Here is a 486,479-nt window from a genome sequence, read left to right as displayed (position 1 = left end):
GTTAAATAGACCTCGAGGTAAAGTTTAGCAAGCGATTTAACCGCCCAAGAGATTGAATTTAACAGTGAATTGAAATAACCAGTGAGTTAAGTCATCCGAACGTGAAGTATGACGTTTTACCCCGAAGGGGGGGGGGGATTAAATTGACCATGGGGTTAAGTTGGCCAGATTTGGTTGTACATGAAATTGCATTCAATTGGAGTTAATTCAAGTTAACAGGGAATTAATTTGACCGGATGAACAATTGTGCTAAGTTTGGGTTTTAATAGGCTATGATAGAGAATAACACACTGAAACACGGTAGAGCATTACATAATGTAGACATTTAAGACATCTTGGGTAAAAAGTAAATGTACCTGGGTTTTATATAAAAATATCTAAACCTATTTTTTCATGCCGCTGCTTTATTTATTATACATTTAAAATTCTTCACAAACTGATCTACTTGATGCTTTAGTTTTCCTAGAGTAAACTATGAGCCGGTTCAATACCTATATCTCCCCGGCTCATGTGTGTTTTATATAGTGTATGTGTGTGTGGTTTATTGGCTGCAGAGGCCACTGACCTTTTGAAGGCGTTTGCCTTTTCCGGGAGAGTGGTCAAGACTCCGAGCCGTGGTGTACAAGTTAGGAGTAGCTCCAGATTTAAAATTTTTTGGTTTATTTAAGTGTTTTGTTGGATTTTCTGAGCTGTTTTCCTTCTAACATGTGCGGCTAAGTTTACGGCCCCTCACTGATGAGGTCCAAGAGATGAGCTGTTTTTCTCCTGTCATCTCTCCATCATGCGTGGTCGCAGAGAACCTTCTCTTTTGCGCTCTGCTGAAGGACGGCCACCATGATGGACATTACTGCTAGTCAACATCTGTGATACCCTGCTCATATTCTTTATTTATTTGTTATTGTTATTGTTGCCATTTATATAGTTTATATTTTGTTATTTAATTTTAAGTTAGTTTTAGATATTATTTAGTTATTTCTTGGATTTCATTAGGAGCCCGCCCTTAGCCGAAGGATACCGGGTGGAATTGGCATTTCTTGTTTCAAATTATGGCGTTTCCAATTTTTGTATGCAGGTGCACCTGACAAGAATTGTTCGAGGTATATACAACTGCAGGCACTTTTATTTATTTATTTTTTTTTATTTATAGTATAATTATATACCTTTTTATATTGACTGGATAGGCCTATGTTATGTTGTCTTAGTGAATGAACCTGAGTATACTGACCACGGTGTTCTTATTTTCACCTAGTTAGTTTTGATCCGGCATCCCGTTCGCCACCATGGGCGCGCGCTTCCCTGATGGTTTGCTGTGGGTGTGCGAGCGGCGATGTAAGGTTTCAACTATTCGAGTCTATTAAGTCCTAAATGACTATGTTTCAAACATTTTTCTTTTAGCATAGTAAATCAGCAACATTTTACTAGCGCCAGCTCATAGATATTCATACCTGATAGGTAACTACTTGACTAATTATTTTGAGATTGTACATAAATTAATCTGAACTTCGAAACAGTACAATCGTTGACACATTTTGGCAAATATTATTTTTAATACATGACGATAAGTTTTTCAATGTCTTCACACCTACGAAGGGTTCTCTGCAAATTAATAGAGATCTGTTATTGTAAATATGTGAACAGTAAGTTTGAATAATAGTCCCAAATTCAATATTCGTGAAATCCTCCGAATATATATTCATAGATACACAATAATTGCTCTTCCTTCCTGATTTATTGGATTAGATTGCTCTCAACTAATGATACGGTAGTGCTGCAGTTTTCATTTAAACAATGACAATTAACAGTATAAAGTTGTATTATAATATCTGTTGCTTAGTGACAATTCATTATTTTTAGAAGCATCGGATCTATTTGAATGAATATAATTTAATCTTATTAAATGAAAAAATAGTAGGATTTTGAACATTTGCCATAGTTATATGTTACAAATAATTTTTTTGTCAAATGTAATGATGGCAAATGTCCGAAATTCTGTTATGTTTTCAAATCTTCCATTGTTAATATTAAAGTTTAAGCTTATTGATGGATTTATACTAAACTGCTATCGGCATGAAAATGAATTAAAATCAATAATGAACTTTGTAAAGCCACGTGCGTTGTAACGCAGCGGCGGGTTCAAGCCGTTGGGTCAAGAGTGAATGTGTCAATCGATACATCCTTCAACTCCTGGGCTAACATTAGACGTTACTTATGCTATCCTTCTATTCTTAGTTACAACACTACAATACAGCATACACTTACAAGCTAAGCTCTTTCTTTAGGTGATGCAATCAATTTTGGGTTTGGAAAATAATTTTGTACGTTAAACTTTTAGGCCTTTAAGTTGACTTCCGACACAGAAATAGAATAAAAATACTTTTTGATCGTTCCACCCGAAGTTATAGGCCAAATAATAACGGCTGAAGATAAAAAAGTGAAAATTTTACATTATGTATATGAACTTCAGGGAGGAAGCTTCATGTTTTTATTTATAAAAATGGTTAATTGAGTTAAGAGAAAATATTAAGAATTCTTAAAATATTCTTAATTCACATCTATTAAAAATAGTTCATTAATCTGTTTCAATAATTCATTTCTTAACTAAATGAATAAAAAGACATGGCACTCACTGAAGTAATAACTCGTGTACATACTGAAAAATTTGCACATTTTTACGATCAGTGAATTTTATTTGGGTCTTCTTGTAAAGTTGCAAAAATGCTCTATTTTAAATATCTGTAATTTAACAATTAGTGATCAAAAAATTTGCCTATTTTTTCTGTTTCCAACTAAGTTATTTTAAAGGGTTATGATTTTAACATAAAAACGTATTTTCTAAACTAAAAATCAATTGCACCACCTTAATGGCCAAATTTAAGGGCGCATAACAAAAACAACGTACTGGGCTTACTGTGAAAACAACGTATTATGATTATACACTGTTGTGATGTTCTATTCGGGTATTTTGAGAAATTTTTGTTGGGTTTAGACGTAAATTATTCCAAACGCATAATATTACAAATTTAGGTTTCTTCGGTTTAGATGTACGTAACTTTTTAATTAAAACTCAATTCAAACAGCTAAAGATTTGTTTACATTGTATTTTTGCATAGCTATTTATTTTGGACCATTAAGATCAAATATCCAAAAACTAAATGCATGCCAATGATGGTCACTACGTATTTTAAAACTACACAACTTTAACAAAATCAGCTCGTTACACATTTTTGGCGTAGTTAAACAAAATTATGTTTGTTACATTTCATATTAATTGAGAACTTTCATAAAAATATAGACGAAAACAAAGGTCCTATGCTATAGAAGTACACAAGTAGCAAATATTTCGTAAAGAGTTCAAAGATGGATTAATTTTTGTAGTTGTTTCAATAGGCGAAATGGACATTGAAACAACTAGCTGGAATACTTAGACTGAGCCAACACAAATTACCTATAACACGTGAATGGAATGCCCAGCGGTTTCCTGTAATAACAAAAACTGCAGAGGCTTTCGTGAATGCAATAAAAAATAACTCCCCGCAATATCATTCCCGGTCGAAACCCATCATCTGCTCCGTTCCCCGAACTTGTATAAAAAGTCCCACGTGTTTTGCACATGTAACGCCGCATAGTAACTGAGGCACTGAAACTGCACGGAGACTCCACGTTTGAACTTTACATAAAGAACCAAAAAGTAGGTACTTCTTAATTTAAAAAAAGCAAATAATTTTAATTACGCTACTTTGTATTTTCTTATTTCAAATTAATTAATTTTTCTGCCTATGCCATTTTCATTTTATATTTAGGTTAAAAGGTAGATTAATAGGATCATTATAAAAACAGATATAGAGATAACACATTTCCGGTCCAATCTTCACAAATACCTTCATCTGGAATAATTGTCCACAATTTCCTCCATATATCCAGGATGCGTGTACAATTTCAAGACACGCTGCTTTTAATGAGCTCTCAAACGTAGCCCGACTCCTTGTTACGCAGTAATGACGTAATTTTAGTGCCGACAGATCTGTATAATTTAGGGTTTTGTATTTCTCTTTTAAGTTAGTCTGTACTCAATTTTCATCCAACCTAAGTTTTAACAGTGAGAATCAGATTTGTTTTAGAATTTGACTGTGTATAGTCATTTTATTAATATCCCCCAGAACTGCATTTGGTGAGTATTGACTAGGGTAGGATTATCGTACTGTTACAATAATTGTAACAAACAGTGACGTAGCTAGGACTTTGGGATTTGGGGAGGGATTAATCCGATTAAAGAGCACACCTTACCGTGGGGGGGGGGAGGAATGAATAACATCTGAATAAATTGAAATTTAAATAAATTTGATAGGCCTAATTTGAAGCAAAAATTTTAATTTTGTATTTTAAACGAGTTGGATTGCTTTCATAATAAAATTTTAAACTCTTTTAGGGGATTTTTGGGGGGAGGGAGTTCTACCGCCCTCATCCCCTCTTAGTTACGTAAGAAAGGACAAGAGCTAAAATAAATCTACCCTCTACAGTATACTATATAAGAGGGTAGATTTAATTGATATTAAATATATATATATATATATATATATATATATATATATATATATATATATATATATATATGTGTGTATATTAAATATATTATATATATAATAAAATAATTAATATTAAATATTGTATTTTATAAATAAATCCACCACACACTGGTAAAAAGGAATATTTATGGAATATAAGTTTGTATTAATACATTTATTAAACTTTATTATTGTAACTCATATCTACCTATATAGGGTGATTCGGTTAGTGTTACCGGCACTTTCTGAGCTGATTGTACTATAAAAAATAAAGAAAAAAGTTCATATAAACATGGGTCCGGAAATGCTTCCTTACTGGGTTATGGCCAATTGAAGATTTCACCAAAAATTGTGTGCAGGAGGTCAAATGATGATTTGCCGCGTGTTTATGAAGAGATATTTATAGGCGAATGCAAACTTTTTTCTAACGGATTTTTAGATGAGAAATTGAATAAAGTTCATCTCATAGCTGTATCTCATTTAGTTGTTTGTTATACTACAAAAAACAGAAATAAAATAATTTTGAAAACACTTTTTTAAGGTTTAACGGACAATTATTTTGTTAAATAGGCATTGAAGACCCACATTTTTTACAAAGAAAACTTGCAGAAAATTTAATTCTGAATAAAATTATGTGCCACACGGCTATTAACAGCGAAGTATTAGTTTCTGGAATTTAATTTTACAACAAACATTCTACCAAGCAAGAAATTCCAAAGCAAAGGAAAACCGCATTTTAATGACATAGAGTAGCCTACACATAAGATTTATTAGGATGCAATTTAAATTAAGTTTTAAATAAATTATTGTTTTTCATCTAAAGCTTATAATACTACGTACCACTTTCATAACAGGTGTTCAAAAAATCAGTCCTTGTACTTCAATACACTTAGCAGCTTCGCTTTCTGATTGATCGAGTTATCCTCCGCAACGCTGCACGATTGTTTTTGATTTGTGCGGCGGCATCTTCAATTCGATTTATTAACTCTTCACGTGTATTTACTTTTTTCTGGTACACCAGGTTCTTCATCCAACCCCATATACAGAAATCTAATGGAGTTAGATCTGGTGATCTTGGTGGCCAAGTGTGTGGTCCACCGCGACCAAATCCATCGCCCGGGAAACTGCTCGTTTAAGTGCATTGTTACATTATGGGAAAAGTGGGCAGGGGCACCATCATGTTGATAAATAATATTGCACCTTGCTGCTAATGGAACATCTTCTAATAATAGTGGTAGTTGTTCTGTAAGGAATTCTAGGTACATGCGGGAATTTAGATGTCCTCGGAGAATGAATGGTCCTATTAATCGATCATGAATGAGTCCACCAACCATACATTTACACTAAATCTGTGTTGAAAGTTGCGCACGATTGTACTATGTGGATTTCCCTCTGCCCAAGTGTGTTCATTGTGAAGGTTGTTGACGCCATCTCGGGTAAATTGAGCTTCATCAGTGAATAAAATGGTTCTATGATGTTGAAGGTTTCTAATTAACCAGTTGCAACATTCCAATCGAAGAGGAGGATCTGTTGGTTGAATACTTTGAACTTGTTGTTTATGGTAAGGGAACATGCTATTTTTGCGCAAAGTTCTCCATACTTCAGACTGAGACACTGCGAATCGCCTAGAAAGACGCCGTGTACTGACAACCAGGACTGCGTTTCAGTAGCCATGATTATAGCCTCTTCCATATCTACATTATTCTGGGCAGGGCGATCCCGATAATTATTAATACTAGGAAGTTTACCTGTTACTCTTAGGGTACGAAATGATCCACTGATCGTTTTTGGGTTTGGAACTCTGCGATTAGGAAATCGTCTTCGGTATTCTGCAGTAGCAGCGGTTGCATTTCCGTCACAAACGCCTAAGACAAATACCATGTCGGCATATTCTTCCGTTGTAAATAACAAAGGCATTGCAATTGTGATAGTAAGTTACTTTAAAATACACTTCACTAACAAACGAGTAGTAAATTAATTGTATTAAAATTGCACTCATTAAACTAGTAACAGAATTGGTAACAAATAATTTGGATTTCCTCAATAAATTGCAGTGTATTGTTGAACAGCTGATTTGTGATACCAACTTATAAAAACATAATTTACCTTCTGTAAAGCTAAACGTGACAAAGATATGTAGGTACATGATGTAACCATTTGGATAGTCCTTAAAAAGTAATAGTATTATTGTTTTTTAGTTGAGCATTAATCTATTAAAGTCGTATTTACAATTGTATGCTAATCCATTATTTGTGTACCTTATATCATTACATTACGGTGTTTATTTACTAAATACGTATTTCTTGCTTGGTAGAATGTTTGTTGTAAAATTAAATTCCAGAAACTAATACTTCGCTGTTAATAGCCGTGTGGCACATAATTTTGTATTCAGAAATTAAATTTTCTGCAAGTTTCTTTGTAAAAATGTGGGTCTTCAATGCCTATTTAACAAAATAATTGTCCGTTAAACCTTAAAAAAAGTGTTTTCAAAATTTATTTTATTTCTGTTTTTTGTAGTTATAAACAAAAAAACTAAATGAGATACAGCTATGAGATGAACTTTATTCAATTTCTCATCTAAAAAATCCGCTAGAAAAAGTTGCATTCGCCTATAAATATCTCTTCATAAACACGCGGCAAATCATCATTTGACCTCCTGCACACAATTTTTGGTGAAATCTTCAATTTTGGCCATAACCCAGTAAGGAAGCATTTCCGGACCCATGTTTATATGAACTTTTTTCTTTATTTTTTTTATAGTACAATCAGCTCAGAAAGTGCCGGTATATAACACTAACCGAATCACCCTGTATAATATTGATACCACGATATAGAGAGTTAACACAATACCACGTTGTCATATACAGGTACCAATAGGTAATGTGGGTAAGAGAACAACAGAAAGTGTCACAAAAATGTAAAATTTGAACTAAAAGCGACCATAATTAAGTTTTTATCACAAAGACCTTAACGTTTTGGGTAAAATACGTACAGACCTATGAGGGAAAATGTTGGAACCACCTAGAAAAGTCTGACGGGTGCAGACCACGAATTTCTTTGTCAGCAGAACACAGGTCATTCATACACCATTCCCGCGTTGACAAATCTGTGGGCCGACTCAGCAAGTCATCGTCAGAGTGTCGTACCGGCAAGTTGTTACTTCTGAATCAAATCCTTTAATCTACACTCGCGGGTTATCAGCAGATCCCAATAAATCACAGTGACCTCATTATGTAATCAGTAATATGGACATGTATAACAAAGTCGGTCTATGCGTCAGCTACTCAGAAAAAGAACATCTGATTTCTTGGTATTTTTAGCACTAAATAATTTCAAGTCGTGTTTTGATTTGTATCATCACACAACATAGATTCACCTCTCGATCTTCGTTCTTTTGGGGATTTCTCAAAAGTAAATTTTAAGACACAAAGCCCGCAAACCTCAACGAATTAAGGATTAGGATCGAAGACGCCTGCCACCTCATCACACGTGAAATCTTACAAAATGTGGTACGCGGTTTTGAATCCAGGCTTTATTTTTTGTCAAGAAGTACATAGTGGCTTTGATTATGGATCATTCTCCATAATCAAGGATAGTAGATATTTCGAGCATCTCATCTGATTGAAAATGGGGTTTTATTTAAAGATTTTTAACATTTCATTTCATTACAAAATTGTTCAAAAACATTGGGGTTTTATAAATCAATTCATACTTTAATTAGCCACGAAATTTGATAGTGTAACATTACAGACCTCTAGTTTTTGCTGCTCTTCTTCTTTTTATAATACTTTTAAAATGATGAAGTATTATTTTCACCTTTTTTACTTAACTACAAACACCAAGTATGGGGGGGGGGTGAGTGGGGGATAAAAAATTTTCATACATTAAAGATGCCTCAGTTGGTTAAATAAGCATGCCCCAAAATAAATAACTTCATGTCTATTCATAAAAAATTTAATAGGGCAGGGGGAGGGGGGGTATTTTAAGACACAATGTATAGTGATTTCGATTTTGATTCACTTAATTGCCGTTAAAGCTATAACGATTAGGCCTATATATGTTGCTTTGATGCAATCCATATACTCTATTAAGTTTTAGAACTTGAATCAACCAATAATTTATATATGTTTTAGGTTTTGGGTTTAATATAAATCAACCCCACATGAATGTATTTTAAATAAGTATTGTCGCTAAATGAACTTACTAATCTGCTTTTTGTTGGTGGTTATATAATGCTTTTTTACAAATAGAGTTTCTTTGTGCCTAATATAATCCGAATGTCTGTATCTGAAATCAATAAATGAGTTAACTCCAAGATTAAAAACTAATTAAAAAATAAATTCAATCAGTAACCTTGGAACTGTTACAACGATTATGTACTTCTTATGCATACTCACGTTCAAGATAAAAAGTCACGTTTTACAAATGCTTTCACAATAAATTACTTCTCTTTGCTTCGTGACAGCACTCTTGTTTCTTTAATTACCTCTTGGCATTCATCTCTAATCGCGCGTCGCGTCGATGGATTCAAGAGGAATTTACAAATTAATTGATAATTAAATAATTCGTACTTGATTTCAAGTACCGCTAAGGACAATGAAACTATTTTCTCATCAGGGCCTCAACTCCTATCTAATAATAAAGTGTTAAAGTTGTGTATCTTCAACTACGTGATTTCACAAATGATAAAACTTAAAAGTGAGAATTCTAAACATTAAAATCTTTATTAAATGATCAGAGTTAATAAATATCGTTAACTCAGGTAAATTGGAATGTTTATAAATTTGCTCAAAGTTAGTTAGAATATTCCTTTTATTTGCTATTACAGTAAAACATGTTATAAATTAAACATATATTGAATTCATTGCAAAGAGTAAAGAACGATTTATGGGATCGAAACATTTTAATTGAAGCATATTGTAGAATTTATTTACATTTATATGTGAAGGCATTTATAAGATGATTTGAAGGCTTAGACTGGAACTGTATAGTACATTATTTTAGGCTAGTGCGAAAACCACGGATTCGAATCCGAGACCCTGGGATGATAAGCTATTCGGTTTCCCCTACATGAAAGAAAGTCATCTACAGATGCGATATGATACAACGGACTAGGGTTGCTTATGACACACAAAATTTCTATTATTTTTTTATTTTTATTTTTATTTTTTTTAAGGAATTATTGATAGTTATTTTATTTAGCGTAGTTAGTGTGGTTACCTACAATATAATAACAAAGCGATGTTATAAAACTTTTCCAATAGATGTCTTTCTAGGATTTAGGATGAAATGCCTCTGGTACTTGCACAATAATATAGGGCAGAATAATTAAGGACGATGTTATCTCGGACAAAATTGTAGGTGTTAAGGGTAACGGCTATGTACTTATTTACTTAGCTCAGTGGAGTTGATGGTACATTTTAACTCACCAAGCTAAAAGCTTGTATTCCCCGTAAAAGTTTGCGCGCCATGTCTGGTGTGTTAATGGACGGCACAGTGTAGGCGGCAAGTGTGGACTTTGCATTGACAAGTTTTAATGCTGCTATTTTTGTTCGTGCATTTCAAATTTCTTTTTTACCGACACAAATGTTTTTGTTTCCGATGAAAAAACATCAAACTGATTCCCATAATTTTCAGGAACATTGTTAACGTTATTCTGGATCTTATATCAAATGTGTGGAAAACAATAGCGTCATCTTTATGAGGAAAATTCTTACAAATTAGATTACTTATTTTTGAAAAGTTTCAAAAGGATATAGCTTATTGTTATAATAATGTTATAACAAGCGCATAATTTCAAGTCTATAACAACATGCGTTACTACGTTACAATTTCAACTGCCGTACGATTATACTCAGTTTATTTACTAATTTATTTACTCTGCGATTTTCTCGTTGCTATCGTGGTTACCCGTTGTAAAATGTCCCGCTATCACCCAGCCCAATCCCATGGAGTAACATGTCCCTAACCAGTCGAACTCCAACTTCGCTAATGCCAATGAGTCGAATATACTTTGCGTTCATAAAATATGGAATTGAAGATTAATAACAAAAATCAATTTACTTCAGCGACTCCCGGTTTCTTTGTTGATAAAACCCGAGTACTGAGAATAGAAAAGTGTTTTATATTCAAGTGTGAAACCTTTATTTCATAATAAAAATACTTAGATGTATTGATTTAAATGAAAATCACAAACAAAGTCAAACTAAACTCTAATTTACTTAGCGAAAACCCATGCAAAAATTATATTTCATAATAATTTAAAATAACTATTTAATTATTTAATGACATAAATATGGGGCGAAGTCAATCAGGTTAGTTGAAAACATGGAATTGAGAGAAACGTATTATAACATTATATTTTACTATTTTGTTCAGTGCATTGTAACATTTTGGTATAGCATAATATATACTAACTTTAGTATTCATTAATATAGCTCACCTTGGTGTTTTATTCATACAGGATAACCCTTGTAAATATGTGCTGCCAAGTTATTTATCAGCATGTGTAATCAGAACCAGTTCTATCTCGATTCCACAATATCAAAACCGGTATTTTCCGACTTTCCGCGCATTTTTATACTTAGTGTTGTACCTAGGCCTATACAATATATGTATATAAAAATGTGTTCATAATGTCACGGATTTTGATATTTATTCACGGCGAAAATATATTTATTTCTAGCTGGAACAGTACGATCGAAATGGCCGTGGATGTATGGCTACTTCACAACACTGCTGTTTATACTACGTATACGCTCACACTATACTTCATATAATCACAGAGCACAGACTAAATGAAACATCTTGCTTAAATTATGTAAAACTTTATTTTTCAAAAAAACGAAAAAAACCCTAAATGTTTTACAGATTTGGATACGCCTACAAAATATAGATGCCGACAAATGACATGAATGCATTTGCGATTATTACAGTGGCAGGCGTTTAAAACCATTAGGTTCTCTAAAGCGTTAGCTTGTCAGAATGGCAAACTGAAAGTATTAATTCACGTAATATTATCTTTGCTAACAAATCTCTTTAGTTAAGTTTCTGTTTCTTTATTAAGTTTTCTAAATGCGTTTCTTCTATGCATCGCAAACTTCACATTTTCCTAAAAAAATCTTAATTACAATTATAATTATAATTATTAAACCTTCCTTTAAAACATACCAATTAAATAAAATGAGGTTGACACTTCAATATTACATCTTCATTCTCAAATCTTTAAGTATAATACAAGTTATAAATATACAAATTTTCTTCGTTAGTTTATTCTAAGCCTTTTACTACAATGGTACATCATAATAATCAATGCATGTACTATTCAAATCAGCGATTGAAATCTTTTCATGTAAACAACTAATATTGTAAATATTTATAGAGACTACGATTTTAAACTTTAAACTCTAAAAAATAGTTACTTTACTTCATGTCCATCAGAGCTAAATTGCTTTTAAAGGTGCAACAGTCTGATGTTGACAATGTTATTAAAAATTGAGTGAAAGAACGTGAGTGTAATCGCGAAATCAGAAGAATTCTGTGTAAACTTTGCTGACTATTAAAGATTTTTAATAGTGTTTAATGTAGTCATGAAATCTACATTTTATTATTTAATTTTTAAAAATTAATTCCAGGTTAAAATACAATTAACAATGATTAAATCTTGGACTTAAAAATAAGTTTAAATAATGTTAATTCTATGGTACCTTATTGAATGTAATGTATATTACACTGCATTTTTACTTATTATTATATGTAAAAGTAAAACTGTAAGTTTACAACTTTTGGAATATGCGTAGTACCATAATGTGATGCCTTGGTCTCATATGAGTCCAAAAGATCCAAAGGATAAAATATATAGATAACAAATACCTATTTATGAATAAATTAAAATTCTATCTTAGAAACTCTTTTGTAATAGTTTTTAACTATTTATTTTAAGATTTTAATGAAAAAACTGTTGAAATATCCTTAGCGATTTTCATATTTTTAATACTATTACCTACAACAATGCATGCTAGCAACATAATGAAATCTTCAGTTTAGGATATAAATTCTTATTTTCATGATGGAGGTTTAGTAAATTTCCCAAATATTTTATTTGAAGTTCAGAAAACCGACAAAGCTATATTTGAAGATATTACTAGAGCCTAATACATTCTATTGCAAAAACTAAACCGGTTCAGAGTCGTTGTTCTCAGCATAATAGATTTATTTATTATCGCACAAATCACACATTTTACGAGTATTTGAAGGTGCCATAAAATTCCAAACGATGCGATTGAATCAGAAACGATCGTAGGAACAAGACCCTGGTTACGCTTTATGATAGTGTTGTGTAGGTAATAATAATAAACTGGTAACAATAGATCGCATATTTGCCCACCAGGTACGCAGAATACTCTGACCTACTATAGTCACATGGTAATAAATAGCTGTCGTACACGCCTAGCTAACCTACACGCTACTCGGCTACTAACTGGCTACTCCTATTAGTTATTAATCACATTCTACTCTGGCTTCTAAAAGACTCTACTGTAGCTAAGGCTAGAGAGTTTTTTGGATCCAACATCACTTTAGACAAATTTTCGTAAAGTAAATTCCAAATTGATCGTAGAGTAATTGTTTTGATAGATTAAAGAGACTAATTTGAAAGGGTATAACAATTATAGTAGTAGCGAGCACATAAGAATATAACATATACGATTACTATCAAAAAATCTTTTCTCGACTCAAAGAGTTTAGTCTAATTCACACAGCAATTTGTGTTCTTATCAACTTCAGGCAGTGTTTTAGAGGAAAGTAGATATATTACTCCTTAACTTGTGTAAATAATTTCCTACACAAAATATCCAAAAGTTGTTTTCTTCCTGCCATATTGCCTCCCATACTGCTATCGTTTTTAGAGCTTGTCCCTTTCGTCTAACCCCCTCCCTCCATATACTACTTAGATTCGGAAATTAAGAAACCAAATTGAGCTATGTACATATAAAACTAATAAAATCCTTGCACAAAAGAGTAAAACTGAGTTTTTTTTACTATAATGGTACTCGCTACATCTTTATTCACACTACAATTTAAATAAGTTAATTATTCGTGGAAAAGTAATAGTGGTACATAAAACTCATAGAAGTTGCTGATAAAAATACGATTTTACCGTTTAAAAATAGAAGGCATTGGTGGGTTTAAAATTTTTTATTTACATTTCTCTGATGAAAAAAAATATAATTTAATTCTCTGTATGAGAGGAAAACGTTGCTCTAACTGGTGAAGATTGTAAAATTCTCGGAGGAAAAACGAACTATATGTTTATCAAACTACTAAGTACCAGCGAGAGTGGTATAACGTGGCGGTTATGGATATCTGTATTACCTATACACTTTACAGCCGTAATAGTTCGCCAAGTCACTTCTGGCGGGGTTCTTCGAACTCAAATTAAAATATCACCCCAGGAATGGATTTGAAATTGTAATGTTGTGAGTGACGGCCAGGAAGCAGGCATTCAGGAGTCTTGCCGCATATGTGAACACTCGGGTGTATACATAAATGCTATTGAATGGAGAATGAGGCTGTGGACAGGTGTCCTTCGTGTGATAGACGATTGTCTTTCCTTTGTGGGTTTAACACTCAGTTGGTTCTCCGATCTTTAATCTGTCTGCCAATGTGCGCCTTATTCAGATAGTATCTCTTCTGACATGATGCAGTAGAGTCTTTATTTAACAGCCACATTAATGTGACTCATTTTGTGAACACCCTCCACGACCACCACGTGACACAGCCTTCCCGCGTTAAGGTTGTGCTTTATCTTCACAAACTATTTAAAAAAAGATACGATCAATAATTTTGTATTTTTCTTCCCCGTCTGAAATGAAAGTTTACTGCAAACTTTGAGTAAGTGAGTTTACTCACAGTGCTTTGTGGGTATTACATTTCGGATAGTGATAATAAACTAATTTCGGGGGGAAATTATTGTCAGATTTTTTATCTATACGGCAGTTATTAAACTCAGAACGCCCTTTGATTGTATTAGCTACAAAAGAGGTAAATCACTCCTATTAACGTGGTGTGATGAGGGACGGACGATTATTTCAGTTAGTTCTGAGGTCCGACGAAAGGCTGCGCCACGTATCTTTGATTGTCAATGTTAAAATATCTGCTGCCCACAGATGGCAGACCGAGCATTCAGTTTTACCGTGCCTCGGGCTGTAACAATGGTCGAGTCATCTCCTATGTAACTAGTACAATCTAAGCTGCTTCTTATTGTCTCCATACTATACATTAATTTATTGCACTATTGTAATTGATTGGTGCATAAAAGTATAACTCTTTCTTGGAGTTACTATATCCCAATAAACGCAACAAGACAAAGAATCTACGAAAGTGAGATTTGAGATATCGAAGTTCATAATTATAGAACTTAGCTTAGGAAATTCTGTGATCTCAAAGTGCTCAAAATTCACTAAATCATTACATAGCTCTGTTTCTTTAATGAATAAAATATTCTTTCGTAATATATTTTGGTCTAAATTACTATGTAATTATTTTTTATATATAGTTTAAGAATAGAATTATTACCTATATGTCATTATGATAATTAATATTATTGCATCGGGCTTTTACAACACTTAAAAATTAAAATATTCTACCAGCCGTAACAGATATTGACATGCTGAAGGTTGAAACAAGCAAACACATCAAGTCGGTCGGTGACTTCTAGCGTTATTAAATAATTTTATGAATAACACGAAGAGAAGGGTGCATTGTACTGCATATAGTGTTAGTGTTAACGCTGTCACCAGTGATTGAAATATGATTTCCTGTCTCACCTGACTTTCGCAATCATACGCCTTTAAACATTTAGGATTTCAACACCATTTCAATCATTCCTTACAGGTTTCATTGCCTCCCAAAATAACAAAGTGCTCAGTTCTTATGATCAAGGCTCCTAAATTTTATTCTCACCATATAATCACCATTAGCAACTGTGTCATTTAGGAACGCATCTCGCAAAATGATCTAACTCAGATAGTAGAGATAGTATACCTCATTTACATATTGCATTTTTAGCATGTTTATTAATTCTAAAATACAAGTAAATGTTTAATACAAGGATATCTCAATGTCTGAAGTAGGTAGAATGTATGGGCGAATAAACACGTGAAAGAATTGGCGTAGGTCTGATATAATTCGCTAGCCGTCAGCAAAGTCATGGACTGGCAAAAGTTTCATTCTAATTTATGTCTGTCTATTTTCAGCAGGATGTGTGAAGAAATGGAATTGCTTTTGACTAGAAATGGAAATTTGACTAAAACTTCGATAAAGCCTGTACGCGACACGTGGTCTGCGTACTTCTAGCTTGTTTTTAAGAAGTAGCTTCTTGTATCCTTTTCTAGAAGTCACGAAAGGAGAGCTTGTGCTGAGTGACAGACGCTCAGATATGCATGAGCAAATGCAGATAATTCATATAGCCAAGCTCTCACACCTCTCCGATTTGAGCTGGTGACTGATTACACATTAAAATAAAAAAACAGAGAGAAGTTTGAATTTAGAGAGCGGACAGCTTAAGGAGGTATCTGACGAACAGCGGCAGGGTCTATTTCATGAGATGTAATGCCTATAGACAATATATTCCTCTTCACGTCTAACATTCCGTGTTTTTTCCATCAAATTTTCCTGTCCGCTCCATTCTTCACACTGCCGTTTACTATGTAATGTGATAGTGCTTTTAAATAAACTAGAATTCGTCATTTTTGAGGAGGTTGAAATTTATCTCAGACGTAATATTGGAGTCCATGCAATGGACGGAAATACAAAGATTTAGGCAAGTAAACAAGAATAGGAAAAAAATGATGCATAGGAAAGATTATACAAAAGTGTTGTAGGGTTTCTGTAGTTTGAAAATGGGGTTTTCTATTCCTAGGCACTACCCACGCCGTAACAACCGTACTTGAACTTCTGAGATTGTTTTCGTTTGGATTACATGGAAACGCTCCTTGAAGTTTTAACGGTCCGAGCCCGAGTTTAATAACAAAAGAAATTGCACTTGATGGCTATCTTATTACAACAACGGAAAAGTGGAGAAGGTGAGAGTTTTACTTACATTTTCTTCGTAATTGGTGACTACTTTTTTGCTAATTCTAATGCTAGTTCTAGAATGTGTAATTGTTATAATTTGAAGATCTATGTATTCAAATGATAGTACTTCATCGTGGTAAAACAATATAAAAATCAATTACCTATTGAAGTCGTTTACAAGTGCGTGTTCAAAAAACAGTCAGATAGAATGCTTTAAAAAAAAATAATCAACTTATTTTTGGAAAGTATTAAAAAGTAACCAGCAAGTTTTTTCAAGTAAGTATCAGTTCAGTTAAGAAGGTTAAGAAAAACATGTTTTTTTCTTAAAAAAAGAAAGAAAAACAGTATAAAACAAATAATTATATATAGGTATTGTTCTATGACGTAGAAAGAAATATTATGTCCTTGGGTAGAAAGAAAAATTATATTCTTAGGCAAATATACCACTGCAATGTGATTGTACATTTCTTGGTTCGGCAGTTATGGTTCGTTTCATCAACAGATTGCTTGATTCCATGAAAAATGAACAAACGCCCAAGCCGTTAAAACGCGTCTGAAACGGTTTTTAGCGTCTAGGGCATGTCGACGAGGTTTTGGATTATAGTTGGGAGACCTCCAACCTAGAAAACCGACAATGGCGTTGGCAGTGAAGAGAATTGCCGAATGAGTGTTGTGCATGAATGGAAAGTTTGAATGTCTGAATGTAGTATTGTGAACGAATGTAAAATTATAGAGGAGTTAATTTTGCCATATAATTGTTACATTGTTCACGGACATTATAATACAACCATTATAATAGAAGGTTTGACTTTGACTTCTCAAAGTAATTTAACTGAAATTAAAAAAAAAATTATACGCAATGTGGCAACCCTGCCAATTTATTTGGATACCACAAACACACAGCTTTGTTGGAACGTAGATACATTTTTGATCTGCAGCCAAATCAATAAAAGTTCCCTAAAATGAGAAAGGAAACCAAAACGGTTGTTTGAGGAAAGCTGCCAAGTTTGTCAAAGTATTGGAAATAGATCAGAAATAGACGGAATGTAAATGCAGCTCTTTGATGACCTAGTTGGTTTAGTTACTCAGAGATTCGATTGGATCATTTTTATACGGCAAGATGATTTAACGGAATCGCTCTTGTGTACATAACGTTTGATCATCATTCTGCTCGTGTGGGCGATTGGTAGTTGTCTCTTTCAACAACGTTCATATCATACGATCTTTCACCGCGGTATGATATTCACACTTCAGATAAAACAGATTTAAATTTTCATTTGATATATTTTCTCTGATAATAACTACAGGTTATGTTTCATATTTGGATATTTTATAAAACTTTGACATTGACAACATATTAACTCTGTTCAGCGCTTACACAGATTTAATTTGATTACTCGTTGTTTGTTTCAATATTAAATAATTATATATCACTCAAATTAAATAAGCTTAAATAATAATTAAACACTTTTAAATTTTACTAGCGGACCCGGCGGGTTTCGCTGCGCATTTCAATAAGTTTCCCGCGGCTTCGCACGCAATTTCCCGTTGAAAACAGTACACTATATTCACATATTCATTTTCTATCACATTCTAAACATTGCTGAGATAATTGATAGTCGTTCCTTCGTGAGCTTCTTGGGCGCATTATGAAGGTATGTACCACATTCCTGATACTTCTGTCAAAAAAAAAAACAACTAAGGTTGATTTTATAACATTCTTTATATTTGTAGCCAACGTAAGATAGTAATTATGATATCTGCATTGCTCTTCTGATCAAGCATGAGCATGGTTTATATTAAATAAATATTGCAGTTAAAGGTGAATTTTTACGTCAAATTTGAATTGTATTATCTGGATAGTAAAGTCTATGTTTAACAGTGATTGCAGAAACAGTTTAAACAAAATTTGTCGTTTCTCTTAAGCTTACTCTATGCTTTAAAACTATAAGTGTAGTAATTAAATTATATATACATATATTTTTTGTCGCATTATATATGTTTACAAAGAACAGCTGATTAAAAATTTGAAAAGACTCTTTCACTTAATAACATATGTTTGCTGCAATGCATTTCTTACGGGTATTTCTGTAACCAGTGGGGCGGAATCCTGAATCGGGAAAGGGATAAAAAGTATCCTATAACCTTCTACAGATCAAGACGAACAAATTAAAAAAAAAATTAGGCGAATCCGTCCAGCCGTTTGTGAGTGATGCTGTTACACACGAACAGTTTCATTTTTATATTATAAAAAAAAAATTAGGCGAATCCGTCCAGCCGTTTGTGAGTGATGCTGTTACACACGAACAGTTTCATTTTTATATTATAGATGAGGCTAGCACTGCAGTGTCTGCCGTCTATAGAAAAATCAAATTATTTACTGTTACAGTCAATTTAAATACGAATAAAACTTTTTCAATTTGAAAATATGGAACAAAGTACCGTAACGAATTATAGATACTATCATGGTGCTAATTAAAAGTCAAGATAGTTTTTGGAAATAATATTATTTTTCCTATTTGGTTTAGTTATAATAGCTGAACAATTTTAAGCAAATTGTTATTAAACATTGTTTATATAGGTATAAAACAGTTATTAAATACAACTAATAACTTTATGTAAATGTTTTTAAACTAAGTGTTAATGGTTAAAATTATAAAACTAATGGATTAATTAATAGTAATATTTAGTGTACTTAACACGATCATCGTTGACTTATAACTTTGTTTTAATTGAGGATACCAAGTATGTAAATCTATAGTTTTTTACTTATTCAACTCATTTTTACACATTATTTACAAAATGGAAATGACACGTTTTTTATTGCAAAAAATTAACTACAAAAATTTTTAATATTAGATTATTTTAAGTGTGTTATTTTCTTGGAATGAAAAACCACAACATATTTTGCAATTTTTAAATTTATCACACTTTTATAAACACATTTTATAACGTCATTTCAATATAATTATTGAACTTGTTCAGTATAAGATCTGCATGCCAAGATTTGTATGTTTAGGTCCTTACAGATTACTGAGCTAACACCTATACAAAGTGCAGTTCTATAGAGCTCAAAGGGTATAAGTGACTGAATATATATATATATATATATATATTCAATACAAATAAAGAATAATAGACCTGGTTAGAGAAACGCCATTTATAAAAGATAGTTTGTGAAGTCAGTATTATATACATAATTAACGATTACTTTATGTTTCTTTTTATTGATAGATAAGGTTAAGTACAATGTTTTTGTCTTGTAGAAAAATAGTTTTGTGATTCATACAATCAAAGGAACAAAATAGTAAATATATATATATATATAAAATTAAGTTTAGATACGTGGCAATAGCCGAATTTAACTTTTTCAATACACATTGAATCACAAAAAGAACTTGCTCCGCCGGGACTCGAACCCGGATCCCTTACTTGCCATATATGTATATAATACGTGGCAATTAAATATATTTACGTAATCCATAATTATGCGTAGTTCTTCCTCAAGAAAATCATTTAGTTTTGTTAATGTTGCGTTTTACATACTATTTGTAAAAGGTACAGAATATTAAAATTGGAATGTAATATTCTAATAAGTAAGTTTTTCCTTGATGAAATGATCTTTTTTACGAAGTTCAGGAAATAAATTTAATTAAAGAATATTTTCCTAAAACATTTTACATACGTATTTTAATAAACAAGTTTAAATCTCATCACATTATACATTTAAATGTGATTGATAATGTTCAAATTGTTATTTCTTTCAGCTATATATTTGTATGTAACAATATAATAGCACCCTCCAAAAATACATTTTTAAATTATTAAGGCGTCAAAATATGTTATACAAACAATGAATTTATTGCAAGTACTATTTTTATTTATATAAATAAGTCAGTCAGATAAATATAGTTGCCTATAGCAGGAAAAGTCGACAGGTTTTTTTATAACAAGAGATAAAGTATGATGTATATATATACACCAAGAATTGAAACCAGTCCAAACGTATAAATAGGTTGGAGTTGGAACCAGTTAACATTCATCCCGCATCCAGTCTAGCTCACAGAGTTAGTTCTGCACCTACAGTTGAAACTGGACACTTTCAGTCTAGTTCATTTACAAGAATTGTTAAACAGTGTTAACTTGGAATTTGGCAATACTATTGAATCGACATTGCGACAAGTAAAGAAAATGTTACGTTCTCAACTTACTAACTACGCAACTAACTTACTAATTAAAGAAAATGTTAATTGTGCCTAAAGAGGGAATATTACAGGGTTACACATTTGACCGGCACGGGGTTGTAAACCCAAAACATCTAATTTCCCTCATTCACTCTACACTTTGAAAGATAAAGTTTTTCGTTCCCGAGTCTCTCGATATAACTTCTTTAATTTTATAATTTCTTTTATCTTTGTAAACATTTTAATAGTTTTTGTATTGCTTGAACTCTGTACGGGGATAAAACAAAAAACGTTAGTATAATAAAAAAAAAACATATATTTCAATATCACATTTCAAAACTTTGTAACAACATTATTAATTAATTTGATATATTAATTTAAATTTATTATTACTTTTTAAAACAATCAAGTCATTAAAGTTTTATAGGGAAATTTATTATATTCATAGACATTTGCAACTATTAAAAACATGCATGTCATTTTATGAATTACGAGAGAATTTTGTTATGTTAAACCTTGCACGATGGACTCAATACTATGTAGTATTATGTAGGCTTACTGCAACTATATAATTTAGCAAAAACAACCCTTCTGTATTTTTCAAGACTTGAAATCTAATCAGGTGGATATGTGATGGTACAGAGCATGTCAAGTTAAATAAAGAAATCGCTCCCATATGATTGGGTTAGGATTCATGAACTAAAGAATTTCAGGTAAACTCAGGAATCAGTCAAGGACTCTTTGCTTTAGTTACTTTTGATTAAATAGAATAAAGGTGGTTTGTTAATTTGTTAACATGCGCCATCTTAAATTACACTCTTTACACTATAGATGACAAGTGCGACATTATTTCAATGCAATACAACCAATCGATAATATTAGTGGGACTATTAATGTTCATTTAACTGGTGTTAAAACTTTATTTCATGGTAGTTGGCGACTTGATACACTTCATTAAACTCTCGTGAAATTGGTATGTCTATTTTCAGCAATGCGAGATAGGAAATAACAACACTGTTCTGAAAAATTTAATTTTTATTGGAATACAGTTTTATTAGATATAAAGTTTCTTATGGAGTATTGGCAAATTGCTGTCCTTAGCAAACAAACTGCCGTATGGTGAATTTTCTTAAAGGAATACAAATACCACTACCAGTCATATTCAAACTATATCTATTGTATGTTGACAAATTTGGCTTAGTGTATGCAAAGTTCATTGTGTTTATTTTTAAATTTCTTTGCATTTATAAATGTATGAATTAGGGTGTTTTGACCCCTGAGGAAGTGGGTAGATTTTAATCCTCTAAACTTAGTCTTCTATTTTTTTAAAAAAATATGGAGAATGTCCGAAATCCTATTTACTTTTAAAATTCCATTGCCATTAACAAACTTGAGATTGACCAAACTATTTTGATTCAGAATTAAACTATTCCATCATTTGATTAACAGCCATAAACCTTTTAGACTTAATAAATCGAAATAATATACAAGAAAATATAACCTACTAAAACATATAACTATTGTCTTTTTAAAAAGCACTTTAAGTATCTTATAACTTATACTAAACCATTAAAAATAATTGAGTTCAAACTGTCACTAATATTTTAAATGTACTTCATCGAGTGTTCTTAGACAAAGTAATTCTTCTTATGTAGTTGAGAGATTACAATTATCAGTTGATATTTTTTGAAATACCGGCGGCACAATCTCGCCTGCTTGCAACTGATAGATGCGGATTAACTAGGGAATTATGAAATGTTAGTTAAATTTGTCAATGAATAAGTCATCACATATCTCGGTGCAAGACGATTGGTCGAGTGCGGCTACCGCATTTGCAACATAGGTCCATGACCAGAGACACAATCATTGACACCAGAATAACCATTGAGAGCAACGGGTCTTTCCTACGGAGTGCGTTGCTCTTTAACTTGAAAACCAGATTCGGATAATCTCATATCACTTTATATCTATGACAAGCTGCCTTGGTTCTAGTTATGCGAATAAAAAATATACGAATTAATCTCAGAAAATACAACCATACTTATGAATTTTAAATATATGCTGATTTTACATTAATTGAACGAAAAGAAAGAACAATTTTACGTTTTTTTTCATGAAGAATATAAATTATTATCCGATTTTGTCATCTTTAATCTAAAAAACGTGTTATTCGTTTTGGATAACTCTTGCTGGGACTAAATATAATTGTTCCAATAGCTAAGATAACGAATAATAGACACAGAAGTAGGCTGCATACGATTCTGTCGTTATATTTGAAAGAAAACTGCCACTTTATTTCGTAGGTAATTTTTGTAATTAAACATATATCGAAAAAACATGAATATTAGTAATATTTTAACTGCGACTTTTACATGAACTAATATTATTGCTATTCATACATACTATTTTAAGTTCTTCTAAACCCTTTTAAGTATTCCAGTCTAAACCATGTCTGTCAAAATATTGCTATCAAAATTTGTATCGATATTTCGACCAGGCGAAGGAGGAGTGAAGTTTGCTATTGACTGCTATTGAAGTCAAAGCAACGCCGAACCTTTCTGTTTTCTGGAAATGCAATAAAATGAAAATTCACGATTCTCCAAACACTGAAATGAATTACATTGACCTTAGCTTAAAAAAACTCATTGCCCTACTAAAAGATAGTGAGCAAAAATTTAATGAAAAATCAGATTGATTTATGTCAACAACACCAGTCAACCTAAGCTTAGAAGTAAAACTTTCAGTTAAGAACTTTTCAACGAAGATGGCACTCTAGAATATTTCAACATAATGATTAAGTGCGCCAGTAATGTTTCAAGCTGTTCGCACGATGTAAACGGAAAACTAATAGTTAAACATTACTATTAATTGTCCGTGTCGCAATGTAATAAGTGCGTATACAAATAGATATAGATTATAGTTGTGACATCGGCCGCGTAATCCAGAAAGTGAGTGTGAAGTGGTAGACCTACTTGCGCCAAATCAACCAGCACATCGGTGGCGGTCGATGGTTCGGGGGGCTTCACAAGGCTCACACCACCTCGACTATAAAACATGCTAGCGCTTCTATTATTAATTTTTGACCAGTATTCGGCTGATCAAAAAGGAAGGGATGGGACATACCATTTTTACCCCATTAAGGAAGGTTGCAGCTACCGGAGGTTCATTTACAGGCACTAGACTGTATAAAAAATATCTTATATCCATAGTATACGTGTTACTGGATAATTTAGAAATTTTGAGAATACCGTATGAGCAGATAATTAAATAACATATAAAATATTATATTAATGGGTTTCATAGACTTTTTAATGTATAATGTAAATCTCCTCATTAGGTTTTTTTTTTTAAATAATGAGAAATAGGATTTTTGGTGTTTATATATTTTTTATCCTCCTCGGGATTTTTACTAAGTAAGTAAGTACGAAGTAAAAGAGTTTTGTCAACCCATCATGCGACATTCACTTTCTAATATCTCGAGGAAATAAATCATCAGTGTCCAATTGCATTTATAATTTTAACTTAGTTTAAAGAGTATCCAATATGGATAAACATGTTTTGTTATACTAACGTTGGTTTTGTCTAATCAAGATTTTTTCATCAATTACCTAAAATTGGGGTTCATGGGTTATATTCCAATGTGAAAATGTAGTTTCCTCTCACCCCTAACTGGAAGATTTGAAGGGGGAGGTAGGGGGGTGAATTAGATATCCATCAGGATGTTCTCAAATAATACTATAACATATTCTCGAAGGAGAGTTGAAAATTTACAATCGTTCAGAAGGTAAAGAAGGGGGAGGAGAATGTTTATTGTATTGTTATTATATTATAGCAAACTTATTTTTAGTTGAGTGTATCCATAACGTGCATTCGCGTAAAAAACGTGTAGAGTTGTACAGAATTAATCGAAACTGTAAGCCATATTACTAATTTAACCTCAGAAGAAGAATAAGGAAAACATTAAAAAACAGGAATGAAAATTGCGTGGCTAATATACAAAATTACTTTCCCTAAAGAGAAACAATTTCGCGTACTATAAAAAAGCATAAAATATAATGACAAATGAAATACGTCTATTTCAATCGAAAAAGAATAATCAACCAGTGAATAATCAGAATGGGATAATAATTAAGCTTGGCCACAAATATAAAGTTATTGAAGCTTACATTAGTTAGTAACATAATTCTTACGTAAAACAGTATTTCGCTCAAAATATCTTTTATGGAATTTTAAAATAATATCGAATACATAAATTTAATAATACTTCATTAAAATTATTGCCATCTAGATTGTTATTCAGTCTTCTTGTTATTACATTCATTTTATTATTACTTTGAGTAGTTCCAGCGCATGCCAAAAGTTATTGATATAACCATTATTAAAACCATAAATAAACACACGATGTAAATACACAAACGTAGACACCATCAATGTATGACACACGTTAGAAAACAAGATACAGAATGCAGTAAATTCTGGAGTGAGTGACGCGACGCCTTTATTGTTTCAGGAGCAAAAAGGCGCATTTGATTAATATTACATAAAGATAGCATTTTTCTGAATTCTGGCAGTGTACTTTTATTATAGTGGCGCACGATTGAGCTATTATCTGAATATTTGACATTTTGTGCAAAATCTTATCTAAGGCTAAAAAACCATTGCATTACTTCGGTATTCGTATTCCTTATAATAATGCTTTTTTACTAATGAACATTATTAAATATATTAAACGTATATCTATTCTAAAAAATATTGTATTTTTTGTATTTATTCTTAAAAATCGAGTAGTGATACTGTAAAACGTTGAAAATTTCAAAGATAACTAAGTGGATGAAACTAGACGATGTTTTAATTTTAAACTTGTAAACATATATAATTTAAAAAGTACATTAAAAAATTTGTTAGAATTTACGAATAAGATGGTACATTCAAAATAAGTAATCATTACTTACTTGAGGGTCAGTAGAAACTGGAGGCGGAGGCTGTGCCAGGGACTCCTTATATCCTCTGTTACAGCCCTCCCCCTCCCCCTCTGTTCCTCCCACCACCCGTTACAACTCCATTCATACATGTAACAATCAATCACCACTCGAGTGAGCCACCTGTTTGTTATCTATCGGCTGTTTGATAACTCAGAAACTTGCATTGAACTCCGCGGCACCCACGCGAGCCTCCTGCAATCGCCTGCTTTGCATTTCTTTTTCACGATGACATTTACTCTCTTTCCATGACTTTTTACTTACGGTATAGTTGTTTTAGGGTAGAAAGGTGTGTAAATATCTCATAGTTCACACTCATAAGTCACTTCAGTTCATAGTTGTCTTCAGTCTAAGATCAAATTATTCTTTGAACTGTCGTTAGTGTTTCGTACCAGATACTACGAACTGAAAGCCAAGTTTTTATTGGAATCGCTTTAGAAGATTCTCCTAAGAAAGAGATCGATCGCAAGCCACTCTAGTTTTGGCAGAGGTCGGAATGGGAAGGTACTAAAAAAAAAGTTACTACCCCTCCCATAAATGGGTTTATTGGGGTGAAAAATATAAAACGATGCTTTTCTCGGGCAATTTTGTTAGCTTTACACACTTAAAACACACTGTCAGAAATTCAAATAAATGATAAATCAGCAACAGCTAGTGTAGACCCTAAAAGTGACGAATTTATCTCTTTATTTGGTTATCTTACGGTGATATATCTCTTATTTGTGTTAAAAAAAAACTGGTCTGAGAAAAATGATCACTTCGTAATATTTCCAACCCTTTTTATACACCCCTTTTTGACCTCCACTAAAACTAGCACGGTTGACGTTTTTTGATTCTCTTCTTATGAGTTTCTCGTCCATTTCAAAAACTACCCGATTTTGTGGTTATACAATGCAGATTGACTCGCTGCTCCTGGAATACAAGGGATAGCTTGGTTAAGTTTATGAACAGTGAATCTCAGTTTGATTCTTGTACTTGTCAAGACACAATACCCCTCTACCAAGCACAATATCTATCGGTTTAGTCATACAGGGGCATATGAAGGTTATGGTATATTGAACACATATAAAGTATCTTTCACATTGACAAACAACTGAAAAACTTCTACTGATTGTATTCTCCTAATTCTACATAAAGGTATTGCAGGGTCTCCTAATCGACAAACACCAGAGAACATATGTTAGTTTGATATTTGAGTTATGGTTCTCAAGAGCGTTACCAAAAGAATTTCCAGGTGACAAACCTATGTTGCCACATGTTGATAAACGTTACGCTTGATTATCATAGGGTATTGAGGTTTAGTAGTTGACAATATTATAAGGTTCCGTCGTCAATGCAACTTTTTTTATTTCGAAAACGATTTGTTTCGGAAGTACTGTACCGTTGCCAAATTTTCCATAAAAATAAATAAATTACTCACAGCACGAATAAATAAATAAATAAACAAAAACGCACGAAAACACTAGCGAAGAAATAGAAATATAATATAATTTTATGTATGGTCTACTATAGACAGAAACTGACTAACAGGGATAAGGTATGCAGCCTTATTAATTTTAATAGTCAAGAATCAATACAGGAGGCAAAATATATATGCATGTTTTTGGAAAACGCAATTGTTTCATAAACTTTTAAATATTTTGAACAAAAGAATACGAGCTAAACAATCAATATTTTGAAAAATAGTAATACAGGATTATTTTGGGAGAACAAAAAATCTTAAAAATACAAAAACGTAATAAAATAGTTAAACAATACATAGCACACGTTTTCCCAAATTTTTATATACTAATTTGCCTTCTGGGATGCAGCTCCTCACCAGGTACGCTTATTTCTACTTTGTGAAGTAAGAAAGCATAATACTTAGATTTCATTCGTGTATAATAAATATTGCCTCTTTGAACAAATAAAGAAGAGTTTGCACTCCATAAAGAGCAATGATATTTTTAAATTCAACTACTCGTTGTTGGATGAAAGTGAGTTACTGTGAATGTTTTTACAATAAATATTATAAATTGAATAATCAATAATAATTTACAAAAACTTATTGAAAGTGTTACATATTTTAAAATATACAGGAATAAAAAAAAGATAAAATTTGTATAATATAAAAACACAAAATAGTGTATAGCTGATAAACGAAGAGAAACTGGACAAAACTTATTCTTCATTTTTAACTTAGAATCACAAATACAATCTGAAAATGCATTCCCCAACATGCATAGGCCAACCTTTTCTTTTAAACCCAGTATGATGTTTTTTTACAGCATAAACTATGAGTAACTTCAGAAGAATTAGACTTGCAGTTGAGACAAATTAAAACACAAACCGTTTTAGGACAAACTTAATGGTCAGGAGTAATATTTAATTTTTATATGTTTCGAATCCGTATTAATATTATTATAAAATATTTTAAAACTAAATAATTATATTAAAAAGTTTAATTATTTGAGGAAACGCGAGGATATTTATGATAAAAATATCAAACTGGAAGAGTCAAATACGCATTAAAAGCATCAAAACCTCAGCCCCAGTTTATGTACCTCAGCCCCAGATTATGTACCTCAGCCCCAGATTATGTACCTCAGCACCATATTATGTACCTCAGCCCCAGATTATGTACCTCAGCACCATATTATGTACCTCAGCACCAGATTATGTACCTCAGCACCATATTATGTACCTCAGCCCCAGATTATGTACCTCAGCCCCAGATTATGTACCTCAGCCCCAGATTATGTACCTCAGCACCATATTATGTACCTCAGCACCAGATTATGTACCTCAGCACGATACTTGCGTGACCCCAACTGTGGGGAACATTTAAAATACTGTGGTTTCACGTCCATGAGGTTCTTACACTCATTTGAAATCATCACTCTATCATCAATCCTGTTTTCTGTTAGGATTTTTTCCACTATATGATGTTATAAATATAGAAAGCAGATAAAAAACATTAAAACGATAAAAATGAAGCTTTTAAGTTGCGGTAGTCTAAATTTAGTATGTATACATAAATAAAATGGTTTAAACAGGACTTTATATTGTTTAATTATGCTAACATTGTAGCACAAAGCAGAGTTTTACGAATACACCAATAGAGTTGTCTCCAGCTTCCCACGTGGTACACCTGCTGTGCTGTATGCCGTGATGAATGATTTGAACAGATGTGAAAATTTATTGCAAGTGTCTCAACACAAACTCTGTGGAAAGTATAAAAGTAAATATATTGTGATGTCTGATTAGCCAGGTTACGTCACAATTTCGGAACTTTCAAAGTAGTTGCAAAAGCTGGGCCATATGACGGGTTAACATGATTACGCACACCAACGAAACGGTTTCGTGAATTACTGCAATGTTAACTCGTATGTTCCTGGAATAAAATAGGTCGTCTGAAGTTAAAATGTGTCATACAATTTTGGAAATATAAAACCCACAGTATACTAATTTGCACTGAATGGGTGCTGATAATGAAGCATTGTTTTTGTGATAATAAACTCTTTGATGTATTGGGTTCCTTGTAATCTGCGAACGAAGAGATATTAATTAAATGGTTCACTAATTGGGTGGAATAAATCGTAAATTATCCGTAAAATAAGTTTATGGATGATCTTGAATGCAATTTCTTTGAATTGTAATTATTTATATTTGTTTATGACGTTTATCAACAAGTATTCTGTTAATTGTATGTTCATCACCATATCGTATTAAACACTTAAGAGTAATATACATATTTTCTCAAAACATTTTTTCCCTCGGCATTAGTTTTGAATGGTTATGAATGTCAAATATTCTTTCGCAATAACTAATAGTATCACCAGAAAACGATTTTTATGGATTACCAAATTATCTCGCTTTGCCCCAAAATGAGGAGGGATGAAATGTTAAATCGGATGATCCACTGTGTGATAATAAAAATTAAAGGTCTAGATCTTCATTATACAAAATCAAAACACCCAAGAAACCCAAAATTTGACCATTGTATCCAAAATGGGTAGCGTTGGTAGTTTAAAATTCTACCTTAATTAGACGTCAAGTTAGAATGTAAATTAACTTACATGTAATAAAACCTCTATCCTCACCATCCTATTACTTCTGACAAGACCTTTAAAAATACGTTTCACCTTATAGCGTGATACTTAAAACTTTAGTAACTTATAATCAACTAAAACACATTTTACTTACCAATAAGTAAGTAAGTCCCATTTTAAAAATGTTTTGATACACCAAACGTTTTATATTTCTTTAATATTTTTATAAGTGCTACAAACAAATTAATTAAAATCAATGTTTACACTACCCAAGAAGGTGTTTATGTCTGTAAAAATGTTTAACCCACCCAACAAAATGAACTATTAGGCCTAATGGTTAATTTTATGTATACCCTAATATCAAAGGCTAATGAAGGCTAATCCCCTTCTAAGCCTTAATTTGTCCTCATGGGCCCCTGAGTCGATAAAGTATTAGGTTGATGTTACTGATAAGAGTGCTACGGTCACAGACAGGATTTGAATGTACCTTATCTCTAACTCAGATCCTACGTCTCAGACCGCTCAGAATCGGCACACGCAATAATAAAAGAAAACCCGAAGTAAAAGTAATGCCATGCAAAACATAGCTGAAAAGTTAAGGTGGGTGAGAAAACTTCTGTTAGACTAAGGGGCTAGGGGATATCTAGCTTAGTAGAGACATTCTATAGTCTCTGATTCCGGTTACCACTAGTTACGCTGTCGGAATGTCTCTGAATATGCAAGTATAAAATAACTTTTCGTATTTTTACACTTGTACAAATTTTAAATTCCCTCAGTTGAAAATTCGAATGGTGTTTTATGAATTGGTGCTGAAAATGTTTAAACTCATTACATTTATTCACTCGTCAATCATTCTGTTACGCTACACTTCTCACCGGAAAGGATTTAACTGAACAATTAATTCTAGGGAATCTTATTTAAGGACGAATACAGCGCAGGTGAGAGTTGCAACACAAACAAGAACAAACGGTGCCGAAAACGAAGAAGTAGAACACTGGTTGTGGAACTAACCTGACAGAATTAGTCTGTCATCCAACGGTAGGATCAGATACAAAGTATTTCCAAACTAAATTTTTTTTCTTAAAAGTTGAAAAAACATAAACAAATGTTCCAACACCTAATATTTACCGATCCTGAATAAGTAGATGGTAAAACTGATTCACACTCCACTAGTTCTAAACTTAAACTTTCTTCACATTATCCTGAATTTAATAAATCGCAGGACATTCACTGGAGTTCTTGGCGCTGTCGACGAAAGTCAGGAAGAGCATAATTGGCTGAGCGTTAACGAAACCTGTCCTTCCGCAGGATACTTCGAGATCTAATTAATCTATAGACTTTACTTTTAGCATATTTTGCTTTCACTTAGATTTCTATCAAAATTTAAAAAGTTTCTCTCTGCCCTACTTAGGATATCCAGAGAATTATTAAACTTGCATTAAACTAGGTTTTGGACTAAAATTGCATTAAACTTTATTTTTGCATAGTAATGATAAAGTATGATGCTTGCTGAGCGCCAACAACCCCTAATTACCCGCAGAATATATCAAGTACAGATTGAGCTGTAAACTTGAAAATTTGCATGAGACCAGTGAAGCCTGTTCATTGACACGTAGCGTACCGTGTTTCCTACCTCGTACTTTGACGGGTTGCTCTGCCTAGTTATTCATCCTCTTCTTTTATTAGAATTTTGTCAATAGTTTGAGGTTATATATCAATATAGACAGTTTGTACGCGTCTAACCCTGTTGCTGACTAGGTCAAACAAAGCTGCAACTCTGATCATAAATCGAACTTGCCTACGACGTTTGTGGAGGTTTAGCCACAAGAACGTGGGTCAACATTGTCTTTATGAAATATTGTTGTAACACTATTTTTGAGTGGATAATATTTCAAAGCCTGGAATAGCTGACCTCTAGGTTGTCGGATTTCACTTATAAAATATGAGTATCGGGTAGGTGTTGCACTATCGTGTATGAAAAATGTACTTCCTTCTGCTGCATCTGTCACGTGAATACGTTTGTGGTCCAAGGGCAAGGTCACTATCGAATTTACACTGCGTATATGCCACAAAGTAAACAACATTCAATCAATCCCCCGTGTTTTTGTTTACCGTGACCAGGATGCCTTCGCCGAACTCTACAGGTAAACAAATGTTTTTTGCCTCTTTTCGGTCGATTTTGTTTTCTTACAACGATGACAGTCTCGGAAAGTTTTAAATCACAGGATATATAAAGGTTGGATATGAGAGAGACACTTTGCCTTTAAGAATTGATGTCTTTTAGGATATATTTGCATTATAACGGTTTAAATTTTATTAGATGGTTAACGGTGCTCCGCACCGGGTTGCTTCAGTATTTTGAAGTTCGCTGTATAGAAATTGGTGGACAGTCTTTTTAGTAAGTAAGCAATCAACATCTAGAGGCAGAAGTTAATAGGAAATGACAAAGTTTAATTTGAAAATAAAATGCATTAATAAGAAAATTCATTATTTGGGTAAGTATAATTAAGAAATTCTTTTAATCTAGAGTTAGTTTTAAAGTTATTAAGTCTCTCAACAGAGGTTTTTACGAATTTTCTGTTCGATTGCATGTATATGACATTTTATATGCATGTAATGTATTTAATATGTGATAGCGTTTTTGTTGTTCAATCTCTGTAAAATACACCATTTTTCAATAGCTTACTTAGTTTATACTAGTTCTATATTTCTCGTGAGAAAGGGAGTTTACATTTACCAAGAAACCATTTTACTCTTAGATAATATATGACAACGATGGCGTAAGGTAATTTATAAAGCCGAAAATATCCCATAACCTGAACAACAAATAAACTGTGTACTGTAAATTAGCCTTTTGTCCCCTTAATAAGCAACACTTCTTGTTATACTCTTCTAGACAGCAATCGTGGAAGTGGACTTTTGAAATGTCTTTGGATAAGTACTCCTCATTGGTGATTCAAATAATTCAGCTATGGTAGGAAGGGTTCATTCAATGCGAATGCGAGTGTTGTGTCTTACGTGCAGCATCTGAAATCTGATGCTGTCGTAGAATTTTATAGTCTAGGTGCTCGAATGTATAATGTAGTGTATAATGTCGAAACGATGCTAAGAGTTCGTTTTGAGCTTCTTAATTCTTATTGCCGGTATTTTTAGACTCCCTCCAAAGAACATGACTCCATATTTCAGGAGTCAAGTCTAAAGTCATAGCTAAATTATAACATACTTGAATCACCAATGAGGAGAACTTTTCCAAAGACATTTATTCCACTTCCACGATTACTGTCTAAAACAGTATAACAAGAAGTGTTGCTTACTAAGGGGGTGAAATGCTAAACTAAACTCAACATTAGTATGTTATACTTATTACGCACAAAACAAGTGAGGGAGTCTGCAATAGATGAAATTTACAGAAATAATAACCAAGAAGCACATAGGAATGTTAAAAAATTTTAATCTCTATTTGGTACTTTTCCTTCACATACCCAAGTGCATATTTTAAAATAAATATGAAAATGAAGATTGTGTCTGATAAGTGTAGTAGGTAAATTGATGGATAGCCTTGTACGCTTGTAACAAACTTACGTGTTTCAAGTCTCTGCTATCAATTAATAGTTCAATGACCGATGACAAATGTGTGGTTTTTTGGAACTAAAAATTTTGGCAATAGTTAACGTTTCCTCATAGATATAACTTACAAAAGATTGTGTATTTCGATTCAAGGCTTCCACACACGTGCCTTTGACTTTACTAGCCAATGAACCTTTCCAAGTTTCAGAAAATACTGAAACAGATATCATGAAACTTTACTCCAATATGTATTATCTTTGGTCTCAGAGTATTGACCTTATAGTTAAGAAGTAATAATGGCAACTACTAAAGTTTTAAATACACTAAACCAACTGGAGTGCAATGTTCAATGGTACTGTTCATGTTATTCATGTTATTTGAATGCTCTCATTACTTCTAGGTTCTATCGTTCTGAGTATTACGGGAATTTAACTCTAGTAATTCTATCTATTTCTCCTTTAAATTTTTAGTAATAATTCAAAATGGTAACGATGCCTCGGGAACGTCTTCAATTATAATAACTCGTCGTAGGAATAGTTTTGGTATATTTGTATACAAAACCGCCCTATTGTATTGTATTGATGGTAGCACGTAGGAAAAATGTCTACATAACTTCACCAAGCATAGACTTCAGAGCCAGAAACCACCCTCAGTTCTAAAGTTAGATGAAAAATGCTATTTAACGTATCTTGTAGAAATAATTGTGTAAAAACAAAAAGTTGACACTTGGTACGAAAATCGATCCAGTAACTTATCGACTAGGTACTTTGAACAACTTGATACGCCATTTCGTTCCTATATGGCTGTCGTTAAAGTTTTTAAATAATTCACAACTCCGTTAATTATCGACCTAGAGACAAAGGAAAAAAGTGTTTTTGAATGCATTTGAGATTTTGTGAACGTTTTGTCATACACTTCATTATAAACGATTGTTTGTATCAAAAAACTTCTCGTGGTATCGATTAAACGTAAATGCCATAAGACGTTTTCGACAATCAAGTAATGAAAGAAATGCTAAAACAAAGTCAAATTTGGTATTAAAACAGATCTTAAAAATATCTTATATAAGTCAATTTGCCAGCTTTTTATGCCATTTCGTTCCAATATGGAGCCGTTCAAACTTCAAATAAATTAACAACTGCGCTATTCTTGGACCTACTGATAATTTATTTTCTATTACTGTAGTTGGAATCCTGTATTTCTGAAAAAAAACCATATTAATGTTTCAGTTGTCATTAAATCTGTGTTTTTCTGAACGAACAGGAGCTTCATTTTAATCTATGAAGTGTAAAACTACTGTAGACATCTATTGTAGACTTAGAACTACATTTACATTTTTAGTTTTAACATATCCTATTGTACTGGTTGTATCGTAACAACTTTCAAGAATTTTAAAACCAAAACACCGTCTCTTTGTAAAAACAAAAACTCTTTTATCGGTCTAAGTCCAAGATATAGAATTGTTTTTTTCCTAGGTTTACTCATACATTTCGCTTGAAGTTTTTCCTTTCCTTAATTTTTGTATTTGTCTTCATTTTGCAATTTTCACAAATTTGTCTGCAATGAAAATTATATAATAAAGGGTTATGTTAATTGTTGTATTAACCCACTTCAAGTGAAATGTACTTAATTGTTCCATATTTAATTGATAGAATTGCTAATAATTGTATCGTTTTAAATCGCAGTTAGTGCAGTTCAGATTCATACACTAAAACCTCAAGTGTTGGGTTCCACAAGACATATTTTTGAATGAAGATTAAAAGTATTTCACCAGTTTATAAACGTCTATTTGGAAGACATCCAAATGAATGGATGATTTGGTTAGAAAGAAAACCTGTCAAACGAAACCCTATAGTATACCCCTATACCCCCCCCCCTATAGGGGGGGTATAGTATAGTACCCTATAGTAGTGTGTGTGTAGTATAGTATAGTAGTAGTAGTATAGTATGTAGTAGTATTTTATATCATGCAATGATTGAATGATCAGATGTTACGTTCCTTCATATATTATAAAAGTACACAACAAATTTGAACAATACACAGGATGTTTATTATAAATACCTCCATAGTCAGGATATATATTATCATATAATCTTCTGATATGTTGTTTTTGAGTCATGGTTGATTAAAAACTAATATTTTATAATATCCGAATCTTCTTAATCCCGCTATTTAGTTTCTTCTCTTGTGCAGTTTTGTATTAAACTCCTTGTATTGGGCTGAAATTCTATACGAGGAAAGACGTATGCAGATTTTACAAAAAGACGTTTGAGTTATTGAAGGTGTAGAGTAGGAAAAGTACATTGAAGTAAACATGCATAAGATCTTTGTAGGATTTATATGCTCACCATTTGAGCACCACGATATAATAGTTACGTTTTACAGAGTTTTCTTGAACTCTCTAATACTTTATCTTAAGGAATACAAAGGTTCATATTTAAATGTTCAGATGTATTTTGGTAATTCTTATAGTAGCCATTTTGTTCTTCCATTTAAGGCGCAAATTATTGTATTGAACTAGTGTTTTTTTCATGATGTCTTTACATACTTTCCAAACGTAGTTACATAAAATAAATGAACCATTTATAAAATTAGCCATTGAACAAAACAAATATCTGTACAAAGCAAATAAAGATTTTTTCACAGCAACAATATTATCGCAAATCAGCTGATTGTTATGAACAGATGTTTACATACCAGCTGTTAGGAGCTGACAATATACTGCGGACTCCAATTGACAAACGTTAAAATAATGCTAAATATACGTCCTTAAGAGCACGGATATGTTTTCTAGCTAGAAAACGTTGTCATTTTTGTATAAGATGCATTATTTTTGCATTAAAATAATCGTTATCAGTAGTGTAATTATTGGAGAATATTCGTGAGCAGCTAACGGTAATATTTCTTATACAAAACTTAATACGGATATTTGGACTTGTTTACCATAAATACCTCAGGTATCCTAGAAAAAGACATGTTTACCGAGGTAAATTCACTTCTTCAATAGATGAATGCGAATGGACTTTTCGTTAATACCTCTAAGACTAAACTTATCCACTCCCATCTTAAAAATCGCCTTACGAGGCTAGTAATGTTTTAGGCGATGATGTCATTGAGCGCTTAATTAGCACTGATTTTTTTTACTAATGGTTGTTATGGAATTATTATGTTATTACGGGGAAACCTTAGTGTATACAGTTTATTATCTATTCAAATTGTAAGATAACATAAATATACTTTATTTTTATTGACTGGATTTGAACTCTTCGCTATGCATCTTCATGTGTTCCTCACAAGTAGGCTACAAGATAGAAATTCAAAAACGTCAGCGAGTTAAGAAGCTCAAAATGAATGCATGGTTTCGATACCAGAGACACCTAGACTACAATATATAATGTACTATAGGTTAAAAGTTATTCGCATTGTCTCATCAGGTGCAAAAATGTTTTGACACGATCTCTAACCACGGCTTCCAGACGCTGCACGAAGAGGAAGGTGACCTGGAACTAAACCCAGTATAATGTCAGACAGTCAGGCAGCTCTTAAAGCTCTTGACTCCAACAGCATCTCATCCAGGCTTGTGTGGGAGTGCTTTAACACTCTCTGCAAGCTTGGATCACGCAACTTTGTGCGTCTTGGTTGGGTACCGGGCCACACAGGCATAGGTGGTAACGAATGCGCCGACAGGCTTGCCAAAAGCGGAGCAAACATGCCATACACCGGTCCAGAACCGAGTTGTGGTATAAGCAAGTCAGCCGCTTACCAAAGTATAAACAAATGGTCCAGGAAGACACACCGCTTGCGCTGGCAGAGTCACCAAGGACAAGCACTCGGCAAAAGACTGCTTGCTGATTCTAGCTCCGGCTTCACCAGATGGCTGATGGGGCTGGGCAGGGATCGGGTTAAGCAAGTGATTGCCTTGATCACTGGACACGGCCACTTCAGGAAACACCTAAACACTCTAGGTTTACGACATGAGGACTCGGAGTGTAGACTCTGCAATAAGTCTGAAGAGACTGCAAAACACATAATACTGGAGTGTGAGAGACTGGGAGCAAGGAGAAGGGCTCTTTTCGGTGATAAACAACCAGGCGACGAACCAGATGCTAGTATCGGGGAAAAGCTTCTTAGCCTAATTAAGGGCACAAAGATAGGCTTACCCCTCTAACATCAAAGGGGCACACAATAAGCTCAGGTTGACGTGTGAGGATCTGTGAATCCACCCCAATACCTCAAAGCAAAAAAAAAAAAAAAAAAAACAATATTCATATTGAATCAACCCTACTTGACCACATGAAAGAAATGTGAAAAGTAAACATATAATATGTAGTTTCAATATTGCTGTCATTAAAAGTTCAAGAAAATCACAACTTTGTTATTTATAAATCTTAAAAAGAAAATAAAAATATTTTCTGGAATGCTTGTACTCGTAAAATTTCCTAAACTATGTAGGAATATAGGCTACCCCAAATTGGTTTTAAAACCAAATTTAAAAAAAACTGTAACATTGATTGTAGTAAGGAAGATTCCCTATGTAGAGGGATTTCTTCTAGTTTCAGAGCTTCATATAATTCTTTTGTATCCATAAAGTGTTTCTGATCAAGCCTTTACCTAGCTTCTTAACCGCACACTCTGTCAGAGACCTCGCCCAGCAAGATCAAAAGCAGAGATCAGGATCTTACAAACCATTTATTTTAGTGGCTATATTAATATTAATATACAAATATTGAGTATTAGCAGTAACCGCTGGCTTCTCATACATTTCCATTTTGAAAAATAGGGAAACCATGATCTTGTTCTTTTTAAAAGGCATTTTAAACAATACTAAGATATGCGATAGTCAGTGAAAGGTATGAGAGTAAAATTGTTTTTTTATAAACACCTTTGAAATTTCTTAAATTACTCTTCAATATTTCATGATATTTTATTGAATAGCTCCAACTATTTAATAACAATTGAACTACGGTATTTGAGGCCTGTGTGGAGAAGTCCTGATTAATTAACACCTTTTCTGTTAACACATTTATTATGGTTATTAGTTAGTTGTAGTGCAGAGTTTAGTCTCCTACACTGGCTGGGATGGTACTCAAAGACAGAGCAAAGCTTGTCAGTACAATCGTTCGGGCCCGAAAGGAAATTTGCACAAGCTGGTGACATGTTTTTTATTTATGGAAAAATAATTTTTTAGAAAGAAATTTTGTAATTTTCTTAAACTATGTTTAATTAAAAATATAATATCCTTAAGTCATAAATGAGAGAAAAGAAATGAATCCTTGAAGCTATAAATTTTCTGAATTAATACATATACATACTGTAAAAATTTCACGTTTTTATCTTCAGCCTTTTTTATTTGGCTCGATTATAAAAATTGCCTACTTTAAAAACATGTAATTGCATATGAAGCGATAAAACAAGTTTACATTTTGTATTCAGAAAGGTATAAAAGGCTATGAATTGAACAAAAAATACTTTGAAAACAAAAGATCCATTGCACTAGGTACTCTAATGGGATTTGCACTTATCCCAAACTTTTCACTTATTCATAGTGCCATTTTATCTGTGTGTTAAAACAAAAACAAATTCACATATAAAACATCTTATAGTGGTTTTTATTTGTCACTTTATAACAAACGTTGAACAAAAAGAATAGTCATATTATATAACATTTAGTCTCAAGAAACATCAGTCAATCATTGTTTATTTAATGTCTTGTAAAACCTATTGTAGAGATATCCCGGCTTGAACGTTGTTTCCATTTCTAAGATCCTGATCTTCAGCCTTGCTGGACGAAGTTTCTGACAGACTGTGCTTGGTTATGAAGTTAGGTAAAGGTTTCTTCATCCCGCTTTATGAGTACAAAAACATTATATGAAGCTCTGAAATTAGAAGAAATCCCTCTATATTGGGAATCTTCCTTACTAAAATCAATGTGACAACTTTTTTATTTTATTTTAAAACCAATTTTGGGGTAGCCTATATTTAAATTCATATGATTACGAAATCTTGTACAACATTACTTGCCATAATGTTTATTTGATTTTAGATGAAGTAAATTACTTAGCAATTACCAACAATTCTTTGTAATATGTTACATACATTGATGTGAGTATTGCAAAGTGTACATGTCATTAAATACGATCGTCTGCTGACATCAGTTTTAGAGACAGCTCGACGTTAGTTTCGCACCACGCGAAGAGAGATCTTATCACCGATTTCTTAACAAGTTATCACTTCGCCAGCGTGTGCGAGCTTTGATCGTTATTTTAAAAATCACGTGATATGACTCAAGTCGGTTATACAGATGAGTTATTATAGTGGATGTGTATGACCCTGACGTCATATGATATTTGGACACCGGCACAAGCCTAGCTGAAATAGGCTACATTGCGTGGTAGGCTATTGCGTGGACCTTAGATAAACTTTTTATGAATGGACTCACAGTTCATTAATAGCCAACATCATTTGCAACATTTAATAAGCCAATGACAAAAAAATCTTGTTGTACTTCGTAAGACATATTCGCCTTTTAATGTTGATCTTTCTTTAAATGATCAGTGTTAATCTTTATTAGTGTGTATTCATTTACTGCACATTTTTGAGTACGTAAATAAAATGCATGATATGCCCAAAATATGACTTATTTGGGAATTTACATACGTTATTCTGTATTAATTTATTTCTCCTTGGCCAGCCAACCTTATGTTAATTCTTACATAAAACTGTAAACTACGGATACTTGGTATTCTCTCTTGCAGAACCTGTTATAAAGGTACAACACAAACAGTTGTAATGCTATTATCTGTTATTATGGGAAACACCAGTTTATACTATTGTGTATTAAATATTTGTTTATTAGACAGTTGAAATCTACTTTATTTATATTTTACCGTTAATTTGAACTCATGGGTTTATTAGATACATTCTGAAACTGATTCTACAGCCAGGACTGCATACGGGTATCTTGAACATAAGATTTTGATAGCCAAAAAGTCTATTTGTTTATTAGACAGTTGAAATCTACTTTATTTATATTTTACCGTTAATTTGAACTCATGGGTTTTATTAGATACATTCTGAAACTGATTCTACAGCCAGGACTGCATACGGGTATCTTGAACATAAGATTTTGATAGCCAAAAAGCCTAAAGAAAACGCCTGACTGGGAAGTAATCCCTTAGAAAGTATATCATATTACTACATTCACTATCTTAGTAATACCCAAAACTTGTGCTCCCAAACCCGTTAGCCCATGAACAAGGACGTTTATTCCGTGCTGCTTATTATAGATTATGTATGCAGCAACTTGGAGGCCAATGCATGTTTCTTGGGAGTCCTCAATATTCCTCTTTAGTGACTCAATGCTGTATATTTAAGAGCAAAACAACAGTGTCTAATCCTATCTACAGTCTAATCCTAAAACAAAACGCAAAACAAAAAGTAATCAGTTCATCAATATGAAAATGAACAGATCAAAGTTAAAATTGTCAGTTAAAAACGTAAAATAAACCTATGTACATAATATATAGCTGGAAAAGCTATAATATTGTGTGTATACAGCACACACAAAAACATAATATGCAATCACGTGTACTTCTCGTGTATTGTGTGTTAAAAGAGGTAAAAATAAGCATATATAACAAACATGTTATAGTGTACTTTATAACAAACAAGGTTCATATAAGTGAATGTTTCGTTGCTATAAGTGAATGTTAAGTGCAGAATTTCGTTGCTTTTAATCTTGATCTTGATGTTTTCTTATTGTGTCTTTTTGTGTACTTAATCTTTTGTTTTAGAACTTGCAACCTTAACAAAGGTTACCAAGGTGCTGTGTCTCTGTTGCTGTAAAACAAAACGTTGGAAAATGTTCGTCATCCTGAAACCCTTTTAAATGAACTATATATAACTTTAAATAGCAAACTTTAAAGTCAAATTATTCCTAAAGCAGAAACAGATTTAAACTTGATCAAACGTTTATATATGTTTCTAATAATTCACTATACTGTATTCCCCGATTCTGCCATGTGAATTATAAAAAAGTGGAGAAGATGATCACTACAGCTGCGTACATATCTAACGTGTGGAACTGTGTTAGCTCCATCTTCTCCTCAGGTGGCAATGGTTGAGACAAAGTCCTACCGTGCACGGGTCCCGTTCCATGTGATCTTGGCAGAAAGCGGCCTAACTCCCCTGCCACGCATTCTGAATATCCAATCACTCAGGAAGTAACATGGAATATCTTTCAGATAGTGTTGTTTTGGTTAAGGTGTTCGGCTTCTTATCGAACAAACCGTGAACATGGAGGAGGATGAATTGTAAAAAGTCGTTGTCTAAGATGATTCGGTAGGCCCCTCCTCCTGACTACTCTCTTTTCTATATTTACCTTTTGGTTTATTATAATTAATTTCTATTTATGTAACTTCGAAGATATAAAAAATAAACTAATAAAAATACATAAAACTGGAACGGTCGAGGTGTTTTATGATTTACATGTCCAGCTGGTAATGTTTTTGTATGTATTCTCAACGTCTCAATTCTCTCTGAAAGTGACGAATTCAGATTTTAGTTGGTTATATATTTTGTTAATCTAACAGTGAAGTCTCTTAAGATAATTTTTATCAAAAAAGAAAAATATACCTTTGGACAGTACACAAGAGACTCAGGCATTTTTAGTACACATATTGTTCAGAATCATGTAATCAGGCCAAAGGTAAATACTGCTGGAGATAACCCTCAAGTAACTTTTTGTACATAAACAAATTTATGTCTTATGACTAACACCGTCTTATACCGACATTAATTTCTGACTTTTTTTGGAGCCAATTTAAAGATGATCACAACTACTGCTTCAAATGTTATTCCAATTTAATAGAATTATAAAATTCATTTCACTCTAAAAATAAAGGGCATTAAATAGAAGTGTGGCTGATAATTGAACAAATGAGCTAACGACAACCGATTGGTGGTGCCAATATGCAAAGAATCTCTTCACAAAATTCACACTTTCAATGCTGTGCCTGTCTTCAGTTCTAGATGTTATGTTACATTTACCGGAAATGCTAAGTCAGGCTTATTCCCTACTGTGAACTACATGAGGATGGCCCTACCATTCCCTACTGTGAACTACATGAGGATGGCCCTACCATTCCCTACTGTGAACTACATGAGGATGGCCCTACCATTCCCTACTGTGAACTACATGAGGATGGCCCTACCATTCCCTACTGTGAACTATATGAGGATGGCCCTACCACTCCACAATATTCAACGTAACGAGTAGATGAGAGTGATTCACTTCTAGTGTTCTGATTTGTATAGTCAAATTCATACAATACTTTCATCATAATGTGATGTCATTCGTAAAAATTAAAAGTGAGTGATTATAGAAAACAATTTATTTAGACTGTATCTACGATCCTGGAAAAATTACTTTGCTCGGTACCACCGAGGTCTAACAATAGAATTATCAACTAAGATTTAAATTAGTTTTATTTACTGTGAATTAATTATCTTTAAAACAATTAAGACAGATTGAATTAATATAATTTATATTTCAAAACTACATTCCCTTCGCCCTAAAGAGGGTACATGACCCAATATAATATACAACCAAAGACTGACCTCACCAATCAGTTTTTTGTATGCTATGTTAAAACCATTTCATATGGCTCCATATCCTCGTTTCAAAGACGCCCATGAATTATTCTAGTCAACATTAGATCCAAAGCATTGTTATACCCAAGTTCGTATTGAAACTATTCGTTCTATGAGACGTTTAAAGCAGTGTTATTAAAAAATTGTTTCATGGATCGATCTCCACAGCCTTAGATGCAAAGATATTTAAAATGTGTCTTGAATTTTACAGTTTTATCAATGTTGTTATCAGTTTTCCATGTTTATAAGTTCAAGCTTATTGAGTTGAAAGAAAGATGACCATGATATGGTTTATTAAATTTATTTTCTGCTCGCTAGGACAATAAGTTGAGGAAGTCTCAGGACTTACTCTAGACATACTAAATCTTCTTTGATGCCTTTATAGTAATTTATCATCACTGATGCGGTGAGTAAAGGTTGAGGATTCTGGCCACCTTCGACAAATGCCTCATGCCCATTATACACGAGGAGGTACAATGGGTAACATTTTTTTTTTTTTCATTTTTGAAGAAATAGATGTTCTATTAAAGCTCTCTACGAGCCACAGCGTGGGGGTGAGCTTTTTCTTTCACGGCTAAGCTTACCAAACCCTTTAACTCTAAAGGAGCTGCAACCACTCCAACAATCATCCTCCACAGCAAAGTGTACCTGTAGATCAAGTTATCCTTGTACACATATACCTAGGCATTTTCGGTTAGTAATGTACTCCACTAACGGTTCCCAGTTATCAAGTACATGCTAATTGAAAATTGCATACCATTTGGAGTAGTTTTACAGAGAGAATTTAAATTTGTGCTCTCAAACTTAGGCTCAGAGACTGACTGCGGATGTTGGGAGTCAGAGTGCTGCTATGTCCTCATAACCCTGTTAAATTGTACGTTGAATCTTCTAGTATGTAAACTGTTTAGCCGGACGGGAGCACAGTATTCAGCTGCGGAGATCAGAGACAGGGCTGAGGTACGCAGAACTTGTGCGCTGGCTCCCCAAGTAGTCCCCAACATAGCTGGTAGGTTGGTAAACAATGGAAGCACAGTATCTGACCAATACACGTTTGGGGGCTTGAATACATTTACTATAGGTATTTGGGAAATTCTATTGGCTAGTATAAAGATATTGTTACCACAGCTTTTGTGAATTATTGAAGCACATCGCGTCGATGTCCTGGCGTTGCTTCACATAAACCCTTTGTCTAATAGCTTCCACAAGCTCGAAAACCAAGAATATTGCCTCTTGCACCCCCTCGTTATCTACAACAAGAATTTCTTGAAGAACAAGGACATCGACCTCATGCTCTATAAGTATACTTAGGCATTCAGATTTGGACTTGATCTCGTGTTGAAATCTGAAGCTCCAATTCTAATCCCTTAGAAGGACCGTTTGGTTTGGTTGTGGTGACTGATTTAGCTGGGAGATCAACGGCCTTAATAGTCCAGCTACCAATTGGTGATGGATTAGCCGCTGAAATGAGGTATACGTTAACCGGAATACTCCCAAAACTGAACTCATAATGTTATATTTATCGTATCTTTATCTGACTTTTAGTTCAGTACTCTTGAAGGGGGCTCCTTCGTGTCCCCAAGCTGCACTAAGAGACTAAGACAAGATTTTGTCAAACCCCGGATTCCCTATCCTACAGGACCTCCACACGACAGAGGTCGCATGAAGTCCGACATCCACTCCTGATAACTGTCAGCCAAAATAAGAGTAGTGAATTTTCAGCCGTAAACGCCTGGATAATGTATTGAGATGCGTTAGATGGCAGGCATAAGTTCCTGATTCCCAATCCAACAGAAATAGTAGGTGGTGTGCAACTCCCCAGAGAAAGTGGACATAGTTGAACAGATTTATCACTGACGTGGGTAGGAGTGGTTTTTGTAAGTTTAGGTAAGGTCAGGCTTCTATTGAATCCTACGATTTTGAAGGTGACACCCAGAGAATGCGTCATATAGTTAAAGACTGTCCTTTGCGTGCTTTTCCAAGGGGTTTTACCACATCTTCATACGACAGATGAAGTAGAACCTTGAAAATAGATAGAAAATGACAAAACTATTTAAAATTACAAATTATAGGTTAAAAAATTTGAATTGAATTCATATTTGATTAAAAAGTTGGATACTGTGGGCTGGATACTCATTGCTGCATGCTAAGTGTATTAATACAATTTCTAAACAGCTCAATGTATATTATTAGAGAATGGAAGTGAACGTATCATCAAATATAATTTCACTTATTTACCTACTCAAATAATTGAAACACCTTAATACATCGTACGATTATAAGTACATTACCCTGTATAAGCAAACTGTATGGTCCAATTTGGAAGAATGGGTGTACTATTATTTTAATTTCCTTGAAACCTTCGAGTTATAAAAGTGGAAACAATCTAATGGAAGATTAGATTGAACGGAAGTTGGTTAAGTGGACACACGCGCACCATATATTCTATTGGGAACGTTGACCACAAACTGACCTCTAGATACATGGTAACCGAATACTGACCTCCTGATAGCGGTCCAGTAGTTTATGTAAGACGATGGTCGGTTCCGGGACAAATCAGTACGAGGAAGCGTATACGATGACGCATTGTAATTGTATTATCTCAATCGGACGAATTGTAACCGTTATTACGTGATCAGCACCGTTGTATGTTGCAGGTCCGGCAGCTGGGTCTGCGGTTTCATCCTAAAACGTAGTGAGATCGTTCAAGGTCATTAAATATAAATGAGAATTCACAATTAAGTCACTTTCTGGAATATTGTAAATAATATCCTAGACATAAAATAAATAAAGTTCTAACTACAAGGATCATCAGTATCTAGCTCTCAATGAAATTTTCAGCATTTGGCATATAGAGGTCATACTAGTCAGCTGCCGACCGAGCATCTGAGGTTCCGCTTTTAAGTATGGGGAACATGGGGCTAAAGTTTAAAACTGCATTATATATATAGGACTTTTCTCACATTCATAAATGCTTCACTATATCAACTTAGATTATGTCTCAATGCTCATGGACTTTAAAATATACGACTATCTGTTAATACTAATTGTTTATAATTTATATTTAGAACATATTTTCCAACAAGAAACTGAGTATTACAAAACTACTAACAAACATTAAGCCGGTGGCTTAGCTCCAGGATAGGAGTGATCTACGTAGGTATTGAAGGAAAAAGCTTTCCTTTGATAGTACCTTTATCACACATATTATCAATGAGGTTTCTTTGGAGAATTTCGTTTCCTGAACATATCATAACAGTGGTAGTAGTTTTCCTATACTCAAAAGCAGTAGAACAACTCTAGGTTTAAAGATTTCTTACATTATTGCGTAATACTATTGAAGGAGTAGTGAAGCATACTTTTGATAATAGGCCTAAGTATGTAATAATTTTGACGAGTCGACTACTGCATACATAAATATGAATTTAAAAATTCCAAAAATACATAAGATCCGCTTTTTCAGTTTACGAAGAAAAGAGTTGTTAAAATTGTTGCAGATTGAATGCAGACTTTAATTCTACCTAAGTTACAAAGAGGTTTTTATGGCAATATATTTATAGGAATACAGTACAAAATCAATCAACAATACAAAATAAAAATTCAATACCTGTCCAGAACATCCCAATTGAACAACAGTTGAACACGTCAGATTATAAGGAAAACAAAATTGTAAAGCTGTATGAATGCTAAGTATATGTGAAATAATGATTGTGTGTTAAATAAAATAGTTTATATATTGCAGGTATTGATGTGAGTGATTAGTCGGCAAATACAAATTTCTGTTGGAACTAGGTTAATTAAACGACAGTCTGTTTATAAGCACATTGATTTATCAGCTGTATTATGTTGATATTTGTACATCATAATAATAGATCACCAAAATCACTTCAGTAGTGACAAATTTGATGTTAAAATTAAGTTTATACGTATGTCATTGTTTTACATGGTATATGTTAGCACATTTTGTTCAAAGGTATATGTCATATAATAAAAATAACATATATGCATATTTTAAAACCGTATTGTATAAATAAAACTTTATCAACATGTTAAATAAAGCTTTTGAAATGTATATTGCCATCGCAAAATCTTTAGAACTTTACATAGTTTTAACTCTAGAACTTTTCTCTAGACGATTTGATAGTGTTCCTGTTTTAAAGTGTTGGCATGGTAATGCCAAACATTTAAAAATAAAGAAAAATACATTTAATTAGATGATTTTAAGCAGACAAAATAAATGAAAACAATTCAATGAATAATGTTGGTCGCAGAATAGAGCAGATGGCCGCACTGTCTGGTGTTGGACTTAGGGTTTGAGTTACAGATAGCGCAGGTTCAAACCTGTCTGTGCCTGTAGCATTTTTTATCAGCACTGCCGACCTTGCACACAACTGACTCACTCCCTTATTCTGTGTAAAAACAGTTCAGATCCTCGCAGAGTCCAGTGACCAAGTGATAGGCAGCAAAATCTTGAAAATGTTTTACTACGTGTAGTTTAAACATACGAATGCAATTTAAAAGTTTTTTATTGTGTTATGTTTTTGTATGTATTTGATCAATTTAAAACCTATTAAGGATATAAAAAATATTTATAACAAAAATTTAAAAATCTAGCTAACCTAATGCTGCCAATGTTTACAATAATGAATATTATGGTACTAAGATAATAAAACACTACAATATCATGTCTCATATGGTTTCTGAATAAAAGGTAGTTTAACACTGTGCAAAAAGTGAACTAGCACAATAATTGAACAAGACAAGAGATTTTTTTGACATACGAACTTTTTTTTTACAGCCCAGAAGAATAGAATAGATTGTCGGAGCCCTCGCCTTATGCATTACATTCCACTAGCTTCTGCTTTGAAGTTTATTGATGATGCATACACGGAGAAATTCACAAAATCACTCACTTATAACAGAACATAAACATAAACAAGCAAATATCTGACAGACGAACTACAGTTTAAGTGTAATAAAGATTGACAAATTAAAAACCGTTTTAGTTGTACGAGGTGTAGCTAAAAAACCGGACTGAGGCTGAAAAAATGTTGAGAATTATTTTTGATATATTTGTATCCACTTCAATGTACCATGGTCTCTACACCGCTCTATGAGCATTTTACACTGTGCGTTGGAATGTTGCTGCAGATCATTTTCCGCCTATGTTTCTTTTACTGCCTTAACAATCTCAAGAACAGTCATCTCGTTCCTTTAAAAGCTGACTTGACTCAAGGAAATGAAAAAAAATCACAGAGTTCGAAGTTAGTTCAGTAGGGTGGATGGTCTTAAACGGAGATATGTTTGGTTAAAAACGTCTTGATCGACAAAACACTGTGAACTGGGGCATTGTCCTGGTGTAAGATCCAGGACATATTCTCAGTTCACGTTCACGTAAGGCAGTGAGGACACTCATGTAGTTATGGTGATTCACTGTCTGTCTCTCTGGTACCTACCCAATCAATGTGAACGAACCCTCTGACAACAAAAAAATCATGATTGCCTTGAATCTTTTTGCCACTTTTTTGTTGCTATGGCAGAAGAAGGTGATTTCCAATGCACCGATTTACGTAGATTACTATTATAAGTAAAAAAATCCACGATTTTTAACACTTATACTGTCTCATTTAAAAATTATGAATTAGTGGCAAACAACTGTTTTAGTTACAACAAGCAACAATTACTTTACAAACCACTTATCACAAAAATACTCCAATTCAATCCTAAAATCCATCTCCTATTCAATTTAACCGAAAAGAATGATAATAGCAGTAATATTTTTGGAATTTTGAATCTAAATTTTTAATATTTGTTGCCGCTATTTTAAAATAGATAGTGACAAGGACGTTAATATGCAACAAATTTTTCAACTTAAAAGCAGTTTATACATTAAAACATGTATCATTTTACCTATGTTTATCTTAGAACTTTTCGATGTTCGAAACCATAACCCCCTGCTTCAGGAACACTCTGTAAATTGAAACAGTTAATAGTTTTATTGATAGCTAATATTTTATTTAGTAGGAATACATTGTACTTGATGATTGTAGTACCCTACCGTTCTCCGTATTTAAGTAATGGACGTGTTCTCTGGGACACTCTGTATATTTGTTATGATTTAGAACTCTACGTTACGGAACGGGAGATTTAAGTTTAACGTTGTTCTTGTGGGACACAAAAATTAAATTTTAAATTAAAAAATTAAAAAGTAAAACAATCTGTTCTTACCTAAGTGTGCTGTTTATTAAGTTAAAACATATTCTTTATAGCATTAAATTCTGCATAATATCGTAAAATATCGTCATCAAAAATTACATATTTTTTAAAAATTCTATCTGCTCTATAAATTGTGAAATTTTACATTCGCAAACGTATCCTCCTAAAAATTTGTTTAAGACTGGAGCATGAAGCACGAGGACACATTTTAAGTATCCAGAAGAATGGGGGTTTTCCTCTGAAAACGGTTATTATTATATTAAGTTCCTCAGAGTAAAAATAAGATTAAGTAAAATAAATCCAAGGACATTCACTCCTCTCATTACTTGCTCCCAAGGGCGACGATCTGATGTACAACAATATACACAGATTGTATAGGTAACAAGGATCCCTGTCATTACATCCTGCCTGTAATACAGAAGGCACCTCGTTCGATGGTGATTGGGGCTTTCACAAAAAACCCAAGCATTACATATATAGACTTGTTAATAAATTTGGTTTCGCAATTCAGTTACTACCTAACACTTGACGAGGAGAGAAAAAAGTATTTTTACTATACTCTTATCTAAATTTGGCATACATCTTCCTCTCGTGAATTCAAAATCTAAGTTCGTTATTCAGCTAAAATGCTAGCGCATAATGTTGCTTTTGAAGGGATATATAAATTAATTTTATCATAATTTTATGAGTTGATATCAAGGTAACGGCCCAATTTCAAATATGGTCAGACTGGGCGAAACCCTAAGATGATGGCATTGAATCAAGCGACTAGGCTGGCCTTCGTATTAAACAAATCTTACACTATACATTATATGGATTTTGTATTGCTCCAGGCTTGGTATTAAGCATTTTTGGAGTCTGGGGGCAGATCCCCAGGGTGAGAATTATGTTCTAAACACTGTCCTAGAAGTAGTGTACAGGAAGGGTCATTGTCGTGGTAGTTATATGGGTTGATCCCAAGTCTAACGTCAAATTTCAGCTATCGTGACAAAAGGAAGCGCATCCATAAAACGGTAACAGTAAATCTAACATTTGCTTATGAAAGAAATCTTATACATATATTTAGCATGAACATACTGTGGATTATGTCTTAGCTCAGGGACTGGTTCTGAGTACGTTTGGAGTCATGGGGGTAGGGCTCAATGGTGTTGTCGACAACACTGTGTTAGTAGTTTTAGCGAAGGGTCCTTGACATAGTAAGTTTATAGGTTATCCCAAGGTGCAAATTTCAATGAAACATGGCAAAAGCAGACGAATCCCTTGGATTTGCTATTTATTTGTCAAATATAAACAAATCTTACACACATTTGGCATCGGCAATCTATGGGTTATGACAGCCCAGGATCGATATAGAGCACAAAAGTGAACGATTCTCTGTTTTGAAAAGATTTTGGTGAAAATCTTACTGGTAAAGGCTTTGCTCAAATACGACATATATCCTATGACCCCATTTATCAGGATTTCGCCGTTGCCTTACAATCTATCGTACTCGTTTTAAAAGTATGTTTCCCATGTTAAGATGCAAAAAGAGGCTTTTAATGAAAAGTAAGAGGCAAAAAAGCACATATAGGATTGCAGGCACTGCTTGTCTCCAGGCATAAGCACGCATGCTTAAATTATGGGAGTTAAAACTATCAAATCAGTTTTAAGGAACAATTCAGGAGGAAACGTTCTAAATTATTGGATAGTAAGCGATTAATAGATTGTATGATTTGTTTAAATTAAGGGGTTGAATTTCTGAGCACTGAACAGTTTAAAAATATTTTAAAACCAGTGTGAATATAATATTTAAAAACAAACATTTCAAACAAATTTGAGTTAGTTAAAATCAGCGGTTGAGTAAAAAACTAAATGGAATATTTCATCCTATGCTGCTTCTTCCACCAATCAAAAAGAATTGGCGCCTTCACAATTGTAGTTATTGGACTGAGTTATGATGATAAAAATGCTAGGATGTAGTGGCACGATAGTCAATAATGTAGCACCTAAAGGGATGACGGCTCAACTACTTAGATTCGAGTATGTGGGTTATGGTAACATCATTGATGCTTTGCAACAATAATTAGTAAGTTTCTAACTTTATATAAAATGAGATTGATAATCATCTCAGAATATGCTTTAAGAAATGCTGTACTTCTTGTAAATTGTAGTTGTTGCGGGGTCTCGAGGTGACGGAGCAGTTAATGGCGCAGCGTAGAGCGACAATTAATAGAACCCTTACAACGCCCCCAATTGGAGCAGGGATACCCGATTGGGAACAACACCACCAGCCGGGTGGCCTCGTGATGAAAATAAGTTTCAAAGAGAACAATACAGCCAATGTGAAAGACCAGATGTGTCGTTCCTTTCTTCATAATTCCCCACAGAGATGGGACTTTTAAAACCTATTATATAAGGTTATATCGGTATAGTCACTTAAATAACAAAGAAATATAGGATTAAACAAGGATATAAAGGTATGGAAGAGCACTAAAAGACAACGGTTTTATATTCTTAATTTAATAGTTTAATTTATATTTAAAACAACTAATGTTGTTAAAGTTGTATTTAGAAAAGAAGAAACAACCCTCATACTTAATTACAGTCATTGGATACCACAAATCAACAGAATGTAATAATTGATGAACTTTCAAGTTTTAGATTGATTTGAATAAGGCACAAATTAATTGTAATATGCAATAATAGGTTTTAGCATGCAATCAATACGGGTTTATACTATTACAGCTCTGTTATTGAATTTATTGCTTGTAATTTCACATTGGAGTCGGTCTAGAAATAATTAGTTTACATACTTCAAAACTTAACATTATTTATGTCTTAATCTACGGTTTAGGTTAATTACAATTAATTACTTTGTAATCGAGTGTTTGTGTGAATAATCGAGGTTAAAATTTGAATTGTGGAATAATTCTGAAGTCAATTCGATATTTTTCTTTATTTGCTTAAGTTTTTGTCGCGTACAATGTCAAAGATACTTAAAATCGTAAGTCCAAATTTAAGGTTACCTTTAAAAGTGGTGCGATTGTTTTCGTCTTAGGGAGTTTAAGTTTACAGATAAAATATAAAGTATCGCAGTATGTACCGTGTATCATTATAATGCAACTGTTTTGCCAGTGCCCTTCGAAGTTTTAATTACTGCGTAAGAATGAATGATTAAACTTAAGACTAAGGCAAACACAGGGATGTTGCAAAGGAACTGTTGGGATGCGCTAAAACAAATTTAGAAATATGATAGTCGCCTATTATAGACATTTCACTACTATGCCACATGTATTAAGAATCCAGCAATATCCAAGTACAACGACTAGGAAATATCTATATACGTATTTCTCTGTTTTAAACGAAAATTCATACAAGAATCCAGTTCTTTTTGGGAGGTATTTCTATTTAATTCATAAATCTATTGATAATTCATTGGTTTATTCCCAATTTACATCACACCTATATCTTTTGAACGTTGTTATTGGAAGAGTGGAAGAAGAATTACATTTTTAAATAATATTGTTAATTAATCAAACAATACCATTTATTTGTATTGGTGCTAAATTGCGGTTTTATTAAGAGAGAAATTATATATAATGATGATTATAAATGCATTTTATACACTGCTATTTGATATATAATTATATTTAATTAACAATATGCGTTTTCACACAACACAAATTAATAATGATTAAAGGGCTTTGCAGAGAAACCTTGGAATTTGTATAATACATATTGTTTCAAAGATATTGAGTAAGATCGGAAATACAGGATGCTAAAAGCAATTGTTGCATCATGAATTTGGGGGGGGGGGGGAGGGGAGTTTTAAGTGATCTATAAAAGATAATAACCTTAATAAATGTATAAGCCAAATTAATTTTTTCTGATTCAGTACACATATAAAATGGAATGATTTAAATACTTAGCTCTACCTTTATTAGCGAGATCCTCTTGTGTTATGATATTTAAATATTATTATTTTTAATAAATAAATTCATCTATGAAGTAGCCTACAGTAATAATACCTACACATATTTATTTTAAAGGTATGTTGGAAACCTCATATTTTTAATTATAACGCTTCTTCTTCATTTAGAGATTTAATTGGTTTGCATGACACTGAAAACCTTTTAAATTGTTATTTATCGTGCATGAGGAAACCTTTGTTTAAACAAGCCTAAGAAACAGTTGACAGTAACCAATAGAGCCAATAGAGGTCAGGACCATTCACTGACCAAAATACTCTCCTTTATCGGCCCACACAGCCTCAGGCAACAACCCTCGGCACACAAACTTCCAACACTGACCACTAACTACCCTAGTTCACTGTCGAACACCTTTCCTTCAACTTTATGTCAAATTGTTGTAAATTTCAAGAACGATTAAAAATACATATAATTTTAATGATACATTTATTTTTTTTACAATAGCAGGAATACAATAATAATATAACACTTTATATATATAATATTATAATATTATGGCTTTATAATATTATTTTTCTTTGCACATTTTTGAAAAGGGTGAAATGTAATACAATAAAACTTAAAGGCATGTTAGAAGATGGGTATTACTTTATTTTTTAATAACTATAGGATCAATTAATCATCAAGAGTTGGAGTCGTGTTCTCGCCGGTTCGTTCTTGCCAATTTGTAGTAGCGAACACAGCCACCTCCTCTTGACATCAATCAGCGAAAGTGTGCTGACGAAGCGGTCACCGTCAGCAACCGCTGATGCTGCGATCTTCAGCAGAAGCCATGAGCTAGGAGCTACAACTGTGTCAGGCTATGACGTCACACATCGGACGATACTGACTCAGCACGCTGGGCCGCAGGTAAACAGAGGGGTCGTCAACCCTTAGGTGCGACCCGATTACTGGTATATTCACGCTGGTGCATGTCTATACTAGCAATTTCTTGATTTAATGGGTTTTTGTTGACTGCACTCCCAGCGTTTGCTCAATACCAAAGTAGTGTGTATTTGATGAATGAGGGGCTAAATGTTGGAAAGAGATTGACAAACTCGTTTCGTCATTGTTCTTGTTGGAAAATTGACAGTTACGAGAAGTTAATCTTACAATACGAAATACCTTTTATAAGAGGGGGTGTACATATGTAGTCCAACTATTCTATATGTTTAAGCGTAGATCGAGAAACATTTCATATACAGACTTTAAATTTTAAATTAAACTTCATTTCACATAGACCAGAATGAGTTCCATATGCAAAAATAGATTTTGGTTGAGCATCATTGTAACCTATCATTACGCAGGCTGACACAGTTTTGTCTGCTAGGGGATATAAACATGTCTCTTCTGTATGATTGTCTCACTGCCCACAGGCTATTAGTCTTAAAATTTTGCTTACAAACTCAGCGAAACCTGTCACGCATTATGTGCTGATGTGGTGTAATCCTACCTTTTTATTAAATGAAGTATGAATGTTGATACAATTTCATAAATGATATAAGAAACCTATATATAAGAAGAGGAGTGCGCCACAACATATGTCGCGTAACAGGCTTCGCTGAGGTTGCTTGAAAATGTCATATCTATTGCTCATTTCATTCTCAAGATGTCCTGTGGACATATAAACAGGCAGTCAATCATACAGAACAGAAATTTGTACAACCCCCCCGCAGATAAAATAAAAATTGTGTCATTTGTTAATGATGCTCAGCCAAATTTTATGGTTAGACATAAACCATGTAAAACTCATTCTTTTCTATGTCCAAATGAAGTTTCACGCAAAATGTAATCTCTGCAGACGAAATCTTTCTTGAAATATCTTACCACATGACACTCTCATATTTATTTATTGAGATAGGTGTCATATCAGTGTTAAAATAATAACATTGTCTGAGCTACGAAGGATAACACAACACAAGATTGCTCTGAAATCGACTTTGACCAATGTCTCTTCACTATATTTGTTCCCTTTAATTACGAATAAACATGTCACATGTTAAAATATAAATTTGTACTGAGTTTGTTTACACATTTATTTACTCTGTTATTTTCTCGTCGCCATCGTGGTTACCCACAAAACGCTCAGCCAAATTCAAAATAGCGGTATGCCACATCATCAAACTCGGTGCTCCTTATTTATAAATGGAGCTTTAAGCACGAATTGACCTGTAGCTTTGAAATTTCAAGATATCATGCCGGACAGAAAGACAGACATTAAAGACAAAAATAAAATGATTCAGCCCTTACCTAATTCTCAGCTAGTAAAACATGTACTGCAGATCTAGTAATAGAAATACTATAATTGTAAATACTAGTACTTTATTTGTCTCTACAAAATGAATAGTTTTGAAATATTAAGAAAGGAAGTCGGTAGGTACCACCTCGCGAATGTTATTGTGAACATTTTGATGACCCATATCCTCAGGAACTATTTGGATGGGTCACTTAAAAATTTTAGCTACTTATTTTTAAAACTACATACAGATTACAGAGGTATTTTAGCTCGATAACACATTTTGTAGAGTCATAACTCTTTAGATCATTTAGGCTACATGGTTAGACAAAATGTTGTTAGATATTGAATAATCGGAACGAGAAAATAGCGTAATGAATAAGTCTGTGAACAAACTCAGTACTATCTCACTGGATTTTATCATGTGTTATAAAAACACCAGAAGCCTAATTATCACAATACATACAACATGATTGTTTTTACTTGTGTGCAGAATGTTATTATTGAAACACTTATATGATACACAATTTAATTAATATAAACGTAAATGTAACATATGTATGTAAATGGATATATTGAGAAATATTTCATATGTTGCTTTGAATTTTTCATGAAACTTCATTTATACAAAGACAAGAATCAGATCTATGAAGATGCATATCCAACCATGTAATTTGACTGATTATCGTTATTTAAAAATTCCCTTTATTTTTGATTGACTGTCATTCTATCTGTTAATAATAAAATGAGCTAGAGATTTAGAGATTTGAAATCTTCAAATGAACCTTTTGAATTAAATTCAACCGAAGCCAGTTTCGTGGCCCATTGTGTGGCGTACTCCTACCTTATTGTAGTAGCTTAGGCAAGTTTAGTGCTCTAGGGATTATGTATTAATTAAGATCTACACATTAATACATAATCCCTAGAGCATTCTAACTTGCCAAAGCCGTAAAATTCGGTGCCGGAATTTCATAAATCTATTGGTAATTTAATTTGCAAATTTATTATTTAGCAACAACTGAAATTAGCTGTCATACAAATATAAATTTATTATTTTGATATCTTAATAGTTATATAATTTAAAATTAAACAAAACTTTTAAAACCTAAAAATAGGAATTTAAAATTATTTTGGGTCAAAGAATTTTGTTATCGAAAATCATAAACTTTGGATGAGACGTTCGTCCATGATGAGGGGTAGAGAAATGGATACGAACGAAATATCTAACAACCAAGTTAAGACCCCGCACATTTCAATCCTCTAACTATTCAGTCACTGCAAAAATTCGATAAACACTATATTTAGTGATCGGCGGCCCAGTGGTTAGCCTTTGTTGACGGTTTGGTGTTGCTGATGCATAACCAATCACGCCACGTAACTAAGCTCAACGTAACCACCCGTCCTCTAATCTTTTAATAATAAAGCCGAATATGACTTCCAGATGAACCGAGAAGAGAGACAATTTTGAAAACAGCTCTTAACACCTCATTGTAATTTACAGACCTTGAAGTAAAGTAGAGCTTTACGTAAGTTAGTGTGTACATAAACATAGAAAGAGCCGCGGATGACCCCTTTATTGTCAAGGGTGTCTGAGGCTAGCGTCCGGCCGCCGCGCCGCGCCTCTCCTCATGCGATGCTGTTGCAAGTCAACTAGGCAATCCCTCTTGACCTGGTTGTTTACGTAAGTGTAGGAGTTGCTGAGATCCTGCACTCCTTCGTATGTATTCTAGGTCTATAACTAGGCCTATATGGATCACTCTCTGCATCACTGAGGCAGACGAATATAGTGACCATGTTCAGTCTATTGTGGTTAACACTATTGTCATGTTCAGTCTATTGTGGTTAACACTATTGTCATGTTCAGTCTATTGTGGTTAACCATATTGTCATGTTCATTTTGTTGTATTTAACTCTATTGATATGTTCAGTCTATTGTGGATAACTCTATTGTCATGTTTAATGAACTATGGTTAACTTTATTGCCATGTTCAGTCTATTGTGGTTAACCATATTGTCATGTTCATTTTGTTGTATTTAACTCTATCGATATGTTCAGTCTATTGTGGTTAACACTATTGTCATGTTCAGTCTATTGTGGTTAACCATATTGTCATGTTCATTTTATTGTATTTAACTCTATTGTTATGTTCAATCTATTGTGGTTAACACTATTTTCATGTTCAGTCTATTGTGGTTAATCATATTGTCATGTTCATTTTATTGTATTTAACTCTATTGATATGTTCAGTCTATTGTGGTTAACCATATTGTCATGTTCATTTTGTTGTATTTAACTCTATTGATATGTTCAGTCTATTGTGGTTAACACTATTGTCATGTTCAGTCTATTGTGGTTAACCATATTGTCATGTTCATTTTATTGTATTTAACTCTATTGTTATGTTCAATCTATTGTGGTTAACACTATTTTCATGTTCAGTCTATTGTGGTTAATCATATTGTCATGTTCATTTTATTGTATTTAACTCTATTGATATGTTCAGTCTATTGTGGTTAACTCTATGATCATGTTCAGTCTATTGTCGTTAACTCTATTGTCATGTTTAATGATCTATGGTTAACTTTATTGCCATGTTCAGTCTATTGCTGATAATTATGTTGGCATATACAGTCTATTTTGGTTCACAATTTTCTATGTTTAGTCTATTTCAGTTAACTCTTTACCATGTTCCATCTATTACGGTCAGTTCAACTGCAATCTTCAGTCATTTGCGGTTAGCTCTATTGCCATGTTCAGTCCTTTGCGGTCAGCTGTATTGCCATGTTCAGTCCTTTGCGGTCAGCTGTATTTCCCTGTTCTGTATGTTGGGTTTAATTATATTGCCCTGTTCAATATATTGCAGTCAACTCTATTGCCAATAATAGATCACTAAGCCCCAGATATGAAATCAGCTAAATCGTCGTGTATATCCATGCATGATTTAAAATCGTTCAATCTTATGAGAGAATTACAATATTTGTGAGGAGAAGAGTTATAAAAACAACAATTATTTTTGTCTAATACACTTTAAATACACGATGTTAACGGACTGTACCATAGTAGGAGTGCTGCACGATGTTAACTGCCAATTACTAATTATAAGCAGTTACTGGCATAACTTGAGAAGGAGTAGTACACGATGTTAACGGACTGTACCATAGTAGGAGTGCTGCACGATGTTAACTGACAATTACTAATTATGAGCAGTTACTGGCATAACCTGAGAAGGAGTAGTACACGATGTTAACGGACTGTACCATAGTAGGAGTGCTGCACGATGTTAACTGACAATTACTAATTATGAGCAGTTACTGGCATAACCTGAGAAGGAGTAGTACACGATGTTAACGGCCAATTACTAATTATAACCAGTTACTGGCATAACCTGAGAAGGAGTAGTACACGATGTTAACGGACTGTACCATAGTAGGAGTGCTGCACGATGTTAACTGACAATTACTAATTATGAGCAGTTACTGGCATAACCTGAGAAGGAGTAGTACACTATTTTAACGGACAGTACCATAGTAGGAGTGCTGCACGATGTTAACTGCCAATTACTAAGTATAAGCAGTTACTGGCATAACCTGAGAAGGAGTAGTACACGATGTTAACGGACTGTACCATAGTAGGAGTGCTGCACGATGTTAACTGACAATTACTAATTATGAGCAGTTACTGGCATAACCTGAGAAGGAGTAGTACACGATGTTAACGGACAGTACCATAGTAGGAGTGCTGCACGATGTTAACTGCCAATTACTAAGTATAAGCAGTTACTGGCATAACCTGAGAAGGAGTAGTACCCGATGATAACAGACAGTACCATACTAGGAGTGCTGCACGATGTTAACTGACAATTACTAAATATGAAAAGTTACTGGCATAACCTGAGAAGGAGTAGTACCCGATGTTAACGGACTGTACCATAGTAGGAGTGCTGCACGATGTTAACTGCCAATTACTAATTATAAGCAGTTACTGGCATAACCTGAGAACGAGTAGTACACGATGTTAACGGACTGTACCATAGTAGGAGTGCTGCACGATGTTAACTGACAATTACTAATTATGAGCAGTTACTGGCATAACCTGAGAAGGAGTAGTACACGATGTTAACGGCCAATTACTAATTATAAGCAGTTACTGGCATAACCTGAGAAGGAGTAGTACACGATGTTAACGGACTGTACCATAGTAGGAGTGCTGCACGATGTTAACTGACAATTACTAATTATGAGCAGTTACCTGGCATAACCTGAGAAGTAGTAGTACACGATGTTAACGGACAGTACCATAGTGGGAGTGCTGCACGATGTTAACTGCCAATTACTAAGTATAAGCAGTTACTGGCATAACCTGAGAAGGAGTAGTACACGATGTTAACGGACTGTACCATAGTAGGAGTGCTGCACGATGTTAACTGACAATTACTAATTATGAGCAGTTACTGGCATAACCTGAGAAGGAGTAGTACCCGATGTTAACGGACTGTACCATAGTAGGATTTCTGCACGATGTTAACTGACAATTACTAATTATGAGCAATACATGACGGTACTGACATAACCTGAGAAGGAGTAGTACACGATGTTAACGGCCAATTACTAATTATAAGCAGTTACTGGCATAACCTGAGAAGGAGTAGTACACGATGTTAACGGACTGTACCATAGTAGGAGTGCTGCACGATGTTAACTGCCAATTACTAATTATAAGCAGTTACTGGCATAACCTGAGAAGGAGTAGTACACGATGTTAACGGACTGTACCATAGTAGGAGTGCTGCACGATGTTAACTGCCAATTACTAATTATGAGCAGTTACTGGCATAACCTGAGAAGGAGTAGTACACGATGTTAACGGACTGTATTATAGTAGGAGTGCTGCACGATGTTAACTGACAATTACTAATTATGAGCAGTTACTAGCATAACCTGAGAAGGAGTAGTACCCGATGTTAACGGACAGTACCATAGTAGGAGTGCTGCACGATGTTAACTGCCAATTACTAAGTATAAGCAGTTACTGGCATAACCTGAGAATGAGTAGTACACGATGTTAACGGACTGTACCATAGTAGGAGTGCTCCATGATGTTAACTGACAATTACTAATTATGAGCAGTTAATGGCATAACCTGAGAAGGAGTAGTACACGATGTTAACTGACTGTACCATAGTAGGAGTGCTGCACGATGTTAACTGACAATTACTAATTATGAGCAGTTACTGGCATAACCTGAGAAGGAGTAGTACCCGATGTTAACGGACTGTACCATAGTAGGATTTCTGCACGATGTTAACTGACAATTACTAATTATGAGCAATACATGACGGTACTGACATAACCTGCGAAGGAGTAGTACACGATGTTAACGGCCAATTACTAATTATAAGCAGTTACTAGCATAACCTGAGAAGGAGTAGTACACGATGTTAACGGACAGTACCATAGTAGGAGTGCTGCACGATGTTAACTGCCAATTACTAAATATGAACAGTTACTGGCATAACCTGAGAAGGAGTAGTACACGATGTTAACGGACTGTACCATAGTAGGAGTGCTGCACGATGTTAACTGCCAATTACTAATTATAAGCAGTTACTGGCATAACCTGAGAAGGAGTAGTACACGATGTTAACGGACTGTACCATAGTAGGAGTGCTGCACGATGTTAACTGCCAATTACTAATTATGAGCAGTTACTGGCATAACCTGAGAAGGAGTAGTACACGATTTTAACGGCCAATTACTAATTATAAGCAGTTACTAGCATAACCTGAGAAGGAGTAGTACACGATGTTAACGGACAGTACCATAGTAGGAGTGCTGCACGATGTTAACTGCCAATTACTAAATATGAACAGTTACTGGCATAACCTGAGAAGGAGTAGTACCCGATGTTAACGGACTGTACCATAGTAGGAGTGCTGCACGATGTTAACTGCCAATTACTAATTATGAGCAGTTACTGGCATAACCTGAGAAGGAGTAGTACACGATGTTAACGGACTGTACCATAGTAGGAGTGCTGCACGATGTTAACTGCCAATTACTAATTATAAGCAGTTACTGGCATAACCTGAGAAGGAGTAGTACACGATGTTAACGGACTGTACCATAGTAGGAGTGCTGCACGATGTTAACTGCCAATTACTAATTATGAGCAGTTACTGGCATAACCTGAGAAGGAGTAGTACACGATGTTAACGGACTGTATTATAGTAGGAGTGCTGCACGATGTTAACTGCCAATTACTAATTATGAGCAGTTACTGGCATAACCTGAGAAGGAGTAGTACACGATGTTAACGGACTGTACCATAGTAGGAGTGCTGCACGATGTTAACTGACAATTACTAATTATGAGCAGTTACTGGCATAACCTGAGAAGGAGTAGTACACGATGTTAACTGACAGTACCATAGTAGGAGTGCTGCACGATGTTAACTGACAATTACTAATTATGAGCAGTTACTAGCTAGGCATAACCTGAGAAGGTGTAGTACCCGATGTTAACGGACAGTACCATAGTAGGAGTGCTGCACGATGTTAACTGCCAATTACTAAGTATAAGCAGTTACTGGCATAACCTGAGAATGAGTAGTACACGATGTTAACGGACTGTACCATAGTAGGAGTGCTCCACGATGTTAACTGACAATTACTAATTATGAGCAGTTAATGGCATAACCTGAGAAGGAGTAGTACACGATGTTAACTGACTGTACCATAGTAGGAGTGCTGCACGATGTTAACTGACAATTACTAATTATGAGCAGTTACTGGCATAACCTGAGAAGGAGTAGTACCCGATGTTATCGGACTGTACCATAGTAGGAGTGCTGCACGATGTTAACTGACAATTACTAATTATGAGCAGTTACTGGCATAACCTGAGAAGGAGTAGTACACGATGTTAACGGACTGTACCATAGTAGGAGTGCTGCACGATATTAACTGACAATTACTAATTATGAGCAGTTACTGGCATATTCTGAGAAGGAGTAGTACACGATGTTAACGGCCAATTACTAATTATAAGCAGTTACTGGCATAATCTGAGAACGAGTAGTACACGATGTTAACGGACTGTACCATAGTAGGAGTGCTGCAAGATGTTAACTGACAATGACTAATTATGAGCAATACATGACGGTACTGACATAACCTGAGAAGGAGTAGTACACGATGTTAACGGCCAATTACTAATTATAAGCAGTTACTGGCATAACCTGAGAACGAGTAGTACACGATGTTAACGGACTGTACCATAGTAGGAGTGCTGCACGATGTTAACTGACAATTACTAATTATGAGCAGTTACTGGCATAACCTGAGTATGAGTAGTACCCGATGTTAACGGACTGTACCATAGTAGGATTTCTGCACGATGTTAACTGACAATTACTAATTATGAGCAATACATGACGGTACTGGCATAACCTGAGAAGGAGTAGTACACGATGTTAACGGACAGTTCCATATTAGGATTTCTGCACGATGTTAACTGACAATTACTAATTATGAGCAATACATGACGTTACTGGCATAACCTGAGAAGGAGTAATACACGATTGTTAACGGACTGTACCAATTCATAATTTATATAAGTGTACATAAAAGCAAATTCAATTGTTCTACTGTTTCAATTTTCATTACAACATAAAGAAGTATCTAATCTCTTTACTTGTTTTACATAAACAACTTACTTTTATAAAATAATAGGATAAAATCTCTCAGTTAGTTATTAAACTCATTTATAGATGCTTAGTACCATTCAGAATGTCTTCACAATCCAAGTTACTTGTATCATTTATAAGTTACAAATGCTATAAACTTTAATGAGCATACGACACCATCCGTTACACACCGCTGCTGTTGCCGTACCGAGACGATATAATGAGCTGCCCTTTACATAATTAAGATACTAAAATAACTTTTAGGTCAGTAGTGGGTTAACTACCTCGGATATTTCAATCTCCAACGAGGTCAACATTGTTAATGTTAATATTGTATGCGTGTATTTTAATGATAAAGGATTGCTACTGAATACGAGTATATTGTGACTGGTATCAAACATCATGTTGTAATGAATGCGACACATTGCCTGCATCAAACTCCCTACCTGCTGTGTGTGACATCTTGGCTGCACCAAACATCATGGTGTGCTATATGTGGCACGGTGGATGCATCACCGTCTTTATGTGCTGTGCTGTATACAATAGATGCATCAAACGTCCTGTTGTACTGTACACGGTGGCTGCATCAAACTCCCTACCTGCTGTGTGTGACATCTTGGCTGCACCAAACATCATGGTGTGCTATATGTGGCACGGTGGATGCATCACCGTCACTATGTGCTGTGCTGTATACAATAGATGCATCAAACGTCCTGTTGTACTGTACACGGTGGCTGCATCAAACTCCCTACCTGCTGTGTGTGACATCGTGGCTGCACCAAACATCATGGTGTGCTATATGTGGCACGGTGGATGCATCACCGTCACTATGTGCTGTGCTGTATACAATAGATGCATCAAACGTCCTGTTGTACTGTACACGGTGGCTGCATCAAACTCCCTACCTGCTGTGTGTGACATCGTGGCTGCACCAAACATCATGGTGTGCTATATGTGGCACGGTGGATGCATCACCGTCTTTATGTGCTGTGCTGTATACAATAGATGCATCAAACGTCCTGTTGTACTGTACACGGTGGCTGCATCAAACTCCCTACCTGCTGTGTGTGACATCGTGGCTGCACCAAACATCATGGTGTGCTATATGTGGCACGGTGGATGCATCACCGTCACTATGTGCTGTGCTGTATACAATAGATGCATCAAACGTCCTGTTGTACTGTACACGGTGGCTGCATCAAACTCCCTACCTGCTGTGTGTGACATCGTGGCTGCACCAAACATCATGGTGTGCTATATGTGGCACGGTGGATGCATCACCGTCACTATGTGCTGTGCTGTATACAATAGATGCATCAAACGTCCTGTTGTACTGTACACGGTGGCTGCATCAAACTCCCTACCTGCTGTGTGTGACATCTTGGCTGCACCAAACATCATGGTGTGCTATATGTGGCACGGTGGATGCATCACCGTCACTATGTGCTGTGCTGTATACAATAGATGCATCAAACGTCCTGTTGTACTGTACACGGTGGCTGCATCAAACTCCCTACCTGCTGTGTGTGACATCGTGGCTGCACCAAACATCATGGTGTGCTATATGTGGCACGGTGGATGCATCACCGTCACTATGTGCTGTGCTGTATACAATAGACGCATCAAACGTCCTGTTGTACTGTACACGGTGGCTGCATCAAACTCCCTACCTGCTGTGTGTGACATCGTGGCTGCACCAAACATCATGGTGTGCTATATGTGGCACGGTGGATGCATCACCGTCACTATGTGCTGTGCTGTATACAATAGATGCATCAAACGTCCTGTTGTACTGTACACATTGCCTGCATCAAACTCCCTACCTGCTGTGTGTGACATCGTGGCTGCACCAAACATCATGGTGTGCTATATGTGGCACGGTGGATGCATCACCGTCACTTTATGTGCTGTGCTGTATACAATAGATGCATCAAACGTCCTGTTGTACTGTACACATTGCCTGCATCAAACTCCCTACCTGCTGTGTGTGTGACATCGTGGTTGCACCAAACATCATGGTGTGCTATATGTGGCACGGTGGATGCATCACCGTCATTATGTGCTGTGCTGTATACAATAGATGCATCAAACGTCCTGTTGTACTGTACACATTGCCTGCATCAAACTCCCTACCTGCTGTGTGTGACATCGTGGTTGCACCAAACATCATGGTGTGCTATATGTGGCACGGTGGATGCATCACCGTCACTATGTGCTGTGCTGTATACAATAGATGCATCAAACGTCCTGTTGTACTGTACACGGTGGCTGCATCAAACGTCATGATGTTCTGTATTCGACACGGATGCTGTGGGAATATATTACACAGGTATGCTGTGGTACAGGATGGACGCCGTTTGGCAGATAACCAGGCATTGATACTAGTGATTCTGTCTTTATAGATATACAAGAGATACAATACTATTGTCGTCGCATAGTGCAAAAGTATTGGTGAGTTTCAAGGTTATTATCTAAAATTGTGCCTAACATCAAAGTTTTGGCTTAGTATCTGACTTTGTGCCTTCATTTAAGATTTGGGTTAACATTTGATATTGTGCCTAGCATCTAAGTTTAGTAATTATATATGACATTGTGCATAACATCTATGATTGGGCTTAATAGCTCAGTTTGGGTCTAATATCTCGTCTGCTATATGAAAAATGGTCCAAACTATTTGAAAAATTTATATTGACCCCTCTGGACATCGAACCTGTGATATCTAGGTTATAGAGTCGCAGCTTTGAGCTTTGGCTATTGCGAAGGTCTGATAACCCGCTAAGTGTGCATGGATCATTAGTAGTTACCGTTATATAGGAGAAGACATTATGTCGGTGAAAACATTATGAACCACTATTAAACATTAAGAGCAAGAGCATTGACAACTACACAATTTACAAACTTACAACATGGCCCATATACAAAATACTTAGTTAATTATAGTTCTGGTATTAATACATTTTGTTGGTTAATTATTGTGGACGGAGCACAATTATAATTTGGGTGTGTGACATCATATACATAAAGCCTTTATACCATGACTTAAATTAAAACATTACGATAAGTGTTAGGAAACAATCCAGGTATCGCAAAATACTAGAAGCTTTATGAAAATAAATTACAAACGCTGGTTTTATCTGGAATGGAGAGTTTACGTTTACAATGTCATCACATGTGGTAGAAACTAGATATAACCGACTCTATCCTCAGGTTGTGCATGTAATGAGTAAATCACTAGCTGACGTAGACAATATAACCGACATAACAGTAACTATGCGTACTTAGAATAATAGCCGAGTATGTAGCAGTAAACTACAGCTGGTAATCTCAAGTATTACTGAAGACATTTTAAATCATGATAACTTAGATTTTTGTATCACAAATTGCAAAGAGTACTTTCCTCCTTCTTTAATAGGGAGAATTTTTCCTTTAAACAAATTTTACTGATGCATATTCGATTTTAAATTAAAGGAAATACTGGCTTATGTTATAATTAAAAAAAATAATCTGAAAATGTATCTATGCACTCCACTTCAAATATTGCTATTGTACACGAGTATTACATTCGATGATCTATAATTTTATCTTTGGATATTTTAATCCAGGAAAATGTATTAAATATATTTATTTCTTAAAAGTCTTAATGATGGTAATTGATTGAAAATAATATATGGAATATATTGGGATTGGCCTGTTCAAAATCTAAGCAAACGAAATTTAAATACTTATATAAGCACTAATTGTACATTTTCAGTAATATGTGCTTAATAATTTATAAAGAGATTAATTGCAAAGCAATAAGAAACTTATTATGTGACTTAATTATTCAATGTTAGTTTAAACAACGCAACGGTTTTACAATAAATTAGTTTCCAAATAGGATATGATAAATTGTCTTCAATGGACTAAGGAATGTGCATGGTATTTAGTTTCTCATCTTTTTTCCGCATTTTTAACGATTTTTGTAAATAATCCAAATTTATTTTTAGCAAACAACGTTAGAAAATATATATCTTATTAATATAACCCGATACAGTTGTAAAGCGGCTGTTTTCTAATCAAGCAAATAATATTGAATTACAATGTTCCCACTAGCTAAAATTCAAGATCGCCTCCAGTGATAAAAATCAGTATACAATATTTATTGACAAAACGCAATCGGATCAGTGCCACGAACAATTTTAAACAGGCTACACACAGTTAATAAGGGATAACTTTTGCAGCAATGTTAAATGCATCGTGTTGTAAAGATGAGTAGTGATTGGGGGGGAGGGGAGTATACAATAATAATTTATCCATCAACGAAAGTTGATGCCAATACTTTTGTTGAAAACAAAAACATAATACAGATTTTGATTTATTTTGGACCTTAATGAGTGTAACCACCCATGCAAGTAATACTTTACAGTTTATTTTAAACATTTCAATGTCTCTAAAACAATGTGATTCACACTGAAACCTTGTTGCAAGCAAGAAATTAACAAGAACAAATATACATTTATTTGCCTTGAAAATAAACGAAAAATCAAAAAGAATCTTTACATGTCTTTCTTTAAAAAATACATATTAAATAAGCACAAATAATAAAAACAATTAAAATAATGTAAATAAAATAATTATCATTTACGGCGTCTGCTATATAATTTTACAAACACTGTTCCCACGGTTGTGGAGTTCCACCCCCACCATGTAAGGGTACATTACTGATGGGAACAGCCGTTCCGCCGCCGGGTGAATGCGAACTCCTTATACATGCATAAACACTTCTGCTGAACTGCTTTATTTATGGACATAATTTCCCAGAAGTCACTTTCCCATGTTTTTTGAGTTGTTGAATCGAAAATCGGACACCTTACATTCCACCTAACCTTTCTCAACTTGACTCGAAAACCTCCAAGTTTGACATAACATTTTAAAACCACAGTTTCATAATTCACCACCCTTGAACTGACAATGTGGGCCTGGTTACAAACACTGTTACCTGACGAAGGCGAGGACATTTGCAACTCGATATGCGCTGGCGTGGGGTGAGGGGGGAGGAGGTGAGGAGCTCGATCGTTGACATTTGAAATATTGTATATTGGAACACTACGCTAGTTACGTACGAACGGTGTTGAAGCGTGCTTGGTTTTCCTGAAATAAATTTACAATATTTTGATTCGCGCAGTTTTGAAGAAGAACCGTATGTTTTGAAGTACAGAAAAGTAACTAAAATACAATATGCGTTATAAGGAAAAGGACTGTTCGTGGGAAATAAGCGTCCGTAGACTAAGATTATGCTTGAATTGCTGTTCATATGTATTTAACGAACTGGATATTTACATTACAAATGTAACGAAATCGGTAAAAATTGTGTTTAATTAACTTGTAGTTCGAGAAAAATGTGAAAGATTATCTATTGAAAACTGATTAACACTTTAGTTATTAGTAGCAAGGTAAACAGGACCGCAATATCTTAAAATAGACCACGATAGCTGGTGATGCTCGAAGGAATGGGTATACAGGTGTAGATAGAATAGACCACGTGTGCGCAGTGGCAAACAGCGCAGCTCACGCGTCGTCTGGATAGCCTTACCTAAGTGCATGCCGTGCTGCTGTGCCATCTCTCTTTGTCTTAGGCGATATACTAAACATTTGCCCGAGTTTAATCATGTAGGCAAAATAATAATGATTATAAACAATAAATATAACATTATTACCTATCAGATTCCTGTTTTAGGAAATTAAAAACTGCAATAGTGCATATGGGAATTTCATAGAAGAGCGTGACAGTGTACAGGAAAAGCTATGTACATGATTTATTTCTAAGTGGGTTTTATGTTATTATATTTTTACGAGGTATATAATTTTTATAAACTATTGGGTATTGTATTTTTAACAAATTCTTGCAAACATAGAAATAAATACCTATATTACTGTTGGCGAGAGAAAAGAAGAGACCTGGCTCGTGCCGGCGCACAGCTGTATACTAGTGTGTTGCCGCGCGGTAATTTCAGGCGCTTCGCCCCACAGCCAACCCTGCGAATTGTTTATCATAGCAATGGAACAGTGAAACAGTAATGGAATTACGAAACAAGGCGCGGCAACATACTACTAGTAGCGCCTGCAAATTTCAGATAGGCCAGAATCCAGGTCTCTTCTTTTCTCTCTCGCGATCAGTATGTTCAGCACAATTAAAAATTAAATACAATTATATTAAATTAAACACAGATAAAAAGAGAGGATTTTTAACCACTCAAAATAATAGTAGGGAACAAACACACGATTAATGGTTGAGGGATACACCACTCGCACCATGACGCAGGTCACGGACCGGGAGTGTGACCTGCTGACGTCATCATTCAGTGAGGACCTGCGCAGTACGCAGTGCGCGTGATCTTTACAGTCTTGTCTAGTTCCCGTGAGTCAAACTGTCCGAAGCTCGTAGAAAGCATTACCTCTGCGTCCTCAATAGACAATGAAAACAACCATTAGTTTACTTTTTCTTTAAACCTTAAGTGTAAATTTTATTAAAAATCGTAAATTTATAAAGCTGTGAGCTAGGCATACAAGACGGAATTTGCAACAGATTAGGGAATTAATCAACATTCCTTTGCATGTTGGTAATTTTTTTGGAATAATAATTAATTTTTCAGCCTGCGTTCTCCAAAAATGGTACTTAAAATAGATTTTATGAATTGCAAGCATATTTCGGTATTAAAGAGAAGGATAAGAATAATATCTTTTTCAGAGGATTTCGGACTACAGTTCTGGGAAATTAGGGTCCAAATACATGTTTAATGTTAGCACATAGATTCTACAGCTTAGTGATAAGCGAGGGTATGCTTCATTGTTTGGTACTTATTTTCTCTCTTTATCACTGTTATGTCTCATAAAGATGCTTAAAATAACATGATATTGGATTAATTTTCAATTTAAATTTTCCTGAACACCTAGTAAGAGATTCCTTGAAATGCGGAGATTCAGTCAAAAATTTGAATTTATTCGTGTAGTTACAGCAGAGGAGAGAGCGTTGTCAAATTTTCCTTGTTAAGGACCATCGTTGGACCGTTTTTGTAACAAATAAAAAAATTCAAAAAAATCCAAGTTTGTATTTAGAAAGTAACTGTTTAAGTTTTTTAAAGTTTAGGAGTACGAGAAGTTTAATTTTAAATTTAATATTATAAAATGTTAAGAGATAATTTGCAAAACAGTACATGTTTGTTATGTTTTGAATGTAGAACCAAGGGGTCAATCAGGGTTAAACAGTGGCCTGGACATAAAATTGGTAATAAACTAATGAGCAAACTACATCAGTAGATTGGGTTCTTAGCTGTAGCGACAAACATCGTTCTTACGACACAAACAACTCTGCGAAGGACGATTTGGGTTTTGTAGTTTGTTGACAGTTGGTTCTCAAGAAACTGTTTATTATTGTAAGTCTTTTAAAATCGCTGTTCCTGAAGTTGTAAAATGTGGTCATTTACTTGTATGTACTGTTATTCTTAAGTAAAGGTTCAAAAATGAAGGAAATAATAACACGAAATTAGTTCCAATTGAATTAAAGAAACCTCTAGCTTTAATTATTAGTATATTTTTATTATTTTTTAACTTCATATCTTCAAAACAACATCTGATAATTTCCAGAAGATATTCAATTTTTAAAACTCTCTCTCTCTGTTTCCCCCCCCCCCTCTCTCTCTCTCTCTCTCTCTCTATATATATATATATATATATATATATATATATATATATATACATAGTTTTAATATATATATACGTTTTGTAATGGTATATATACGAGTTTTTAATCGTATATATATATATATATATATATATATATATATATATATATATATATATGGTTTTGTAATGAAGAGAATTCATTACAAAACCAAAAGGAATCACATCCATCAAAACCAGTTTTGAAAATAATGTTATTAAATTTATCAAAATTTACCAAAACAAGATCCTATCACGGATAACTTGTCTTGTGCATACATAATAAAAATAATTTCCCAAAGGCATTGTTAACATTTTCCAGTAGATTATATTGGATAAACTGCAAATACCTTAAGGACAGGAATGGCCGGATACAAATACTATCATAAGAAATTGAAGAAAACTATCGTAGCCTAAGTCACAATTATTCGATTGTAAATCGTATATTTATTAAAATCTTATAGGCAAGCTCATCTAAATTAATCTAAACGCCCAGCAAAACCCATGAAATTTGGTACACAGTTTATCTTGTGACTAAGAGGCGCAATGAGGAAGGATTTGTTTTCTCTGAACTCAAGGCTCTGCCCCACTGACCCATTAAGTAGCGAAATTTTGTATAAGAAATGCATTACAGCGAACACATGATGTTAAATATTGTCTGTTAAATTTAATCTATATACGTATCTAAATTGTTCTATGCAAACATTGTCATTTGACAACACAATGTTTATGTTTGATTGATTTAACTACCTATATTTGCTTACATTCATAGTCTTGACAGCATGGAATAAGCTTAAATATGACAACACTTCTAACTTCAACCGTTTTTGCAGTCACTGTTAAGTGCAGACATTATCCAGATAAGAAAATTGGAAGTTATAGTATAATGTACTTTTTACTGTACATTTTAGCAAGTAATAAGTGTGCAATCCTTGATGAGTAGTGTCATGGAAATATCAAAGGCAAAGTTACTAGGTAGCTAATTTTTACAACAAATTTAAAGACATAAAACCCTAATCAGTTTTTTTCAGAGGTAGGCTTCTCAGACCGTATGTATTTTTTGATCGAGCAAAAAAAACTATGACACCATAAATATATTAGACCATAAATAAATCACAATGGCCAGATTTATTCACTTTTTGACCGAAGTAGGTTTTTCAGATCAGCGTACCCACATATTATTTTCTTGATCAACGCTAGATCAACAATAGCACCAGAATATCTTAGACCGGAAGTTGATTACAAGGGCCATAAATATACGCTTTTTGAGTGATGTAGGTTTATTAGACCTATGGTTATATATTTTCTTGATTGTAGCAACAAAACTCACTCAACCATAGCATTGAAAATAAAATTCGTTCGAACCAGAAGTGCTCATACAAACGCTAAGCTGTCAGAGCCATTTGTAATTTGGCTTAACATCTTAAGCTCCTAACCATGAAAGCAAAATAACATGTACCTAAAATATGCCTATTTTCTTATCAAAGTTAAATAGATCCCCACAATTTATTACATCATAAGCGCGTTATAACTGAAAAGTTAAGAATTTCAATTTAGGATCCAATAGTTCAGTTATTACTGAAATTGTTAGAGCAACTCATCAAAATATATTGGAGTTATTTCTCAGATTAATATAATACCTGTTTCACTCTCCGACCTTAAGGTTCCAAAACATTGATCTTTAAACTTAAATCTAAAATGAGTTATGAGATTAATTATGAATATCTTCCAGTGATTATCACTCATCTCAGGAGTGTTTGGAATGTCATTCAAAACCCATATGTCATTGGTGTCCCTATTTTTCAACAGGATTTAACGTGCGAAGCGCTGGGTAACTGCTAGTATATGTGTCATTCCCGTATACAAAAATAACTGATGATTGATCAGTGGTAGCATGCTCCCTGAGAAGTGAGAGATTCAGGTTTGAGAACTCCCTTGGCCAATAATTATTGAAATAAAAGATAATTGCCAGTCATTCAGACTTTTAAAATATAACTGAAAAATTATATTTCCTTTCATATTATCAAATTAAAGCTCATTCAAGTGGACGGTGGAACTGAACGTTTGAGAAAGAGACGAGGTAGAAGGATAAGTGAATTTCCTCCTCATAGAATTTTGCTATACAGCTACTACTAGTCTTTTAGAAAACATCACGTTTTAGAGACCAGCCTTCGAACTTCAATTAATTTATACAGGGGTGACAATTATGTCTGGAACCTCTTTTTTAATTTTTGAACCACAATAGAAAGAAATATCAAAGTTCACACGTGCTTACTGGTGATAGTAACGCACACATCTGCCCAATTACCGACCAGATAATCCCTTTGGGGGACGGTCCACAAGGAGTCAGACAAAATTCTTAAATAGCAGCATAGGTCAAGTTTGGTATCAAATTAAAGGTCTTACTTAGCAGAGTACAATGCCGCAAACCGGACTTCAAAAGGTGGATTCATTCAGTAGTTATAGCTATTTGAATTTTAAAACAATTGAACAATGTAAATTATTATGTATTACAAGTAAACACCAATTTTTAAGTAGCCTACCTGTGATCAAAGTAAGTGTTCAAAATGTTCCCCTCCCATCGTCTGGCAATGTCCTAGGCGGTTGTAAAAGCCATCCACTGCATTTTGAAGGTAGTCACGAGGAATATCTTAAGGTTCTTGGACTATGAGATTTCTTAGGTGCGCCAAATCTCGAGGCTTAGTACGATAAACTTTATCTTTGAGGTATCCCCAAAGAAAAAAATCCATCAGAGATAAATCAGGGGAACGAGCAGGCCACTCTACTGCACCACGTCTTCCAATCCATCTGTGTGAAGGAATATTGTATCCAAGTATTCTCTAACAAGGAGAGCAAAGTGTGGTGGCGCGCCATCTTGTTGGAAATAAATTCTTTGAAATTGTCGACCAAGAGCAGCTTGTAGTGCAGGAATTATCTCATTTTGGAGCATTGCTAGATACGAGTCACCATTTAAATTACCATTGATAAAATAATGGGCCCATAATTTGATTTCCTATAATACCTGCCCAAACGTTAAGTTTCTGTGGATGCTGTGTATGACTCAATCTGCCACTTTCACATTCTAACAGTAGTTGTGTTATTGGTAATCATTATTGATTCCTGGCTTCGATTACTACATTGTCAGATGATGGGAGGGCAACATTTTGAACACTTACTTTGATCACAGGTAGGCTACTTAAAAATTGGTGTTTACTTGTAATACATAATAATTTACATTGTTCAATTGTTTTAAAATTCAAATAGCTATAACTACTGAATGAATCCACCTTTTGAAGTCCGGTTTGCGGCATTGTACTCTGCTAGGTAAGACCTTTAATTTGATACCAAACTTGACCTATGCTGCTATTTAAGAATTTTGTCTGACTCCTTGTGGACCGTCCCCCAAAGGGATTATCCGGTCGGTAATTGGGCAGATGTGTGCGTTACTATCACCAGTAAGCACGTGTGAACTTTGGTATTTCTTTCTATTGTGGTTCAAAAATTAATAAAGAGGTTCCAGACTTAATTGTCACCCTATATAACGATCTGTATTGTATGGTAATATATTTCATTTAGGGTCTATTTACACTTAATCTACATGATCCCAAACTATCACAAATCAATCGTAGGGTAATTCAAGAACACTCCGTATATAACAGAAAATATGTCACAGTCAAAATTGTCACATAAAACTACATTTTCAATCAAATAACAGTCTTAAATGCAATCTTTTACATTATTATTATGCTTTTCGTGATGATAATCAAATATAATATATGTTTTTATTTAGAATAATAAAAGATAGAAAGGGCCTTTGAAAAGAAAACTATTTTGGTAACGAAACTCGCTGACCACATAAAAGTTTGTTCATCTCCAGCTCAAGGTTTACGGTCAGTAGTAACAATGCTATCGTGACCTGGTTTATTCGTATCGGCTGCTACAGACAAACTGAGTCTGACGTTAACTGGGGACCTCGAGTTTAACTGAAACTGAGAAGGTTCCAGGACAAACTTTTATGAGCTGTAAACCTTCACTTGTCAAAGTCAATTTAGTTTAATACTAATATCTACAGTTTGTATTAATGAAGGAAAATGCGTATTTCAGGAGCTTTATTTAGCGAATATATTATGTGTAGTATGATTATCGGATGACAGTTTTCTTAGAATACGCTAAGGCTAAGATATAGTTGGTGATTAGTGTAATAATCTTGTAGGAAATAGATACGTACCCACTTCAACTGATCAAATATGTTTTTTATTATATGTACCATGTTTTACGTAACAGGTTTCACTGAGGTGCGTGCAAAATTTCTAAAAGTATAGCTCATTCCATTCTTGAGATGTCTTGCATACAATCATACAAAATATAAATTTTTACATCCCCCCTGCAAACAAATCAGAAATTCAGCAACGCTCAGCGAAGTCATCTGGATGGGCATTCTGGTCTAAATATACGCGTGTCCCACGAAGAGGGTTAAACGTTTGATTTTATATTACTTGCCCATTTATGCACCGAACATTTTCAAACTCTACACAATTAATAAAGAGGGTTTAAAAATATTCTGTGCAAATTTCAGCTCTCTAGAAATTGTTGAAGCAAAATGGTGACATATTGAAGATCTTACCATTTTGTTTCCTATAAAAATTAATTTCTTGAAATTGATTACTGCGTTTCAATTTTAAAGAATAGCTGTTAATAACGCTCATTGTTGGACAGCTGTTTGATTGAAGAATATTGCTTGTGCTATAAAAACATAACCTAACCTCCTCCATTACAGTTTTACTGATATTGAAGTTCGAGAAATGGCTTTTAATGTTGAACAAAAAGTGAAGTATTGTGTGTGGGCTATTTATTTTTGCAACATCACAGAAGCAATTATACAATTTCAGGTTTTCTACCCAGGAGTTGAACCACCTAGGATTCCAACAATAACTAAGTGGAAATATCTTTTGTTAGGAACTGGAAGTGTCGTGAAAGGTACTCTACAGGATCAAATGAGGAAAGAGAAGTACTAGTATGCGCATCAATGCTCCGCTCTCCAGGTAAACCGAAATCACTAAGGAAGGTTGAACTTGAAACTGGGGTTCCAAAGTTTTCAGTAGAGAGACTAATGAAGAAAAACAAAGTTAAATTTTATAAAAATCACATAGTACATAATCTTATTCAAGATGATCCTGAACTTTTACTGTTTTTAAAGTATAGTTTTTCAAAATGCCACTATTTTGTTTCAACAATTGCTACAGAACTGAAACTTTCACAGAATATTTTTAAAATCTATGTAATGAATTGTGTAGCGTTCGAATCGGTGCATAAATGGGAAAGTAATATAAAATCCAACGTTTAAACCTCTTCGTGGGATACCCGGTAAACTAAGCTAAACGCAAAGTTTAAAGTTTACACATGATTTCTTTATTCAGAGATATTGTGGATAGATAGGTTACATGTGTTGCTATGTTACAAGATTGTATACAGTTTGTCAACAAATGTATTTACTCCGAAATTTTCTCGTTGCTATCAAGGTGAGCTGTAGACAGATTTTAAAATGTTCGCTAACACTGAACAAAATCCCATAAAGTGAAATGTACCATCATCGATCTTAACGTTGCCTGAGTAGAGCCTATAGTTCGGTCCATTCTCGTAATTTCAGAAATGTTACAGAAATTAATTTTTCCCAATTCCTTGAGCATAGACTTTGCTGACGCTCAGGTAGCTCACACGATTATTTGCACTAATAACATAACACTTTCACTCATATTTCAAGCCATTGTTTAACGAATTGCATGTCACAGAATCACTTTATGAGAATGTCCTGAATGTACAGTGTATCACGTGTTTCCTCTTCCTGTTTGCTAAGCAGAATGTCACTGTCCACGGTTGGGTGCAATTTGAATTTTGGAATTAGTTTGTAAGTCATGTTTGTTAAATGCACTTTTAACAATTCATATTTGTGTGTTTGGCAGGCCACATCATGCCTCGAGTTGAAATGCACGTTAATAAGTGAGTCTAATTTTACCCTGCACATTAAAAATCAATTCGCCTCGGGAGACTTTCCATCCCATACCGGTTCGTAGGAATGAAATGTTTTTAATGATACCATTTCCTTTCAAATTCTTACAAATTTAAAATAAACAACAAATTCTTTAATATTCCTACAATATAAAGTGTGTAAAATAAACTTTCAACAGACCAACTAATGACTAGTATAAGCGATAGAACTATACGTTGGACGGTTTGCTTAGAATATATTGTTTCAAATGAATGGTAAAGTAAGTTATATGAAGATACTAACAAATTATATTTTTAACATAGGACATTAGTCTGGATAAAGCTCTTAATATACATTCTTTATGTAGTTATATAATTTTGTCATGATCAGTAAAAATCTATTTTAGGATTGGGTAATTATTTCGAGAAGTCCTCCACCTTGAAAAGAATGAAATCTTTAGCGCTAGGCATCGATTTAATGAATTCCTGCAAACAGATTTTGGACTTCGGATTTCAGGAGTAAAGTCTTTGACATTCTGAGCTCTCGGATGCTGCACTTAGAGGAAGGAGAAATGGAGCAAAGCTCGACATTCACATTTGGTCAAAACTCCTCATCATGTGTGTTTTGTATAAAGTAAATGCAATCTACATCCACATGAAATCTGAATTTTATTTATAAAATGTATATATTTTGAGTAAGAGTTAAATTTTAATGTTTTCGCAGAGAGATCAAGGTATCGCTGTTTTCGGCGTACTCTTGTGCCCATTATGCTGGTAGGAAATGGAACATGTTGTAGGAAAGTTTAAATTCCTACCAAATAGTTACACAAAAATGTATATTTTTTAGATAAAAGTGAAAATTGATAAACATTATAGAATTTAAAGCGTTTTCGTCGTCAAATAAACTTCCTAGAAAGCATCAGATTTGAAATTCCAATCAGCACCCAAAAGATTATAGGGCCCTTGAATAAAATGTTATAATTTTATTTCGAATATGGTTGTTATCATCATATATTCAGAGAACTGCATAGGGTTATTCTAAGAACCCGGATGAGAAACTTCAGGGGTGTGTTTGTGAGTGAACCCCACCTAGTGTGTAGTTGCCGTCCGGTCATGTATCACCTAGTCAATAATTGACAGTCGCTATATCACCGCTTGTTTCGTGCAGTTACAGATGTCAATTTGTCACCCCCTGCCACCCCCCACCCATTGACGCCACGCAGTGACCACGTATTAAGTGTTGATTGAATGTGAGACGGAACATTGGTGCTGCGTAGTTTTAATCTGTCGAAACACGGAACAACTAACCGTCTGTCAGGGGGTCGTCGACGTCATCCATCAAACAATTTTGGTGTTAATTTAAGTACAGAGTGAGGCAACAGTTCGACACACCCCGAAAATCGAACGATGAAAGGAATACTAAATCAATCTATTATGGGTTATCTGTATCAGGGTGCGCAACTTTAATGAGCTGTGGCAACAGCGACGGTCGTTTTAAATACAACATATTGTATTTATTGGCTGAGCTTGAGCGAAGCCTAGCTCCTGGAGGATTAGAAACATTTTATTTATGTATGTCTGTCCGTACGATACCGAACTGACTTACAGACTTGAAATTGTGCATAAAGCTTAATTCCTAATAAAGAACACTGAGTTCAATGATGGTCCATGTCACTCCATGTGACTTAGCCCAGCTGTAGTGAATATTTTTACATTGGTCTTACGAGTAGCTATGATAGCTACGAGACAATAGCAGGATGAATAAATTTATAAACAAACTCAGTATACGCACAAGAAATTTTAACATATAACATATGTAGCCTAAATAAAGCAACTTATCCAACATCATTTTATAGTGACTTTATGTATATACCTTTATTACTTAAACATTGATATTAATCCCAATTTAATTAACGATAACCTGTATGTATGAATATGTCGAGAAATATCTCATATAGATTTTAAATTTAGCAAGAAAATTCATTTCTACAAAAATAATTTCTTTATTGTTTCATTTTCATGTCAACTTCTTTTTTTGTGATTGCTTTCTGTCTATCTGTCCTCAGCTTATCTTGAGAATAAAACCTGCCATAGATATGCAATTTTGTATAACACAAAAAAAGTAAAATAGGTTTTAGTATATATTTATTTCTGGAGGATTTCTGGAGTTTAGTTATCTTTAAAATTCTAAAAAGGAGGTGCAAGTCCACCTACACACACGCCATACCAGACGCCAGTGACATAACTACAGAAAGTGTAGAAGAGAGCAGACCATACTAGAGTGTATGAAATCAATCTGAATAAAGCTATAGTGAATAAAGTAAGAAGCATAACTCAAATTAAGACATTCAACGCTGAATTTCGAACAAGTTACATTGCTGCTTCACATATATTTTTAAAAATAAATTAGGAAATTTTTTAGGTTTATATCCTCCTAACTCTCACCCGCCCTCCCCATTTACGCCACTGCCAGATGCCTTTATTATTATTTGCACAATTCGACTTTTGTTGAGGTTATGAAAACCTATGCTTCCCCTGTATAGTAGTCTAAAGGAATCACTGCGGGACCAATTTATTACATCTGATAATGTACATCAGTACCGGAATCGGGTACACAAAAGATTAATATTACACAAATCCGTACGTGCTGAGAAATCATTATAATCAACCCTGCATTGCGTTATATAACGAGTTATAACGAGCTATAGTGAGCCAACCTTGTCCCCTTGCTATATAAGGACTACCTTTATAGAATGACACCCACATGCTGCTTGGAATTACCCAAGTAACGAATCTTGAATATGTTCAGAATTGCATGTTTATTCCATTGAGAATCAGACGACAACTTCGCAAACCAATTTAACCTTTCTGTGATTCGGTTGTTGTCACAACCGGGACCATTATTATATTTATTGGAAAATTTTTGGACTATTATATCACAGAATGGTTATTATTGGTAAATATATTAAAATATACCGTACTTTAAACAGTTTGGTGTGTTTTAATGAGACATGTGAGCAGCTTCCAATCACAGTAGTATTGACGGTAAAAATAAACACTAAATAGTTTCCATTCTATTTATAGTGTTTTGTTGGTGTGAGGGAATTTCTATTTATGTAAATTACGATTATAAACTTTTCACTTTAAGAAAAGTTACCATCGTTATCCTAAAAGTAAATTAAAAAATCAACTTTCATATAGATATCATTTGTACTCAATGGGGTGAAATAATAGTGCCAAAGTGTTTCATACCCAACTGTTCTAGATATATTATGACTGCAAAGATTTCCGACATATGAATGATATTTGACAGAACAAGAAAATTGTTAGGGGAGGGCAGATTTTCGTCTAGGAGCTGTTGGTGGATTTCCAAGTTCTAAAAGCTTACAAGCTATTAGGGTTGGGCTTACCATCCGTTATCTAAATACACATCTAGGACCTAAGTCAAGTTAGACATGGGCATTATATGATATCAATGTCAACCGAGAATTGTTATCGAGTGTTGTTTTAACCAACATGTGGTCCTTCAAGGCCAAATACGTTTTTCGTGTAAATACATTTCGTTAATCCTTATAAATGGAAGGATTTTGAGAACAAACGAAATAAATTTTAACTGATGGCAGTTTTTGGAGACCTGGTGGATTTATAAAACTGAGACTACTTAGGGAACACGTACCTTATGGTTTCATTGTGCGCAGCTTATTGAAATTAAATTATTCTGGTATCCAGTCACGATCGCGATGTATTAGAGCGCTGCTAAGCGATGAGTGAGTGAGTTATTTGCACATTCAAGACATCACTTAAATCATAACCATAGTAATAGTTTTTAAGAGTTAAAAAACCATTTAAATCATAACTAGCGTGTTAGGAAAAATAACCTGCAGTTATACCCGCCTAACTTTCAAAGGCTCAACTTTTAAATAGCGAGAACTCCAATAGTTTAGAAGCTCCATGGGAACTAGAAGGGGTTTCTAGAAGCTTGGGCTTGGGATTCTGAGGATTATTGTGCTACGAAGAATAAGAAGCACCCAAAGGCCATATTCTTGAAAAGGCCAAATACTCACACTGGATGGAGTGCTTCCAGAGGCTAGGGATAGGGAGGTTCCAACTGACGGTAGCTGCACGAGCCGAAAGTTTCCAGAGAAAGGGAGCCCTCGGAGGTCGGAAGCTCGTACAAGTCGTACAAGCCATTTCTCCCATAAGCCAGGATTTCGTAAGCCAAGAGCTTCCAGAAAGTTTGGACTACTACAGAATAGTAGATTCTAGAGGCTGAGAGCTCCATGAGATCGGCTATATCCATAGCTCTCAGAGCTGAGAGCACCATCGACAACTCCCAGTGGTCAAGAAGCGGGTATACTGGGGCTAGCATGTATTAGTGGTCGGTACGACCCAGCAGTTGAGCCGGTACATTTTAGTATACATTTGGAATAGAAAAGTAAGATTATTTGTAGTAGAACTGAATTCATTATACGTCAATTGTGCCTTGAAATGTTCTACAAAGTCAGTATATGAAGAGAATTTCTTCTAAGGTGAAGATCTCGTGATGGTAGATGGCCGGACAGGATAACACACCAACCTCGACGACCTCCACATTACACCAACCACTTCAGACTACTAAATTATTATGAAATCAGTTATAAAATCAATGAGTTAAATAAATAATCATGAGCGTGAGTAATATTTTATGCTCCTACCTAACTTTTAGAAATAAGTTAAAAATACAGAATTTCCATTATTACAACGATTATTACATTTTTGCAGCGGTATATTTGTTAACTAATCTGTACACTAATTGTGAACAATTTTGAAACTCTTCAACCAAATTATTTTAATCATTCAAAGTTTTCTAGCTAGGATTTAAATTTTATGTAATCAGTATTTTCCCTTTTAAAGTTTCCCGCTTATGATTTTTCCCCTATTTTTTGGGAATTTTAACGCTTTGATTGCTAAATAAAGATGTTTAAAAAGACTGTCAGCTATACAAGCAATCACCTTTTTAAGTAGTGACGTTTTTATTTATAAAAAAACTTAATTTGTAATAAAAAACATATTTAAAAACATTTCATTTTCCTAATTACATTTTAATTTTTAGTATTGTATCTATCAAGTTACTCGAAAGTAAGCATTGGTCATCATAAGTGTAATATTCCTGTTTCATTAATTATTGATACTGTAATTATAAACTTTATCTTGCACAGTGCCGACCCATTGCTTTAAATAATTACCCAATTTAAAGTCACCTTATCAGTGTGATATACATAAAAAATAGATTCGTATATAACCGAATCTCGGTATAATCCATCATAATGATTTATTAGTGAGTTCATTTGACTGAATCAATGAAAATTATCAACAATAAACAACAAAATGAATGAATGATTTATTGTTAATTATGATTAACAATTAATAATCTCTGATAAGTTGTACGGGAATCAGTGATGAATGACGTGATATGTAAAGGTTTATCACTTTAACTACAATATTATCGATACAGTTTATCAGTTCTCCGTGTATACATTAGTGTACACTAAAAGCCACAGCTGTTATAAGATTGTCTATCACTATCAGTACAACCAAGTTAACCCCTTTATTGTCTCCATTATATCTATACTAGCAGTTAACCGATGCTTCGCATAGAACATCCTTCTGGAATATAGGCTTACCATGGGCATTTTATTTTAAAATACCATTCTAAACACTCCAGAGATAACTGATAGGCACTGAAATATATTTAAATCTCCTGACCCATTATAGATTTAAGTGTAAGGAGCAGTGTTGTGGGGCTCTGAAATAGGATAGTAAAACAGTTTGACAGCATTAATATTTGATTGAATAGCTCCAAAGATGTCAGTAAAAATTGAACTATTGTGGGCCACTGTGGAAGAACCCTAAAGTCAAAAACCTTAGCTTTTTAGATGACACACTTATAATGTAATAAATGATGGGCTCTACTTAATTTTGAAACACAGGCAGGCATATTTTATAGCTACTATTATTTAACTCCTTATTATTAAGAGCTTTAGAGTAAAGCTAAATTGGAAATTGCTTTTAATTAGTCTATGCGCCTGTGAGAGCACTTCTGGTTCGGTTGAATTATATTTCAGACGCTTTGGTTTGGCTTGTTGGACCAAACAAGAAAAACGTATACTCTACGTATATACGTAGGTCTGAAAAGCTTAAATCGGTTGAAAAGCGAATACTTCCAACCCTTAAAATATTAACTTCCCGTCTAAGGTATTTCCGGTTCCATAGTTTAGTTTGTTTTGTTGCTCCGATCAAAAAATATTAACATACGCAGATCTGGCAAGCCTTCTTTCTCAAAAAAACAACTAATGTAGGTTTTATAACAATCTTCAAGACTACCTATACTAAACGTTAGATTTGTAAATGTTTTTGATATTTGCATTACACAACTAATCAAGCATAGCATATTTAATATTAGCTAAAATTCAAAGTTAAAACGATATTTTTGCTAAAACTTACATATTATAACCCGGATAACCTCTGTGGTTAACAGTGTTTACAGATTAGATTGGAATAAGAAATGATGTTACTTGCTTAATCTATGCTTTCAAGACTATTAATGTAAAGTAATTTTAAATTGTACTTAAAATAATTAAACAAATGATTGCAATTAAAGAATTACAGTTTTTCATCAACAACACGTACAAAAATTAAAATTTGTATATACAATTTATAATTTAAAAATTTCAGCAAATTTTATCAAGTGAACAAATGTTATAAGCCATATCTTACTTTTCCTCCAAACACAATAAACAAAACTACTATGTTCATTTTTGTAAAAGTGGTTAATTATTTTCCGGAACACAGCACAAATATCAAGCATAAAATAAATCAAAACTCAATTATAAAAAAATTAATAATTTAGTCATACAAATACGTTTTATTTTAAATTTGGTATGCTTCTTCCTATTTACCTAAGGGACAATAAAAAAGATTTATACAATAACATTAAGATTGTATAATACAACATTTATTTAAAGAAAACAATTAAAAATTACATTTTTATTTGAATTTTTTTTATTTCAACGTGTTTTATCATTTATATAAATATTACATTTACAGCCTACCCCCCCTGTACGTAGTAAAAGAAATATCATTTCCACATTCTTTGAAAGTTGTGATTATGGCTGAACACGACATAAACACCCAACGTGTGCTTGGCAATGACAGCGCCACCCCATCAAAAGTCCTTGGCACTCAGAGGCTTAATGCATTTCTGATTTAAATGTTATTAACTTCAGGGACCTATGAGGCAGTCCTGAGGTGAGAGAGAAAATCCTTCCTTTGTGCGCTTTTAGTGCCAAATATAAACCCATTTACTAAATATAAATTGTACACAATAATATTTTTAATTCAATTTATAAAAAGTATATAAAAAGATGAATCGTTCCGAATTTTCAAGTTAAACATTTAAGACCCGGAAATTATTTGAATCAATGTTGTGGCTTGTAATGGACTTAGCCTCAGCGTAGAACGCACCAGTCCACCTATCGGGTTTTCTAGCCCTGTACAGCTGGCCACTGATTAAAAACTCTGGCAGTCCATTGAGTATAGACTGCCTTACTCTGTGTTACGCAAAGTGAAAATGATAATATTTTGTTTTCTATTTATCGAGTATTCAAGACCGAAACAAACAAAAAAAATCAAGTTTTTCCTAATTGTATATGTAGTGGTGCAGATATAATAAAGGGTATGTTGATAAATGAACTGATTAAAAGGTAGGGAAATATTTCACGTTGAGTTAATAATATACAACCTCTAAAGAGTAGGTGAAGTCTACCATTTAAACTTTCCCGTAAATTTAATAATTTTCGAGAAGCCAAAGACGATACGGTTGGAATGTACACCCTGTATATACATACATATGAAGGCCTGTTTATTTGTTATCCTGTTGGTAGTCTAAATATAAAACAATATGTCCTTCGGGATGAAATAGCGCCATTTACTGTCATATGTTTGAATCATAAAACTCACTCTTTCTAGTATCGGTTAAATCTCACAAGGATATTTTCCTAGGCAAGAAATCTATCAGCTGTGCTACTTTTGGTGGAGGTCGAAATGGGAACGTATTGAAAGGGTTAAAAATGTAAAACTATAACTTTTTTCTCGAATAATATTTTTGTCTAGCTTGCCACACTTATTTGACTGTCAGACACATAAATAACAGTTATATATCGCCGTCAAAAAACGAGAGAGTATGGACACCAAGGTATATTGTGTATGGTTACCTAACGGTGATTTAACATCGTTAGGTGTGCCAAGTTTAGAAATAAAAAAATATTATTTCATATTTCTAACATTGTTATACCCTTCCATCTCACTCTCCGTCAAAACCTGAGCGGTTGAAGATCAATTTCTTTCTTAGTAGAAATTTCTCTATCGATCCGAAGAAAACCCAAGATGTGCTTATAATTTCCAAATTAGATCTCGACTCCTGGATTATTAAACTAAATAGAGAGATCCTTTGCATATTTCAACTTTACCCCAGATTTCAGCTGTCTAGCTGATCAGGAAGTAAAAATATAAATAATATGAGTATAGTTTTCAGCTATATTTTCATACTTTTACGTTTCCATCTTTTTTACTCCAGATTCCTGATTTTATTCACTCATTGTAGATATAGAACGTGTTATTGGTAGATGCTGCACTCTGGTAGCAAACGTGAACACTACATCTGAGCTTGTTGCTGTTTAGAGGAACGTCCGCTGCATCACAGACTCGTGGAAAAGACTCAGATCCACTCAATATGTTTGAGGGTTTTTTACTGATAAGAATATTTTTAACGTTTAATTAGTACACTAAACTATGTTTTAGTTTATTTTCTTATGAATACCAACTTAGTAATCATTTTAAGCCCTCAAATAAATTAAGCGCTAATTTCATTACAACGAAATCACAACCTCGAGTTCTACAATTAGAAAAAAGATATAAAGTCCACTAATACTTTGAATAATACTTGAATTGCTCAGAAACTAGAAAATAAAATCAATGCTGTATACTATGTACTGAACTTAAAAAAATGTACTTCTCATGTTCAAATTTTCTCATCATGGGCATATTTATAGGGGGAGGGGAGGAGGACTTATCTATCCTTATCTGAAGTTTTGAAAGATAAACATTCAGTGCTCCAAGTAATTCGTTTTAAGCTAGAATCCATTTATGGGGTCTTAAAGCTGAACAATTTCCAAGGGGGAAGATTCCTGATCCCCTACTTCCTGAGTGTATTTTATAATTCCTAAATCACCCTGTGTGCCCCCATCCCGAAATAATGTTCTATATACCAGTACGCCACTGCTTCACATATAACTAGAATTTGGAACATATTTTGCCGTCGAGCTGAGGAAAATGAACTAGCTCACTCTTTATGAGCATTTTTGTGGACAAATCTTTAACTAAACATATTTTATATATAAGGGGGAAGAACAGAGAATATGTAAAAAGTTAATTGCCCACTACATACGAGTTGATGTCTAAGATCTATTTATTATATTTGGTATGTGTATTAAATTAAATGTACTTTCTTTCTGAACAGAATTTTATGGTTACGTACGTAATTAATTAACTGAAACTGACTGAAGTTATCGATAACCTAATGTAATGAAGTTAATAAAATTAAGGTATTTTACATTAAATGAAGACTATCAATTCCGAAGAAAATTAAATGAACGTATTTTTTGCTTACTTACAAAGGTTTCAGTTACAGCATTTACAGCCTTCTCTCGATCTGCTGTATAACGAGATGGGGTAGTAGAAATGAATTCTTTTTATTGTAGGTTATTCAGAGTGGGATCGATTTTTTTATACGTACTAAGGTCTATTTTTTGTGAATTGTGTCACCTTTTGCAACTGATCATAATACATTCTGTACTCCTAGGAAGATAAAATGAAGAAAATATAACTATAATACTATTTTCTATCTGAAAATTGCGTTTATTACATCCCTTAATAGCTTACAATTTATAAAAATTTCAAATCCTTTTTTCGAATATTTACGAGATAGTATACGAAAATAGCTACGTTTCATCTTAATAAAAATCATAATTTACGAGATTCATATTACTGTGCAGTAGCTCTATGAGATTAACGGGCCCTACTCAAATACTAGTCTCACAAAAAAATGAATTGTTTTGTTTTCACCTTTTATAAATTGTTTATAACATAATAGTTATTTATAGTCTTGGGGTTAATGGAGTCATTATGATACAATATCTTCTAGATGTAAGGTTTGAATGGGCGCCTGACCTCTCGGCAACACTATCTCACATCATTACTGTAAGGAAATTGCGTTAGAAAAGACTGAAGGAGTTACGTAAGCCTATTGCATTTTGAGATTAGTTTATAGATTATTTAGATTTTTAAGCTGTAAGACATTATTCAAATAGAACACGACATTTCTTATTAAATATATAATGAAACTGTGTTAAATGATTTTTGTGTCATGTATCAAAAATAATATTTGATTGTTTATTTTTACTTTAATTTGATGCCTACGTGGTTAAAAAGACTTTAAAAATAAAATTGTCATACTCAATGGGGTATTTTGAACTTTATTCATACACCTCACCAATAAAGAAGATTGTAATGTTATCATTAAAATTGTGTAGCCGTTAGTTCTCACTTTAAAGAACCTTGTTTTTATTTCTACCAACTTTTTGCCTCTAATTTTCCTAACTTGTTTTCTATTTAAAAAATTATCAATCTATTTATTGCCCTAATACTTGTGTATCAGTTTAAAATTAATTCAATTTTTAATGTGACATGTTGATAATGTTTTTTTAATGACAAGTTTACAAAATCAAATAAACTCCATGCATACGTTTTTAATGGTTACTCTACCAGCATCTTTATTTATTTACTAGAAGCAAAGCTTGGTAAACTACTAATAACTCTCCTACTGTACGTTTTTCTGAACTTTTGAATAATGTGAACCGTAAATATATAAAATAAAACGTAAAACTTTGATATATTTGATACTAATACAATCTACAACAAATTAAACTGTCATTTGTTTTACAGTGGCAAATGCTAAGTAGATGTAATTTAAACAAAACTTACGAGTAATATATCCACTGGGATTTTGTGTGAACAAAATAGAATTACGCCTATTTCCTCAAATTTGACGGTTACGCTCAAATAATTGCCAACAGAATCGCAATAAACAATACATTTAAATTAGGTATTTCCAGAGAGTCAAATGAAACAAAAACTGTATAATATTTGAGTATATTCTAGAATAATGTACTAAGAAAACATAGTATATAAAACATTGAATATTTATAGAAATAATAAAGTGTAGAATTTGTTGTTAACTTAACAAAGTTAAAAAAGAAACCTATCAGTAAATAATAAAAAATAAGAAATATTAGAGAAAAAGTATTAGGCCTTCTAAGTCTAATTAGAGAAAAAGGAAATGCCAACGGGTCTACAATTATATAGTAAAATAAATCAAAAATTTCCTTTCTTAAAATAATAAATCCAGCACTACTTACAATCTACATAGAAATCATATAGGAACCGTTTAGTAGTAGTAGTATGTAATCCTAAACCTAAGTTAAAACAAAAAACAAAATCACCTTCATAGTATTACTTACTTACATTTCAACTCAAAATGATTGAAATTGAAATACAGGATATTAACACAAGCTGAAAAAGGTGAAAGATTAATTTTAATTTATTCTAAACGGAAATTCTAGACGGAAAAATTGTGTTTTTTAATTTATCATGAATTTTTATCGTATTTTTCATTTCATATTTTTAACTATAAACTGGAAAATATTTGTAGCCTGGCATTTTTAGGTGTGGAACAATATATTTCTAGAGCAGCGCGCACGAACATTGTCTGATGGTGACTGGTGCGTTTAAATTTCCCGTCAACCCGCCATCGGACTGATGGCAGTTTTACACACGTGGAAAATTACTGACCAGTCTCAATATCTGTTGCCATAAACATGCATCATCAGCCATTACCATAAATAAATGTATGATAATTTTATTTCATTCATCTGTAATGCAGATAACATGCGAATCAAGCAGATAGTTTGTGACCATAGCTACGTCATAGCGGGAGCAGCAGGTGGTCAGCAGCGATATGGCAACACGCCTCATCGAACTATTTTGGTGCTGGTTACAATAATATACTTCTAAGTTTAGTCCTTGAAAAACAAAAATATACTTTTGTCATACTACAAAAATAACAGCTGTTCATCTATACGAGTACTTTGTCCATGAAGTAAATGTTTCACGTTATTATACTATAATAGGTATCTGTCAAATCTGCGGGCGCACATATATAAATCTTTTACTGCGCTAATCTCTAATATTGTTATTTAACACAAATATATTAAGGAAAATTGTATATATCAACTTTAAAATATGACTAAGTTGAACTATTATGTAATTATAATTTAATAAAATTTAAGTATTAACTTTACTGTACGTATGATAATAATAGTAGGCCTAAATCTTTTATCACATGGAACGAAAGTGTCTTTTGGTTTATATTATAGCCGCGCAAAGCACGATTTCGCATCTAAAACAATCACTTTTACTTTATATGTGTTTCCAACTAAGGTGTACTACAACTATTTTTTTTTTTTTTTTTTTTTTTTTTTTTTTTTTTGTGTATGTTTTTAAAAATGTACTTGGACAAAGTTGTTAATTACAACGAAATATTTTACATTAAAAAAATTGTAGTTTTTTCTTTTGAAACTGCTGCTATTATAAGAGACTATATATATTAACTTTCCAATTCGCTCTCCTATACTATAATTCCATATTCCAGTTGGAGTTGAGTAAAAGAAATGCATGAAACATTAATTCCCACGAAAATAATTCCCTCAAGTAGTAAACGTATCATATAACATAGTTTATATCTTTCGGCTTGCTCATTTGTAGTTCCAGGCCACAGGCACTATTAAAGAAACCAGATTTTTCCTTCTCGTGTTGAGTTTTTTCCCTAGAGATAGTACAAATCTGCTCTAAATTTGGCTCTCAAATACTACTTGCTTTTTTAACTCATTTATGATTGATTTTTCAGCACTTTGTTACAAGTTATTAGTAAAAAGCTCCAATGAAGCACTTGTAAATTTGTATTCCTAAATTATAGCATTTCAACTGAATTTAATGCAACAAATAGCCGTTTAATCCGCTAATTCTATTTAATTTACTAAAGGATCTACTGTTACAAAGTTCGTTAATACGAAATATAGTAAACAAAATTGCTTTTAAAACCGGTCCCTGAGCAGTACCTAGTTTTTACTTCCCAGTTCGTGTAATTACAGAATTAACTTTAAACAAACTGCATTTTTCCAACAATAAGTCTTTAAAACAACATAAAAATGATAGTCACTCAATGCATTTCTCTTAATTTATTTGTGCAAATAGCGTAATCAAAAGTAACAAACGCTATTCTAATATGTTTAAAACACCACTTACACACTTAATATTATTTAAGCCATTAAAATTGTTAGATAAAGAAAACAATTTTCCATGGTCTTTATTTATCTCGACCTAAACCCAAATTGCAATCTTGTAAAATAATTACTGTTTCTATATAACTTATGGATGTTTTCATTAATTTTTCAAATATTTACTAGAATATGAGAAAGGGAATAGGTCAGAAGAGACATTAGACTTGCAATGAAATGTATGACCATTCCTGAAAATTGGCATTACCACTGCATGCTTAACTGGGAAAGGGATCTCTCCCCATTAAAGGTCAGATTAATTTTTGGAATGTTTTTGTTTCAAAAGATTACTCCGTCTACATCTACAAAGGAGTAATATTAACAGAATATGATAACGTATAATAAATAATCTTATACAATATGATCAATAACAATTATTCTTTATTGGAAAATAATATTTAAAACGCAAAGAAGAACAACATTTTCAAATTCACTCATATATATATATATATATATATATATATATATATATATATATATATATATATATAAATTACTATCTATGTTAATAAAGTAATTATCAAACTGGTGAGGTAAGAGGATCAATTGACAACTTCCCATTAATTAGTGTAATTATTGTTGCCCAATGTGTGTCTATTTTGTCCAGTTACGTCATTCATAACTGTCCAAGTAGTTTCCGAAATAGATTTGTGTGTTTATAATTTTAGTTTATAAGTTATACTTGATACTAATTACTTTATGTGTAATTTATTTCTAACTTCAGGTGGTACGGTCTCAAATCCTCAAAGTTTGTAAATGTTGCAATTTCAACAAATGGTCCATTACTTAAAAACAAATAAAAATTCGATTTTGCTATTTAATCTGCAAATAAAATCATAAATTCATGAATAATAAAAACAATAAAACTTAAACGGGCGGCAAGGTAATACATCTTAAAGGGGACGCCACCTTTTTTACTTCAAAGGATGTATAAAAAACGATTAGATAGCTCCTTATATCTAAAAAGTTATTGCGAATTATTTTTAATATTTTGAAAAGTGAATGTGCTTATGTAGTTGGCTTTTTGATATTTTAATAATAAGAGTTTAAAGCATACATCCAGATGTTCAATATCCGTGATCTAATAATTTATATTAGTTATAGTAAATTGTTACAGCGCCTGTATCTGAAAAACGCTTTACAGCATAGCCTTGACGTAAGTTTATGGTGAACAGTTTTATTGGAGGCGCTACAATAAATCCAACCGTTGCCCAACTCGGTCTTGTTTCCGAACACAAATAAGCGACTGTGTCTGTTTACTCGTATATTTACGTTCTTCATAACTTTTAATGATTGCAGTTTATATTATCAGAAATAAAACAAAATCTGTATTCATATTATAAATAAATACCAAATGAGTTTAACAAATAATTACATAAAATGTACATGAGGTTGTATTGTTGTTGTACTTATTAAAGGACTAAAGTAAATTCATTGGGCTGGACGGCAGGAAAAATGTAATAACCTGATGAATTTAATACAACAAATGTCTCTAAATATTAAAATATTGTGTTATTTCGTATAGTGGTTTTATTTTAGCGGTACCTTTTCATGGGAGTTTAAAAAAAAACATTGTGACAGTATGATTGTTTCCGAGACAAAACAAAAACGTCTTGTTTTTAAAGTATTTGACATTTTGAACGTTTCACGTCAGATAAAATATTCAGATTTAACTAGTAGGCAGTTGTTGTATTGCGCATATTGTATTGCTGAAAGTATTTATGTAATCAAAACAAGTTCAATCGGCGTAAAATCAATAATATCCCTGATGATGATAATTGTTTAGAGTTTTGTTTCAAAAAAATAAACAAAATTAAGTTAAATCCTGACCTCTCGCTTCTCTCATATTATACACAGACAAACATGCGGTTTAGGCGAGGTGTACCTCCTTGTATTGTGCTAAATCTGATATTCTGCTCGGAGCCCACCGTATCAATCAGCTGTCCAACTCCAGCAGGAGGGTCATGTTACACAGTACGTACCTCTAGACCCTTTATTGCGGTCTCCGTCTGTGGCTTGAAGTCTTACATCCGACTCTCTTTCCTGGACATGCGATAGTCGTCTGCGGTCGTCCCACGTCCAGGCTTTCGTGCCCCAGTCCTGCCCCAGTTGTGCCCCAGTGGTTGCTCGATATCCGGCAGGCTGTGCTGTGCACCACCTGTAGTTAGTTACTAGGTTATTTACACATTGATTAATAAAATATTCTAAGAAACTTTTCATGGGTCACAAAATAAGGACAAGTGTAATTTTTAACGAATGCAAAATGTTTTTTTTTTCTCAATGGACAGCAATGGACTTTTAAAAACATACACTATTTTGCAGGACAGCTTTTATTTTCTCAAGTGTTCGTGCTGTGGTTGCGACATTTTTTGAACAGATTCCATTCCTGATATTGTGACCAGCTGTGTGCGGTATTTCGGAAAGAGAATTTCCAGGAAAATGTAGATAATTTAAGAAAAAAAAAACTGTTTTAGCCACCTTAACACTGTTAAATTTACGACTGAGATTAGGGTGGTGAATGTTCTTGCGTGAATTAGTTACGTAAATGTTTAATAAAAAAAGCTCGTGAAAACGAAGTTAAATATGATATTTGGGTTATATTAGTATTCTTTAGCCTAATATGAAAAAAGTGGTAATCGGATGACCCTAATACAAAATATTAGCCTTAAAATTGTCAAAAATATCCTTCAAAAATAGCCTTAAATCATATCCTTCAAACGACATCTCCTACAGTTATGTGACCAACATTTAGAGCGTAAGGGTATTTAATCCTTACCGGGTGAGACTCAAGATCACTTACTAATCAGGGTTGTAAGGCGCAGTCGCGAAATGTGGACATTAAGCAGCAAGCAGTCGCTCCTGCATGCAGCCAACTGGCCGGGATCTGCGGTGAATAATTTAATAATAATACTGATTGAATATTCAAGTGATGTGGGCTGAGTCTGTCCTGGTCGTTGTCCTCGGCCTGGCAGAATTTAAAATAACTATGTGATCATAGTCCTGAATGTGATATAACTAGCTTGTGGTCAGAAACCTTTCTGACTTTCACAATATTATTCAACGTAACTCTTTTGTAATATATCTGAAAAATATTTAAACTTGGAAATAACTAATAGGCAAATCTATATTTCTCCAGATTCTATACAAGATTTGAAAATTCACGATGTCTTTTGTGATTTATTTTAGAATGTTATGTCTTGCACGGATGTTTTATATGTCAAAAAGTAGCTATGGTGGGAAGGGTTGATTCCATGTGAATGTTGAGTTAAGCTTCAATTCCCTTCCTCTTAGTCCAGCGTCTGGGATCTGACGCTGTTACAGACTTGACTCCTGAAATCTGGAGTCTTTTTCGTCCGAAGAGTTCCAAAAAAAGATTGCGAAGAAGAAGCCCAAAATGAACTCGGTACATCGTTTTGACATTAGAGATACCTAGACCACAAGATATAAGGTGTAATATAGGTGAAGAGGTATTATAATTTCTCATCGGGTACATTACGATGTGATATATACAATCTCTAAGCATGGTGGAGCAACCGAGTTTTCTACACATAACGTAGCTGTGGTGGGAAGGGTTGATTCCATGTGAATGATGAGTGAAGCTCCAATTCACCTTCCTCTTAATGTCATGTTGGTAACTGTGCCAGATCTCACACGTTGCACTAAGAGGAAGGTTAATTGGAGCTTAACACAACATTCACGTGTCAAAAAGATGAACACTGATTTAACTTAAACAGATTTACTGCTCAACTTGCTAAATAGTGTACTAAAATAACTAAAATTTGTGCAAAGAGGTTGTAAGTACAAAATGTACTTACAATCGACGAGATGTCTTTGCGTAAAACAAAAACTAGGAGTTGTGGTCTGAAATTAATTTTCAAAGTTACTTAAAATTATTTGTAAAATGTTTTAAGTACTCAATAGTTACATCGGTTTGGTGATTAGTTACAAAAAAGTGAAAATTGAATCTTCATCACAAATAAGATTTTTGTAAATAATGAGGCAAATGAAGTATGATAAGCGACTAATTTGTGCTGGAATGGTAATAAAATTGTATTTAACAACATAATAAACCACATTCCTTGTTTAACTCACGAACTTATCGTGACAATTGCAAAGCCGATCCTTATCAGCGTGTCGTGCTACCAAGATGCATTTCCGCTCTGCACTTGGTCAAGGTCTCACCTTTGACCTATCATGCGTCTACAGGAAATTACAGTTTCAATAAACTCCTTTATGGAAAAAGGGTAGAATAGTACGAGTGAATATTGTAAAAGTTCTATATTTTAAATATTAAACATTATGAATTCATTAACCTGGTAAATAATAATATGAGAGATTGAAATTAAATATATTCTAGTAATTTATAAATCGTGGTGTCTTTACTCCGAAGTCTGGAAATGTTGTTTTTTAAACGAACACATCGTTTAAATTTGTGTGTGTGTGTGTGTGTGTGTGTGTGTGTGTGTGTGTGTGTGTGTGTGTGTGTGTGTGTGTGTGTGTGTGTGTGTGTGTGTGTGTGTGTGTGTGTAGAATCATGAAGATGCGTTAATTGTAAATATTTAAAAACGATTAAATTCTGATGGGAATAAATGTTCACACGAGAATAAAGATCTATTTTGGAAGTTAGAAACTTAACGGAAACTTAGGACAATTAGAGGTTTTAGGCATATGAGACATCACGCAAAACGTTCGACAGAAACGGCAGTGCTAAAATTTCAGGAAGCTTTCCCCTACCCACTTTTCCAAAATCCATTTGCACTCCAGGACCCGCTCCTTTGTTCGTTGACAGTTGCACCTAATTAGCCCCACCCTCTGTCACATTCCCCCATCGCGGTCCCGTGGTCTTGTGGGTTCCTGAGGACGAGCGGGAAGCGGACGATTTCACCGCGCGACCCGTGGTTCCTGTCGGAACTTCAGAGCCACGTGGCTTCTCACCCTTTCACCCACACGTGCCCTTGTGGTCGCTGTCATTAAATCTCCTTGCCATTAACGTTTGACGGATGCATAGAGACATATATATTCTTATTTTAAATTGTAAATTAGGTTTGGTTGTGCCAGACGTTGTTCAAAGGCAACGGAAATGAAAGTCATTTATTACGTTAACGTTAATCGTTCTTGAGCCAACGGTGAGGACGTTGTTCTAATGTCCTCTGAAAAGAAAATTAGGAAATCTAACTTGCCTGCTAAGTAAAGTGGTCAGGCCATGTGGTTTCACAAATAGGGCCAAATATAAATATGAGTATCGTCATGATAGGCAAGTTTACATTGTCCTTGTCCTTGACCGAGTGCATCAATTGAAGGGCGGACGTGCAGCGAGACCGTGACCTTGCAAGGTCATTGTGATAACTGAGGTGTGGGCGGCCACTGCAACTGCGCTTTTACGTGACAAGAATTTATTTCGTGACTACCACTGATTATCGTCATTAAGGTGGTTCGTGATTTTAAAACTTAACTTTGCTCAATCGACCGAACTATTTGAAGTGTAAAGTACCAATGATATCCTTGTTTGGACTTTTTACAAATGAGGAACTTTATGACAATAAGTCATTATAATGTTACATTCATAAAGAAACCTCTTTACTGTGGCTTTACGTAATAAAGATATAGATACATTAAAGGCTATGCCACGTTAAAGACTCTTGTAGTGATTATGTGGAAAGATATTCTTCATTTACTTCAAGGAACGTATTTAAAGTCACATTTCGTCGTAATATATTCGTATGTAATTGTCTGATAAGATATGTGGAGTTGCAAAAGAATGTGGGATTAGAATTCCGTTCAAGATGAAACTGAAGTTTAAGTCGCGTAAATTTAAAGACTGCTTTAGTGGCACGCAAAATCACAAAATTAAATTTTCAAAATCTTTAGGCTTATCTACTTACAGTAGTGTTATACTGTGTGTGGAAAGAATAAATTAATTATACCCTGACAATTTGTCTCATACGGTTGATATTTTGGAGCCCAAATCTTCGAAAGTCCTCATACTATATAAGGAAAGGTTCTATATAAGGTTAAAATGTTTCTTTCAGATTTATATTTCCCAAGATCACAATGGAGGTTCATGTAAGAAAACACCCTAAATAGATAAATGGGTAAATTTAGCCGATTATATTAGAGCTCATACAATCATGATATTTAATGTAAAATATCTGGGAGCCGATTGTAACAATTATGATAATTCGGACAGAAAGCCTTGGAGAGAAAACATTTAGTTGTCAGAGAGCCCTTTCGTCGAATTGATGTTAGCAACATGCACATCTTCAACTTAGATTTAAATACCGTATTGTACATACGTAAGGGATGTATGTTCAAAAATCCGCTATTAGTACACATCTAGGCTTATAAAAAATATTTGTACTCAGTTTCATGGTCCAATTTCAGGGGGGGGGGGGAACCTGACACATCGAATGGTTTAGGATGTATAAAATATCCCCAAAATAAAGGTTCGGGAATTTTCCACTGGGGAACTGTTCACCCATGTGTTTTAGCTTAAAACAAACTAATGGGTGTAATTTTAATGTATGTCTTTCAAAATTTCGGGGAGGGGGCCCCAGCCTCCTGAACCCCCCCTTTATATACGCCATGCTTCTACTCAAGTTAGTCGCACCACAAGTAGCGATACGAGGTACGTTAAACGAAATGAGGCCAACTGCTATTAAAGTATCCAATGTTTAACTGTAGCGTTTACAAAACGTGTATTTTTGATGATACGTTACAAGTGTTAAATAACGTAATGTTTATTACTCTGAGTTACTGTATATAACAATTATAGTTTATGATTTCTTCAGAACACGAAACTTGTGTTGCTATCTAACCGCCCATCTGTCCGTCCATGCGATAACTCAGGTCCTAGACTCTTTAAACTTGATACATACTTGGTTTTGTTCTACGAATAACTCATGGGAGTTAACAAAAGATCAAACCCAATCAGAGTTGGAGCCAAAAGTTCAACACGAGTAGAAAAAACTGGATCCCGTTATGTGCAAAGTAGTCAGTGTTGCAAACTATTATTTGACCAAAACCAATGATTACCGTAAATGATTACGTTGTGTACGGTATGAACAAAAATTCAACAAAATAAAGTAAAAATGTTTTTTGATGGCTTTATTAAACCTTCGAGGGGCTAGAAAATTTCGTTTATGTATGTCTGTCTGTCTTTCCGCACATATCTCAGGTCAAACATTTTTCATTTGCCTTATAAATGTATCCTTGAAGGCAACGATCAAATAATAAAAAAACAAATGTATAAAAAGACTGAATATTACTGACTATATGAAGTAGTAATACATAAAACATGTGCATAGGTTATGTTGTTTTATCAAACTATTATTAGTTTTTTTAAGTAATCGCTGAAAAGTTGTTTTTGAGTGGCAAAACAAATGTGTTTATTGTTTGAGGCAAACGCGAATTCTCAGTTTCTGGGAGCTGATAGCGGTTTGGCCTCAGGGAAATCTCTTCTTACGAAGCTCCAAACTGGAAGTCTCGACCTTTAGGAGCTTTAACCTCTGGAAGCTTCCGAGCTAAGGGAGACGCAGATCTCTGAAAATCTCGCCCTATGGACAATTCCGGACTCTGTAAGTTCGAAAACTGTGGAAAAACATTGGGCCTGGGTTTTAGTTTACCATTATTATTAATGTGACAGAAGATTTTGCTTTTCAATACATAAAACATCGATTATTTACAAATAATTTACTCATACTCAAAGTGTAATTCATAAAGTTAAGTTTATTTTAATTTTTAGGGTTACAATACTATAAAAATTAGGTTTTTATACAAAAAGACCTTTTTTCAAAATCTAGGAGGAGGCTATGGCCCCCATTGGCCTCTCTCCTAGATCCGCCACTGCAAAGAGCACTTGCACCTGACCAATGCTATCAAGCCATGCCCTGAGAGGTGCGACACTCAGCTCGTGGTGAGGGATGGGGCACTTTATGAAAGCTTCCTTGCGTTTAGTGTCGAGTAACTGTGTATTATGATTTCATTGTATTTCAAATTTTTTTGACCATATAACGCAATTAAATTCTCACAAACGGAATAAGTTACTTCGATTTAATTTTTTACTGGTAATATTGTTAGTGACTACTGAAATAAAACCTACTTAAAATATAAAACCAAAACGTTTTTACTTCATATAAAAGCTTAAACCCATTAAACAACCGGTTGTGACCAGATGTTTAGTAGTGTTAGCAAAGATTTTAGAACTTTTTAAGTATGCCAAAATAAAATAGAACCGTTTTTCAAACCATAAAATATGTCCCAAATTTGCCATTTTTTATAATTTCTTCTGTCGCTTTCCAATTTAAAATTGAAACAATTGCACAAAGTCTAAACGTGCAGTAGCGTGATGTTTTTAGTAAGGGTATTAAAAATGTAATGGACACAAAATGTACTTATACTAATATCTTAAAAAATTAGAAATACCGTTTTAATTCTTATACATGTTCAGTTGCTTAAGTCCACATTTATTTCTGTGGTGAATATTTAAATAAAATCCTAAGAGACTAAAGTATATTTTTTATAATATACAGCAGGCGGTGCCCTTGTGTTAAATAGGGGTGAAGGGTTTACGAGGCTATAACAGATACCAAACCAAGTCGACCATTGAATCGTAACTTTTCTTTGACGTGTCGGCGACGTCACGGAATGGTTAGGTGCGGTTTGAGTTGATGTGGTGCTCGAGTCCATCACAGACCAACACCCACCAAAAACTCGTAGTGCAACACTTTTTTGCTGCCAATTTTTTAAGAGCAGCACCGATTTATTACATTCTGATGCTGGACTAGGTAGTCTGTGTCCGGCTCAACAACATATCACGTGATCTCTTGTCCTCATGAGCCATCATGAACCCAAGAAGCACAGGTTCTTGGAGTTCCTGATTTCTGGATTCATTTTTCACCACTTAGGATATTCACAGGCCAAATTGTAGGTCATTTTCTAGTTTCTAAGTAAATGAATATCAGTAGACTGTACAGATAAAAACAATATGGAAAGACTACATACCATAAGTTACTTACAAGTAATCATTACTATAATATATAATAAAGTAGAAGTACGCCACACGATGTGTAGCTTAATAGACTTCACTGAAGTTGCATGCAACATTTGAAGTCTATAGTTGATTTAATTCTTGAAATTTCCTGCTTACAGATAGACAGACAATCATACAGAAAATATATTGTTACAACCCTCCGGCAGCTAAAACAGAAATTCTGCCCATCTTCTGAGTGTTGTAAAGATGAAATATCTATTGAAATATCTTACCAAATGATACGTTCCCATTTTGTTTATTAATTTCGATTTCATAGCAATGTTTAAATACTAAAAGTCGATAGTCCAGGTCATCAAGTACTTAGGTTGATATTGATGATTCATCAGTCACGTTATTTTGTCATGTGTTAAAATGTTACATAACACAGTTTGTTTACAACTTTATTAATTCAGCGATCTTTAAGTTACCATCATGAGTACCTATAACATCAATGTAAAAATGTTCACTAACGCTCAGCACAAATTCCACACTCACCGTCATCGAATTCGGCGTTTCTTATTTAAAAATGAAGTCTATTGATCAGATCCTTCTCGAGACACTGTGCGGACAGACAGACAAACAGAAATAAAATTTGTTCAGGCCCTCCAGTAATTACTAGAAAAAATTATTACAAATGATCACTATTTTGGTGGTTCTAAAGTCACCTTTAAGCCGTTGGTCCCCAGGTTACGTGTTCGGGCTTCTTAGACCCAACTTTGTATGGTAAAGTCAAACATCCTGTAATTTACATTTTTACAAATAAACCTAAAAGTTTTAACATTAAAAGAAGATTTATTTTACTTTTTTTAATGGAAAGCCTTTTTCATTTCATTCAACTAGTCATTAATTTATACTGTCCAAGTTACTAGTTCATTCTTGTGCTCGTATCTCATGTTAACCTAAAATTAGTTTTAATTCACTTGATACCGGGAGAGCTATTATTATTCTCAATGTAACAAAAATTGGTTCTCATCTATATTTGCAATGTTATAAAGAAACGTGAGACTTTCACTGTGGTTTTACACTACAACAAATATTCCATTCAATGACGCTGTTGCTTTGTCAGGCATGACAGAGAGTTAGATGATATAATACAGGACATTTTCTGATAGTACAGCTGCACTTCACTTTCATAGGAACCATTAGAAATTAGCCAGCATCTATATTTATTGTAAAAGTCTGCATCTATGATTACACTATTATAGTGCCATAGATCCAGTTAGCCAGATCTTTTATAGACAAAATTTTTAGATTCAAGATTCAATAGAATCCAATGAACTTTGCAGGTCATATGACCTTTACTCTAGTTAATAACCAGTTTTTGTATCAGACATAATCTGATTCCACGTCGAGTGGTTTTGCATTATAGAGTTATAATGCAAAAGACTGAAGCCGCGCAGTTTTTGAGTCATTAGGCAAATTGCATCAAGTTGTTTTTTAATCTTGAAAAGCCTCATATAAGGCACCATCTACATCTTCATTGTGATAGCTTAAATGATGCAATGGAATGGAATTAATACATATTTATTCCGGCTATTGATAACTGTATAAAAATAAAATGTTACTCTCAATAAAAATTGTACATATCTATAGGGATTAGTAAATAATATACCAACAAAAAGTAACTTAAATAAATTAAGCCTGCTTGTATGGGGTGGAACAAGTGGGCAGGTTTGGTTTGTCATGTCTGAGAATAAAAACTTTGAATACCGGTACTATGTCTGTAGACTATGGTTTGTTTTTATAAAACTCTCGTTTTAAGAATCGTTTCTTGCAGACAAGGAGAATAAATACAAAATTTCCTTGTGCCTGAAGGCAAAGAATAATCTTTTTCAATTTTAAAAGCTGTTATTGATCCATAGCTTTGTTTGGTATTTATTCGTAACTAGACATGTTATTTAAATAGGCCACATGTTGTGAACTATGAACACCTAGGTTTTGTATAAGATGATTACTGAGTGTATTTGGAGTAAATTTTGATTTGGTTATAGGATAACATTTGTTAAAATAGAAAACATTTGATCATAGTATGTTTAAAACAAAGTGCAAGATAGCTTCAGGCTGTATTTTTATTTCCCAAGAAGTTTGTAAAAAAAGTATCTTTGAAATTTAGTTTAATTTGGATATATTTTAAAAACGTACTCGTAAAACCTCACCGTATTCCACCGGTGGTGGATCAATCCTTACCCCACCAATAGTTGTGTACGAAACTGCGATCTGTTCCTCAGTCAGGTCCGAAACCACTTGTAGGTGTGTTCAAACTTGATAAAATACGGTTTTTGTCCACATAATTAAAGGCCGTCTTTTAATTCTAGGAAAATTAATACTGAATGTGCTCCCTCCGGAACACTATTGCTTGTACCTTCATTCATCAATTATAACATTCGTAATATTTCCGCCCTGCCTGTAACCTTAGTGTCACTCACATAGAATATTATATTTTTGAATACAAGTTGCCAAACGAAACAAAACACTAATTATTACAACTGAACAACAGAATGCAGGTCTACATAGATTGTACAATGGATCTGCACTCATCGACCAACCACATAGAACTGACTAGAGGCCAATAGAAAATGGCCATCGTCACGTCAGAAACAAGATGGCGGCAAAAGGGAAGAAACTGAAGAGGACTTTTTTATTAATGGTTCATTCTAGATGAACTTCAAGTCATACTGTGACTACGCATTTTATTAAAAATCTCTAATCTATTTGATACCTTAGGTTTCCTTGTTAGTTCATTTTTCAGAATTGGGAACCAAAGCGGTTTAATTTCGACTGCCAATTTAAAGTATGAAGCCTAGATTATTTTATTTCTAAAATTTTCCATTTTTTTTTGTAAAAAGGAGAGGCCGATCCCCCTTTTAAGCCTTATTCTGTCCGCCCTCATGGGCCACTGGCCTGTGCGAGGATCTTATCAAACAGAATAAGGGGGAGAGTCGATACAGTACAAGGTCGATGGTACTGATAAGTGCAATGGTCACTGACAGGATTTGAACCTGCGTTATTTCTAACTCAGACCCAAGTCCAACGACTTAGACCGCTCGGCCATCGCCACTCCCAAAATATATGGCCTTACCAAAATACACAAACCTAGCATCCCTCTGGCATATATTAGTTCTCGCGTGATTTACCTTACACAGAATTGTCTTAAGTACTAGTGGACATTTTAACGCCATTGGTAGGAAAACTTACTATTTTATAAAATATTCTAGGAATTTTGCAGAGAAGTCAAAATCCTTGGAGTTGAAAAGCTAGTAAGTTTTGATGTTAAAAGTCTATTCACAAATGTACCACTTCCAGAAACTCTCGAGATCATTGAACCACGTCTCTAACATTAAATAAAAGACTAAGCTTCCCGTGTTATTAATTACGGAACTGTTCAAACTATGCTCTCAGTGAACTCATTTTGAGTTAGAGGGTCAATTTTACCGTCAAGATTAACAACCAGGTATAGTAATAAATTGAATAAGTGAATGTACGGTTAAATATAATATGTATTTTGTTAAGAAGCGTCGGACGTAACATTGTAACCAAGACTCGGGAAGACCCTCCTCGCAGTCCAGCTATGTAATATATGATGTATAATTCTGTCACTGTGCGTAACGTAAAGTCTGAGCGTTGTATCGGAGTCCTGATAGCGTTTCCTAGTTTCCTTTTAAGTAGCAACATATGACTGAAATCATTAGTTGTTTGTGATGACAAAATAACATTGTACCAGGATTTATTGATAACAATGGGTCTACAATGGGTGATCAGTGATTGGGTATGGAGTATCGACAATTTTGGCGGTGATCAATCTTATTGGCCACAGTAAGTAACTAGCTTGAAGTTGGCCAATTGCCATTTTCGTTAAGATCCTGTTAGCGTAGCCGTGATAACACATATTTAAGGATCCGTTCATACAAATATACCTAACAGTTTGTGACCTATATCTAACTGATAGAAATAACAGTTTACAACTGTGGACCTGACAGTAACTACTAGCAGTGACGAGCAGTCACGGTTGTACCGGTATCGACACATAGATGTGTCTGTATCACTGTGACAATCGGTGAGGAAGTGCGTAGTGCGCATGTGCGGCTCAATAAACGAGAACACCAGCGCTACTACTGTGATCTGAAAGCGATTCAGACCCACCACCATGTGAGATCCTGGCCTAACTGGGGTGAAACTGAAGTGGGTCTCACGCCAGACACAGGCTGTCTCACAGATACTACTGTACTCCACTTTGTGTGTGAGTTCCGCTTTGAGATACTCTGTAACTAAGCACATTGGACATTTGAGTTATAAGTATATAATTTTGTTTTCCTGTGAATTAATATTATCAGGGCCATCACAAAATGTCCATACTTCAAACATTACACGACTTAATGAGATGTAAAATATTAAAATCGTTTTTATACGATGCTAAAATATGATGTAAATAGTTTTAAGGTCAAGAATTCGTTTTAAGATTAACTTTGAAACATCTTTCTGAGCTGCTAAAATTTTTCAATAATTCCACTTGTTTAGGTTTGACTCTTTTACAATTACACAGTATTTTTGTAATTCAACTAACTAAAAATATTCCAATTATTTAAATGTGATGAAAAAACTAATTTAACTATGTAATTTATACAAATATCAAAAGCTGAAAAGGTCTCCAAAATAGGTTTCACAGTTTATGTTAAAAAATTTGAACCGCAATGAACCTCACCAATATAGAACAAAAATATATCGACCGTGTTGAAAATGTTTTTGTAGTTACACAAAAAAAGTTGTTGAAATATGCTGACAATAGTGTATTGCGAATTATGAAGCAGTATTAGTGTGGTCTGAACTTTTGAGTGTGAGGTGTGCTCACACGGGCGTTCGAGAAACTCGCACGGTCCCTGAAATGGATTATATACATTATGTATATGGGTTATATACATATTCTTGTATAACTGATCAATACTACGTATTAAAGTTATAAGTTGCAGATATTGTAATAAAATTCCGCTTATCAAATGATCGTAGTGGGGACATTTTAAAACTCTCAGGTGTTTGAAACACTTTCACGGATATTTAGATCAGTACTGTAATGGACTTCCATTGAGGAAAAACAGATCATTTCTATCATTCTTTTTTTGTGTAATAAAGATAAAGAGTTATCTACGTTTAGTCTCTTTAATGCATTTGTTATCAAATCAAGACGACGGCGTTATAGAAGTAAGAAGGTAATCTTAAATGATAACACATTTGGATTTGCACATGAAATTAAAGATCTTAATTAACAGAAAAGAACTCCACAAACCAGACATTAAAAGGTTTGCCCTAACTAAAATGACGGCGTTTTAAAGTTTCTCTTTGGTTAAGCAATGTAGTATTAATTTTGGTTACTTATTTTGAAATTTTGTACGTAAAATGACAATGAGTGTTGAATTGAAACTGTTCCTACTTCTGGTAAAAACCAGTAACATAATTTTGTTGCTTTATCTATATTGTCTAAAGAATATTAAACCGTTTTTGAATGTTCTACTAGTCTGTATATAATATAGGCTAATAATGGAGCACATACATTTAGATGTTCGTTAAACTGACAGTATACTTATATGTATAACCCAAATGTACCAATTCAGCACTAACCGTTAGACCAGCTTATGTACTGTATATAGGACTTATATGTATTAAAAACCAACTACATCACTCTGACGTTTTTGCTCAAATTAAAATTTAATGAGAATGAATGAAAATCGTTATGTATGCATATGTATAAATACAAGTTTAATCAGAGTTCAAAGCGCTTACGTACATTTTAGGACTTTTCACACTATTTGGACATAATGCACGGATTCATCCATGATGTGATATTGTAATGTATGGGGCATGCAGTTGGGGAGTTAACCCATTTCTGTGACTTGACCCTTTAAACGATTGCAGAAGCGGGTGGGGGCTGATGGGAAATCAGCAGGACGAGTAAACATCTGACCCCAGGAGCGTCTGAGCGTGAAGCGACTGATGTTGGTCACGGTAGACTGCCCGCCCATCAGCTCCTTCCCACGGAGGATTATCCTTAATAATCATTGGCTCAGATTCACTCAGTCGGTACATTTCATGGTGGAAACAGAATGAACGTAAAATTAGGCACTTTGATATTTTGATTTTAAAAACATTGCGTACGGTAAACGGCTTATTAAACTCTAAAATCCTTAGCTGGAAAATTAATTACCCTTTAGTTTCTGTGAAGTAATAACAAGCTTTGAGCCAACAGGGGCGGTTCAGATGTTTCTTACAAAATTAATTGAGGAATACAGATTAAAACTCCTTATTAATCAATTAACTTAAGACATATAAAGAAAACTTACAAGCCGCCGGCTCCTTTCTGGACGTCCCTGCAATATTGAAAATATGGGCATACTGAGTTAATCTTAAAATCCTTAATTAGAAGGTCCTTAATTGCCATTTAGTTTAAGTAAAACACAAAATATATTTGAATCAACAGGAATGATCCTAATTTGTCTTGCAAAATTTGGGGGATTCTCGCAGGATCGGAACTTGGAACCGTGCTTATTGGAGGATAGTCACTACACTTATTGCACAATACTCCACTTACGCTGTCCCCAGTAGCTGAGTGGTGAGTGTCTCAGATTGTCACCCCAGGAATCCGGGTTCGATTCCCAGTTCAGGCAAGGAATTTTTGCACGTTAACAAATAATCATGGAAGTCTAGCCTAAATTAAGGTGACAAAAGGTTCGTGCCAGTGTCAAATCATTCACAACAATTAATCGTTCCATTGCATTTACTAATGAACGTTTATTCTCATATTGTTGACGGCACGAGTATAACCTGGAGTTACAACACGTGTTGTCATTGCACGGCACACGCCGCGTCACGCCGTTATTAATGTCACTAGAAGGACGTGTACCACCCTAACTGAGCAATTTGCGAAACTTCCCTTCGCCCTTGCACCCCCCCCCTCTGACAAATGATGGAGGGTATCATGTGTTTGCTGACGTCACCGGCCCCAGAGAGTTGGTGTGCAAATCTACCCCTAACCTAGAACTTATCCGCAATTCATTTTTCGGATGCAATTTGATTGGAGGAGTTCCAGTTTAACGATTCAATAATAATTTAGATGATCTGTATTCCACAATTCCGGTATTTGTGAGTTCCCAACAATATGATTTAATAGATAAATTTCACAACTTCATAATGACTAATATTTTCTACGATAAATAAATGATTATTTGAGGCTCTCGTATTTTACTATTAAATAAGAGGGAGAACAATCCTTTCATGAGTAGAAAGTATACAGAACTTAAAATTGGAATAAACGTTGACCAATGTTATTTGAAAACTTAAAGTTGCCAACACGTATGGTAGTTGCCGATCTACAAAGAATTTCTTGTGAAAACTGCAGCTTTTAAAAATTTATAAGATTGGTAATTCTGTTGAAGTTTGTACTATGTTATTTTTCTACTATTGAGTGAACCATTGTTGTTATGGCTTATTTAAGGGACTATTGTTTAAAAACTGTCAATATCAGCTTAAATTGAGATTACAATGTCTATCTGGAATTATCATAAAATTTATCAACTATAAGAAACATTTAAGTTGGCAGCCATATTGGAAAGCGATGGCTATTTTATTTATTTATTTATTTATTTCAACGGTTCCACCATTTTTACAAAAGTAATTCAACAAATCAAGTACTTAGCAATCAAGATGACAAATCATAATCAATATACACAGTCTTATGTAAGCTCTAACTTGAACAACATAGGCAATAACAGAGTGATATACTTTAAATATAAATAACAAAAACAACAATAAATAACAAGGAATAATAACAATACAGTAACAGCAACGATAAATAAATAGTTGACCAATGCTATAACATTAATAAAATTTAGAAACTCAATAATATACTATCAATAATTAATACAATCGTAGCTGTTAGTTACTGTAAGTGGATCTGTTTAAGCATGTGTTAGGTGTTTACATTTAATAATTTGTTTTTCAGGGTGTATTTTGAATCGTGAAAAAAGTCGATGTGCGCTGCCTCGCTACCCAGTTTTAGAAGTCTGCATATTCCATGGTTTGATGCATAATATGTGGGCCTAAATCTTCTGCAGAAAAGTGTCTTAGAGCGGGTACCTCTTGGTATAGAGAAGTCTATATCCGACACTAGATGAGGGCAGTCGAGGAAGCCGTTCACCAGCCTGTACAGGAATAAAATATCAATATATTTTCTTCTTTCCTGGAGAGGTTGCAGTCCATATAGCATCTCAATCTCAGCGATAACAGATAACTTAAGTTAGCGATTTTGGTAACTTTATTTCTTATTTAAAGTTCATACTTATCTTTGCAGATTTATAAAATTCCCTTAAAAAACTTCGCCACATGTACGACTAAAATAAACAAATCTATGTAAGCCACATGTAGGACCAAAGTAAACAAATCTATGTACGCCCAATGTAGGACCAAAATAAACAAATTTATGTACGCCCCATGTATGACCAAAGTAAACAAATCTATGTACGCCCAATGTAGGACCAAAATAAACAGATCTATGTACACCACATGTAGGACCAAAGTAAACAAATCTATGTACGCCACATGTAGGACCAAAATAAACAAATCTATGTACACCACATGTAGGACCAAAGTAAACAAATCTATGTACGCCCAATGTAGGACCAAAATAAACAGATCTATGTACACCACATGTAGGACCAAAGTAAACAAATCTATGTACGCCACATGTAGGACCAAAATAAACAGATCTATGTACACCACATGTAGGACCAAAGTAAACAAATCTATGTACGCCCAATGTAGGACCAAAATAAACAGATCTATGTACACCACATGTAGGACCAAAGTAAACAAATCTATGTACGCCCAATGTAGGACCAAAATAAACAGATCTATGTACACCACATGTAGGACCAAAGTAAACAAATCTACGTGCGCCACATGTAGGACCAAAATAAACAGATCTATGTACACCACATGTAGGACCAAAGTAAACAAATCTACGTGCGCCACATGTAGGACCAAAATAAACAGATCTATGTACACCACATGTAGGACCACGATTTGAAAATTATATTTGCAATTATAATTGATTTCTTATTTTAGGCCACTACATGAAACAATTATTAAAAAAAAACTACTGCAGTCGATAATGTTTTTATTACTCTTTTTTGTTTCTAAAAACAGTACGAATCATGGTCTACATAGCTTAGAACCAGAACGAGTAGATTAAGGCTTTATCCCAGAATTAGTAAGATTAATAAAGTTGTTTTAGAATTTAGAGAATATTTTCAGGTGATTTGGTACATTATAATTACAGGAATTAAACAACTTGTTTTTGTCATAAAGTCTATTACTGGAACGACACTTCCTCCAAATCGTTATAAATAATGAGTTTCTGGCGAAATATCAACCATGACGAATGTTCCAATAATAATGGGCACCGCAGCACTACTGCTCACACATACGAGTACAACCTTTCGTACTATAGAGGATGCTGTTCTCGCATTCAGTGTTACCTTGTAACAAGTGCCTTAGGTTTTATAGTTTTAGACTTCCATGATGAATGCAGAATCATGGATTATCTGTTAATCAATCCTTGAACAAAATCGACATTACTATAGAACAAAAATGCTTCCGTAATTATTTTATGAAATTTCAACCTACAATCAAATCACAATCGTACCTTATAGACTTTGCTAAAAAGAGTTTCGACAGTTGAAATATGCGTTACTCGAATATTCACACTCAGTTGTCCATTTAGAGGTTTCCGATGACATCATAGTCTAAACCCGCAGGTTTCCAAGTGCGCAAGTGAAACGTGCTAGGGTGCGAAGAAGGGCACTTACTACAATGACGATCAATGGCTCGTAGGTACTTGAGGACATCTTGCTATTCATGTAGACCTTCGCCGAGCCTAGGGCGGTACCTCCCTCACCGAGAGATCAGGGGTCTAATTTCCAGTGGGTCAATAAAAATAACCCTCCTTTTCAACACCTTTCTGCACCTTTCATCGTCAATATTTTCCCACTTCAGTGCTGGAGTTATTATTATGATTGTGAATGTATTTGAAGCTAAACAGCGTTTCGGACGAATTTTAAACGCCTTGAGCATAGGCGAATTTTTATTTCATGGTAAACTGTTGATGAATTGGACACCTGCCTGTGAAGGCAAACGTGTATGAGCTACCGTTCTGTGAATCCCAGATCGGCGGTAGTAATCTCTAGTTTCGTAAGAGTGTACATCTCGACCATTAGTCAAAGCACATCTAAGTATACTTACTGCCCTTGCATCACGAGACTGCCCTGGGCCAGAGTGTAGTATTGTGGTGTCTCGTAGCGTCTTTTTTTATTTTGAAGGCGTTCAAGTCCCCGCTCTTAAAAATGCTCTTTAAGTCGTATAAGTATTTCAAATATTTTTTATCAATAAAATGTATGTATAAAAAAATTTCGGAAATTTAAAATTCTCAAAATAATTGTAATGGTTAATTGTATACATTTAAAATATAATATTAAAGCTAATTATGATTGTTTTTTTAATTAAATTTAATCTCAGTTTTAGATTTCTATATGGCTAGATGTAAATATGTTAGAAAACCCTCTAGGCTAGTAATTGCTTGCAACACCAAATTTAATCCAAACCCTATGTTCTACCAACAACCAACGATGAATGTCACAAGCCGAGCTTTGAATGCAAATGCACACGGTTTAGATTGGATTAGGTTCAACAAGCAGTGACATTCTTCGTCGCAACAAACGAGCGCAAACAAGCTGATTTGTGGAACGCAGAAGACGTGCCTGTTACCAGGAACAGGTCCCTGTTTCTCCCGAAGCTGTTCAGGTTTTACTTTCCACTGACATTTAAAGTTAACCCATTTGAAGATTTATAAGTGACTCTGGAGATGAAGATAATTTCCAGTGGCAATCAATTGGGAATGCCTGGTATGTAGTTTTAAAATGAGTCTGGCCATCCACAAAAAGCCCGGATTAACAAGTAGCATTAGTTATCGTCTTAACTTTCATTTGTAGCTCTGACAGTCAAAAGGCTTGTGACACAATACTTTCTCTTGTTTATACGTAATATCGACAGATCTGCCAACTCTGATACAGATATAGCGTTTACAGAACTGATTGAGACGTTTGATTTGAATGTTTGCGTTGTGAATTGCAGCAGGCTCCCTTGGACTTTGTTTTGCATTATGATTGTCATCTTGGCTTTCTATTTGCCTAAACAAACAGTTTAGAGAGTGTTGATTCAGAAAGTAAACAAACACCATGGCTAACAAGCAGCCGTGCCAGGCTTCAGTAGTAAACACTGCTGGTTACTGATCTTGAGTCATCTTGAGTTTTGTAAATATTGTGTTGCTGCGCGTGTCGCTTCAGCGGAGATGGTGGTCTGTCTGTATACATATCTGACAACTTTATATAGTACTGCCCGCGCTCTACGAGAAGACCTCTAAGTTATGGTCTATAAAAGAGTTGCAGGCGCTACTTCGAGACTAGATCAGTCAGCTAGCTATTTTCGCTGTAAATTTATAGTCCAATAATTATTGCGTTCTAATTTGTTTTTGCGAGTAAATTTGTTAGTGGTCGATATTGTATTTCAGCACTGATGGCATCCTTCAAGAAAGGCGTACAATAAAATATTATACTGATAGTGACAGGGTAAAATGCAACTAATTTGGTTCTTTGTGGAGTATAATCATGTTTTTATTTTAAAGATTGGTAATTGTAGAAAATATATTTTGAAAATGTAATAAAATAAAAATAAAATGATAAAAAATTGCCTTTTTTCTACACATAAGAAAACTGATATACTTTCATAACTTATGTTAAGACTATATGTCATTGTGCTGTTACCAATGTACCTAGCTCAGTTTTCATCTCGAATAGCGGCTGAGCTAAGGCGGTGTCCTTTTCACCGGCTACCTGAAAACGACTGGGTTCTTCTTTATCCGATGTTGGCGCAGAAGATGATTCATCTTCTGTATTCTGTCCCAGGCGTTGTCAGCCATCAGTAGTCAGACGTTTCTATCAGTGTTCAACAATGTAATTCATGTATTAAATTCAAATATTTCATTAAATTTAGGAAATCCATAAACATTTAGTAACGAAATGTTATTCGACGATTTTTTATATTATAAAAATAAACAGTAGCTACTAGCCTGGATTTATTTAGAACATAATTAACATTTAATCATTTAGAAATCTAAAACTGAGAATATTTGTAATTAAAAATATTACAATATTAGTGTTGATATATTTTAAATGTTTACAATTAAGCATACTAGTTATTCCGAGAATTGTAAATTTCTGAAATTGTTTGTTATAAATACATTTATTGATAACAAAAAAGAAGATTTTTATCACTATTAAAGAGTAGTTTTCAAGAGCGGCGCCTTCAAAATAAAAAACGACACTACGATAGACGGCAATACTACACTCTGACCCAGTGCTCGTTTCGTGATGCAAGGATAATAGATGTGCTTTGACTAACGGCTGAGATGTTCATTCTTACGAAACTACAGATTACTACCGATCTGGGATTCACAGAACGGTAGCTCATGAACGCTTGCCTTCACAGGCAGGTGTTCAAACTCATCAACAGTTTACCAAATCAAATAAAAATTCGCCTATGCTCAAGGCGTTTAAAACTCTTTGAGAACTCCCTCAAAATAATTTACTTAACAATAAATTGAGAAAAAAGAAGACTGGCTGAAATATTTCAAAAATTTTTGTATTTGCATATTTACACCATATGGTATTTTAATATTTTAAATATTAATTGTAAGAAAAATAATGTAAATATTTATTTGTGGAGTCGCCTGATGTTGAAACCTTTGGTTTCGAAAGTCCTCGTCCAAAAAATAAACCATATTGGACAGTTTTTTTTTTATTAACATAACAGCGAATATGTTTTAACACTTTGAATAATTACGACACCATGCACGATTATAAAGCTGCATTGAGGTAAAATTACTGGGAAAAATAAAAATACATCTCTGCTTAAAAAATCAGCCCCATGTGTTTACAAAGCATACAATATCTTGGATTTGTAAAATACTAATTAAATGTACTACCCACCCACAAATCGTAAGTTTGCAACCGTTTCCATAACCGGTCGGCTGGTATCAGTTTCTCCATAATGCGTCATATTGCCTGAGCCTCCTATTGTTAGATGGGGGTTGTCTGCGCGGTAGTTCCAAGAATAACAGCGGTACCCTGGCGAGGTGGGGGCACCTTAATTATTATATCGGTCTGAGGTCTACAGCACGCGAGGGGTGACTCCCCAACAGCTGGATATTTGCGACCACCCCACCCTCCTCATGAAACTCCATGATCGCGGCGACCCAGACACTCACGCGTCTGTCACAGTTTCTCTGCCATCGGGAAGGGTCAGGGTGGGATAAATTATCTGATTTATATCTTGTTTTCAAACATTTATCTCGTGCTCAACACAAATGTGGGTGAGAGCTTGCTAGCGTCCTATCGCGTGCAGATTTAAACGCAATAGCATTACTAACAAAACGAAAACCTTATTTTTAGATTGCTTTGCTATTAAATTATGGCATTTAAAAAACAAAACACCCGATACTGTGGCATGAATCGAGGATTTCATGTGCGGCTGATATGATTTTTGTTAGGATCGTAGTAGAGATTTTTTTAAATCATTGTATTTCTTTTGAATTTTACTTACAAATGATATATCACAAGATAAAGGTTGCATTTTTAAAATTTAAAGTGATCCCCCTAACCCCTTTAAAAAGGGAAGGGTAAATATTTGTACCCTCTAAAAAGTCTAAAAAAGTATTTTAATATGTATGGTGAAGATTTCTCGAACCTTTTGGAATATATCCAGGCGTATTAGTACTTAATTTACACACTGTTAAAACATTGTTAACATTAAAAAATTTCGCAGACCGCCACCTTTTTAATTTCTACACAAGAGATAACTCATCCATTTTTTAAATTGAGAGACGGATAAACTCAGCGCTGGGACTGCCATTTGTGGAGTGAGTGATCAGTAGTTCAGGTAGCAAATATTTGAACCGTATTAATCAAAGTTATGTGGCGCAGCCCTAGCGTCGGACCTCAGAACTCTCTGAAATAATCCCCCAGATCTCGGCACATCTCGTCCTTATGAATGATTTATTTCCTGTGTAAGTGATACAATCAAAACCATCACCTTGAAATCTTATACAAGTCTAAATTTAAATTATAATAACAGTAACTGTGGTTCTAAAAATTATACTATTCCTAACACTTGGTTTTACTCTATTTTTCTTCTCTGTCTCTATTTTTACTCGGTCATAACCGAAATATGACTAGTGTGTGTATTTTAAACATCTGTAAGAAAATGATAAAAATTATATTTTTTTAAATTAACAAAATCTTTATACTATTATAAATAGCTAACGTACTTTTAATATTGAACTCAAAATCACTAACGCAGAGTAACGATTCAATCTTGGTAATCGTCATCTCGTTGTATTTCACCATATCGCATTCGGCTACGCCCCCAGGCCCCTAAATGGGGTTATTTCCAAACCTGGGGATAAGCGGAATTCGGTGACAGGTTAAGTCCGAACATTAGGCTAGGGATCTGGGACATAAAAATAGACCTATTTTTTAATTTTCGGATTTAACCAAAGTTTTTACTTCAAGGGCGTTTTGTGGCTGAATCGCTAGAGATACCTCAAGAAGTGACAGGACCTTTCTTGTAGGAAATTTAATTCGATTCTACCGTCAGATTTGAGCTACGACCTCTGGTATAGGCGGTACAGAGCTTGGGAGAAGGGACTGCACTGGTCAGCTCTTGTCATTTTGTAGAGTGCCTAATTTCAATGTAGAATTTGCTACTATTAGGACTATATATTTAGAACCATGTTAAAATATCATGAAAGTCTTTGCTATTACTGCCAGAGCTCTGACACGGAACAGCCTCAGATTCTTAGAACCGCCAAACAAACTGACCTTGAGCACGTAGGCTGACATTGCATCTGCCATTGTATTGTGTTATACTCGCGTATACAGGGGCATGGACGTATACGATGTTTCTTCATTGGCATTGCACACAGCGTACCGCCAAGTAGCATTCGTTCTTTGTTATTAAACTGCTGACTGAGCTTGGCACGATTTACCAGCCAAACAAACAATCCGAGTATACAACCATTCATATGAATACGTTATTTTCCTCGAATTAGTGGAGCTTTATTTTTGTAGGCGCTTTAGGAAACAGCGTGACAGCTATCCCATAACAAGATATCCTATGGGCTAAACAAGCTAAATAAGTACTGGGAGTGCCGATGGCCGAGTGGTCTGAAGGACTATGAGTTAGAGATAACGCAGGTTCGAATCCTGTCGGTGACCGTTGCACTTGTTATCAGTACCATCGACCTTGTACTGTATCGACTCTCCCCCTTATTCTGTTTGATGAGATCCTCGCACAGGCCAGTGGCCCATGAGGACGGGCAGAATAAGGCATAAGAGGAGATCGGCTTCTCCTTAATATATATAATATGTATATCATCAAACCGCTCTGTAGGTCTCCGAACTGTTCTTAAATTGGTGCTGCTAACTCTGAGGTGGGAAATGGAATGATGGGCGGTGTGAAACCAAGTGACATATTGACGGAATCACTTAAGAATTTATTTAGCATGCAGGTTCTTCAACGTGATCTTTTATATAACGTCCTCTTAAATGGCCAAAAGCTTTTAAAATAATAAATCTGCGACGCCCTCATATCCAAAACGTCGTTTAGACAGTTATCGCTCAAGAGCTCGTTTTAGTGTAGTAATATTTACCATGACCATGAAACATTGACGATAGAATACATAGTGTATAGAGTAAAATAATCACATAAGTATTAAAAATAGTTTAAAATATATTTTTAAATTAAAATGTTTGAAATGTAAATGAATGTCTGTGAGTTTGTTTTGTTGTTTCATTTCTTCCTTCAGTATGGTTCAAATGTTGCGTGTTGTAAATATATTCATATTTGATCGTTTAAGTGTTCATTAAAACTAAAAATTTCAGCTGACAGTTTTCAACAATTTCATTTATGCTATATTATTAAATGTGGAGATATTTATTTATAGTATAATTTATATTTATTTAAAACTTGTATTGTATCAAAATGTTGTGTTGTTATGAAAACTGTATAAAATTATATTGTGATCTAAATAAACAAATTTGTAACTCGTCTTAAAGTGAATAAGTTGTTTAATAATTTAACAATGGCTATTTTATATATCGTAGCAAAAACTCACTGAAACTTACCGTTTCTATAATCTTGTACTTAAAGGTTCCATATTTCCGAACAATATTCTTCCTTTGAGGTATGGCTTAATTAGGTTTCCATTTTTGAGATTTTTATTTAACCAACCCTAATTTTTAGGAGAGGACTTTTAATAATAATTTTAAACGTTCTCAATATGATTCCGTAAGGTGTTGGATTGGGGACAATATTTGTCTTGGGATAGATTGAGTTATATGGTTAACGGAACTGACTGTTCACGAAACATGTTTATTCAAATATGGAATTACTCCATTATTTCAACGGCAATTACCCTAATGGTGGACTATTTCCTGAACCAAGAACACTGTAAACATTTGTTTTCATGAATAAAGATGATAAATGGCTCCTTAACTACCGACAGCCATGTAATGGTTGCCACGACCACCGACAGGTTCTACATTTGTATGGATGTACGGGATTAAATCTTTTCTGACTGGCAGGACGTGGATAAAGCCACTGTCTCAGGGTGCAAAATTGTCTTGTCTGTCTGTCCGTACGATAATTATTGGGGGTTGAAGTATTTAAACTTAATACACAACTATGTTTTAATATAAGTTAGATTGCCCTACTTTTTAGTTTCCTCGCTTCAAGGATACAATCCATGATGAGTCAGTGAAAAACTTTAAAAACTTATATTAGGTTTTACTAATCAAATTTACAAGCATAACGAAACATTTAATTTATAATAAGCGTTCAAAGGCAATTATTTTTAATGTTTTTTTTTTTAAATTGTTATGAGCTAACTTAATATCTGAATTTATTCATCTATTTCCATACGGAAAGTTACGGAATAAGTTAGACGCCATTTTGAAAACTGATTTTCAAGTTTTTAATAAAAGTAAAAACTTATCTAAAAACTTGTATTAGATATTAAAAGGTTTGAACTATAGTAAATATTATTCTTTTTTATAACAAAGGTTTTTCTTCCAACTACAGAAGTTGGAGGAGTCAGAGGAACAAACATCTTGTTTTTGTTTTATTTTAACTAAATACCGTACGGTATTTCTTTACAGCTAGTAATGTATTATACAGAATAAAATCGATTTTTTGGTACTTATTTCTGTTTTATTTTAGACTTTGATTATATCCAATATTGCCAAGAATATTAATAGCAAACTGCGAAAGTTCAGTATGGCTTTATTTTACTCTTTACTCAGGAATTCAGGCGAAATCTTTCGCTAGCTGTAACTCGCTAACGAAGCGTTTTCGGACCTATGTTTATATAATATTTTTTCATTATTTTTACTAGTACAATGTGCTGTAGAAGTGGGGGGAGAACTTCATGAATCACCCTGTATATACCCAATTAAAAACGATGATGATGGAAAAATAAAAATAAATTATCAGCCGGTTAGTTGACAGATATTCAGCAATCGACTCTCATGCATGGTAGTATTAGAGATAATATGTTAGTACAATCCTAGCATTGCCAACTTGGCAGAATTACGCAATCTAGCACATATATTCAGGCGGCCTTGAAATTCAGACCAGCCGTGCCAATGTAGACCAAATAGGTTTCTGAATGCATTCCTTTTAGAAACTCAACGTTCTAGATGTGGTGGTTTTGAGAGGTTGGGATGTTTCCCTTGAAAAATAGCGTTCAATTTTAGGATCATGGCATCCTGATACTGTTCTCCATACATGAACTCGCAACTAAACATCTAACCAACCTCTGCTCCAAATAACACGACCCTTCATTTCTGGTACAGAGAGACGGAATGGGTTGAGAAAAAGAAATTCCCTCCTAATTTTCATAATTTACCACAGAACTGGAGTATACCTTTCCATTCAGGAGAAATTTATAGGTGAATCACTGTTAGTAATCAGGAGAGGATGCAGCGCGACAGCGAGGATTTCGAAGACGGGAATTTTATATGACATTTGGGGCTTTTTGAACACTAAGTAAGGTTTCCTGAAGCCACTTAATGTAATATACAGGGTGTCCCAGTACTCTCCTCTAATGTCTAAGGCAATAATTGCTAACTCTTACCTAAATCCAAACATCAAACAGTATTGTTTTATTTTTTTGTAGATATTTTGTAGAGATTTTTTTGTAGGTTTTACAATTATACACTATTTTTAAATAAAATTTTATACATTGTAGGTTACAACGTTATAACTGTAAAAAGTAATGTTCAAACCAGTAAATTAATTTCAAAATGTTCTATTCTTAAAATAGAAATGAAAGAAATAACTTAAAATAAGATGATTGTATAAAATAGTAACAAGAGTACAAATTCTTTTCTTTTTTTATTCCGCACCCAATGATAATTTGTTGAAAAGATTCGAATGTAAAATAATGGAACTAGGGTGTGAAATGTGCCCCTATGTTTTCGAATTGTCCTGCGTTACAAGCGAGATGCATAGTTTCGCACAACAATGTAACAATTAACACAGCGTGTATCAATCGTTTCTGTTTGCTAACAAATACCATGGGTTTAAACGTTTCAAGATATCTTTTAAATTACCATAAACAAGTTTACAGAAAAGTGTAAAAACGTAATATCACATTTTACACAATAGCTGTGTTATATTATATTACATTCCTCTAAAAACTTGGAAAGGATTGAAATAAAAGAACAGATTGAAGCTTTTGAAACCAGTGAGGTTGGGCTATTCCACAATGGAAATTCCAAGAGTTCCCAATTCAGAACTTTTAGATATGAACAATTAGGCGGTTACGAATTTCCTGTGTACTCCTATATACTGCACTAAAATGTTAGTCAATTAATTTGAAAATATCCTTGACAATCTAGAAACGACAATATTTTGTTTTTAGACTAGAAATAATTCTTTACAATATCCAAAGAGAGGAGAGAATTCAGGGACCCTCCGTATATTATTTTAAATAGGAAGGTGAAGAAAGATCATTACATCTTACACCATGATGGATGGGGAGATGATGTTTAATACGATTGCGTACGAAATACAGTTTACATTGTTTCCTTGTAGCGAAATCTTGGGAATAAGATTCACAGTAAAAGGACATCCGAAAGTTAGCACACAGGGACCCCCCAACTGTTTCGTGGTTAATCGAAATACGAATGCAATTTACAATATGCAGATAGCCATACCTTTTATAGGACTGTGGGCGCTTCTAGAATATTTTGTTAGCTTTATAGAGTTAGTTCTACAGAACTATTAGCGGTTTTAACAATAACATAGTTACTTGCATTGGCAGTTAAATGTATCTGGAACATATCTGGATAATTAATTTAAACAGAAGTTGAAGTTTTACACCCTCCTTGTAACTTTACCATCAGGGAGAGGAAGGTCGGGGAATCCAGTTACAGTTCTAGTTGGCAGCGCTCCTGTGTCTGGACCTGACTTGAGTGAGCAACTCACTTGTTGACCTGAATTATACAGCACGGTAGTTGTAACAATTCTCTGTGCGGCTTCAGATAGTAGATCAATATTTGGTGCAGAGGTGCTAGAGTATCTGCTACATTGTTATAGTATAAAAATCAGTAACAGTCTTATGAGTTAATTAAAGTTCAAGCGAAGCCATAAATCCGAATATTGTAAATCTATGGATATTTTTAAAGATTAAAAACGTCAGAGTTCTATAATAAATGTATTAAAAACTAAAAGCAAACAATAACGATGAAAACTATAATATTTAAGGATTCGCACTGATGTGAAATTCTCACAGCCAATAACTGGAAAGAATAAGTTCATTTAATTTACCTAAAAGGCACTATTAATACAAATGTCCGTAAAGCTAAATATAAGTAGGTAAGATTACTTACCGGCCTGTAAGATTACCCACTAATCGGTGGGGTTACCTATAAGTCATTAATATTACCTGCGTGTCAGTAATACTAAATATACGTCGCGCGTCGGTAAGATTACCTACCAGTCGGTAAAGCTAAATATAAGTCGGCAAGGTTACTTTTCAGCTTCTAAGGTTATACAACAATCGGTAAAGTTACCTATAAGTCGTTAAGATTACCTACCAGTTGATACCGTTTATTATATAAGTCGGCAAGGTTGCTTATCAGCCTGTAAGGTTACCTGCTAGTCGGTAATTTTACCTACGAGCCAGTGAAGGACGGGTGGTCACATTTGGCGTTTTTGTCTGAGGAGTCACTTTGTAAACAGCTTATCAACTGTGGTGATTGATCAAACTCAGATTATGAAAAATCATACTAAATGATCAGTGTTATGTAGATGTACACATTATAATTCCTAATAATATTCAGAGCTCTTTATGGATTGTTGAAATTGATTTCATGTTATTAATTACCCTGTTATAAATAAATTCTTCATAAATATCCAATATAAAACAAGTTTTTTTGTTTGCGCAGAACTAACATCTATACTGTAGTTATTACATTTGCCGATGTTAATTTGTCAACGTCTCGTAAAACATTTAATTTATATTTTTGTAATAAATGAATATCCGAGAAAACTAATAAAAAGTGTAATAAATAAATATTTGATTGAAACTGTGGAATTGATTTTGACCGTAGGGTGGGAGAAGTGAGAGCAATATTGGGCACAGCAGCGTCGTCTGAAGCTTTACGGTAGAGTGGTTTTTTAAAGCTCCTCAGGGAATGTGAGGGTCGGGAAGAGAGATCAGGTGCCTTGAATCAAACTCGATTCCAAGAATAAACAGTGGTCTTCATCACTAGGAGCAAAGGGAGTGCTTTTATGCACAACAATGTTTTTTAATAAGATCAGGGCATCGGAAAACTCCCTAAGTGGCTTTTCAGTGAGCTAACAAGAATGAATGAAATTTGTGTAAACATCGTCTGAAATCGAAAATATATGTTCTGAGCAGTGTTATAAATACACATTAAATACGCTTTAACAATTTTTGCACGAATGATAATCAATTGAATGTTGAACATTGTACTTGATTTTTCAGTTTGATATGACAGTCCTACCTAACCTCAAACACTGCACAATACATCAATGATGCAATGTTTGTGAATGACTAATGAGACGAGATGATTCGTTGTTGGTCTCTTTGAGTGGTCCTCTGAATGGGAACATGGAACATTGAATTACATAGTGGTATTGCAATATACTACCAAAGCAAGACAATTCCTGGAATGTCACAGTTCAGTAGGCATAGAGGAAAAGTTCAAACACTCGGTATTGTGATGCGTATACTAGCCATTTATTTCCCCCTGTTAAGACGTTTGTATATAATACTGCACACTCATCATTGGTTGTCATTCAATAGTAGTTATATAAAAAACAACAAGATTAGACCGCTCGACCGACTCCAGTTTAATGTAGACGTCTTGTTTACCTGACATAGTAAAGACTTTGATAGTCCTAGAACTCACTCTCGCTTCATTCACTGCACAGAAGCTTAAAGCAACAAATCGATAGTCCCTTTTGAAAGACCCTTGTCACCGTTGTGCACCGGTGCAGTTGCATGGCGTTCACAGGTCATCTCCTCGTCTTTAGTGAACTTGCAGGCATTCTTTCTATGGAAGGCACACTGCAGGCACATCGGTATGGAAGTGAGCTTTAAATTCAACTCACTAGCCTAGCTAGAACACTTTTAGTTTAAAAATACCTTTCTGAAACAACAACTACAAAAATTCGCAAAATTTTCAAATTTAAAAGTAACACCTTTTTTTTCTCCAACCATATTTTCTAAAACTATATTGATTCCGTTTACTCATTAATTTTAAGATTATTTTAATTTTTTTACAACAAAATAAATAAACATACAAAAGCATTTCCCTCCAGCTTTCCAGATTTTCTGATATTAAATATTGAAATGAATTCCACACTACGACATAAATCCTTAGTTATATTTGGTTTCAGAATATAATTTTTTGGCTTGTTTTCACAGTTTTCGATATAATTAAAATAGTACAAACAATAGTTCTATGTTTACTAATTTGTACGGCATTTCCACTCTAAATACATTATATATTGAATATGCTTTCAAATCGTAGTTAAATTATGTTTCGTGAAATATAAAGTAATTATTAAATTTTGGTGGACCCAATATACAACAATGGAAAAAACCAGTGATTTTATTAGAAGACTGTTATTGCAAATCCCGACATTTTGAGCAATCACAGTCACCAGGATTCCCCTCCCAGGATTGGTAGCTCCCTCGGTCGATGTTTGAAGAGGGGCATTCATGCAAAACTTCAAGTTTGTAGTTGAAAACTTTCTGTTATCATTGTGTGCAATACAAGCAGCACATGCGGACTTTTCCAACAAATATGTGGCAGAGACTTTCCCAAACGTTGCACATTTACAGGATGTATAAAATGTCTGGAATTACCTTAGTATGTTGTAAGCCATAGCAGATAAAACATACACATTTTGCAAAATGTTACAAGGCTGTCTCAATAACTTTTTTATGCAATAACCATCACACATCTACATTGTAGAGACGGCCCGTGGGAGTGTTATGGAAATTTTAAATACGATCCTAGGTCAATATGCATATAATTTTATTATCAAAACACAACGCAGCAAAACAAACTTCAAAAGCTTAATTTATTACAAGCTTGGTAAATAAGCTGTAATTTATTACAGTTGGTTTTTTAAATGTGATTATCGATGAACGTTAATCGACCGCCATTTTGTATAGGAATAATGTTGAGAAGGAATGAATATTCCAAAGAAATAAGCACTTTAAGTATATTCAAAAAGTGCACTATTTTCTAATATAGTGCCGTAAACATTATGCTCAGTTTTTTAAAATATTTTATATGCTATGGTTAAAACAAATATTAACATGTTTTCAGACATTTTACACACCTACCGTGTACATATATACTATTCCGTGTACTTTATTTACACAGTTTTGTTCCTAATAAAATGTTGTAAGCATTTTATTATACATATTTATCTGTTTCTTGGTGAAATAGCAAAGTTATTGTTGCTGAAAAATGTGTTTTCACTCAATTTTGATATTAGGTTTTCAAAAACTACTTAACGTACAGTTCTTGGACCTATTTTATTCAATTTATCAGGTCAAAACCCATAATAAACAATTAAATTCGCCAATTTTCAATACCTCGCCAGACTTTCAGAAAGACCTCGTTTTACATGGTGAGCCGAAATCCGGGCGAAACTTTCCCTAACCTAACTCGCTAACGATGCATTTCCGGACCCATGTTCGTATATTTTATTACTACCAAATACATTTAAATTTAAGGGACATTTAGTGATGTAAAATATTTTAAAATGCCAAAACATTAAAATTTATTGATGCCACCTTTATTATTCAAATAAATAATATGGAGTAAAAACATCTAATTTACTTGGGACTCTCCTCATAACAACATTTAAAATAAAAAAAAGATAGTTCTTGTCATTGCTAATGTAACTAATAGAGTATTGTGTTCTGTACGCGCATTCTCTCAAAATGAATATTCTTCCACTCCAGTGCATCTAAATATTTGTAAAACAAAATCATCCTTATTCTTCCAAAATCTCTCTTCTCAATCATCATAATATACATAATATAATTTTACTACGCCATAAAACATCTTCATATGAGCCCATTACTATATGCTAAGTAAGCTTTTTAATAACCTTCCATTATATACACAATGAGTCATCAATCATAACCTTCACGCTTCGTGAGCTCCTTATGAATCAACTCTACTATTCCGTAGACGAGTTTATTCAATGGTCCTGGTGAGACTCAGGTGGTTTATTAATAGGGGGTTGATTTTTTCGTTTAAATACTCGCAATTGTACCAAGTTTTAATGCCACTATTGCATTATGTCTGTTATTTATGGTATAATTTTAAATATTGTTAAGTTGATTTAACTTTATCTTTAGAATTTATTGTCCAACCTTTAGATTTAGATTTGTTATAATTTCATTTGATATTATTTAATGTTACCATACAGCTTGTTAGTTTCAGGACTGTGTTTTATAACTGTAAATATGTTTCATAAATTAAAAAAACGTAGTAATAAGTTATATGTCGTAGATTTTGACGACATCGTTATTACGCATTACCTTATTGGCAATTGATTTGGCACCTTTTTAGCTATGTAACGTTATGTGATAATAAAATAACTTTAATTTGAATAGGGCATAGTGAAAAAAAAATTACGAAGAGTAACAAATTGTGTATGATCATTTAAAAGTATAGATATGAACCATTCATAAGTAAATGGAAATATTGGAACGATAAGAACTATACATTACAAATGTGATAATCTCCAAGAAAGAAGTGAGAGGAAATAGACATGTATCAATCCATGCAGTGAGGTAATTGGAGTGAATTTAATGATAAAAACAGGTTGTTGAGTTCCTGTATGAGTAAGGGCTGGGTCGTCCAGTGAAGAAGTGCGCCTAGGAGCAAAAAACTGGAAAAGCAGCTTTGCATTAAAGCTTTTTACCTTGGTGTAAAAAAACCAACATCTTCCATCAGTGAACTTGATAGGAATGCTGCAGCCTCACCACTGATAGCGTCAAAGTCAAGTATTCTGTTTACAAGTAGTGATTGCAGCAGCACTGCATCTATTACTAATGTGACGTAACCACACCTACTAGTAATGATGTAGCCTCACCACTGATAGCGCCAAAGTCAAGTATTCTGTTTACAAGTAGTGATTGCAGCACTGCATCTATTACTAATGTGACATAACCACACCTACTAGTAATGATGTAGCCTCACCACAGATAGCGCCAAAGTCAAGTATTCTGTTTACAAGTAGTGATTGCAGCACTGCATCTATTACTAATGTGACGTAACCACACCTACTAGTAATGATGTAGCCTCACCACTGATAGCGTCAAAGTCAAGTATTCTGTTTACAAGTAGTGATTGCAGCACTGCATCTATTACTAATGTGACGTAACCACACCTACTAGTAATGATGTAGCCTCACCACTGATAGCGTCAAAGTCAAGTATTCTGTTTACAAGTAGTGATTGCAGCACTGCATCTATTACTAATGTGACGTAACCACACCTACTAGTAATGATGTAGCCTCACCACTGATAGCGTCAAAGTCAAGTATTCTGTTTACAAGTAGTGATTGCAGCACTGTATCTATTACTAATGTGACGTAACCACACCTACTAGTAATGATGTAGCCTCACCACTGATAGCGTCAAAGTCAAGTATTCTGTTTACAAGTAGTGATTGCAGCACTGCATCTATTACTAATGTGACGTAACCACACCTACTAGTAATGATGTAGCCTCACCACTGAGAGCGTCAAAGTCAAGTATTCTGTTTAAAAGTAGTGATTGCAGCACTGCATCTATTACTAATGTGACGTAACCACACCTACTAGTAATGATGTAGCCTCACCACTGAGAGCGTCAAAGTCAAGTATTCTGTTTAAAAGTAGTGATTGCAGCACTGCATCTATTACTAATGTGACGTAACCACACCTACTAGTAATGATGTAGCCTCACCACTGAGAGCATCAAAGTCAAGTATTCTGTTTACAAGTAGTGATTGCTGCTCTGTATCTATTACTAATGAGACGTAACCATGTGACCACACCTACTAGTAATGATGTAGCCTCACCACTGAGAGCGTCAAAGTCAAGTATTCTGTTTACAAGTAGTGATTGCAGCACTGCATCTATTACTAATGTGATGTAACCACACCTTACTAGTAATGATGTAGCCTCACCACTGAGAGCGTCAAAGTCAAGTATTCTGTTTACAAGTAATGATTGCAGCACTGCATCTATTACTAATGTGACGTAACCACACCTACTAGTAATGATGTAGCCTCACCACAGATAGCGCCAAAGTCAAGTATTCTGTTTACAAGTAGTGATTGCTGTTCTGTATCTATTACTAATGTGACGTAACCTCACCTACTAGTAATGCTGTAGCCTCACCACTGAGAGCGTCAAAGTCAAGTATTCTGTTTACAAGTAGTGATTGCAGCACTGCATCTATTACTAATGTGACGTAACCACACCTACTAGTAATGATGTAGCCTCACCACTGAGAGCGTCAAAGTCAAGTATTCTGTTTACAAGTAGTGATTGCTGCTCTGTATCTACGACTAGTGTGACGTAACCACACCTACTAGTAATGATGTAGCCTCACCACTGATAGCGTCAAAGTCAAGTATTCTGTTTACAAGTAGTGATTGCAGCACTGCATCTATTACTAATGTGACGTAACCTCACCTACTAGTAATGCTGTAGCCTCACCACTGAGAGCGTCAAAGTCAAGTATTCTGTTTACAAGTAGTGATTGCAGCACTGCATCTATTACTAATGTGACGTAACCTCACCTACTAGTAATGCTGTAGCCTCACCACTGAGAGCGTCAAAGTCAAGTATTCTGTTTACAAGTAGTGATTGCAGCACTGCATCTATTACTAGTGTGACGTAACCACACCTACTAGTAATGATGTAGCCTCACCACTGATAGCGTCAAAGTCAAGTATTCTGTTTACAAGTAGTGATTGCAGTACTGCATCTATTACTAATGTGACGTAACCACATCTACTAGTAATGATGTAGCCTCACCACTGATAGCGTCAAAGTCAAGTATTCTGTTTCCAAGTAGTGATTGCAGCACTGTATCTATTACTAATGTGACGTAACCACACCTACTAGTAATGTTGTAGCCTCACCACTGAGGGCGTCAAAAACAAGTATTCTGTTTACAAGTAGTGATTGCTGCACTGTATCTATTACTAATGTGACGTAACCACATCTACTAGTAATGATGTAGCCTCACCACTGATAGCGTCAAAGTCAAGTATTCTGTTTCCAAGTAGTGATTGCAGCACTGTATCTATTACTAATGTGACGTAACCACACCTACTAGTAATGTTGTAGCCTCACCACTGAGGGCGTCAAAAATCAAGTATTCTGTTTACAAGTAGTGATTGCTGCACTGTATCTATTACTAATGTGACGTAACCACAATAGTTACAATATTGAATTAAGTTACGATTACAATACGCATATATGAGAGTTGCGGCTCTTGAAGATAACGTTCCTGAAGACAGTAAAAAGTGTTTTAATTTGGTTACTCCATGGTTAATACAGGAATCAAAGTAGTAATTTCGTCACTAGTCTTCTATAACTCAAAACTGCTAACTATATTACAGTATATAATAAATAATATACTTAAATATAATAAGTTCATATCATTATTAATATAAAAGGTATGTGGAACTGAATTTAAGATGGCCCTATTAAATACTGAAAAACAATACAAAAAATCTTCATCGCATAAAAGTTCTCGTAGAACGATGGATAATTTTAAATTTGTCATATCTTAGATTTATGTGATAAAAAACCTTTTTGTTACACGAATTCGTGAAAAGAATGTTCATAATTGTATTGGAAAGAGTGTAAAATGTTTATCTTCAAATTATTTTGGAATTACAGAAATATACAAATTACGACGTTATCACCCATCGTATCATTAGAACTTAATATGAGTTTCTATAGTAGATATATAAAATAGTTTGTGGTTTGCAGATAAACAAGACACGTTCTCCGGACCGGATTGTGCTCTGACAGCCCCTGGCTAGAGGAAGCGGTAACGAAGCTCTTCGTGTCTGCAGGAAGTGTTAACTGATTAGTACGGAGTCACGGATTTGCATTTCCCTCTTGTAATTCGCACTGGCGTCATCCTGACGCTATCTTCATTGTTGGAGCTTGTTTACAAGCGCCTCCACCTCTTAGTCTGACTCTAGTTGCTTTCTTCCTGTGTATTCAGGCTACATCCGCAGGTGGGCTTGAGGCCTTCATTCTTAACGTTCATTCAGGTTTCATTCAAATAGGTCAAGCTGCCACTATTGATATTGGCCGACACTAATACTGTAGCTAATATACGTATGCAGATGAAAGAAGATTGTCACCATTAAAAAGTTCATTAAACCCACTAGCTGTAGTAAAACTACCCCATAAGAACAGATACAAACGCTTTTTAATGTAAAGTGTTTAGTTTTTCTATAATTGAACGATGTAATACAAAAGACTTTATCGTGAACCACCAATAAAACAAAACAACAGTGCTAAAATGTTTTTGTTTGCGTATTAACTATATCTTTAGAATGAGATTCCTCATAATTGTACGACTAATTATATTTCATATAATTATGGCTGATGCCTCATTTAATACGGTTAGTACGTTCTTATGAAAAATAGACCATTATACGTAAAAATTTCATTTTATTTCTAAATAACAATTTAAGAAAACACTAAATGGCGTTCAGAATCCTATTAATAATATTTTTACAAAAATCGTACTCCTAAAAAGGTCGTAACGTGTTTGAAGTTCGTATGGGGCTAAAATCAAAATGGCCTCTGGTGTCCGGCTGTAAATCGATTGACTGTAAATTTTGTTGATGTCAGAAATATAAATAAATTAATGGTTATTTTGAATTTACACTCTTACATTTTTACGTGTCTCGTTAACTCGATTTCCTTTGAGAGAAACGTTGCCTTTTAAATATTAGACAACTTCACAAAATCTTCTTGAGGAATGATCTATTAAGCCAATTATTGACTAATGTCAAAATGCTGTTCAAAATTTCATTTTACGAGAGGATTTACGCAAAGTTATTTATTTCTATTCTAGTGGGCATTGTGATTTTATCTCCATAAGAAAAATGCCTCACTTGAAACACTTTTGCATCCTTATTTTTAGGAATAGAAGTTTTGTAAAAATACCATTTATATTATTCCAAACGCTTTTTAGTGACTTGAAATTGTTGGTTATTTATAAACAAAACATATAATTGTTACTTTTTAGGTATAAATAGTATATTTTTTTCTGGATAAAAAGAACGTATTTTTCTGGATATTTTCTATCGTTTGGGGATACAATATAATCAATAACACTACGTTTCGAGTTCTACAATCTGATCTCTTCTTCAGGTAATTTCTAGTTCTATTTGGTTGTCCGGTAAGTGCAGACTTGTTGTTACTTGTTCTCTGTAGTTCAGTTTTAAAAATTAGTGTTTAGTATTTATTAACTGCATGTTTTAGATTTAGTGTACATGGAACAGACACACAACATGGTTGTTGTAGTTCCTGACTTATGCGTGTCACAACGCTCTGAAATGTTTTGTTTACCTAGATTGTAGTCATGTATTAGTTTAGTCATTTACCTGAATAAGAGATCAGACTACAGATCTCGAATCGTACTGTTACTGATTGTACTATATCACTTAATGATGGCAAATGTCCAGAAAAATTCCTGTTTCCTTCACAATATTTCCATCGTCAAAAACACACTTGAAACAAAGAAGAACGTGTTAATCGTATTAAATAAGACATCATCCATAATAGTACGACATATTATTAGAGCATACACGTGTTGCAGGTTTAACATTATTGATTTTATTATTATCGTTTAAAACTCGAGATTGTTCCATTACAGTCGGCTTTTATTATTTATTCAATTTATCTAATTCTGTGTAAAGTCACATATAAGTTTCTCCCCTAGAAATTATGCGAGGACATTACCATTATTAGAGCCCCAGTAACGTATATGACGCAATAACGTCACTTGAAGCCGACTATAAATCCGGCACAGAGCAGCAATATGTTGCCAACATCGACATGTATACTGGAGATGAGGGTGTGTTATGAGCACCACGTGTTATCATGGTGGCACCCCTGCCGAGGCCGGTACTCGGTAACCCCTACTGTGAGGGTGCTTGTTGCTTATGGTGCTGTTGAAGTATTTATAATAGTTCAGTAGCCTACTACTTCGTTCCTATCCCTACTACTATATTCTATCCCTTTATCGCTATCTTATATTGCTATAATCTGTACCTTTATTTCTATATCCTGTCCCTGCAGTGCTGTATTACTATATTAATTTCCCTATTTTCGTACCAAAAATGTAGTAACAATTGTTGTGGATCAAAATTAGAAACAAATATTAACAGTTGGTTTTAGTAAAATATAAAATATTTTTAGTAAACTTCAAGAACAGATCCCTGAGTAGACCATAATTTAGTTGTTGCATTTGGGTTAGTTTCCAAAAGTTATATAAAAACAGAGCTAATAAGCAAACAACTGGTTACTAAAAATATATATATTTTAAATACACTATTTTTGCTCAACATTGACAAATTTTTGTAAATATTGTATGAATGTGAAATATCGTTATTTTAGAAAGTTTACGATAATAGTCTGTGTTATAAAATACTAGAAAGAAAATGGCTAATAAAATAGTGTAACCAGCAACATGATATATATTTTACTCGTAAGTGCAGTTAAAGGTTCATTTTTTTATCTAAAGTTCTTCAAGTTTCAAGTACATTGACCGTAAAACCACATTGTTCATGCACATCACTAATTTCAGTATAAAGGATTTCTTGTCAGTATAACATTTTTTTAAATCTCTCTTGCAAAGCTCTTATTTTTCAATCACATGTTGCAAGATAATGTTTTTTTCATACGTAGTGTAATTAATAAATAAGTTTCTTATTATTGCGTACCATTTAAAGGTATGGAGAGCTGCCGGGCCTTTTTTACCTGAACGGTGAGAAGTATCAAGCACCACTCAGGTGATAGTGGGAAAAATCCATATCCCTGCATTCACCATATTTCTTCTTACTCACCGGCAGTTTTTAACTTCAAACAAAGATGTTATCAGATACACTTAGCCGAAAGAAAACATGTTTTATAAGCATTACTTTGAGCAGTCTGTCTAAATCACTGTAACAAATAATAATCCGATTTAAATAATCTACTTAAGTTTTCAAGCCTTTAAGAAAATCCATTTAAGAAAAATCCAACACAAGAAAGTAGAATAGAAGGTAGAATAGAAGTATAGAAGGAGCAGACAGAACATAACGAAACGTAACATGGCATTTCTTTACGAAGTTACTTGCAAATTTGCCGGCTTTTGCTGCCAAACTCATTCCCTCTCTTGGAGCAAGAGACGCCTAAGTACCAAGTTTCAAATTTATCGAACGCCTAAGTACCAAGTTTCAAATTTCTCGAACTTTCTATCAAAAGTTTTCGCAAACACAGACAGATACGAAACGTGTTTAAGTAAAATATTTCGTAAAGTGTCAATTTTTGTGATAAATTTAAGGGTTCATTTATTTGTTTTGTAATATTGAAGTATAATGACGTGAAAGAGCGAATTTGTTACCAACTTTTTTTCTTCTTACTATTTTCTGTTTTCACACTCACGCCGAAATGATGGCATTAGTCATTTTTGTAAAAGAATCATTTCGCAAATGAGCAAAATGATTTTACTAACCATTACTCTCAACAATCACTGAACTCATACTAAACTTTAAGAGTCATAAAGTTGTGCCATGACCGTTGTAATGTGACGACTGATCGTGTGGGAGGAGCAATCGTTCACTCGAATGAATCGGTCGCTCGATTTTAATCGTTCCGAGGAGATTAGATCTCACTTGAAGCGAAACACGATGCCAATGATGTAAGTTCCAAAACCAGTTTACAGTTATTGTAGTACAATTCAAGTCCGTACAAGTGATATTCTTGTACTTTTTCCATTACCCAGAAGATGCTCTCTTGTGGTTTTATCAATTTATATACCATCCCCTTGTTATTTGTCCCATCTTTACACAAACCTCGTCGCGAGGGCTGCTACGTGTGGGGATGTCGAGAGAGGGTTCAAACAAGAACAAACTCTATTTGCGACTCCCTCTAATGGCTGAGTTGTCAACAGAAACTAGACAAACACTTAGGAAGCTGACATTTGATAGGGTTCTGCTTTAAACTGCTCAGTAGATGTACCTTTCTAGGAATAAATAATTCCAGATTATTTTTTGTACCATTTCGTAACAATAAAATACATATCTTAAAGATTGCTGGTAATGGGGAATAGCTTCAAATATGCCTTAAAATATCAAATATATATGGTCAGTGTAATGTTTCAGATAAAACAACCAAAAACGGTAATATAAATTTGTATTTTTAAAGCTTTACCCTGAGAACGTACGTTTTGATGGCGTGTGAAATAAATCCTATATTGGAAAATGCCTGTTGTATATAAAATTGAATTTTTTTAACATATCACGAATTTTCATTTTCATTGTTAATCTTATATTTTAGCCTTGTTCTTTTCCAGGTTCTTTTATCTTCTTAAAAAGTTTATATCTAAGATGGATATACTTGCAGGCTTATTTTTAAAACGTTCGAGGATTATAATCAATTATATACTATCTTATACGCTTACTTATAACAATTTTTAAATTTCTCTTAACGAAAGTATGTTTATATGTATGTTAGTTTGTTTCAAAATCAATATAGGTGATGGATAGTTTGAAAAGAGAATCAGGAAACTCGCCATCATTACTGAGACAGAATAGCAGAAACATGACATTTCGAGGATTGTAAATACCCGCGTTTTTTTCCGACGATACTCCTACCATCTCAGATTAAATAGGAAGAAAAGATTAATCTATTGGGAATCACAGCTGGGAAGCAGTAAAATCCACGTGTAACACCCTATAAATGGGTGTCTACCCAGTAAGATAACACAATAAGATAAAGTATCGAAAACACCGTTATATTGAATTTTTTTTAAATGATGTCTTTTATCAAAGTTTACAGTAGCGAACACATATTTTTCAGCCAGTTTTTGTTACTAGCTGAGCGTTATCAAACCTCGTGGGGCTTGGAAATTTCATTTTAGTCTGTCTGTCCCGAACTATATCGCATGCACCTTTTTGAGTTCGATGATGCAGCATGTCACTCCATTTGGCCGAGCGTTAGCGAAAAGGTTTACATTAGTCTTATGGGTGATCATGATAACAATAATAAAATCGCATAGCAAATAAATTTGTAACAAAACGAATACTACCATATAACATTTTAACATGTAACAAAGTGTCACATGTAGCCCAACTAATAGGATGAAATGATCTGTAACCTTGAAATGTTGTACGCACTTTCAGCAAAACATGCACCATTGCACCATGTGGTTTGGCGTGCTTGTACCATCTTTTATTTTTTTAACTACAATGATCAACCTACTGAATCCCTGTCATAACTCCATCTGAAATGTTTTATTAAACGACCAATCACCAACAATTCCGACTGCACACGAGAACGTGTTGAATATATACGGAATTGTATGGATGCTGACAAACGTGTCAGACGGCAATCCTCGCCTCCAGATGCAGATGGAAACTCTTTCTACCCGCTGAGGTATTTCTCTTTCTCTCACACACTGTAAAGTACGTCACTCCCACTCTGTACTCAACGACACATAACTCAACACCTACTAACGGAGGAGACACTGGTTTATTGTTCTCCACACTCTACTCTTCAGGGTCTAGCCACACCTAAGTAAAAGAGTTGGTATTTCCTTAGAGCTTCACACAGTGTTCTAGTATCATCCTGTTTTTGGCAGACAGGAAAATGGTAGGTTGGATTTCAAAAGTAAATATTATTTCCATGAGTTTTAAGATGGTTCCAAAATCAACCATATGAGTATCTGTCTTACATACACGCTGGAAACATATTCAAAGAGGTGCATTAAAATGTTGATGCGATGTTTACAATAGAAACAAAATGGCGGCTGCGGACAACAAGAAATTACTGTGTCAGAAGTTTTATAATTACTGTTTCTAATCTTAAATAGTCCATCTTAAAAATAAGGCTAAAATGCCATAACTGGCATAATCTATATATATATAAAAGAAAGTCGTGTTAGTTACACTATCTATAACTCAAGAACGGCTGAACCGATTTGGCTGAAAATTGGTAAGGATTCCGCCCCATTGGGTCTCTAAAAGTTACAGAAATACCCGTAAGAAATGCATTGCAGCAAACATATGTTATTAAGTGAAAGAGCCTTTTCAAATTTAATCAGCTGTTCTGTGTAAACTTATATAATGCGACAAAATAAATATATGTTTATATAATTTAATTACCATTTTAAATTTCTTTACATTTATAGTTTGAAAGCATAGAGTAAGCTTAAGAGAAACAACAAATTTTGTTTCAACTGTTTCTGCAATCACTGTTAAGCATAAGCTTTACTATCCAGATTATACAATTCAAATTTTACGTAAAAATTCACCTTTAACTGCAATATTTATTTAATATAAACCATGCTCGTGCTTGATCAGAAGAGCAATGCAGATATTAAAATTACTATCTTACGTTGGCTAAAAATATAAAGAATGTTATAAAACCAACCTTAGTTGTTTTTTTTTTTTTTTGACAGAAGTATGGTTCTCGAAACTCCGTGTGTACATATTCTCTCGATCGAGACAACAAAGCAAGCTCAATCATGGCATCGGAGATATAACTAATTTGATCCAGAAGTGATACACGCGCAAAGGCTAAAATAAAAACCATACGCAATTTCGCTTAACATCTGAAGCTCATAATCATTAGACTGTAATAATATGTACCTAAAATATGCCTATTTTCGTTTCAAAATTACATTGAGCGCCATCATTTATTACATTGTATATAATTGTAACATTTTGACTCCCGTCCACGATGGTCTAATATAGTTCAATTGTATTCAAAAATCATAGAATATTGGAGAAAAATTCCAGTTATTTCACAGGTGCATATTGAGACTGTTTTAACATTTAAATCTTAAATAGATCATGAGCTTGGAGTATCTTTCAGTGACTATCATTTATCTCAGAAGGGTAATAACGACGTTCGAAAATGAAATATGCCTCCTATGTCCCAATTTTTCTGTAGGAAATCGCGTGCGAAGCCGTGGGTAACTGGGTATCTGGTTGTAATTGGTATTTTATTGAAAATCAAGAGTTTTCGTTATAAAATACTACAAATTTATTGACGAACTAGCTGTTACCCACGGCTAAATCGCGCATAATTGCTTTTACTAAGTAATATAAGGACTTCGGTTCTAAAGATTGCGTGCGAAGCCGCGGGTAACAGCTAGTGCAGTAATAAAATGACAAACAACAATAATTAAATTCTATGAAAGAATAAGACGTCACTGTAGTATATATATAATATTCTTAATAATAATAAATACGACAAGATAATTTACATATTGTAAAACAATAACCACAGTGGTGTATATGGTTTCAATTCTAAGCGAACAACAAGAAGTTTGGTATAGAAATGTCAGTCGGGGAAAAAATCTAGCCGTAAGCTTATAACGCCCACAGGCCGATTATACAAGTTGTGTAATCACAGGCAGGTTACGTAATATCCGAGGTGTGCTCTATAGAAACAAGACTTTAGTATTGTTTCCCAAAAGATTCATACTATTTATCATTAAATGCTTCTTACACAATTACAATATGAGGTGTTATTGAAGGAAACGACTCATTAAGTATGATAATCAGTAAATGTTTAAAGCGAGAGGTGTAAAGGTAACATGGTGGAGAAACACGACACCGACACCGTCTGGAAGGGCAATGAAGGTTAACCGCAGGTAACGGAGGAGAGAGGAGATATGTAGTGTTGATTCAGGTTGGTACCGTCTACATCGGTGTTATCATTGAATGCGGTTTGCTAGTGGATCTGCTGGTGATCTCGAAATATCACTGAGTACACTCACAGTAATCACTTTTTATAGGGATTATTTTCACGGTTCAGATCAACTCTATCACGCTTTCGACCCATCAGCATCATGTCTGGTTCTCAAGAATCTACTTAACGTAATCAGCACCTTTCAGTTTTGCGTTAACGATGGTTTTAAGATGACCAAGATGGGGATCTCACAATTCGAAGAACTGCATTGCCTAGAGTGCTATTGTAATTGGGTGCTCAGATTTTCAAAAAACTTTTTGATTGATGTTCCAAACCGCTATACCTGATGTCTCGGCTGAATTAGGGGTGCAACATGATTTTCAGGAGTACGAAGCTAGTTAGCATATACGATGCTTTAAGTTGCTTTTCAATTTCCACGAAAAATGCTGAGGTCGACGATGTTTGAAATAATCGACGAGCCTAAGCGTTTCGACAGTGTGACGCAGTGTGATCCAATGTCATCTCTGTTTTTCTTTGTTGAGGATGTTGTAGGTATAATTTCAATTGTAGTGGCACACAGGGTGAGCTATTTTCAATTTTGTTTTGCTTTTTTAGGATGTTGGAATGTGCCATTTCAGTTGTAGTATTATACAGGGTGATCTATTTTCTATTATGTTTTGCGTTTTTGAGGAAATTTATTGTTAATGTTTTGCTTCTTTTAGGATGTTTGAATGTGAAATTTCAGTTGTAGAATTACACAGGGTGATTTACTGTCAATTTCTTTGCTTTTTTAGGATGTTGGAATGTGCCATTTCAGTTGTAGTATTATACAGGGTGATTTACTGTCAATTCTTTGGCTTTTTTAGGATGTTGGAATGTGCCATTTCAGTTGTAGTACTAAACAGGATGACCTTTTTAAGGTATATTTTTTATACCGTACTTAGAGATATCAGGTGTACGTTTGAAAGTTTAAGAGTTAATCATAAGACTTCTGCCGATGACCTTGGCGAGTAAGTGTTTGTTTCCTTTGACAGCTTGTTCTCCCGTTTATGTCGATAGCTTATTTGTGCTTGTGCAAAAAGAGAGATCGATTAATATAATTTAATATTAATGAAATTGGAAAAAAGTTTAGCGTCACAGTTTAAAACAAATTAAATTAGTAACCACATATGTTTTTTAGTCGCTGTGGTTTAATGTAGAATATAATAAATTCAAATTTATGACGATATAACTTATTCCACGACTTTATAGAATTTTAAATTATTAAAAGGCATGCCTGTATATGGAAGTAGTTCTATGATTTTTTATAATACATCTAAAACTTTGAAGAATAGAAATATGGTGGTATTTAAGATCATATTCTACATTCAAGATTTATATTTATATATAAAGATATTAGATTATTTAAATATGAAATAACAGTTTCATTTTTTTAAATCCAGTTTGTTATTACTTTCGCTCAAATGGAGAACTTCTTCATAAACTGTTTAGAGGATTTCAAGTGGCGTTTCTTAGTATATATAAATTTGCTCCTGTCATTTGTTTGAAAGGTTTCGGTGTACCTTGTGTCGTAGAATACCTCCCCCACGCTCATCAAAGTTGCTCAGTCTGTAACCGCGGCTAATACAAGTCCCATCAACCCTTCCCCTCCCCTCACTAGTACACACACATATCCGTCTTCCCTCCCTCACTGATGTATTGGCTACTAAAGTGTTCCCTTTACTAGTGTTGCCTAGATATTGAAATATTGTTTCACATTCTTTTATTAAAATGTCATAAGTTTAAATTAGCTTATTGAATCTGATATTGTATTGTCTATTTGTTTGTCTTTATGGGGAGCCGTTCGTCCAGATATAAGATTTTAGCGTTTTTTGCTGGCGCTTTATCAATCACGTAGGCCTATAGTAAAAAAATCGCAACAATTAAAAAAAATTATATTCCTGACAAAAATTACATTAAACTCACTTGGTTTTTCTCGCAAACTGAAATAAAACATTTTCTAGAGTTTACAAGAATCAACAATTTTTTAGTTTAGCTGAAATGTTTTGAAAAGAATAAAAAAAAAAATTATATTCCTGACAAAAATTACATTAAACTCACTTGGTTTTTCTCGCAAAATGAAATAAAATATTTCTATAGTTTACAAAAGCAATAATTTTTATTTAGTTTAGCTGAAATAGTTTTGAATAAGAAGTGTATTTGCATTAAAAAAATAGGCAAGCATTTTGAAGCTACTATTTATAATCATAGTTGTTTCAATCTATAGAAAACATACTCTGGTTTAGCATTCGATAAACTAATTTTAGGCAGTCTAATACTGTGTTTTCCAAAATCAATGATACCTTATGAAAATTATGATATGACTTAATATGATATCAATACTTGTATAATAATTATTTTATAGCCTATGTACATAACATTTACAGTATACCGATACTGATTAGTAAAACGTTAATGAATAATGAATAATGAGTACAAACTGATGAGAATTGTATTTAAATTCAACCAATAAATTTGAAATATTTAGAAAATTGTATCCTTTTTTCACTAGTGCCTGATATTGAAGGATGCAATAAAATACATTCAAGCTTCCTATACAGTGAATGGGTCTGTAGAAATTAATTATACACGGGTGATACAATATTGTGATATCATAATGAATATTATATAAAAAATAAATGTATATCATGTATTATGCAATAAGATAGCTTTAATACAGTTTACTTTGTTTTGGACGATTTTTTTCTTATCTAAAATTTCTGACAGAATGATCCAGTTTTGTTGAGTTTTTTTATATAACATACTTCATACTTAACGTAACTGTTATTATTTAACATAAGTTAGTGTTTTGAAAATATACTTTAATTTGTTTGTAAGAAATATAACACTGATCGATCACAGCATAATGTACTGATGATTAAATTTATCTAATCATATTAACGATTTTAATTGTTTAAACTGCCCTTAAAATAACCTGTAATAAAAAAACAATAAGGTATTATTTTATTCGAAGATACTGAGTTTTAAATTTGGAAGTGTATGTAATAAAAAGTGATGTTAGAAAACAAACAGATGGAATTGGGTTTCAGTCTGTAAAACACAGAATATTGCATTACAATGCGGCAGATGCTGATGCGTTTGTGGCCTTCTATCTAAAAGCTCGAACAATTCTTTTGACTTGGTTCTTCATCATGTTTGCTCAGTAAACAAACATTCTCTTCTCAGTGAACAGATCGAAGTATATGAATATCATACACTGGACATATACAAGTATATTCTGTCCTTATTTAATCCAAATCATATTATAACTACGAAAGTGTCTTTGTTTGTTTGTTTTGCTTTATCACGTAAACTATTTACCGATTTTACTGAAATTTTATATGAATATTGTTACGGTCCCTGGTATGAACACAAGCTTTATTTAAAACTCGCTCTGGGTTTCTCACTGGTCTATAAAGTACCGAAAAATCCCATCTTGGTCTCTTAGATTTTCGAAATGTTAATGGAAAGTGCCTGTTAAGTGTAATCAACTGTTTAAACACGTTTAATCACATCACAACCACCACATGTTTCATTAATTTAACCACTACTTTCAATGTCTATTTGCATTTATTGCCTTACAAGTATAAAGTAAGCTTGTTGTAACAATAATTCTTATTTCAACTGTTCTGCAAAAGCTGTTGGGCACAGAATTAGAAAATGTCCAAATAAGGAAAATAAAATGTTTGGTAAAAATACACTTTTAACTATAAATTTTACAAAATATTAAGTATGCATTGCTGTATTTGGTCAGTAGTGTAATACAGATATAAAAGAAAAAGACTGTTATAGCACCATTTTAGTTATGCTTATCTTAGTACATAAGTAGGCTTCTCAGGAATGTATATGTATATACGGTAGGTTTTCTTCATCGGGAAACAAGGTAAAATCAACTATGAAACAAAAAATATTAATTCTGGAGTAATTTACAATAGCCATAAATAAACACGTTTTAAAATATTTTCTAGAACGTGGCAATAAGGTAAATTCAATATTGGCATTGGAAATATAATTCACTCCCAGAAATACACATATACGTACAAAGCCTACGAAATTGCATACGAACCCGTGGGTAAACTGCAAGTGGGTAAACTACAAAGTAATACACCAGACATTAACTGCAATTTTTAATGACATAAAATAGTTGATAATGAAGGGAAATGTATCCCTTTTTCCATTTATCGTATTATATCATAAATGCAGTCATTAAGAACTTCCATTTAGGGATTCTTTCACGTTGATATAAAATAGTTCAGGTGTTACTGAAATCGTTGGATCAATTCAATCGAATACATTGAATGTTAGGTGCATTGCGAGGTGAAGGAATTGCGGCGAAGGTGCAGGTAAATGCTAACGTAAGGATAACGCGTAGTGATTATTACCCACGATTAAAATCGTGGATATTGTTATACGACCACCCTTAGAGAACTTCCCACCACAGCATGCGATACCCCCCCCCCCCCTCTTAATTACCATTGCAGACGCGACCTAGCGAGCAGATGTGCGCCTATATAAATGTAGACAGCTCTTGGAAATGCGCACAATAACCCAATTTGGAATGGAAGGGCGGGACAAACAAAGGCGCCCCAGTTTACTGGATTGCAATAAATCCCATAGAGCCGGGCAGTTCGGGATAAGCCTTGATAACAGCAACAATGAGCTCTGCCGCGCCGCATCGGCTGATCCTGCACCCAGCAGGTCCTTGCTGCAGTTGTAAATGTTACATGATTCATAAAACATTGGTATTTGCTTTTTTGAATAATTATATCAAAACATTACAGACAAGGCAGAGTACGCTACACCTCATGTCGAGTAACAGGCTTTGCTGAGGTTACGTGCAAAATTTCTAATCTAAAACTCACTTATTTTTTGATATTTTCTTCGGGCAGATAGACAGGCAGTAAATAATTGACACAACAATTACGCTAAGCCAAATTCCAATTTTGGACATGCAAATCACATTTTGTCCAAAATTTAAAGACTAGAGATGTAATTTTTCTAGGTTTATTCTGCCACATGATGCATTCACTTTTTTCATTAACTTAGGTTTCATAACAGTGATCGGATAATAAAAGTTCCGGTATGCTAGGGAGGGTACTACAATGCAAGAGTGCGCTAAAGTCTAGTTACCAACTGTTAGCATTGACATTTCGCATTATTATTTTTTCGTTTTAGTATATGAATAAAAATATCACAAGATCAAATCACCTATGATCACACACAGTTTGTTTACAAATTTCATTATTCTGTGATAGTTTCGTTGCCATAATAGTTTCTTATTATAGTTACTCATAACAACAATGTAACAACGCACTGGCGATTAGCCAAATCCCATGGAGTGACATGCACCATTATCGAACTCGGTGTCCGTCATATTTAAATGAAGCTTCATGCACAATTTCAAGTCTAGATCAGTTCGTTATCAAGATATCGTGCGGGCAGGAAAATAAACAGAAATGAAATTTTTCCAGCCCCTCGAGTAATAGGCTTTGCTAAAGCTCAGCCAATGTAAATATCATCAAGCTTTATATCCAGCAATCGCTATTTTACGAATTATTTTATGAGAAGCATTTATGAAAGTATGTTGAACGTCGTTTGTAACTCCTTGGAAATTACAAGGTAGGTCTGTGTTATTTTATGTGCCATTGTGATAATGTTGATAGCTAGTCAGCTGTGTAGGTGAGGGTTGTGAACCCCATGTATGCAGTTTTAGCAGCATTTACTGGAGAAACTACATTGAAACTACTCGCCTCCACTCTAGCACAGAAAGAAACGTCTTTTATGCAGTCAGTAATGTTCACTGAAGTCCGCTGACTTCTAACCACTGCATTGATATAATGACTAAATGATTGTAACGTGTAGAGTATTTACCGCATATGCGAATTATGGAATATAAAAGTGTAACCTTGGGGTTAATTCTATGTTTACCTGAGGAAGTTACCAGATTGCAGATTTCGAAACGTAGTATACTGTTTCCTATGTACCACTGAAATATGATAAATCTCCGAAATAATCATGTTACATTCATACAGTGTTAGGTGTAAATTACACATATTTACTCTTTAAATTAATTGTTCTTTAATCTTATCTTCCATATCCTTCTACACAAAAGGTCTTCATTTTAATTCTTGAATAGTTACAAATTTTGTATGATGAAGTACAACAACATATATCGTACGTTAAAAATAGATAAGTGACAGCGTAATATTTGTTTATTCTCTATTCGAAACCAATAGGCTACATAAACATTGTTGTGTATCTTATACCGCTTTACAGTACTTGTAAAATCCATGTTTATAACAGTGTCACACAGAGCGCTAATACACTGCATATCTGCCGTGTCCACTCTGGGCTGTTACGGATTAAGTGAAGATTAACAAGAGGTAAAATAAATGAGTGTAACGGTTTGCATACGTTTAAAAGTTCATTGGCCTAAAAGCAATATTTTTTAAAGGCCAATAGGAATCCCCTATTAAATCACATTAGTGTATATAGGCTATTGCAAAATAAAACTTACAATACAGTTAGGCTGGGTGTATTGAGTAAGTAACGTGTCTAGAAACTAATACTTCTTAAATCGGAATCGGGTCAGAAATGTTATTTGGACGCAGTCCGAAAATTTTTTGCTTTGTTCGGACACACTTATATTAGTTCTACCTGCCAAACCATGCTTTAAAGCGTGCGCCACGAGATCTACCGGCGTATTATGTAATTAACAACGTTGTTTCGTTTAAAAGCTTCAAGATAATGGTTAAGTAAGTTTGAAAGGGGGATTTTATTAGTCAATTATACAAACATTTTTGTTCTTTTAAAGTGTTTTACATCTTTTAGGGCCTCAAGAGTGCGGTAATTTAAAGCCCATCCCAAATATAGTTAACTAACTAACCATTTAACTACTTTCATCAGTGTAACCGAAATAGTCGTATCATCTTTAGATTACATTACTAAATAAATGATGATACGACAGACTGAGAAATGTCTCCTTGGAAAGTGACAGTGTACAGCACGAGTGTCCACTCACATATTCCCAGCATTGTTTGCAAAGTGGTGTCTAATTAACATGTTTACCTCTAACAATCTTCCTGCCGAAATTGTGTAAAATACTGAGACGAGTAATGGAAGATTATTACACATGATTAATAATTTTACATGATGGGTTAAAATACAGTTTCTCTTTAGACGCTATTAGCAGTCACCCGCGGCTTCGCAATTTCGTAGTCTTTGCACCTGTATGAGCACTTCTGGTGCTAGTGAGTTAGTCCATATTTCCGACGGCAAGTTTAAGTGCCTTGTTGCCACGATCAAGAAAATCTGTAAAAAAGAGCATATTTATGGCCATTTTAATTTACTCCGGTCTTAGTATTTTTTGTGCCATGGTTATTTTGCCTTATACCCCGATCAAGAAAATATATATATATATACATACACAGGCTTGAGAATCCTACCCAACAATTATGATGGGTTTTATGACAGTTTTTAGATTGATAGCAAAATTTAGATAGGAAATTTGTCTCTGATACCTGCATTACAGTACTGCCCGAGCACTTTACTTAGTACTTGGTGAAATGTACAGTTAAAAGTGTATTTTTTCTAAAACCTTTCTTATCTAGATATTTTCATAATCTGTGTTCAACAGTTGTTACAGAAAAGGTTGAAATAAGAATTGTTGTTACTATCAACCTTGCTTTATACGTTCAAGACGTAAACAAACAGTGGTAAAACTAATTAAACATAGGGTTATGTTGTCAGAAAACAATGTTTATACAGAACGGTTCATTACAGTTAACGCCTCTTTAAATTAACAATTTGTGTTTGCTGTAATGCAACTTTAGAGACCAATATGGGATTTTCGCAACTTTACGGAACAGTGAGGTGTAGTCTAGAGGGATTTTCGAAATAACCATAGGCCTATACGACAACCAGGGACGCTAAGCATGTCCATATAAAGTTGGCCCTGTGCAAATTTATATGTATTTAAATTGTGTTAAATTTGCGCTTGAAATCGTAACAAATAAACAAACTCACATTGACGTTTATAGTATTAGTTAGGATTCCATATTAACAAAACCTTTTCGCTACACTCAAGTTTGGTGCACAAAAATTTGGCGAGAATATCGAAGTTTACTTTCTTACTTTGTTGACAACATATTGGTTGCATGGAGAAATTCAAGATGGAGTACAGGTATGTGGTGTTCGTAGCAAGAGTGTCTGCCGTTGTACAATCAAAGATTTTGGAGGCAAAATATAGGAAAAATATAGTAGTGACGACCTACTGTGTGATTTGAATAGAGATGGAATATTAAACTTTTAGGAAAACTTTGACTTTGAAAAATTAATGTCTTCCAATATAGGACATATTGTAAACCACTATTCAAGTAGAACTTATAGAAACGTTATAGTTGCTTTTTTTCTGGTTCTGTTATGTATTCTGATTTCTCCAAAAGATTTCCTGGGTTGGAAAGAGGAGTTGTCATTTTTGTCGACTACAGATGTTGGCAACAAACCATGATTTTACAAAAAACCTGTGGGTGATGTGGACAATATTTAACAATGTGAAGAGTTTTGAATATTGGTTGGAAACATTTCTTTAAAACCCGTTGTGAAATGTTCTACACTTTACTCAAAACCGATTATATTTATGAATGTTTACAATTTTTAGGTCAAATAAAAAGACCAATGAACAATTACCACCTCAACTTGTTTACAGAAAATAAAAATGTTGATTAGATTTCGCCTAATGTCATGACAAGAATAACGAGAGTCACAATTTAAAGTTTATGTCGGGAAAATGTATTAATATTAAAATTGTTTTGAGACTACAATTGAATTGATACAGATCTATGGGTTCAAATTGTTGTTTCGAAACCTACAAGGTTTTACTTCCCGTATTGAATAGAAATGTTTAAACTTTCTGTAATTATTTAAGTTTATAATTACAAACTTTATATAAGTTATGCAAACTTATCTGTAGGTTAAGGATGCAGAGGTTAAGTATGCAAAAATCACTTATTAAAAGAATTTTTATTTTGAAATGGCAGTAAAAATCTGCAACTGACCCACATATTGAGATAACATTTAAATAGTTCGCTATAATATGTTATATACACCGTACAACGATACATATGCAATAAAATGTCATGAATAAGGATCAAATGTATCAATAATAAAAATTATTGTAGGATAAAAACAATAAGTCTTTAATGTCAACACGTTTGTAGGGTAAGTATGCAGAAGCTTAAGTATACTAATGTTAAAAAATGACTTACTGAACAAATGTTTATTTAATAATAACAGTAGAAGTATTCTACTGGCATACTAAGATAACATTTAAATCGGCCACTATTTATTAGTATATACTTAATTAACTACGATACAAATCAGTAAAATAGGTATACAATAAGGTAACATCATGGACAAGGATCAAATGTAACAATAATTAAAATAATTGTAGGATAAAAACAAGAAACGCTTATTGTCAACAAGTTTGTAGGTTAAGCATGTGGAAACTTAAGTATACCAAAGTTAAAAAATGACTTACTGAACAAGTATTTATTAAGTAAAAAAAGTACAAATATTATACTGACCCACATACTTAGATAACTTTTAAATATGTCACTGTTTACTAGTATACTTAATTAACTACGATACATATCGGTAATGAAATGAGATGCGAATATGGACAAGGATAAAAATATATCAATAATCCAAATAATTGTAGGATAAAAACTACAAAAACATTTTGTCAAAACTAAAAAAAAACTGATTTGGTTAATAAACGAAGAGACAAAATGTACCCGTAACTAAGCATGCACACGATAATACTGAGCGCTGTGCTGGTGAAGTAATCAAGTATATTTGGTTTGTAGGTATCTTGCAATGTGTACTTATGGCTTGTAGTTTAAATGCCACGGCGGCGGTGGCGCCAAAATTGTGTTATCAGTTTCCAGCCCAGCGACCGACTGTCTGCCTGCCTCTCAGTGATAACGTGCTGAGGTGTGGCCTACAGACTCACTAACAGCGATATAATCCTTCGTCCAATAAGTGCGAGTCAAATGTGTTTGTGTCGTCACATACGACTTAACTGAACAACTTTGCCTGTTCAAGTTATTTTTGGAATGTGCATTAAATTACGTCAGATCGTCCACCTCACTTCTATTTTTAGCTGTTCAGTTATACAAACTAAATTTCAAATGAACCTGTACTGGACCTGTTACAAGAATGTGAAAGTCACTCCAGAGGCGCGCAAACTTACACTACACTTTTTATTTCTTTACGTTATTTGTTAGGAAGTGTGTGTTTGTTATTGCATTTAGATACGAAAGGGAGAGAAAGTTTACCAGACTTTACAATGTAGCTAACTCAATCTAAGTATCTATTGGACAAAAAATGTTAATATAATGTTCTAATAATGTTGTAATATTAAATAACGTTCTTACATATTATATAGCTACTTGCATTTTCCCAGATACTTGTATAAGCACACAAACTTGTTTTTATTAATATCGATAGAGAAACATTTATCAAGAAAGGAATAATTGATTGTGGTATCAAAAGGGTTAAAAATTTGAAATTAAAATTTTTCATAAAATAATTTTTTCTAACTTCATACGGTTAAAACCGACTGTAAAACACATAAATAATAGTTATATAAGACCGTCTGTCAAGCAGGTAAAGAAACAGTGAGTTCCCATTATAAGAGTCTGTGTAATGTGTATATGTGATATGACGCTGATTCTGATTTAATATTTATTTTCGTGTCTGACAGTTGGTTTTAAGTGTGCTATGATAAAAAATGCTGTTTAATAAAAAATATTATTATTTCTTATTTTTAACCCTTTTGATACCTTTCCATTTCGACCTACAATACAATTTTGGGACTGACGATTGATTTCTTTTTGGGGGGAATTTCTCTATCGATATAAAAACCAATCATGTTTCATGTTAAACAATGTAAATTGGTTCTCGGCTCGCGAATTATAATGTATAACGACAAAGTTAACACGATAATTTTGACTTGGGGATGTTTTGAATAAACTAGAGAATTTAGGAATTACAAATGACCTACAACTGAATGATTCACGAGCCATCTTCAAAAGACAGCAGTTAAAGTGAAACAGTCTGGTTTCGTTGAGAGTGCAAGAGTGAAAATTGTGCCCATTACAGCCTTGCCGACACCGCTGTTAAACATTATCCAGGTCATATATGGATAAATTGTTCTCACGTGAGGGAAATCAATTTACATTTAAATAGGGGAATTAATAGGACACTTGCCTCTTCATGGTTACTTTTCAATCCTTCCCGATGTAGAGCCACAGATTATCCTGATGCAGTTATGGAAGCTGTGATTGAGCAGTTTCATAAGGTTATATCAGCTCCTAATCACTTATGTTAAGATAACTTCCACCAAGATAAGATCTGTTATCTGCTTCTCAAAATAGCATCACAGCTATACATTGTGATACATTTTCTGACACTTCTGATTTTCTGAAAAGTTTTAGGATACGTTTAACGCGTATAATAACATCTTGATCAGTAAAGAGACAGTACTCACGGATAAAAATTTCCTCCTAAAGTTCTCACTGATTAACAATACATTTCTTAAAAATGTTGGCTTGTACAACATCATGAATTTAATTTATTATACATTGTTTTTTGAGTAAGTTATTTCCTTAGACAAAGGACATAAGGTATTAAGTAACGTTCTTTAGAATAACAGGAACGCGATAGACAACCACTTTTTTGACCCGATTATAGAATTCCCATAAATGAAAGTGGTAAGTGGAAGTTATCAAAAGATACCTCCATTTATTTCCGGAACCAATTCTGAGTTATTGCATTTCTATGTTTAAATGCATATCATATACGTGGAATCGTAAAGCTAAAACCTGACGGCGATTGGTTTTCGGAAAAAACAAGTACTTTACACCTATTACAGAGAGTTTTACGTACCCAGTAAAAACGAGCTTCTTGAGCTCTCTGGTGTTCTTGGCATTACGATCTGAGATGATGTGTGGCGAATTTATACAATAGAATGAGTTTGCGAGTTTCCGTACATCTCCACGGATAGAATGGGAAATGTTAAACCCGCTCCTTATTAAAAAAAATGTTTAACATTGTTTTATTTAATTTTTAATGTTATAGGTTTTTTTGTTTGTATCACTAATGCCATTTGCGTTTGTTATGTTTAGACCTACAGTATTTAAAATACATTCAATTATTTTACTGTAAGACTGCTACACCTTCACGAACATACCATATTATCGATTTAGACCGTACTTTGCTCAATTAGAAAATTTACATAATTTAGACCATAAATTTATATTAAAAAATATTTAAGTTATTACTACCATAAACTTGACAGACTGTTACTACAGTGCAACCCAACTACAAAGAACAAATAATCCGATAATGCAGTGTTTAGATAGATTTTATATATCTACCAACATAACGTTATACAATCCATTACATTATTGAAAAACCGCTTCCTACTCTAAGAACACAAGAAGCTGGCGACGGCATTTAAATTTCTCTTGACAACTTTCTCTGCTACACTGCCAAGACAATTGTCGTTTTTTATTCAGAGCTCGTCTTCTCCCATCTTCTTGACAATCAACTTCTTCACTTGTTAAAATTTTAGTTGGCTGCCATCCTTTTGTTTTACTCTTTTACATATAAACAAACATACTAAAATAAAAATATCTTTTTCTAAAATGTATGTTTTGAAATTTGTCTGAAGAAGTTAAGGCTACTTTACGAAACGCAACTATGGTGTAAACTGCGTTTAATTGAAACAAATTTACGAGTACATATTTTTCACAAATATGTTAGCAAAACACATTTACAGAACTCAAAGAACGTATTGTCTTTTTATTACACAGTACATGAGAAGTGATGTATGCTGTAATTTCAAGATACTTAAACAAGAATAGATTCATTAAACTGTTACACCAAACGACAGTAGTAATAACAATAGAAATAGTACAATAAGCTTTGATTGTGATGTTTATCCTTCTTCTAAGAGACAGGCTATTGCAAAGCACTTACCTCAAGGAGTACGCCACTTGCCATACTCCAATTTTCAAGGAGTAAGCACTTGACTATTGCTGACCCCGGAGTATGAAATCAGTCGCTGGCGGTTTACAATTTCAGAATCACCACAAAATGCTAAACAAAACCGATCCCACCTTTCATGAGGAAACAAAATTTTGCCAAGATGCTAACCAAGTACGTAAGGTTTATCATTGTTTTTATAGGGAAATCTTAAGTGTCGGTGTAAATTAGCTAGCACATCAATTGAATTGAAATCAATTGCTTTGAAAATATTATATTTTTGAATATTAAACAGTTGTATTTAAGTTAAACCAATGGTAAAATATGGGCCCATATTGGAATTTTAAACTTCAAAATATAATGCCTCAGTAAAATATCAAATTAAGAAATCAAGTTTTACCAGAATGGAAATGGAAAACGCATATTCAAAATTAATATTAATTACATTATTTCGAATAAAGATCGCAGGCTAAAAGCTTCACCTCACTTGAAGTATTAATTTATGAAGATTACGAACATAAGCAATACTTGTAAACACAAAGGCGAAGTTCTGGGACAAGGTAGTAGTACAAAGCTATTGGAAACACTCGCTCTACATAGCAAAGCAAAATTAACTGTAAAACCAAATTAACTGCAAAGCCAAATTAGCTATAGAGGCAAATTAATTGTCGGTATTCAAAGTGCTTCCTCTGGATTTCCTCTGAATATGGCTTCTCTCAGAGCTACACTACCATCGGAGTGAATAAAGGATTACATAATACAGGACCAAAACGGAATAGGGGATTATGGCAAAAACGTTCAATCATAGAGTCCTCTATGCTATAATGATAAAAATATCTAATGTACTGTATTAGTTATGGTAAAACAATGCATACAACTAGAATGTTTTACAATGGACTATTAATACAATATGCAAAAATAGAGCATATATTTTTTACGATTATTTGTTTAATATACTAAATGGGAAATCTACACATCAACATATGATTTTAAAAGAACTTTTTCACTGACTTAGTTTCATGTAATTTGTTTAGAGACTAATAAAAGTTCGACAAAATCCAGCTGTGTTATTTCGGTACAGACACTTATAAAGAACACGATAAGACTAAACTAATTGTATAAAAATCCGCATTGAAATATTCTTTAAAAAGAAAATGGTCCCATTATTCCCTGTCATGTCAATATTCTTGGCACGATGAAAATCGGAAACAGGAAATGTATTTATGGGCAGGCGTCGGTGAAGCGATCTCCAGTATTATTCTATTCGCACAGTGGTAAACTTCATTTTTATGTCCTTATTATTGGTTTTTATGTGATTATGGGATGAAAGTAATTAAAAAATATGACTATTAATATAAAAAATGTTTAGTGTTTCTATTACAGTGTACACTTTAAAGTATTTACACGATTACAACATTGAGAATTGCTTTAGATTATATTACGAGTATCTTAAAAGATTGTTCTAACAACATCGAAAATGAAAAAAAGGTTTTAATGTTTTCACATTATTTATTTTAGATGTGACAATTTTTACAAATGTACGTATGTACGTTTTGTACGTATATCCCTTTTGACATAGGGGGTGAAATTGTTTAAGGTCTAACATTCTTCTTATAGGGATAAAATAAAGTGGAAAACTAATACAGCAGTTTCTTAAACAACAGTTGGAATTAATTTTACAATGTTACAATAAATTTTACAGTATAAAGATTATCTTAAAAAAAAACAAGTAGGAAATGAATAGCCAACTTATATGCAGTGAAAAGCATGTTATGTAAGTAAAACACACAAGTTTTAACAGCTCTTTCATCGCCTCATTTTAGAGTATGATTTTCAGCGATTCTATAATTACTTTAACTATAATAGAATGACCAGTCACATATCTTTAAGAGATCCATATCTTTTTATTCTGACGTATTTATTAAATTGTATTATGATCAAGTATAACTTTATACTAGGTAGAAGTACACAATACCATGTTTCGCGTAACAGGCTTCACTGAGGTTTATGTATGTCCTACGGGCAGATAGACAAACTAACAATTGTGCAGAAAAAAAGGTTGACAGAAAAATTACGCTCAGCCTAATTCCATGGTTGAACTTACACTATAATAAAACACATTCTTGTCTATGTAGAAATGAAGTGTCATGCAAAGTATAAGGTCTTCGGCTGAAAACTTTCTTAAAGAAATCTTACCACATGATACATTAACATGTTTGATCATTAAGTTAAGTTTCATATCAATGTTCACATAACACAATTTCCAATTTGGGAGGGAACCACAACACTACAGTTCCCTGAGATCAAATCTTGTTACCAACGCATCAACAGCAATGTTCACATATTGGGAGGGAACCACAACACTACAGTGCCCTGAGATCAAATCTTGTTACCAACGCATCTTGTTTTAACAGCAATGTTCACATAACACAATTTCCAACTTGGGAGGGAACCACAAACATACAGTGCCCTGAGATCAAATCTTGTTACCTACGCATCTTGTTTTAACAGCAATGTTCACATAACACAACTACAGTGCCTGAGATCAAATCTTGTTACCAACGCATCTTGTTTTAACAGCAATGTTCACATAACACAATTTCCAACTTGGGAGGGAACCACAACACTACAGTGCCCTGAGATCAAATCTTGTTACCAACGCATCTTGTTTTAACAGCAATGTTCACATAACACAATTTCCAACTTGGGAGGGAACCACAACACTACAGTGCCCTGAGATCAAATCTTGTTACCTACGCATCTTGTTTTAACAGCAATGTTCACATAACACAATTTCCAACTTGGGAGGGAACCACAACACTACAGTGCCCTGAGATCAAATCTTGTTACCAACGCATCTTGTTTTAACAGCAATGTTCACATAACACAATTTCCAACTTGGGAGGGAACCACAACACTACAGTGCCCTGAGATCAAATCTTGTTACCAACGCATCTTGTTTTAACAGCAATGTTCACATAACACAATTTCCAACTTGGGAGGGAACCACAACACTACAGTGCCCTGAGATCAAATCTTGTTACCAACGCATCTTGTTTTAACACTGACTTCCCACTCTATTATAATAGTTATTAAAATATCACAAGTTCAAATCACATAATTTATGACTGTACGCTTTTTGTTTACAGATTTATTTATTTTGCTAGTTTTGTTGTCATCGTCCAAATCCTATAGTGTGATGCAATACCATCGCATTCAGTGTTCCTCATATATAAATAAATCCTCGTGCATAATTTCAAATCTACAGGTAATTTCGTTTTCCAGCGTCCGTGCAAACAGATCATAACTGTTTCCAGCTTCCCGAGCGATAGGCTCGTTAAAGCTTAGCCAATTAGATTTTGGTAATTATCTGGATGCTCCTGTAATATTTTCCACACATTACAGTCGTAGATTGAAGTCGTTAAATAGTTGTATAGTCTGTAGCGACACGAAGAAGCTGTGACGAATCTTGTATAAACACAGTTCAACCAGAACAGTAATTTTATTAATAGTTGTAAAACGTAATAAAAGCAGTAATTTACTGAAATAACCGTATCCAATGTTTCATACATACTTAAATAGATTGAGAGCTAACTTCATACTGGTAACAAAAGAGGTTACTGTGTTAACAATTTATTGAGTAATATATTTACTTCTACACTAGTATTATAAGCGAGTAATGTTAAGTAAGTTTCACCTGTTGTTATAATTTATTTTTATGATATCCGTTTTATTACATTAAACCTAAATCCGTATTTTTTTTTTTTCAAAATGTGTAAACCACTTCCTTGTTTCTATACACTTCGTTTTCTAATTAAAAATGTTTCTAATATATGACAATCTCATATATAAGAATCTCATTAGAAATCTCATGCGTGTTTGTGGTCGCACTAGTCCAAACGGCTCGAACGACTTTTATGAAATTTTGTATGAGCCGTTAGAATAGTAAAATGTGTTTTTGTAATCAGTTGTTCTTCGTAAATATTATAAGTTATCGACACAATCATATGTTTTATTAATTTAAGTACCATATTAAATTTCATTCTAGTATTGAAAGCATAGTAAGCGAGTAACAACACTTCTTACCTTCTCTGCAATCACAGTTGAGCACCGAAGTTATCTAGGTAATAAAATAGGAAGTTTTAGTTAAAATGTACTTTTAACTTAAATTTGACCAGAAATTAAGTATACAGTGCTTGATCATTAGATTAATGCTGATACAAAACCAATGCTACTATCTAACTTTTCCTACAGATTTAATGACTGTTACAAAACACGTTTTCGTTGTTTTCTGGCTGAAGTAGGTCTATTACACAAACGCAACTATGGCACCAGAAATCCTTAGACCAAAATAAACTACAATTTCCATAGCTGCTTATACGCTTTTTAACTGAAATAATCTTACTAGACGTGCGTATTGCATATATTCTTGATCGGAGCATGAACGCAAAACCAACGCCCGTATCAAAGTGATATAGATCCCCTTTAGACATTACTCATTATACCATGGGTGCGTTTACTAAAAGTAAAGAAGACCGTCTTTACTAAAATAGTTTAATTGCTACTGAAATCGTTTATCATGAAATATTCGAGAAATATTCAAGTTATTTTACGGTACTTGTAAAAAACTGCTTCACTTTCCGACTCGAGGGCCCAAAAAATGCTCTTTAAACTAAAATATAAAGTGGATCAGAAGATTGGAATATTTTTAGTGATTATGACATAACTCAGGAGTGTTTAGAATGTCCTTTATAGGTCAAAGTTTACTATGTGCCTGTTTTTAAGCACGAAATTGCGTGCGAAGTCGCTGCTGGTAACTGCTAGTTGTAAAATTTAAAAAATCTCGATGGAATGCAAGAATTTTGAACTAATTATATTATAGAAATATTTTACATTTACTTTTAAAAATGCCTCAGAAGTGTTCCAAGGGTTTAGAAGCATTTCCTCTTGGTGTGGCGCCCTTAAAGACAAGGGGAACTACTTCTTAGCTAGTTTTGGCAAACAACAATTATCTTCCCATTTGGTTTGTTTTCATTTGGAAGACAAGGCCTCGCCAATTTTGAAATATATGGGCCCACTGGCGCCTCCGTTCTCAGCCTAAACTTCCAAAACAACCATTTCTGCGCTTGCAGTATTCATAACATGTCAAAAGTCCTCCAGCTCTTAGTTAGTTCCTAGTTTAACATTCGCAAATTTGTTGAGACGACAGCATTTCATAATTAACCCTTGCAAATCAAGAATTCAGCATTCCTACGATTTAAAGCTACTTATGTTTTGTAGCGTACAAGAAACATTTGTGCATTACATAAATTACATATTTACATAGTATCGTATATTGGCATGGTTATTTTACCAATAATTGTATAGTAAACAGAAATTTTCTATCGTCCTACTTTTTGTAATTTTTTTATTTTGATGTGTTATGTTTATTTATAATATAATAATGTTTAACCCAATATAATTAATTATTAATAGTTTTATAAATAACACGTCAATAATTAATAATTAAAAAAACAAAACACAATAACAATTCAAATTGATTTATTTTTGGGGTGTTTGTTTTAAATTGTTAATAACATCCAATAAGAAAGGAGCTTCTATAATGTCTCAACAATTAATGTTATATTAATATAAAAGCAATTAGTAACTTTACCAAAAAAGACTAAAGGGGCAACTCTTTAGGTATACAACTTAATAAGTAATGATCTACAAATTTAAATTTGGAATCTATAAAGTTTGACAGGAATCAGGATATTCAGACGAATGGAACAGCTCCGACATAATAGGTCCTGTATTAATTGAAAATTTGATCATTTGAATGTAGTCTCTTAGGATAATTTGAGAATTATTTGAACAAGAAAATTTGTGTACATTCCAAACTGAATTCTCTCTTATTCATTCTTCCCGTATTGAAGGTTATTTCTCATTCGTTTCAATTATTGGAAAAGGAAGCCCAATTTAACAATGGGGAAATTTCCAATACTCTGTAATACTCCGTTGAAATTGCCTTAAGGACAGGAGCCCGACTTGTAATCATTGTTATTCGTAAATATTGTTGTTTCTGTTATACGTGGTAATGGTAACAGCAGTCCAATATAACATACTGTTGTACCGTCAAACACTGGATTGCTTACTGGGTTGTTAATACTTGAAAAGTCATTTTCGCAACATACCATCAATTAATATCAAACAATGTTTCACAGTATTGAAATCAAGACTGACAGAGGAAGTTGGCCAATCCGCTGTTTGGCTAAAATTATTGTTTGCTTTTTAATTAATTCCGAATAACGCATCCATGGAAACAATACGGTTTCCATCCCAGCAATCACGAACCATTCATTAGAGCCGCACTGACTACTGACGCGACGTACGGCGTCTACCGCACAGCGTACGTGTACGTGACCATGTCCAGGCCGAGTAACCCTTCCTACTTTCACAAGGGCACGGGAACGCCCTTCTCTGTCGCACTTCTGATTCACCATAGCCAAACGTGACTTTGTTTATTTACATGGCCTAAATTGAGGTTTTGCTAAGAATTAGAATTATAAAGAAATATAATTCCGTTTTTGAAACAAAACGGATATATACATATTTTATTTTTTACATAGGATCAGGTTTTCATTAAGTTTGGAGACATTACGGTATTAATCCTAAAATCCTAAAATTTAGTTCCCAAAATACACTATGTTAATTTGTAAAGAACGTTTTCCATAGATTTTTAGAACTAATTCATTAAAATAATTAACAAGAACCCAAGGGTATTTTATAAGATTATAAAATACCCTTTGAGTGCCAAGTATTTTTTGAGTGGGTATACTGAAAAGTATATTTTTCTAGTGGGTGTACCTAAAAGTGCCAGCCCTTTTTCAGGCATTTTGCAAGGTTTTAGTAAAAAATTCACAGTTCGATTATTTAATAAGCTATCAACATGATTCTTTTTTTATTTATCTCTGAAAACTCTGTTTAATTAACATAAAATAACAAAGTTACCATAACACTAAATTTAGGAATACCAAAAATGGACTTACCTAAAAAAAATTCAAAAATATTTTTTAATTTGATTTTTCAACCAAATTATTATGACCAAAATAAATTCATATCCTTTTCTTAGTCCATATCACTGGAAAGTGTATGCAATTGTCTGTAAATCTTGAAAAATGTATATTATTATCTTCAATAATGAGTAAGTTATACAAGTTTTAAGAAAACTATTGTCACATTGTTTCTGGTAGCTATGGCAACCAAAAATGTTTATATGTGAGTTTCATAATTTAAAGTTTGATCGGAAGTGTACTATAACAATTTATTTTGAAAAAAAAACGATCTTCACAAACATTTAAATATGATATTATTAAAACAATATTAAAGGTTACAATTTTTAGTAGAGCCCCGAGTCTCATGTTGAATGAATTTTAGCGTGAAAGGACTAGAGATGTATGTTTGAATGAGTATTGTAAGTATGAATGTGTATAGTAGGGATTTTTTACAAATACTTAAACCTGACTTTTGCAATGCAATGTATTATTGCCAAAATGCAACAAAAGAATTATTATTATTATTTTAGTGACTTTTTCCCGAACGTCAGGTAAAATCGGACGGTGGCACTTTTCGGCCAACTTTTGTCGTCCGGTAAAATCGGACGTTGGCACTCAAAGGGTTAAAATTTATAATCTGATTTCGTGGGATTTTTTCGGCTTGTAACAACTACGGAAAATCTACATATACTTTCATAGTAAACGAAGAAAAATTTCAATTGATCAACAATGTTGAATTTTTTGTTAAAGAACTAAGTTAAAGAACCTTAAGGAACCAAAATACTTGTCTTCGTACAGGCGTACTTACTTTTATGGGAAACAGAAAATATTCACGTCTGAATCCGTCCATGAATCCTTAGAAAGCTCTAACATGTATTTCGTTTTTAATCAGACACACATAACTGAAATAAAAGTGTATAAAGTAATCGAAACCCATAAGAAAAAAATCTGTTAAGAATTTAAATCTTGATTGACGGTTAAGTTCTTTGGTTCCTCTAAATAATATTATATCGCATGGGATATAAAAGGAACAAAAATGAAATGAAATTACTTATGCAATACAGTTGTCTTATTGCCAACAATCAGAACTTTGCAATTGGAGCAACTGCAATTGAAAAATGAGCTAGCTTGATTAGAATAGCCTCATTTTTTCCTTATTTATATATTATAGTACTTGTGGTAGGAATTGACCTTAATGATAGAAATTGTGGTTCTTGATACTGCTATTGTCTAAGCAAAAGGCACTAGTATTTTATAGTAACACATTCTTCGAAATAGACTTTTACCAAGTATGCTCGATTGGATGGTATAAACATTTTAATAACTATTTTGAAGTTTGATTAACTTGAGCAGATATAGTCTGACTAGGTAAACTTTAATTTTTATAAAGCTATTAATTATCTGCAAGGGTAATATTAAAATATTTAGTTTATTTACTTGCCTGTGTATATTTGTTTCCTATCACTACAGGTCTAATAATAAAATAATAATAGCCTTCTTCTTTAAAATTGAGTAATAGTGAATAGTACATAGTTTAATAAAAATTATTTAAACATGTGTTATTTATAATTTTGATGATGGTTAGTTTAAAATAATATGCAAATATTTGACAAATGTGAATGAATTATTGTGTAAATTATAAATTCACAATACTCTATTGTGATGAGCAGAGGGGGTGGTGCGCCGCCGAAAGTTGTAAAACCCTAAAGGGGACCTTGAGTCCAAAAAGTGTGAAAAAAATGCCCTACACCCATGAAACTTTATCCATTTATCCCTTTCGTATATATTTCATGCTTAATCTTAAATATTTCATTTTTAGATTTCATCTGAAATAAACTTTGCAGGAGAAAGCGTACTATATTACATTAACTTGCTCCTTCTCTCCAAAATTTTCATGAGAGCGTTTCATATGACAAAGAAAATTCGAAAAATATATTCTAGATGCTCTTTGAGATAGATCTGAAAATTTGGGACTCACATACGATTTCGAGTCTGTCTAGAGAAAAATGTAGCTACATGGCTAGTCTCTGTATATCTGCTCCTTGAGATGTAGCCTGAATAACGGAAAACAGTGGGCTCAGATTGATTTGTAACATTAATCAGATTAAATATTCTAATCAACTTCTTGATTGAATTTACCTATTCCATTGTTTTCTTCATGAGAATATTTTATCAGCAGTACTTAGCTATGCAGGAAATTGTTCAGAGACAATTGTCAGAGACAATTTTCAACAACGGTTTGGTAGAAAATGTGGATATTTTTTATAAAATAAAGGTTACCATAAATATTAGAAGTCCACTGACTATATACACAAATTGTAAGATCAAAGATGGCATTTACAAACCCAACTCAATTAGTTAACAAAGTTACTGAGTCACGTACGGAATTGATTTATCTCCTCTTTCAAAAAGGTAAACATTGTAGTACCGCTCCTGGTAATTCCCACCTTTGGCGAGTAAGCCAATTATTTTGGAAACGGTCAGGAGAGAATCCGCGCGAGTGTGGGTGAGGTGTGGGGGAGGAAGCCACATCAATACGCTGCGACATGCGCGCTCCCGGTGGCCGCCATCTTAGTTACTCAGTCGTCGCTCGTCAGCTGATCGCACGCGGGTTTCAGCTGTCTGCACCGCGGCCGTGGGTTTGTGTGTGTCGTGCACTGGAATATTCTAACCTCCCCTCTCTTGGATTATTGGTACATCGTCGCGTTTTAAAAACAGGTAGAACAAAATAATAGCTTATCTCTTATGTTGATTTTTGTTGCTTGTTTATGTTGTGCAATACCACCCCCTCACATGCGAGCCCTGTTGCAAAACTCAATTTTATCGAATTAAAATGTACTAAATATGTTTTGTGTGTTTATATTTAAATTCAGATGTCAATAATACAAAATTTGTTATAATATTATACATTTTTTCTATATTTTTTGTGAGAAACTGTCAGAATTCCAATGGGGTGGATAGGGGGTGGTAAACAGACTGAGGGAGGGGATATGTGTAAATAATGCATTATGACTGCATAGTGCATCCTTGTCTGTGATTGACAACGAGAGGCAATTAATTATTTATGACGCAATAGTTCTATTGACAAACATGAACAATACTCACCTCTCAAAAAGTGAAGGTTTTAAAGTTTAAACTATAAATTCAGATTGTGTTGAACTTTACAGTGATATAACTCTGTGTTGTGTTTACTCTTAGCTGAGAGCATTCAGTTATGATTTTGATTTTAATAAAGGATATAGAACAACTTAATACATTTTTATTTTGTTTAATATTAACAAAGATTCACTAATTGCGAGAAATATGCCATAAGATCTATACTATACATACAAAAACATATGAAAAGTGATATTTATTTACAAAAGCACCCTATCTTTAATTTACTGATGAAAATAATAGAGTGCGTACGTGTGTTATTAATGTTCTACTCTAACATCGTTATCTACTAGTATTGGCATTATATACTAATTATGTAGTATGTTTCGCTTTAGACATTTAGGTTTTACCTATATGGTTAAACTATATAATATAATATATATACCTATATAAGCTATTTTATGGTAAAATTTAAAATTACAATAAGTTTTAGTAAAAAACATGCCCAAGAAAATGAACTATGTAGTTATAATAATCTTCCGGGGACCTGAATACCTGCATTTTAACTGTCACCTAACGTACACCATTGTCAATTGTGTAACTCATAGTTTGTGTGTAGTCACGATTTTTGTTACCGGTATAAAGGATTCGTAACAAAACAGTTCCGTTCTTACAATTGCGTTCACTTCGATATTGTATACGTTTTAGTAACATTGCTTATCACAACTATCGATGTTAAAAATGGATTATCACAACCAATCATCAAATAAGGGAGCATTCAATAGTTACATTTAGGACAGATTTTAAAATAACGTGTGAGGAAAATGTTTATTTCTTTTAAATAAAATCGCATAGGCCTATTTAGCAACACGTCGAATTAAACACAAATGAGAAAATTTTGATATTTTTTGCCACAAAATTGGTTTTCAATATAAATAATACAATGCCTATATATCATCCAATCTATAACAATTGACCGGTCAGGCGTCACAAATCATTGAGAAGTGGTGGAACTGATTTCAATGATTTTTCAATATCTGTTGAAATTCTCATTATTTTGTATTGCATTTGCTCCTCAGCACTTTCCTAACTGTAAAATTATTGAAATTTTGAATTCAGAAAGTAGGTTTATAATCCTAATCCTAATTTTAATTTAAAATAAATGAAAAATTGAAACAAACCTAAAATAAAAATAATTTTCAAAACAAAAGTATACTATTTACTATAGGCCTACGTAAAATAAATGTTACGTTATTTACACCGAAATGTTTACGTAACATACTTAAGTATTGATCTCATGGTTATTGAATAAGTTCCATTACGTATGATAGGTATAGAAATAAAAAGGGAAAAAGGTAAGGTTGGTTTCAATTACTTATTAAATTCCTTAGCGTACAGTAAAATGATAAATGCATGAAAGGAAAGAGCCGCTTTACGATGTTAATACGATAACAACGTCAGGTTAAATTTTATCTACTACTTATATATATTTCAAAAATTGACTCATAAATTCACTGATTTCGTTACGCGTTAGAGTAAAAGGTATTTGCGTGTTGGCAGCCTAACAGTGCTGACGACCTGATACTCATCGTTATTGTGTGTGATGTGAACATGAATATCGATTGCTCGGCAGGCAACATTAGTGGAGCTAATTCATACTTAGAGAGAGAACAAAAAGCTTATAAAAGTATATAGGGATTGTAGATTAGTTGTAAATACAATGGCTAGAATAATAGTATTTGATGTGTAATTTGTGTGAGCAGTACTTTACATTTTAGATCAAACCTCATAATCAGTTCGCGGTTTTATAATTACTAATCCGATTGCTATGTAATTTACGTGTAGTACAGTATACATATTTTTAACACACGCCAGAACACCATTTTTTTTCATCAAGTCTCCATCCCAGTGGCCTTTAACACATTCTCTGCGGCTCTATCTTGAGCAACGATATGTATTTTATAACATAGCAAGTGTACTTGGGTGTCTGTTATAATTGAGTTAACGAGTTAAAATTGGCAAAGTAATGAAATCTCAGAAGGATATACCTAATCGCCGCTGTACTTTTTACATATAAATTGAAATTCAAATAAAAAAATTATTTGTCTGGCCTCAGCTTTATCCCTCTCAGCTGTAAGTAAAAATTACAGCAAAAAATTTAATATCCTAGAAACTACTGAAGTTTCTTTATGTTAATTACTAAATTTAGCTTTCACCTTATAACTCGTCGATGTCCCATTAGTTTTAAGTTTAATTTTAATTATCCACGGACGTACCTAGGGAGGAAAAGGGCCCGAGAGAATGTTAAAAATAAAAATATGCAATTGAGCATTCAATTTTTTAATATATTGTTTTGTACTTGAAAAGCTTTTACCTTCTTTTAAACGCATATCAGTTCTTTACCGACTAATTCAACTTCTTATGGACTAAAGTGTACAAAATGCAAGGAGCCTGAAATATGATCCATTATGGTTAAGATTTGTTATCCCACATCTATAAAACAATAAATTAGTCGTTGGTAAAATTACACAATGACCGTTATTGGGTATAAACGAGTGGGTTTAAATGCACTTTTAAAATAATAAAATGGGGACTTTATCTGGAACAGAAAGAATTGTTGACAATGAACATTCAGGGTTTTGCCAAAAACGTCACTATTGTCACATGATTACATTATTGATATAACTTTTCCTTACTCTGTACTCCTTCAGTTGTAAACCATAATAATACTAAATTCAAAATTACAAGAAAGTTTTTAAAGGTTTATATAATAGAATATTAGTTTGTAATAGTACTAAACAAAAAACAGTGTTTCCAAAGTAGATTAAAATATATTTCAGATGAGCAACATTCTGTGGGTTAAAGGAATATTTAGGTACACTACTAATTATTAGGTATAAAGGAAATTCTAAATAAATACATTCTTAAATTATGTGAGACATAAATATATACGTTTCAGTACACAGATCGAGACCGCATAACTTAGGGTTTTGAGGGTTGTACTGCATTACTGTATTTATTACACAGGATGTTCTTAACTTCCAATACCGAGTAAGTTTATAGACAATGTGTGGGAAGCTACTACGGAGAAATCATACGATAATAACCCCACACTGTCATATGGCAGTCTCGAGTGTTCTTTAACTTTATTACGCTTTTATACATCTTGTCACGAGAAACAATCAAATAAATCCATTTGACATCCTTTCTTCCAATTCAAGGATGTGTTAAATTTTATCAAGGTTAAATAAAGGTACGTTAAAAAAAACCTTAACGTATTATTCCTTACAGTCGTTGTATTATTAAAACTTAATCTTATATTTGTCAACAAAAACTCTATTTCAAGCTAATACACAGCTTTAGTAAGGCTTTTAGTAGGTGCCTTAATGCAACCTACTAAAAGTGAAATATTCTTGGAATTGTCTGTGATAAAACTTGGTTACATACGTTTTAGTTTGAATATGAGTCCAGTGAAATTCCCCAAAAAAAAGTATTAGTCTGTTTTCCTGCTTGACAATTTAAGAAATGCTTGTAGCAAACCTTACACTGTTCGGCTATCTTTTGAATAAATCAACATCTGCTAGAAGTTGGTGTAAAATAGTGGATTACATCAAAGTAGCAATGTAATAGAACCTGCCGACAGCCAGAATGTAAAAAATGTTCAAGGGTGCGAATGTATGTTTATATAATAGATCCAATCGCGTGGCAGACACTTGCTAATTGGATATTTAATATATTCTTATTGATTGGCGGCCACATCATTACGCACCGTTGTATCGCCATTCCGTGATGCCGCACACTCCGTGTCGCAGCGCACTCGCCCGTCCCTAATTGATAGGGCGGCGAGCTCCTGATAACAGATGACCTTGACTCGATAATGACAACAGCCCGTGTATTTTTAGTCACTGTGCCGCGTCCGTTTGCTTTAATATTTGCACCGCGCTGTCTTCTTTTGATGACTCCATTCGTTCGGAGATAAGCTTCAGTGTCAAATTGGGATTAAAGTTATGTCAGCTATTACGATGTGGACTTAACTGTACAAGGTGTCGCCACACACATGTCGTGTAACAACCTTTCCTTATGTTGAATGAAAAATATCAGGTCAGAAGCTCATTCCATTAGGCTGCTTCTTTCACTATGTCATATGTTAAAATTTCAAATTTTTTTATTCCGACGATTCTCTCTTTGCCATTATGACCACCCGTGAGACCAATATAAAAGTATTGGATACCGCTCAGCCAAATTCTATGGAGTGACATGCAAAATTTCCCTTTATGTGTTAGTTCGCTTTTAAGATATCGCGAGGACACATAAATGACATTCTCCAGTTCCTTGAGTAATAAGCTTTGCTAACGCTCAGCCAAAAATATAGTAAATTGATTATCAATGTTTTCTGATTAAAACTTCTACAATTTTAAGATTTGTCTTCATTGATTAACACAAGAGATTATAGAAGTGTCTGGAGTGTTGGTTTTAACAATCAAATTAAGATTATTTATCTCTGATATGACAATTTAAATGGGGGGTTTTGTTATTGGGTAATGATGGTTAATTTAACATAGAAACTTGTTGTGTTATGTGTTGTATAATATATGTAATATTTGAGAATGAATTTTATCTCACAATTGTGTGGCGGAATACGGACGTAGTTAAATCAGTAATGAGTAAGATAACATCCATTGTACGTTATTCAATACATGTTAATCTTTTTGCTCTGAGAGACTAATGATTCATTTCATAAATATATTTTGCAACTAAAAATTACCTTACGCATAAGTTTTGTTCACTTTGTTTGGTTGTTCAATGTATCGACTACTACAAGTGACTCTGAAGTCAATATCAATCCTTCCAGCAGTATCACATAAAAAAAGATTTTTACAGTCCATTAAAACCGTACAAATTAATTTGTGGTCTCATAGAAAAAACAATCAACTGCTAACATTACAATTTACATTTATACTCGTATTACACTATAGTAACTGCTCGTATTACATTTTAGTGCTCTGATGATTGGAGAGCATAAAGGAGAGAATATTTAATTATTCTCAAGTTTTACACCTTCATCAGTAGGTAGTCTTGTACGTTGGTTTCCAAGTCAATATGATACTACGGTTTGGATAAACGACGTGAGCTGGAAACGTTCCTACCTCTGAGAGATCACCAGAGCGTGTGGTGACTCACCATCACTGTTTGCCAGACTGCAGGGTATTCCCCAAGGTGCTGGCTTAGTTTTGTTCAACCTGTATACCTGTGACTGTCCCAGCCGCTTGGACTCTTCACTCACTCCCAGATTATTGTTAGCTGTTCATACAGGGTTCATTTGAAAACTTCAAACTCGTATTAAACGACTTATAGCCCAAGTATAAAAATTCTGTAAACGGGAGTCTATAGTACTGTTTGGGGGAACAAAAACAAATTATTTTCAAAATGGGGGTGCTCACCCCCATGCCCCCCTGTACTCAAAGTCAAAATTTTGAAATGGCAACTAATACTTTGTGACACATCAAATTGAAGCTCTAAAAATGATGTATTTTGATAAAAGAAATTGAATCGGCCAAGCTGTTTGATATCAGTAACTAATAATGTAATTTCTTACACAACAATTATTAGTCTACAAACTACTGTACTACTGCTAACAACAATAAACGTACTCATGAATACTGTTGTAAATCCTGTTTAAACTTTAAATCAAATGTTATAATTGGTAGCCATTGTTGTACAAGCTAAAAAAAACCTATTTTCAAATTCTTGCCTAACCTTTCTAAAAGTTTCTCTGATTAAGAATCTGCACTCCTGTTTTTAAAGTCTTGGACACCAATGGGATGTGGTTTAAAAACTACTGATTTCAAGCGACCCCCCAAATGGTCTAAGGGTGTTAAGTCTGGAGACCTTGCCGGCCACTCAATTGATCCTCTTCTACCAATCCAGTGATCCGGATAGTATGCATCTAGCCATTGTCGCACATGAAGAGCATAATGTGGAGGAGCTCCATCTTGTTGTAAATAAACATATGTATGATAAACAGCCTGTATACAAACCGGACATGTTAAAGCAAGGCCATTTGATGAAATCAAATCTGATTATGGAAAGTAAGCAGTGCTCTTATCTCTCACAATTCATCACGTGGGCCATACACTGTCGGTCAGATCCTCGACGAAAACATCTTACAGAGATCTGATAGTAGTCTGTCAGTAGTGAATGGCAAAGTGAAAAAAATGTGGGTATCGTATTGGACTAATCCCTTACTTTTAGTGATAATGTAATCCATGCCACACATCCTGCTTTGGGTAGACTGTTCAGAAATATAAAGTATGCTCCGTGCAAACATCTGCTGATAATTCAGTTACTTGTACTGTCATGTTGTATAAATACTGCTCTGCATACGTAATAATATCTGAGGAGAGAATGTTTATAGAATGTTCTGACGTTATACTGGCAGAAACTGGCAAAAACACACCGTAATTTAGAGAGGAAGTCGGTTCGGCACAAATGGAAGACTTAGTCATGTCCCTCGCAAAATGTATTACATACAAGTACTACTCTCCTTCAGCATAGATACAAATGGTCCTCTTGGGAAAAAAATTCCAGTCACTGAGACGGAAAACTTCATATTCCCAAACTGAAGCCGAAGTCGTGAGGAGAGCTTAACTTTGGTCCAAAATGTATTATGACCTCCCCGTGAAAAATTATGGTATCATCTTCACAAAGTAAGTATGTACAGCTGCAATACCTGTTAAAGTTATATGCCACTGCGGGTAGAGATTAGGTTCATTTTTAATTAGTTAATAGGATATCGTTTCTATAGTGTACTTATTAGTATATTGAATTTATGTTAATTTATTTTCTTGCGTTGCATCTAAATTTTTCATTTGTGTAGTAGTAGTTCATTATGTAGAAATTGTTATTTTTTATTACTTATTAGGCAGGATAATAGCGCAACTTTATTTGGTAAAACAGTTCTGAAGTGAGACATATTTAAGAAATAAAGCACATAGAAATTAAAATCTGTGTGTACCTTTTTAGGAAAACAGGTACGCATCTTTAGGCAGGTTATCTAAGCAAATGTAACCACTAAAGTCTTTCCACTAAAGTCTTTACTAGATGTTGTCATGAGAATCAAGAGCAGTGGTTTGGTGCAGCAGTGCATAAAAGTCTCGCAGAAATTCTGCTTTCTCACTTAATTAGGATAAGTTAGACTTCATTAGGACTCAGTTAGAATTAATTTTCCTCTTCACAAAGAAGGGTAATAAACTCCTCTTGAAGTTCAGGTGTTTCGAACCCTCTTCCAATACGTTGTACGGTTATGGTCTCAAGATTCCGAAGGCTGTTTTCCTAAGTAATTATTCACTAAAACGCTGTGTGGTTTAAACCCTTTTTTGTAAAATTTGATTTTGGAATGTTATACTTTACAAAGTTAGTAACTGACAATAAAAAATATCTTTAAAAATGACGCTCAAATAAAATGTATAAATATATATTTGTGTTTATGAGTTGGTGATACGACAGACTAGATATTTATTATACAGGAAAATAATTATAATTTGCTGAACGTTAGCGAAGCCTGTTATTCGAGGAGCTTGTAAAATCTCATATCTGTCTATCTGTCCGCACGATATCTCGAGAATGAACTACAGAGTAGAAATTTTGCATTACAATTCACTTCTACGTAAGTTCCATGATAACCATGGAATCTATCAGCAAAATCCCATTGATATCAATGGGATTTTGCTGTGCATTAACGGAACAAGTTTACGTTGTTCTTACGGGTAACCATGAACGTATCGTATGAGGTTTTGACATGTGGCATAGCAACACCTAAACATGTGTTATACGAGGTGACCTTTGCACATGACATGCTTCCACTCACATCTGCCAGAGGGAAGTGCCATTCCTCCCCTACCACCCACTTCCAGCGCGTACGGTCTAGCTGTTAAATATTGAATGAGGGGGTGAGGAGGGGAGGGATGGTCTAAAGCTCTAAACGGCTACTGAGTGTATAACGTCAACACTATGACCTAATATTGGAAAGGTATAAACATGGATCGGATGTGTTCGTAATAAAATATTCATGAATATTCTGAAACGAGTGCATCTATGAAATTCAGGAATTTAAAGGATACAGTTTCATCTGCCCAGTATGTACGGAATCTACAATAATCCTTGATTTTTGCGTTCAATATTTGACGGTACAACAGTACTCTGCAAATCCCCATGAGGTTTCATTTAAGCGAAAATAATTGTTTTGTTCTACATGTCAATGTGTTATCTCTCAGGATTGTCAATCAGTATTATTGTTATATAGCAATGAAAGAAACGAAAAAATATTAAGACATTAAATAAATTTTAATATAAGTATGGAACAAATAGTTATAAGTATTGGTACTATTGGATCGTACTCCCAGTTATATAGATTTCTAACTGTTAGCTGCGATTTCACTGATATCCCCCTAGTATAAAAAGACATCATAGGAATACATTTAAAAAATTTTAACAGTTTAAAAAGGGTCATTGGAATATATCCTCATCGGAGTGATCGCAACCGGCAAACATATGATCGAAGTTTGAAAATGTAACAGTTTTTCTTTGTGATTGTGTCTTTGAATAATTATAACCGTTCATTGTTTAAGTCTGTTAAACACACATTTTCCATGTTAATTCAGTAAAGTTAGGAACTGGTACTATTATAGACATTGCAGTAAATATTATATGGCATAATTTGTATTTTTAATATGGCAAATCTTAATTCCGATCATTATATCGATCTATTACCGAATTAAAAATAGTTTAATATGCCAAAAAGAAATACTTTTAACTCACTTTATACTAACACTGTATAGAACGATTTTGTCAGATTTCTGTCCTGTATATGTGCTTTTATACATAAATCTAAAGATTTATAAAAATTAAAGATGTACCAAATTTACCAAAAAACAAAGTATTAAGGGATAAAAATAGTATTCTACTTAAAAAATTCATTTTGCAATGGTTGCTTAACACTTTAAATATTTTGGTGCATTTCACATCTGGATATTGGACACAACTAATTAAAATAGTTCAATTTTCTATCGTGTACTAACTATTTACCACCCAATATTGTTAAGGAGTCAGATGACGCTATAATGAAGAAAGTTTCTTGTATTTTTAGAATAGTCATACGAATACTTGTCAAGGAAATGGGTGAACTAGCTCTATACAAAGCTTTAATTGCTATCAGCCGTGCATACATTACATTATTTATATAGACCATATCAGTGCTTAGAACCTTCAAGAAGTTCAGGTCAGGTTTCGGGAACTGAGACTACTAGAATTATAATGTGCACTTAATTCTAATTAGATAAGATAATGAACAAACCACACACTATTTAATAATCTCAATAACGTTGCTGATAAAATCTAAATAAGAAATTCGAAACTCCTCTAGTGCACCATATACTGGAGCAGACTAAAGTTCGTTTGTCTGTAGATGTTTTTTGATAGTTTATTAAAATTAATTATACTTTAATTTCCTTTTTATTACGAAGAACTAAAATAAATGGCTAATTTCAGAGGACCATTATTTCCCCCATTTCCATTCAGATAATACCGGTTTCACTGTATTCGATGCGTAAAATCGAAAATAAACCATTAGTTATATTATGGTACCACCATATACAGTGTGAGTATGTTTCCACAGATTCTTTGCAGATAGAGACAATCAATGGCAATCAAACGTCTAGTCGACATTCATAGCACGCTGTTAATATTTCCCCTCTGCACACATTAACAGGGTCATTAATAATCCTAATGGTTTACAGACGATGACACACAAACGTAACGGCAACTCTTTCAGCGGCGCTGTTTACTATTAGTCTATTTCTGTTCTCACTAGTCAATCGAACACTCGAGGTTGTCGCCTTTATGTACTTTCGTACTGTGTGTGTGTTTATATATAAATATATATATAGAAGTTAGATTTTTTAATCTGATTAGTTAAACGACTTTTTTTCATGTTTTACTTTTTATAAAATGATCGATATCATAAGTTGTAATATTGGTTCATATGTGATATATTTAATTCAGAAACTGCCCTACGTCAAAGGAGATTTATTTTTATAGGCTTACAATTAATTTATAGTGTTTATGTCGTATTACCTATAAGGATCCTACATAGTAGTGCTTAAGTCATCAAGAGACTGGGCAAGTTAAAAATGGGTACAAAATTGAATTTAATGATTTTGTCTTTTTATGTAATTAAATATTTTAAAGCATAATTTAAATAGAAATTTGGAAAGAGAAATATTTGAACAAAACCTTTTAGCTTGTCGCTGCTTTTTCAAACTTAATCGGAATTTCAATTTGGAAATAGAACATATTGAATTAAAAACTTATTTTGATATATTTTGCGTTGAATGAGTTTTACTTGGTCAATGTGCTGCATCTTAAATTTATTTAGCTCAATGATAAAGTGAAACTATTCTAAAAATTGTTTCATTTGTTAGGTTTACGCGGCCGAAATAATGACTATCAAAATAGGTTTCATGGAACACCAAGTCGAAACGTTCATGACACAGTTAAATATTTCTTGAAATAAAGACTCCCCATCGTGACAGAAGACTTTATTATTATTATTATCTATTATTATTCTGTCTATTTTTTGTAGATTCAGTGTGAACAAGAAATGTAAATAATAGAATAAAAATTAGTAGGAAGGTTGACTTGTGGAATCATAAATCACTTTGTCATACCAACCCAAATTAAACCGTTTATTTTGTTTACATGTTTTTATTTATGCACTGACAACATGCTTCTCGATTTTTGTGATCCGTATCTGTTTTGTATTTACCTAAAATACGTAATTCCTAATATTAAGACGTGCAATCATTTTGCGTATGGCACATATTTATTATGTTAAATTCCTGTAAATTCCTTTAGGATAACTTTCCTCAATAAATAAAATAAACACATTTTATTTAATGACTCCAAATTAAATTACAGGCATCTACAATACCAAATTTGAGCTGAAGATAAAAATGTGAAATGATGTGTTGGGTTTCAGATTAGAGAACAATGCAACTCCCTGAATATATAACTTTACATATATTACACAAATATCACATTATTACTTGGAACCATTTTATTTGGACACAATAACAAAATCGTCGAGTGTAAAAACATGTATTTCTCTGTACTGAGAGTAGTTGTCTTCAAGGACTATGAATTTATTATAAAAATGTTTCCAAAACCAAAACAGATTACACATCGTTGAGACGTAATTTCCTACATCATTAACCCGGAAAACGTGAAGGTACAGATTGGACTGGTAGAACATTGCCCTGGGGCAGAATTACGATAGTGCCGACTGAGTTTAAGGTCGTGGTTGTTCTTTATTAGCAGTTACATGGCACTGAGGCCCATGTGAGGCCAGAGTATTACATAGTAGATCCTCAGCCAACAAACAGTACACAGTACATGATACCAGCATTGTGGTCAGAGTCATAGTCACTGGCCAAGGTCGTGGCTGTTCTTATTAGCAGTTACATGGCACTGAGGCCCATGTGAGGCCGCAGTATTACATGGTAGATCCTCAGCCAACAAACAGTACACAGTACAGGGTACCAGCATTGTGGTCAGAGTCATAGTCACTGGCCAAGGTCGTGGTTGTTCTGTATTAGCAGTTACATGGCACTGAGGCCCATGTGAGGCCGCAGTATTACATGGTAGATCCTCAGCCAACAAACAGTACACAGTACAGGGTACCAGCATTGTGGTCAGAGTCATAGTCACTGGCCAAGGTCGTGGTTGTTCTGTATTAGCAGTTACATGGCACTGAGGCCCATGTGAGGCCGCAGTATTACATGGTAGATCCTCAGCCAACAAACAGTACACAGTACAGGGTACCAGCATTGTGGTCAGAGTCATAGTCACTGGCCAAGGTCGTGGCTGTTCTTTATTAGCAGTTGGCACTGAGGCCCATGTGAGGCCGCAGTATTACATGGTAGATCCTCAGCCAACAAACAGTACACAGTACAGGGTACCAGCATTGTGGTCAGAGTCATAGTCACTGGCCAAGGTCGTGGCTGTTCTTTATTAGCAGTTACATGGCACTGAGGCCCATGTGAGGCCGCAGTATTACATGGTAGATCCTCAGCCAACAAACAGTACACAGTACAGGGTACCAGCATTGTGGTCAGAGTCATAGTCACTGGCCAAGGTCGTGGTTGTTTTGTATTAGCAGTTACATGGCACCGAGGCCCATGTGAGGCCGCAGTATTACATGGTAGATCCTCAGCCAACAAACAGTACACAGTACAGGGCACCAGCATTGTGGTCAGAGTCATAGTCACTGGCCAAGGTCGTGGTTGTTCTGTATTAGCAGTTACATGGCACCGAGGCCCATGTGAGGCCGCAGTATTACATGGTAGATCCTCAGCCAACAAACAGTACACAGTACAGGGTACCAGCATTGTGGTCAGAGTCATAGTCACTGGCCAAGGTCGTGGCTGTTGTTTATTAACAGTTACATGGCACTGAGGCCCATGTGAGGCCGCAGTATTACATGGTAGATCCTCAGCCAACAAACAGTACACAGTACAGGGCACCAGCATTGTGGTCAGAGTCATAGTCACTGGCCAAGGTCGTGGCTGTTCTGTTTTTTTTCTTTCGAGATGGGGACAAAACTTTACATAGGCACCACCTAGCCCGTAGTAGGTGGTAGTGTGATATTCTTACTCACTAAAAAACCCCCATTCTCCGCTTCCCTGGGATCACCTTGTTGGTATTGCTTCAAAATGAAAGGGACTGTTTCTTCTACTCCTCTGTATCAACCGGGCATCTCATCATTCTATATTTCTCTTTTTCCTTGCATTATTTTTCTTATGTAGTTGTTAACCTCCTCCTATTTTTTCTTTAGAGTCTAACATTAGAGGGACTAATGTATCCACGGCAGCAGCACACCATGTATCACTCCCTCTACCTCCCTTTTTTCTGCAGTCCATCTCTGGCAAGCAAAAAGTGTATGCTCCGGTGTGTCAATCTCATTGCAGTAATCACACAACTCATCATCTGCCAAGTGAAACCTCTTTAGGTACGACTTAAAGCAATCGTGTCCGCTCAAAGCTTGCGTGAGGTAGTAGGAGCATTCTCCGTGTTCTCTATAGACCCATTCTCTAAGGTCGGGAATTAGGCGTTTGGTCCATCCAGCTTTCCCCGTGTGGTTGGCTCCATTCCATTTGCCATTTGGCCATGTATTCTTCTGACCTACAACTTCCTTCTCGGTATGTTTCGGTTCTTGCCTTAGCCTGCAGATCTATTGGAAGTGTTCCCGCCTGAACCAAAACTGCGTCCGTAGAAACTGTACGATAGGCGCTGCAGACGCGCAAAGCCATTCTCCTTTGAGCTCTTTTCAGTTCTTCTTTGTATTTCTTGTACTGAAGCGCTCTTTGCCATATAGGCGCTGCGTACAGCAGTACTGAACTAAGCACCTAGCGCTTGCTCGCCCTTGCTCCTCCATCATTTGGCATAATCCTTTAAAGTGCTCCAGCCATTATTTGCGCTTTTTCTGAGACTTCTTTTATGTGCTCTGTCATCCTACAAATTCCTCTCGAAAGTAACACCCAGATATTTGACCCTGTCTTTAGTTTGCAGCTTTACACCGTCCAACTCAATTGTAACATTCCTGATTTTCCTTCCTGCATATATCAGCACGGCTTCCGTCTTTTCCGATGTCAGCACAAGTCCCTTACTTGCTATTGCTCTTGAAATCATAAAAAGGGCATAGTTTGCATTTCCTACTAACTGCTCCTCATCCCTTCCTCTCACAATTAAAGCCGTATCATCAGCATATCCTACGACTGTTACTTTCTCTGGAAGCCTAATCCTCAGGACACCATCATAGAAAATATTCCACAGATGTGGCCCAAGAACAGACCCTTGTGGAACGCCGCAGGTTACCTCCAATAATACAGGCTGTTTTTGAATTAGCAGTTACATGGCACCGAGGCCCATGTAAGGCCGAAGTATTACATGGTAGATCCTCAGCCAACAAACAGTACACAGTACAGGGTACCAGCATTGTGGTCAGAGTCATAGTCACTGGCCAAGGTCGTGGCTGTTTCTGTATTAGCAGTTACATGGCACCGAAGACCATGTGAGGCTGCAGTATTACATGGTAGATCCTCAGCCAACAAACAGTACACAGTACAGGGTACCAGCATTGTGGTCAGAGTCATAGTCACTGGCCAAGGTCGTGGTTAGGCAATAAACGCCGTGTAACTCGCATTACGTCCCTCGCCAGAACGAGATGACGCTAATTGGGGTATTTAAATAACAATTGTGTTCACATGGTTTAATGTGTTCCTGCTATAATTTTAAAAATCAGTTATTTAATTTCATTGACGTCGACGAAAGTAATTCAACTGAAATAGCTCACACGTTTTCTGAAAGAGGAATCGTTTATATAATTTGTTTTAAACAGAGCATCCAACTATCAATGGTTAATGTTAATTATTTGTAAAATGAATGTGAGTGATCTGTGTAGCCTTGTTGTTTTTCACTGAATTCTGATACTGTACCAACCTTGCCTAGGCTTGACTTATGCTTAGGTATCACCCTTGTTGCAAAATCTACCCTTGTTATCTTCCATACAATTCTCTTTTGGATAGCTGAGAGTGCCGAAGTACCTATACCTTTTTTCGATGAGTAGACACCAGTATCTAAACCAAACGATATTAAATGTTTAACAAAGGACCTAATTTGTTATTAAAAACTCACAAAACAGAGTTATTATAACATATTTTTAGTGTGAACAATGGTATTATTGTTGAATCACGTTGTGGTTGAAAATAGATTCATTATTCCTCAGGACATACCCGATGAGTTACTGAAATTTATTTAAATGATATTAAATTCTGTTGTAGTGTCTAAATGTTATGCGATGTGGTGTCGACTTTCCCTTTTCTTATTTCAGTGTTAAATTCAATAACGGTTGGTGGGTGACATCCAAGAAGGGGTGTACCGCATGTCATTACGTTTATCCGCTTTTGAAACGCCTTTTCAACAGAAGGGGCTTGGATATTGGATTTTGTGAAATTGATTCTGATCATGGGCGTATATAAGGGGGCTCAGGAGGCTCAAGCCTCCCCACGAAATTTTGAAAGACATGCATTGAAATAGCTCCCAGTAGTTTGTTTTAAGCTAGAGCACATGAATGAGACCTTAAAGCTAAAATAACATTCAGTGGGAAGATTCCTGAGGCTCTATTTATGGAGGATTTTTATACTTTCCATACAATTCAGTAAAGCAGCCCCCTCTCGAAATAATTTCCTGTATACGCCACTAGTTTTAGGCGTGCAATAGGTACAGAGAGAATATTGTATTATTTTAGGATTTATATTTATATAGGTAGAAAATTGTCTTCCCAAATTTAAACGCAGACCTTATAAAAATAAAATAAACCATTACAACGAAGTACCAAAGGACTCGGCACAACTTAACGAAAATCTTTCCAACAAAATTCGGTACATGTACTTATGTATGAAAGTTTTATCCCATGTGTTGAGATGTCATACGGTAAATTTCCATATGATTATACTCAGTTTGTTTACAAATTTTTTTATCTTGCGATTTCACCGGTGCTAATGGTTTATTTTTACCTTTAATTTTGAGCCCAACATAAACAGATTTCTTTCTTGGACCAAAGGGAATCTATGTGCCAATTTTCTAGGATCTTCGTATCAAGAGTTATCTCACAGACAGCCAAACAACGATTCGATTTTGAGAAGGAACCTTCGGGGCCTTAACAGTTTTGATTGGCAGTTATGGGTGTTTAGAAAATGCGTACTCTGATCTCGAACAGGCTCTAGTTCTGTTACTATATTATTCTGAAACATTACCGGTACTCTTTTCTTTAATTCTGTTTGAACTCAGGGAAACACTTTATATTAAATATCTAGGTTAATACTAATCGTTACTCGCTTGATATCTCGATCATTCGTGTGTAAAGGTTTAGCCACGAAAGTAGCAGTGTTCGGAGAATAACGGTTAGAAACTGATTGTGTCTCAAAATTACAATACTGAGAAGAGTAACTTGTCATACATTTACTCCTAAATGCCTAGAAAATACAATGGCATTCTTTGGAAGCTTGTTAACTTTATTAGAAGTAAAAACTACCAGAGCTACAGCTTATTACCAAGGTCAAATTCGTCCAACTAATGTATGAAAAATAAAAGCATTGTCGTGAATACCTGTATCTTCCTCTGGTAATATTCCATTACTAAATAAAATCTCTTTGGAAGATATTTAATGAAAAGAATTATATGTTCCTAGGTCTAGCTCTAAATTTTGACTCTCTTCATGTCATTTTATATCCAAATAGAACGTTAAGAATGGTAAAATCTGCACATTAAATATATTTATTTGTTATTAATATAACTTGAGCTAAGCAGAGCGTGAGACGAATTGTTATTAGACAGTAATTTCCCTATATGATTTAATCATGGCGTCTATAAAAAATTAACACTTATTCCTGTTTTTTCATCTCCGTTATAACGAACGATACAGTGTCAATCGTGGAGATGTAGTGTAGTGACATCGGGAAACCTTGTAGTGAGCAAAACATAACTAAGTGTCGTTTAATATCTCTTTCCAAAATTAAATTACGGTTACAAATTCAGTAACATTGTTCAATAATTCAAGAATTTTCTTTCCAAATTTAATTTAAACATTTTCTTTAATACATATCCCAGGCATCTGTTTGGAAGATGACATCCTCATGTGACGTAAATCGTCGTTCAGCGATCTATTTTTCAAGTTTAGAAAGTAAAAAAATCATTTGGGATCAAATTCGGAGTGTATGTTTAATTGGGTAATACTTCAAACTAATTACTCGAACTAATAATACGAACAAATTTAACATTTTTTAAATAAAATACGGTGGTGCTCCAATTGACTATTAAAATTAAACCACGGATATACGGATGCAACTCAGAATGGGCGGTATCTAGTAAAAGTAACGCTAACTGATAACAAACCTGTTTCGATGCTAGTAGCGCTTTACTTAGTTTTTTATGACTTATCGAACAACCTTCATATATGTCCTCTTTTGTTGAATCTCCACCACGTGGAGCAAATTATGCCTGTACACACAATGAGAGTAAGTCAGTAAAGCGCCACACCACGACACACCGGAAGTACCATGGTCACTGCACGCTCTGATTACACCACCTCAGTGTCTCTGGCCCAGTGATCCTAATGTGGTTTTAATTCTGCCAGGCTGTCGCGCTTCAGGAACATACCACCCGGAACACTCAGACAAAGCGTCAGTTTGTTTTTCCTCGTTCATCACCGTTATTACAATACTTTCTGCGCCGGAAACAGGAAAATGTTTTCTCACACAGATAATAACAGTTATAATTGTCTTCGTCAGGAAATACTCTTTTACAATACTTCACTACGACTCATCAACTTCGTGATTCTCCAAATATGTCGACGATGAGTTTAAATGCATTTAAACGTTAGTTAATGAAGGCAAAGCGAGAATATGAAGGCTAATTCAAACATTTTAGATTCAATAGATGTTCCGATTAAGCGTTCTTACTAATTTGATCTTTTGTGGTGCTAAGAACATGCCTGCAATCGAAACCTGAACACGTACGCATATCTAAACGTCGCACCGGATAGTGTCCTTAAGGCTTATCTCCACCTGCGCATCGGCTGTAGGCAGTACGTGCTTCTCAATTCTTATGGTAAGATGACCGAAAAAGGACACATTATGACCTTGAACCATTAGGCACCGTTTTGAATGTTTAAGTTGTGTGTTCTGGTGACTTGTTTTGTATATTGTCTTTAATTGGTCGCAAATCCAACACGTAATAGCTTCCAAAAAGGCTCAGAGACTTCCAAAATTAGATATAAAATTGGAGTAAAAGATTTGTTGAATTATGTGTTGAAATGTTTCTTCCTAAAATGTAAACTAGAATAATGAACCTTTCCAAAGGGTTGAAAATATCCAACTCCCCTTAATAGCGTAGTAATTTGCTATCGATCTACTATCGCTTTTGGTAGTTGTAGAGAAACCTTGACGTAATTGGTTCCTGCAATCCAACAACCATCCGTCACGACGAGATTCAATAAACTTAAATAGGTACTTCTTTTCCGCGGAAGGCCGCGTAATTGTTGTGATCTGCAGCACGGATGTGTGGAACTACCGCCCAGCCTGCCCTTACCAAGGCCGTGGTCTGCTGTGCTATTACATTGACTGCTGCAACCGCTGTTTACAATGACTGTTTGTTTTGTGGAATCAAACTGGGCCATCTGGAGATCTGGACACAAGTCCGAGCCATGCCGCCCGCTATGCCGCCCGCCGACAGATACTGTACTGATTCCATCTCTATGACCGGCACGACGCTGTTATTATTGTTATATCTGCCAGTCGTATAACTGAATTAGCACAAGATTGTTATCTAGTTGTTCTGGTACGATTGTCGCTGTGGGCGGAGACAAGGCTGGAGCGAAAGTGGGGTTTGCACTCACAACACGTAAAATTTCATCTGAAGTGTTTTTAACAAATTGTGCTCATTGAATGAGGTTAAGAAGCAAAATAAACTTAAACACCAAGGGCTTAAATAATCGGTAAATAGGGATAGTACTTGGGACGCCAAAAAGCGTTTCAAACGAGTTTTTAGCATATTGGGTGTCACGGCATTCTTTATAAAATTGGGCAGCTTGTTGATGAAATGAACACCTGCTTGTGAGAGCAGAAGTTCATAAATCACAGTTCTGTGTTTACCAGTCCAGTAGTTTCCTCTGCCTCTGGTATCATACGAATGAATGTCTTGGTCAGTTGTTATGGCACATTTAGACATACAGAACAGAGTTGTTTCAAAAATGTAGAGACTTGGCAGAGTCAACAGTCGAAATTTTTTGAAGGTTTCTCTACATGACTCTCTGAAATTCAAATGAGCTATTATTCGAATCGCTTGCTTCTGCAATTTGAACACTCTCGCCAACTGGTTGTTTGCACAGGCACCCCACAATACTACTCCGTAGGTAAGGTGGGGGTAAATCAATCCATAGTACGCCGTTATCAGAACCTGAGTTGGGCAATACTTAGCTAAAGACCTCAAGACATATATGCCTGAGGAGAATTTGGCGCAAATATGGTCGATGCATTTTAAGTAGATACTCCAAAAATATTCAATTAAACAAGGTACGGTACACCATACTACGTGTCGAGTAACATACTTCGCCGACGTTGTTTGGAAAAGTCCAAAAACAAATTTTTGATTTCTGACTGGTAGAATTTAATAAAGCTCAGCCAAATTCTTGGTTAGACACTTAAGATCATAGATCTCTTTCTTGTCCATGTAGAAATGCAGTTTTATGCAAAATTAAAAGTGTACACAAGAAATCGTGTGTATTCACATTTTTGTTAATTAAGTTAGGTTTCATAGCGGTTTCACATAATGAAAGTTGCGGTGAGCTAGGGAGGGTGGTACATAGCTAGAGTGCGCTGAAATCAAGTATAATAATATTATTAATTAGTAAAATTGACTTTCCATTCTAATATTTGTTTCGGTTACATCTATAAATAAAAGTGTCAAACGCTGCAACACCATATGAATGTAAAGTGGGGGTTTACACATTCATTTATTCTCCTATTTTTTCCAGCGCCAAGAATAATGGGGTTTACTATAGCTCAGCCAATAATCCTATCGATCCGAAATTTGCGCAGAAAATTATTCTTTACCTTCCAGCGCAGCCCCTGGTTTCTCGCCTTCTTGTCCTAAAAACCAAAAAAGCGACATGCCTCTAACCCATAAAACAAATAGCTCCCATACTCCCTAATTTTGTAGGCGTGTGATGTAATGATGTGTAAAAAAGTAATTCACATGGCCGAATAACACACCCTGCAAAGTTTTATCTGCTAAGGTTTAAAAAATATTAAGTTTTAGATTTCCAGATATTTTACTCACCACGTATTCACTTCGTAAAAACAGAAAATCTAGGTTACAATACAATCATAAGTGTTTCTAAAAAACTTTCGTTCGGAAGCTATAACTGCAGTAATAAAAATCACCTTGATTGGTTATTACAATTCATTACTAATTTGTAAATTGATACTACATACACTACGCAGCAACCACGAACGGATACATCACGTTTGGTTTTAACATACAATGGGCTCCGAGCTGAATTAATGAAGAGAAATTAATGTCGCTAACAGGCTCATCATACTAGGGCAGACGAATGTTTATGATCTGAATATTAATACAGTAGTAGTAAACCGTTTCATTGAGCGGATACAAAGTTATATGTCGAGTATGTGCCGAACTAACAGGGTCACTTTCTCTGTGATTGAATGTGTCTTGTCGGACGCGGTAATATTTATTTATTTAAATCAGTATTTATTTAGTACAGATAAAAATTAGACACTAAACTATAAACTAAAAGTGAATTCGCAAGAATCATACATATATTAATCTTTTTTATTCGAACTATATTGGAAACAAGATCTGATTGAATAGGACCTATTAATTTCAAATATTAGCGCAAGGCATACAGATTCATTCCATAATACAAGATAGTGACATGGAACTTTTAAGTTTAATGCTTTCTCAAGATATATTTCAGAATACAGGTAGGTGAATCATCAAATAGAAAATAATTTGTACGATTCATCTGAGTGATTTTTCAAGTGTATGGCTTAATTTTTTTGAGTACTATACTGAGATTAGCATTCTCTAACGTTTAGCGAAGTCACATGGAAGGACTTTCATCAACCTCTATTTAGTCTTTGTAGAAATGAAGTTTTATGAAATATTTCAAGTCTGTAACTCAATTATTTTTCGTTATATCGAGCGAACAGAAGAGAAATTATGCTAACTCTCCTGAAGTGAAAAGCTTATCTAACGCACAGCTACCAAGACATGGAATATATTACTTTATTAAATCATAGCGATTATGTGGCAACTCTGTTTGGCGTGTCCGAAAACTTTAAGTTTGGATGAACTGAAACATTTCGAGATGAAAGGTTGTTGGGTCCGGGTGCTATTATTGTTTTGATAATGTAAAAAGTAAAGTAAAGAAAATATGTCTTATTTTACCAGGTGAAGTTAGGGCTAAAATACCCTCTCTAACACTTAACCTGCAGACTGATGGCTCCAGATAAATTATTTATCGTTGGTTATAATTTTATTTGTATAATAGATATAGGTAGAAAGATCCTAGAGACTTGAAAAGACTTAAGTTCCTCTTGGTTCAAAGAAGATTGGCTTGTTTCGGTTGAAAAGGTGAAAATGCAACAAAATTACAGTCAGTTCTGTAAAGAAATTATTTACGTTATGTCAGGCCATTTGATACTTTGTATCCATTTATTTAATATATTTAATAATACGTTTGTTTTAGTAAATAGCAATTTTTATTTTTATATGAAAAATTGTATGAGGTCAGACAGTGTGTTTGAAGCGATTGAATGTGTTATTGTTCTTTTCATGTTCTCTTTTACATAATAAGCTTCTTTTTTACCTTTCATTAAGAATTATATTTTTAAGTTCGTGAGTTATTTTTTTAGAACTAAGCAATTTTGTTTACATTTTATGTTATAGTATAAGAACAGTTTAAATATTTCTGTGATCAAGTATTATTAATGTACTGTATATAATATGAGGTTGAGTGGTAGAGAGGGCTTTACAGCCCGAATTCCACGTCTTTAATACTGGCATGTTTAATGTAATTTAATTTTTTCAGTACATGTTTACAAATCGGTTAGTGCAACAATAGATTGTTTATCAATGCCAGACTAATTATATTAACTTGTAATAAAATTTACAATCTTGACTTTTAAATGTTGTAAAAAATAACTTTAAATTTGGATAACTACAAGAAAACTACTATTATTTTGAGTTTAAAATCTTATTAGGACGTATTTCAGGGGATTTGAACCCTAAAAATCTCACTACGGGTGCTCAGAGGCGAGTAAACAGCTGTATAACAGCAATTTTCATTGATAATACGTTCCGATACAATTATATAATGTAGAAGATTGAATTATCACTTAGATATCATAAAATATGCTTCTTTTCATGGTTAATTTTAAAAGTTATGAGAGTTTTAAATCGAAGGAACACGTTCAACTTCTATAATTTCATCAAATACGTATAAAATGATAGTTTGTTAATTTATGTCTTGAAGAACAAAAGATAGATTAAAATCGAACAATTTATTCTGTAGGCTTCACAGATGGCGTAGCTTGTTCGTACATTTCAAGGCTGTGTTCAGTAGCAGATTGTTTAAACACAGCCTGCTGTATCAGCTGTAGACAGTTTTAGTAGAGCTACAGTTTGTGAGACTTGGTCTGTCTGTATCCACACGTGTCTATTAGGCTCTTGTTTGTAGTTATTTGTGTTAAACACAATAAAAGGTTGAAGATAAATAATTAATTATTAGCTGTATAATATATTAACAGCACACGATAATGAATGCATACAGAAATAAAATGCAAAGTTGAATTCCATTTCAATTAATGTAAAACATTTTCTATTTGACACTTGTAAATTTTACCTATATCCATACTTTTTATTTGGATAAAAACATGAATCTTGTTTTCTCAAGCGAAGAAAATTCATAAATTTGTTTTAAATTAATAAATCTCGTTAAATTAATTTAAAAGTAAATTTGCAATGCTTAACATTTGCAGACAGTTAACTAATTTTGCAGACTTGTTTTGTGGGTTGAAAATTAATAAAATGTAAATTTATGTATAACATATAGTTTTGATTTTTTGTTTCTGTTTGTTACAAATTAATGTTTAAAACAAAATCTAGTTTATTTTTGTGTGTGTGTTTTTTTTTAATTAATCACATTTACTTTTTTTCACAAAACTGAAACTGGTTTTTTCAAACTATAATAAACCGCAACTGCTTTGACTTATTGCTAGTCGATAGTTAGCTCTATGAACTCCTTAAAAGTTTTGAACTAAAATCGCAGAGCAGTGTGAAAGGTTGAGCCCAAAGCACTCGCCTCCCTCTCAGTGTCAGGATAAGTGAAAGAGTAAAGAATGTCTCATGTGCATGTCAACAAGGTCGGCGTGGGCCCTTCACCTGCGTGCAGACAGGAGACTTCTAATTGTCGTTCTTGGAAACGGAAAAGAGAACGGATGCATCCGTAGTTATCAGCATCATAGCTGTCCAAAACTAGATTTTTATTAGGATGTTGCAATTGAAATTAAATTGAAATAAAATAGTTTTCTCCTTGTTATATCTTAAGGTACGAATTAACACACAGCAACGCGATGCTCTGCGAAATATCGGATACAGTGAATACGGAATAAAAATTCACGTCGCGTCATTGTCTGTGATACTTTTTTTTGGTTTTAATCATATCATAGATTTTTAAAGTTAGAACTTTATACCTTTACTCAGTTATGGATATAATTTGTTATTAAAAAACACAAACAGGCAGACGGACAGGTAAACTAACAAAATAGGACAATACTTTATACAACATGTTTTTCTTATTTTGACCTGACAAATAACATGGTGAAGTTTGATAATTTTTGCGGACACCCTGTATAGAAGGACAAATATCTATATAAGGGATCTGGCTAAAACTGAGTTTAAACTGTGCCATCGATGTACCCCCGCGTAGGGGCAGTGAGGGAAGAAAATGAGCCCAGGATCGAGGGTAGTCTTGGACACATTTTACGAGGTAGGTGACTTTCTGTGAAATGTTTTCTGGATTGGGGGTCATTTCCCTCAGAGGTGGCAGCATTGAGGAAATGTTGAGTGTCGAATTGAGGCCTTCTGTTTCTAAGAACACAGGCGGGTTTGTAATTCGTGGTATTTAGATGTCATGTTTAAAACACACGAAGAAGTCTGTTTACTTTTTATTACAATATATTCTGTTGTTCAGTGATGTTTCAGCAAAAACTTTAAATAGACAAGTCAGTTGAGTACCAAAAATACGATTACGCAAGTACTAATTACGTCTGCCAAACGACTGAAAATGAAAATTAAGTAAAATTTTCGGGAAATACACTTACTTACGTGGATCAGCATTTGTCATTAACAATTGGATTTTTTCGTTATTTTTCCTTTTGTTAATAATATTTATTAAATAAAATTGAATTTTCAAACCTTTGGTTTTGGGTTAGTTGCATATTGGAAAACCAAACTCTAATATACCTCTAATAAACAATATTCATGCACATTTTAAGACATGGTCATGTGCGCTTGGTGCCTTATTATTTATATTATATATACAAAGAATAAATTGCTAAGAATAACTTACTGGTATCAAAATTCCTAGAAGTTATTGTTTTTAATATTATATTAATAGTCCATACTGTGTATCGGAATAACTTACTCAAGTCATTGTCAATAGACATTACATTCTGAGTTAGAACTCGATGTATGTTCCCCTGATACAATAGTACTGCCGTATGTCCCGAAGTTGACAACTATGTGACAGCGGTAGAAACACGGCAGCCCCGGCAGTGGTGGCCTCACCACGATATTGCGCAGCGTGTCATCGCCACTTTCACCCCCGCCTTATCCCTAAATACAATTGTCGCTCTACTCAACCTCTGACGTCACTCAGTGCGCACCACTTCATGTGCTGGTCTGTCAACACAACAAACCGATCATTTCCGTCATGTTCGCAGCAAGCATGGTGTATTACAGTTGACAGGTATGTGACAGCGGTAGAAACACGGCAGCCCCGGCAGTGGTGGCCTCACCACGATATTGCGCAGCGTGTCATCGGCACTTTCACCCCCGCCTTATCCCTAAATACAATTGTCGCTCTACTCAACCTCTGACGTCACTCAGTGCGCACCACTTCATGTGCTGGTCTGTCAACACAACAAACCGATCATTTCCGTCATGTTCGCAGCAAGCATGGTGTATTACAGTTGACAGGTATGTGACAGCGGTAGAAACACGGCAGCCCCGGCAGTGGTGGCCTCACCACGATATTGCGCAGCGTGTCATCGGCACTTTCACCCCCGCCTTACCCCTAAATACAATTGTCGCTCTACTCAACCTCTGACGTCACTCAGTGCGCACCACTTCATGTGCTGGTCTGTCAACACAACAAACCGATCATTTCCGTCATGTTCGCAGCAAGCATGGTGTATTACAGTTGACAGGTATGTGACAGCGGTAGAAACACGGCAGCCCCGGCAGTGGTGGCCTCACCACGATATTGCGCAGCGTGTCATCGGCACTTTCACCCCCGCCTTACCCCTAAATACAATTGTCGCTCTACTCAACCTCTGACGTCACTCAGTGCGCACCACTTCATGTGCTGGTCTGTCAACACAACAAACCGATCATTTCCGTCATGTTCGCAGCAAGCATGGTGTATTACAGTTGACAGGTATGTGACAGCGGTAGAAACACGGCAGCCCCGGCAGTGGTGGCCTCACCACGATATTGCGCAGCGTGTCATCGGCACTTTCACCCCCGCCTTACCCCTAAATACAATTGTCGCTCTACTCAACCTCTGACGTCACTCAGTGCGCACCACTTCATGTGCTGGTCTGTCAACACAACAAACCGATCATTTCCGTCATGTTCGCAGCAAGCATGGTGTATTACAGTTGACAGGTATGTGACAGCGGTAGAAACACGGCAGCCCCGGCAGTGGTGGCCTCACCACGATATTGCGCAGCGTGTCATCGGCACTTTCACCCCCGCCTTACCCCTAAATACAATTGTCGCTCTACTCAACCTCTGACGTCACTCAGTGCGCACCACTTCATGTGCTGGTCTGTCAACACAACAAACCGATCATTTCCGTCATGTTCGCAGCAAGCATGGTGTATTACAGTTGACAGGTATGTGACAGCGGTAGAAACACGGCAGCCCCGGCAGTGGTGGCCTCACCACGATATTGCGCAGCGTGTCATCGGCACTTTCACCCCCGCCTTACCCCTAAATACAATTGTCGCTCTACTCAACCTCTGACGTCACTCAGTGCGCACCACTTCATGTGCTGGTCTGTCAACACAACAAACCGATCATTTCCGTCATGTTCGCAGCAAGCATGGTGTATTACAGTTGACAGGTATGTGACAGCGGTAGAAACATGGCAGCCCCGGCAGTGGTGGCCTCACCACGATATTGCGCAGCGTGTCATCGGCACTTTCACCCCCGCCTTACCCCTAAATACAATTGTCGCTCTACTCAACCTCTGACGTCACTCAGTGCGCACCACTTCATGTGCTGGTCCGTCAACACAACAAACCGATCAATTCCGTCATGTTCGCATATAGCATCAATTATTACAGTTGAATACTTTCTATCCTTAGTCTACTCTTTAACACCATTTCTACTGAAAGATTATTATTACACATTAAAACTTTTTTGGCTTCTGCCTAATTATAAATACAGCAAAAAAAAATTTAAAAAAAATATACGCCGGAGTATTGGAGGGCCCGACATGAGAGCCAACTTTTATTACACAGTTGGAGGAACATAAATTTTAAATTTTGACTCCAAAATCATTGCAGTTTTCTCCATTGAAAAGTATTAAACTAGGTATTAATCTGAAAGTCTAAAGAAATGGTGTATCAAGAGTTATCGTACGGACGGACAGACAGGCAGAGGACGACACGACTTTAAGAAGAGGGTCCTTAATAATAACACATTTTAACAGGATACAAGTCTTAAATAAGGCCAACGGAACGCACCACTTCTCCATTTAACCAGCCTTATTAAATGCCTTTTCAAAACATCTTTTTCAAATAGTTTACCACAAAGTAGGTTTTAATTTGGAAAACAAATCAAAGTTTCAGGGTGGTAATTAAGAGCTTTTGGGAGGTTTTTATCGCAAAATGAAGCCTAAAGTTGACGCGAAACAGAGTGAAGCTACGGGTGAGTGGTGCTGAGTGGTATTGAATGGTGATATCTCTCAACAGCTATTGTCACCACCATGTAGTTACTGTGTCCCCGTGTATTTTAACAATTTGTCGTTAAATGCTGACGTCGGTATGTCTTCTGCGTTTGCAAACCGAATGACGCTTAGCAGTTGATGGTATTATTGAGAAAAAGAATAATGGACAGTAATCAAACAAGCAATGCAGACGGGTTGAAGCGTACTGAGTGAGAAGGGTGGCTAGCCGATACTGGCTGACCCTGGATCACCGGTACAAATTCACTTTAAAAGAGATTTATACCTTGCATATATTATGTTATGACAATAACTGAAATAGCTAAATATGATGATAATAAATTGTAGTTATTAAAACAAAGATTTGACTTACAAACTCAAACCTTCCACCCATTATCGTACAGATACGAAGACGGACGGTGATGTTTTAACTGTAAAATCAATAGGTTACTTTCCTTAATGAACAATAACTTATGTTCCAAGTTTCAAGTTTCTAGGACCTTTTTATCATGAGTAATTTCACTGAAAGATAAAATGGGACACTAACAGACAAGATCACGATTTTAAGAAGGCTATAACAAATAATAAAAATTGTAAGAGTGTTATTTTATAAACGCTGGTTTATATTATTTGATGGATGATAGTACAGTGTTAGAAAGAGCTACTTACAAAACGTCATAGAATTCATTCATCATTCAAGCTGTCCTCTAGATCTAGATCATACCCCTAGGCGTCTCGTTCTATTGTTGTTTAGCCGTTCTATACAATTTCTTCAGCCCTTTTAAAAATGTTTTGTAATATTTAGCATCACTGGGCAATATTATCTGAATCCTTGGTAGCCAAAACAACAAAACTGTAAAAAATAAAAAGTTATATCGTATTGTCCGTGATTTATTTTATGAATATTTTCCCTGTTAGGATGTTATTGATATAATAAAGATATTGCCTTCTCCACTGATATAGATACACCATACTAGTAGAGCAAAAACTGTACGTATATTAAAAAATATCAATTTAAAAAATTTACAAAACACAGGTTACAGATGTTCAAGTTCTTGTCACATCTAAATAGAAGTTCTAGTTCTATTACTTATTCAGATTTTATGGATTGATACAGATGAATTTGTAAAACATGTTACTCTATGCGTTTTAGAATTAATTATATAGTCGATAGCCAATTTGTTTTGCCTAAACATATAACGTGGATTTTCTTGGATTTGATAGATGATTCTTTTCTAAGAAAGAAATTGATCTTCAGCCAACGCTACTTTCGGTGGGGTTGAAATTTGAGGGTATCTAAAGGGTTAAAATAGGAAACCACGATTTATTTATCAGATACAATTTTTTCTACCCTAATATACTTAAAACTAACCTTCAGACACATAAATAATACATAATCACCTCCAGACAACTAATAGAGACTGAAAGTCACTAGTTTAAGGATCTGTATAGGTTAGCTTATGTTGATTTAACATTTATTTATGTTTTTGGTAAATAAATGTTACGTGTTACACGTTTTTTCTTACTTTAGCATTCTATAAAAAATATGAAGAAAGAAAAATTATCAATTCATAATTTTAACCCTTTTAATGCCTTTTCATCTCGGTCCCCATCAAAACTAGCGTGCCTGACGATGATTTCTTTCTTAGGGGGAATTTATCTGTCGATTAAAAATCAAGTTGTGTGCTTATATAATGTATATTGGCTCCCGACTCTTAAAAATGATATACGAGTTATAATAGTGATTGATTTTACTACTTACTTACTACTACTTTCTTTTACTCTTAGTCAAAATAGTATAGACTTTTGTGATGTGTCTGACGAACATAGCGTTTCTATGGAAAGGACTCACAAAAATAAAAGTTTTAAATATTGGTTTATGTGTTCAAATGTATTTAAGTTAACAGTAGCCAATAAAAGCTCCATCTTCAACAAAATAGATTATGTTCAGAGGTAGTAAAGAATAACAGCGAAGTACTTGGTTTTCATTTAAAATTCACAGTGAGTTCCCAACCTAAGTTGAGCAGTCGGAGTGTGCAACTAAGGCTCAGATTGGTGGGTGTAGCGTAATGGAACAACATTAATTTATCAAACACTATAATCCAGCTTAAAATGCCTTTCATTCGTCCACGTCCCTTCCACCCCACACCTGGGGTTGGAGCAACTGCTGCCTGGGGTTGGCTGTTTTGATAAATCGTGTCGAATTTGTCTACCGATCCCCTTTCAGTAGACATGTCAATTCCGATATCTATTCAGACCCTAGACATATTTGCATTACAATCCAGGAATGTTAAGTTATAGCTCGTGAGAACATTTTTACCGGCGGGATTGTACGGTTAATTTTGATTAAACTATGAAATGATTTTGCCATAATTTAAAAGAACGAAATTTATTTGTACACAGGAGGGTGTTTTATTCTCTGAGAGTGAGGAAAGTTCTGATCAACTGAGCTTGCAGCCATAACAGTACTAGTTCAATCGGTTTTAAGCTTGAAAAGTGTATTTTATCTTAACTTCATAGCTTTTTAAGATATATTCCATGAATATTCAATAAAGTATCAAAATATTGATCACTCCTAGTGAAATTACAGACACTTAAAGGAGGTAATTTAGGCTATTTTTAAGAAGGCCCAAATAAAAACGGTTCAAAATCAAGATATAAAGTTTTATATAATGTGCGTTAATAATACCATCAGGGAGTAACATGATTTTTACTTATAATAACAGAATTCATTGATTAAAAATATGTAAGAATATGCCATTTCATTAAATTGTTATTTTCTTAAGTCATTAATGAATTAAAAAAATATTTCATCAGATTTTGTTTGGGCCTGATTACAAAATGTCTTAAATTGCTAACTTTAAGCCTTGTAATTTCACGAGGAGCAATATAAAATACTCTTTTTTCTGTTTTTAGGAAAGTTTTCTTACAGATGTATAAAATGAGTTTAATGTAAAACATTTTCTAAGCCCAGAAAAGATTGCATATCCTTAAGGAGAGTGAAATAGCTGTCACGTTTTACTTAAACCCGACGTTAAGTGAAATATCTTTATCGGGTTAATAACAAGTTGTAGACATGCCATAGCTAACTTGGCTTAGCGCTAATTAAACGCTTGTTACTCACTCACTATTCTGACATGCTAACACACCACATTCTCACCACTTCCAGTATGACGCAGCAGGTTCTTCATCTTCAATTGAGTTAGAGGGATATCTTCATTGTTGAGCATTGGTAATTAGAAAATAAGTTTTGTTTGGTTTAGTTACAATAAAATGGCTTAATCAATAACTTTAAGTTCCTGTTATTTCACGAGGAGTTATCAAAAAACCTTTTAAAATTATTTTAATCTTTGTGGGGAGTTATCTTACAGAATGATCAGAATGATATTTTAAGTTTGTTGTTGACGATGGAAGAATTTTGAAGGATACAAGATTTTCCGGACATTTTCCATAGTTTTGTGATAAAGAAATCAGTAACGTTTCGAGATCTGCAATCTGATCTCTTCTTCAGGTAAATAACTAACCTAACACATGACCTAGTTTGTAATTATGTGTTAGGTAGAAATCAGATTGCAGGACTCGAATCGTAGTTACTGAATTTTTGTATCACTGAACAATGGCAAATGTCCGGAAAAAATCTTGTTTCCTTTGAAACGAATTAATTTAATGAAAAAAATGTTCAAGCCCAAAATCGATTGCATATTGTGGACAAATACTGCATTTCCTTGTGAAACAAAGTAGGGGATCTAGTGAATACCGTCACCTCTAGCCTCTAGCCCTGACAGTCGTGGAGCCGGGATGTGGACAAATACTGCATTTCCTTGTAAAACAAAGTAGGGGATCTAGTGAATACCGTCACCTCTAGCCCCTGGCCTGGACACGGTCGTGGAGCCGGGATGTGGACAAATACTGCATTTCCTTGTAAAACAAAGTAGGGGATCTAGTGAATACCGTCACCTCTAGCCCCTGGCCCGGACACGGTCGTGGAGCCGGGATGTGGACAAATACTGCATTTCCTTGTAAAACAAAGTAGGGGATCTAGTGAATACCGTCACCTCTAGCCCCTGGCCCGGACACGGTCGTGGAGCCGGGATGTGAACAAATACTGCATTTCCTTGTAAAACAAAGTAGGGGATCTAGTGAATACCGTCACCTCTAGCCCCTGGCCCGGACACGGTCGTGGAGCCGGGATGTGAACAAATACTGCATTTCCTTGTAAAACAAAGTAGGGGATCTAGTGAATACCGTCACCTCTAGCCCCTGGCCCGGACACGGTCGTGGAGCCGGGATGAAAGTATCGCCTGAGAACTCACGCGATATAACAACTGCTGATGGGAAAAGTTCCGCACGAAGTCTTTGTAACTAGTTAACTTCTCAGTTTCGAGGTGGCTGCTTCTAAATTTAAACTGCTTAATTCTTCGCTTCTCTCTTAAATACTCTTGTGCTTAAATATAAAGCAAAAGCTTACCGTGCAAAATATTACCATTTTGTAAACATTAAGCAAACATCTAAATTCATTTCTTATCTAATCATTATAAACTAAACGGTTAGTGTGAATGATGGGTTTAGCTCCATTTCTCCTGCCCCTTAGTGCATGGTCTGAAATATGACACTATCCCAGACTTGACTGTTGGTCGTGGAATTCATGTCAGTCTGAAGAGATCCAAAACAAATCGGCGACTAAGAGGTTCAAGACGAACTCTGCATCTAGAGTACAAAAGAGGCCTGTTGGGCTTACCCAGCAGCAATGCAGTGTAATCTAAGGTAATCTAATCTAATCTAAGAAGTGTTCTCTTTGTCTCATCAGTTGCACAACTGACGGGTAGTATTTTAGCTATTACACTACCATGAAATATAATAAAGAGATTACAATTATACACAATTTTGTAAATATATATATTTATATTCAGAGTTTCATTTGCTCTATATGGAAAAATTAAATGTTGAATCATATTTATAACGGTATTTTATTTACAATGTATACTTGAGTAGAAAAAAGGTATATACTTAAACCAAAACCATCCTAATTTAAATCTTACTCACATAATTGGAAAAAATAATACAATAGAGTAACTTGGCCATAATCAATATCACGTAAATTTATAGAAACCAACATGCACATATTTAGTTATTCCTTCCTCATTAAACCACTCACTTCACAAAATAATAGTTGGATTCAAATCGGTGATTAACACATTGTTCACAATACATTTCTAGTATATACTGAAAGTTTTTATAAATAGCACCACACATATTGCACAACACAATGGGTACAAACCAACCATGACTTAATATATAACAAAAAAATAACAGCGGAACAAATACATACAATCTTCAATAAAAATACCATACAATTAGGCAGTCATTATAAAGTCAAAGATGTCTAAAAACATTTAAACTATTAATAATCTCTGCCTAATGATAAAAAAAATCTAATAGACAATTAATACAAAAAATGAATACTGAAAATCTTACAATAGCAGTATTCCAAATTAAAATGTAGCGAATGTCAAAAATGGTATGCATGGTGTTTCAGCCCCCTATCTCAAAATGTCTAATGGTCAAACTGCTATCCTGCGCATTTTATTTTAAACTACTTTCCCCCTAAATCGATAAAAATTTTTAGACTGAAAAGAGCTTAGATATGACGTACAACGTGGCATGTTTTTTTTTTTTTTTTTTTTTTTTTTTTTTTTTTTTTTTTTTTTAAATTTTTGAGATTTGAATGTGGGAACCTATGTGGGACATCCTGTATTTTTACAGATATGAAATTATTTTAAACTACTCTTTGGAGTTGATTTAGTGGAATCCGTTTAAACTGAATATCCGCAGTTAGTTGTTTGACTTCTACATTTAAGCTTTGAATACACCATCTAATTAAAAATGTGCCGATAATTTAAATAATACGACCATACCATATACCAAAATCGAAAGAATTCTTTAAAATTTACGTGTATGCAGGAAAATGCATATAATGTTAAATTTAAAACATTTTGAAGTTTATACATTTTTCAAAATTATTTTTAATATATAAATGATAAAGATGATTTGATAGTAAATTATTATGCGATAGACTTTTAGACAGTCTTCAATATTTACACAATTAAATATAAAATTCATGCACAATGGTAGTTTTGTATATAAAGTTGATTTATTTTGCTTGTTTATAGCACTCTATATGATAATAGTCTCTTTGGAGTAAATTCAAAATAGTGAAAGTGGTATTCCTGATAGTTATATTAAACCCTTTTGGAGGCTACATTACAAGAATGTTCATTACTGTAGAAAGATAAAACTAAGATGTTAAATATTATAGTGCTAATCATAAACTCAGTATTGCTAATTCATCCTTCGGAAGCATACATGATAGTTAGTTAATTGGAAGGTTGTAATTTTTAAAATTATAGCTATCGAACTAATTTTCAGTTCTGAAGAAAGTTTGATTGAAAGCAGTTTGAACGTTTTAAAAGGGTTCGTAATTTGGCATGAAGGTAAAACACTCCTATAAACGTTTTGGAAAATGAGATACCGAAAATTCAGCGTCAGGTCGTTCAGTATGCAGTTCCCCTTCCGCCCACCCACCTTCATACGAATGACAAAGGGTTAACTTCCGCTTCCGAAATGGGGGTATCGACTGGTATCGATTGTTCCATCAAAAGTCAGGCTCATTCCCTTGTTGGCAAACCATCGTTACTCTTAATACACACCATTCGGTTGTTATTTCCCTTTGTGTTGCCTTTATTCAATAGGTATAAAGATAAAGCACATGTCTGTAAATCTTAATAAGTTCTATAGTTATACAAATTTTTCTTTTGTATTTTAAGTTAGAAATTTATTTTAATATGTAGATTTTTACTTTAAGGTCATTTAATTTTGTGTAGGTTAAGAAATTTTGTTATTTTATATTTAAATTATAATTTTATAATTTACCGAATTTGTATTAAACTAATGTAAATTTACTGTATATAATATGAGGTTGAGTGGTAGAGAAGGCTTGATAGCCCTAACTCCGCCTCTTTAATAAAGGCATTTTTCATTTCATAGTTAATTGATGTGAAGATAATATATCACTCAGAAACACCTCTTGTGACATTTATTAGTAAAAGACATACAATGCATAAACTAACATTGTTGAATATCTATTTACGCACAAAAATATTCCTGAGATACAAAGAAGTGCCTTTACGAGAGTAATTAGTTGAATGAGTGATCTATTGGAATAGCACATTTGTTATTTATAGGCAGGAGGATGCCATGGTTGGTGGTCTGTATTGACGGAGCCCCACCACTCATAGTCAACTGAGCCGTCAATATTTACATAGTTATTCCGTCAATTTGCATCATCTTGTTAGTGCTTCACGGTTTGCACACTATATTGATTGTGAGAGGAGTAACATTATAATACTAGACTATCTATACAATACAGATTGTGATGTTCTTCAAATTGTAAACTATGTCAAATCAAATCCAATCATTTATTGATTAGGACAGTTAGATACAATTTTATAGATAATAATTGTTAACATTTAAACATAATCCATGCTATTATAATAGTTTTTGTATGCCTAATTGTATAACTTACGTAGCTAAATAAATATATAAAATAAAATAATTATGAATTAATTATTCAAACACAGAGTTCAAGATTAAAAACTAGACATTGAACTATGTTGATTAAAAACTGTCAGTTAACAGTTCATTTTTCTAATAAAATCCCTGAATGATTAAATACTGATTTAATTACCTTCTGAAAAAGACTTAGTTTTACAATATTTTATATCAGCTCCGAATTGTTATTTTCCAGTGTCCAAAATAGAACTTTATCCCATATTATTCATAAAATTATACACAATGCAATGTCCATTAAAGTACGAGTAATATTACTTTGTCTTAACGATTATGGCACACCACATTGCACTATCGACCGTTTACTTGGGGCCGAGCTAGGGTTAAACCAGGTCAATGTGGAATTAGAAGGGTTCTAGACTGTCTACCCCTTCACTCTTCTCACCTATCGTCCACAAACCCCACTTCCATTCCCCTCTCACTGCCTCCCCTCCAGGTGGTTATTTAGTCAAATCAGATAATGTACTGTCTGGTTTATGGGGGAGGGAGCTGCCCTATTTGCTGTGGACAGCACCAGCTCTCAACACAAAGGTGATTAAGGACCGAAAGGAGTAAATTAAAAATCAGCCCTCAGTTTATAACCCCTACTTTTATTGGTTCTAATTACTACTCCTAAACCATATCTATCTATCTATAGATAATCTAGACATTGTATAACATGAAGACGGAAGGTTATTGATTCGCATGATATTTACAATTTAGTATTTTTTCCGCAAAAATTTGTGGAATAAAACTTTGGTTTATGCATGATTTGTAGATATTTTATCCCCCATAAGTTATTAATAAAGCATGTCCTCTAAAGCACGGCCAGCATACGTGATGCTTTTATAATGCACCTACTTGACCTCCTCTCAACGTCCCACTGTTCGGGCTCAGTGTGAGTGACAGCTACAACGAGCCGCTATTATCGCCTTTCCTGTACTTAGGGCGAGAAAGAGGGCGCGGGAGTCGTAGGGACGCAGTGACAGCGATTATCGCGCGTCATAAGCCGAATGCTTTGTTGACTTCCGAGGCAGAGCTCACCGTCATAATGAGCTTCGAGAGTAGGGATAGAGCTCGTATTCAAAACATTCACCCACAAATGTTCACGGCTAATGGGTCTATCCAGGACGGAATAGTTTCAAATTATAGTAGTTTTCAGTTCACTCAAAACGGACCCAATAAATGCATACAACGGAGGATTGAAAAATTCATGAGCTCACGTTTCAGGAGGAGGGACTACCGTTTTACCTGCTGTCTCCAAAATCAATACAGCTCTTTCTTTGAACAAGAGGAATATACGTGCCGAGTTTCAAGTATCTATGACCTTTTTTATCAAGAGTTATCGCACAGATGGGCAGACGGCTATCACTTGATTTTAAGAAAACCCTGTCCCTATTAACGATCCATTTCAGGAAGCGGTGTAGTATATAGTACGTAAAGTTTTGGTGAATCCGAGTATTTCGAAAATCCAAAAATACTTTTTTTAACGGATGGGACTATGTGCAAAAGGAATGATTTTATTTGATTGTTTCAGAGCATACAATGGAAGTGGACCGTAGATAAGTTACATGGAAGTAAAATCAATGCCAATAATAATTTTGGTACTGATTTGCTTAAAACATGTTGCCACTGTTAGCAAAAGCTATTTAGTAAAGCGTTGATACAATGTTTTTCTGTAATTTGGATTACATACATCGTCATGTATAAGAAAAATAAAACAAAAAAAACAAAAAATAACGACTCATCGAGTACTACTGTAGTTCATATATCAACTTTGATTTTGTTGCTTTCATCGCTATATTTTTGGGATTTTACGCTTGATATTACGTCTTAGAATTTAACATCTGAAGAAGAGAGCAAATACCAGTCCTCGAAAAGTTAAAATGCACAACGGTGGTAAATGTACATAATCAATCCTGTTATCCTTTCAAATCATTTATGTTCAGTAAAAATGTACACAGAATTTCTCGCAGAGATACAGAAAACTCATCACACTCACAAAAAAAGGTTGCACTGATCCTGATTAGGTTACGTCAGTAATTAAGTCCATAGTCGTAACGTAAATCGTCTCGTTTGGCCATCTTAATACTCCTTTTCTTTTCTTCTCGTGGTCTGCTTTTAGAGGTTGGCTGAAGGCGGGTGGGAGAAAGTCATGGGCCAGCGCTCCTGTACGTAGGCTATCGCGTTACCCTTTCCACCGAAGACGCCACTGTGGCGTGCCAAAGTCCTCAGTACAAAGCAAAGATGGCAGACATCAGGTACAGGTACATGGACATGCAGTAGCCCCAGTTGTCTACCTGATTCATAGGTCTGTTAATGCTCCACGCCTAGTTACCGTGATCATTGAACCATCCCTGAGTGTCTACCGGTTCGGCCGTTCTGACTGATCGTTATCGGATTCCATTATTTGCCAGACAACAATAAATTGGGTGAGGACAAAGGACTTCGATCTCTAATGTTCCGTGACTGATTAGATCACGATAGCTCCAGTGTTGATAGTAGTTCAGTTTGTTTATTGTGTATTTTCTTATGAGATTCGCAGAAATAGATGATAAACTCCTCGTGATAAACCGATAAAGTTTCACTAGTGCACTTATAGAACGTATTTGGATTACTTGTCGTTTTCTTCAAACGTATCATTCACGAATTTCTCGTGAAAATGTTAAAAGCTTTATAATGGATGATATTTTATCGATATAGCCATAATTAAAAACATATTTTAAGAATATTTTTTATAAAACATTTATCTCAGAAGGTTCATTTTCAGTTGCTTATAAAGATGTAAATTTAATTTAAAGTAACGCTATGGAATTTGATAAGGACTGCGTAAATTGAATCGGTATTTCATTCAAAACTAGATTAATGCTATAAATTTACTTATCAGTTCAACTGGTGAAACTTATGTTCTATTTTGGCTTAAAAATTAATTATTTTATTTCAATGATCATTTGAGTGTTTAAGGTGATGCGATCGTTTTATGTTGGATTCTGTTTCAAATTCAAGAATCATAGTCCTTTAAGATAATTGTTGTAACAAAAAAGAGAGGCCGGCTCCATTTTACCTCAAAAAACCTGGAAGAAAGGAAAGGTAGAAACTTCACGTGAATATGTAGGCGTGTAAATTAGTAATCTTGTTCTTTGTAGCCGAGGCTAAATAAACAAATCGCCCAATTATTTTAATTATTGTTGTAACATATACGAGTATGAAGTCTGACCTAGGTGAATAACACAACATAAAAATTACATCTAAGATTTAAAAAGACTAAAAAAGTGACTCTTTTTAAGTTACTTTGATAATTGCAGTTCCTTGTAGTGATAAAAAAAATCAGTGCCTTCAGGAAATGCCTTAAAGAGGTCTGAATATGAATCTGAAAAGAAAAACAAAACCAAACTGAGAATCGATGGTAGTACTTTATCCTTCAGACGAAATGTTCGAGCATCATTCATACCGATGAAGCTAGGGAAAGGGGGTCATGAGATGCGTCAATAAGGACGATGAGCGATGATGAGACTGAGGTTATCGATCAAGTTGATAAAGCGATGGTGGATGGGAAAGTATTAGTCACGATTTGTCTGTACTGTTCTTTATTTAATTTGTCTAGTACTTTGTGGCGATTTGATCCAGTTATGTCCCACGATCCCGAGTCATGGATCACGCGCGGACATTTTCTACGGTACAAAAAATTCATTTCCGCGAGGTAGTGAAATCTGCAGCGACTCGCAATGTGATAGTCGCGTAATCGATTCTTTCCTGGATAAGAAATGATATTAATGAAGGAGTTTGTTAATGTCTGTCCGATAGAGTATGTTGAATAAGATGCAATGTTTGTATGTGAATTGTGTGCAATGTTTTTGAATATCCAAATAATGATTTTTCAAATATTTCTTTATTCATTATATAGTATTTATGGACATACATCATAGTGTCCAAAATATTACTTTATAATCAATTATATTCTCACTTTTCATGAACGAATTTAAACAATTTTTAATTATTTTGTATCCGAAAACATTTATCTTCTTGTTTTATGTTACAAATTGTGAAAAGAGATTGAATCTTGAGTTGTAATATTTTTGTTTTAGATTTTTACTCCATTCCAAAATAAGAACGGTTTACCAACACTTACTTAGCCTGTATGAATTTAAAGGCATTAGTATAGCAGGGTCCATTGGTACAAGCAATAGTAGAGCTCGTAAGGCAGGTAGGTGTAGCCAGCCCTTGTTACGTATGGTTTGTTAGGTTCCAACAGAAAATTAAAATTGTGCAATTAATGATTTCGTAATATTAATGTAACGAAAGTTTCAATGAATAATCGCCACATTTTCGTCACAACAATAATTATTAATTAATTACGAAAAACAATATACAAACTCACGAAAAACTATTGAAAAATTAAAGGTAGCAAATTAATTAATTTAATTTCCTATTATTAAATAGTGAGACACGAGTTACAACGGTACCGAGTTATTGGCATTAATTTAACGATAAAAGATTTAGACTAGTATTTATTGTTATGGTAACTTATTCAAACAATTATTTGTAGTATCCACAGTTTTGTCTGCCTTATTCTTGAGAGGAAAGGCTTCGCTTTCTATGTGCTTTCTGAAGCAGAGAAGAGGTGAGAAGTTAAACAAGAATCCGGAAGTGTAGACAAAAAATGGTAATTTTAAATTGCAGTTGACAGGACAATTATAACTCAATTAATGATCGCAGGCCACTTGTTTGTGCTTCTCAGTTTCACACCACTTTGCACATCATAGTAGCGTTCCTACATACTCAATGTCTGTATATTACAATATCTAGACTTGCAATCAATTATAAATATATCGATTAACTGGAGGATTCCTTATTTTCTAAGTATTCTGAATGATTGTCGTTAACGGATTTTTGTAAACTGACAGGTTTTAGATTACAAGCCTAATCAACCCACACTTTAAGGTTTCTGTATTTTCTTAATGGCCAGGAATTAGGAGAGGTCTGGATATAGCGAGCAACTTTCTGACACATTTCAGATAAACACTAACTTTGAACCGTTCTACCTCAAATCTGAGATGAACCCAGCCATGTTGAATATTATAATGATCACAGACAGCGAACTAGTGCAGCGGTTTAATAGTCCAGAAGCAGATAACTATTTAGCATTGTAAAAGCACAGAACCTGATTTTGCCTTGCAACCAAAAAAGGCATTGCTATTTTATTTGGCGGATCTTAAAGTGAGAGGGCATTAAAAGAGTTAAAAATATGGAACTATTGTGTTTTCTCAGACTGTATTTTTAGAGATTGTCACATTTAAAACACACCGTAAGAAATGTAACTAACAGCGTCAGATCGTCAAATACAGACCTTGCGACTTTTTTTGTTTGTCTAGTTGACTGATGCGGATACAACTATTATATACGTATCGTACAGTTTATTCTGAGCCAAGGCGAAAGAATATCTATTATCCGAGAAAAAAATATAATTTCATATTTTAAACCTTTCGAAGCTGTCTCATTTGGACCTCTACCAAAACGAGAGTGGCTGAAGATCGATCTCTTTCCCAGAAGCAATTTCCTGGTTTAACGCTTTTAAAATGCAAATTGGTTCTCGTGGCTATAAATTATTGTAGCGCATTCGTCACACTTCACTGTGCGTTTTTAATTTAACAGAACTGTACGTGAAATCGTGTGATCCGTATAACGTGGAAATTGGGATAAGCAGATGACGTTTGCAAACAATCTGTAGGAGAGGGAACACGTACGTACGCCCTTCCCTTCCAAAGGGATTTAACGAGGTACACTTGGGGTCAGTGTGGGAGACTGCTCGCTCCTGTACTCCTTTCACTCATACATTATCCGCAACACAATCTCCTGATTCATAACGTGAAGCTACTCAAAAAATCTTATAACCTTTATCTCCTGTTTATGACTTCTCATGGCACGATACCGTTGGGAATGTAACTCATTTGCACGATGAATATTGACGACATCCTTACCATCGGCAGGCTGTATTGATGATCCATTTGCCTCTTTTAGGTTAGGTAAACTTTTATAAGAATTAAAATTTTCATGAAACAACCTTACTGAATTTTTTCCTGACGTCGTAATTTACAGTGGAACATAAACAGAACGTTTATTTATTACTTTTATCTATACTCTCGTTGAAAAATAACTTTTTGAAGTTCAAGATTTAACAGTCTGAAATAAAATTAAAATAATAAATCGTATGTGAGTGTTTAAAATATAATGCGTAATTCTGTACTACTGCGAAATAATATAAATGTATACATTTAACGGAAATTTTAATTAGAATTACGTCCTGCTTTGGTCGATTTTTATATAATTCACAAAGTTTTAATTAAAAAGAGCCACAAGCTCGTAATAATAATTATGGGATTTATACTTCTCTGTATATTTCCATTATCAGTAAACAGACTGTGAAGCACTATTTGTTTCATAGATTATTTTTTTATATCTCAGGGTTAATATCACAAAAATTGTAGCTGCTGCCTTTTTTATTTGTTAACAATTAACTAATACGTATTCTTACTGTTTTAAAGTACGCTTGTGCTTATGTGTTTTGTTAGTTTGCTGCTCAAACTAATTTGTGTTAAGTTTTGTTCATCAATGTTCAGTAATTCTTTGTATTAAAACTCCAAACCTTTTATGAAATAATAGATCAAATTATGTTACCACTTCAACCGTAATTCGATTTCAAGGTAAAATTCTGTTCCTCAAAAGGTGCCTCTTCTTGAAGCTCTTCTCAACTACCCCATGTGATGTCATGTCAAAATCGATTTGTGTTTCTTTTTCTAAAAGCATTAGATTTTAAATTTAAACTGAATTAAAAAAAAAAGAAAAATGTATAAATATGTTGCGGTATTTTAAAAAAACAATTGAAAAAAATTCTGCTTCCACTCAACTATGAGTTATCTTTTAGACCGATTAAGCTATGATTTATATTTATTATAAATTTTCATCAATCCATTGATCCAAACCACTGATGCTTTTGGAAAACTGTACTACTTTTTTGTACCTATGAACAGGGTAAATTTTAATCCTCAAACCCTAGTGTTATATATTTTGTATATTATATATATATGGCAAATGTCCGAAATACTGTTATCCTTTAACCGATCCATCCATCGTCAACAACAAAGTTTAAAGAATATTGGCTTAGTGGAGAAGTAACTATAGTTCACTCATGGTAGGAGGTAACACTTTGTATACGCACATTTATAACCAATAAGAGTCTTGTATCCCACATAGATCAGAAGTCTGATAACGAGCGCTGTGTAGATTGTGGCAGACTACAAACATTGTTAGAGAGTGGTGCGTCGTGACAACAAATAATACAACATTACTCGGCTGCAAATAGAACTATCCAAGCAAACTTTGGATACTTACGGTCGTCCCTCGCTTTCGCTTCTTTGATATCTGCTTCTGTACATGTTTGTTTGGTATCAGCTGCTATTTCCGGGAATGTTTTTCGCGAGACGACCCGCGTACAGAAGAAGCCAGTTGTCGTCCATCGACGCATGCAAGCGTACAGTTACCGAGTTAGTTGTGTGTGTGGCTGGGCATCTGTTTCGTATACACGTATGTACCCTCATATTTAACCTACTTTTGTGAAATTTGTATGCAATATAATACTTAATACGTAGTTGTATGTTTATAAAAAAGTGTATAAAATACATTCACATGTGGTAATGTATGTGAAGTGCTATACATTAATAATGTAATATTGTCCTCTGAATTATCGCTCGGCGAGGGGATTTAAATATTAAATTGTGTTTTTAAAGCCGCGTAACGCCTTTTTAAGGTCTGTTAAGGTTAAATGTTGGTTGTATTGCAATTTTTTATATGTATCATGTATTATGATGTTTTAGAACGTCAAATTAGGACCATGTAATGAGTATTCTGTGCTTTAATTCGTAAATGCAATTAATACTCCTGTGTTTTACGCGTTTTATTTAATTATTTGTCGATTTTAACTTTAATTTATACATTGTGGATATTACAATTATTTTTGATCGATAAGTCTTGTTTTTGTTGGTGTTTGAGGTAATGAACTTTATGGGCGTAGCTTAGTGTTATATCTCCATTTGAAATGATATTGCGTAATTAATTGAAGTTTTTAGTAAACAAATTAAATACATCTAATTAAAATTACAGAAATGTTAATTTAGTTCTATCCCGCTGACAGTGTTTTTTAGTGGTTCAAAATTTTTCTGATTGCAGGGTCTCGAAAATAGAGACATGTAATTAAAAAAGATCGTAATATAAATTAATTGATATTGCACAAACTCTAATAAATATAGATATTTTAAATATTTAACAATACAATATTTTCTAATGTAATAGAGTACTAATAGAGTTTTAATTCTAAAATATCAAGCTATTTCAATATAATTATATAATTTTAACAATGTTTCGGTAATTTTTCTTTTGTTGTTAAAGACTTAAAAAGGTTAAAACAGAGAATAAGTTAGTTGACGTTAGTGTGATGAGCCTTTATTCCCCACTGCAATAGGAACCGGACCACCTAGCTACGGACCGGTAACAGAACACCGAAACAGTAGGCAGAACAGTAGGGCGTCAAGTGAGCGGGTGTGGCCTCAGAATGTACATTCATTTGTTCTCTGTTCCATTGTGTAATTATAACAACAGATTGGACATTTGATCCGTTCAGGGCAGAGCGGACATTGATGAATCGTTGTTACTGTTCTGCCCATTTATCATTGTACCTAATGGTGTTCCAGCCGAATTGTCAGATCCAGCCATTAAGCTAGTTGCAAACCGAATTAAGTCAAACTATTCCTGAATAGAATGTTAATATGCAAATTGAGGGTATCCAAAGTAACAATAAGGGAATGGGCCTGGGTCAACCAATCATATTTAATTTATCCATATAACTTGTTTGAAATTGCTCTATTAATAATAATTTTTAATGCATCAATATTTTGACCGTATTTTTTCGTTATGCGGTTGGATTTACTCCATTGCTGAGTAATAGCATACGGTGAGTTGTAAGTTTTTGAGTTGCTGTTCTGCGGGATACTTATAGCACATAATAAAATTGACATTTTTCGCATAGAGACAATTATTGAGATTTTTGATCAACTGCATGACCATAACCTAAATCGTAACAAACCGTTTTACGGATAAAACTGGGTTAAACTGGGTTTTATAGTATTATTGAATTACAAAGCTCGTTTTTGCAACAATTAACTTTTTGGGAATATTTTTACGCTGATTATTTATTGTTATCACTAAAGTTTATTCCTAATTTATTACTTTTGTAGTGCTTGTTTTCGTTAATTATTTAATCCGAATGATTATTCTATCAATCACTACTAAATCATAGCTAGAATTGCAAAAATGTTTGTCTGTTGAAATAAATAAACAATGTAATATAACGTTTCAGCACGTTATTTGTTGGTAAACAGATTCTTGAAACAAAATTTATTCTAAGGCTAAATATTTACTTTAGATAGATAATCCCTGGTGAATTATTTTCTGATATGAATTTGAATGTAAAATAACGCATTTGTTGTAAGTTTTATCTGTTCCTCTATAAAATATTGTGTAGAGAAATTATGCTTTTAAACTTATCATTCTCAAAACTATTTCTCATTTCTTTTGCAGGTAAAGAAATTCCGCTTTTAAATCTTCATTTACAGCAAACCCAGTAAGTGAAAGCATGAAATTTTCTTGTGGTTTTGAGTGTGTGGCTGTGTGTGAATGTACAGTATTAAGAAAGTTTAAAAGATATTTTATTTACTTGCAATATTTTGTTGGAACTAACATATTGTTCTTTAATAATATATAAACAAAATAAAATCTAAACGTTAATATTAATAAAAAACACATTTTTATCTAGAATAATTTTTATGAAGTTATTTTATATTTTCGTCCGGTAATTGGGTCTTAATCCATTGTTCATTTGCAGTGGCCTTGTTGGTATTTTATTTGGTCTCCTTAACAATTTATATCCATCCTCTTTTGCATTAAGCAGTTTCGAATTTTGTGAAAGTAACTGGTAAAGTTGGTGTAAAGATCTTTTCTCTCTTACATATGGACGTTTCAGCTAATTTTATCGAATCATGTATAAATATGTCATGGTCGAGAGATATAGGTAGATATAGTTAAAATAATTGGCTAAGAAAAAGATATTACAAGAAATGTATGGAATAAACATTTTTAAGTTAAACACATTCTTGATCAATCATTATAAAATACTGTAAGGAAGGATAGTACCAAATAGTTTGTTGGGGGGCATGCCAACCAGTTATAACATATCTCGACATTATGATAATTACAAAAATAAAAAGTAGTTGCAAGTTAAATACTGAATTTCCCAAAGGAATTCTTACAAAACTAAAAGTTCTAGCAAGTTTTAGTCACAGAATGCTGAGGGGTTCTAGGTCCCAGTACTGAACTTGCCACAGATTCACACAGAATCGCGTATTTTGCTAGGAATAGCGGTGTTATAAAGTAAAGTAGTCTTAGTTTACCAGGCTAAGTTAGGGCTAAGAAGCTCTCGCCAACACTTCACCTGGGGACCAACGGCTTAAAGGTGACTTCCGACCACCACCAATGGCCGGGCAGGTGGGCTGTTTGCAAGAACAGGATCGCTCAGTGGTCACCCATCCAAGCAGCAGCCACATTCGACATTGCTTAATCCGGATATCTTGTTATCTATGACTTGTATGCTGTTAAACTTAGCACCAAACTAAGGACAAATGTAAACTCACTAGGATGATCCAAATGCTCTTTGGTACGGTAAATCACTTCCTAGCAAGATTTTACAAGGGGGTGGATCACAAACAATATGACAATATCCTATTGTAAACGTGACCTAATCAAAGCTAACTATATTTTGTTTTAGTAGAAGAATCCGTCGATATTTCACAAACTGCAAACTGTAGTGAGATGATGAAGAGAAGAATAAACAAAACAACGGTTGCTATGATAAAGAACAAAAAGTTATAATATAATCAGATACATCTACTTGACGGAATGGTAACACACAAATAATCAGGCCAGGCCTTGATGATTAGACTGAAACTATAATTTATTGTGTTTAAAAAATTAGTTCAGCTATTTTATATATACCACCATAACATGAATATTTTTAGCTATAGTATTAAAATGTTCAATATAGAATAGACCATTATGAGGATGAACAGAATGGTCCTGTAATCGCCTTTTCCCAGAGTGGCGGTTAACCTTCTCCAAGTAGATCGGTGTCTTCTCGGGTTGTGGATGTAATTACGGTTACCTGATGAAGTATCTTTAAGGAGTCGGTATTTTCAGGGATCATCCGCTCTGTAGAATGTTTGGCAGGTAGGAGGAAACTGGTGAACACCTGTTCTTTGATTGTCCTGCATAGCTAAAGAGCGCTACAACATCTTTGGTAGTCTGGACAAGGACAAGGGTGATGAATTTATCCAGAAGGACGTAATCGGTTGTTTTCGACGGTTCGTAGGCGCAAAAGGTCCTTGAGGCTTAAGTGCGTGGCAGTAGTCCGCTCCTTAGAAGACGAAGAAGAAGGAAAATATACTCTCTTCTACAGATGTAAATTCATTTATCAGCTGCTCCACAATCAGAGGAATCATCATTGGCTTAGCACCATTTCTATTCCCAATAGTGCATCGATTGAATGTGATTAGAGGGGGATAGATTTCAAAAGATTCATTTGTTGAGTCAGCTATCAAGAAGTTGTTCTCCTGTCAGAGAAGTCTATTGAATTGATAGAAAAGCTGATTATAGATTACTGATGGAATTGTGATCTTAAGGTGGTTTATAGGATTTTATCCGGCTTACACGAGTTTGATGGTGTCATCAAAGTCTGAGTGTCCTGCTATCTGAAGGGGCATTACGTAGTAAATGACGGGATAACGTGACGGGGGATAGCCACTAAGGTGTCTGTTATCACCGTCATGGTTCGCTTTAATCGTATTTTAACTTTTCTCACGTGAACATTGTTAAAAGAGGTTTTGGTTGATGAGGGTGCAGTATTTTGAATTCAGTGGGGCAGGTCAAGAACAGAGCTGGTGTTTAGAAGGACCAGTTGATCCTGCTGACTGTTGAAGATTGTTACACTATTACTTACGTTGCCTATTGTTTACTCCTATTTATGCCTGTTAAAGTAAGGGGTCAGTCTAAAATCCCTATGTACTGTGAATACTCATCGTTTCTTATCTGTTCACCATCAAACCTTTTACAGGAGGTAGACTATTTCTGTTCAGATGAGTCGGGCTTAAGTTTCAGGCAGAAACATAAATGCTGAGAATGGTTTCCGCCCTGGTATCAATAGAAGCCTTACAAATTCGACTAGTGGTGGGGCTGGGGTGGATTCAATGGCAAGAATTCAATTAAGGTTTGCACATGTGTCATTCTGTGGCAGTATTTCACAGGGGCTTCTCTTGTAGGAAGCAGCGTCAGCTGTCGTGAAACAAACAAAAACAATACAGGAATTGAGGATTATATATTAACAGTGTAAATTTAAAAATCCATGCTTAAATAAAGAGTTAATTTGTGTACGATAGAAATACACATAAGAGTCGCACGAATTGAATTTTAAGCCAATAATATTGTTTATCTTCCATATCCTATCCTAAGGTAACATTACCTTGCTAAATACCGCTTTTAGCCAAATCTCTTTTAACTTTGTATTTGTACGGTTTTTTGATTAATTAATTTTATTTACTCTTTTCAAGGAATTCTGCAAAACTATGATTGATAAATGAATAAGTTGTTCATATTTAACAAAATAACTATTCACCTAGACTTATTAACAAATTATTTATTAGTATAATGCTGGTCAATTTTACGATATAAATTGTGAAAAATTCAATTCTTGAGAATTTTTTACCCGATTTCAAAAGAAAATAATTGATTTAATTCTCTAAATATTAACAGATCTTACCAAGTCTAGGTTTAATCGGTTTTTAACGTTTATTTAATAAGGCTGACAGGTCGAGGCCTGCAATGATAGCAGTTGTAATCGTCAGAAAAGAGACCACGTCATCAAGGTAGACAAATAGATAATTTGAGTTGTTTTAGTGGAAAGAAATGGGATAATCGGGAGACGCCTCAAACTAAAAGTGAACTGGACGTGCTAGAATTCTTGGCAGAGATTATACTGCCAGGAATAGTTGCCAAAACATTATTAGCTGCAAAAACCTGTTGCTTTATCATACTTATTATACCTATAGTGTAGTTTCTAGTACCTACATTTCAAAATACATTTTCAAAATACTTATAGGCTGCATGACCAAGGACTACAGAGGATGGACTCAGTTGCTATTGTTTAAATCTTGACGGAAAATAAATTAAATTTTATATTTATGAATTAAATTTAATATTTTCTACAATGTTTCAACTCATTTTAAAGATTGATTCAATTAATTAATTGTGGTTTAATAAGTTATATTCGTAAACGAATATTATTCATTGGACGCTTTCTTTTAATTTTCATATTGTAAACTATACCACGGTGTTGAAATCCGAAACTGCCAAGAAAAATAACACCCTACAGACTGTATGCTACTTCACGTGGCGTAATACATTATACACTAACACTCCGTTTTTTTGTGATATGTAATTTGGTCATTGATGTATATGTGTATATTTACATGGCGTTGTTTTCTCTAATATAGTTTTATTACTTAAAATGTCATTTCAAACATATCCTCTAGTATGAATGTACATATAAAGCTGTGTTTACCAATATGCCTGACGAAAAATAAATTGATCTGGAATTCTATTTCTGTTCTCTCTTAATTAGTCTTATTCCTCATAAGGTTTTCAAGCGTCGCTTATAGTGCCTTGTTTTGTACTAAGTTGGTCCGACAAAGGCATTGTTTTACATTTTTGTTTTGTTCCGTTGGTAGTTGAACATACATACAGAGGTACTTTATAAAGACCTCTATGATGCACGATCTTTTAAACCTCATATTACTAAAATAAATCAGCTTGAGAACTGATTTTGCTACCTTCCATTTGGATTTGATGGAAGACAAGTTCAAACCTATGCAAACCGTAGGTACAGATCAGTATCCCGCACCCGGTCATTCGCACCAGCAGATGTTTTTAATGCCATAAAGAACCGTACTCGTCTTTCCTCTGCTGCTATTGTTAGTATAAAAAAAGTTCTATGAACGACAACCTGTTACTACGAATGATCTGTCATATAAAGAAGTGGTTTGGTGAGAAATACGCTGCATAGATTTCTTTACGAGTATTTCTTGAGCATTCCTCATTAGTTTTGAATACGAAATCATTATAAAATGTGCTGGCTGTCTAATTTTAAGAAATGAAAATAGGATGGTTAAATAGGAAGGTTCTCAAAATGGATAGTTTAAAATATGAATTTTAAACAAGTTATGGGGTTATGAGTATGTCCTCTTAAGTAATGTAAAAATCTGATAGAATGATTATCACACCATTTACGTTTATTACTTATAACCATGGTCGGCCATAGTCATAGAGCTACAGTAAGGAAACAATGCTTTATTTAAGAAGTAGAAGTGTAATATGAAAAGGTAAAAATCTGTAAAGTTTTTTAAGGGAATGAGTTGTAGCAAACAAAGTACTAACATTATAGTTTGTCTAATGAAAATTTAATCCTAAAGTAATCACTCTATTACAGTAAGGTATTATGGTTCTTTTTAGTACTATCCCTTCCATTTTATCCATATTAAAAGCGTTTAAGAGTGGAAAAGAAGCAATTATTTTTGTACAATTTTAATAATGTCTTCGTGTATTATATTCACAATTTAGTTTATGTCAGTGGCATTACAGTGTACATATATTTGAAAGTTAGAGTACGAATTGAATTTAGTTAAAGTCAATCCAGAACTTATGTAATTTGTATTTAGAGCAAACATAAGTGGACCAAGTACAGGGCCTTGCGGTACTCCACGTATCACAAGTTTCCAATCAGAACAATTCTCATCAGTACGAAGACACTGTCTTCGCATACTCTATCACATATGGTGTATTATTTTTGCAGCCTCTCGTCCACGCTAAAGCTAACGCTCAGCCACAAAAGGCATAGTGCGATGAGATGAATAAATGAAACAAGTGTTACTGTTGTGTTAGATTTGTGTCAAATTCAAATTCCATTACTTTGATTATGTAAAATGTGAAGGCATCTCTATAGAATGAAATTATTAATTTTTTGACAGGCTGAAAGGACAATTTCGGAAAGGTTCGGAACTAAAATTTTAATCGTATCTACTTACAAATTGGTGGTTCTTCCTTTCTTTATCTAGACATAGCTTTATGCTACTGCATATAATATGACATTTCATATATTGGTAAAAAATTAACCATTTGTGGGATCTTTATTTCTTTAATATATTTTATCTTATACCATACACTACGAAACTTAAAAAGGTGTCTTGAAATATAGTCACACGTTTAAAACATAAATATATTCAAAACGCTGATAATATTGTGGTTTATGTAAATCATAAAATATCCAAAAACTCATTTATTAATGTCTGTATGATTAAGTTATTGTTTATAGCTGATGCGTGGCTTGGAATTTAATTGTGTTTTCTTTAGGAATTTCCTTTCTTCTTTTTTTATACCTGCACAAACAGCCAACAGGTGTGACGCGTTAAGTTATGACAGGGAGCTGGCTTGGTTATACTCAGCTAATAATTTGGCGAGCTCATCGCGCCACTCACATACCGAGATGCAGCCAACAGCGCCCATGGCGGCCGGGACATGCCGCCTCGAGTCACTTTTACTGGGCACTATATAGCTATCATACATTTCAGACTGTTTTTCCGGACAAAACTGTGCTGTCATACATATTAAACAGGGAAGCTGTGTATTACGGTTGTGTAAAACCAACCGTAATATGATAACTGTACAATTAGTGGATTTTTTAAAATTTTCAAGTTGTACGCACGATTTTTACCCATAATTCTTCGTTTAGATGTTAGATGTTATTTTGACTATGAAAATTACTCGCAAGGATTAGATTTTCGGGAATTTGCCATCGTATTATGTTACAACAATAGAACACTGCGTTTTCGAGGATTGGAGTCTATTCTCCTCTTTAGGTTTAAAAACCTGAAGGGTATAAGGTTAAGCATGCACAGATATTTAAACAGAATCGAAGTTTGGCGATTAACCCCCAAAGTGAAGTTTATACCTGAGAGACCAGACTGGTTAGGCTACGGCACAAAACAGGCACTGAACAATACATAATGCATAACAGAAAAGGTGGGGAACTGTAGTTTCAAAAAGTTGATCTGCCTCTTTTTGGAACCGGAGGAAAAAGTTAAATTTCAATCGTCGAAACGTAGTGTTCCATTGTTGTGACATAAACCTATCGCGAATTCCAAAAACTTGTTTTCCTGTTTCCAAATTCTAAAAGGGCCTCCATAAGGCATACATCAATGAAACCCATTCCCAGAAGTCAAGAAATAGTTCGTAGATATTGAAGTTTAAGAGATTAAACCCAACTAAAATACTATTGCATCAACTTAACATCCTCGGTCGTATGTTCTTACCCATTTATCGATACAATTTTGATAAATTTTAGTCTAAATGTTTTTATAACAATAAAAATTGTATTTAGATTTTACAAATTAAGTCTAATTATATTAGGCGCGTCCCGCTTTTTATGTACCGCTAAAATACAAAACACGAGCACTTACAACACACTGCATACCTTGTTTCAATTACTAAGATGCCATTTAATCATAACTTATTTACATGTTGTAGTATAATAATGGTTCAGTTGAGAATCCAGTTACAGCTTAAGCACTGCCATACGATTAAGTTTTCATTGCTCTCTCATTTTTTACTACAGTAGCTTTTTCAGTAATGCTTACCGAAATGCACCCTAAATGCCTATATTTATTTCAAAGGACAGCCACATCAGAAATTTACCTTTCCATGGAGTTAGCCGAAAGGGATATTTTTCTTGAATCACTTTTTTCATATTGATAAAAAGAAAATTTAATGTGGACGGTTAAAAAACCATTCTAGTGAAGAACCCTTAATGTTTTTTTATTCCTACTAGTGTGAAAAACAGTAATTGCATTCTATGCTCAAGTAGATACCCCAAAATTTTACATAATCAGAGTCATGGAATTTAACACAAATCTAACACAGCAGTAACACTTATTTCATCTATTCAATACATCGTATTATGTCTTTGTGGCTCAGCGTTAGCGTTAGCGTGGACTTACGTCTGTGTGTGTATCTGTATTTCGCTCGCATGATAACTCCTGAATGATCTAATCTATGGTCTTGAAATCTTGCATGAAGCTGAATATTGGAACATATATTAGGAACATCGATTTCGGTGTATTTCACTCCATGTAATTTGACTGAGCGTTAGCGAACATTCTTTCATAGCTACTATGGGAAATCTTGATGACAACGTGAAAATAGCAGAGTAAATAAAATTGTAAACAAACTGAGTACAATAAAATGTCTAATGAAATGAGTTATGAAATTTAAATTTCACATGCAACTTTAGTAAAGCTTGTTACGCGACACTTGTTGCACTTGTTAATTCAAACAACCTTTTTTCTTAAGGTTGTCAATAATGCGTAAATATATGAAAAGTTTCCAATTAACTTTAAATTACTTTACTTTAAAATTGAGATATGCCATTAAATATTTTAATATTCTTTACATTTAATGGCTCTGTCACCTTTAACACAGATTTTAATCGGCGTTCATTGGTAGATATATGTATATCCATTCTTTGGATATATTATAACCTAGAAGAAAGAATGAATAGTTACATTATCCCGTTTTAGCACAATCCACTTATTTTGACTCTCTTGAGGGAATTCTTCCAAGGTTGCATATTTACCTCGTCATTTGTGTTAGTCATGATTAGGACTTCCAAAATGAAAGCCAATATAAATGTAGAGCCAATATACACAAATTTAGGAGTTTTTATTATTTTTCCATAGGGATTGACGTATATGCATTAGACAAGTCTAGTGTAGAAAAGCCTCACTTCTATCATGTATGCATGAGATCAGGGACCTTTTTGCTCTCTAGTACTTGGTTTAGTCCAGAAGAAATATTAAGTTAATCTAATATTATCCATGATTCCACACAATATGTTAATACACAACTAATATTATCAAACTGCACTGGTACTAATAAGTTATTACACTAATTTTAATTAACTAACTCTATTCTGAAACGAACTGAAACTACATCAGGTCTTGAAAGTGCTGCTAATCTATTATAGCCGTGCATCTGTTTATTAGCAGTAAACAAGATTTAGAAGTCAAAATTTTTCATGCATGTGTTACCGAAGTCTAAAAATGAATTTTAGAACGACAGCTTTAGTACTAAATTTATTGGACAAAAAACCAGAAATCGTCTTCTCGGTAATAAACTCGTCTATTTCTGTGTTTGTTGATGGCAATAAAACGCTCAGTCGGACTCGAGATGTAATAGTTGTACCGATTGGGCAAACAGATGGTTCTATTTTAGCTCGAGTTCATTTTCCACTTCTGGGAGCGGCGCTCCAAGGTAACGGATGCTTTGCGATTTCAACACTCGAGTTAACACAAACATTCCTGGTGTTCAGTTCTGTCGCTGAAAATAGAACTTCGGCAAACTTACAACGTGTTATGTTTTGTTATTTTTTTACGGATTATTTGAAAGGAAAACAGGATTTTGTATAATTTCCATCTTTATATATTTAAAAAAAAATGGAACACTACGTTTCGATGATTGGAATCAATATTCTTCTTCAGGTGTTAAGGAGCAAGCTGAAATAAATATGCGCTGATAAACTTGCCAAATTAAAATATTAGAGCACTCAGACGATGAAGCATTTGTATTACATAGCACATAGACGATAGTAACCATTGTTACTGCGCAATGTATGTGGATACACAGAGCAATACACCAGATAAGAAAAATCAATATCGGTATGATTTTTCCGGACATTTTCCTTCGTTCACTGATATAAAAAACAGTAACACTACGTTTCAGCTGTCTGGTCTCTTCATCAGGTGAATAACTTACCTAACATAAAACTAAAATCTATAGTAAAATAAAAAAATCATACCAGAGCGTCGTAACATGCTTAATAAATGAATTATAACAACCATGTTGAGTTCTGGTATTAGCTTGCAAATCTCGAATAAATGTTCGCAAAAATCGTATTTCCTTCACTATCCTTCCATCGCCAAAAACAAAGTTCAAACAAAGAACATCGGTGTAATTTGTAGCACCCTCCAAATGTGAAACAATTGATCTTTTCGTACAACCAGTTCATCAAATAATGACTGTAATGACAGCTGAATTCATCATCATGTATTCCTCTCCTTGCTTAACCTTGTATATTAGGATTTTTTTTTAATTTGATAAAGAAGATATATCCCAATCCTTAAATTATATTTTCCACGATAGATCGTACACCGATTTAAAACGTCCCAAAATCTGTTATACTTCCATCATGTGTATTACAGAACAATAAACAGATAAACATACATTAGTATTCATGTAAAATTATCACAGATGGATTTGTTTATTTTATGTATATACGATTTTTGTCTCCTTTAGCTCTCACACCCTAATATTCGGCTGTGGCCACTGCTTTTCTGCTACTAGTACCTTACTTGGAGGTTGAGACCTTCAAGTATGAAGTCATGTAATGATGAAGCGAGTTGAGCAGTTTTATTTGCAAACAATGTCTTTTTTCCATGCTGCTTCATTGTTTCTCAGAAACATCATGCTGAAGCCAACGAGCCTTTGGCGTGAGATTTGCTCGTTTTTAACGGCTAAGTTTTTGACAAGGTCAGACCTTATGTCTTGGCAGGAATCGCCAGTTCATGAGAATCACTACGCCCTAGGAAGTTTTCAGAGACAGTCATTAAAAATATATGACCGCCACAACTGCGAATGTTTTATAGAATCAGCAGTTCATCCACCTAGTAATGGAATATTGGCGTACGCGTTATAACTCCAATGCCTATTCGAAAACTTTATGAGGTACTTTGTAATAAGTATTCATTAAAACCATTAGAATGATGTGGGACACACGGCTTCTAGGCTAAAAACTGAACTGTTGGCTACGAATCATTTGAAAGATTCCATTCAATACTCTACCCAATTTATTGTTTCATACGCACTGGCAGTGAATATTCATTAGCAATGTCATTATTTATATATCCTTATTAATTTGACGTGCCATTCAATTAGTATTACAAGCTTTATCAAGAATGTACTATTTTTATTTAAATTTACTTTAATAAAGTACCAGTTATTGAATGAAGTAGAGAAATCGTGTTAAATGTGCCGACTTTAAATTACGTAACATAAAACACAAGTTGCATTATTTAAACTCAAACTTATTTACTAATAGAAGGTAGTAATAAGTCAATAATTTATGTTATCAAGGTAAAGACGAGCTAAGTATTCATTGAAGGAAAATTCACAGAGGTTATTCTTTAGATAGTTTATCAACATCAATTCGCTGAAATAAGTATTCAAATCACTCATTAATCAATTTTCAATAGGAAATATTAGATGATAATCATTAGCCAAGTATTCGAATAGTTTTTAATTCGAATACCTTTCTATTCTACAGCGCCCCTCAGTACCTTGTGCGGGGATTGAGTAAATTAAAAGTGCTTAGTATCGTGGCTACAAACGCTTTTCAAAAGTTTTTTCATCTGAAATTCACATAATTTCTCCCGTAAAATTTTTTTCTGGAGCAAAAGGTGACAAATTTGGAATTTATTGGGGTAGAAAAAGGAAAAGTTCGTCGCGTTATTCGTTGCAGATTATGTTACTAGCAATATTAAAAAGAGTCTGTTTTATGTACAGTGCACTATCGTTATGGAGATTTCCAAAAATAGCGTGAAATACTGATCAATAAAATATAAAATATATTATTTTGTTTCATTGTTTTAAGCTAATACTTACACAGTGGAAGAGTTCATAGTCGGTCACTGGAATATTGATTGGTTGCTTGAAAATCGAGGATTTGGTAGAGCATGAATGATGATAATCTGTTTCAATGAAGGTGTTTGTAAATTATTTGATACATTGATTAGCTTTTCAAAATGACTTATTTAGTACAGTTATCATTTCTATTAAATAAATACAGTCACAGTAGAAACCCATTAACAGATAAAACACTTCTTATTTGTTTTCATTTTATTACTTTGAGATAATATTAGTATTTTAATTCTTGTTGAAATAGTATTAACTTTACTGTTGTTATGTTGTTTAATAACTAATGTTTATTGTTCTTTTTTTTAAGGATTAGACTGAGAATGTTGTTGCTGTAATTAATTGAAGCAGTGCAATTTGCAAATGTAATCATCCTAGGTTGTTATTTTTTACATATCACGTGACACACATGCTATAAAATTGTAGAAACGGTGAATTGCAATAAAGAGGTACTTACCTACTTAGCCAGCTGCTTCCGAACCATAAAATATGATCAAAATGGCATGTAGTACTAGTATAGCGGGTACAACTAATAACTGTAAAACCTAAGTCAGATTGTAAAATATTCCTCGACTGACTATAATAGCAGGCCATTAAAACAATTAACGAAATGTTTGTGCGCCTGTCATTGTGGTTGCTAAACCAGCCGCGAAGTCACAGTCCAGGAATTCCTCACTACCGCGGCGTGAGAGTCACTCTATCAATTAAGTCTCTGGTTTATAGCTATTTATACTTGGATTTTGCTATGCCAATTTCCACTTCAAACCATCAAGAAAATAAGGAAGCCCGTCATGTTATATTTATTTTAGTTATCAGTTAATGATGTATTTATTATTCAATATTGTAATGATTTTCAACGGTTCTTTTAATAACCCTCATCGAAGCGGTTCAGAGACTATCTGAGAATGAGGCGTTGTACAAAAAATCATAACTGGTATATTTGCTATTAATATTACCTCTAGATTGATGACGCAATCAGCTCATTTTAATGATAGCTGATTGCGAGCGTAATGAACCGAAATAGGAGCATTTACAGATTATTCCATATGTTTTACATGTGCTTATGTATGGACTTGAGTATATAAGTTTCATATTAATGATAATGGTTCAAAATATACTGTACAGGGTGTTTAAGAAATTTCCGGAAATAATTTGGGACTTTGCTCTTCGTGTCAAGACGAATAAAACATGCAATATAAAAATGGGTCAGAAATATTTAGTTTACCGTCTCTTTGTATGCATGTGTGTATTATGTTTTATTTTTTTCTAAAAAACTCAAAAAGATCAAAAACTCAAATTTTGCAAAACTGTGTGTTTTGAAATTAAAACCAATTTAATATAATATTATAACATTACGTTTCAAGTTGAAGTTTTTAAAGGTTCATACCGTATAAACTAATACGATTATGAAAATGTAAAGAATAATACAATTTGTAGAGTAGAATTCTAAACAGTTTCACGCCATAAAAATAGGTCCGTAAATAATTGTGGATGTAAGCTTTTAACGGTTGCAATGAATGCAAGGTTAATGATACCGTGAGTAAATAAACAACTAGAATCTAGTCGTGTATTACAACAGATCAAAGCTTTCATCTGCATTATTTCTTAGCAGGTTTTTTTGTTTTATGTGTCAAAATTTTTGTAATTAAGTTTATAAAATTTTATTATTGCTACAAATTTTCTTAATTATGTTAGGTATTAAGCGTTAAACTTTTCATCAGTCCGTCATCTTGAAACGCGATATTATAATTTGATATTAATTTTTCTCTTGATTTGTGATTACAAGAAAAATAGTTTTAACAAGTTAGAGAATCTTTTTAATTTACCGTACTGGTTTTTGAAATAAAAAATAAAAAGTACAAAACACACACATATATATATGTGTATATATATATATATATTATATATATATATATATATATATCTATATAAATTTCAATAAACATTGAATCACAAAAAGTACTTGCTCCGCCGGGAGTCGAACCCGGATCTCTCACTTGCCGGGTGAATGTGCTACCATTACACTACAGAGCGCTTACTTTTTCCGATTCAATTATTTTTGTATTTAGCCGTATCTGTCACATATGCGTTTAAATAAGCAAACTAACATATGATCGAAGACCAAACACCTGTCAAACGACTTTTATTTACGTTAAATTGTATAAATGGCAATAGCCTTATTTAATTTCAATAAACATTGAATCACAAAAAGTACTTGCTCCGCCGGGAGTCGAACCCGGATCTCTCACTTGCCGGGTGAATGTGGCTACCATTACACTACAGAGCGCTTACTTTTTCCGATTCAATTATTTTGTATTTAGCCGTATCTGTCACATATGCGTTTAAATAAGCAAACTAACATTATGATCGGAAGACCAAACACCTGTCAAACGACTTTTATTTACGTTAAATTGTATAAATGGCAATAGCCTTATTTAATTTCAATAAACATTGAATCACAAAAAGTACTTGCTCCGCCGGGAGTCGAACCCGGATCTCTCACTTGCCGGGTGAATGTGCTACCATTACACTACAGAGCGCTTACTTTTTCCGATTCAATTATTTTGTATTTAGCCGTATCTGTCACATATGCGTTTAAATAAGCAAACTAACATATGATCGGAAGACCAAACACCTGTCAAACGACTTTTATTTACGTTAAATTGTATAAATGGCAATAGCCTTATTTAATTTTCAATAAACATTGAATCACAAAAAGTACTTGCTCTCCGCCGGGAGTCGAACCCGGATCTCTCACTTGCCGGGTGAATGTGCTACCATTACACTACAGAGCGCTTACTTTTTCCGATTCAATTATTTTGTATTTAGCCGTATCTGTCACATATGCGTTTAAATAAGCAAACTAACATATGATCGGAAGACCAAACACCTGTCAAACGACTTTTATTTACGTTTAAATTGTATAAATGGCAATAGCCTTATTTAATTTCAATAAACATTGAATCACAAAAAGTACTTGCTCCGCCGGGAGTCGAACCCGGATCTCTCACTTGCCGGGTGAAATGTGCTACCATTACACTACAGAGCGCTTACTTTTTCCGATTCAATTATTTTGTATTTAGCCGTATCTGTCACATATGCGTTTAAATAAGCAAACTAACATATGATCGGAAGACCAAACACCTGTCAAACGACTTTTATTTACGTTAAATTGTATAAATGGCAATAGCCTTATTTTAATTTCAATAAACATTGAATCACAAAAAGTACTTGCTCCGCCGGGAGTCGAACCCGGATCTCTCACTTGCCGGGTGAATGTGCTACCATTACACTACAGAGCGCTTACTTTTTCCGATTCAATTATTTTGTATTTAGCCGTATCTGTCACATATGCGTTTAAATAAGCAAACTAACATATGATCGGAAGACCAAACACCTGTCAAACGACTTTTATTTACGTTAAATTGTATAAATGGCAATAGCCTTATTTAATTTCAATAAAACATTGAATCACAAAAAGTACTTGCTCCGCCGGGAGTCGAACCCGGATCTCTCACTTGCCGGGTGAATGTGCTACCATTACACTACAGAGCGCTTACTTTTTCCGATTCAATTATTTTGTATTTAGCCGTATCTGTCACATATGCGTTTAAATAAGCAAACTAACATATGATCGGAAGACCAAACACCTGTCAAACGACTTTTATTTACGTTAAATTGTATAAATGGCAATAGCCTTATTTAATTTCAATAAACATTGAATCACAAAAAGTACTTGCTCCGCCGGGAGTCGAACCCGGATCTCTCACTTGCCGGGTGAATGTGTGCTACCATTACACTACAGAGCGCTTACTTTTTCCGATTCAATTATTTTGTATTTAGCCGTATCTGTCACATATGCGTTTAAATAAGCAAACTAACATATGATCGGAAGACCAAACACCTGTCAAACGACTTTTATTTACGTTAAATTGTATAAATGGCAATAGCCTTATTTAATTTCAATAAACATTGAATCACAAAAAGTACTTGCTCCGCCGGGAGTCGAACCCGGATCTCTCACTTGCCGGGTGAATGTGCTACCATTACACTACAGAGCGCTTACTTTTTCCGATTCAATTATTTTGTATTTAGCCGTATCTGTCACATATGCGTTTAAATAAGCAAACTAACATATGATCGGAAGACCAAACACCTGTCAAACGACTTTTATTTTACGTTAAATTGTATAAATGGCAATAGCCTTATTTAATTTCAATAAACATTGAATCACAAAAAGTACTTGCTCCGCCGGGAGTCGAACCCGGATCTCTCACTTGCCGGGTGAATGTGCTACCATTACACACAGAGCGCTTACTTTTTCCGATTCAATTATTTTGTATTTAGCCGTATCTGTCACATATGCGTTTAAATAAGCAAACTAACATATGATCGGAAGACCAAACACCTGTCAAACGACTTTTATTTACGTTAAATTGTATAAATGGCAATAGCCTTATTTAATTTCAATAAACATTGAATCACAAAAAGTACTTGCTCCGCCGGAGCAATTTTTACACACACATATATATATATATATATGTGTGTGTAAAATTTGTATAAGTGGCAATACCCTAATTTGATTTCAATAAACATTGAATCACAAAAACAAAATAATTGAATCGTAAAAAGTAAGCGCTCTGTGGTGTAATAGTAGCACATTCACCCGGCAAGTGAGAGATCCGGGTTCGAGTACCGGTGGAGCAAGTAAGTTTTGTGATTCAATGTTTATTGAAATTAAATTAGGCTATTGCCACTTATACAAATTTAATGAATGTAAACAAGTCATTTGACAGGTATTTGGTTTTCTGATCATATGTTAGTTTGGTTATTTAAACAAATATGAGAAAGAAACAGCCAAATACAAAATAATTGAATCGTAAAAAGTAAGGGCTCTGTGGTGTAATGGTAGCACATTCACCCGGCAAGCGATAGATCCGGTTTCGAGTCCCGGCGGAGCAAGTACTTTTTGTAATTCAATGTTTATTGAAATTATATATATATAAAGAAATACGGTAAAATAAGCATAAATTATGACCTATATTTATGTTTCAATTTTTAATGTATCTTGATATGAAGAACAAAGTCCCAAAATATATGCGGAGAGTTCGCAAACACCCTGAATATCAAACACAACCTATATAGCTTCATGTCCAGAATACATCCAACAGTGCACTCTCCCACTCCTTCTGGTCTGTTTGATCAATAGTCTGTCTCAGCGTATCATTAATAAATTCTACAACGTGCCAACCTCTGTCACTGTTTCATTGTTTGTTTTCGTACTGTTCATTAATTCCATCGTAAGAAAATTTATTGTTACAACCTTTGGGAAATGCTTTGTTGAAAGTATTTTTATTGGCGACGGATAATCTGAAATGATATTAGGATTCGTTTACAGTTATCAAGGTTATTTTACAAACAATACAACGCTACGTTTTGAGGACTGACATTTATCCTCGTCCTCAGGTATCAAAAACCCTAAACCATTTATTTGAAAATGTTTGGAAACTACTTTAATTGTACTATATTGTTTTAAGAATCCGTTCATTAATCTTTCGTGAGAATAGCCATACCATAACCATAAAATTCTGCTATATAGAACAATTGTTTTAGCATTTTAGTGTAAATAATGTGAAATAATAATGAAAAAAGTGTAAATGAATTTACTTTATAGGTCATACCTACACGTAAAAGACACATTTGAAATAGTTATTGTAATTTTTATGAGTAAATAAAACTGTTTTTTTTAGATGCTTCTATACAATTAAAAATTAAATATTTTTTAACATTAAAAAATAATTTTCACCTTTAAGGACATAATATAATCTCTGAGTATTATTAGGTGGTGCTTCCTTTTCCGGTTGGAATAAATTGGTTGAATTTTTAAAGAAAATTTTGTCACAGGCCTTTAAGATGCCATTTCAAAAGACACAAAGTGTAGAAAACATTTTCTTTAATTATTCGACGAAGATTTTGGTAAGAATTTGAAATATTATTTTAGGAAATCTTATAATCAGGCACAAAGAAAATCTGTTGAAGATGACGGTGTTAATATTTAACAATACGTGCAAGAAAGATAACTGGAGCCAGTGGCATGTTTAAATAAATGAAAAAAAATTAATTTCTTTAAGAAAAAAAAATTAAAATGATATTTTAATGTATATCTTATTAAAAAATATAATTTCCATGAGCCCTATATTAATAACAAATTATGCCACTATCAGAAACTATCATGTACATACAGTAGAAATTTTAATATGCATAGCTAAAATTAGTTAAATCTAATTAATTACCTAGTTTCATACTTAAAATGCGTTTAATATCTTGTGGAGTGAGTGTCTGTTTTCCTACCTACAGGAAATTAATCTTAAAGATCTTTAAAACCATATTTCCTCAACTAAAACCTAATTGCAGCACGTAATCATGCCTGATCTCACATGATGAAGATATCAGTCTGAATGAGGGAGCCGGTTCACACCCGACATGTTCTCGACACCCGATCTCGGGTGCATCCGGTCACGCAATACAAACCGGATCACTTCCCGGTTGATCGCGTCTTCCGGGACCTCGGGAGAAGGTACCATTGCAGGAACTGGTCTAAATCATCATCGCTCCCGCCGCGCCTCGGCCTCGCTACTCTCCCGACAGTCACGACAAGTGTCCACGACCCCGCAATCATCGCACTTCCCAGACAGTCACGGGATCTAACTGCAAATATCCTTCGTGATAAAATACAGTCTGCTCGCTCGTACTAGAGGTGCGACGGTTTGTGAGAATGTTAGGATGATGACTGAAATGATTAAATGAATATTAGTGGTATATTGGAAATTAAGCGATCACCTGAACTATAATAACTTGCTGGGATGGAGTAGAAAAGAACAGAAGTGTGTGACACAAAGCAGTACAATCCATCTACCATCACCCATCGTTATACATCGGATGGGAAGTTCGTGTCATGTCAGGTTACCACACATGGATGATAATAGTGTATTGCGTATGTTGTTCATCATCTTGGGTGATATAAAAATATGTAAAAGTGTTTCCTCAACGATCAAAGATTGATTCATAAATAATTAATAAGTCATTAAAATGTAATTTTGTGTGTAAATACTTGTAAAATTAAGAGCATATATAAGTTGATAGTTCTAAAATTAGAATTGATTTACGCAATTTATAAAAAAACTTTTGCTTAACTATTAACTAACATTGAGCGGAGGTACTTTGTTTTCTCATTTATAATGGGGAATTTTATTTCCTACTTTGTTTAGTAAAAAATACTGTTACGATTATGTTTCAACCGTTATAACACATAATTATAATTACATAATAGTCATTTCAGTGTAATATGTAACAGTAGTTGATTATGTACCAGATATATTGAGAGTAGGTCTTAGACTTATGTCATATTGTTGTGCTCAAGTTCCATTCCATGGTCAGTCGTAGCTTAAAAAGGTTGGACGTCAAGGTGATAAGAACGCTTGTTAGTCTCCTATATCTAATAATCACCAATTGGACATCTAGTAACATAAATAACAAACACTAGTAATAATAGTGTTATTTGTTGGATTATAAATAACATAATAATCGGACATATTCTTAGAACCTAAAAATATGTGCCACACATAGTCCACCGACAACCACATCTCATTAGTAAGTTCTAAAGTTGAGGGCGGTTTCAGTTTAAAAAGAATGTATCATGATTACTAACAAGACGTGGTAAAGTCTTTGCGGATTAAGAAGATAAGCGATATCGGCCGGTAGTTGGCCAGGCCGCGGTGAAAGCGGCAACTGTGCGGGTGCAGAGGCTGAGTACTGAGCAGTATTGTACGTGACCGCTCTTTAATTGAAGGTTGGCGATGATCGCCGTGCCGTTGCCGGGCCGTGCCGACTGGGTCCTGGTCACGTCCAACATTTCCTCCTGCTTTAGGTCAACACAACGGTCCTCTTCCGTTTGTCGATTAGAGGACGTTGTAATCCGTAATTACCACTCTCCCTTTTAATGGAAACGAAATTACGACTCGTTTTAATTAAAATCTTACATTAAATACTTTCAAAGAGCTAATTGTTATCTCCATGTCGTCATGTTATGCATTAATGTTCATTTAAATAGTAGAATGTTAACTTATTAATCTCAATCGTGAAGTTAGTTATATTAGTTTTGATTTTATTTACGATTGTCGCCTTTTAAGCGAATAAACCGATAAAGTGGAACATCGAGGGACCCAAGAAGAAGATGGGGATTAACGAAGATGATTTTAGCTGTAGTCCACCATTCTCTTAGTGAATCGTTTGGAATCTGATGCTGTTACAGGCTTGACTCTTGAAATCTGGAGCCATGTTCGTCCATAGAGATAAAAAAGTCGGTGATGAAGAAACTCAAATTAACTCTTAGCATCATTTTGACATCAGAGACACCCAGATTACAAAATATAGTGTTCTAGATGAAGAAGTATTAAACTTAGTGCACTATGATATTTTAGACACGATTCCAAAGCACGATGGAGTAAACGATTTTTCAACAAATTTCGTAGCTATAGTGGAAAGGGTTGATTTGATGTGAATGTTGATTTTTAGCTTTTAGTTCACCTTCCTCTTAGTGCAACATCTGTAATCTGCATTAAGAGCAACGTGAACTGGAGCTAAACTCAACATTAACATTGAATCAACGCTACCCACTAACGTGTAACGAGTTATCGCCTGAGAACAGACAGTCGGACGTACTTTTGTACCTTTAGACCACAAAATTAATTGAGTTCTTGGACAAAGAGGAACATATGTACCGACTCTCTATGACCTTTCTAACAAGAGTAATCGCTCAGACGAGTAGACAGAAGACAGGAGGCTATAATTTGATTTTTTACTCGAAAATCAATAGGGTTCTTCCCATTACATTAATGTAATGTATTAAGATTCCTGCTACTTTCCCACCCTTTGACCTTTTGATGTGTGTCAAATTTTAGTCTCTAGTACCTCTCTAGTGACGGACAAGTACTTGATTTTAAGAAGGCCCGGCAGGTCTTAACAACAATATTAAATTGTGGATGCTAAGTGGACGATACTTATCATAGTCCAAAGCACAAATGCCTTACAGGATGATGGCTATGACATCTCATTAACCCTTTCTCGCCTTTATCTTTCTTTCCAACTTTATACTGGTCAAATGACTTGAATATGGCCATAGATCATAGTTAAAAAAAACATTAATGCCATGAAAAGTTTCTGATGTGTCTGAAGGTCTTACAAAATAAAAGTTATAAATATTGGTCCTTGTGTTTTTCAACGTAGTGATTGAAAAAACAAAAACAAAAATTAGTTATATACAACGTTAAAAACACAAATTCTTGAAATTGTAACTGAAAGACAAAATAAATGAAACAAAACTCCATTTAAATTCTACGCGACTTCGCAAGCCAACGGGGGAGAGAATACTTCTGGTCTTAAATCCAGTCAGAGGTCACACACTGGCGTCCTGCACGTGCCCACTGATGAATACAGATCAGGCCGAAACTGTGAAACTACAGAGAACTGGAGTAAAGTGACACCTGCGCTGAATAATTTATGACTTGTCCTGTCTCGCACACAGAAGACAGCCTAGGTTATAACATGTTTGTCGTATCCAAGGGCCAGCTCGCCGCACCACCACAAACAACCTGGGTGATAGGAAATACCAAAAATCCCCATGAAGCATAATACGTGGTTTCTAAAATATAATCAAAGTGTTAGAAACAAATTAATTCACTGTATAGGTAATTTATACGTGACATACGTATATGACTAGGTTGGAGAACGCCAAACTCCTTATCTTCTCTAAGTATGGATTGAGGAACAACATTCAATGAAGGAACGCCATTATCGATGTCAAGCTTGCCTATTTGTAAATCTAGTTTCATCTAAAATTTACAGTATTTCAAATCTGTAGCTTCTTATTTTGTTCTAGAAATATCCTCTTGGAAGTTTGCTAACAGCCAGTAAAATACCATGGACAGACAGGCATCATCTTGCCTTTATCAAATTAAGCTTCATGCAAAATATAATAATAAACGAGAGTTTTTGCGGAAAGGGTTTTGCTTGGTGTTATCCTGGTTGCGTCACTGAGTATTCTTATATTTATACTGTAACATTTGTTAGATCTTTTACTATGTAATTATATTAGGAGCTGAAAATCAATTTGCACTTTATGTGGTTTTTATTGAAATCGACAGAGGAATTTTTCGTAATAAAGTAATCGATCGTCAGCTATGCCTGTTTTGGTGAGGGTCAAAATGGGAAGGCATCAAAAGGGTTAAAAATATAAATCGATAGTTCTTTTCCTCCTACTATGTTTTGATAGCTAAACATGACAACATTTATCATACAGAACTAGTCGAAGTGGACCACGGATGCAACATCACTGACAACGATGTGCCGCCGTTAATAAGAGACCAGAGGATCTCTGCACCGCTTTTAACTAGTGGGCTGGCAAGATAACGCCCGATCGTGGATGGTGAGGTTGTCCTACCTCAGTACACCGGAACCGATGGTGATGAGCGGTCTGAACATCTATCTTGTAGCTCTGCGCCTTATTTATGCCGCTACGGTGTGTTTAGCCTACAACAGCATGTCGTGCTGCACGCCTACTGCACCTGTCAAACTCTGATTTATCGACCAGATCCCGCTCTTCCGCCTCCCCAAAATCTACCCTCAACAGATCCGATTGTCTCAATTTGTTCATCTATTAAATCTCCCCAAGGAAACAAGGCTTGCGAAACAAATCTAGATTTGTGTTAATCCTTAGTTTACTGGCTATATTTTAATTAGGTTAATTAAACTGTTATTCGTAAAAACAACAGCTGTCATACCCCGCTTAATAAGCTCCGCTAACGCTCAGCCAAATACCATGAAATAAAGGTTCATTAAAAGTTTTAGGTCTATAACTAAATACATTCTCGAGATATACTGCTGATTGAAGACGATAGAAACTTGCCAGCCCCCCTAGTGAAAGTCTTTGCTGAGGTTTAGCAGAGAAAGGTTAATTTAAGCTTAATAATGACTCCTATAAACTGTACTTCTATAAAAACGCAGTAAAAATATTAATTATTGATTTACAACAACATTCTAATTTGTTTATCCATAAATCTTTCAAACGTTCAGACTTTATTATCACCCACAATATTCGAGAGGCATGACCAAATTGAGAAACTGTTTTTATGAGCAGAATAAAAAATATGACCATTTTTAGTTTATTTATACTTTTATCCGTGTAACTCTTATTTTTACAAGATTAGAACATAATGAAGGGAATGGAACTAATTCAAACCATTTTTCAAACGTATTTCATTAGATGTATAATTGAGTTGATATTAATCCAGCAGTGTAGGAATTAATTCATAAAGGTTTTCCTCTTTAAATTTGAGGGGTATAGACTGCGTAAAATATAATGGAATAAATTGCAGTGTAAATACGGCCCTTCACCTTCTTCCTGTAATGCTTCTATCATCTTGCACCCTGAGGCACAATTATAATTTAAAAGCATCATACTAGGAAGTAGGCGATTCCTCTGGACGTAATTGCAGAGATGCCCATTATACCTCCTAGCGGCAGCGGGGATTAAGTGCATGTTCTATTTTAATCGTGTAAAGCATGACTCCATGGGGGATAAATGTCGCCGGCCAAGCCCATAAATACCACGTCCAGGGGGAACTGGAAACTGTTGGAGCTTAAAAATTGTCTTAGCCACTTTAAATTGTGGCGACATATTATTAGGTTTTATAGAAAATGGCTTGTTATATCTTATATCAGTTTAAAACTTTTTAAAATTTTCAATTTATTTTCTACATTAGTTGTTGAATGAAATCATGAAGGTGCTTAACCTGTCGGATTAATAGATAACAGAAAGCCAACGATACGTTTCGTTTAAAGATCATCTGTTATGCCTCCTGGGTAGTATATTCCAAATATCTCCTAGATTCCTGTTATAATATTGGTCAAAATAACGTGCATAAATAACATGAACGTCTTTTGACACAATAGTTCATCTACAATTCATAAAATAAAGAGGGTTTAAAGAGGTCCACTCAAAAAATATCATCATTTTTATATTCAGTGGGCGTTGTTTGCTTCTAGATTTCACGCATCTGTAAATGACTGATATTATATGTACGAGTAATCTCGATTTCGGTATTTCCAGGTCATCTCTCTTCACCAACCAAAAGTTTCACTGACTCCAACACAGTTGAGTTGCTGTTGTTCTTCTTTAAATGGTTGACAAAGTGTTTTCACGTGAATCTCTGAGGCCAGAGATAATTTTGCAACTCTGTATTAAGTTTAGAACCTCATATATCACATAAGGATATCGACTCCTGGATGGCAAGATTCCCTAGGAATAGCTGAGGTTAGTAAAGGTATTGACTAATCTATCTACCCCAATTCCTTGCACTTTAAAAAGTGTATCAGATATCCTTACCCAATTGACGATGTTTTATAGCTTCGCAGTAGTCTGTCATGAACATTTCAAAGAATCCCTATCCATGCAACTCATTCAATGTCGTTGTACCCAACCCAGATCCCCGGCCGAACAAGGGTATCGTCAGGAACCTTTATCTGGATAACGAGATGTAAGTAGATACACCCCAGATAAGTAATGGTTATAAAAGAATTATCCATACTCACTCGCATTCCTGGTTGCGCCAGTCCTAGAACCTTCCTGGTGGCCAGTAATTATTATTCGAGGACGTGTTTATCCGCTCATCAAATTGTATTAGGCCCCGAACTCATGGACTTCAACGGTATTTCTTTAGAAATCTTCATCTGGGTAGGAAGATATTAGTTGAAGTATCCGAGATCAGTAATGGCGAAAGGAAGAAACGTTTATATTTAGACACCATCCCGCATGTTCGGTAATTATACATCTAAGATTCCATCAAGTTTGCCGAGTATATTGAAAACACTTTACCAATGCAGACTGTTCTACGTGAATCAATAAAACCAGAAAGTGATTACTTATAAAATATTCATCAGGATAATTTCCCTAAACATCGAGATATTCGAATGAAAAGTCAACTAGGGTTATTTTTAGAAAAATAAACCACATTATTCTCAATCTTGGTGCACTGAGCCCGAATACTGTACCTTCAAGAGCCATTAAGGTGTATCCTTAAGGTTATTTACGATTATTAAGAGGAATCTCCGCAGTCCTCCCTTTCAGCTTCACCAGAACCAAAAGGTTTGAACCTCCAAATTATTTGCTATGAAATATTTTGTAGAGGTAACATTTGCTCCATATTGGGTAAATTGGAAAAATACATATAGACTGCAAATTTTATGCCACGAGAAGCACAATCATATATATATATATATACACACACACACACACACACACACACACACACACACACACACACACACACACACGCACGCACACGCACGCACACACACGCACGCACGCACACGCACGCACGCACACATATATATATATATATATATATATATATATATATATATTGTGGACAAATAAATTCACAAACTGTGAGGAAAAGACAGAATTAACAACACCATATGGGGACTAACAATATTAGGTTTCATTAGATTCACTGAGCATTTTATATTTGGTAAATCCAATAGCGCATATAAAAATGTATTTAATTTAAACGTAAAAGTTAACCCAAAACTAACTTCAACTTGTGGAAATAATAGATGATTATATGCAAGAAACTTCACAAACCTGTAAATTGAATTGTATAGTTAATTCAAACATGATACAAAATTAACGTATTTAAACACCGAATTTAAACAATGAAAACTAATTTTCTTTCAGTTAAACGTTTAAGAAATTATATGTAGATTCTTCGTATATTGCTATTTTTAATTTATTATTTATACTGAAGGAAAACAAAATAATATTTATAATTACCTTCTTGTATTTAATTACATATTACATCTACCTCGTTCCTCTATCAACACCACACCCAAAACTCTGGGTGGACGCCAATATTTATCTCCCCGTGTCGCCACAAATCGGGGACAGCTCTCCATGGTAGTGTAGGCGTGGTGAAGAGCATTACATAACCTGCAATCCTTTACATGCATTGTAATCCTGTGGTAAGTAATTCGCAGAACATGAGCCAGATTCCCCTGACTTTTTAATGAGGCACAGATTAAAAAGCATAGAAAATATTGAATAAATAGTTTTATAATTATACAATTCTTTATTGTTTTAATTTTAAAATACCAAACATGATGTTCTACCCCGTTACACATTGTAAACGTAACGTAATATTTGTACACTAAATGTTGAATAAATAAACTAATATTAGATCTGAAATTGCTCATGTCATATTTACCACGGAGTCTATCGATTATTACGGATTGCATTAATATCCTGTTGGTGGCAAGGCATGAAAATATATGACTTCAGGATATGAGGCTGTCTTAATATTTGAATGCATGCTTCATGGAAACCCAGTAGCAAAAAAAGCAAAAAACAAAAACAGTGCATTTAATACTGAATGTTCCCCAAAACTTGGTTAGTAAATTTTCTTTTATGTTAGTACAAAAATGCATTAAATTTACTTAGTACCAAAACTTCGATTCTTATTCTCAAGGCATAGATTTAAAATATAAATTGTAAGCATAGGCGTAATAAATACATCTTTAAAGGTCGATTAGACTACGATAAGATTAAAAATGAGGAATACCTAAGATGATAAAGGTACTTTTAAAATCCAATATGCAGAATTTCATTAAAGCTAACATTGCCTCTAACCCTGTGGGGGGTCTTGTGGGACAGCCATCGGTTAACAGGCGGGTGTGGTCGCGCTCTGCCCGCTATTCATTTCGGACATTGACCCGTTCAGTTAAGTGATTTTTAGCTGAAACTGTAAGACAATAGACGTTTAGTGTAATTTCGTCGATTTCATTATATGATCCGACATATATTTGTTCCAGTATACGTTAGCGATTATGGTTACAATGGCGAGCACTGTATACATTTTTTTTTTTTATTTCCAAAGGAATATAAAAAAATAATTCTCGCAGCTCAGAATCTCTGACGTGATTAGCCGTTAATCGCAAAAATAAACGGTTACTAGTTGTTACCCGCGGTTTTGCATACAGTATAACAAGGCAGTGAAAGACTTGACGAACTTCATAACAAAACGTCGATAGGTTTGGGCAAGGAAAGTGGTTATTGAAGTTATTTACCTTCTGAATGTTGATGTTCTTGTTTTGCCACAATTAGTTTTTTTTATTTCAATGGGCTGCCATTTTTTTACTGGGTTGAAATAGAAAGTTCTAGTTTCCACTATTCCTCTTCTTTTATCAGGACACATTCGGTTATACTAATTTTCAAACTTTGCAATCTGATCTCTTCTTCAGATGAATTACTAACGTAACATATAACTACAATGTAGCTTAAAATAAACTAATCATACGAGAGCGTTGTGACACGCATACGTCAGGAATCATAAAAAATAAACACTTAATAAAGGACTAAACACAAATTCAGTTCACACTAACTCTAAAAAAGCACTAAATTAAAACAAAAACTCTAATTATTAAAACTATATTGTTTGTTTTAATCAAGATTTTAGTTATGTGTTAGGTTAGCTATTCACAAGTGGAAGAGATTAGATTACAAATCTCGAAACGTAGTGTTACTGATTTTTAGTATCACTGAACAATGGAAAATGTCCAGAAAAGTTCTGTTTCTTTCACAATCCTTCCATCGTCACAAACAAACTCCAAGCAAAGAATAGTTTGAGTAATTCTAAAAAAATCAATTTTCTACAGACCACTGATTATTAAAGAATTCACAAACACTCGTAAACCGTAATACTATGTTGGGTTTATGAAATGAATATCTAACCAGGAGCTTATGTTAGGGGGGAGGGGGGAGCTTATGTCCTCCTATCGTGTTCTAAGGGAGGGAGAGAATGATATACGGAACGTAGACATCTCCCTCCCTCCTTCACCTTAGACATACAACTTGTGTGCTAAACGTCAAAGTGTTCCTTTCGCATTACCCCATCCTCTCCATCCCGGATATACGATGTCTTCCCCTGTTAACTGCACTGCAGAAGCGTAGCTGCATAAACTTAGCGATTCTTTATGATCTCGTGCTCTTCGACAGTCTAGAAGTTCTTACATCTACATCAATATTCGTGCATCTCCTCGCGAGGTTTCTATGTATTGACAGGGTCGTAACTTATACCCCTTCTGTCCAGTACTAGATTATAGGTCAAACAATCAGTATAAAATAAAATAATGCATATTGAATTGCATAAATCATGAATAAATGCTAGGTAATTTAAAACTTCTGCTTCAAAGTCGTTTCTTCACAATTTGCTGCGCTTTGCGATTTTAATACGTACATAATTTAGGCAAACAAAGCTGTAACATTTGATGTTTAAATACATACCAAACGAATTTAAAAGTATTTTAAATTAAATCAATAATGGGATTTTGGATGTTACGAAAAAGAATAACACTACGTTTTGAGGATTAAAATCTACTCTCTTCTTCTGGTTTACATAAGACCCAGACATGGAAACGATAAAATGCGGCAATGAGCTGCCTCTCAAAGTTAAAATAATATAATATACCTGACGAACTGCATGAAGTCTAGTCTGGAGAGAATTGACCCAAACAATGTCACTGAACACATGCGAAGAGGACAAACATGTCACACCCGAACTAACGAAAGTGAAGAAAATGTTAGTTAATTAGTTGAAGAAACGTGTTAAAATGTTGTTGTAACATAACAATGGCTAATTTCCAAAATCCTACTGTTCAAACCTTTCATCTTCATTAAAACACTTTAAACGAAGATAAAATCCAATATTATTTTGGATAAAAAATTTTACCTGCCTATGTTCAAATAATTAAAGACATTGTCAAATAACACTTTTCGTTTTATCATCACTTGTAACAAAACTTACTTTGAGGATTAATAAGAAAGAGAATATCAAAATAGGATGAGAAAAAAGTACAGTCTGGTTCCCATGCTTCTATTGAACATTGGTTTATGCTCCTAGTATTTTATGAAAGTAGAACTTTGGAGTATTATTTGATAAAATTCGACGATTATATTGAACAGTTCAATTCTTACCCTTTCGCACTTTGCTGAAACTCCTTTGTGGTCGCCTTCCGAACACGATACTGCTGAAGCCCTTTGAGTGAGCACGTCCTGGTGATTTCGAGATTTATCGTTGTTGTGGCTATTTCCATCCTGTTTTGCCTCCATAAGCCGTATTATTTGATTTACGATTTTATTTTGCCAAGCCCCCTGCTGACCGTGACAAAGTCACGTTTACGAAGTCGTTAAGTTTTAACTCCGTTTTTGTTTAGTCCTGGTCTGGTCATAAATGGAGGTGATGGCAGCTTTTAAGTCTTATTACATACCAAGCGGTTGCTCCATTACTGTTTGTCCCGATTTTGTTCCGAGATACGTTAATACGTTTCACGTTCAGTGAAAGAAATTATCAGTTAGACTACATTTCTAGATCTGCAATCTGATCTCTTCTTTAGGTAAATAACTAACCTAACACAGAATTACAAACTAGTTAAATTACAAAATGTAGTGTTACTGATTTTTTGTATCACTGAACAATGGCAAATGTCGGGAAAAATCCATTTTCCTTCACAATCCTTCCATCGTCAAAGACAAACTTCAAACAAAGCATGTATAAGCCCTGAGTGGACTCTCTGTTATGTCCGTATTATCGGAGATATCTAAAAATTTGTTAGGTTCAACAAGTAACTTTGGAATAACAATAAAGAGAGATGAATAAATCTAAATTTTATTTTTTAATGGTTGAGCGTTATCTAAGGCTATCACTCGAGGGACTGAAAAAAGCCTTTATTTCTGTCACGGTATCTCGAGAACGAACTGACGTATAGATTTGATACTTGTGTGAAGATTCATTTCCGTATCGGCAAAATCCTGTTTCCTTCACTATCCTTCCATCGTCAAAAATAAACTTCAAACAAAGATTAATCATTAATTTTACAACGTAGTAAGATTTCAACGAGATAACAATATTTGAGAAATATTTACACCACAATTGTTGTTATATAGGAATACTTCCTTTATGTCAATGGTCTGGCATTTAAAATATTAAACTTAAAATTCGAGAAATGCTTCTATCCCTGAAGATTTGACTTTAAGTGCTGTTTTAAATTGTGACTAGTTCACAATTGGTCGGTTGAAATATTAAACAAAGTTCATAAGTAGGTTACAGGATTTAAATTTTTAATGCATGCATGTTTTGATGAAAAATGGATTTAATGAAGAAAAGTGAACCAGAAAATTAAACTGCATTGCTGTTTCCCTCATCACGGAAACAGTCACAACTGTGCCGTTTGTGATTGTTCCCGCATACTGCTGGGCCGCGCCCCATCTGACACCTTGACAGCTTTCGTGACGGAAATGTTGGATTTCCCCGAGGAAATTCTTAACACAACCTTGTACACACTGTTCGACTTGTTTTTTAAAGAATGTAACACTTCTAAAATGGATTAGACGTTCATAACATATTATTAAACACGCAAACTGTTGTCATTTCCACACAACATTTTCTTCTGAAAAATAAAAACTTAGCTATTTACATAATGCAAAATGGAAAGATTAAACTACGTATGTATTTAATAATTTCACAACATTCCAAAATTAAACTATAAATCAAAACATTTTTGTATGACGCACATTTTTTTATTTGCCGTTTGCCTCAAATATTTCATTGATGTTTTGTACTTTGGTTTGTGAAATATAATCTGTTTTTTGTACTGTTAACTATTTTAATTCGATGTTGATTAAGTTGTTCCCAATACGTAGATTTTCCATATGAGTACGAATGTGGCTTAACACTTTGTATACATTCAATTCAATAATTCTTTACTGTCATTAATTTAACAACTGTACAAAATTGTATGACGCTTCACCAATCCAACTTTTTCTGCCAATAAACTTTGTTATGTATAAAACATTTGAAATAAAAAAAGTCAGAAACAAAAAGGTAAAAGTAAAAAATATAAAATGTATTCAATAAATTTCACAGTAGCCTATCACACATTTTAAAGGCTTTCAAATCATATAATTGCACACCTTTCAGCTCTCAATAACTTTCATGAATGACTAACGTTATTTGCTGCGTTCCAGAAACTCGCCCAAAGAATAAGTTTGTTATATTCTTTAAATATATTTTAAAAAAATGTACTTTATTGATGATGGATTAGATTTTTTCTGGTACTGTACAAAATATAATGGATCTTAAATACAAAAAGTAACGTATTCTTTTATTATTATTAAAGAAATAATTTCCTTCGATATATTTTTATTCCAGAGGATTTTATTTTTAAATATACCTTATTCAAGTAAGTTTTTAAAGATAATACAACTGTAGGAATAAATAAAATGTGTTAACAAAACAATTCGTCCAATGTGTTATGTTAAACTAAGAAAACACTTACCATATAGATTTGAGAAGCCATAATTTTAAATTCAATGTAAGTTTTAAAATAACTAGAGCGCTTAAAATGTGAATAATTTAAGAAATGATACTTCTTATCATAATTGTGCATCCAATAAAATCTTAATAAATCGCAATCTTTGAGTAACGGCTTGTCACACAAATATTTGGATGGGCATAAGCGGATCGTCTTTCAAAGCTTGGTCGGGAAATTTGGCTCTTGTTAGTCCACTTGTCCACGAGGTAACTGCCGTATGATTCGTCTTTACAGCTTGACATTCGCACACATGCAGAATACCAATATTGTGTGTATTTGGGTACTATCACGGTCTAAGTCTTCCATTGGAAAAATAGGCTAATAAGTATGAAGTGTACATTTCTATAGATTATTCGTTCACACGTCTGGTTTTTAAAGTTATTATATTATTTATATGTATCTGTGCCATAACTAGTTTGCACACAAACGTTTTCATACTGTTTTGAAAAATATTTTAATTTATATTAGTTAGTACTGTACTAATATTAGCAATTAGATAAATGTTATATTAATCACTTATATATTTTGTGAATAAGTAGCTTGAAGGCAACCAAATAAAATCAAAATATTTATTGTTCAAAGACATATACGCCCTACATGTATAGATCCTAGTCATTAAATAGTTTTTACTATATAATATCATAACTATGTATTATATGGTAGTAGTAGTATATGTTATAAATACCATAACTAACAAATGAATTGCTATTATACAAACATTGTCAATAAAACTAAAAACTGTAGACAATCACGCATCTGTTAATGGCCCAGGCTAAGGAGCCCCGTCCAACAGCTCGTCCATAGAGTAAAAGGCATGTTTTAACAAGTACTGCTTTAAATTTATTTTTAATTGATGCCTCAGTTGAAGAATTTTTCACCCTATGCGGCAGAACATTGAATATTTTGGGACCAACATTTGACGTGGATATTTTGAATATGTTGCTGTCGTGGTGCGGAATGATGAGTGTATCTCTGTTTCTGGTGGAATACTGATGATTTAATGTAGATTATATGTAGGGAAATTTTGTAGGTTTTTGAATGTATACATTGAGACATAAAATATAAACAGTGAAGTCAAAGTCAAAAGGCTTTCATTACTGAACACTGTCCGACAACTGTCACAATTACACAGGCCACACATCACTCTAACAGCCTTTTTGTGCAATTTAAAAACTCTCCCAACAGAGTTAACTGGAGCCGTTCCCAATGTTTTGACCAATCCAAATTAGAGTCCATGCAAAGTCCTAAAAAACACAAAGATGTGCATTCCTGAATAGGATTACTATCTACAAAGATCGTTTTACCACTCCTATTACTTTTGGGTCTGAAATGTATGGCTCTGGTTTTTCGGTGTTTATAAATAAATCATTCATTCATTATACAGGGTGTACATAAAGTCCTGCACGGGTATAATATTTTCTGAACGATAACAGATAAAGAAACAAGATTTGGTACATCAATACTACACCTAAAAATCTACTTTTTGAAGAAACTATCAGTTTTCTGTAATATCATGGGACGTCCCGCAAGGAGTCAGAAGGAAATCTTAAATAGGAGCATAGGTCCAATATGGACATCATTTTAAAGGGCTTATCTAGCAGAGTTTAATGCCGCAAACCGCACTCAAAAAGATTGATCCAGTAACAAAATGGCGGCTGTTCAAAGATTTTTACTTGGTTACATTTTATTAGTAGCCATAACCCCAGTAAAGCAAAACTGCAACCAAACGAATACTGCAGCTAACTACTACATTATGCTTGTCAGTTGTACAGAAGTGAATTATGACATTAGTTATCCTCAAGGGTTACAAATTTGGTCCTAATATATTGATAACGGGGAAAACCTGATAACAGTAACAATTAGAAATCTCTTATCTTTGGGTCGCAGTTAGGACTTTCCTATTAGCCAGTCTATTCATAGTAGGCTATTCTAGTTTTCTTGTTTTAGTAGTGCTGTCCATCCATTTTATCAGTGCGCTTTAGTACAAAAGAGTTTGTCGTATTGCTTGTAGTTCTTCAACTACACTATCTCGCTTGACGAACGTGAACGTATAAACACTTCTTATGATGGTTGGGGAAATAACAGACGATCACACGAGGAAGCATGCTATTTATTTAATGACTACTTTCACGAGAGGCAGCCAATTTCTAGAACAAATGTAGGGAGAACTGTTCAACACTTTATTAAAACAGGAAGTGTTTCCGATCGTCATAGTTCGCTGAGATTTCTAACTGTTACTGTTATCAGGTTTTCCCCGTTATCAATATATTAGGACCAAATTTGTAACCCTTGAGGATAACTAATGTCATAATTCACTTCTGTACAACTGACAAGCATAATGTAGTAGTTAGCTGCAGTATTCGTTTGGTTGCAGTTTTGCTTTTTACTGGGGTTATGGCTACTAATAAAATGTAACCAAGTAAAATCTTTGAACAGCCGCCATTTTGTACTGGATCAATCTTTTTGAGTGCGGTTTGCGGCATTAAACTCTGCTAGATAAGCCCTTTAAAATGATGTCCATATTGACCTATGCTCCTATTTAAGATTTCCTTCTGACTCCTTGCGGGACGTCCCCATGATATTACAGAAAACTGATAGTTTCTTCAAAAAGTAGATTTTTAGGTGTAGTATTGATGTACCAAATCTTGTTTCTTTATCTGTTATCGTTCAGAAAATATTATACCCGTGCAGGACTTTATGTACACCCTGTATAATGAATGAATGATTTATTTTATAAACACCGAAAAACCAGAGCCATACATTTCAGACCCAAAAGTAATAGGAGTGGTTAAAACGATCTTTGTAGATAGTAATCCTATTCAGGAATGCACATCTTTGTGTGTTTTTTAGGACTTTGCATGGACTCTAATTTGGATTGGTCAAAACATATTAATTCATGTATGTCAAAACCTAAGTGCCTGTATATATTCATTAAGCTATTTGTCCACATGTTTATGTAGTAAGACGCTTAGGTTGGTTTATTTTGGATATTTTGTTCCTATTCTGACGTATGGGCTGATCTTTTGGGGAACGGCTCCAGTTAACTCTGTTGGGAGAGTTTTTAAATTGCTGATAGTTTCTTCAAAAAGTAGATTTTTAGGTGTAGTATTGATGTACCAAATCTTGTTTTCTTTATCTGTTATCGTTCAGAAAATATTATACCCGTGCAGGACTTTATGTACACCCTGTATATAAAGAAAACCACGAGCTGAGACTTTTCAAGTTAAATACAGATCGGTTTGCGAGAGTTTTAAAACTGAAATTACATTGAAAATAATACATCCACTATAAAGAATTCAAATACGTATTACTTTATTTCAAAAAGACAATAAACATGCTGCGCACGAAGTGGATGAAATGTTCGTTTCTTTCATCAAGAATGAATGGTTTATGTTTTATTTTCGAAATATAGCAAAGAACATTTTTTGAAAGTGTAGCGTATGAAAAGATCCTTAGTGTTCTACGAAAATAACGGTTTCGTATTATTATAACTATTATGTAAATCACGCTGGACGCCAGCTTAAAAGTCATCTCCAAAATAATTTTGAAAATTAAAAACCAGTAGCTACTGCATTGCCTTAGTATCGAGCATTAGTATTTACCTATCAGAATCAAATATTCGAATACAGTCGCAAAGCTACAATCGTCATCGTTTATTAAAGACACTAATAAATGATTGCTACGAATCTATAAACTGGACTGCCAAAGCTCAACGGATAATAAAGCTTGGTAAATGGATCTGGCAAATAGTAGACCAGGCTAAAAGGAGAGTTTATAGCCATACTATCACTACGGTACTTTTGCTCTGGTTAGAAGTTGGCGTATTAGACCAGGTTTTATAGAACACTAGATCTCTGGTTATGTCCGGATTGGGTTTAGAGCGTCATTCGGAAAGTAGCCAACGCAATCAAACGCATATTTAAGTGGTTAGGTAACTGTTACAATAATAAACCGGATCTATTTTTGTGCTTTTTTACCACTAAGCTATTAAATAACGAGACTTTTTATAGTTTAGGAGCCGAGAGCTACTTTTTAATTGTACAAGTGGCATAAATAGATTAAAATTGCCACTTTAAGACAAAATTTCGGTCTTTATATTGCTTTATGATATATATATATTTAACTCCTTCGACAACATACCGTTTCGACCTCAGTAAAACTACCTCTACTGACGATCGATTTCCCTTATTTTAAGGGAACTTCGTTATGTCAACTTCACAAAAAAAGTTGTACGCATACACAAAATAAATTTAGTTCTTGGATCCTAGAATATCAGGTTCAGATACGGAGAAGACCCCAGATTTTTTAAAGGAGCATTATTTTTTGAGAAATTGTAATAAATTTATAAATAAAAATACTATTTTGAGAATTTCATGTACATTCAGGGACTTAATAACCCAAATAGTTTTTCATATTCTCCTTTCCAAGATAGTTAAAAGTCCTTTTTGTCAAGGAAACAATGGACAAACGTGTGAAAGAACAGAGATAAACATTGTTTGTCTAGTGGCTTTGTTAACCACCATATAAATAGAGGTACGGAATTCAAATATACACATGATGTTTTTAAAGATGAAATAATTGAAAAAAAATTTGAGACCTGCGGACTGGTCAAACAAATTTTGAGTCAAAGAGGTTCATGTCAATTTCTTAATCATTACATTAAAAAAAAGAACTTGGAATCTTCAATCCACGCTATCAGAAGGCTAAAAGGTAAAATCGAATGAATATTTATTTTATTTACTTTAATGTGGGAATCCCGATGGCCGAACGGTCTAAAAATCCTTGGAATTTTTGGGCTGAGTTAGATATAGCGAAGTTTCAAATCCTGTCTGTGATCGTTGCACTTTTTATCAGTACCATTGACCTTGGTACTGTATCGACTCTCCCCCTTGACAAGATCCTTCTCATCCTGTTTGATAAGATCCTCGCACAGGCCCATAGTAACGGCAGGGTAACCCATAGGGACGGGCAGAATAAGGCTTAAAAGGGGATCGGCCTCTCCTTTTATTAAAAAAAGCTTCAAAAATATGAGGATGGTTAACCAGTAAATTATTATTAAACTATTAATGTGCAGTAACTGCTTAGGAAACCTAAATAAATAACACCATTACTTCTCTGCATATTAATAAAACATAAGTATGTCAAATGCGTGTGTAAACAGTTCACGTAGTTCAAACAGAAAGTTAAACAGTTAGACTTTCATCCACCTGAATAGGTCTTATAGAATGTTTGGAGCACGCTACACAATATGCGTACGTAGCTGTGACGTTGCGTGTTCAGCGGTACCTGAACTACTCGCCTGTAAGCTGTATTTCTACTCGAGGCGCGTGCAGTCAGGTTGGAAGGGTGGAATAGTCGGGGGCAAGGGGTGCGTGATGGAACGCTTCCTCTTCCACATTCACTTTATCATTACCACAAACTTTTACCATTTATTTCCATTGGGGTTAAAACTTCGGGATGCTGTCATTTTCGTAAGATGTATTTATAGGAATCAGCTTGGTACTTTAAATGACTACCAGGTATGTCCCACATGTTGCGTAACAGGCATTACTGAGATTGCATACAATATTTCAAATCTATAGTCTATTTCGTTCTTACAAGGTTCTATCGTCAGACAGACAGACAATCGTGCAGAAAAAAATGTGTACTATTCCCCGGCAGAGAAAGAGAAATTGTATCGCCCTACTGAATGATGAGCTTCAATTCAATGGTTGGACATACATAATCATAGAACTTATTTTCCCTTTTATAAGTGAAGTTTCATGCAAAATTTAAAGTAAAAATAATAAAATAGTATAATCTTTCTGTGGATCTCTTGCCACATAATACATCCAAATTTGCATTCATTAATTCAGGCTCCACAGTAAAAATGTGTTTGAACCATATGTGTGAATAATAAAAATTGCTGTCAGTTAGTGAGGGCACTAAAACGCAATAGTTCACTGAAATCATATCTTATCACCGACTGCTATCACTAATTTTTCACTCTATTACTTTTTATTTTACATTATGTATAAAAGTGTATATGCACGTGTTAATATTTCACATGTCAAAGCCCCATATGGCGGTTCTCGGGTTTGTTTACAGATTTATTTATCCTTTTATTTTCTCGTTGCCGTCATAGTTACTCATAAGAGGAATGGAAAAATATTTGCTAATGTCCAGCTAATATCCCGTGCAATGATTCATGCATCATTGAACTCAGTGAAGATATTATTCACGCAAAATTTCAAGTCAGTTCGTTTTTAAGATATCGTTCGGACAGTTGACAGAAATGAAATTGTTCAGTACCCTTGAATGATAGGCTTCGCTAACGCTTCAGCTAATCGACTTAATGGAACATTGGTATACCATACTTTTCCTAGAAGATTTACAAGTTGAAAATCTTGTCATTGTCTAAAAATTTCCAGCTGTTAATTTCCTGGTGTTTGTTATCTTCCTGACAACGCTTTTAAACGCTGCGACAAGCGACAATGAGTTTTGGGCTCGTCGCCAGAAAGGAAAGGCCAATAGAAACAATCAAAGACAAGTGCAGCAGTTTCGCAACCTGCCGGTCAGCGGCACTTCTGCGTCGTGATCCTGTCTTAAGGTGGAATTCAAACTCATTCCTTGTTGGCCAAATTTTTCTCTCCTACTTTTAAGGTTGAGGATGCCAAGACTGTTGAATTTATTCATGTTATTACTTTTTAACAATCTTATAATAATTATCTGAGAACATGTTTGGAATCAATTTACTAAAATTAGGGAATCTTACTTGATTAATAACTCAATTTTTTAGAAGCAAAGTCCTTGTCATCAGAATTACGGTTATTTGGAATAAATAAAAATAAAATAGAGCAGATAGATTTAAATAACTTTCCGTTATAGGAATTTACATGAAAATATTAATACATTTTGGAATACTTCTATGGATTTACTAATGATTGGCGTACTCGTTGTTGCTTGTATTTCACAAGAAGAACTTAACTTTTTTATTTAGTATACCCTAAATTGTCTAAAAAACCTTTTGATATCCGTTATTTTTCTCTTTCTTCATATGTTTATCAACAAAGTTCCTAAAGTATAAGACCTTCCAGTTCACAATAATTATGCAGAATTATTCTGAGTAAGGTTTTTGGTAAGATAGAAGATTATACTTAGTGAAACCTTGCATAGTTTCGATGTTGGAAGCAGTATCAGATTTGTCTTAGTTTGGTTTAGACTAGTAATTTATTTTCTTGAGTGAAGATCATATAATATTTATAACGTTTGAAAATACTTAGAAATAAAATTTTATGTTGATTTAAGTCTGATATACATATTTAATACCATTTATCCTTAAAGTTCAAATACTTTACTTTAGATTTTGAACGGTCGACTATTAAAATCTCGTATGAAATTGTGTAAATACATCACCTAAGCGTATGAATATTCCAAAATGAACTAATGGGCAACTTAAGTGTTAAATGGGATAATTATATCCAACAATACCTAAAGTTAAAAAGCTAGATGAATAAAATGAACAACACAAAGGAAACTAATTTCTAACCACTCTATGGCAAAATAAGTACCTTATGAACGTAAGCAAATCTATACCTTAATTTTTACTCTTTCTTAGATGAAATCAACTTCAGAGAGATCTCTAATTCTACCAATTATTATTTTTTTTATTAAGTCATTTAAAATGGTACATAACATGATGACTTCTTCGCTTCTAAAACCCTTTTGGCGAGCGGTAATACATTTTTAAGTTCTCCGTTATCTTCCACTCTGGGGAAAATGAGGCTATCTTCAAACTCTTTAAAAATTTCTGCAGGTAATGTTTCTGGTCATTAAACGTACCAAAGGTAGATTTAAACATATTCAACCTTTAAAAACGTTAATACTGGCATGTATTTTTGCACGTACTTAGATACATTTTTACATTTCAATTCTCTATAGAGAATCGTCTCACTCATATTGTATTATAAAAGGTAAATATTCAAGTTATATAGTGGGTATTAATCCAAAGTAGTACATAAGAACTTTTCTTTTTGGCGTGACTAAGTAAATGATGAAGAAGATAAATTTACAGAAGAAATCGTTTTGTTCGTTAAATTAACATCAGCACTTGTTAAAATGTAGGCCTGTATATTTTTTTTTAAATATTCTGTATCTTTAGTTCATTATATGTTTTTAAAAGATGATCCCTTCCCCCTCTAGAAGTAAGAGATAATGGATTTCCTCCTCCCCCCAAAACCTAAATGCTGAAAACGTGACTGACCCTTGTCATAACATTTCTAGAGACTAGGGTTGAGGACATTATCTTCCAGACACATCCCATCCACTCTTGTCACCCACAACCACTACTGAACTACTGACTGAACTCTCCCTTCACTCTTAATAGCTACTTAGGAGCAATTGAAGATCCTTGTATCTGTTTATCTAACCGAGGAACAGTTTTGCTATTCATCGCGTTGAATGGACAGTGTTATACAGTTTGTTTTCAATTAATCGTTCTTAAAAGGAAAATCTTGCAAAATAAAGTAATACTTAAAAGTACAATGGGTAAATTAAATGAGAAATTATTACAAATTCCGCGGAATTAAACTCAATGAAAAGTTGGCTTTTGATGTAGCTATATATTTTCAATGATTGGTTTTAAATTAAATTCTTTAAGAGTTTAAGAGTGACATCTTGCGTTTACTGTTTTATCTGTTGATCTTAACCACAATTATTCTCGATTTAATTTGCATTTAACTGACTTTCTTCGTTGCAATATAATCAAATAATGTAACTTATATAACTAATTATATTTTAAAGCGTCATTGACCTCTTTTGAAGGCTATAACTGTTCTACTCAGTATATTCCTATAATCAATAATATTCTTGTAGGGAATCTAAGGTAAACTCGTGTGCAGTGCTTTAATTAAGGTTAAGTATTATAAAATCGGGATAGAAAGAAATTGGTACTAAGTATATTATGTCATGTCTCTTTAACAATTAACAGAACTCTAAATTTAGTTCGGGTTTTTTAATGCGTATTTTTTAACGTTTACGATAGGTTACTTTCGCAGCTCACTCCCAATCAAGATACATTATACGAATTAAATCCTTAATTTGTGAATTGAAAATTTTTAATAATAACTATTAATATAATCTCTTCAAAAGTTGAACCTTTACGTCCAAAAGACATCCTTACAGAAAAGACTCTGAAATTGTAAAGAAAAAATTTTACCAAATTCATTTATGTCCCAAATAAATTAAATGAACCAGTTAAGCCATATATGATTTTAAATACACTCAGAAAATAAAATTCCGCCAATTTAAAATAGGATTGATAAGTCTTTGAGTAGTATATCTCTCCGAAGAGTAAATTGGAACAGTCGGAGACTTATTGGTTATTTTATTGTAACTATTTGTTTGGACCTGAAGGAGCGAAATGTGTTTACATATTAAACTGTGTTACTTTTGCGTGTTCAGGAAGAAATATATTCACGACAGTCGTAGCCGATGTGTTTTATGTTCTAACGTCACATTTTTGAAAACATTTAGAGCTCGCTGAAACGCATCTGATTTAAATGCAATTAAATGTTATTGCAACTTATATGGGAACATCGCTAACTAAATGACGTACGCAAAATAAAACATGAACAGGCATAAACGGGTAAAGTATTTCCATAGGAATACCGCTCATGGTATCTTAGAGAAGAAGCTGTAAGGACAGTCCTGGGCTTGAGAGACACGGCGACAGCTTGAGAGACATGGCGAGGATGGTGGAGTGAAGAGTGAGAGGAGATAGTAATTAGCTGTAGAAGTAGCTGCATCACCCTCTCTCCACATCCTCACTCTTGTTACACAACGTCACAACAGCTGCAACTGGCATTGTTACAATATTCTTTTTGTTCTCCAGAAAATTCTATGATTTTTTTCGTATACCAATAACCTTTTATCAGATATTTCCATGCTCATGACTCCAAGCTTTGCTTCAAGTAACGCATCAGATTAAAATACTAAAAATTCGAGGAATTAAACCATCTTGTATTTCGCTTTAAGACTGGAGTACCAAATTTGACATAGAAGCCTGGCGTACAGTTGATGATACCATTATGTAGGGTACAAGTCTTGAGTACCAAACATGAATTACGAGGCTTGAGTACCCAATCTGGGGATAAAGCCTGGAGTATCAAATATGACATAGGAGCTTGACGTACATTTGGTGATACCATGTCTGGGGTAGAAGTCGTGAGTACCAAATCTAAAGTACAAGGCCGGAGTACCAAATTTAAGATACAAGTCTGAAACACACTTGGAGTACATGTTCTGAGGTACATGTCTGTAAATCAAAGTTTGATTGGTTCGATTCGTTAGTTTTATATCTCTAATAGGAGTCTCTAATTATCTAAGCATTGAACTAACGTCGTTTAAGAATATAATTATTGTTTGGACAAGGTCGTTCTAACCGGTCGGCATTCAAAAACAAATAAAAGTTATATTACTATGAAATGATGTCATAAAAATCATAATTGTAATTTATTGTTGTATAGCTTAAAAATGAATTCAGTTTGTAATGATACAAACATAGGTTAATTGCAGTGATTGCAAATAATGCGATAATTATGTTTTGCAAGTTTGAAATTAATTACTCCCAATTAGTATTTCCTCTTTACATTGCACAATGTCAAGAATTCAATTACAAGATCAAAGCATGAAATAATTCATACAATTCTGATAAGATTGTACACCGGTCCCTTTGTTTCTAGCGATAAGATACAATGCATTATCTCGCGCAGGCGAGCAGTCTACTGTCTACATTGCGGTAGACATTGTGACTATTCGGCCAATAAGTCTGTAAGATAAACTCAATTGAGTGTCATGTTTGGGCTTTTATGTCGTGCTAATCCTAACTCTTCTTAACTTTATTACTCTTCAATTTCAATATTCCCAAAGTTTTGAAATAAAAAGGTAAGTACAAAACTTTTAAGCTTATTGGGAAAATGCTTCTGAATAGCAAATATCAATATTTGTTAACTATCATAGCTCTAACTATCATTCAATGAATTAATGATTAATGATTACTAATGAATCAATGAATTAGTGATCTTACAAATTTTTATCCTAATGATAATTATGAGAATCTAAAATGTTTAATGAAGCGGCAATGAACTGTAACTGTAACATGTTATAAAAATTTTAAAAGTGCGTTTACCTGTTACATTATTTCATATAAAATCATTAGCTATGTAAACAAATGTATTTTTTGAAATTATAAAACAAAAATTTATAAATTCAATCAGTGATCCTGCTTTATACGAGTATATAGCTTTAGTTTGTTAGCCACTACAAATGACCTACTTATAAGATTTTAAACAAAAAGTTACTTTATGAATTAATAATTAGGAATTCAGCATTCGGGCTGGGTGTAGATCTATTCTCTGCTCCAATAAAAAAAATTATTGTTGGATTAGCATTAATTCAAAATACTTAAAATATTATTAAATTTAACATAATTTAACTATATATCGTGTCAGCTTTTTTTGAAATTGTCTCTCGTCTTTTAATGCTAAAGTCCAAAAAAACTTTCTAAAGCGACTGCTATAGTAATGAGTGCAACGAAAATATAAAGCGGAGCCATTTTATTGATTAATGTTGACTGTATCGCAGCAAGTGTTAGTAATGGTTCAATATAATCAATGGCACCAATGTTATCATGTGGTCTCATAAATTTATGAGTTAAAAGAATGAATCCTCTGTCTTGGCTATAATTATAGATGATTGAAACGTTGTTTTTACTGTCAATCCATCTTTTCATCTCTGGGAAGTGACGGGAATATCTTTACAAGACTATAACATAAACAGGGTTAATACGGATGTCTTGATACGACATTAACTTTATCATGAGACCATCCCCTACATCTGAGTACTATAATACAAGATCTAGCACTTTCTTGGAAATGGAATGTTTTTGTATCTCATGTATATGTATAATTCTATCATGTACTGCTTCTCAGAATATTTTTTATAATGAATAAGTACAAAAATAAACTTCCATCCGCCGGGTAACGGCAAAAACACACAATTGCATTGTGTCCGACCTACCTTTCCATCTAGATAGACAGACTTGTTTGTCAACAATTAAACTGTTAGAACTACAGTATAGCGTTCTAATGAAGTAAGGTGAATATTTTAATAAGGAAACCAATTTAATCAATACATAGTATTCCTGAAATAGGAAAAATTGAATGAATGTATTACAAGCAACCAAGGAAATCAGTGTTAGATTGGCTATACGTTTATTATCTGTGAGGTGATCACACAGTAAAAGAACTGTTAGTGAACGGGAAATTACATATATAATTAAAAGCAGCATGTTATGGTTAAAAGGAATTAAAGATTTTTTTATACTTAGCATGAAAGAAACCAATAGCAATGTTCAAAATGTCAGTTTTTAAATTGTTATAACAGTTATTAAAATAAACCCTTCTTTTTATTTGAGTACGACGAATAAATACCGCATCTCCTTTATATTGCAGACACGAATAAAGATTTAAACAATTTCAATTCAATTTACATTCACAACAGTTTTAAGCTTATTATATCTAAAGTGATAACCTGAGAAGCAGAAGTCACGTGTGTGTAGAGGTCACGTTTTGGTATCATGAGGACAACGTGAGCGAGAATCAGATTGGTCGATAATTGTTTGTCTCTTTTAAAGCGCCCTCTTTCCCCCTTTCCTCTTGTTCTCCCCTTTTAATTACTTTTCTGATTGTGTCCGGTGCTTTCATTTTAGCAGATTGTTCGTTTAATTCCAACATCACATACAATTTATTTTATATTTTGCTGTGAAAACTTAAATGATCATACAAAATCTCGAATGCTGAATTCCCAATTCACAACTTATAAAGTTTAAAACTTATAGTTTAAGTAGTCAAATTTTAAGTGGCTACCAAACTGCAGGCATATATAACCAAGGAATCTTGAATTTATGCATTTTTCGTTGCTTAATTCGAAAAATATATCACTTTACATAATGTTAAGTTCCGACTGTATTCCAAATCTTGTTTTATTTATACAAAGGAATAACTAGGAATACTCTCTATTACTAGGAAATACTGCTTATTTTTGTAGTTTATAGCCGATACATACAAAATTAGTACAATAACTTACTTAAATAAAGTAGCCTAGACTATGTTATATATGTATAAAACAAAACTTAAATAAAATTATGTCTCATTACTGACACTTCATCAAATGCTTTCAAATTCTAATTTTGGTTGCAAATATAACAATTATTTTTGTTTTACAAACAATTCCATTACACTTAAACGAGTCAGAATTCATCTGGATTTTTTGACGCAGAAAGACGAAACAGCAAAAGTTCTAGGTCGAACAATTGAAAATCGAGTCGTTGTACCCAGCGACCACAGAATAACACATCAGTGGTTGTACCAGATATCTGATACTTACCTACTTTGACGTATCAAACTTCCAAAAACATTGAGGATTGTATTACTGTAAAATCAGTCAATTATACCATAAATTCATATACAAAGGATATAATAAATCAGCTGATATTGAGTTTGTAGTGTATTGAGAAATAACTGCTTGTATAGCACCACTGTTTTTGACTAATCAGCTGTTTTAAACTAAACAAAACTGCTCTCATATGATTAACATTTGGAAGACCATGCAGCAGATCCCTAATAGTTGGATGTATTTGAAATCCATAAAAGGCACATCTAGAGTCTAACAGCTCTTGATTGATACGAAATATGTATATAAATTATCAGATTTTAATACCTCAGATATCATTACAAGAATCAAGAAAGTCTTTTATTAATATAGATACTAATCCTACAATATTTTAATTAGTCTAAAACTATGCAGAAAACTAAACCTTGTTTTTATTACCCTACGGTTCTGCAACAAATGGAACCACTAGTGACTAATAAATTCAGAACTTTATTATTGACGAGTTTCTTACTGGCGGTTCCAGAGTTTCTTTCAAGAATTAATAGCCGGCCTGGAGACATAGCTCTCCACTCAGCCTTACTGTTTAAGCACAATAAACCCTTATATTGGCTGCGTTTTATCTTCTACCCCCAAACACTGTTGTCTCAGCTGGTTATTATAATGAGGCAAGATCTTGTCTCGTGTAAGTACTTAGGCAAATATATGTGGATACATTATGAATGAGTGGCTCAAGTGCTTATAACTGTTTTCTCTGATTTATGAACAAAACAGAACGGGCTTCTTACATAAACTGTTTATAAACCGTTCTGAAGCAGTTTTCTCGTCCCATTTCTTTATTAGATTACATTATTTACCACACTTTTCCATGAACATATTTTGATGCAATGCTAAATTTTGATTGTTTGTTTCAGGTGAGGGATCTTTAACTCCTGAGGAAACTGATCCAGCGTAAGTGTTATTAAATAAGATAAATATTAGTAGTATTAACATGCATACAGGTTGTACATACGCTAGTACGCTAGTCTTAATATACATACAGATAGTCTGACTACTCTTCCGCGATGTATATAAAAACTGAAAAACCTACCTTTTTCGTTTTAACGATAACATCCATATTTCGATCACTAAAATAGCACTTTTGGGGGAGAAGATTGAAGGTAATTTTTTAAAGGTTTTAAAATGAAAAGGTAGGTTAAGCCGTACCTCATTTTTAAAGGTCTATTCACTGATCATTTTGAATATATTTTAATTTGTTTCGCTTCCTGTATAAAGAGTGGTCCAACATGTCAAAGTTGTACTGTTTCACAGTTTTTTTTTTTACTTTTACATCGACTACAACTTTAGCAAATACAAAGTTCTTTTCCAAGGTTATCAAAGAAGTACTAATATATATATATATATATATATATATATATATATATATTAGTACTTCTTATATATATATATATATATATATATATATATATATATATATATATATATATATATACATTAGTATTTCTTTGATAACCTTGGATAAAAATTCTAATTAAAATTTCAATTTCTAAAATTAATTCAACTAGAATATTTCTAACTCGTAAAACCTAACAAATTCAAATAGCAAGGTATGACCTTCATTGCTCCTATCAATACCTTGTAATTTTACACCTTGGTCATGTCTTTTTATTGCATTACAGAGCGTTTTCAACTCCTATATGTGTCGTAAGTCTTTAGTGAATAGTAGTAACAGTTACATAACCAGATGGTTCTTTTCGTAGTGTTTTTCTGACAGATTTTCTCATGTGTATAATGTGTGCAGAATAGTTTATTTTTTTATTAGACTTCTAAAATGTGGCTGCGAAATCCACTTTCTTGGTCACAAGGTTCTGAGTAGACATCCCGAACACATAGCGATGAAAGCGCTAGTGGAAGTAGTGAGGATTAAGAACATTTGCCATCTTTAACAGAAACACGACGTTTCGTAAAACTGAATCTGTTGATGATTCAAACGTGGCGAGACCCTCGGGCATCGATGAACAGTGCTCGGTGACCGGTTGTCAGCGATACTCCGCAGATCCGGTGCCTGGGAGGTTCCGCTCCATCGCCACTGGTCGGGCGCTCTGTGTCCATGGTCACACAACGGTGATGGAGGGGAGGGATAACGTCTCTATCTGCTGTGCGTGCTGCCATGCGCCCTGTGCTGATGTTATCTCTGTGGGACAATGCTGATAGCTCGTCAGCACTTGCCATCTTCCAGGATAATGGATCTGGAAGGTCAGCAAGACAGAGTGAAACAATTAAATTAATTGAGAATTATGAGTTCATTATACCTAAGAGGTCGAAATATTACAATAAAAATAATTTCCATACAAAGATGAGTTTTCATAAAGTCTTTTTTATCTAATTAGACAACTAAACAACTACAGAGTGATTCATGAAGTTCTCCCCCCACTTCTACAGCACATTGTACTAGTAAAAAATAATGAAAAAATGTTATATAAACATAGGTCCGAAAACGCTTCGTTAGCGAGTTACAGCTAGAGAAAGATTTCCCCTGAATTCCTGGGTAAAGAGTAAAATAAAGCCATACTGAACTTTTGGAAAGGTTAATTAAGTAAGAAATATCGTGGATTCTTATGTATTTTTTACCTGATAAAGCTAATAAAATAGGTTTCAAAAACTGTACCTGTAGTAGTTTTTTTGAGGGATTCAGGGTTAAATGCAAAAAATTGGGGCACGAAACAATGTTTTTTTAAGTTTGATGTACAATAACTTTGTTAAATTGGTAATAAATACATAAAAATCAACAAACATTAATTGTAGAGAATTTAATTCTGAGAAAATTGATATAATCAAAGTCTAAAATAAAACAGAAATAAGTACCAAAAAATCGATTTTATTCAGTATAATACATTACTAGCTGTAAAGAAATACCGTACGGTATTTAGTTCAAATAAAACAAAAACAAAATGTTTGTTCCTTAATGATGAGATAAATTGAGAAAACAAGATTAACTGTTAAATAAATTTGTTTGTAAATAAAAATATCATGTTTTATTACGTTGTATTTTTTTTAATAAAAATTTACATCAAATGTTCGAAAATAAATGAAGCAAACATTTTCCCATTATTGTTTACTAATCATCGAAATGCAGTTTTTTGTTTTATTAATTTCTAAGTTGGTAACGCACGAATAACAGCTGATCAACAATGGTATTCTGTACTGTTACGTTAGAACTGTGTATTAGTGGTGTTTTGCAAGCTACAGCAGGAGACCGGGTTCTGTGAATCGTGTTATTAAATGCAATTTTTCTGTGAGTTATAATTCGATTGTTTATTCAGCGAAAAAATGCCTTACTTATTTACATCAGAGGAATACGCTGATATGGTTTTTATTTTGGGTTACTGTAATGGTAATGCTAGAGCTGCTGTAGAAGAATATGAACTACGTTACCCTAATAGGAGGATTCCAGATACCAAAACAATTTCAGGAACTTTTCGTACTCTTCGGGAAACAGGATCACTACCAAGTACTAGAACCAATTATGAACGAGCTGTCCAACTTGATGATGATATTGTTATTAATGCTGTTCATCGCAGTCCAGGTGTAAGTACACGACGTATTTCTAGGCGGATAGGAGTTTCGCAGTCAACGGTGTGGAGGTCACTTAATCGAAACAAATTTTATCCGTTTCATAAACAAAAGGTTCAACATCTACAGCTAGGGGATGGTCCGCTTCGCTTGGAGTTTTGCAACTTTTTGAATATTAATAATCAACTCTACAAGCGTATTTTGTTTTACGGATGAGGCACAATTCACTCGGGATGGTGTCAATAACTTGCACAATGAACACTCATGGGCAGAAGGAAAATCCACATGAGGTAGTGGAACAGAACTTTTAACACCCGATTTAGCGTCAATGTCTGGTGTGGCCTTTTGCACAATCGGCTGATTGGACCTTTCATATTACCTGGACGCCTAAATGCTGAGTTCTATTTGCATTTCCTTCAAGAAGAGTTGCCGCAGCTGTTAGAGAATGTTCCTTTACATCTCAGACAAAATTTGTACTTCCAGCATGACGGAGCACCTCCCCACTTTTCACGTGCCGTTTCTGCTTACTTAAATCATCAATTTCCTGGACACTGGATTGGTCGTGGAGGGCCTCACCCTTGGCCACCAAGATCACCAGATCTATCTCCATTGGATTATTGCATCTGGGGATGGATGAAAGACATTGTATACAAGACAAAAGTGAATTCTCGTGATGAATTAATTGCCCGTATTATGGATTCGGCTGTGCAGATACAGGGAAGTCCTGAAAAATTAAGAAACGCAACAAAAGCAATACACAAACGTGCTGCAAAATGTATTGATAATGATGGCCTCATTTTCGAACATCTATTATAAAAAGGTGCGTATGGTTGGCCCCAACCTGATTAATTTTGCTTTAAAACTAGTAATGTATTATACTGAATAAAATCGATTTTTTGGTACTTATTTCTGTTTTATTTTAGACTTTGATTATATAAATTTTCTCAGAATTAAATTCTCTACAATTAATGTTTATTGATTTTATGTATTTATTACCAATTTAACAAAGTTATTGTACATCAAACTTAAAAAAACATTGTTTCGTGCCCCAATTTTTTGCATTTAACCCTGAATCCCTCAAAAACTACTACAGGTACAGTTCTGAAACCTATTTTATTAGCTTTATCAGGTAAAAATATACATAAGAATCCACGATATTTCTTACTTAATTACCTTTCCAAAAAGTTCAGTATGGCTTTATTTTACTCTTTACCCAGGAATTCAGGGGAAATCTTTCGCTAGCTGTAACTCGATAACGAAGCGTTTTTTCGGACCTATGTTTATATAACATTTTTTCATTTTTTTTTACTAGTACAAATGTTCTGTAGAAGTGGGGGGGGAGAACTTCATGAATCACCCTGTATATGATCTAAGAGATTCCAGTTTTTGTAATTTTAATTAAGAATATAGAAGGATTCTGACACAGTATTAAAAGCCTCTATTATTGGTTTAATGAACTGAGACAAATCAAATCTGTTTTATTGCTGTTACAATAACTACATCGTATGGCAAATGTGAATTACAAATAATGATATCCTAAAATTTCTGTCATTCATACTATAATACACTTACAAACATATAATCTGTACAATCACATCTCTTTCATTCATCGCCAATGCAACCCACATCGTACAGCGGGGTCAGTCTTCTAATTGGGCGGCCTCCCAGTTGAAAGCCAAAAACTCACCTGCATTATAAAATGCCTGAGACACCAAGAAGCGTTTTAGGCGAGTCTTAAATACCTTTGGCGTCGGAGCGTCTTTGATTGAATTGTGCAGTCTGTTGAGGAATTGAACACCCCCTTTGAGGGCAGGCGTTCATAAACCACCGTTCTGTGTATACCAGTTCGGTAGTGTTGCGGTGTCATAGAAATGCTGGATAAAATGATAAAATGATGAAAATGGAGTTCTTCCTAATTTTAAACTTAAAATCCATAATATGTGTTCATACTTCTTAGAGTAAATAAAAGGCAATTCTCTCTGTAGTATTAGGCTACAAACAGTAAAATTTGAAATTATAGTTGATCATTTTCATTCCATGATATCTCTTTTGCAACATCAAAGTGAAGTACGACATCCAGGATTTCTCCGTTGTCTTGAATCCATCTGACTGGTTTATAACACCGACCGTTGTTTAAATGCGACCAAGGAAATAAAGTGCATCGCCCGGAACAGGAAAGTCTGTCGGACCAGCAGGGCTATAACTCCATGGAAGTAGAGCTATCCGATGCCGAGAGGGACGTCCTAGTGATCTTGTCTCGTGGGAGTCGTGGGTCAAAGAACTCACAAGTCGGTGCAAATAATGTCACAGGAAGGCATTGATAGAAGTATTCTAGGAAATCCGCCCGTTCATATTGCTTTAATTGTATGAGAACTTCAGGTATGGTTTTCTCGAGAAGAACAATTTGACTTCATGCAACATGATTGCACTTGGTGTGCAATTTTAGTATTTTTAAACCAAAATGGTATTTATGATAAAGCACACGCCAATGTTGTATTTTCGAACTGCATGGAGGTTGGGGATATATTTAAAAATTCGTTTTTGAGAACTAATAAAATCCAAGCGTACCCAACAATTGTATTGTTGAGTAGAAAGAACACATGACAAGACTTGCTACCGTAAATAATTACAGGAACATACGAGGACGCCACGAGGTCAAACGGAAAAACATTGTCAGCAGAAATATTTTTTATCTCAAGGTTAAAAACCCATCAATTTTACGCACGCTTTTAGTAAAATAATCAAGTTCGTAGATATTGTACCCTTCAAATACAGACTATGTGCACCTGGAGTGCTTCGCGTTTTTAGAATTTTTGCAAGTATATATTGAAAGTAAATATAGAGTAAATGAAAATTAACAGAACGTAACACATTACATATATCTTTTCCTAAGCAAAAGCTACAGAACAATAAAACAGTAATTAACCCTCTAGCTGGTATGAAACGAATTTTCGTCGCCAAAGTCCCGTCCGATTTGGCAAGGACGAATATTCGTCGCCAAAGTAGACATGTACAGTTATTGAAATTTTAGGCAATTAAGGTCATATAAATGATTTTTATTTTATATATTCTGGAAGAGCATAACCTAAAGTACCGATTTACTGTTCTTACTTCGATTATTGTCTTGTTTGTTTACCGTAAAACATAGTTCTATATGGACAGCTGACGTGAACGTAGTACGGGTCAACCACATTGTTGTGAAACTGTAAATAAGTGCCGGAATTGTGTTTGAGGTTACGAATCCAATAGTATTTGTGGAAATTGCATTTTATAGCGTTTTAGTGTTGTTATTATTGTATTTTTAGCTTTCTTAGGTTATAGTTTTAGTTGTTCAGTATGGGTGAAAACTTTAGAGACCGATCAAATGATCTTAGAGAGCTCGCAGGGCGGGATCTAGTGACGCTGAGTGAAAAATAAAACTTTGTATGTATTTTATTTTGTTTTATCTGTCATACTTATATAAGTATAAATGCAGTCATGAAATGATGTTTACCCACGAACAATAATATTTATTTAGAAATCTACGCATTTTTGAAAATAAGTAAATACGCGTGCTTTTTCATAAAAAGCCCTGTAACACATACATTTTGAGGTAAAAGTTACAATAATTACGGTATATATTTTTGGAATCAGGACAACATTTTGAATAAGTTATACATTTACAGTTTTGATGTAAAGCTTATTGCTAAGCAGTTACACAACGAAATATTTACAAAATTAATGTCCAAAAACCATTTTTCTTACATTTTGTAAAAAAAAAACAAAAATATGTTTCCATGGAAACAATAAGATATTATTATTATAATGCTCTCCATATAGTTGTGAATACATTGACATAATAATAGTTAATATTTGGACTAACAGTTATGAAATGTGATACATTATAAGAAACGTCTGCGAGGCTGTTAAAATAGAGCCGCCAGTACAGAGTGACACCATTGCCAGTTCTAGGGTTAAACATCACTTACCATTGCGGTTTTGTAGAAAAATGTTTGTTTTTTTTACTTTTTCACATTTAGAACAGGATAGCTACTAAGGTCACAAAAAAAATAATAATAAAAAAAAAAATAAAGACAAATGTATTACAAATAAAAAAGATATACCACTTGCACATTCACTTTTTATAAGAAACCACGGGAACAAAAAAGTGTTGTTTGCGCCAGCTAAAATACCCTAAAAATCTAACTAACAAATAATTATTCAATAGACTGGTTTTATAACACTTCTTAACAGTTCTTGTTAGTATTCTACATACTTAGGACCTATAATATGATTAAAAACATCTAAAACACGTAAATAAAACACCACAGGAAAAACAAAACTACTTTAATTCTCAACAACAAAATATCTCCCTTAAACAGTGACTCCTGTAAGCAACGGCGATTCCAGCTGACATGATATTCATACCTGTAGTCTAGCGACAGCATTTAGGAGAAAAAGACGGAATGTAGAATAAATAATAGTGCCGTTTTTCTAGTTTATTACTACATAAATTGCATTGCGAAGTATCATCAATTACGGATGTTATGCAGTTTAACGTAAATGTGACCTAATCTTGGGTACAGCAATAATCTTTCATGTCTCGAAGCTTAGAATTGCGTCTAGCTTTTGAACATGATTTGGTTAGCATAAATTAACTGTATCAACTATTTTATTCAATAGTTAATTATTAAGAATGCCTACTTAATATTCTAGTTACATATGAAATTAATTCTGTTGACAAAACATTCCGTTGTTCCTCTGTGGGGTTTACAGGGAATTTTTGCAAAATTATTTTGCTAGGGCACAACAGAACTGATCTTCAATTCTTTTGCAGTAATATTAAAAATGCTAAGTGAATAAAACGCTTATCAGTCTTCTTTTCGGCTACACATGGGATTGCATTATGTATATATAGCTAGCTATATGAACTACACCAGTTTTTTTCGGATACTTTCGACACAAGTTTATTTATCTACGTATACAACGTATCGGATTGGGAGACACGTTCATAATTCATAGATGTAAAAATTCAGCTATTTCAGCTATAATTAGTAATGTAACTAGACTATAATCTTAGCATTTCCGAGTTATTTTTTTTAATTGAACTGTACGAGATTTCATATTAATTTTCCTGTGCACTGTAATAGCTAATAACCTTTATTAGGATCATTCATATAACTCGTTATATATTCAGGAGGTCTTGGTGCTCATGTTTAAAACCGAAGATGAGATTCATTATTCATAAGTTTCATAAATACCACACAACACATGGAAAAACTTCAGTTCATAAGTCAAAGAACTGCCACTTTCGAAAAGTCTATTTTACCTGGATTGAAATTACTGCTTCTGGTCTTAAAACAAGAGAAGTCACTGGTTTGATTGAAAGCAAACTGCTGCTGGTCATACGGGTGGTGGAATTATTCTGTAGAGACAAGACATTTATTTTAATTTTATTATGTCAATTTAAATCACACATATCTAGTACGGTAGCTAGTATGTAATGTATTGTGTGATAATTATATTTTTACTAGAAACATCATATTTGCTTTATGTTTTATAAAGAAACGAAATGTGACAGTAAAGGACTAATTGCTTATCGTATGAAATATTGATGGAAATATGTCCGTTATTTACAATGTCCTTAATCGGCTATAGGTAACCTGTAAATAATAGGTTGGCTGTATTTACAAGGAAACACGTAAATGCTCCAGGAAGATGCGACGCGACACCAAGAATTGGTCGCGATAAACCTAGGAAGTGGTCACCATTGGCTCAGCGCCAGTAACGTCTATTTCGGACACCAAATCAGAGTATCTCCGTCCTCGTCCAAGTTGAAGGTCTGTCTGTCCCAGCCTGGCCAATTTCATTCCATTTCACTTGAACCCTTAAATTAGAACATTTCAATTTCGAAACGCTTGTTAACCTACGTTTTGATCATGAACTAACATTTTTACGCTCTATTTTTATTATCTTCAGTATCTTTCTCCTCATCAGATTATTTAGTTTTCTATCAACCTATACTTACGCTTATAACACACTAATATTTATGAGTTATATTTTATTCTATTCTTACGAAATTATCCCAGATCGGTAATATGAGGGGGTGTAAAGAAACATTGTGTAATAGATTACATAAGACTCAGGAATGTGGTACGGTTCAGTGTGTATAATGATAGCTTAATTTAGAAATATAACACCATTTTAAATATAAATTACTGAACAATGTTAGACAATTAAAATAATGAATAACTCAACTTAAGGTTTATTTCACGATTAATTGCAATGCTTAATTTTAGTGCTTCATTGGCTAGGCGTTAGCGAAGGCTATCACTCGAGTTGGTGGAACAATTTCATATATCTGTCTATTTGTATCAGCACGTATTTAGTAAAAAATAGATCTGTTAACTTTAAATTTCTCATAAGTTCGATGATCTTGCATGTTTTGGCTCATGGGATTTGGCTGTTATCGAATATTTTTACGATGGTATTATGGATAAGCGTAATGGAAACAAGAAAATTTTAAATAAATAAATGTTTTAACAAACCGACCACAATCACGTATTATTATACAGGTAATTTGTGATAAAATAACACATGTAGTCTAAACTATTAAAGTTAAATTAGCTGTACACTTGAAATTTTGCATGCAACCTCTGCGTATTCGTGGCACGTACTGTAATGTGGTATACACATTGTTAATTTTGGATTAATAATTAATAGTTCTATTTTTGTGATTATGATGGACGAAATTACTCCTCAAACATAATCGGAATTATCAATATCCCTCATACACATGGTATCAGGGACACACATATTCTGGTTGGCTTCCTGGTTTGGTCTAATCCTATAACAATAAAGCAAGCAGCTTGTGGGATCGCAACAACTCAGAAGTAACAGCGATGTCACGACTGTTGCTATTTTTAGATTCGCTGACCCACTTTTGTTTATCGGTTCTGTTTACTGCATTCTGATAAATTAATTTTATCTCCACCTGCGTGGATGAATCCCTCATCATAATGAGGATAATCAAGATCAAATATAAAAATATATCAAAGGCACCCTTGGTTGTATTTTAATTAAAAGAAATAAACATTCAGAGTGAATTCCGTTTTTAAATTATAAGTAATTTGTATCCCAATTTCTTCGGGAATTAATGTAACAATAAAGTGAGTTGTTTGGTTTTAATTAAATGTAAACTTATAAAACTGACCGGCCTAAATTAAAGTAAAAAGCCATTTAGTCAGCTATTAATTTTCAGTATTTTATAAAGATAACTATTTGAAGATTTATAGTAAAGTTTAAAAACGACATGTTGATATAAATACTTTGACAAGATGTTATTCATACTGGAATAGAATTTCTACACTTTACGAAGTCACTACAAACATCTGAAGCACATTGTTAGGAGGCCAGTTGACTATTTCATATCTTGACGACACAGTTAATAATACACGTAACAATACTTAAGTGTTCCGGTTCTTACGAGTTCGTAAAATTGCTATCACAGACGTAAAATCAATAAAAAATTTAAAATAATGGAATCAATTTATTATTAAAAGACAATATTTTTAACATTCTGACTTTGCTGTGAAAAGTTTTTCCAGTTTACATTCCTTCGAATTATTTTAAGATCTTGATTAATTAGGAAATTTTGGACACGGTGTGAACAGAGAAACTAAGAAAATATTGATACCACCATTCGCGTAAGCTTAAGAATTAAAAACTGTGTATGGGAAACAACCGCATAATCATATCTTGCAAATTAGAACAGTAAGTTGTTCATAATTCGTACTGAATTTGTGGTTTTAAAATTGATTAATAGTTTAACACAGTACGAAGTTACTATACATATATGAAGCAGATTGTTAATACGTTAGTTCAAGAATAGAACAAAACAGTTGTTACTTATGAAACTACTGAACATAATCCTATTAAGCAGTAATCATCCTAAAAACAACAAAAGGATAGCAGGGATTCGGAGAAGCAAGGCTGTACTACATTGATAGAATTGAAGGTCGGTGTTGTTAAAGGTCAACATTGGCTCGTCAAAATTATTATTATTTGTTCGCTTTTAGAATGATTCTTTTATGTCCCTTATAATTTCTCTTAATTTATCTTCATATACAGGGTGTCTGTAAATTCACTGTTTGATATGCAAGGTCAAAATAAGTTATAAAGTATAGTCTTATCTTATTTAGTCTAGTCTACCATCTGTGTCTCTGTGTTATTTTAGAAAAAATTTATATATTAAAATAAAATAAAATAATAACTTTAAACATTACATTTTACGAAATTTGTTGTCTAAATATATGTTTTTTAGTTCAAACAAATACAATCTCGTTTCAAAATGGATGAAAAAAATATTAAAAAAAATGTGTGAGAATAGTAAAAAAAATGGGGTACTTTTAGATAAATACTTTAAAACATAGTTCATTTTGCACCGACAAATAATAACGCAGTTGTAAAGTAGTTTCTAACTTAAAACACACTAATCGAGTTATTAATGTTGTTGAACTGCTGATTAATAATTAGCTGATTCTTATTTCACAGCTAAAATTATACGGCATAGTGATTATCAGTTTATGGACACCCTGTAAATATCTTTGTGGCCTGACAATAAATAGAAAGACGGTTTTGTTGTTGTACAGTTTTGCATTTAATAAATAAAATATTAATAGTTCAGTTAATTATATTATTAATAAAACGTTGAGTTTAAGGAAGCTGAGCTACTCTTCGTTCTTCAAATATCCAATAAGATGTCTTATAACGATCCTCCCATGAATATTCGTTGATATATTTAAGTTAAAAAGTTAATTTTCAACTTATCAGCCAATAATAAATATGGCACTGTCTTCCTATAAATAATTATCATGAACGATATAAAAACTATTATAAGTTATATATAATACTAGGAAACATGATACTGAATCTACAACTAACTACTATACATCATTCAATATAATCTCAAGTAACTATGGAAAGTCTATAAACAGCTTGATCACATAAAACAAGCCCATCGATGCAAATGTAGACTTTGAATCATAAATTATAATTGGAACTCATAGTAGAGAGTGGGTTTGAATAACTGTAAAATATTTATACACACGAGATACCAAACGGAGAGGATATTCCAAGAACAAGACACTAGACAGTAGAGTCAAGAGAGTGTCTACAGTAGATTGTACAAGTAATTAGGTGCAGAAGTAGAAGCACCCCCCCCCCCCTCCTACTATCGCACTGGCGCTTCCTTCTTGACGTACAATGCCATACAAATTACAGCTGGCCTTGTTTTGTTCTTCATGCCCAGTAATCTTGATTTTTTTCTTCGACAAACACTGCGGCTGAAATATGGTACACTTACAAAAGATATCCTTTTGTACTATAGTACAAGACATATTATCATCCCAAATCTGCTCGTTTGATATTGTTATTTATTATTAATCTAAATATGTCTCAATTATTAATTTTAATGCTAGTGTTATTGTATGAAAGTAATCTTCTATATTTATATGACTTTTAAGTAATATGTCTCAGGCCTAAATACATTAAACAACAGTTGTTTTCCACAACCCAGGCTTGTAATTATATGTCCGTACTATAGCTAGTTTAACAAAGAAGAAGTTTACAAAATAACAATTAACTCATAAATTCAAAGTTTGCCTAAAATTTAAAGGCAGGAATTAATGTTCGTTGTTATCATATTTTCTTAGTACTAAATATTGTATTGGGTCAGTTAGGTACTATGAAACAATTACTGTAAGCCCACTTTCAACATGAACAAAGGAATGGTGGAGACTCTGTCACTTTCTCCTTTTTTTTAAGTTTATTTTGACGATGGAAGGATTGTGAAGGAAACAGGATTTTTTCCGAGCATTTGCCATTATTCAGTGAAACAATAAATCAGTAACACTACATTTCGAGATCTGAAATCTGATCTCTTCTTCAAGTAAATAACTAACCTAACACATAATTACAAAGTAAGTTAAAATAAAAAAATCATACTAGAGCGTCGTGACACGTCTAAGTCAGGAATCACAACCACCAAGTTGTGTGTCGACTACACTAACTCTACAACATGCACCTAAACATATGTCACTTAGTTCTCTTGTGTCTGAAAAAGGCCTTTAAAAACGGAAAACTGTTAAAACTGGTAGGCAATAGAATCAAGCTGATAATCAAAAAGTAGCAATGTAAAATTAAAACAAATTAACGAAATATACATAACAATCCAGTAGGTAAACTATTTAAATAAAATTGACATTGAATAAAATATATATTTAAGAAGCAAGCCTATAATAGGATAAATAAATAATAAACCATGATTTAGACGATAACAGTACGAAACTTCTTGAATTGTTACTTGACACGGATAAAAATGTTTTTCAACGAAATCAATGGTCCCGGTGATCACGATCAACATTAATACAGGCATTTCCAGCATATAACATATTAGAATTACGCAGATATTGAACAGGCCGTCTTTCAAGAAACTCAACAAGAAGTAATCGGATTTAACAGTTAAATTCTGCAAGTACTATGATAACATGTCGATTAAATAGCTTGAACTGAAATAATTTATTAACCCTGTACACTGATCGAGTAACGATATTTTGAACCTCTTTTAACTATTTACATAAGATCATCGCTTTTATCAATGCACCGGAGTTAAAAAAGTGGAGTTAAGTTATGCCAGTGAATGGAGTTTCTGATAAGCACCGGAGCGTATGATGTATTTCTTCCACCGCGCCTTGCTGTCTCTCTGTCTCTAAAACGATTAGGAATAAGTACCCAGTTGGGGCGCTCAGATAAGATAGAACTGTGGCCCTCTTGTTTGTTGTTACTCTGACCTTTAAATGGCATTTTAATTGCGATTGGATTGAATAATATCTTCCGCGTCCACTTTTGGACCCTAGTGTAAAGTACTCTTGATGAATTGCCATTTATATAACATTGCTAAAGTAGAATATGCAAATACATCGTGAAACTTTAGCTACGTATTCGGAAGGTTCAAAGACTGTTAGAATGATTCAAAACCTACAGTTGACTTTAATAACTATTGGTTTAAAAGTATCCTAACCTGATATGTCATTGATATAAACGTGACACAAGAAGTGACAAGCGATCATTAGGGTCAACTGCTAGGTCAAGTGCAGATCTGCCCTGCATTGTTATACCAATATACCTCTTGAGGTATATTCCAAGGGCTTCTAACTTTGCGTGTTGCTCATATACACGTGACATAGGAACTGATTTGTGATCATTAGGGTCAACTGCTAGGTCAAGTGCAGGTCTGCTCTTGAAGGTTATACTATACCTCTTGAGGTATATTCCAAATCTTTCTAACCTGAGGTGTCATTAATATAAACACGACACATCAAGTAACGTGCAATCGTGAGGGTCAACTGCGAGGTCAAATGTAGATCTGCTCTTGACTGGTGGATCTCTTGAAGTATATTCCAGGGTCTTCTAACCTAGAGTGTCCTAGATATAAACATGACACAGGAAGTGAGCTGCGATCATTAGGGTAAACTGCTAGGTCCAGTGTAGATCTGCTTTTAACTGGTGGATCTCTTCAAATATATTACAAGATATTTTAACTTAGAGTATCTTAGAAATAAACATGACACAGGAAGTGAGCTGCGATCATTTGCTAGGTACAGTGTAGATCTGCTTTTAACTGGTGGATCTCTTCAAATATATTACAAGATCTTTTAACTTAGAGTATCTTAGAAATAAACATGACACAGGAAGTGAGCTGCGATCATTTGCTAGGTCCAGTATAGATCTGCTTTTAACTGGTGGATCTCTTCAAATATATTACAAGGTCTTTTAACTTAGAGTATCTTAGAAATAAACATGACACAGGAAGTGAGCTGCGATCGTTAGTGTAAACTGCTAGGTCCAGTGTAGATCTGCTCTTATCTGGTGGATATCTTGAGGTATATTCCAAGGTCTTTTAACCTAGGGTATCATTGATAGGAACATGACACAGGAAATGACCTGCGATCGTTAGAGTCAACTGTTAGGTCAAGTGCAGATTGCTTTAGATTGCCGTAATATCGGTCAGTTAACACGAGCTCGGTTTTCCTTATTGATAGCTTAGTCCTTTTTCTCAGAGTTGTTAGCCGCGATACTGTATGACAGAGAAGTAGGTTGTGTATGTTAGGAGCTAGTAAAAAGGATTCATGTCAAATTTGGATTTATACAACTTTACACTATCTCTGTATATAAGTATACTATGGTTCAGTCAATGGCTATCTCTTAATTATGTTATTGTAATTGTATCTTATTTTAAAAATAAAATTTAATTAACTGCTTTTTAATTCGATTACGTTTTGACTTTAAACTGGACAGTTTGGTATCATATCATTAATTTTTATAACCATGATTAACGAAAAAAACCAATTGTTCAGAGATTTTGGAGTTTTCAAGCGTAAAAGTGTAACGGAGAAACTTGTTTGATTGGTTTCTCGTTACAATATTTATGTAAGTTACCATACTGCCTCTCAATAGAAAATATCTGTCAATATTATGATGTGGGATTAGAAAATAAAAGATTACAAATTGCACTGTATGTATTTAAATACCGTCGCAGCGTCTTCTCAAAGATAACGGGTTTAAAGTCGTAGGTTATTCTTCTTGAGTAAAACTCGTCCCGCTATCTTATGGCGTATTCGATATAAAATATCACATAAGCCGCTAAACAACATTCACATGACACTATTTTGGGAAGATGCAGCATAATTTTGTAACGTCTAGAGTCTAGAACCCCTACTGTGTGTCCACTTGAGCACATACTTGACTGCTTAATAAACATCTCAAATTTGACTTGTAAATCACAAATTTCTTTCCAAGTAACATTGTAGACTTTCTAGGTCAATAGTGTGGGGATATATTTCTGGATATTCAGTGATTAATTATTATTTCGATTTTGTCACAAGGTGTTAATCACAAAACTCTGCTTAGAAATTTTGTAATACTCTTACTGGGAACAATAAAGGAACAGTCCGAAACAGAAACGAGTAGTTGTAAGTTGAGCCAAGTTTATTGGCCCAGTTAATTAGTCTAGGCCAATTAAAATAACCGAATCTCTGACAGTTTTAACTTCTGAACAGAGTATCTATCTCTGTTTTATATTTACCAAATGTTATTAACTTACAGTTAATGAAATCATTCCCGCAATGTACGAATTTCTCGGTCAAAGGCAGAGTAATTTAAGTACATGAATACAAAGTAATGTTAAATATCAACTAACAATCACTCATCTTGAATTGTTGAATCTAGCCCCATAAGAAGAATGTTTATCCTCAAAACATGTTTACGCCCTACGTTTCTTCCTAAAACAGTTTTTTTTTTTATTGTTATTGTATATTCCTAGCTTAAGTATTCAAAAGGTATTTTCTATACCAGATACACTCACAAGCGATTCTATGGATAGATACCAATATTATTTTTAAAATGGATTATCTTCCATAATAGTTCAGGAACCGACAGCTAATTTTCATTTTGTAAGCAACAACCTGGTGTTTCTTGAATCATCACCGTGAGCAAAATCACTATCAGGTAGTTAGATAAACAGACTAAAAGTCACCAGTTTAATGCTCTATATATAGTTATTTGACGCTGTTTTGATGTTTATTTATGTATCTGATGGGTGGTTTTAAGATAAGAAAAAATATGACCTGAGAAAAGAAAAGAATTAACATTACAGACTTTTATAACCTCTCTTTATAACCTTTCATATCGATTTCCACCAAAACGATTTTGTACTATAACTCCCTCTAGTGATTTCAAGAAAAAACGGGTTGTGTGTTTATTCAGAGCAAGTTGGGCCTCCGATTCTAGACTGACTTCACTAAAAAAAGTGTTAAAGTATTTATTACACCCATATGTCATTTCTCTTACGAATACGTTAACAGTCAAGAACGTTTCACTACAACTGGGTCTTAAAATTTAACTGAAAACATCCGACCTAAAAAAACCGGCAATAATTTACCAAACATATGTTATTTGCTATAATATATTTTTGCGTTCTGATCAATAAATAGCACACACGTGCAAACCAGAGCACAATCAGATCCCTGATGATTGTTGTTAAGAACTAAATGAATGAACTAATTGAGACCCAATCATGTCTTGTTAATGAACGTCCATCAACCATTGTCCTGATTGTGCTGTACTACTTAATATAAATTTGTCCACTATATATCATAGAACGTCATATATTACTTTTTTGGATTTTATCTATTGCTCACCAAAGAAAGATATTATTAATTTTTGCGTCATATATTTCTGATATTTATAAATAACTTGAGCAGTGTGCATATTGTTATGTTATTAGCGTAAAAGTTTCCATTATGACCTTGGCTTCCAATGTTTGTAGCTGAAGATGAACCCTTTCCACTCCAGGACGAGACCACCATGCTGCGCTGCTCCACGCCACGTCGTAACTCTTAGGATCGGGTTTCGCACATCAACTGGCCTCAAGGCCAGAATTATAAAACTCCCTTGCCTGTAGACAAGCCCGGAGAATACTAATAGCACGTTGTGTGAAGGGAGAATTAAGATTGATGATCATGCATTAGTACAGTAACTCATGGCCGTGGTGCACTACATCTTTTGCCCACACATCGGTTAAAAAGTACTGAATTATCCAGATAAACTATTTCGTTCTTTCAAACCAGTTTGGACTGATACTACCTCTCGTTGTACTCTTCCCAAGATATATATGTAGCTTTAGCGCCTTTTTTATAAATTATAAGCAAATCGTCATACATAATCAACTTAATAGGAAAACATAATTTTAGTTAAATTAAACTCAAAGCAATAATGGTCAATTATGGCGTACTGGTGTAGTTCAGATAATTGGAAGATAGCATTTGGTAGGTTCGAAGTGACGATTCCCACGTTCAGCCTGGTCATAGAGATAGAATGATCATTGAATGAAAATTAATGGTCATTAAGGGACAATTACCCTGGGAAGGACCAGGACCATCAAGTGCCCGGGGGTTTCATACTCTGGTTCTGATTTTGTTTCCACTTGCACACAGACAATTATGTATGAGTGATTTCCCATCTGTCCTATGCGTCTTGGGGTGTTTTTTTAGGGTGATAAAAGGACTAATCTTGCATGTGAAGTAGAGTGTTCTGCCCAGCCCTACTAGCCATTTGATTTATCCTTGTCCATCGCCAGTTCATGGAAGAATTCTTCAGCGACTGGACAGTGTCCTTTCCCCCGTTTTGTAGGGTTCTGGTAACAGATTCTGATTCTGTTACTGGTCATAGAGATAGAATGGTGATTGAATGAAAAAACGGAGTAATTGTTCCTGGGAAGGGTCAAGACCATCAAGTGCAGGGGACTTGTTGATCATAGTCTAGTTCCGATTGTATTTCCACTTGCACACAGAAAATTATAGATGAGGGATTTCTCGTCTGTCCTAAGCGCCTTGATAAAATGACTAATCTTGCATGTGAAACATAGTGTTCTGCCAGCCCTAATAGCCATTAGATTTCTCCTTGTCCATCGCCAGTTTGGGGAAGAGCTCTTCAGAAACTGGACAGTGTCCTCTTCCCAGTTTTGTAGGGTTCTGGTAACAGATTCTGACTCTGCCACTCCACAAACATTTATGTGAGGAAGTGTGACGTTAGACTGCTCTGCGGCAGTTGAAATCCTCTGGTTTTATCCAACATCGGTGCATTACACACTGAAACACAACAAAGGAGTACTGATAGTAGGCCCGACCTCATCTCAGGGTTGACGTGGGCGGTTGATGTTTGAATATCGGCTAACTCGTTGTAAGGACAAGCGCCTCAGGACTAGCCAAGGTAGTTATCACCCATATTCTGATCCCGAGAACCACTGAGGATAAGAAGATCTTGGCTAAAACCACTCAATCTACGAGTATGTAAAGTGGGCTTTACAATGAGAAAGTGACGGGTAGAACCCTCGTGATGCTTGTCCTCGTGCAAGTTCTCAGAAAGAATGGACACATTCCAAAATCGTGGACTTCCACTAGTTTCTGTGCTTCAGAGCCATCGTTAAATTATATTACTTTTAGTAGGTCGACTGATAGTTTGCATGTAGATGTCACAATTAAGGTTCAGTTGATCTACAATAATCACAACTACAGATACTCGTACCAAAACTACACATTCTTAATATAACTCTAATCATATTCACCTCTTGATTTCGCGGTGCTTAGCATTTTATCTGTCAAGTAATAAAATTAGCAGATGAATCATTTTATTTCTTCATTTTAAAAGCGTCATTCTAATGTTACATCTAAAGGGATCGATATCTCCAAACGTTGACAAGTACCTATTCTCACACATTCTATGTCTTGTACAATATTCCTATAGATACGTTTAGATGAATAACATATAATTTCAAGCAGAAAATCCGTTTCCAACAATTTTCATTATTAATATGCTTACTAATTTACCTCAGTAAATTTAATAATCGCCATAATCTGTTTTGGCAAACCTTCGTACCCTTACAATTCCTGTTTTCTACACATCCTAAATTTCGCCTCTTCGTGGGAATGGATTTTTCAATTTCTTTTGTACGCAGTCATAACAGCGTTATATATAATTTTTATCGTATTCACTTTAGGGGTTAAGATTTTTAATTGAATTGAACAATATTCTCATATATGTATTATACTTGATGTATTGTAAATATTTATAATTTGGGTGGTTCGTTTCAAAAACTAACGTTTATTACATCATGAAAAGAATAAGAGGAAAACAATTTGTACTGTTTGCAAACTTTTTAATTGTGCACGACAACGAAACATTTTGTTTGGGTTTGCAAACTTGTTTCTGTGGACGCTTGAAACGTTACGGATTTACGGTCCAGCTCAGTGACTTTACGGGTGCCCCAGTCGTCAGCACTGGGTTTATGTGCAATAAACTAGTTACAGTTACAGCTAGGTGACAAAATGTATCATCTATAATGTCGTAATATAATTCCAATCATTACTATAAGCTAAGTTTACTCGATTCCAAACTGATAAAATGGCAAAAGTATGTTATAATTTGACATTTCTTTGTTCGAACAAATAAGCTTGAAATACATGGTAAAAGTGCTTGTAAACTAAACCGTACAAAATAAACCGCGGACGATTAAGATCGTTTTTCTTGATCCACCGCTAACCAAATTGTATAAATACAATGGAAAGAGTTTTCAATAACAGATCGGTATACACTCATATGAGTATATAATTATATCGTGTAATAATAGGTTTCATTTCAATATATTATTGAATTTGCTTTATTCTATTCTTTAATTGGAAATATAATTTACAGTTGTTAAGATAATTAGATTACACGCTACTAGTACAAATACAGTTACGCCACGTAATGTGCCAAGTCAAATCAATCTTATTTCAAAATTCACAGTAGCTATGAAGGAAGGACGGCGAGTAAAAATGAAGCTGTGACATCGGCGATGGTAAAACGGTATTCCCTCTACGTAAATGAGGACATTTGAAATCAAAACTTATGCCATAATTCACGGTAGCTGTGAAGGAAAACCGGCGAGTACTGGTACCAGTAAAGAGGAAGCTGTGACATCGGCGATGGTAAAACAGTATTTTCCCTACATGATGTGACATATGAAATCAAACCTTATACCGATAATTCACGGTAGCTATGAAGGAAGGAAGGCGAGTACGGGTTCCAGTAAAGAGGAAGCTGTGACATCGTCGATGGTAAAACAGTATTTTCCCTACATGATGTGACATATGAAATGAAACCTTATACCATAATTCACGGTAGCTATGAAGGAAGGCGGCGAGTACGGGTATCAGTAAAGAGGAAGCTGTGACATCGGCGATGGTAAAACGGTATTACCTCTACGAAATGTGACATTTGAAATCAAAACTTATGCCATAATTCACGGTAGCTATGAAGGAAAAACGGCGAGTACTGGTACCAGTAAAGAGGAAGCTGTGACATCGGCGATGGTAAAACGGTATTCCCTCTACGAAATGTGACATTTGAAATCAAAACTTATGCCATAATTCACGGTAGTTATGAAGGAAAAACGGCGAGTACTGGTACCAGTAAAGAGGAAGCTGTGACATCGGCGATGGTAAAACGGTATTCCCTCTACGAAATGTGACATTTGAAATCAAAACTTATGCCATAATTCACGGTAGCTGTGAAGGAAAACCGGCGAGTACTGGTACCACTAAAGAGGAAGCTGTGACATCGGCGATGGTAAAACGGTATTCCCTCTACGAAATGTGACATTTGAAATCAAAACTTATGCCATAATTCACGGTAGCTATGAAGGAAAAACGGCGAGTACTGGTACCAGTAAAGAGGAAGCTGTGACATCGGCGATGGTAAAACGGTATTTCCTCTACGAAATGTGACATATGAAATCAAAACTTATGCCATAATTCACGGTAGCTGTGAAGGAAAACCGGCGAGTACTGGTACCAGTAAAGAGGAAGCTGTGACATCGGCGATGGTAAAACGGTATTCCCTCTACGAAATGTGACATTTGAAATCAAAACTTATGCCATAATTCACGGTAGCTTTGAAGGAAAACCGGCGAGTACTGGTACCAGTAAAGAGGAAGCTGTGACATCGGCGATGGTAAAACGGTATTCCCTCTACGAAATGTGACATTTGAAATCAAAACTTGTGCCATAATTCACGGTAGCTATGAAGGAAAAAACGGCGAGTACGGGTACCAGTAAAGGGGAAGCTGTGCCATCGGCGATGGTAAAACAGTATTCCCTCTACGTAATGTGACATTTGAAATCAAAACATATGCCATAATCCACGGTAGCTATGAAAGAAGGTCGCCTAGTACGAGTACTGGGTAAAGAGGAAGCTGTGACATGGGCGATGGACAACACATTTCCATTTCCGTTGCCCAGGCGACGCCCTGCAATGCTTAATTTATTTCATCTCCTGTCTGTACCCCGCTCCCTGCTCCATAATACAGGACACGACGGCATGTATACCTATTAACCTAGGGTTGTATTATTTCAGATGTATATGCGTGGAACTCTGCGTGTATTCTCAACCCCATAAAATGCAAGTTCGCATTAAACGTGATGTTCTCGTAGTCTGGTATCTTGATAGTCGTATAATGCGGACCGTCTGTGTAAAAACAGTTTTGCTTGCAGCTACGAAATATTGTGCTTACTGCTTCTTGGTCGAAACACTTTCGCTGTATAGTTGCAGGATTGCAGTAACCAAATGCATACAACTTTAGAATGTAGGCAACGTAATGTTGTATACAGTACTTTAACACCGTAGTATCCTTCAACAAGATTGTATAATGCGAATATTGAGTTAGCTCCAGTTCATCTTCCTCTTAAGTGCAACATTTGAAATCTGATGCTGTTGCAGACTTAACGCTTGAAATTTGGAGTCATGTTCTTTTGAAGGGATCCCAAAATAGTCGGCGACAAAGAACGAAGAAGCTCAAAACAACACTCGCAACGTTTCTATGTCAAATACACTCAGACTACAAAAAGTAGTTCAATCTAGGTGAAGAGGTATTCTCATTGTCTCATCAGGTGCACAATTAAGTGCACTATGATGTTGGCTGACTCTGACTAGACCCCCAAAGCACGGCGAGCAACCGAGTCTTCTACACATAACGCAGCTATAGTGGTGGGAAGGGCTGATTCATTACGAACGTTGAGTTTAGCACCAGTGTACGTTCCTATTAAGTGTCGCATCTGAAATCTGATACTTTTGCAGACTTCACTCCTGAAATCTGGTTTCATGTTCGTCTAACAAATGCAATGCAGGTGTCAATCATCCTCTTTAATTACTGGATTAATCACTCAGGGGTCCTAGAAGTGCTGCTGATTTCATATCAAGAAGAAGCATGATCTTCTCTAGGAAGTCGACTGAATCCCCACATCACTTCTCGTTCGTAGTCAATAAAACAAGAAAGGACATATACTTTCGTAATTCCTTTACCTTCCTTGTTCTACTCAGACTACTGCTGAGGCTTGATCGTATTGTCTATTAGTATGCTTAGTTAATGCACTAATAAATAACTATTAGGTCGAGTTCTTGTGTAAGTGTGAATTCCTTAGGCTATTCCTTCTTTGGACTACGATTGATCTTGTGTAACTTAACAACTAAGACTAGAAAAACTCTTATTTATTCAGTTTGTCTTTTTCCTACCACTCAAATTATTTGTATGGCTTAATAACCCAAGATATCACTCTATATACACCGGGTGTCCCACGAAGAGGTTTAACGTTTGATTTTATATTACTTGCCCATTTATGCACTGAACATTTTCAAACTCTACACAATTGATTAAATAGGCTTTAAAAATATTCTATGAAAATCTAAGCTCTCTAGCAATTGTTGAAACAAAATGGTGGCATTTTTAAAAACTATACTTTTTAAAAACAGTACCTACACAAAACATAGTATTTTTTGGTTTTGTAAAGTTATTTTATTGTCATATTGTAAAGAAATAAAGCATTTCAATCAGAAAATTAGAACATAGCCTATTAAAAAACCTACAATTACAGTCCACAACTATTAAAACTGTAATCCATCCACAGCGACACACTGATAATAGCGTTTAAGAAATGAATCGTAAGCTCTTTTAAAGAAATTCTGCGGTATACGGGGAAGTTACTTAAAATAGAATTGAAGAATTTAAAACCGTCTTAATTTACGGTAAAATTAGAAAAAAATATCTTTTACTTCCGTTCAAGATTATATTATTGAACTTTGATTTTTACTTTTTCCTGCACCTAATTCAAAAATTATGAAGCACCATTCTAAGATTCTAAGAAAGAATGTCAGGTCAATTGTGATCATCTGTTCATCTGGCCTGCCTCGTTTGTAGTTGTAAATCAATTTCAGCAAATGGCCTCCTACGGAGTCAACGATGATTGCAATTTAACAATGATGTAGAGGATCTTAGTGGCGCCAGTAGTTGCCAAGGGTAGTAAATTGTGAGCACAACGTCGAACAAAGTAGCCATAACTTAGAAGTGTCGGATTAAGTAGGGTACTTGAGTTAGCACCAGTCTGCTTAGATTACTCTTTATCGAAAATAACCGGAAAACTTTATAATCACACCGACGCGGCTTAGCTTCAGGACACAATTTCCGGAGTAATTAATCCACCTCGGAGAAATTGCTTTCTATACCAACGCCTGCGTAATCTCGTTCGTTTATTACTTTATTCTGTTTTCCCTAAAACTAAAACTCAAACTACTACTGGGCAGAGTATATTTCTAGAAAGAAAAGCGTAGATTTCTATAAACAATTTAGTACGAGATAGAAATATCATACTAAATTGTTATGACACCACCACGTTGTTGTTTGTTGTGGTTCTGCTGCATCTTATTGTTTAGAATAAACAAGAACACATTTTCGAACTAGTTTGTATATTCTGTACTGTATTGCTTACATTCAGATGGAAAAAATAATATTTTACAAATTACAAACACCATTAAAAAATACGTTTACAAATTCGTAGTTCAAATAAGTATTTTTGATAATTTCAGTTATTATTACGTGTTTTTTTTATATTAAAAATACCAACAGTACAGGAATGATTTATAATATTAATATAACCACATGAATCTGCAAACAAGGAGTAGGTTTCTTGTTATTTGAATGAACAAAGTGTTATGGCCTGGTAAGGATAGTTTAAAACAGTTAAATTACATCTTATATAGAGTGTATACTGTTTGTCTACATTAATTAAGTAGGAACGAAACAGAATAATCGTTTCTAAAAAGTAAGATTAGAAATATGCATTATTGTCAATTCTTTATGTATTAAGATTAACTGATAAAGTTTGAATAGTAGATAGAAATTTAAAAAATTAGAGCCGAATTTAAAACACACAACAAATTGAAACAAAGTTTCGTGAAAACAAAATAAAAAGTGGCACGTTATATTTCAAACGCTGTGTTTGCAGTTAAAACAGCAGTTGTATCAAAAATACATAGGTGAGACAATAATACCTCTAAAAATTATAACGAAATTAACAGAAATATAACAATTGTTCGTTGTTGCTGGTTCGGCTAATGTCATATGAATTGGATAAAGTTATATACAGGGTGATTCAAAACTAAACGGCAATCTCTCGGGAGCTTATTCTATAGCTAAAAACAAGTAAAAAAGTTCATATAACCATATGCCCGGAAACGCTTCGTTAGCGAGTTACGCCTAGCGAAAGATTTCGCCCGGATTTCAGAACCCTTGGTGAAGTCAGGCCGTATAAAAATGGTAAAGGTAGTTACAAAGATACAAATACGATTGTTTTTTATGTTTTTATATCTGACAAATTTATTAAAATTCGTCCCAGAGCTGTAAATGCAATACTTTCAGAGATATCTTACGTAAAACACAAGAATTGGTGCAAAGAAATAACACATTTTTGTGTTTAACGTAAGATTACTTCCATAAATGTTAAATAAAGGTCATTTTTTTCTTAAACAGATTTGTAGAACATTTAATTCTGAAAAGATTCATGTGAATTACTTAGGAAAAAAATTAATAATAGGTATTGAAATTTAGCTTTATTTAAAAATAAAACAGACGCACAAAAATGCATATTCTTATCTGCGTGTTGATCAGCTGATATTGCCAACCTTTGCAAAGAAAATATGACGATAAAAAGTGTTGAATAAATGATCAGCTGTTACTCACAACCTAAACATTAATTAATATTTTACGCAGATAAGAATATGCATTTTTGTGCTTTTTTTTATTTTTAAATAAAGCTAAATTTCAATACCTATTATTAATTTTTTTCCTAAGTAATTCACATGAATCTTTTCAGAATTAAATGTTCTACAAATCTGTTTAAGAAAAAAATGACCTTTATTTAACATTTATGGAAGTAATCTTACGTTAAACACAAAAATGTGTTATTTCTTTGCACCAATTCTTGTGTTTTACGTAAGATATCTCTGAAAGTATTGCATTTACAGCTCTGGGACGAATTTTAATAAATTTGTCAGATATAAAAACATAAAAAACAATCGTATTTGTATCTTTGTAACTACCTTTACCATTTTTATACGGCCTGACTTCACCAAGGGTTCTGAAATCCGGGCGAAATCTTTCGCTAGGCGTAACTCGCTAACGAAGCGTTTCCGGGCATATGGTTATATGAACTTTTTTACTTGTTTTTAGCTATAGAATAAGCTCTCGAGAGATTGCCGTTTAGTTTTGAATCACCCTGTATAATAAATCGGAAACCTCGTTCTATAAAAAGGTTAATTAAACCAGTCAGTTATATAAAGCAGTTTTGGTTGGCAATAGTAAAAAATAGTAAAAAGAAATCGTAACAAGAATAACAATATAGTAGAAAAAATAAATAAACCAACAAGGAGTTCCAGTATGTCTCATCTAGAATGAACCAATAATAAAAACAAACTTTCCCGGTCCCTGATTTGACGCCATTTCCATCTGCTGTTTGATTGACATTTATTATTGGCCACATGTCTGTTATGGCGTAGGTTACGGCTAGCAGACATATTGCGAACTGTGTTGTTTATATGAGTTTTGTTAATGTAATTGTTGATACTTGCTTGTTTTGGAGAGAGTTCTGACTTTTGCATGTCACAACGCTTTGGTATATTTTGTTCACTTCAACACATGTGTTTGGTTAACTATTCGCCTGAAAAAGAGATCAGATTCAAACTTTCGAAACGTAGTGGTACTGATTTTCTTTCATATTATAACATTATGAGACTGTTCGCACTTTTCAAATACTTTTATCTTCCTAGCGTACTCGTTACTGCAAAACTATTACATTTATGTCGGAAAACTTAATTTTATTTATTACAAAACTAAGAATTATTTAAATTGAATAACTTGACACATTACCGAGTTATAGGCTGAGTTATACTATATTGAGACCTTTCAGTATTGGTTTTTCACTTCGCTATAGATGTTTAGAAATTTAAATGTACTAGTAAGGTTTACTACAGTGCTTAACAGTTACTGCATACAAACTTTAATTTAGTAACTTACTAATACTTTACTATTATCCTTACTTGTGTAAGCGATCTAGACTAAATAAGTAAGGCGTGTTTATCTTTTTGGAATAGTGAAATAGGTCTATCATTGATTACATGCTTAATACAGTCGCAACGCCAGTATCAATCTTCGGTAATTGCGTAGTAGACTGGAATTTTAGAGTTCTCTGAACTCCTCAAATGCTTCTGGGTCAAGTTGGCTTAACCAAACGGTACACTAGAGAAGTGGGTGTGCGTGTGTGTGAATCGCTCAGCTGATGTGATAAGATGACATCATAATGACGTCATACATTACCATGTAGGACTATGGCTGGCTAAACCTGCCAGTTGACCTAACTCTGGCCTCTTGGGCGGTTTCGCAACACAACACTAATCAGGGACGGCTCTCGGCGTAAATGCTGGCGGATATGGGTTCTAATGGCAACATGCAGGGGGAGTCACAGGGTAACTGGGTAATATAATATTAATATTTCTCATGATAAACTTAAAACATCGCTTTACAGGCAATTATGATTTCAAGGTCAGGTTCTTTAATTAATGATTTTTACCAGCGATAAAGGCATAAAATAATTAGAAAAATGTTCCATCGTTACGCTTTACAATAAAAGAAGCACGACGTTTCGATAACTGGTATCTGTGCTCCTCTTCAGGGTTCATACGCCAAAACTTAAGTTTAAGCATCCAAAAAGTTAACAATTTATTACCTGACGATGAATAAACCACGAATCAGGATTAAGGTTAATAAAAACCAGGTCAGCGTCGTCAAGGTGCGCAGCGTCCTGGCTCATGGTTTAGTGTAGTTTATGTAAGCAACGAACCATTTCTTTATTTATGTTATTTAATCAGGTTCTTTCTTAACACCTGAGAAATACAGCAAATACTGTCCTCGAAACGTCATTTATTTTTTTTATTTTTACTGTAACAATTAGAGGATTTTTTTGTGCATTTGTATTTCAACTAATACTACATAACACATACTAATTAGGTAAACATTATTCTAATAAACTATATATTACATTGTTTCGTGAGCTAAGGTCGAGTTTTATTTGTTGTTAGTTGTAAATTACAAAGGAAATTCTGATTATTAAACATTAAACGATCAAAGATTATAGGCTATATTACATTAATCAGTAGATTAAGTAGAAATTTAAAATCTTTTTCTTGGGTACAATGTGCTTAGAAGAGGGGAGAGGGTCCCTTCTCTCTCTTTAGAGCCGCCACTGCGACTCGTACTAGCTTTGGCTAATTGTTAGTTTTCCTGTTTGTTTACATCACGTCACTCCATTCACGACGTATACATAATCGCTGTACGTGCCTGAGGCATAACATTGTTACAGTCGACTCTGCAAGTATGTTTATACTCTAAACTTGACCTCACCTCACTACAGTGTCAATATTACACCAATGGTCGAGGATAACATAACATTCTTACAGTCGACTCTGCAAGTAGTGTTTATACTCTAAACTTGACCTCACCTCACTACAGTGTCAATATTACACCAATGGTCGAGGATAACATAACATTGTTACAGTCGACTCTGCAAGTAGTGTTTATACTATAAACTTGACCTCACTGCAGTGTCAATATTACACCAATGGTCGAGGATAACATAACATTGTTACAGTCGACTCTGCAAGTAGTGTTTATACTCTAAACTTGACCTCACCTCACTACAGTGTCAATATTACACCAATGGTCGAGGATAACAACATTGTTACAGTTCGGACTCTGCAAGTAGTGTTTATACTATAAACTTGACCTCTGCAGTGCACAGTGTCAATATTACACCAATGGGCGAGGATAACATAACATTGTTACAGTCGACTCTGCAAGTAGTGTTTATACTCTAAACTTGACCTCACTATAGTGTCAATATTACACCAATGGTCGAGGATAACATAACATTCTTACAGTCGACTCTGCAAGTAGTTTTTATACTCAAAACTTGACCTCACTACAGTGTCAATATTACACCAATGGTCGAGGATAACATAACATTCTTACAGTCGACTCTGCAAGTAGTGTTTATACTCTAAACTTGACCTCCTTACGGTGTCAATATTACACCAATGGTCGAGTATAACATAACATTCTTACAGTCGACTCTGCAAGTAGTTTTTATACTCAAAACTTGACCTCACTACAGTGTCAATATTACACCAATGGTCGAGGATAACATAAAATTATTACAGCCGGCTATCAAGTAGTGTTTTTACTCTAAACTTAACCTTACTACAGTGTCAGAAATATATATATATATATATATATATATATATATATATATATATATATATATATATAGAAATTAAGTTTAAATTGTTGTAATGTTTCTTTTTTAATAACCTTTAATTTTATGTGCCACGTGAACTATTGACCTATGCTCTCTTATAAAAGGTTTTGGGCACGGAGTGCAAAGATTTTCAAATTTGAAAATTTTGGTGCTGTAAGAAAAACTTACAAATAAAGCGACATACCGTTCGAAAGCGTATCTTGTGCTTTTTCCAACATAAAAAAATTGGAACTCGCAAATGTAAATACGAAAGTATTACAGTAAAAAAGAATATCTGAAAAATTCTCTACCATTTGGACAAGACTTGAGATAGTTTCAAAATTTGTGCCGCATTCTTCAGCGTTCAAAGACTTTTAAAACCATGTACCACATGGCCTATTTTGATATTGGAAATTTTTGAGATTCGAAAACTATGACTCTCATTTTCGGGCACATTTTGTATTTTAATTTTGCGACGTTAGCCGTAGGAGATTTATTAGGGTTACAGTTTATTGCGTCGCTCTATGTAAAACGGTTAAACCACAGGAGAGTGCAGCTGGGTGGTCTGAACACTCTGTATATTGCTTTGTTCTTACCAAAATCCAATAAAACGTGTTAAACTTAGATTGCACACGATCCAGAAGATGTGGCTTCTGCCCAATGCAGCGCAACCTAACAAGTTGCTACAGTTCATTTCGGCAACCAGCACAAGTAATGTACCTGGGCCAGGGCCATATCTGTGTGTAAAGCTATGCTAATGTCCCACTCATCTACATCTGAGAGTATTGTCTGTCTGTCTGTACCGGTGGCCGGCGTGGCCGGGTTGACCCTGACCGCCATTGTGGCGAGGGGCGGCTCACGCCGGTGACGTCACCAGTCACTACTATTATCTCACAAGGACACACTCACGTTCACTTTGATTTCCTATGTGATTTACTGACATCGTTAACTGAAAGACTCTTCACGGTCGTATAAGCTTGCTAAATTTACTCCGTTATCAGTGGCTTTTTGTCTGAACCGGGAAGGTGAAGCAGACTTTGATGATTTTACATAAATTATTCAACAATCTATCTCTAAAAGGCCTCTTTTCTACTGTAAAGGTGAGAGGTGAGAGTTCGCTAAAGGTTAAATATTACATAACCTGAAATATTGAAACATTTCATATGGTAATAACTTATATATATATATACGTGGCATGACACAAATTCTTGCATATTTAATGTAAACTAATAACTATTAGAGTATATAATAACTAATAACGAGGAGTTTCTTTTCACTACGATCACTAAAAATAATAATAGTACTACAATTAATAGTTACAATTGCGCAATGAGAGTGCCGATGGCCGAACGGTCTAAGATGTTGGACTTTGAGTCTGAGTTAGAGATAACGCAGATTCGAATCCTGTCTGTGACCCTTGCACTGTTTATCAGTACCATCAACCTCGTACTGTATCGACTCTCCCCCTTATTCTGTTTTATAAGATCCTCGCACAGGCCAGTGGCCCATGAGGACGGGTAGAATAAGGCATCAAAGGGGATCGGATTCTCCTTAAAAAAAAAAAAAAAAAAAAAAAAAAAAAAATAGCATTTTGTAATGGAAAAACTATTTTTACTATTTATAAATTTATTTTCAATGAATAAAAACAAAGTTGATTGGATGAGGTTTCCCAAATTAGGGAAAAGGTTTTGGTTACCAACAAAGCATAACCAACTATATTGTGCCTGAAGGTTCTTTACAGTTTATCACCAACTAGAAATGCGCTCTTAGTAGATTTATCACTTATTATTTCCCGTAAGAGTTACTTTCTCCTATGAATACAATTTACGAATAGAAAGGTTTTCTCAGAGATTATTCTCATACTCGCCACTGTGTCGTGCTCAACGGATGCGTGCTCAACATGTCCTGTGGGTTAAAAATGGATAGTCGTTATAAGCACGGGACCTGGGGAACTGCGATATGCACGGCTGCGCCAGGCTGGATGCCCGGTTGACCCTAGTCCTGGGGATGTGACGTGCGTTGCGTGTTTTCCACTTCTATTGTTCATTCATCGAGCATTCTCTAGGATACTATTACCTGACAATTTACACTAAGAAAGGTTTAGCGTGTGCATAATGAATTCTCACTTTCCCGTACCATTCCGACTTGTTCCAGACCGTAAACTGTGCGTTTAATACTGAAATGATGTATTGATGACCCCAAGTGTTTTATTTGCTTGTTTTACATACGGACTACAATAAATGAAAGATTACATTCGCGTTCCTGTTAAAAACAATTGAACCTTTTATTGTTTTAACATTGAAAATTCTATATTCCTACAGGTGCAATTATGTGTCTGAGGTTTTAAGAGAAGATTAAATATTACGAAATGCATGATCTGTCAATGAATTGGTTTTCATTCATGCTTGTTAGGCACAAATCAAATACTCCCATATTCGAACGTAATATGTTCTTTTAATTTTCTTTAACCATGAGTTAAGGAAAGTCACAACGCTCCTTGTTAGAGTTAATTACTCCTGACTGTTATTAAATCGTCTAACGCGACTTTCTATATTGTATATAATTTGTCTCTTTAGAAAATAAACATTTATAATAAACTTTATTTTGCTGAAATAAATTTAAATGTAAGAAAGAAATTACGGATAAATGTTGCAACGAACAAAGAGATATCCAGATCTCCAGCAGTAATGAGGAGAATAAATGATAACGTTAAAAATTGAGGTCAATAGTTTTATATTAATTATAAATAATACAGGCCCCAATTAGGATCCTTGTGATGCTCTTTACGCCAGGTTTAAAAGATTATGTTTGAAAACTTGAGAGTTTCAGTTGTAGGTAGTTTTTTTCTAATGTTTATGCTATTTTAATATTCCACCGACGAAGTACCAAAAGGTTTGAGATTTTTCCTCAATAACGTATACACATTTTTTTAATACGTTTAAAGGCGTTTGGTTGCCTATTAGTTATATCTTTAACATATAATAGCTCTCAATATTCTACGACTAAAATTGAGATTCTAATAGTTCATGACGTGTAACATTGTTCGTATGGGGCTACAATTAAGATGGACGTTAATACAGTCTATTGAGGCTTCTTCCACATACGTATTGTAAGAATCCATATCCTCATCTTCATTCCTCAGTCGTTGCTCTGAGGCTCTTACTAAAATACATCCCTATATACTAGTGTAACTACTGAAAGTTTCTTGTGGTATATAAACATGTCCAGTTTTCTTGTTCTCAGGAGAGGTATATAAAAAAGTGACTAAAACATTTCAATTTTAAAATAATTAACTCGACCCAACATCTTACATCTTTTTGACGTACACACCCTGCTGTACGTTGATGTTCGAATTAGGATGAAAATTATTTAAGGTAACATTTGAGTGAGTATGGAAATGTTTCCTGATCTTTCGCCTTTTAAACTTGAGAAAAGTTACTAATTTTTGTTCCAGTCTTGTTTCTGTCTTTCCACGACAAACTTTTCATTTCAAGGTTTTCACAGGAATGCTAGTTGATACGTATAGTTACAACAACTTTACAGGAAAACCTTTTTTAGCGATTGGAATGACTAAATCGATGAATCAGCCTACCGTTGTCATGTATGGGGAAATGTGAACGACCGACACACATACGCTGCTACCTACCAGAGTTGCCCCGACCACAAACCACCAGACTGCGGTGATTCAGGCCGAGGTTTCGTCACTGTTTGTGTCCACTTCATCAGTCACTCCCACGCCACGCCGCGGCGGGACGCGACACTCCACTGCGATGGCTAAGGCCGCTTTCCTTATTGGTGAAGCTAATGGTCTCGGGATGGGCGACTACTCCACCACTCCCTCTAGCGTGTCTAATACTTCTCAGATTGATGCGACGGCACACGTTTTTTCCCAATTAACTTTTATTGGAAGTGCGTCGTATACATGTTTTAAGGTACGCGGTGAAGGTTAGGTTTAATTGAGTTTCTCAATCTTTTTAACACCGCGTTATGGGCCGTTCAAAAAAATTGATAAGATAAATCTCTTACAATAGGTTTACGTTTAATAAATTCAGATGAAAAATGCTTAGTATAAATATCACTTATTGCGCATAAGGTTGGGACGTAAGCATACATGTGCTTGACGGATTACATAGAAACGCTTACATATTTGCATAGCTGGACTGTGATTATGTTATACTACAAATTCTCTTGCATTGACTCTTGTAAAAGATTGTTTATTAAATCACACTGAACGTAATGGATATCTCTCAATGATGAGATCGAACAGGTATGTTGGAAATAGCTTAAAAATATACGTAATTTCAATCCATGATTATAATCTTTCAAAGCTTCCAATAGAGTTGTTGCTAGGAACGCTTACACATGTTGCCTTGCTAATTAATGACCATCCCTCGTGTTACGGTAACATAAAACGTCCAACAAGAATATTGCTAGATACGCTTACACATGATTATCATGCTAATAAATCACCACCATCCATAGTTTTGCAGCACAAGCCGGAAATTTAAGCTTCCAATAGAGTTGTAGCTAGGAACGCTTACACATGATTATCATGCTAATAAATCACCACCATCCATAGTTTTGCAGCACAAGCCGGAAATTTAAGCTTCCAATAGAGTTGTTGCTAGGAACGCTTACACATGATTATCATGCTAATAAATCACCACCATCCATAGTTTTGCAGCACAAGCCGGAAATTTAAGCTTCCAATAGAGTTGTTGCTGGGAACGCTTACACATGTTGCCTTGCTAATTAATGACCATCCCTCGTGTTACGGTACATAAAACGTCCAACAAGAATATTGCTAGATACGCTTACACATGATTATCATGCTAATAAATCACCAACATCCATTGCTTTGCAGCACAAGCCGGAAATTTAAGCTTCCAATAGAGTTGTAGCTAGGAACGCTTACACATGATTATCATGCTAATAAATCACCACCATCCATAGTTTTGCAGCACAAGCCGGAAATTTAAGCTTCCAATAGAGTTGTAGCTAGGAACGCTTACACATGATTATCATGCTAATAAATCACCACCATCCATAGTTTTGCAGCACAAGCCGGAAATTTAAGCTTCCAATAGAGTTTTAGCTAGGAACGCTTACACATGATTATCATGCTAATAAATCACCAACATCCATTGCTTTGCAGCACAAGCCGGAAATTTAAGTTTCCAATAGAGTTGTAGCTAGGAACGCTTACACATGATTATCATGCTAATAAATCACCACCATCCATAGTTTTGCAGCACAAGCCGGAAATTTAAGCTTCCAATAGAGTTGTAGCTAGGAACGCTTACACATGATTATCATGCTAATAAATCACCACCATCCATAGTTTTGCAGCACAAGCCGGAAATTTAAGCTTCCAATAGAGTTTTAGCTAGGAACGCTTACACATGATTATCATGCTAATAAATCACCACCATCCATAGTTTTGCAGCACAAGCCGGAAATTTAAGCTTCCAATAGAGTTGTAGCTAGGAACGCTTACACATGATTATCATGCTAATAAATCACCACCATCCATAGTTTTGCAGCACAAGCCGGAAATTTAAGCTTCCAATAGAGTTGTAGCTAGGAACGCTTACACATGATTATCATGCTAATAAATCACCACCATCCATAGTTTTGCAGCACAAGCCGGAAATTTAAGCTTCCAATAGAGTTTTAGCTAGGAACGCTTACACATAGTCATGCTATTAAATCACCATACCATGGGGTGCAAATCTCCAAGGTGTAACTAATCCTCATTCCATGAAGTAAATGAGATTCGTTGTAAACATTCTTTATTACCACTAAGCATTTCTTCCATTGTACCAGCCCATGGAACCACTACTAAAGCTAAATGTATAAGATATAAATAAAACAGTTGTATACCCAATTACTTAAGATGAATGGCGTCATTAAATTACTGAAAGTTTTTTTTTTAAGACAGATAATGTAAATATTTTTAACTCCTTTATGTATGAAAAATGAATAATTACTTGTTTTATCAAGACAAAATTATTCAATGATTGCATGTTGCAATGTTGCACCCCTCCTGGTAAAATGGAAGTAGAAGAATTATTCATGAGTAAATGAATTATTCATGCAGGTAGTTTTATTTTATAGAGACATATTACATTTTTGAAGGCTGGTAAAAATAAAGGTACTAAGAGCCATTTTTACAATTTTAAAGTTTTCGCTGGATACTATCCTATGTCCAAGGGCCAATGAATTGCTAAGATATGTATATGCAAAACTGTTTAATATAGTTTCTATAGTCTTAAAATGAATGCCCGTGGTGTAAGTCCAGTAAGTCTAGCAGTGCTAACTGACCTAAGTGCACTTTCCCTCTAAACACCCCCCGGCAATTTAAGTGAAATGTCTCATGACACTTAGATCTGATAGGGTTGACTAAGATTTTGGACTTAAATCTCTCTGCAATTTGATTTCGTAATTTTATTACTAAGCTATGAAATAGTATAGCTTTGTACTACTTTGTAACTTATTTCATACTTAAAAAGTTCATAAAAAATACCTCTTAAATGTATTTGCTAATTTTAAAAATTTGTGTATTTTTTATTGCTCCTGAAAAGTTTGTGTTTTGGAACTTAGTACCTTTAGTTGTTTCCAGTCTTCATTTATGTAATTACCTTCACTGAGCAGTTATAGGCTGACAGAATAAAGTCATTGCAAGTCAAAACCTTATGTACAGTACATAATAACAGTTGAATTGAGACAACGCATTGAACGGAGCAAAGGTTAGCAGTTACTCCTTACAAATTTATCGCTTCTTAGAAGGGTTGCAATCCTGACGATAATTTTTTCACGAACAACAGCAATTTAGTTGTAAACCAATTTGTAATCAGTAAAATGGTCAACACTTTTACTCACGGTTGAGAAATTGGAGCAGTCCGGATTAAATTGAGCTTTACTTTAACTAGTGATATTTACTTCATGCTGAAATTTATAAGGCAGTAGCAAATGAGTACCTTTCAACACAAACTCTCGTTGGTTGTATCACCCTCTATAACTTGTATACGAAGTAATGAAAGCCCTAATAATGTAGTCATATTCTAAGTAGCTAATTAATACAATCAGTTTGAACTCTGTCGGACGACACGCGTCAAATCAATGTAAGCTAAACAAATTGCTGCAAACATTCTAATTGATAACCTTGTAGGGTTCTACTTCGAGTCATTGATATTTATAGGGATCTCATAATAACATTACGTAACGGTGTTGCCGTTCCATTTCTTTGCTAATCGCTGAACGAAGTTCATTCTGAGAAACAAACACTCATAAAGGAAGATACCGATTCATTTTGATTGATTTCGCAATTTCACAACTGTATCTTTTACTTTTCTACGATCAATAAATAATGTTAGTTGAGAAAAGAAACGAGAAATATGCGTTAGTAAAGGAAACTCGGTTCCGAGGGGTAATAATAATAGTAATATCTTTTATTGCATAAACAACCATTCAATTGCATAGCATGCGTCAATTCTACTATAAATATAGCTATGGTACTAATTACAACAATAAGGCTTTAGACATCGCTTTCTATATCAGAACTGTTATTTCACTTTCACTATCAAGGAGTTAAAATATTCAAATATTTTCTTCCCAGCGGCCCATTATGAACTCTTCTACGGGTTAAAACGCCTTTGACACAAGGAGGTTCGTTATAGGAGCGATAGGAGGATAATATCACTCGCACCAATCTTGACCGTTATCTAGGAATGAAGTTCTAGCTGGAAGGACTGCTCTTAAATTACAAATATAAGTTACTTTCCTTTCGATATATATATATATTTATATTTAATTATTTATTTTTCTAATATGAATTATTCCTAAATTTTCATGTGCAGCCGCTAAGGGAAATCCCGAAATTTTTTAAGGACATATTACTGACTGAACTATTCGAATCATCAGACAACGGTGAAATGCTCTCGTTTTGGCCGTGCTTGTGCATTAGCTGCTTTTATACAAATTTATGTAAGTTTCTTGACTCATCTCTCAGCTTCAAATTTTCACTCGTGTTCGTAAAAGTTTAATGATATGAATGGAATAGAAAAGTGATAATTGTTAGTAATCTTTAGTATCTGAATTGATATGGTATCCAATTACGACAATAAATATTTATGGATATAATTATCCCTTCATTGTCATATCTAATTCTAGAAAGCTTTTATAAGAGACCAAAGCACTCAGTATCGCACTCTGGTCGTGTAAGGGTAGCACCCACTGAAGTTGAGTGGTTCCCTCGGATAAATCATAATCGTGGTTTTTCTAGGTAATAGGTATATAAAACTCAAACTCAGAAACACGAATGTCCTCGCAATGTAACGGTTTCGCACATCAGTAATGTTACTTGTTAACATTGTAAATCATAGGAACGTATATACACGCTAAGTCAACTACGATGAAAAAGTATTACCGTTGTATTTACTTATATTCATGATAACACTAATACATAAACTTAATACCCATATTCGCTCCTTTGCGACTAGAGGTAGGTGCATAATTGTAGCTTCTCGAGATTTTTCAAGTTGATTCCAGAATAACATGTTGCATTTCCTTTTTTTAAAAAAGCGGAAATTTAAAAAAAAATACTTTTATTCTAGTGTTTTAACTATGTTAAAATAGCTCAAGGAATAACTTTATACACTACTAGCAGTTACCCGTGACTTCGCACGCAATTTCGTAGGTTTTGCACCTGTATGAACATTTCTGGTTAGAGTTAATTATATTTCCAATGCTAATGTTGAGTTTGCCTTGTTAACACGATCAAGTGTGGTCGTTGTAATTTACTTCGTTTGTAGTGTGTCTTATTCTGTAGTTGATTTTGCTTTGTTTTCCGATCAAGGAAATATATATCACAGATCAGAGAAGGCACAGCTATATCTGTCAAAAGAGAAAGAAGATGGATTTTATATAAATCTTTAAATGTATAGTAAACGTTTTTCGACATTTTAGAAAATTAAAGCTGAAATTGGCACATTAGTTTAAACTGTCCAAATTCCATCACATAGTTCTTGTCGACTGCTTCTAAGGGAGTGTTCGTAGTGAAATTCTGACCTTCATATGTGTAGAACATTTTCTAAGGTAGATTAGTAATGACCTAATCGCTTGAATATAAATTCCCAATTCCTAATAAAAATATACTCTTTAGACAATTTACTCCCCATAAATGTAAACAAATAGAAAATAATAAGCACCGTTTACACGGAACAGTTAATTACATTTGACATGCTCAAACAATTAATATTGCACTACTTTAGAGACCAAGATGGCATGTTTTGCAACCATAAAGACCAATTCTAAGGGATTTTCGAAATAATAATAGGCCTATATTCATTCCAGGTACCGTAAGAATGTCCATGTAAAAGTTCTGTATAATCGGTTAAGTCGTTTACACGTGAAAAAAAAAACAAACAATAAAGGCACTTTAACATTTTAAATTTTATTAGGATGACAAACATATGATAATAACTTTATAATAATGGTAGTTAATAATCCAAATTGAAAATGTTAAATTGCATGAAGATTAACACATTTCAGTATTATTCAACGTGAATGCGAAGAATTACATTATATTCGTGCAAACCATATAAAAAATTCTTTGAGTAATAGTTTATTTTCGAGACCTGATTAGGCTGACGGATGCTAATTACTGGGAGTGTTGTAAGGACTCCCGAAGTCTCTTGTCACTGACCTTTCCTCCTCGCCCCAGTCGCAACTGTCCAGGTGTGGGGGAAGGGGTCTACAGTGAAACTGAGTGAGTCACGGTTATGCAAAACGAAGCCAGTGCGAAGCCCTTCAACACCGGATAACATGATACCGCCCTTGCTGGACTTCGAGTGTTCCTCAGATTGTTTTGTGGTAAACATCGGTTGTGTGCACATTGAATATGATCTTGATATCGTGACTAACGAAGACTAATGATTAACCCACAGCTGGGAAACTACCTGAACTGTAGTTAGAGTGGTACGTCTCAGTCGATTACCGATGTTTAGACTCTAATTTGTTGTAATTGTTTCAGGAAGTGCCGAGCCCAAGAGGACGAGAAGGTGGAAGTCCACTGGCCGAGCTCTCATCACTTTGCCGGGCACATCTTAAGTGATCTGTTGTGTTCTCCCGAGCGGTGTGTGTACGCAAGTGATGTTAACGTCACTGTCTATTGTTCACCGTTCGAAAACGTCTTTGAGGTTGTGAGTACTAGTTGAATCTTTACACTGGTTAACAGTCATTTATCATTTTGGTTCTCAGTTCGCATTGTGGATGTATGTGAAATAATAACCACGTGTGTGAAAGTGTCAAAAGAAAAATGTGCGGGAGTGATATTTGGTGATAATGCTCTCGTATATGGTTCCCAGCATCGAGGATAAGCCTCCGCCAGCGCCCAAGAGGCTCCAGTTGGAGTTGGAGGACCACGACCGGTTGGGCTTGACTAATGGGCACGCGCTGGTGAACGGCACGGACATGTTGGTCACCACTTCGTCACTGCCCACGGACCCGGTGGTGGTAAAGACCGAGAAGGTGGTCAGGACCGTCACAGTGAACGGGACCAAGGGGGTGGCCAAGAGTAACACTCTCTCCACCGAGAGCTCGGCCAGCAGCCTCAGCAGCAGTGGTGTGGCAGACGTCGTGCCCACCCACATCCACGACAAACCCAAGCCCAAGCTGATATCCAACGGTGGGACTAAGCACCAGTCACTCAAACGGTGAGTCACTCACAATATTAGTTACAGCTAAGCATGAGTGAACTTGACTAATTCCAAACAGGTAGGATACTCGGAGAGCCGATGGCCGAGCGGTCTAAGATGTCGGAGTTAGGATCTGATGATATAGATATAGCGCAGGTTCATATTCTGTCTTTGAACTAACACCTTTTTATCTGTACCGTTGCCTCTCATCCTTATTAATTTTGATAAGATCATCGCACAGGCCAGTAGCCCACGAGGTCAAGCACAATAAGGTTTAAAAGTGATTCGGCCTATTATATATATATATATATATATATATATATATATATATATATATATATATATATAATTTCTTCTACCTTCGAATCTGTAACTTAGAATTTTGATCAAAGGAAGAATGTATAAGTTTTATTTCTCTAATACAGTACAGTATTAATGGTGATACACAGACAACGCTTCTTATTAAATTTAAATCCCCAAACAGGGTTAATGCTTCAGTGATTTAATTCTGCGATAGGGACAACATCATTGTCTGAACCTAAGCGCTGTGTTTATAGCAGAAGCCTATTGTTTGGCACTGTCCCCGCATTGCAGCTGATGATCACATGTGCTTAATCGTTGCTGATAACGGTTCATTCCTATTACCACACTTCTTCAGATAAACCCTCTTGAGTTTGATATCGATGAGGCATATCGTTATTCAAGTTCGAATTCTTATGTATTTATCTCCCAAAACGACAATAACATAAGAGAATCATAGGATTTCGGACATTTGCAATCGTGTAACATATAACGATGGCAAATGACCAAAACCCTATTATCCATTCAAACCTTTCATCGTCAATAACTAACTTTAAACAAAGAACCTAAGAGAGCTTATACATGAGCCATTCTTCCTCTTAACTTAGCTTCTCTTCAATACCTATAAACAAGGTTTTTCTGCAGCAATTCTTTAAATCGTACTAACCTATCTATACACAAAACCTTGAGCAGCTCAAGGGGCTAGTTAACATGTTATTTTTTGGCTGAGCATTAGCATCACTCGGGGGGGGGGGGAGAACATGTTTTTTTTCTGTCTGTCCGCATGATATCCTAAGAACAAACTGTCATATTATGGACTTGAAATTTTGTATGAAGCTTCATCATTTCTATACAGGAAACACCAATACTATGGTTCGATGTTGGTGCTCAGTATCACTCAATGGAATTGGGCTGAGCGTTAGTTAACATTTTTACATTGCTCTTATGTGTAACCATGATGGCATAGTAGTACATATAGCCTAAAGAAATTAGTATAGACTTGAAATGTTGCATACAACCTCAGCGAAACCAGTTACGGGACATACTGAGGCATACTTTTACCTTGTATTAGTAAAGGGTCGATACTGAGGCCATAATGTTATTAAATTAGCACATATAAAGTGTTAGTGCATTAGCATACGTAATAGTTGTTTTCTTAACGTATACAATTTACAGATGCGGTATAGATATAATATCAAAAATAACGGGTACTCTTCCCTTTTATATTCTTGACGTATTTCAATATTGATGCCTGCTATTGTGTTAAAACCTATTTCTCCCCCCCCCCCTATAAAACTCCATATTTCAGCAATAAAAAAGATTAAGTAGAGATAGATTTCTCTGTTGCTCTTATTTCAGACACCACCAATCTTGTTACAAACCCTCTCATTAGAAGTGGTAGAGAGACCTAATCAATAAAATTTAATTAATATTGAATGTTTAATTAATAAGGTGTGAACGATAAATGGACGGGGGGGGGGGGTGAAGCGAGACCAGCTACATCAACGCAATATTCTATTAAAACAGCTGGTATTCGTGCTCATACTCTTGTACACGTATGAAAATCTCATTTTAGAACCTAACAACCAAACTAAAAGATGTATGACATGAACCTTATAATAATTGACCTTTTGAAAATCTTTCATACAACACGTACTAACTTGGTTTTTTATGTTAAGTGGTAGAGAGGGCTTGACATCCTTAACTCAAGGATGTTTTCATTTAATTCTCATTTATACAGCCTTTAAATACACAGCACATTGAACAAATAGTTTAATTCACAAAATAATTAATTGATAATGAAACATGATTTTTCTGGACATTTGTTATTTTTCAATTGTTCAGTGATTGTTTTGTATCACTGAACGAAAGCAAATATCCGGACAAATCCTATTTCCTCCACAATCCTTCCATCGTCAAAAACAAATTTCAACAAGAATTAATTGAGAATAGTTAAATAAAAAGGAGTTTTGAACTTTTTACTCGCATTATACGTTTGGTATGACGAGGGTAAATAAGATTAGAGAATTGTTCTTTGTGGCTCTTAATGTGGTTTAGTATATGAAATAAAAATAGACAAACTAGTATAAATTTACTTTTACTGGTATACTATGGGGTTTGTTTAGAACAAAAATAGAAACAGGATTCTGAAAACTAAATACTGAAATTTAAAATATTTGGACATTTTAAAGTTAAAAGTGTACAAAAGAGCCTTAAATTGTTCTTAGCAAAAAACATTTTCGAACAAAAAACTTTTTGTATGAAAACATGTGATAAAAGGCAGAAAAATTAAATTAATGTATGGTCACCTTATCATTTGAAGTTTTAGATGTAATATTTACTTTACTTAGCAATGGTTAGAGATTTTTACAAATTTAGGTAAAAACAGAGAGTAAAAACTTCAAGTCGTCAATAAATTTAATAAAATGGAAAAAGTTCAGTAAAAATCATGTCCAATTCGCTATATACCTCCACGGCCGTATAAATTATATTTGTAATCTTTCAGTAAATTATATTAAGAAACGCAGCATATGTGTAGCATTCTTACACGAATAAAAAAAACAAAGAGTACACATGGTTGAAAGATCAGTCAATACTCAATTTTTCTGAAGTGAGGGAAATATACTCGTATTCTACCAAGGCCTGTTTTATTTCATTGTTTGTTTGTTTTTATGGTATCAAAGGAGTAGTGTTATTTCGGGACCGGATATTTGCGCTCCACTGTATAAAAAGTCCCATTTCATGTCCTACAGCGAACGTAACGGGAATAGACTGCCTGGGATTTTACTCTACCGATCGCATGGTTTCCAACAATTCTAGCGTTAGCCTTGGTATAAAATATTATTTTTCGTAATTAAATAATAAATACATGTGTTAACATCGTTTTATGTTTGTAGCATCAAAGTATATAAGGAATTAATAATAAAATATAAAACAGTGTTACGATATATCTGCTATATTACATACAGTCAACAAACATTAATACAAAACTTTAAAAATCAAAACTATAACGACTTTAATAAATTAATCGTAACATACTGTACAAGATGAGCACAAACTGTTATTAAAGTTTATTTGAAAATAATTGTTAATAAATTTAGATCAAAATTGTTCATAGCCTGTTTGATTTTATTTCTATTTGAAGTTCACTTATTTTGATAATAATTAAAAGTAACGAAGCTGTGTAAGAAACCCATGTTATTATTTGTATCAGCTTATACAATGAGGACGTAACACTAACAGGACTAACGGCGGTGTTTAGTATTAAACATTTAAGATATCTTGCGCCTATGCTATTCCTCTAGTCTATAGAAGATTACACATTAATACCTCAACTAGGCAAAATTGGCAAGGTAGTAGTCGCCATACCACGTGTCAAAAACAGGCATCGCTGAGGTCGCATGCAAAATTTCAATTTTATACTCATTTCATCAGGCTACATGTGTGAAATAATCATTCAGGACATGCTCTATCTACACATAGACACAAACACTCGTGCAGAAAAGTAATTTTTAGATCACCCCTGTAGGTAAAAAAAATTGTGTCAGCCTACTGAGTGAGAGGTTTCGATGACGCTCAGACAAATTCCATAGTTGGACCATTATAGAATTCTTTCTTGCTTATGAAGACATGAAGTTTCATGCAAAGTTGTTTAAGTCTACAGATGAAGTCTTTCTCGAGATATTATCTCGCTGTAAATACATTTAAATGATTTTCATTCGGTTTCATACCAGAGTTCAAATAATAAAGGTATACACACTAAGTCACCAAAATATGATGTTGTATGTGTTGGGGTAGCTACATGTGTTAATATGTCACATGTTAAAATCTCAAATGATTGTACTAAATTTATTCAGCTGCTTTATCGTTACTATCATGTTTACTCATAAGACAACGCATCTATAAATTACCTAACGCTCAGCCAGTTCCATGGAATGACATACGCCATCATTGCCATCATAGACATGTGAAAAAGACATTTCCCGGATCTTCGTTTTGCCTCGCTCCGACAATCATTCAGCATTCACGGGAATGCAAGAGTTGCCACAAAAGAGTGGGATACCTGACCGGTTCTGGTGTCTCTATTCTCTTATCTTTAAGTCTCAAATCTTAGTTATGGAGTGATGAAGGTGTTTAAGAGGTTTCTCTATCGCAAATATCGATTTAAATATTTTGTTAATTTCATTTATATGAGTATGTTCCATTACAAGCAAGATTAAATCAATAAATTTGATGTTAAAACTATGACTTGACTTACAACATTTATTACGCGGTATATATAAGTATGTTCCAGAAACATGTTGAAACATGCTTAGGTAGATCTATACTCCACCCCTTGCAGATGCTAGTCGCGTGTCCAGTTCCGTTATTCCCTCGTGACCAAGTCCACAATTCCCGCCACGTGATGTTTGCTGCTCGTGTAGCGAGACCTCTCGAGTGTCGTTTTATTTGAATACCACAACATTGTTTGTTCCATCTGGGGCAGTTCCCTGCTGTGAAAAGGACAGAATATAGTATCAGTAGCAATAATATAGTACCAGATAGTACCAAAAGTCTTGAACGAGACAAATAGAGCAACAGTAAATGTCAAGGTTATACCAGGGATGATGGTCGCGATTAAACCGTTCCATCTGGGGGCTGTTTCAGGCTATGATTAGGAAGTCGATAGTAACAGGAGCCGAAGCAAATATAGCAACAGTAAATGCCAAGGTTATGACAGGGATGATGGTCGTGATGAAATCGTTCCATCTGTGGGCTGTTTCAGACTATGATTAGGAAGTCGATAGTAACAGGAGCCAAAGCAAATAGAGCAACAGTAAAGGTTAAGGTTATGACAGGGATGATGGTCGCGATGAAACCATTCCATCTCGGGGCTGTTCCAAACTATGATTAGGAAAGCGATAGTAACAGGAGCCAAAGCAAATAGAGCAACAGTAAAGGTTAAGGTTAAGGTTATGACAGGGATGATGGTCGCGATGAAACCATTCCATCTGGGGGCTGTTCCAAACTATGATTAGGAAAGCGATAGTAACAGGAGCCAAAGCAAATAGAGCAACAGTAAAGGTTAAGGTTATGACAGGGATGATGGTCGCGATGAAACCATTCCATCTCGGGGCTGTTCCAAACTATGATTAGGAAAGCGATAGTAACAGGAGCCGAAGCAAATAGAGCAACAGTAAAGGTTAAGGTTATGACAGGGATGATGGTCGCGATGAAACCATTCCATCTCGGGGCTGTTCCAAACTATGATTAGGAAAGCGATAGTAACAGGAGCCGAAAGCAAATAGAGCAACAGTAAAGGTTAAGGTTATGACAGGGATGATGGTCGCGATGATGAAACCATTCCATCTCGGGGCTGTTCCAAACTATGATTAGGAAAGCGATAGTAACAGGAGCCGAAAGCAAATAGAGCAACAGTAAAGGTTAAGGTTATGACAGGGATGATGGTCGCGATGAAACCATTCCATCTCGGGGCTGTTCCAAACTATGATTAGGAAAGCGATAGTAACAGGAGCCAAAGCAAATATAGCAACAGTAAAGGTCAAGGTTATCACAGGGATGATGGTCGCGGTGAAACCATTCCATCTGGGGCAGTTTTCGGCTGTGAAGAGGAAGCCGATAGTAACATAAGCCTTGGCTGTGGTAAATATAGCAACAGTAAATGTTAAGGTTATAACAGGGAGGATGGTCGCAATGAAACCGTTCCATCTTTGTTACATGTTCCCCAGATTGCCCTTTACTGCCATTAAGTTACCTTAGCACGTTCTACATTGTTCACGATTTTATCAGGATCTACCGTCGTACATGGGGACTAGATAGTGATTTGTACTGACCGCACTATAACGTAAGGGTGCTATTCGTTACGTTAGTACCCTCTAAAAGTTCAGGAGCCAAGAGCCAATTCGTATTGTATAAGGACACAGCCTTGTGTTTCGAGAAATCCACGGAGGAGTTTCTAAGAAAAAACATTGATCGTTTGAGGCGGTAATTTAGGTGTGGTCGAAAAGTATCATAAGGTTTAAAAGCATAAAACGATATTTTTTCTCGGATCATATTTTTCTTAGATTGACACGTTGAAAACAAACTCTCAGCAATCTTAATAGATGTTAAATCAGCGTGAACTAACCGTATACAGATCGACTGAAACTGTCAGATTTCTCTGTACTTAGCTTATGTTGATATGACGTGTGTGTGCGTCTGACGGTCGGTTTTAAGTGTGTCAGGCTAAAAAAATATAATCTGAGAAAAAATATCGTCTCATATTTCTACCTCTTTTGATACTCTCTCACTTCACGAAAACTAGCGCGGAGTCTCATGAGAAAAAATCATTGGTCTATCGAATTTAAGAATAACCAAGTTGTGTGATTATGAGTATTGGAAATTTGGCTATGAGCTCTTAGTCTCTTAAGTAAGCCAAGGAACTGATTTATTTTATTTACACCTAGGACTGTAAGTCAATTCTGACAAGTTTTAAAACTTCTTAAAAGCGGCGGAAAGATGATATTGAAACATACGAGTACATTGGAGTGGTTTTTCTATCTTTCTATACGTATTCCTTCTATTTATATTTCTATTCTATTTTTATATTTTATATTAAGTATCTTTGACATATATTATAATGAATTTATTTTCAATACCTTACTTTATAAATCAGTAATATGAATATAAATACCAACAAGGAATCTTAACAGTAATTCAGTGTTAGAGCAATATAAAGTAACGAGAGATACAAGTTTGCAATATGCATTTAAATGAATAAACCAGCTGGGCTTTACGGCCTAACTGTCCCTGTGGAGGAAGATAATATTACAAGGGAAGAGTGAATGTAATATCAGTGGAGTACTGGGGACGCGAATTGCTTACATTAAATCCATATTTATAAGTCCCATAAAACGTAAATCCACTCGACATTCATTGCCGTGATGACACTGGCAAAAGGTAATAGTAATAAACGAATGGAAATGAAACTTCTTTTATACATACTAATCAAAGAATCCTATTGCAATGGAATTTTTGAATTTAATTGCAAAATCAAATTGAAATTTTAACCATTGCCTCTGTTTGTAAACAGGATATTACATATTATTAGTAACTCATAAAATCTAACACTGAACTTCGTCTATTACATACAAGAACCGTTGTATTATTAATGCGTTAGTGGATTTTCCATATATGCAGTGTTACATACGGGTTAAACAGATTTCAAAATGAAAGTAATATTTTCAATACAGAAAGACAGACAAATGGAAAATAAAGCATTCTTAGACATTTTTCCATTTGCCTTTTTATTATTTGATGTCTGAACTTTGGTTCCCTGAACCAATTTCTGAAATAATAGTATTTATGTATGTGACGCCCTATAAATTGTGCGCATGCCCACTTTCTAGTTTTGTGAATAGTTAACATTTTCAAAATAAACTTTACATAATAATCTTTGATATGGGATGGATGATTCAAAAGATAACAGGCTTTTTGAGAAACAATGGTACGTGAACTGGTTTAGACGTACAACTATTTTGCTTGACATATGACGTTGTGTATAATGCGATGTGTGTGAATTGTTAAGTATTTTGCATCACCTTATGTGTTAAGATGCGATACCTGAAGAAAGGGCAGATATCACTTCTTGAAAGGTCGATATGTACCAGGTATCGGTTATAAATGGTTGTAAACCTATTATTGCTGTACAAACTGGATGTTTAGAAAGAATCAATAATAGAAACAAAGGCAAACAATAAGAAGCAATCTTCTCAGAACCTATCAAACTTTCTAGTAAGAGACAGACCTAAGCCGCTGCCGTGAGGCGATGTACGATGTAGAGATAGCGCCTGGACCACCTGGCGGTTCCACACTCCCGTAATTTTTGTTCGATTCCGATCGCTCTTGTCTGTGGCGTGCCACGCCGTAGGGAGAGGAGGATGTGGTGTCGGCACGACCTGGACCTGCTGGTGTCATTACTGGCCCAGGGTCCACATGTGGGACAGCGGCAGCGGGTATCGAGGACCTGTCTCCCGTCTAGGACAGAACCTGTCATCAACTATAATGCTCATGGCCCCTTGAAAATGATGAGAATCTGTGCGATGTGAGGTTTTCCTGCAGTTGACCAGTTTCTAAAACCAGAAAGTACTGGTCGCGTATGACAATACTGGTTTAACAACGATGATTTTGTGAAACCCGTCATCAAATACGTTCCACTACCCCTTCTCACAATTTCTCTTCTGTGCCTTTTTCATCTTTCTCTCTGTCTGTTTCTAAAACAGATTATGTGGATAAAATACTTATTCAAATAGGATGTACATCTAATTCAAAGTAGTATTTTGTGAGTGGCGTTTTCACACACTCCATTCACAATCCTGCAAAGTTTGAGGTGATTTACTAATATAGTAGATGTATCCTTGCCGACGTTTTGTTCCAATAGATGAGTCATAGCCTACTTTAAAATTAATAGGTAATCGATTCTGCCAACGTTTCCAACTTGTATAATCGACACATCGACGATTTGCAGAAAAGTGTACTTATTAAACTTCTGTATTAAGCTTTAGTATTGTTAGTATCTTCTCTTAATTATACACTCTTTTACTATAGGTTACTTGTACGTCAATCAACCGATTTGTATGGTAGAAGGTATGTAACTAGTGCAAGTTATCTTCACCATGCAAAAATTGTGTATAGCTGATTGTACCCTTTGTAGTTTTTTTTTTATTTCTCCCACAAATAGGTGAGGTATAGTAAATATTAGTATGTTACAGAAAAATTAATTTTTAGATTTTTGTAAATTTTAATGAGTTTTTATAATGAGTATCTTTTCAATATTTTTATTAAATTTACATTTTTATCGGTTATTTTTTTTTACTTTTTTGTTATCTTGACATCATATTAGTTCTTAACTGTACTTGATATTTGATATCTTAACCATACTCATCGAATACTTTCAAGGACGTGACATCATTGCTATTTTAAGATCCTTCTTGAACTTGACATAATGCCGCTTCTACTTGACCGTGTATACCGTAGGAAGTAAACCGCCTATAAGTTGTTTGGCAGGAACGTCTGGCGCCAGTCTGAGAAAATATCAACCCTTGCCAAAAGTCTGTCCGAGCGCGCATGTTAGTAAACCGCGAGTTTCAATTGCACGTTTTCTCGTACTTTTTGTCTGACAACAGTTTTATTATTTTTCACTGCTGGAATCCTGTTTGCCTATGGAGAGTTAAGTTAAATTCAACTTTTGGGACAGCTTATATTAAGTATATGGAGGATTAAACGTTGCTGATTCAATCTGTAACAACGAGCAATAGCTGCAAATTTCAAGGATAATAAGATTTCTGACATTCGATACTTCGACCACGTGTCGCGGTCTTCGCTCAGGTTGCATGGGTAAATCTCAAATCTATAGCTCATTTCATCAGGATATACGTGTTACTATTGTTACCCTAAAGACAATGTTATCTTTTTCAATAACGCTTAGCCAAGTTCCATGGAGTGACATTCACCATCATCGTTCTCCATGTTCTTTATTTAGACGTGAAGATTTATCGAACATGTCGTGTATAAGTCGGGTCATACTCAGTATCATACTATATACTATATACTATATACAGTACATCAGTTCATACAGACAGGAATGAATTTTCCAACTCCTTGAGGAAAAAGCTTCGCTAACGCTCAGCCAATTGTGTAATGTTTCTTTTACTTTATAACTTTCATTGTCTTCTCGTGTAAAAGTACTTCGTGAAAATTTGAGGGACATGTCGAAATCTAACGATTTTAATACGTTTGTCCAAAATTTAAATTCGTCACAACTTTGTGCGCCGCTCATATATGGATTTTTTTATTTCAAATTGCAAAATACGTTTTTGTTTAATCACTTACTTTCTATATGATCACTATATGATACAGATATTTTATTACGCCTTAGCCGAATGGCGGGTGAACCTGGAATGTGTAACACTCGGAGACCGGGAGCCCCTCCTTGGATTGATTGGTAAATGATAGTCCAGTAATGGGCTGCCAGTTCACAGGCCATCAGAACAGTACAGTGCAGGGTCCACTTCCCAGGCCATCAGAACACTGCAGTCAGGGTCCTCTTCCCAGGCCATCAGAACAAGTGCAGGGTCCACCGACTTTTATCGCTTCCTCAATCATCAGCCGGTCTGGACTCCCGCCCTGTCATTTCGTTTTTGAGTGTCACATTCAACTCTTCTGTAATGGGGCAAAGTATGGCATTAATGCGTACAAATTTACCGTTTAATACGTAATGATCCTCAATCATTCTTTTAAATACGAAACATTCGCAACATCATAGAATTTAATAAAATAATATGGGATATTAGAAGGAGTATTTAGATTAAAAGGAAACTCATCGTACATAAATTATATAAACATTCTACCAAGTAAACAACACATTTATTTAAATAAGATTTTATTTAAGTACACTGTAATTTCCTTCAATTATATTCTATGTAGATACTTTAAAACAACACATTTTTCTTCAGCAGCTTTTATTTGAGTCTGGTTTCAGCATTACTCAAAATTCCTACATTATGTTCATTATTTGCGTATCAAGTGATAAAATAATTTTTTCTTCAAAGAAGTCATCTTTAAAATTTTATAAATCTTAAATTTTTAATGCATTTACTCAACCGAAACCTGATTGAACCATCTCGCCCTAACGCCCATCGGACATAGCTTCTTTTCGTTTAAAATAATTTACATCTTGGGCTATGATAACGTTAAATCTTTTAGTCGAAATCCTAGTAGACCGTCACCTATTGGATGTGAAGAGTCAATAATTACCTAAAAACTATTTCTTAAGTCCAGTATTCATTTACTAAGATTCACTTTCACAACTTGAGCCAAGACAAGAATACTAAACCGCCTAGGTCATTGAAGGATGATATACGCTCTACCACGCAATACTAATACACACAAACACACACAGAGTTGGCAAACAAATCATATTGTAAATTTTATTGGATGAGCGTTAGCAAAAGCCTGTCAGTCGTAGGGCTGGGAAATTTTAATTTCTATCTGGCTGTAAGTCTGTCCGCACAATATTACGAAAACGAACTGACCTACATTGAAATTTTGCAAGAAGTTTAATTTTTATATAAGAAACACTGAGTTCGATTATTGCGCATCTCATTCTATGGGATTTGGCTGAGTGTTTCGAATATTTTTAAAATTTTAACGTCATGATAGCACGATAAAATCGTAAAAACAAAAAAATTTGTAAAGAAACTGAGTACAATCATATGAAATTTTAACATGTGACACTTTTATTCATACAGTAAAACGAAAACAACATTAGAATGGAAATTTAATGTTAAAAGTCGATGACATGATCTGATTTCAGCGCATTTTTCCATTGCAGTACACTCACTAGCTCACTAGAACTTATGAAAAAATGTTTATGTATCATGTGGTAAGACATCTGGAGAAAGGTTTCATGAGTAGACTTTACATTTTATATGAAACTTTATTTCTTCATAGAGAAGAAAGATGTATATGATAGTGCATGTCCATCCATGAGATTTAACTTAACATAATTGAAGCATAATAGTAATCAGGCTAGCGCAGTGTCTCTTTAGTTTGACGTAGGGATGTAAGCATTTATTTTATGTATAATTGTCTGTTCTAAGCCCGTCTCAAGAATAAAATGAGCTATGGACTTGAAACTACCAGCGAAGCCTATTACGTGACACGTTGTGTGGAGTATTCCCACCTTGTTTATTTTGATAAGAAGATAATATATATATATATATATATATATATATATATATATATTATATAGTATATATATACTAGCAGTTGCCCGCGGCCTCGCACGCAATTTGCTGTTAAAAAAACAGTACACTATGTTCACGTATTCTTTTTCTATCACATTATAAACATTCCTGAGATAATTGATAGTTGTTCCATCGTGAGCCTCTTTGGCGCATTATGATATTTCCTGCCTCTATCTTTCGTGGTTTTTTCTAGGTGTTGATAAGTTATTCAGTACAATATATGGATGAATCTCGATAAACTAATTAGGTTATAAATAATCAAATTGTGTAAGACATTTCGAGTATTATTGTGGAGTTTGCCTTGAAAACCAATTTCGACCATAAAGCGTCTTCTTTCGGCTCTTTTCATTTACCTTCGATCTAACCAAATTCGATTACCTTATGTGCAAATATTCACGGCTTTTTACAATGAGGTTATTTTTATAACATCGTTTAATAGTATTTTCATTACATTAGATAGTTTATTGATCACTGGTTCAATCTAAATTAAAAATTAGGCAATAACTTATTCTATACAATCTGCATTACACTACCGATCAAGCACTTAACAATTATAATTTTCTAAATTTTAAATGTAAAAAAAAAATTTGTTTTGTTTTTTATGTTTCTGCCTCTTTGATGAACTTCAGCTGAAAGTATTAACAGCTGTTAAGTATCAGTTCACTTTGTATTACGTGTCGTAGCGCAGTCTGCCGTACCGAAGGTAAAACATTCCAAAATCAACAACAGTTTATAAATAAAAAAATTATGGTTGCCTGTAAAGTCGGTTTTACGGGCGAAGATTTTACGTGACAACGTCTTTTTCTCGGTAGAATATTTATTGATATGAATATTATTAAATTGCACAATAGGAACAAGGAATTGAATGAAAATAAGAATTGCACAAATTTTAACTATAGAAATATATTTTGTTTACTAAAACATTGTACATAATTTGAAATTAATTAAAATTTGTTATTGTAAATGGTAAAGTTAAATAAAACATTTACTAAAATTGGAATTTGAAATTCTTGCTAAACACAGTTAAATTCTAACTTCGCGCGTGGTGATTGGTCGGTTTAGTTCGTTTGTTTGGTCGCACTGTTATGACAGGTTAGAGGTTATAATTTGTTATTTTAAATGTTTGACTAGCAATACGCGCTGTTTCTTCTCAATCGACTGAATTACGATTGATTGCAGAGTGATTTAAACTAATAATTTACTTAACACTATCAACATTTGTCAATAGTATGACATAACCTATAAACTCAGTTTCTCAACTTTTGTGTCAATCTAACAATTAATCAATCAATCATAGTTTACGATAATGAAATATCAGTATACAATTATTTACCTTTATTGTTGTAGTTGTTGTAAATGACGAATCTAAGCACTCCACATTTTCACGAATAAACATAGTTATCATAGTTATCTGCTTTATCCCGTGCGGCGGATCCACAGTTATCTGCTTTATCCCGTGCGGCGGACCCACTGGACGGGCATCGTAACGTTACCGGGCGTTACACTTTTTCATGGGTGACTCCGAGCCGCAACCTAATTTAAGACGTTGTCACGTCAAAAATTTAATTAAATAGACTATTTAATTAGGACCAAATTGTGAATCTAAACCATTCTCGAATCCCCTTCAACACACACACAAAATTTCATCAAAATCGGTCTACCCGTTTAGGAGGAGTTCAGCCCCATACACACGCACACAAGAAATATATATATATATATATATATATATATATATATATATATATATATATATATATAAGAAAAATCTCAATTACATAATAATTTACAAAACTGTGCGATGCGCATACGGTACACGTTGATGATGATTCAGAAGGCAGTCGAAAAACTAATTGTTGTCTTGAGTATAGTAAAAACTTATTTCAGTATTGTTGTATAAAACAGGTACATTTCCAATGGCTATACGATACTGTCTAACGTCAAACTTGGAATATGTTGAGCTGGCAAATTTAAATTGTTTTCGCAGAACTCTATTTACAGCTAAAGAGTTCAGTGTTTTGACCGACATTCAAGCGAGGCGTTCGCAATTTTGCACATTGCCTCCCCCGGTAAACATTAACATCCGGTAAACTGTTTGGGTCTGGTGAGTTTGCCATGTTCCACAAACACATTACTGCAACAACATAACACTTAAACATCTGGGGCAGGTACCTCAGCTTCAAAACTATCTGATAATAACATTTCACATTGCTCCTAATTTTATATTGTTGTTTTATCCATGAGTTTGTTTCTTTCACTACCGAATTACAAACATTTTAAGGCTAGATGATTCTGCATTTTGTAAAACATTTATAAAACCGAATTAAAAGTATACGTATAAAAATTGATTTTTGCCTACCAACTATCAGATTAAAATGAAATTTCTTCGTAGTTCATGAAATACCTCGTGTTTTTAAACTTCAAAAATCATTTAGTCTCTGAAATACTCTGGTTTTTGAGTATATAATAAATTAGTATGTATACATAGTATCAAAGCTAACCTATATTAATCAAAGCCCTGTACTAAACTACTCGCCATTAGAACGATCAAAGAGCTGATGCTTCAACTTTTAACTAGGGTCTTGCAGCCCACAGCTTGCACTATCTCTTGAACACTAAGAGGGTCGCTGAGCTAGTACTTCAACTTTCAACTAGGCTCTTGCAGCCCACAGCTTACACTATCTCTTGAACACTAAGAGGGTCGCTGAGCTAATACTTCAACTTTCAACTAGACTCTTGCAGACCACAGCTTACACTATCTCTTGAACACTAAGAGGGTCGCTGAGCTAATACTTCAACTTTCAACTAGACTCTTGTAGACCACAGCTTACACTATCTCTTGAACACTAAGAGGGTCGCTGAGCTAATACTTCAACTTTCAACTAGACTCTTGCAGACCACAGCTTACACTATCTCTTGAACACTAAGAGGGTCGCTGAGCTAGTGCTTCAACTTTCAACTAGGCTCTTGCAGCCCACAGCCTACACTATCTCTTGAACACTAAGAGGGTCGCTGAGCTAATACTTCAACTTTCAACTAGACTCTTGCAGACCACAGCTTACACTATGTCTTGAAAACTAAGAGGATCACTGAGCTAATGATTCAGCTTTTAATTAAAACACTCCAAGGACTACACAATTGTTATACAAACAGAAAAGCGCTTCTGTGAAATAATTGATTGATTCTTAATTTAGTAGTTACGTAGGAGCACAAAGGGAAACTGTTTAGGTAAATCGATAATGATCTTTTCTAATTCAGCTGTAAATATAACCTAATAAGTAGTTTTGTTTATACAGTACACAATTTATTTAACAGGTCTTATTATGCCAAAACTCAGTTTTGTCAGCACCTTCCTGTGTAACAAGTGTACCATGAGGTACCAAATCAAAAAAATTTTTGAAACGAAAAATAAGCCACGGAAATGTTAATAAATTTATTTTTAATTTATGATATGTTTTATTATTACTATACACCTTTGGTGTATGATAATTATTTAAAAAAATTAACCGTTTTGTTTTTTTATCAAGATTACTTATTCTTTTTAGTCCTTTTGTTGTATTAAACAAAAATTAATTAATATTTGTGTGAGATTTTCAATGTGATAACGGAATGGAAATGCAGACTGCTAAAATTACTGTTTGCTAAGTTTTCATTTCTTGTGATATCACTCTAACAGCAGATCCCCTTTCGAATCTGGTATAAACAAAGGCACCTGTTTATCTTTAAACTCGAATTAATGATGTTGTTTACGGTAGAATGTATGAGTTTGCGATAGCATGCGGCGAGATGCACAATTCGCACATGGCCCTCACCGAGCCAATGCCAGGCAGATAACTGTTCAATGAGGGTCTGTTTTAGCATCTCGACTTGGGCTTGTTTGCGTCAGAGCGGTAACTCCAAGCGGTATTCCCGTACTGCTTCAACATTGGACGAATTCCAATTTTGATTTGTCAGAAGAAATTTCAAGGGTACAGTTTTCTTTTATCTTATTAATCGTATCTTCTCTTAGCTTCTTAAAAACCACAAAATGTCCTCATATAGTCGTCCGAACTTTACCTATTCATTTCACTTAACTTTTTCACTATATAATATATTAAAACACACAACACATCTTCCTGCTTTGTATTATAAAAACTACTTTTTTATATCTATAAAACACACTTTTTTTGTAAACAGTAATTAATTACTTTCTCTTTTTCAATGGTTGCCATTCATAATATCAGGTTTAATAAAACATTATAAACATAAACAAGAAACAAACCGTAGCAACAAAAAAGGAAAACAAAGTCAATATTACACTTGTTAATTTTTAGTATATGACAGATGATGTAAAAAGAATATTTTACCGAGATTTTGCTGCATAAATTAATTCTAAGTATTTTTATTTTAAAGGCAAAATAGTACCCTAGAAACGTATTTTTACAGTTACTTTACTTACTATTTTAATAAATATACTATAAGATATGTTTCTTTTAAGATTACTTGAATGTTCTTTTTCTTTTGTATGTAATAATGATATGATGAGGAATATGAAATCAGGATTAATCTACTCTGGTAGGAGAGAATAAATTTGAGAAGAGAGAATTTGAGAGGATAAATACATTTTCTTCTTTCCTCCTTGGATCTTCTACTGCAACATTTGTCATATAGAACCAGCGATCAAGGAATATATGAATATATTCATAAGAATACATACATAAGAATACCTATATTTGTATGTAAGTATAGGTTGAAATAAATGCCTACTACAGTTACTACAGCTCTGAATAATGTCCTCATTTAATAATCTTTAATGGGGTTGGATTACATCATTATTGATATTAAATGAAAAAAAAAAACTATTATTATTTAATTAGAAATAATTGCTTTTGTTGTTATTTTTGAGAGTATAACATCTAAAAATTTATCTACAGTATTATATTTTGTACAAATTTGAAGACCAAAGTTCCAATTCCGCTGGGCCGTCGTAAATTGCGCTTCTTTTCCATCTCGATTCTGAACAAACCGATCACAAACATTTATAAAAATTGTTTACATAAAGTATGGTAAACCTACCGATAAATTGTATCAAAATTTCCCGTTGCCAAATCTCACCTGACCAACAAAAAAGAAATATAGTAGTTGACTAACTTTTTCATGTCCAAATATTAAACATAAGCTTATTATACTTGGTTTTATATATTTCTAGTAACACTTTAAATAACTATCCATTATTGTTTTGTGCTATCACCATACTTTATGTAAACAATAATGTGATGTTTAATTGTACAAAATATCAGGATGTTGTCTCAACTCTAAATGTGTGTTCTAACGGTGCTAAGGGAAACATGGAAGGGAAAATTTGTACCGGCAGCAAACACAGATTCTACCAATGGTAAAAATGGGTGTGGATCGGATACAGCTCTACTAATGTATTATGTATAGGAATTGCCTGCCCATGGTCACTGGATTTAACCGCTGTTACACTACTGCATGTTTACTCTATTTAATTTTTGTTGTGTTGGTGGCAATGGGATACGTTATTTCACGCATATTTTGTGTATTTGAAAATTTTTGGGTCGAGCAATGTTTGGTACCCCCGCAGTTTATAACCACATTCACATATTCTTTCGATCTAGTATAAGAATAACATCTCGTTCATTTGGTATATTTGAATATTACCAAAATTTGTATATCTGTGCTTTAAATATTCCAACAACAACATAACATCAAATCGAGACTCCTGGAACATTTCTCTCCCCTCCCCCTCCCCCTGAAATGTGATGTTTGCAATTCGCAAGATAACTGACGCTTCAAGGGGCCTGCTAATATTTACGATTCCATTAGAAATTTATCAGCAGTCGGGGCATAATGATCGGAATCGGAGTGGAAAACTCCATTAAGATTCTGGTCCGCGCAAAGTGGGGAGGTAAGGCCGAGTGCAAACATAAACTTGGGGGTGGATATCAGTCAGTTCTTGTGTTAGTACTCTCTACAGAGTATACAATATACGTGGTGTCGAGTAAATAATGTTTAGGATAGCAACACACATTGTTGAATATCGATTACTTATATTCATCTCGCTTAGTTTAGTTTTTCTGTGACTGTTTCAAAGTATATGTCAAATTTAAAACATGTCAATATATATTCCGAAAATAAAAAATACTTTGTTCGCAGTTTTAAAGATTTTTTTTTTTTTAATAAACCAAATTTGTAAGAAAATGATTATCGCATCATTGGTTTCAAAATTAAATGTAATACAGGCGTATTATTTTGTAAACATCATAAAAACAGAATCTGTTTAAAAAGACACACATTTATGTATAATTTAATACCAACAGGTTAAAATGAATAAGAAAATTATGCTTTACTTTTATACATTGGAATGCTAACTAATAAACTTAAATTATTCACAACAGAGTTGTAACGATGTATTTTCGTTGTTATTTCGTTAATTATTAAAAGGTTTATTGTGGTTAAAGCCACTCCCCAATATTATTTATTACTACATGTTATTGATAATTAGTTACCAGTGTTATTTTTATACAAACATTTATATATAATTATATATCTATATATATATAAATGAATGTTTGTATGTTTGTCCTTTATGGAATCGTGAACTATTGGACCGATCATGATGAAAATTTGTACGTATATGTATTTTTCCACGGAGAAGGTTTATAAGCTATGCCCATCCCTTTCCCGATTCAGGATTCCGCCCCACTGGTTACAGAAATACCCATAAGAAATGCATTGCAGCAAACATATGTTAACGTCTTTTCAAATTTTTAATCAGCTGTTCTTTGTAAACATATATTACACTTATAGTTTTAAAGCATAGAGTAAGCTTAAGAGAAACGACAAATTTTGTTTAAACTGTTTTTGCAATCACTGTTAAACATAGACTTTACTATCCAGATAATACAATTCAAATTTGACGTAAAAATTCACCTTTAACTGCAATATTTATTTAATATAAACCATGCTCATGCTTGATCAGAAGAGTAATGCAGATATCATAATTACTATCTTACGTTGGCTACAAATATAAAGAATGTTATAAAATCAACCTTAGTTGTTTTTTTTGACAGAAGTATGGTTTTCAAAACTCCGTGTGTACATATTCTCTCGATCGAGACAACAAAGCAAGCTCAATCGTGGCATCGGAGATATAACTAATTTAATCTAAAATTTATTATAGTAAAAAAAAAAAATTACTAAGTAATATAAGGACTTCGGTTCTTAAGATTTGCGTGCGAAGCCGTGGGTAACAGCTAGATAGAGGCAGGAATATGGTACATACCTTCATAATACGCCCAAGAGGCTCACGATGGAACGACTATCAATTATCTCAGCAATGTTTAGAATGTGATAGAAAAAGAATAAGTGAATATAGTGTACTGTTTTCAACGGGAAATTGCGTGCGAAGCCGCGGGCAACTTTTGCAAAAAGTTATTGAAATGCGCAGCAAAGCGCGCCGGGCCCGCTAGTATATATATAATTATTTTAAATAATAACAAAGAAATTTAAATTGTGCTATTAAATTTACATCCCTACTTTAAGAGGATTAAGTTATGTTGTAGTATATTCTGATTTATTTATGAGTTTTCCCAGCTTAATGAATTCGAGTAAACACTGTTGAATATCCACAATGTTTAATTTTTTACATAGGCATTTTAACGTACCAACTTAGGTATAAATCTGCTAGATATATGGAGATGTTTCAACCCCACCCTATAGACTGTCCTTGTAATCCTGACAGCTGTTCATTGAATCTCCCCTTCTACCTCTCACCCTGCCCTCTCTCTCACTCCTCTTCCTCCCTCCCTCTCACTCTCACTGAGGGTTATGCAAGTTCAACCCTCCAGCAATCTTCTATCGAGATCCTTGATTCCCCTCCTCCTTCAATAAAGTGTTGCGTAGCGAAGTGTTAAAGAATATCCCAACCTTTTATAAATGAGATCCCTCTCCATTTTCTTTAAAATTACCGCACTTATTCTTTTACGTGTTTTTGAGTTTTAAAAATACACTATATACTATATGGAGTTTTCTAAACATAACGTAGCTATGTTAGGATAGGTTGGTAAATAAGAAGGTAATATGCGCGGTGTAACTGAAATTATAATTTTTTTTCAAAAAACCACAATTTAAAAAAATGAAGGTAAACAATTTGAAAATTAGAATTAGAAAACCATTGAAGGTAGAAAGTTAGAATGTTCAACATATGCTTATCTAGTAAAGATTGTCAATTTTAAAAACTTTAAAATTTTAGTCAACAAAATTCAAAACGGTGAGGTGGTTTGTTAAAATCTTTTGATGCTAAAATTCTTAAAAATTACTTCCTGTATAAAAATGCTCTGCAATCAAATAAATGTATAAACTTTATTCTAAAACAAACTGTTTTTATTTATTGAAATCTCTTAAAAGATAAAAAAGTAGTGGTATTTTTCTTAACCTAGTTACATATGATATGTGCAAATATAAAAAAATTACGATCTTTACTAGATTAGCATATGTTGAAAACTTTAACTTTCTACTTTTAATGGTTGTTTTGAAAAAAAAGACAAGAAAACGATGCATCTTAAGGACATACATTTATAGGAACTGTTTGGTTTGTTTAGACCCCAGGAACAACTTCCTTAAGTTTGTCGGTGTATTTCAGTTACACTCCGTATATTTTATATAATTACTGTGTATCAACTGATCGGTACTTTCCAGAGCTCAGATCATTCATCATTAACAAACATTTCTGCAACAGAGGAAAAGTAAGCGACACGAAAGTACACTATTATATCAGCGACGCACCTTCCAAACATTGTTGCAACAATGTGCAGTAATGACCAAGCAGTGGGGGAAGGAGGAAGGTTTGCGATAAGACAAATCCTTATCTTTACCGACTAAAGGTTACTCTCAACTACTGTATTAAGCAGAACAAACAAAATCTCATAAGGCTATACTGTCAAGGTATTGTAAATAACCAAAGTACCTTGATGTACAAAAATTGAACAAACACATTTCATATGTCACTTTTCAGATAATAACTAACTTCTATCACTTAGTTATAGCTGGTGTGTCAAAAATCTATTTACTGAGTGTAACCTAACTTACATTGTGCAAAAGTATAAAGTTGCAACAAGTGTTGCTAATAAGTCCAATATACTTCAATACATTTTAACAATGTTTTTCACCTAGTACCTAATGTTTTCACAAATCTTTGTGATAAGTTTAACACTTCTAAGTTCGTAATTATTTTTCAAAATTTCCCAAATAAAATTAAATGTTTTATTTTGCCGGAACATAATAAAATGTATAACAATTGTTAAAGTACTATATGGAATTTTAAAATGTTTAAAGCATCCACACCACATCGAAACTCCAGTCAAACTTAGTCAGTACTCTCGCTCATATTACATTCATTCTTGTCAATTTTCCCACTTCCAGTGTCGGTTGTCAGGATACTGATTGTGCAGTAACGTAGTCGTATGCCATAAAATCGTCAGCACTATAAAACGCTTGGGACGCTAAAACTCCTGCCTGTGAGGGTAAGTGTTCGTAAATCATAGCCCTGTGTCTGTCAGTTCGGTAAATATCTCTGCTTCTTGTTTCATACGCATGTATGTCTCGACCACTTGGTACATTTAGACATGCAAAATAAAGGTGTCTCTAAAATGTAGCGGCTTGGAAGAGTCAACAGTTGATTTTTTTAAGTTTTCTTGCAAGGTTCTCTGAATTGCAAATGTGCGATTATTCGTATTGCTTGTTTTTGCATTTTGAATGCTCTGTGGAACTGGCTATTTGCGTTAGCTCTCCACAGCACCATACCGTAAGTTACATGGGGATAAATCAAGCCGTAATACGCCGTCATCAGGACCTGAGTAAGGCAGTATTTGGCTAAGGACCCTAAAACATAAATACCGGATGACAATTTTTTTAAACACTGATATTAGAACAAACATAATCTATGTTGATGTTCGAAATCGTATGTAGCAGAAATACAGTTTTAGAAATATTCTTTGACGAGATAATTGATTTAGAGACATCATATGTTTTCGCTACTTGATCACTTGTTCTGTAATCTTTTTGTAGTTTCTGAAATAAAATTTGAACTCTTCGTTTGATGCTGTCTTTGGATTTCGGAAAAAATTAGTTTTTCTCTTGTCACCAGAATTCCTTTTGTGATCTATTTATCATTTGCCTTTTTCGGACAAACTTCAATGTTTTGTAGGACAACATATGCTAAGGTGGTGATTTAAACATTCAGAGGAAACATTAAACACAGTTCTGCAGATTGTGATGAATTTAAACATTCCACCCTTTTTTAGAAAGTGAAATGTTAAAGAGATCATTGTTTCCTAGCCTTGTGTCTCTTATCGTTTTAGTAGTTTTGAGCTCCATCGTAATTTTATCTCCACTAATTATAGCCTCTTGGTCTTAAATGGCTGTGTTGTCCACAACCACTATGTTGATAGCGATAATGTTGTCGATTGCTGACTGAGATGTTACCACTGCGTCAATAATAAAATGACCTATAAGGAAATAATCCTGTTTGTGATTATGTAGGTCAGTCAGTACGGCTTTGAATTTGGAAAAAAAGTTCACTTCATTTCCACTGGTGACCTGTAATTTCTAATGATAATCAATTTAGTTTTTTTTTGTGTGTGCATGTTCATACCAACTGCTTAAAAATCTATTTTAATTGTTTTTTTTTAAATAGATACAGTGGCAAAGGAAAATTCTTGTCTCACGAAAATGGCGACCCCTCCTTCTTTGGATAGTTGTCGGCAATACCTAGGTGTTGGCCAATCTAAAGTTTTGGATTTGACAACGGTTAATGTTTTTGTTATTGAAACCGTTCTCGATAACTGCAAGTACCTCTGTCTGTCAGTCTTCACACATAAGTTGTATTTCGTCAAGTTTGTTAGTGGCAAATTGAGCGTTCTGATGAAGCAGCCGTATTGTATCTTAATTGTGAAAACTTGATCTTGTCTGTGTTACTTTAACTACGTCTGTAAATTTTGTCCGTTGCTGATAAGAGGGAGGGGTCCCTAAAAAGTTTAAATTTTTATTTGGAAGTTCAAACATAAATTATAAGGTTTTGTAGCACTTAGTCTGGGGACCCATACAGTTGTACCACTCGTCGAGTATGTTGCTGAAAAATTCCCTCATCACTAAACTCTAATGTGGTAGATTGTTATCTCGTTACTAAATCGTTTTCATATAATATAAAGAATTATTGTGTCACTAAGGCAAAACCACTTCATAATAAAGTAATTCCCAGTAATATCCTCAAATGTACAGTACTTCCCAGTACAAGGATTTTTGTAATACCCGGCATTATGAAACATAATGTTTCAGCTACTGTTCTATTCAAGAATTTAAAATCTTATTTCTAAATACAGTGCTGTTTTCGTTTGATTTCCATCTAAAGTTTGCTTTTATTTGGTATTAGGTTCGTAATAAATACACAGCACTTTAATTAAAATGTACGTTATATGGAGCACCCAACTTCCCATAAAATGGATAAATTAAATAAGGAAAAATGTCTTAAATATACAATATAAATAATGTATTCGTGCAAGAAGGATTTTTAATTTGCATCAATATTTTTATCGTCCATCGCATCAGATTGTGATGATAATTAAGGTGCGACGTCAGGCTAACTTGTGTGCGATCACTGACTGACCTTTTCTGTCTTTATGATGCGGCTAAAATTAGCCACGACGCAGTTCATAGCGAAGGGAGTGAGTAAATGTGACATCTGGAGTTATATCTCGCAATAACAGCCGGTCTGACCCTCCATGTCTTGTGTAATCCGCAATATAGCGAAACCCCTAGTAGCGAACTTGAGGGGAGGAAATCAATGGATGGCGGCGGTGTGAATTCTGCTACGCAATTCACTGCTTACGGGTATCGTTTGGTAATTAAATAAGGGAATTTCACAATTACATTTTTTCGTTCTGTAGTATTTTGTAACAGAAGCAACGGGTGATTATTATTTTATCTGTCATTCATCATAAGTATACTGAAAATGTGTTACATTAAACTGTTACGTAACATTCTTACTTTTTATCGTGTTATAAAGAGGCTTGAAACGACTACTAGTTTTGCACTCACTGAAATCTCTCACCATTAAATCCCTCATCTCGGATGTCTCTTCCTTTGAAAAATATCTCATTACACATTTCTTTTCCCTTTCATATAAGGTTCCACGTGTCATGTAACAGCCTTCGCTGAGTCTGCATTCAATTCAGGTCCACTCATTTCATTAGGCTACATGCATTACACATTAAGCCAATGTTAAAATTTTTACTAACGCTCAGTCAAATTCCATGGAGTGACGTGCACCATCATCGAACTCAGTGTTGCCCATATGGAAATGAAGCTTACGTTAAATTTAAAATCAAAATTACAGTTTGTTCTCTGGAAATTGTGCGGACATACACTCGAGTGGTAGCTTCGCTAATGTTCAGCCAACTAGATTATTTTAGAATTGTTCTATTTTATAAATAGACTTTTCGGAATTGGCGTCAAACTTCTCTTTTAAAACCACTACTTCCCAAAATCTTAAGTTTTTGGGACTTTCCAAAATCTTGAATTTTTGGGATCTCAATAAGTTTGGGATGAGTCGTCTTGCACACATTTCTTCGTCCTATCGGGACCAAAAATTATAACAGAACTGAAGATCTGCTATTAAATATACAGATTGCTGAATTAACATAACACAAGTACGATGACTGCCTTCTATGATAAATATGTAATGCATGTACGCGTAAGTGTGTGTGCTTACAACACCTAACTATCAAACTCGCTAAACCTGTAGTGTATGTGGTGTTGGATGATGTGTGGCGTACCACCTGGAATAGGAATTGTTTACCGCTGGTCAGTTCATTGTTTATTATTGTTTAGTCTAAACAGGAACACCCTCAGCCCTGTACCTTTTGCTACCCATAGGAATTCACTTTTTAAGGTGTCCAAAATTCATTAGGTTGATACTTAATTCGTATTGTTTGATTTGTTCGTTAACGGGTATTTTACTTATGATATAAGTTAAATGTCTCCGTGAGTATTGTATCAAATGACATTATTCTCTTAATACTTGTCTTCAAGGCAAGTTATTTTCATTGTTATTTTTTCGTGTAAACCTTATGTGTACTTTATTTAGCTTAATAAATCTAACCTAAAAAAACGGAAACATATCAATGATATGAACTAAGATTAAGGATTGCCATTTTCGTATTTAATATTATTAATACCGAAATAATATTGGCCACTCATTCAGTTTTATAACTGTATAACTCATTGAAAGCAACACTCCACTTGCTTTACATTGTGCATAAACCTTTATGATAACCTCTCTGAATACAAAAAGTAGTAATACATTTCTTTCAGTCCACGTGAAATTACAGGCATTTAGAGAAGGAAATTTTGGCGATTTTGAAATAAGTTGGAAATAAAAACTGCTGAAGGTAAAAATGTGAAATGTTTACAGTTTGTACATAAGCTATCATCAGGGAGTAACATGTTTTTTTTATTTTATTTACGATATAATCTAATTTCTTTAAGAAAAGTAATAATGAATGATCTTGTCATTTTCTTTTATATTTAATTAAAAAAAATATAATAATTGTCTTAGTCATGAATGGATAGTGTCCACACAATATCACGAGAACGCACTGAGGATCCTGTATATTTGAAATTTGGCATGAACATTCTTTCTGTATAACATATATTGAGTTCTATATGGAGTTTGGCTGAGGATCGGTGAATATTTTAAAGTTCGGTTTTTTGGTAACCTTGATGGCAACGAATAATAAATAAATAGCTGAATTAATAAATTAGTAAGCAAACTGAGTACAATCATATGACATTTTCATGCGATATACTGACGTGTAGCTAAACTGTCCGAAAAATCTGTATAGGCCTACTTTAAATTTTACTTGAAACTTCATTTCTACGTAGATCTCAATTTCTGTTTTGTTTGCCGGGGTATGCAAAATTTCTGTTCTGTATGGTCCTGGTCTCTCTATCCGTAGGACATAACGACAGAGAAATTAGCTATATATTTCAATATTCACATAGTTTATATCATCAATAATTTCAGATTTTTATCATATTGTGACTTAATACACTACTACGGTTATGCTTAGTCGAATAAGAATTTTCGTTTTGCACAGATTGCAGACTTTTATATTTCAAGAAAACACATTTGGATTATCTATCCCACGGATATCCTTAGCAAATTAAACTTTTGGAAAGTCGTAAAATATTTTTCTGAAATGTAATATTTTCTTTGAAATATATACTAATTTCTCCCTTTACTAAATTTTGGGCCACAGTAGTTTCCGTCTAATGTTGGTCTTTTAAGGTTTCTGTTGGACTTACCGAAGACATGTTTAGATTATCTATTACACACTGCCGCTTAGTCGGTGGGTTTTATCTCATCATTTTATCTCCCTTCGAATACCACAAGTGCTAATTTCGAATGTACATACGTCATGAATCTCTTGGGACGTTTTAGAGTCATTTATTAGAGTATTACACGCTTAGGACAGTCATATAAATATCTTATTTGTAATAAAAACCTTCTCTCATATCTTGTATGGATTGCACAATTTTAAAATGTTACTCTTTTTGAGCATATTAGTGGTATTCTTAGATTGTGACTTTTTTGTCTATTGTCTAAGGTTAGCATGCACTTACTGTATATACACGTACTTTTGTATATTTATACTCTTATACTCTTACCTAGCACATAGAGTTCATTATTGTACCTAATATCTGAACTGGAATCTCAACAATCAATGGTAAATTTTACTACTATGAGTTGCATGATCTTGATTCATAGAAATTAGTCTGATACGTGTTTAATTACACAAAAATAAAAACAAGTATTACAATTGTTAACTTTGTTGTAATTCATAATCTATTTCTGACCTTCATATGCGCAGGAAGTAGTTTCGGTGAAGTAAAATAAAAACTACTATTTTACTGATTTCTGACCATTTTCGACACCATAAACATGACCGTGTCAACCAGCTTATCTTGAAGTCTTCTATCACCGGTGGCCCATCATTTATCGGGGAGGGAGCAAAGTATTTTAGTCCCACAGAGTTGGTAATATTTTGAGCTGCTTTTAACCCCACTTACCCCTCGCGGGATATTTACAGCGGGGACTCCATGTTTTATGGTTGATGCGCAATAGAAAGCATTCTGGTGAAAGTATAACGTTTTTAAAATATTTTAAATTCAAACAATCGCTTGTAAACCTTTTGCACACGTTTTCGTTTCTCAGTTTCCTTTTAAAAACTATATCAGGTATTCAGTAGAGTTACTTTTTTTTAAGATTATCACTCATCCATAATATTTATTCTAAAAAAATGTATCTCAGTGTTGTCTGAGAGTTTCAGAAATGTATTAAAGTGGATTATTTTGCACAAATTAGCATTATTATCTTTTAGTTGTTATGGAGTCCGTGAAATAGCTTCCTTTATAAAATGTTTATTGATATTTTACACAAGTGTAGTGCTAAATGAACTTTTCGTGTTACTGTCAGTTTAGCTCAAATTACCTGCAGCAAATTTTATTTAGAAATTATTTAGCTTGTGAATTTTCCTCTATTCACGTGCAAGTAAATCACAAAAGTGATGCGTTTACATTACGCTACAATTCGTTTAGCTACTTATGTAATTTTATTTCTTTCTGTTAAATCTCTATTTCAATAACTCCATAGAAAAGTATTATTTCATTAAAAAATGCCCACCGTTTTAATACTGTGTTCTCTGATATAAAACTATTTATTCATGGGTTATGTTGATACGAAGGCTGAAAGGGTAAATTTGAGAACTCTGTGACGAGCCGTGTACTCAAGCTAATGAACCTGTTAGTTGTCGCTGACACCAACAGATAGCAGCAGCAGTCGGTGTAATGTAGCGTCATGTCCTGTAACGCTCAGACCGTGGGAGGTCGGTTTGTGTGTGACCGCTTGGTGGAGTTAAGAGTTGTGTCCAAACATTTATTGCTTGTGTAGTGGTCTCTGTTCCCTAGACACGGTGGGGGCGTGGAACAACTCAAGCGAACAGGAAACGGAAACTGGAGTCTGTTTATTATCCCGGGCGAAATATCGCGATGGACTCCACAGTCCACGTGCTACAGGTTGCGGTGATCTGCTGGATTTATTTTATTTGGTCGCCTCTGATTGAGTCGCAGGAAACGCAGCTTTGAGGTTATGTTTGTTAGGAACAGCTGTTTGATTATTTAGAAAGAACAGCTGCTTTTTGTTTGCGCGCTAATCCATCTGTTAAAGACTAATCCTCCGCCTCCGCTCTACAGGTTTTCTCTTTTTTAAGACTGGGAATTGTGCACCTGATGAGACAATGAAACTGCCACTTCACCTATTTATAGGCGTCTCTCAGTAAAGGTTCGTTTTGAGCTTACTTCGTCGCCAACTTTCTTTTGGTCTTTTAAGACGAACATGACTCCAGATTCCAGGAGGCAAGTCTGAGACAGCGACAGATACCAGACGCTGCAATAAAAGGAAGGTGAACTGGAGCTAAATTCAACATTCAAATGGGAATAACTGCTTTATAAGAACATTTTAAAGAAATAAAGTATTGTTATGCAATCTTTAACAACGTTAATAATTAATTGCAGAAACATTTTGAACATAGATAGTATGTATTACAATATTTAAATACGAGAAGAGTATTTTGCAATTCTATGTAACCTGAAAGACGAATTAAGAGCATGTACTCATAAATAATACTTAGGTTATTATATATTAAAAGAAAATTGTTACTAACTGAAAGAGTAATTGTATCTGTTATTAGGCATTTCATCGTACTGATAAGGTTAAAAGAATTGTAAAACTGCAAAGTCATTAGTATAAATATACTAACATTTAACCCACTCCAAAAACAAAAAGACTAATCATAACAAATCATGTCCCGAGTTTAAGCCTAAGTCATGTGTTTCAAATTTTCTATCCACCATTCAAAGATAAATTTTTTTTTTTTAATTGCAGCCAAAAACTGTACCTGTCTTTTGTTGTTATCAACATAAACACTGGAAGATATTGCTTGTAAAGTATTTAGCTTATAACATCACAAAGCAGAAATAAATAAGCTACATTTCAATGCAACTTCCGTTATTATAGCTCTACTGGAATAAGTTACGTATAAATCAATATACATATAGAGTTCCAATAGTAATATGGTTGTATGTAATGTTTTTAGTGGAGTTGTCTTAGGTATGTTATAAGGTAGTAAAAGACCTTAACTCGGTCATATCATCGTACTATCAAAAGATACACTGATCATTTGTTGGTTGTATGTGCCAAGTTAAATCAGATTTTGATGTATAATGCTGTAAGTAACACGTTAACACGAAAAAGGTATTACAACCTTATTACTGTAATACAGTGAATTATAATGCTTGTGTTTTTATCTCATAAGGTTTTTATGTAGGATACTGATTATCTGATTAACAAATGACTACTGATTAGTAAATAGTTCTACAGAAGTGTTTATTAAACAACAGCAGTACTCAGATCTGGAGTTATAAAATTCCAAACTTTAAAATTCGAAAATCTAGAAAAAAATCACACACAACCGACTCTCAGCTAGCTATATACTCTCTATAAATTTAAATATATAGGAACTATTTATTTATGTGTCCGGTTAAAATGTATTCCAAAATTCGTTATTTTTATTAATTATCTCTGAGGTATTTTTTCTCCACTATAACTAATGTGAAATAAAGACATTTCTATGTAAATTATATTATGAATTACAAATCTATACATATCTAGCACAATATTTAGCTAAAATTCGCCTTTTCTAAATACAATTGTCTCTAGTTGTGTCTGTATTTTCGTGCAGCTAAATGTAGAATATTTGTTATAAGTTGTAACGAATTGTGTACTAGTGACACACTAGTGTATAAACGACTACTGTAATAGCGTGTCCTCTCCGCTAATCCCAACCCTGCAAATGCAGGCCGGCCAAGGCGTGGTGGGGTAGGTCAGTGGGTGAAGGTTACACAATCGATTGTGCACTTCATTGCAGTAACCCCCTCCCCGCACCCCTCCACTACATCTATGCTAGGGTGAGGTCGAGGGGTGCAATGCTATACCACCCCACCCTGCCATCTGGCATCTGCAGAGAGAATGGTGAATGTAAGTGGGGAGCATCTAAGATAATGTTAAAATTTAATATATTTATAATTGTTAATATATGTTACTAAGTAAAAATCTATTATTGCTATGTTTTGACCTTATTTTGTTTTATGATGAAGTTTTAAACTATTTGCTTTTTCTTCAAATTAACCGTCCATCATATTTCCCTAAACGTCCACCTGTTTTTGTAACTTTTGCAGTCTTTTTTTGCACAATTCATAAAAAATCTTAAGAATGGTTTAAATATAGTGTATTATACATAATCTTTCTTGGAAAGAATCACAGAATATGATTATATAAGAATAAAAAAATCTTTTAAAAAATTTTCTTTTTGCAACAGCCTGAGAAAGGGGAAAAATATTTGTTTAAATATATTTTTTAAATATAAAAGTATCCACATGTTATTGTTATATTATCTCTATAACAATTTCATAATAGGCAAATTATAACAAATTTAGTCATGAACACATAAATATACACAGGTTATAGGGTTCTGTGAATATATTCATAATGTTATATCATAATATATTTTACAACAACACATTGAACAATCGCGCGAGCCGCGTCCCACCCGAAATAACAGCTGGTATAAACTACGTACACTAGCATCTGGTACAGACCAAGAGGTATGCAAAGACCACTAAATGTAAAGAACAATTCACAGGCTTTCGTTATATGTAATTTAGAACAATATTACGCGAATAATAGCGCGGGTCGAATTAATTTGACCGGCAAGTGCCCGCCGTCTTAAAATAAGACGGCGACGTTTAGCGAAAGGTGCCGTCGACTTAAAACAAGTCGGCCGACGCTCGGAGGGTTAATGGCGATACTGTAGTATAATTAAATGCACTGAATCATTGCTCATTGAGTAATAAAGAGAAATATCAATCTCTGTTCGCAAACCCTTGTCACTCCAACAGGGGTGGTAGCAAAAAATCTTTTACTTGAGGTGAGAATACTCCCCTAAGCAGTACTATCACCCAGCAATACCCAGCGTTCGTTAGATTAGTGTTGACTGTCGTATATATTATATATTTTATTATGTAACTTACACGTTACTGAGTTGTACTATTGCTATTTATGAATAAATAAATAACTAATCAAATTTGTCTCGTTTAGTGTTTAGCCGCACGTTATTATAAGTAATCAATCGCTTTGTACTTGCGTTTTTGAGATGTTTTAAAATAGAAAGGCACAAAATTTACTCATAAAAAACACAAACAGATCTTACAACTCTACATGTGTGGCTTTACAAATAATATACTGTTTTCATTTAAAATGTCATAGTCAGTTTGAGATAGATGTTTGTAGATACTAAGCATTACTTGAAGTTTTTTTTTCATATTTTGTTTCGAAGATAATTAATTGTTGTACCGTACGGTCTTTATCATTGTGAGACGAATTTTTTGTGGTGATTCTTTTTGTAAATTTTTGCTAAACATTTCCTTTGTGCTTTGAATTATTCTTACCAAGTCATTAACGAAGGTTTTCATCCCAGATCGTCTTGCTGATAGAAGTGTGTGTTAGTTTTGAACACGAGTCCAGATTTTGATGTACTAATTAAAGGAATAAATCTCATTCTTCGCATACACTTTTAGCAAATATGTTCGATTGGCTTGTGTGACACTTGAAACGAACATTTCGAACTGTGTTGAATTTTAATAGATATAATCTAAACAAGCTAAACTGTAATTTTTAAGAAACAATCATTTAACTATTTAAACAATATTTAAAATGGTAAGGGCTTTGTACTTAACTTACTTTCCTCTATATATTTACTTATATATTACTCCAAATCTGACAACAATATAATAACAGCCTTTTTCCTTTAAAAGTCAGTCATAGTAAGTAGTACATAATTTTGCATATTTTATTAAATAATTGTTTTCACTTGATATTTTTATGATGTTTGATTTACAATAAGCAAACAGTCAAATATTTTACTGATTTGAATGAATTATTATGTGAATTATAAGGCCACAATTACTTCCTCGACTCTATAGAGATGAGCTGATGGGGTTGGGCGCCGAAAGTACTAAAATCCTAAAGGGAGCCTTGAGTCCAAAAAGGTTGGGAAACACTGAGTTAGAGGTATTTGTATCTAAAAATTAAATAGCCTGCATGTACTTCTCCAAATTAAACAAAAGAGTAAAGTAAAAATATGTAATAAATAATCAGGTTTATTAGTTGTTACACCCGAATTCCTTACGAAACTTCAGACGAGAATCAAGTAGGCCTGCTTCTAAGACAGATTGCCGTGCCGAATCCCGAATTGCCAGAACGGCCCAAGTCACGCCGGCGGTACAAGGGATCTTGTGATGATATCTTTATGATGACGAGGTTGATGCCCTTCCGCCCCGCGCTAATCGCTCGGCATCGTCATTTATGGCGCGTTCTCTTTCGCCGTTAGCGACTTCCTTCCGCTCCTTCCACACCGCCCTGCGTTTGACCCAGTCGTCTGAATTGGGCTACTAGAGTCTATCACTCAGGTGTGCTGGGAGACGTATTATACCGACCGATTACGGTGGTGTAATCGATTATGATTATGGAAAATATTTTTTTTGTTCAAAGATAACCTCCTCTAATTCAAAGAAGTAGAACATATTTTTATTACTCCAAGTGAAATTATAGGCATTTCGTAGATCGATCGATTTCGTAGATCGATCGAGTAGATCCAATTTCTTCGTTTGAAGTTTATATTTGACGATGGAAGGATTGTGAAGGAAACAGGATTTTTCCGGGCATTTGCCATCGTTTAGTGAAACAAAAATTAGGTGGTAGGTTGACGAATGCAGACGTATTGTGTGACCTGTATTTTGTAGTTCAGTTTTAATAATTTGTGTTGTGTTTAGTTTTTTTATTAAGTGCATGTTTTAGAGTTAGTGAAGTTGACACACAACATGGTGGTTGTAATTCCTGACTTACGCGTGTCACAATGCTCTGGTATGATTTGTTTATTTTAACCTAGATTGTAATTATGTGTTAGGTTAGTTATTTACCTGAAAAGAGATATGATTGCAGATCTCGAAACGTAGATCGATGTGTATATTTTGTAATCGTGGCCAAATAACAATTGTTGAATATAAAAAATATTCAATTTGTATTGTACGTAAACGTGTTATATCATTGTGACACGTGACATACTTTATTCATTGATCATTTAAGTATATTGAATATTTGTAATTACATATAATATTAGACAATTACATGGTTTGAAATATGTATCTTAAATAAATTAAATTCTTTAATTAAAGACGTGTCACTCTCTGAAGCTATATCTCATACATATGATGCACAAATTTTTCACGTTTTTATCTCCAGCAGTTTTTAGTTGGCCCTGACAACAAAACTGTTTAAATTTCCTACCATAATTTCTTACAATTTTACATAAAAGTATGATTTTACTTTTTATGTATTCATGGGAGTTATTTTAAAAAGCTATGAGTTTAACATAAAAAATATTTTCTGCATATCGATTGCATGACCTTAATAAAAAACCCATTTATTTTGAGTCTTTAATATATGTTTTATTCTGACAATTTCTCTTTGATTATGTTATAAGCTTAGCAATCCTAAATCGCCAAAGCTATTAATATTATGTCAATAAGTGGTGTTTTTAATATGGTATCTAACTGTTGATAATGTCTCTATGTCATAAAGCAATAGCAAAATTCCATTACAACAGTCAATATTTGTACATTAAGTTCAAACAAAATGAAGCTCATAATAGGTTATCTAATGACATCAGAGAAACAAGATTTTTCTAGGTTACGCAAAACAAGAATTCCTTATGGAACCTTTGAGCAAATATTGTCTATGTGATGGTCCCAAATGAACCCACAATCAATGTGTATTCCAAGAAACTTTATAGAATCGGTTTCCTTCAGGACAACAATCACAGAGGGTCTGTTTGCATTTTGCTTTAGTGAACTGAATAATACAAGTTGTTAATTCTTGAATTGTAGGTGAAGATTATTACTTTAAGGAATAGTAAATACTCAAGTTTGCCCATATTTCTTATCGCAGCGCAATATTTTTGTGTTACGGATAACTTTTTCCGTAAATTCATGCGTTATATATAAGATACAGTGTGATTGTTATTGACATAACTTCTAACGAAATTTAAAACACCACTGGTGAAGTACGTATTTATAATAATTAATTAATGCTGTCAGTTAAATACTTCCCTCGTAAAGGTTTAAAAGGAACTTTTTGTCTCCCTAAATTACTTTATGATCTTATATAACCTTCATGTATATAATAATCTACGTAGAGTTGAAATATAACTGACTATAACTTGCAGAACATTATAAATCATTAAAAATGATTGTAAACCATCGTTATTAGAGGTTCTCCGTTAAACGTAAAAGCAAGTCGACACATAAAACAGTTGTTTTAAACAGCAATAGTTGGATCATGTTGTGACTCAATCATATAAAACATATAACCCTCACTATCGACACATTGTACCCTCAAAGATACATGAGGTGCACGGAGTTGCAGTTGAAGCAGCTAAATAAAGGGAAGGATGCAAATGTGAATATTTATGAGTACAGCAATAGCTGGATCATGTTGTGATTCCACGATGTCGTGTAGTCCTCGCTTTAGGCATAATGTACTCTTACATTACTGTAATCTTACATTACACTAATGTACTCTGTGTATATTGTGGCATAAGGAGCACATAGATGCAGTTCAATCAGCTGATTAAAAGGCAGGTTGCAAATGTAAAACAGATGTATAAACAGCAATAGCTGGATCAAATTGTGTCTCGCTCCACATATAACATGTAGCCCTCGCTATCGGCATAATGTACCCTCAAAGATACGTAAGGTGCACATAGTGCAGTTCAATCAGCTGATTAAAAGGCAGATGCAAATGTAAAACAGTTGTATAAACAGCAATAGCTGGATCAAGTTGTGTCTCGCTCCACATATAACTTGTAGCCCTCGCTATCGGCATAATGTACCCTCAAAGATACGTAAGGTGCACAGAGTGCAGTTCAATCAGCTGATTAAAAGGCAGATGCAAATGTAAAACAGTTGTATAAACAGCAATAGCTGGATCAAGTTGTGTCTCGCTCCACATATAACTTGTAGCCCTCGCTATCGGCATAATGTATCCTCAAAGATACGTAAGGTGCACAGAGTGCAGTTCAATCAGCTGATTAAAAGGCAGATGCAAATGTAAAACAGTTGTATAAACAGCAATAGCTGGATCAAGTTGTGTCTCGCTCCACATATAACTTGTAGCCCTCGCTATCGGCATAATGTACCCTCAAAGATACGTAAGGTGCACAGAGTGCAGTTCAATCAGCTGATTAAAAGGCAGATGCAAATGTAAAACAGTTGTATAAACAGCAATAGCTGGATCAAGTTGTGTCTCGCTCCACATATAACTTGTAGCCCTCGCTATCGGCATAATGTATCCTCAAAGATACGTAAGGTGCACAGAGTGCAGTTCAATCAGCTGATTAAAAGGCAGATGCAAATGTAAAACAGTTGTATAAACAGCAATAGCTGGATCAAGTTGTGTCTCGCTCCACATATAACTTGTAGCCCTCGCTATCGGCATAATGTACCCTCAAAGATACGTAAGGTGCACAGAGTGCAGTTCAATCAGCTGATTAAAAGGCAGATGCAAATGTAAAACAGTTGTATAAACAGCAATAGCTGGATCAAGTTGTGTCTCGCTCCACATATAACATGTAGCCCTCGCTTTCGGCATAATGTACCCTCAAAGATACGTAAGGTGCACAGAGTGCAGTTCAATCAGCTGATTAAAAGGCAGGTGCAAATGTAAAACAGTTGTATAAACAGCAATAGCTGGATCAAGTTGTGTCTCGCTCCACATATAACTTGTAGCCCTCGCTATCGGCATAATGTACCCTCAAAGATACGTAAGGTGCACAGAGTGCAGTTCAATCAGCTGATTAAAAGGCAGATGCAAATGTAAAACAGTTGTATAAACAGCAATAGCTGGATCAAGTTGTGTCTCGCTCCACATATAACTTGTAGCCCTCGCTATCGGCATAATGTACCCTCAAAGATACGTAAGGTGCACAGAGTGCAGTTCAATCAGCTGATTAAAAGGCAGGTGCAAATGTAAAACAGTTGTATAAACAGCAATAGCTGGATCAAGTTGTGTCTCGCTCCACATATAACTTGTAGCCCTCGCTATCGGCATAATGTACCCTCAAAGATACGTAAGGTGCACAGAGTGCAGTTCAATCAGCTGATTAAAAGGCAGGTGCAAATGTAAAACAGTTGTATAAACAGCAATAGCTGGATCAAGTTGTGTCTCGCTCCACATATAACTTGTAGCCCTCGCTATCGGCATAATGTACCCTCAAAGATACGTAAGGTGCACAGAGTGCAGTTCAATCAGCTGATTAAAAGGCAGGTGCAAATGTAAAACAGTTGTATAAACAGCAATAGCTGGATCAAGTTGTGTCTCGCTCCACATATAACTTGTAGCCCTCGCTATCGGCATAATGTACCCTCAAAGATACGTAAGGTGCACAGAGTGCAGTTCAATCAGCTGATTAAAAGGCAGGTGCAAATGTAAAACAGTTGTATAAACAGCAATAGCTGGATCAAGTTGTGTCTCGCTCCACATATAACTTGTAGCCCTCGCTATCGGCATAATGTATCCTCAAAGATACGTAAGGTGCACAGAGTGCAGTTCAATCAGCTGATTAAAAGGCAGGTGCAAATGTAAAACAGTTGTATAAACAGCAATAGCTGGATCAAGTTGTGTCTCGCTCCACATATAACTTGTAGCCCTCGCTATCGGCATAATGTATCCTCAAAGATACGTAAGGTGCACAGAGTGCAGTTCAATCAGCTGATTAAAAGGCAGGTGCAAATGTAAAACAGTTGTATAAACAGCAATAGCTGGATCAAGTTGTGTCTCGCTCCACATATAACTTGTAGCCCTCGCTATCGGCATAATGTACCCTCAAAGATACGTAAGGTGCACAGAGTGCAGTTCAATCAGCTGATTAAAAGGCAGGTGCAAATGTAAAACAGTTGTATAAACAGCAATAGCTGGATCAAGTTGTGTCTCGCTCCACATATAACTTGTAGCCCTCGCTATCGGCATAATGTACCCTCAAAGATACGTAAGGTGCACAGAGTGCAGTTCAATCAGCTGATTAAAAGGCAGATGCAAATGTAAAACAGTTGTATAAACAGCAATAGCTGGATCAAGTTGTGTCTCGCTCCACATATAACTTGTAGTCCTCGCTATCGGCATAATGTACCCTCAAAGATACGTAAGGTGCACAGAGTGCAGTTCAATCAGCTGATTAAAAGGCAGGTGCAAATGTAAAACAGTTGTATAAACAGCAATAGCTGGATCAAGTTGTGTCTCGCTCCACATATAACTTGTAGCCCTCGCTATCGGCATAATGTACCCTCAAAGATACGTAAGGTGCACAGAGTGCAGTTCAATCAGCTGATTAAAAGGCAGGTGCAAATGTAAAACAGTTGTATAAACAGCAATAGCTGGATCAAGTTGTGTCTCGCTCCACATATAACTTGTAGCCCTCGCTATCGGCATAATGTATCCTCAAAGATACGTAAGGTGCACAGAGTGCAGTTCAATCAGCTGATTAAAAGGCAGGTGCAAATGTAAAACAGTTGTATAAACAGCAATAGCTGGATCAAGTTGTGTCTCGCTCCACATATAACTTGTAGCCCTCGCTATCGGCATAATGTACCCTCAAAGATACGTAAGGTGCACAGAGTGCAGTTCAATCGGCTGATTAAAAGGCAGGTGCAAATGTAAAACAGTTGTATAAACAGCAATAGCTGGATCAAGTTGTGTCTCGCTCCACATATAACTTGTAGCCCTCGCTATCGGCATAATGTACCCTCAAAGATACGTAAGGTGCACAGAGTGCAGTTCAATCAGCTGATTAAAAGGCAGGTGCAAATGTAAAACAGTTGTATAAACAGCAATAGCTGGATCAAGTTGTGTCTCGCTCCACATGTAACTTGTAGCCCTCGCTTTCGGCATAATGTACCCTCAAAGATACGTAAGGTGCACAGAGTGCAGTTCAATCAGCTGATTAAAAGGCAGGTGCAAATGTAAAACAGTTGTATAAACAGCAATAGCTGGATCAAGTTGTGTCTCGCTCCACATATAACTTGTAGCCCTCGCTATCGGCATAATGTACCCTCAAAGATACGTAAGGTGCACAGAGTGCAGTTCAATCAGCTGATTAAAAGGCAGGTGCAAATGTAAAACAGTTGTATAAACAGCAATAGCTGGATCAAGTTGTGTCTCGCTCCACATGTAACTTGTAGCCCTCGCTATCGGCATAATGTACCCTCAAAGATACGTAAGGTGCACAGAGTGCAGTTCAATCAGCTGATTAAAAGGCAGGTGCAAATGTAAAACAGTTGTATAAACAGCAATAGCTGGATCAAGGTATGACTCACTCCACGATGGCGTGTAGCCCTGACTCCCCACGCCTTGTAGCCGCACAGAGCGGCTGGAAAAAGTGAGTAGATTATTAATATTTTGTCATAATAATCTAAAAAACCATAATAGGCTATAGCTACTTTAATTACAGGCTCATATTTCCGTTAAGAAGCTTTCAGTCAGTGAGTTATGTAACGCTGAATATTGCAAAACTTATGTAATTTTATTTTGCTCGTTAATATATTTTAACAAAATTTATATTTGTTTTTAATATAATTACTAGGCTTCAATGTTAATTTATTACAACCAAATTCAGTATGTGTAATAAGTGTTATTATACCATAATTATGCAACCAAACCTGTATTTACATTTGAACGATCGTATATATATATTATAATACAAAAAGGATTAAAACACATTGTACCTATAGTACTGAGAACATATACTATTGTTTACCGTATAGGCTATGCTGTATGTTATGAATCCTATATGTCTTCAATGTTACCTCACATTTTATCGTTGCTCTCTTTTTTATAGACTTCATTTAAATCTGACAATTAAAATACCTCGCAGTTTGCAATCTTCAGATGCCCAATCGTAATCCCTTGGATAAGTTCGTTAATTTACTCCATTTACAGATCAAGTTGTTCCCCTTTGGGTGCTCGCTAATATTTAAAACCTTTTCCTACAGCTGCTCAACGTTTAAAACCAGCACAGAATGTAATTTTACAGGGTTTTGCTTAAAAATTTGTAATTTAAAAATCACTATATTTGGTAACCATTGGTCTTGTTTTATAGCCAATAAACATGCATTTGAGAAAACAGTACTTATACGTATATTATAAAAGTACAGCCGATATAATTAATAAAAATGTTAAAATAAAAATATTTGTATTATTTATTTTTAATTTTATAGCTATATAATATGAGCTTATAATTTTTATATTGATACTAGAACATCTTAAACTTATATATAATTATGAACAGATCCTGAAAAATTGAATAAAATATGCCCAAGTTATATTAGAAAAAATATATATATACTTATGTGAATTTGAGGCAACTTTAATAGCATACGTTAAGTCAAGCACGTAATATTATTTTTGTGTGCAGAATTTAATTTTGTACAAATTGGAACATTATTTCATAAAAAAATTACGTTACCAGTATTGATTGCGCAACAACAATATATTGTTGTGAAACCGTTTTTGCCAAAAACCGAACGACGACATATCATTGTGAAACAGTTTTCGGCAAAAACAAGAACAACGATAAATCGTTGTTAAACTGCCAGATGAGTAAAAGTTAAAATCCATTGAAAATACATGTGTAGTTTTTGTTCTTTAAAATTTTTCATTGTCTAGTGAGTAATAAAATTGGTGGTATAAAGTTTTTTGTATGTAGTATTGCAAAATTATTTATATGTATGTTAATATGTATGTAATTATGTATGTATCTTTGGCCTGAAGATCTACCTAGTAGGCAAGAAATATGCCCTTCAAAGTTACCCTGTCTAACCAATTTGGTGTTCATAAGATATTCTGTTTGGATGCTTCCACTGAAATTAATGAGTGTCTCTCAGAGTAGGCGCTGTAGGGATCCTTTCTCTGGGAATTAGGTCATCTTAAATGGCTGCGCACTGAACTTTAATACCGCCGATTATTGCTGTAAGACATCATCTCATTTGCTTTACTGTATTGCTGTACTATCATCTCATTTGATTTACTGTATTGCTGTACTATCATTTCATTTGCTTTACTGTATTGTTGTTCTATCATCTCATTTGATTTACTGTATTGCTGTACTATTATCTCATTGGCTTTACTGCACTGATGTACTATCATCTCATTTGGCAGCATTCTAACGGTCATGCATTTTCTCTTTTATGTAAACAATATAACCAAAGATTAATTTATCCAATTTAAAAAGTGGTGATTGGGACAGTGTTATAAACTATCGACCCATTTCCATCAAATCTCTTCTTACACTTTTTTTAAGTATAAGTTATTCTTCTTTTTCCCATTTTCCTTGTTCCCAGTAACATAGGTCTCTTGGCTGTAAAATATTTTTGATCTTTTCTTTCTCAATTTTATGTAAGTAATTTTTTTCCAATCTCTAAATATTAATTTTCCTCTTCGCATTGTATAATATAAAATTGTATTTTATCTATCCTTTACTATGTACTGCATTATTTACATCGAATACATTGATATTATTGTCGTTATAACTCATCTGTATTTATTGCTTTAATGTTATTGTTTTCCAAATCCTGTAATTATTTTTGTCTTCTAATTAAAAAACATTGCAACATTGTTATTTATCTAATGGTCTCCCTACATAAATGTTAGTCACATATTTTATAAGGTTTTTAAGATGGTGGAATTCCAATTTCATTTTTCAATTTTTAATAATTAATTATATATTAACAATCCATCTATTAGATAATTATCATAGGAATAGCGTGCTACAATTTAGCAACCAGTTAATATTAGCAATAAATCTTATATTGTATATTCCAAGATAACAGCCATACACGATATCTACAGGGTGTATATTATGTCTGGAAACACCCAAATATATCCTTTAATAATTTAAATATAAATTTGAAACCTCTTACAATCGTGATAGAGATTGGGCATCTACTTTTTGGAACAATGTTTTGTTATGTCACACCAACGGGGGACGTCCTGCCGAGGGTATCGTGAATATTCTTAATGGAAGCCTATACCTTGTGATACATAATTTTAAAGGTAATAGCTTACTGAATTGAATGCCACACAAACCGCATCTCAAAGGAATTATTCTATCAGAAAATAGAGCATTTTTAGTATTGAAAATTTACTGATGTTCAACAATGTAATTTTAACATGGTTCTTGCCACAAATGTGTTACACTAATTTTTTAGCATTTTTTAAATGTTCAATTAAAATAAAATAAACAATTTATTTTTTAAGCTGGTTTCATTAGTACAAATTTACCAGTTTTTATTACAATGAATAAAACTTATGAGTCACTTTCTCTGATTACTTATGAATCTGTACTTGGTGTTTTCCAGTCAGCAGGAAGGTTTAAAGAGACAAAGGTCACTGGCCTATGAGAAACATTATTGTGTTATTAATCATCTGGTCTACAGGTTTCAGTTTGTTGAGCATGGAGCTTTCACTAGACAGGTCTAAGCTTGGGAATTACAAATGGACAAAGGTCATATCATTCCTGTCGAGTTAATCAGTGTCTCTGAAGCATTGCTGTCAACAAGTTATCTAATTACAGTAGTTCAGTTTTTATTTGGCATTTTAATGGAATTGTCTGAAAGAGAACGAATTACTCTGTTGATGATGCGAGGATATGGCGATCGTCAAAGATCTTATCGGGAAGTTTGTAATTTGTTTAATGACACTTTCCCAGAAAGAGGAATCCCAATAAGTGTTTCAACAATATCAAAAACTATTGAGCGTTTTGAAATGACAGGGAGTGTACGTAATCGGTCAAAGTCGGGGTAGGATACAATCTGCAACAGATGAAGAACATGCACTAGATGTTTTGCAAACATTTATTGAAGACCCACATACATCGCTCAGAAAAGCTGCACAGCAACATGATATGCACCCTATGTCTGTGAGTAAGATTTTGAAAATTAATAAATACAAACCATTTAAAGTTCATTTAGTCCAACAGTTTAAGTGAGGATGATTACGACAGAAGAGTTGAGTTTTGTGAACTTGTGATGCGCAAATGTGATGACAATAGAGATTTTTCTGACCAACATACTATTTTCTGATGAGGCAACTTTTTTCCTAAATGGCAATGTTAACAGGCACAATTGCCGTTTACTACTGGGCTAGTGAAAACCCACATTGGATTAATGAGTCCCATTCAACAGCAACCACAAAAACTGAACGTATTGGTGTGGAATTTTAGGTAACAAAATTGTTGGACCCTTTTTCATCAATGGAAATTTAAATGCCGAACTTTACTACAATATGCTCCAAAATGAAATAATCCCAGCTATTCAAATTGCATCAGGAGAATACTTTGATAATGTATGGTTTCAGCAGGATGGTGCTGCTCCACCCCATTATGGGAGACAGGTAAGAGAGTATTTGGATTTAAGGTTTCCTCATAAATGGATTGGCCGAAGAAGGAGAAATCGAATGGCCTCCAAGATCTCCGGATTTGTCACCAATCGATTATTTCCTATGGGGTCATTTAAAATCCAATGTTTATAGAGAAGAAAGCCTCATAATTTGGAAGACCTAAGAAACAGGATTATAGAGGAGATTGCTTTGATAACTGAAGAAATGTTAGGCAACTCTGTCGAATCATTTTACACAAGATTGGCTCATTGTCAAACCGTAGAAGGAACACAGTTCGAACAATTGCTTTGACACCAAATGCAGGTAAAACGTTTGTTGTAAGACTTTTCTAACAGCATACATTATTTTTTATTTGTAATAAGAAATGAATAACATAAGTATTTCCATAATTGTACTGTAATAAAAACTGGCAAATTTGTGCTAATAGAACCAGCTTAAAATGAAATTTTTGTTTTATTTAATTGAACATTTAAAAAAAATGCTAAAAAATTAGTGTAACACATTTTGTGGCAAGAAACCATGTTAAAATTACATTGTTGAACATCAGTAAATTTTCAATACTAAAAATGCTCTATTTTCTGATAGAATAATTCCCTTGAGATGCGGTTTGTGGCATTCAATTCAGTAAGCTATTACCTTTAAAATTATGTATCACAAAGGTATAGGCTTCCATTAAGAATATTCACGATACCCTCGGCAGGACGTCCCCCCGTTGGTGTGACATAACAAAACATAGTTCCAAAAAGTAGATGCCCAATCTCTATCACGATTGTAAGAGGTTTCAAATTTATATTTAAATTATTAAAGGATATATTTGGGTGTTTCCAGACATAATATACACCCTCAAAGGGTTTTTTTTAATCAAATATGGTTTTAAGTAATTTAAAATACTATTTGTTTTGTCTTATTTGATGTAGGTAACATAAGCAAACTTTAGCAAATTAATTGAATTGGAATAGCCCAAACATTTTTGTCGGAATAAAGTGTTAGAATAAGAGAACTAATGAACGTAGGTGTCAGGGTGTGGACACTAGCGCTTTCTGTGACGGAATCACGGAACTACGTCGTTTTTGCTAACTTGCGGAAGACCGCTTCAAGTGACAACAATTTTCCTCAGAATACAAAATTCACAAATTCTGATCAGTATAGTAAATATTACTTCAATGTTCCTTTCTCATTATGCGTTGTTATTCACAGGTATACAGAGTTTACTTGATACTATAGTATATTTTATACTATAATATATTTAAATACTAATAGGTTATGATTATTAAATACTTACTTTTTTATTTCCACGGTATAATATTGTTGTATACCTAAGTTTTAATTTCAATGTAATTTTTAACACATATGTTGTACCATTTATTTTACTACTGGTGATTAGTAAGACCAATGGTTATACTTATTATGTTTTATTACTAAATTTGTGACAAATTAATGATTCCAATCGCTTATATTGGTTTGAATTTATATTACATGGTAATAATGTACCTTAGTTTACAACAAGTGGACAGTAAGAGAAATGCACGTGACAACGGCCTGTGTAAAGCTTCTTCCTAGTACAGGGTTCCAACAATTGCCGCTAGAGCGCTCGAGATTCTAGGTTCACGTAGTGATGATAAAATCATTATATAAACATTACCAATGTGCATTGTCATAACTGTGCAAGTGAAGTTTTATTCTTTACTGTAGGTTATGAGCACAAGTTTGGGTGGGGGGTTGGGTTCTCAGAGAAATACTGTATAGGAGCAAATACGAGTATGTTTAAACTATTATAATACAAAATGATTAAGATGTTTTGCATCAGTTCTACCGTGGCTCTAAAACAAAATATTAATGACACTAACTTCACAAATTTAAAATATATTTAGTTTTTCCAGCCCAAATATTGATTGTACTATTGCCTTTTATGCCAGGATTTCTTAAATTTGAATATGTTGAACTTAATAAACGTTGGAAAAATGTTGAGTTTTGTTTTCGTTAATTTAAAATTTCGTTTTAATATTTTGTATTTAACAAAAACGAACGATCTTAACGGAATAATCCTGGCCACAATGGCATACGTAGTTATATTGATACTAGAGGGTTCGTATTAAATTCTGCAAAGGGATTTTATATCTGTTTTCAGGGTTGTCTTCATCTCTGAATAAAATTAGTAATTTTCTGAGAATTGTGTGCCGTTTTTACTTCATTTTTATCAAATGTTCGGGTTTTACACAGAATCATTTATCATAAAATTAACCACGAAAAGAAACTATTGCATTTTTAAAATCGATCAATGGATAATAATGTAATGAAAATGAAATGAAATGAAATATGCCTTTATTCAAGAGGCGGAGTTAGGGCTATTTAGCCCTCTCTACCACTCAACCTCAATAATGTTATTGATTTTGTTGCAATTGGCTCCAATAATTTAATTATATGTTGTTCACACTACTCGAGCTTGGTTCAAGTAAACATATGAAGTGTCAGAAAATATCATAGTAGCTTAACAATTAAAAACGTTTACAAAGTACAAAGTACGAGTAGATAAAACAATTAATTAAATAGATAAAATTATTGCCAGTTCCATCAACAGTCTAAAGCATCACATTAACTAACATAACATTAAATAATTATAGGAACCAATTGGAACACGAAAATAGTTATTTATCTTGGTTTGACAATACTCTCAGATACGGAATCATGAATTACGGCGTATGACACTGTAGTTTATCCAGATATAATGATAAAAGAATACTTCATGCGTTAGTCATACGTTAGTTAGAAATAATTTGTTTACATTTAATGTGTATAGGGTGTTAATATTTATTTATAAATACTTGTATAAATTTCCTATAAAGGAAGTTAATAAATTTACTCGTTCAGCTCAATATGTTTGTTTCAGTGTCCACAGTTACTAAAGGAAACATATCTACGACAACTTTATTGTTTGGGACTAATGATTTAAAATATTTTGTTACGTACTATGGCAGTAAGATATTGAACGAGATAAAACCTAATTTTTCAATTAGAGTCAGGCAATGTCTATCATAAGAATTAGTCTCTGTTATGTGTATTCTTAAATGAATAGTGAACTAAATACAGTTAAAGCTTCATAATGTATTTGTACTTGCCATTATTTTTGTTGCAAACATAATATAATTTAGTAGAAATTGTTATAGCTAGTAAGTGTTTAAATTATTGCACTGTCTGTTTCTTATTGTATGTTTGTATATTTCTTATGTTATTGTAGTTTTTTTGGCTGTAGTAAGTTGTAAGTACTAACTGTTAATCTAATAAAAATTACTTGAATGAGCATGTTCTGCCAACTGCTATGAACTGTTAGATAAAATAAATTTGAATGAATAATAATCTGTTCCCACACGATAACAATAATAACAGTGAACAGATAGACCTAACTTGTCGTGTAGCAGCACCTGGCACAACACCCCCCCCCCCAAACATGTCTTGATGAATAGTAGACAAGTAACGAAATGTCGTCATCTCCAAGTCAAGCCTACTGATGACACTGGACAGATAGACATAACTTATCGTGTAGCAGCACCTGGCACGACCCCCTCCCACCCAAACATGTATTGATGAATACTAGACAATTAACGAAATATCGTAGTCTCCAAGTCAAGCCTGCTGATGACACTGGTCAGATAGACCTAACTTATCGTGTAACAGCACCTGGTACAACCCCGCCCCCCCCCCCCCACAAATATGTCTTGATGAATACTAGACAATTAACGAAATATCGTAGTCTCCAAGTGAAGCCTACTGATGTCACTGGACAGATAGACCAAACTTATCGTGTAACAGCACCTGGCACGACCCCCCCCCCCCTCAAACATGTCTTGATGAATACTAGACAAGTAACGAAATGTCGTCATCTCCAAGTCAAGCCTACTAATAACACTGGACAGATAGACCTAACTTATCGTGTAACAGCACCTGGCACGACCCCCTCCCACCCAAACATGTCTTGATGAATACTAGACAATTAACGAAATGTCGTAGTCTCCAAGTCCAGCCTGCTGATGACACTGGACAGATAGACCTAACTTATCGTGTAACAGCACCTGGCACGACCCCCCCCCCCCAAACATGTCTTGATGAATACTAGACAAGTAACGAAAATGTCGTCATCTCCAAGTCAAGCTTACTAATAACAGAGAAAAGATAGACCTAACTTATCGTGCAACAGCATCTGGCAAGACCCCCTCCCCCCAAACATGTCTTGATGAATAGTAGACAAGTAACGAAATGTCGTCACCTCCAAGTCAAGCTTACTAATAACAGAGAAAAGATAGACCTAACTTATCGTGCAACAGCATCTGGCAAGACCCCCTCCCCCCAAACATGTCTTGATGAATAGTAGACAAGTAACGAAATGTCGTCACCTCCAAGTCAAGCCTACTAATAACACTGGAACAGATAGACCTAACTTATCGTGTAGCAGCACCTGGCACGACCCCCTCCCCCCAAACATGTCTTGATGAATACTAGACAAGTAACGAAATGTCGTATTCTCCAAGTCAAGCCTACTGATGACACTGGACAGATAGACCTAACTTATCGTGTAACAGCACCTGGTACAACCCCGCCCCCCCCCCCACAAATATGTCTTGATGAATACTAGACAAGTAACGAAATATCGTAGTCTCCAAGTCAAGCCTACTGATGACACTGGACAGATAGACCTAACTTATCGTGTAGCAGCACCTGGCACGACCCCCCCCCCCAAACATGTCTTGATGAATACTAGACAAGTTACAAAATGTCGTCATCTCCAAGTCAAGCCTACTGATAACATGGAACAGATAGACCTAACTTATCGTGTAGCAGCACCTGGCACGACCCCTCCCCCCCAAACATGTCTTGATGAATACTAGACAAGTAACGAAATGTCGTCATCTCCAAGTCAAGCCTACTGATAACATGGACAGATAGACCTAACTTATCGTGTAGCAGCACCTGGCACGACCCCTCCCCCCCAAACATGTCTTGATGAATACTAGACAAGTTACGAAATGTCGCAGTCTCCAAGTCAAGCCTACTGATAACAATGGAACAGATAGACCTAACTTATCGTGTAGCAGCACCTGGCACGACCCCCCCCCCAAACATGTCTTGATGAATACTAGACAAGTAACGAAATGTCGTCATCTCCAAGTCAAGCCTACTAATAACATGGAACAGATAGACCTAACTTATCGTGTAACAGCACCTGGCACGACCCCCCCCCCCTAACATGTCTTGATGAATACTAGACAAGTTACGAAATGTCGTCATCTCCAAGTCAAGCCTACTAATAACATGGAACAGATAGACCTAACTTATCGTGTAGCAGCACCTGGCACGACCCCCCCCCCCTAACATGTCTTGATGAATACTAGACAAGTTACGAAATGTCGTATTCTCCAAGTCAAGCCTACTAATGACACTGAGCAGATAGACCTAACTTATCGTGTAGCAGCACCTGGCACGACCCCCTCTCCCCCCCCCGTCACACCCAGCTTACCCAAGATATCGACCCGTGCTCCACAAGTTGTTGTCAGTTCCAGTTTTAGTTCTAACCTAAATCCCCGCTAACTCGTCCATTACTACGTTTAATTCATTTAAAGGAAATTCCGACTCCAAAGAGAAACGTGTTGTTAAATTGGATGACAGTGTATCCACGTATTTTGTCTTAACACTTCCCAATATTTTTCTGATTGATAGAATAAAACCTCTCCCTGATTCCTTATTCTATTTTGTTTTCTGCGACTTATGCGTGTTTACAACACATTATAGTACGAGTTTTAGATAATTTTTTCGCACAATTTTTAAATCTGTTGATGATGAAATAAAATATCCGTATTGACATATTAATCAAAATACTGCTTAATTATCTTAATGTTCAACGTTTAACTGCTTAATTAAATAATGTCAAAGTTAACAGTTTTAATTCTTAACTTATAAAAAAAAAAATTCATAAAATAACACAATTGATTTTATTTTCGATGAACATATTCATATAGATCGAACAAGAAATCGCTAATGGAAAAATTCAATGAAGGATACAAATTTAATGTTCGATAATTCTATCAATCGTAACAGTTCCACATTTATGGGCTTTCCGTTTAAGTATTACTATGGAGTATACATAATATAATATACCTCATAAAATTAAAATTCGTACTAAACAAATGTAATGTATGTAACAAGTCCACATGCTTTCGAATCTGTCATAAAAAATTGTACTCGTGATTTATTATTATACGAGGTTATAGTACACCTCGATAGAAAGCTTCATTGAGGTTGTATGCAACATTTCAAATCAAACCTCATCTAACTCTCGACATGTCCTGCGGGAAGATAGACATACATACAACCATACAGAACAGAAATTTACAAAAAAATTGCGGTGAGTCCAATTCCATCGTTAAACGTGCACCATCCTAGAACACCTTATTAGTTATCCATAAGCCCAATGTAAAAATCTTTTCTAACGCTCAGCCAGACCCCATGGACTGATAGCACCATCGTCGAACTCAGAGTTCCTTAAGGATTCTTGCAAAATACCAAGTGTATTGGTCATTTAGTTTTCGAGATATCGTGCTGAGGGACAGACAGACAGACAGACAGAAATGATATTTTTCTATCCTATCGAGTGATAAGCTTCGCTAAATCTCAGCCAATAAGTTTTCATAGTTTCGATGTTTATATGCAAGATATATAAATCGTGAATAAATCAATGTAATTCATATATTTATTTGTTATTTTCCATAGAAAAAAAAAACAGAAACAACTTATGACACTACCGTGCTGCACTATGCTTAGCCAATATAATGCAGTTACTGGTCCTTATCAGTAAACTAAATGTGTCGCTTAGGTTTCTTTTGTTTTAGTGTATAAAGTATCTTTTGTTAATTGACAATACTATTGCACTCATAACTGTTGAACAAACAATGATGAATAATGACAACAAGAACAATATTGTTATGTGTTTAAAAACTGGAATAAAACATCTGATCATCTATCTGAATACATAATAAACAGGGTTACCACATTGTCGCATAGTGGAAGAAACTGGTTTTTCAACACTTCTAAAACGAAAAATCATATACGGTACAGTGAAGAATCTGAATTGAAACATAATTCTTTATAAGAGCCTGTGACCACTCTATGGGGTCGATCGCGTCGCACTGCACTTTTGATCAGTAATTACCTTGTATTGTACCGACTATACCCCTCAATGTTGTTACGTGCTTTGCGCAGATCTATGACCTTTTGGGACAAGGACAGACTAAAGGCTAAAAGATGTAAACTTAAATAAATTTCTAACGAAAGTATTAAGAGCAAATATACTTCTCTAGCGATTTTTTCCCTGTGGTTATCGTCGGATAGTTATAATAATTTAAAACACTATTATTTATTGACGTGTATTAGAGTTATCATATAAATTAAGTAAAGAAAAGAAAAGACAGTACACATTATATTCAAGGATTATTCTAGCATTATCAGTCCTTCAGTTCACTTATAAGAACTGGAAAGTTTCATATACACAGTGCTCTATATTTTAACATTACTGGTAACCAAAATAGAGTTTGATGGTAAGACTAATGGTCTTGCTGTAGATGGAGCTTATATTAGTCACTGTTAAATTACATTAAAAACATAAAACCAATATTTAATACATTTTATTGTTTTGTGAGGCCTTTCGATATCCAAGATATCTTCTTCAGACACATCACAAAACATTTTTGTGATATTGGTTTTATGTTTTTAATGTAATTTAACTAATGGTCTTATTAGAGAATTTGACAGGTTCTTATTAGAAAATAGTTTTAGGGTCGCATATCAGTTATTTTGAGGTAAATTACTGAGTCATAACTAGGTTGCTGTTTGATCAACTGGCTGATCTAAAATTTTTATTTTGCAGAGTGTCCTTCGGCAGCTCCAAGGGCTCCATGGTAGAGACGCTTATCTACGAGAGCCCTGTCCAGGAGGAGCCGGAGGTCAGCCCGACCCCTGACCCCGCTGACCCTGACTCCACCTCACAGTGAGTACTGCCATTCTTCTTCCCATCTTCAAAAATTTGTCCTTTTTCTGTTTTTTTATGAATAGAAAGTGTACAAGTAACAGTATGTATATAAGATATTCCCCAAAGCTACTCATCTCATATCATGCTTTATAACGAAATATAAGTTGTCACAATATAGCCCTGTTAGCATCCCAAATACTTATCCGATATCCTTCTTGCTTAGATCTAAGAGACTAGGTCTACCTTTCTCAAACAGGGAGGTAAACATTGTTTATTGCCTGAGTGCTGTGGCCTTTCTTTATGTCTTGGATCTGATCTTTTCCAAGCATTTACAAGAGCTTTACTCTAGGACAATGATACGCTTGCAATGATCCTTCTAAATACTTCCAGAGCCTGTCTTGGTCAGAGCATAAATTATTATCTTTACGGCATTACAGAGTTTGAATACGAGGATACTTCATTGGGGTAGTAGACCAATCCCTTGTATATTTTATTTTTGTTTATTATAGGTACGTGGTATTTGGAAAAGTTGAACTAGATTTCGAGAAATGATTGGATGGATTTGATAAAAAATGGTTAGGTACTTCTGTCATCGTAGGCCTTCTAGTCATCTTTGTAACATATAACGATCCTCTGTTAACTTGACATAATCTTATACAATTGCCGATGCTACAACTAGTACTACTACTACTATGAGGGTTATCGTCCAGGTCTTTGGGTTGGGTGGAAGCAGCCAATATTTATCTGTCACTGACTAATTAATTTATTTATTTGAAAATTTTATAACAGAAAAATAAGAATCAATACATAATTAATTTTGTATAAAGGTGATTAGAAATCAATATTTTGTACCTGTGGATTATAACATTTTTCTCAGACATCTCATGGAGGGGACGTCTTCTATCCCTCTATGCTTGCGGCTAGAGCGTAAAAATCTCGCAAATGTATACTATCTATAAAAAAGTGCACGATGTTTTCTTATAAGAATAATACAATTTCAAATTTCAAAAACACTTCTGTTAATGCAATAAACACTAACAGAATAAAAATTAAAATGGTTGAATGAATGATTTTTTTTTTTTAACTGAAAATCGTAATAAACCCGAAAACTGTGTTAAAACCTAAAGATTTAAACTGTGTATAATTTGTATAGTACTTATGTAACTTTATAGAAACCAAATGACTGCATTTTGTAATAGATGACGAAGTAACATTTTTTAAACACTAATAAATGGAACTCGTTTTAGTATTTTGTTGTTGTGATGTCTCCAAAAAACGTTACATACTCCTAACACACTCTTTAAAATTAAAGTTATTAAAAAATGAGTTAATTTTCAGTTCGAAACTTTTTTGTTGAACATTCCGTATAAGGAAATGCTACATGAATATAAAATATGCATACATACATACTGTTTACAGCGCGTTGCAACGATCCTACTTACTTACTATAAACTACCATTTACGGAATCTAAAGCAACACTAGCAAATTATATTGGCTTGTTGTGGTAATTAACCTGAATGAAACGTCTAGATTTTAGATTGTCTTTAATGATGAGAATCTCGGTCTATCGTAAAAATATTATCATCATTTGATTTAAATAGGTTTACGTGAATTGTATTACGAGAACGTAAAATTAATTTCCAATTCTAATGTTTCTATCTCTAAAATTTAGACACTTAAACACGTTTAACCTATCATATTTTGTAAACATACTCTACCAGAAGACAAGTATAGAATGGACTGGCGTAGAGATTGAAAAGTTTAATAAGATTTTAAAAGTTTCACTGTAAAATACAGTTACGGCTGTTAAGTATATATCAGAATATTATGTTATACACTAAACATTTTTGATATGCAAGATTTCTACTATAGCTGCACTGTAACTGTAGGAATGCGTTGTGATTGTGTAAAGTGTTAAATAAGAAGGACGTCCTTGACTGCTATCAGTACTGTTCTTATCGGGGAGCTTTTATCAGGTCGTTACTTTCATGACGTCGCTTCTATTGTTGTTGTCTGTCTTCAGTAGAGTTTTTACTCCGTGTTTCAACCTCTACAATGAATGAATATGTCACTAATGAATAATATATTTGGTAGGCACATCGTATTTATCCGAGCTGATGGATTTGTAAATCCTAGGATTATGGAGCTGGAAATAGCACTGTCAGAAATGAGGGCGTGCGTGTTCTTGTATCTGCGGGTTTGTTTATGGTCGGTTGAGCCAAACCAAAAATAGCGCAGTGACCTCATACACTATCTCACAGCATTAATAGCGGTCTTCACTTCAGATGAGCGCGGCGGCGGCGGCAGCGGTTCCCCGATAAGTTTATGTTCTCATTGCTCAGGACGTGGGAGTAGACCAGGCCCTTCTCTCGACCACAATTGGGCCGATCTCTGATCGTCACGCCCCATTTACGTCGAATTGCGATCCTCACACTCAGGTCCCGGATGTGTGCGAGACGGAGCCATCATCAACGTCTGTTATAGGGAGTGATATTTCCTCCCTCAACAATGCAGGGGAATCCTAACCTCAAAATAAGATAACAAGAGCCGAATAGTACAAATACTGCTCCCCCTAATAACAACAATGTTAAACCTCACACAGATTTACGTCATTATGTGTACACGTTATGCATTCGCCAATAATATAGACTGAGATATTTTGTGTGCTTAACAATCTTAAATATATAAAAAAAACCAAAAAGCATTTGGTTACGTAAATTATATGGTTAAAATTCAACATCTCTAATAAGTTTATGTTTAAAAAAAGACGTAAAACTGCTTGAGGCTTGGAGAACTACATCGTTCTTATGGGGAACAACTCGTAGCCATTTTACTATAGCCCCCTATTAATGGCCGAATATTCTGATTTATTGTGAAAAATATAGAATTAGGAACATACATGGGCTGTAATGAGATGCCTTGTTTACACAGTTCAAGATTCTTTATTTGTCAACCGAACCTTCTAAATACGATGGACTTCTTAGATTACAGGCTTATAATCATAATAGATAGTCTATCTAAAACCATTTCTTGATAAAAGGACTTCGTAAAAAGACTTGTATAAAATTTATTGGTATTAAAGATGGAAATTGCAATGAAGTTGCATCCATTACATCAGTAAGATACAACACTTATAAATAGATGATAACAGATGAACGATTTAAAGACTCTTCAAGTATAACAACACTACCAATCTTCTGTCCTTGACCTTGACTAGTTCCAGAACTGAACTACCGTTAAAACTGCAGACGAGCACTAAATGGTTTTTATTGTCCTTAATCTGAGGGCACTGAAGTCTCACTGCCAATTTTATGTTCTGACCAGGTTTCTTTTTTATTTTACCGCATAAAAGAGATACAATGTGCCCCATTGAAAAGATAAATTTCTGCAAATCTTTTGGGAGTTACCATGATATTAATCCACAGTGTTGGTTATGACAGAGACGTAATTTTTGGAATTTCTGCCCTGGCAGAATTGGTTGTCTTTGGCTCTTATTTAATGATTTAACGATCTCGATCTTTTTAACACACTCTGGTTCTCAGTGTATTTTAGACCTTAGTCTTACTACATAACACTTTCATGTTTAAAACGTTGTTGTAATATTTGAAAACACTATTTCACCCATAAAGTTTATGCTTCAAAATACAGTCCGTTATTAAATAAATCAATAACTGCATCGTAGAGTTGAAATAGTTTTGTTTTCGATTTCGAATGGGTTAAATTTAGTTCAAGAAATTTACAATTAAATTGTAAGACTAAGTGAAATATTAGATTTAGTACCAAAAGAAAGCTCTTTAAGCTATTAATTAATATGTTATGACTAAAACAATAAAATTGTATAAATATAGAAAATAACCTAAAATGAAATTGTTTAAAGAGCAAAACACGATTAGTACAAATTAAATTGATTTATTATTACAATGTATCAATCTCACTCTTATCAATGCAGATTTGTTCTATTACAACATTTTGTTGCAGAAAATGTTCTATTACTAGTACGTAAAATATAAGTACTACTAAACAAATTTATATTTTCAGTTTTATAAACAGATTCATAAGGCCCTTATTTTAGTGTAATTAACTGAGATAGTAAATAGGCTAATGTTGATATATAATATTTTAAAATGGTAATTAGATTAGATTTTATGTAAAAATACATTAACATATTTGGTTTTTGACTTGTTATTTAGTAAAATAATATGTAAAATGTACTAGTTTTATTCTAAATAATTGTTAAAATAAACATTTTGTCAGTAAATAATATTATTTTAATTAACATTAGCATTGACATAATATACACATTGTACTAGTTCATATTGCGACAGCTCTAGATAAAAATCAATGTCAGTTTTATCAATGGATATTATGAATGGATATTGTCATTCCTTACTATTGTTCTTTGTAGTGCTGCCTTTTCTGACAAAATTTCACGCCAACAACCGTGTCATGTTATCGAAATCAGCTAATCAATCGTATCAGCAACCAACCGTAACGACTAATGAGTTGATTACTCAAAACATATAACGTTCAAAAGTGCGCGCCGAGCGAGCTGACTCCCCCTGACATGGACTCGCCCATCTCAGGCACGCTACCAGCTGGTCCCTACTTCACTTTCTGATTCTGTTGTGTTCAATGTGTTGGTGGCGGTGTGGTGCTTGCCTGTGAATTCAAATTGTGTTTCACTTTACCAGCATTGGATTATCGCTTTAAATCGTAAAAGTGAGTAAATTTTGTAAAACTGGATTTTTTAAGTCAACTTGTGTTGTATTTTAATTGTGGATAGTTATCGGCATGATTTAATATATACAGTAAGTTTAATAGGCGTGCATAATTTGTGGTTCAAGGTCCCTTTTGTTATACTTGACAGAATGTCGAACATAACCTCAAAGTTAACAAACAACCATAAAATCGTTGTAATGAACTAATATATTTGTATTATATATGAATAAATAATATGAATTATTTTATGTAATTTCCTTAGCCTTTTTATTATTGTCTATTGTAACAGTTTTATTACAATAATTAAATAAGTTCTACAATATTAAATATTTTTTCCAAACAATTGTTAATTGGCATAAATAAATTAATATATGATAGCTAGTGTAAAGTAAACTGAGAGCAGTGTATTTAGACTATTGTTTTAATTTGTATTACATTTCACTTGTTTTTAATTTTTTTGTTTCAAATTTAGAATAGTCGTTCCACTATACAATACTCACCAACTTTTGATAAGCTTAAGGGGTATTACAGAGCGTTAATCGCCATAAACATTGCTGAATTAGAACTAATTCAAGAAGGTCAGAAGGTTTAACCTCTACTTCTTCAAGTTATCTCCCTAGTTGTAGCACTTATCTGGCGCTGCCGGTTCAAATTATTATTGATTGGCAATTTATTTCAGCCGGTCAAGTAGGAGTCATATATTACAGGCCGTTTTAAAAATCATCAGCCAATAAAGAATTGTGGCTGTTAAATAGTAATTTATAGTACTTTTAGACGCATACACACGACGCAGGAATCTTGCAGCATCACTGCCATACGAAGGCCGTGGTGGAATCGGGTCAAGGTTAACTTGTGTTCATTTATGGTATTACTGCCAAGCGCAGTCTTGCAGTGATGTCATACCTCACGAACCTTGAAACGATATGGAGATTGGTTATTGAGTGGCAAGAACTTTCACTGGATTTGGTTTTACCGGAATGTTCAGGTTTTGTTATGCAGGCAATATTCAGAGAAAGATGGAGGGTCCAAATCAGGGAGGAATTGTATAACTGAAATTAAATCTCCACACAAAATAAATACGTGTTCCTACTTGTGTGCAAAAATGTAAAAAAACTAAAAAGTTTTATATTTTTAATTTTAGTTAGCCTATGTGTAATTAATTATATGTAAATGATACAAATAACAATGAATTAAGATAATAATATTCTGATAATTGAACAATAAAGTCTGTAAACATTATCTTATATGTATTGTTTTTAAATCAAATCTTATGTATACTGACTTAAAGAAAATTTATGTGGTTAATTCACAAATTCTAGACTGGTTTAGACGGTTTAGAATTGTAATTAAGTGACAGTGACGTGAGTAAATTACATGAAGAGAAGAGAACAGAAGGTGTGAGAACTATTGTACGGGGAGAGGAGCGGCGCCCTGGGCTGGTCGATCAATACGACCACGTACTGTGCGTTACGTGCGTATGTATATAAATGCATGATCGCATCGGCAGTTGTTAACCCCTGACCTTCAATTATGCCCTCATTTCGTCCCAGACTTGCCAACTAAATGACCTCCTCCATTATTTTTGGAATATCTAGACATAATCTTACTTTCGTGTGAATTCCCCTTTCGTCCACCAATTTTAATCGCATTTATGTGGCCTGTATTGCATTTTCCGGAATAAAGTAACCACGAACTTTAGTAATGTTACCGGTACGTAAAAAGCTGGTAACTTACAGAAATATTCTAAAGGTGATTTCATGGGCCAACATGATTACTTGTCCATATGGATTTTGAATAGTTTTGGTTATGTTATGTTTATGAACACGAAATGAAATTTTACTGATTAAAATATGGGTGTAGATTGTTAAATATAATATAGGTCAGAAGTTATTATTTGAGTTTCACAGTTGAAAATAAAATATACAGGAAATGTTTAAAATGACTCCGATTTACAACCGTATACGAGTTGAAACCGACAAAGATACACTGAGATAGTTTGCATTTATTTTTGGTTTTTAAGTAGTAGATTTTACAACTGTGTATACTTTTTATAGTACATAAACACACATAAATATTAACTTGATTTATACTAGTAATAAAATCGTTATTCGCCAAATATTGTTAATTCCAAAACTTGTTTTAATTTTTTTTTAGCGATATAAAAATTAAGTAATTCGTTATATATCTTTAAGTATTTAACGGATTATCAGTTGTGAAAAGCCAAAGTCAATTTTATATGCCTCATATTTTATAATTGAAGGAATATAAATATAACCCGTTAAAGAATGTTGAAATGCTGCAGAAGGCGCTCTGATATAGCCAGTCTATATAACAGGTTTATAGACCAGTAAACTTAATGAAATGAATAAAATTGTGACCTGTAGAAGAAAGGTGAAATGCTGTATAAGGCGCTCTGATATAGCCAGTCTATATAACAGGATTATAGACCAGTAAACTTAATGAAATGAATAAAATTGTGACCTGTAGAAGAAAGGTGAAATGCTGCAGAAGGCGCTCTGATATAGCCAGTCTATATAACAGGATTATAGACCAGTAAACTTAATGAAATGAATAAAATTGTGACCTGTAGAAGAAAGGTGAAATGCTGCAGAAGGCGCTCTGAGAAAGATTATAGCCAGTGAAATGAATAAAGTTGTGACCTGTAGAAGAAAGGTGAAATGCTGCAGAAGGCGCTCTGATGTAGCCAGTCTATATAACAGGATTATAGACCAGTAAACTTAATGAAATGAATAAAGTTGTGACCTGTAGAAGAAAGGTGAAATGCTGCAGAAGGCGCTCTGATATAGCCAGTCTATATAACAGGATTATAGACCAGTAAACTTAATGAAATGAATAAAATTGTGACCTGTAGAAGAAAGGTGAAATGCTGCAGAAGGCGCTCTGATGTAGCCAGTCTATATAACAGGATTATAGACCAGTAAACTTAATGAAATGAATAAAATTGTGACCTGTAGAAGAAAGGTGAAATGCTGCAGAAGGCGCTCTGATATAGCCAGTCTATATAACAGGATTATAGACCAGTAAACTTAATGAAATGAATAAAATTGTGACCTGTAGAAGAAAGGTGAAATGCTGCAGAAGGCGCTCTGATATAGCCAGTCTATATAACAGGATTATAGACCAGTAAACTTAATGAAATGAATAAAATTGTGACCTGTAGAAGAAAGGTGAAATGCTGCAGAAGGCGCTCTGATATAGCCAGTCTATATAACAGGATTATAGACCAGTAAACTTAATGAAATGAATAAAGTTGTGACCTGTAGAAGAAAGGTGAAATGCTGCAGAAGGCGCTCTGATATAGCCAGTCTATATAACAGGATTATAGACCAGTAAACTTAATGAAATGAATAAAATTGTGACCTGTAGAAGAAAGGTGAAATGCTGCAGAAGGCGCTCTGATATAGCCAGTCTATATAACAGGATTATAGACCAGTAAACTTAATGAAATGAATAAAATTGTGACCTGTAGAAGAAAGGTGAAATGCTGCAGAAGGCGCTCTGATATAGCCAGTCTATATAACAGGATTATAGACCAGTAAACTTAATGAAATGAATAAAATTGTGACCTGTAGAAGAAAGGTGAAATGCTGCAGAAGGCGCTCTGATATAGCCAGTCTATATAACAGGATTATAGACCAGTAAACTTAATGAAATGAATAAAATTGTGACCTGTAGAAGAAAGGTGAAATGCTGCAGAAGGCGCTCTGATATAGCCAGTCTATATAACAGGATTATAGACCAGTAAACTTAATGAAATGAATAAAATTGTGACCTGTAGAAGAAAGGTGAAATGCTGCAGAAGGCGCTCTGATATAGCCAGTCTATATAACAGGATTATAGACCAGTAAACTTAATGAAATGAATAAAATTGTGACCTGTAGAAGAAAGGTGAAATGCTGTAGAATGTGCTTTGATACAGCCAGTCTACATTACAAGATTATAGATTAGTCAACTAACTGAAGAAGCCTGTCGGGAGATTAGTCTGTGTATTGGGAAATCAGAGGGAAAGTTCCTGTTAAGGGGAGCGAGGAGCGTGATTGCTTTTTGGGAAGTAGAATTTTATATCAGTGATCTCTAAGGGCTGACCTGTACTTGATTTATTAATCTAAACGGCCTCATGAGAAAAATCTCATCACTTTGATCAGAGAAGTTCGTGTCTTAGTGGAAGTAAAGTATCGTGATCAGTTCTTGAAGTGGTGTCATCAATTTTGGATTTGGAAAATATTTTTTTTAATGTTAATTTTTTAGTTTATTAAGAAAACTCTCACTTAATACGAAAAGTAGAATTTGTTTTGATCACACCACGTGAAATTACAAGTATTTAAATTAAGCACTTAAGTCCATTTTGTAATCAAGATAAAACAAAAATGCATGAAGATTAAAATGTAAAATCTTTACAGTATGTACATGAGTTAATAGGATCAAAGAGTGACATTTTTAATTAAAAAATAATTTTAATTAAAAAAAATTATATTTAATTATAATATAAAAGTTATAAATGAACAAAAATACATGTCCGACTCGTATGCTCATGTACATAATGTATCAATTTCATATCGTATAGGCTATATTGGTTTTTTTCGGAACTGAGTACAAAATGACTTAATTTGCCTACTTGAAATACCTGTTAATTCACGTGGTGTAATCAAAAAATTTTCTACTTTTTCGTATTGAGGGAGAGTATTCTTAACAAAATTAACATGAAAAACTATTTTTCAAACTCAAACTCGATTGGAAAGCAGTATACTGTGCGGTTACAAACGATTGAAAGTTTTGTTCAATCTGTGAAAATTTACGAGTTAAATAATGTTTCAGAATATCATTATCTTATGTGTGTTTTGTATAAAAACTTTACTTCCTGTACCTAATTAATTTTTAAAGATATTGTTTATTGTAATATTTGGTTGACAGAAATATTTGTATTAATTTTATAGATTAAACTAAGCGGTTATATGCATTCGTGCAACTACCCGAAGCTGTTATTGACGTCACATTATAGAGTGTGTGACGAGGTTCCTTGAGTGTATCCTACTACTACATCCGTGTTGGTAAGTATCCATACACCGGGAAGTTTATTAGACCTTCCTCCCTTCGAATGTTTGGTGTATCCAACTTTTGTCTGAATTAAAACGGGAAGGGGAACTAGCAATTTAGGCCCATTGTGCAACTGCAATGGGGCCATTTTTGGAGGGGAGAAACCCAACATTGTGCTCGTACATTTTCATTTGGCTCCAGGAACCGCTCTCCTTTCTTTGATGTTTACTTAGCTTTTCTCTGTTTCCGGTTGTGTCTCTGAATTCCAACGTTAAAATTCAAGTGAATACGATAAATCTTTCCTTAATTCGAGGAATAAAAACGGGTTTTAATTTTAAAGTAGTATACATTTAGGAGAAAAATATAGGTCTTTCCAGTGCAGGTAAATTAATATTTAATATAGACCTAGTTAAATAAATACAAGTTTAAACCTAAAGTAGGTATTAGTTATGGTGGGCAGAAAAGTTGCGTAGTGTGATAATGTTATTAAATCGAAATTCTGATCATATTATTGTAATAACGAATATAAACTGACAACTCGAATTTTGTCAACAATATGAAGTAAAATTGTTGATCTTGTTACAGCAAATTTACTTATAACTTCAAAATAGTAACATCAGTCTTAAAATAATAAGCGAACGTTCTAATCTTACATTAATGTGTTTATGAACAAGGTCTGGGTACGCCACACCACGCGTCGTAACAGTCAGTAGCTAGGGTTACATGTAACATTTTAAATCTAAAGTTCATTTCATTCTCGAGATAGACGGACAGGCATTTATACAAAAAAAGAAGTTGATACAAAAGAAATTCTGATGCATCGTAAAACTTATTACAGTAGAATTTTCAAAAAAAGTACATAATGTCAAGTAAAAATGTCTTATTTTACCGGGCGAATGTAGGACTAAGAAGCCCTCTCTAACACTTAACTTGGAAACCAGTGACTTAAAGGTGACCACCAAACCAACACATTGATATCTTCCTCGAGACATCTTGCCAAACGATACATTCAAATTTTTTTTGATAAAAATCGGTTTCATATCAGCGTTAAAAGATAAAAGTCTACTCACCAAATCACTATAAAATGATGTTGTATGTGTTGTAGTTATGCTATATGTGTTAATATGTTACGTGCATAAAACTATGAGTTTATGGAAAGATATTCAATATATATATATATATATATATATATATATATATATATATATATATATATATATAACGATCAGTCATAATACATACAGTGAAATGTACGTAACGTGTGGACAAACAGACAGATAGACTGAGAAAAATGAAGATTTTTCAGCCTCACGAGTGGTAGGTAGGCTTTGCTAACGCTCAGCCATTAACAAATGTTTTATAAATGGACATCAGTTGTATTTATCAATGTTCTGTGAGGTGGAGAGGAGGTTATGTAACCGTGCCAGGATGAAAGTGGGCGTCAATTGTAGACAGAAGATCGGGTGATCGACCTGACTGACGGCTCGATAGTTAATGTACACGACTGTCTGTGCCAACAGCCGCGTGTCTCACACATCGATCGTCTATTGCTTCGTACAGAACCGAATGTATAACCTATAGACTCGCATTTCTGACCATGTTTCTTGTCATGTAGACAGAAGATCGGGTGATCGACCTGACTGACGGCTCGATAGTTAATGTACACGACTGTCTGTGCCAACAGCCGCGTGTCTCACACATCGATCGTCTATTGCTTCGTACAGAACCGAATGTATAACCTATAGACTCGCATTTCTGACCATGTTTTCTTGTCATGTAGACAGAAGATCGGGTGATCGACCTGACTGACGGCTCGATAGTTAATGTACACGACTGTCTGTGCCAACAGCCGCGTGTCTCACACATCGATCGTCTATTGCTTCGTACAGAACCGAATGTATAACCTATAGACTCGCATTTCTGACGGTGTTTCTTGTCATGTAGACAGAAGATCGGGTGATCGACCTGACTGACGGCTCGATAGTTAATGTACACGACTGTCTGTGCCAACAGCCGCGTGTCTCACACATCGATCGTCTATTGCTTCGTACAGAACCGAATGTATAACCTATAGACTTGCATTTCTGACGGTGTTTCTTGTCATGTAGACAGAAGATCGGGTGATCGACCTGACTGACGGCTCGATAGTTAATGTACACGACTGTCTGTGCCAACAGCCGCGTGTCTCACACATCGATCGTCTATTGCTTCGTACAGAACCGAATGTATAACCTATAGACTCGCATTTCTGACGGTGTTTCTTGTCATGTAGACAGAAGATCGGGTGATCGACCAGACTGACGGCTCGATAGTTAATGTACACGACTGTCTGTGCCAACAGCCGCGTGTCTCACACATCGATCGTCTATTGCTTCGTACAGAACCGAATGTATAACCTATAGACTCGCATTTCTGACGGTGTTTCTTGTCATGTAGACAGAAGATCGGGTGATCGACCTGACTGACGGCTCGATAGTTAATGTACACGACTGTCTGTGCCAACAGCCGCGTGTCTCACACATCGATCGTCTATTGCTTCGTACAGAACCGAATGTATAACCTATAGACTCGCATTTCTGACGGTGTTTCTTGTCATGTAGACAGAAGATCGGGTGATCGACCTGACTGACGGCTCGATAGTTAATGTACACGACTGTCTGTGCCAACAGCCGCGTGTCTCACACATCGATCGTCTATTGCTTCGTACAGAACCGAATGTATAACCTATAGACTCGCATTTCTGACGGTGTTTTCTTGTCATGTAGACGGAAGATCGGGTGATCGACCAGACTGACGGCTCGATAGTTAATGTACACGACTGTCTGTGCCAACAGCCGCGTGTCTCACACATCGATCGTCTATTGCTTCGTACAGAACCGAATGTATAACCTATAGACTCGCATTTCTGACGGTGTTTCTTGTCATGTAGACAGAAGATCGGGTGATCGACCTGACTGACGGCTCGATAGTTAATGTACACGACTGTCTGTGCCAACAGCCGCGTGTCTCACACATCGATCGTCTATTGCTTCGTACAGAACCGAATGTATAACCTATAGACTCGCATTTCTGACGGTGTTTCTTGTCATGTAGACAGAAGATCGGGTGATCGACCAGACTGACGGCTCGATAGTTAATGTACACGACTGTCTGTGCCAACAGCCGCGTGTCTCACACATCGATCGTCTATTGCTTCGTACAGAACCGAATGTATAACCTATAGACTCGCATTTCTGACGGTGTTTTCTTGTCATGTAGACAGAAGATCGGGTGATCGACCAGACTGACGGCTCGATAGTTAATGTACACGACTGTCTGTGCCAACAGCCGCGTGTCTCACACATCGATCGTCTATTGCTTCGTACAGAACCGAATGTATAACCTATAGACTCGCATTTCTGACGGTGTTTCTTGTCATGTAGACAGAAGATCGGGTGATCGACCTGACTGACGGCTCGATAGTTAATGTACACGACTGTCTGTGCCAACAGCCGCGTGTCTCACACATCGATCGTCTATTGCTTCGTACAGAACCGAATGTATAACCTATAGACTCGCATTTCTGACGGTGTTTCTTGTCATGTAGACAGAAGATCGGGTGATCGACCAGACTGACGGCTCGATAGTTAATGTACACGACTGTCTGTGCCAACAGCCGCGTGTCTCACACATCGATCGTCTATTGCTTCGTACAGAACCGAATGTATAACCTATAGACTCGCATTTCTGACGGTGTTTCTTGTCATGTAGACAGAAGATCGGGTGATCGACCAGACTGACGGCTCGATAGTTAATGTACACGACTGTCTGTGCCAACAGCCGCGTGTCTCACACATCGATCGTCTATTGCTTCGTACGGAACCGAATGTATAACCTATAGACTTGCATTTCTGACGGTTTTTCTTGTCATGTAGACGGAAGATCGGGTGATCGACCAGACTGACGGCTCGATAGTTAATGTACACGACTGTCTGTGCTAACAGCCGCGTGTCTCACACATCGATCGTCTATTGCTTCGTACAGAACCGAATGTATAACCTATAGACTCGCATTTCTGACGGTTTTTCTTGTCATGTAGACGGAAGATCGGGTGATCGACCAGACTGACGGCTCGATAGTTAATGTACACGACTGTCTGTGCTAACAGCCGCGTGTCTCACACATCGATCGTCTATTGCCTCGTACAGAACCGAATGTATAACCTATACATTCGCATATCTGACATCATGACAACATCAACCGTCTAGTTACAGTTATTAGAGTGACAACTGGTTTTAGTGTTATCTGCAACTTACCCGTAGCTTCTGAGAAAGAATGTCGGAAAAGACTTCCCCGGTTACCTATAATTTCTTTCCTCACTGTAACTTAATTAGCGTATTTGGTGAAATGGAATATATTTGATTGCATCAGACATTTTATAATAATGTAGCGCAAATGTCATTTCTTATTGTCTATTACGCAACAAAATACTAATAGTTCACTCACACTTTAAAGTTACAAAAAAATTAATGATCCTTTAGAAATTCTCACCAGTACAATTTAACAGTACGCACCCTGGCGTTGATCCAACCGTTATCAAAGGTTTTAATCATGTTCTAACATTTAAAAAATACTATAGTGAAGGAAACAGGATTTTCTCGGACATTTGCCATCGTTAAGTAAAACCAAAAGTCAGTAACACTACGTTTCGAGATCTGCAATCTGATCTCTTCTTCAGGTGTATAACTAACAAAACACATAATTACAATTTAGGTTAAAATGAACAAATCATACCAGAGCGTTGTGACACGCCTATGTCCGGAAAATCCTGTTTCCTTCACAATCCTTCCATCATCAAAAATAAACTTCAAACAAAGAATAGTATAGTATTTTCAGTTCAATTTCAAAATAGGTTGTATTTCTATATTTCTGTGATATTAGGAAATAAGTTTAGGTCTTGCTACTAGTTCAAGGCCTAAACTTCGGTAGAAAAGACCGGCCCATTAGAGTTGAAGTTGCGCTGGGGCAAGAGGAAAGGTAGGGAATAGAGCGGGTGGGTATCGAGGTACACTTGATATCGTATGATCAGCACGTCTCATCTTTCACACCTGAGCCAACTCAGGGTATTTGTTCAACTGAGCAGTGAAGGCGAGGGTGAACAACTGAATGGCTACAGTGAGTGAGTAGCATACTCGCACGGTTACGTCATCAATGTTGAGTAGCTAGGTCAGAGTGTAGGTGGGCGAGGCAGTTGTAGCGAGGAAGACAATAGACAGGGTGATTGACCTGGTGTACGTGTACGTGTATCTGTGCCATTGTAGCTCACTGAGTCACGCATGGCTTCCATTACATTCTTGTGCTCAGCTCTTGTGCCCTACAACTGATCGGGACGACATATCGGAAGGAGTAAACCTATATTCCTTATATTGTATTTAAGTTGTCTAATTCTTCCATTTATCGTAGTTGTTTGGAAGGTATGCGTGATTATAACATTTCGGGACAACAGGTCGGTTTTTATGCAATTTTCTAAACATTTCACTTCTATGTTTGAAGCTAACGAGTTTAAACACATCATTCAAGTAGTTGTGTCAATTTTTCCTTGTAAATGGGGGTTTCGCTTTAATTTAGATGGAACCGGATTCGAATATATTGGTATAGAGGACCAGATTATCGATGTACAAATGTTGGATATTCGTGTTATTGATAACAGCTTAGTAAATGAGCACATTAAGGTTGAAGAAACATTCTTAACTCATTAATTTAACCACATTTTCTACCACGCTCTTAGTACCGTAAATAACTACCTCCTTCCCCCAAACTAAAATCCTGGAATAAGTACTGCTTAAGATGAGACAATCATGTTAAGTTCCTGGAAGACGCGGAGTGGAGCTGAGACTGTGGGAATTATACACCAAAAAGGAACAAATCAGAGTATGCATGATCCAGATCACAGTACCTATGCGATTAGTATGTCATTTGAAGGTCAGCTATCTGCAGATATACAGGTTCCAGTGTATATTGCCATATATGATGGACGATCTGTTATTATGTAATATTCGTATGTTGTTCATGTAGGGCTGCCTACAGATAGGATGTTTTGTTCATCCAACAAGAATATCAAACACTGAACGCTCCTAACATAATTTTGTAATATTTTCAACAGTTTATTATAACTCTCTTTAAACAAAGTACCATATTATCTCACCCTATTTCAAAGTAATATATCCTACCAGACAATCAATCATGGCGTTGCTGTAAGTCTGACCCTACAATTGTTGATCAATATCCACTTATGCTGCTGATAACGGTAACAATGACAAAATGTATTATGTGTCTTGTGATTCTGTAGGGATCTTAACTCTACGTTTAGAACTTTGTACAACAACATGTTCTTTACTCTTATTCAAGATAAACATCATGTATGACTAAAATCTAGTATTTATGGTAGTGTATAAACTTTATCAATATATTTTGTTAGCATCCGTGCCGATTAAAGGGATTCCCCCCAGGATTAGTGTAGGCCTGCAGTAATAGCTTGTTAAACTTGGTTATTACCTGCTGATGGAGGAATCCATTCATTCCCAACAAGATTACGCAGTAGATAACCTGCTACCGGTGGCATGCTACCGGAAAATTAATAGAGATTCAATTTTACTGCGATGGAGAATGTTATTGATTGATGAAATAAAACGTACGATAGGGTCTTGATTTTCCAATCAAGCGTCTTATACACTTTAGCTACAATTATGCTAAAGACAAAAAAACTCATATGCTGTGCATTTTTGTACTCAAATTGGATTTTTACAGCCGTCTTTGAGAGTAAACATTTTAAAATACGTTTTGGACCCATAGAGTGTATTTTATTTTTAAATTATTAGAGATATTATAAGTGAGATAATATATAGAGAATTATTATAAGTATTAGAGAATAGCAAAATAAAAGGATTTTGGAAAATAACCAAACACCTTATAGTTAGTAGCTTAAACTTAGCGTAGCTTCACGCCTTTCTTTGTAACAAACCCGTTGTATTCTTTTCTATTAACTTTATGGTCCATTGACATATTACATGTTTCGCGCATAGTCATAACGTATTAAAATACTATTTATTTTAATACCATTAACGTGCATACAACTACTGAAATTATGGATTATAAAATGCATTATTTATAAACCCGGACAAAAAGACGATTATCAGGACAGTTATTTTCGAAGTCAAGTAAAGAATCAACGCTTTTATTAGTTTTCAAATATTGTAATGATTTTCAGAAGGGCATTAATCTGAGTTTAGGAACCATGCAACTGTTTTTTTATACACTGGCGAGAATATTGAGGAAACGTGTTTTTATTACTAAAATCGTCAATGGAACTTGATTTGAAAAAGAGAAGGTCAGAGTTAAAATTTTTTTTCAGCGTACACAACAACTTTTCTCTACAACTTTCTCTTCGTCTTAGGCCGCAGATAATCCTTTTTTTAAGCATAAACCTCTTCCCAAAGAGGATTCAGAAGTCGTAACTCCATTGCTGACAATAGGGTGAATTTGTCAAAATACAATTGTTAACGTTTCTTTGTTGAAGAAATTAGATAGATACATAAGATAAATAGATACCCTAGTAAGACTAATGCAAACTTGATCAACTTTAGGTTATAATTTCACCTTAGGTTAGAATGAACTATAATACCCAAGAACGACCTGATATCTAAAATTACGAGAGAGTAGTGAAATCCCATTGCAGTGAAATACCTCGTGAATCTTATTCATCAGGTTAAATTTTAGAATCGTGACATTTCTGATCAGGTTACAGACTGGCTTCTGTATACGTACATAATCTTGTCGTCATCAGTGTTGACAATTCCTGTTTGATAGTCTTGGGATGAAGCATTTCTACATCCAGTTCTGTGGTTGAGGTAACATTTTCAATGCTGGATCTCGGGTTCCAATAATAAAGACCCTACTTTATTCATTCACTCAGTATTAAGTAATTGATCCTCACGGCCCCGGCGGAGTTAGTTTCAGTTAACCAATGAGAGACTAAGGACTGGTGGGTGAGTTAAGCAGGGCTGTAATTGCCGGTAAAGAGGTGGAACAAGCTAGATAAACAAGTCTCTTGCCACGAGAGCACTTCTCACCGCAGACTTCAAGTTTTAAATAAAATACGCCTAATTAAAAGTCTCCCTGAGCGACGTTGGTAACGAAAATGTGTCATTTATCCCTCCTCCATACTGCTCATTTCGTCTCACAGATGAACTCTTTGGAGGCCTCAACCTACAGATGCAATTGTTGTCAAGTTAATTAGGTCAGCCATGTCTTAGTTTACATATCTAATTGATGCAGCTAATCAAACAGATCGTATTAGTCGTCACCGGAGACGTTATGGGAATAGTGTTATGGGAACATCAATATTGACGTGGTATATAGTAGATGCAATAGCTGTCAAGTTAATTAGTCAGTAATGTTGTATTTTAAAACATCTAATTAGTGCAGCCAATCAAACAGATCATATTAGTCTTTACTGGAGACTAATAATGTTATGGGAACATCAATATTGACGTGGTATATAGTAGATGCAATAGCTGTCAAGTTAATTAGTCAGTAATGTTGTATTTTAAAACATCTAATTAATGCAGCCAATCAAACAGACCATACTAGTCGTCACTGGAGACCCGTAATGTTATGGGAACATCAATATTGACATGGTATACGTTATACCCAATAGCTGTCAAGTTAATTAGGTCAGCAATGTCGTATTTTAACACATCTAATTAATGCAGCCAATCAAACTGAGATCATATTAGTCACCAGTGGGATCCATATTGATATGGGAACATCAATATTGATACGGTTTACAGATCTATTCCTTGGTAATTTAATCAGAATGTACCGTGAATACATGTCAAACATATACATCACACTGTCTAACATATATTCCGTTATATGTCCCCAAATTTAAAAATGTATATTTGGTTATTGAATGCTAAGTCGTTTTATAAATTAATATAAATTGTAAACGATCACTAAGAAACAATATTACTGCGATATTAAAATGTAAGTTTCATTTGGTCAGTCGGGCTTGGAACTTTTTCAATCGAATACATATGAGTAATTCATATTTCATAAATCTCTCAAGTATTTGTGATCAGATACACAATTTTATTCTATTACGTGTTTTCTCGTCGCTCAGACCTTTCAGAAACAGCAAATTCCTTCAACATCATATTGTGCAAGAGATCATATAGACCGTTTTTCTTGGTTAGCGTTACTATTTCAGTTGTCTCAGATCGTTCATCTACAGAAAACTTTCAAGATTTATTGATATACTGTATAACGGAACTTGAACACTGTCAATACATGACACAATTGAATTAATTCTTAATCGGAAACTACACAACTCTGCCTATGATTATTAATGACTTAATTTATTGACTTTAAGTCATGTTACATCGTTACGTAACGTCATGGTAACATTGACATATATCTAATCGAAACGATCTAAAAGTATAATAAATAAACCAACTAAGGCTTTAAAATATAATAAAATATTTGTAAACCCAATTATAATTACAATTTTATAACATTCAGAGAGTTACAATTCCGAGAAATATTATTAAAATTAACCATCCCTTAGCTCAAATAATAAAAATAATAAATAAACACTATCTCATAAAATGTTACTATACAGCTAACATTGGCGAGAGTGGATTAATTAACACTATTTACGTTTGCAATGTTACACAACTTAGTAACGCAACTATGGTGGGAAGCGTTGATACAATGTGAATGCTGAGTTTAGCTCCAGTTCACCTTCCTCTTAGTGCAGCGGCGGAATCTGACGCTCTCACAGGCTTGACTCCTGGAATCTGGAGTCATGTGTTTCTGAAGAGATTAAAAAATGTTAGCGACGAAGATGTTCAAAACGAACCCTTCTTTGTTTACAAATTTATTTGTTCTTAGTTATCAATAAGACCAATATATAATACTCCTTAACGCTCAGCCAAATCCCATGGAGTGAAATGCACCATCATCGAACTTAGCGTTGTCTTTATAGAAATGAAGTTTCATTCAAAGTTTTAAGTTTGTAGGTCAATTCGTTTTCGAGATATCGTGTGGACAGACAGAAATGAAAGTTTCTAGCCTCTTGAGTAATAGGCTTCGCTAACGCTCAGCTACTCGATTTTGGTACTATGATTTACAAGGTTTTGTTCAGATCCAATAATTCAGCGTGCTCCATTCGCCCAACTGACAGGATTTTTTTATTTTAATATATTATACGTGTAGTTCACAACTGTCACTGTGTTATTACTATTGATATTTTAATAACATAAAGTTTCTAATTGAAACAAACAACCTTGACCAAATAATTTGCTGTAGACACGATTAATGAATTGATTTAATTCTAACTTCACTGCTACTTTTTACAGGAATCGTGTGTTCAATTCTAGGAAAATGATAAGCAGACTTCACCATGAAACTCTTGACAAAACACAGACTTGAGCTTAAACGGTAATCTAAATTCTGAGTGCTCAACAGTTTGCGTGAAGGGGTTGTGGAATTGTACATTAATGCCGTGTTACACCTGGTTATATCCCTGTGATGGGGAATTTGCCATCAATTCATGTGATTAGTCGGTTGATTACTTCTAGCCGCAGTTTGGTAATGTAAACACGCTTGACACACATTCCATAGAAACAATGTACAAATAATTTATCATTACTAAATGTGCATACATAAATGTAACCCTCGTCGATATTATGTATTGCAATAAATATTTTTTTTTGACATGGAAGCATGAATACATTTAAAAGTAGTTTTTTAACATTGCTCGAAAAAGGGGCTTCATAAAAAGTTTGTCATGCAATTCGAAGGGATCGGCTTGAACTAAGTCGCAATGTATCTCTGACTAATGTCATGAACTTTTTCAATTTAACGTGACAAGGTTCAAATAAAATGTGTTCCCTTTCCAGATTGATTTCTATCAATTGATTTTTGTTAATAAAAATTCAGTTTCTACTTTTTAAATAACGATTTTACTTACAGAGACCAAAGGAAACGAAGTTTTATCAAATTATGAAACGCCTAAAAGTGTAAATATGTGAGTAAAAATGTATTGAAAAATTCCTTCGTATGTAATTTTTGCCTGGAAAAGATAGGGCTAAATTTAAAAGATTACTTGTAAATTCGGCTTTTATAGTGATTTTTCCATACACATACGGTATATATACTTCATGAATATATAATATTAGGGCTTGGGTGGTACTATTTTGACGATTTAAATATCTTAAAGTGTTATCAGTAGACAACTAGCTTCTGATAAATGATTTAAATATAGAGTCTCCCCAACTTAAATTGATAGCTATTGGCCCAACGTTTAAAAATTTAATCTATACTGTATACAAAACTTTTGACTCAGCATTTTCAAATTTTTTGAAATGCACAAACTACCGTACAAATACCATTTTGGATTAAACTCAGGTAAGTCATAACTAGACGCAGAAGTGAGCAGTTGTGATAGTGGAGGTTACTGAGAATCGAATATACCCTGAGTGTATCTCTCGATATCTCAATAGCCTATAACTATTTGTAGAATTTCCGTTTGGTGAAAAACAATTAACGTGTGTGTTAGAATGGGGTTCATTTGTTCCTGGAATGATACCTTAGTAACATGAAACAAATCACCAATATTTCGAGTCGTGAATTATCATAAATTATAACACCGAGATATGGTGTCCTACAATGATCCATTGTCAACCCCTTGCTGGTTCTTATCTATTGCAAAAAACGCTGGTTATGGCTTCAGCACGGATTTGAGTAACATGAGTTTCTTGTTCAGATCTGACTCAAGAGATCTTTGAATATGTAAACGTCCAGGGGCTTAAACTGCCTCGTACAACAATTGAGTTATATTTAATTTTTTTAAATTTGCTAATACTGTAAACAATATAAATTATTAATTCAAGTACATTTTGATGAGACCACTGTCAAAGATTTCGATTTAATAAGTCTCATGGATATACCTAGTTGTAGGTTTTGACTTGGGACTGGTAGGTGATGTGGCTTGCATCAAAACACCCTTATGTGGTATGTTTTGAAAAGATTTATACATTTTGTGGGAGGAGGTGGGGGAGTGGTTTAGAGAGTGGATGTCAAACGGAGATTTATCGTTTTTTAATTTTAACTGATCAGACATATTGTAAACAACATTAAATGTCAACACAGAGATGAATATTCTATTCCATTAATTCTTCGTGTAAAAAATCAGGAACTGCCGTTCCATTGATAGACTATTACCGAGTTTAAAGTTAAACTTTTATTTGGTCTTAGTCAACATGGGGAGGAATATTCTATTCCATTCATTCCTCGTGTAAAAAATCAGGAACTGCCGTTCCATTGGTAGACTATTACCGAGTTTAAAGTTAAACTTTTATTTGATCTTAGTCAACATGGGGAGGAATATTCTATTCCATTCATTCCTCGTGTAACAAGTCAGGAACTGCCGTTCCATTGGTAGACTATTACCGAGTTTAAAGTTAAACTTTTATTTGATCTTAGTCAACATGGGGAGGAATATTCTATTCCATTCATTCCTCGTGTAACAAGTCAGGAACTGCCGTTCCATTGGTGGACTAGTACCAAGTTTAACGTTCAACTTTCATTCGCTTAAAGTTTAAAGTTGGCTCACGTACAAGCCAAGACACTTGACTACACTGAGCCACATTCAGTTATATGTTGTCATAACATAAACGGGTTGCATACTCATACTGAGTCAGTCTGTGATGTTCCAATACACAATTTGCAGTTGACTAAGACCGAGAGCCGCTGCCAAAGTCGCTCACTCGTCTTAGCGCTGGTTGTTAAGTGAGCGTGGGAGACTTCGCCCAGTCCACACCTCACCTACAATCTTCCTGCATTCTTCCGCAAACTTTATTCATATAAACTTTAGAATTTCCCAAAGCCTTTAGTATTTTATCGAAGCGAAAGAGCGAAAAGGTTATATTTTCATTAACTGAGGCTTGTAATGAGGATTATCCTTTATCGTGTGAACATACACGACCCACATACCCTTTAATCAAAGCACATCCACGAGGAGACATACAAACAGTTACCGTCCGTCATCTAATGCGCTTACGCTTGGCTTATCATCAAATCGAATCACAACTGTGTGTTGTGTTAAGTGGCAATTAAACACAGTAAGTTCCAAAACTCCTTACTAGGCGTGTATAGTTTCGATAACGGTTCGTAAATAGAAAATTCTAGACAAACTTGAAAAAGTTTCAAATGCAACGTGAAAGTGTGAGGCGTAAAGATTTTTTCGTTTAATTATATATTTTGTTATTTAATTTTAGTTTTCTTTTAAAAATTAACTAAAATCTCTCACTTTTGAAATTAACTAGCAGCTAATACGAAATAACGCTGAAATTACATTTTATTGATCCAAAATTCCCATTATTCATGCTCATTCTATTGTTGTAACAAATAGCGGTTGCTCTCTTATTTTTGGGATATCAAAACTGGTCACTTTTATAAAAAAGAGAAACTCTTCAGTTCCTACAATAAGTTTGAACTCAAAGTTTCTAACTATGAACCCATTACAAGATTTCCCACATGGTTGTACAGAAAGTAAGTAGCCTATTGGAATAATTCGAGTGTTCGTTTGAATTAAAATAAATTATTTGAATGTTAATTCATAGTTTCAAAAACTGATCGCCTATTACAGAAGTAAGTTAATTTTACCAATTCTAAAATGATATTCCCGCAATTATTAATAATGTTGTCATTGGTTTTCTAGTCTTGTTTGTTAACAGGGTACAATCCAAGGATCTATTTCTAGAGTAGTTTTACTTTTTGTTACATTTCTTTATTCAGAAAATAATAGTAACGCAGAAATTCTTGTACAATTCAAAATGAAAGTTACCTGCAACCCTCCATCCCTAACCTAGTTCGGTTTCGATGGGGATTATTTGATAAATACTACTAACTACGTTTCTGTGCCATAATCCTGCACTTCATATAATCTCATTCCTGGAAAGTGCCGGAGTAGTTTTCCATTCACTGCCTTTACGATATCGGGATTCCGTTCCATTTTAACGGTAATGGTTTCATTCATTATACTTACCGCGTGAACCATAATTAATTACAGTTATTAATAAAGAATGTTTGAAGTAATAATATGAGATATTTTATAAAACGACGTAACCGCACACGAATCATATTAACAACAGCATTATCATTTAAGGGTTTGGTGCTTTGGTTCAATTCGGCCGATACGGAAACCAATTAAGATACACATCATTATGCCTAATTTTGAAGGCCATGCTATTTTTATGTCTTGCGTTATCTGATAACTGGTAGTGAAAAAGTTATCGGTTATCTGGTTCAACTGAAGTAGAAGCAACGAAGACAAAACTCTGTAAATAAATTATCGCTAACGTTGCCCGTCCAAGCAGCGCAAGGAAGGAAGGAAAGCGGTCAAGTCGAGAGCCTCTCCTGTACACTATCGATCAGCTGACGATCCTTCCTTCCCACAAACTGTTGGCGTTTAACGCTACAGCCACTTTGATAACACAATATTCCTGCCTTGGAGTTTTTCTTGCAACGTTTGGAACTTGCCAATTCGAAATTCTCTGTTTAGAATTTATAATTGTCGTTGGATTGTTTGAAAGGTTAGTACGATTTCGAACATTTCTATCATTATAATGTTGCAAGAATTCTCGTAACATTTTTGTAATATATAACGATGACAGATGTTATATACATATATACATATATATATATATATATATATATATATATATATATATAATATATATAAAATAATCGTTGTAAAGGTTTAAAATTAAAACAGTGACATGATTTCGAACATCTGCCATCGTTTGTTTGTGAGATTTTGTTTGTTACAAAAATTCTTGTAACATTATAATAATGGAAATGTTTGAAATGTTATTAACTTTTATATATATGAATGATATCGATTACTAGTTGTATTTCAATAAATTTACCTACTATGTTCATATATTAATTAGGTAATGTGTCTTATGTTTTAATTCCACGTAAAGTACGGATTATTTACATTGTATACATATAGAGTGAAAAGAGATTTGAATGATATAATACTCACTCAGCAGTAGGATTATTTACTTTAACAACACTAACAACAAATGTTTCTTAAGAATTTTACCTGTTAATATCAATGGCTTGATGTCAAATTGAGATTGGAATCCCGTATACTAATGTAGGCCACGAGCCACACATTTTTAGGTTCACACATTCCATCACATTTTTATATAGTTTGGTTATGATTATCTTTTAACAGAGAATCAGGGTTTGAATTACCACGACATTTACTGTGTACCCTTACTTCTCACTAGGAAATCTGAAACTGTAGTGCCTTCTGCGTATCCAAATGTTAAGAGATTGTTGCAAAGGAAGATATTTGTTAAAATAAATCAATGGAAACTTGTAGGCTAGGACAAAGGCTCTGGATAGGAGGCAGATGTGAAGTGTTCGTGCCTGATGTAGCACAGGTCTGTACCAATCCTAGCCGCAATAAAGCACAGGATACACTCGTACTGTGCCCTCGTCCATTGTTGTGACTGACGAGTGATTCGATTATCATCAGACGGGCAGTTCCGCTCTGTGAGTACAGTGCAAGGGGCTGCACCCCCTCTCTCCCCTCTTTGATAATTAACCAATTTAACTTGGCCTCTACCCTCTGGCTCTGTCAACTTCCCTGTATCATACGAAGTTTGGTCTTTAATTGACCCTTGTCCCAAAATATCGTACCTACAATTGGAGAGGTTACCTCTTTAAAATCGTAATCATTCCATTAGTGCCACTTATATACTGTATGAGCAAAATAGAACGATGCGATAGAACAGAACAGACAAGTTAGAGATAAAAGTGAGAAACAACATATAATAAGAATTTTGACCATGGTTGCAGGCTTTTTTCTTTTTTTTTAAAAAAAAGGAGAGGCCGATCCCCTTTTAGGCTAAGCAACGCATTTCGCTAATTAGTCCAAACCATCCCCCTAAAACATTGTCTAAAATATAAAAAAGCTTGACCTCAAGACTAAATTAAATTAAAATCACATTTATATGTGTATATATAAAATATACACTAACACTTATTTAAGTTTTTAAAACATAAATTAGTGCCACTTCGGCCACAAAGACTTGGTAACGTGGTACCGAGTCATTTTCTGAACTACAATATGTTTAATTTTTAATTTACAATATGTAATATATTACAATTATGAACCCTCTCCAACACAAAAATAATAACAGGGATTATAATGACCTATAAATAAAACTCATTGTGGTTTTAATTTGGTCTTAAAACATTGACTACTTTGTTTACATGCCGAAATTAAGGTGATACAATCAACTAAATATTCTTCCATGACTATCACAGTCTTCCCTTGATATTGAGAAAATGACGAGTTTCATTTATGATCAAACTAAGTCATGAATCATGAACCAAATTTCAACAGTCCTGCATGTTTACCCTGTAAACAAGTCTGCACAGACTCGAGTACAACCAGCTATTTAGGAACTTTTACGTATCTGCAGCACAGAAGTTGTGTAACTGAGGTGTAACGGACACTGACAGACAGACAGACGTAGTGTGTCATGACTAAATGTGTAAATGGTGCCAAGTGGATGTGGGCAGGGGCAGGAGGATCGTGCGCGAGGAATTGAGACCGGTTAGCGAGTGACGTCATTGTGACGTCATTCCCACCATTTTGTATACGAAGGATCTATGGAGTTGGCTGGCTTGGTATGGCAAGAGAAATTTTTGTTTAACTAGTAATACAAACATGGGTTTACATTTTAGAGGTGTAGTAGGACCAGGTTTCCCAAATAATTTCCTCTGGATCCAGCTCTAGATACATATCGAAAAGGTTCTGAATCTTAAGTACATTTTAAAATGCTTGAACTATCAACGAGATCAACCAGAGACGATAGGAGCTATGTGTGCGTTTGTACCGTGTTAAAATTAATAAGTTTTTAATATTATTAACGTTGCAACATAAGAATGATTCATTAGTTTACTTTTAAATTTTGTCCTTGTTTTATGGAGGTTTTACGTTTGCTGTATTGATTTTTAATTTTACGTGTCTACAGAACAGCATTTTGACTCTGATTAATTTTCTGTGAAAGGTTTATCTTTATCCTAAAAGTTATTAGAAAATATTGATATTATGGTATGTGTGTACGTCATGTATGCAATTGTGTGATTTAGGATTGGTACGGTTGTTCTTTAATTACTCATGACTTTTACTCGTATGTGCACATGTGTTCTAGTAGTTTGAATAGTAATAAATTAACAATGTTCAGAAAAGGCCAATTTTTATATTCGAGTAAAAATGTTTTCATTAATTGAAAGGGTAAAATTTATAATTCTAAAAGTTATATAGTCTGAACATTATAATACTGTTTAATACATCTGTAATTATATACTTTTGTTAAAAGCCTTTAGTACTAAATGTTTACGTTGTTCTCTATTTAGTTCATTGCTTTCATCAAAATTAGTTCAACTATCAAATTTTGCAAAGGAATTGAATACGGTTTAAGTAGTATTACCAATACCATGTATCTTTAGATGTAGTGGTCTTATGATATATTTCCGTCTTGGTCTTGCTCTTATGGAGGCCTTTGCGTTTGTTTATTACACATCGATGTCATAATGTAGTTGAAGACTGACTGGACTCTTCGTATAAATATATCTAATATTGTAAACCCCCGAATATTCTTACAGAGATAACCACCCGAGCTCTGTATCAAGAAGACTATTTCAGATGGGGATCGTAGAATATAACAATGACTCAATATTGATCAAGGAATACTGTTCGTTTTGATTAGATAATTCTGTTACAATGAGCGGTATGGTTGGATTATCGTAGTTGAGCCAGAATTAGGCTATTTGATAACTAGATAATCGAATGGACCAAAATAGATGTAAACAACAGACAATTTAGAAAGCATAAACAGTAGTTAGACAGTTATAATATTTATTCCAATTAGAGTAACAGACAAGACATTATCTGAGTAAGCGTTAATAATTCCAATACATACATGGTTCATATTCAGTATAAAACCATACGACTTACTTATCATGGACACTGCGTCTATTATAAACAAATTAATAAATCAATGCTGTATCGACTCTCTTTCCTTTAATTTCTTTGATAAATCCTGATACAGGCCTATTGCCCTCGACTACGAACGGAATAAGGTTGAGAAGGAAATCGGCTTTGAAGATATCCTAAGTTGTTTTTAACTTTCTCATGAGAGCATAGTAGACTACAATTACGAAGTAACTTACAAAGCACGTAGTGCCAGTAAACCCATTTCACTGGTTACGGTTACATGCTAACCCACGCGTGCCAGTAGTACGGGTGTGGACTTGTGTTCGCGGCACAGGAGCTTTTTTAATCTCCCCCATCAACTCCGCAGAAGAGTTCCGCTCCGGTGTAATTGCGAAGTGTAACTGTTTGTTTCCTGCAGCCGTGTAACGGTGGATTGTTTTATAGTTTCCTGTTATATCTCCTTTGTCTGGGCCCTGTCCCGACACAGCTCTCGGCCAGGATACTCTCAAGTGCTAATTTATTTCTCTACCCGGCTTTCTCTAATTAAGACGAGGATAAGATATTTCATGGAATTGTAAAAGTATTTTAATAGAAATTGTGTAAAAATAATTTCTGTCTTGTAGTAATCGTCCACAATAAAATTGGGGTATTGGCTTAGATTGTAGGACTGTAGGTCCACGCCTAGTTTGACGAGGGTGGCTGACGTCACTTTTCTGCAGGTTAGGACAGTTAGTCCACGCCGACACCTGCGGACTAACTGTCCTACTTTTCAAAACTTACCTGGCCGTGCATTAGTTTTTCTACCTGCACTTATTCTTTATTCTGGTCAGTGATGCTTCCACTACATTCGCACAGCGTACTGCTAAAGCAGTAAATATTAACAACTGTTTACTCAAGCTATCACATATGAAGTGGATTACTAATAGGGATTATATCTTAACTAATTCCATATAGCATTATATTACTATCTGATTAATTTGGCATTGTCCTAATGAATCATAAACATCTACAGTAAGTATGTATTAGTTATTCCTTATATTGGACCATCGTCTGTATAATACTGTATATACCAGTAGACACGTTACTCGTAGTACACGTTAATTTCAATGGATGGTTTATTGTTTTATTAATATTGTTAATAGTTAAAATAACCATTTAGTTCATATCTAATATATCATTTTTAAAGTTGTACCAAATTAAGTTAAATATATACGAAGAAAAAGTATTTTATTACCTTAAATAGTGGCTCTTGGCATATAATCCAAACAGTAAACAAAACATCTGCCTACACAGACATACTAACTTACATAATAGTGACCTTATGCCGCTAACGATACGTTGTAAATATCACTCAAACAGGAATTCGATGAACGGCTAAAAAATTTGTCTAGTTTCATTCAAACTTCCAATTGCTATTCATCGCTATATCTCGCTGCGAAAAAAATTAACGTTATTTCAAATAGTGATCCCGGAACGACAGGAGATAACATGTTTAATAGCAGTTATAAGGACCTCGAACGCTCCAAATTCTTAAATTTATTCTTAAACCATATTTAAAATAAACCTCTTTAAAATAAACCGTTAACCGTTTAAAAAGTTTTAAAATTTGGTGTTTAGTTAATAAAAAAGCCCTAGTTAATTGCTTTGTTTTCTCGAACATTTTACATAACTATATAAAAGTTATATAGTACATTCCTTTGATGTCTGCATGCAGTACTTATCATGCATACTCAATATTTACTAAAGTGTATAGTTAAAAGTAGACTTTTAATAAAACTTTTAGTTTATTTATCTAAATATTTGTCTTACTTGTGCTCAACAGTGGTCGCAAAAAAGTTTGAAATAAGAAGTGTTGTTATTATCAAGCTTACTCTATGCTTTCACGAATAAATGTAAGGTAATTTATGATTGTGCTACTATAAAACAATGTTTACACAGAACAATTAACTAAAGTTAAAAGGCTCTTATACTATTATATAAATGTCTTGTTCTCTTTACCTGACTTTTCTGTGCATTCTTACGATATTTTAATCGTTGTTCTCCTAGTCGGAGCGAAAACGTATCCAATAAAGCAAAGACCACTATAATCGATACAGACATTCTTAAGTTAGAAATGGCGTAACTAACCTGACTTTATTTTATGTATATAATTTTGTTTCATTCTTTTCACAACGGTCTTATGTAGTGTACTGAAAACTATTTAGCAGATATAGAGTTTAGATCTCGAAACATCCATTCAAGTGCTGCAGTGTGAGTACGACGATCCCTTGTCAACCCTTTGTCAAAAGAAACCCGTGCGTCGGACAGTGGGTCCCAGGCCGGGACCGTGGACCCACTGTCCACCCCTTAAGAAGTAGGTAAGAATTGCTTCCGGCAGTTTTATGACGTGGACCTACAGTCCGTTTACCATTGGCTTACACGTTCCCTTTGTGATATCGCGGTCCAGACACAATTAATACTAGCGTACCACCAACATGTTCAGTATTGGATACGTCAACCTCTGTCTCTTGCAGATGTCGCCTATGTGCGTACACTAAACTGGCTTTCGTTAATCCTAATAGATAGTTTAACTGAGATTGGTCTTTCCGGCATCTTTGCTAAATCTTATGTTATTGTGAAATTTTTTGTAGTTAATTGTTATTACTGCCATATGCCATATACACTGAAGTCCGAAGTGTCTGTGACAAACTTGCAGGTGGAAGCTAATGTTCCTCGTAAGCATCCTGTGATATTAAAATTAAGGATCGCTTAATCGGCGGAACTGCCATCTTAAATTGAAAATATGTTCAACCCAATATTACAGAATCACTGACGTTATTTATAACTTCATATTTTAAAGTAATGTAAAACATTACATTAACTTCTCGAAAATTCGTATAGATTAAAAAACCTTACAGTAACTTGTGGACAACACAATTTACTAAGAGTATGTAGGACGGATTATCAGTTCACGAATACTAGGTTAGAGCTAAATATTACACATTATTAGGACAGACAGGATCACTTGTTTAAAGTAAAAATAATCAAGTGTAATATAGTTTTATCATAAAATATCGTACAAAGCAAAGTTGTCCATAAGCATTGTTTAATTTGAAACTGAACCCACATGATCAGATAAATATGGTGTAAGAAATTGCTATTGTCAGAATGGCGCTCCATTTAGCAGAACGTCTCGTGCTCAACTATCATAACACGTCCTCCATTAGCTGGACATACTCCATTAATGCTTACCCCCAACACATTCTGCATCACCTGGCCACATTCCAGATCGTCAGAAGAATATGATGTAAGCAATTTACTAAGCTGACGGCCCAATAAGTATTCAGGATGGCGCTAAATTTAGCCGAACGGTCTTGTACTCAACTATCATAACACGTCCTCCATTAGCTGGACATACTCCATTAATGCTTACCCCAACACATTCTGCATCACCTGGCCACATTCCAGATCGTCAGAAGAATATGATGTGAGCAATTTACTAAGCTGACGGCCCAATAAGTATTCAGGATGACGCTAAATTTAGCCGAACGGTCTTGTACTCAACTGTCATAACACGTCCTCCATTAGCTGACTCTCTATTGTTGCCTAAGATCACAACACATATCAGTCAGTTGCTGCATTAGTTAGACATACTTCATTACTGCCAGCCTCACAATATATTCTTCATTAGCTGGACACTTCATTACTGCAAACCTCTCAACATTATCTTTATTAGCTGGACACTTAATTAATCACAGCCAACTTTACAACACATTCTCCATTAGTGGACACTCTATAACTGCTAATCTCCAACACATATTCTTAGTTAGCGTGAAATACTCATTTCCTGCCACTAACCACACAAATACATTATTAATTATTCGGAGGTACACTCGTTGACAACTCGTCCATTATCTGAACATTCTTTACTACCAAATTTCCAACAAACGTTGCTTTTACCTCTTTGGGCGAAGTAAAGCCCCAAACTTGATAAGCCAGTATATAGGTGCCGATTTGGAAGGGTGTAATAGTTTTTGGGCGAAGTAAAGCCTCAAACTTGATAAGCCAGTATATAGGTGCCGATTTGGAAGGGTGTAATAGTTTTTGGGCGAAGTAAAGCCTCAAACTTGATAAGCCAGTATATAGGTGCCGATTTGGAAGGGTGTAATAGTTTTTGGGCGAAGTAAAGCCTCAAACTTGATAAGCCAGTATATAGGTGCCGATTTGGAAGGGTGTAATAGTTTTTGGGCGAAGTAAAGCCTCAAACTTGATAAGCCAGTATATAGGTGCCGATTTGGAAGGGTGTAATAGTTTTTTGGGCGAAGTAAAGCCTCAAACTTGATAAGCCAGTATATAGGTGCCGATTTGGAAGGGTGTAATAGTTTTTGGGCGAAGTAAAGCCTCAAACTTGATAAGCCAGTATATAGGTGCCGATTTGGAAGGGTGTAATAGTTTTTGGGCGAAGTAAAGCCTCAAACTTGATAAGCCAGTATATAGGTGCCGATTTGGAAGGGTGTAATAGTTTTTTTTGGGCGAAGTAAAGCCTCAAAACTTGATAAGCCAGTATATAGGTGCCGATTTGGAAGGGTGTAATAGTTTTTGGGCGAAGTAAAGCCTCAAACTTGATAAGCCAGTATATAGGTGCCGATTTGGAAGGGTGTAATAGTTTTTTGGGCGAAGTAAAGCCTCAAACTTGATAAGCCAGTATATAGTGCCGATTTGGAAGGGTGTAATAGTTTTTGGGCGAAGTAAAGCCTCAAACTTGATAAGCCAGTATATAGGTGCCGATTTGGAAGGGTGTAATAGTTTTTGGGCGAAGTAAAGCCTCAAACTTGATAAAGCCAGTATATAGGTGCCGATTTGGAAGGGTGTAATAGTTTTTGGGCGAAGTAAAGCCCCAAACTTGATAAGCCAGTATATAGGTGCCGATTTGGAAGGGTGTAATAGTTTTTGGGCGAAGTAAAGCCTCAAACTTGATAAGCCAGTATATAGGTGCCGATTTGGAAGGGTGTAATAGTTTTTGGGCGAAGTAAAGCCTCAAACTTGATAAGCCAGTATATAGGTGCCGATTGGAAGGGTGTAATAGTTTTTTGGGCGAAGTAAAGCCTCAAACTTGATAAGCCAGTATATATAGGTGCCGATTTGGGAAGGGTGTAATAGTTTTTGGGCGAAGTAAAGCCTCAAACTTGATAAGCCAGTATATAGGTGCCGATTTGGAAGGGTGTAATAGTTTTTGGGCGAAGTAAAGCCCCAAACTTGATAAGCCAGTATATAGGTGCCGATTTGGAAGGGTGTAATAGTTTTTGGGCGAAGTAAAGCCTCAAACTTGATAAGCCAGTATATAGGTGCCGATTTGGAAGGGTGTAATAGTTTTTGGGCGAAGTAAAGCCTCAAACTTGATAAGCCAGTATATAGGTGCCGATTTGGAAGGGTGTAATAGTTTTTTTGGGCGAAGTAAAGCCTCAAACTTGATAAGCCAGTATATAGGTGCCGATTTGGAAGGGTGTAATAGTTTTTGGGCGAAGTAAAAGCCTCAAACTTGATAAGCCAGTATATAGGTGCCGATTTGGAAGGGTGTAATTGTATGCTCTTTCAGCTTACTTTACAGTTTATTTCTAGATTACTGATATTAGTACGTGGTGTACGTTATTATTTCTCTTAAAAATGTACTATAATAATAAATTAGCAGAAGGTTATTGAATCGTCCATCGGGATAATCAATAATGCATTGTTTAATAAGGTTGAATTGATTGTAATAAGAGGGCTGAAGGACATAGATTAGACATTTAATCATCGGTGGGCTTTTTGTTCACATAGGGCAAGAACAATTGCTCTTTGTCCTAAAATTTTTGCGCTGGGTCCGGAGGATATTCAGGATAGGTAAAGTTGGCTGTAGAGGCCTTCTCACGTCGAAAGAGATTCACGAGTAGGAGTTTTTGGGCATTAATCTCAGTCACGTCTCTTTGGAAGAAGGGGAAGCCAGCTCTGTACAAAGTTCTCCAATCAAAGGGCCAGGGGTGGCATGCTCTTGTGTCTAGGCTAACACTTAGGGAGCCTCACCAACTCGAACCGTTCTCCCCTCAGTAGACTAGAACTATCGATCTACACTTGCACTCTAGTATCTCAACATTTGCGGTTAGAGATGTGCCGTTACAGGACATCCATAGGGTTGCCTAGGTTTAAGTGACACATCGGTTTCTGCTGTACCCAGTGTAGGTCCAACTGGAAGTTATAAACCAGTCGGAAGTGAACCCTCCTAGTAATCGGTGGGCTTAGCGATGTATGAAAATAAAAACTAAATGAGATATCTTAGCTAATGAAAAGCCGTGCGAGTGTGGAAAAGTGTTTTTAATTGCTATTCGATAACCACAATAGCAGTCGGAAATATAACTAAAGATCTGCTCTCTCTTGCCAATGTATTCTTATCGCAATGACTCCTTCCAAATAAAATTAGTATTACATTAGAATTGACAAGAAAAGCAGGGTAACTTTGTGTAAGTCAGTCACAATACTGTACTCTAGTTACTGCCATGAAAAATGTGTTAAAGGTTCCTCTAATAGACTACAGAGAGTAGTATGAATTATAATATGCAGTGTATTGTATATTGTTTATTGTTAGCCAGGACCAGACATGGAACCCGTACGTCTGCAATGATGTAATGCAAGGACACTCCCTACTGAGTGGGAGTCACGAGATTATATTGCAGATTATTCCTGCAAGCAATAAGTCGTTTTCCTCAATGCAGAACGAACAGCAGGTTTATTAGCATAGCTGCAGGGAGTCTTGCCTAACCTGTACCAGTTACTTGTTAAAGGCTACCCATAACGATGGGAATTACCTCTGGTCGAAGACAAGCATGAAGAAACTATCGATGGTTAAACTTTATTACTTTCAGAGTCGTCAGTAATGGGTCTACTAACAGTGTATTACCTGTCATAAAGCTAGGCTGACAAGGAAGCCTGCCAGAGCATGGTGATCAATTCTGTGAAGCTCTGGGATTTCGTCCAGACTTATAGTAGATTTTCTCCATAACTTGTTTGTTAACTTTACAGATTGTATTGTGGTTTTAGGGAAAGATCCATCAACTTTCTATTAGAAATAAAATAGTATATTATTTGTAATTGGTTCAGTGATTGTTAAAGCTTTTTATGTTTCCAAATTACAACCACATGTGCATCGATATTATTTTTATAAATAGATAATTTTGTTGTAAAAGTTCCATTGGTAATGTGGAAACCCAGGTACGTTCCATCCAGTGAACGCCCAAGTCACTGATAACGCCCTAGGTTTTTATTACTGATAAAGCGGCAAAATGGCGGACCAACATTACTAAGTGAAGGAAGAATAGTTATGTTATATATTTAGGTATTAAATTTGTGCTATTTTTGTTTATTTAGCCCATATGTTATGCTAATAACTTACCACAGATCATTACGCCAGTGTGCTTTAAACCCCCATTAGCTTAAAACGACAGCAACGCAAATCTAGTGAATTAACGTTTTGTATGATACATGATTATTATTTTCAAACAAAATTTTAGTCACAACATCTTTGAATAATTTTCTAAATACCGGAAAAACATAAAATAATTCCTTTGTGGATTCAACGAGAAGTGGTAAGCATTTGAAATAGAGATGAGAACATATAATCATACCCATATGAAAATGGTTGAACGTAAGGATTTAAATTTTTGCAATGTGAACATTAAAGATGACTGAGTAAATTAATTAAATCTTATTTATTTATAGAAAAAAATATTTTCATACAATCTGTATTGAAAACATGCCATTTCTTAAATATCATTTCATAAAGAAAATAGTTCCCCTAAGTCATAAATGATTAAAATCACAACACTTCTTGAAGGGACGCCTTTAAAAATAGAGACAAAATCAAATTTTTAACTTCAGCCATATTAGTTTCGGCCTGGTTACAAAATTGCCTAAATTTCTTATTTTAAACATCAATAACTTCTCGTGAAGCAAAAACTCTATTTTTCATCTTCAGCAAACTGCGACGACTAAAAAAAATTAATCGATTCAATAGAATGTGGAATGAATTGAAAGTTACGTTCTCTGTACGAACGGAATGTAACTTTATTTCCGGATCAGTGGAAATCAACGGTCGATAACTCATAAGTTGTCTCAGAAAAAATCTTGCCCTATCCTATTGACCCCAAATCGAAAGATTTCTTTTTGGGCTAAGAGAATACCTACATGATCCAAATTTCAAGTCTGTAGGTCCATTATATGAAGAGTTATCGCACAAACGTACAGACAGAGCTGACGTACTATATGATTCCTGGCGGGCTTTATCACAACCAAAAATTACTTTACCTGTCCATTGCCTGAAGTACGTGTAATGGATGGTATACCTTTAGAGGCAGAGGCTTGAAATATCCCTGAGATGGTAACATGGGCGACACTAAGCCTCCTCCCTTGTACAGTTTACAGTACAGCTCGCGGTGGACATTAACTTGTGTAATCAGTTTTGGCGAGGGCGGCGCGGCGGCGGCGGCGATATTTGGGCGGCGTCCAGTGCCCTACTTCTGTGCCCGGCTAAACTCGGCGCTGTGCTGTACACTGAGTGCTGTGTTTACATTCTCCTACCATCGATTCTCCCCGATACCGTTATGATCTCTCCTTTCACCTTTCACTAGATGTTCGGAGAAATATGTATTTTGAAAATCGACCGATAACACGTTTCTTGACTATTTACTGGTTCTTTCCCACGACATTCGTGATGAAGTTAGAGACGAACATTTACTTGCGTTACAAAATGTGCACTCGATGTGTACAATTATTCGTTTACTCGATTAATCATTTGTATATGGAGGGAAAAAAGACAGAAATCTGACCAAAGTTTGTTCACTGAATGCCATTGCTTTTTGCAGTACTAAGGTAAATAGGCCTACAAATTTTATTTCGAACTGCAATATTCCAACTCGATTATTCATTTGTATAGAAAAGGAAAAAAGACAGAAATTTAACCAAAGTTTGTTCACTGAATTCCATTGCTTATTACAGTACTAAGGTAAATAGGCCTACAAGTATTATTTCGAATTCCAACTCATATTTTTGTATCGACGCCAAATCTAATTTTTGTATGTATACTGCTTGTAGAAAAGTGTTTATTCGCGAATTCTTTCAAATATTCACTCTAGCAAGATCATCTCTTTGAGACATTTATCATGTTACATACCAAAATAAACCCTGGGTTTATTGTGAAAATGTATATGAAAAGAGAGAGAAAAAAGAATCTTCACACCTCCAGTAAATATAGTATGATACAACTCATACATTCCATAGTTTATCGACGTCCATTTTTAAACAAAGTAAGAAAATTAAGTTTCAATTGTAATAAAGTGCTTGACTTAATAAGGACATTAATGTGATTTATAACTTATATTACTCAGGTTTGCATTTGAAAAACTTCAGAGTCGAACCTCAGCTCTCCGACTTTCGACAAATCCTGTACTAAAAACATTTTAAAATAGAGAAAACTCAAAGGTTTATTTTTGTGGAGACAAAAACATTTTATCTCCACAATTGTATTACAACTGATGTTTACACAATTGGGAACGATCGGCCGCTACTGGAAACTTTCATTGAATGAAACTGTCTCACAAAGTTAGTCAATGAATGTGTAAGTCCTATTGTGACACCAACTTTGGTCTCGATGGGTTAGCAGAAATTGTAGTTTTCGTATTCACAAGTATTGAACAGACCCTTAATGGCTGAGCGTTAGAGAACCCTTCCTATTGTGACACCAACTTTGGTCTCGATGGGTTAGCAGAAGTTGTAGTTTTCGTATTCACAAGTATTGAACAGACCCTTAATGGCTGAGCGTTAGAGAACCCTTCCTATTGTGACACCAACTTTGGTCTCGATGGGTTAGCAGAAATTGTAGTTTTCGTATTCACAAGTATTGAATAGACCCTTAATGGCTGAGCGTTAGAGAACCCTTCCTATTCTGACACCAACTTTGGTCTCGATGGGTTAGCAGAAATTGTAGTTTTCGTATTCACAAGTATTGAACAGACCCTTAATGGCTGAGCGTTAGAGAACCCTTCCTATTGTGACACCAACTTTGGTCTCGATGGGTTAGCAGAAGTTGTAGTTTTCGTATTCACAAGTATTGAACAGACCCTTAATGGCTGAGCGTTAGAGAACCCTTCCTATTCTGACACCAACTTTGGTCTCGATGGGTTAGCAGAAATTGTAGTTTTCGTATTCACAAGTATTGAACAGACCCTTAATGGCTGAGCGTTAGAGAACCCTTCCTATTGTGACACCAACTTTGGTCTCGATGGGTTAGCAGAAGTTGTAGTTTTCGTATTCACAAGTATTGAATAGACCCTTAATGGCTGAGCGTTAGAGAACCCTTCCTATTGTGACACCAACTTTGGTCTCGATGGGTTAGCAGAAATTGTAGTTTTCGTCTTCACAAGTATTGAATAGACCCTTAATGGCTGAGCGTTAGAGAACCCTTCCTATTGTGACACCAACTTTGGTCTCGATGGGTTAGCAGAAATTGTAGTTTTCGTATTCACAAGTATTGAATAGACCCTTAATGGCTGAGCGTTAGGGAACCCTTCCTATTGTGACACCAACTTTGGTCTCGATGGGTTAGCAGAAATTGTAGTTTTCGTCTTCACAAGTATTGAATAGACCCTTAATGGCTGAGCGTTAGAGAACCCTTCCTATTGTGACACCAACTTTGGTCTCGATGGGTTAGCAGAAATTGTAGTTTTCGTATTCACAAGTATTGAATAGACCCTTAATGGCTGAGCGTTAGAGAACCCTTCCTATTGTGACAACCAACTTTGGTCTCGATGGGTTAGCAGAAATTGTAGTTTTCGTATTCACAAGCATTGAATAGACCCTTAATGGCTGAGCGTTAGAGAACCCTTCCTATTGAGACACCAACTTTGGTCTCGATGGGTTAGCAGAAATTGTAGTTTTCGTCTTCACAAGTATTGAATAGACCCTTAATGGCTGAGCGTTAGAGAACCCTTCCTATTGTGACACCAACTTTGGTCTCGATGGGTTAGCAGAAATTGTAGTTTTCGTATTCACAAGTATTGAATAGACCCTTAATGGCTGAGCGTTAGAGAACCCTTCCACTTGTATGTCTTGAAAAATTGCAAGATATCCATCCATAGGATTTGGTTTAGCGTTAGCGATTATTTTTACATTGATATAAATCTTTAAACAATTCCAGTACAAGAATAACAGATTTTAACATGTGACATATTAATACACGTAGCCTAACTAACTCAGTACAATATTATTTTATGGGAACCTTGTATATAGACTTTTATTATTTAACCACTGATATAAATCCCAATTTAATGAACAAAGATGTGAATGTATCATGTAGCAAGATATCTCGAGGAATACTTTATTTGTAGACTTCATTTCTACATTGACAATAATGAGTTCTGTAACGGTGCATGTCTAGTCTCGGAATTTAACGGAGTGTCATGGAAGTCTACCACTCAGTAGACTAACCCAGTTTCTTTTTATTAACTGACGGAATGTTCAAATTTCTTTGTATTATGATTGCCTGTCCTTCTCTGTCAATAATAACTTATTTACTTGAAGATTGCCATGCAACCTGTTACGTGATATATGGTAGGGCGTACTCCTAACTTGTACATACAAAAGGCATAAAAATTCAAATTTTACACTGAAATTTCGTTTCACATGTTTGGCTTAAGTGAACTTTGCACTAGACGTGCTTTTTATGCAGGACCTGTAGAAGAACACACAAAGCCGATTGATCAATAAAAGCGTTAATTACAATCCCTGATTGCATATCGATCAGCGGGTTAATCTCCGGGGATTGTGTTTGAGTGAACAAAACCTACCCGCCCGTGTTTTGTACTGTAAAAAATACACAAAGCTTAGTACACTCAAAAGCAACATGTTGAGCTGCGTCTAGATAAAGTGTCTAGTTAACTGAGACCTACAAAGCGATGAGTCGCTACAATACATTATTCAAGAACGAACCTCAACGCAGATAAGCCTAACCACTATCGCGTGTATTCATTTTAATTTATTCAGGCTTCAAATTAAGGTTACTAATTGAACAAATAGCTCTGTACAGTAAACGTGGTTTCCGAACCATGTGAATTTGTTACGTAAAGAATAATATATTGAGTAATAATACACAAAATAATTGACATACAGCCATAGATTGTTTAGTAACAAACTTGTATTGCCCGTTTAAAAGAATTACTGAGTAATATGCCATATTAATCAAGTGCTTTTATTCGTTTTTTTTAACTAAGTTCATGTCATTATGAAGTAAATCATTGAGCTTCAAAAGCTAATTTTATTAAAACGTACTTTCCTTCTTACGCAAAATATTTTTAAAACAATTAAGCGGTGTTTTATTTATAATTTGTTTGTTATGAACAGATCTGGTACACGGGATAAAATCTCCATGTATACTAAATGTTTTTTTATGTATTAAAATAATACATTTCATGTCGTTTAATGATACAGATACTTACTATAAAATATGAAAAGTTTTGGGTTATCGTAAAATTAAAAAGTTAATAATCGCTAAACATGTATATATACGGTGCAGTAGTAACGGTAAAATTAATGCTAAAATGACTGTGACATAAAACCAAAGTTATCTATATAATTGGCATTGTAGGGCCCTTATGATATTATGGAACGTCTATTGCAGGATGTGACGAACACTGTAAATATTCATGGCGGTTGTGAGTCCCGCGGACTTTTATGAAGGTTTAGAGTACCATATGTGCTTATTCCTCACTGGAGTATTCAATGAACGTAGAATATGCATTACAGCCTTCCTACTCTCTCCAAGTGACATTTACTAAATTCAGATCCACCGAATTTATTTGGGACCTTCCGAACTAAAGAGACGGTTTGCTGTAGAATAATATAGTGCTTCAATATAGCCCGGCTTAAACTAGTGTTTTTATTATATCTGTACTGGTTATGTACATCAACACCATCGAGGAAGTACTGAATATAGATAGTGAGTACATCACTGCATCTCTTATCTTCATCTGCTGTAGACAATAGAAGCTGGATGGTCACGAGCGATGGGCGTTGTCTGTGACGTCACTCCGTTGATAATGGGGTTGCTGATAGTGACGTTCATGAGATTCTGTCTTCTAACTGTTGATAGACAATGGTACTGATTATAGCCCGGCTTAAATTAGTGTTTTATTATATCTGTACTGGTTATGTACATCAACACCATCGAGGAAGTACTGAATATAGATAGTGAGTACATCACTGCATCTCTTATCTTCATCTGCTGTAGACAATAGAAGCGGGATGGTCACGGGCGATGGGCGTTGTCTCGTGACGTCACTCCGATGATAATGGGGTTGCTGATAGTGACGTTCACGATATTCTGTCTTCTACCTGTTGATAGACGGTGTTGATTATAGCTCGGCACCGGCAATAAACAGTAGTGATTGAATGTCGGTTGTTTTTTTATTCAATCGGTTCTCTTTTAGGCGAATGAAACAATTGATTGAAAACACGTTTATGTTTCGTGGTTACTTTCAGATTCAATTAGCAAACAAATACAGAAATTGCGAAATGAAATTAAGTTCAATTAAGTAATTATTGCATTTGACAGTAAATTGACACTGCACTATATTAAATAAACTAAATTCCGTTATATTAACAGCACAGCAAATTATATAGGGTGGAAATTAAAAAGTGACTCCCAATTACGGTTATATTATTAAATTATGGATGTTCACTTTCAGTGACATAGTTAATGCATCTTCTTTACTTTAAATCGAAAGCCCGAGGATTACTACATACTAGCAACTGGTGGAACAGTTCATCCTATTCAAGAGTTTAGAGCAGTTTCAGTAAAACACCGATAGAATGCAGTTGACTGGATTCACTCACTTAGTTACTGAATGAAAACAGTCCATAGAGTTAAATCAAAGGAGTTACTGAACGAGTTAATAAATGACTGAAATTGCCCAAGTGGTTTTACTCATTTGAACAAAACAACTGGATTAAAAATTCAACCGAGATGAAAACTCCAACTGATTGAATCTGGTTTTTCCAAAAAACTGAATGAATCAGTTGTTTTCAATCGGTTGTTTCCATCACTAGTAAACAATATAGTGATACATGAGAACTCCATGAACCGTACTGACATGCTTTACATTATGATTAATCTAAACTGTAATACATAGCCTATTGTACTTTCTATATCAACATTTGACTCAAAAACGAACATTTTAATATTTTGTCTGGAAACAAGAATTAATATCGGACATAACTTTGTAGTGATAAATAATACCTTCAATATAATCTGAGTAAAAATATGAAGTTCTAAAAAGGAAAAAGATTTTATGGAAGATTGTTTTGTGTTTTTAATTATAACACAAATTTCTCTACAATTAAAACCCTGCAGATTATTTCGGTGGCTGAAGCATTGTTGAAGTTTTAATGAGACTCGGGATAAATTGATTCATTCATCGCTCATAAAGCAAGCTCAACTCTAGCCGAGTTGAGTTTGAAGTAATTACTTGCTTCTTCCTCCTTGGACGATTATTATTCTCGGAATGTTTTATCCCTTTAGAAACGTCGGATAAGATAAGGCTAACAACCGTGTAATTATCACAACAGGATCAGATATAGCAGCAACAAGTGCCGGTGGTTCAGGTCAGGCGGTATAGGAAGTCGCGGTCACCTAGCGTGCGAGATAAGATAAACAAACCATGCCACTAACTTACTTCCAGAAAGTTCCTTTCATTAGCACGTTCTTGTTAGTTTCTTCTAGAGCTTCTTTCTGTTAAGTTAAATAGGTGTATGAGAAATTTGTTGCAATGTTAATTAAAAAGTTGTTGAGTATTATTAAAATTACTGTATTACTTAATTTGATATTATCTTAGTATTGTAGGAAAGGTTAGAAAAAGTGAGAAATCGACTAAGAGGCTGTCAAAAACGCAAATTTTAAAATTAGAATGGTAATTTATGAGACCAGTCTCAATAGCAAGAAAGGCGAGGTTGTTCTTGGTTTACCTTTCTTATTGAAGTATGAGAAACAGGGTTATCATCTGTTATCAGTCATATAGCTATATCCTGATGCTTCTTGTACTCTAACTCCTTCACGAGAAAAAGTTGCCTCTCCAGGGATAGGTTATATCACTGATGTTATATCAAAGCTTCCATCTTCCTACTGCAATGTCCAACAGGAGAAAGAGGTATGGGAAAACATTGAAATCCATAAATTGACTTGCAAGATTGCAGTGTATGTTTTATTTCTGGCATCAAAACCAGCCAAGGGAATACACAGCTATGAAACCTCTACGTACTTATTTCCAGTCGCTTTCCCATGCCGTAATGAAGGCGCTTCCATTGCGTCTAGTGACGGTGCACTTTACGGAGGCTGCGCGGCGGTGGTTGCCGTACATCAGCGATATCCCCGTCACGACCTGCCCTCGTAGCGTGAACAGAGGATGCCATCACGGACTGTACCGAGCTGGGAGCAGGAGTCCATGTCTTTCACACGATCCTGATAGTATGAAGTATAGACATGATTGTGGAACATTACTTCACGAATTAAAGATTTGGCACAGATTTATGTAGAGCAATGAAAAAAAAACAATGTGATCATCACATTCTTACAAGATGATGAGATCAAATTCTTACAAGATGATGAAATCAAATTCTTACAAGATGATGAGATCAAATTCTTACAATGTAATGAAATCACATTCTTACAAGATGATGGGTTTCCGATTTTGATTTAGTTTGGGAGGATTAGCAGTAGTACCATAGATTATATACTTCAGTGCTGTACATGCGTACACGAACACACAACGTACGCATGCGTATTCGTCTTGATGTCGAGCGTGTATATCTTTGCTCTCAAAAGTTACATGCTTGTAGTGTGAAAAATAAGATATTATGTCATAAATACTATCAGATGTTTTATTTGAAAACAATCACTTTCGAACTTCGTCTTGATTATACACATAAATTAAAAGTTTCACATGAAATCGTGGTATCGAAAACTTACTATCGTAACACATTATTATAATATCAGATAGTAAAGCCTTGTTTATGGTAGCGGCTGGTACCGATAGAACTATAAGAGAACAGCGGATTGTAAGCAATATTCATATACATTCACACTCGGCGCCGGGAGCACAGTATAGCGATAAACTGAATTGATAACACTGTCCTTAGGTAAGGCTCTACACAATTTATCAGACCTACAAAAGCACTTTTTATTAGGAACTTTTAGTGTTAGCAAAATGCCTAAATATAATTTTCCTTTTGTTGAAACAGATAACGTACGTAATTTATTCGTTACGCTCGAAATCTATACGTGATACGAAGTTTCTCAAAAACTCCCCGCAGAAACCATCTCAGCGATGCTCTAAAAGTTTCAATTAATAAAAAAAATAATTCCCAAAACCAGTCTAAAAAGCTTTTTATGTTAATTTTTTTGTAACCATAAAAATTTATAGATTACTTAATGAAAATGTGTATCGTAATAACAAAGTGAATAGTTATCACAAGCATCATAATTTTGCTTTATCCACACAGAGTTTTTGATTTAAGAAAATCATTAGCTGATTAGCTAATTTATTGATAATGCTAACATTTTATGTACCGGTACATTCAATTGATATACAGCAATTACCATACTGTATACTCACCGGATAACAAATACAATTTACGAATTTCCTCTTCGTTTTTGCGATAAGTAAGAAAATTTAAAGCAATACCACAATTCATAATTTTATGGTATTGGCCAAAGTGCTTTCCAAAAGTTCAAATTCATTATTTTTTTAAATTATGCACGTAGGGTAACATCAGTACCAAATAACATTTAAATTTGTCGAATCTTTTAGATATCATATTAATCGTATTAATGTCGTCGCTCCCGATTTCAATGGTCTATATAAAAATCTTGTTACTTGTGCAAAGACTTTTTCCCATATATTAAAGCTTATACAATTTATTTTTAAGCAAAATGTTACAAATAATGGTCTGTTTCTACTCGAGATTTTGTTCATTAGCCTGCAATCATTTATTGTCTATTATATGTAAATCATTATTTATACATGTCTAATAGTTAAATTTTTCTCTATTGCATTTTATTTTTCTACGTATTAAATTTTCTACTGTAATTAAATCATAATTTATTAGTCCGGTGTTTAATAATAAGATTTTAACTAAAGCGAGAACCCAGTTGAAAACCCCTTGTTAACTAGATGGGTCATCCGTGTTTCTGCCACCTCATCAATAGTCTCCTGCCAGAAGAAGTGCAAGAGTCAAGGAACCCTTCATTATGCAGATGACATCGCCTGTGCAACTCACTTCCTGGCTACATCCGTTATTATTTATGCAGCCGTCACTTCTGTCGTTGTTGCAAACAACTCACCACATCATGTGAACGACAATAATGTTTTATGCAGCTGCTCACTGGACCGTTGGTGGGCAAGTGGGGGTACAGGTCTCTTGGGTAGGAAGCCCCGGCAAACGTTTACATCATCCTCGTAAAAATTGCCATTGGTGGAATGGGATTTTTGACAGTTCTAAAATGGCCACTGGCGTGTGAACAGTGCCAAATGGCGCGAGGACAATGTACTCTCTGTACTTCAGTTAACAGCAACCTAAGTGCGGTAAACAGTGGACAAACAAACACGTATCTGCGAACACCGCCACTAAGGACTGCGTCAATTGCGTACGTCAACATGACATTTTATTTCTGACCAAAGTGCATGGTGATGACAAGAATTAGTGTAAAATCTGTGTAAGTAAACGTTGTAAACTGTGATCCTTCTTAGCGTAAACCGGTTAGTTTTATTGCATTAGGGAACCCTTACTCCGTGTAATGTGTCGGAGTCCATCAATATAACCACAATAGTCCTTCCTCATTCTTGAGTCATGCTTAACCGTGGTGTGAACATTGAGTGTTAAACTGTTTATTGATTAATTGTTAAATTCGTGATTAAATACAGTTACTGCGGACAATGCAAACAAAGTTGGACCAATGCATTTTATTATCGAGTAAAGAAAGCGTTATTTTAAGATTTTGTTACTAAGTTCAATATTCATTGATGTATACTCCCAGAGTTACATGCAGGCTGAGATCCTCTTACGAAGCTCGTCGCCTTTATTGGATTACAGTGTATTTTAAAGATAAAATAATTGCTTTGTCTAAATCCTGCAGTTTATTGTAAATCTTGAAAAGGGTGCATTCATTTGCACCGCACCAGCAAGAAGTCTCACAATCAAAGTTATTATTATGTACGTACGAACCATTGTGAAAAAGCCTAGACACTGCTTTTTGCCCAAAGTAATATTTGTGTAATATTTTTGTTTTAGCTTCAAAAGACGAGTTCTATCTCAGATTTTTCTGGGAATATGCGGCATTTCCTCGTCTTCGTCTAAAACCATTGCCAGTCTTGCTGTATAAAAAGTGTGTGCATGTTTTTTCAGTTAGAGATACCATTAGGAATAACTAACTAATAATAGACTGTGTCATGCACCATTTTCAAAAACACTTTTCTAAAACTCAACCTATAATCAAAAGGATTACACTTATTACCTCTCTGGTCTGTGCCAATGAGCTGACCTCGGGCAAGCGACCATGCAACATTCCGCTTGGCAAAGTACGTGAGGGTGGTGTTCTAGACCAAATTACAGACATCGTGACAATGAGCTGGCCTTGGACAAGCGACATTTCAACATTCCGCTGGGCCGTGCACGTGAGGGTGGTTGTACTGGACCAACTTGCAGACATGGTGACAATGAGCTGACCTCGGACAAGCGACAGTGTAACATTCCGCTGGGCAATGTACGTGAGGGTGGTTGTACTGGACCAACTTGCAGACATGGTGACAATGAGCTGACCTCGGACAAGCGACATTGTAACATTCCGCTGGGCAATGTACGTGAGGGTGGTGTACTGGACCAAATTGCAGACATGGTGACAATGAGCTGACCTCGGACAAGCGACATTGTAACATTCCGCTGGGCAATGTACGTGAGGGTGGTGTAGTGGACCGAATTGTAGACATGGTGACAATGAGCTGACCTCGGACAAGCGACATTGTAACATTCCGCTGGGCAATGTACGTGAGGGTGGTGTTCTGGACCAAATTGCAGACATGGTGACAATGAGCTGACCTCGGACAAGCGACATTGTAACATTCCGCTGGGCAATGTACGTGAGGGTGGTGTAGTGGACCGAATTGCAGACATGGTGACAATGAGCTGACCTCGGACAAGCGACATTGTAACATTCCGCTGGGCAATGTACGTGAGGGTGGTTGTACTGGACCAAATTGCAGACATGGTGACAATGAGCTGACCTCGGACAAGCGACATTGTAACATTCCGCTGGGCAATGTACGTGAGGGTGGTTGTACTGGACCAAATTGCAGACATGGTGACAATGAGCTGACCTCGGACAAGCGACATTGTAACATTCCGCTGGGCAATGTACGTGAGGGTGGTGTAGTGGACCGAATTGCAGACATGGTGACAATGAGCTGACCTCGGACAAGCGACATTGTAACATTCCGCTGGGCAATGTACGTGAGGGTGGTGTTCTGGACCAAATTGCAGACATGGTGACAATGAGCTGACCTCGGACAAGCGACATTGTAACATTCCGCTGGGCAATGTACGTGAGGGTGGTGTAGTGGACCGAATTGCAGACATGGTGACAATGAGCTGACCTCGGACAAGCGACATTGTAACATTCCGCTGGGCAATGTACGTGAGGGTGGTTGTACTGGACCAAATTGCAGACATGGTGACAATGAGCTGACCTCGGACAAGCGACATTGTAACATTCCGCTGGGCAATGTACGTGAGGGTGGTGTAGTGGACCAAATTGCAGACATGGTGACAATGAGCTGACCTCGGACAAGCGACATTGTAACATTCCGCTGGGCAATGTACGTGAGGGTGGTGTTCTGGACCAACTAGCAGACATGGTGACAATGAGCTGACCTCGGACAAGCGACATTGTAACATTCCGCTGGGCAATGTACGTGAGGGTGGTGTAGTGGACCGAATTGCAGACATGGTGACAATGAGCTGACCTCGGACAAACGACATTGTAACATTCCGCTGGGCAATATACGTGAGGGTGGTGTTCTGGACCAAATTGCAGACATGGTGACAATGAGCTGACCTCGGACAAGCGACATTGTAACATTCCGCTGGGCAATGTACGTGAGGGTGGTGTAGTGGACCAAATTGCAGACATGGTGACAATGAGCTGACCTCGGACAAGCGACATTGTAACATTCCGCTGGGCAATGTACGTGAGGGTGGTGTAGTGGACCAAATTGCAGACATGGTGACAATGAGCTGACCTCGGACAAGCGACATTGTAACATTCCGCTGGGCAATGTACGTGAGGGTGGTGTTCTGGACCAACTAGCAGACATGGTGACAATGAGCTGACCTCGGACAAGCGACATTGTAACATTCCGCTGGGCAATATACGTGAGGGTGGTGTAGTGGACCGAATTGCAGACATGGTGACAATGAGCTGACCTCGGACAAGCGACATTGTAACATTCCGCTGGGCAATGTACGTGAGGGTGGTGTAGTGGACCAAATTGCAGACATGGTGACAATGAGCTGACCTCGGACAAGCGACATTGTAACATTCCGCTGGGCAATGTACGTGAGGGTGGTGTTCTGGACCAAATTGCAGACATGGTGACAATGAGCGATGCGGCCTGTGATTCTATTGTAGAGTTGGGCTGTCAGCAGACGGGTATCGTCCTCTATTGTTGATACGTGGATCGATCTGCGGTCATTGTGACTGGCTCAGGGCGTACTTCGGCGCCGCCCTCGTCCGTCGGGTATCGTTGTTACACTATGCTACAGGTTTGGCGTTCATATTTTTGGAGTTTATTGCACTGAAATATAAGCAGAAAGGAGTATAAATACATACAAAATGTCGTAAAGAACACATATTCACTATATAAGTGTAGGGTATTAGTAAATCGATGTGTCCAGTTTTTCTTAATCTTTTTTTATAGTTTCTTTACGTGAATATTGAAAGTATAGAATTATAAGCTAAACTATACTTGACGAATCATACCTGTCCATCAGAATAGGTTTTTATCCACCCAGTTTTCCCAATGAACAAAACATTTTAGTTTTAGTGTAACGATGTTTAGATTATATAAAGTAAGTATTATTGCAAAAATACAATCAGTGCCCAGCCTTGCAACCACTAATATTGTTCAATCAGAATTTAACTTGCATAAAGAAATTGGTTGGCTATGGAATGAATTTGAAGATAGGCTGGCTGTTTTTGGAATTAAATATCTGTCCAATCGTCTTCAAGAGAATAATATTTCCTCTGCTGGTAAAAATTTGCCAAATTAATTGTTAAAACATATGTAAATTAGTCAATTTCTAGGTTTATTGTGCTCTGATGTTTGATTACTTAGTGTATATTCAATCAGGAATTTGTTGGAATGCCGTAGTTCTGTGTTTCTAGAGATCCGATAGCTGCCTGGTATATACGAGACACATACCTATGGACGTAGTTATCCACATTCATATTTACTATCCAATCCTACTTGTCTTTATTGTTTGAATATTTTCAGTATTAAGAGTAATGGGTGTACAGCAATTTCACAATAACAAAAATTAGGTAAATATATAGGATTAAAAAAATAAGTCATATAAAATGGAGAGCACACTACATGTCAGTGCGCGAGACTGTATATTAGTCTACGAGTGTATAATACTTAATATTTATGGCCTCAAACTGTCTGTCTAGCGTACAGTTAGCAAGTAATAAAAGCGAAAATTAGCACTAGAAATATTATTAATTGAGGTAACACAAAACAAATTACGAGTAAATGAAAATCATAAATTTGTTATACAATTAATTATATTTCAAGGTTGGTAACCTGTCTCCACAATAATTACTAAACCATAAGTTTAAAATTTAAACAAATTAATGCTCGAGCTTGTCATTTGTAATACAGAATAATTATTTACAATTGTCACCCAACCTACCGGGAGTGAAATCAATACTGTGTGAGGTAATCAAATCCTACTCGTTACGCTAGTACTTCGTTAGCAAACTGGATCGTCCTCTTGTAGTCCGAGTAATTGTGTAAGTGACCCAAGACCTTTCCTGCTAGGGGTGACGAGTAAGGTCAGGGGTCGCGCGTGCAGGACGACCTGATAACTAACAGTAAAACGGCGGTTTACGGCCTATAAAATCGTAACAACCATTTGACCCAGTTCTCTTCCTTCGTCATTTTAAATACAAGTCTCTCACAATCCCGCAGAAATCTGTCCCGATAGTTGGTGCAATAACGACACAGTTTCTTGTGCTGTTCCATATATTGAGTAAAGGTAAAAGCACCATTACACAGTACTGTTATATTATTTGTGAAGGAAACAGGTTTTTCCGGACATTTGCCATCGTTCAGTGAAACAAAAAAATCAGTAACACTACGTTTCGAGATCTGAAATCTGATCTCTTCATCAGGTAAATAACTAACCTAATACATAATTACAAACTAGGTTAAATTAAACAAATCATACCAAAGCTTTGTGACACGCCAAGTCAGGAATCACAAACACCATGTTGTATGTCAACTTCACTAACTCTAAAAACATGCACTTAATAAAACAAACTATACACAACACTAATTATTAAAACTGAACTACATAATACAGGTCACAATTCGTCTGCATTTCGTCTACCAACCACCTACGACTGACCAGAGGTCAATAGCAAATGGCAATCGTCACGGCAGAAACAAAATGATGGAAATAAAAATGAAGGGGGATAGGAATGGGCCTTTTTTAAATTTTTATTATTATTGGTTCATGCTAGATGTTAATTTTTATCGTCTTCCTGTAGGCAAGAACAGAAATATTAAGATATCCACAATTCTTCAACGGTATATTACACTTTGAAACTTCATAATGTGCTTAACAAATCAAAAGCTTGCGACAATTCAAAACGCTGTGAAACTTCGTCATTCATGAGAACTGCAGCAAATACCGGATTCTAGTCCCTAATTAATCATAATCCAGAACAAAAATTTCAGTCACATATTAACTCACTAGTTTTGGTTTTGTATACATAAACGCATATCGTTCATCAATTATATGAGTAAAAAATTAATTATCATCATCATTATTGAAATTGGTGACTTTTGGATTGGGGTCCAGCCTTTTGTGAAGAGTATTTTAAATTGAATTTTAATAATATTTTATATTGTTGGATGGATAAATTATTATTCATCAAATAAAAAAAACCAGACTAACCAGGTAAACACAAATGCCTATAGTGAAAACACCTACTTTATTCTTATTTTGAAGTAATAGGTCATACATTTTTGTGATGGAACGTGTGATCCGTGTGGGAAAGAATTGAGAAGAAATGCTGCGGTCGAGGCTAAAGTATGACAGGATTTGACACCTGTCCAGCTGAGAACATTCCAAAGCCACAAAATCCTCTCCTATGTGAACTCAATTTTTGTTGCACGGATAAAGCTTGTTGATATACAGTATACAAACTCAACAAAACTCAGTATTCAACAAAACTTGGCATTGACATTTGTGTAGATAATTATTTATAACGTTTTTTACCGTAACATAATCATGTTGCAGGTCAGAAAGCAAGCACCCGTCCAAAGTGCGAGTGACGTTCTTCGAACAGGAGAAGCCACTCGTAGTCAGTTCGCCCGAGCCGGAAATCACCGAGGAGCTGGATGCTCCGTTCGTCCTAAGCATGACGTCCCCCAGCCCTGTTGTCGACCATGTCGCGCCCTACCACAGACAGACCAGGTGAGTCTCTATATCCGATTATACTTTGTCCTTGTCAGAAATCACCGAGGAGCTGGATGCTCCGTTCGTCCTAAGCATGACGTCCCCCAGCCCTGTTGCCGACCATGTCGCGCACTACCGCAGACAGACCAGGTGAGTCTCTATATCCGATTATACTTTGTCCTTGTCAGAAATCACCGAGGAGCTGGATGCTCCGTTCGTCCTAAGCATGACGTCCCCCAGCCCTGTTGCCGACCATGTCGCGCCCTACCACAGACAGACCAGGTGAGTCTCTATATCCGATTATAGTTTGTCCTTGTCAGAAATCACCGAGGAGCTGGATGCTCCGTTCGTCCTAAGCATGACGTCCCCCAGCCCTGTTGCCGACCAAGTCGCGCCCTACCACAGACAGACCAGGTGAGTCTCTATATCCGATTATAGTTTGTCCTTGTCAGAAATCACCGAGGAGGTGGATGCTCCGTTCGTCCTAAGCATGACGTCCCCCCAGCCCTGTTGCCGACCATGTCGCGCCCTACCACAGACAGACCAGGTGAGTCTCTATATCCGATTATAGTTTGTCCTTGTCAGAAATCACCGAGGAGCTGGATGCTCCGTTCGTCCTAAGCATGACGTCCCCCAGCCCTGTTGCCGACCAAGTCGCGCCCTACCACAGACAGACCAGGTGAGTCTCTATATCCGATTATAGTTTGTCCTTGTCAGAAATCACCGAGGAGCTGGATGCTCCGTTCGTTCGTCCTAAGCATGACGTCCCCCAGCCCTGTTGCCGACCATGTCGCGCCCTACCACAGACAGACCAGGTGAGTCTCTATATCCGATTGTAGTTTGTTACACGCCGAAGGATATTCTTTGTGTTAAAGAACAGTAATTGCACATGATTTGAAACAGTGGTAACACGTGGCAGAAGAGATTATAAAAGTACAGCCCGTATAAAACGACGCTAATACACTTCTAAACCCTATTTGGAATCAAACAAACAATGATTACATGTAATTAATGATATTTATATTTATTTCCAAAATAACGGATAACATTTACAACAATTTTTACGACAACTGCACAGAAGCGCCATCTGTGATGGTGGTTTGTTTATTGACGGCGGTTTACGGGCAAGACGCCGCCTAGCAGTCGTGTTTTATTCATTTATTATTCATCTTCTACCCTTGGAGAGGCTGTAAGGTGGAAGTATTATTTTGGAAAATTTCTCTTACACCGAAACTAAAACACCGGTATAGCAATAATACTAGGACGGTTATGGTAATTTAATTTTTTTATTAATGAAATTTTTAAACAGTGAATAAATAATTACATTAAAAAATATTTATAACTAGCAGTTACCTGCTGCTTTTCACGGTATTTAATCTAGAAATCCAGGAACACTATGAGCATATTCTTTTTAAATGGCATTCCAACAATATTGAGATACAAATAGTCACTGAAAGATATTCTACCTCCTGATCCATTTTAGATTGAATAAACACAGCGTTAAAACTGTAACCAGAGTTTCATCTTAAATACAAGCCAAGTTGAAGTGACAGACTCTGCAAGGCTGATTTGGACAAGCCAGGTTTGTAGCCGTGATTTTAGATTTTTGAGTTCTTAATGTTATTTCCTTTGGGGTTCAAGACAGGCTATCCGTGACAGATGAATTGCTAGGAAGGGTTTTTGTTCCCTTACGAAAAGTGAAGGTGTAAACCTCTTATTATACTTAGTCCTAAATTGACCTTTGCACTTGCTTCTGGAGGGACAGTATATTCAGAATAATCGGTAAGGTTGGGGGTAGGGGCCACCTCCTGTTGAGATCCATGAAGAGTGAAAGCGAGCACTATATCTCAGTCACCTTGGAAAAAGAGGAGGCCAACTCTGTATCAGCCTCTTCAGTCATATCGGACAGGGTTAGCATGCCCTTATGTTATGGCTAGCAACTACCTTTAACATTTAGGAAGCCCCACAAACACCTAGCAGATTTCCTCCACAGTAGACTATATCTATTTATTCACCCTTGCATTCCGTTATCTCAATATTTACGGTTAGTGATGTGCCGCTCCTGGACATCCATAGAGTAGCCATATTTTAGTGACAATCGGTTTATATGTATCCATAGTAGGCCGAACGTATAGACCAACCAGAAGTTGACTTTCCCAGGGAATACATCTCAGGACTTGCGTCTTGTGTTCTAGGCTGTATCTAGACTCTGCTGTGTACGAAGGGAAGCCCTCGTAAAAGGTTCATTTCGAAACTCGTGCACGTAATTTATAGACTATTAACCAGATGAAATAGTAATGAGCAGCAAGTGGTGACCTTTGCGACACAAGGAAGATCAACGTTAAACAGCCCGTCCTCTGGGCGCACAACTGGCGCGGCCTATCATTGATAACCTTACACAACCTGTCCGTCCGCCAAGGACACATCTTCTCTTAATCTTGTGTTTCGTTGAAGGCTCTGAATACAAAGAAGGCTTTGTGTTGTGTGCTTGCGTCACCCTAGTACTTCCCGGGAATACTTAGTAGAGGTTCGAGCAAGGCGTTCTCCAAATTCTATAGGTCGTTAGTATTCAGTCGCAGTAGTGCTTTCATTTTACTTCTTTGTAAACATTTTGGGAAGTATGAATCTCGTTTGGGTGCTCTCTTAAATGTCCCCAAAGTCTTGAGAGTGCTATCATAAAATGTGCTTAAAGTATATTCAATTGTGATATTGACTTGTTTCTAACCTCAGAAACATATTTACATTTTGCTGAATCCACCCTGTAAAAAGAACATGTACTACTATTACACTATGCTGTTAGATCATTATAATTTAATTTAATAAATTGACTTATTTTGATTATGCATGTTTGCTTACTCTAAGAGGACTCTAAAATTTTAATTTTAAATTCAACTCCCCCCACTTTGAACTCAAAATCCCATCCAATGTTCTTAAACATGTAAACACGTCTTAAACAAAGCGATGCCTTGTACACACAATTTCCAAATACTGTACTTAACCCGGTCTGCTCGACTGGTTATTCCTGTACATTGAACATCTATGTTCAACAACTCTTACACAGTTTCTGCCTGCTGGTTGATGTACTTCCTCCTTGACATCATCACAAGCACTGAAAATCGTGTGGGCGTGGCAGATTGGTTTGTGCGAGGTGTTCGAGCGTGAGCGGTGGTGATTTAGTAGTGACGAGGCATAAAATGTGAATATATTTATCTGTTTAGTATCTATAATATTATAATTGGTTTTATCTTCTGGTGTTTTTTTGAGGTTCAGTTGTAGGAGAATTCTTTACCTAACTTTGCCTGTGTACATAATATAGTTTCATTTCTTATAATTTTTTGTAAGTTACTCTGTAAACTCTTTACTTAGCAATAGTGAGTTACACGCCATTGTAATTAGACAGTCAGGATGGTTTATTTAAATATATACTATGTAAGGGGTTAAGCTAAAATGGTGTAAGACAAATAACGCTCTAAGTAATAAACCTGGATCATAGGTCTTGTCTTGTGTGTGTCAAGGCTTTCAATTCGTGAGATACTATATGGGGACACGAGTTTGAGAAAATGTTAAACATATATTTCTTTCAGTTAGTCATTGGTAAGGGTGCTAAACTGAACGAATACAAATAAAACTCCTCATATAGATCAATTTAAAATGTGTACAGTCTCTGTGTGATACAAATAAGATGATTTAAAAATAATACAGTTTTAAAACAAACTAAAGAGTGATTTTGTCTAGTGGCGTAGAGTGATTGATATTTTCTCTTATTTTTCAAAGTTTCGTATAAAATTGTATTTGCGTGGTGGTGACACAAAGTATGAGTTATTAAAAAAACTGCAAGAAGGTTGAGAGAGGATAGGAGAAACATATAAGGCACGCTGATCGAATGCCTAACAAACTTAACGAACACCAAAGGGTTTTAAAATTAACACCGTGTACAATTGTGTGTATTGAAATTCGATATAGACATGGGGAATTCTAAATATGCTGTCTTTCAAAATAACAAACTTTTAGACTACGTCCACATCCAATACACATTCTGTTTCCCTATAGAATGTTGGAAAAGCACTAAAACCACCCAGAATAACAACGCCAAGTAACATGAAAACTGTTATGGCAGAAGCAAGAAAATAAAAAGGAAGTTTCAGTCGAGAGTTCGCAGAGTATTCTAACCCAATTCCTCCGACCCGCCCCGCCCCGCCTCCACTGATATCGTCTCCGCTGATTGAGTATTAATTTGGCTCTGTGACACTTCCTCCCTCCGGCATCGGCAGTGAGATCCTTCTCGCGCTACTTTTAGCTGCTCTAGTTATGAGGATTATTTACCTTCTAATTTGATTACACCTCACAGATCTTGCAGTATATTAGTAGAATTATTGTACGAGATATGATAGAGATGTGGTCTTGATTTGGGGGCTGAATTAGTGACATTTTCATTAGGTGTTCTTCTCACAGGTATGGGAATTCTGGGTTTCAGCCGAAACAAAAATGTACCGAATACAAACACCACACAGACACCAACCAATGCACTACAACAGTACTGAGGAGGTTGCTTCCCTTATATGCTGCACTCCTAATCATAAAACTAAAGTTAACAACTTTGTAAATAAAGTCATAAATATCTCGGATGAACCATTTGACTTGAGAGACAAACGCCACAATTATAATTAATATAATTATTTGTAGTATTAATTTGAAATCAAATATGCTAATATAGATTTGCAAGCTTTGGCTTTCATTGGCTTTGAATATTAAGTACCAAAGTAGTCTTTGTCTTTGTACAATTTAGTTTGTAGTTTTGTTAGGGAAAGAAGAAAAACAATCTATTAAGAACCTCCTGCTTGGAACTTGAGTTTGTCTTGTAGCTCTTGATATTTTTATTTAATCTTAGCTCAGTATTTTATTTACAAAATATAACGGGTTTCAGCATTTAAAAATTTGAAATATGCGTCATTTTGTACGGAAATAAGACCAAGAGCTTCATTTAATTTCATCCTCTTTAGCCATAACCGCCGAAAGGATGTGACTCGAAGAGGGTTTACGTTGGTTATCCCCAAAATCCCCAATATTTTGCAATATTATACTAACTTTATATTATATTAAGGTATACTGAGTTTGGACTTTCTAAATTCGTTAAAAGTTGATATGGGAGTATCCATGCTTTTACAACTCCATATTATAAAATTAAAGTATATGAAGTCACTACAATCTTTTGTGACACAATAAATATGTTATATTATACGCGAAATGGTTGAGATAATAATTTTAATGTTACTATTTCAGATTGGTGCATACACTGAGTTGAAACTTTGTATGAAGAGATTTGCATATTTAGTGACATGAATGCAGAAATATTGGTATCATGTGCACGTACCGCGCATATTGTATGGTAATTCTCTCTGACAATAATGAGCAGTATGGTAAACATGGCTCAATCGCACAGTGAACAGAATCCCTTAATATGGTGTTTGTCTGTTAAATTGCATACATGGAGTATTGCTGTTTCTGATCATATTAATGGAATACAATATTGGTACGACAATATCACACAATTCTGTTCTGCTTTAAGCGTTACAATACATTTGTCATTATATGTTAATCAGATGAAATTGTTTTTGTATACTACTTAATGCGTTCTTTCAGAAGTCAATATGAGTTATCCCTGATTTTTCTGTAATTTTAATTCATTTACTTTTTAAAAATAATTTGTTATTCTCATATCTAGTGTATTTCTATAAGTTAAATTAGATCAGCAACTTGACGATAAAAGTTTGAGACTTTATTTAAGAGTATCACTATAATAAATGGCTAATCCTGATATACTTATAAAAGGAAACATCCTGAAACCAAACTATACAAAATACCTATAAACCTTTCGTTTTACGTATACATATGTATTCGTCGTGAGGTCCACGTCCCAAACGTCACTTAAACTATACGTTTTCGTTTCTTTAATTACTTAGCAACGTTACGTTCCTTTGATTTAGTCGAAACTCTTTAACATGCATATCCTCTCAGACAATATTGAACATCAACCTCTTTGTCTCAGATAATGGAATGGACGCCAAGTTAATGTATTCAAGTCAATCTCCTTGTTTATATAATTTATTATACATTAATCTCCTTGTGTCATGTAATGTGCTGAATACCAATCTTCTTGTCTCAACTCATGTTCTATACGTTAATCTCCTTGTCTCATTTAATGTATTATACATTAATCTCCTTGTGTCATGTAATGTACTGAATACCAATCTTCTTGTCTCAATTCATGTTCTATACGTTAATCTCCTTGTCTCATTTAATGTATTATACATTAGTCTCGTTGTGTCATGTAATGTACTGAATACCAATCTTCTTGTCTCAACTCATGTTCTATACGTTAATCTCCTTGTCTCATTTAATGTATTATACATTAATCTCGTTGTGTCATGTAATGTACTGAATACCAATCTTCTTGTCTCAACTCATGTTCTATACGTTAATCTCCTTGTCTCATTTAATGTATTATACGTTAATCTCCATGGCTCCGATAATAAATTGAACGTTATCTTCTTGTCTGAGATCTGTATGAATCTTTGGAACAAGAATTGTCTACTACCCAAAAACAATGCATTGGCGAAGATCAGAAAAGCCAGCAATCAAGGCGAGTGGGGGTTGGCTCAAGAGATCTGGTTACTATTATTTATTTGTGCAAAGAAATAATAATAGCGATTCAGTTGCGTTCTACTCAAACATTACCATACATTCCGAAATAAATATAAATGTTCTACTTCTCTCAGGTTTTGTTTTACGATCTGCTACAAATAGTAGTGAAATCGTTCAATTATAGTATTTAATTTATCAGGTTTTCCTTGCTTAAAAATTTAGTTACTTCAACTGTACAGTTCGTAGAGACTAAATGACTGAAATCGCTCTTTGTTGTGAGTAGATACTAAATTAAGTTGCAGGGAAAGAGCCTTTCTCCCTTCTCAGCATAATTGCCCGAGTGAAGGGGTTCTCCACCGCTCCACAGCCTACAATGAGGAAACGTTTGGCAGTTGCACAATAACATTAAAACTTTCTCTTTTCATCGTAAATCCATTGTAATCGGATTTTGATAGTAAAATGCCACAACAGAACATAAACATGTGGGCGTGGTGCCGTAAAGTTCTCTGATGTTGCAAGTTGTGTGGCCTCACGCTATTCTAACGTTAGTATGCCATGTAACGAACATCGCTGCTAAAACTGAGTATATAAAGATAGCATTCTATTTTCGTGGCGGTTAACCGAAATATATATTTTAATGTTAGTATGCCTGGCCCTTATAATGCCCAAGAATCTTTATGTTATTAGATTTAATATATCGACATATTTTATACTCGTTAATCTTTATTCACTTGCCTTAATAAATGCTGGTGAACGGAATTCAAATTGACTTTTTTTCTTTCATTATACGTATTGGTTGTAACTTACTGTTTATTACTTTATTTATGTGTGCTTTTTGTTACTTTTGATTGATGTAATACTGATGTATTAATACTGTAATACATGTACTGTAATACTGATGTAATACGGATGATGTAATACTGCATGTAATCATTTTGTTCCTGTTGGGAACCATCAAAATTTTAATAGTTTTCGAAGTGTTACGTTGTAATAATTGTAATGTTCCAATATAACGCCACCTTATCGAACATACCTTAAATTGATCGCCTTAAAATAACTTTATATTAAACAATTCAATATATAGACAACTGTTTATTATTTAACTCCAAGCCTATATAAGGCATATCAGATTTATCATGTTCATTTCTGTACAAGAGTAAAAACTCAGGACCGTTGAGTTCATATCTTTATTTTCTACTTATAGGTGGAGAGATAATTAAATTGGAAATCGAGAATAATCTTCATGCTGGTTCAGTAGTCTAGAAGTCTTATATGATATAGACACTCAGGTAATCTGTCCGGATGATTCTGTAAACATATTTCTTTTTGATCATGGTATGGGGAAAAAATGTAAGCTACAAGATCTGAATGTGTATGATTCAAACCTCAACGTTTTGATTATATTTTAGAATTTCAGTAATGCTATTAAATTGAATGTTACACACTTTTTTTAAACGTCCTGGAGGGAAAGGAGTATAAGTTAATAAGAAAAACAATTTCTAATGTTATGATGGATTATTTGATATTGTCTTGCGTTAAGGTTATTCAATTAAGTGTTTGTCTTTGGAGTGGGTCCTGATATACGAGGTACCCCTCTGTTGCACGATTTCCGGCTACTACTGTCCAGATAGACGGTGTGAGGACTCATTTGTATAAATGAGTGAAATCCTGAAGATATAATAATAAAAACATATCAATACTTTTTTAAAGTAATATTATTTTTGTGTTCACAAGGAGGGAGTATTTATTTAGGAAGTATATCTCAAGAGTAGGAATATCCGCCGACTGACGGGAATAAAGTAGTGGCATTTATCAACTCAGCGATAAGACACCAAAGAGTTGAAGAGGCCCTCTTGAAATACACGAGGCTGTTCCAGTTGCCACCCCATCGCTCATCTTTGTGTTGTCGTTGTAAGGTCATAACAACGCTACTAGGCTGTGTAACGTCGATGTGATGAACATTATGTTTCAGCGATTCTTAGCTATGTTTATATTGCGTTTATTACTTTTGACGGTTTAATATAATCTATATAAAGTTTCCTTTGTTATGAGTTATTTCAATTACTGTTAAATACGAGTATTCGCACGTGACATGACATGTAGCCTAGTTGTAACTTAATTACAGTGTTGAATCACATACAGTATACTCAACGTAGACTAACAAGTTACTTCGAAAATTCTTATATAAGACGCGTACAAAACTGCATTACTTGCCTTGGCGCTCACTCCACAACAAATCAACAGTTTGTAATTATTAGGATCAAATAAATTATAGTCTTTTCCTTCAAATATCACTGCAGCAAAACAAGGTCCACTCTGATTTGCAGGGCACGATCACATAAAGAATATTTAGACAGGGCAAATTCAGCGATCCAACTTTCTGATAGATTCCCTACGCGTCTCTCTATAATTCATCTTATCATATTGACAGCTTGTCCGAATCTAAAGACTTGCTATTTTTTCGGCACGACTTTCACAAAAACTCACTTTATAAGTAATATGAAGACAGATTAAACCGTAGTAAGCCATTATAAAACTCCTGAGAATTACAATATACTTAAAATAGGATCGCTCGATGTAAAACTCTTCATCTGGGAATACCCTTAAACATTTTGTGGAATATTAGTCTCTTCTGAAAGTAAATGAAAGACAAGATTTACAACATTCGATTTTTACCAAATAATTTTAATTACATTTCAATAAAATGTTGATAGCATGCTTTCCACACAAAAAGTCACTTCAAACCCTTATTTTGATTTGCGTTTAAAACATACATAGTAGTGTCGTCAGTACATTTATTATGCCGGTAAGATTGACGTAGCAGTACTAGCAAACTCATAACTTCTTCCTCCTTAAAAAACTATTTACGTAGAAGTGATTGATTTTCTTCTGGTCAGTAACTCCTTGATGGCTTTTTTAATTCAATTAGAGTGGAATCTTGGTGTAGGACGAATGTTCTGATAAGTTGCCACGGCTAGGGAATACAAAAAAGAACGCAAAATTCAAACAAACTGTTCAAAATATTTAATTTTCATAGACCAGCAACAACATATAAATACGTCTAGCAGGTGAACCACATACGTGTTATCCCGCCAAAGTCCACAAATGGACCGATGCCATCTGGTCGTGTACTCTGGCAGTCCTGATTGCCTCATCTGTCTTCCTCGGCTCTTGATCCCTCTCTTAGCCACGGCACTGAGGCGTCATTTGTCACTAAAGAACTTATGTCACAGGTCTTTCAAAATTGAAATTTTGACTTACTATGCTCCCTCTGAAAAAGTAAATGATTTAATTTTATGTACATACTAGGTTATGTATACCACACTGTTTTGTAACTTGTTGATTGTAATACAGCTATTATTATGTAACCAGTATCAAAACGCGGACTATCACGTAATAATTTGTTACATAGTAAGATATAAAAGTAATATATATATATATATATATACATATACATATATATATTATAAATATATAAATATATATATATATATATATCCCGGCGGAGCAAGTACTTTTAGTGATTCAATGTTTATTGAAAAAACTGTATATATGTTTTTATGTGCTACCATTACACCAAGTAAGGGCTCTGTGGTGTAATGGTAGCACATTCACCCGGCAAGTGAGAGATCCGGATTCGACTCCCGGCGGAGCAAGTACTTTTTGTGATTCAATGTTTATTGAAATTAAATAAGGCTATTGCCTATTATACAATTTAATGTTGTGTATATATATATATATATATATATATATATATATATATATATATATATAGATATACTACTTAGGCTATTAAAAAGCTGTAGATTTTATCACGTCGCGTTGAAACAGATTTCTATTTTTAGTGCTACTACAGCATAACAATAATACAATTAACATTGTTTCCTTTTTTATCCGACCTTTCAACAGAATTTTAATAATTATTAAAACCTATAAAGTTTATAAAACGTGCGTATTAATATGTTCAAATAACATTAATGTTTTCTATCCTATGATTGGTCGATTATTCATCTAAAAAAAGTTGCTTACAAAGCTTCAGTAAGAACTATGACTGTATGGATATTCAAAACACTGGATAAAAATTATACTGTTTTACTATAGTTTTATTTTTTAATTTGTAGCAATTTTTTCATCCCTCGGAATATATTTTTTGCCATTTAAAATTTAATGAATGTGCTTGCACATGTCTATCTGATAAACATCCTTGGAATATAAGATTACAGAATTTTAAATGGGATTACTTAATGACTGAAGATGTGACTACCACAGTGGTACAAACACTCTACGTTTCCAAGTTTCCTTGTATGATTTACTAGGGAATGATGGTGTTTACCACTTTAAACACTTTAGTCTATATGGTTAATATACTCAAATGTGCTGTAAAATTATGTTCAGCCTCTATTTTTACATTATATTTTTGGTATCCAGCCTTGGTTTAAAAGGATATTCCAAAATTCTTTCCAAACTCTAGAGGCTGAGAATGAATAAATGGCGTGTAACGTTTCACTTTGTAGGAAACAGGTGAAAAGCAACAGTGTCTATTTTTCTGGGTAAAAATAAGTTAATTTTGTTGATTTTTCAGGGTTTTCTTACGTACATTGCGTTGATAACGATCCAATTACGGTAAACTACTTATTTTTGTCTCAAATGTATTTTTATTTGAACAATTATAGCGTCGATATGGACTACCAGCGTCATATTCGTGGTATCGAATGTGGGGCCAAATAATTACAATACAGGTGATATAAATATTGAAGACGTAATAACGCCACTAATAAATTCTGTTGATTGGTCATTAATGTATTCATAGTAATCAAATTGGACTCTTGTTATTTTAACCGAAAAAAATCTCAGTAAGAGATTTAGGTTTGGATTGCATGTGATCTCAAATCCTGTAATTTTGGATTATTGATTAGTTAGGAATCTAGGATGCATCGAACAACCGTAATAAACTTGCAATCAGTTGGAAACATGTTTTCTACTGACCTCAATAGAAGCGGTCGTTAACTTTCAGCAGGAAAACTATTGACATGAGGACAAGTGCAGCCTCAAACTGATGATCTTCGCTATTGTTTCCTCGAAAACAATAAGCCTGTGATGTTCGTGATACCCTAGCACGGGTAGTCACGCACCGGTGCGGCTCGGCAGCGGTACCGGTAGCCATTACCACTAGTTACCGGTCATTAGATGGGCCGGGAGATGTATATACCCTGTGCTGTACAACCATCTTCACACTCCCACCTCTCGTTACCGCCGAGTTACGGCTTGTAACATCAACTACCGCCTAGTGAATTCATTCATTACTCGCACCGGCCCATTAGTGGATGTATATACCCGAGCCTGTGCTGTACAACATCTTCACACTCCCACCTCTCATTATCGGCGAGTTACGGCTTGTAACATCAACTACCGCCTAGTGAATTCATTCATTACTCGCACCGGCCCATTAGTGGATGTATATACCCGAGCCTGTGCTGTACAACATCTTCACACTCCCACCTCTCATTATCGGCGAGTTACGGCTTGAAACATCATCAACTGCCGCCTAGTGAATTCGCACCGGTACATCACTGGATAGATTTTAGTTAATTACTCATCGTCTCAATATTTTATTCGGAAAGGTGTTGTCTGTCATGGAGAGTAATGTAATACATTTCAATTTCCCGTGATTTTTTATTGTTTTTCGATTACAAAGTGGTATTTATTGTACTGAGTTAGGATGAAATGACAAGTAGAAACTAGAATGTAAGGAATGTAAACTTCGTAAATAATAGTCGTAGAAATTAGGACAGGAAACTATAACAGGTGATAAAATGTCTAACCTTAGTTAGTTAATCATTGTGGTAGTTAGTCATAGTAAATGATTTGCAACAGTTTTAGATGTCCAACCATCAAGCGTGCATACGTGTTTGAAGCGCATGTAAAGTAAAACATTTGTATTGGAACCCATACGAGTCAAGACATCAAACAAAGTCTCATCACAATAGGATTCTACTTCGTTTTGAATTTCAAATGGCAGACAATCTTTCAAAACTTTGCTGCAATGACCTGAGGTGCATCTCAACATTTGCAGACCGGAACACGCTGAAGCTTGATTATGCTGGTTACTAGAATCCATACTGTGAGATACACAGATCGGGTCCTGGGGGGTACACCACCACAAGTAGTTTTCAGACAAGTTTGTGCTTCAGAGCATACTATGAGGCCTTGCCTGAGGCGTTGTGCAGTGAGGCAGTTATGGTACGAGAGCTGTACTGATCTGCTTTTAAAAATCGTAACCTACGTCCTATGTTACGTCGTTACATGTATAAACATATTTATACATATAAATACATTTTATGGTTTCAGATAAATTCAGTTTTATTTGCTCAGAACTCACTATGTTACCAACACTCAAACTGTTCATGTCTGTGTAAACTAGCCTAAAATGTAATTCGTCAATATTCTAGTTCCAAGCCCCGTTTTTGGGCCTTGATTAAGAGAGAATCCTACATCCTGCAGGAGGCGTTTTAGTTGCAGTGTTTGTACGGGGCAGCTGCACCAACATGTCGTTATTGCAAAATGGCAATATCGTAAAACATACAACATTGCATGGCGTTTAAATAAAACTAGTATCTTCTACCATGTCAAACATTGTGACTTTTGTACGAAATTAAATGTAGAGGTTTAACTTTCGTATGCTCGACGAAGTATATTTTCAGGCATAAAATCTTGACGTAACTGTAAACAGTGTGTAGAACTGAAAATACACAGCAATAAGGTGGTGGTTAGCCCGTACGTTAATACGAGTTGACGTGACGGTGGGATGCCACCAACTGAGCTGGCTCCGGCGAGTGTTGTCAATTACCCGGCACTAGCCGTTCTTGGAACAACCACCAAGTAATTAATTCAACCAAGAAAGCTTCGTTAGAGAAATAAATATATTTGTAATATTCATATTATATCGTATAAACAGGTATAAATCGCCATTCACCTTTTGAAAGAATTATAGCTCGCTACACGATAAGATATGAATCTCTAACGAATCGTAGCACTATAATATAGAATTTAAAGCCTGACCATGTATGTACTAGAACAGTACGTGATAACTCAGCAGACAGATCCTGCTGACATTAGTCTGCACGCGATCCTGACAGAGGACGTCTTATGATACCGACACGGTAGCCTACTTGTGTACTGAGACAGCCACGTGATGCCAGCAGACAGATCCTACTGCCATTAGTCTGCACGCGATCTTGACAACAGACACGTTAACCTACTTGTGTACTGAGACAGTCACGTGATGCCAGCAGACAAATCCTACTGCCATTAGTCTGCACGCGATCTTGACAACAGACACGTTAACCTACTTGTGTACTGAGACAGTCACGTGATGCCAGCAGACAAATCCTACTGCCATTAGTCTGCACGCGATCTTGACAACAGACACGGTAATCTACTTGTGTACTGAGACAGTCACGTGATGCCAGCAGACAGATCCTACTGCCATTTGTCTGCACGCGATCTTGACAGAGACCGTCACGTGATATCAGCAGACAGGTTCTCCTGACACAAATTTGTCTGCACACGATTTTTGACACGGATAGACCACGGACGTCCTATGATACGGGTACGGTCACGTTTTAGGATACTGTCACGTGATGTCAGCTATTTAATCTCTTTCTTATTTTCCGATACGGTAGTTATTATAAATATATTATTTAGTTAAGGAGCAATAAAGCTTAGGTTTAAACGCATATAAGTGTTAAACTTGTGTACTTTAAAAAGCAAATTTAAAAAAGATTTTACAGCTTGTCATGCAGTTTAACAGGGGAAATTTCATGTCTCGTTAACTACCTTTGTAGCAAATTTGCCGTTTTGATGCAAAATTTTTATTTTCTTTTAAAACCTTGTAAACTACTTTAGCCTAGCTTGATGTATACCAGTGTACTCAGATTCCAAGTATAGCCAAATACTCCAATAAATAAAAAGCACTTTATTTATTTGAAATGATATATAAAATAAAACAACTAAATATTGTGGACATACAGTGAGTGAAGTATATTAGCTACTATGAAGGTGTAAACGAACGCACCTACCGAAAGTGACAGGATATGATAAAACCACCACTGAGAGTTATTTTAACCATTACAGTACCAGAGTCTCATGCAGATCTGGAGTAACACCCGGATAGTGTAAAGTATACAGAAACGTTGATTACCATGTGTTCCCGATTTGAAGTGTTAAATGACCACCATTTTAGATCAAGTGGTTTCTTAGGACTGTTTGCATTATTGTGCTCATTCAACCTTTTACTCCAGGTATGCAATTTCATTGAAAAATTAGGCACCACTTTATATTTCTCGGAGAATAACACATTGGCGCAGGGAGATCAATTAGGTGTATTGTTTTCACTGTTATTATGATAGTACATCAAATTTACTACATCTTCTCGTTAGAAAAGTATAGGATACAGCTCATGTACTTTATAAATTTAAGAAAGAATAGTTAATTGTGCAACTTATACAAATCAACTTTAAGTAATGAAATAAATATTTTTACTCGGTTTAATATCTGTTGACTGAATAAAGTTGAGGCCGAATAAAAAACTGTTTTAATAAAATTGTGTGACCACTTTTGGACATGGTGTAAATATAAAGTCGTTGATGATAGTAATGGTATTGGCCACGTAAAGTAATATCTAAATTATTTAATGATGAGCAGCGTGTAACAAATCTGTAATGTTCGTCACTGAATTAATGAAGTTATGCCTAAAGTAAAATAATTTTTAACTGTATAGTAAAATTTAACTTTTTAATGACAGGCTCACTTCCCATTGTAATTTTCATACTAGTGTTTTATGGGATATGCATTCAATATCTTGCAGGTCTATGGTAGTCACCAATGAATAAAAATCCTTGTGATGATCCTGGTTCGAATCTGTGGAATGGTATTTTAGTATCAAGCTAATATATAGTTAATTCGTTCTCATAACGTAATGCCGTATCATCTGTTATCTTGATATTTATTTTCCTGATGTTACATCAGCACAGAATATATCGTAGATTGTTCCAATTTGTTGGTTGTGTTTTTATGTTTAAAGTTTTAGTTAATTAAAGTAATGATTTTATTTGGTTCGAGCATCTTTCTGTCTCAAGTGACCGATTTGATTCAGAGTGTAACAAACGTGTATATTCTTATCAAAACGTATACATATTGCCAGAATCTCACTGTTGATGTGGAGAGTTACAATTTACAGCATTATATTTAGAAAGAATATAGTTAAATAATTTGATTTTTAAATGTTTTTTTTAATTATAAATGTTTATATCCAGTATGTGTATAAATCAAAAGTTGCAACAGTGTAAGAATGTTCACGATTATTGTGATATACAAAGCAGTTTTGTCGGAACAAATTTGAAATGACGACTTGCATTCTGCTGCTACAAAATGGATCCCGCCACAGCACCGGCTCTAACCCTAATATCTGCCAAATGACGTCTGAAAGTGCCTGACGGCGTTATGATCGTCGCGGGCTGAATTGCGGGTCGCATCGTGACAAGATGTTTTCCGCCCGAGTTGTCTCTCAAATGTCAAAGTGTAACGTCTTGTAGTTCACGCGAGCAAAAATAAATCGATCTCTCAAATTTTCTGTAAATACATAAAATTAACACTGTTCTAAATTTAGAATGTAAGACAGTAAACTCGCAACTACAACTGGGCTTGTGGTAGTTTTGCCAGATCCATGGTCCAAAAGCTATTATACTTCAGTCTGAAAGTTTACAAGGTTCCGTAACAACAGGCGCTGGTGTATTGTTATTGCTCTTTGTTATGTCATTATCGCGTGACTGTAACTTGCGAGTGGTTCTCTCCTCCCATTAAAAACTTTCATAGCAATTTCCATTCGCAATTAATGTAAAAGGCCGCGTTCGTTTCTAATTTCATTGAAACTTTCACCTCAGTTCATAATTAAGTTATACTCGTCTTTTTACTCGTCTTCAAAGAATTATGTTATACATAAGGTAAGTAAAGTACTTTTTGGAAGCGTTTTTGTAAACTTTATCTTCCATGGGAATAATTCACAAGTTTAGTAGTTATATACAGGCATTATTATGATTACGCACAGGTCAACACATACTTTATGTTTTATTTATTAAAACATAGACGAAAATACACAAAGAAAATGTTTCCCAACTAAGCTTTACATCGACCAATAGACGAAAACACAAAGTGTTGTCCATATGAGCTTTCCATCTAACAATAGACATGAACGTATAATGCATTGTTTAACTAAACTTTATTTCGAACGATAGACGATAACACGTAAACTGTTGTCCAGATGAGCTTAACATCTAACAATAGACATGACGGTATAATGCATTGTTTAACTAAACTTTATTTCGAATGATGGACGATAACACGTAAACTGTTGTCCAGATGAGCTTAACATCTAACAATAGACATGAATATAGTCTGTCGTTCAACTAAACTTTATTTCGAACGATAGACAATAACACGTAAACTGTTTGCAACTATGCTTTAATATGGACAGTATACATGAACAATAAACTTAGATAAATAATAAAAAAATAAAATAAAATATGATTTACCTCGAAGGAATGTTGATAATCGGGGTACCGGGAACCAACGATACAGGTCATGTATTATTTGTAGTAGAGTTTTAAAGAGATTAACATGGACTGTTATGCTTAGTGAGGTGACTGTCATTTACGTGTAATGACGGTTGGTTATAAATGTGTAAGGCTAATAAAATGTGATCTGTGAAAATGTTACAATTTTGTATTTTCGTTCTCTTTTATTATTTTATTTATGAACCTCTTTTTTCGACCCTCACAAACACAAGCTCGACTAACGATTAATTTCATTTTAGAGGGAGATTCCTAGATCGAGAGTTCTCTAAAAATTGGTTTAGATGTTCATACATCGAACATTTTCTTTAGGTTACTAGAACACTCGTATATCAACAGAACAGTGACTTGAAGGTTGTTAAGGTGTGGATGGGTAAGTCAATAATGAACCTTGCATTGTAATTGTTCCTCTGACAGTCTTCATAAAACACACGCGAACGGCTTTGTAAAGTTTATGTACCAATGATTTACTCACTTGATTACTCACAGTACAGTAGTGTGATGTTTGTTTCTATGGTATGTAAGATAACCTCGGGACAGAATTAGTCGAATGTACTAAACATTGAGCCAAACCAGCAGGCACTTTCACACGTCCATAAACTGTAGGTGTAGGTGTTAGTATAGTGTGTGTGATGCGTAAACACATGTGTGCTGTAAATATACGTGATGGCTTCACGAAGTACTCAGGGTCAGCCATCGCATGCTATAACATTACTTGTGATCTCTATGAATTTTCCATAAATAAGAAATTGATCAACAGTCGTGCTGGATTTGGTGGTGATCGAAATGGAAGGATATAAAAAGGTTTAAATATATGAAATGTTAAATCTTTTCTGAAATCATATTATTCATATATTTTTAACCCCTTTGACACATCTCCCCCTCCCCATTTTGACCTTCACCAAAACTAACGTCGCTTTCTATCTATCTTAGAAAAAAATGTCCTCTATCGATAAAAAAAATGGTATGCTTACTTATATATTGCAGTATCTACCGCAGTATATTTATTTTGCTATAACAGAACTTGTTAATATATTGGAAAAGTAAGTGTCCTTTCCGGTACAAATCCAAAAACGATGAGTTTTACTTTTTTCCTTGTTCAGTTGTATACCTCTTAATAACTTACGTATACATAAAGTCATGTGTCAAATGACTTTAAATCTTCTTTACAGTAAAATAAGCCTAAAATAAGTTAGATAGAAAATGTCGTAGAATTGCCAATTTTTTTTGTATTGAACGTTTTAGTTAATTAAAGCAAATATTGTCTTTGGTTCGAGCTTCTTTCTTGCCTTAAGCTACGGATTTAAAACATAATAACAAACGTGTATATTCTTATCAAAACTTATACATATTAGTTCAAGGAAACAACATTATCTGTGCAAGGTATTAAGAGTAATATGTACAATAACGAATTTTTAAATTGAATTAGTTGAGAGATAAAATTTGTTACAGGACGATTATTTCGGAAATATAAAGAGAGTAAATGTTTTCAGTGATATAGTAATAATTAATTCTGTACACTTATCGTAAGCATACGTGTGAACATATCTACAGTTTAGCACCTTTTGTGTTACAATTTCTCACGGCTTTTGACTGCGGTGTGCGGCGCCTCTAACCCTGTAATGAATGAGGAAATTGTGGGAAGTGAATCCATTCATAAACGTTGGTGAAGTTTCCGCCCTCAGTGAGCGGTTCAGATTTACCACCTCAGGCTGTAATTGACGAAACCCTGACGTGAACCTCGTGATGGAAATTTATTAATGATGCCAGTTGTGTGTGGAGATTACTGTGTTGATTAGTTCATTCGACAAAGATCTCACGTGCATACGTGTATGTTGCGTGTAGTTTATCGCAAAGCATTCAGTAGGTTTCGCGTGGAATTGTGGTTTTATGTTTTCAGAGTATTATATCGCCTTGTTATGAATGGAATAATTAAATGAAAATGAATATTGGCGTGTTCAGTTCGTTCTTTTCTCCGTCGAACTTTAATATATTATTATATAAAACGTATTTTAAAGTTAATGGAAAGTGTAACCGGTGCAGTGAGGAGTTATTTTGGTATAAGTAATAGGGACTTACAGCAATGTTTCCATATGCCTGTCGGCGATTATCAGGAAACAGCGCAAATAGCTCGACAGCGTCACAGTTGTGGGCTTGAGTAAACTCAATACACTGTACAGGCAAACGCCAGAAATACAGCTGACGTCACTAATGTACAGGGCCGCCACTTCTGGTATAAGTAATAGGGACTTACAACAATGTTTCCATATGCCTTGTCGGCGATTATCAGGAAACAGCGCAAATAGCTCGACAGCGTCACAGTTGTGGGTTTGAGTAAACTCAATACACTGTACAGGCAAACGCCAGAAATACAGCTGACGTCATTAATGTACAGGGCCGCCACTTCTGGTCTCCTCCTGTTTATTTTCACGATCTGACGCTCAGTTTTGCCTCTCTTTGAGTGAATCATGTTCTAGTGTATACAGGACAAAACTGTTTTGGTTTGGGGATTCATCAATAAATAGGAAACATATGTAAACCCACACATGTCGTGACTTCCTCTTTCGTATTATTTTTTTCTTTTTTACTTGAGCAATGAAACAGTTAAAATTGTTTTTAGATTTTTATTTAATCACATCGCTGAGAGAATAATATTGAGAACTAAGGTCCATTTTAGCGTTAGAGAATATGGACGAGGCCACGGATGATGGACAGGGTACACAGACGGGCGGCATTGGCGCGTTAGCCTGTCCAGTTGTGTACTTTGGCGGGAAAACACGTACTTGGACGGTCAGCCATCGCTGAAAGTGTTTGTTTACAACGTGTCCATCGCGGATCTACAGAGTTAAACAACTATTTTATCGTTTGACCTCTATTTCTGTCCTTTGTGACGGGACTCGGAGATTCCTGCAAGGCTTCTTAATCTCATTGGCTTTGTGAAAACATTTCAGATTTTACAATTTGACATAACAATCAGTACGTTATTACTTTTATAACTGCTATATTAAGTCGTAACATTGAAATTTTGTAAATTAGAAGATAACTAATAAATTATATCAATCAGCAACTGTAATGCCTGTTCATCTTATTGTGTAAAGAGTAAATTTACTTAGGTCAAAATAACTAACTTAAAAAATTAAATTTCAAAATAGTTTATGTGCAAAATACAAATCAGAAACAAATTTAGTAATCTCTTGAATGTATGCTTTTTAAACGATTATAAAATTTTGAAAATAAATAATTTTTTTTCTTTTTTCAAGTAATTCGATTGGGAATTTGGGAGTGAAAGTAGGAGTATGGGAATGTGGAAGGAAGGAACTGAAAAAATTTAGATAGTAGCCAGTATAGCCTAATGTAATAAGATCGTGACGTGGCATTGCAAAGAATCGTCGACATTGGAATGATTCAGTGAGCTGTATCCATCCATTTGATGGTGACTGTGACTGTGACCTATGGCCACTGGGCGCAGTCATCAGCACAGCACAATTGCTCGCTAGGAGGTCGCTGTATAGCCACTGTAATGACGGTTGAATGCCGATGGGAGGCCCGGCTGGGCGGTGGACACCGGATGTCCGGTTACATCAGTATACTGTCCATACAGTGTATGTTTAGTCAATGTAAAATCTCTAGTACAGTTGTGTTTGTAGTCATTTTTAGGAAATTTAATGTAATTTGTTTTGTGGTACTTTTTGTCCGGAAAATCGTTTTTCTTAATAACCCAGGGAGAGAAGGGAAAATTGCAACCTGCCGTTTCTAATATCCCAAATCTAAAATATTACATCTGCCTGTTACGGTATAGTTAACAAACAATAGTGTTCTTTATTTTTATGTTATAATTTCATGTGTCCATTATAGTATGTTTAACTGTTGTTTCCATCAAAAATCTTTCAACAGTTTGAGCTAAGAGAGGACGTAAGAGTAGGTGACAATAGGGTTATTACAATTAGGTTTAAAGACATTTCACAAATTATATAAAAATATTAGCTGAACATTAATCTTATAATTACTTTTATATATGTATCTTTCTATGGATTTATGCACAAATTTTAGCCCTCTACGATTTAGATACAGTTTACTCGCCAGATAATAACCCGTTCTTAGTTAAGTTAAAACGAGCTTTGCTTCTTATAATCCTCAGTGACCAATTGCTGGGTTTATCAGAAACGGACAAACAATTTCCGATTCAGTTCGATTGCTGTTTACTTCTAATTTGTTATTTTACCTTCCAAAATCTCTAGTTTCGTATGCCGTGAAAATCCTGCCGTATATGACTATAATCTCCAGCATTATAGGTTTTTAAGGAAAAATTATTGTAATTTACCATATAAATTAAATTTATTCAACTCAATCTCAAAGTTTATCATGCGATTTGAATGTTTCGTGGAGGTCTTCTTATTTTAATCTTATTTAATTCAGTTTCTTTCTTGTGTAGTATTTTAACATAGTAGGGTAGTATTCGAAAATATTAAATACAGTGGAGTCGGCTTTGGTACCAGTCGGATTTACTGATAAGATTATCGTGCCAGGTCTAGACAGTAATAAAAAAACAGCCATTCGTCTAATTGTGCTTATATGTGATGTCAATGCGAATAAATTTTTTCTTACGGTGCAATAATATTTAAAATTATTTGTTTGTTTTTCGTTCAAATATCTACTAATTGTGGGCCTAAGGCACGTTCGGTGTACATGTCTAAGATAAAAACAGAAGAACTACTTTTCCAATACGGATAAAAGTGGTTATTGTGAGCGTTCAATGCGTACAAAATTGTAAATCGTATATATTGATATTGGAAGCATGACGAGATGAGTTTCTTTCAGATGAAACTAATCCGTGACAGCAGGAACTGTAGATGAAACTAATCCGTGACAGCAGGAACTGTAGATGAAACTAATCCGTGACAGCAGGAACTGTAGATGAAACTAATCCGTGACAGCAGGAACTGTAGATGAAACTAATCCGTGACAGCAGGAACTGTAGATGAAACTAATCCGTGACAGCAGGAACTGTAGATGAAACTAATCCGTGACAGCAGGAACTGTAGATGAAACTAATCCGTGACAGCAGGAACTGTAGATGAAACTAATCCGTGACAGCAGGAACTGTAGATGAAACTAATCCGTGACAGCAGGAACTGTAGATGAAACTAATCCGTGACAGCAGGAACTGTATCCACTGTTGCCAACCCTCCCCCGTTATCTGCCTGATACAGACAGCATTCAGTGCTCGATTCAATATTCAATTACCGCAGATTTGATTGACTGATCAGTGACTTATTGAATCCTCTCCTTGTCACCGATATCGCTGTAATTATACCACAGAGCGCATTATATTAGCATGTTCTCTGACCGTTTAATTTCATATTGCATTCTAACATTTAAATACATTCAAAGTCTATGAATGTTTATTCCATGTTTTGGATTTTCGAACGGGTATTGATATATTTACAAGTATACGTATTATATATTACATACATTTCCAAGACGGAAGTCCATCCTCTTCTTCCGGTGTAAACATTCCGTAAGACATTTGTTAAGCATACACAAAATATATTACCAGTCTCTCACAGTCTCTAATGCGTGTACTATGTGTTGTGAAGTGTATTGGTTCTGTGCAGTGATATTATTTATTTTTATATATACAGGGTGGTTATGACCTAGTGTTAACATTTTTGTGGGTGACAATACAACAAAATTGTGACTCAAATAATGAAATTAAAAGTGTTTACTACTCACATACACCCAGAGAAAAATTATTTTAGTTTTATAATCAAAACTTGAACATTTCGCTAAAATTGTAAAAATTAGTACGAAATTTCGACACATTTCTGGAACTTAATTACTACCAATTTATTCTACATTAAAATTTTAGTAAGTATTAATTGGTATGAATTTCCAAAAATATTAATTAAATATACTTAAACTGGGAAGTTCTAATTTTTTGTAATAATTAAAAGAAAAAGTTGACAATCATAACTATTTATAAAAAATGCTAGAAAATTTCATAGAAACTGCTTTAAAAACCAAGCTTTCAAAAGATATTATACATTGGTTTATTTTTAATCATTTAGTACAGTTATGTGAATTTCAAGAATGTAAAACACAATATGATCAAAATAATTGTTTTCTAGGTGTTTCTGAGTAATAAAAACCATTAATTTCAGTCACAATTTTCTTATATTGTCACCCACAAAAAGTTTTAACGCTAGGTCATGGCCCTCATGTATATATAAAACCGAATAATGTTACTGCACAGAACCAGCACACTTTACAACACGTGTCACATGCACTAGAGACTGTGACAGACTGGTGATATTTTTGTGTACGCTTAACATGCCTTTCTTAATGTTTAAAACTGAATAAGAGGATGGATGGAGATGGATGGATGGATCTTACAAATATATGCACATATATACTGAATGTTATATGTAGGCTTAAATAGTACTTTAAATACTAATATTTTTAGTTACTTCTAAAGTATATTTCTATTAAAATTACTTTTATTCAAATAATCAAGGTTTATAGCACTTTAAAGGACATATAACACGTACGTATAACATGGAATATGAAAGGTTTTAAATTAATGCCTGTAAAGAATAAAAAAGCAATATAATTTCCATAGTAGTCAGGTAAGATGTTGTTTCGTACATAATATGTTGTTACCCAACAGGTGGAAACAGCCCTCCAATGACATTCAGGGGTTGTAAACATTTATGTAACGAGTGGCCCATTCGATTTAACATACGTTATTCCCTACGAAAACATGAAATAAGAAATGGAACTGTGCTCAGTTTATAGGTGGTGCAGAAATGGGCAAAATTTACTTTGTGTTGGGTGAAGGGATAACGGCTAGTAACTGCTTCATGTGTGTATATATATATATATATATATATATATATATATATATGTATATATATATATATATAACTTTAAATACTAATATTTTTAGTTACTTCTAAAGTCTATTTCTATTAAAATTACTTTTATTCAAATAATCAAGGTTTATAGCACTTTAAAGGACATATAACATATATATATATATATATATATATATATATATATATATATATATATATTGTTAATGTTATTGTTTCTAAGAAAACCTTACACCATCATAGTAACCATACACCATAGTTGTTTTGTGATTCAATCTTTATTGGAATTATGTCACATGTTTTATATACATAAAATTTTCTTTAATATTTCGGCATTTGCCATTTAGAAAAAGGTATAATAAAAAATAACAAAGCAAACAATAAATACATACATACATACATACACATATATATATATATATATATATATATATATATATATATAATGTTATGAACTCCACATTATAGGGCTATCTTTATGTTAGAATAATAAATTGTAAACTAAAACCCTTTTAAAATTCTTTTATTTCAGACACGTGTTTCGGTATAAACCATCTTCAGTGTGAACATTAACCTCTAACTAAATAATAAACAAAACAAATAAATATACACCTGTCGACTATTTAAACAGATGTTCAATTTATATGACACAGTTGTAATTTTGATTAGTATTCTGTGTTTAATATTTTTTCAAAGATAGGATTTGTTTTATTTTTTATATTGCTATTTAATATGTTGTGAGGAGCTTTGTTATATTATACTTTATAATATAACATATTATATAGTATATTATATAAAATATTATATAACTTTATACTGAAACACGTGTCTGAAATAAAAGAATTTTAAAAGGGTTTTAGTTTACAATTTATTATTCTAATATATATATTTATATATATAATTACAATCAAGATTTATTCACAAAAAGTGATTGCTCCGCCGGGACTCGAACCTTTCCCAGTATACCACAGAGCCCTTACTTTTACGATAAAGTTATTTTGGATTTGTATGTGTTAACACCTATATGACAGAAACAGCACGGAATGAAAAACACGTGTCTTGTATATGTTTAAATGGCATATGTGACGGCAAGTGATAAAGCCGGGTTCGAGTCCCGGCGGATCAAGACCGAACTAAAGATTTAACTTTTTTTATTAAATTTTTATTGAAACTAAATTAGACTATTCCCATTCATACAAATTTAATGAATGTTAATGAAATCGTTTGAGAGGTGTTTGGTCTTCCAATCCTATGGTGTTTAGTTATTTAAACACATATGTGACAGAAACGGCCAAATAGAAAGTAATTGAATCATAACAAGTAAAGGCTCGGTGGTGTACTGGTAACTCGCTCATCCGGCAAGTGAGAAATCCGGGTTCGAGTCCCGGTGGAGCGAGTACTTTTTGTGATTCGCCGTTTATATAAATTATATCTAATATATATCACACACATCTACACATATCTACACACGCACACACATGAATTAGGTTTCAAATCTATTAGTCTTATCATCTGGTTTTTTTCTGATTCATTTTGGATGGTATCATCCCTCATAAATAGATTTCTGTTTTAGTTTGCCTTGAATCTGCCACCATCGAGGACATAGCCTGACAATTTAAAGGCAAGGTTTATAGCCAGGCCATAGCATCACTGGTCCGTGATAACAGTATCTGTGATAATGATGGCGTCACGTGACGTAATCTGTTATAGGAGAGCTTAACACCTCGCAATTGCAGAGGCCCCGCTGGCTAGGCTGGGCATTCCTAACCATGGGTGTCCAAGATTAGTCGTTCCCAACTTTTGGAAAGTTCTGCAATTGAAAACATTGACAGAGTTGATGAATTCTGCGTAAGAAACGCTGTTAATGGTTACAATGATGTTGCCTTCAAATTTAATCCTATAAGTCTGCCCTTACTCCACTGATTGAATATATCTCTATACAGTCAGCACTGGTCGTAAATAGACAAGGATGTTTATGGTGCATTTCATCTCGTGCCCCAAAAAGCGTTTTGATATTCTTATCTCAACCGATTGTACGTATGCCAATATACAATGGGGTGTTTCCCTCTGCTTGAATTAGAGTTTCACATTTTTACCATACGTAAATAATTCATGTAGTTTGGTTACATTTTTTATAATCGTGTAGACCTTTGCTTTTAGTAAAAGGAGACAGTCATTCAACTAGGAATAAGCTTTGCAAGTATGGCGTTAATTTATCATCCAAAATCCAAACAAAATGTGTAGTCATTTTGAATTTTTGATATAAAAATAGTATTTTAGTACAATATTTAGTGCAGTTCCATTTCGTTCTCTTCAAATATCATTGATTATTAATTTCTACGGTGAAGAAATCCAACCTCGTATTTGGAACTTGCTACCCTCGTTTGCCTCTTGAAAACACTAACGGGTTTCATCTGAAGTGGTTTTACTTTGCGTTTTACTTGTATCAACATAATATCTAGTGTAGCTTGGCTTACCGGTGAATAAAGTTTTTCAAGATTCCAAGTGTGATTTTTTGATGCGGTTTGACAAACAATAACTCTAGACCAAATTTGTTTAATACGATATCTTATAAACGTAGAATATTTTTTAGCTCTGAAATGCGTACGTGTTTGTCCTTGTACGGTGTGTGGCCGTTGTGTATTTCTCTCCTGTGCGAGACAAAGGTCAAGTGGAGAGGTCATCCATCACCAATGTTATTGCACGCCTGGGCTGACAGCTCGGTCAATTTGTCACCTCCTTGCAAGCATCATCTGCTGTCTTACCAATGAAAATACAACGTTAGCTTTCAAACATCAAATCTGTCATTGTAATCAATTTCTATTCCATTCCTATATAACATTTATATCCATATATTTCTGAACGATCCACGGATTAATAGTAAACAAATTAATTGAATAGCCGAAAAGAAAAGTTAATTTTGTATAGATATTGAGGAGTCAAGTCAAACGTAGAGTGAACCATTCACGTGTATAACGAAACACGCCACACAGTTTACCAACAGTTGTAAGTTGTTTCAAAGGCGAACAAAACATTAACGACATGCTGCAGGAAGTTGTAGAAATAATACAAAGTCAACACTCGTCTCCCTTTGTACTCCAGTTTCCATTACCGCCAAGGCACGGCACGACTTCGTGAAACTGCCGTCTCAAAACCTAGCACATCTAGCTTAAACGACTATACAAATTAGGTTTCTAATTATAAAAATTGTTATTGAACTGAGAATATTTTCCTGAATATTTATTTTTCCAACTACTACAACAAAAATAAAGATAAGTAACTGTTTCGATTACTTTTGCTGACCGTGGTGCAGAACCATGAAATTACAATGATTTTAACCGGCATGAAATAAAATAACAGCGTTAGCTACTTTAGTCAAGCAAGGATTTTTTTAAAATTAATTGTTGTTTCAAGATTCTAACAATAGTTTAACCTTTATATTTTATCGCTGACAATCTTCTAATTTTAAGATGATGCAATCGATTTTGGGTTTGGAAAATATTATTTTATGTTATATTCACAGATCTTTAAGACATTTTCCCTGAATGCAGGAAAAGTTAAAAAAAGGTTTGATCACTCAACGTGAAATTTGGTAAATTTTTATATTAAGGTCAAATAAAAACGACTAAAAATAAAAATTTTAATTTTTTACAACATGTACAGAGTTAAAGGCTTCAGGAATAGACATTTTTATTTATAAACATTTAAGTATGTTAAGAAAAATTAATAAAAAATGGGATTTTTTTTTAAATTACAAAGCAATAAAAAGTCATGTAATCTACGGTAGCTGTACAAATTTAACATTTTTATCTTCAGCAGTTTTTATTGGGATGTGATTACAACTCGCATACATTTCTTACTGTAAATACCTGTTATTTTATGTGGAATGATGAAAACAGGCTTTCTACTTATTCTGTATCCAGGGATGTTAGCTTAAGGAGTAATAAATTGAATTTAAAGCCTATTTTCCAAACCTAAAATAAATTGAGCCATTGCAATACCTAGTTATAAGATTGTACGTAGTTTTTAATTACGCTAAATCTTAATTCACATTCTATTATTTTACTAACAATTGTATTACAAAATTTTTATTCTTATTCAAATTGTGTCCTTTGTGATTTTATTTATAAGAATTCTCAAAATATTGATCGCATTACGAACGCCACAATTACTGTAATAATCTTTATTCTTGGATCCGTGACATACTCCAACTATTAAAAGCCGTTGCTCATGGAACATTAATCAATTGCAGCTATTGTACTGCTTTTAAGGAGTTGCATGATTTGCATTGTGACTGTAGCAGAAGATTAATGGGGGCGGCCGAGCCCACGTGATCCGGCCACGCCCTCCGTAGTTATTGGCGAAGTGGCAGGAACCACCCTTCTGCTCGGATCAGATAGATTCGACCGGTGGAGACGTGTACCTCAGTAATGTTCTTAATACATCTGCCGCGTAAACCTATGGATGGTGTGACCATAGAGAAACTAAAGGTGTAGTAAAAGGGATCTGACTTCCCCTTAAAAAGAAGTGGACAACGTCTGGATACTTATACGTCATCTTTTAAAATTAGTGCTAATAGCAAAACTTTCAGAATTGTATAGCCTAATTTTATTAAACTCCGTAGTTGCTGATATAAGTAAATGGTTGATTATTCGACATACTATACTGCACCACGTAATAATATATCATTGTAAACTACAACATTTATAATTAACGTATTACGCTCGTTCTTGGCTAAAAGAGTTAGCGAAGACTTAATTTAAACAAAACATAGATTAATTTCCACCAAATCAAGGTATTTTATTCTCTTTCTTAAATAATCATTAATTAAATAGATTCTATTGAATATGTGTGACTTGTAAGTCGGTATTACTTGAACAGATGTTACTTTTGGAGGATTTCTGAGTAGAGAACAAACGAAGTTTCACTTAAAGAAAGTTGAGATTGGCAATTAGCAGTAACAAGTATGTGAAGGAACAGACAATAAATTGCCTTCGTAATTTCAAAGTATTGCATCATGTTGGATACTTAGTTTAGTTCAACATTGATGGTAAATAAGAAGTGTTAAAGTTGTACCAAATTAAATACATAAAAAATTAATATTTATAATTCAAAAACATAGCAGTAATACATTTTTACAAATCGTGAAGTAACTGGTATTGTTTTTATCTGTAACGATCCTAAGAGAAACAGTCGGATTATCTGTAGTAGTGGCACATTTTAATCCAGAATCCAAAGACAGTAAGTCAGTAAGTGTGTATGTGTTTACATATTTGTTATGTAAATATCCTTTTTAAATCTGCAAAAAGCGACAAAGTTGTCACTTTGTTACGTTGTCCTTTTCAAAGTGCTCACAGTAAAATTAAAATACCAAGTTTTTATGATTCTTACATTTAAAAGTCGTTGAAGTAATTGAAAAATAAGAGTTGGATGATATAAAAACTATACTTCTATTCGTAGTATCTATCTGTTTTGAATGCGCATGCGTAACCGCTGCAATCAACCGAAGGGACTAAATTAACAACCTGTGTATCAAATACGCAATAAATACGATCACCCACGGACAACGGTAATGAAATCTAGTCAGATGGGTAGTAGTACCTGCAAACATTAATAGTCCACCTGCTGTTTTAATTACACGACCATTGTTTCTGCCTGCACCCCTTCCCCTCGCACTGACGTTCTGAGCTGGGTGGGAACGGGCACCTGGAGATCCCAGGTTATCTCCTTGATATCCTTAAACCATACTATACTGTATAAAGCAATGCCTTAAACATTCATATTGCGTCTTTACTTATAACATTGTTAGTTATATGTATGTACGGACATACTAACGGGAACCGGCACCTGGAGATCCCAGATTATCGCCTTGATATCATTAAGCCTACTGTATAAGCAGCAATGACCAAAACGTTCATGTTACGTCTTTACTTATAACATTGTTAGTTATATGTATGTACGGACATACTAACGGGAACCGGCACCTGGAGATCCCAGATTATCGCCTTGATATCATTAAGCCTACTGTATAAGCAGCAATGACCAAAACGTTCATGTTACGTCTTTACTTATAACATTGTTAGTTATATGTATGTACGGACATACTAACGGGAACCGGCACCTGGAGATCCCAGATTATCGCCTTGATATCATTAAGCCTACTGTATAAACAGCAATGACCAAAACGTTTATGTTACGTCTTTACTTATAACATTGTTAGTTATATGTATGTACGGACATACTAACGGGAACCGGCACCTGGAGATCCCAGATTATCGCCTTGATATCCTTTAAGCCTACTGTATAAGCAGCAATGACCAAAACGTTCATGTTACGTCTTTACTTATAACATTGTTAGTTATATGTATGTACGGACATACTAACGGGAACCGGCACCTGGAGATCCCAGATTATCGCCTTGATATCATTAAGCCTACTGTATATGCAGCAATGACCAAAACGTTCATGTTACGTCTTTACTTATAACACTGTTAGTTGTATGTATGTACGGACATACTAACGGGAACCGGCACCTGGAGATCCCAGGTTATCTCCTTGATACTTAAAACCATACTATACTGTATAAAGCAATGCCTTAAACATTCATATTGCGTCTTTATTTATAACATTGTTAGTTATATGTATGTACGGACATACTAACGGGAACCGGCACCTGGAGATCCCAGATTATCGCCATGATACATTAAGCCTACTCTATATAAGCAGCAATGACCAAAACGTTCATGTTGCGTCTTTATTTATAACATTGTTAGTTATATGTATGTACGGACATACTAACGGGAACCGGCACCTGGAGATCCCAGATTATCGCCTTGATATCATTAAGCCTACTGTATATGCAGCAATGACCAAAACGTTCATGTTACGTCTTTACTTATAACATTGTTAGTTATATGTATGTACGGACATACTAACGGGAACCGGCACCTGGAGATCCCAGATTATCGCCTTGATATCCTTAAGCCTACTGTATAAGCAGCAATGACCAAAACGTTCATGTTACGTCTTTACTTATAACATTGTTAGTTATATGTATGTACGGACATACTAACGGGAACCGGCACCTGGAGATCCCAGATTATCGCCTTGATATCCTTAAGCCTACTGTATAAGCAGCAATGACCAAAACATTTATATTGCGTCTTTATTTATAACACTGTTAGTTATATGTATGTACGGACATACTAACGGGAACCGGCACCTGGAGATCCCAGATTATCTCCTTGATATCCTTAAGCCTACTGTATCCTTTCATATATATTATAGACACTAATGTGAACAATGAATCCCAGATTATCGCCTTTATATCCTTAATCTTTATATATGCGTCTTCATGTTATTTATTATAACTGTTAGTTATAGTATGTACTGACATACTAACGGGAACCGGCACCTGGAGATCCCAGATTATCGCCATGCTATACATTAAGCCTATACTCTATATACAGCAATGACTTAAACATTCATATTGCGTCTTTATTTATAACACTGTTAGTTATAGGTATGTGCTGAGACATACTAACGTGAACCGCACCTGGAGATCCCAGATTATCTCCTTTATATCCTTAAGCCGTATCCTATATACAGCAATGACTTAAACATTTCATATTACGTCTTTATTTATAACACTGTTAGTTATATGTATGTACTGGACATACTAACGGGAACCGGCACCTGGAGATCCCAGATTATCTCCTTGATATCCTTAAGCCTATCCTATATATATGCAGCAATGACTTAAACATTTATATTGCGTCTTTATTTATAACACTGTTAGTTATAGTATGTACTGACATACTAATGTAACAAGCACCTGGAGATCCCAGATTATCTCCTTGATATCCTTAAGCCGTATCCTATATATATCTCTATATGCAGCAATGACCAAACATTTCATATTACGTCTTTACTTATAACATTGTTAGTTATATGTATGTACGGACATACTAACGGTAACCGGCACCTGGAGATCCCAGATTATCGCCTTGATATCCTTAAGCCGTATCCTATATATATCCTATGCAGCAATGACCAAAACGTTCATGTTGCGTCTTTACTTATAACACTGTTAGTTATACAGTATGTACTGACATACTAACGGTAACCGCACCTGGAGATCCCAGATTATCTCCTTGATATCCTTAAGCCGTATCCTTATATATCCTATATGCAGCAATGCCAAAAACATTTCATGTTACGTCTTTATTTATAACATTGTTAGTTATATGTATGTACGGACATACTAACGGGAACCGGCACCTGGAGATCCCAGATTATCGCCTTGATATCCTTAAGCCTACTGTATATGCAGCAATGACCAAAACGTTCATGTTGCGTCTTTACTTATAACAATGTTTGTTACATGTACAGTATGTGCTGAGACACTAATGTGAACAAGCACCTGAAGATCCCAGATTATCGCCTTTATATCCTTAATCTTTACTCTATATGCAGCAATGCCAAAAACGTTCATGTTGCGTCTTTACTTAGAGAATTGTTTGTTACAGGTATGTAATGACACAACAACCGCTGCTATTTGGTATTTTCGTGAGTATAAAGTGGCTTTCAACACTACTGTTTCAATCTTAAATTAGTTATTAAGTACAAAATGGACATAGCAATATATTGTTCCTTATGCAGCGAACAATATATAGATTTGTAGGGCTGAGTGCCAAAGAAGTAGAGCTTGGTGCGCATGAAACTGTTAAGTAACAATCGGCCTATCTAATATTCTTTATGGAAGTGATTGCGCTGACTTTAACTTGGACGTGTGTGAATTTAACATGTTATTTAATAGTGTTGTGGGCAGCCAAGTTTTTTCTTGCAACATTTTCCAGTTAGCCCTATTCATATTTTTCTCAGAATAATTGTTGACTTTAATTTATATACATACGTGTTTACAGGCTACTTTTACTAACTTAAAGGCGCTTGTTCTATTTTACTAAGGAGTGTTGTGGACATAGCCCAGTTTTGTCTTGGACAATAGCCCGCTCTATTCACATTTTTCTCAGAATGAGGTATGGAATATAACAGTTGACTTAAAGTTATATACGCTTTTTCAGACTAGTGATGCATATCTATTAAAAGTCGGCATTGGAAAAAATAGATAAAAATTTGTTTTGCACAATGATCAAAGTTTAGTTATATATGTTACTTTAATTCCGATAATGCTTATTAATCATGTCCTAATTTACGCAATGTATTTATTAATGATTATTTATTCCTATTTTTGTATTTGTAAGTTGAAATTTATTATCTAATTGTGACATCAGTGATCTGTTCAGTTGTGGCATTATCATTCTATTTAACAGTTTACCTTATATTGCTGATTTTAATCAATTCTGTAATTGTCTATCTTAAATTGTGTGTGTGCGCGCGCGCGCATGTTTGTGTACTATATTACTGTGATAGAAATAAACGAATGCCTTTGTATTCTTATTGCTATTGTTGCTACAGATAATTATAGCGTGTTATTCTAAATACAAACTGTTCCGGTGATAAATAAATTAATAAAGTTTTATTGCTTTTCCGCAATACCAGATCTTTGCACTAACTTACAGTTAACAGTTATTCTACTATTATTTATGATTTAGCAAGAATTGAACAATTAAGCTTGCACCAATCAAAAGATAAACTTATGAAGTAAAAGGCGAATACATTTACACCTATTTAAGTTTTAACGTTCCTATCAGAATGAAACTATGGAGTGGTCAGGTTTTTTTGGGAAATACTTAATGTCGTCTTATACCAGCCATATAAATAAAGTCATCCCAGTTTGTTTTAATTTAAAGACAGTTTTAAGGGTGATACTTGAAATTTCTAGTAATAATGGATCTCTGGGTTATAGCTGATGTAAATCATTAGGTTTTTTCAGTGTACGTTTTTATGTACGTAGCAAAATATTCTAAAATTACTATTACTTTTCATTAGAGTGATAAAACCATATAGGCTCGTTAAATTTACAAAGAACTCTCGCTTTACTAGAAGCGGACGCTGGTATTTGTTTCATGCCCGTTAGAATCATTGTAATTTCACGGTTCTGCACCACAGTCAGTAAACGTGATCGAAACCAACTGGTTTCGATTACGTTTGCTGACTACTTACTACTTATTATAACTACTTATTTTTGTTTTTGTTGTAGTAGTGGGAAAAAATAAATATTCAGGAAAATATTCTCATTTCAATAACCCTTTTTAAAATTTGAAACCCAATTTGTATAGTCGCTTTAAGCTAGATTGCTAGGTTTTGAGACGCAGTTTCACGAAGTCGTGCCGTGCCGTCCCGGTAATGGAACTGGAGTACAAAAGGGAGACGAGTGTTGACTTTGTATTATTTCTACAACTTCCTGCAGCATGTCGTTAATGTTTTGTTCGCCTTTGAAACAACTTACAACTGTTGGTAAACTGTGTGGCGCGTTTGTTATACATGTGAATGGATCACTCTACGTTTGACTTGACTTCTCAATATCTATACAAAATTAACTTTTTTTCGGCTATTCAATTAATTTGTTTACTATTAATCTATGAGTCGTTCAGAAATATACGGATATAAATGTTATAAAGGAAAGGAATGTAAATTGATTACAATGACAGATTTGATGTTTGAAAGCTAACGTCGTATTTTCATTGGTAAGACAGCAGATGATGCTCGCAAGGAGGTGACAAATTGACCGAGCTGTCAGCCCAGGCGTGCAATAACATCGGTGATGGATGACCTCTCCACTTGACCTTTGTCTCGCACAGGAGAGAAATACACAGTATATCGTGAGAATTACTTTCAAAAATCGTGATAACATATCATATGAAAGAAATGTGGTGAAATACAGTAAAGCTGATTAAAGTAATGTGTAAGTAATGAGTTAGTGTTATCCTGCTAACAATTCACAGAAACGTGACACTCCGTAGATTGTTACACTAGTTTCATTAGAGCTTTTGTCACGAATACTGTATTGTTTTGACTTATATTCTTTCTCACCGGAACTTTTATTATTACAACACTGCTAGGAATCCTAGTTAAAATGTATGCATGTATCCTGTATTAAAACATAGAAAGATTTTATCTGTATACTTAAAGTTTACATGAAACTTCATTAGAATAAAATTTTTTTTAATAGAAAAAACCAACAGAAAAAATGTGTTTTACGATGATCATGTCCAATCATGGAATTTTTGAAAATTACATGGTTGAGCGTAATTTATGTGTGAATTTCCTTTTTTGTATGATTGTATCTGTCTATACGGAGTATGAAATAAACTATAGATTTGAAATTTTGCTAGGGAGTTCATCGAAGCCTGTTACAGGATACATGGTGTGGTGTGGTGTACTCATATCCTTGTTTAATAGCGCTGAATAGACTATAATAAATTGCAATATATGGGTCTCATAGGAGATATATGAAGAGTGCCAATCAGATTTAAAATTACATATTTTGTGTAAATATGAGAGAAACAATGAGTAGTATACTGCAAGTCATCTGAAATGCCTAACTAATTAATCATCCGGCCCGGAGGACCTTAACGGATTGTGACGTCACGGGATTAGTTTATGTTGCCCCCACCAGAGGCCTCTGCCCGCTCGTTTTACATTTCACGCCTTGTAACAGCCAACTGCTGTAACTACTGCTTCCTCCGAGTCGGTTTCATTCATTCACGGAGCAGAAAATTGCGACAGGATGTGGCAATAAGGGCACGGACACAGCGCTGCGCGAGTAGCGGCAAGTGGCGGCGTCTCTTGAATGGCAACTACGGCGCTGCACGGCTGGCAGATTGTTCATATATTATGGAAAAATGTTCCAGGAGGAAAAAAGGGGAGTGGGTTTGTTTATAAATTGACGGTGGAAAAATATTTCAAGTGTGTTTTCAAGCCACATGAATACTATATTTTTTATTTATTTAATTATAAATAAAAAATAATAAATTTATATGAAATAATAACAGTTATTGATTACATATATACACGCACATGTAACAGGTAAAACCTTAGCGTCATCAAGTTGCAACTTTTATTTTTGGGTAGTTCCGGGATTGATTGGAGGAAGGAGATTTTAATTATAAAACTATATAACTGCAACAAAAATTAAAATTACTTTTCGCCGAGTTAGTTTTCTTTTCTACGATGAGCTGAGGATTTACACAAATAACATAGATTCATATCCAATGTTTTAGAATTGCATTCCAGATTAGATATGTTTGAATTAAACTGTATTGGGAATTTCAAGAAATGTCAGGAGTATTGTTGACTATAAATACTGTGGTCCAGGCTCTAGCCGCAAGCGCCACGCCGATGGCCAGGCAGTCATGGTCCGCTGGTTTCACTTTATCATTATGTATCTCGCCGCCTCTTCTTTTGTTCCGTGGCTCGCCTCGCTTCTGCCCCCGAGCCTCTCTCTGCTCCGTGTCCAGCTCTGGATTGCATTTCCTCCTATCTCGCTGATCTCACAGCCAACTGCACAGTTCCGCCAACCGCTACGCTCATTGTCCCAGGGCAGGCCTCGCTTCTGCCCCCGAGCCTCTCTCTGCTCCTTTTCTAGGTCTGGATTGCATTTCCTCCTATCTCGCTGATCTCACAGCCAACTGCACAGTTCCGCCAACCGCTACGCTCATTGTCCCAGGGCAGGCCTCGCTTCTGCCCCCGAGCCTCTCTCTGCTCCTTTTCTAGCTCTGGATTGCATTTCCTCCTATCTCGCTGATCTCACAGCCAACTGCACAGTTCCGCCAACCGCTACGCTCATTGTCCCAGGGCAGGCCTCGCTTCTGCCCCCGAGCCTCTCTCTGCTCCTTTTCTAGGTCTGGATTGCATTTCCTCCTATCTCGCTGATCTCACAGCCAACTGCACAGTTCCGCCAACCGCTACGCTCATTGTCCCAGGGCAGGCCTCGCTTCTGCCCCCGAGCCTCTCTCTGCTCCTTTTCTAGCTCTGGATTGCATTTCCTCCTATCTCGCTGATCTCACAGCCAACTGCACAGTTCCGCCAACCGCTACGCTCATTGTCCCAGGGCAGGCCTCGCTATCTGCCCCCGAGCCTCTCTCTGCTCCTTTTCTAGGTCTGGATTGCATTTGCTCCTATCTCGCTGATCTCACAGCCAACTGCACAGTTCCGCCAACCGCTACGCTCATTGTCCCAGGGCAGGCCTCGCTTCTGCCCCCGAGCCTCTCTCTGCTCCGTGTCCAGCTCTGGATTGCATTTGCTCCTATCTCGCTGATCTCACAGCCAACTGCACAGTTCCGCCAACCGCTACGCTCATTGTCCCAGGGCAGGCCTCGCTTCTGCCCCCGAGCCTCTCTCTGCTCCTTTTCTATGTCTGGATTGCATTTGCTCCTATCTCGCTGATCTCACAGCCAACTGCACAGTTCCACCAACTGTTCTGCATTGTCCTGGCAGACTCAGTTCTGCATTGCTGGCGTTCCTTATGTTGCAGAATGCTGTAGGCTACATAAAATCCGTTATGTATAAAATCTGGTATGCACCAAATAAGGCGGACCATTGTTTTTGATAATGATGAAGATTTGTGATTGTGAAAATTCAGTGCAAGTCGGATTGGTCCATAAAAGTGGTTTGTACGCTTGGGAGACGGTCGAACACTAACATTGTAGATTGGCCTCCAGCAGAAGCACAATATTGAAATAGTATTTTTTTGTCTTGATTAATCTTGTCTTGTACGAATCTTGTCCATTTAATATTTGGCGTAGATTTCTACTACTTTGGGCACCAAACATACCGTACGTTTTTACACGGGGCAGGGAGTAATATAGTGAACGTTTCACCATAGTCCTGTAGTCTGGGAAAAGACCCAAACTGTGCAACTCGCAGTGAAGTTTTCAAATATTTACGTGACCGTTAGATTAAGTTGCCGGTCGTTGGAGGGGAATTTATTGTAAGACCTGTTGAGGGGTTGCTACCCCTCGCTTTGGCATCGGCTAATGTAATGCGAATTCGTCGCGACTTTTGTTGATCGGCTACTCAATATACGAGTAGCAAATGACGCGCGACTTCCATCCCAACATCTGCTTGGAGAGTAGCCCATCTGTAGGCTCATTTTGCCCTATGAACTTGCATCTAATTGACATCTATGAATATTATGAAACTGCCTTTTCACCGAAGATGAACAAAGTTATGCATTTAGACACTGGTATCTCGCTGTCAATTGAAATAAATTAGTTTTAGTGCAATAACGTAGCTAAGTTAAAATTCTAAAGCCACCACAATATATTAATTTAAATAGACTAAAACTTACTTTGTCTTCTAGAACCCTAATCCGCCCCGATACATTTTTGAACTATTCAACAGTCATCTTTCTTTGACAGGAAAAAAGATGGCTTGATATATTTACTGTACTCTTTATACTTTACTCTCTCATTTTCTGAATGAGAGATAAGGGAACATTACACGGAAAACGTGCTTTGGTCTAATATGAGTTTTCATTGAATGCCAACAACAATCTGTTTTTTTTTTTTTTTTTTTTTGCATACTTTTATGAGATTCTGGGTGTTAACTATGAACCGTCTGGGTTCTGGTTTGTATCGTTCATGTGAATGTGTATGTACGAAAGTATATGGAGCACGGCGCGGTGGGCTGAAGGTCAGGCGGAGTGGGTGGCAGCCGGCTCTGCGTTGGGTGGGGGACGGTAGGCCGATCGATCCCGGCCTGAGCGGAGCGGCAGCGGCAGTAGTGTGCGAGTGTGGATGGACGCGGCATGCCAAGCATGGCCACGACCCACGGCGGCCTACTCTACTACGTGGTACAGGTGCCTAAGGAGGAGCACTGGACTGCGACCCACGGCTACCTGGAGGAGAAGCATGTGGTCAGCTCTACACCCAAGGCTGCTGACAGGAGGTGTGCCCTAGTGTTGAGTCTGTGTTGTGGGGTGGGTCAGTGTCAAGGCGTGGGCGGTACGTAAGTACGTACAGGTTGCCGTCAGGTGGCGTACACCACGTGGTTACCGGCAGTTACAATTTTATGGCGGGCTCTAAAAAAATCCCAGCCTTCCAAATCAAAAGAACTGATCATTGCAATATCAGAACGATAAAATTACTTGTTCTTGTAGCATCCACATTCAAAATGTGCTAACCATATATCCTGAGAGCAAAATGCTTACTTAGAATACCCCAACTTTTCATTTGTTTTAAAAATTGTTCTCTTCATGTTATACATTGAGAAATAGAGCAAATTCAAAAGACTCTCTGAACTTGGAATTTTCAAGAATTTATGTAACTAAAATAAAAATTCATATTGAACCGATAAAAGAACGTCGTACTATTCACCAAATCAGTGGTAATTTCTCGTAACAAATGCAAAACGTGTGGCGAACGCAATAACACAGTCGTAGATAAGAAAACAAACATCGAGATACTCAAGGACAAGAGTTATGTGGGTCACTGGCACCGTATGCTTTATTGATTTACGGTTCTGTGCTCAACTACTTCTTTAAGCTCTGGAGTTCTGAAATTTTATCATTTTTCATTGTGATAAACAGGCTACCGAAAGAACCCATTATATGTTACCGTAGTAGTCAAAGACATGTTGCAACATATTAGTCAATGGGTTCTTTTTATTTTTGTAATAAATAAGTTGTAGATTTCTTTTATAAATTTGCAACATTAAAAATTATCGGTCCTTAGTGAACATTTGGATCACAATGATACAACTCTCAAATCTGCGACATTAAAAATTATCGGTCCTTTGTGATCATTTGGACAAATTTGCGACATTCGGTGATCATTTGGATCACAATGATACATTAGGATCACAATGATACAACTCTCAAATCTGCGACATTAAAAATTATCGGTCCTTCGTGAACATTTGGATGCGACATTAAAAATTATCGGTCCTTACATTTGGATCGCGATCACATTTGGATCACAATGATACAACTCTCAAATCTGCGACATTAAAAATTATCGGTCCTTAGTGAACATTTGGATCACAATGATACAACTCTCAAATCTGCGACATTAAAAATTATCGGTCCTTAGTGAACATTTGGATCACAATGATACAAATCTCAAATCTGCGACATTAAAAATTATCGGTCCTTAGTGATCATTTGGATCACAATGATACAAATCTCAAATCTGCGACATTAAAAATTATCGGTCCTTAGTGAACATTTGGATCACAATGATACAACTCTCAAATCTGCGACATTAAAAATTATCGGTCCTTAGTGAACATTTGGATCACAATGATACAAATCTCAAATCTGCGACATTAAAAATTATCGGTCCTTAGTGAACATTTGGATCACAATGATACAACTCTCAAATCTGCGACATTAAAAATTATCGGTCCTTTGTGATCATTTGGATGACAATGATAAAATTCTCAAATTTGCGACATTAAAAATTATCGGTCCTTAGTGATCATTTGGATCACAATGATACAACTCTCAAATCTGCGACATTAAAAATTATCGGTCCTTAGTGAACATTTGGATCACAATGATACAACTCTCAAATCTGCGACATTAAAAATTATCGGTCCTTAGTGAACATTTGGATCACAATGATACAACTCTCAAATCTGCGACATTAAAAATTATCGGTCCTTAGTGAACATTTGGATCACAATGATACAACTCTCAAATCTGCGACATTAAAAATTATCGGTCCTTAGTGAACATTTGGATCACAATGATACAACTCTCAAATCTGCGACATTAAAAATTATCGGTCCTTAGTGATTAGTGAACATTTGGATCACAATGATACAACTCTCAAATCTGCGACATTAAAAATTATCGGTCCTTAGTGAACATTTGGATCACAATGATACAACTCTCAAATCTGCGACATTAAAAATTATCGGTCCTTAGTGAACATTTGGATCACAATGATACAACTCTCAAATCTGCGACATTAAAAATTATCGGTCCTTAGTGAACATTTGGATCACAATGATACAACTCTCAAATCTGCGACATTAAAAATTATCGGTCCTTAGTGAACATTTGGATCACAATGATACAACTCTCAAATCTGCGACATTAAAAATTATCGGTCCTTAGTGAACATTTGGATCACAATGATACAACTCTCAAATCTGCGACATTAAAAATTATCGGTCCTTAGTGAACATTTGGATCACAATGATACAACTCTCAAATCTGCGACATTAAAAATTATCGGTCCTTAGTGAACATTTGGATCACAATGATACAAATCTCAAATCTGCGACATTAAAAATTATCGGTCCTTAGTGAACATTTGGATCACAATGATACAACTCTCAAATCTGCGACATTAAAAATTATCGGTCCTTAGTGAACATTTGGATCACAATGATACAAATCTCAAATCTGCGACATTAAAAATTATCGGTCCTTAGTGAACATTTGGATCACAATGATACAACTCTCAAGTCTACGACTAACCTACTCCCTTCTGCGACATCTTAACGATACCCTTTTCTAGTCAACATATGAAACCATATTATCAGTCTTCTTTGGTAAATCTGCAACATCTCAAGTCAAATTAAGACATTACCCTGGTCCAATGAACCCACGTCTTAATACCATCTTATTTCTGTCTGTAATAATTAATTATCTACAGTCCACTTACGATGTGTAAATATTGTAGCCTTCTTTAATTAACCTGCCACACCTTCGCGTTACCATTCCTAGTTAAACTGTACAATATTAATATTATAGTTCTCCTGTTAACCCACGACATATTGTGTTGTTATTCATTTAATATACATATTAACAGACGAATCTCCAATGATCCTATTACGTAACTGTGCTATTCTTTATTCATTCTGATACATTTTGCTAGACGCATATCCAATGATGATCCTATGTCGTAACTGTGCTATTCATTCAATCTGATACATTTTGCTAGACGCATATCCAATAATCCTATGACGTAATTGTGCTATTCATTCAATCTGATACATTCTGCTAGACGTATATAGCCTACAATGCTCCTATGCTGTACCTGTACTATACTTCATTCAATCTGATGCATTTTAATAGACGCATATCCAATGATCCTATGACGTAACCTCACAAGTAACTGTGTTATTCTTAATGTAATATGGTGCTTTTTAATAGACACATTTCCAATGAACCTACCTTAACAGAAACTTCTCCTATCAACCTACGAGGTCTGAACAGTAGCATTTTTGTCTAGGTCGACCTGTGACTTTTTAACGTAGCCTTATCCTATCAATTTTTATCTTATTCTTCTCCCTTCAGTCTACGACGTAAATGCATCCTCTATCGGTCAATTCGTAACATCATGTATTCTTTAATTTACCTTGCAAAATTCTTATGTTGTTCTTCTTTAGCCAAATGCCTGCTAGATGGTTTTTAATTATGCATGATATTATTACGCAGCCTAGAATACAATCGAGTTATTCAGAAAGATGGCGTTCAGTGTTGACGTGGATGATTGAACTTTGACAATGTCTTTGTTTGCGGTTGTGTTCTGTCACACAGCTCTGGAGTAATGGACACGGGCGGTGCAGTCACAGGCCACTTATTACGTTTCTCTGGAATGTTTATTGCACTATAACTACAATTTTAGTGGCTGCAATAAGGCATTGCGAATACTGTAAGTGGATCGCTGGTGACGGAGAACGGATTTTAGTGCTTGTAGCCTGGGAGAGATGTAGTGGCCACACTAGGCAGATTGTTTGGTCTAGAATTAGAGGTTCGTGGACGAGCAAAGATTACTCGTCTTCAGAGTCTTCCTGTGTAATTTTGTATGTTTAAATATTTCACACAGCATTACATACAAGAACATCGTGTGATCAGGTTTCAAACTTCAGAAGGGTTCAATGTATAAAACTCATTAAAAAGAAAACCTCATTAAACAATTAAGAAACCTTGCTATGCTCGCTCTCCGTTAATTTTTATCAGTCAGTCAAAAACGCACATGATACCGCATATACAATTTGATTTACTGTATTGTTCTTTTGCATTGTTATTTGTTTTAAAAAACCATAAAGTAGTATTAGAGAGTATCAAAATTCATTGGTTTCTAAACGGCTATGGAAGTCTATTGTAATATTTTGATTCAAAAATGGCCAAGTCCAGATTAGCAACCAAACATACACCCCACAAGGCCCACAAGTGACACCTTATTTACTAGCAATCACATCAGTACAGCTACACAATAGCTGTAGAAATTTGAATGTATTACATGGAAGACACGTAAGTTAAATATACGCAATTTTGACTCCATAAAGTAGTTAGTTGGAAGATACTGGAACTGTTCAGTGACATTTTTACTGTTTTGGCTGCACGTTGGGATTGGACAGTCTCCAAACCTCCTCTGAATGTAACCCCGGCACAGATATAGGCGTAATGGAAAACTCCTGTGGTTAAAACAGGTTTTAAGTGGTATTTTCCTTTTAGTCGTCAAAAAAAGGGACGAACACGTCATACGAATTGACATGGTTTATTCTAATTTTTAACAGTAGCATCTAGAGAACCTTTTATTAGAATTCGTGTTTTGAGAATAGAGCCTTCAGTTTCAAAGTTTCATGAGCAAACATTTCTGACACAAAACGCTTAATAGGAATATTCCACGCGTCAGATTTCTGTTCTCTAGATGTACATTTGTATTTCAAGTGATGATTTGCGATTAGTAGAAAAGCAGTGCATCACGCATGGACCTGTGCCAAGCTGCATGAAACTCAATCAAAGATCACTTGGCGGTCGTTCAGGGATTGCACCGTACAAAGTGACAAGCTAGCAGCTAGCCACAGTCGTTTGTTTGTCCGCCCCAGGCAGATTAGCTGCCTGCCACTCGCTACTCCGGCATGTTTTTATTTCTCTCCCAGAATAGACGAGTGTATGGCGCGACATTCCTGTCTGACGTAGCGTGACGCGGCTGCGACAGGCGGTGCACTATGTGTCCGCCCCAGGCAGATTAGCTGCCTGCCACTCGCTACTCCGGCATGTTTTTATTTTTCTCCCAGAATAGACGAGTGTATGGCGCGACATTCCTGTCTGACGTAGCGTGACGCGGCTGCGACAGGCGGTGCACTACATGTCCGCCCCAGGCAGATTAGCTGCCTGCCACTCGCTACTCCGGCATGTTTTTATTTTTCTCCCAGAATAGACGAGTGTATGGCGCGACATTCCTGTCTGACGTAGCGTGACGCGGCTGCGACAGGCGGTGCACTACATGTCCGCCCCAGGCAGATTAGCTGCCTGCCACTCGCTACTCCGGCATGTTTTTATTTTTCTCCCAGAATAGACGAGTGTATGGCGCGACATTCCTGTCTGACGTAGCGTGACGCGGCTGCGACAGGCGGTGCACTACATGTCCGCCCCAGGCAGATTAGCTGCCTGCCACTCGCTACTCCGGCATGTTTTTATTTTTCTCCCAGAATAGACGAGTGTATGGCGCGACATTCCTGTCTGACGTAGCGTGACGCGGCTGCGACAGGCGGTGCACTACATGTCCGCCCCAGGCAGATTAGCTGCCTGCCACTCGCTACTCCGGCATGTTTTTATTTCTTTCCCAGAATAGACGAGTGTATGGCGCGACATTCCTGTCTGACGTAGCGTGACGCGGCTGCGACAGGCGGTGCACTACATGTCCGCCCCAGGCAGATTAGCTGCCTGCCACTCGCTACTCCGGCATGTTTTTATTTTTCTCCCAGAATAGACGAGTGTATGGCACGACATTCCTGTCTGACGTAGCGTGACGCGGCTGCGACAGGCGGTGCACTACATGTCCGCCCCAGGCAGATTATCTGCCTGCCACTCGCTACTCCGGCATGTTTTTATTTTTCTCCCAGAATAGACGAGTGTATGACACGACATTCCTGTCTGACGTAGCGTGACGCGGATGCGACAGGCGGTGCACTACATGTCCGCCCCAGGCAGATTAGCTGCCTGCCACTCGCTACTCCGGCATGTTTTTATTTTTCTCCCAGAATAGACGAGTGTATGGCGCGACATTCCTGTCTGACGTAGCGTGACGCGGCTGCGACAGACGGTGCACTACATGTCCGCCATAAGCAAACTGTGTGGCTACAATGGGTAATAAGATGGTATATGGTAACATAACACGACCCTGACTTTTATACAGTAAAAACAAAATTGCTAAATTATACTGAAGTGCTAAATATTAATGTAGTCTCTCCTTTCACATAGTTAGATATTCTAATACATTAAATACATGCATAGATATTCTAATACATAGTGCATACAGGGTAGGTAAAATGTCAGTGAACTCCCAAACACTCAGCAATGCAATTCAATACTTACAATGCTCAGGGTGCTCTATTTTCAGTTTTAAAACGTTTATCATTTACAAAATGGCGGCAGTTACAAGGTTCAATATTGTTCTTATATCGACAGCCGCCAATTTGTAATGAAGCTTATAAAGTTCAGTTTAGGGCATTATGTTCTAATAACAAAGAAATTAAAATATCCACATTGACCTAGGCTTGGATTTCAGATTTCCATAACATCCCTCATAGGTCGTCCCTCCAGTGTATGTGTGATGGTTATTGCGCAAGTTAGGACAGCAGTATCACATTGTACACTGTAGTGGGCTAGCAGTAGACTGTCCCGTCTCCCCACACAAATACTTTATATGGCGGGTTTTGATTAAGGCTCTTTTTCATTTTAAAAACTATATTTTGAATTATAAGAAGAAATACGGAAGTTGTAAGCAATGTACAAAGTTTTGGCAAAGTACGGAGAAGCAGAGTTGTAAACCTTTAGATTGGAATATCATCCGAGTATGGATGTAATAAATAAATGGATACTTTCTATTCCAGGAAATCCACAAACTTTAGCGGATTTGTGGATTACGTAAGATAGTATTAACATAAATGGAAAAGAAACTTTATTAGAGACAGAGCAACTTTTTGAAAGAAGGGTTTTGTAAACGCCGCCATTTCAGTGCAGACGATGTTTTCTTATTAAATGCTTAAATGCCAGGACCGATTATCCTGTAGGAGAAGTAGAAACCATTGTTTTAACAAATACTATCGGCTCGTCATGTTGAAGACTCACACCACATGACAATGTGGAATTGGCATTTTAATTACAATTTCTATTGTTCGTATTCTTGAATCGTTATACTACCTTTTACTGCAAAATATATAAACAAAAACCACATTTTAAGTCCACAAATGCAGTAATACAGCATTAATGAGCATCGTCATTGCGTGCGTTTATTTCTTCAGATTCAACAGAGTCCATGTCATAATTCTAAGCACACAGAATACAGTACCAATCATATTTAAATTGCGACACATCTTGTTAGGCTGTTACAATTCAACCTGGAGTAAAACGATGTTGACAGGATAATAATAAAAATCTTCCGCTTCTAGGTAATTATTATGATATTGATACAGACTAATCCAATTAACCTAATTAGTGAACACTAGCCTACCACTGAAGCACTTTAGCACCTGGGAAGTATTCAAGCCGTCACTTCCTTACTAGGAAATATTCATTAAACTACCGTATCTTTTGAATTTCCTCTGCCGTTTTCCAGGAATATTTAGCAAGATGTGTTAGACGCAAATCTTCGTGTTAATTATTACGTACTCCTTAGCTTTTGAAGTGTACAACACTTATAAAATATATGACAGTAATACTTTTGACGAAGCTAACGCCAATGTATACATTGGGTTTTTATCCTCTGGTGATGGTATTTATATAGGATTATACTACAAGGTATGTTTTAGCCTGTAATTGTTGTAAGAGAAAACGTTTTTAAAAGTAATTTTGAAAATTTTGATTGCATTTTAAAATTTAAATAAAATGATTCCTCAACCCTCGAAGAGTCTAAAGTGATTGAACGATGTGATGTTGATTAGTATTGCTGAATCATGCCTTGGCATCGCGACGTTTAGCAGCAAGAAAGTCCGGAAACCTACGAAACTTTCGGGGAGTGACATGAAACATGAGTGTTTAACCTTGATTCACGACGCGTTAATAATTATTTTGCCTCACAAGTATTCTATTAACTTGATATTCTCAATTAGGTTTCGCAAACACGTCAGATGTTTAACACTTTAGCTTCTACCCTACTACACAATTTCTGGTTGGTTTTGTAATACGTATGTTGCTACATTTCCCCCAAGGAAAAGGCCACAACTGCAATTTCCAGAATTTAAAAGTGCACTTGGAATTCCCAATGTTCATCTGAAGGATTGCATGTAAGGCAGGGAAGAGAATCCACACTTAGAATGTTGCACAGTAGAGTACGTGACTTTGCTTACCAATTACATGGTTATGAAGGAACATGCCTAGAAATATCGTGTATATACTTGCCTTCAGTTAAACAATTTCGTGTATAATACGTGAGTATATAAACGTTGGATATAGAGAAATCCATTGTGTTTAACTAGTATCGTAACGTAATAACAACCTTGTGAGAAATATTTGGCTCTAAAACGCGGGCGTTGGCCCACTTTCAGAGCCCCAATTCTTCCTCTGTATCGCGTCTAAATTCGAAACACTCCTGTTTAAAATAACCTTCCTTCATCCATTGCTGTAGATTTGTCTGTTCGCCAATATGAATAATGTATACGTCGAAAGCTCACTCATTATTTATTAAAAATCGATCTTATCTGCGGTTAGCTTTTATAGGGGGGGGGGGTTATTGCCCTACCGTGATAGCAACAAGTTTAATAACCTCGTCATCACAGAACGGAAGACGAATTAACCCAGTAGTTGTTGAAGAGTGCTGGCTTCTCCCAGTGTTGTCGACCCCATTCCTTACACCACCAGCTCCCATTTTCTCCCAGCCGCTGCTGACAAAGCCCCGCTCTCCCTCTTGTTGCCATTACCAAAACTTTTGTTGTCTCTGCTGTTCTCCCATTATTTGTCCTTTCAGACACAACAAAACACAGCTTTGAAGTCTGGATTTTTCTTCAGGGCATTCAAGCTGTAATTTCGTCTTGTAAGATTTATCATATTCTGACAAAATACATGAAATCTTTAAGTCTAGACGTTTTTGATGTGTATTGAAGCACTTTGATGAGTTAAAGATGTCTCAGAAACGTCTGTTCTTGCATTTTAATGAATACTTCTCTCAATTTCCGTTTGTTCCCTAAATTCACTCGACCGATTTATCACGTGACCTACTTTTTATTATAATTTATTTTTATTGTTTTGGTGCTGGACCATTAGATTTACATGGGAAGATGTGGTATGTTACAATGCTCGTGATGTAGATTACCAAAGCAAGCCTGGAGCTCACGTTACTTGTGTACTTGGCGGCTGTGACCCATCTTAACGTGAACGTGCTGACGTTGAACGACAACAGCAGTAAGTAGCGTGTTGGCAAAGACAAACACAACAAGTCAAAAGTGAACAGGCTAAATGGTTGTTCCTCATGTTCTAGAGAGCGTGTGTTGTAATTTTGACTGCCCCATAAAATACATCGTGGAAGCCATGACGTTAGTCTACATACGAGTGTATATTCTTGGAACTTAGATTTCAATATTCAAGAGGTCTCTAAGGAGCCTCCAAAACCTCCTCTCTTCTCACTCACATCTACATGGACAGAAAGAGACCAGGTTAGAAAACAAAACATTAGGGAATATATACTAATTACTTTACATAAAACATTCAATGTATTTTATTATTAGTAGCTTTGTCAAGAAAACTAGATTAATGGATATACTAAATTATTTACATTTTTACACTGAATGAATAAATAGAATTTTTTTCGTAAATTCAAATTATTTTCTAAAGCGGCTGATCCGTGGATTATCTGCGAATAGACGTAATTGGGCGACTATCTAAGATGGACGTATTTGAGTGATGAATTTGTTCACCCCTCAACGCTTTTATGTTTCATTTATAATCCTCCTCCCCGTTTATTGAAATATGTTTTTTTCACATACAATGCACAAAGCAACATACAATGAGCACTAACAGCATTCAAAGGGCGCTGCGTTAAGTAAAGGTTAGGTTAGGCTAAGTTAGGTCAGATTAAGTTAGGTTAGCTGTTGAATATTATTATGTATCAGTTTCATAAAAATAAATGTAGTTTCATAAAAAACTACTCAGATTCTTGAAATCCCGCTTTTTAAATTTGTGTATTCCAAAATGAGTTTATTTTTACTGCCAAGTCTACTTGCTAAGGACAAATATCTTCACTAAGGATATATCACAAACGTCAGCTTGAGTAAGAGATGACTGGATACGACTAATTGAGAGCTCGAGTTAGACACGAGAGCCGGTCAAGAAACGTACACACAGTCGGTCACGTGAAGTATTCATAGCCGAATGTAGAGCTGCAGAAATAACCGGAGGGCAGTTAACCTCCTGGCGTCGCTCGCTAAATCTTCTGCCATCAAACAGAACGATCTCATAAACTTCAACTTAGGAATGGTCCACATGATTCCTTGCATTCCTGGTAGCAAAAATCTGGAATGGAATAGTCCACATTTATGTTTTGTTGATATTTCAGTCCAATTTTGTTTTGCTTTACAACACGAAACATGTCGTGACTGAAGATTGACGCCCTAATATCTCAAGATTTTAATTGTGTGTGGAATGTTTGGACGTGGTGTGAACCCATAACCAGTAGACTCGACAACGGCCGCTAGCCTAAGAACTAAGATTGGTCTCCTATTATATCTATAAATGTAACACATTCAAATCTTGCACTTAGTTGTGCATGTTGCTTAATACCAGTAGTCTCTAGGGCCGTAAGGGACATATAGGCACACTTGACAACCACTTGAATAATTAATAGTTACTATCTTTAGACCCAAAATAATTTCCACAGATAAAATTGATATATTTTTACACGTTAAAGCTGCCCAATTAACTCCTCAACTCATTAATAATTCTCAGACAATTAAGATAACAGACATTTGTAACAGTTTGTTTTACTAAAATAAAACACTACGTTTCGAGGAATGGAATCTATCCTCTTCATCAAGTATCAAAAATCTTGAGACATAAGGTTGAGCATGCACAGAAGTAAAATAATGTTAATATGTGGCAATGAACTCGCCGTCATGCTTAATAACTGAAAAGACAGTTTTTCTTCTTTATGTTCTTTATTTTTGTATGTACTAATACCTCCCTCACCTGACGGAAGAGGACAGATTCCAATTCTCGAAACGTTGTGTTATACCTTTTGTAACATATAACGATGGCAAAAGTCCGAAATCATGTTATTCTGAGAACTGAAAAAGGTTGTACTTCAAAGGATTTTTATATATTTCTGTCTATACTTCTTTTTATGCCTTGAGGTTTTTGTATGTTTTCCTTGTTTATGCCTCGCAAACCTGTTATCCAATCATCCGTCGCCAATAATAAATTTTAAGCAAAGAAATGAAGGATGTGTTCAGCTGGAAGGCACAATTATGTGGAATATCTCTAGGAAACAATTGTTTCCTCGGCAGCTCATAAAGCACAATTGCACAATGAAAGTGTATGCGTTCATAAAGCACAATTGCGATAACATATTACGTGTTTATATAAGGTTACCAGTCTTACTGAGAACATACTTTACTATAAAATACTAAATGTCTTTCACACTTGTTGAATTTAAATATATCACTCTCCCAATCTACGTATTTAGTGATTTTTTTCCCTGAAAACATGTATATAATTAAAGCACATCTCTGTGTTATTTAAACGCGTAAAAACATATAAAAGCCATAAAATTATTTGTGAATTCAAAATTTTGATATTTAATATTTCGTAATATCAATAAAAAAATTAATAAGTAGTTACGCGACTAAACACTCTTAAACTAAAAAAAATTAGTAATTCTTATGAAGAAGTTTCTTTAAATAAATAAACAAATATAATTTGTTAAAATTAGTATGGCTGGCGATAGATTCCTGTTTTAGAAGCAATTTCTGAATCATTCCACAAATACTGAGCTGTGTTGAAGTAAAGTACACGTTGGTAGCGTTAGTTGTAGTAATGTGCAGGATTCCTGTACTAGCAGCAATTTCTGAATCATTCCACAAATACTGAGCTGTGTTGAAGAAAAGTACATGTTGGTAGCGTTAGTTGTGTAATGTGCAGGATTCCTGTACTAGAAGCAATTTCTGAATCATTCCACAAATACTGAGCTGTGTTGAAGTAAAGTACACGTTGGTAGCGTTAGTTGTAGTAATGTGCAGGATTCCTGTACTGGAAGCAATTTCTGAATCATTCCACAAATACTGAGCTGTGTTTAAGTTAAGTACATGTTGGTGGCGTTAGTTGTGTAACGTACAGGATTCCTGTACTAGAAGCAATTTCTGAATCATTCCACAAATACTGAGCTGTGTTGAAATAAAGTACATGTTAGTGGCGTTAGTTGTGTAACGTACAGGATTCCTGTACTAGAAGCAATTTCTGAATCATTCCACAAATACTGAGCTGTGTTGAAGTAAAGTACATGTTGGTAGCTTTAGTTGTGTAACGTACAGGATTCCTGTACTAGCAGCAATTTCTGAATCATTCCACAAATACTGAGCTGTGTTGAAGTAAAGTACACGTTGGTAGCGTTAGTTGTGTAATGTACAGGATTCCTGAACTAGCAGCAATTTCTGAATCATTCCACAAATACTGAGCTGTGTTGAAGTAAAGTACATGTTGGTGGCGTTAGTTGTGTAACGTACAGGATTCCTGTACTAGAAGCAATTTCTGAATCATTCCACAAATACTGAGCTGTGTTGAAGTAAAGTACACGTTGGTAGCGTTAGTTGTAGTAATGTGCAGGATTCCTGTACTAGAGGAAATTTATGAATCATTCCACATAATATACTGGGCTGTGTTGAAGTAGAGAACACGTTGGTACAGTTCGTTGTAATGTGCAGGATTTCTGTACTAGAGACAATTTCTGAATCATTCCACAAATACTGAGCTGTGTTGATATAGAGTACACGTAGGTAGCGTTAATTACCGTAATGTGCAGTAATGTTGCCGAGTGAGACCTGTCTGTCTGCCGGCGTCACTTTCTCTCCTTGCTCAGAGCCTGGTCCAGACGGCAGTTGCGTCATGTGGCACGGTTACCTCATCGTCAAAACATCCAGCCGTTAAGGTCCTGTCTCAAGTCATAATTCATTGTTTAGTATATGTTGTGTTATTTATAACATATTAGGCGCAGCTGTAACACGAGCTTTAAACTTCTGCGATGCGATGATCGTAAGAGCAATTACTAAGAGTATGTTTATCGATCTCCGAGAGTTAACGGAGGGCATTTTGTCTTTTTACATCTGCATATTTAAAACCAACATCACGTATAAGTCTTTATTTCTTGGTAACCAATTTGGCTTCCTTTTATTTTCGGGAGTTTATAATTTCGACATCAAGTGGTATGCAATGCAATTTTATCAGTCCAGGATTTCTACAGTACACACTTAATATTGTATTTTGGTCTGCAGCATTTTCTATGAGACTACTAACATTCATCAGCTCACGGTTGCTGATGAAGCGTTAGTTTAATGTTCAAACGTGTCAACAACTTGATTAGGTCTGAAGAACAGGCGACCCAAAGGCTAAAGAGATGCTGAAGTTCATAAGTCACTGAGTCACAGGAAACTAGGCGGTCTCAAATTTGTATTACACAGAAACAAAATCGAGGAATCTCCACGTCTGAAATCTATATAACGATGCAAACGAAAGAAGGTACACGTCATGTCATAGATTCTATCGAGAACTTTACTATCGTGTACTAATGTATTAAAATGACCTGTAATGGACACAGGCACCAGACCCTAGAGATCCTCCAATTGTTAGTCAAATCGATCGTAAGCTCTTTTTTACAATCTCTAGGTTTCACTAGATCGCATTTCTGTTGTTTAACGTAGTTGTCGTGTAACGAAAACATCGTGTTATTTTTTCAGTTGTCTATCGTCTAACTTAAAACCGAATAACAAATATATTAGTAAAGGAAAAATGGTAATCAAGAATTGATTTAATTGGCATTGCGTTACAATCGGATTATGAAACTGGGCTCTGAATACACCAGATAACGCGAGAACGGTCGGCTGATATTGGAGTTAGGCGAGAAACCAGAACCACGATTATGGCCAGCAGCTGCCGACTGCGGCCCGCGACAATTCGGGTGCACGCGGAAGTTAGGACACCGGATGTTTGGGTAACGGAACAGTGGCGTGGCCAAGAGCCGAGACATTCACTGTGTTGAACCAATGAGCCAATCCTGGTCGATCCGGTGAGTAAACTGTCAGGGTTTGAAACCTACAGGAGGTGTGAGCAGATCACTAATACAACATCACAAGGTGCTCTTAGTCAGTGACGTCCTAAATAATCCCTCCGGCCATTCAAGAGTAGGTAGATGTTTTTACAACAAAAATATAAATAATGTATTTACTGTGGGTGTTAAATCTAATCGATATCTCGAAATCCATTCAAGATACACAAAACATTGTTACGTGTTTAGGAATGTCATTACCATTCCAAAACATTTAATACATCCATGTAAAAATCCAAATTTTAAACGATAAACTTTAATGTTTTTAATTTAGGTCCGTAAATAACGCAGTTGTTAATTTTTTTTTTTTAAAGTTAAACCGAATCTAAATATATTGGAACTAAATAGCATACCGAGCCGACCTACGAACGTAACCGAGATATTTATGATATAAGAATGTTAGGGCTCTGGGGAGTGGTTCAATGGAGTTATGTGTAAGTTTTCCTTTAGTGCTACCATGAGGACAATAACATTCCAATACGCAGATATTGCATACAAAGTCAACCTAAAATGACGATACATTGTAAATGTATCATTTCACGTTTCGTAAAGAAATTCTGCTAAGAGAACAAATGGGGTACCTAAATGTCTATGCTTTAGTCTGTGAAGGCTGCAATTACTTGTGAATTCACAAGCAAAAATAATCACCTTGTATAATTAGAGAAATTTGTTTTCGTCCTAAAGCAGAAAATTGTCGTGTAAGTGTGGAAACCGGCTTTAGCAGAAACACACTGGAACTGCTGCAAGGAACCATAAGAGTTTGGCCATTATACGAAATGACCCGAACTGAATAAATGAGGTTATATCGACGACAGCCTGCTGCTATTCCTGTAGATTCCACGTCAGTTTCATCGTGAATAATACAGTAGTTGAACACGTCGATTACAATCTATTATTTGATATAAGTTATTATATATATATATTATATATATATATATTATTTGGCATTTGTTAATCCATGACATTTATTTTAATTCAAAATCTATACTTTAGAATAATTAGAAAAGTTCATAATATCAAGTTGTATTTAATCCCAGAGAACACGCCATCTCAACGTAACACAGATGAGATAAAGTTAAACAACAACTGAAGAATAAATTATGTACACGCACGAGCATTCCAAAAGCAACAGATTATCCTTCTCAAGCTTACTGTTTATTCCGTACCTTGGTTACCGATGGCCACAGTACGCTTTGCAAACTGTAATATTGATTAGAGAGCTGCTAAACAGCATATGAAAGTCAAACCGCGTTAGTTCAGTGCTGATTAAGTGTTAATTAGCTTTATAGAACCGTAAGGACCTTTACTGTGTGTTGTTGAAACGTTTACAGTTCCGCTGAGTTTCCTGCACTGAATAGCTCGATTCATCAGTTGGTTACATTATACAATTTCTATAGCTTTGTCTTAATATGTGTACAAGTTACCATGGATCTTAATTATATATCATTAGTTAATTTTATAAAACCATTCATTTGTTTCTGCCAGAAATTATAAATTTTAACTCTGACTATTATGTTGCCCAGTACCGCATTTTATGTTTTCAAACAAGGGCTTTCATCTTACTTATGTATTGTGGCCTTCAATGGACGATACTTTTGTATCGGGCTGACCTGCCCCAACCCCTCCGAAAGTGATGATCTCTCAAATTACATTTTTAACGCTAAAAGATAGATAAAAGTATCTAACTCAGTGCAAATATTTTTAAAATATTATGGGAAAGTTATTTATGTAAAGGGATGTAATAAACGCCAAAAAAGTCATGGATTTAAACTTAAAAACATAATTTAAAAATTATTAGCATTATAATTAAAATTGGAACAGGTCTTTAGTATACAATCATTCAAATTTTAAACACTTAAACATTTTTGAGTCTTACTGTACAGTACTGTAACTAATTAATTGTAAGAAACTATAATTTGTGTATGTGTTTTTTTTAATACGCCTACATTCCCCACAGCGCATGTTGCAATTCTCTCATTTTGACGATATCTAAATCGTTCTTTAGAAATCAATGGATCAATCTTGGATTTCATTTGTTCTCTGGCCGAAGGGGGGGGGGGGAGGTTGGCCCCCTTTACCTCTTTTGTTGGGCTCTCAGCTTTTAAATTCTTATTCCCGTATATTAGTCGTTTATAAGTGAAAGTAACGTAAAAAATTACTTGATAAAATGGGTTTTTTTTTACAAGATATGTTAAAAAGGGAACTATTTTATAGCCACATGACCTTACGGTAACTATCTTCCTCCTAATTCAGATTTTCGCAAACTGCACTAGTCAGGTCCCAGATTTAAAACAGTTTCCAAATGTAAGTTTTTGCCTCGACTAAGTATGTTTATGAAGAGTAACAATATTATGTACAATGAGTGCATCGTGCACCACAACGTGACAGCAGCCACAGTGCCGGGACTCTTTACTTTGAAATTAGCTGATGTAACCTTTAAATGTCAAGATAACCTTTGAAGTTCACATCAACTACATGCATCGCTGTTTTGTGTTGTTTTTGTTTAGCGGTTTTGTGATTTATGTTGAAATTAATATTTACGTGTCTTTTAAATATCGAATCGATAAATGCAACTGCTTCACTGTAGATTAGCAAGTTATATCGCATAATTTCAGTGTATTAATGTACATTTATTCGTTCACTTCAATTGCAAATCGTGATCTAAAGTGATTCAAGATAGAAAATAAGTTTAATTGTAAAGACACTTTAATATCTTTTTACGTGGATAATTGCAACATGCCCACTTCTAAAAATGTCTTCTTACCTATAAAATAACGAAAAGAATAAACTAAAACATACTTACTATGGCCATTATGAAAGATGTGGGTTGATGTGTAACCGAGAGAAAACACTAATGGTGTTGCAGGAATTTAAGAGACACCAAACCCTCCCGTTATTGTGATACAGTACTCTATATGGAAAAATAGGTGTGGTTTGATTTAAAAGAGAAAACATGGTGGAGCAGGAATTTAAGAGACACCAAACCCTCCCGTTATTGTGATACAGTACTCTGTATGGAAGTACAGATGTGGTTTGATTCAAAGTCGTAACGGAGAGAAAACACTAATGGTGTAGCAGGAATGTAGGAGTCTCCAAACTGCACTGCCAGTACGGAGAGCTGAACCCGGTTTTTCTATATCAGTCACATCTGTAGAGCACGTGTGATGTACGTGCAGGCAAGCAGACAGTCCTGGCATTTGCTGTAACACTCGTTACGTCTTTCGTCACAGGCGTACAACGATAGTTGCGAGTTACTTGTATAATTAGATTTATTAGAAAAACATTACCTTTTATTAAGAACCGGACAGTATAAAGTCGTATCGCTGTGCGATGATTCCTGACAGAGACTTGGAACTTAAGACTTAGTTCCTATTCTTCCAAGAAAGAAGGTCATTCAATTTGTGGCCAAAAGGTCAAGGGGAAGTAAAGTAACAAAAGTCACAAACGACCATGATCGCAACGAGATAAACACAGAATTAACAAATTAGGAAATAAATTTTAAATACGTGTTATGGTTTTTTTAGATTCATTACGTGCCATATTTCCATAAATTACCGACAAATTAATTAATTTGCTTTTTTGGGTTTGTCAGTTTTAAATACGGAACATTTTAACTTAATCTGCAATGTCCTAACGTTTTGTGGAGTAATTCGATGCTCCTTTGGCTTATTGATTATTTAAAGTTTTTTTTTTTAAATTGAATAATGAATAACATTAAATATTTAAATTATTCATTTCGCATTTTAACAAGTGTCTGGGAACAGAGAACGAGACCATAATAACATAGTTACATAATGTAGCCTATTGTATTATGCGGCCAACGACAAAAACAATGCCATTCTGTTGTCGTGCTGATGTAGATATGCATGCAGTGCTCGTATTATGTAGGCTAGAAAGTGATTCAGTGCGCAATGAGTCATTCATTACAATCGAAAATCGACCAAGAAGTTTATTATATAACATTATGTAGGTCAACAAGCAGGTTTTTAATTCCAGTAAATAAATAGCTATACTTCGGGTTTCTTGGCTTACACCGCCTTGAGGCTGACTTTTTTTAGATTACAAAATAATTTACGAATCCGCACTATTAAGCTAGCCATTATAATTATAACGTTACTAAAAGGTCTATCAATTAACATTACTGTAAGTGTTTCTATGTGTGTAAGTATGGTGCAACGTCAGTGTCACAGTTGAGCAGAAATTCGCCAGAGCTCTCCCACCATGGAGCCTGTTTCGTATTGTAGCCAAAGTTTCATTTTCTGTGCCTAGGACCTATTACGGTTTAATACTGTTAACGTCAGTGTCACAGTTGAGCAGAAATTCGCCAGAGCTCTCCCACCATGGAGCCTGTTTCGTATTGTAGCCAAAGTTTCATTTTCTGTGCCTAGGACCTATTACGGTTTAATACTGTTAACGTCAGTGTCACAGTTGAGCAGAAATTCGCCAGAGCTCTCCCACCATGGAGCCTGTTTCGTATTGTAGCCAAAGTTTCATTTTCTGTGCCTAGGACCTATTACGGTTTAATACTGTTAACGTCAGTGTCACAGTTGAGCAGAAATTCGCCAGAGCTCTCCCACCATGGAGCCCGTTTCGTACTGTAGCCAAGTTTCATTTTCTGTGCATAGGACCTATTACGGTTTAATACTGTTAGTGTAAGTTCTTTATATGAAAACGTCAGTATTATTTATCAATGTCATTTATTACTTTCTCGTTATAAATTCCTTATTTTTCTCAGACATTAAACCAAAAAACATGTTTCGTTGAGGTAAAGTAACGACCAAAGGAATACGATTGTTTTATTTACGACAACAATTTCTCGCGTTCAAGAGTAAGTGAGTACTATACGTACTATTGTTGATGCCTCATTGAACTCAGCGCTTATCGTTGCGCAGACAGAAGCGCGCCCAATCTGGTGTCAAAGGATCGTGTTCCGTCGTCGGCGTCGTTGGGGGGCTTCCATCGATTTCGGCCGACATCCGACACCCTGTCTGTGTTTGTGTGGTCGATCCCCGTGTTTTCCTCCGAACGATTCCATTCTCATTTTCCACTTTCTTGGTAGAACTTCTTTACAAAGCTTAGTAATAAAGCCAAACAACATTCACTATTGTCATATACATACAAGTTGTGCAAAATGTCTGGAAACACATAATATTTTTTAAACCGTAGCTGATAAAATCTACAAACTGTTATACTGCTATCTCATCCGCTTTTTAATGCAATAACCAACACAGCTTACATTAGGAGGACGGCTAATGGGGAGTGTCCTGGCAATCTTAAATCCAAATGCAAGTCTAGGTCAACATGCGTACCATTTATAGGTTTTTATTATTAGAACATAATGCCGCAAATCACATTATATAATTTTTATTCGTTACAAAATGTCGGCTGTTTAAATAAGATCAATATTGAACTCTTAAACCACCGCCATTTTGTACAGGATAAATGTTTTAGGAATCACTCTATTAGAAAATAGAGCACTTTAAGTACTGAAAGTATTGAAATATTGAATATTGATTGTCAGTAATTAAAAGGAATGTTTGAGTTTTATGCCAAAACTTTCACACATCGTGTATATTTATATATAACTCGGAGAGTAGTCTACTTATTGGGACTCGGTGTTGGAGATTTACAGTTGCATTACACGCCACTTTGTGGGTATAAGTCATTTTATAATATGGTGGATAGAGTTGTGTTCTACTGACAGTACTTATTTTTGTCGAAGACATTCGTTATTATTACCATTATAAATGGAATTTTGGGTTAATAGTCGAGTTAATGTAATGTTTAATATCTCTAAAATTACTTTACGAGTTCACTGATTCCACATTAGGGGCTATAAAATGATATTAAACTCTAAACTCTCTGGTTTTCCCATCACGCCACTGTCTTATCCTTCAATCGCGTTAAGTCCAAAGTACAATTTCATCCGAAAACTCATTAACCACCTCTTCCACACCCCAAGGCTCACGTACAGAACGTTTCTTGTCCTATTGTAATTGGGAAGAGAGCCAAAAACATTCACTAAATCAACAAGCGTTGAAAATACAAGTTTGGTTGTAAATGTGTTACAGATGAAGTTGCTCGACGGTGGTTAGGTACTACGTTGGACATATGTAAGGGACAACAGACAACTCACAACATGTTGTCAGTAGACATTTAGTTTAGACACTTGTACAACCGGTTATAGCCTAGCCGCTAATTGGTCGAGGCTATAAATCTAATGTTTGTATTAACTGTTGTGATGTCATTGCCAGCTCTGTCGTTACAGATGTCTTCTTGACCCCTTCAGCGTCGTCATGACCAAACTAACTGGTCGTTACAGATTGTACAGCGCGGCGTTACCGATTTCGTTACAGATTCGCCAAGGAGGACGGAAATATAAAAAAAAAAAACTTTTTATTTTATACAACTGAAACACGTTGAAACTTATGAAATTAATATATTTTCACTAAATGAAGATATATTAATAACTTCTTTTCATTTATGCAGTTGAAAACCATTTCCAAGATTCTAAACGTGCATAGTAAATAGTTCGATCCTTGGAAATGCTTCATCTACACACATCTAAACATTTTATAATTTTCTTAATTTACGTGTCGTTTAATTATTTGATGAAATATGTTTTAGAACTTAATTTTGTGTGCATTCTTATCATTATAAAAGGAGACGTTTAAATATGTGGGAGAATTTATTAAGGAAAGGAAACTGTGTGATATTATCAACAATGAACATTTTAAATCCTAGAAATAGGAAAGAATGACGAACTATCCGAGAACGCAAATCCCCGCAGATTCACTTCCCTGATCCTTCGTATCAATTAGTATGTAAGGGTCAACTTAGTAGGTACCTACTCACCTTTGTTTTATTTTCAAACAGAGACAGAATGTTGCTATTTTCTATTGACGCAAATTACTTTATATCTCGCTGTAACCAGCAAACGTGAATGTAATGTCCAACTGTACAAATATTCGTTGAACAAAACATTGAATTTTGTACTTAACTACTCTACTATTTAAATGTTTTTTTCTTACTGTGTTATGTGTAGTAACAATCCACAACGTAAAACAACTTATCTTTAAGAGAGGTGTTTTGTTAATAAATTATTTGATATAATTTTGAGACTTGCCCGTTGCAACATCGATGAACATATATTGCCTATAACACGCCCATTGTGTTCAAGGTAGAGCCGCTACTCGCCTCGAGGGTCTCATATTGCTCCTGAAAGGGCTAAAAGGGTTAGCTTTAATGTTTGATAAAAGCTTTTCAAGGAACCCTCGCCCCAACCACTAACATATCCACACTACACCTTCACGGCTGGGTGTAGTACGGAACAAAGAATCGCGATCGTTCAATCAATCCACACCTGTCGACATTTAAAGCGGAAAATTCCAAGTAATTGTTCTGTCGTCAAGTGCTTAGATGTTTCACTTGTAAGTCCTATTGAAGTACAGATTTACACCACCACCCTTCAGTATTGTGGAGATTGCTGTCCCTGAACTGTACTTCACTTCTCGACTTCGCGGGGACAGTATTGTTGGGTCTTTTTAAAAACTGTTATTTCTGTACAGTTGTTCTGATGTGGTTTATAGCGTTTATGTATTTATTTAAAATTGCTGGATACAAATGATAACAAGTTTATTTTTCCAAATACAATTATGGACCCTTTTCTGCATTATATGCGAACATTTATGGTATTAATATGAATATAATTAGGTGTTTCTTTACGCTCAGACAGCGTAGGTTTAAAAAGGTTTTTCTGAATCGTAATAGTAATTACATTTTTAAACCGTCTCAAACAGAAATGAAAAAAATAGAACTAAGTACATATTTAATAATTTCAGAGGAACATGCAATGTGATTCTGTAAAATTATACTTATAATTGAAATCGCTGAGAATGAAATTTTGTTTAGGTAAACTTGTACTCAGAACAAATTTAAATCGCGTTTTTTTAATTGTTTGGTCCAGTACCAAGTCCATTTCTCCATATGAGCTAGAACAGCAGAAACACTCAGTGTCTAAGTGATGTTAGCAACTGTTAATGAAGATTGAAATTAAAATTCAAAATTGTTTGAGCTCACAAGGGCCTAGGGCCTATGCGTAGGCTCCGGTCGTAAGAATATTGCAACTCAATATTAATAATAGGAAAATGTTACAATTATAAGTACAGAAAAATAGTAGTTATGTAATTCTAGAGATATTTTATAAAATGTTAAATTTATTTTTAACCCGGCTAGGTGGCAATGACAACGGCGATCACACAGGCTATCGATAAGTCACATTGATACCGATACACAATCTAATACAAATATAGTATTGTATAGATAATGTAGAATAAGATACGATCGTGTTGCAGAGTGTGCTGGCAGCGTGGGACGCAGTTGCGCGGCGCGATGTCCCCTCAATTGAAGAGATCACGGCTATAATTATCGCGGATGGCGAATGGACCGGTCGTGTATATATAGCCGTGACGGTTACGTGACGTACACTGTCTACAGCCAGCCTTGCGTACCTTGCACTTGCACTCGCAATTCTGCAGCTTTCACCCGAGCCACTGAACCCGTGCTGAGCTGAAGATCACAGTGTTGCGCAATATTGCGATCTTCCAGTGGACTCGTATGTTAGAAAATTAAAAACAATATAACAAAGTCCATTCTAAATATGTATACTTGCAGATGTACCTAAGTCTATTGAAAATGGTGGTGGAAATTTATGTTACACTTAATTTACGATGTACTCGTATATAAACAAACCTTTCAAATATTATTTACTTTCCATTAAAATTTTGGCTTTGAACAAACACTGCTAAAAACACTTTCCCTAGTTTTTTTCTTGAGTTTAGGTTTTTATTATTTTAAAATATTAACAGTAATTAACACCAAAACATAAATTGTTACTCAATGATCAATCACTACTGCCCCTACTCCCTCTATACATATAATAAACAAAAAATCTGAAGCACCATTTCCGACACAACACTAGCAAAAATGTCCGCAGTTCAAATTGCATATGTAAAGGGTACCTGATAAAAGGGTAAAAGGGTAAGTGATAATTAGGATACGCAATACTTTGTTGAAGAGCCCATTTTGAAAACTATAGATTTTTACTCCATTTCAACTGAATCGGGTAACTTTATCATTTTATTCTTAGTTGTCAAAGGCTATCTTAGCCGATCTAAAAACCTTCTCTAAGCCGAGGCTTTACACGATGGAAGGGAGGTGTCGGAAACGAGAGCAAAAAACTGTTTATGCCAAACTCTCAATGAAGACCCCAGTTAGCTTTTGTGCTAGTTCCTCTGAATGAAGAGGGGTGCGGCGTGTAAGGAAGGATCTTGTTGCATTATGAATGAAAGTCTACTGGGACGGGCTGTGTGTGCATGGGGTCCTGCCGTTCCCTACTCGTTTTGCAATCGTTTAGGATCGTTGTGATACATCGCGTTCCTCGTTTTACGTTGTGAACAATATCTGTATGCTACGTGTCATTCATAAATTAAGAGAGAATGTGCCATTCTTAAAAAAATAAGTATGTTTGGGATTTAACTACTTTAACTTTATTGCTTTCATGCTCAAAATATTGAGAATTTAAAATTCGACAATATTAAATTTTGTTTAGGGTTGGAACCTAATTCATTTTACAAGCAAGACAAACTGTAATTATACATTTTATTATTTTCCTTACAGGAATTTGTTATTTGCGAGTAGTTTTAATTTGTAAAAGTTTGTATTACTTATAACAGCACTAAGCACAAAACTTAATGTTAAGCAATTAAATATATTATTGCGTGTTTGAGACACATTGGGATATTAGAATTAAGAGATTTAGTTTTTATTTGTATTTTTATGAGCTGTTTAGAAAAATCTCAAACTTTGGTGTACTTCATCGTTTAAATATACAAAAATTATAATCTATGTAAAAAAAACTCAAAAACGTTATTGATATTAAATATATTTTAAAAATTAGACATTTCCCACAACGCTACGATCAAAAGTAAGAGCGTGCATGAGGTTCAACTGACTCGTAGCAGATTACTGTTGGCAAGATTTTCTTTAATTGTATATTTGCTGTTGCACTGGAACTGGACAGCTTATTCAGTAGATATTGCAATGGCAGGTACGTATTTTAACTGGACGTATTTCATTCGCGCCTTCAACCACATAATACTATTCTTCGGCATGTTGTGGCATCATATTGCATTCATACCATATTCAGGCGTCTCTCATTTTCTACTGATTTAATTCAAGAAGTAAATACCGAGTATAAAAATAAATAATAATAATAATAATGCCTTCATTTAGCCGAAGCTACTTCAACTTTCCAATGATTTAGTAAATTACAAATTCACATTGTAACCCTATAAGAACAATATTCAAACACTTTATACCCTTATTGTTTATGGGAGATATGTTATTTATTTTTATTATTATTAATAATATATAATTAATACGTTATTTTAAAGATAATTTTAATTCACCCCAACGCCCTTTTACGTGTTCAATCTTTTTATTGATTTTCAGAAAAACTCTCAAAATTGTATCTAATTTATTTAAATATTCAAGGCGTATACACTTTAAGAGAAAAAGTGTACACGTCTTTTTTCTTATAAATATATACGTTTGTGTGTTTAAAAAATGAAGTTTTAAAATTCAGTAGAGCCAGTTTGCAAGCAGAAATGGCTCAAAAAGTAAAAATATTTTGTTATAGTTGATTTAACTCTGTTATGATAATTTTAAATTTATTTATTGGTGAACAAATGTTTTATTGTATTTAGTGTAAATATAAAGACAAGTTTGACCTATAAAACCGCCCAAGCGGAGGGAAGGGTTGTTATCCCCCTCCCCCTCCCCACAAGCGTGTGTTTCGTCATCACACAAACTCATGACAAACAAATTAAGAGTCCTCTGTCCCTGTGCGTGTCTGGCGGCAGGGGGAGGGATACCAGTCATATATTTGTCTAAACCCCCTGTGAACATTTTACGCCAATTTAACACCTATAAACCCTTCATAGCAGAGGTTAAATAGAAGAGGGTCGCTTCAAAAACGCATCAAAAGGGGGTAGTACATCAGATGTGTAATATTAAAGGAAAATTAGATCTTTTTAAAGCAATTTTCTCAACTGAACATAAGCAAAAAACATTAATTGCCTCAAATTATTAACCAAATAAATTTAACAATTCTTTAATGTGTATTTCATAAAAATCTAGCTATTGCAACAAAACTTCCAGAAATTTATGCCATTTACGACTTTGACTCCTTGAATATGTATAAATCTTTTGGTGAAATGTTTGCACCACAAATATTGGTATTAATGATATTAAAACGCATTCTCTAATTTATATGTGCATAAAAATGTGAAAATTTACCACTACTTAAATAAGGGAACATGAATAAAAACAATAAAGTAGTATATCATAGATGTAGAACAAGTGTAGAAGGTGGAGTCCCTACAAACATGAAGACATCTATTTTGGTCAGGATTGCTACCATACTGTATTGTTGGAATTTTCACGCAATTAAACTGTAAGGTGTAATCGTGCAATGTATAGCATGTGGAGTGTACAGCAGTGGTGTAGCTAGGACTTTCGGGTGGATGAATCTGGTTGAAGAGTATACTTCACCGGCGAGGTGCATATATTGAAATAAATAAGATATACCAATTAAATTCAAAGTTAAAAATTAAACTGTTGTATTTTACATAAGTTGTATTGGTGTTATACATTTTTTCAGGGATTTTTGGAGAGTCATTTCTAATTCTCTCATCCTCCCCTGTAGTTGCACCACTGTATCCCAATGAAAGTCAGATGATAGTGGACAGACTGTGTTAATTGTCTTACAATGCCAGCATACATTATTAAGATTCACATATAATTGTTTGAGTAATTTGTAAACAACAAAGAATAATTCATTCTACTCATATTACTATTTCTGCTAATGGTAAGAAAGGTTTTTAACTATATTTAAATAATAAAAGGAATATTTCCTTTAATGAAAGGTGCATACTTAGTCAAAATTTAGGCAGTTTATCTCTCAGCTCTGTTTATTAAATGTAATCATGTCATGTGTAGGCAAATAATTACTATGAATAACATGGAGATAACAGAATTCCCTTTAGTACAGTATTCATTGTTCATTCCATTTTCTACTTTGCTGGTTCATTGATATATTCGGCATTACTCATTACAAGGTATTACTCATTACTGCATATCAAAACCAAATTTGAGTCCTAGTTCCCTGACCTACTCTGTACAAGCTCACTTGAACCTGTATTTTCATCTGTATTATTTTTTGTTGTATTTTATTATTTATTGAAAATTTCCAAACTAATATTGTATTATTTTTTCCAGCACTGACAGTGGATGGGACAACCCTTTCCGGCCAGACGGTGACCTGTCACGAGAGGCGGACGAGATAGTGGAACTGATAAAGGGTGGGAAGCCCATCACGCCCACGCCAGGTAGTACGGCGCCACCCCTGCCAGCGGTGGAGAGTGATGTGAGTGCCCAGACCGCCTCCCCCGCGAGCAGTCCTGCCCGGGGTGCCAACGGCACGGCCCCTGCCACTGCCACCGCCCCATCTCCCGCCCCCGTCACCAACAAGCCGGGGGCGGTGGAGCTGCAGCGTGCCACAGTCGCACCCAGCGATGCCAGCCAGGTCGAACACGTCGTACTCAAGAAGAAGCCCAAGTGCAAGTGCTGCGTGATACAGTAACAGAGCGCTGCCAGGGAAACCCACTTATGAGCGCGATGGTCAGCAGAGCCTTAGGAGAGACTGCATACCCCTCCCAATCAGGTCACAGAACATTCTTCTGGAACCTGAAGCTAATATTCAAATAACACATAATAAATTTCAGGAGATGTTTCTAAAGCACAGGTGGTTTGATGTTTGCTCGTACCAATTGTCTGCCAGATTCTATGAAGCATTCACAGTTTAAATACAGATCAAGGAAAATCCTAATTTATCACTAACTGTAGAAGAGTTCTGGAGGAATGACTCTCTTGATTTCTAAAAACAGTAATTCTGTATTGCATGTATGGTAGGGAGCTAAATTGGACTTGTGGCACCAAAATTATGACTCAACCTAATTTCGTACCTAAGACTTTGCTGAGCCGCAAATGACATTTCATATTGTGCTAACCATAAAAATGGTCACTAATTTGAAAGGACTTGTGATGACGTTCAACAAAATCCTCTGGAGCTGACGGACACCAAGTACCGAAACTAGTCAATTGACAGTGAGACGTGTCATAAGTGTGTGTTTTCCGCTGACTCTTCAACAGGACTCTGTATAAGGCTGATAGCTGCTTGACTGCGCTCTACTCTAGGCCTAGTTCAGTAGTGTATGTGCAGTGATTTCACATGTCTATGTGTTCAATATATTTTCTACAGCGTACACCATTGTATGCGACGTTTCTGTGCCGTAGTTGGTTTCAAAAAGCCCACCTCTGTAAGTCATGCAGGCCAGTCAATTATTGTTTTGCTGAGGAAATGGTTGCAGAAGGTACTGTTCGTTTTTTATATTATTAAATGCAATCAATGGCACAATAGAGTATAAGTACGTTAACACGTACAAATTTTCTTGCTACAGAATTCCAGTCAAAAGTTTTGCGTTTCCCAAATTGCAGATTGTGAGTTTAAATTCAACCTTATTACATTTGGCGTAGGTTTGACTGCTTAGAAAGTAATGTAAAATTAAATTGTATGGACTAAATCAAAGTGTCATTACATTGCTTTAAAAATTTATAGTTCAATAATTTTTCTACCTAAACAAAGAATTGTTTTCCAAATTTACTAGTTCTCAGGCAGTGCCAAAATGTTCAGCTCTTAAACCTGAAATTTATAATTAAATCAAAAAGTGACAACAATTTATGGTTCTAAAATTTCTATTGTTAGTAAAAAATGTGTTTTTGAGTTAATGTATACAAAAAAGGTAAAAGAAATGTGATAATAAATAGTGGTGAACACCAAGCCTAATGTGATGTGACATGTGATATGGGCCGGTAGCTGTTACGCTTGCTTTCCCCCCACACTGCACATATCTTAGTGCATCTCCTGCATTCTGATGCATTTAGTCTGTCAACGGCTATGTTTGTTATAGATTATGTTTAGTACCGCCTAAGTAAATGTATTTAACATTTATATTGTTGATCAATCATTACCATTTAGCCTTTTTATATTTTTTAAGGTGATGTAAGTAAGTGTGCTCGCTCGCGCTGTAAGTAGCAAACCTAGGGACTGTATATTTTTAATACAGTTGAATGTAAGTAAACAGCCTTATCCCAGTATTATTTTCTATTTTTCATCAAGGTCTAATATTTCGATTTTTGTTCGAGTACCTCAAAGGTTGGCAAAATTTTATAATTACTTTTCTTTGCATTGAATTTAATAATTTATTTTATGATGTATTTATGTTACTTGTTACGTGTTGAGATTTTATTTACTAATGTTTCCTGGTAAAAAAAATATATGTACAATACTAACTTCAAGGCAACTATGATCGGAGAAAATGTTTTATTTGTAAAATAAAATAGAAATATATATATAAATTGTGTATATATTGTATGTAATCCTACCCTATACAAAGTAATTAGTTTGTTTATTATTTATTGAAAAAAATAAACGACCACACAAAATGTTCATAATATACTATTTTAATTTTTGTTATTACCTTTGATTTTTCAAGGATGTTGATTGTATATATTTTAAAAGATGATTGTGTCAATGCCTATTATTACAGTTATAATTGTATTATCTATTGCTAGATTATTCTTTATATTGACTAATACTTGTGGTTATGTTCGACAGATTCTTGTGAATCACTATGGTGCGTAACATATTATTCTCCTAGCATTATTTTATATTATGTGTAAATAGTAAAAAAACTTATTCAAATACCATCATTAAGTTGTTTCATTCAATTCACATAACCTATTACCTATTATGTATATTCTATTCTATATGTAGTTAATGTACTGTCTTTTGGTGTATTAAGATATGCAGGGATTGTTAGACGGTTGTTTTTATTCACTGAAGTTAGTTTAAGATTCACCTTGACAACCTCATAAAATTTCTTAGAATGACTCCTTCATAATGAAAGATAGCAGGGTTTCGGACATTTGAAATTGTTATATGTTACAAAAGGTATAACCCAATATTTTCTGGATTGAAGTCTATGCTCTTTATCAGGTGGGCAGCAGGGTGTATTAATACAACAAAAATAAAGAAGAAAAGAAGGGAAAGAAAAGGTTTCAAAGATACCCGAAAACTTCTCAGAGTCCATTCAAGGCATTGTCACTGCGCATGATGCAAATATCCTCGTGCTCGTGACTTGTGCTCGGGACATTCTGTGCAGTGACAAACACCCCGACTGGACTCCAAGGAGTTTTAAATTATCTTTGAACCCTTCTTTTGTTATATCTGTCCTTTATTTTTGTATATATTAATGTTCCCCATCCCCATGAAGAGGATGGATTCCAATCCTTAAAGCCTTGTGTTATACCTTTTGTAACATATAACAATGGCAAATACCTGAAATCCTGTTATCGTTTCAAGCATTTCATCGCCAATAACACACTTAAACAAAGAATCCATTTTAATAATAAAACTTTTTATTCCATACACGCAATATACATTTTATTGTATCACAAACCTCAATAAAAATTTGTTTAGTCTTAAAAATTCACAATCATTTTTACTCACAAAGTACAGTCATACACACATTATTCAACTATCGCATTCAGTATAATAACCAGGATGTTTGTGTACCAATCAATTTTCCCAGCGACCCTCCAAGAACTATTCCACAGAGTAAAAGATATTCAACAGATGTTTCAAATGGGCTTTTAAATAATTTGGTTTTAGTGATAGATTAATGCCATCAGATTGTTGATTAACTTTACTACAACATGAAGGTCTGTACTCAGACTGATTTTTTCAGACAACTTTACCGAGGCCCTCAGGTGGCTCGGGCCTCGCCACATGTCTATTTGAAGGGACCGTGTCGGCGGACACGTCTATTTGTCAGGCTTGATGGCAAGACATGACGGGTTCGCTGAATATCTTTTCCAGAGCCCACGAAAGTTGAGTACGGCCCTGACAACGTGGGATGCATATATTCAAAAGTCAAAGTTCTGAGCCTTGTATAAACTATATAAGGTCAATTTCTAACAACATGTTGACACATTGGGTAGCCTGTGTAAAAACAATTCATATTTTGGAAAATTCATATGTGTTAAAGAATTTTTTTAAATTCAAAACAAACTGTATTCCTAATGTGTGCATAGATATATGAATACAAACATTGAATAACATTGATCTTTTATAATTACTTATCTTGCTTAATTTTAAAAACTAATCCAGACCTATAATAGTAATTTAGAGAATATGATAAATATATCATATTATACATTATACATTTCAGTTTTTTATGGTTGTAGAAAACATCCATGAAATGGATAAAACGATCTGGCAATCAAGTACCGCTTTAGCTTTTTTTTAAATCCATAAAACTTTCTAAGGCTAAAATAACTGTAAGTATAGTACTGTAAAATCTAATGCCTGTAACTGTTGGTCCATGTAAATTGTGAATTAGTCTGTCAGGATGCTAACTTATTACACTTCCTAGTTGAATAGTTGTGGAAAGTGCATAATTTAGGTAAACTGTCCCTAGGTAGCCTTACTGTTAAGGCAGCTTCCATGATGTATAACCCATAAATGATTATAATTCTCAAGCTTAAAAATATTTGTTTTACAGACTCCTGCTCCTGTAAATTCAGCATAGTTAAAAAAAAAATGTTTTAAATAACAATATTCATTGCAAAATGAGCTATTAAAGAATTTGTTTTATTGACTCAAGTTTTTAGTACAGTATATAATTTTGCCTATAATTTGTAATTTAATACCTTGCTTTTTCCCTGAGGCTGTTGCTCTGACAAGTAAAGTAATGTCCAGTAAGAGATGGAACAGTACTTAACTGGCCTGGGCAGGAATTGATCCTGCTATCTCTAACTCAGACTGAAAGAGACAGAATTTTTCCCGACATTTGTCATCATTGTTACAAGAAATCAGTAACACTATATTTCAAGATCTCCAATCTGATCTCTTCCTTAGGTGAATAACTAACCTACACATAACTACAATCTAGGTTAAAATAAACAAATCATGCCAAAGGGTTGTGACACATAAAAGTCAGGCAATTATTGTGGTCAACAAGTATGTCAACTCCAAACACACTATCTCTAAAATATACACTTAATAAAAAAAACACTAAATATTGAAACTGTGATAAAGAAAACAGGTCATATTATTGGTCTGCACTGAACAACCAACCACTGAAAACTGACCCTAGGCCAAATGACTAACATCATGACAGAAACAATAAGACAGAAAACCAGGAAGTGGGATTGATACGGTTTCCAATTCATAAAAGTGAGGAAACATAATTAATCAAACAAATTGAAGACTCCTAATAAACCAATTAGGAGTCTTGGTATGATTTTGAGAAGTTCATCTAGAATAAACCAATTATTAAAATTTAAAAAAAAAAAAAAAATTCACTCCAATTTCCTTATTTTCCACCATGTTTTATCTGTCATGACAATTTCTATTTACTATTAGCCTTTGGTTAGTTTTCATTGGATAGCCAGGTTGTGCATACCTAGTGTAACCTGTCTTCTATAGTTTGGTTTCAATAATTATTGTTTTGTTTTTATTAAGAGCATGTTTTGGAGATAGTGTGCATGAGGTAGACACACAACTTGTTTGTTGTGGAGCCTTACTCATGCATTTCACAATGCTCTGGTATGATTTGTTTATCTTAAAACCTACACAGCAACACAACGTCGGTGTTATGTAAAAAGGGCGAATTCACCAAAAGTGTGTTTTCATGTTTTTTGCCGATTTGGCTTCCTGGTATTAAGATCTATCGATATGTAAAAACGGCATATCTGTAGAATAGTTCGTTCCCTTGGAAACAGCAAATGACAAAAGGGTGAATATAATATTGGTTGTGTTAAAAAGGCGAATAGTTCTATTCGCCCTTTTTACTTACCGTAAACAGCCAACTGTCACGTCAAAAGGGCGAATAATAAGTGTTAAAGGGGAGAATGAACCAAGTAGTCTTCTTTACACATTATTTACAATATTATTAATTAATTACTATTGCATTAATACGATATAATGCCATAACGTTATAATAGTATAATACATTATATTATATATTAATTAGTTTGTTCTACTCTATTAAATAACGCAATTTGTGTTTGTATTACAAGTAAAGATTGGCACCACTGAAACTGAAACAGATGTTGCTAATAAAAAAATGTTTCCTGAGCGGACACCTGCAGTCTGAAACTGTACAGTGGTTTAATACTGAAAAGATTTTAATTCTGTTTCAATTATATTTACTTGTGAATTGTAGTGATGCAACTTAAGACTATTTAGGTGAGTACACTTAAAGTTGTGTTAGCTTATCATTAAGTAGAAATGATCAAGTTATTAAAAGAAGCCTAGGTTTGTTAGTTTTTAGGTTAAGACCTATTGTATTTTCCTCTGATCTTATATAATAACTAAAATACAATCACGGGCTTATTATTGAAGAATTTCTTGCCAGAATATCTTGCAATCCTTGTGTATTGATCATCAATATATGTCTTGCACTGATACAAGAGTGGTTTGTTTTTATTTTCTTGTTGCTTTAAACGACGTGTGAAATCTTTCTCGTGAACAAACAGTATTCACATTACTGATGCTCGTATTAGCCAAGGAGGATATTTGCCTTTGAAATGTAATAAATGGTCGCAGCACCCTAATCAGGTTTTTTTATTTCAGGCCCAGAATGTTTTACTCACGAGCACAAAAGATTTTGGCGCGGCTTAAAGAACATAATGCAGATAATTTTGTTCAAGGAGTAAACCATGCAAGTGAGCAAAATGAACAATTGGCTTTAGAAGTAATACAATCCAGAAATAATACTTGAAGCGGATACAAATATTTTAAATAATGAAAGTACTAAAGAATTTTTACAACTTGCAGCCTGTACAGCTCTCGCCATCAACTTCGTTTAATAATATGGAGAGTTGTCAAACCATCGAACAGATACTAATGAAACAGGCATACTTAAACCTCTCTGCATCAACATTAAACTTCATTGTTGAATGTTTAAGCAATGATTTATTAACAATAAATGAAATTGATTTGGCCATTATTTATCATCACCAGGCAATGCTGAGAATTTTGTTGAAAATGACAGCGTTGACAAAAGCCTGCATGAAGAGACTCTGATTAGAAAGGGTTTCATGTGCTATCATTGTTCAATAGTTTTTGAAAACAAAAAAGTTTTAAGACAACACATAACCAAAACGACATATGGTTTTAGAAGAATCTTGAATCAGAAGATGAAATAAACTTGATTCAAAATGATGAAATAGGACTTCAGCATAAGAAGAAACAGAGAAAAATTAACAATCAAAACAAGGCGACTACTATGAAAAAGCGTCAAGAAAGAAAATGTTTTAAGGGTTGCAGGAAAATCGTACGTAAGTGTGAAGGGAAACGTGATAAAAAAGAAATAAAAAAACCAATTTTTTCATGCACCAACTGCCCTCTAAAATGTAGTACCAAATTTTCTGAAAAAACGAAAAGGATGAATTTTTCTTAGCATTTTGGAAAATGGGCGAAGATGACAAGAATCAAGACAGACAACGACAATCAATCAATCAATCAATCAATAATACTTTAGTCATAATCATAAAGAACACAATAATCGTCAAGTTACAGTAAGAAAGACAAGTAGAATAGAAACCAGAAAAGATGGTTTACAAAGTGTTTCTTCCGGTATTTTGTAGTCAATGACAGTATGTAGCAAGCCATGTAGTCGAAGCAGAGCCTGAAAGACGTCGAGTAAATATTATTTTCTCGAAAAAAAACGCAGCCTCCACTACTACTTAGAAAAGGATACCGAGCGTGTACGTGTTTGTCGCAAATTCTTTTTTCTCAGTTTTTTCAATAACTGAAAAGTTTGTAAGAGTCAGTCTAGAAAAAAAGAATGATGTTGGGATTGTGTCAGTAGATGGGAGGGGTAAACAATTCATCTGCCAACAAAAATTCCTGCATGGATTGAAGAACATGCTCGTAAGCACATCCTCTCATTTCTTACAGTGGAATCACACTACTGTAGGAAATCGAGTAATAAGCTTTATTTATCATCTCAATTAAATATTGAAAAATTGTATACTCTTTATGAGGGAAAAATGTAAAGAGGATAACTTAGCAATAACGGTTGAAAATGAAAACTCTAACTCAGAAACTATGAAGTCACTGATAAAGCCTGTGTCAAAATCACAGTACAAAGTTTACTTTTACTCGTATGGTAATCTTAGGTTTCATAAACCTAAAAAAGACCAGTGCAACATCTGCAATTGTTACGAATCAATTGTCTGTTGAAGAGAAAGAAACTGAGAAAGACCAACATAATAAACATTTGAAAAACAAAGAGAGAGTTCGTGAAATAAAAAAAGAAAAAAATCAATGAGTGTAAAGGTATTAATGGGAGAAAAACTGTTGCTAATTTTGATCTTCAGGCAGTTTCTTGAGTTTCCCTAAAGGCCAAGTGTCTTCTATTTATTATAAAAGAAAACTGGCCGTGTATAATTTTAACAGTATTGATCTTACATCCAAAGAAGGAACATGCAACTTGTGGGATGAGACTGAAGGAAACAGAGGCTCAACAGAGATAGGAACCTGTATCTTCAATTATATTAAAGACCACCCCAAACATAGAAGAATTCTTTTTTCTTAAGTGATAGTTGTGGTGGTCAAAACCTAAACCAGTATTTTTCTACTGCACTTTTGCATGCTGTGCGACTAACAAGTTGTCAAGTTATAGATCATGTGTTTTATGAACCAGGCCATTCACAACAAGAGGGTGATGCGATGCACTCTACCATAGAAAGGGCTTCAAAAACATACAGGTTAATGTGCCTTCTGAATGGGGTATTATTTGCCAGACTGCAAGAAAGACACCGGAACCTTACAAAGTTGTGTATTTTTAATCATGACGCTTTTATTGACTGGACTGAATTGGCAAGCACAAACAAAGATACCCAAAGATATAAAACTGTATCTGGTAAAGTTGTACAGTGGAGGAAAATAAAATGGTTCAGGTATTTGAAAAGTAAACCAGGTTCAATTTTTTTAAGTACGAATACAATGATGAGCTTTTTCATGAGATAATAATGAAAAGTGTTGGTAGGCCACATCTTTTGAAATTAGAAAACCTTCCTATGGCCTACAAAACCCGTCTACAAATATCGGAGCTAAAATTTAAAGACCTAATGGATCTCTGTAAATCAAGAGTAGTTCCTGTACACCACCACAAGTTTTTTGAAGAACTTCCTAAAGAAGTGAAAACCACCAGCCGGAGGGACAAAAAAAAGAAAAAAATAAGTGCTTCCTTAAAACATTTTCCTTTTAGTCTATGTTGTAAATGTTAAGACACTAAAATATTTTTTCATAATGGTGTAATTGTATGGATCAATAAATTTGTAATTTTTAAAATCTAATAAAAGGTTTTACTTGTTCTCATTTTAAGCTATTTTTCACCTTGTACTACTACGTAATATTAATTCCATTCATAGTCTCAATAAAAACTATATTAATTGTATTATATTATAAAAAGGCAAATACCCAACTTGGTTTTATTCAGATTTAAGTATGTAAGAAGGGCGAATAAGCCTACATGATGCTAAAAAATATTTTTTATAAATTTAAAAATGTAGCTTATTTAATTGAAACTTTGCAAATACTAAGAAAAATATATTGTTTTATTTGAATTTAATATTACACAAGTGTAGAATGCTATTAAATAATTTTTTTGATAGGTTCAAATGTTTAAAACGCTCTCCTGAAAAATGCCTTTTTGGTTGATTCGCCCTTTTTACATAACACCGACGACAAGTAAAGTCTAGGACAGTCAGGGTAGTCGTGAGATGCATCCTGTGTTTTCAGTGTGTTAACCTATGGTGCATCTCTACCTACAGAACATGTAGTTAACACCTGTGCTGCGACACGAGACATGTACTAACAAGAAATGTCCAGGTAGTTGTGAGATGTGTCCACCACCATAGTTTGTGTTAACCTATGGTGCATCTCTACCTACAGAACATGTAGTTAACACCTTTGCTGCGACACGAGTCATGTACTGACAAGAAATGTCCAGGTAGTTGTGAGATGTGTCCACCACCATAGTTTGTGTTAACCTATGGTGCATCTCTACCTACAGAACATGTAGTTAACACCTTTGCTGCGACACGAGACATGTACTAACAAGAAATGTCCAGGTAGTTGTGAGATGTGTCCACCACCATAGTTTGTGTTAACCTATGGTGCATCTCTAGCTACAGAACATGTAGTTAACACCTTTGCTGCGACACGAGACATGTACTAACAAGAAATGTCCAGGTAGTTGTGAGATGTGTCCACCAGTGTATTTTGTGTTAACCTATGGTGCATCTCTAGCTACAGAACATGTAGTTAACACCTTTGCTGCGACACGAGACATGTACTAACAAGAAATGTCCAGGTAGTTGTGAGATGTGTCCACCACCATAGTTTGTGTTAACCTATGGTGCATCTCTAGCTACAGAACATGTAGTTAACACCTGTGCTGCGACACGAGACATGTACTAACAAGAAATGTCCAGGTAGTTGTGAGATGTGTCCACCACCATAGTTTGTGTTAACCTATGGTGCATCTCTACCTACAGAACATGTAGTTAACACCTGTGCTGCGACACGAGACATGTACTAACAAGAAATGTCCAGGTAGTTGTGAGATGTGTCCACCACCATAGTTTGTGTTAACCTATGGTGCATCTCTACCTACAGAACATGTAGTTAACACCTGTGCTGCGACACGAGACATGTACTAACAAGAAATGTCCAGGTAGTTGTGAGATGTGTCCACCACCATAGTTTGTGTTAACCTATGGTGCATCTCTACCTACAGAACATGTAGTTAACACCTGTGCTGCGACACGAGACATGTACTAACAAGAAATGTCCAGGTAGTTGTGAGATGTGTCCACCACCATAGTTTGTGTTAACCTATGGTGCATCTCTACCTACAGAACATGTAGTTAACACCTGTGCTGCGACACGAGACATGTACTAACAAGAAATGTCCAGGTAGTTGTGAGATGTGTCCACCACCATAGTTTGTGTTAACCTATGGTGCATCTCTACCTACAGAACATGTAGTTAACACCTGTGCTGCGACACGAGACATGTACTAACAAGAAATGTCCAGGTAGTTGTGAGATGTGTCCACCACCATAGTTTGTGTTAACCTATGGTGCATCTCTAGCTACAGAACATGTAGTTAACACCTTTGCTGCGACACGAGACATGTACTAACAAGAAATGTCCAGGTAGTTGTGAGATGTGTCCACCAGTGTATTTTGTGTTAACCTATGGTGCATCTCTAGCTACAGAACATGTAGTTAACACCTTTGCTGCGACACGAGACATGTACTAACAAGAAATGTCCAGGTAGTTGTGAGATGTGTCCACCACCATAGTTTGTGTTAACCTATGGTGCATCTCTAGCTACAGAACATGTAGTTAACACCTTTGCTGCGGCACGAGACATGTACTAACAAGAAATGTCCAGGTAGTTGTGAGATGTGTCCACCACTATAGTTTGTGTTAACCTATGGTGCATCTCTAGCTACAGAACATGTAGTTAACACCTTTGCTGCGGCACGAGACATGTACTAACAAGAAATGTCCAGGTAGTTGTGAGATGTGTCCACCACTATAGTTTGTGTTAACCTATGGTGCATCTCTAGCTACAGAACATGTAGTTAACACCTTTGCTGCGACACGAGACATGTACTAACAAGAAATGTCCAGGTAGTTGTGAGATGTGTCCACCACCATAGTTTGTGTTAACCTATGGTGCATCTCTAGCTACAGAACATGTAGTTAACACTTTTGCTGCGACACGAGTCATGTACAGACTTTATGAATGTCCAGTAGTTGTGAGATATGTCCACCAGCATAGTTTGTGTTAACCTATGGTGCATCTCTAGCTACAGAACATGTAGTTAACACTTTTGCTGCGACACGAGTCATGTACAGACTTTATGAATGTCCAGGTAGTTGTGAGATGTGTCCACCACCATAGTTTGTGTTAACCTATGGTGCATCTCTACCTACAGAACATGTAGTTAACACTTTTGCTGCGACACGAGACATGTACTAACAAGAAATGTCCAGGTAGTTGTGAGATGTGTCCACCACCATAGTTTGTGTTAACCTATGGTGCATCTCTAGCTACAGAACATGTAGTTAACACCTTTGCTGCGACACGAGACATGTACTAACAAGAAATGTCCAGGTAGTTGTGAGATATGTCCACCACCATAGTTTGTGTTAACCTATGGTGCATCTCTACCTACAGAACATGTAGTTAACACTTTTGCTGCGACACGAGTCATGTACTGACAAGAAATGTCCAGGTAGTTGTGAGATGTGTCCACCAGTGTATTTTGTGTTAACCTATGGTGCATCTCTACCTACAGAACATGTAGTTAACACCTTTGCTGCGACACGAGACATGTACTGACAAGAAATGTCCAGTAGTCGTGAGATGTGTCCACCAGCATATTTTGTGTTAACCTATGGTGCATCTCTACCTACAGAACATGTAGTTAACACTTTTGCTGTGACACGAGACATGTACTGACAAGAAATGTCCAGTAGTCGTGAGATGTGTCCACCAGCATATTTTGTGTTAACCTATGGTGCATCTCTACCTATAGAAAATGTAGTTAACACTTTTGCTGCGACACAAGTCATGTACAGACTTTATGAATGTCCAGTAGTCGTGAGATGCGTCCACCACCGCAGTTGGTGTGTAAACCTCTGATGCATCCCTACCTACAGAATTCATAGTTAACACCTACACTGCGACAGAAGTCATACTGACTTTAGGAATGTCGGAATAGTTGTAAGGTGTTCCCACCACAGTCAATGTGTTAACGTAGAATGTATTTGTGTGAGGTTAGTTATTCACCTGAAGAAGAATTCAGATTGCAGATCATATAGGTTAGATAGATTATTAGTCTGATTGTATGAGCTAATTAACAAGACCTCAAAAATCACAAATAAGGTCATTGATGTACATCAGTAACACAATAGCTTAGTAGCTTTTGTGTAAATACACAACCTGGTTTTTCTACAAATCAATAAAGAAATTTCATCCAAGAAAAATTGACCATCAGCCATACTAGTGTTGTTCGAAGTCAATACAAGTGTTAAAAATGTGAAATAATAGTTTTTTAAGATAATATTTTTCTTAGCTTGGCACATTTAAAACCAATTGCCAAGACACGTAATTAAATGTTAAATCAGAGTCAGTGTAATATGCATAGACCCTTAAAGTGGTGACTTTCATTCTCTTTACTAGTTGTCTTGCAATCAAAAACGTTTTTAATCAAGTGAAAGCTTACAATCACTTGAAAACTTTTCCTAGGGTTAAGAAAAATGTAATATGAGAAAAAATCATTGTTTCATATTTTTAAATCCTTTTAATACCTGCCCATTTCGACCCCCACCAAACCATTGACTCTTGGCTCCTGTACTACAAGGTGTACCACACTTCCCAGCAATGTACATACATATAATTGACAGAGAACGTATTGGAGGTACTATCTATTATGGTCTAACCTGATTGCATTAAACTTCCCAAAGCTTACTTTTACTTTACCTAGAATAGCATCTTTATTTAGAATACCATCTTTACCTGTCTGCTGTAATCTCTACCATTATTATCGGTTCCTAGAATCACCATCATCTGATCCTACTGTGATTTGTGATAATTTTGATTGCCTATTGAAGCAAATACTTTTAAGAAATAAGGGTAGCCTGGGTATCAATCCTCAAAAATTATATCTTAATATAACAAAGAAATTGGTGGGACCAATTGGATGTGAACTCTCAGAATGTTATTATTGATGGGAAGGAAAAGACAATCAATGTCAGGAAAGGATCTGAATTTTTAACCATCTTAGACATTAAGATAAATCATAAATTATCACTGAATTCTAGGTTATCCACAATTATACAGACAGACCAATCTGAGTACTGTGATTGGAGTGGATGATGGTATAGAGAAAACAGTAGCAGATGTTTTCTCACTTTCAACATGTAATATCCTTCAAAGTTCCTAAGGGAAACATTTGTATTTCATTGACATTAGTATTTTATGGTGTCCTATTTTTCTCAAAGATGTCTTTTCAGATAGTAGGAGTATTTTGAATAACCGTTATATGAAGAGAGTTTGATCGAATTAATTCAGAATATTTTTCTAGTTCGGTCTTTGTAATATTGGTCAAAAATGGATCCCTTTTATCTGTAATATTTGTTAAACTGTGTAATTCCACTTACATCTCTTTAAGATCAAGAGGCATTTAGAAAATGTATCTGTCAATGTTATTCAATATGTACGAATGTATAATTGAGAGTCAAATTCACCATATATAACCGAGAAATGCTAGATCAAAGAATTTTTATTTTGTAATGCCCAACTAGGAATATAATTTTGGACATCAGTTGCATCCTGCTATATTAGTATTTCAAACCTACAGTTTGGTTAATGTTAATTAAATTATTGTAACGAGTCATGGCTGCCCTACTGACAGTAGCGACACTTGGTTCCATCTTGATTGTAATTGAACTTGATATAATGTCCAAAATCTAAACTTTTTGTGATACTCTGAAGCAGTTAAACAAAAATTGCAGCAGTTATTGTGAATTTTGAATCAACTGTCTTGTTTTCAGAGCTTCCTAGACATTCTTTTATTTATAATCCAAACAAAGGTGCAAACATTCATAATTGTGTTTAACCATCCATTTTCTAACTTATTTCAATCATGATAGTCATTATATGACAAGACATCTCTGTAAAATCTTGTTCCACAAGTATTCAAGGAGTACAGTCTCTGTTACTCTATAATTTGGCAGTAGCTACACCTAGTAAGGAAACTTTACTATACAATTATTTTATTTGATGTAAAGCACATTTGAAATTAGCTCAATTTCACACTGAATCTTTAGTTACCACTAAGATTAATTAGTTAGGAAGAGTTCCTAATGGATTTTGGCTTTTGGAATACCATGACAGTAGCCTCTTTATGAGTTCATCTGTGTTTGAAATACAACAAAATACAGATCCAATAGAATCTTTTTAATGCAAGAACACTCATACTTTCAATTCGGTCACATTAATGGTATACTTGGACAAGTTGGAAATAATTATATTATTTAGGCAAGCAGTGTCTGATTGAAAATGTTGCAATGCTAAATCAGCTTAGTAACAAGATTGCTGGGGTGAAAAATTAGAAGCATTCATCTTGGCAAATAATTTGGTCATCATAAATGCAAGGTAATATATAACCTTCATTCCACCATGCTGGTAATAACTCTGACTTGACTGTACCAACTATGAGTGACAAATTTGGCGAATTGCAACAAAATATATAGTTAGGAAAGACTAATACTCAAGAGTTAAAATTGTTCAGTTAGTAATTAACCAATTCATAATGGACAAAGTAAATAAGTCTACAGGACTTCAAACTTCTTTATTGACACAATAGAACTCTGAACAATTGTTTGTGTAAGTCTCAAATACAATTAGTCTATAAGAACTAAAAACCATATCTATAGCCATATTAAAATTTAATTTATCAAGTTTCTTTAAACTATTTGGTAGTGAGTTAAATAACTTAAGTCCAATTTAAAAAAAAAACTGGTTGCTGAGTTAACGGCAGTCAATATCTATCCACTAGAAGATTTTCTTTGTGTCTTGTATTCAAATTGTGTCCAAGAACTAAAAACATTTTTTATTTTGAAAGACAAAAATTACTGTGAGGTACACTAGCAGGCTGGAAAGAGTGAGGGTGCCACTTAATCGAAAGAGCTCCCTGCAACTGTTTCGTTCAATCCCCTCAACTCAATATTCTTAAAAAATGATTATTTAATTACTCTTGAAATTGTAGGTGACTTGGATAGCAATAAAATATATAGTCAGGACAGATTAGTAATTCAATACTCTAGAATTTAGATTATTCAATAGTGAATTAATCCATTCTGGACAAATTAATAATCAGTAAACAAGAATATTGCAAACGTAAGAAAAGTCTAAGCTTTCCAAGAGCATTTAATGCATAAGTATAAGATAGCCTTTAGATGGCTAAGAGGAGTAGATGGGAAGAATTTGTAGAATTCCACCTCATGTACTAATGAATCTAAGCGATAAGCTTTTGGATAGACTTCCGAATGCTTTACATTTTTGTTGGAGAAATAGGATTTTTATATAAAGATAGATGGTGATGAATTTGTCAAATTTACAGAAAGCTGAAGTTTCATATGTTTATAATAACATACTTACAAAATATGCATCAAACACAACAACAACAAAATATAGAGTTTTCAAGGATCTATTTTGGGTCCCTTGCTGTTCACCTACTATAGCCAGGGAATGCCTGAGGTTGTACATAATATTGATTTAGTTAAAAGTCAGCTCTGTTCTTATGCCGATGACTGGAACCTCGTACTATCAGCAGACCCAACATGAACTTGAAGCAGCTGCTTATACACAACTGTCAAGCACCCAACAGTATTTTTGGACAATCATTTAATATTGAACATACAAAAAACAAACCATGTGCTTTTCAACAAAACAAAATAGAAATGCATTTCAACCTCATATTTTCATAGATAACAGTATTGATAGTATTGAGAAACTAGAAAATACCAAATTTTTGGGTTTAAACCTTGATGTTGACCTAAGCTGGGATAAACATATTGACCAAATAATATTTAAAACTAATTCTGGGCTATATGCTCTAAGACACATGTCATCTTTTTTGACATACTTTTTCTGAAAACTGTTTTTTATACTCATGTTCAATCTCATATTTCTTGTGGTGTATGTGTCTATAGAGCTACTACAAAATTTTAATAGGGTTCTCATTTTGCAAAACAAGCCATAACAATAAATTTAAAACAGAATGACTGTTAAACAGCATTTTTTTAAACATTCAAATTTTAACAGTTTACGACTTATATATTTTAGAGTCTTCTGTATGTTAAACAACAACACAATTGTTCAGTATGAAACAATGGTAAGCTACATCCTCACAATACAAGGAATAAAAATTATACAATATTGTCTCAAAACAAACAGGAAGTTTTCAAGAAAAAAACCACGTACTCAGGAGTAAAATTTTAAAAAGTTACTCCTAAAAGCTTAAAAGTTACTGACAGACAAGATAAAAACAGATTTAGAAAAGTTTTGAAGGACCATATTGTTGGTAAGGGTTTGTATTTTGTATGTCTTAGAGGCTGTTGGTAATATTTTAGTATTATATCTTAAATGTATTTTTTATAGAGTATTACAATTAATTTTAATAGTTAATTATCCATTTCAATCAAATTGACACCATTCAATGTACAGGATGTGTAAATATGAATAAAGATTTTTGTCTATTGTCTATATGCTAACATGCAGTTCAGGTTTAGTTTTGGTTGTAGCGTGATAGATGCTATGCAGGAAACTATGCACTTTACAAGGCAAGCAATCAGCAAATATATGTTTTTATTATTTTTTATCAATATCTAAAGAGCTTAGCCACAATTGGTGGGTATATACAATGTACTGTCTCTTAAAAATAACATAAGTGTGACTCTTGTGAAGGTACAGAAGCTTATTTAAGTGACAGATCTGTTAAGAGAGAGAAGCTATCAGAGAGGAAACGTTTTCCAGAGAAAGAAACACAAGCCTTCCTTAGGAATCATTTTTGGGACCTTTACTCTGAAATAATGTATTTAATTAATTTTTAGGAATATTTTTGAGGGATCAGAGGCGGTCTTTGCGAATGATGCTGTAATCCTGTAATCTTGGTTACATGGAATACAAAACCTTCACTGAAAAGAAAGTTGTGGCTCGTGCTAATCTTGAGGAGTGGACAGAGAAGGACAAAGTTGAAGTGTCAATGAACATGTATAAGGCAATAAATAATAAATAAAATGAGAAAACTACCAAGTGGAAAGATAAATGGACAAACAATTAAGTTTGTATACACATATTCCTGGGGTTGTTGGACCGGATTGAACTTTTCAACTGACATAAAATGTGTGTGTAGCAAAGTGAAGAAGCTCAATAACATGATGTTCCTGCAAATCGTAATCTGTACTAGTTCATTACGGATACATAATATAGATTGTATTCCAATTAGAGTATGTTTGATGTCAGTATAAAGACCCACCCACATAGCAAATTGGATATTAAGATCAAGGACAAAATCAGAAGGGGAAATACATGCATAAAACTAGAGTGACAAAATGAGTGGAGTAGGACAGACCTACATGTGACTTAGTATATAGGTTGGCGCAAAAGTCACTGGACAGTTGGTTAAAACAAGACTAGATTTATTTGAAATTATTTTTTATTAAAACAATACTTACAATTATTTTTTATATTCAAATTGTTTTCCGTCTTCATTAATACATCTTTGAAGTCTTTCTGGAATACTGTTACATACTCTACGGCATAGTGTGGGATCATTGTCCAAATCATAAAATGCGTCATGTATGTAGTCTTTCAGTTCGTCAATAGTATGAGGCTTTCGAGAATAAACAGAGTCCTTCACTACTCCCCATAGAAGAAAATCCATTGGTGTGATATCTGGTGAACGTGGGGGCATGTCAATATCTGCCCTTCAACCAATAACTTTTCTTTGGAAACGTTCGTTTAAATAATCGCGAGCGGCAGTGGCGTTATGTGGTGGAACACCATCGTGTTGAAAGAAAAATTCTTGAAAGTTTTCTGCAAACGTCATGAGTCCTGGTACCGTGTAATTTTGAAGCATATCCAAATATGAGTATTTATCTCCTGTCACTGTTCCTTCTAAAAAATATGGTCCAAGTACGCCAAATGATGATATTGCCCCCCAAACACTCACACCAGGTTGATTCAGCTGTTGCTCTAACAAAAGACTTTGATTGTCAGTATACCAATAAGTACTGTTATGTCTGTTAACTTGTCTGCTTAACTTAAAATTGGCCTCGTCAGACCAAATCATTTTATTAAAAAGGTTAGGATCATGTTTGTGTTGGTTAAGCATCAATCCACAAAACTGAAGTCGTCGATCTGGATCATCTTCAAGTAACCTATGTAATAAACGTGGAATGTAAGATTTATAATTCTGTTTGTGTAACATTCTTTGCATTGACCTTCGTGATAAATCCAGCTCGGATGCTAATCGACTTTTGGTTAGAGCTAAACATACCCGCAATAAATTGTCATCAGTTGAGACTGTTGTTGGGCGGCCAGACCTTGGTGCATCCATAACAGATCCATGTTGTTCAAATCTATCTCGTATGTCGTACACTGTTTGTCTAGACAGTGGTTTTGATCTAAAGTGTATTTCCCATTCATTAACAACTGCAGTAGTACCACTTTTATAAAATGTTTTTAACGCGAAAATCCTTTCTTCTTTCGTTAACATTATGACTAAAGTTTAACAAAAATTCTATTAGAAAAATAAAAATTCGGGGACTACAGCTTTAAACACGTGTCACAGATGACTCACTAGTTCGATTGTTGTGTGTTTCATTGCATTGTATTGCCAACTTAAAAAGGCATAATTACCAACATTTAGTAATACCATCATCACGGATGAAAACTATTGTACTACGTCTTGCTGTTATTTTTTTCTTCTTTTAACCAACTGTCCAGTAACTTTTGCGCCACCCTGTATAGTGTAGAAGAAAGAGTTTCTACACTTGAAGATAGTCCTGTGTATCTATGGCAGATTTTGACAGTTGCTGGTTTTGTGAAGCATATGTTTGAATTGTAGGCTAAAGGATTGGCTCGTGTTAGCTTAAAGTTGCATCTCTAAATGTTATAAAATAATTTGATACTGTTAGTCACTTAGCTATTTTTATTGTTTGACAGTATTTTAATAGTCTGGAAAAACTTCACAATTTTACCATTCATATGGGCGATGGAGTAAGAGCAGGGAGATCCATTGTTGGTTCTGGAAGTTGGCTGAGGATTATTGTACTTCAATATGAAAATGGATGATACTGTAATATTTCTGTATAGGCTTTTTAACACAGCTTTTTCACATATGTTCTGTACTACATGTTGAACTGTTTGAAAAGAACATAAAATAATATATGTATAGAAACAATTTGAGAGCCGATGGCCAAGTAATCGAATACATCGAACTCTGCATTAGCGCTAGATTTAGTGCAGGTTTAAATCCTGTCTGTGACCATAGCATTTTTGTCAGTACTATCAACCTTGTACTACATCAACTTTCCCTCTTATTCTGTTTGATAACATCCTTACAAAGGCCAGAGGCCCATGAAGGTTGACAGAATAAGGCTTAAAAGGTGATTAACTAGCTAAAGAACAGTATGTTAACACTCTCAGCTCCATGTGAAGATTCAAGAATATGATCGTTGAGTAACTTGCAGAGTAACATCTACATTGAAAGTGTTACATAGCACTACTTCACTATCTAAAGAACAATACGTTAACACTCTCAGCTGCATGTGAAGATTCATATCAAGAATTGTAAAGTAACATTATCACTGAAAGTGTTATACAGCAATACATGAGTAGCTAAAGAACAATATGTTAACAAACACTCTAGTTCCATGTGAAGATTCATATCAAGAATTCACTTGTTGAGTAAAATGTTGTAAAGTAACATTATCACTGAAAGTGTTATACAGCAATACATGAGTAGCTAAAGAACAATATGTTAACAAACACTCTAGTTCCGTGTGAAGATTCATATCAAGAATTCACTTGTTGAGTAAAATGTTGTAAAGTAACATTATCACTGAAAGTGTTATACAGCAATACATGAGTAGCTAAAGAACAATATGTTAACAAACACTCTAGTTCCGTGTGAAGATTCATATCAAGAATTCACTTGTTGAGTAAAATGTTGTAAAGTAACATTATCACTGAAAGTGTTATACAGCAATACATGAGTAGCTAAAGAACAATATGTTAACAAACACTCTAGTTCCATGTGAAGATTCATATCAAGAATTCACTTGTTGAGTAAAATGTTGTAAAGTAACATTATCACTGAAAGTGTTATACAGCAATACATGAGTAGCTAAAGAACAATATGTTAACAAGCACTCTAGTTCCGTGTGAAGATTCATATCAAGAATTCACTTGTTGAGTAAAATGTTGTAAAGTAACATTATCACTGAAAGTGTTATACAGCAATACATGAGTAGCTAAAGAACAATATGTTAACAAACACTCTAGTTCCGTGTGAAGATAACAATATTTACATTTGTTCAGTGAAATGTCGGCTGGAAGTATTGTAAAGAAGTAGTACATTTATTTTAAAATCAAATATAAACAAGCTAATAACAAATAAATAAGTAAAAAAGTTTGTTGAATACTAATATCCACTACAAGTCCAATGTCATAGAATTGTTTATTTGTTTCTGTGACCAAAATTAGAAAATGTTTATTCCAATGATTTTCCCCATAATGCTAACTTACTTTACATAGGAACTACACAATTTCAAAAACTACAGGAGGTGTAGCAGTATACTACAAAGATAATGTTTAAGTTTAAAGTTTTTAGCCTACTGTACATCTGGTAAATACTTTGTGAGTTTATTTTTATGGAGATTATTGTCACCCTTTCTTGATTTTCAGCTCTTAGGGTTGTCTTAGGGTTCTATATTCTCTTATAGCACCATTTGACTTATACCAATGAAGTGTTGTTCTCGGGTTATTTCTGTGTATGATTTATTGAAACAAATATACTCAAACTTTTAAAAATGATTCTTTTTTCAGAATCCAGAAAGTTGGATTCTAGTTCATAATTGTGATACCTAGATGTAATACTTGTAATATTTAAGATGTAATATACTGGGAAAAAACACACTCATTACATACAATATGGTATGCATGCTCTAGTTTGGAGTAATGAGGAGGATTTTCATTCATACCACATATTGCAGATTTATACACTGTACATTCTATCCACTAAATTCATGCTGCTGGATTCTCTGCTTATTGAGTACCATTGTCTCCACACTAATGTCAACAAATAAAATTATTAAAGCTGATATACTTCGAACTGCTTGTATCACAGTTATGTAAATGGTCTTTATTTTGTATAAATAAATTCTGTGTAATTCTGGGGCTAGGGTTTGGAAAAACTCTCAAATTATTTTAAAAATCTATCTTGTAAAAGTAATTTAAGAATTGTGTTATTCAGGAGTGTTTTTATTCATCTGAGATGTACCCAACCTTATTTTTTTTAACTAATAGTTTAACTTATTAATATGTTGGATCAATATAAGTTTATTTTTATTTTTGACCAATATTATTGCTATATATTTGTTTAATATTATGTATATTTTACGTTCACTTTTGCCAAATAGAATATGTCAATGACAATAATAGATTGACTGTACCTGTTCTCCTGTTTTACAGTCCAGCTGGTTAGAGGCTCACTAACATGTAGCTGATATTCGCTGCTGATTGACCAGCACTGATAAATCAGCATCATGTGAAAGCTCCACCAGTGTCAAAGTTACCCAGTATGCTGATATTTATTAATTTGCACGCTGGTAGCTTTAAACATGTTTGATATTGCCAGTCCCGATGATGTGGTAAATGGGTCACATAATTATCAGCACTAGTGATCATCATACCTTGCCAGCGTTGTCTGAACGGAACAAAACATGCTTGTTGCTTGTGTTGTTGATTTGTCAGAGAGGTGTGTTTAAATAGTCAAGATATCATAATATTTGAAGTGGATGTAGACCTTATGATAAACACATTAAAAAACAAATACTTGTTTGTGGGATCCAACGCATGGGTAATATATAAAAGAGATGCCCCACTCGCTGGGGTATTATAGAAACCTCAGGACATTAAACCTTGGTACAACTAAGCCACAGTATCCTAGTCTGAGAATTTCCTCAGAAAGGCACCTTTAGACAAATATTACTGAATTAAGATGTCTATAGAGATGATTAACATGTAATTGTCACTTGAGATTAGGTTCAAGATGAATATCTATCTAATAATTTGATTTCATGTGATTGGATGATCTTGATAGAAGACAAAATATAAAGGATTATATGTGGCTTGGGCACAAAACTCCATTGTCTTAGTTTTAAAGAAATTCAAATAAAGATTTCTGTAGTATTGTAATTGTTCAATTGGATCTCAGTTGGAAACATCATTAAACTCATTATGGTGAAACATCGTACTGGTATCATCTGCATGAAGTCATAAAGTGATACTTACATTATGCCTATAAGCGAGTATGAACCTGTTGAAGATGGAGCTTGTATTGGCTACTTGTTAACTTATTTACATTCAAACATAATCTTCATCAGACACATCACAAAAGAGTATGAAACTAGTTAAGTCGTTAATAAAAACAGAAAAAGAGAGGGCCCAAGATGATCCCTGAGGTACAGCAGTTTTAATGATAAAAAAGTCTGAGACTTAATCATTTCCACAGCATTGGAATTGGACACATTATACTCTGGCTGAGAGATATAATTTAAACAATGAAAGAATGTTGCCGTGGATTGTTTCCAACTTATGTAGAAGTATGATGTGGTTGACAAAATCAAACGCCTTGCTCAGATGATAGTCCTAGTGTGTGATCGTAAGAGTCGAGGGAAGAAATAAGTCAATCTTTGAGGGACAGTTTCAGTGTTATAAGATTCACGAAAGCCATGCTGATTAGATGTGAGGATGTTGTTTTAGGAAACTGCATAATCTGCTGTGTATGTATTTTCTAAAACTATAGATATTACTGGAGTTAAGGCAATTGGACGGATGGAATTTATGTCATGTTTATATTATTTTTTTTGCTTTGAGTATAACTTTGGTTACTTCAGATCAGTTAGAAAAACTCCCTTTGGAATCGACAAGTTAAAAAGATATGTTAGAGAAGGTGATTGATTACTTAAACAATTAAAAATTCTTTAAGTAAAGCTGATGAAAAATTAAAAAAAGTCTATAGATTTGCTGTTAAAAACGCCTTTTATTGTTTTTTGTACAAACACTTTTTGAAAGAAAAATGATTAACTGACAGACAGTGTGTAAATGTACAGATTGTTTATGGTTCTCAAATAGTTGAATTTAAGAAAATTTCTTTGCTGTATTGATAAATAGCTATTTAAAATGGATGCTATAGCTTGTAGATTAGATTATATTTTCCTCATATTATAGCTCACTCAATTCCTTCAGTGAATGCTTGCTTGATGGTCTGCAAGTACGAGTATTTATAACCTCCCAGTTAGCCTTGGCTGTATTGAGTCTGACCTTTATGGGTTTCTTTGCCTGCTTGGACTTAGCATCTTCTTTAAGACTACAGTATTGATTTCTCAGTTGCTGGTAGTGTACCATAAGCTCGAAGGATCATCATATGCATCCTGCAGACAGCTCTTCTGGACCCGTTCTGTGATCTATCCTGGCCGCCTCATCCTTTTAGCCGTGTTTTTGTACAAAGGAAATGATGATGTAAAGTAATGGGTCAAAATTTCAATAAATTTTGAAAACCTAGTTTCTAGGGAATTTATTCATAACTGCGATCTAGGATTCATTCTGCTGAAGTGTTATAAACCTTTTCGTATTAGCCCAACTATAGCAGTAGAAAATGACTTTTTACGGCTGAATTATGTAATTGTATCCTGGAATGGAGGACCTGATCAACTCTCCTGATCAGAACAGCATGTGAAGACTATTAGTAGAAAATATAATCAATCAAGGTTTGTAATTATTTTTTTCCAAGTAGGATCCCCCAGTAAATTTCCTAGTGATACCGTGAATATTAGTTACTAAATTGTAAACTTTACATCAAATCAAGAAATAATTTTGTTTTCTTAGATTGATAGAATATACTGATGTTAAAATTGACCACGAGAACGATTTCATTTCATTCTATTAACATGGATGCCAGATTCTAACTCAGCAGAGTACTCGTTACATGATAGTTTGTCTGAAGTTAAGAAGTTCCAACCTCTTTTAAAGATTTTCACATTACTTTCAGCCAATTTTGCCAGTGCTCTTGGTGATTTTCGAAGCATTGTAACATGATTTCAAGTCCAGGGTTGGGCGCATCCGTAACAAAGAAAGCTATTTTTTAATGCACTAAACACTCTTGCAAATAAAGAAATTAGAAAATATAAATATTTATTCATTAAACATACAAGAGCTTAACTATGTCAGTTTTATATATAAAGTAAAACTTGAAATAATCATTAATTTTTTTTTAATTTTTGGATTTAAACTTTTTTCCCGGTTCCTAACATGTCTATATCTGTCTAGGACAGCCTGCATAATTCAAAATATATATAATCATATTTACTTAATGTGTGTGTGTGTGAAGTACTTTCTGCCATAATGAATAACACAAAGATAAACAAAAACAACAAAGTTTTTATTGTTATTCATATATGTATCTACAACCTGAGTTGGAGTTGAAATCTATAGCCTATGGGCTATTGTGATTTTGCCACCCCTCCCCTCAGCCTACCACCTCTGATAATTTGATAGTTTATGAGAAGATATGGCATCAAACACGAAAATCTGTTGCCACTGGTTCTGGTTATGCGCTATCTAGTGGCAAAACGGGAATGATATACTACAGAAAGGTATAAGCTGTGTATGCCAACAAATCTATGTATGGGCGTGCTATTTATTCTCTTAAGCTACTGTGACACTGTACTTAGTGCTTGAACAGAGCTACTGCCATTACATGTTACATATAGTTGAAATTATTATGTCAAATAATTTATTTTAATGAATAGTTACTGTTTATTGAAAATAAATAAATTGTTGTATCATAACCAGTTACAAAAAAGTGAATAAAAACGGAATAGATAGGGAGAAACAAAATTCTATTATTACAATGAGCGATTTCTGCACATTTGACATTATATAATATCCTACTATATCAACACGGTTTAACAAACAATACTATTTGCATTATATGAATTATGAAAAACATCATTACAATCGTATATAAAACATTCCAGCACAGTACATTATTTGAAAACTCCTTTATTTTCTATGTAATCTACTTACTGTTTGTAAGATAACATATTGGTTATTAAGGATACAACATTTTATTGTTACATAATATGATGAAAGCAGTGTACTTGACAACTATGATTATTGCAGTGGTAACCGACACGGTTATCGACATCAGTCCAGGTTCCTTATATACTATGGAATCATTGTAGATATTGTTATACAGATGTATACAAATTCTGAAATCTCTGTGGCGATCACATAGTGTGTAGTGGATTGTAAAGATAGTACAGATATCTTTTCGTTAGCCACAAGTCAAATCAACTGTCAGTCTTATTTTGATATTTTCATCAAAATCTACATTAATCAAGTTATTGTTGCTATCTAGTCGATTCATCTCTCATCAGTGGCACAACACAATATAATGTGCGGTAACCAACAGAGGGATATGAACCACAATAAGAGCATATTTTAATTCAAGCAACAATATTAGTAGAGCTTGCCTTTTTGTCTCTATATTTTAATACGAATAAAAAGTTTGTTGTAATATATACATTTTATCACTATTTTTTTAAATTTGGTGCATAATACATGGATATATTTCTGAATTTTCTCCTCCATAATTTGCCCTTCTCCCCAAATCTGCTGCTAGGGGTTATAGCTCTTTAAGCCCAAGTGTAAATCCAACCATATCTATAAACTTCCTCCGTATTGATAAACAAAGTTTCTAAATTTATTGTTATAGACTCATCCCACACCTCACTTTTTTCTAGATAACTTTTGTTTTTATGTGATTGCCAAGAAAAAAGCATGTAGTTATACTCATAAAATGTAGGGATACCTTCCAAAACACTTTTGTTGATCAACTTAGATTCAAGCTTTGTTGGTTTGGTTCAGTTGTGATCTTTCATATTGTTTTACTGCTACTTTAGGATAAATGGTACTCATATCTTATCCATGTTTAATTGTTTACCAATAATTAATTTGTATTGGATTTAGGGGCCGCCTCCTATCGAGATTCATGAGGAAGAATTAGGGCACTACATCTCAAAGTCATCCCGGAAGATGGGGAGGCCAGCTCTGAACCAGCCTCTCCAGTCAAAGTAAGCAGAGGGTGGCATACCCTTGTTGAGGTTAACAAGAACCTCTGAGGTAAGGGAACAAACCCCACCAACTCCAACAGTCATCTTCCACAGTAGACTAGACCTATCGAATTGCCCATGAACCCCAGAATCTCAACATTTGCGGTTAGAGATGTGCCGCTACTGGACATCCATAAGGTTGCCCAGATTGAAGTGGCACATCGGTTTTTGCTGTGCCCAGTGGTGGGTTCAACTGGTAGGTATAAACCAGCCAGAAGTGATCCCTGCTGGGTACTTGTATTGGTTTTACAAATAAAAGATTTATACTTTTACTGCCTACTGGAAAAGAAAGTCAAAAGGATAAATAAAGTACTGAAAGATGTTAATCATTAACATTTATTTAAATTTAATCTATATATACATGTTTTGTTTTCATACTTAATATAAGGCGAAAAACAATGCAAGTATCACAAAATTCACAAAATTTCATGATACAATATTATATACAGTACAATACTTGTATTGATTAAGACGATACTGCAACAGTACACAGAGGTACTGTTCTCAAACCATCCATTGTTTTATACATAAAACAACACTATCTTATGAAACTAGTCAACATTTGCAACTAAACTTGGCTACTTCAAGCAACTTTAATACTAGGCAAGATCTTACTTCTTCAATATAAAGCATTGAATGCTAAACTAAACAGATACTAACCAGTCTACAATCTTAATCGTGAAGTTTGACAAAGTGTAACTGAAAAATTATATAAATACTATTTAATTTTCAAAAATAATAAATAGTGCACATACTGTATTCAAAGTATTGAATTCAAAGCGTTGTGGTACATCATTATAAAAAATAATTGATATTAATTAATTAGTATATCAATATAGTAATTTGTTCTAAATACAAACAAATTCCTTTGCAAGTTCTGTAATTAAGGGACATTAACTACTCTAAACAAGCACTATAATTGCATTACTAATATACCTACAAGAATTAAGCTTAAATTGATGCATATCATCATTGATTGTCAATATCATTATATTATGACAACTAAGCCACAACTAATTAACTGGTTCTGTTAAATGTACTACCAATATTGTAAGCAACAATTTCATTAATTCTTACATAAACCATTATATTTGTTAATGTGTATAGTAAGTAATTGAATCTGAATAGACATTTAATCATTTAAGAATGAAAATAACAATATTTGGATAATTTAAAAAGAGAGATTACAAATTTAGAATTGTTCCAATACATTAAGAAAGAATACGTAAAAGTGAATTCTTGGAAAAATAATAAATTAAGTGATTTATGATCTAAAAACTTTGCACTATAGCAAGTCACTGTTTGGTGATACAGTACTTTTAACAGACTACAATAGGAATACTGTATATACAAGCAGTGTTGACGAGTCAAGCAGTCAAAAAGACATTGAACATTGAAAATAAATAAACTGCTGAGCAAATCAACACACTGCAATGCTACAAACGACTACGCTATGCTACACTACGCTACCAGGTACTGACGGCAGGCAGAGAGTCACTTCTAGACGGTCAACAGTTTGAGAATCGGCTGGAAGAGGACTGCCGGAGCGTTGTCAGCAAACAAGACATCGATGTGGTTATAGTTCGGGATAGAAGCTGTTATAACCACGTTGGGCAGTGCTCTCGTAAGTCTCTCAATCGACTGAAACAACACGAATCTATTAGTGATCTTCACAAGGAACAAAGATCCAAACAGGATACCCTATCTAGAAATGAAAGTTAAAGCAATGATAATGCTTTTAATAAATTCTTCTGCATAGAACGAATGTGAATTAATTAACAGACATACTTCTTTTCGCAAAAAGTTAAATAAACCCAACATTAATACACAGTAAATTTAATATTTTTGATAACTGGAACATGAAAAAATTAACATAGAATTAATATATGTAACTGAATCAATAAATTTAGACTAGTGAGTCCATATGGAAAAAGTTTAGGGATTTAGAACAAAGCTAATTAAAAATTTATTAAGACCAGAATATGCATGATTTTAATTGAAATCTTACAATTCAGTATCCTTAGGTCACTTTTCTAATAATTATATGTGAATGCAAACAGTTCAATGCTAGTACGGTATACTCACCGATTCATCAACAAAGGCGTCTTGGTCACTGTAGAAGAGGGCGACTGGACTTGTGACTTTGTCAAGTGGATAGTCTGGAGCATTCTTGTCATTGTAGATCTCGTAGTTCTGCTTCTTCCCGTAGTCGAATTGGGCAAAGTTTTCTGAAAAAAGATTACAAGGAGGGTTAATAAATTGTAACTGGTGATTAAGAAGTATGACATGATCATTTGAATAAGTAAAAGCTGACAAAATACATAGATCTAAATTAATTTTTATACAGTGTTTTTATGATAAATTTACATGTAAGTTTATTTATTTTAGATAATTTTTATTTAGAAGTTCTTTACTTATTGTGGAGTAAGGGATTGTATTCTAAAGTTTGGTGGAATATCATGGAAAACCTGGTATATGAAAGGATAACAGAATTTTGGATATTTGTCATTGTTATCTGTTACACAAATAGAACAATAAATTTTGAGGATTGGAATCTATCCTTCTTCAAGTGTCAAAAAAACCTTAACGCTTTAAGTTCAGTGAGCACAAAAAAATCAATGCGTAGCTATGAACTAATCATTGATAAGGTAGTAACATTTTTTGCCTAATGTTTTGCCTTATTGTTATTTTTAGTACCTAAATAAGAAAATAGATTCCAATCCTCGAAACCTAGTGTTCTACTTTTGTTGCATATAATGATGGCAAATGTTTGAAATCCTGTTAAGTCTTTCAAATTTTACATCAATAAAAAAACTTCAAACAGAAGACCCGGTATATAATAACAAATAGTGTAGTACAAAATGTAAATCTTTGAATGTAGGAACATGATACTTGTGCCAAAAGAAATTGCACTTGGATCCTGTTATGCTCATTTTACTCATTTTAACAGCATACATTATTTAAGTTTGCTGCTTTAATTCAATATATTCCGATTACTCAATATTTTGATATAATAAAACTTCTATCCTACACATATTAATGGACCTTTAATCTGCTTACATTTGCTTCATGATGTTGATGTAAAATTTTCATTATAAAGACAAATACATACAGTATTTCTAACAACAACTGAAATAGGAAGACTGACAGTGCTATTAACAATACCAAATAGCCAAGAAATACATTTATATTCAATCTATAATAAATTAATAAAAACTGAAAGAGTAATTTGTTTTCTGGCATTCCAAGATAGTTAGAAAATGTCTCGTTACCTATCCTATTAGTTTTGTAGCTATTATCATATTTTGCTGATTTTATTATTTTCCAGCTCTATACATGCAACCTTCTCTACAGTATACAATGGACAAAACTGACATCCAAGGTGAGTTTTTAACTAATCAATATTGATCAAATATACTTACTAGATCTGAAGATCTGAGTTAAATGTAGCATAGTCTTTATGGATGTTCCTGACTGAAGGCTCTTCAGGTAATTTCTCAGCTTTGTCTGAAATAATAAATAAATCATTTTATCAATCTGGATTGGACACATACTCTACAAATACTCCTTACTGTTAATATTTTCTAGATAAGGCAAATTATTTAATTGTTCTTTTAATAATAAAGGACAGTGAATGAAGATTTGGAAAGGTATTGCAGTGAATATATTTCCACCATCACACAGTATTCTATTTCTCATATGAGTAGAATGATAATTTTCCTAACATGGCTGTCATCATAGTATGATCTGGTTATATCAGATAAAGAGGGAGTGAATTTATATATGAAACATTTAGTTAATTAAACTTATTAAAAAATGTTATGCCTATTTGTTTACTTATGATGACTTTCTTTTAATTCACTATTTTGTTCCAATTTGTGAGCAACCGAAATGATCTGATGATTAAATCCAAGTTTGGATTACGCACACTCTGAATCAGGAAGAAGTGCACATTTAATCTATTAATTAGAACATGTTGGTAGTGAACAACCAACAATTTTTTGTTGGTTTTTTACAAAAAATGTATCATAATACAATTGACTTGTCCATTAAAATGTCAAAACATACACTAATTATTTCCTAAACACATTCGGGGTGAATTTCAACCTATCTTCAGCTACATTTTCATTTTTCTTTTCTAAAGTACAGTTAATTGTAATTGGTGATGGATCGTAACTAAAACAAAATGTATTTTTGATATAATTAATAAACAGCATGTTCTCAGGCAATAAATAATTCATATTTAATAATGCTATAAATGTGCTTTAATTATCTAATCCTACAGAGGGTATGACATTAACACATTCTGAGTTTGACTATACTTACAGTATTTGTAATGTACGTCTCAGGACCGTATATCTGGCCCAACCATAAAGAGGCAAAGAAACTTGTTGCGTTCTGAACATACGTTGTCTATCATCCTCTGGTTTCTTGAAGTCCTTGGCAGGAACTCGTGG

The 486,479-nt window shown here is 34.7% G+C and overlaps 3 protein-coding genes across 4 annotated transcripts in view; 1 reads left to right on the top strand and 2 right to left on the bottom strand.

Moving 5' to 3' along the window:
* Positions 1 to 157,677: 157,677 nt before the first annotated feature.
* Positions 157,678 to 457,667, top strand: LOC124358127 (flocculation protein FLO11). Of its 2 annotated transcripts, none has more exons than XM_046810423.1 (5): positions 157,678 to 157,821; positions 286,391 to 287,072; positions 337,729 to 337,848; positions 389,301 to 389,477; positions 455,115 to 457,667. In XM_046810423.1, exons 2-5 carry the CDS (start codon positions 286,702 to 286,704, stop codon positions 455,476 to 455,478), a joined length of 1,032 nt encoding a protein of 343 aa, XP_046666379.1. In that variant the 5' UTR covers positions 157,678 to 157,821; positions 286,391 to 286,701; the 3' UTR covers positions 455,479 to 457,667. The 2 variants fall into 2 exon arrangements, with proteins under 2 accessions (XP_046666379.1, XP_046666387.1); XM_046810431.1 differs by lacking the exon at positions 157,678 to 157,821 and adding an exon at positions 244,011 to 244,027.
* A 25,855-nt stretch (positions 457,668 to 483,522) lies between these two features.
* Positions 483,523 to 485,475, bottom strand: LOC124355280 (gastric triacylglycerol lipase-like). The gene is made up of 3 exons (XM_046806378.1): positions 485,445 to 485,475; positions 484,108 to 484,250; positions 483,523 to 483,663 (listed from the first exon to the last, which is right to left on the bottom strand). The coding sequence occupies exons 1-3, from the start codon at positions 485,473 to 485,475 to the stop codon at positions 483,523 to 483,525; spliced, it is 315 nt and encodes a 104-aa protein (XP_046662334.1).
* Positions 484,193 to 486,479, bottom strand: part of LOC124358113 (lipase 1-like) — a 15,685-nt gene continuing 13,398 nt past the window's right edge. Inside the window, exons 5-7 of the mRNA XM_046810409.1 lie at positions 486,349 to 486,479; positions 485,445 to 485,529; positions 484,193 to 484,250 (exon numbers count right to left, since the gene is read on the bottom strand). The exon at positions 486,349 to 486,479 is cut by the window's right edge and continues 23 nt beyond it. Coding sequence (XP_046666365.1) covers positions 486,368 to 486,479 — 112 coding nt within the window. The 3' untranslated portion in view covers positions 484,193 to 484,250; positions 485,445 to 485,529; positions 486,349 to 486,367. The remainder of the gene's footprint in view (positions 484,251 to 485,444; positions 485,530 to 486,348) is intronic.

Source organism: Homalodisca vitripennis, chromosome 1 (assembly GCF_021130785.1).
Source record: "Homalodisca vitripennis isolate AUS2020 chromosome 1, UT_GWSS_2.1, whole genome shotgun sequence".
Classification (NCBI taxonomy): Eukaryota; Metazoa; Arthropoda; class Insecta; order Hemiptera; family Cicadellidae; genus Homalodisca; species Homalodisca vitripennis.
This window is presented reverse-complemented; position numbering and strand designations above follow the sequence as displayed.

Bases quoted from the DNA above. Each gene is read 5' to 3' on its own strand.
- LOC124358127 (XM_046810423.1), top strand. From the start codon at position 286,702: ATGCTCTCGTATATGGTTCCCAGCATCGAGGATAAGCCTCCGCCAGCG. The intron at 287,073-337,728 runs GTGAGTCACTCA...TTTATTTTGCAG, and splicing joins AAGCACCAGTCACTCAAACG to AGTGTCCTTCGGCAGCTCCA. The intron at 389,478-455,114 runs GTGAGTCTCTAT...TATTTTTTCCAG, and splicing joins CCCTACCACAGACAGACCAG to CACTGACAGTGGATGGGACA.
- LOC124355280 (XM_046806378.1), bottom strand. From the start codon at position 485,475: ATGCTACATTTAACTCAGATCTTCAGATCTA. The intron at 484,251-485,444 runs GTAAGTATATTT...ATCTTTTTTCAG, and splicing joins AACTCAGATCTTCAGATCTA to AAAACTTTGCCCAATTCGAC. The intron at 483,664-484,107 runs GTGAGTATACCG...GTGTTGTTTCAG, and splicing joins ACGCCTTTGTTGATGAATCG to TCGATTGAGAGACTTACGAG.